Source organism: Leuresthes tenuis, unplaced genomic scaffold, assembly GCF_036924035.1.
Source record: "Leuresthes tenuis unplaced genomic scaffold, fLeuTen1.0.hap1 SCAF_21, whole genome shotgun sequence".
Lineage (NCBI taxonomy): Eukaryota > Metazoa > Chordata > Actinopteri > Atheriniformes > Atherinopsidae > Leuresthes > Leuresthes tenuis.
Window position 1 is genome coordinate 26942982 of NW_027325375.1, and position 434760 is coordinate 27377741.

At 40.5% G+C, this 434760-nt stretch overlaps 13 protein-coding genes and 1 pseudogene across 38 annotated transcripts; 8 read left to right on the forward strand and 6 right to left on the reverse strand.

Annotated features, from left to right (window-relative positions):
- The first annotated feature begins 5283 nt into the window (after nucleotides 1–5283).
- LOC140280413 (RNA-binding protein Musashi homolog 2) lies at nucleotides 5284–232252 on the forward strand. Of its 10 annotated transcripts, none has more exons than XM_072375744.1 (15): nucleotides 5285–5505; nucleotides 5831–5871; nucleotides 6161–6242; nucleotides 6773–6857; nucleotides 16812–16853; nucleotides 78042–78134; nucleotides 135930–135978; nucleotides 174399–174481; nucleotides 183968–184082; nucleotides 190134–190208; nucleotides 207928–208047; nucleotides 216874–217053; nucleotides 220776–220930; nucleotides 225481–225551; nucleotides 226567–232252. In XM_072375744.1, exons 1-14 carry the CDS (start codon nucleotides 5444–5446, stop codon nucleotides 225520–225522), a joined length of 1224 nt encoding a protein of 407 aa, XP_072231845.1. In that variant the 5' UTR covers nucleotides 5285–5443; the 3' UTR covers nucleotides 225523–225551; nucleotides 226567–232252. The 10 variants fall into 10 exon arrangements, with proteins under 10 accessions (XP_072231848.1, XP_072231850.1, XP_072231845.1 ...); XM_072375743.1 differs by having other exon boundaries at nucleotides 226570–232252; XM_072375746.1 differs by having other exon boundaries at nucleotides 207928–207990; nucleotides 226570–232252.
- An 11575-nt stretch (nucleotides 232253–243827) lies between these two features.
- On the reverse strand, nucleotides 243828–253557 carry nufip2 (nuclear FMR1 interacting protein 2). Its single transcript, XM_072374251.1, has 5 exons — nucleotides 253307–253557; nucleotides 250156–251850; nucleotides 249623–249655; nucleotides 248454–248507; nucleotides 243828–248299 (listed from the first exon to the last, which is right to left on the reverse strand). Exons 1-4 carry the CDS (start codon nucleotides 253452–253454, stop codon nucleotides 248455–248457), a joined length of 1929 nt encoding a protein of 642 aa, XP_072230352.1. The 5' UTR covers nucleotides 253455–253557; the 3' UTR covers nucleotides 243828–248299; nucleotide 248454.
- A 3110-nt stretch (nucleotides 253558–256667) lies between these two features.
- Nucleotides 256668–265259, reverse strand: LOC140279303 (glycine receptor subunit alpha-4-like). Its single transcript, XM_072374422.1, has 9 exons — nucleotides 265151–265259; nucleotides 264323–264390; nucleotides 261764–261987; nucleotides 260554–260636; nucleotides 260324–260461; nucleotides 260018–260232; nucleotides 258402–258560; nucleotides 257882–257962; nucleotides 256668–257785 (listed from the first exon to the last, which is right to left on the reverse strand). Exons 1-9 carry the CDS (start codon nucleotides 265257–265259, stop codon nucleotides 257513–257515), a joined length of 1350 nt encoding a protein of 449 aa, XP_072230523.1. The 3' UTR covers nucleotides 256668–257512.
- Nucleotides 265260–267217: 1958 nt separating this feature from the next.
- Nucleotides 267218–278720, reverse strand: aifm1 (apoptosis inducing factor mitochondrion associated 1). 9 transcript variants are annotated; one of them, XM_072374280.1, is made up of 21 exons: nucleotides 278492–278720; nucleotides 277084–277214; nucleotides 276627–276747; nucleotides 276475–276495; nucleotides 275953–276090; nucleotides 274630–274701; nucleotides 274380–274454; nucleotides 274215–274280; nucleotides 273707–273825; nucleotides 273488–273618; nucleotides 272907–272997; nucleotides 272640–272724; nucleotides 272489–272565; nucleotides 272153–272261; nucleotides 271921–272028; nucleotides 271743–271831; nucleotides 271531–271671; nucleotides 271267–271409; nucleotides 269689–269813; nucleotides 267709–267896; nucleotides 267218–267624 (listed from the first exon to the last, which is right to left on the reverse strand). In XM_072374280.1, exons 1-21 carry the CDS (start codon nucleotides 278577–278579, stop codon nucleotides 267553–267555), a joined length of 2190 nt encoding a protein of 729 aa, XP_072230381.1. In that variant the 5' UTR covers nucleotides 278580–278720; the 3' UTR covers nucleotides 267218–267552. The 9 variants fall into 9 exon arrangements, with proteins under 9 accessions (XP_072230381.1, XP_072230379.1, XP_072230380.1 ...); XM_072374278.1 differs by having other exon boundaries at nucleotides 276475–276498; XM_072374279.1 differs by having other exon boundaries at nucleotides 274380–274451; nucleotides 276475–276498; nucleotides 278492–278719.
- Nucleotides 278721–281594: 2874 nt separating this feature from the next.
- On the forward strand, nucleotides 281595–290995 carry gab3 (GRB2 associated binding protein 3). 2 transcript variants are annotated; one of them, XM_072375303.1, is made up of 10 exons: nucleotides 281595–281946; nucleotides 284089–284389; nucleotides 286328–286484; nucleotides 286578–287038; nucleotides 287215–287264; nucleotides 288108–288354; nucleotides 288664–288754; nucleotides 289009–289093; nucleotides 289979–290098; nucleotides 290306–290995. In XM_072375303.1, the coding sequence occupies exons 1-10, from the start codon at nucleotides 281875–281877 to the stop codon at nucleotides 290423–290425; spliced, it is 1704 nt and encodes a 567-aa protein (XP_072231404.1). In that variant the 5' UTR covers nucleotides 281595–281874; the 3' UTR covers nucleotides 290426–290995. The 2 variants fall into 2 exon arrangements, with proteins under 2 accessions (XP_072231404.1, XP_072231405.1); XM_072375304.1 differs by having other exon boundaries at nucleotides 281597–281946; nucleotides 290309–290993.
- Nucleotides 290996–292728: 1733 nt separating this feature from the next.
- On the forward strand, nucleotides 292729–298777 carry amer1 (APC membrane recruitment protein 1). Its single transcript, XM_072375100.1, has 2 exons — nucleotides 292729–293157; nucleotides 294181–298777. Exon 2 carries the CDS (start codon nucleotides 294284–294286, stop codon nucleotides 297365–297367), a length of 3084 nt encoding a protein of 1027 aa, XP_072231201.1. The 5' UTR covers nucleotides 292729–293157; nucleotides 294181–294283; the 3' UTR covers nucleotides 297368–298777.
- A 677-nt stretch (nucleotides 298778–299454) lies between these two features.
- On the forward strand, nucleotides 299455–310827 carry zc3h12b (zinc finger CCCH-type containing 12B). Of its 3 annotated transcripts, none has more exons than XM_072374629.1 (6): nucleotides 299455–300096; nucleotides 303753–304535; nucleotides 304666–304805; nucleotides 304941–305175; nucleotides 305481–305587; nucleotides 305685–310827. In XM_072374629.1, exons 2-6 carry the CDS (start codon nucleotides 303904–303906, stop codon nucleotides 307106–307108), a joined length of 2538 nt encoding a protein of 845 aa, XP_072230730.1. In that variant the 5' UTR covers nucleotides 299455–300096; nucleotides 303753–303903; the 3' UTR covers nucleotides 307109–310827. The 3 variants fall into 3 exon arrangements, with proteins under 3 accessions (XP_072230730.1, XP_072230729.1, XP_072230728.1); XM_072374628.1 differs by having other exon boundaries at nucleotides 299455–299627; XM_072374627.1 differs by having other exon boundaries at nucleotides 299455–299588.
- A 5752-nt stretch (nucleotides 310828–316579) lies between these two features.
- Nucleotides 316580–332870, forward strand: msna (moesin a). Its single transcript, XM_072374225.1, has 13 exons — nucleotides 316580–316908; nucleotides 324900–324983; nucleotides 325884–325979; nucleotides 326062–326336; nucleotides 326425–326508; nucleotides 326668–326814; nucleotides 326911–327007; nucleotides 327093–327256; nucleotides 327497–327627; nucleotides 327701–327861; nucleotides 327994–328086; nucleotides 329222–329452; nucleotides 330622–332870. The coding sequence occupies exons 1-13, from the start codon at nucleotides 316897–316899 to the stop codon at nucleotides 330784–330786; spliced, it is 1740 nt and encodes a 579-aa protein (XP_072230326.1). The 5' UTR covers nucleotides 316580–316896; the 3' UTR covers nucleotides 330787–332870.
- Nucleotides 332871–346805: 13935 nt separating this feature from the next.
- LOC140280082 (N-acetyllactosaminide beta-1,3-N-acetylglucosaminyltransferase 3 pseudogene) lies at nucleotides 346806–348361 on the reverse strand (annotated as a pseudogene).
- Nucleotides 348362–356276: 7915 nt separating this feature from the next.
- Nucleotides 356277–382949, forward strand: LOC140279195 (androgen receptor-like). 2 transcript variants are annotated; one of them, XM_072374276.1, is made up of 8 exons: nucleotides 356277–357517; nucleotides 363579–363730; nucleotides 363907–364023; nucleotides 371727–372005; nucleotides 373835–373979; nucleotides 377522–377652; nucleotides 377747–377898; nucleotides 378166–382949. In XM_072374276.1, exons 1-8 carry the CDS (start codon nucleotides 356361–356363, stop codon nucleotides 378277–378279), a joined length of 2247 nt encoding a protein of 748 aa, XP_072230377.1. In that variant the 5' UTR covers nucleotides 356277–356360; the 3' UTR covers nucleotides 378280–382949. The 2 variants fall into 2 exon arrangements, with proteins under 2 accessions (XP_072230377.1, XP_072230376.1); XM_072374275.1 differs by having other exon boundaries at nucleotides 356280–357517; nucleotides 378121–382949.
- A 2247-nt stretch (nucleotides 382950–385196) lies between these two features.
- ophn1 (oligophrenin 1) lies at nucleotides 385197–403990 on the reverse strand. The gene is made up of 24 exons (XM_072374756.1): nucleotides 403185–403990; nucleotides 402134–402229; nucleotides 401757–401818; nucleotides 400282–400353; nucleotides 399465–399566; nucleotides 399262–399372; nucleotides 399020–399124; nucleotides 398803–398932; nucleotides 398616–398716; nucleotides 398397–398488; nucleotides 397240–397318; nucleotides 395218–395251; nucleotides 395066–395128; nucleotides 394572–394646; nucleotides 393396–393480; nucleotides 393106–393164; nucleotides 391947–392052; nucleotides 391659–391818; nucleotides 390811–390958; nucleotides 389795–390103; nucleotides 387769–387916; nucleotides 387291–387341; nucleotides 386330–386378; nucleotides 385197–386240 (listed from the first exon to the last, which is right to left on the reverse strand). Exons 1-24 carry the CDS (start codon nucleotides 403336–403338, stop codon nucleotides 386235–386237), a joined length of 2397 nt encoding a protein of 798 aa, XP_072230857.1. The 5' UTR covers nucleotides 403339–403990; the 3' UTR covers nucleotides 385197–386234.
- Nucleotides 403991–406736: 2746 nt separating this feature from the next.
- gjb1a (gap junction protein beta 1a) lies at nucleotides 406737–410995 on the forward strand. Of its 3 annotated transcripts, none has more exons than XM_072375524.1 (2): nucleotides 406737–406834; nucleotides 409424–410995. In XM_072375524.1, the coding sequence occupies exon 2, from the start codon at nucleotides 409438–409440 to the stop codon at nucleotides 410158–410160; it is 723 nt and encodes a 240-aa protein (XP_072231625.1). In that variant the 5' UTR covers nucleotides 406737–406834; nucleotides 409424–409437; the 3' UTR covers nucleotides 410161–410995. The 3 variants fall into 3 exon arrangements, with proteins under 3 accessions (XP_072231625.1, XP_072231624.1, XP_072231626.1); XM_072375523.1 differs by lacking the exon at nucleotides 406737–406834 and adding an exon at nucleotides 407362–407465; XM_072375525.1 differs by lacking the exon at nucleotides 406737–406834 and adding an exon at nucleotides 407472–407702.
- A 2977-nt stretch (nucleotides 410996–413972) lies between these two features.
- gja2 (gap junction protein, alpha 2) lies at nucleotides 413973–415068 on the forward strand. Its single transcript, XM_072374719.1, has one exon. It carries the CDS (start codon nucleotides 413973–413975, stop codon nucleotides 415041–415043), a length of 1071 nt encoding a protein of 356 aa, XP_072230820.1. The 3' UTR covers nucleotides 415044–415068.
- A 3376-nt stretch (nucleotides 415069–418444) lies between these two features.
- Nucleotides 418445–432581, reverse strand: tbc1d8b (TBC1 domain family member 8B). 3 transcript variants are annotated; one of them, XM_072374233.1, is made up of 22 exons: nucleotides 432345–432581; nucleotides 430271–430381; nucleotides 429861–429979; nucleotides 429534–429759; nucleotides 428984–429224; nucleotides 427830–428037; nucleotides 427542–427709; nucleotides 427289–427450; nucleotides 426965–427115; nucleotides 426572–426786; nucleotides 425602–425719; nucleotides 425229–425514; nucleotides 425005–425134; nucleotides 424823–424921; nucleotides 424678–424746; nucleotides 424322–424562; nucleotides 424168–424233; nucleotides 421709–421801; nucleotides 421521–421568; nucleotides 421340–421437; nucleotides 420838–421254; nucleotides 418445–420758 (listed from the first exon to the last, which is right to left on the reverse strand). In XM_072374233.1, exons 1-22 carry the CDS (start codon nucleotides 432469–432471, stop codon nucleotides 420756–420758), a joined length of 3396 nt encoding a protein of 1131 aa, XP_072230334.1. In that variant the 5' UTR covers nucleotides 432472–432581; the 3' UTR covers nucleotides 418445–420755. The 3 variants fall into 3 exon arrangements, with proteins under 3 accessions (XP_072230334.1, XP_072230333.1, XP_072230335.1); XM_072374232.1 differs by having other exon boundaries at nucleotides 418445–421254; XM_072374234.1 differs by lacking the exon at nucleotides 421709–421801 and having other exon boundaries at nucleotides 418445–421254.
- Nucleotides 432582–434760: the final 2179 nt, after the last annotated feature.

The following is a 434760-nucleotide window of genomic DNA, read 5'->3' on the forward strand; positions in this document are numbered from 1 at the left end:
AACGACACGCATTATGATAGACAGTGACTTTCCTTTGCAAGGCCACTGCAGCCTGCTCATGGCTAAAACAATGGCACCAATTTCGATCTCCTTAGAGCCAGGGTCACTTTATCAATTGTAGCACAGAATTAGGCTGGTACCCAACCAAAGGACGCTCAAATGCCACAGATAAAGTTTATCTGATCAACCTAATCTGTATTGACAGCTTGGGTCTATATGCCAAAGCTCAATATCTGTTTGAGCCAAGAGCAATGTTTTCCAGTCTGATTACTGATTAGCTGAAAAGCAAAAATGTGTAGGAATCTGGAAGAAATAACAAGCCGTATACTCCAGCAGTTGGAAAGACTGATGAGACAGGCAAAATTCAACCCTGCAGCATAGTGGGGGGAGGCTGAGGATGTGGTATCTCCCGCTCTCATCTCAATGGCACAGACAAGGCAAGGTCAGTGTTAAGGTCAGTTGTTGCAGAATAGGAGGTGGTTGGCAACTGAGAGAATATATGGTGGCAGCCTGTTAGGGAAAAAGCAAGTAGAAATGAAGCAGGGGAGAAGAGAATAGTTAAAAACAAAGAATAAGCCAGAGGACAGAAAACATCACTTAGCTGGATGCCCAGAGAGGCTTGCTTACCATTCTTAGCTTCTGCAAGATGTTTGAAAATGTCTCCGGCAGAGCATATGCACTTATATAAACACATTCATATTCTTTAGGCTTGTAAGAGCTTATTGTGTGTCAGCTGGCAACAACAAATGCTGTGGATTTGCCTCAATAATTTGGAAATTACAAACTCATAAAGTAATTATGGATTTTAAAAAACACAAAGGTTAACCAATCCCAAACATAAACTGTGTATTTGATTTGGCTTTGTATTCAGTTTTTGAAAGGAAAAAGAGGAGGGCAATTTTCCTCAGCCAACATGCACACGTGTCTCTTCTGTACAGGTGATAGGATGGCTCCTTGCCGTGCTTTAAAGACGTTCATCATCCCCTGTAACACACAGCTCTCTCTGGAGTCATACAAACAGCAGCCGGAACATTCCAGGGAGCTGCAGGGGCATGAGCTTATCTCCCAGCCCAGTGGAGCAGGTAAATGATGTCGTCATCATCCACTTGTGTTGAAGCCTGATTGGACTAAAAGAGCTCTGCATGCAAGTGTGGCCCATTGAGGTCAGAGTTGCAAATATTCCTACTTGGATTGCACTATCAAAGCAGAAATTATGTAGTTAATTCTGGAAAAGTTCTGCTGGGTCTTCTGTTCATGAATACTTAAAAAGACTGTTAGCTCTTGTTATTATCTGGGAAACAATCTATCTTTTGGGGGACCACAGGCTAAATTGAGGTGCCACTTAGTGCAAATGAATCCTGTATTTTCAGGGATCTTTAAAGCACAATTAGCAGGCATTAAGCAGCCTTCAGTACGGGTATTTCAAATTCAATATTAAAGTTTCTTTTTCTCATATGCAAGGTGTAATAATGTGGATGTCTGAATATCACAGTGGCCAATCTACCTGGGATGCTAGTGTATAGCCTCTGGCACAGTTTAATTAACTCATCTGTGTGGTTACTGAAGCTATAATGGGGGAGGGAAATCACTCATCATAAGAACATCCTTCCTACTGATCTTACTTTAAACCGTTTCTCTGTGTGGTAAGAAAGATACACTCTCCCAGTAATCCTCAAAAATCAGCATCAGTTGACAGGGTTTAAATACAAACACCCTCGAGGAAATACACAAATCACTGAGGGGAAGAGTATTATTTAATAGATCCATCATTTGTTAATCCTGGTTGGCTGAGACAGACTCTTAAAAGATGCAAACTTTTTTCCAGACAAAATGAAAGAGCAGGTAGTCTGCAGTTTGGTGGGTGGCTAATTCCTAAAATAGGTCTGTCAATTATGCATGTTTGAGTCTGGCCCTTTCCCTGCATCCTCAGAGGTGCTTTAGCTCAGCAAAGAAGAAGCGAAAATGCAAGGACACTAGAGGGAGACAATTTGTTCACATCTGCAGCCTTTACCACAGATTCTCATTGTAATAGGCTCTCCTGAGAAAAGGAGAGATCACTCAATCCACACTGATCAGGAATCATTTACAAAATGCAAAGGATAATCTGAGCAACATCTCCAGAGTGTCCAGATCATACCCATAACAAATTCATGGAAGTAATTAAAGACGTTCACTCTGAGCTCTCCTTAAGAAGGAGATTCTTTCTTATACAAGTGCACTCTGAGGACATGTGGTGAAGCCTCTGTTATGTTTACACAAAAGCTCCTTTGACTTCAACTTTCACTTCGTTCGTACACAACATCATTAGATCATCACAGGTGTTAATGCAACAAAACATGTTAAGATAAAATGGAAAATGTGTGCTTTCCTTCCAGGCTACATGTAGGAATCTCTGCAGAGAAAGGGTTACATATGATCCGAGAACAATTTCTCCAAGGTCAAGAGAAGATTGTGAGGGTGTGAAATGATTACTGCAACAGGAAACAGGATGCCTCTACTCAAAACAGCGTCTCATAATGCTTTCAGTGACTCTGCCGCTTCTCTCGCTTTCTTTTTCCCCTCAGCTCTTTCACACATCAAGTTTGCATCTCTCTCAAATCCTCAAGTTCTTCTTCTTCTTCTTTTTAAACGACTCATTCATGATCAGAAGTTTGCCTGCGTGCTGAATTTCCTCTTTACTGAAAATAAGTTCATCTTTCACACTTGAATTCAGACCATGGCTGCAATAGAATCTACATTTTACTTGAATGTGGGGTATGAAGTATTTCTCTTTCTTGAGAAAAAGGCCCTCTTTCATTCTTGCTTTCTGCTAAACTGCTCTACATGGCAGTCAGAGCAAAGTTGCTTAAGGAGATATAAACATTTTAGGCATTTTCATCAGGCAGTGGTGGCTTCTCTCTTAAAAGAAAAATCCATACATGTTTCTCCTTTTATCAACAAAGAACAGATCCAGAAACTCAAATTCTGAGCTAGTATTGTTAAAACAATACAAAAGATTTTAGCTGAAAGACGTAATATGCTAGTTGACGATGGTGGCAGTCTTAGATCTTAAACAGAAAAAGCTGTGCGTGCTCTGGCCTCAGGTGGTTTTGGCTTCAAATCTGGCTTACAACCCTTGATTAGATATTGTAAAACGTCATGCCTTCTGCACCATTTCTGTCACATTTAACTTGGTTGTCTTCATGGTATAACAATAGAGAACAGAAAGGAGCAATAACAATGTTCAGAAAACAGAATAATTCACAATCCTACGGTGAAACCCCGGGCCTCTAGTGTTTTTATTTTGAGCGTAAAACAGAGGTTGCTCCTCATGTGTTAAATCCACTGTGATTTTCGCAACACCTTGTGCTGGGCTTTAAAACCTGCTTTTCCTCAGATTTAACATTCCACATCAATTTATAACTCCCTCACTTCTTTGTCTCTGTGCAGCTGCATGAATGCATGCCATTTTCTCGCATTCACTTTTATGTCATATACCTTAAGATGCCGTCACTCATTCGATGACAGTAATGTAACCATGTATGTATCCCAAAATGGCATGGGAGAGAACAACAGTGCAAAGATGGTATAATGAGTGATAGTCTTTCACACGAGATGTCATATTTCCATTTTCTTTGATGCTCCTGTGTGTAGGAGTTACCACCATTTGACTTCTTACCTTTGTGTCAGAGCTACAGACAGCTGTAATGTGGTGAGTTCCATTACTAATGACAGACTTTTACCTGCTAAACTGACAAAGCTGTTGTTATTTTGGTTTTTATCTCAGTCACTGTTTCAGAAACATGCTGCCTGACCAGATAAGAAATTCCCTCTGGTAGAACCCTCAACAGTCACCACAGACAAGCCTTAAAAAAAAAAAGTCACTGACTGTGAATAATAAAATAGGATCACAAGTCACATTTCATATAGAGAGCTTGCAATGTCTCCTCATACTACAATCAATGAACACTGCGTTTCTAGACTAACTGTTGTCATACTTCTCTTGCATGCACAAATAAAATGTGTATAACACAGGATTTTAACTGACTTACATTATGTGCTTTCCTTTTTCAATACTCTATGAATAGCATACTGTGAAATTAATGTAGATCATAAAAATTTCTCCCACTTCACATGTCCTGCACATTCATTCATTCTTAATATCTTACCCAGCTTCTTCCTCCTCAAGGTTATTAGGGGGCAGAGCCATCTTATCTCCACATACATTGTGCAGAGGGGAGGGCTGACAGCTCATTATAGGTCATCTACATGAAAAGATCCATAATTACACCACTATATGTAAGGATACCATACTTTATTGATCCCCATGGGGATTTTCTTTTCAGCTATCATAATGACTATCACAGTTAAAGGTGAGACCTTAGGATCAGCTGCAGAGATTCAGTATCTTGCTCAGGGGGCACACGGACAATACTGGGACACTGCCTTTATAGCTCAGAGGACCTTTGTTAATAACCTTTTATTTAACATATGTGCCTAATCTGAGCTTTATTTGAACATTTTTGGTGTAAGACATTGTAATGATTCAGTGTGTATACTTAAACATGAAAAATACAAACAAACTAGGGTGTATTAACAGAAGTTTAGACCCATTATATAGATGTGGTTTAACGCTGTAACGCAGTCATAAAAACACTTTCTTTTGGAAAAATGTACAACTTATCTCGATAGGATATTGCTAGCTACCTCTAAGAAAAATAAATGCGGTGATCATGGGGTTACAACAAACAATAATTGTTTTTATTCAGTTGTTAGTGTTCAATTATCATCCAATTATAAACAAGATGGAAGTTTACTGGTGCTGCACAATACCTGTTTTACACATTGCCTCACTCAGTATGGAGTTCTCAGTTGAATTAAAGTCTGATTATTTTTCAATAAACACTTTTGAGGCATAACAATGAAGATAATTTAAATATTAACGAGAAAATAAGACTTGTCCCACTTTTTATTCCCCCTCTACTTTCGAGGGGACTATATTGCTCGGCGGAAGAATAGGAATTAATTGACATTAATGGAAAATATTTCGCTGCCGCTTTTCGAAAAGCCCAGTTTCTTAACTGCATAAAACACTGTAAACATTGCTAATCAAAAACAACATTTCTCATGCTATGTGTTCACTGATTTAGAAGAGTAATAAACCACCAGCACCTCTCGTGGCTTATTGCTTAATTAAATGACAAATCGGAGGATTGGTTTGCAGATTGCCTGAATTGACGTCAATTGGATTGGTTAGGTGACAGAGCCAGGCTCCGCCCCCTGTGGGCCAAGGTAGAGCGTGCTGAGAGAGGGAGGAGGGAGCAGGGGGCTGAGCTGATCCCACGTGTGACGCTTTCATTCCCGGCTCAGTAATATTCTCATAGCGGGGCTTTGCATATCTCCTGCCCTATCTGTGTGTGTCTGTCACTGTTACTGTAGTCCCAGCCTATAGTTTGGAATAGATATGGAAGGAGACGGGAGTCAAGCCACATCCGGAAGCCTAAATGATTCACAACATGACCCGGGGTAAGAATCTTTCTAAATTTAAACCTAAAGGTAGGATTTTTTTCATGTTACAACATCTTGGAAAGGACTTCGACTGCCGTGCTGGATTCGTCCTCACAGTACGCACTTAAACCGTGCACGGGTTTGTTTCCAGATGCAGTTTTAAAGACCACAGCTTTGTAGCGAGAGTGGCCTCCCCCTTTTATGTAGATAGAGTAGAATTACTAAGCGCGAATGTGTTTTCATAGTCTTCCTTTATCCTTTAAGGTCGCTTTTAGAAGTAGTTAGTCGTCAAAATGGCCGAACTGACATCTGGACTCACTTCTGTTGTGTTTTCCCCTTACAGTAAAATGTTTATCGGTGGCCTCAGCTGGCAAACCTCACCAGGTGAGACTGTTATTCTCTTTTACACCGTGTCCAATATTTCTTGTTGTTTTGTCGCTGTGACTGAGTGCTCGTTAGCTGCTGGCGGTGTATGTGCGAATGTGCACTGTGCAGTAGTGTACTGTATGGGATATCTCAGTAGTGTGTGCGCACGATGTTATTTTTGATCTCCGTCCATCTGAAGTCCTCTATTCGACCCCTATGCTCATCGCGGGGTGTTTTTGAAATGCACTGACAACAGCATGCCCATATGTTTCTGTCAAATGACCCGACATATTTTCTCTGTTCACAGACAGCCTTAGAGACTATTTTAGTAAATTCGGAGAAATAAGAGAATGTATGGTGATGAGAGACCCCACGACAAAACGCTCAAGGTAAATACAGGGCTTTTCTACTTTTCCCTTCCAGTGCACATGACGATATCGCTTACTTTGACCGTGTTTAGTGTTAATCCAGCGTGTATGTGTGTTTGTGTGTCCGCGCGCCCATGTGTTCGCGTGTGTGCGCGCGCCTGCGTGTGGTTTCACAGCAAGCCAGATAAGCTTAAATGCTCGCTGCTGTAAAGCTGCGGCCGAATGCAATTTGACATTGACTTTGTGACTGCACCACAATGTTGGTGTAGCGTCGTGTCACACTGTAACATACCAAATAATGATCGGCACCGTCCTCTGTGTCGGCTTCAGATCTGCTACAGGACGTCCATAATCAGGATTTTAATGTATTTACAAAGGAATAATGTAGCAATAATAAGGTCATAGGCTGATGCCTGCTGTTCTCCAACATTGTTGTTGCAAGTTACTGTTTTTCTTAATCTTTGGTTGTGAGAAAGGGAAAAAAATGTGATTTTTGCTTTGCATGTATGCATTTTAACATTGTTGTTCTCATCTTTGTGTCTGTTTTGCAGAGGATTTGGGTTTGTTACGTTTACAGATGCTGCCAGTGTAGATAAAGTCTTAGCCCAACAGCACCATGAATTAGACTCAAAGACGGTGAGTTGATTTTACTCTTCTACTCTTGTAAGAGTTTATTCCATGTTCTGTCTTTACTCTATTTTGTCAGTTGTGACTTTTCACTGCCCTGGGGCTTGTGGGTAAACACCTATTAGGTCAATAGGCTGTGTCAATCAAAGTCAGGTACATGGGCTAAATGTATGATGGCTCCTCCAACACAAGCCAAGCAATAAAACACAACTCCAGGGTGAATATTATATGTGTTCACTTTTACTTCTCCGGTTGAGTGGGGCTGACACGCCCCCTTCTTTGCTGCAGCCACATGTGCAGTGCGAACATATCTCATGTGGACACAGAAGGGCGTGCTGTCTCAGGGCTGCTGCCTCGCTACCATTTGACCCAGCAGATACTGTACTGTATCACTTCTGATGTGCTGATAGCGCAAGTGTGAGAAACAGGTTTAAAAACCACGCTTCTCCTAAAAACGTTGCCATCGCCACAGACACAGAGTTCTCTATTTAACACTGAACTAAATTCAGTCTAGTTAAATGATTTTTTTTTTTTTAAACACTCAAAATGTTGTTCAAACTAACTACAGACCGTAACAAAATCCAATTACATCATATAAATAATTTAATTATCAATCGGAAAAATTCAAGAACTATCATTTGGTCTTTTTCTGTTTTCAAATTTGTCGGTGGATGAATATTTTAATACGCTCGTCCTTTCTGAGAAATGATTGCGCTGATGGATTAGATAAGGTTCAGTTGAAATTCTATTTGTCAGGTATTTCACTTTCTTGCATCCACAAACGCCAGCATAGCGTATGTAATGGCACTTTTAGGAAACTACTGTGTGTGCTGCCTTGGCCCGAAGCCTACTCTACATGAAAGGATGTATTTAGGAATTTGGAAAGATAAATAGATTATACTTTGGGAGGCGATGTATGATATGCTTTATTGAAAATGTGCAAATCTGAGTAGAATATTGTAAGGAATGTGAATTTAAGTTTTGTTTTTCCTTGAAATCTCCTTGAGCTAAATTGTGATGGACACAGAGCTGAAAAGCTCGCTGATTGTTGGACATCAGACTTTATATTGTTTGCAGTTTTTTTCCACTGCTCGGTTGGTGGTATGATGGCTCTCCTTTTTTTTCTTTATCTTTTTCCTCTCAGGAAACGATGACCTCTGTGGCCAGTTCTGTAGAATGGCTCAGTGTTTTCTTTTTTTATACTGCTTTCAGTGTTTTTGCTGGTTTGAAATGGGAGTATTTTACTGTTATTTACACCTGTACGAAAAGCAGATAATACAGACGCAGTTTCTAACTCGAAGGTGTGTTTTAGCGTTCCTGCGTAGATGAATTTTATTTGTTATGTCCTCCACCCTATCAGCTCCATTACTGTGTTATGGGAATGAGGGTGATAAGGACGCACCTTGGCTTCAATTTCTGTGGTGAATCAGTGAATATAATGTAAAGGCAAGGTGAAATGACCAATAAGTAAGAATGACAGCAGTGCAAAACTCAAAATCATCTGCAGAGGGGAGTCCATACGAGGACGTAAAAGGGGCCGCTTGAAAGGGGTAACGATTCAAACACACTTTGAATCTAGAGCAGTTTGATATCTTCAAATTTGACATTTTGAATGAACAGCTTTGTGACAGTTTGACAGCATATATACTTACAGGAAAGGTCGGGGGATGTGTGGGAGGGGGTGCGGTTGCACATAAAAATATTCTCACACCTGAGAGCTGGCCTGCACAGCTCCAGCCTTTTGCTGATGCTTGATAAATAGAGCAGTTGTTGCTTCAATGCTTTGCCCAAAGGCGCTCGGTGAACAGTGGGAGCAGGAAACAGTTAAATTCTGCATGCTGCTTTAATTAGTCCGTTAAGATATTCATTGGATTACATTGATGACCTGCTAATACCGCCGTCTCTAAGCAGTGTTGGTTTTTTATGTCATCACTTGCTGATTATAGTTCCCCCGGTGATAAAGATACTTCATCTTCATTTGATGGTATAGTTAGCAAATATATAATGGCATGACCCAAATGGTGGTGGTCTTTGTATAATATCAAGTGGTATGAAATAGTATCAATGTAAATGATCATTTATGACAGTCAAAAACCTAGTACAGTAACTCTAAAAAGAGCCAGCTTCAGTTAGTGTTTCAGCTACCGATAGAGTCTCAGTCAGTCGTATTATATCTTACTTATTGTAGGCTTGAGGACATATTTTGGCAGATTTGCTTCATACATTTCAGAATTCACCATATCCTGAGAACTGTGCAGTGACATTTTAAGATCCAACATCATCTCATCATCGCGTGTAAATGCAAAGACACCTCGAAGCTCTGCATCCTGACCTTACTGCCAGTTGCTCACTCATAAAGCTGTTTGGAAAACCTTTCTCTGCTCATTGACACTAATTCTGTCAGTGTTTTCCCACCTAAAAAGAGGCGGATTTTTACTCAGACTTGCTGGGGGTATTATTTCTTTCTGCTTTCATAGGCATCTGAGAGCTGATAAGAAATGAGTGGAGAGACCAAATCAGACTGGATCAGGCATTGCTGTGCTTACATGACCAGAGGGTTCAACTCCTATTCACCAGGGTCCAGGAATAGGTCGTATTAATGACCATTTGATAAATACCTTGGCCAAGATTTACAATGGTGAAACTCTACTTTGGTGTTTATTTACAAGTAACCCGGAGTGGTAAAGGTGTGGAGACAGGGATGTTTTTGCTTGGTGGTTCCCTTACAGAGCGCAAAACTGAATGCTCAGATTACTTGCAGACTAATTTACAAAGCTATGCTTCTCACGATTCCCCACCAGTAGCAATATTATTTACCACTGAAGGTTTTTGCTCTTAATGTGGTTGTAGTTATTGTGTGGAGGAGGTAGAGCTTTTGCCCAAACTGGAGCGTGCGAAGGCAGAGAATCGTTTATGTGAATTAATTTGGACTGAAGACGTAGTCAGAAATGGGCCATTTTGTAATCGATGAGTGTTTGATGGTGTAGTTTAACTGGATCTCGTAACTGACCAGTTCTAGTTTACTCAAACTTATGTAGAAATGAGTATTTCCTTGTTGCTAACTGACAGTTGTGCAGTCTAGATGGCATTGCATTGTTATCTATCATATCCCCCACAAAGTTGCTCTGCAGCAGTGGAAAAAATGAGTTGGGAATGCAAATATGAAACAGTTCTTGATTTGTTTGCAGATGTTGGTTTGATATCAGTCTCCAATTTTTACAGTGCTCAAATCGATCATGACTAGTTTCTTGGTCCCTGGTAACCTTGAAATGGGTGAGTGGCTGGAGGTGATGTGAGTCATGTTAGTTGTACAGTGAAAGAGTTTTTTTTTTTTTTTTAACACTGGCCCTGGAACTGCTAATGACTGCTGGTAATGTTCTGGATAAAATAAACCAACCCTTGTATCAGTTTATACACAAGGAATGAAATGAAGGCCAAAAGGAAAAGAACACTCTGCCTGGGGTAAAACATGGTGGAGGTTGGATCATGTTGTGGGGCTGCTGTGCTGCCTCTGATGCAAGAGGAAGGATGGAATCAGAATAATGCCAAGGGATTCTAGTTAGTTAGTTACTGAGACTCTGAGAACTGTCTGTGTCAAAACACGCAATTTAGCCTGTAGTTCTCTGACCAAATCTTGTAAATGGTACTAATAAGTGTGCGATTGGCACATATTCAGTTCGGATTAGCTCAATACTGAGTGAATTTCTTTTTTCTTTTGTTTGGTGACCTTGAACATTTAATTGAAGTATTCTGATAATTCAGAATTGGTTCATTTTCATTTCTATCTGAAGATATTCTGAATTACATGCTTGAAATTCAGTGGGTGTGTATTTAAAAAAAAAAAAACACTCGCTAAAAAGCCAACCTAAAAGAGAAGCGTCTTACTTTGATTACACAGATACTGCACCAATGTGGATAATCATTTGAATAATATATTTCCCTGCTGTTGAGGTTAAAAGAGCCACAAAATCAAATCATTCCAGCAAAATACCAGGATCAGCAGAGGATAAAGATGGGCACATCATCACAGTTTTCTTCTTCTTCTTCTTCTTTTTTGAATGCTATGTGCTCCGCTTTTTGTCCGGTTATGAAAACACTCAGACAAGGATGAATGTGAATGAGACATATGGGGATACACAGCCCGGAGGCTTCAGCACACACATGCTGGTAATTCAGAACATATTTACCATTTTTCATAATGTTTCGTTCGGTTTAGAAATGCACAACTCATAGCATCTGTTCCCAGAGTTGTTTCTAGGCAAGCTGGTAAGGACAGGGGAGATCATTGTACCTGATTTAGCATTTTTAAAGTAACACTTGAAAAATTGATGGCTGGTTGGTATATACTTTCTGTATTATGTTAAACAGTTTTGATGATTAAGAAATGATAGATTTTTCTAGGCTAAAGTGATGCACATGAATGCATCATTCATAAAACAGACCAGATGCCTTTCCAACCTGTAAAGCGCCGTAGCATTTCTTTTTTCTTTTTTTCATGGTCCTGGGTTATTCCAGCCTTTGCTGAATGACCCAAGGTCAACCAGTGCTGGCAGTTCAGATGCTTTAGGTGAGGCAGGAAAAAGCTCGAGAGTAAATCAGGAGAAGATGCATGGATGAGCAGCAGCTCGATAGGATTTGGACATAAAGTCAAATCGGTGAGCTAAAGTGACTTGCTTGCTTTTAAGTAAAGCAGGTGCTCTGTCTTCTGCAGTTAATTAAGGCTGAAGGCAGTATTAGTACATGCTGTATCTGTCGCTTGTCACACACGTCATCGGACGTTTGTCAAGGCACTAATGTTGTATCTTCAATATTAGGAAGTCTGGATCATATTCATTATGGTCTTTCCTGTTTTTTAAGAACAGACAAAAGGAGTCAACTTGCTTGTTAAGCATGACGTTGCTAAAATTCTCATTTGGGATTTGAGGTTCATAACAAATTGTTATTCCACAGCAAAAATCGGTAAAAGATTGACAGTGCAGATATGACACATTTATGTTATAATTTCTTGTCTATTCTGTTGCTATCACACACACACACCTGTGGACCTGCTCACACGCTTGAATAGGGAGAGGCTGCAAGCATTGATAAGGCTTTTTCCTTTTAGCTTAAACACCACATCATCACACTAGCGTAGATACGTCTTAAGAGAGGGGAAGAGATTTTACCCAGGAGCTCCATTAATATACGAAATCCTTTTGTAAGATGTGAACTTAAGATATATGTTGTTTCTCTGCCCTGATCTCCCACAGTCACATGCATAAGCAGCCCTTGGAGACCCTCCAGTAAAAGGCAATGGAAGATAAAAAAGATGGTGGGGGTGGGGGGGGGGCTTCTCATTTATTACACTGACATATCAGGTTGTATAATGTCTCGAGGAAATCCACTTTAGCTTTTTGTGAGATCACAACAAAGGTGCATCAGAGCTTAATTGGGAAAAAAAAACTGTTGTTATAGTGATGTAACTTGTATAAGTTTAGCAAATACATCAGAGGGAAGAGGCCAGTTTTGCTGTAGGCTGCAGCCACGCGAGATAGCTCGCCAAGTAGCACATCATTAGCATGTTAGTAGTCGTGCTCAAGCACAAGAACTGAACCGTGTAGACTGGTTTGATAGTTAAGATTTATCTGAGGCACTCACTCTGCAAGAGGCACACATACTGTAATTGCAGGGCTCTTTGAAAATGACATCACATTAGTGGTTGCCAGTCAATTGTACATAACAGGTTCTGCTACCATGAGATTGCTGGAGTAATTGAATCAATGGAAAAAAGGACCTCATATATTGTATAGACAGCTGTAGATAACAGCTGCTGGTAATAATAATCCCCTAATCTTTGTGGAAAATAGAATATTTTCTCACAAAAAAAGGAATGACATTTTTCATGTATGTATATTAGGTTCGGCTGTGTATCATAGAGAAAACATTATAGGTAAACACGCTGATGTTGTTTTTATTTAGTATAGCATTGTGATTGCAGTTCACATTTGAACACATCACATCTTCAGTTACAGCAATTTCTCTCAATAACAACATGATATTATGGCCATAACCTCCAGCCCATTCAGGTCAGAACAGATTGTTCATTTAGCTCCAAGTCTGACTTCTGCTGGTGATTCTTTTTTTTTTTTTCTCGTAAAGAAACCCCAGTGGAGTAGGGTTAATAAAATATTTTATCGCTCTTATATAATGACCATTGAGCTATAGCTGAAGCAGAGATACGGCTTCTAGTTATGTGTCTTCTTTAAATTATGATGTTTAATACCTTTGGAGCCTTTCGATGTGACTTGCGTTATGGGATCTTTGGCAGTGTGCAAATGTCCTGCACTGTGCACTGTTGTTGTTCAGGGTTCTCCTGATTGTGAACCTTTTCAGACCTGATGAGCATCAACACTCCTCGGTAATCTCCTAATCTCTTTTGTTTGCTCTAAGATACGCTTCCACAAACATGTTTTGAACACCAGACTTTGACAGATAAGTGCACGCTCACACTTGCTAGTCATCCTGCTCAACCCTTTTACATGCACGGTTCATTTGAGTGATGGGGGGGTGTCAATTTATTGACTGACTGCTTGAGAAAAAGTTTAAATACATACGGGTACTTGAAACTTTCTCCGTGGGAGATCGTAATAAATGTTAGGGATGCACCGATACCATGTGCGTGTGCTTGTACTCAGTATTCATTAAATACTGTGTTCTACTACAGGACCGGTACCAGTGTGACAGGAACAGCAATGTGTTTGTGAAAGTTAAAATGTTAAAACAATATATATATATATAATAATACTAAAATGCACAAAGTGCAGTTGTATTTGGGTTGAATATGCCTAAAGAAAATAAAATGTGTTTAATTGTAAGAACTGGAATTGATTAGTACTCAGTACTTACTTAGTACTCGGTATCTGCAAGTACTAAAAGGTAAGTACTTGTACTCGGTTTTATCGGTACATCCCTAATAAATGCAAATATAGCTTAAATAACTACACAGACTTGTCTTTAGGTTACTGGAATGGTGCAACAACTGTTCAAATCAGGAGCTTATTAGGGCAGAGTGACAGTGACCTTGAGTTGACCCGTAGTCTTAATGGGCTGATTTTACACATTTTAACACATTTAACTGGTTAACATTTAACAGGAAAGTATGTGAACAGCTTTATGGGAAATTTGGCTGTTTTGAGGTAATTCTTTGTGCTACTGGCTTCTTTTTCTGCGCACTGGATGGGAGCTCCTGGCTCTTTGGACAGTTTGAGTGTAGTTGAGTATACACATGTAGGAGTAATTGGACTGCTAACCACATTTATGTCTAATTTTACCCTTAAATTAGCTTAAATCCTAAAGGTTTACGTACCCTTTACACCCTCAGATGCAATATTGAAACTTTTTCAACACATGCTCCCTACAGATGACTTGTGCGTGTTTCCACAGCAGCTTTACACTGTGTTCCCAAAATAAACTTCAACAAGTCACAGGATATGCTCAAATATTTTGTGTTGGGCTTATGGAGAATAGTGAAGTCAACAGGACACGTAGGCATTTCTTTTACAACCAAAACTCACTGACTCAAAAACGTTTACGGTGGAATGTATTGACCTACTGTATAGATTTGAGTGATGTAACATTTATGAGCTTACTAAAGCATGTGTTATTGCTGAAAGAAATGCACTGCCCAGACACACTTTACTGGTCCGAATGCTGATGGCAAGCGTGCAACACAACAAAAAGGATTCAGGAAGGAAGTATCAGGTGAAACTGAGACAGCAAAATCTCAGGTTCAGTGCAGAGGTTAATGCCAATTGTTGCTCTCTGCCATTTAGTAAGGCACTTTGTTCATCAAATGTAAAGCAAATGATTTTAAACAATCCGTAGTTCAATTTTAATGTGATTCTTAGCGTGCTGTTGTTTCCTTTTGACAGTTGTGATATTTTAAACTGCTGTATTGCTGCTGTGTTTAAGTGTTCCTTTGTGTATGTTGAAGACAGAAATCTTAACACTAAATGGGAATTCTCAGCAGGGCAAAAAACTGTTTACGCAGCGTGATAAAATGAGGTTTCTTATATGAGTTTAAGAAGTAAAACAGATCACCAAGTATCGGACTTTGGTATTCAGAGCATAATGTGTTGTCTTTGCTCAAATGGGGTGCACAAAATAATTGAGTTTGAATTGGTTATGCCTGGGGCTAAGTGCTAAAACAAATCTTTAAATGAAATTCATTACAAGCAGGGTTACCGTGCCCAGGTGTTATTGAATTCATTTCTCATTTTGACCTGATTTGGAAAGATAACGGTAATAAGTGAGACTGGCAGAAAAGATGACAGGGACATTGCACATCATGGCTCCCCTTCAAACAGATTAAAATGCAGTCAGTCTCAATGGCTTAATTGATCCGTGCAGATGGTGTCTTTTCTTCTTGAGTTTTCCTTCAATTGTTTTTCCCAGCAGGATACAATATCATTTTCTTAAATAAATCCATCTGTGCTGAAGTAGTAACTTTCACAAATGCTTGAATAAAACAGCAACAGCAGCAGAAACTGTAAATATTTCAGTATTATACATAGCAAAATGTCGAAAAACAGCTTCGGTTTAGCACGTGCATTTTGGAGAGATTCATTCTCGAATTCATTGATATTCAGGCAAGGACAATTTAAGATGACACTGCTGTTTGAGGCAGCTCACTGCTCTTCTCTGTAAGTGCAAGGTTGATGAGACCCCCCAACCACATACCGTCATAGCACTAAAATTAATGAGGAAAATGAAGCTAATGAGATAACAAGCACAAGATGGAAAAACAGGCTGATCTGACGCATCCTCATGGTTATTTGGCAATATCTGGAGGCGTCACCGGCCTCAGATTCTCATTTTCTTCCTGTCATATTCAATCAGTGATTCCTGCCTAAAATAAAAGTGAGTCCGTGGCCATGAGCGTCGGTGTGGCTGGTCTCCACACAAACGTTTCTATTGTTTCATTTATTCATTTTTTGGTAACAGTTAGGCTTGTTTTTAATACGCATTTAAGGATTCCAGATCAATATTAGTCTGAAGACATAACGGGTCATTTGCAGTTCTAAACGTGTGGTCTCCCAATGGAATGAATGTTCTGCTTAAAATGTTTTATGGAGCTGATTTGTTTCTAAATAATTTGCAAAAGAAAGTAAATGAGGTCATTGATATTAGCCGTTTCTCTTCAGATGCTTTGGCCTGCCGTGTGACTATCTCAATGTGACATAAAACCAGTTACTGGGTAAATCTATGTACCTGGGTCATTTATGAGGAGCGAGCTTAGATAATAGGCCAGTGCTGAATTTGAATAATAAGCAGTTTTACTGTAGGGGATTAATGTACCATGTGATGTGGTCCTTTACCGCACAGTGCATTATATGCCAGTTTACAAATGAACTTGTGTCTTAGGATGTACGCTGTACCCTCAGGAGTTGATTTAACAGAAAAGAAAGACTACAACACTGTGGTTAATTGTTTGCTTTGGATCCAACTTACTTGTGCGGCACGTCAAACATCAAAATGAACCATAACTTTGTGACAACATTGTGAGAAAGGAGAGAAAAACACTGACTAATTTGGAAAAATAATAAATAATAGAAAATAGAAAATAATAATGTGGCCATATGTTTGCAATGCTAACGTGGAGCCCATTGTTTTTCAGGATTCTGCCAGTGGTCAGCTCATAAAGGCTTCTTCCACATTAACTTTAGCCAACGTGGAAGAAGCCTTTACAGGTTGCCTGGGTTTCTTGGCACACATGACTTGTAGTCTTGCTCCTGGAGTGATCTTTGTTGGCTTCCCTTATTTCCTTCATTTGTAAACAGTCTGTCTGAGTGCTTAAGGTCCCATTTTTAATCAATAAAGAATACTACTAACTATAGCTGACACCAGGGGACTCCAAATGTGACTTGATGCTGTCTGGGGATCTTTGTGGGAATGTTTTCACAACTTTTCTCTTTCTGTTTTCAGATTGATCCTAAGGTTGCCTTTCCCCGTCGCGCCCAGCCTAAGGTAAGAATGAATTGGTCTTTTACAGTTATTCAAGAAAGTGATTGATTATGATTATGTCTGATGTCACTAACTTGCCTGATTGCATAGCCTCACACAGCAGATCCAGATAGTCTGGATCCATCGTTTTTTATGCTGTTTCACCAAAGCATTTACAGTTTGAGGACCTGTTTAGCATTATTTGTTATTTTTCTATGCTTTTTATATTTTTTAACCATGTTAGGCTTTTTTAATCTCTCTGTTTAGAGTGTTTGACATTAGCCATTTGCAACTGTATGTTGTTACAGTCTTGTGGCACAATCTGCCAGTTTTAGTCAGCAGTTGAATTAAATCAGACTGTTTAATGCAACAGAAGAGAAGTGGTGAAACGGTCCTTGCTAATTCATCTGTTGACTCGGTGTGGCTTTGACTGACAGCTTTAAATGAATGCATCTGCAGAGAGGGTTTGCTGTTGGTTGGAAGTTTTATTCTGTGGAAAGAAAGAATCAATACCCTCCTGCCTTACATTAGCCGTTACAACGTTTCTGATGCTACGTGAAAATGTTAAATGGCAAGTTTTATTTTCAAGTGAAAAGGCTGATATTTCCCTGACTGAATTTGCAAGAAATGAATGGTGACTTCTCACTGACAGTGATGAATTACATTTGCTGGCTGCATCATAAGTCGGAGTTGTTCTGTAGCATTTGGAGCTGAATGAGACTGAATGACATGAGTGATTTAGAAATATCTTTATTGTGTTGCGTGCGTGTAGAAATTGTCATAATTAGTACTGAAACAATGGGTGATTTAAGGAATAAGCCAAACTCCAATCACACAGGAACTGTCACACAAGCTCTTCATGATGCGTAATATCTTTTCTTTTCTTGATTACTGGTCTTGAGCGGTTCTATTGACAATTAAATATTCAGCATGTGCAGATGGTGCTGTGGCATAGTCAAGGGCTTTGTTGACATGCCCCCTCACACCATCCCCCAGCTATTACCGTGCAGTCTATAGCGCAGTGCACTGTTGTGCAAGTCAGCGTCGCTATCAGGGTCTCTTCCACCTAAACCAGGTGGAAATCGATAATAGATTTTCTCCTTTCCCCCGGATCACAGAGAGGGGCATTGTTAAAGGGTTTTTCAGGTTTCAGATGAGGAATTGGCAGCGCAGGCTTTCAAAGCCAGACCACATGGTGACTTAAGGATATCGGCATATGGCTGAGAAACTACTGGTGTTTTTCCACATTTTATTTTCACTTGGCAAGTGTATCACGCTAGCTTCCTCTGTTCTGAGGTCTGCTCATAAAAGTTGACGGTGCAATAGAAAAGCTCGTATGGCTGATGATGTTTCCACATTTAAGCTGAACAAGTGACCCCACTTGCTGTTGTGGTTATTGTTGATCTTTTTTTCAGAGATGTGTTAAACTTGCCGTTTGGCGATGTCTTGGAGGAAACACATTACTTGAGGTGTTCTGCTGGTCGGTCTCGGCCATATTTCCTACAACTCAGTGAAAAGAAATTGCACCAAAAGAAATCACTGGCACCAATGATTTGTAAAATGGCTATAGGGCAAGCTTGTTAGAGAAGAAAAATGGCTGTATTGAATGTGGATTATACAGCAATGGGATTAAGCCAGATAGATTAACATTTCAGGGGTTTGTACTTTATGTTCAATTGATTTAAGACTTCTAAAAGAAGTTCCATTCTAAGGTTTCCATTCAGAGAGTCCTCTCTGTTTTGCATGTGCTTTCTTTTGTCCCTCTTTCCCCTCCACTGTCTGCCTCCCTGGCTGCGTATGCAGCTGTTGAATAAGTTTCCTTTTTGTTTAAAGAAGCCCAGCTTGGCAGGTGCCTCGTGGCACGGGCTTAAGGGAGCCAATCGTGACGAGACCAATCAGCGTTAATTTTCTCACGAGAAACAAGACTTAGCTCGCAACCCCTTCCAATGACCTCTCCCTGTTCAGTGCTGCAATATGGTAAAACTATACAGTATGTACATCACGTAGCGTAACGCTCAAAACAGGCAGGAGGTGAAGGTGAACACGGAGGACGTTTCACTGTAAACAACGGTGGGTGTTTGCACCGGGATGACAGGATCACAGGAAAAACAACTGGTATCAGCGGGCGTACCTGACACTGGCCCAAAACATGGACACTTCCACTGTAGAGCGGCACAAACAGACACAACAGTCATCTGCTTTTATTGAGATGCACACAGTTCGAAAGAGAATTTACACCTGATATAATGATAGAATCAAATTGTGGAGAAAACGCCGCTCTTGTGTTCTTCAGGGAAATGCTGCCTGACTTAAAGCTTTTTACCGTAGTGATAAACCAACAGCAGATTTATTTCTATATGGATCAGCTTTTGTAAATGTGAACAAATAAGTCATAGTCATATTTCACCCTGTGTCTGGGCGTCATGTATATGCATGATTTGAGTAATCTTATGTTTTTTGTGACCATCTGCCCCATAATATTGGTAAAGGGCACATACGCGAGATAACCGCAGGCCCCGTCAATCAAAGAAAACAAGTTAAAGAAATGCAGACTGTCACACACATTACAAATAAATATCCCCCAACTAAAGCTTATCTTTGGACTTAGAAAGAACATTTTGTGTTATAAATAGAGGCTGTGCTTACAAGTCATGTCAAAGGTATCAATATAGACTGGGTCCACAAATATTCAGGGATTAGGTTGCATCCAAGGATGATTGACAGATGAGAATGAAAGGATTAAACAGTCATGATGTGATGCAAAGTGCTTTATGCGCATTCATTTATGCCTCGTCTCTTCCTAGTCTGTCTGGGTATAGCCACGGCTTTGTTAGATAGTCAGCTGGAAGTAGCTTCAGAATGCCAGAGATTTCTCTGTAAAGGTGTCAGCATCGCAGCATTTGGTTTCGCACCAAGCAGTTCTCTTATTGACGAAAATGATTCTTTTTTTATGTCAGCGTTGCCTGCATTGTTATGATTTATCTGGGCAAAATTTTTCCAGCAAAAATACAGACCCTGAAAAGATCAGCACATCATCTCTGTATTCCATTGCGAGCCCTGTTTAAAGGTATATGCAGGGCTCACACCTGGAGATTGGTTTGCAGATGTGATAAGTGCTTGGTGTGTTAAAATGAGAGGGTCATCTCTTTTTTTTTATTCTTTTTGTTCCACAGAGCTCGCAACCTGCTGCTCAGATTAATAAGTGTGAAGTAAATGTAAGGTGTGATTGATCAGTCACCTTTTAGGCTGAATCAGACAGATCCTGATGTGTATTATCCAATTATTCATGTCGATGCTCTACGCTGTGATAAACAAAAGCTGCTATCATTAGAGATGTGCGATTTGCTGTGTGATGAAGCACTAATGCTGTTTTAAGTATAAAAAGTTTCATATTTCACTTGATTTAAAGAACATATAAAAACTGTGTTAATCAGCAGAATCTTCTGTAGAATCTGACCAGGTGTTTGTACACAGTGCTTAAGGAAAACACCCACCTTTTTTCAGTGTTGTGAACGTGTGGTAAAGGAGACAGAGAGACATGACGCTGTGTGTTGTTGTCTCCCTGTTTGATATTTTCCAGTAAGGCTCAAACCGAAACATGCGAACGGGGCCTGCTCTCAGTTTCTTGAGAAATCAAAGACACGGTTTCTGCCGACATTGCTCGAGATTTACCACTCAACTGTTGGCGTCATTACCGCTGCTGCCGCTGCTTTTGTTTCTCACAGTGGAGTCACACACAGCCATGGCATGTCCCAGCATGATTTTAATTGCCAGTGGGACTGTGGCCACTTCAGTGGGAGATGAGTTCTGATGGCTTGTTATGGAAATGAAAGCAGGGAGCAGCTTCGATTTACAGTGCAATGGGCGTAACACTTTCCTTACACCTTGCACAGAGATTTGCCTCGTAAGCCATCCAGACCGGGTCTTAACTGTGCCCGAGTGTGCAAACTCTGTGGTACAGAAAGGAGGTTGTTGGTTCACAAATGAGTATGTTCTGCATAGAAGCAGCTGTGACAACACTTCCAGGGTTTTGTTTATTTTGTTTGCAGCAACCCTTCTTTCCTGAAATGTCTCATATTCAGCTGAAGGAAAGATAAGTGTGTTAGCACATTGGTTAAGGTAATTTTGGGCAGTCCGTCTGAAATACCATTGAATTTCTGTGACGCTGGCTTCCCACTTCATGGCCAAATGTTAGTGCTGTGCTGTCTCTTGCAGCTGGAGCTCCCTCTTTCTCCTTGCCGCTCTCTTTGTCTTACCCCCATCCTCGCATGTCACACTCTCTTTTTCGCTTAGCCTCTTTCTCCTTCTCTGTCTCTCTTTCTGTGAATGACAAATTGACCAGGACCCACCTCCTCCACTTGTCGGCATACCACACTTTTCTCTCGGGGACTGTGTGGGCTTTATGCACTTGCCTGTTGTTAGAAGAAAAAAAAAAGGAACTCCCAGGTTGAGGTTTTAAGAGATTTTAAGTGTTAGGCTTTAATGAAGTCTAGTGACAAAAGTTGCATACCCTTTTTCGTCAGCCTGAACTCATGTAACAGAGAGTTTTCTACACAGATTCTGTTTACTCTGTCTCTCAGTCACTCATTGTCCTTTACTGTCTCTCATCTTTCCCTCTCTCTGCACTTTTCTGCGCTTTTATTCTTAGTCTTTAAGCATTACAAGGCCTTGTAAATCCACTCTTACACCTTGCTCAGTTATTTGATCTAGATTTAGCATTATGATATTCCCCCTCTCAAAATGATCCTTATTTTAAATGACACAGCTCACTGCTGGGAAAATGAAACCTCCGTAGCTGCCAGCCCCTTTGAATGTCCCTGTGAGTTTATTAAAAGCACCAGCTTCCCTGTTCCAGCTCAGATCTGCACAGCTGCATGAGCCTGAAAGAATATTCAAGGACAAAAGTCTATAATATAATGCAACAGAATATTGTATCATTATCTTTGACGAGCATCTCAGTTTATGACAAGGAGCCCTCCCTAATATTTCTAATATGATAGAAGATTCTTTCTTTATTACACACTCCATTTTTCAAAGCATTTCTGGTGTGCAGATAGCGCACAGAGAAGAGGAAAGAGAAGGAATGTTATGTTGTGCAGGCTATTATCCAGACCTGACATCGCATTTTGAGCTATGTGGCACAGGTCTGTCCCTGATGAGTGACCAACGTGTCCAACTGAAGACACATTTTCTGTGTATCTCTATAAATGCACTTTTAAAATTGGGTTTTACAGTTGACACTAAATGCACAGAGGTTTTGCTGAGACAGTGCAAGAGACCAAGAGAGAGCCAGCCTGCGAACAAAGCAAAGTTTGACCAAGATGTCAGAAAAGTGACAAGTAAGTTGATGGGAATTCTTCACTGTCACTCTCCCCTCACCCCTGGAAAAAAAAAAAAACAGATGTGCAGCCAACATAAATAAACCTTCCCTTAGATGGAGGATGACACAAGGAGTTTTTTCTCCCTCTGTGGTAATGGCTGCAGTGTTGAGGCTGGAGATGGGTTTAAATCCCTGACCCGTCAGCTTCTTTGCTTTCAGTGGCCTCAGTGGAACTGCTCCAGATGAAAATGGGGCCAGAGCAGAGACATATGAATGACTGTTTGTTTGGTGGTCAGACACAATCACCAACTGAGTGACCCAGTTAACGGGTCGTCAAAGCCATGCTCAGTTTGATCCATGCATGGTTTTTTTCTTCCGTTTAACACTTTTTAAATGTATCTTGTGTTAGTTTTTTCCTTGCTCTCTGCCAATATTTATGCTTCAATGAAAAGATAAATGATTTGTAAATGTGAATGCTAGTGTAATTATTTTTTTAGCCGCAGATATAATGTGAACACACATTTCTATTGTTTGAATAATTGCGCTTATAAATGGAGGGTGTGTGTGTGTGATTCTTCTATCCACTGCTTCTCTCTTTTCTGCTCTGGTCTCCTTGGATGCGGGTGGAGAGTAATTAGGTTTTCTAGGGGATTGAGGGGCTCTTACAATGCTTACCAATGGCAGCAGTCAGGCAGGCTAGTGCTGGCGGGGCAGAAAGGACAGAGGGCTGTGCAGGAGCCTGGCACTGCTAAACCTGATGCTGACTGACAGTAATGAGGACAGCCTGCTATCCAGGATAGAGAGGAGAGGAGAGCAGAAGAGAGGAGGGCTTGGTCCTTCACCATACCTCTCAACACTACTTATCAAAGGCTCTGTATGTGCACACACATAACATAAAACAAACAACACAGACATGCTCAAGTTTAGCGTGTGCTTTAATGTCGGGTAGAGCATAGGTATCACAAGGCTGTTAGCACTCTTACCGGGCTGTACTTATCAACCCAAGAAAAGGTACAAAATAAGATCCATTGTGAATTAGCACTAAAGATAATGGCTACTTAAAAGGATACTTGGTCAGAAAATATAATGGAACCAGATGTGATACGAACCTCTGTCTCCATGGTGAAAGTCCTCTGACTTCAGTCACCAACCCTCCAGCATCAGACTTTGCATCAGACTTCAAAAACAAAGGAACATAACAATCACTTTGTCAACACACAACACACAAACAGTGGGGTAAAAAGTATGTCAAGAATTTGACTAAAGTGCACAGAAATACGGTATAACAGCTCCCTTCTCTACCCTGTCTTTACACTTTAGTGCATAGCAGCCGGTTGGAATGAGCGACTCGACTCAGTTCTAACCCTCCTGCGGAGGGTGCCTCTTCTTCGGTAGTTTGCGCTCCCATGCAAATGGAAATTCTTACACAAATTATGCTCAGAAACCACTGAAGCATGTTGCACTGTGTAGGAGAGAATGCAGTTCCTAGCCCGAGAGCTCACACTATCACACATTAAACTGCAAAATACTTGACTTGCAGTTTTATTCGCAAACGATTTCCCTCATCTGCAGTTTGACCACAGAAGGTTTGTACTGATCAGTCTCTGAGGGACAATCTTATTGTGAGTTATGCATTGAACTGGCCCACAGTGTTTAATCACCCCTCTGCCACAACTTACCCAGAAGTAATGTAATGACCACCTGATGGGTATTAGATCAGTCAAAAATACCTCTGTCACATACAGGCTTCATTGTCGATTCATTCCTCCAGTTTTAATTTAGGTTTTTAGAGACCAGTGTTAACATCTGTTGCTTATATGGGCAACAATTCCCCATGTTTACTGTGTTTTTTTATTTCAAATGGAGGGTTTCACTATTGCACTATTGATGAGACATTTGATAATAAATGGGAACTTGAAATTTCCATTTTCTATTAAGAACAATCAAAGAAGAAGTCAGATCTCCTAGTTTGTATATAAGATATTAAATAAAGTCGTTGCAGAACGTTGTTAACCTATTTGTTGAATGTATAACTGCTGATGAGAATTGGCTGTTGATAGCAAAGTTGAAAGCAAGAGCAAAAGAGCTTTGACTTCCCACTTGTGAGGCGCAGCGAACATGGCATGATTGGAGGTTGTGGGTGGAGATACAGATGGTGGGACTGGAGAATTCTCCTTTGAGCTGGGTGTCTGACATAACCGTACCCAGCAAATCTAAACAGCTTATTAATAAGATCTGTTCAAACACAGGAAGCCCAAACAGGTTATATCAGATTTTTTTAGTGTTGGTTTTCACATCAGACACACAAACATCTATCAGGGAAGATGCAGACTGAAACCAGCTGCATGTTTCCTGCTTCATCCTTCCTCGCCAACCGTGTAGGAAAAATTAAACCACAAGTACAAGAAATCTCAAAGGCCCTTTGTGGAGCTGCTGCGAGGTAAAAACATGGTGGTTTCTCCTGGCAAACTCCATAGAAAAAGACCTGTAGATTTCATTGGCACACTATGAGGAATGGTCGTTTTCAAGCACATTAATGAAAGCAGCCCGTTGCATGTCAGTAGATCACCCTAAATCCTCTTCACAGAGATGCAATTTGTATGGTTGTGCTGTTATAAAAAGACGGACTGCAGTTTGTTTTTAGTATTTGCTTCTGTAGTGGGGTCTCATCACAACAATGTCACAAACTAAGTGGCGATGGTCATCACAAACTAGCAGTGACACTGACCTTGGGCCCTCTTCAGCTGTAGCACTCTTCTTCATTAGCCGCTGCAATAAAGTGATAGGTTGATTTGGTGGTCTTGGTAATTTTTCCTTCCATGATAACAACATCTTTTTTTCAGTATCTCAAGTCTCCTGCAACCCAATGTGAGAAACAAAGATTGTCAGCGAAGCGGAGAAGCACTTAACTTTGAAAGTCATCACTTCAGGGATATGCTGTGGCAGTTGGAGAGGCCGAGGAGGAGTGCATCTCTAATTTTTTTAACGGTGACCTTTTTGAGATTGTATTTGAATGGAATACAAGAAATAATTAAAAAGGGATGTCTTGTTTAATCAGGATGATGAGTTCCATGGTCAGGGACAGCCCCTTGCTGTCCAGTTTTAACTTCTCAGGGCTTCTCAGACCCTTCTTATCTGTTCTTCTGCTTTCAAACATGCTGTCTAGAGTAGACCAAATGTAGACATTTATCAGTATTTATCAGTAACAGCAAGACTGGGTGAGGATGTGTCCACCCAGATGTGAGAAATCATACAGTACCAACATCCCTTCATCTTTACAGTATCAGTGAAATATTGCATGAAACTCACCATAAATATGCATAATAAGACACACAGAAAAGGTTGAATATTTTGTATTTCGGCCTGTTTTTATTAGGTCGTTTTAACTCGCACAAGAGCTTTTAAACATTCAGTCAATGCAGCACCTCTCCAGTTTATTTGGAGCTGTAAAAGCAGAGCCTAAGTGTAATCATTATTTTGTTGGATGTGTCTGTCTGATTGGAAGATTGCCTGACCAACTCTCTAAAGTGTTTTGCAGTGATTGGATCCAGTTGTCATTGCAGAGTAAGATATTGGAATCCCGCCTGCCAGATTGCTCTTTCTCACTTTGACATTGTGTGACAGTTCATATGTGTGGTTTTTTGTGTGCTGTCCTGATTCCTTTCTGTTTTTTTCTGGGGCACCAGCTCCTCCGATTAAGAATGATATTCTTTCAGCCAGACAGGCCTGTCAAGTTGTTCGTTGTTCCATTGTTGGCAGTGTGATTAAAAGTGATGGTCAAAAGCTTTTTGTTGTCCCTCTCCTGTTGAACATCTTGTTTGGACCATGTTACCAAATCCATGCTCCAGCCTTTAAGGAAGTAGCATTGTACCTTTTATGATGATTGGATGAAACGTATCCCGGCGCTCGGATCATAAGACTGCATCGTTGCACCCTCCTTCAAGCCTAGAATGATGATTTGTCTTAGACAGACAGTTGGAATTATAATGACAGCCAAATGATGATGATTGACAAAAAGGAACAAGCAACAAACATGGATATGTTTGATACCGTAATCATACATTTGAGAACCAGAACCTGCACCGTTATTTCACTTGTTACACACATTACCTTTCTTTGCCTTACATCCCAGAATGTCTTTACCAGAAGGTGTCTGTCTCGCATCTGTTTGCACTCTGATGTTTGAATATTTAAGACCGACAGATGTAGATCTGAACATTTGATCTTCATCGTTAGATTAAAATATGCCAAAATGACATTATTTTTTTAAATGAACTAGATGATTTGTTGTGTCACTTCAACAGATAAGTCTTGAAAAAAGGTGCAAAGGTGTAATATGTAGGAGGCCAAATTAACTATGATAAGAATCACATGATGCTCAACCAATTCTTATCCATGTGCTGTATTTTTCTGATATCAACCTGATGTGGGAGCCTCTGAAAGGCCACTGTTATGCTTGTACTTTGCCAAGGCACTGCTTAATAGCTCCCAAATGGCCCCAGTGGCAGAAAATCTGCATGGTATTGTTAGTCGGTAGAAGAACTAGATGGATTCTGAGGATTGATTTATAACAAAGCGAAGCAGGAAGGATATGCGGCAGCAGACGCTGTCAAGCATGCAGCTGCACTTTTATGGTGAAGACCCTCACCTGCTTTTTCTTTACAATCACATGCAATGGAGTCTGTCATTCACTTCTGTAATGATGTACCATTTTTCCAATATAAAAAGAGACATTCTGTGACTTTTTATTATGCGTACAGAGCCGAAGTCGTATCTTTATTTTCACACAGTGACATGACATCTGTTGCAAAGTGTCACATTGTGCTACTAAAAAATATATGGTATGCATGTGTTAGACACCAAGTCTGCAATTCTGAATTACTGCAACCAAGTCAGGGTGCTAAAGAGCTTAGCTGCTCTCTACATAATGCCTCAGTCCTCAGCTGTGACCTTTCTCTTCTGCACATCATTCACGATTATACCGCTGACATGTTGGCTCATGCCAATAATTTTTCATTGGAGGCACTGTCAGCCACATCATATTTTATCATCTAGATAAATTTGTGTTGTGTTTTCATGAGGGCTTTCCATAATTTGCATGTGTTTGTTTATGTGCCTTTCCTAGAGATTAGATTTTGCATTTAACTCAGAAAAGAATTCAGATGCAAACACAATCTGGCATCAGCAGATCCAAAATACTGGGATGAAGTTGTGGCAAAAAAGCAATATGGAATGTGAATAGAAAAAATACATCAAAAGAGACAACTGTGAGTATACAATATGTGTATGTGAGTGTGTAAAACTAGTTGTTAAAGAGTGAACCTGAACAAAAGGGAGGCATCCATTGTGCACCATGGCTGCACCGACTCCGAGCACATTGATCACGCATCTTTTAGGGTAATGTTATAGACGAATATCCAGACTATTTTATTGTTGTTATTTTAATATGGATGAGCATCATTTGAATGCTGACTTTAACAGCCTTAGACATGAGTCAGAATTGATGCCTTTGTGCTTAATGCAACAGCCTCCAGAGCGATGTTGTTTCTGAGTGCACCTTAACCTTCGCTGTGGCTCCCAGCTTAAAAGTCACAAAAATGACCGTGTTTGAGTGCTTTGGCTGCAGATAACAAAATGGACCTTGTAACAAAATCTACCATTTAAGTGACTGCTTTTTCATCTGAAGAATTAAACAGCATGGAGCTGCTTTGTACTGCAGCGCACAACAGGCATGCAACCGATGCAGGATTTATGTAATGTAATAACAGTAGTTAGCATCGTCAGACAACAGGTGTTTGCAAATATTCAGCAACAATAGAAGCACATCTTTAGCTGGATGTTTGCACTACACGTGTAACACTGCTAATTATCTCCACAGAACACCAAACAAAAACATAATAATCCTTCACCTCTGCTCGTGAATCACTCATTGAAATAGTTCTTTTGAGTGACTGACCTTGTTATACAACCCTTTTGGTGTTTCTTTTGGAGTGACAGCGCCACCCACTCGACTTATCTCAAAGCCTAGCCCCTACTTTTTAATTAAAGGAAATGGTAGCTATTGTTTTAGATAGGACTTGAATGCTCTTTATTTAATGAAGCCCATTGCATAACTGAGGTTAGTGCTTCACATTATGCATCCTCAGAAAATATTACCAGGGAACCGACTTGGTTTAATGTGGTATTTCTATTAAAATTCATTTAACATTAATATGGACATCATCTGTATTGTTGGGACTTTTCCCAATTTATTTTATTTCTCATATTACAACACTGGTTCTCCTCATTTGCTGTTTCCACCCTTCAGGAGGTTTCGTAAAGCAGCCAGTTTGGATTTCCATTAATACTGAAACTGCCGTTGCCTCATGGTGGGGAGCTTGTTGCTTTTAAATGGAATAAGAAGACCTAATTTGATTGACTGTGATTGACACTGGCTCCTTCCACATCAACTGGCAATTTATTCGCTCTGACCCAGCCTCCTTTGCGACTCCACTGTGCCACTGCTGCACTGGTTGCAAAATAACCAAAAAAAGGTGTTTCTGGCACCTACGCCTGCTACATGTGGCACAGCAGCGTCGTCAATTTGGACCGCTGCCTATGCTTTCACCTTGACTCATTAAAAGAAGAGGTCCCTGGTGACACATTGCTGGAAAATGCAAAAGAAGCATCCTGTTTCTACTGCCGCGAGCTGAAACTGTGAAATAATCTAAGGTAATGCAACACACAGGTCAAATCTGGCTTGTGACGGTCGTATTGTGACTTAATTTTCTCCCGTGTTATCACACAACAATAAAAAGTGTTGACAGATTAATTTCCTTGCAGCAACTGCCCGAGATCATTTTGCGATCTCTAATTGATAGCTACATGCAGCAATTTTATAGCACTAACTGCTTTTATAGCACTTTTAATTAGGCTAACTTTGACCTTCCGTCCTCTTTGCATTTATATTGCTCCAAATTATTTTCACCTTCTTTCCTCATTAACTTTTGTCAAATGAACACCACCATTTACAACATATTAATCCATACGTGCACTGTAGGAAATAAGGTGACACTCAAATAAATTGAGAATAGTTTGTAGCGTTAATCGTGTGATTACACATAATTGAATAATATTTTGAATTGATACTCTTGTAGAAATAACTTGCAAAACTAGAAAAATAGAAAATAAGTCAATGAAAATAGCTGAGTGGACCCAGCCTGTAACAACCACTTAGGTGACTAATTGACTAAGAGAGGAAGTCCTTACATACGTCATTAGGGAATGCAGGTCTGCAACGACTCTCCACTCGGATAAATCTTTCACAGAGAACTAGTTAATCTTCCATGTAATACTGAGCAGATGTGTAGAACGTGAACGACTAAACACAGATGAATCTCTGACGAGGTGTTCATTCACCAGATGAATATCGAATTCATTTGACACAGGTTGTCGTTGCTAGCCAAAGAATTCTTCAACCTTTGAAACATTAAATTGCAGCTATGAATTCAATATTTTGTGATTTAGGCTGAAGCAAGGTGTCAGCGCTCCGACTGCAACAGAGACGTTGTCAGAGCTGGCAGTCAGGTATTTACAATGCTGCCGTGGGGCGCTTGGCACTTTAAAGAGTTTGCATCTGATAAAGAAATCTTTCATCTTAACAAGGACTTTTTCAGTAGGATCATTTTAGGAAAGGAGAGTAGAAGAGCTTACTGCATTCCTGCTATTACAGAGTGGTGAATGACAAGATTTCATACAATGCAAATTGAAGACTGCAGTGAAGATCAGACAAAGGAGACTAACGAGTGGAGCTAAACACTTTGTATTAGATTAAATTCTCCCCAACGAAAAGTTGATGTGTAGTTTGCATGTGAATGTTAGCTCATAGTCAGGAAACTGAACTACTCGTGCCTTCCGGTTTTTTAAATAAGTAACATATGTCTTTGTCCAGCAACGTTCTCTCTTTTTGACCTTAGCCTTCAGCTGAAAAACAGCGTGCACCTAAGAATAATTTAACCAAGAAACGAGTTATACCGTGGCTGTTCTATGAATATTTTCAAAACTGAGACAGCTAGTTTTAATGTTTGTTCGTTTCATAGGAATGCACATATTTACAATGTGAGCTAAGCAGCACAGTCAGTCATTTGCATAAAGTTGGCAGGACCTTCACTGGTGTTAGAAAAAAACAAAACATATCTGGATGCAAAAGTTATTAACTTTACTTCTAAAACAATAATATGTGGTGACACTTAATGAGGCCCCAATTTTCTCCACAAAGTGGACAGGAAGTGGATATTCATTAAATTCATTAAAAGCCTCCTTTGACCTTTCTGTTGGGGAAGAATGTTTGTATTTGTCTGCATGTTTGTGTATGTATGAAGAACTTTGTCTCATATATGCACCCTTTTTGCAGGACTAGTCTTTATCTGCTTGGTGGGCTTTATAACTGTAACGCTGTTTAATTTCCTTACCTGCTTAATTGAAATTCACATCCCTTTCTGCTCGTATGTCTTCCTGTTTTATGTATGCGTGTCTGTGTGAGTGAATGTGTGTGCGTGGGAGGTTGGACGGATATTAGTGAAAATGTATTTTCATTCTGAAAGTGGCAAGTGATGGACAGGATCTCACAGACAATGCCCCCTCCCACTACCCTCAGTCTTTTTGTCCGCTGCACCTGTCTTTTAGATACCTTTCAACCTTGTCTCTTTCTTTTGCACTCCCTATTCCCAAGTCCATCTTTTCCCTGGATTGCCTAGGCTTGATAAATCTGAGGCTAAATTTAGAGACATATTTCTCAAAGTCACCAGGACTGGAAAGAGCGAGGGCTACAGACAAAATGGCTTCTCTAATCCGTGTTTATTATCTTTTATTTATCTCTTTGACAAACGTGAGGTCGTCACCGAGCAACCCCCCCACCCCCCTCTCTCTCATCTTTCTGCTGCTGCTTTAACTTTTTCTGTTCTCCAATTAACTGTCACGGGCCACATTTAAACTGACAGCATGTTCGGCTGACATCGTTCAGCTCAGTGGGGTTATGCTTTATAAAATTAAGGCTTGTTGAGATTCAAATAGAATATCATTGCCTTTGAAATTACAGCTGCAAATGTGCTGTCATTGAGTGCGGCTTTCATTACTCTCCCCTTATTTCGTGGAGTTCCTTGTTAGACCTAACATTGTTTGATTACAATATGGCACCCACAAGACAGAAATGATGTGTTCATCCTGGAGTGGTTTCAGCTGCACCTTACAAGCTTGGCTCATCTAATTTTTTATGAAGGCTTATTAGCCACAGGCTAACACATTAGCAAATAAAAGCTATAAAGCATAGCAATGGACACATAAAAAGGGCTGTAATCTGAAGCACTATTAGACTCTAATACACGTTTATTTATTCACCACAGCTTAAAAGAACATTTTGAGCCTCGCAGACATGGCCGGTTCTCTAGCTTTACTGTACAAGAGTCAAAGAAAAAGGGATGCATTATTGAAAGACACCACGGGAGAGGATGAAGTATGCTTTACAAGCTAAGTTACAAGTCAGTCGTTTTAGTAATATGTGTCAAAATGTTTGAAAATCAGTGGGAGAATATTTTTGGTGCACGAAGAGGAGCAAGGGATTAGACAGAACACTTAACCCTCTGCCAGATTCCCTGCATGTTCATTAATTAATGGGAAACAACGGCTGCATGAATGAAAGTGCTTTGCAACATCCTTATTTCAGCTGGATTTCAAATTCCATACTGTAGATTTTCGTCTTGTTACTAGTGCTTGTGAAATCGAGATATCAGAGCTGGCAGATCTCGCAGTTCTTGAACTGCATATTTAGCAGGGATCAAAGTATTAAACAGTGCAGCTGAACTACTTATGGCAAGCTAAATTATCTGAGTAAAACACCAAACACTGCCCCACCATTGTGTGCTAATCTCCTAGATTTCCTTAAAACTCCCAGAATTAATATTGCTCATGTGGCGAATGCCATAAATAGCAAGTTGCTTGCAGTGGGTAGATCATCCGTAATCATCAGGCAGAATGTGCCTTCCTGTTGGTGTATTAGTAGATTTTATAAAGTTTGTAATTAGAATGTAGTTTTTTTGCCTCATTCTGTGCAGTAGACGGATGGATAATTCAGTGAAGAATAACCATATTCCTCATTGTAATGTCTCCAGAAGCAAGATAATGGCTTGGATAGAAGACTATCCCCTCAGTCTCTTTTCCCTTTGTATTTTTTTCACTGTTTCTGGCTGCTTTTTTTTTTTACTTTCTTATCTGTCTGTTGCCAGCAATACCTCTCCTTTATCCTCTCCTCTGTAGCCCATTCTAGCCTCTTGTTTGTATTGAATATGAAGGGTGGAATATTTTCTGTACAAGTGGCATCCTGCAGTGGTCCTCCATCACACTGTATAGTGCATTTTTCAAAAGGCGAGAGTGTAATTAGTTTGCCATTTAGATTCACTGTTAGATTATGGAACATTTCAGGTGCCTTTATGTATACTGTGGCGCTCCCTGTGAAAATAAGGCCCTATTAGTACAATATTTTCCAGAAATGCACATTAGCCAAATAGTAAAACATATACATCAATTGATGAAAGGTAATTTTCCTTAACATCATCAGCAGTCAGCTATATCTGTGATCCATCCTAATGAACTTCACATTCAAATCACGACATAGGAAATATTTGTTGTGTAATTTTCACAGTCTGTGCTTATAATCCCTTTGCTGTTTCTTCATGTACATCCATGCTGTTTACATGCAGTCATGTGAAAAAATAAGTACGGTTCCCAGTATTAGGACAAAATTATTAGTCATGTGGTCCTTACCAGCTCTTAAAATGAGATGAATAAAGGCTTGGATGAACAGCAACACGTTGTCATTATTTATTTAAATGAAAATAAGTTCTGTGCGTAACTTCCGACTTGTCCAGGGTGTATCCTGCCTCCCTGGGACAGGCTGCCGACCCCCCACAACCCTGAATGGGATAAAGTGGGTTTGGAAAATGAATAAATGAATGAAAAACCAAAATAAAGAAGCTCCGTCTATAAATGAAACCAAATCACATCTGATGATTCACCAGCTTGTCGAGCCTAACTGTACTTTTTACATGCTAACTGTGGCCCGTAGAGTCTGAGATGTAGCTCTTGTTTTTTTTCACAATTTCTTTTGAGCATTTCACGGACTGACCTTGGGATAAACTTCATGGGAAGTCCACTCCTGGGCAGATTGGCAACTGTCCTGAATGTTTTTCACTTGTGAATAATCTTTCTCTCTGTAGAATGATGGACTCCAAATTGTTTGGAAACGACCTTATAACCCTTCCCAGATTGATGGGCGGCAACAATTGTTTCTCCAAGATCATCACTGATGTAATTTCTCCTTGGCATTGTGTTAACTCACACCCGAATGCTCCAGACCAGCAAATTACCAAAAGTTTTCTTTTCATTGAGGTGCCCACACTTGCCGATGATCGGTTAAATGGATTGGATTAGCAGTACCTGATTGCTATTTACCCTCTTCATTTCCATGGAATCAGTAAGATGTGCTCTGTTTTTCACATGCTGCTTCTGCATTTTGGATTTATTTTTTTTTGTTAAATACATGAAGACCCGGTGTCATATGTCATGTGGTGTTGTTCATCTCAGGTTTTGCTCTCTTTTACCCTTGACTCTCATTGTTTTTTCAGAAGTGACCATACCTATAAGCCATAAGTCTGCCATCAGAGCATGTTTTCAGAGGGTATGTCACAAACAGATTAAATCGGACAAAATTAAGCATACTGAGTGCAAGAGCTTAAACACTGCACTTGTTCTTAAATAATGCCTGTAACAAATAACACATTCATACTCATAGTTATTCCTTGTGAGGTATAGCTATAGCAGACATGAGGGTTGCATAAAAACTCTGCCTTGTACTTGCCATCTGACATTTCCCAGTCTTTGATCGATGAGTTGCCACCAGCTCCTTCACTCTGGGCGAGTCCCCCTCTCTCTGTCTCTCTCTCAGTTTGCCAAGAACTGCATAAGATGGTGAAGTTAGCACCTCCTTAAGCAAGATTATGAGCACAACACTTCTCTTTTTGTGAGGATATTGAGCCTCATTGTGCAGTGGTGGAATCACCAGGAGGAATAATGCATAGTAGGAGAACTATAAATCATCGCCGTGAGATGAAATTTACATTGGATTACTGTACACCACCACAATGCATTACTGCAACAGGTGTCTTAACACTAAGGCGCTCTCTGATTACATTGAATATGCAAATTTAAAATGGATGCATGATTGTAGTGCATCAAACCCAAGTTTCTCTTTAATGGCATCAAGATGCTGTCCTCTTTGATTTGCATCCTTGCCGACTTGTGTTGCACTAATGAAACATGGATAACCACGTAGCTCAGTATTTATTTCTTCACTTTGTGATCAGGCAGTTCATTGTTACTGACATATTGCATTTTAAAGTCCACTCAGACTCTCACAGTGTAACACAAGCAGCAAAGAATCTGCTGTTATTAACTTCATCAAATCACAGTTCGAAACTGTATTTTGTTTCTATAACATGAATTATCATCATTAACTTCCATTTAGTTGTAATTTGATTTTAAACATCTGAGTTAAGTTGGGATTTGTTATGTGGGAAGTGAAGTCGATTTAGTCAAGTAATTGCTAGTGTTTGAACCATTATGTAACAGCAGTAGTCTTTCTGTCAAATGCGGCTTCATATGTCATTATAAGGACCTAATGAGCTTTAAAAAATCATTATAATTCAAACCCTCAGTCCATTTGTTTTACTATTCAGAAAATGTCCTAAGTGACTCACTTGCATGAACCAATTAATCTGCACTGATGGATTGATGAATTGAACTCTTATTAGCTGTAGACCTTGTCAACATGCAAGTGGTCAGCAGATGTTTAACCTGAATAGAATTTGAACGCACTGTTTTTGTTGGGGTTTGAGCACCTTACCGTCACACAGAATCACAATGATGGAAACAAACTGCTCTCATTTTTGAATTACATTATTTTGTTTTGCCGCAGGGCATTGCGGTTTTTTGGCAAATGTTGACCTGACAAGTGAAACATCTGATTTGTTTGAGACTCTTTTTCAGCCTATTGTCAAACTGCATTTTCTACGAGAGAAGAAAGGGCTCCATTTTACACCTTTATTGATTCATATTTGTACATCATTTTAGTAGTTGTTGGTCAACAATGAAAGTCTGTGACTCAGACACATGTCAGTTTTTGGAAGTATTCATACACCAACAAAGGTTTGTTTCTCTATTTACATTATCACATTCAGTAAATCTAGGTCGAAAATACAAGTCAATCTAAAAACTATTCTTTTTCCTGGTGTTAATTAGAGAAACAGCGCTCTGACAACATGAAGACAAATGGCACAGTGCTTACAGGTGCGAAAGAACAATGCACCAATTCTGCTTCCTGTTGATGAGATAAAATGTTATTCACAAAATTGAACAAAGTAATCAGGATTATGCATTTTTATAAGCACAACTCTCGATATCTACCCAAAATGTGACCCATTTTAAAACCTTGGAGGAAATCATACCCACATACTGAGGAGCAACAAGCAGCTGGTGGAAGACAGAGTGCATTATGGAAATTCACAAAGGATAAAACCATGACCTAAATCTAGACTACATGCCCAGATATATATATTTCAACTTCTCTCAGACAGAATAAGGAGGACAGGAAACACTGCATTTGCCAAATTAATGAAGAGAAAACAAAGGGTTTTATTTTTCCTCCATCTGAAAGAGTCAGCTTGTAAAAGCAAGAATCGTGCTGTGGACTGTAGTAAACAGCTCCTTTGGCCTGTACAACAGACAAAAGGACAGGAAGTTCTCTTTTTCTTGTTTGTGGAATATTGTTTTCGCAACTCGGGAAGGAGGCAGCTGAGAAAGCAAGGACAGTGGATTTCTTTTAGGCTGCTGGGCGGGGTTTAGTGCCTGAAGGATAAAATGGGGGAAGTAAATGCCAGCACCCTGCTGAGTAACAGCCATGAAGGCCTTTTGACTTGGTTGCCATGTTACTGACCCTTTGGTCGCAGGTATCCTTTCCCTCAGGCTCACAGAGGAAGGGAGACTCTTGTGATATGAGGAGAGAAGAAGGGAGGCAAAGTTCCTCACAGCACTGAGGGTGTGGGGAGGTGGGGAGGGGGCTGGTCTGCGGATGGCAGGTGGTGGTCAGAGTTGCAGCCGTCTACCTGTCTTTCCATCATGTGCCTGAAGGGATAACAAGATTGGAGAAAGTGTAGCCACGCACAGCGCTCTCCCTAGAGTGCCTTTTCTTGCTTGAAGGTGTTGGGGGATTGAGTGTCATATTTATATCAAGTGGATTGAGTAATGTAAATGAGATGGTGCCATTTAAACAAACCCCACGAAGAACACAGTGTTTCTATTTTAACCTAAAGTTACCTTTATTAACCTTTATTAGTCCAGTTCCAGAGGGACCAAAGCACATCTGGAAGTCATAGGGGAGGTGCATTCAAGTAGTAGGATGGTGCAGAGGAGAGCTGGAGGGAAGGGGGGGGGACCCGGGGGTAGCTCTTGACTGATTTATGAAGGCGCGTGCACATGATGACAATGTAGGTAGAGGGCAGGTTTGTGCGTGTATTTGGAGGTTTAGTCGCAGAGTTTATGTTGCCAGAACTAGTTAAAACCACCCAGTTAAATAAAAATGCACTCAGCTCAGCTTTTAAACTTTAGTTGCTTCCTTCTTGTAGAGAGATAGAGATAGATCTTACAACGAACCGTTGTAATGTTTTGAAGTGCCTAGCCACTAAATGTCATGTAGCATGGGAATAGTTTCATATTTAAAATGTTGAAGCTGAAAGTGTTATTTACTCTTGTGCTGACTACCGGTATAAGAGCAAATGTTGTAGATGAATATTTATGTGAGCCGAGCAAATATGTTTGGGATCAGCTGCCACATCCTTAAAAAAACAGGCATATTATTTAAACACCTCCTGAAAACTGATCACAGTTTAGGCTTTAGTCAAGACTTGTATTTTCTCCTTTTTATGTGTAGGTCACATAGAGACCGCCAGCTTTTCTGTGTGAGCTTGTCCATCAGTGGAGGCAAGGAACAAAATATTTAGATCCATTTTCACCCAAGCAAAGAAGAAATAGAAGCCCTCAGGGGTACGCTTCTTACCTCAATTCTGCTCTTGTCAGGTAGACACAAAGCTGAGGGGTATGTGCTGCAACAGAAAGAAAGCCTTAAAAACAGGCAGAGAACCAGCAAAGAGGAAAAAAGACAGAAAAGGAGAGGAGAGAACCAAGATGGGAAGAAAACTGAATGGAAAAAACAAAATAAAAATGAAGAAATGGCATTTTGTAGTCAGTCCAGACTGCCGTAGCGAATGTAACCAAACTGATAGCTGTAGCTTGATTAAATAAATGTAACGAAGAGTATTAACGCCACTGCAGTGAGACTTTCTTTAGCATTCTTTAGCATAAATTACTCCGCATGTTGATCCGAGCACAGTTCTTACACTGGACCTCAGTCTTAGATAAAAGTCAAGATGTGGCTTTTTCTGTAGCCAAACCAGGCGGTAGTATTAATATATTACTCTTGAAGAGTATATTCATGCCCTCAACCTGTCTCCTCCCTTTTTTTGGCACGCATGGCCCTGCTTTTGATGTTCACGGGCTGTGACTTTGATTCTGTGTGTCTGTGTACACCAATTTGAGGGAGTTTTTTTGCCCATGAATGATGCATGTGCAAGAAATTACAAGCACTGCAGAGGTTACGGTGTGATTCTTCTCAGGCCTATCGAGGAGAATAATGTTGACTGGTGATAGCAGGGCGTTGATCCGTGACCTACTGAGAGTGTAAAATCAGAAGTGCTCGGCACTTTCTTTGATAATGCTGTGGTAAATAAATTCTGCATCTCAGTTGCCGATCATACTGTATGCAGGTATGGCTCTAAAGATGCTGGCTAAGGCTACTTCTAAATGACTTTAGGTAAAGATTTTCCACAGTGGATTACTGCAACGTACAGTGATCCATATTTAGTTGGATTCCTGCCTACTCTTCATTTATAGGTAATAATACACTACCTAGAAACTATTGAACTGATTCGCTTTTGCTCTGTTATCACTCATGATGGGTAGCTGGTATTTCTGGGTGGATAAGTCGAAGTTAAACGAGCCAGAGAGTTTTTACCACATATTGTCACAGGACTATAGCTGAGGTGCTGTGAGAGTATTTAGAGCTATGCTGAGCTTGTAGGAATTATTACTGAAGCTCAATATTCTGTATTTCCCCTGTTAGAGAGCGGGGAGAAAATGACAGAGCAAGCGAGGGAAAATGAAGAAAAGGGCGAGAGGTAGAGGGAGTCCTGTGTTGTTGGCAACCACGGGCTATATCCGGGCAGTCTGCAGAGACAGGCACGCTTTGTCTCCAGCGTCATTTGCAGCTTAGACAAACAGGTGTGATGCAAGAGCCTCTCAAACAAACACACTGCCGCTCTTCAAAGTGGAGAAAGGAAGAGAGACAAAGCATGGGAGGGTGAAGAAATAATGGGGAAGGCTTGGGCAGTCAAGGGGAGAAAAGAGAATATGTGGATGGAAGTCGGGTCAAATAAAAATATTCCTTTTATGCTGAATTTATGTTAAAAAAAAACTTCTGCTTTTCTAAAACGTTTCCACATATTTGGAGCTGCTCAGTAGGTTTTTTTTTTGAGTTCACAGTTTTGAAAATAAATTGGGCCTTTTTCATCTCACGTCCTCTGTTTTCTCTCGATCACTGCAGTGCTGACAGCCTCTTACCATCTCTACTGCTTCACCACACTTCTCACTCTATATCTTCCTCTCATTGCCCGGCACCTCTGCTCACCCGATGAGCTTCGCCTTCAAACCATCTTCATCGCTAAACATTATTCACACATTTTTGTAAAACTCATGATGACTCATTGTCCATGCTTTACAGTTTCCCATCTTAGATTTCACACAACACGTCTCGTGTTGAACAAGAACACGTCTTCTAAGTGACTCTTTGGAAGTTTGGAAGCAGAACTTTGGACAGGCTTAACTCCTCACCAATCGTCATTTTTACGGGACCTCCTGCTGTGAAATACCCCATAAATATTTGGCTGTGACAGGATTAGGCTAATGAAGAGGTGCCGTGTTTTTAATTCATTCCACCCATGAAACAGAGACAGAAAGGTGGGAAGTAAAGCAAAGTATAGATCACGGGTCTAATTGGCGCTCTAATGCAAAGCATCATCCAAGCAGAGAACGTCCAGGTTCCCCTTTCTACACATCCTAAGCTCATAGGCTCAGTCGAGGCTATTTTAGTGGGGGTATACGAGATATAATGATACGTCAGTGAGATCTGCTGGGACAAGAGGAGCAGGTAGTGGAGCAGAGGGCTGATTTATGGGCAGAATAAATGATGCGGTGGGTGCCTGCCTCTGTAATAGCACTGTGCTCTGCACGTCGCACTTTCGCTCAGCTGTAGTTTATAGTGTGATCTGTGATGGGGATAAATGTCAGCTTGGCTTATCTAAGAAGATATGATGTGACTTTAAACTGACTCCTCTCAAGCACTTTGACATGTGTTTAAAGGGAAACTGTTAATGACTCGATGAGGAAATGTAGAATAAGAGTTTGAAAATGAGTTCATATCATTCTTATTGTTCATTTCAGGTGCAGCTCGGTACAGCAAGGCTTCATCGTGGGCCACTTTTAACACGCCATTAGGGTCTTTCTAATCTCTTACAGGCAGAAAACTATTCCAAGCAAAGTTTTAAAAGCAAGATTTATTCCTTTGATATTCATAAGATTAAACATACGAGTCAGTCTGAAAAATGAAATTGGCCTCTACCGGAGGCTTCTAGGCTGTGTTGTTCAATAGTAAAAAAGCAATTATTGTATGAGAGTAACTGTATTCTCTTTTTAAAAATGGATCTCCTCGCCATGGTGGAAGCTCTGCCAAAGAAGCCTATGCGCTGCCCTATCTGTGGGGCAATATTAAATCAGCAAGGGGTGAGAAGTGGAATCCTGTTGCTTGCTCTGAGCATGATCTTAGATGAGTGCATATTATCCGTGTATTCCTGGTGCAGCGCTTAGCAGTTAATCCCAGGCAGGTATGGCATTGTTGTGTCTACAACACTGCTGTGCAGAGATGCTTGGCAGGATATTAACAACAGCATCAAGTGAAGATGGACTGTGTTGCCATGAAATGGTGGGTAGGTTCATTAAAATTGGGTGTTCATTTAGGCTCCAGTTGACATATGTTAGAATGTGCTACTGAAATGTATTTTATAAGATGTTTGAAGGTATAAAGGCAGCTTGTGTGCCTCTGGATGTAATTAACACAAGGAAACCAGAGGGGAAAAATGTAAGTGTGTCATTGTGCTTTGAACGGTGTATTGACATTATCTAGGTAAAGGCTTGTGGGTTTCTCTGGGGGTGTGTGAGGATAAGCAGGTGTGACAATGGGGATTGCCGTTTTTCTTCCTCTTGGCCTTGCCCCTCATATTGTGTATAGCCCTGCCTCAAACAATTGGCAAACAATAGGGTATGGATTTATTTTTCTAACAGTACTCATTCCTTACCTAGAACCGAGTAAGGAATTATTTTTCCCAGGTAGCCAGGCCTGTCAGTAAGACATACACAGCTATTTTGTGGCCAGTGGGGAGGGCGAACTATGTGTTTATTGTATAATCCACTCCTCTCTCCTTGTTTGCACGGTAATATTGAAATTAAAATCAGTGGGTGCCAAACGCTGCAGATGACCTGGTTGGTTTGCTTTCCTTGCAGTTTTGCCTGCTAATTTCTACGCCTTGGCCTCCCTCACGCATCCTGGTAATGAGAAAATATGCTGTTGTCTTTGTTTACTGAGCCAGTCAGTCTGGCTGTAGCTCTTCACATTGTTTGAATATAAACAGGAGCTAAATTATTAGCTCACTGTTTCAGTAAGTTACATGAGCGCACAGCATTTAGGGTGACCCAGAGTTCTGTGAAAAGTACGACTATAGTGAGTGGATACATCATGCAGTATTTGATTGCTGAAAAATATATAAGCAGCTCCTAATTGCTGCAATCAGACAAACCGACTGAAACTGTGAAATCCAGTCCAGTATTTGGCGTACTGTGATGAGGCTTTAAAGCACAGCTGCACTGCACATCACACCTGCTTGATATCTGTAGTTGGATGTGTGTTTGATGGCAGTTTTAAAGACAGACTTTCAGCTATGGATTGTTTCTCCTTATTGATTGTTTCTGCACCTCGAAACCGAAAATTGAGAGCCATCTCACACCAGATAGACTAGACTGTCAAAGTGAGGTGTTGAGCCAGCTATTTTGAGGAAATGGGTGGCTTGGGCTTTAAAATGCCTCATAATTTTGCAACTTGTTTTTGCATAGAGATGCCTCAGATTGAATTCAGTTGACTTATTGGAGAGGAAATTTGCCTGTCAAGATTATATCAGTTTTCTTTTAATATATATGCACAGCTGTTTCTCCAGGAAATTGCCATTTTATTTATTTTTTATTTATTTATTGCGTTATTAGATTTGATAGACTTGGAAAATGAAAAGCCTTTCATACCGTATGACAGACTTGTAGATTTTATTCTTCTCCATTATGTATTGAATTAGGGCAGATAAACTGCAGATAATGGTAAAAAATGGCATTGCTAGACTTGGAGGCTGTGGCTGGTGTGCAACACAACCGTGAGGCAAAAGACCATAAGATAAGAAATACCAGCTTTTGGCTCTGACACTCACGCCTGCTGAGCCAGCAAATCCTAAATCTGAGCTTGAAAATTTAATCAGTATGGCACAACAAGGCTTGAAAGCCTGGCTTAAAGGTTTGTTTGGAAGAAAGTTGAAGAGCTTTTCTGCTTTTCATTATGTGCATGTATAGCAGAAAGCTAATCCAGAGGCTGTTGTGGCAGCACTGAATCTTTGTCATTACGTTGACACGAACTGATGCGATAATGTACATTTTGGACATGAATTTGCCAGTCGATGAGTGTGTTTTTTTTTGTCCCAACAGTTGTGGCATCCCCACATGTTTCCTTTTAGTTGCAAGCTTCATCTCACACTCTCAGTCATAAATCTGATAAGCACCACAAGCAGGAATCATGAGGTACTGGTGCTTTAAGCCAATATGGCAAAGGGTTCAACGTGAGAAAATCCATTCTACTGCACTCTTAGTCTGATAGCAAATATTGATACTTGGTGTAAGTGAATCAATAACATTAGGCTAGAGGAAATTTTGTAATAGAACACCATATTGATATTTGTCCAAACCTTGTTTAACAGCATCATTTGGAAGATGAATAAGGAAGTAAGTGAATGGTTCACCAGTACTTAAAAGGCTCTTTTAATTTTTTTTTACCCCTTTTTAACCCTATTAATTAAATCTGTCATAAAAATGCTGCTTTGAATAACTCCATATTCTGACTTGACTTGACTGTTTGGAGATTAGACAGTGACACAAGTATACTGTAATAGAAAGTATAGGTACAGAAGATCAAATGAAAGCCTAATAGGTATTCTTTAAATATCCCCAGCCTCAGTTGTTGTTGTATTCCTCTGTTTTGGAGCCTTAACATCATCAAGCTTTACATAATGTATCAAACCCAATTTGACTTGTTGAAAATTTCAAATCACCCAAATGCATCAAACACAACAATATGAGCACATCAGTCTGCACCGTCCTGAGTATCTGAGTAATGTTCTGTAAAGAATAAGTGAAGGTGGATGTACTGTGTTATCTCCAGCATCCTTTTTTTATCTCACATAGTGGTCAGAAATGACCGGAGGGAACAGCACAGATTCCTTCTCCATCAACGGCCGAGCACCCTTTGTTGAATAGCTGTTTCTCCCTAAGAGTCTCACTTGTTTCAGTTAATTTTATGATATTCAGTAATGCCAAAATGTCAACAGACTTTATGGCTCAGTCACTTGCTTCACCGCACAAGACTCATTCTTCATGTGTGTCAACAGCTTTAGCGACCTGTGCATCATTGGGAATATATTTCGCTGCTGTTTCAGACCGGCTCCCACACTTTAACTCATCTTAACAAAATTGAAAAGGTCACAACCTGTGGGCTCAATCTGGTCTTTTCTGTTCTACAGTCTCATTTCATTTCATTAGTTGATTCATTAACATGACAGATGTCTTCGTGTGTGCTGTAGCGAGCCTAGAGGTGCTCTGCAGCTGATCACCACCTGCGGTGTGAGTTTGTTATTTGAACCTGAGGTCTAGAGTTCCCTCTCTGGCCTTCTCAAGAGCACTCAGTGCTGACCGAGGCTGGTTTAGTCTTCGTGCTGAGGCTAAGAGTACAGTTTAATATGAAAATCTGCTCAAAGCCTCACACTCGGCTCCTTGCTGAAGCCTGTGTACATGTGTGTACAGCTGTTAACAGTGCAATTGTTGGCTGTTGTTAACCTGGTTCGTGAATCATAATCTCAGGGTCATTTCAAACTGTGTCACAGTCCAAATCCAGAGAAGCTACATTATCTCACTGTTGATTGGGGTTAAGAAAAGTCAGCAATTATTTTCATGCTTCTCTTTCTCGATGGTAGGTGGGACATAAATTAGACTGATTCTGGCTTTATGCGTTGCAAACATATAATCTGCCTGCATGGTAATTTCAGAAGGTTTCAGACTGCAGTGAACTTTGAAATTCCTGAACAAAAACAGGACTTGAAGGGCTCTAATGACTGGGTACAGCTTACTCAGAAAATGTGATCTTCTTAGCAGTTTTCACACATGCACTTCAGCCCTGAAATTTTGTCGGCATTTTTTGAAGAGAGCTGCATGTGAGAATGCAAATGTTCGCAACATTTGGTCTGTTGGAGTTTACCCAGCCAGCTACCAAGTTATAAATATGAAAAATGACAGAGTGAGACCATGTGTGAATAGAGCAGGTAATCCTCCGAGGATATCACTGCGAGGGAGTGTGCATGCTGGTTACGGCTGCTGCTTCTTATTCTTTTCTGCCGGCCTCTATGTTGCTATTCACTTGCTTGCAGATATTGCAGATATGTCCAAATGCACATGACATTCACATACACTTAACAGTCATCATTAGGGATACATATAGAGGCTCGACCACTTTTCCTGATGTGCTGTAGAGAAAACACTGATATTTCTGCAGCGTACTTCTTGCGTCATGTCATGCCTCTCGACTCGTGTGCCCTACTGAGACAGTGTTGCATAGTTCAGTTAGGACAATGTGTCTCACACAGAGTATCTACTCAGTGAAGGGCATGTGAGAACAGGCATCTGTGGAGAAAGTCTGGACCTGATTTTCCACTCATCCTGCAAAATTCATGTCTTAAAAAACATTCAGTTTCTTAACTCTTGACTAGAAGCTTCTGTCTGTCTGGTTTCTTGAGTAACTGGTATGCTAATAATTATGCGTGGCCAGTGTTCATTCACAATACGCAGTAGAGAAACTGGTATGCTACTTAAACTCACTGTACACGAGCAGTAAAAATAACCAAACCAGCAGAGCTATAAAAAGCATCAAAGAGACTTGAGGACAGAATGTGTGGTATGATGGTGATATACTGTAACCCCAAGTTCTGTGAGCACAGGAAGACTTTGCTAATAAGGCCGTATAGTTTGTTTACAAAGCTTATCCACTCATTCTTGGGTGGTAATTTGTGTTTAGTGAAGACATTGAGCTTGCTCAGGCATTTGTTCCCTAAAAGAAGCAGCTTCTCTGCTCCTTATCTAAGAAATGTATACAACCGGTGCAGCTGCAGGGTCTTGTATTTGAGGGGTGCAACCATATCTCGTGTTGTGTGGTTTTCCCTGTGCAGACTTAGAAAGTTGAAGCAGTAGCTACAGAGTGTGACATCAGCAATAAAGGCAATGAAGGAAGCACCCATCATTTATGCCAGTTTCACAAGTGTAGCTGGTTTTAATGTATTGTTCAGGTTTAGTTTCTCAAGAAGGTCTTACTCCAGAATCATTTGATAGCTTTGCATGTATGCAAAACAGAATCCTGAACGGGCGCTGCATGTAAACTAGATGCTCTCCTCCTGGACTGGAAGGTTTAGGAGCTTGATGCTCTGAGATACACCCAACAAACCCCTCACTGATTATAAGATCACACAGCGATCCTAGTTATTCTCAGCGTTCTTTTAAGCCTCCTCAAAAAGAGAAGCATTAATGAGCAGTCTGAAATTTGAGCATATGTCTTTTGAAGTATGCTTAATTGCACCCCCTTTTTTAAAAGTAATTACTACACTTTATCTGATAAAACATACCAAGGAGGGTCATATGCAGTGATTTCACAATAACAAATGGCCAGTGATTAGAGGGTATAGACTTGAGACAAGGATGAACTTGCACTGGAACAAAGACACTGGCCTGTCCCTTTGCCTACTAGGTGAGCTGTGTTAATGTAATGGCTGCATCCCCCCAGGGGGCTGATGAAGCCGTGCCCCACATGTATTTCAAGAAGAGTGAGTACCGGAGCCAGAGCACAGCACAGTATGTGCTACATTATTGTCGTAACGCACAGCCTCCCTGGTTTGCTCCATCAGCTCTATAATCTCAGAGCTTCAAAGCTCCTTATTGTCCTTCGCCAAATAATTTCAAAGTCACTTGTTTTCATGAGTCATCCCACTCTGCCTCTTGACAGGATTCCTGCTGTATGTTATCTTTTTCCTCTTCCTCCGCTTTTCACTGTTTGTTTATGCACAACTTGGGCTGCTGTTGTTTTTGCGTTCCCAGTGATAATGACTGATGCCAGAAAAAGGAAGTTATTTTTAGGATGATATTTGGTAGTGGATTCATACATGTACATACATGTAGGACTGTCAGCATTTTATTAGTCAGCACGGGAGTTTAGATGTCTTTTTTATAACCATAAATATTGACTTAAAGCTTTTAAGTTACCCTGCATCAAGTGAAGTGGAGGCAACTAGGCTGCCCTTTATTCCTCTGTGTCAAAAACATGTTTGTACAATAGCTGCTCTCTCATCTGCCGGCTTGGGTCTCTCTGTTCTCTTCTGTTCTGTTTCCTTTTGTTAAACAGATGTATTTAGCGAGTGTTGTCTTGGTACGGAAAAAGAAAAATAGATTTCGATTAAAGCCCTGAAAAGCACAAATTTGATAGGTGATCCCTGAAGCTGTTAAATCTTTTTTAAAGGCTACAGACAAACAGAGCAGGTTCAATGGGAATAGCGGGAGGGCACACCATGATGCAGGCAGCACAAACACACTTTAATTGTGCCAATTCAGCTGGGCAATTCTAGGACACAGTTGAGGGGAAAGTGCAAAAATGGGTTGTGTTAATTGAGTGTGTGGGCCGTATGATTTTTTTTTAATGGCCCTGTTAATTATTCTTTAAGGAATGGGTCCCCGGTTAGCGCAGTCAGGTATGGCTTGTTGTGCTACCCAGGGCACGGCTGGCAGTGGTTATTAAGCAAGCTATGAGCGCAGCTTTCATGTAAATGTCATCAGCAAGGTTCTGAATTTATTGATGCTCTCAGATTAATCAGTCAGTTCCACCAAAGAGGATGCACACTGATGATGTTTGTCTTTTTTTCTTATGAATAGGTGAAAGCTTTGCCCCTGTCAATAACATACAATTACACCATGGCTCAGTCACCGGTTTAGTAGAAAGTTTTGAGCGACTAAAGCCCCTTTCAGACACGCCCTCCTCAAAGTTGCAACGTCAGTCTTATAATGTTGGACTGTTAGGGATCACGTTCTACATGGCACAAATCTGAGCTGAACTCAACTGAAGTGATACACAGCGTTGACATTGTTAAGCTGACAGCAACTGTGCTTTTACTGGAGGTGCTGCATGGTGGTGTGAGGGTTAGCCCCATCGCCTCACAGCAAGAGGGTTCCAGGTTCAATTCCTGTCTGGAGCCTTTCTGTGTTCTCCCCGGGAACTCCAGCTTCCCCCCACCATCCAAAAGCATGCATGTTAGGAGCCCCAGGGAAGGGAAACCTCAGAGAACCAAACCAGGGTAGGGGAGGCTCTTCAGCCTGGCTGGCAAGTCACTGACGAGAGGAAAAACTCGGACAAGAAAACCAACGCCGAAGACGGATGTACTCGGCCCCTGGCGCGTAACGGCAGAACAACGCAACTGCAGCGTGGAAACGAACAAGACAACAACAACAACTGAAAGTGCAATTAAAGCTTTTTGAGAGAGAAGGACCATCAGTCCTTTATCTCGCCACCAGTTTAATATGGTTTAACTTGTAAAAAGTGACGTTTTAAACTGCGTTTCTCCTCCATTAGTGTGTTTAACTCAAAAATGGCACACTTGTGAATATGAATTGTTACATCAGCACAGGGTGGATGAGGAAAATGCATTATACCATCCTGCTGTGCCGCCCAGTCTCAAGCAAGTGGCAAATATTGCACGTGTGCTCTGTCTCTGTGGCATAAAAGCGATCTGGCTCTGATTGACAGAATGCTGTTGCTTTAGAAGCTTGTGTTTGCAGTCATTTAGAAAAGCTCCTGAAAATAAAGGTGCTTTACTGGATGTGTCTCTCCCACACTGCAAGGCCAAGCACTGTTTTTTGCTTTTGCTTTCAGCTGAGACAAGGATGGCAGCTGCTGTGATTTTCTCAGAATTTCAGTTGTAAAACTTTTTCCATGGAGGGAATAATAGTCAAATATAGACTAAGTACAGTCAACATCTCATGAAAAGTGTGATTTAGTTCTACCCAGAGAGCTTTTAGTTGTTATTTTTGTTTTTTATTTTTCCTAAGGCCATAACCCTCCAAGTCGGCCAGTGGGAGTTCTAACGTTCTTATAGATAAATGCCCCGTGCATGCTGAGCAGAAACTGGCATCTTATCCGATCTTATGTTTCACAGCTCGTACGATGATGGCTCTATCACATACTGACTGTTTGTTGTTTTTCTAATGGGACGTTAATGTTGCTCTGTTATTGCTGGACATTTAAGTGGGTGATTGCTTGCTATTTAGCTTATGAACTTTAGTGTTTGTAATATCCACAGCTGAGTGACTTTAATTTTGAGACTTTTTGCCTTATGGAGGGCTGATAGTGTCCTTTGTGCCTTTTAATTGAGTAAGAAAGTGATTTATTAGTTTTCCTGTAAGCGTAACAAATTGGTAGATGCTGCTTTCAAGATGTGTAACATGTTTAACATTTTTTATTTCCTTAATAAGAAAATACCAATAACTCTGGTCATGTGGTGACTAAAGTGTATAAAGTGTTGAGAAGAGTATTATTTTGATAAAAGAGGGTGTTGACTGTCATGTTTCTTGGGTCTAGCTAACAATGTTATTGTAGACATCTCCCCAAGCAAGTGGCCTTGTGAACTCTGCTCCACAAATGGTCGAGCCATGGAAAAAGAGTTATATTTAGAAAGTGTGGGTGATGCTGGTAGCTCTGGTGCCAGCAAGAGTTGCATTTGTGTCTTAAAGCCACCCGCTACCTATGAATGATTAACTCCCACAGACCCAGTTCAGCAGCTAAGGAAATTACAGAAATGCGTGTAAACAACAGTAACACAGCTTCATTGATCTATTTGTTTCAAAGCTAACCACTGCTAACGGGTTGGGAACATTCTTGTTTTATCTCTTTTCTTTTCTTATTGCTATAAAGGGTTGAAACATAACTTTGGTGAGGACACTCTCTGTGTCAGGAGGCCTAATTATACCTACCAAGACTCATCGTCTTAGATAAATGAATCTCTGTGGCCGCTGCAGCCAGCCCATACTCCGTATGTTGCCAGGGAGTTCAATGTTTTCTCTGACCCTCTCTCTGCAGTTACAGGCTAATGGAGCTATAAGCTACCATTGCTAAAGTATGGCAGGTACCAAAATCATTCATCACTTGCCAATAGACCGAATCTTTAGCAGCCTCTAACTCTCATAGACCCTGTGGGATTTGTTGTACTTTAAAAACCTCATTGTTCAGCACTTAAGACAGTCATTGTCTGCTTTGCAACATTTAGATGTCTTCTGAACCAGGGTTAGGCATTAAGTCAGCCTGTTCTGTTATAGTCTAAGTTGACGGGCACTTTGTGTTTAAATGACTTGTTATCATCCTTCCTCCTACTTTGGAGAATGGTTATCTGTTGTGGAACCTCTCCATCTATAAATAACTTTGGTGTAGTCAAGAGGGCTTTACCAGTGTCTTTCTCAGTGAAAGAAATAGCTCTATATAAGGGTAGAGTAAGAAAAGGGAAAGCCTGAGGGAAGGGAGCTGAGTGCTTGTGCAGGTGAAGGTAAATGTTGTGCCTCCAATTATTATTTCAACTCTTTTTATAGTAATTTCTCTGTGACCGGATGCCATCTACCCTAAGTGCTGATTTTTTTTTTTTTTTACGGGCTATTGCCATTACATTTCAAGGCAACCTTTTCCCAGAAGGCCACGTTAACCTTTGACTTATTACCATTAAAAGACACAGCAAGTCTTCCTTAGGCTATTAATGACGAATCTTCTTTTTTTCCCGAACAATCCCAACCACTCCTGCATGGTTTTCTGTGTTTGGTTGCAAAAAAAATCAGAAAAGGACAGAAAAAGAGAGGTAGACTTAGGTGGTCAGATAAAAGAGATATGCTCTCTGGGTTCTGTGTGAGATGGTCAGATAAAACATGACACTGCTCTTTGAGGTGGAGTGTGAAAAAGGAAAGGAAAAAATAGAGAGCATGGATGCCAGGCCAGAGCTTTGTTAAAACAATGATAACACTTGAAGTCTGTTTCTGTGCCTGGTGAGGGTTTCATCATCAAAAAGACAGAAATGGGAAAGCACTGTAAGAGGAATTATAGAAGAACAGAAAGCAATGTTGCACTCCCTAGTTATCCCAATATATATATATATATATATATATATGTGTGTGTATAGGGATGACTAGTGAGTGCAACATTGCTTTCTGTTCTTCTATAATATATATATATATATATATTGGGATAACTAGGGAGTGCAGCATTGCTTTTGTCTTTCTTTTATCTATATATGTGTATATATATACACATGTATATATAGATATACATAGAGAGAAACATGTGTATAGTTGAAAAATTGACATGTCTGTTGAAGAACTTGCAGCAGTTAGCCTCTACCTATTAAATGTTTCTATTGGCAGTTTATTCTTTGCTATTCTTTGATGGAACACATTACTATGCAAACTACTTTACGTACGCTGAAAACAAACTCGGTTACATCTGAATGCATATTGCGTCGACATCAATCTATCTCGTCTCTGCGGCTTCTCAGGTGTGGGCAAAGGATTGTAGGCATTTTGAGAACACAGAAGGATGCACATAAGCATCCTTGAGATTTCATAGGACCAAGGCCTTTGAAAGATCCTTGACATAGGAACAGTCCTTTGCAGAAACTTTTATGTGGCATCCTAGAAACGGCCGCCATTATAGATCCTTCCTTGACTTTGAAAAGCACTTAATGGTTGCTTGTACAGTGGCAGCAGGTTGAGTAAATCTAAAGGTTGAGCCTGTCTACTCTAGTATTATTTGTCTTTTAAATAGTAAAAATAATCAATCAGAAAACCCAAAGTCCTCCTTAGTTGGTTAAGTTATCCCCACCCTTTCACAGCCGGCATGCTCATTAGCAGCATTAGTGGCTTCAGCTGCTGTTAAACAGTCGACTCTCAGCACATGCTAGTTTTTGAAGATCCCAGAATTGCTATCAGCAGTTACTTTGGGTAGCTAACTAAACTGTCTCTCCTCATGAGATTTTGCTGCAGATTCATCAGCTAGACTGACCAGCTGCATCAGGAGACGTTACTCTCGTCCACGTGTTGGCAGTGACTTGCTTTTATGGGTTTTCTCTACTTCCTCACTTGTGTGGCAGGTTAGAAGGTGAGTCCATCTTTTAGATGTCGTAGAATAAGACGACTGCTGTGTTTAAAGTCGACAAACAGCCTTATTGTTGTTCGTCATGATACCTTTTAGACTGCAAAGTCAAATGTTATGTTGTAGCTTAGCAAACATTAGCTGTTTTACTGAGAGGTTACCAGGATATGCATACGGTCAGCCTGATACCAAAGCGCCCTGTGGTGAATTACAATCTGTTGGTGTACGATTTACACTACTTCTAACGGTCTGATGTATCCGTCCATACAGCCTGTAGTGTAGTGTGAAGCACTTGTGTAATTACTCTCATTGCCAGAAAGGGGAGGCCAAAATTATTAACTGCAGATACTGTGAATAGACTAATATCTGAAAAAGATTATTTTTTTTATGTTAACATGATTTTCATGCCTTTTAAATCATCTGATAATAAAATTGTTTGTAAATGGAGGGTGTTCCATCGTACGATACCATTTTGAAACCACTTTGATGATACCTTACTTAAGAGCTAGCATGGGCTCTCAGAGTGGTTGTAAATTCCCCTCCAGAAACACGACTCTGCCGAAAACATCCCAGGAAATTGCATCCTTGAAGAGTCACTAAAAACCCGGTTTCAAAATATTTTGTATCCCTTAATGCTAAGCGAGGCAAAAATGCAAACCAAGTAAGGATAAAAGTGCAGAGCGAAGAAAAAATGGGTTGGAGCTGGAGGGGAGGCCATGAAGCTGAAAGCTCTCTGACATGATGATGCTATTTATTAAGAGTTATTTATGCAAGACTGAAGAGGTGATGGATAACAAGTGGATTGCCAAGGCTTTCTTTTGTTTTTCAGGGTTGTTAAGTGTTCCATTGAAGCTGTGTTGGATGGTCAGCCTCAGATAATTGAAGGAGAAGATAAAAGTGTGCATGTAAACACACTCGTGCACTCACCATGCCCCATTACATTCACATATACGTCTTTTACGCATATATGAATATAGTTCTGTCCCCTCCTGTGAGTGTACAGCGTTTGCGAGGCAGCGTGTGCTCTTTAGTACGTGTGTTTGCTTGCATGTTTGTGCTAAGGACAACTGAAGACTGACAGGGTCTCAAGGGAAGGCCTGAAATCTTTGACCTGAATACATATTTTCACATATTAGCGATGAGTGAGGGAGCTCCAGTGAGACGTGACAAGGCCTGTTTTCCTGCTTGTTTACAGGTAATAAATACTCTGCACACTGCGGTTGGAAACCAGGCCAGGAGATCGCATAATATGGTCTAGGAAATAGAGGAATACTCATTGACATTTAGCATAATTAACTTTATGGCTCGTGCTACGTGTACTGGTGTAGTGCCACAGTTCTTGAAGCTTTAATGATGTAAATACAGATGGAGATTTCCCTGTTTTTAGATAACCATGATATGAAAAAATGACATTGTATGGCCGTGATAATAGTATAGGTGTTGTTGTTTTGGCTGATCTTGTTTAGACGGCAACAGTCTTTTATTACCTCATCTTTTATAACTTCATTAAGTGTAAATGTTCATTTAATGGTAAGTTAGGTACTGGTAAATGCTGTCAAATTTCTCTTTTGTAATAGTTTTGGTGTTTATTTATTCAAACCTCAGTTTGAACCTTTTTTTTTCTTTCACATTCTCTAAGCATTTTTTTGTGGTTGGATCTGTCACCGGCTTTGCATAAGGCCGCTATGCTTGTAGTTGTTGTTCTAGTCTATCGACAGGTTAATGGAACGGCTCAGGGGTCACGTCCCTCTGCTCTGCTGTTCTACAAACAGATGGACTCTCTTCAGTTTAATCCAGTTACTGTTCTACTGTACTCTTGACTGTTCGAACATAACTGCTCCCTGGCATTAGCAGTTAGCATATGGCTGCTAACAACCATATGCTCTTTCTTTATTAGAGCTACAGTATCTTTAGATCGACAATTACTTTTTTTTATTGGCTAAAAACGGTTTATTTTCCGAGTTTCTCCTAAAAAGTGTTTTATAGGGTGATGGCTTCAGATGAAATTAATCCTTGAACTGGAGAGAAATATAGCATTGAAAATAATATTTGTCACAATAACATGTTCCGTGTTGCATTAGCAGGTTTAGCTGAAAGTTAACTCACCTTTTTATAATGTTGTTTGTCGCAGCAGTTTTTTACCTTTGCTTCTTCTCATTGAAATTTGTCATTGAACTCGTTTCATATATCCAACTTTTGTAAGAACTGTTAACATCAGGTAGCATTACTGACACTCGGAGAATGTTTCTGAATTAAAGTTAACTTAGTTTTTAACACAGATTTAGCCATTTCTGAGCACTGCTGCGGTTCATGTGTCCATCTTAAATATCTTTAGGTGAATTAAATGTATTGAACAATAAACACCTTGTTCTTATGCCTTGTTTACATGAAGACGGTATATCACGAATGCCTCAAAAGAAATTCTGCACAACATTTAAACTCATGCGTTGTCTTGCATGCATCCCATTTTCATGACTGTGATGAACCTCAAATGTCATTTCATCAGGCACAAACCTTATCTTGGAAAGATGAACTGATGAGAATTTTGAGGTTGAGGACACTGTGACTTAACAAAACATTTCTTTGGCTATGAAGCAAAAAAAAAAATAATTAAAGGACTAAATTTTACTGAGATGTAAAATGATGATAAATTATTTTAAGTCCAACGGAAATCTTCACTTCGCTGTGACATTATGATGTTCAGCAAAACAGTAAATGTTTTTTAACCATCTTCATAATCTGGAACAGATGTGTTTCACATTTGGTGAGACACTGATGCTCAATTTTTGGTGATCAATTTAAAAAAAAAAAAAAAAAAAAAAGTGGTGTTTGTGGAGATATTTATTGCTACCGGGTTAAAGATTTTTGTGAAGCATCCACATTTGAGAATTTATAGCTCGTTTGAAACATCCATATTAACACTGTCAGCACTTTGCAGCACTGCAAAGTCAATGTGACTCTACTCATGAATGCAACTTTGTCCTCCATGAGAACCAGCCTCATGGCCTCCGAATCTTTACATTTTGAGTCTGGGCTGACATGAGTTTCAGCTTCCACTGAAGACTCGATATACACCTACAGATCCAGAACAGAGCAGACTTTGTTTTAACTGGACCAAACTGCTTTGAAGTAAAATCACATCGTCACACTGAAGCCATTGTCACCTTCCAGCTGTTGACTTGCGTTATCACATCACTGAACATCGTTAAATTGTGCAGCTTACATTTTCATGGCATGTATGTATTGCTTTGAATTAAGATATGCACAATGTGAACATAGCAGCAGGGGAGGGAGGGACGCAGTCAGACTGTCACAGCTGTGCGTTGGTGTATGTATTAATCCCAGCTATCCCTGGTAAATGTTTATAAAACTACCAGCTCAAAATTGAGGCAGGTGTTAGTGGTGATCTTCTGAACTGACTTGCAATAGATTGTGTCCTGGAGTAGATACTGTATGAAGAAACACTGACGGGACCCATTTAAGTATATAGAGGCAGGCAGATTAAATCATGTAGAGCTGTTCGTGAGCAGTGGCATGTGAGAACGCAAATGTCTGCAGCATTCGCTCTGGACTCTGGATTTTCCAGCCGGCTCCCCTGGTTTAATCTTCAGAATATCAGCAGGTGAGACAAAGTGCAAACGTGTCAGCAAATATGTCGAAGCATCTGCTGTCGCTGTGCAAGTAAGCGTGTGTGCACGCTGGTGATAGTTTGTCCTTTCTGCTGACCTGTGTGCTGCTTGCCGCTCACTTCCCACTATTGTTGTTCTGTACAGATGCACGCCGTACTCGTATCACTGCAGTAAGAAGCCTTATCAACTATTGTCAGTGTGCAACTATTCCACAGCGTAATTTCTGCGTCACATGTCGCCTCCTTCGCACTGTAGACAGCCGTTTCCATGCACCACCGTCCCGCACATTTCCTGCTGGGGGAGCACATCTCCTGCAGAAAGCCTCCCGCTGTCACGTGCTTTTGTGAACAGCAACTGCGGAAAAAGTCCTGACCAAATTGTCCGCATATTCTCCTGAAAATCTGATACGTGGAAAGACGTCAGTGCCTGTGTTGCCTGGAGAAGAATAGCCCACACCAGGAGACTTTCTAGAAATTGGATAAATGGTAATAAAAAACAAAACAAAAACCTGCTAACAAAACACAGATAACCAGCTCATGTAGAGCTGCCCCACATTACATTGCACCCGGTGTCACTGTAGGTGAGATAATGTTTTGGGACAAAGTCTTATCTGAGGTTCAGAAAGGACAAAAATACAGCCTGAATATGTGCCCCACTTTCAACTATCTCTTTGTCTGCAGAAAGCAGTATGTCTTTTCTTTTTTTTTTTTTACTTGCTGCCTTGAGCTGCAGGTGTGTTCAGTTGTGATCGTCAGCAATTGGATATGAAGGGGACTGCCAACTCCAAGTATGACCTCATTAATTACATCTGTCAGTGATTCCCTGCAGATCTGTCTCCTGCTCTTCACATGCTGCCACTCAGCCAGCCAACCAGTCAACCAGTCAGTCAGGAAATTTTCTGCTTGGGGTTAGACAACCTGCCGGGCTTCTGCTCATAACACTGGCAGGTGGGATTAGGGAGAGGAAGAAGAGGAAACATTAAGGATGGGGAGGGGCAGACAGCTAGTGAAACAGATGAACACATTCATGCAAACTCACTTCCGTTTGAGTGCATAAAAATGCAGACACACACATACAAGCAGACACCTCTTCACGGAGCAGCCGGAAGAATTTGATCTTTATTTAAATCCTTAAATTATAGCTGATTAAAAATTCATGGAGAACCGTTTATATGAAAGCTGGGTGCTGTGCAGACTGCCCTGTGATGTCTAATTGGTCTGAAGGTTGCCAACTCTTTGAACAAGTCAGGACGGAGAGTTGTGGCAGCCTGTGTGCTTTGAATGAGGATTTGAGTATTTACCACCCACCTTACCCTTCATCTGTCTTTTTTTTTTTTTTTTACTGTCCCGTGTGTCTGCGATGCACAGTGATTGTTGAACCTTGAAAAGTTAGCATTACAGACAAGATCTCTGAATGCAACAGAATCTTTGTTTTGGCTTTAGATTCAGTTGGTGGAGTTTCTGGTGACAGTAGTTGCAGTAAATTTGCATTTGGAGCAGCTCTCAACCTTCGAGCTGTTTCTTTTTTTCTCGTAGGACAGAAGATGCTCTTTCTGTCTTACAGCACAATCTCATTGGAGTTTGTGGGAGGGGGGGATCCACTGCCGGAGGTCCACTATAGCCTAGCTCATACTGAGTGTGTGAGAAGTCCCATCTTCTCCCTCTTTTCTCGTCATACTTGTCGCACATACATACACAAACACATACTGCTCAATGGCAGGGCCCTCCTGCTGCCCCAAAGCATGGAATACCACATTTGTTTGTTTACGCCTCGTTTTCTTCCCCTGAACTCTATTAACATTTATATTGCAGCTGAAGGTGTTGGAAGTCCCTCCTGCAGTGGGGGGAAACTCAGCTTAGATGAGAATGAGCTTCAGTCGAGCCTTCCTAGGCACAGTCTTGTGTGTTTATACCGACATTATCCAGCTATTCCCCAACTGCCTCTTTTCCCGTCTTGGTAGTTTTTTTTCTCCTTCCCTCTTCTTCTTTTTTCAGTTCATATCACCATTTGCTCCAGCTCGCCTCTTATGTGACTCCTTAAGCTTTTATCTCTCTCCAAGGTAAATTGATTGCTTGGAAAGAAGAAAAAAAAGTGTCTGGAAAAGCTTCCGGATTGGGCAGCCTGATTGAACATTAGCATATGAATAGAAGAGAGACAGCTCACCATGTCAGAGGAGGAGGAAGTGTTACTGGAAACATCCGCTAGACATCTGTGTTTCAGACATTTCTTGCCAATTTTAACACATTTCGTCGCTGATCTGTGGGGATATTCCAAGCAGACATTTCTAATTCACACTGCTGCGATTTTACTTTTCATGCCGGGTTCGGTACCACAGTCTGTACAGTTGTTTTCTCCAAGCTCCGCCTTCCTCAAGGCTTCACAAACAGGAAAACTCAACAGTAATTTCATACACTGCTAAACAAAGAAATGACAAAAAGAGTGTAAATAGGCTGTGCACGTTTGTTGACATCACTTTCTGTGTAGCTCCTCCTTGCCTGAAGAAACAGACAAACCAATACAGCTTGTCACACGTGGCTGATGGCTGTCATGTTGATCTTCCCTGGGTGCTAGACCTGCATCAATTAGGCCCTGATACTGCAGGTTATAGATCTGTATCTGTCCCTGTGACCCAGAGGCCCGGTCAGACAGCAGGGACCCATTGCTGTGTTTGATAGCTTTGTGCAGGAGGACAGAAGCATCAACCTTATTACTTTGTAATGTTTTATTTATCACGTTTGGTCTGCTGTATAAAGAGTGTTTACTGTATGTGCATGACCCAGGTATGCCCACAAGTTGCAAGAATTGTCAGAATCGAACTCTCTGGATGTAGAAAGTGATAACTTAACAACACATAATTTTATTTTTATTAGTATGTGAGAAGGATTGCACATCCACAACTCTTATTGCATTTTTTTAGCTAGTGGGAGAAAATCTTATTGTGTTTTCCAAATACAAAATTGTATTTTCTAAAGGAACTGCCCTTTCCATACAAATGGTATTTGGTGATTGGAATAGTAAAATGACATAAATCACGATGGATTACAAGATTAAGAATGCAAATTCGTTCTTTGTATGTAGAACAGGGAACCACTGGAAGTAATTTATTTTCAGGATGTATTTTTAGTATTTTTCTGTGCTAAAATGGAGGCTGAATAAGAAGTTAATGTCAGTGATTTCTTGTGCTTCATCGTACTATTAAGAAAAGAAAGCCCAAAGGAGTGTGGGAATGGGATTGCAGCTGGTAATGCAAAGTGTAATGTACAGATATATTGCATTCTGGCCTGTGCACTACAAGCATCCACGCTTGGATACACAGATGTGGCTGCAGACTAACTGAACTCTGTGATGTAATATATCCTATATGTAAAATATCCTGTATGCAAAAACTGCATCGACGTATGGTGTCATTATGTTCAGTAGGATTTGATTTAAAATTATATGCATGTGTATTTTTATATGGTTATTGTATTACTGGATGCATGTATTGATCCATGCATAGTAAAGTTTTCTGGGACAAAATCCCACAATATGCTGTGGTCACAACAGCTTCTTTCCAGCTTTCTTTGCTGTCTTTTTTTTAATTTCTCTGTCCTCCACCAGCTGTCTCTGCATCCTCAAACTTCATTGTGTAGGCAACTTCGGTTTGTTCTGCTCTTTATTTCCCTGGGCTGAGACAAACGCAGACAGACACACACATGCGCCCCTGTACACTCAAAATAAGCAAAGTGTGAGCCCTGTTGTGCATTGCTTCACTACACTGTGCTCTGCAGCAACATTTTACTGATGACTTCCTATCGCCGACAGCAAAGTGTCACTTTCCTTCGATTTGCTAATTTGCATTGGTTCCCTTTCCCAGCGTGATTCTGTGTATCAGTGCCCACAAGCTGAATGTCAGTGTCTCCTCTCAGCATACAAATATCCCACTGATACAGTATGTCATGTATACTCCTGGACATCTCTAACATTTGATAATACCCTTGATAGTCACATTAGAATTTCATGTTGTCGCCTCTATAACAAAGTATGTCCTTTCATACTATCCATGAACTACAAATAGTTAATCGCATAACAGTGAGTTTCTACATTAAGGATGGTATCGCGTCTATTACATCTTCAATAAAATTTTTTAAAAAGGTGATTCAATTCTTACAAATGCATCAAAATGACAAGTCTGAAAATGTTCTGTTCTTGTTGATTTGGAGGCAGGACTAGACCGAGCCGTATAGGTGATCTGCCATGGCCTCATCTAATCTGATTTGCATGCCGGAGAGAATTATGTAATTGGCATTTATGCAGAACAAAGAAGGATCAGCTCATGGAAAAGAAGGGTTTTCATGTAGAACTGTGTGTCTAAGCCTGTTTTCTGCAGCTCTGTGCTGCCTACGGTTGGCTACTGCACAGACAGACAAGAAACGACTGTTGTGAAGGACTGTTTGTTTGTTCCATACACATGCATGATGTGTTGTATTAGTGCATGATGAGCTGGCACATGGCTTGCAACAAGGGGGAATATATTGGAAGCTTACCAGATCTTTCACATATGCTACCTCGAATTTGTTACGCTTTTAGCTCTCTTCTAATTATTATGTAGTAGTCTCAAGATTCAGCACTGTGAATAGAAATGGCTCAAGCTCTGCTACGTTTAGATCAAATTTGAGCATCATGTCAGCTCCGACTTGCTGTTGCATCTCGGGTTCTTTAGCCATTCTTAAAAGCCAAGGGCACATCTGAATTCAGGCCTGAGAATAAGAAACTGTCATCTTAAGCCAACTGATAAGTTTGCCTGAGGCTAACAGGAACTTACTATTGATCTGAAAAGTTCTTTCAATTAAAGTCTTGTGTATTGACATTTTTACTAGTAAGACTCCACATTAGCACAAGATTATTAAGAGAGTTATTAAAAAATGTGAACTTGACAAATCTTATGGTAATTAGTCTGATTTATGAAAAGTTGTTGTTGGTTTGAGTGTTTTTGAAACGATCATGGCAACAAAAGCTATTTGTTTTAATTGAATATGTCCTCACACAATAAAAGTACAGAACTGAATGGGTTAACAAAAGTATATATTTCCTGCCACTGTTACTTGACAGTAAAGTTATTATCCGTTATGAATTTTTTATCACATTACTTATGCACAAGGAAATTAAATTCATTAAGCAGACCCCTTTGGAAAGGAAGTGCTGTAAAAGAGGCAGTTTAACTTGAGTTGGAGACATGAGGTTTCTAGTAATGATATTAACCAGTTTTTTTTGTAGCTCTCTGGTTGATGTTTTGATTAAAGACGGCTGACGCATCAAAGCAAAACCCAAAGTTGAGATTAGCAGAAGTTGTTAAAAAATGCCTGAAACACATATCCATTGTTCTTTGTGATGTGTCACTTCTGGTTCTGTTTAATTTGTTATTTTTTTCCCTCTTCGAAGCAGGATTGATAAACTGTATAACTGTGCTGAGTAACACCTGGAACTCCCCCAAATCTGGAGCATGGCTTTGGGCCAAATCTCCCACAGTGAGCATGAGACTCAAGCAGTGGACTCTAATCTGACACACTCTTCCCGCACCTCCTATTTCTCACGCTTTGAATTGTTGACGTTTGTGTCGCTGTTTTCTGGATGCAAGCCGAGTCAAACACTACATCAGAGCGAGCTGTCAAATTCAGACTGGACCATTATTAGCCTGCCTGGTTTCTCCAGTTGCTGTGTTTTATTCAGCCACGTGCGTTTATGTAAATGACAGCTGAGAGTGCAAAGACAGGGGAAACGGAGACGACAAAGAATCCACTAATCAGAATTTTGAATAACTGGATCTTTGGAGGTATTGCTGTTGTACAGACTCCATTTTTATAAAGGTCAAAGTATTTGCTGGACAAAAAAAAGCTCATTTTTCTCCATGAACTGGAGAAATAATCAGAGGAGTGGAAGATCAAGAGAATCGTGTGCCAGTGCTGTAATAAACTGTTATAACCCTGTAAAATTGTGGCTTTGTTCTCATTTGTTTAAATATTACTGGCTGTCAGCTGTGTTGAAGAAATGGAATCATTTTAATAACTGAAACACATAGATGAGTGTGTTGCACACTTTGTTCATTTAGCTGTTTAATTACTTAAATCAAACTTGTGGAGCTGGACTTAAATTATGCCCACTTTTCACCCCAATAAGAATAAATTTCACAAAGAATTATGATGATGTTTAAATGAGATAACCTTTTGTCTGGCAAAAACCCCTTTTTTTTTTTCAAATTTATTCATTCCCTGAATGTCATCAGACTCAAAAAACCGGGACACTGGCAGCTCATGTAAGACCATGAGCAAACGTCAGGGGAGACGAGGCTGTAGCTTTTACCTTTACGTGACTTAGATTCAATAGATAACCAGAGTTCCTGGTTATAATTCCTTAAAAGTATAGGTTTTTCAGTTTATTGCATATACAAATAAGCCAAAACATTTTAATTTCCAATAGATAATTGCATCAGTATTAAATTCTCTGGCTGTCTTTAGACAGTGAAGTATTAAAACCAACCTCAGTTTTCGTCTGAGTGCAGACGTTTGCTGCAGTGCATTGCTCAGGCCAGAGGCAAGGCGACCTTGCTGTGCGAGTGTGGACCTGTGTTGATCTGTTACTGCTGTTTAAAACGCTGAGATGTCAGCGGGAGCCAAGAGAGGTAGTTTGTTCTGCTCCCCACTCAATGGACATGTTTCATTGGCACCTCACCGGAGGTCAGCAGTAACTGACGGCCAGAGCCGCGGGGGGTCAGGCCCACTACCCAGCTTTACCTGGAGAGTGAATTACACTGTAGGTGGTGCAGGTGGGCTGAGCCAAGGCTCGGGGCTGAGATTGTGGCCCAGCATCATTGCAAGGGTGTATGAGGACTGCGTGCAGAAATCCAATTGACCATAGTGTCGCACAGCTCCATTTATACGCCTTATATGTGGGAGCTGCTTTGAAACCAAGCAATTCCTTTTTCCCTGATTTCTCAACCAATAACTATTCTGTTAGGTATCTCACTTGAGTGATGGTGTTGGAAGATGTATCATTGAAGGATTAGAACTAGAGCTCATCAAAGAAAATGGCTTGGTCAGTGTGACGTGCCGCTTTAAAGTGGCTGAATATTTTAAGAGAGTTCTCTTCCTCAGAGGAAATGAAATACAGACAAAGAGTGAAGAGCGGGAGGTTTTTGTTTGCTTCTCTCACTGCTTAGGGGCAGAGATGGAAGATTTGGAGATGTGGAGTAGATTGTTAGGGATTGAGGCAGTCGGGGCCTATTTTCACCACAGCTGAGGCCTCCGCTAGCCACGAGCAGTTTATATAATTCCAGAGATGAGAGAACAAAATATCTTCTTCCACACAAAGTACGATTTTACTCCCCCCTCCTCCTTTTGCTCCTCCTGGCTTTTTATATCTCCTCCTCTCGTGCTTTACTCCAGTCACCTCCAGACAGCAGTACCTAGGTGCATCAAGGGCAGTACTAGCGATTGCAGCATTGCCATAAAGAGACGGCATAGTGCGACAGAGTGTAAAAAGTCCCTCTTTACATGACATCTAGTCAGGATCATTGTGCTTGCTCTGTCATGCATCACCTGCTACTAAATGACTGTGTATTGTGAGCTGAGTGGATGTGTGTCCACGTAACTTGATGCTGGCTGGTCAGGATTGCCCGGCAGCTATCCACGCCATGGAGAATGACTTGGCTGAGCCGTGCTTCTCAGCTCTTCTGAGCTTGCTTAAGAGCAGAGAATTATTCCACTCATTTCTAGGTTCCTTCGAAGCATGACAAAAAACTCAAGTGCTCCATGCTTGCCCAATTCCCTTCCTGAGAGGAGCCGAGAGGGCTAAGGGTTTAGTAGTTGTTCAGCAAACACTCGCCATGATGAACATTAATTACTGTAATTAAGTGGACCACAGCCGTTGTCTGCAGCGACTCAAACACTGTCAAAAATGCATTGACAGAGCTCAACACTAAGATCCTGCGGTACAAATGCTGCTGTTACTTTACACTGTTACTCAAGCTCTCTGCTAGTGTAAATGGATGATCTACTTTTAGCTTTAATCGTACAAGGCATACTTTACATGTTTGGACATCATTATTAATGATAAAAAGTTTGGCGGTTGACCTGAGCAAACACAGTCGGTGGAATGAAATGAAATGCTTTAAATGCCACCAAAATATGATATAATTGTGAACATAGTGTGTGAGATTTGCGCTCCTCTTAGCTGTGTAGCACCGCAGCACAAAGAGCAGACCACACCATGGTGTGCAGGCTTTTTAATAGGACTGAGAGTCCTTACTGGCTTCCTCCCGTGGGATATCTGACATTCTTTTCTTGGAGGTGAACAGTAAAAGGTCTAAATGGATAACATCCATGAACACTAAGTTAACTTTATAATCCTGGTGATGCTGAATGCCTGATGACCTTGGTAGCCATGCCAAATGATGCACACTTGTTTATTTTTGGAATGCAGTGGACCACATAATTAACTTTGTAGTACAATGAATTGCGTTTCCATGATCCTTGCAGCTCGAGCTTTCATTACTAGTAAATGCATTTAGTTTGTCATACTGCTGTATTTACATTTGTATAAGACTGCTGCTGCCAGTGTTAGTAAAGGTTTGCTTAAGCTGTTTTCAGTTCAGACCATAAATAAGTTGATTAATTGTTTAGTCTTTTTTTAAAGAAATGCTCCTCAGACAATAAAAAAAAAAGATGATCAATTATTTGGAGCATAGAACTGAAAAGCAAGAAACCGAAGAAAAACAAAAGGAATAAAAATCACTGATTAACTTCACTAATTTCACTGCTACATTAATCGTCTGACCTTTTAAAACCTGTTATTGATTTAAAAAAAAAGATAACCTCTTTGTGCCATATTCTCAGTCAGGATGTATTTGTTAGAAAATCCCAACCAACACCAATTTTCATAGGTTTTCAAGCCTGGTACATTGTTCTGATGAGGCTATTCGGGTGGGAATAAAATGGAGGCAATGTTTGATGTTCTACGTTTCTCTTTCAATCAATATGAAAATCCTACAGACTCAATTCCATCAGTGTTAATGACTTATTGTTATGAGGTTTGTCTTTTAAGGCAAAGGTAAAAATCTAAAATTCTGCTTGAATTTTTTCCAATTCGTGCTCTGGTGTGGTGTTAAGGTGAAGTACATCTATGGTGTTTGGGAATTCTCCCCAGTGTCTGTTACCCATAGAGCCGGGAATGACTGTGGAGTTGTTACTATTACTATTACTGAATTGGAGGATTTTTCTTTGGTAGAAGCTGATTTATAAAAAAAAAAAAAAAAAAAAAGACACGAACGGATGACTATGAATGAACATCTTCGTCGATATGACCACAGCTGTGCTGAGAATGTAGCCCACCGTGCAGCATAAACATATAGTAAGTGCAAGACATTTATTCTGCATGCCACTTAGACAACAACAGTCGTTTCTGGAAACACGTGGAAACCCGTTTCTGATCTTATTGAGATATAATTGCAGATATGGCCTTGTTACGGACTGGTGAGGGTGTATCCTGCCTCTCGTCAACAGAAGCGTATAGAAAATGGATGGATGGATAAATGTTCATGTTGTATGATTAAAATTCTGACTTTGTGGGCTGTTTTTTGTTTGTTTGTGTTTCCTGGACACAGCACATGTGTTTTCTCAGAAACGGGGCATTCAGCTCTCTTGGTCACTATAAATATAGGCGGTAAAATATGCAACCTTCGCAGCATTTATACAGCAACAAACAAGTGTTTTCTATATAAAGATAGAATGGAGTACTGTTGGACACAGGAACAAGCTTTGAAATTTAGACTTTTAGCTTTTCTTAAGGAAAGTTTTTATTTTCTTCTCCTTAAACCGAACTGTGTGATTAAAATTTTTGGCAGCTTAGTAAGCAGTCCGGGGCTGTTCAGTTTGTCTAAAAATGTCACAAAAACAAAAGGAGGATTATAGAAGATATCGAGTTGGACAACGCGTATATGTTACATTTCAGGGTTTATGAGAGGCTCCGCTTTCAGAGCAGGAAAAAACAAGGGTATTCCCGGGTTTATGTGGCCATACCTTCTCCCGCTTATCGCCCGCTCCTTCTGTTGTCACGTCACTCACGTGACCACAGGGTTCTGCGGCGATTAGCTTCATTGTTTTCTGACAATACGTGTGCATTTGAGTGTGTGTATGACAGGGAGAGATAGAGAGGCATTAGCTGGTTGGGGGGGGTAAGGGGTAAGGTGTGTAGAGGCTTGCCACAAAAAGCCATTATTGTAATTGAAACTTAAAATCCCATTTGTTTACCCCTCTAGTGCTTACCGTCAGTACCGAGATGCATTTGGTATCAGTGTCAAGGGTCATGCAAGAGAGCATCAACTTATTGAAAACCCTGCCACTCAAAGCAGCTGAAGCAGTAGAGATTATTAACTATAGAAACTGTGTTTTTGTTGAGCAGCCACAGTCATTTGCTCTTTTGTTTTTTACTAAATCCTTTGTGGTACAAAACCAAATGCTGATATATTATCATAATAAGTAGTTTTTGTTGGCCAAATGACCACAAATCGGAAATCCGTCTCAAGGGGCTTTTCAGTTTGCACCACATACAAGACTGTATCATTAGACCATCTGTGGAGATGAGGGCAAACTTTGAAACAATGGAGGAAAGCTATAGAAGGTGGAACCCTTGATTAGGACGGACTGATGTGCAGAATCTGAGCTCAGAGCATGAGGTATAATGCAATTAGCGGGTGTCACCAAACAGACAGAATCTAGGCCTCATGACCTGCCCTCTGTCATGAAGAACTGGAAAGTAGACAAACCAAACCAATGCACAAGAAGCCAAACACACCTCAGGAGAGAGAAGCAGACACAGAGGGGATTGAGAAGAGAACATTTGAGGAAAGACTAGAAGAGAAGCTGAGTCTGCTGCTGGAGGAAGACTCAGTCTGCAGTTCACGTTGGCAGCTTAGTGTCATGTATGCTCGTCTCTTTCTGTTCTTTGTGTGCAACTATTATGAGATTAGCATCATACACTTTATGAAGAAAAGCCATTTATTGATATTCGACATTTAAACTAAATATCCAACTGCAAAACAAAGTGGAAACTGTGACAGAAATCTGACTTTGAGTTGAATGGAGGTGATTACATTTGTGTCAGAATAAAAGACACCAACAGCCGTAGGAGAGAAGAGAGCTCCTGCTCTATCTAATTTTACATCTTGGAAGTTTTTTGCCATTGCCTTCTTGCAAGGTTTTGGCCAGGCCAAGCCTTTGAAGTCTCAAATGCACAAATTAAACAAACCAAACTCAATTGAACATTTTTAGAGCGAAAAATAAGACCTATGCATGCATAGCATGAGGTCCCTTTAACATGGTGCATGTTTAGAGACAGGGAGAGGGCAGCAGAGACCCAAAATAAATTTTGAGGCACCATAGTGTAAATAACAGAGTCGGTCCTTAATGCAGCTGTTAAAGGAGAGTGCAGGGTCCTGACTGCGTCCTCTGTGTGCCCTGCAGGACTGAGTGGAGTATCAAACTATGTTAGTGAGTCAGCCATTGCTTGAGAGCTGCTTAGCTCTCAGGTTTAAAAGGTCAACAGAATTAGTCCTCACATAGGTCCAGATTTTCACCCCGTCCAGTGCACATAATTGCACATTTGATGAAAAGGTTACAGTGGAAAAAACAACTATGCATCATGGAACGTTAAATGGTATAATATAAATTATTTGCATTAGTTCTGACGTCGTGATCGATGAATCGATTGAACAGTTGAAGTTTCACCTTTCACATAGCATCGAAGTTAAGTCTAACAAACATGTTAGAACTTTATTGTAGATTCTACAGAACATTTATGTTTCCTGTCACATAAAACTTTAAAGTATTAGATTTTTTTGTTCCTTCTTTTTTTCTGGTTATTATGATTGTCATGCACAAGACAAATAAAGCAGGTGCCTACTGCAGACAGACAAACTGCGTTTCTCCTGAGTTGCATCAATGGTCTAAAAGTCTATGTGGTGGTAAGTAAGTAACAAAAAGGACTTGAGCAGACCAACCATCCAGATATTTTTGTTAGGGAGGAATATTACAGTTTTTTTTTAGTATTTTCCATGTATATCAAAGCTCGACTGAATCATTTTAAAACAAGATTAATTTCAATGTCCTTCATGCCAAATAGACCCCAGGCACACTGTGTCTCATAACCCCGGAGTGAGTTTTAGATATCCAGTCATGTTCCAAATTTATTGCCTAGGAAATTTGTTAAATGTTCATAACGTGCTCGCTCAAATGTCCCAGATTTGGCCACAAGCAAGCATCTAATTAGCATAATATTCATATTTCTGAAAAGCTCTTAAGAGCACTTCTGGCGTTGTCCATTTCTCTTATTTGCCTCTTATTGCTATAACGTTTGCTTAATGCCTGCCCTGTGCCTGGCGATTGCATGCTTTGCTCATTGTGAATGCAGTGTGAATGTGCTGTTTGGGTATGGGCCCATGCATCTCCAGGGCCCTATAATCAGCTCTAAGCTGCTTCTATCAATCTTCATAACTGTAGTGGGTTGAGGAGGGAAGTGCAGCTAATCAGCTCTAACCGGCCCCATGTTCAGCTTCACTGTCACTGTTATAGCAAGGCCATATGCAAACACTGTCCCTTACATGTGTGTACCTTACTCACATCTTGGCCGTCTCACGGGGCCATTCCACAGATGGCCAGCTCCAGCAGAAGTCAGGTTTTGAAAAGGCCTGTGACTTTCACTGAATAGCTGTTAGTGTAGGTTAATATCGGAGTGGTGGCCCTGCAGCGGTGGCAATCACAGCTCTGATCAGAGCTGGGCTTCAAAGACGTCTGTGCGAGTTGAAGCCAGAGTTGTCATTAGCTTCTGCCCTGTGCTTGACAGCCCTTCTCCACCCCCAACTCCCTCTTCCTGTCTCTCTTGCTCTTTTTCTTCTTCTTTGTCTCTCTCGTATTGCTCTCGTTTTCTGTCTGTGTGCAAACAGCTACTGTAATCCTGGGTCTTGGTGCTTGGGCCTGTCACTCTACATTTGCACTAAGCATCTTTCCTTCTCTCATCTCCTTTGCTCTAATTGTATTGTAATAAGCAATTACAGATCTATTTATGCACACTAGATCTGAGATTGGACCACTTTTTAAAAGGGCGTGTAGGGGAGTGGAGGTGGACCAGGCAGCACCCCTCATCCTTAACTTAAACTTGGAGAAAGACATCACTGCTGCTAATCGCTGAGCCCTCTTTCTTTCTCCCACTGATGAGCTAATCCTACTTTACTATCTTATGCTCCTCCTCTGCTTTCTATCCTGTGCAGAATGCCCTCTAAAGCAAAAGTGATTGTGCTGTTGTTTGTTGTTTATTGGCCGTGTTTTCTCTTTGTGAGTCAGCTCCAGTGATGCAAATGAGCAGGGGCAGTGTTTACCTGGACTGGCCCTGTTTTCCCTGCATGCGCGCACGTGTGTGCGTGCACACACGCACATCGTGTCTGTACAATGTCTGGGCCTTTGATCACACTACAGTGCATTGACGGATGCTCTCTGGTGCCTTCTGGTTGCTTATGAACGAGGACACTGTCAGGATCTGAATGCCAGTAATTATATCTCTTTGCTAGAACGATAACAATTGTGGCTCATGCAGCAAAGTGCAATGACTTTTTTTTTTCTTTTTCGATCCGTCCCATTATTTTTAGGTATAAGAAATGACATTGAAATCCCCTGTCTGCTTCCTCTCTGTCTGGGGCTCTGTGTTTACAGCTGTTTGCCAGGCTGTATGTGTGAGAGGTTAGGCCCATGATAAAGGCTTACACCTTGTAATCATAGCTGGATGCGTGATCTCAGCGACCTGCCAGAGAACCGACTCGTGAATGGGTGTGCATGTGCTTTGTGTCTGTTGGAGAAGGGCGGGAGGTGGCTGAAAGATCCCCTGACAAGATATTTGCAGTGAGGAACAATTGATTAATAAGGAGTGGGACAGAATCAAATGATCTAACACAGTAACAAGAATATACCTGAAGAAATGTGTTGTTGAGATCAATTTTTTATGTCAAATAAAGATGAAGCCACACAGAATTTAAGTGTAGATGGGTATAAACTTAGAAACAAATGCAATAATTTAAAGTTGTTCTTAAGATGACTTTTGATTAGTGATTAGGTCAAATGTCTTTTTTTAGATTGTTTAACTTTTTTTTTTTATTGATTTCGTCTGTAATTTCCTGTACGTGTCAGGTTGGACAAAATTGTGATATTTGTATTTCACTGTAATTTTTCATGCATATTGTTGTGAAAATCTCTGTTTAATCTGCTAAAGTAGCCCTCTTCATCACCACCTATTTAATGCATAACTGAAAAATGGACTCTTTTCTTTTTAATTTAGTGTAATAAAACCAAAGTGTCCACAGCAGTGTTGTGGTGCTTGGCTTTGCAACTAAATCTATGACATTAACGCTGACGGAAGTCATCGAAATGCAGTCATTTAATTTGATGGATTTTCAAACTCGTACAAACCCATAACAAGGAAACACAAAAAACCCACCACAAATCAGTCAACAAGTGCCGCAAATCCAGTTTATAAAATTGAATTAATGTAGGATTTTTACAAGAACAGGATAAAAAAATGCACTGACAAGCAATCATAGTTATCACGTGTCATATGAAAGGAAAAACCACACGCTTCTCATATAATCTGTGTTCAGAAGAGCAACATATGGGAGGATGGAATGGAAATTTATGCAAATGGCTGCCTCTCCTGATTCATCACCACAGACTGACCACGGTGGCGGAGGAAATTGCCTCTGAAATTTTACGTCTGGGAAAAGAGAGTAAAATCTGGGCCACTATCTCACTGTGCACACAAGGAGGTGAGAGACTCCACCTAGGTTGTCAAAATGAGGGAGAGGAAGAAGTACAGAGGCGTGCGCATTCAAAGATGCATCGTGAAGTTGCTTTACTGAAGCTGTCTGTCAGGCACAAGGGGCAGCATTGCAACAAGCTGTTGTTTTTCATATGATTTTATCTTATTGGCCTACGATCTGAATTTCTGCTTTTTTTTTGTTGTCTCTTAATAGCTCATATTGTAGCAGCTCCAGTTCAGTGGGAAATGGCGGAAGGGAGCTGTAACAGCTATTTACTGAGCAGACGTTTTCATTATTTTAGAAAAGCTTTTAGGAGTTTTTCTCAAGTCCACAAAAAAATCACCTGTGTCGTTGTTAAGGTGATCGCATCAGGCACCAGCTTGTACACCCAAATGTGTGTCTTCATCGGGATGTTAAAGGTCCCATAATGTGCACCTTTTCAGTGTTTTCACAACTTTTCTCATGCCTGCCCTGAAAGACACCCAACCGACTGTTCGGGCCATCGCTCTTGTTTTTGATCCTGTCCACAGAGGCAGTTTCAGTGTCTATAGCTTTAAATCAAATGCATGCAACTGAGCATGCTCCTTTCAGGGAGCTTGAAGTGATTGACAGAGAAGAGCAGCACAGTACATCCGGTTCACTGCAAGGCAGCTGACACGGGCATGAACGACACATCCTGTCGCTTCTGACGATCTGACACACTCAGTTCTTGTTTATTGGTTTGAAAATGATCTCATTATGGATTGTACCTCATTAAAGATCCAACATTCTTTAGATCTGGCCTGTTTTAATCAACCGGCCACATTAGCTGCACAATTCACTTGCAGGTAGAATTGTTGTTGGGATTTTCCATCACAAATTTATTTATATTATTTTTTAATCTAATGGGTCTTCTCTTCCTCGGATGAAGGGAGTGCATGAAAGGTTTGTTTGGATTATTTTATTATTTTTCCGAATAGAGAATGAAAGTTGCAGGTGTACATCTGCCTTCATCTGTTAGTATCTGTGTTGTTGTTCAGATTTCCTGTTTTAATGTATCAAACAATGTGTTGAAACCCAAAGTCACACAATAGCACTGAGGCTGGGTTTGTAATTTATGGTCATGTTTATACTTTTTGGGTTAGCTGTGCCGAAGCTTCCCCAGCAGGAACATGTAATTAGTCTAAAGTATGTTGATGAGTTGTGGATCACTGCGACTATGCTGGAAAGTCCTCAAATCCAAGGTCTTTTTCTGCTCTTGGTCTCTGTTGCTTTTGTCATGAATATACAAGCCTTGTGGAGAAGCAGACAGATTTATCCAGCGTTAGAGCTGTAACCTGACAGAGAGGGATTTCTTTGTAACGGTGTCCGGTGGTTTTGAGAGTGCAGCGGTAAAAATGTTTTAGCTTCAGCATACAGTGCCAGCAGGGGGGGAAGGACTGTGAATTCTTAGCTTGAATTTTTTGTTTGTCCATTTGCCAAGTAAAAACTGGGTGACATTTTTACCGACTTATGAAGCTTGGAAGCAGTCCAGTTGAAGCTGGGCTGAAAGAATAGAAGGATTTGAACTTCACTGAATCCCAGAAATGCAATAAAACGGTACAATATCGGCACCCACTTACTGCAGATCAGATGAAGTGCAGGTGTGAAGGAGCACAGCTGCGGTCACAGAGAAAACGGCCACACTGAAAAATTGCACACATCAGATTTTATACTGATGGTAATTTGCAGGAGGCTTTCTAAATATCCCCTTATTTCTTTAAGTATCAGCATGCAATCATTAATCCATTCTATGCACTTTATATTTTAAATGTTCACATTAGAATTTATTCTAATTCAACAAGTTTACTCTCACGGTAGAGCTGGAGGGCGAAGACATTGATCTACAATCCAAGGATAAACGTTTCCCTCCTCATCTCGTCTCGTCAGAAATTATATCAGTTTACGACTTTTCCAGTGAAATTCTAACCCGTCTCTGTCACCATCTGTCATTGTCTTGCTGCTCTGAACGGACTTTAATGGACAACATACTTACAGCATCTGAGCTGGAGTGTCGACATTTGCATGAATATGTCCCAGTTTTTTTCCTCCACTCTGTCTGCTCCCCTCCTACTTAAATATTGTTTTTCAGTATTTTAATCTTCTCCCACATCCTGCTTGGTGAGTTAACAACATTCATGTCTTGGTTTTGCATGCATGTTTTATACACTAATGGCCTTTTGTCGGTGCACCACAGAGGCTCTTTGTGGAAAATCTAAGACTTCTACCTGTGGCAGCAAACAAAATTCAAACCACAATAATATTGTATGCAGCCGTATTAGCTACAAGCGTATCTTTTTTGTTTTTCTCTTTTGGGAATTGTTTCGCAGGCAGACGAAAGGAGGAAAGTCTTCACCAGGCTTGCCATCAAAATGAAACAGCCTGGTCCTGAGTGGCTCTTAGACATGGCTTTAACAGATTTGTCTCAAGATTCTTTGCCTGCTGTTTGAGACAGAGACGTGTGTTAAAGTAGCCAGACGGCTGCTGTATGTTTTTTGCATATATGCAGTGCAAAGTTTTGCATGTGTTATTGCACATGAACGTTTCTCCAGACGGTTAATGGTTTAAGTTTAGTTGTGACAATAACTGATTGTTACTGTGCTGATCGTTTACATTCTTAACAAGGTCAGGCTGTTGGCCCAACTTGGCGGTTACAGACACTCACTTTTGCCCAGTTCCTCTTATATACACTTAAGACCAGTTAGGCAGATTGCTGCAGACTTCTGCATTACACTGAACGCTCCTCACACGTTTCTTACGGGGTTCATGACTTACTTTGTACTGTTAAATGAAGCCATGGTTGGTTGGAAGTAGTGGCTTCAGTGGCCATGATCTAATACTTAAACTTTAGCGATGGTGTTGTGGTTAGCACTGGGCCCTCACTGGAACCCTCACAGGTTTGAATTTTGGCTGGGACCTTTCTACCAGAGCAAGCGTGGGTTCTCTCTGGGTTCTTTGGCTTTCTCCCACAGAGCACCATGATGGACATTTTTAATCTGCGGTGCTGAATTTCACTACTTCTGGAGAAACTTCACATCTAGGAAAAATATCAAATCTTAAACTATCATTCAGGAATGCATATTATAATGTAGATTTGAATATAGATGAATTATTACTGTATATACCTAAAGGATCAAAGGTCAACTTCACTCTGGCATTATGTAGTTCAGCAAAAACACTGTTCCCGCTATTATTCATCGTCACATTTTAGAAACGGGAGGGAAGACTGACTATTCCTGTCACAATTGTAGCATTAGTTTATAGATTTTGCAGTGGAAAAGGTGATGACCTTTTCCACTTCACCTCCTCCTAAGGCATATATTCATTATTAAACTACAAGACTTGTAGTCTAATAGGGACATGAAAAAAAAGGCACTTGATCTAATGACAATTAATGGTTAAGAGCAAATTCATGATCACGACAGTCCTAACTGTGGATATATTTCACATTTGGTTGGATAATTAGATAATGATTTTGAAGCCCTGCTAATTGTATAGATCTGCTGTTCTGCTGTGGTAAAAAATGTGTGTGTTCTACTTTGTGGAATTAATAGCTTCTTCCCACCAAAGTCATCCAAATATGAAGTATTTCTTACTGTCTTGGCCACAACTTAATTGGCCAAGAACACAAACTCATACAAAGTGTGACTGACCTCGCATTAATACAGCAGACATACAGCACAATAATGAAGAATAATCAAGTCAAGTCAAATCAGTTTTATTTTGATATCTCTCTCACCAATCAAATATTTTCCGAAAGGGGGTTCACATATATCCTTAGACCCCCTACTCTGGGATTAACCTCCGATTAATGAGCAATTTGCAGCTTTACTGTCTAGCCGAGGCAAACATTGAAGTTAGAATAAAGAGGTGTAAGGTTCCGATTTTGACTTTCCAACCAGTCTCCTCCTAATCTTTGAAAACATTAAAATAGTTGAGGGGCCTTGTCAGTCCTAGTAACAGTCCTACTCTTCTTAGAAAAATACAGTGTGCCCTTTTGTTCCGTCTGAGTCATTAAAAACTGCTAACAGGTGTTGATAACAGTGCAGCTTTTTACATATTTGCCTCGCTTTGCCTGTAACATGCCTTCTGTTTCCATGATGAATGCACCTGGGCAGTAATTGTTGTAACCCCTCACACACACACACACACACACACACACACACACAGCTTTCTGCACTCGTGAAACTCATTCATGTGAAGGTCCTCGAAAAGTTTCTCATCCACACTGTCGGCTCTTCTTAATGTCTCTCAGGGATGTGCAAAAATAACTGAATGTTTAAAAAATTGGGTTAAAGGAAAACTGGGTTGAAGAATGGTCCATTTTTAAACCATCAGCTTGAGTTGAAATGTTGTTGAGAAAGACTTTGGAAATACTGAAGCCAGACCCAAACGATCAGTACTAATGTTGCTGTAAACGCAGCGTTTGGATTTCTCCAGCGGCTGTTACTGCATAGTGCGACTTGAATGAAAAAGTGCATTTGTTCAAATGTATAATGGTCTGTGTCAAATTAAAGTAATTTCATCCAATCATCTTGGTGTTATTGGATTAGCTACTTATTTAAAAAATACAATAGCAGTCATTTAAATCATCGGGAAATATCTGATTACATTTGAGTTAAAATGTTTTACAGAGACTTTGATTCAAAGTGCCTCTTTCAGATTTTCACACATCACAAACTGAATGCCTTTTCTATTCTAGAAACCTAAAAAGCGAAAGAAAGGGCCATTTTGCTGTTCAATATTCATCTATTTCTTGTGCTATAGAATACTGTCATATCATTGGGTTAGATTCAGACTGAGTGCATGTTTCTGTTGTCCTCCTCAACTTGTATAGAAGAGAATCCCCAACTCACACAACATACTTGCACCTACAAGCATTAACGTACAGTGCAGGAAGACGATCTGGCATCAAAGGGGTCCCATCCCACTGCTGCCAATGTTATCTACATGTTAAAGTGTCCTTGTGGCTTCACATATGTGAGCAAAAGCACCTGTTCCCTTCAGATATATATTGCTAAACATTAGAGGACTATAAGACATAATGTTACGTCGGGTCCTGCAGCTGAACATTTTATATTTTACTAGTTATTTATCTCCAGGATGATATGTTTCTAATTGAAAGGTGTGCCTCTTCTAATTTTTACATATCAAGGATTTTGTTGCCTGATTGCTCTTATTGTGACAGATTTTACAGGAAATGCTGTGTATACTTATTTTTGTATGTTGATGTTAGATATTATGCTTTGGACCTAAACCTACTGTTTTTGTCATGATTATTTTGTTTATTGAGACTTTTTGCGATGTAGAATCTTATAATTGAGCATTTTACGTATCGCCTACAATTATTGACACGTATAATCTCTTTTAATCCCATTTCGTTCATTGGTCTCCAGTTTAGCTGTGTCCTCGCTCCTGTTACCTGTTAACATGTCTTTCCAGCCAACATTTATTAGGCTACTGTCACCACTGAGAGAAAAATAATTTTGTTGCACCAGTAGTAAAGCAATCCCAGCAGCAATTGGGCACACATGTCAAAGCGGTATAAAGACAAGCCTGAGAGCTTGACTGGTTGCAGCTTAATGGAAGAAGTGTGAAACATGACCGGGGAATGGGTGGCCCGGAAGGGAGGTAGGACAAACGGCTGATGTGGAGAGGCAAACAGAGATGAACATCGACTTGTTTATTTTAATTTATTTTTTTCACCTAGATTGGCAATGATAAAAGTGAGTGATGCTGATAAATACTCACACAGCCAGTTTATCAGCAGCTGTCTGGCTTGGGGTTGCCGGCGGCAGCATTCAGTGCTGATAACCCCTGAGGCCTGAGGCATGATGTTGGGAGGAGGAGGGGTGCAGAGGATTATTCAGCTGCTGGGTCTTGGCCAGCCGAAATGTGCTAAAGTGTCTACTTTAGCAGTTGATATTTTGCATGTCCGCCTGTAGAAGTCGGATACTGCCGTGTAAGGAAAAAGAAACATTACTGAGGCTGTGCTGCTTGTTACTGGGCAGGAGAACTCTGCTGGATGAAGGCAGAAAACACAACTATTTAGTTTATTTTTCTGTACATTGATTGGATGACATCTTAGACCCAACTCATCAGGCTTAGGTTTGTATCGTCACACTTGTACATGTAGCTGATACCACTTTGTTAAATGTGTTAAATTAGCACAGCACCATACTAACATTTGCAGGTGTTGGCTCTCTCTTGCCTGGTTAAAAGTCAAGTGACGGCTTAAGTCATCTGGATGAGATCATATTTAACTCCAGAGCAAAGTGAATCCCTCGAGCCCTGTGGTGTGTCAGAAATGTTTGTACTATTCTTTTGTGGATTGTTTGGACTGTGGTCTGCACAGACTGTATATTGATTGGCTGAGAAGGTCAAGCCTATTTGGACACCTGTATGCCATTTCTAATTACTACATAAGCTGTGTTTGCATATTTAAGCCTCTGGCCCATTGCACATGAAGCTGTTAAAGCGCTCAGGTAAACATGTTGCTTTTGTCAGTGTAATAAGACATCCTTGATTATATTTTGGTTGATGTGCGTGAGATGTCTACTGCGATCTTTTACCATTACTTTTCTTCGAGTGTTTGTTCATCGAGCAATTGCCTGCATGGACACATATACTGTGTGCAGAGCGCTTTTATTTTCACCTCTAAATTGGAGTTAGGAGGGAGAATAAATGGAGATCTTTGAAATGTATTACCGTTTCTTTTCATATATAGGAGCACATCTGAGATGAGCAGATTTCTGTTTTCTTTCACTTCTTACTGCTTTTGCTCAAAACTTTGACTTATTGAATTTTTATAAAACGATTATGAGTGTAATGAACACAAAGATCTATAAAGAAAAACAGCAACAGTAAGAGAGGGCCCATGTGTGGGAGGCTGTGTGCATATGTGCAGGCTATGTGCCTGTGAGACTGTGGGCACCTGGAAAGCACTTGACAGATGGTTACTTCAGCTCTCGCTGAACGTTGCTTCTTTTTTCTCCATGTTAGGCCTCTTTCATATCAAAAGTGTTTTGGTCAGCGTTTTTGATCAAGGTAGACTCTTTCAGTCGTCGTGATTGTTTGCTGGATATCTCTAGAGTGTGTTTATGCTGCCCCCCTCATTTATTTTTGTTTGATTTCAGCAAGCCGAGGGAGATCAGAGCTTCGACTCTTTCCGCTCCTGTTTTTTCCCTCGTCATTAAGATTACACCGCAGTACATCAGACATCATTATATGCTTGGCCATTTCAGTTAATTCTCAATATCCAGCACTGACTTAGAAATAAAAGAGACCGTAAAGATTTTATTTAGGGAGAAAGTATTTTTCAAAGCCAAGTAATTCACATTAATATTGTGTTTTCTTTGTTTCTTTCACTTCTTCTTCGGGTGCAAGAATTACAAATTAGCTTGATAGTTGGACGTTCCACTTTGATCGTTATTGAACTAGATTTTCACTTTTAGTTCCCCATATCCTTAATTCTGATTCGCTCAACGGGTAATTTAAAAAATAGTTGATGCCACAGTAACCATTCTGTGTGCATCAAACACATGCAGGTTGTTTATGTTTATGACAGATGCTTTTATTCAAAGTGACTTACAGGTAGGCAGATAGGGTAAGGGGGTCTTGCCTAAGAACCCCTACTGGAGGTAGTACCATTCATGCAGGGGATATGAACCCTGGTCTCCCACACAAAAGGTGACAATCATACCACTACACTATGCAGCCCCTACAGCCCCACAGCAAAACAACATAATAGATAACCTCATCCATGCCACAGAGTCATGAAGCGCAGCCCAAGCATTGTGCTGATGCGCTTTAAACATTTCGTACTGATAAATAAAGCAGACGTCTTAGGGATGCTTAGTTAGTCTCACATGTTGCAGTAATAAAGCCTAATTAAAATGTTCAGAATTGTTCTTCAGCAAAGAAAATCAGCACCTTTGCCAACCCCCGTTATTGAGGTCTGATTGTAAGGTAGCGGTGTGTTTATTAAAACTGTCAGCATTTCTCTTAATTTCATTTGCTCTGTGATAAATTTTTAATTGAGCCGCGTGTGCAACTAAAGAAATATTCCCTCCCAGATTCTACGCTCAGGCTGGTGTATTTCCCTCAGAAATTGCCCTCCTAATTTTAGCATGTGCTCTGCAGCAGATGTTTGTGCCCTTTTTGATGCTGTGGGTAATAATCCTTAATATTCTTGCCATTTGAAACTAAATGAGCCTTTAATGCACTCTGGTTCCATCTTCCAGCACTCATTAATTGTTTTTTGAAAGTCCATAAATTATTCCCGTTTTTTTTTTTTTTCTTTAACATTTTTAGTTTTGTAAAGATAAACAGAAACTTTTGTGGCTGAAATGGACATCTTTAATTCTGACAGTCACTTTTGATAATGGCTTCCAATGTAAATGTCAGGAGTGACATGAAATTCACAGAGCTGTGATGTTTTTTCCCTGCTGCCTTGCTCGGTAGTAACATTAGCAACATGCAGCAGTGTTTTAAAAGACGTCATTGTGTGACTATGCATTCCCGTCTTCACTCCTTTCTATCACCACAGGGCTGCTCACTGTTTGGTGCTTCATTAAAGAAGTTGTGCAGTGCATTTTGAAGACTTGTCACTCATCTTCTCCTCTCGCCCTTTTCCTTCCAGATGGTCACAAGAACAAAGAAAATATTTGTGGGTGGCTTGTCAGCCAATACAGTAGTGGAAGATGTGAAGCAGTATTTTGAACAGTTTGGGAAGGTAAGACTGATTTTGTTACTACCTGCATTGTGTTGTCACAGTCACATTTAAGCACTTCACTGCGCTCTGTGTTGTGTTTAGTGTCATCATTTAGATATCAAAAAAACAGTTGCTTGATTACTGCTTATTTTTAGGATTTTATTGATAGTGGAATAAATACAGGCTGAATATGCTAATTACTTCTGTACGGGGCAAACCCGAACCAACTCTACTCAACTGTAGGAATGAAATTTGCAGACACATTCTGCTGTTTGGGCATCTGAATTCAGCTTTATACTATGAAGATTTAGCTGTTAATGGATGTTTTGGGTGATAATTTAGGAATAGAAATGAGATGTCCTTAAGATTAATGCTGTTTTCATAATGAATACTAGTGTTACCTTGGTGTGATGAGGCCAGGACAGTTGCACATTTTCTTTGATAAATTGCAGCTGAAAGGGGGCCAGGTGACTGCAGTCTGGATGTAGCAGCTGATGCTTTGATAAAGCAGTCTATGACGCTACTCTCTGACACGGAACATCCTCGTGTGGATTGGCTGCGTTTAGATTACTGCTGGTTAAATGAGCCCACATTTGAGAACTTTTGGCCATAACCAAAGAGCACAGAATATAAACGTAATCTCAGTTGACGTAATAACGTGACACCGGCTGCTTCCTCATCATTAGCCAAGGTTAGAATGAATTTACGTTGTCCACAGTGACACTTGTTCTAGAGGTTTTCAATACTTTGGTATTGACCTTTGTGAAATTGCTTCAATTTAGCACAAGTTTCTGATACCTATTCCTAGTCTGCAGCCTGTGTAGAGCATCTCTCGTAAATCCAGCTGCATGTTCTACATCTCGGGCTATAAAACAATACCAGGTTTTTTACCCTTAGTAGAAGCCACAAGTCTCAGTTTGGGTCCTCTCTCACAATAAGATAAATAAGACAAATTGTGACAGGCAAACAGCTGAAAATGTGGCAGCAGCTTCACACAGCCTGCCATGCCTGGTCAAGAACATACATTTTGTCTACAAAGCAAACAAGCAATGACAACCAGCTGCCATGACCAACCCACAGCATGACATCAGAATCTAATATAGCTTGGCAAAGAAATCTGAGCTATAGTTCTGATGTTGTGACATTATTTTTGTGTTTTCTGAAAGAACAACACCCTCACTTCATATAACAGAGGCTCATATTTAGCCGCTTGCTGCTGCAGAAACTGCTTCAGTTTCTACATGCTGCTCTTATGACCATTCCCCCCCAGCTGAGTGAGGCATATATGCACACCCTTTCAGGCAAGGACAGACGCACAGCAGACACATGCACATCTCTCAGGCATGTGCACAGACACAAACAGGCTTTGATACAGTGGCAGCATTTCACAGATAATTTCCCCACACTAAGCAGAGATCCATTTCCCTTATGTCTTATTCCACATCAGTCAAGGTCACCTTCAGCTGATCCACTCTGTGGAACATCGACGCTTGACCTTGAGTTTAAACAATTTTGGTGAGGATGGATTTTTCACAGGCACATAATGTACCATCTCCTGAAGGAGACGAAAGAGCTCTTATAAATTAATAGAAACATTCCTTCTTTTGTTCGGAGACAGTATGCAGCCAGCTCTGCTCTAGAAAGCACAGTGATATTTTCCTGACTGAAAATGAGCAAGGTGAAGGACTTTGTTTTGCTCATCTTCTGTGGATGAGCATCAAAGACCTCACTGCGGCCATGTCTGCCGTTCCAAATAAAGATGGCTTATTTGCACAATAAAACAAAGCAAGCAAATATTCAGCATGACTTTGCAATCAATGGATGTGAGAAAGGACTCGAAATGATTTTTGACTTGATTGAATGACATAATTGACTTGATTATACAAAGTTTTTTCCTCCTTGAGGAATCCTCAAATGCTTAGGAGGAAACAAACAAATCAGACTGATTGAGCAAGCTTGTGTGCATGTTTCTGTATGTGCTTTCATAGCCTACTTGCGGTGCTTGGATGTGTTAGCTTTACTGCTCTTGCCATGCGGGAGTGTGACGGCGATTAAGCGTATTTATGTGGTTGGGTGATTAGGGGTGTGTGTGTATGTGTGTGTAAGGGGGTTTGAGTGTCTTCTGCAAAAAGACAATCACAGCAGATATTGTGGGCAATGACAGACGAAATACAGTACAAAAAGAGGTTTTCTGTGTTTTGTGTGTCCTTCCTTTCTGCCTTTACACATCCTAGGATTTATTAAATAACCTGTCTGTCAGTGCAACCTACCATTATCGCCACATACACACCGCTCGGAAGGCTTATCCACAGAAGGAGAAACCAATTAATTCAGTTTGCCCTTCACAGAATCTTGGTGGCAGTATGCATGTCAGTCTGTCAGACAGCCATCAGTCTGTCTTTCTGTCTGTCAGCCCATGTGCATGTCAAGGGGGACATTAGCCAGCATGGAGGCAAGGCAGCTAGTCATTTATATTTCTGGGAAGTCTGTTTTGAAGCACTTATCAATCATCACACAACTACAGCTTAAGGCACCAGAAAATGTTCCTCCTTCCTGCGAACAAGCCATTTCACTTATATTATTTAGTAAGTTAGGTGTACAGCATCTGTGTGTATAGGTTAGGCAGCATGGGCCAATTAGCTGGATGTGGTCTGCAGAGATAGCAGTGGTTGGGAGGCAGTGGAGGAGAAACAGCTGGTGTGGCCACAATTGGGTCACAGGTTCTGTCTGTGACCTCCACACCTCGCCTCCCTCCCACTTCGGTCCTTCCTCTCTGTCTCCATTCTGTCAGGGGGAGACGGTGCATTTGTTGTGGAGAGAGGCTGACAGCTCTCGTGCACATCACTCCCTCTGCCTCTCTCCCAGCCGTCACGATTAGGAAAGAGCACATACCTGAGCCTGGCACAACTTCAGAGAAGCTGCTCCAAAGCCAGACACACTCTTTTTTTTTTTTTGTCACCTACAGTAAATGTGGAAAGTGTGTGTTTTAGGTGATTGTGGCAGTCATTTGAACGGAGCTGAAGTGTGGTTGTGTTTGACTGATTCTAATGCATCTCAGATGGATCCCATTACCTGCCTAATAGTAGCCACATCCTGCTTTCCATTTTTTTTCCTGGGCAGCACACGTCACTTCAGCCCCGCAAGCCAGATGAGACAATCTTATCAGTACTGGCCGGCTTCCCTTTATATTCAAGGACTCTTAACTGGAGGCTGCTGCTATTTCTGCATTGCAGTAAAGTCAAATTAATCAGTGGGCTGTTTGTGCTAGTATGTGTCTTTGTGTAGACTTAAAAAAGCGTAAGAAACGACAATGGTAACCCTAGTTATCAATATTCATTTGATTTTTATTTATTTATTTTTTTCCCCATATAAAGCCTTTCTAGCTGCTCCACGGATTTATTTGTCAGCATGTTAATGCATTTAACTTTGCCAAGGCTACATTTTCTTTTGTCTGTGTTTAGCATAGTGAAAAATGGAAGCTGGAGCAGTCTTCCTCTTATTGTTATAAAGATAAGTTTATGCTTAATTTGATGATTAAAAGTTATTTCAAGCCTGAGTCCACAGTCTGAAAGTGAGCCTGCAGAAATGTAGCTGAACTACCACTATTACAACAATTAACAATTAAAAAAAGAGGAATATTTGCTTTCTTTTTGTGGTAGATTGTCAGTAGAAACATTGTTACTTTAGTACTAATCTGAGACTCTACTCAGCTGCCACAATAATTCAATATGTAGCTTTAAATTACAAAGCTTTCATCGAAGGAACAGCTTACCAGGTATATAACATGTTGTGGTCAGAAATGCAGTGCTTTGTGGAAATAGGAACGTTATATCTTGTACTCATACGTGTATTGTTATTACTTTTTTGCATTTCTTATGCTCCAAAAATGAAACGTTCATTAACAAACAGCCACTATTCCAAAATTTTCCACTGAGGCAAGAGCTTGATTAAAGATGGGAGAGGGTGTGATGGCACCTTATACATTTGGATGTGATGTACCAGCAGAGCCCTGCCCAGGCATGAAAACAGCTCTCCCCACTGTTAAAAGCCTAATTAGCTGTGGTGGCTAATGCTTCCTCATTGGTTTATGGTAATCAGCTTTAAGTCCTCTCATAGTTCCCTTATTTGCCTTAGCTGATACAACTACAGCTCACCGACTCGGTTTCTGCTCTCCTGTCCATTGGCTTGACTGAGCCTGAAGCTGACTTTTTAGTTTCATCAGAGCTACTTGCTTCCATGTCACTGGGCTGCCACAATCATCCCTTTATGTCCAGGCAGTTCTGGTTCTCATGCTCCACTGGTCTAGAGCCAGATCCTGGAGGTGGAGCTGAGTGGGAGGAGGCGCTTAACCAGTTCACTGCCACTGGGCCCAGAATGAATAAAGGTAGACACATAGGTTATGAAAACAATGAAGAAATGGTGTATAGCGAAGGGAAAAGAAATGTCAGTCTGGAGATGTGACTGAAAGAGTGATGACATCTATTGGAGGACACTGGAAGGATGAGTGAGCTGGAAAAAGATCATTGTCATTGCACACAGTGTGTCTTGTCTCAGCCTACAGCTGCCCTGTGCTTTTTCTGTAGTGCTTCACACTTTAGGAGGTAACTAGCAGCATGCTTCTCTCATACTTTCACAGAGATGAAGCAGATAAGGGTAAGAACTGAAATGATAAAAGCATTAGGAAGAGAGTGCACAAAATTTGTTCTGGGGCTCTGGTAATCTAATACCACGGCTGACATTTTGCAAGCCCTTATATTTTGCAAATGGTGGAAAAAATAACTCTGTGTGACCGTCTGTGAAAACCGCATTAATTAATTTTGCATACCTGCCCTGGCACCTTAGTGAAGGTTTTCAGGTATACAAAGAAAAGAAAGAGCTGGAAAAAAAGCAGCCTTGATGACAATTAGTATCAGTGAAACATACTCTTGAATGTTGTCTTTAGAGAGTGCATTTGAATCACTTTGCAGAGATTACAAATCACCTCTAATCATTGATCTCATCATTCCTGTCTTATCCGTTTGATTGCACACCTAAATTTAACCTTGGGTTGCATTAAGCTTTTTCAAACAACTCAAACACACTACATGTGGCTTAAAATAGATCCTGTAAGGGTGCACTTTGACTTGTTCACATGTTCAACACGCTCAATGTCTGAAATGGCAAATATGGATGATGAGTGCAGAAAAATACACTTTAGACAAGGGAAAAAGGAGCCTAATCAGGCGACCACAGTCCTTCATTTCACTTCCTCGGCTGGTGCAGGTGCACATTTGCATGCAATTTACATGGTGGCTCGCAGTGACCACTACTACTCCAATGTCTGTGTCCATCATCTGCTGACATTCTGTGATTGTTTCCTCTCTGCTGTGACTCACCCAATCAGCTGAGGATATAGTCTGGTTCCAGTGATTATAAGGAGTGATCAGAGCAACAATGATGGAGCATGTGCCTTGTTGTGGAAATTTAGCCAGAGGCTTCAATCTCATTGCAGTCACTTGTAGTTAGTGACTGAGACTAGCAGTGAGAAGGGCAATGCAATATAAATGAATAGGCTATGAATGTGGATATGACTGTGGTGCTGCAGGGACACAGAGGGGGAAGTGGCCTGTTAGACAAACTGTTTCATATCCCCCTTGACCTTTATTTGCCCACTAGCCCAGCAACATTTCCAATAGAGTGGCTTTTAAATGGCTACTGAAGAATTGAGGTCTATTTTAGACCTGGTACCTTTTTTTTTTCCCCTCTGTGTTCATCTTTGTGTGAGAGACTGAACTGTATGAATGCACAAATGTTAAAGCCTGTTGTCTTTACTGCAGATGGCTGAATGTTCACTGAAAGAATCGGACGTTTGGCATAGGATGAAACAGAGTTTTGACTTTTGCCGATCAGAAAAATATCAGGTGATCTTCCTCAACAATACGGTCCTGTGCAGTATAGGCGGCTCACGAAGAGCTGTGGATCAAAGGAGATTGACACCTTTCTGTATGTCTGTAGTCTCATCTCCCAGCTGTCCCTCCTGAAATGGCTCCCTCGGGATAAGCTGGGATTGGCTTGATTGTGTTATCGGTGACTGATCGGGTCATTGAGTGATGGAATTTTGAGCCCCTGTTCTGCTTAAAGAATGAAATGTTTAAAGAAGATTGACTGTGATTGGATCAGATCCAGCACCTGCTCAAAGGGGTCAATCAGGTGAAGGCAGGAGGCAGCAATCTCTGCTGTGCTATTGTGACACGACGAGACGGCCGAATTAATGTGTGTGTTGGGGTAGAGGTTTGATGGTGGTGGTGGATAGATGGTAGGAGGGGGGGGCGCTGAGATGCCATTCAACGGGGAAGCAGTTTTAAAAATGTCATCAGAGGAAGTGTCATGAGTAATTTGCAGCAGTCTCGCCATCAGGCTGGTGTGGAGGTGGACACCTCGGCTTTGCAAATTGCAGTCGAGTCCTTAGGGAATCTTATGTGGGAGAGCACCACTGAGATTCCAAGAAGTGTTTTACCTCAGTAGGTATGTAATGTCTTTGGAAATATGCTTTGTGTGTTCCTAAGATTGGAATTTAGATTTAGAAAAATAAAAAGATAGCTGGGCACGTCACAGCCTCGTAAGAGAAATGCTCATTTGATGGGCTTATAAGGAACAGATCTACCTTTGAACACTCCCACCCCTCGTTATTTGGCATTTATTCTAACAGAAGGTTGTCGATGCCTCACAAACCTTCAGTGAAGGAAACCAGTGAGTGTGAAACCTCAAGTCAGCACCACCTGGACAAAAGGCATTTCACACAGCTTAAATGATGACCACGCAAAATGCTCACCCAACATCTGAGCTCATGCACACAGAGCTTTATAGATTTTGTGACATTTGTTAAGGGCATTTGTGCTGTCCCTGGATGGATTTATCCCTGTTGCCTAAACAGAAGGCATTGTGAATAGAAATACTCAAGTTTGACCTTTAACTCTGATGCTTTATTCACATTTTAGGCGGTGGACTGAAACAGTTTTCTTTTTTCCTTTAATAACGTGAAATTTGATGCAACTTTGCACCAACTGTCGTCATTTCCATCCCTTACTCTTGATGAAAGATTCCATGCATCGGTGAAGCTTTTGTCATTATTTGCAGTCTAAATAAACAACAGAGAAAATAGTCTAAAAAATGTCTGAGAACACGCAGAAATCAGATCGTTTTAACTTTTGCGAAATGAGACTTAACCCATCTCATTAAAAGATGGTAAGGAAAGCATGGCTGTCAGTGGGCTTATGCTGTCTGACATCCCACAACACTTATGTTTGTAGCGCCATGTGTATTCAATGTAAGTGCTGACTTCAAGTGGCTCTTTGCTTGTGCTTCTCCAAAGCCACCTACTGCAGTTTGACCAGGTCCACAGGCAGCTCCAGCTCATTCCTCCTACGCGTTGCCTTCTTGAGATCACAGAATAAAAATGTTCTTACATGGAAATGTACACATTGTGCTGGGGCTCGATGTGAAGGGCTAATGACGTCTTAAAGGTTTCACTTATCTAAAACACCTACTGCTCATGCCTGTGTGGCGAGAGTGGTCGGTTGTCTAGGTTTAAGGCCCAAAGCCATCCACTATTCTGAATGCAGTGCTCAGAAATTGCTTGTGAGGTTTTCTTATGATACAATTGTAACATTCAACATTGGTACTGACAGCCTCATTACACCCGGTGCTATTTATCTGGAGCACAGCAAGAATGCCAAACAAAACGGAGTAACTGCAAAAAAAGATGTACTGTCAATAAAAGATGCTGATGCAGTGGTTATAGTTTTCTACCTTACACGTCCTTTTCTCTTATACGGATCCTTCTCGGAAGGATCTATTCTTTCATTCTTGGAGATTAGCCCATGGTTGTAGTAATTATGCCATTATTGCTAAAACAGGAAGAGTTGACTGGCTGCTGGCAGGTTGATGAGACTGACTTGAGGCTGTAAACTAAATGCTAATGTCAGCATTGATATTTTCACTGTGACAACGTTGACAAGCTGTTGTGGATAATTTGAAGTTATGACTGAAAGGTTGATAGATTAATAGTAAGGGGATCATAAAAAAAAAATCATTAGGAAAAATGTCTGCGTCAGCTGATCTGTTGATCAGATTTTGTGGGAAACCATTCCAGCCAAACCCATTCATTAGTTTTCAGGATACTTTAACTTAGAACCATCAATCTTATCATGGCTCCAGGGGGAAGTCACTGGATCACCAAAGTTATTGTGATTCATCCTTTGGCAGCAGCTATTATCCTGATTATTTAATGGTTCAGTTTGGACCTGTGATAAGATTGTTATCACTACAGCCTTGCAATGTTCTCTGAAATATAGCTTTCTAAATCTTAAAAGGCTTAAACCCTCCTTCTTGGATTGAGGAGAGGGCTTGAGTTACAGGGAGGTGAGTGTCAGTTCATTTGTTTGTTAACTCTGTCCTCCTTTACTGCGTGTAAGATGAAGATGAGGTGTGAAACTGCATATATAGGTGTTTACATAGCTTTACCAAGAACATTTACTCAGTTGTACTGAATATTTTCTCTTCGTTATTGATTAAAATTAGTGTCTTTTTCTTCTTTTCTTCCGAAATGCAAATGTCACAACTATGTTTTCATTGGGGTAGAATTGTTTGAAAGTCTCTGTTATGTTTTCTTTGTTGTAGAACAAGCCGTTTATCACCTTTCTGCCGTGTCACTACAGTAGCCCAGAAAGCCCAAACCAAACACTGGTCTTCATGTTTTAACGCCACCACAGTTCAGGGTTGATGCAGAATCTTTACTTTGTTTTGTGACTTCTGCTGCTAGAGGTGCCTAAATTTAGACATTTAATAGAGAAAATAGAAGGTTCTCCTCTGATATTTAAGTAATGGAATATTGATATAGTGATTTTCCACGATGGCAGATGCTTGGTCTTTGTCTTGTTTAATTTTTCATTAAGTTGTTTTTTTTCTTTTCCACTTATAGTTACAAATTCCCTCCACATCTGTAAACTTGTATTTTTAGTTTCTTCTTATGTTATCATCAGTAATTTTGCAGTAATATCTTTATTATTAATTATTTTGGCCATTAAAAAAATGTATTTTACATCGGAGACAAATATTATGGCGTGTCCGTTGCCCATTTGTCCAGCAATTAACACAACCAAATACTTGGAATGTGGCTTAAGCTTTATAAAAGGCGATGGATGGATTTCAAATGTATATGTTTACGAATCAAAAGGCCTGGAGACTTTCCCAAGAGACGGCCTGTGATAACATTTTTGCCAGCTGCTGAGAGTGTAAAACCATATCAGCATCCTCAAACTGAACCAAATCATTGCAGTGGACTTTTGTGGTCCACTATAATTGCATCCACCTCTCTGCAGACCAGGGATGTGGATGTAATTGCAAAATTTGACGTCAGTTAGACAAAGATGTGTGACAAGTCCATTTAGCATTTGATTTTAACCAACACATCCACTGCTGAATAAGCTACATGAAATACCAGGCAGGGGAAGTTGTTCTATATGTGTGTACACATCAAAGACTCAGACCTTCATTATGTCACACAATGAGCAGTAGATTAACATAACATTTACTAAACAAAGGTCTCCTGCTTTAATCTTTGCTGCAGATGTTCCTGCCGTCCACTCTCAACATGCACTGGATTTCAGCCTCAAACGTGTACAGATAGAATTAACAAGAGCCCATTTCGAAGCAAGGAAAATAAATTGTTACTTATTTCATTAGCACACAAGGAAGAGAATTAGGCAGTGCAGACAAGCACTGGGCGCTGCACCTCTGCAGGCTTCCAGGATTTAGCCAGACAAACAAAAGTGAGCATTTAGGCTTAAGAAACCTTAGGGGCTGCACAGAAGGCAACAATGAACAGGGGATTTTTTTTAACCGTGATTAATGCAAAGACAACTCTGTAGTGAAGTCCCAACATAAATATATAGAACTGGAAATGAGCAGAGTAGCATGTAGCGCCTAGGGTTCAACAAAAGCTCATTCTCATTTGATGCAATGTGCACTGTGCACACTTCTGTGCATCACTTTTATGGAACGACATTGTGCAGAGGAAATGAAGCGTGACTGAACAAAGATTTGACAGTCTCTTGTCAGCAACATTTTAGGTGAATTAAATTCTCCTTGAAGAAATCGTTTAGCATTTGCGAAACAGACTAATTTACTTTCTTGTGGAGAGTTAGATAAGAGGATTGATGTCTGTCTACTCGATATAAAGCAACAGCCAACATTCCAGATTAGATTAGCACAAAGAATATAAACAAGGCCAAACGTCTAACCTTGCTTTGTCCAGCAGGTGTAAAGATTCACTTGGGATCAGACTTGTTCTATTGTTCTATAAGTTGGTTTATGAATTTTTCGGTGACCCTTTTTAAATATTCGCATCCTTACCAAGCAGCAGCAACAACTGTAGGTAAACATCAAACTTACCAAGAAGTCACTGAAAAGAGCCGTGTTGTGGGAAAATGTTCTATTTGTCACATGTCATCAACAGATCAGTTTAATTAGCAGTAGATTGGTTTCGCTGCCATTTCTATGAGACACGGTAAGAAAATGACAGGGATGGAGAGAATGATGGGATATTTTGTGTCATGAATATTATTTATTTAAGTGTTTTCATACGCCGTGTATTTATCCAGTTAGAATATAAAAGAATGCAGAAGATTCTTGGCTAAGGGCAAGGCTATATTTAATATAACGTTAGCACTCGTCAGTGATGTATCGAGCTAATCACTCGAGACATTTTTCTGCTTGTTATAAAGCACTTACTTTGGTTATAGGTTCAGGTTGAGGTTGTACTTGTGTTTTAGACCTAGTTTAATTCACAAGGCTCAACATTTTCATTAATGTTGTTTGCACTGTGTTTGTACCCGTGTCATTATGCTGCCATCCATCTCCCTTGGCTCTGCTGACCTCTAGGTTTGATTTGCTGTGATTTTAATGCCTTTATGTCTTTGTATGTCTTTGTTTGCTAAACCGTGAGCCTACTCCTTAGAAATGAATAATGCAGTGAGTGAGTGAGTGCACACAATGCTAGAGAGTGACAGACCGCTATCTTAGCTGCCATGCTATGAATAATCTTGAGCTTATTTCCCCAAGTGGTATCTCAGGGTTCTGGTCGAATTGTCTAAAAGCTAAATAAGTCTGCTTGATTGAACTAATGGCAGAGAGCCAAGATCCTGCACCAAGTCTTGTCTTTCAGCTTAATCTTTTGGTCACAGACACATTGACCAAGCTCACAAGCACACACACACACGTGTTTACACACAAAGACGCCAGAGCTCCCTTCCAGGCCACTTCCTGATCAGGAAACTTTGAACCCAACATGTGGCCCATAAGTCCTATCCACAGGTAATTAGGTTTGATGGTTAGTTGAGCAGAAGCATAGATTTTATCCTTCTCTTCGTCTTGCCTCCCAGAGTGTTGCCTCAACTTGTATTTGATAAGCCCGCTGCCAGCCCAGCATCAGTCTCTTCCAGCTGAACACACATTGTAAAAGCCACCAAGAAGCAGTCATCCCTTTTTTTTTAAAGACGAGTTGGCCACCAAAATAAAATGATGTGGGCAGGAAACAGTTTGTCATTACAGTACGGCATGTCTTGAGTTCTGCTGGAATAATTAGCTTCTGTAAATATGATGTGGGAAATTACTTATTTTTTTGTTTCCATTCAGAGTTTTGAACACCTTTGGTGAAGGCAGCTGCGCTGGGAAGACAGGAATATGTTAATGCTCCCTCTCATTGGCACACACACGCACACTGAGGCCAACTGGCGTGGATATTTTCCTTGCAACAATTGTATTTCATTAAATCCACTGAAGTGGTCTGACCAAATTAGTGTCACTTAACATCTTTTGGTGAGCTGATGTGTGGACTTTCCAGTTTCTCATTTTCATCTTGTGATTGCACAGAGGATAATAGCATGCACCCAGAAAATTTGCACATAATTTGTTTAGCTTAGAAGCAAAATCCTAAACCTTTGCAAGCTATCTGTCTCATAAGTGGGCAGATGATAGTTGCTGATACTGTGTCGGGGAAAAAAGCCAGAAATGCATTTAAAACAGCTTCGATTTTGATTTGATTAGAACTTTGTGTGAATATGATACAACCTCAACACAAAATAGGCATGCTGAGGTAATGAGTTAATTGCATTAAGTCATCTACCAGCAAGTCCTCCAGCTGTCAACTCACTTTGCCGAATAAGAGGATATACATGTTTAAAAAAGAAATCAAACTGTCAGAACAATCTATTTAAATGGATCCATGTGTATTTGGAATTTAAGCCGAAAGACTTTGATGGGTTTTTGACATTTTTTTAAACGAAGCAGAAAGAAATATTTAATCTTTCATTGTTTAGGTTGCTGTGAGTTATTCAAGTATTTTATGCATTCATCCATTTGAATTTCAGTATGTGTTTTCGAGACGAACCCATCCCTGGAAATAATTGACATTTTGCCACATGCTTGTGCCTTGTCTACTTTGGCTCAGGCCTTGTTTAATGCCGAGCTGATATGTGAATAGAGCTGACACGTTGAAACCTTTATACGTCTTAATAGGCACACAGAAGTGTGTTTGCTTTAACCGAAAGGCACAAGACACACTCATTCAAAAAGACACGTAGTTTTTGCTCACTTATCTCTGGAAATAAAAGTTGACCAAGTGCTGCACAAAGACAGTTTATTCAGTTTCTTTACAGCCACAGATTGCATAATGCAGTATGTTAGTGTGTGTGTGTGCGAGTTTATCTCTGTTTACATGACGGCAACATATAATCTTTGCAATCTGTGTGACTCCAACCTATTTATTATCCTGGGCAGATTTCTCTCTTTTTTAAAAGTGATATGTTTTCAAGTGCTTGTGTTTTTCATCTTGAGTTTCTTCTCCACAGTGTCAGATTAATCTAATGCTGTGCGTGTCTTCGAACATCGGTACGTCAGACTTTATATTGAGTTAATGTGTGGAAAAAGTTCCTTGTTTGATTATTTCTCTTTTCATTAGGGGTTATTTAACTAAACTGCCATATTGACATCTGCTTTAAGGATCAAATACATATACAAAAGATGCAATATTCTATTTCCATGAAGCAAGCAAAGTTTCTCCCCCTTAGTGTGGTTTTTGAGGTGCAACACACCTCTCAGAGGTATTGATTTTAGGCCGATTTATCCCCCAGTCAGAGAAAAACTAATAGAGTTGTGTGATTTAGATCTAATTTCTAACATTCTGTCCCTTCATATTAACTACTGATAATTGTTAATGCACTGCCAGTACATTAAAAACTTTTCTTTTTTTAAACTCAGACTACTGTGATAGTATCTGAATTCATTACTACCTGCAGCCTCACTGACACTCTCCTCTACTTCCCCACTCTATCTGGCTGGCTTCCCAGGCTTTGGCAGCTTGCACATGTGGCCAAACTGTAAATCAGATTCAGACTTTCCATTCAAGTGCCCCACTCAGGGGACTGAACTGGCCTTTATACTGACCTTGTGGACCTTTTTATAGGCTTAGAAAAGAGCAGCTGAAAAGAGATGGCTCTACGGTTCACACAGAAATGAAGAGTTGAGTGTCTCTTCCCTTTGATTAAAATCTGACCTTATGGCATTTCAGAAATTTTCTGCATCATAACGGCACTTTTTTTCCGTATAAATCTCAGAGTGGTTTGTTCAGTAGATTTTCAGAATTCTCTTCAAAGTGAGAAGGGGGTTAGTGGTAAATGATACCCTCCCTTTGAGAGCAGAGCTCTCCTCATGTAACATGTTTTGGTCTTTGTCTCCCTACAGCTGATGCTCTGCAGAGTTTGACAGGGCTCAAGCTGTTCAGTCCCCCATTCTCTTCCCTCCATCTCTAACCCCCCTTTATCTCTTCCCTCCATCACACCTGATTGCATCTGACAAATGCCCCTATTGGCTCCATATCATCAGGTGCAGTGGAGGCAGCGTAAGACTATATTACTCTGCCCATATACCACATCTGTTCTCCATTTTGCATGGCTGACACACATGTATCTGCAAGGCTTGAATAGGCCCAACGCTCAGTCAGTGGAAAAGCAGAGCAGGTCCTATTTGTAAATAAAGATCCTAGGGATTTGGACACAGTGTCCACTATCGATGCTCATCTTCTACATTTTTTCCTTTATGACACACTTAATCAAGTGCTAGAAATGTGGGTACAAGCACACACACGTTTAGTTACAATTATGTAAGAAAGCCACAATTTTAGTGTCTAACTATAACTACAGGAATTCTCCACAATAATTGTCTATTTGAATTGTCACATTTAACTGTTAGTCTAACAGTCAGATGGAGTCATCGTTCTTTCCGAGCCCAAGCTCTCTGTGGCCAGTGAATTTAAGCTTAAAGTTAGCAAAGCAGCCACTGATGGCTGTATTTTTGCACCATTTGGCTTGACCTGTGACAGATCTCCTTGCTAAGTGATTATGAAATACAGACTTTGAAAGTGACTTTGGGGAGATTTAAGTGGGGAAAACAAAAGAGCACTGGAGTGCCTCCTACTAGGGAGACACTGATGGACTGTCATGGCCAGCGTCTCATCAGCAGGAATGCAAGTGGGGCTGGCATAGTAGTCACCATGTGGTGGCAAGGTTAGGTCACATCAACTGCTTCTGACTCTCGCACAAAGAGGATGCTGGGTTGAAAGGCGTTACTTTACAAACCTCTTCTCCAACTCAATTTCTTGTGCCCAATATGTTGACTTTCAGCTTTTGAGGAAAAAGAACGAAGGAAGTGAGATGAAAAAATGTGATGGAAACATTAAATTAAAAGCCACAAAAAAACAGAGATGGGACTCAAGACTATGCCTGAAAGACAAATAGATCTCTGAGGTCCCTCGTGTTTGTCGTGTGTCCTCATGAGTCAACCAGACAGTGCACTGCTGGGTGGTAATTGGAGGGCTTCCTGGGAGAGGTGGTCACAGCTCTGCTTTGCCTCTAGGCCTCCTTCAACAGTCTGAGTCTGCTATAATTGGCACAGCACATTGCTTTCCTCATACGATGCTCTTACTTAGACTACGCAGTGTGTTAATGATTCACTTAGGACCAGTTAATCATTTTAAAGACTTTTAATCAACTGAAAATATCATTTTATTATCACTGTTCTGTCACTTTATTGATGTTCATTCGCTTAATGACTCAAAAACTTTACTTATTTAGATATTACAGCAGAAATGGCTGATGTCGGTCGTTTAAAGAAAAGCATGAATTTTATATCTTATGGGATTTCATGGATGGTTAATTATTAACTGGCCGAATTGCCTCTGATTTCTATAAAAAAAGAAATGAGTAAGTTTTGAGTTTCGATAGATTTAGGTTTGAAAAGTGTGGTTAATATAGTTAGCTGTGCTGTCTCTCACAGCTCACCCATTAGTTTAAATGGAGAGGGTGGGGGGTGCAGTGGCGCCATATGGTGGGTCCTTGACTGTGACAGCCTGACACATCAGTCATTGATGGCTCACAGGCTCTCAGATGATAGGCAGTGCTTAAAAAGCTGACCTACAAACACACACAGACTCACACAGACACTTAATTGATCCTGAAACACTGTCATACTCACAAATATAAGATGTTTTTTTTTTTTTTAGAGGCATCCCCTCAGACAAAGTGTTTTAAAAAAACAGAAATGAAAAAGAGAAAGTGACACAGTTTTATAGATATGACCTCATAGTAAAAGCACTATGGATCAGTTTGTTTGCTCGATTCATTCAAACACAACACAGACGGTCTTTCATTACCTTGTTTTGAATCATTTTTTTACTCTCCGCCTTAAATAAATGCAGGTAATTCCTCTCACTGGTAATGTATTTAGTATTGAACAACCAATGACTACTTAGCTTCTCCATTGTTTACTTGCTCTAATAAAGTGTAAGAGTTGATTACAGTTTAGCAGCCCTGAAGCAAGATGCTGGGCTACAGTACGGCTGGTATGTGAAGCAGGGCGGGTGAGATTAGCATCAGCCTGAGGGAGCTGTAAGACTTTCTCCCTCTTTTCTACTTTGAACACTCCTCAGAAACACCAAGGTGCTTGCAAGTCGTGTTTGAAATGTGTCATCAGCTGTCATGGCAGGTACGTTGCCACACAAACCTCTGAAGTGACGGTACTTCTAGCCTGGAAAGGTCATTTTAGGAGCGGGTTCAATGTCCCCTGGAGGAGCGAGCAGCAAGCCAGACAGTGTGTGATTTGTGTGAGTTTCACGCTGCTGGAGCTGCCTAACCTCTCTGAATGACCTTGACCAGCTCTCCTTCAGATTTAACTTAAAAGTCACTCTGTAGAAAAACTGTCTGGCCACCGGGTGTCAGATGTGCCAGTAGTCATTAGTCTTAGCCTGATTGGGGATCTGAAGAAATTAGAAAGAAGAACTGCCATTAGAGGTCAAGCCATCACCACAATGCCACACAAGGCACATCCTCTGTTTTGATTTAATCTAATTAGACATCCACTGAGGCTTCAGTTGTTTTCAGGCAAGCCTGATTAACTTTGTTGTGCAAAGCTCTGCTTGTTTCTGTCTTCTTTTTTGTGCTTGCTCAAGAAATTGGGCTTTCCTATGAACTCTTTAACTTTAACTGCACAATTACAGCTAAAATAAACATTCCTGTTGGCATAATCATTATTATAACATATTTTACAACATATAACACATTGTTTATGGATAGTTTATATATGCACAAATAGTTTTTTGGTGCTCATAGCCCTGAAGATGACATTTCAGAATTCAGCAGCCACATCTGGCACCTAAGTGAGTGTCTCAGCTGCTCACAGCCCTCACTGTTTACCAGCTAGAAATTCAGCCGAGAAAAGTGTTCGTCTCATTCCTTGAAATAGTGATGGAACTACTGCAGTTTAAAAAGTGAAAACTATTTAAGCCTGCACAGATCCTTATGGTAGCGCTGAGGGCTCAGTGAATGGCAGTTTGAGAAAAGACAACCAAGGTGCAACATTACCAACAAAAATATAGAACAGAATAATACTTTATTCACCCCCTGTGAGGGAAATTCAAATATATATAATATATAATTTGAAAAACACCAAATACACAAATTAGATACAAATAAAGGAAAACCAACGGATTCTCACGTGGGTACTGATTCAAAATGAGCTTACATCTACATCTCCATCACATCATGAGTCATGAACTGTCCACTCTGAAGTTCTCCCTGGCATTATACATCTGTAATTTTCTAATCATCTCTACCACTTTTTTTACATCATGTTTTCCATATTGGATTGTGTTTGCTGAAAATTTCAACTTAATTTATTAGGATAAAACCCTTTGAGTTGTCTTTCTTTTCTAAGAGTTACTAAATAAATAAAAATAGATAAGACACTTTATTGGGCAAAATACAGACAGCAACACATCCCAAATAAATACTACTAATGAAGATGATGATGATAGAAGTAGCAACAATAATAATAATAGTAATGATGGTGACAACTTGCAAGTTAGTGATAGATAAAAAGTCAAATATGACAAATCATCATACATTTAGGCATAACTATCAGGCATAGACAATGGCACCTTATAGAGTGGTCCGTCTCAGAGTACAAAGACATGGGTATAGATGCCAAATGGTAAAACTGATCTAACATCATTGTGCAAAATGATTCCTCCTCATTATTAAGCTTAAATCCTCTTGCCAGATGTGCTCTTTTCTAAAGGGACAAATAAGAAGAGCTCAGCAGAGGATCTAACTTGATCATTTAAAGACGTTTAATTGAAATAAAAAGGTTTGAATATAAGTTAAATCCAGGGAATCTGACTTGTTGGAAATGGCCATTTTTAGTGCGTTAAATTGTTACAGTGAAAAAGCATGCTGAAAGACAGGGAAACAAAATGAAGATTTTAATGGATTTTTCTAAAACGGCACCACAATAATCGAGAATTAAATACGTTTTGAGTCTGTTTTTCATACAGTTTGCTTTGCTTTTGATATTTGGTCATTGCGCTACTGATCAAAACACACGTGACATAGGATCATAGGATGTCCCTGTAAACGGGGATTTTTCTTGATTCATTTCCAAAGTAAAAACTTCAACTGCAGAGTTGTATTCACGCGAATACAGAAAAATGCAGCGAATTTAGTAAAATCGTGGACAGTAAATTCCTGACAAAAATATTCCAGTAGTGTTTGTTTTAAGTGGAAATTTTTTTCTATTCATATGACCGTATTCTGCAGGATTTAAAAGCATCGTGGCTTCTGTTATCCGGCATTCTGATTCCCACCGGGATCAACATGTGGAGCAGGCTTCTCTCACCAAACTCCTTTGTGTCTGAATAGAGCAGATGATATAATAGCTGTGATTTACTCTCCTCAGTCATTTGCACAGAGCGAAAATAGAAGTGCTACCATCAATAAAGCTGCTCAGTGTTGACGTGAAGATGCTATTTAACAGCAGATGGTCAAAAGAATCATATATTCTGGATCATATGAGGTCAGGTGCTGTTTGGAGTGTGAATCAGACATAGGTATTTTTGTTTGTGATCATGGTAATCATTGGACTCATTTAGCTAAAAGAGTTAAGAAATTGAGCAATCTTTCACGCTGCAGTCCTTTGAGAAATATAACATAAATGGCAATGACAATGGAAGCCAGAGCCATAATTATCGAGAACAATCTCATTCTACTGTTCGCAAGATAGATCTTTGTGAAATGTTTTCAGGGTTCTCTCGAGTAATAAGACTCTACGGTGTAGTCTTCTGTTTTTTAAAGATGCCATTTGGAATTCATGACCAGGAGTCCATATGCAGATTTGGAGGGGCTTTGATTAAAGCTCTAACAAGCACTTGATGGTTGGGGATATCACATTTCCTTTTGTTTTAATGCACTCTGTTAGGCTCACTCACAGTTAATAAGTCACAATCAATCTACCTGCTGTACGCACTGAGGCTTTGTAAGAGCTTAACAGGACCCCCGAGAGATAGAATAATTTCACTTCTGAAACCAACAGACAGACCGAGTGCATGCATTGATGTTTGAATCTGTGTTGGATCGCGGCAGTTTCCATTGTATATTTATACGCTTGTGTACGAGGATGTAAGAGAAAAAGGAGACTAAAAGGAGGCTGTCAGATATTGGCTGACTGGAAGACAGGCACTGTATGTTGTCTCCTCTCCATCTTCACTTGAAAGAGTTGAAGCAGTTGCCTTGAGCTACTGTATCATATTTGATGACCTCAGAAACAGCTCTCTCAGAGATTCTGACACGTGCTTTCTGCTGGCCAAGTCATCCCATCCTCTGGGTGAACATATCAGATTTCCTCCGTGGTTATTACAGCAATTCACACTGATGTGCTCAAATGCACAAAATGCAACGGTTAAGTTTAAAAGGTCAAACTGCATATGGGCATCTTTAGTGTGTCAAAGTAATAACTCCAGAGACTGTCTGTGAACCTAGCAATAGCTTTAAGCTAAAGGTACCTTTTGTGGGCCCTCTGTGTAGAATATCTTTGCTGAGGCATGAAGCACAACAAACACTTGCTGAGTTGAGGCTCAAAAGGCTTCATTACAATTTTCTCATGGGTGAAATATTAAGCTGGCATTTCAGTCATTTTAAGGTGTATAGAATATTTCATTCGATTCATATTTGGTCTATTTGATTTAGTACAATAATTATTTATGTTTGTAAAGATAAAAACATCCCTTAAAGGTAAAAGCCACTTCTCTGCATATAGATATGAGAGCAGGTTGTTAATATAAGCTGTGGCACAGGATCGCTCAGAGCTGTGTTCATGAAAGGTGGGATCAGATAAATCATCCTGTGCCTTTTTGTCAAGCACCAGTGTGCAGATTTTGTTGTTGGAGATCTTTGTCCACGAAGCTCCCCAACACCAAACTTGTTATTATGTTAATTTCTTCAGTGTTTGCTGGACTGATGCTCTTGTAATTATGTCATCTCATGTCAGCCTCTTTTTCTACTGATAATTGAGAAGTGGCAGCAGATGAAAATGTGCATAAATTAGCAATTTCTTTGGCTGATTTTTCTGAAAAATTCTATAAAAAAAAAAAGAAAAGAAAAGAAAAGAATTATGAAGGAAATCCAGTGTGTAGATGAATTTTAAAAGTTTGAAAGCTAGATATTTAAATAGCACTTATTTAAAGTTTCCTAATTCAAATTAGGTGCCTTTTAGAAGACCTCGTCACCTCCTGACTGAAATACTCATTTCTGAAAGGCCAAGGCTGCACTAATTGATCAGTTGAGTAGTCAAATATAAGAGTGCAAGACAGCTGCTCATTCTTTGTTTGAGGTGTGCTAAACGAGCTAATTGTGGTTCTTGATGATGTTGTCAAGTAATAAGAGGCAAAACTATGCATTTTAGGCAGTTTAAGAGCAATGTCACTTGAAAAGACTAAATCCCTTTGCTGTGTGCTTCATCTGGCAGTGTCAAAACAACCAAGAAGAGCAATTTAAATTGTCTGCACATCGTGTATTTTAAGATTAAGATCAGATTTATTGTCATGTACAGGGAAATACATGAAGTTTCTCCACATTTAACCCATCCAGGTTGGCACCTGTTGAACACACACACATGCACAGGGTTACACACTCATGGAGACAGATGCCAGACACTGGAGCCGTGGGCAGCCAATCACAACGCTGAGGGAGCATGGGGTTACGGTGCCTTGCTCAAGGGCACCTCAGCTAGGGCAAGGAGGTGGACTGCCACCCCTCCAGCTGTCAGCGCCAATCTTCGAGTGGCGAGAGTGGGAATCGAAACGCCAACCTTCGGCTTATCGGACAACCACTGAGCCACAGATGCCGCCATCTTCCACAGATGTTTAAATAAGGCTGTTTATCACCACCTGAGATTAGATTAATAATCATCTGCTATTCAGTGTACTTGTAAATTACTCAAATATACCAGGGAAAAGGTTATTTCTCTCACCTTGTTTTTTCCTGCGGTTTATATTGAAATGAGTAAATGTATGAATAATACAGTCTGAAGGGTAGAGTCGATGCTCTAATGTCTACGAGGAGAACATGGATGAAGTTTGCAAAGAAAGAAGAAACATTTGTCTTATCATCTTAAACTAACTAAATCAAAACTATGTCCCCTTATTGCCAGCAGATTGACATGCTGAGGTGCTCATTTGTGCAGCTACACAAGTGGCTTTAAATAATCATTTTATTTAGAATTTTAGCAAAAAATGCATTATTGCGCAATTTATGTCAGCCTCTTTTCCAGTTGTGCTTTGGATCCTCCGAAGCCTTGTGTATATATACCGAGCTCACTTACGAAAAGGTTACAAAGGTTTTAAAGAATGATTAAAATGTGTGGACCATTCAGCAAAGTCTTGTCTGGCTCAAAATTGTAATTGCGAAACTACATCCACATGAAATGATAATCTATAAGGATTTAGATTACCATCAGAAAGCCAAACCCTACCTGACATCATCTTTCAGTTACCCTTCCACTGGAGGCAAACTCATCCAAAACATCCGTAACTTGTCTCATTGAGCGCACTGAAAACCGACTGAATATACTTTCTCACAGCTGACATTTCTTCTCACTTTGCCACAAGCGCAACCTGATCGCCAGTAAACTGGACAGCTTTCTCTGTTCTTGTGACTTAGACATATTATGTCAAGGACTCCACACTTGCTGAGGCGCACAGGGATTAATGAAAGGAGACGAGGTGCACAACTCCATCTCTCCAGAAAGGAAAACCTCCTGACAATTGTGGCTGCTATACAGCGTTCATCGTATATGATACAGAGAAGCTAAAAAAGAGTGAGGGCCGAGCCTTGACACGAACCATTTACTTCAGTGAACAACTTGTGTCTCCAAGCACATCATTCCTGTCAAATGTTTCTGTGTGACTGGACCCGACCAGATTACCGGTACCCCCAGTCGGGACTTTGAGCGCTTTGTGTCACTGTATTCAGCCTGCTTACTGTGCATAAATTAGATTTTTTATTTTTTTTCACTTGTAAATTAGCAGTGAAATTTCAGCCACCCTCTCCTCATCTGTCGTCAGTTCTGGCTCACCTGGACGTCAATCTGCGTTAGCCACGGTCTGCACAATCACCCTTTTCTTCACATCGGCTTCAGTGTCGGAGCCCTTTTTTCCCCGGTGCCTGTGCATCTCTCTGAGCCAGCTGCATTTACTGCAACAGGGACACACTGTCGCTGCCAAGAGTCGTCTGGTATTGTGGTCATTTTTGGGAAGCGCCAAGGCGAGTTTACTGGCTTGTGCTTGTATATTCAATTTCAGATTCCTTTGGGTTTCTGAAGGAAACGTGCACAGTTTGGGCATGTGCATTGTTGTGTTCATGAGAATAATTCTCGTGTACGTGCTTGTCAGTGACAACACCCTCTTTCAGTATGAAGGCTGCATATTTTTTATACATGCAGGCCCCGGTCACCATAAATCAGCTGCGTTCTCTTCATAGTTCATGTGTCATTTAACCGAACCACTTGGCTGCACAGTACATCAGTGAAGCCAAGAAAACAGGGCCTCACGCGTTTGCTTCACACCTGTAAATAAGTTGCCACCTTCCGACTCGACCTGTGCGTATTACCAGCACTTCAGCATATACTTAAAAAAGAAAAAAGTTGTTCTTTTGAAGCTGTCCCCAGCAATTTGGCAAATTAAGAGTATGTATCTCTTCAGACACCAATCTGTTTCCAGATAAAGTTTAAGCTTGTTGATGTTTTCTGTTCAAAATGCTCCACACTTCAAACAGCAGAATATTTCCACTCTCAGATGTTCTGGCCTGATCCCTCCTTCAAAACACAATGCAGCCAAATGCAACACTGAGCAGGCTTTTTCCATTGCTATCTGAAAAAGATTAGAAGAACATGCATCCTTCTTTGAGCTCACATTTCAAACTGTGCCTTCTCATCATTACTTAACCACTGGTGGAACAGTTGTTAGAGAAAAATGAGACTGTGAGCTACACTGTAAGTAGTCCCAGGCAGTTTGGGCATCTTGGCTTGTGCCAGAAGCTCAAATTAGCTGGTCACATCTAAATGACTCGGTAATGGAATCCACAGAGATAATTTCTTACGATCCCCTTCTCGTCATCATTTCCTTAAAGGTTTATGCTTTAATTTTTGGAATGTCGCTTTGCTTAATTTTCCCATAGCTACGAGTGCAACACCCTCTAGTGAGTAAATGTGATAGAGGCTGATTGTAAGTAACTTTTTCGGTCGTTTGTCTTGGAGACCCCCTGAGAAGCACACATTTTGCTCTTTGAAGATGAAATAAACACTTGTGACTGTGTTATTGAAAGAGCCTCAGAGAAAGAGTTGATGTCACAGCAAGTGTAGAAGCTTTCTTTGAGTTTCAGGAAAATTTGATGACAATTTGACAGGGACTGAGAGGACATGGGGAAAAATGCTTTGATGCCAATTGTCAACAAAAGGCTTCTACCGCAGACAAATAGCTTTCGCTCCTCTCCTTCCCACCTTTCTTACTCTGCCGAAGCAACAACAAATGGCAAGTAGAGCTTAAATCGTCTCAAAGCAGCATAGGAATGCGACAGTGGGTGATGAAGCAATAGCTTGATGTTTGTAAACCGCACATCATGGGTTAAAGTGAAAAGTCTAAAAGTAAGCGACCAGTAGCTGTGTCTCTGTGCAGCACAAAGCAGCTTCGCAGGCTGTGTTCTTAGCTGCCACAGGTTCAGTGTAGCTAAATTATCCAAAGGCAGAGGCTTTGGAAACCCAGTTTCCTCAGTATTGTTTCACGAACGTATGAGCTTTTTGTTAGGAAAATGTGAAATATAGATGGTCTTTGTTTTTGAGGCCCATTCTTCTTCTCCATTTCTAAAGACAAGGCAGGGCCTCAAAATGAATCCTGATGATTAATCAAAAATAGTTGATGGGGGTTAAGACAGTGTTTATATGCATGGGGAGTTGGGAGGTGTGATACCCTGTTGCTGTTGGCTGGCAGATTATTTTTTAATTAATTTTATTAATAGTACAAAGACAACAAATGTGCACAACTGCTTATTCTTTGAGTGGCTAATTAAAAATATTAAATGGCTCTTATATCTTTGCATCCTTTGTGTTAAAGAGTGGCACTTGAAATTGTGCCAAACACTGTAGGATTTGCATGCCGTAACTGGAAGTTACCTTTGTACATTTTCCTATTAGGTACAGCTTTGACATATACTGTATGTTTATTTATGTATGTCTCTCTTGGGAGCCAGAACAGAATTTACATCTTCCATGTTTGGTCGCGACAGAGGCTGCAGTTATAAGGCTGCTCAGCTTAAGCCTTGTTTCACCCTCAGAGCTTTGCTTGTGTTCATAGGATTAGGGCTATAATGCCCAGCGGTCCTACCGGATAAAGAGTTGTCTGTTTTAAATGTAGCCATGTTTGGTCTGCAGAGTGTTATTGTTGTACAATAGAGTTAATTTCCTCAGAGCTATTCCCACTTGTAAAAACAACATTATGAGTCGATGTAAATACATTCTGGTTCCATATAAAATATCCAACTCTCTCAGGATGTGAACACTTAAATTCTGGGATCACAAACAGGGTAGATTTAAAAAAAAAGATTCAAGAGTGGACATAAACATCAGCAGGTCGGTTTGATTTAAAGGTTTCACGTTTTTTTTCAGCTGATTTGTTATTGTGATGCTGATCCTGGTCCATCGATATTTGATCAAACTGAACTACACTGATTGCTCAAAGTATTTCCGTGTAGAGAAAGCTTTTGTAAAAAAATCTCCATGTTAATGTTTCTCATGCAGACACGTCTCAGCTCTATGATTTATGACAGCTTAAAGAATTTCACTTATATCACTTACTCTCAGGGAGATGAACAATTAGGAGCAGTGATGGGGTTTCTGTGAGTACCAAGCCTCACCTGAAGATATTCTGTCTTTTTAAGAATTCTCTCAATTCCCCAAATGCCTTGTCGTATAGCGGTGTGATCACATTGGGCCGTGCAGAAATGGCTGAATTGGAATCTTATCTTCTTCCATCTTTCCCATTACGGGCAGATTGAAAGCCCTGCAGCGGTGCTCTGGCCTGGTCCCCAGTCAGGACCGCTTTTTTTAGACTGCAATTTGACAGCTTCTAAAAATGTCACATTTTGTTGTTAAGATGCACCGCCAAGCACTTGAGCCATACATGCTGTGGCATCAGCACCAGTTGGGTTGTGAAGCTCTGCTGACCTTCCCTTCACTCCTGGGCATCACCCCTGGCACTGCCTGTCTCCTGGTGTCAGTATGACATTATGAGCTTGAAGAGCCTGATGTGCAGCAGTAGGCACAAAGCCACTTTTCCCAGCTTTTCATCCTGCTCTCTGTACTTCATAGACATCGTTACTGGTTCATTGCCTATAGATGGAAGGAAAATGTCAGATTTATAGATTATATTTACTCCATGGATACTAAGTCGTGTAAACTCCTGTTTCTTTGTTACATTAGTTTGTTTTGAATCTAATGAAGAAATCAATACATTAATTGCAAGAAAACATTTGGCGAATGTGATGTCATGGTGAGCTGAGGGCGATTTGATTCTTTGACTAGATTAATAGTGCAGTGCCAAGACTGAAGATAAACCCATTCTTTTACATGTTTAAGTCCGCTCTTCTGTAAAATCAAGTTTGGATGCGAAACTACGAAGAAGAACTCACTCGTAGATGCTTTAGTAAGAATAAAGACTCATGATATCTGTTCTAGGTAATAACAACACAACCATTCTTATTTTCATGTGATTCTTCCCTGCATTATCATGTTGATCATGTTGTGTTTCTGCCACTAGATCACCCTAAATGTTAAACAATGGAACTTTAAATGGAAATGCAGTGTCATGCAAAAGTCTTGAGCCATTCCTCATTTCTTCATATATTGTTAGGAAGTCAGGAAATAGGAGCAGGGTTTTTAAAATGTGAAAACAAAATACAAAACGTAAGGAAAGAATAGTTTGCACAATTCTTACAAGGTATGACCACCGTTCAACACGGTCTTAACCCCTACTTAAACATGCATTCTTGAAGTTTCTTTAAGTAGTTTTCTGGAATAGTTCTCCAGGCTCCTTGAAGAACATCCCAAAGCTCTTCTTTGGATGTCGGCTGCCTTTTGTTCCGTTCTCTGTCAGATGATCCCACACTGCTTCAATAATGTTGAGGTCAGGACTCGGGGGAGGATTCATCATCCGTAAAGGTCTGTCGCCACAGAATTTCAATCCAGTTCTTGTGTAATTTAGCATATCTATGCCTTTTTTCCCCCTTGTCCCTTCCTTAAGAATGGCCTTATGACAGCCACCCTTCCATGGAGACCATTTCTGATGAGACAGATGGATCAACTGAAGGGCCAGATGCATCTCTCAGGTCCCGCGTCAGGTCTTTCTTGGATTTTTCTTAAGGACATCACTTTCAAATACTTGTCATCTGTTCAATATAATTTTTTTAGAATCACCTTATTGTTGCAAAAATGCTATTTTATAACCCTCAAACTGTGTTACCTAAAGAAATGGGAACTAATTATGTGTCTTTGCAACAAGTTGCTGGTAACAAAGTCCCTAAATTTTAAAATGGTTCTTTGTTAAGTTTCCTTTTTTTGTGTAGACACTGCACTGGTTCCTCACTTGAGCTAGGTGCCATTTTCATGCCAGATGATAGGTCAGACACAAGGACTGGACCGAAAATCAGCGAAAAAGCTATAAATGTTCAAAGGAAATCTTTGAAAGATTTTCAGAAAACTTGGAGAACTATTGCCAAAGACCAAAAAAAAAAATATTCTCTTTGTAAGCAAAAGATATTAAAAATTGAGGGTGCTCAATCAAATTTAATGTTTAAGTAACTTTTTTGTAGATCTTTCAGAACTGATGTCATCTTGAATGCCTTTAAGGTAACCCCTGTCCTCGGATGAAATAATAAGATAAAGCTAAGAGGACTGTTTTAACGTGTCTGTCTATTTCTTGGATCAACCTCTCTTACTCTGGACATCGTTTTGATTTTCGGGTATGGGGTAAAACTGCATCTCAGATACACTCTGGGAGGCAGCACTTCACTGGCATAAGAAGTGTGTGCCTGTGGGTGTTTGGGGGGGGTGTCCTGCTGTCCACCATCTGGGCAAATGGCAGGTCTTTATGCCAGCATGGTAGCCACTGAATAAAAAGGGCACAGGGGCATAGCAGGAAGCTCCGAAGACAGGCAGAGGGGGCATTTGCAGACACAGGTCATTCTTTCTCAGTAAAAGAGCCACTCAGTAACACCTGTGTTCCCTCTCCCCTCTGCCCCACTTCAGACATTCTGTCAGAAAGCCCCTGCTCAGCAGAACTACAGGCTCCAAACAAAAGACTTTGCAGGCTCGGCAGAGTGCTTGCAGGTGAATAACAATAACCACTTGTTCAGTTATTCATATATTCATATGTGTGTTCATATTTAGCCTTCACTGAGGGTGATGAATAAGTTGGCTGAGGCTGTGCCACACTGACAGAAGGAAGCGCTGGCTCAGTTTCTGCCTTCTTGTCAGGAAGTAGTTTCTGGGTACGAACGCGACAGGGCAACTGGTCAGGGTGTACTTTGGGGGGGTCTAGTGGTGGACTTGTGGGGTGGGTATGTTTGATAGAACAGAACTGCTAATGAGCAGAAATAAGACTCGCCTCAGCTGGGGCAGTAGAGAAATAGAAGTCAGTAAGAGCTGTATGGCAGGCCCCTTATGTTCCACTGATGGATTAGTCATTGAAGGCTTGTACAGCCTCTCAGATAGCAGGCAGCTGTTACCGAAAAGCTAATAGATACTCACATGTTATTTGCTGCCTTGCTCCTCCCCAGAGAGGTTCCATACCCATCTTCTGTAGAGCATTACGTGAACATGTTCAACCCCGTGCCAAAATCTCTCCCTCACGGCAATGGTCTCAGTGCACCCAATCCTTTCATCCTCCTATCTCTCAATCCAGGTAAGGCTTGGCTGGAGACCAGTGCTCTGTAGAAAAGCAGAGGCCTTTGGCTCTGCAATCGATTTCTGCAAAGGAGAATATACAGTATGAGTGACCGTGTCGAGTGAAAATGTAAATGGACCAAGCTCTGAAACGATCAGGTAGCCTCAGTGTGCATGGATCAGAGAGTATGTAAGCGCAAGATAGCATTTACCCCTGGTTTTAACTAGAGCACTCAGACATTCTCCTCTCTGCATCCCTGTAATTCCCTCTGAGTGCTCGGTGTGAAAGTGAAGCACTGTTATCAGCCTCTACCAAATGTATTAGACCTCCTCTGACCGCTGAAACAGACCACCTTGTAGTAGATCATTCCCTCTACACAGAATAGAGATGATGAAGAAGCTATAAATTAGGATAGTATAGTTTCATGCTCCTTAATGATTACTGCACCTCTGGGCGGCACAATCACTCCCTCTCTGCACCTCTGAATTAAACATAATATATACCTGTCTGTGAATACAGGACAAATTGATGGTATTACTTGATGTCACCTTTGGTAAATAATGTGAGATGATGACACAGCAGACTTGGGATCGCTCTGCATTTTGTCTGCATGGCATGTGGGCAATAAGCAAGGAGAGCTGGATAAACTGGAGGTTTTGATGGGTGTTTTTTAGAGAATAACATATGTTTGGTGTTTTTTGTCTTCTACATATCATTTGGAAGTTGTCATATTTTATCAGAAATGCTTTTTTTTTTCTTACAATATGCTTTCTTTTAAAAACAATCCACTCTTTAACTCTTCAGCACTCGTGACGTATGAACTTTCACGCCATAAGATGTTTCTGATAATTAAGTTCTCTTTTCCTTTAGAGAGATTCATGTTAAATATAGAAAGCAATTCTTTTGATTTGACTCATTTTACAGTAAATTGTTGTGATGTGTGCTGCGTCTGTCTTCTGTTCAATGTTGTGGTCCTTTTTAAGTCAGTCAAATTTATTTGTATAGCACATTTCATACACAAAACAGTTCAAAGGGCTTTACACAGAATAAAAGCATTGCAGCAGGGAGCGGAAAAAGCATTAAAAATATGTAAAAGAATATAAAGAGAAATTAAATGAATAAAAACAAGCAACAGCCTAGATAAGTTAAAAGATATCGTGCAGATTTCATGCATAGACACATGAGAACAGAAATGTTTTTAACCTGGATTTAAAAATGTCTACATCTGGTGACAGTTTAATCTCCTCTGGCAGTTTGTTCCACTTGTTTGCAGCATAACAGCTAAATGCTGCTTCTCCATGTTTAGTCTGGACTCTGGACTGGACCAGCTGACCTGAGTCCTTGGATCTAAGAGCTCTGCTGGGTTTCTATTCTCTGAACATATCACAGATGTATTTTGGGCCTAAACCGTTCTGGGATTTGTAAACCATCAGCAGACTTTTAAAATCTATTCTGTGATTGACTGGAAGCCAGTGTAAGGATTTTAAAACCGGTGTGATGTGTTCAGATCTCTTAGTCCTGGGTACAACTCTAGCAGCAGCGTTCTGGATGAGCTGCAGATGTTTAATGCTCTTTTTGGGAAGTCCAGTTAAAAGACCATTACAATAATCGAGTCTACTGGAGATGAATGCATTTAGCGATAAGATGCCAGAAAGACGGACAGTCTCCTCCCTATTCAAAAGCAAATAAACTCCCTCAGCAGCTGTTTGGATTTGTTGAACTATATTGACAATCTGTTAAAGTGTAGAAAAGAGCTTATTTTCCCTTTTGTGGAATTTGACAGTGATAAAACTGGATTGTAGCAATAATGGCTGTCATGGATCAACACCTAGAAACATTTTACTCTGCTGATGTGGACACGAATGGGATCCAAAGTCATGTCTCCCTCTGGCTGACTGCCAGGACCTTCACAGGAGCTTTAATAAATGGTTTGTACCAGCAGACGGTCCTTGGCTGGGGTGTGTGTTTCCTCGTGTGTGGGTGCATGTGTCATTGTGTGTGTGTGTTTATATGCCACAGGGATTTTAATAAGGACTAAGTGCGTAAGAACCCTCCAGAGAGGAAGAGAGACCAATAACCTACAGTAGTGCGTGGTGCTACTAAAAGGGTGGAAGGAACACTGAAGGGGAGGAAGCAAAGGTGTTCTAGCTATTTATTCAAAGCACCAGGGTGCACATGAATTATTCAATGTGACATTCATTCATAATTAATTTTTTTTAAATGGATAAATAAATAGACAAAAGTGTAGCAGGGGAATAGGTTTTACATGACACAAATATATGTTGCTTCAAGTCATGTTTAATGACAACATCCAAATATGCATTTTAGGAAGGGGGAACCATAATGAGAATCCAGTAATGCATATAAAAGATCAGCGTGGGTGGAATGATAGGGGTGGGTTAGTGATGCTGCTCAGTGGGGAGAAGATGGAAGAGTGAGTTTAGTAGGTGGGGTGCCTCAGGCAGAGAGCTTGGTGGCTGGGTACCTCATACGAAAGTAGGCACCAGCCTGTGGGTAGCAGCGCTGAGACCTTGAACAGAAGGGTGGAGTGGACTTTTGTTTGGATCAGCTGTTCACAGAAGGCTGACATTAAGCACAGTGGGTGTCTGAGTGAGGGGTGTAGGTGAGCATTCTGAACGCCTGTCTGAGTCTGATTTAAAACACTGGGGTGAACAGTGAGTTCTGTTATGACAAACATTTCCGCTGAATACATTTCAAAATATACACATGCCTTGTTGAACCTGTGTGGAAGGAAGGTATCATCTTTAGAATGGCATCTTTTTATCTTCTCATGCCTGACAGCGTATGTTATTCTTCATTTTCATCACTGTCATCTGGAGTCATCGAGCACATCTCTGAAAGTTTCATTGCTCTCTTTTTCTGTTGTTTGTTTTTTTTCAACCCAGGATAAAACAGATATCCTCTTAATCAACTCTGAGTTTATGCACTCAAACATAAGACAAACTAACTTCGGTGTCACTAAAAATTAGTCTGATGCACAAAGCTTTTTAGTCCTTTTCCAAAGTGAACAACCTGTCACAGCATGCTATGAATTGATGCTCTGTTAAAAGGGTTTGAATATAATTAAGGCTAGTGTTTGCTACTCAGCAATCCAAGTGGATCTTGCCATCACACTGTGAGTTGCATCTCAAATTTGTCTCCCTGAACACTATTAACACTATTTAACTTGGGGGCATTCATTTAATTTGCTATAATTGCTTTAGAGCCCCTCTCTCTATGCTCAGCCGTGTGTCTGTAGGTCTGGGGGGTGTCAGCCTGACTACATGCATATTTCAGTTTTTCTAGACTATTGTTCCCAAAATTGAAGTGGTGACTAACTGATATCAGAGCTGTGCCTTTTTCAATACAAAAATGCGATACATCAAAATAATAACTAGAATAAGGAAGTGATCTACGTCCTTGATGCTTAAACATTACAAAGCAACAGCAGATGAGCAGTAATATTGAGGGAAAACAGTCAGCGTGCTGAGGATGTGAGGCTGGCAGGGGGTGCTGGGCAGGTGTTGAGACTCCTTAGGGAGCTGGAGGTCACATTACCATACAAAAGCCACTCTGCTGGGTAACCTTTCCAGGCGCTGCTCCCTAGCCAGGGGGGCTGCCGTCACACACTGGCACTGCCACAAGTGCCTCGCCACCAACCCACAGAAACCATGCAGACACACACACATGCACACGTATACACAAATCTCTCATTTTCAACCCCCGAATACCCCCTACATACTCCATGACAGAAACATTGCTTGTATAGTGACATGAAATATTTGCACTCGGGGAACATAAATCACAAAGGACAGCTCTAAAGCAAAACAAATACTATGATATGGTCCATTGGCATCATAATGCACACTAAAGGGAAAGGCATTCATGTGGAATTTAGATCCAAAGCCTAACATTTTATCTTCGCCAGCAGTCTTTTGCACAAATCAGCTCCTTTTTTCCCTCCCTAAATCCCCACAAAAGCAAGGCTGTTGTCATTTAAGCTCCACTCTATTTACAACTCGGATATGTCTTAGATGTGTGCAAGACACAACAGTGAGGAATGGGAGCGGTGCACTGAATATTGGTAGCACAAGGGAGACAAGAGATAGACATTGACTTTGCCTGGAAGCATGCAGAGCTTCCCCTGGTAGAGAGGAAGAGTAACTGGGGCGAGAAGGAAAGATTGAGAATGGAGGGGAGTCGCTTGGTGGGCAGCTGCAGAGTTAATGTCGATCAAATGGTGGGGGTTGGGCTGAGAGAATTGGCAGTGATATTGATGGACAGCAGCATCAACGGGGATTTGGCTGGCTATTAGATGATGCTGGGTTACTGTTGGAGTCTGTTTTTTATTTTATTTCTTTCATTTTGGGAGGAGAAGGAAGAAGACTTTTCACTCGATGGTGGACACAGGGAGGCATGGCATAATTGGGAGTCTTTTCCATCGGGACTGATTTTGAGTGACAGGTCATAGGGATGGAAAAATGTGTGTTTGAGTAGGTGTGTGTACGTGTTACCCCCACAGGTAACACATGCGCACCATGTAATTATACTCATTACACGACAGGCTGTGGATCTGCATGATATGCAAGTAGAGGCTAGAAAAATATCTGGATTGTTGACAGCATAGTGGCACAGTAGCTGTGACAGTCAACTACATTGTTTATGCTGCAATTACCAAGACTGAATTCAATCAGTCAGGCCAATACACTTTTTTATTGCAATTATGCAAAAGACCTAACAGCTCTCTGTGTGGTGAGACGTGATGTGCAGTAGCTTATATTGATTACTTTATTTGTAAAATTAAGCCTTTTAAGAAGTCCCTGTCACTCAGCCTTCACTGCATCCTGTATCACATACAAGCACTGCACCCTCCTGAAAATAATAACTCTTAATATAATTGATGTAATATGCCACACGCAACAATAAGGTATAACATCTAATCACGTTAAGTAGTCATTGCCAAGCTGTAATTAAACTGTTTGAGACAAGTGATTACCAACCCTGATAGAGGATGTGAATATGTAATAAGAGTGTTATGAAAACACTAATACCCCATAGCTCTAATTGCAAGGCATTCTTTGCTTATACCGATTGCCATGAACGTGTTATCATCACATTGACCACAACGTGCTGGGAAACCGCACAAATATGGCAACACGAATCCCTCTCTCACTTTGTTATGCTCCACTACACATTGTAATGTTAACAGCGGGGCCCTGCAGTCTGACTGGGCTAATGGTGTGCCGTCCCGTCAGGTCACACGCCCAACCAGAACATGCAGAGAGATTGTTCACATCAAGCCTGTTGGCAAATTCGCCAACGCGCATTAAGCTGTGACATTATGCTACAGTTGTTTAAATACTACTATATGCTCAGTGACTAATGAATGGCCTGCCCCGCCTTCCCTCTCAAAAGCCTGTTGGGATGAGTGTCTGTCCTCTTACACTGGAATGATGGAATTAACTGTCAAAGCCTCTGGTGCAACATGAGTGAAAATGAAGGAGGGTCAAAAGAGAAATGTGTAGTTTGACTATCATATTTCCTTTCTTTTTACTGGAGATGCAGTGGCTTCCTTTGCTTTATGTTGTTCATTCAGAAGGCTGATATTTAGGTTAAAACAAAAAGTTCACTTCATAGCTGTCAGATTTAAGATATTAATATTTTATGGAGTGGCAGCTGGAACATTTAATGGCAATCAATAGATCACAGCAGGGGAAGGTATTTTTCACTACGTGATCTGTGATCTGACAGACATTTTCCTTTCACTCTCCTAATTAATTTCGTCAGACTCCCACAGAGAATTGCCATGCTGTTGGTCTGCTCACTGGCCAAAGCTCCCCTGGAGACACCAACAGAGAACCCATGGGTTTCACTTCCTACCGCCCTAATGAAGGTGTTGGTGCAGCTGATGGACATGCAGGCCCTGCTTGTCACCTCTGCCACATGCCCTCTTTAGGGTTGCCACAGCCTTGATGAGGTTGGGTGTAGCCTTATGAAATTATTCCTTGTCCTATAATTATTCAGTGTGCCCTCTGATTTGGACAATCTGCCACAGTGGTTAGGCTAGGTTAGGTTAGACGGATTTGCCTCCGAAACTCTGGCTGCTTTTCATGCTTCTGTAAAAACACACAGTGAGTCTCAGAGCAGTGCATTGGAGCTCTCAGGTTGGCAAATTTTCCAACTTCAAATATGACCAGGGTGATTTGAATGCTAATCCTGAAACCAAAGTTTGATGTTATTTTCTTAGTTTGAAATCAAATGAGCCTATTATTCTGGAGGACAGTGAATCTTATTTCTTGGGATCATTTTACACCTATCTGACAATCTTTTTTTTTTTTTTTTTTTTTTATCTGACAATCTGCTATCGGGCATGTCTGGGGCGTCAGTGAACATTTCTCATGTTTGTTCAGTGGGTGCACTTCAGCGTTGCATCAGTCAGTGAAGAGAGCTCGCTCTGATTGGCTTTTCAGCAAAGCAAATGAATGCATGAGAGGAGAAGAGGAGGTGAAGTCAGAAGGCAAACGGCTAACTTAACAAGTCACTGACAATCTCCTCTCATTTGTCATGAAACTAAAGACAGATTGATAACCATGACTTTAGAGAGAGAAGCTTTGTTTGATATTACGGAGAATCACAAAGCGCACTCTGATAAGTTTGCATTTTTTAATCTCCGTAGTCTTTTGCGTTCGCTTATTGTATAACAAATGCACTACCGCCCCCTTCTGCACTGGCAAGCTGTCTTTTTCCACGGGCATAGATTGTACAGCCAGACTGGCACTTGGAAGTCATCTTTGCAATGTGAGGAGACACGCCTTTCATCACCATTGGCTCTTCACTTGGGTTAAAGAACCCAAACTCCACCATCTTGGACGCGTAGGGCTGCCACAACAGTGGCCTCTGGTATAAGAAGCTGACTACCAGGATCTAAAATTTCAAATTAAATTGTAGTCATTTGAAGAGCCTGAAGACAGCATCTCATCAGCAGTGAGTATGACTTTGAAAAGCTTCAATTTGTGTCTGAGTTTCGGGGTTAAACTGTTACTAGTCAGCAATATATGTCCATTATATAAACCCGTTAGCTGTGTGCTCACAGAACAAAATGAAGCTTCTTATTGGCTCCGGGTGCAATCTTTGAGCAGCTACTATATTTATTGCCTATATGTGTTATCTTTATGCTGGCTGCGTAAGGATACTTGCAGTACTGATATCAACACAATAAGTAGCCTTATCTGCTACATGTTGTCAAAAAAACAGCCATTTTTGCAGCATAAGTTCTGCATGATGTAGACATCTCTATAGACACCTGTTCCTCCGCAACTCCTCCTTCACATTTCCAGCCAGGGCGGGGAATCTCCATCAGAAAGCCTCCTGCTGTGATGTGCTTATGTGAAAAGTAATTGCGAGAAGAGTCCGGACTAAATTGTCCTCCCTTTCTTCCGAATGTCTCCGGTGTTCGTGTGTGAATACTGCTTTGGTGTTCCAGTAACCTCCCACGGTCCAAACACATGCATGTAAGGTTAATTGGTGATTCTAAAATGGGCGTTTAGAGTGTGAAAGTCCATGTCCATTTCCTGTGCTAATCCTGTGATGGACTGGCAACCCGTGCATCACAATCATCCATTCAACGTCAGCTGGTTTGGGCTCGAGTCTTCCCTGTGACCTTGAACAGGATAAAGTGGGTAGGTGTATATATTGGATATATGAAAATGAGATGAATTATGACCTTAAGGGATTTTAATACCAAAGCTACTTTGTGTCAGTATATTAGAGAGAAAGATGTATTGTGGCATTGTTGTGGTTTAGGGATGGGATACACTGTGGTTAATGCCATCACCAGTAAGCAGGCTCAGGATTCAAACCTGCTCATTAGCTTGGGCCATACTGTGTGGAGTCTGCATGTTCTCCCTTTGCCTGTTACATCCCATAATCCAAGGACATACATGTTTGCTGATTTTAAATTGGTCTAATAGTATCAGACGCATGCCAATTCAAAACGCTGTTTGCGGTTTGGTCCTTCGTCGACCGACCCGCACTGCTCCTATTAACTCTTTTGTGCTTCCATATTGCCAAAAACAACCTCTGAGGTTATATTAGTGAAGAAAATGAAACATTTGAAAGACTCTTCTTTCAATTTTGTAAGATATAGGCAACTGCCTGGGGGATCTCCTTTTCATTGCACTGACATCACTGCACCCCATGTTGAGAACAAGTGCAAAATCCCCGGTGCGCTGATTCCACTTGTCAAAAAGAGAAAAGAAAAGAAAAACCAATTGATATGACTCAGGATTTGATTCAATCTTGAGTATTTTTAGCACCTTTTTGTCTCTTTGCTGTACCTTGAAAAATGTAGTTCTGCTTTGGGATCCAGATCATTTCATCCTTATGCAGCTGAATTAAACAGCCTCCTGGTACGTTTCATTCACAAAAATGATTTAATTGTACTTTTTTGTCATATTACCCGATTAGAGTGTTACTGAACACCAGTTTGTAAATGTTTCCAGTCACGAGCATGCGTGACGGCAGATATGCTGGAGGTAATGTAAGTTTACACTCGTAACACATGTATGAGGAGTTATGATCAGGAATTACTGGCCTAAAAAGGCATTTTAAAAGTTTTCAACAAGCTTTCTGTGTTTCCCTTTCACACCTGTGCTGTGAGACAGGCCATTGCTACCTCAGTCTTGCACCACCAGCTGCTGTTTTTGGTGCCATTTTCCTTGTATTTTGTTGACCAAAGACTTTGCCTGGCTTTGATAATTATTGTTATTATGTTTTCAGCTTCTAAGCTGTTATACTGTAATTGTGTTATAGTCTCATAAAGTTGCTAATTACCTTGCTGTCACTCTACTAAACCATTGAAGTTATTTTAATGTGCTTACAGTGTTATTTATCTTGAGTATTCCATGTCACTTTGGCTCTTTTTCTTTCACTTTGCACTTCATTGCAGGGTGTAACATGTCTAGAAACTGTATTTGACAACAAACCAACAACAATATATCTTCTCCTTAGACTGTGACGACTTGAAGGTTTGAGTTTACAGAAATTTTCATTGCAGTCACTTGTCTTAGTTGTACCAGCTACAGGGACATAGTTAAATAGGTTTTTCAAATGTCCAGATTGGATGTTCCTCCATTCAGTCAGGAAGCAGAGGTTCCGGTAGTGGTCTATGTTCTTACCAATGGGGCAGATCTAAGCGTGGGCAGCTAGATTGATTGCTGCAACGTCCAGCAGAGCGGAGGAGGATCAAACATAGAGAGAGGTTCTACTAGATTACACAAGGCTTGTCTGAGCTCAGGATTTTGTCGCCTTTTGTTGTAGAACCTGGCTTGTAGAATAGCACATCAAAGCTTCTCTCTCAGCATCTCACGTGGAATCATTTACACATCTGTGAAATCCACATTCATAGAGAAGACTATGAAACCACTCCTGCATTCATTATTGCAGAACTTTGACCAGAGACAAAGGTTAGGTGGAGGACAGAAATGGTCTCTTTTTCAGAGCAGTATTCACAACCGCTCATTAATTCTATTTCTACTTTGAGTATTGGGTATTTGCTTTCTTCTTTTCACTCAGGCAAGCTCTCAATTCATTAGCCGATCCACTATGAATGTATTATTCAATGCTAGATTGGCATTGCTGAGAGCCGTGTGTTTACCATAGCTCATGAAATATGTATCTGATGAATAGGTGTAAGCAGCTGCCTGATATAGCCATGATGAGGGAGAGGCTTCTGTGGCGATTGCAGTCACTCAAGGACAATCCCTCATAGGTGTTTTGGTTTTGTTGATTGTCTTACATGAAAGCTGTGGTGTGCAGTGTAGATAACACATTTACCTCAGGGTGTTTTCCGGTATCACTGATAACTTTTCTTTTCCACATTGCATGTTGAAAGATAAGCATTTTTACTTTTTTAATGCAAAAACGACCTAATCCTCTAATTGATCACAGGAAATGGAAAAATGTAAGACTTATTACAGACACACAACAAACACAGCAGCCAACTGCAACAAAATTATCAGATTTGTTAAAGTATTAGCGAGGCCAGGACATCCATAAAGAGCTGTTTGTTAGATGTCAACTGCTGTAATTATTACAGAGCTGGCATGGTTGAAATTATATTGAGTGGTCTAATGGTGTCTATGGAGAAAAAGCAGAATAGGGGTCATTTTTTTTACCCAGATGAAGTGGCTCACCACAAAGATGAATGATTGCTTTCTCTGCGTACTCCTGGGCTCATGGGCTGATTTAATTGAGTTAAATTAAACCTAAGCCAGGTAGAAATGGAGACAGAGAGAAAATCTATGCTGTCAATCTATAAAAGCCTTTAGGGCTTCGATCTGGATTACGTAGATTATTTTCCTGTCTGGTCACAGTCACACTGCATTCCTGTCTGCGGAGTCTGTATTCCTTAGTTACATATTGTTTAGATGGAGTATTGATGGCAAGTGCACTTAGATTTAATGGACAGAAAGCATGACCACATCTTCATGTTCACACGCATGCTCACATTTGTGCAATCAACACAAAAAATCATTTGAATTGAAGTGGGATCAATTAAATGGCTGTCTCTCAAAAAAGGAGAAATAAATGAAGAAGGGAAAGAGCTGGCACTGAAAATGCCTGTTATATTGTTCTGGCACAATAATGGAGACACTCCTGTGGTGCAGCTTCTGCCATACAGTGCATCTGCTATAAATATAGCCTGCTGACTGTAAAGTAACTTCATTGACGTAGATACCTAATATGGTAAATGCATCACTTCCTGTAAATGCTGAGAAGAAGCAGTGCCCAAAGGACCCCAACGCAACATACTCGAGACAAACTTGATTACTGAGAAATTGTGGAAACAATTTGTAATATGGCTTTGATGAGAAAAGAGCAGAGATTCATTGTTGTGCCTGTAAAGCTTAATGCATGCTTGTAAAAGCAGCAATATGTACTGTATGTCGCTTATGAAGATGAAGTTGTTTTCTCCTGACGTGTGGGCTGTGAGCGCATAAGCACAGCATCCAATAGAGTGAAATGGGAATTTAAATTTAAAAAAAAAAAAGGCAAACAGTAATTCAGCGATCAGCAGATGATAGGGGGCATATGTTTCTGCCTGCCAACAGACATGAGGCATAGCTGCCAAATCACCCTTAAAAGGAAGCCTGGGCAAAGGGGCTTATCTCAATGTGTTGGTCTTTCTCTGCTCCAGCACGTTTTGCTGTATGTACACAGAAGCAGGGGCACGATCTCATACATCTTTCTTGGTCTGTGTTTGTCTTGCTGTCTTTATTGTGGTCACTGTGTACTCACGGCCTCTTTCCGCTCTCCTCTCTGTCCCACAACTGCTTCAGCCCTTTGCTCTACCGCTACCCCGCTCATCTTTTGTGCTTTCATAACAGGGTTGTCATCTGTTAAGAAAACACCTCATGTCCCTGACAATCTCAAGATGACATGCTGACTCTTCAAAGGCTGTGATTAGCCAGTATTGTTTGAGCTTTCCATCCAGTAAAGCTGCTTAGGGGCACCAGATAAAGCCATGCTGTATGTTTATCTGCTACGTTTCAATCCCTCTTTGTGACAGTAGAAATGATACAAGGACAAGAGGGCAAGGGGATCCTATCCTGCTATAATAATATTAAGTTGAACTTGTAGTGTTTGTTGGATGGGATTGAGAGGCAGCACTGCAAAGTGGGCAGCAGCACTATCTATGTAACCCCCTGATCAAACAAAATATAATACAACTAATGTTGAATTATTCTGTGTACCAGGGTTATTTTGGCTTTGATGTGATATCAGAGGCTGTGTGTTTCAGATTGAATTCTAAAAAGCTAACTGCTGTGATCAGTAGAGGTGTCGTGCAGATGTTTTTATATGGCTGTCGCTTCTTTTTTGTGCTTTATCAGCTTGAAATTTTCAAGAATTAACTTAGCCACACAAGGCAGGTTCTTTTCTATCATTGGCCTCCTTTTACACTCACTGAGTGTTGTTGCGTACTCACGAGTTTATTTAAAACGCATGCCTTCGTTGGTCTTTCCACATGTGCCGATGGAAAATTGGATGTTTTTTGTTTGTTCTGTTGTACTCTGAATGTTATTTAGACACCTACTGTTAAACTGGTTATTGATAGCTGTGAGATATCTTTCTTTTTCAGAAAACTGTGTTTCGGATTGTCATGTCAGCACTCATTGCCAATTTAGTAACCAGCAGTTGCACTCGCAGTTTTAAATCTTGGAGTCAGTGAATGTCACAATGAACATCTGTAACAATAACTATATCATGTCATCCCTGCATCCCTTTCCTATTACCACAACACATATCAACAAGATGGAAAGGGCACATTTTACAGACAGCAGCACAAGAGGAATACTGTCTGGCACTGCACATTTTGTTCTAAAATAGCAACCCTTAGTCATCCAAGCACTCTCTGTTAGTAAATACTAGATGCATAAGGGTCTGACAGACTCAGCACATTTTAGCACATCCTGCTTTTCTCCCTGTTTTGGTGATTCCTCAAAAGATTAAGTGACTTTTGTGTGAAATGAAGTTGTGTTTATGTAAGAGATTGAGTGAGTTTATGCTGTGTTTTTAAAGAAGTGCTGTTTTAAAAGGAAAGACTTGAGTACTTGAACACAACATCAAGGAAATATACTGGTCATTCCCTTTGGTTTGTTTCTGTATAGAGTATCTTTCTTTGGTTCTATTTGTTGTAGATGGGAGCACATTCAGGTTGAGAAGAATATTTCACCACCGGAAGATTATAACGCCTTTAAGTTGTAAAAGTAGACTGAAGTACAGAGGGTCCAGTCCACTATTGGATGGAGACAGGAGTGCTGCTAATGAGCCATTTGGCTTTTAGCTTTTAGTCAAAGTGCATACTGACACATAAGTAGATGAGAGCAGAATGAGAAGACCATGCAGTAATGAGTGGTGGATAGACTGTTGTGGCACATTAAAGTTTTTGGCTTTACTCCCTGACACAGTGATTGGAATTTTACTTTATTACTCACATTTACATAAAACTATGAACTGGTACCAAAAGGGTTGGCTATCACCGTCCCTAATTTGGAACTGAGTCAACATTTATTGAAACTAGGGTTTTGTTGGAGAAGAAAACACCAGTTACCGGTTCTTAAAAAAAATTATAATAAATGTTGCTCTGTATTCAAACTGATGACATCACAGTGCTTGCAGTATTACAGACATGACTAAATTAGTTAATGCAGATCTTTGCAGCCATGTGAATGTGGAACGGATAAATGAGCTTAAATTTCAACAGCTCAGGTAACACAGTAAGAGTAGATACCGTAAGGAAAAGTCTGTCCTTTAATGTCTCAAATTCAACTAATGGTTGTGTAATCAGCATTCTCCATAGGATTCCACAAGGAGCTTTACGTAGTTTCCTCAGCTTGCTTTTGTTCCATCCTCCACATGGCTTCATATAACACTGGGAGTGTTTCAGCAGCAGGGCATTTTTGTCTGCTCAAGTGTAAAAGTTCAATTCTGTCAGGCAAAAGAACATATTTCTGTGTTATCTAATTTAGAAAATATTCATCTTTGACTCCCAAAACTCACATATTAGAAGATCTTATTACTGTATGTCAGTGTTTTGATTCAGAGCAGATTATCCTTGCTATTAACATGTGTGACTTCCTGTCTACATGGGATTTTAAACAAAGCAGAGTACTGTTCCTGAAACTGTCTGCACCTTGTTTGGCCAAGTCAGAATCCCTGCCCTGAGACGCTGCAGTCAGCTCTGGCTGCTCAGTTTTTCCAAAAAATTCTAATCTGGATGTTCTTTTTTGGTCATTATCGAGGTCCTGTTTATTTCATGATAACACACTTTATATTTTGGATTTATTCATCTTAAAATAAATGGCTTTTTAACAGTGGCTTTCCATTAATTTGAGACATGTAACTACATGTAAAGAAAATGTGTGGCGGTCACAGAGTCTTCCTGTTAGGATAAAGGCTCCAACTCTCAATTGTTTCGACTGGATAGTCTGTGCCATAAGGGCACCATTGGTCCCTGCAGGCCTCCATAATAGGAGGTTTGTGGACACAGACTTGGGTGACAGAGGCTCAAACAGCCTCACACAGAATCCACCTGGAGAGCAGCAGAGCGTCGTTAGGATTTTTACTTCCCCCTAGATAGACCAAATGCCCTTTCTGCTTCCCTCTTTGCTCAAGCTGAACTAAGCATGAGTGAGTTTAGCCTTTTAAGGGAGGGACGCAAAACCACACCACTGTTAAAGAAATGGGTTCGCTGTCTGTTAGCAAAAGACGAAACAGAGCATCTTTACAAAGCAGCATATTTGCTATATTTTCAGTTTACCGTATCCTGTGATTGGAGCCTACATTTTTAGAAAATAAAGGACTTGAAAGCACAGTTGGCAGGATTTGAAATTGGTGAAAATGATTGAGATCTTGATGAGATCGAAAGCTACCAGAGAATCTATATGAATGATAATACCTGAAGTCTTTGTAAAAACATGCATATATGTGGTGCAGTCATCACCATGTTGACAGAGTTTTTAAGTGTCTTTAGTTCACATGCAAGTGCGCACACTTGTGTGTTTTTGTTTGTGCGTTTTCCTCTTTTACGTGTGTGCATGCTCCCAGAGGGGAAACAGGCTGTGTGGGGTGTTATCTGCCTCTGCAGAGGGTGACAGCTAATCGCCAACCCTGACAAACACTGGGGGAGAGGGGAGGGAAGAGAGAGGGAGAGGAGATGGCGCTGGGTAGGGGGATTGGCATTTGAATTCCACTGAGTAACCACAGAGCGCTTCGGATCCTGTCATCACAACCTCGGTTTGAGTTTAGACCTGAGCTGGACAACCGTGCAGCCTCCCACCTCCCCACTGACAACTAATATACCCCCATAAGTATAGGTACATACTAAGACAGGAGGCTGCCTCGAAAACATTGCGACAGTTCTTGATGACTTGAATAAATCTTTGTGTTTGCAGGTCCTGTCAGCAGCAGCTTTGATCTCCTACCTGCTGCTCATAAATGCCCAACCAAATGTAGAATATCTGGAGAATATTTTAGCAAAAGACACTGTTCAGATTGTGCCTCGTCAGGTGTAAATACATCAGCACTTAGGGTATTTGTCAACTGTGTCATTAGTCGCACCCAGAGTCGATGAAAAATGCATTTGTTGACGGTTTGCCTTGTATATGGGCTAATGTGTGCTGAGTTTGTTAGAGCTGCTGGTGTTGCCTGTTGACACAGAGATCAGAGGGCTGTGAGAGATGGCGAGATGCTGTCGTGAGATGGCGGCGGGCAGGCTGCACTGGGAGAGAGGGGGAGAGACGAGGAGAGACGAGACAAGACAAGACTGCAATCTAGTTTCCCTGGAAGAATTTGAAGTTGATTCACTCCCCCCGAGCTAGTGTCATTGTTGGTAAAGATACCTGATAGGTTACAACGGGCAAATATTATATCTTAGTATATGCCCTTTGTATGTTTTTGTTTTAATGGAAATTAACGACGGCTCAGCTTGATTACCAATACTGGGAATGAAATAGAAATCTTGTCCTGCCCGGTAGCCTTCATGTAGCTTCTGGACTCCCTGCTGGAGCCAGTGTGGGTGGCAGTATTTGGACCAACCGGCGGCTGTCTGAGTAACTGTGATGGGTGTCATGCTGAGAGCTCCCATACGGAGAGGTCCTCATCTGCTCACAGTGTCACACCTCTCTCCACTTTGCTCTCTCTATCTGACCCTGTCACCAAGGCACAGAGTGACAGATCCAGGCAGACGGAAACCACATAAGAGACAGAGTTGGTGGCTTATCCTTTCAGATACAGGCGTAGCTGAAATCCTGCTACATAAAATCAAAGATAGCTGTCAGATACTTTTACTGTGCACAGCGCTGGAGAGCAAGCAAATGGGGGTATCAGTGAAGAAGTCAAAGGTCTGCTGCTTCTCTAGAACTGAGGTTGCCATTCATTCTTAAAGAATGTTGTATAAGTGCTGTGTGTATAACATTTATACAGTGCATATAAGATTTAAATCTAGGCATTCAGGGGACTTTTTGTTGAGACTCAGCTTTTCCATGTGACTGCACACAAGCTAATTTTCCTCTTTGTAAATCGTGTTGGGGTTCTTTGGAAATAATAGATACAAACATTGTGTTTACATATCTCAACCCCAGATGACTTGTGATGACCTGTTGTGGGTGACCACGGAGCATCTGTGTTTGGGCATTTGCACATCTACATCTGTGCACTTATGTTGTGCTGGGTGCTAATGACAGTTGGCATTTGGCAACTATCAGTGGATCGTTAATTAGTATTGAGAGGTTTACGGTAGAGGCACAGATTCCGGTCTATCTCTCAAACAGATGTATGTTTGATCTGCTAACCCTGCTTACACACACACACACTGACGTGCACACATTGTCCACCCATAGCTCTGTGACATATGGAAATGTCTATTAGCCTCTCAGCATGTTGATATTGACAGCAATAGATCAAACCACAGAAAAACATCAGAAAAAGGCATGGATGATAGTGAGGTCTCCTGTGATTCTGCCAATGAAAATGCATCGACAAACAGCGTAAAAAACAAGGGCAAACATAGAAGAAGAAAAGTAAACTGAATCACTATCATTACAGTGGTGGTCTAATGACATACTCTACTCTCAGCTTAGTCCAAGATGCAGGATTTGCTTTTTGATGCCATCTTAGAGGGACATTTTGTTTTTCTGTAAAGAACTTATGAGTGGTGAGTGTTTTACCTGCCGTAGACAGTGGTCAGAGTGCTCTTAGTTTGGAGAAGCAGAACATTTCCTGAGCGCCAAGCTAAAACTAAAAGCTACACAGATTGGGGTCACAAAAAAGAGCAAACTTTTGTCATCTAGAACAACTTAAAAACTTCTTAGTGTGTTGAGTGAGAGCTTTTTTGTGGATTTTTTACACAATGTCACTTCTGCAACAGACAGTTGTTTACTTTTTCACGACACTTTAACAACCGCAAAATATCCAAGTAGAAATCGGGTCCCACTGTGGGTTCCAAACTGCAGCACCCACTTCATGCAGACCCACTCTTTACAACCATGTGATGCTGAAGTGTCCCGGGGGAATAATCTGCAATGTATCGATTGCTTTTGGAGTTTGAATTGTTTTCGATTGCATAAGATTCACTCGTCCGGTGAACCCATTCTGAGTAGCTCTTAAATCTGATTGTCCAAAGAGCTTTCTGACCGCTGTTTACTGCAGGTAAGACGAGACACACTGCTTGTAAGTACCTCAAGTAACCCTATCTAAAAAACATGTAAATGTCCCTTTAAATCTTTTTGTTTCCACTGGCAGCAAAACAGTTTCTTGCATTGTGTATAATACATACTTATATTTATATAAAATCACTTGTACTTTCTTGCTCAAGCTTAAAAAAGCCAACTGTATTGCTTTGCAACACTCTAAGAAAGCATGTAAAGCCTTATTTTTAATCGCATGTTCTCCATCGTTAACGCACGATTAATCTCTATATTAAAAATATAGTTAGAATCAAATAAACACAAAGAAAAAATCTTATCTTTTATTTCTATTGTAGACCATTGTAGACCCACTTGACATGTCTATTTAAAAAACACAGCACATAAAATGCCACAACAATGTGGTCTTAAAAGGTAGTAGACAAACGACAAACAGAACAGGGCCTAATGACAGTTAAATGAATGAACAACTGCAGTCATTAGACACATGAGATTCAGAACTCTTTGTGACTTTTCACGTATTTATTAAGCCAATTGTTAAGGCTGCGATTAACTGCGATCAAAAAAAATTTAACAAGTTAAAAATTAATTAATTAATTGCATCACGATTAACACGTTGAATCACTAATTTAGGCTTAAATGGTTGATTAGTTAGTTAGTGCTTTGTTTCTATAACCCATGCAGCTTGGATGTGTGTTTTACCAGGTGATGGTTAACTTACAAAGTAAAACTGTAAAATGATCTAAAAGTGAAATGTCATCAAGGGAGAACAAATGCCAACACACAGTGGACCCGCATTCCCTGAAAAAAAAACTGACATCAGAGCCCCAAAATGAACAACTTATCCAACAATGATCTGTTTACTTTTTTCTTAAAGCCAATCTTTAACAAAACCATACAGACTTACAGACTCTGGAGTAAAACATTATTATGGCTCTCACTAATGTCAGAGCCTTTGTCTGTTCAGTTAATTGTAGCGTAGCTGTCCTGATGGAATTGCTCTGTGACCTTTAGTATTTTTATTTCTTCAGCGCTTGTATTTGCTAAGTGATGGTATTCTGGCTGATTAGTGCACCGTCCCCAAACCCCACGCCCCCAGGGCACTCACACACACATGAACACACACAGTTTCGTGCCACAATGTATTCACTCCCAATACCCCACTTCTATTGTTCTGCTTTATAACACAAGGAAAGGAGCATCAGTCAAGTATATTAGCTGGATCCTATTACTGTCACCAGATTGCCTCTCTGAGCCATCTTAAAGAGCCCCCAGACAAAACTTCCTGTCATGTTAATCCAAGCTTTAATAAATAGAGGGATGTGTAACCATATTCAAATAGGGAGCTCCTGTATTTGTGCTGACAAAGAGAGACGGGCTATCACGAAGTGACAGATGAAAGTGTTTTGCATGAGAAGGAGAAAAAAAGTTTTTATCTGTGCTCATTCTCTCCCATTCTAGGGAGAAATGTCAAATCATTGAAATGGCCTTTAAAAAAAAAGCTTAAGCCTAATCTAAGTGAAACACTGTAGGTATTAGGGATGGTGTCTATTGTGAGTGAAATAAATGCGATTTAATTCAAGCTAGCATTTTTTTGATCCCTCTTGTTCACCTGTTGATAACAAAAGAACATGATACACACCTTGTCTCCACAGAGACATTTTTGGTCGGATCAGTGAACACCGGAACAAACTGTCAATGAGAGCGTTCACTGATCCATGAATATGGAAAGCCACTGACTGTTTTTTTTATTTTCAAGATGTCTTTTTAACACAGTTAGTAATGGTTTATTATATCAGACCTTACTGTGTCATTTAGTCAAGCTGAGGTTGTCAGAGCTTTATTAGGAGCATTTGTTAGTATATTTCCAGCCAACAAAGAGAGCTGAAATCCACCTCTCCATTTCAAGGCCAACTCTTTGCTCACTAATGTGAGCTAAGAGGTGTGAAAAAGAGCAAAGACATGATCAGAGAGAATGACATGCTCTCTTTCAGGCTACATTATGTAGCTTGTTGCTCTTCCACTCTGAATATTCTAAGCATGTTTGTTTTCCCCTGCTCTGTGAATGAAAGGCTTCGTGTTAGCTGAGATTACACAGGTTTCCCAATCACTCATGTATATGCAGCGTTGTTAGCAGGCATCTCTTCTGAATTGCATGGTGCGATGGGGCTATTAAATTCAAAAGCCATGCTATCTAAACATTTTCCATTGCATATTGAGTGTATTAAATATCCTTGGATAATATTAAAAGGGATAATAAAAGCCATGGTTTTCACAGTACTGATACGACTACTAACATCAAGTGTTAATTGTTACTATTCGTCCTGATATGTATTGCCATGTTTGGTGCTACTTTCGCTTAGCACAGTGCAGACAAACCAAGACAAAAAGGTAAGATCAATAGATGAGTTAGTCAGTGAGCTGCATGAACTGTTTTTCTGTCAGTCACTGAGGTATGTCCTTGACATGTTCATTATTTTCCGCTTGTTGATTCTGACAGGTGTTACAAGTTGGACGGCTTCTAACAAATGGATTAGCCACACAAATGAGGATGAGGAGGCAAGAAGCAGTAACTAAACACTTGATTCTACATCAAATCAGTCAAAACATAGTTTGATTTGGCTGCTTGGTTGGGATATATCTGAGGCTGTTCTTTACCCCAATCAAACCTAAAGCTACATATAGAGACAGCCCTCTAAACCCTGATGGTGGAGACTGGAAAACTGTCCTGGTAGAACTTTTATTTCTCTGAAGTCTCTGAAGAAACTACGCGTGTGAATTAGAAAAAGAGACTAAATCTTCAGCTCTTATTGTAAATGACCGACTTCGCCCAAGCTTAGTAATATTTTTTAGGTCAGAAGATTAAAGATTTTAGGACATAGAGTTTATTGTCATGTTGATACACAATGTCTGCATTTAACCCATCCAGGTTGGCACGTGTTGAACACACATGCACAGGGTCACACACTCATGGAGACAGATGCCATATAAGCTGGAGCGGTGGGGAGCAGGGGGGTACGGTGCCTTGCTCAAGGGCAGGAGGTGGACTGGCACCCCTCCAGCTATCAGTTCACCAATCTTTGAGCAGTGAGTGGGAATCGAACCGCCAACCTTCCGGTTATTGGACGACCCACTGAGCCACGACCATAATGTGTCTTTTTTGCTCCTGCTCATATTGGGTTGAGAGAGTTTAAACATTCTCATGAACTTAGTCTTTAGAATATTTGATCATATTAATATTATATTCTGAATATTTTTCTTCCAAAGGCACATTTAATATTATTAACACAAGCGGCAGCAGTGAGGTTAGAAATTGATTATTTGAATAATTGGACATAAATTCAGTTGCGCAACATTTAAATGACATAATGACAACAATTCAACCATAACTCTACTGTTTTACTTATTCTCATAAATCAACTCAAACCTCTTCACAACCACCTCATCAAATTTGCACTGTTTTCTCCCACTCTCCCCAAACATTTTATTGTGTGCTCTGACCTTTTTCTGCCCTCCAGTCAACACTGCTCGCAGCTATATTAACATTAACAAGGACGGAATAGGGGGTGCATGATGTAAAACGCCTGTCGTTCATGTGTGTGTGTGCGTGTGTGTGCGTGTGTGCCTACAACAAGAAAAATCTCATTGGCTTTCCAGGAGGAAGGACATCATTTTAAATAAGTCCTCAATGTTAAACTGTTTGCTCTAGGGCTAAGGGATTGCTCACCTCTCCAAATACTATTTTAGCTTGAAAGCACAATATTTCCTGGCCTGAGCTTTCACAAGGGAGAGTGAGGGGGGGGCCCTGGTGCAGCAGTTTCATGGAGGTGGCTCGCAGGCATACTCCATTCTGACAGAATGAGGAGGCACTCTGCAAGAGTGTGGCGGAGAGGAAAGGGGCCCTATTAATAAAATGACTCCATAATGGGTAGTTCCCTGCAGCTTGGCAAAGGAAGACAGGCGGATTGATGGACGAGGCCAAGTCCTACTTCCTCAAGCATACTGAGCTCAAACTGTGTGGACATGCCTCTGTTATGCCAAGACAGGGTCAGACCCTGCAACATACTGAAGTCCCGTTCACGTAGGAAGGAAGATCGTACAAATGATTTCCTGTTTAGTGTAAGGCCATGATTATTATCAGTTAGGGGGACGTGTTCCATACGGTCAGCATCTTTGGCATCTTCACGCACACCTTCCTCTTTACCAAAATCTGAGCAGTGTCAGTCCATAGATTCTTACGCATTTGGTTCTGTTATTATATTCTTGCAAAGCTCCTTTTTTATGATATAATAAGTGTTCTGGCTTTTTTTCAAACGCTACAATATGTTCTCAAACACAGATGGTTGATTTGGAGGACACAGCGAGACACGATCTACCTTAAATGTAATCTCAACTCAAAGTGAGAAAATAGCGGGTAAACAACAATCCGTGGGTGACAATATTATATTTTCATGATGTACCCATAAAACTGTATACGCTAGAAATATGCTTCATTTACAAGAAAGTGGTGTCTGAATGACTCATTTTTAACAGTTTCTTTCAAGGGAGCAGGCTTGTGCTGAGTTGTGCTAATAAAATATTCTTGTGGCACAACAGTGATACAGTCTGCTCTGACAATATCGCAGCATCCTGAAGGCATCACTCCATCATTCTTTTATTACATCTTTGTGTAACACTACATTGATTAGAGTGGCCTCAGCATGACTGTCTTTTTAATTGTGTATTTGCTGATCTGAAAGCTACACAGAGCTCCATGCTAGGATCTGTACTAACCATTTCAACAACGCTCCAAGGCAGCCTGTGACACACAAAGTTCTTTGTTTGAATATACATCAGCTTGTATCACCATAGCGACCTCCGTGGATGCCGAGCAGGAGACCTCATAAATATGTAATCCTGACAGATTTGAGGAATTGTCTTCCTCAACTGTTTCTCTCAAGCCATTTTGTTAATGTCAACATGAAGGAAAGTTACTGCAATAAGTGTTGACAATCCGCCAATGGTGTATATCATTAATAATTACATACACAGGAATGTCTGTGGAATTACTGCTGAAAAGCACGTGAATCCATTTCACTCTGTCAGGGTTTTCTTTTTTTTGCAGTTTAAAGAAAGGATCAAATTAATTATACTACTAAGCTAATTTCCTTTGTGTTGTCCTTCAGTGGACTTCATCCATAGTCTAGTCATATACAATATGCAACATGACAGGTAAGATGTTGAGTTATACCTCAAATAAGTTACGATGGTGTTCAACTTGTGTTGTGCATTACAGAGTTATCTTTGCGGTCCTCTCTGTCCTCAATAACAACTGTCAGAAATACAGCGTTAAAAGCATTTTTTAATCGGAATGCAGATAAACATTAGCAGCAAGATAATATTCAAAATCATCTCGAGGAATAAAGTTTTGCTTTACTTTAAAAGGGTATAGAAAACAGACAGGTTTAATAAATGATAAAGTGAAATGGGATAGACAGAGGAGATGGCAGATAAGCGTGTCTTCACCCTACAGCACTGCTTTTTTATCTGTATGTGCATGGCGTGTGTTCAGTTCACGCACTAGGCGTGCATTTTTATCACGTCTGTGGCGGTTGCCACTCATCCATTATATTAAGGAATATTCCTTTTGGGGGGGGGATTATTTTCCACTATAAATATAGCTGCCCTCACCTCTGCTGTGGAACTGAACCAAACAGCTCAGCCATCTAGGCTCACACTTAAGAACAGTGTCCCTTTTGCCACTTTTTCTAATTGCAAGAGCTTAAAGAGAGCTAAAATTTTGCCCCCTGCTCTTTGTTAAATCACCACTTGTAAAAGCGCTCAAGCGTGGATGCAGCACGCTGCAGCTGAACATTCTCAGACAATGATATGGATTTCCGCCACAGATGAACAATTGAAAGGGTTGTCACAAATTTGTCCATTGTCACTGGGTCACTATCATTTCTCTGTTAATTGCCATCATTGTAATAGAATGTTAGATGCTCTTCTGCGAGGGGAGTGTTGATGAAGGGGCAGTGCCGGCTGAGTTTTCTCCTCGACTGTAGCCCTGGTATGTCTCAGTAGTGATAAAAGCGTGATACCTCACTGATCCTGGATTTTTTTAACCTCTTTATGTACCCCCTCTGCTATAGGCAGTGGTGCAGGTTCAGCTAAAGGCTGAAACCTTGGGAGAAGGCAAGAATTCACTCCCTCGCTCAGAGACACTAGAGAAAAAATGGATCTTTCCAACAAGGGGCCTCAAACAAGGGTCCTCCAGTTAAACAATGGTCTTTCCTTTCTATTTGTGATTTTCCTGTAGAGATCCAAAGTGGTTCACGTAATCTGTATTTATTGTCTCTAAAATTGAAACCGTGAAGCTGGAAGTTGAATTGGCCACAAATAAGTTTGAGCATTACCTGATGAACTCAAATGCAATTAGTGCAGACTGTGCCTCTGCGTTTGTGTTGTCAGAACAATTCTCTGTGACACTTGACATTAAAACTCATTCCAAATTTTCCTGACAGCATCACAGACGGTTGTTTCACAGTTCAGAGCAGTTCTTCAAACTTACACAAAGAAGGATATTCAAAGAGTGTAATAAGGGCAAGAAAGAGACCGCCGCGTACCCAATGTGAGTAACAGAAAGCTGCACCAGGTGCCAACACAAAAAGAGCCTTTACAAAAGGAATGGCACAACTACCAAGGGTCACTATCTGTGGCTCGGCCTTTGTTCCTTTGGCATCAGATATGATCTATATCAGTGTCTCCCCCAAATTGCAGGAGAGCTCCTCTGTTAGCCTTCAGCTGTGAGCCGAATGTAAATGTGCGTGTGACACCTATCTAAATCGCTGTCATAATTCATTTCCAGAGATCTTAAATCTCTCCCTGTCACCTGGCACCTCTGCTGTTTTCCTGTCTAAAAACAGAGCACATTAGCCTTTATTGATGTGTTCGTCCTTTGATACATAATTCATCACTCAACAACCTTTTTCTGTTTTTTGAATTATTATGTGTTTTTCAGAGGTTGTTCAAACAAATGGATCGAAACAGATAAGGAGGCTTTGCCTAGTGTTGGGTCAAGTCTCATGTTGTATGACACAATCTGGATTGTTTTCCCTGAGTGTGTTCAAACAGAAGGATGAAGAATGATGTGAATAATTTGGCTTATGACAGCTTTAAAAAAAAAAAAACCTTGTCTTTAAATCTTCCAAAGATGCATTTAATGCCAAATATCATTGCTAATCTATCAAAGCAGCCAACCTATAAAAGATATTAAACATGCCAGCTGGGACAGCAGCACATGGGGGAGTTGCTGTTTTCTTCGTTTCTACTGCAGACATAAGACACGCATGGATAGTGTAGTGGTAAGATTGCTGCCTTCATGTGGGTGACCAGAGTTCGAATCCTGAACTGATGGATGAAAGGTATGCATGAAAGGTACTACCTCCAGTAGGGGTCCTTAGGTAAGACCCCCTTACTCTACCTGGGACATGAGTGTAAGTCACTTTGGATAAAAGAGTCTGCCAAATGCATAAACATAGGTTTTAAAGGGCAGACGTAATATTAAGGGTGTATCAAAAGACAAAGTTGATTAGTTACATCAGGTTATATTCATTCAGTATGTGTAAATGTTTATATCCAAATAACTGTATGTGTGTGTTTGCACACGTTTGCTCTCCATTGTCAGTCAAAGATAAATAGATGGTGGCAGGCTAATGAAGAGTGTAAGGGGTAGAAGTGTCAAATCCCCCTTCAAAACAAATAAATAGACAAATATTGCAAAGCAGAACTCAAACAAAAAAAAGGAATACTAATACATATTCATTCAGAAATACAATAGCATCATTGTCTTTCCTGCCCTGCTCCTCTCCACTGCCACTATCAGCACAATCACCACTAAAAAGCCCCAGTAAAACTGACGTGGTAGGGAAAACGGTTCAGGTAGCCGAGCTACTGGCACTGTAGGAATGGGGCATCACCTGAGGAGGGTGGTGAGGGTGGTGTCTCACCAGGATGGTGAGACACGCTAGTTAGAAATGCCTTTTAAGAGTTATTACTACATGGGATTTAACTATGTTTGCCCGATCAGTCACTGAATGAGTAAAACTTAACAACATAGACAGACTTACAGATGTAAGATGTCTAAGCACAACCGGATGTCTTTACAGCCAAAGCAAAATTGCTGGATGATAACAAATTATAAAGGCGATGTAAAGTAGCAGCATAGTTACACTTGCTGAGCCATAGGTTGGGTTACAGAATGAAATTTCTCTCACAGCCACCTAAATCATGAATAAAAGTTCTATTGCGAACAAGCCAACATTTCACACATCTAATATACCCCTGACAGCCCTTTTTTTCATAGGAGGTTATGTGGTTCAGATGCGTTTGCCTCAGGCTTAGTTAAAGAGCTGCCCGGCCTTTTGCCCGCTGACTGTCTTCCAGCTGCCTTCTTCTTTTTAGTGGTCATGGACTGTTTCAGTGCATATACCACAGTGAAATAGACTTTTGCTCTTTTCTTCATTGCCACAAAAGGCCAGGCACTTCGCTGGAGTTCCCATTCCCCTTTTACATAGTGATAAGACAGCCATTATCCTTTGAACCTTTCTTTTCACTGCACCAGGAGAAAAGGAAGAGTGAAAGAGAAGGAGGAGGAGGACAGAGAAAGATTTCTTCCCTGAGGTGAGCCTGGTCTCACCTCTGTGTGGCGGGCTTTTTTGTGAGCAGTGAAGAGGTCCTTAACCTTCTATCAGATGGAGGCACACAGTTGTGTTCTGCTTGAATAACTACATTGAAAAGCCCTGAAGCACAGGAGATAGTTCTATAGACTCTGCAAGTGGCATAGAGAGGGAGAGAGAGACAGACAGACAGACAGACAGACTGAGAGAGAGCGAGAGAGGGTGGGGGGGCTGTATTGTATGACCTGCTGGAGTGTGACCCTCACATGATGTGCACATTCTTTGTTAAAGTGCCCATCAGTGTGAGTCTGTGTTCTTTGTTGGACAGGTCTCACTGGCAGGATGGTCCTTCTCTAATAATGTCAAAACAACACGGTTCACACATTTATATAACACACCTCCTTTCATGGACCTCACGTTATTTTACAAAGTAACAGTCCTTCTGCTCTCAGGCTGTAAATGGCTTTACAGTCGCAATACTATCAATATTACGGTGCAGATATTCGAGTGTCACGTTGGATGAAGGGCCCGTGATGGCTGATGATACCGTGGGCTCCTGTCATTATTCAAACCAGTCGCATTTTATAGAGACTCATTTGCTAACTTTGATAGCGACATCAAACAAGTGAAACAAATCTCATACGTCATAGTGCACAAGTCAAAGTGCAGCGCAGCAATGCTGCCGGGATGTTTTTCTTCCAGGTTCTGTTTATTACAAAGAGTCGTCAACGTGTTTTACACATCATTTAGAAGACAGTTATTCTTGTGGAAAAGATATTTCCCGTGACATATTAAACCTTGACAAAAGCAAAAACAACAACGTAAAACCCAAAGGCTTAAAGCTGTGTGTGTGTATAAGTCTCTTCAGATTTCTACATCTATGTTAGACATCTACTGTAGACACCAGCTCTTAATGAACTGGTATCTATAGTTACATATAGGATTTGTTGAGCCAGCTAACACAAAGAAAGTCTGGCTACGTTACACTTGCTCAGATGTGCCCCCCGCTGGCGTCTTCAGACAGAATGAAGTCACCACTGAATAAACGTAAGTTGAGCTTATTAGCAGTTGGCAGTAGTCACATTAAATTAGCTAAAAATGGGTGCAGAAGAGCATTCCTAAGTTACTTTTAGTACAATTTGGATTAGTTTCTGTAAACCTGGGCATAGAATTTACGCACAGATTTAGTTATGAGCTCATTGTTTTTCACAATATGAATATATTTGTCAAAATCTTGAGTCCAGTTCAAGGCCCCGTATGTTTAGGTCATTGCTGTTAAAGACGTTAAACTTTATAGACCATCAGTCATTATTAAACAGATGCATTTCTTCAAGTCTTAAAGAAAACTGAATATGCTGTGTTAGCCGTTTTGTCTGAACATCTACTGATGCATGAAGGTGCTTGGCTTTTTCAGTATTTCTGGTATTAGGTGACAGAAGTCAGATGCAATAAATTTCTGTCTCCATGTAAATGATCACAGGCTGTCAGCCACACTTGTCAAATTAAACATTTACCATAGTTGGTAAACATGCCATTCCATCTTAACTCTGCAGTGCAGCTTTCGTGCTGTCGCACGTTGAAGCCTAAATTCTTTCTGGGTTTTATGAGCAGAACTCCACCGGCAGAATTGGCCCAAATCAAACTTCTCTCACCTTTAATTTCACAACAGTGCGATTAACTGGTGCTGAACGTAACAATGGAGGTATTGTACTGAAGATGAACAATCCCGATATTTTGCTGTGTTCCTCAAACTCAGCCTATGAAATCCCAGCCCTCAGCACTACAGATTCCAGTTATCCCACTTCCCCTCACTTTAATGCGATTTTCTTCTGATTGCCTGGCATTAGACAGAGGTTAGATTGGATGACATTATAAATGCTTGTTTATAAAATTGTTGCTGCAGGTGATACTGCTTGGCAGTTTCTGTTTCTACACCAGTGTAATGATTTCCTACCACACAGTCATCAGAAAGCACATTTTTCAGAGACTCTGCAAACTTCATTATTTCTGCCATATTTTTGTGTTCCTCTGCTTTGTCAGCAAAGGGAAACAGTTCATGGAGACTAACTTTGTCAGTAATTGTACAAGACTCCCAGCTACAGCAGCACTGTTGCAGCTTGTATGAATTCAAACCCCACACTTCGGATTTGTATTGTTTTCAGATTTTTAACTCTTCACAAACACTTTCAACCTGCAATTAAGGGATTTTGTCCATGACTATTTAGTGGAGAAACTGATGATAGAATACCTTCCAATTAAATCAGATAACAGAGTTTGTGCCTCATTCACACGACAATTACTGTACCACACTGCAGCACATATCTCGTGCTTCCTTTGTTATAAGATGGTCTGCTTGATTTATTTTACATCCTTTGTTTTGCTTCATCACAGCTGATGCTGTGCTGCTTGCTTTCAACACTCCTGTAACTCAATAAAGGATGCCCCAGCACTCTCCTATAGGTTTCAAATTAGTGATTTAGCTAAATATAGGTGTTTTTAAAAAAATAAATGGATAGATGTAGAAAAATACAAACATAAACGGTGCTTCTTTATAATAGGCATGTGCTTGGTTTAGTATGTAGTACCATTTACTTCACCCAATTTCACCCAAAGTTATTAACAAGAAAATAACTCCTTGCACAACAGTGAGAGAAAACGCTGCCAAACTTGTTCAGAAATGATTAATCAGTGAAGCAATTTCATAGCAATGTAATTTATACTCAACATAATAATTATATTAGAAGTTAGAAACAAGAACACTTCACTGTTTCACACGGTTTCATTTAATGCTACACCAGCCTATTAACATAGTGTATATAGACAAAATACAACTTAAATTTGCATTTTGTTGAACGACACACACCACCTACAGCTGTTAAAGTCAGAAGGTCAGAATTTGAAAAAGTAAGGAATTGGAGTTTGCCCGGAACGTCGCTACGTGCAATCTCCACATCAACATAATCAGGATACAACCTATTTTTAGGTGTACCGTGTAAATAGGTTACTTCAAGACCTTATGTGTCGCCCTCTATTTTTGGCAATTTGAAATATTTTGGGGAGGTGCAAATAAAGTGCCTGGGAGCCACATGTGGCCTGTGAGCCATGCAGCGAGTAACCGGGCCCCACAAGCTGTGCCAGCGTCTTGTGTGCCAAATGTGCGGCAAGAGAGCGCTAGTCTGCCTGGCTGCCAGGCACTTCTCTTTATCCAATCAGACAGTTCGGCTTGAGTAAGACCCCTATTCTCGTCTCTTCCCATCTCCTCCCGAAGCTTCGTAACCCTTGCATGAAAAACACAGATGCATGCTTTCTTCCCCTGCACAGCATCAAGCCTCCTCAGTGCACTTTTACACTTACCTTGAGACTATAACCAGGGGGTGAATGGAGCAGAGTGTTCCCTCTTTGTTTCTGTCTGCTGATGCTCTCTACTTCTGAGCTTTTTTTATTCATTTTTTTTTCTCCTAAGACAAAATCACAGGCTAAATGAGCATGCCTCACTCTGTTTTTTAAGCATTTAATCAGAGTTATAGAAAGATGAGTTTGTTGGGGATGTCTGGGGGAAAAATGCTGTCTGTGTGTGGCTTTATTGGACATGATGAAGGATGGTATTATGGTGGATGCTGCTGTTGCTGCGCCTGTGAGATGAGGAAGGATCCCATTTGTCTCATGCCCGCTTAGTGTAATGTGTCTATCTGTCACTCTCCACAAGACTGGACGTCGGTGTTCATCAAAATAAGCATAATGTCAACACTATTTCCATTTTTTACCGCTGGTCATTATTGTTAATTTTCTCTCCCGTTGCCACTCTTCACTACAACTAATCCAGACAATGAGTAACATCGCAGGGATTGCATAATTTTCAGCATGGACAAAAATTACAACGTGCGAATGGGAAGGGGAATGGTAACCTAACTATAATCCTGTGATCACACACTGATTATGTGGATGAGAGGTGGTTAGAAAGAAATAAGTGTAAAGCAGTAGGAATATAGATTCTAAGCATAATTACAGTGAGTAGATTAGATGTGATTCTGTGGGGGGAGGTGATGTGAAATATTTGCAGAGAAGATTAAGCTAATGTCTGTACTAATTTTATGTCTTCCAGGTTGACGATGCCATGCTTATGTTTGATAAGACTACTAACAGACATAGAGGTAAGTGCGAACCTTCTGTTCTCTTTCGCCCCCATTTTTTTTTCTTCTGTCTTTCAGAAAGGTGAGAAAATAGTCATTTTATGTCCTTTCCCCATGAGATAACACAGAACAGTTCCATTTCACATGATATTAGGTGTACCATCTGTTCAACAATGGGAGCGTGTCAAAGTAATCAATAAGCTGGTACGGTGTTTAGAATGTTTGAGCGTTAGATGGTGTGTGTGTTTGTCTGTGATGATGCCGGTGTGAGTGTTTCAGAGAGGTGCTTAAAGGGTGTAAAGATTGCGAGATGGTGGGTGCTGTGCAGTCAGATAACAGCATGAGATAAGACCCTGGAGAAGCACTGACTTTATCGCTCTATCTCATCAACTCCTTATCTGAGATGAGAGGACATTTCTCTCTCAAGCAGAGGACTTTCCAAAGACAGGTTTTCCTCCCTGCACCACAATGCGGTGTCAGTTTATTTTTGTCTAGCAGCCTGCTTTTCGCTCTGCTTTAACCAGCAGTAAACAAATATATATGGTGTGTGGTCACTCATTCAGGGCCCTGTTTAATGTGTGATCTTTTCTTTAATGTTTTTTCATGCCGTTGGTATGTTAAAGTAACTTTTCGGAGACGAACTGTCCTTGGCTGTTTACGCGACTGTGCGTGAGCAGTCGACAGGCACTGACAGGTATTCAACAAGAGAAAGGAACTCTGGTTGTCACAGCAGTCAGCTCACTTGTAGGCAGAGCTGCCATGGCAACATCTCTCTGTTCTGAGCCTTGTTTGCCATATAAATGTATATATTTGTTTACAGTGAGAGACTATACTTTTCCAGCTGTATAAAAGTTGAAGTATAGCTGGCTTCAGATCGACTGCGGCATCAGTTTTGTGTGGGACCTTCATCTTTCTCTTTCTACCGTATCTGCATTAGTTGACGTGTTTGTACTCTGTGTGTGTGTGTGTGTGTGTGCTGTGCGAGTAAACTCTTTGAGTCTGGTAAACAGTTTCCTAAGTGTGAAACATGTGAACTATAGTGGAAGTGATCTATGGCTTTGAGGGGATTTTGATCTGTAGTGACAGAACCCAGTGTGAGGTCTGCTGTGAGACGAAGGCTTTTCTCTGAGTCTCTCTTATTTCTCACTCTTCACTCTCCTGTCTGCTGTACTGCCAGCCCTCAGAAAGGAGCTGGCCGCCGTGCTTGGAGAGTGTGTGAGGCGTTTGTCTTTGGGCAGCAAAATGCCCTTCAAATGAAGACAATGATGGAGAAACGGCATCCTTGGTAATTTTTCTGATGACTGTGTTCATATTTATATTGAGTGTGACATGGAGGGAGAAGGCAGGTGCGTTTAGTCCGACCGGCATTTTGATATTTTGTTCCAGTTGGAATGTGAAACATGAGATGTTTGATGCTTTCATCTTCAAAGCACAACAGGTCTTCCGAATAGATTGCATATAATATTAAAAACCAATAAGATAGTCTCAATAATTCATTAGAGCCATTGGTTCAATTGTGTAATATTAATGGCTTAGTTGCCCTGTGACCACAAAGGAAACGACATTGAATATCAGTGAAAGTCGTTGCTTGGTCTACTCCAGATCCAGTGATGGGCATCTGGCAGCTTGCAGTCCAAATCAATTTCCACCTGTTTTCATTTTATCTCACAGATTGAGTCATGAAAAAATCATTTCTGGGATTTTTGCAGCACTGTACTCGCTAAAAATAACACATTCCTTATTCAACATCTCAAATCTTACAGTATACAGGGATTGCAGTGGCTATTTCATGATTGCAAGCCCCTAAAACAATAGTTCTCTTATAGCATTTTGTACTTTAAAAGTAGCATGAGGAAGAGCGTATTTTTAACTTCTAATTTCACAATGTGTTGTCATGGAGTACACCTGGAATGCTGTCCCACCTGCAACTCATTGCACTTTATAAGTGTGTGGCATAGCTTACGTCTGCAGTTGCATTAGCTGCAGTTACCTGAAATGTCTAAATAAAGGGGTCAGGATGAAAGGAATTTTTTTGCTGAGACAAAACAAGTAAAACAAAGCAAATGTTCCAGCAGGCTGTAGGATGCTGGAACATTTGTGAGGCTATAAAAGTATCATTTTTTTTTCTCTGATTAAATCTAAAATATATTGGCACCTTTCAGAGCTGATCTCTTGTTGCTGTGGCACACGATGACTTCACATATCCTCATTTGAATGTTGCCTTTGTGCCTTTTTACTTTTCTCCCAGGGCTCGTTTAAGTCTGTTTTGGTATATTACTATAATGCTCTCTATTTTGTTTGGAGGGGCTTATTGTGTATGAGATGCATGATCAACACTTGATTATGAGTGTGTTTTCTTTGGGGCTGTGGCGAATTGGATAGAGGACAAACGTCACACTCCACTAGTAGCAGCATTGTCCTTCAGACAGTCCCTGCGAACCTGGCGAAGCGACAACCGGAGGAGACATTCTCTACCCTTCTCGTTTTTCTCGATATTCTTTCCACTCTCTATCTCTCCCAGTCATTCAGGTCTTCCTTTTCTTTTACACAGTCACACTATTTCAGTCTCTACACCATCTTACCTGTCTTCACCATCTCTGTTTCGCTTGTCTTTTTCTGTCCGTCTCTCCTGTTAGAGGACACTCGCTGTAAGCAAAGCTCTTCACAAAGGCACTCGCTGCACACCATCTCCTTGGCATTTAAAGGAGGAGAATACAGCCAATTGTGCTGGAAATTGAACTCTCTAAAGCCTTCCTTCCCACTGCAGCAGTTCATTGTGGGTGAGCTCAGTGTCTTTGGTGAGCGGCTTGGGCTGTCCAGAGGTTGATGCCAGAGGGCGCCTATTGTTCCGTGTTCCACTGCAGTGTCCCCACAACTCTTCCTCCCTTCAACCTTCCCTTCTTCCCCTGACATTTGTCTTGTGACAGAAAAAAAAAATCAGGAAAGGGTTTATTTCGAAGCACTTATATCTTAATGTATGTTTGACTTTTTCTTACTTGGGGTGGATGTATTCAGTGATGTAGGAGGTCTGGATTTCAGCGTGTCTGTGCTCCAAAATCCAGGCTTGAGCAAGGTCATAAGCACATGTCAGAGATTACACATACCAGTCATCACTCCCAGCACCCTCGGCATGACTTCTGGGTGACAGGACGAGCTGTGCAGGTGGGAAATGAAAGCTTTTGGAACAGCCAAAAGTCAGAATCGTTCTGTCATCCTTTACCACCTCTTGTCCAGCAGACTGACATGTGATCTATGATCTAAAATGTGATTTTACTGTCAAACACAATTGGTGGTGCCAAAAAGAGTGTTTCACAGGTGAGAAAAATGGCTTGTCCTAAAGGCAAGGATTGAGGCTGTGATGAAAGAGCAGCGACCGTCATCATCAGCCAAAGCATCAGGGTTTCACTCGTGAAAGAAAAGGTCCAGTAGATAATAGATGAATTCTTCATCTTGCTACTCATTCATGTGTTCCATGTGCTGCTCTGACACACAGTAATTAAGCCCTTCTCTCCACCACATTACCACTCTTCATCTGCACATTTTGAAGCAACAAACACAAATAATCCTCACGGGACTTTTCAAAGGGCAGATATATAGCATAGACATACACTTGATCTGATTTGATTTGATTGTTTTGATTATTCACAAGCAGCTTCTCAGCGTCATGCCTAACACACAGAAAAAAATCCCAATGTTAAATGATGCTTCTACAGCTATAAATAGCTGAGTAATTGGGTCAAAAGTGCATGTCACAGTGAGTTTTATTCCCTCTTTCCTCAACACACACAGACTAAAAACCTGCGTTAGCCCTGCAGTTTTCATCAAGTATGAAAGATTTTAGTTACTTATTTCAAGCGGCACCTATAACTGCTTTGGGTGACACGCACACACACACACACACATACACGTTCTAGCTCACCTTTTTTAATTACAGCATTAAGAAAGCTGATGAAATCCAAGTGTAACTTTCTTTCATATTCCCCTACAAAAGTTTGTAACCAGACAGCAGTCATTAGTGTAGTATTACAACGACTGTGTGACTGATTGTGAGCCAAATTCTGTCTTTATTTGAATGATGCAAGGAATAGTAATGTGCAACAGTGTTGGGGACCAGAATAAAGAAATGCAGGCTGGATTGTTGTAGTCACAAGGCTGCTTTGTATGAGAGAGCCAGTGAGCGAGGCACATATTAGAAGCCATGTTCCTGGAGAAGAAGGGGATTCTTGGTTTTGTGTGAGGAAAGGGCCAAGGCGGTGCGAATTTGTGTATAGCTCTTTTTTTTTCTGTGGCTTAAAGGGCTGGTTTTCTTCTTGGCAGACGAACAGAAGACTGCATTGTGTGCGTCTGTAATCTCTTTACCTGGATTGGCAGCAAAACTAGCAAGTGCAGCTCCCAGTGTGGAATTGGCTCGGAGGAGTCAATGTCACACTGAGCAAGCGGCGTTCCAAACAACCAAAAACTGGTTGTGTCTCCATGATACCATGTGTATGGATGACAGCATGTTTTTCTTCTTCAATTTGTGTTTGTTTTTTAAGTTTAATAGGTGAGTTTTACAGGCCTTACACATAAACAATCTGAACAGAATGCCCAAGCCTTCTGTGCAGCAAAGTCGAATTTTCTAGCTATATCATATTATTCAGTTCTTGTGGCGCTTTTTTTTCTTTTTTTCTTTGTGTGCTTGTCATACTCTCAAAAGAATGAGCAAGTCTTTGCCCTCAGATACAGAAGCTCATAAAGTCTCAAAGGCTTGGGTGGTTTAAGGTGTCATTATACACCAACAATCTGACATAGATTTGCCTCTCTGGCCTGACTTTGTGAGAAGAAAAAAATGATTGGCCTCATTATCTTCCATTTCTTTGGCATATTACATTAATTATTTTATAAAAGGCTGCCAGTTTGAGATCTGTAACCCGAGACGCAAAGCTGCAACTCCACAGGTTAACTGCAGCTCGCTGAAAAGCCCCAGCATTTGACGTCACCACAATGCCTCATCAGCCACCGGTGCTAGGGATTGAACATGGCCGACTGAGCAGAGGATGTCTGTCTGCAAAGTGATTGCTGGCTCATTGACTGAGTAGGAGAGTAGGGAATAAAAGAGAAGTAGGGAAAGGAAACAAGTACAGTTAGAGATGAAATGGCAAGAGAAAGAAAAGGGTGGAAAGCAGGAAAAGTACAATGAAAGCATGGTGAAGACAAAAAAAAAAGAAGCAAATAAAGAAAAAGGAGAGTGGCTCAGTGGGAAGCCTCCCCCTGCTGGCTCCTCTGGCTGGAACCTGCTGCCGATGGCTTCAAAAGAGCGCCAGGCAGTCTAGGCCTCTGCTTCTAGCAATTAGAGATCACTCCAGCGGATACCTCCTGGCCAGCCTGCAAATCCTTCAAAAATACCCTCTGATTACTACTGTAGGACACAGGCTGTTTACCAAATGGATCTAGCACAGCTGAGAGTGAGGTTTGATAATGCCTTCTTTTGTTCAGGGCTAGAGAGGGAGCGAGGTCTTTTGAGTTTTTAAGATGGCACGACAGAGAATAATTGTGAGATGAGTTTTAATCCAAAAAAAGAAAAGATAAGCAGTTCTTTAATTTCTTCTCAAAATGCCTCTATTACCAGTTCTGTTTTTTCAAGAGCTGCACCTATTTGGTCTAAACTAAAGAAGCGCCAGGTCCTGTGACTTCCCTTTTAAAAAAAAACAAAACATGTTAATTTAATAAAACGTATAGTGTTTCCAGATCAGAGATTTCCTGTGCTATGACTTCTGCCTCACTGATGCAGAGTTAAACTATCAGCAGCTGTGCTTGATTTAACTGATCGACACTGCATTCACTGCAAGTGGAATCAGATATTCCTGCACTTGTCCTCGTATCGCTCCAGCCTCCAGACAGATTCCTTATTGTGTTCCCTCACCTTGACAGACCTGATATTAGCGATTAGTGTGAATGTCATTTAAATGGCAGAGCTAATCATACGCTCTGGGTGTACATCCACCGGAGGGCCCCTCACCTTGGCCTAATCTCAGTGACAAAGGAAATGATGTGTTTAGCCACTCTTAATAACTGCTTTAGCTCATCAGCTCCCAGGCGAGCCAGCTTTATGGCCAACCTGTGCCTCGCCAGGGAGGCGCAGCTAGAAGTAGGGAGCCTAGCCTCTAGCCCTGCTTCCTCCCCCTCAGGCTCTTTGTTGTGATCCACATCCTGACATCAGCGATCCAACAGGCTTTCCTCAAACTCAACTCCAGCATTGAATTAGCTACGATGCTGTAGTCTGCAATGAGCCCCATGAGAATTACTTTAGAGGTTGGACATCAAAGGGTAGAGAATCCTCCTCTTGTCACCTGTTTTCTCCTGTTCATGGCTGCCATCTACCCCACAACCGGTGCTGCGGCAGTCGTATGTGTGTTATAAGCTCATAGACCGGATGGGTTTGTTTTTTAGTTAAAGTCTGCTGTGCTGGCCCTGCATGCACTGCAAAGGAAAGGAGGATGAAGGCAGGAGATTGTGGAAGAAAGCCTGTGGTTTTAATCTCTTCCCTGTGTTTATCTCACCACCAGGAGACAAACCATGTGCCATTAAAAACATCAGCTACTCCCACTGGTTGGCAGCGCAGCCACACCTCTGAAGACATTTGAAGGACACAATAAAAGGGACAAAAAAATTGTGCAGAAAGGTGCATTTATGAATGAGAGCGAAGGTCGGATTTTACACATTAATAGGTATTGGAGTTAAGTGGAACTTTCCACAAATATACAATTCCTGGGAATCTAAAGGTGAATTTGTTGTGCATTCATTGAGTCCACACAGCATATTTGCTGTATAAATTCTCTGTCATAAAAGAATTGAAGAACTTATTTGAACAGAAATAGGCAAACATCTTTTGCCTCAGCTCCTATGGGGATTCAGACTCCTCAAGAAATGAAAATGCCAGCTTGGAATTGTCATCATATTGAGAGTTAGCCAACCTTTGACCTCGTAATACCCTGACAGCTTCTCTATTTGTGACCTGCTGGATGCTCTTAGAAAGTGAAACCATCGGGGGGGATCTACTGCTCACATCATCATTCTCAGAACACCTAATAGTGGATTTACCAAGGTTAAACCCCCTGTGAGATTGCAGACACCGTGACCTGGAATACTGAGTTTACATCTTCTCACACACAAATACACACAAGCTCAGACGCTAAATATGAACGAGCATCTGTGAGGTAGTTGGTTTTGAAACAAAGCCTTACATCAACAAACCAACTTAATCTAGAGGATACATAGCTATTATAAGACACTGAAAGCAAAGTTCATAGAAATGCTGGAATATTGGTTGATACTGTTACAGAAACTAGACAAGGGGAGTGGTTGCCTTTCCTTCTATTGTCCTCTGTATTTACAGCTTGATTGGTGCCTATCCAGGCATCTTACAGCTGAGCACAGCACACGAGGGAATTATCCAAGTGTCTCCTGTGCAGTGTTGGTAAAATAAGTCGCTTCTGGTCTTTGGGAGATTTTTAAGAACATGCTGATCCACAAAGGTGTGCTTTTAATTGCTGTCACACCCACAGTTGCACTGCAGAAACTCCGATACTCTTCACCACGGTGGATAGTAACTTCATTTGCAGAATTTATTTTCTTAAAAAAGGTGATTATATGCTATTGCTGACCTGATCTGATTTATATTGTGTAAATAAACGTGACATAGACAGCATTTGAAACTATTGTTCACAAGCTGACAACATCTACACAGCGTCCTGCTCCTTGTAACTTTATCTTTTTCCTTGAGAGCCTCTCAGCACAACTTTTTTGAAGAAAGCATTTTTTTTAGCTGTCCCTCTTAAGTGTAATAGTGGTCAGGATACACCAGCCCACGCTGAAAATCACAATCAGCTGCTGAGCCACACCAATCACTTCTCACAGAGATTGCCAGCTGAATTAGATTACATCACCTCCAGTCCAGGCATCTAATCTTAGATTAAAGTGAAAAAGAACAATCTGTGGTTTCTTTCCTACGTTTTCTTTTTTGTTCTTCTTCTTTGTGCATTCTGGGTCATACTGAGGGTCTGAGCCATTTGAAGTGTTTAACTAACATGCAAGCCCCCTATTTCAAAGCAATCCCTCTACCTCCATTCTATACTTTTATGCTGTTGTGATGTTTGATGTGTATTTGACCAACTTTTTACCATCCTGCCCCATAGTTGCTGCTGATTGGCCTCCCACAGTCCCGCTGGTTCACCACTTAAACAGTCTTTTTTTGAAGTGAGGAGTTTTTTATACAGAAGCAGCCAAGACAATCATTGCACTGCGGGGTACATCCTGGCTTTGACTGGTGTTTTGCCAGACAAGATAGACTTACTGATGTGCTTTTGTGTTTGTGTGTGTCGAGCAGTAAAATACGGCAAAAAGAGCAATTTTATCTGCTGTCATGAACAATGAAGCGTCCGTAATAACCAACAACTCAGAAGGAGCACATGGCGTCTGTCCCCATATTCACCAGCAGCCTTCATGCTGCTTCACATATTTGTAAGAAGCAGAAACTTGACATGCCTGAAAATGATACACAAACACACTGAGACCATTATCTGACCATTACATCTGACAGACAATAAAGGAGCATTTGAATATGGCCAGCTCCTTTACATAACTAGCAACTTGAGATTTTTCTATGCTCCACCATCTCACAGCTGCTGCGATGACCTGAGAGGCAGAGTGTGCATGTGTGTGTGAGTATGCCTTCACCCAGTAATAAGGGTTGCCTAGCCAAGCGTAAGTGTCAGGGTGGAGATGCCTGGCTCATTAGGTACTATGGCAGGATAATGTATGAACAGCCCTTATGAATGTTCACACAGGTAGAGAGAGTGGGCAGGAGGGAAAAGAAAGAGGGAGGCAGCCATTGTTCTTTCTCTACTGTCTTCTCTGTCTCTCCCCACTGCTGCCCCCCCCCCCCCCCCTTCTTCTCTCTCCACAGCCAGTTCTGTGTCTTTGTGTGCGCGCACCCTGGGAGATATAGGCTCCCCGGTCACATTATGCTCAGTGTTTTTGATGCAGAGCTGCCACTCCATGGGTTTATACCATTTATTCCTAAATTAATTTATTTATTGGTTTATTAAATTTAATTCATTGCGTCTTGCATGATGCTTGTTTTGCGGCTCTGTTGCTCGATTGACAGGTTGCCAGTCATGGTAAGATTCCATATCCCATCGGCGTCATGCAGCAGCACGTTGCTAATTGAGTTGAATGCGTAGCTCGTCTCTCCTCAGTGAATCCATCTGTCGCCGTCTTGTCATCAGTTTGTTCGCACTTGACAGGTTCCAAGTCTGTCTTTGTGTGTTTAACTGTGCACTTCTGTGTAGGTGTGCTGTGCTTTTTAATTTATGCAAGAGAGAGAGTGTGTGTGTGTTACAATGCCATATAAAATGGGTGGCTGCCCAGATGCCTCTTCTCTGTATTATGTGCTTTGCCCCACTGTAGAGTCCCAGAGACAACAGGCCCTCAGCCAATCTGTCTCTGTATGATACTGTTTAGATGGACATATTTATGCAAAACATCTCAGTAAACATGCATGAACACGTTATTTAATGATTTGCTATGATTTTTTAACATCAACGGGGTTATGGTTTACATCTGACCTTGTTGTTGTTTGGGCTGTTGCAACTTTACCTCAAATAAAACTCCAATACTGTGGAAAAGTTAAGAGATGCCACTCATTCAGTTGTATTTTTCTATCCATTGAGCCAGACTTTGATATATTTTACAGTTCATCTGTATTTGAAAGGGATTTCCTTAGGGAATTAGGTGGAAAAAAAGACCTGACACACTGAAGCCTCCTCAGATATGGTCCCAATGGAAGGGTGACTGTTAGGAAGCCATTCTTAAGGAGGGGAAACAGGGAGAAAGGCTGAGATATGCACAACATAACTGTCAGAGACCAACATTATGGAAGCAGTTTAGGACAATCTAGAGAGAGAACAAAAAAGAAGGCAGCCAACATTTAAAGAATAGCTTTGAAATGTCCTTCAAGAAGCCTGGAGAACTATAACTACTAACAAAAATTACAAGTAAATTTGTCCAAGAGGGTTCAGGCAGTGTTGAAAAATAATGGTGGTCACACCAAATTCTGACTTAAGATTGTACAAACTCAGATTTTATATCCTATACTGTATTTCTGTGTATGTCTGTTCGTGCCTGAATAAATCACAGCACCTATTTCTTGTTTTTCTGGTAATATATAAAGAAATAATGTGCAGGTCAAGGCTTTTGCACTGTATTGTATTGGACTGACCGCATGGTAGCTCATCTGTAGTTAACAAGGTTTCAAAGAAATGACTGTTGGGTGATGACATGATTAATACGCCTTCTTTGGGGCTTTCCTTTGTGTGTTTGGACAGAGTGTAAGTGTGTGTTTGTGTACGAATCACATGGTGTTTTCTTTGGTCCTGATCTATACTGGGCTCATGCTGAAAGAGAATGAACTTAAAAGAGAGTGTGTCTGTGTGATGTGTTCTCTCTACCAGCAGATAGATGACGTCTACACTGTGTTACAGCGCCTCACCTTCATCACAGTCTGTGGAAAAGATGGAAAGAAAGAAGAGTATGTGTGAGGAGGAGAAGGTGTATGTCGCTGTGTACGTTGATGGCACTTCACACAGCTGCGTGTGTCCTGGCTTTGATACAGTACAAGCATGCTGTAAGACTCGGGCGAATAAAGGCAGTGTGTCTTTTGAAAAAGGAGGTTCACTGCACTCCTGTGTCAGCACGCTTGGGGAGGGATTCTGTCTCTAGGAGAGCCTTGAAAATTTTGTAGGCCCTGAGTGTTTTTGTATACCTCCAGAGGCGTCTGTGCGAGTGTGTTTCTGTTTATGTGCTTAAAACATGTGGGAACCTGTTCCTTACGCACTACAAATGAGCAGCTGCCTTATCATCAATCCCACCTTTCACGCTTTTGTGAGTTTTATTATAACAGATACTCACATACACTCAGAGGATTGCACACATGCATGCATGAGCTTATGCACACATACATACAACCACGCGTGCACCCGTCTTCCAAACTGCCTCACTTGAAGAGCAGTTGCATCAAAGGCAGCTGTCTCTCATCTCACTTTATCTCCGTCATCTTTTCCTCGCTTGCTTTTTTTTCTCGCCTCTGTCACTTCACACATTTTTCTTTTTCTTTTGCTCATTCCCTTGTGCTTCTCGGTCTTTGTTTCCCACCCATTCTCTTTTCACCTTTGCCTTTCTGTGCTCTACTTACCTGCCAGGGAGAGTCTCCCAAGGAGAAGTGATGTGTTTTTTTTTTTTTTTTTATATTCATCTCCCATTTCGAGAGTTCACTTTTTTTGAAATGCAGCCTCAAAGGATCCATATCACAGGTTCTTCTGTGTCCACTCTGCAAAACCCAGTCCCACCCCCACCCAATCCATCAGACAGCAGCCAGCCTCACCGACTCCTGCCTCATTTCTCATAAATTAGTCTTACCTCTCACACACTTTCCTTTTGTTTCTTGCTCTTACTCATTCCATTCTCCGCATGCCCTCTCCCGCCTTCCATCTCTCTCTGGTCCTCCCATTTCATTTTTCTTCCTACAAATGCCACACAGCAGTCCCTTAAGAAATGTCATTTCTGTCTTCTCCTTTTGTTCTGTAATTTCTCCGTGTCCCTCCTTTTCTCTTGGGGTTTCATTTATCGTTTGCTGTTCTTCTGTCCCCAGCTCTGATCTCTGTCGTATTCTCCTTCTCTATGTATCTGTCTCCGTCTTTGTCTCCGACACCTACCCGTCCACTTTTTCTCCTTTTTGTCTCTTTTGTTCACTTTTCCAAAAAATTATTCAGTGATTGAAGATAAAACTTTTTTAAAAAAATGTATTAGTAACGGTGATGTGATGGAGAACACATGCGTAGAATACAATAAATGCTTTGTTTTTGTGAACCCTGTGGCATGTGAAGATTACAGTCAAGTGCCCCCTGCAAAGAGGGCCAGGGGCATGCCAAGCACTCTTTGGTATTTCAGTGTCTAGGTGTGACTGGCTCACCTGCCGCGCACTTGGACTGAGGGTGGGATTCAAAAGAATACATTATCCTACATTAGTCATAGGCTTGTTTGCAGTTTTGCCAATCAAAGTCACTTTTATTCCAAGACATGAATGCAATAGCTCAAATGTACTGCCAAGAGCAGATATCTTTTTTCAGGCTTCACTTTTGAGTCGACCTGTTGAGTATCCAAAGACCAACTTGCTTTTCCATCATGGTAACAGTTTGTTGCTCTTACAGTGGTCCATTACCATCCACCGCACCTCAGCCTTACTGTAGGACAGAAAAGGTAGCATTCAGGTTCAAATGCAAAGACTCAGCGGGATCTGCTGTCAGAAATGTTATAAATGTGCAACTAATATTCACAGCTGTGTTTTCATTGGTGTAAAACAGTGAAAATAAGAATTGTTGTACTTTTATTGCCTTGAAGTGACGGCTTTATTTCTACAGATGATGTAGGTCTTCCACCATGCAGTAAAACTGTTTCTGGAAGCATCCCTATTAAATCTGGCTCAGATGATCTCATGTCTACGAATAAGGCGTCACTGAGGAAATAAAAATGGTGGAGGAAGTTTCCCCCCGTTATTTCAAGAATAATGTTGAAACACTATTTCTTGAATAAAGTCTTAATGTGTGGGGACTGCACAGAAGTTCAAAGGCTCTTGGTTCAGCTCTCAGCTGAGGCCTTTCTGTGTGGAGTTTGCATGTTCCTCTTGTGCCAATGAGAATATGATAAAAAATGTGCATGTTAGGTTACTTGGTGATTCTAAATTAACTGTAGAAGAGTGTGCGCGTGAACGGTTGTTTGTCTGGTTTGTCTCCGTGTTGGCCTTGGCCCTGCCTACCATGCCTCTATCCAGGGGATGTAGAGCTGAGTTTATGAAATGTTACATCTGTAGGCTACCATCCACACAGCATTTGCCATTGTGTGCTTTTTAAAGTTTTTTTTAATCAGTACCGGTAGTAGCATGTTTATCCAAGGCTACAACTCACCAGTCCAGTATGCTGGGACAAGCTTGTAACTAAGACTGTAATGTATGAAGGATGGAATTACAGTGCACTCTGCACTCTGTGTTGGGCCACAGTTTCTGATAATCACAACTCTCTGAGATAATTAGTCTAGTTTTTTTATTTTTGACTGGACCGCAGACATCAGCCCCACACAGTGGGACAGAAAATGAGCTGCCAGCTGTCATACAGATGGTAAAAATCGATCATTCTCCTCTCTTTTTGTCCATGAGTTGTTACTGTCAGTCGAAGAGCCAGATGTTACATTCAGTAAATGCTTTTTAATATAGTAAAAGCTAATGTTAGTAAATGCTGTGCCTGCTCTAATGCTGACCGCAGACACCTAATTTAGCACCCAGTTGTTGTGTTCCCATCATCACAGTGACAAATTGAAGGCTATAAATTCCCATGACTAGTGCGGAGTACTTTGGCACATGACTAAATGGTGACAAAACACTTTCTTAGCTCTCAAGAGCCACATGTTGGTGTATGTTAGTGAGTTTTTAACTAGTGTAAAGAGGGCTATAGTGAATAAAACCAATGTCGATAATGACCTATGCCATATGGTGTCAACTTATCATAAGAATTTCCACTTACTGTGGCTCATTGGGGCCTGCTTCTCAGTCACCTCACACCCACCTGAGCTAAACACAAGTTCAAACAACGCTTTTTAACTGTGTTACTGAATCTGGTGATACATCACATCCCCTCCGTGCATCACGCAGGTGTAGCCATGGATACCGTTGCATGTGATGATTACAAGCAAAGTCTTCTTCTGACCAGACACAATCCCTTTAAAGTACTGATACTTATCACCAAAATGTGCTTAGGGTCAAAATGCATGTTTTTTGGCCATATTGTAGTTTTCTGCTGGTTTGATTTTAATATCAACAAATGGATTTTAGTCTTGAAAGTTTATTCTCTACATTTCCACTTTGATTTTTAAACCCTCAGCCATCTTTATTCTTGGATTTTCAACCTTTTTTTTTAAAATGACATTTCAGCTATTGTCTTAACGATCTGGCTTTATTCTCCACAACTTGATTTCATTTTTTAAATTTGAAAACATAATGTGACCTTAATACTCGGTCGTACATGTCACATCTTGTTGGTGATTAAAAATACTCTTAAGCAAGATGATACTCACAAGTTCTAATTTATCTGCAGTGCTAACCCTAACCTTTTTTTGCACAGTTGTCTAAAATGCTTGTTAATTTGCAGTCAAAATTGTGGAACACTTAGTCACAATCGGGCAGTTGTTTTGTGAGAATTTAATTGATCAAATGTACAAATACTGAATATTTATTTATCCGTTCAGACCAATAAGATTAACAGAGTTTGGATCCATTGAAACATTTTCACAAGACGTAATTACAGATAGTGCTTTGAATGACAGTTCAAAGGAAGAATGTAACTTTGAAGCATAATGAAGCAGAGAAGTTCAGCACAAAGGATGTGGGTTTTGCTGTAAAATGTTATTTAAAAAAAACAAAAACACTAAATCTATGAGTAACAAACATTTTCTTTCTCTGTCAGCTTGTGAAGTGGTGAAACAACGATAATTATAGTTCTTTTTTTTTTTGTCTTCAAGTTTAGCCACTGGTCAAGATCGCTAATTAGCATTTATGCTCACTTTGCATAGCCAGCAAGCAGAGAGGTAATTTTAACCCACCGAAAGTGTCAGTTATCTTTCCCTCTGTTATTTGTGAGATAATCCTCGTCACAGACAGACACCCAGCTCCAGCTCGGATGGGTCAGAGAAAATTGGTAAGATGCATCACAGAAATTCAATGCTTCAAATGTGATTCTGATCCTTCTGTGCAGAGTAAACCGTCCCACACATGCTCCCAAGTGGTCGGAGAACCAATTTGTTAGGCCACTGACAACAGGCGAACTGGCTATATGAGAACACACAGATCTTATCCCAGATGTTGAAATACATTTGTCAAGTTTGTGTGTACCAAATTTATTTATGTTGGCTGACCAGTATCTGCTTTCTGTTTTTTGTTTCTTTCCCACTCTGACGGTAGAGTTTCGGAGTTTTGTCATTGTTAGACCTTGAACCTGGTTTTACCGAACAATATATGGAACGTGGTATAATGCCGCCTCTCTCCATCTCAAAGTCCATTTTTGTCAAACCAGAAGTGACTCTTCCCTGGTGGATCTCAGTGCAGAGATTCCACTTGAGAACACTTCTCTGGCGTGCAGGCGTGCAGGCACTTGTGTTCCATCAAAATGCTAATAATATCATCTGCAATATCCAGAGCAATATTATTGTAGTGCTAATTGGTAAAAAAAAAAATCTTGATGGGAGCACCTGCCCACCCTACTACTCAATTATTTTTAATTACAATGGCTGTAATAAAAGGGAACAAATTGTGTAATGATCAATGTTTCATCAGTGAGGTGACAGGTTTGCTCTTATTGGCTTCAGCACAGCAATGTGTGGCTCATTTAGATGAGGAAGATACTTGTTTGAGTCTAGCAGCACTAAGTGAAAATGGGCCCTCAGGAGAGGGATGTCTTTTCCTTTGGTTTTATGCAGCATGATTTATTCATCGCACCACACAGCTTTCGAAGTGTTCTTTGGACAGTTCACATGTGTTGGTATGTGTGCCACACCTCCTTGTGGTTTAGAACTCGAAAAGGTTGTTTTTTTTCTCATACCAATGTGGGAAGGAGAGACGGAGATGGAGTTATAAAAATGCCCGTTGAGAAGTATGTGCAATTACAGCAGCGCAAAACATAAAAAGTGCAGAAGATTCCTTGAAGTAAGTGAAAAAGAAAATGTCTCACTTTGAAACAATCCTTGTCTTCCAAATTGTCAAATTAACTTTTTTTCACAGCACGGCTTGTGAGAGGGGTGATTAATAGCTTCTTTTTGAGAGTTATTTTCTAGTATGTGTCAGTTTTTCTAGCTTCCTTCAAAGTGATAATGCTTTCCGGCTCTTGCCCCCAGGGACTGCTCCATCTTATTAACTTGTCCTGGGAGACGGGGGCTGCTGTAGCGCCTGCAGGGATGGAGAAGGACCTCTAAGTCCTGCGCTGTCTTCTTCTGCTCCAAACATCCACTGCTCGCTGAGTGTGTGTGAACTCACATATCATCTGACACAAGAAGCGGATAGTTTAACAGTCAGCGAGATGGTGATGATGATGAAATATAATCACTTTGTGAGGACTCTGTCTATACTCAGAGGCAACAAAAAGTTGTTAATGTGGAGTAAAAGAGGGTAGATTCAGTAAAGGAAATACAGGTAGTAACTTTTCCCTTTTCTTATATTCAGTCAAATACCTCAACCCAAGCACAGTTCTGATATTAGCAGTTTAAAAACTGTATACCTCACTGCATAAAATCACTTTGGTATATTTCGTATCCATACAGCTGAATCTTTATAGTAATCAGATACATTAATTTTGCATTCAGTCTGCAGCTGTCCTTAATACTTCTGGAGATTATCTGACTGGTTGATATCATGTGTTTCTTGCTCTCCATCAGCCATGTTTTCTAGAGAGAGGATGCACTCAAGCTGCACCCTGCTTCCTGTAAGCTGTTGTCATGGCTGGATCGGCTGAATGTGTAGGGACAAGCAACATGGGACAAACGCAATAAATGTGTGTGTGTGTGTGTATTAGTGAGCACAGACGACAGCAGCCAAAATGCTGAATTGGCTACCCACTTTCCATCTTATGTCTAGACTATCTTAGTTTTCATATGTGGCAGTTTTTTAACATTGCTTTTTATATAGACATATATCATTGTGATACTTCTAATAAAGCACACAATGATCTGGCACTCTGGTTAAAGTAGCATCTAGTGCACAGCAGTAAGACAAATGGCATTTGTGTGCAGCACAGCCTGTTAATTTTAGCAGAAGAACACTCACTGATATAACCAAATAAATGAAAAATAACATGGAATTTGAACAAGCAAAATATAACAGCCAACTCTCTCACTGTTGTTTATTTAATGTAGAGCTGAGTCTGTATCTGCTGAGAAAATCAATCTTAAAAAGATTGTAGACAAATTAGCCAGCAGAAATTAGGCAGTGCATACTCATTATGCCTATCCCTTAGTGGAATTCAGCATACACTGCAGTGTCTTTACCGTTTAACTGCACAATCATAAATGCAATCATGTATTTTATCTAGAAGCCTCTCAGGGCAATAAACACTGTCTCTTACTATTACAAAGTATTGCATGGACCAAACGGTTAAGACATGGTAGTGTTTGAAATTTGAACACCAACAGCATATAATATTGGTTCTCTTAACCTCAGTTTGAGCCTCTTTGAGTTCATTTTTCAAGGCACTTCTTATCCCACTTGTGTTTCTGTGTTATTGTCCTGTCTTTCATGCATCAATAGATGGATTATTATACATCCCTGTTTGTAATTGGAGGGCAGGTTAGACAAGGGGATAATTAAAATAGTGCGTGCGTTGCTACTCCATCTATTTTCTGGTGTTGTCTTGACTCGTGGCTCGGTATGTTTTCATGCCCTCCTTTGTCCTCCAAGTTAATATTGTTGATGTGACAGTCGCTGAGGACACACAGCACAGACTTGCTGACAAACACAGACTAGCAATCCCACATTTGTACACAGTTATTGTCTGCAGGAGTGGATTCAGCACTGTTGCACATTTAATAAGTGTAGATTGTATTGTTATGTGGTTTCACACATACTTTAGGTGATCAACTATACATAGCCATTAACTGCAGCCCAAAAGTAATGTAGTGTTGTGGGCAAGGCTGTAATCTTTATTCCTTAGATACTGTGCATAATGTCTAATGATATGTAGACATAGCCACAATAGGGTTATTCTTTCCTTAGAAAGCTTACAATAGCAGTGGTGATAATGTTAGAGCTCAGGCAAAGGGCAAAATTGCATGAGCTGTCAGGTTATGATCCCAGCTGGCAGAAGCTGACCATACTTGGATGGCAGTAATGCCTCAAGCAACAAGCAACAGGAAAATTGCAATGACTGTGGCAAAGTCATGGATACCACAACCAAGGTGCGAGCAGGGAGCCATGTGTTTGTTTCCTTGAGTCTGGAGGCCAGTCCTCATTATAGTAGCTGGTAAAATATTAGAGTTCAGCTGACACCATCTAAGTGAATTGTCCAGAGCAGTTTTGACAGCTAGTGGAAGGCAGAGCTAGATTATGATGGATGATGACAACAGGGGTGGTGCAGAAAGAGCATTGATGTGTTTTGTTGCTCATGCAAGAACTAATATGTACATCTAATGTGGGACAGTTTGGGTGACGGTGTGAGGCATACACACAAATTGGAGTCTGATGGTTATGTTACTTTTTCTCTTCTTTTTTTTTCTTCCAAAAATAATGTTGCAATTTCTCATACCTATAGAATTCATTCAGAACCATTTCTTTGCTTGTCTCACAGCCCCACAAGCATCTTAAAAGGAATGTGAAAAGAAAAAGAACCATTATTGTAGCTTGCCATTCTATACCACCCTTGTGTTATTCATGCTTGATGGTAGATTTCATTGCTTTCTTGTTTTCCTATCAGTAGTTTTATTTCATGAACGTGAATAATTCTCTTGGCAAGTGGAAAATTAAGCGGCCCGCTGAAAACTTGATTGCAGTCCTTCATTGCTCCGGTTTCCCTTTTTCTCCCCAAATAAAAAGTGCAATATAACGTTTTCAAAGGCAACATGAAAGCTTTGGAAAATGTGGCTTGTTTTTCTTAATGGAAATGGAACAGCTGCGAACCACCACACGAAGCTTTAACTTTTTTATAAGCCAGGCATACTCTATTATGCAGCGTAGTCTATTATTTAATCAGAAGTTCACTTTTTCTGTTTTAATTACAACCTCTGCAGGAAACAGATATTGAAAAAATGAACCTTCTTTAAATTAAAGCATGATTTATATTTTCTTTGAAGAGTTTAAACAAATTAAGCATGTAAACCAGTTACTCCTGTACTTTCAACGTCTCTGAATTTAAATTACATCTCAGACTGCATTTGATGGCTAGGTCACAGCATATCATTAAGAAATCCCAGCTGATGACACCTCTATAACTTGATCAATTCTGAACTATTCAAAGCTTGTGGTAACACTCAACAACCACGGGCTCCTCAAGCAAATGACTTAGAAGCTGGAAATAAAGCTGATTGATGCCTACAAAGCAGTAGAAGGCTATAAAGAGATATCAAAGTGCTTCCAGCTTCCAATTTCAAGTGTCTGAAATATCATTAAGAACTGGCAGCTAAGGGGAACTGTGTAAGTCAAGACAACATCTGCAAGACCAAGATAACGTTCAGATAAAACTGCTGGGCAGAAAGGGAAAAGCAAAACCCTCATGCAGCTCCAAAGGACCCACAGAAAGGTTTAGCTGACATAGGAGCAGGAGTGCACAGTTTATTCACAAATGCTGTGTGCATGAGGAAGGTCTGTCTGTGAAGATGGAAATCTGCATCTGCAGAGATGGAGGTGAATTGCGGAAGTTGAGAGGCCAAAGTGCATGTTGTGTATATGTGGCATTTGATGAAAAGAAGACCTTGTCAACTCTTATACAGAAGTGGCAACATTATGTGCTGTATTCTGGCAAGTGGAACACTAGTCAGTTTATTCCCACCTAATATCAGCCAAATCTGGATGCAAATGATACATAGTCAGCCAGGAAACCATGAAGAAAATGGACTTGCTTTGAGAGCATGATTTATAAAGCATAGCATCCACTAAAAAGTCCTTCAAGATGCCCTGATGAAAACTTGAGGAAAGACTTTCATGCTATACTTGCTATAAGGAAACCGCCTCTTAATGTCTCAGAGTGTGAAGAAAAGTGACTCACATTATAGGAAATTAATGAAATACAGCCCACCAAATAAAAAAATTTAAAAAAGGTAATAAAAAGGATGCCAGGAGCATATCCTGGTTCATATTCGCGTTTTTTTTTACAGGCTGATGTAAACGTGTAGGCACAAATAACATAGTTGTCCTCCCCCTGCTTGTTGGAGCAGATGGGAGAAGAAGAACACTTCATCCTCAGGTTCACTGGTCTTTTGGCTTCTTCTTGCATAGCGAATCCATCTCCCACTAGTCACTCTAGCTTCTGGTTTGTTTCCCATTCTCCTTTCCTCCTTTGAAAACTGACTCATTCACTCCTTTTCTCCCTCTCATCCACTCTACTCTTCCCATTTGGCCACCAGGGAGGTGTGTGGCACTGGAGCAAGCATTATTGATAGAGCATCTGTTTAGACATGGTGCAGGATCTGTGGCATGTGGGCAAGCAGCTGGGGGTTCGAGTAGGGGAGACATTATGTCATATTACATATCTTGAGATGTCTCGTTCACTTGTATCTATGCCCATTTCACAGGCACACGGTCCCACAGACTCTCAGAAAAACAAACACATGCCACCATGATTCCCACAGTAATTATTGCGGTTTCTGACATACTTGAAAATGTGAATTTAGGCTTTTAATGAGGATGTAGAAATAATTCATTGATAATGTTCGAGAATTTGTCTAATGTCACGGCTGTGTAGCAGCTGTTAGAAAAATCCGTTTTAGAGGCCATTTCAGTCCAGGGAGCCAGAGGCAAATATTCTGGCATCTCGGGTTTATTGGGGCAGCCAGACAGACAGAGCACCCTATCCAGATAATCACCACACATCTCTTCTAGATGGCCAAACTTATCAAAGCTCACGCAGCTTGCTGCCAGTAGATTTCCATCCTTGGCAGATGATAAAACAGAGGATTTTATGGTATTTTAAACTACACAGACTGTGTCTTTTCATGATGTCACTTGCTGAATCTTTGTGACAATACTCTTGCGATCTTTTCAGCTGTTGTTTTTAGCTTAATTTTTGCTTGTATCACAATTAGTTTGAACTTCTCTGCAACCACTGACAAAAGTGGTAGATATAAAAGGTATACTAAAGGTATATAAAGGTATAGGTATAAAGGTATGATAAATATACCTTTATAAGGGTTGTATAGGCGCAACACAAACTAAACATTAAATTACAGTTAAAAGCTAAATACAATCAAATCCAATTGGCTTTGCAAACTCGTCTACAGAAGACTAGAAGATCGTTTGATTTAAGCTGTAAAAACCCTTGCCCTGCCATGCAGCTATATGTGAAGCCCAGGTTTTTTTTTTTAGTATAACTTGCCTTGTATTTATAGGGTTCCATCCAGAAATAGTGTGTTGCTTGCTCAAGGTTAACGCAGCTGCCTTGTTGGAGCCTTGAGTTTCTCTTCCTCACTGTCATCACATCTGTATCTTTCCTTCTTATATTTAATTAGTTAGTTAGTTGTATTGTTTTTTACCTTTTTGGGTTGGGTGTGAGCGTTGGGTCTTTGCATCACCTTGATTCTTGTTCTGTTATGAATTTACATGTGTGCTCGGAATCATTGTCATCTTACATGACCCAGTTTGGGCAAAGCATTTGCCTTACATTTTTCTTTAGTCTTTCGGTGTACAGAGGATGGCGGGATTAAAGCAATCATTGCAAGATGACCAGGTTCTGCAAAGCAAGCCTAAATCATCAGCCCGTGCTTGACCGTCGGTGTGAGGTGTTTCTGCTGACATGCAGCGTTTGGTTTTATCTAAACACGAGGATGTGCATTATGGTTAAACATCTCCACTTTGGCCTTGTTTACCCAAATGAAATTGTCCCAAAAGTCTTGTGGTTTGTTCAGATGCAGTATTACAAACCCCCATTGGCAACCCTTCCAAACAAGCCATACTTGTTCAGTCTTTGTCTGATTGTACCATCATAAACTTTAACAGTTAACATGCTAACATGCTAACTTAGAGTCTGAGATTTAGCTCTTGGGCTTTTTGCAGTTTATGGTCTGGGACTTCCACTCCTGAGGAGATTGACAGCTGTCATGAATGTTTTCTGCTTATGAATAATCTTTCCCATTATGAGAAATTATGAGAATTGGCATTGTATTAACACACACCTGAATGCTTCAGACCAGCAAACTGCCAAAACTTCTGCTTTTATAGTGGTGCTCACACTTGTTGATTATCGTCAAGTGCATCAATCAAGTGCATTTGATTAGCAGCACCTGGCTGCTACCTTTTTAATTCCTAGTTGTTGTTCACAGAAGTGTGAAACAGTGTGTGCACGTATATAAGTTGATGCAGTTGAACTGTCCCACTTTGGCGGTGGGATAAAATGGTTAAGCAGTCACAAAGGAATAAAAAAAAAATCACATCTGGTTCTTTTTGAGTCCTCTAATGACACTGCAATAAAAGCATAGGTGTAAAAATTACATTCATTTTTAACGGCTTTACTCCCTGAAAGTGTTTCAGTTCCAGGATCCAGGTGTAGAAATGCTTTATTGTTATTACTTTGTAACTTTTTGCACTTTTCTCGTTGTTTGCTTTATAAGATCTTTTCCTAAGAATGTGTGGGAACATAATAATTACATCCTACAGATTTGTTTCACCTGTATCTCGACATTCCTTTGAAATTGGACTTTAACGCCGCAACGGCGTCATTCTGCCGCTGTTCTTTTTCTCATACTGACTGAATAAAGAAGTTGTGCCACATCATTTTGTGCTTTCAAATAGCATCCCAGTGCTGAAGAATCAAGGGAGCGACAATAGCATTTTCAGCTGTGCCAGCTTTCCCTTAAACACACACATTGAGTTCTCACACCTTTCTGTGTCTCAACCATAAGGCAAGGATCAACAAAAGCTTCTTTAACGAGCTGCGTGAGCTGACTTCATCTCGCCACTTACCCTTACATAAACTGTGGTGTGGTCACACCACTAATTTTTCCTGCGTAGCTCCACCTCACTTCAGCTTGATCAGAGGTTAAATTCGTAAGAATGTCTGATGACACCTGTATGAGCGTGTAGGACTTTGATATATACCTCCCAGCGCACCCACAGACAGAACGGCAAGCGTACAGGAGGAGGAACCGCAGTGCTTGTTCACAACAGATGACGTAATGCAGGACTTGTAGGAGCATCTGAGTGCCCCAGACACCTAAATTGTGAGCTGGGAACCTGTGTTACCTGCTGATGCTGAATGTGACATCATCAGCTCAGTTGTTGCCAAGCTACTAAAACAACATCCCCATGAGTTCATAGCAATCTTTGCAGATTTTAACCACAGCTCTCTCTCTGCTGCATGTCCAATTTCCCAACAGTTTCTCAATGTGTTTTCATCTTTTATTTAATTATTTATTTATTATTCTTCCTTGTATATTCAAGTAGAATTCCCCTCTGGATATTAATAAAGGAATATACTGAATTAAATTATGTTGGGTAATTTGCTAAAGCATTTAAATGCCCCTTTTGTGAACAAATACATATTGTGGTTGTGTGAAATCCAGCAATACAAATGCTATTCTTATGATTCATTTTGGCATATGAAATGTGGTGATCTCACTGAACTGAGCATAGCTCACCATTTACTTCAGTGATACATGTTAGCTCAATAATTCATTTCCATTTTGTTTCTTTTTCTTTTTTTAACTTATTGTGAATTATGAATTATGAAGAACGAATAGTTTCCTGTTATAAGGTCCTATAGGCTCCTGATGATATACGTGTTCTATCAGCAAGCACTGCCTCATGATAGTTCTTTTTCATTTTTTATTTTTTTCTGCCACACTCAAGGCCCATTTGGCACATCATCTTTCTCAAGGGAGCAACTTCATGGCTTAAGTATGTAAATTGTTCGGTGCACACCTGATCTCAGCTGCTGAGTGGCAGAGATCAGGTGTGCACAATCATGTCATCAAATTGAAAAGCTGTCATTTAAAGCAAACAGACTTCACTGAAAAGGTGCAGGTGCAAGTCCAGATAAAGAGTCAAGTAATTCTACCTTTTTCTTCAAGGTTAGCTAGATTTCTTTATGGGTTTCTTTATGCATTGCTTTCAACTACTGTATTTTGTCAGGGTATGGTGTGTGTTAAGATTTAGTTAATCATATCTAGTAGTTCCTGTTGGTTTTCTTGTCTTTCTTTTTTTAGCTTTTTTTGTTTTTATAGACAAGATGTGCTGAAACAGATCAGTTTTGTTGCTATTACAGGATTTACATCTGCCATTTTCCCCTCCAGTAAAGAGTGCTGCATAATGTTTGAAGACAAAGCATAAAAAATTATAGATCTAGATTTTTACAATATCTCATGTGAGGCTCGAAGTAACAATAAAAATGAACATGATGAATTGACCGGCCCTGCCTTAATTATGTATCATAAATGATGAAAATGTAGGTGGATTTATCTACACTGCGAGAACTTTTATTTATTTCCCCTGCTTCATAAGAAGCTATTTATCTTCTAATTAAGAGGCTTCAGTGAGTCCATTGTTGATCTGATCTCATTGGTGTTGGAGGGCTTTCAATGTGAAGATACATAATGCTTTACCAGCAACAAGTTACACAGAAGAGTAGCTTTAGGAAGCCTTGACCATTAGCTTAACCTTTGAGAAGAAAATAACTGAAAATGAATCAGATAAATTGAAGAATTTTCTGAGAGAATCAAAGGACATTTAGTTTATTGTGCTTGTTTTTGAAAAGTATGCAGTGCTATAAAAATTTAAATTTCTTATACCACAAAGGTTTTGGCTTTATGTTTCTCATTATCTTTGACTTTTTTTGCCACAGGGCTGGATTTGTTTGTACACTCTACACTTAGAGCTGTTACATGATATTCACACGTGATTCTAATTCCAGCTTTCATCTGTTCATTGGTGATCTTGTTGCATGTTTTTCAGGATATGTGCAATGCAAAACTTGATTAAATCCTACACTAATCTACATTTTCTTGTATCAACTATTCTTAATTAGAATATATGTAAATTTGGAGTTTCCTGCTCTACTCTGGCAGCCCAGTTGGCCCGCTGTCCTAAATGCAGACACTCATAGTGGTCAGTTTAAACAGGGGTTTATGGGCAGGGACACAACTGGCTTCCATGCCATTTGTTGTGTCTGACCTTTAAGATGATGAAGCGCGGGTAGAATGACCCCTGGCAGGATTTTTTTCAAAGAGCAGCCTCATCGTAACGGGGGGTCCAGTGCCTGGCAGCATGCTGAGGGATTGATCAGCCCCTCACTCAAAGGCCAAATACAGAAAGCCTAGCCAGAGGAGAAGGCCATGCAGGACGTGGAACCATCCTCTGCTTTGAAGCCCTCTCCAGTATAGTTCAGCTTCTTCACTGCATGAATAAACATGTCTCACTCCTGTCTGTTAAGCTCATCTGTGCCTCTATCCTCTTCTCTGCTGGATGAGCTAATGTTGACACTGCTGCAGATGGAAAGATATAGGCAGAGGTCCCAGTATATAAATGCATATGTCTTTTTTTTGCTTATTGTCTCTACACTCTTCTTTTTCAGCTTATTCACTCGCTCCCAGCTTCTCTTGTGAACACTTCCTGCGCTCTAGCCTTGTTGCACAGGATTAAATCCACTCATTTAGAGCTTGCATTGCTTTCACAGATGTTAGCTTTGAGATTGAAATGAGCCCCTCTTCTGTAAAGAGGCAGAGTTAAAAGGAAAATTGTGAGTGGGGGAGAGAGGAACTAAACAGAGAGGCAAAGTCTCAAAGAGTATGATTTGCAGTTTTGTGTGTGGTTTAATAAGTGTAATGATGTTGAAATACTTCTGTATCATTGACCACACCGATGGTGACAAACATCCTATAGTTTTTTAGGTTTGACTTTCTGGTTGTGACTTCTCATTTGACCTGTTTTTGTGTGCATGTTCTCAACTCATGACAACAAAGATGTGTTGCCTGGTCACCTGAAGAAGCTTCCTGGTACTTTACTTACACTTATAGCATTCATACACTATTATAATTCCTTCAGTTATAGCACTTGAAAGCAAGTGTGGCACAGCTACAGCACTATAGCTCTATGCACTGTTTTCTGCTCATGATGTTGACGCTTTTGACAGGTTGGCACATCAGGGCAGCATAGGCAGGTTCCAACACTAGAATATCTGCTTCTACAGGAAAATGTATCCACCAAAATGCAGGTCTACAATATCTAGGTCACGTTATGTTAATATTTTCCCAACTTTTTTATTGATTGACAAAGGAACAATAAATCAGTGGTCATTAAAAAATCTGCAGATATTTCGTGCTCTGAAATACCCATCAGGTCACGTCTGCACACAGCTTCAGGCTACAGTTGTTGTTATGTATTATGCAGCAAAACGCTTCACAAACATCTTAATCAATACATGATGTTGTGAAATGTTGTATATTCCCAGTGAGCGTCTGAGGTCACTGGAAATATTGAAGTGATAATAGATATATACGCTATGCGGAAGCTTCTTTTTGCTCCTTAATCGTTTAGATACTGCACCGTCTCTGAATTTGTGATGAACAATAAGAGAGTTCCTGGTTGAAATCCCGGCTGGGGCCTTTCTGTGTGCAGTTTGCATGTTCTCTCTGTGTATGCGTGGGTTCTCTCTGGGTCCTCCGGCTTCCTCCCACCGCCCAAAAACATGCATGTTAGCTTAATTGCTGACTGGGAATTGTCCTTAGGAGTGAGTGAATGTGGATGCTTGTTTGTCTCGTTGGTGTCTATGTGGCCCTGTGATGGACTGGTGACCTGTCCAGCCCCCCCAATACTGTATAGTTGTTTGATTATCAAACTGTTTTCCAGATCAAAGCATTTGCACTTTCATTGTAAGTAAGACTAATTTGCATGCATCGTTAAATCTTCCATCCATCATCTGCCGCTTATCCGGGGGTTGGGTCGCGGGGGCAGCAGCTTGAGTAGAGAAACCCAGACGTCCCTGTCCCCGGCCACTTCCTCCAGCTCTTCCGGGGGGACCCCGAGGCGTTCCCAGGCCAGCCGAGAGACATAGTCTCTCCAGCGTGTCCTGGGTCTTCCCCGGGGTCTCCTCCCACTAAATCTTAATAAATATATTTTATTTACCGAAATTAAATATTTTGTTGCTGCACTTTAATTTCTATGAATTGTATAATTTTTTTTAAGTAATATGGCATCCCAAAGCAGTCTTAATCTGTCTCTTCATCACTGCCCATATTTGACCTTTTCTTCACCTTTTTATTATTTATTCATTTGTTTACTTATGCAACAACTTTCTTCTTGCATCTGTTAGATTACAGATTTACAGACATTGCTCCTGCACACCTCCATCTCTTTAATGTTTACTAAAACCGCGGCTCAAAAATGTGCAGATGGCACATTTATATCACGGCCTGTGACGACCTCTGATTAACAAGCAGCTATGATTTTTGCTGACATAACAGTTATCCTCTCATTGTTAAGTCACGTTTCAATAGTTCCAAAATGAATAACTTGCATCAGCTTACTTCCTGTGTGGTGCTAAAATACTGCATTTAAATTACGCAGCACACGTGATGTACATTAATCCAGAACACAATGCTGATTAAATCCAGCTGGTACACAGCGGCTAAGCGTGTACTGTGCTGTATGCAGCAGCAAAGCCAAATCAAAGAAGCTTAAGGTTGGCGGTTCTAACTAAAACCTCACCTGGACACTGAACAGGCCAGTCTGTCTGCAGGTCAAGCATCTCAGAGCTTTTAGAGTCAGTTTATTTGTTACGACTTCTCATAGTCAACCTTTTTGCACCCGTTCAAATTTGAGAGCATGACCTCTCTCAACCATTCCTCAGGTGTCTCTTTGGAAGAGTTAACGGACTAACACTAAATCAGTGAGATGAATAACTTGGACAAATACATAAATAAAGCCGCGGTTACGGCCCTCTGAGGACCCTTCTCATCTATGCTAATCACTGCCCAAAGGCACTGATGAAAAGATTTTCTGAAGTTATGAAGGTGCTGCGCTGTGTTCAGTTCATCGTTTGATTACATACCCAATTATGGTGCAAGTAAGCAATTAAGGAAAGCCTGGATGTTGTGAAAAGACTCACTCTGCAGTTAAAATATGCTACTATACGCCATAGCTTGCCAGTGAGTGTGAGGATGAGAGGCTTTTGATGAAAGAGGGGTGGTCATGAAGCAGCAAAGCCTGTCTTGATTACAAGGGTCAATCGTATCGGAGTGACCTCATCATGAATTGCTCGATGATTTCATGTTGTCACGATGTGCCACTTGTGTGTTTGTGAGCGTGCACACGTGGAGAGAGAAAGGCAGGTAAAGCTTCTTTTTTTTCTTTTCATTGCAACAGCATCTGCAAAGTAAACACAAGTGTCAGTTCCGCCTCTAAGCATTTGGCTCACTCAGTTAAAGCAAGCTCTTAAAAATGGTAATGTGCCTCTGCAAAGTGGCATCATCAGTGTTCTTCATTTCAGATGAACTGCTTCTGTGTCACGCCTTAAAATATACCGCATGCTTAAATATTAATAACAATCTGGCCGCACAGTCCTCGACAGGCATAATTCACTTGCATCAATTTTACTTTGCAACCTCCTTGCACACAGTTCAATGCTTAAAAACCTTTGTTTTTTGCAGACTGTTATTTTGATTATGTGATTGAATGGTTTTAGTCCCTTAGTGAATCCTCCTGTAGCTTTAATAGAAGGTGTCGGCATGCACAACCTCCTCCAAGGTTTCCTCCTTCTCAGACCAAAAACTATTTCCAAATTGCAAATTTCTTTTCCATCCTCACTGCATTCACTTGCTTCATATTATTCCCCTTTCTGATTTTCCACTTTCACAGAGAATGAGAAATGCTAATTAGGTGTAATGAAACTGATATCTATATCAATAGGTCAGAAAACACAAAAGGTGCATATCTGTTTCATTCATTTCAAGTCCCACGTTGCTTCACACCTCAAAAGAAATTCATCACATCGCCTCAGAGACTTTTGGAAAGGCTCCTGCCCCCACCTCCCACCGCTTTCCCCCGCCATCGGTTGTTACTGTATGGGATAGAAATTGAGACATCTATTAAGCTCGACCTATTGCTTGGCACAAAAGAGCCTGACATTCTTGAATGAAGAATCCTCTTGTGGTTCAAACCTTTGTATCTCATTACACCCATACTCCATTTGTACTAAAGAAATTCTATCAGTCTGAGCAATTATGTTCAGCTCGGTTTTGCACTATTTTTCGACTCCTAATCTAAGCACTTGTATTTCAGGCTTGGTTTTACCCGTAGCAATGTTTACCTATCCTGTATTTCTCTGTGGCCGCTTCATGCCGTGCTACTTAAAATGGTGTGTGTTTAGAATATGAGCTGTGCCGCTGACTTAGCCCACACAAGTACATTATGTCTTTAGGCTAGAGCGATATGAGGAGATGGAGGGATAACGCTGCCTAAAGCAGAGAAGCTCAGTCAATTTTTCACTAGTTATGTCTCTTTTCCTCCCTGTTTCTCTTTCTTCATGCCTCTCTATGTGGGGATGTGCTCATTTCTATGACTGTATGGATATTAGCCAACTGAATTGGATTAGTCCAGAGGAGAGAACATTAATTTTTGCATCACCTCATCATGGGTAGAGGTTACTTCATCGATTAGGTTAGGTCTGTGGTGTTAACTTGTTTTCCTACACCACTGTCAAACTACATTTCAGTGTGGCCAAACTAAGAAATTAAGCAATAATGACAGGAGGTGATTTGGATTTATTCATCAAATAAAACTGTCTGACCATGTGGACGCACGGATGTGTACTTTAGGCTAGATGTCTTCAAGAGTCCACCTGGCTCTTGTGACTGGGATGTGACCCATGATCTGAGCTGGCCTGTGTAAATAATCATTCTGTTTCCGTAATTACATTTATTGCTTTTTTTCCCAACTGCAGCTGCCTGCTAATTGGTGGCACATCATAGAGCTGCTGGTATTGGTGTTCTTGCTGTACTTGGGTTGGCTTGGGCCAGCTGCATTTTCTATCTTGCCTAATTATCCTTTGTTTTGTTTCTGAATGGGTCTGACTGTACTCTGTGTCTCTGAGTTGTTTCATTAATATTACCGTATGGCACTTCAGTGCAGTCAGATGGACTGCAGCTGATCAGCTCTTTATCCAAGCACATCGTGTTAAAAGAATGTTTGTCATGAGACATTGTAAAGAGAAAGAAGAAGAAGCTGCAAAGAGACAGAGATGCAGCGAGGTTTTTTTTGTTTTTTTGCTTTCCTAAATGGACTTTTTGGAAGCAGCCCCAAGTATTGCATGACCTAATTGAGAGAGCAAAAATAGTTTCTGTATTTGTCAGGCTCTGCATTAGCATGTGTTTCTACAGTATAACCTACCTGTCAGAATCTTAATCTTCTACTGTTATTTGACGTTTTTGGGCTACGAGGAACATGCAAACACATTTTTCAAGCATTGAAATAATAGATTTAAAAAAAAAGAAAACCGCACAACGGGCTGCTTTCACAGCAAAGACATCACTGCGAAATGCTAGTGCATGTGTGTACCAACAGTGAAGGTGCATTCAGAGTGCATTTTGACCGTATAAAGGCAGTGCATGCGTGAAACGTTAGTAATATGCAAATTTGATGTTACTGTGATGATTCATTTACCACTCAGCCAGCAATGGAACTCATAATTTTAAACCATGCCAGTAATGGTGTTCCAGGACAAAATGATTGAACAAATGGGCCAGAAATGTCTGATTGGCAGAAACTGTTGTGCTCCGTGGGGTAAAAGTTGGAGGAATTTTAACTTCCTTCGTGCTACTTTAGATAGTCACATTTACATATCGTGTTATATTGTCTTTAGCCTTATTACTGATTGCTTGAAATCATAATTGTAATCTATGAGACAAACTGTTCCTAGACATTGTTTTTTGTTTGACACTCATCTACCTGTTGCTTTTACTCCCATGTTGATAATAACCCCAAAAAAGTAAATGGATAAAAGCTTAAGATTCGCAAAGGTTTGCTCTATGGAAACCTTAGGAACTTTCTTCCTAACTTTGATAGGTTTGTCCTGCAGGATAGTTGTCTTTCATCCCAGGACACAGATAAACACTCATAGGTTTAGCTCTGTGGCAGTTCACTCCATTATAATCAGTGAATATGTTGTTTTGCCAAGCTTCTTTTCACACAGCTCTAATATAATTCTTATTTTGTGCAGGTTTAAAAGAATCCGTTATATTCTTCATATGTACTCATTATTTTTATTGTAGGTTTATTTGACATTTCCTTTCTTTGCTCTTTTAAGCTCAGCTATGACATGCTGCTTTTAGCCTGATGCTCATGAGTAAAGGGTAGTTAGTCACCTTCTCCAGAGATAATTGCTTCTATTGAGTTGTTGCTCGTACAGCCTTGTGATCATATAGGAGGAGAGAAATGCACACTTATGGGGATATTGTTTGACACTAATGAGGGTCTTTCTTGAGTTAGAGAGCATTTTAACTTACACTGAAAAGGTGGAGAGAGCTCCATTCATTTCATAAGTTCACGGTGTGTGTTGCTTTTTAAATGTCTATTACCACTGACCATACTACATGCAGACACTGATTGACAGTCAAGACTTGCACCCACTAATATCTGTGACATTTATAATGACGGATCCTAAGCACGTTTGCACGACTCTAGAAAAAAATGCATGTCAGGTTAGTCTGACCAAAACCAGACTTTTAAAATGTTCTGTGAACCGACTGAGTTTATACAAACTGAGCTTCTCAAACTGATGCATCTAAAGAAAAGGCTTAAATCACTCTGCATGAATATGCTCAACTAGACTGGAAGTTCCATCTTTTTTTACTAGAAAGTGTACCATAGTGACAGCAAGTTGTGGCAGCTACCAAAAAAAAAACAACAGAGTTAATACCTTCCAGAACAAAAAAGAAAAAAACAAACCTCAACATAATGCAACATTAGACTTTAGACAACATTAGAAGTATTTTTCATTTTATTTAATTCCATTTCAGCATGTTGCTGCAGCGTAACTCCCAATAAAGCTGCTGTCATTCACATATTTTTGTTTCTTTTGTCAGGCTGCTAAACATGTTAGAACATATGATTAAAAATTAGCCCATTAGGGCTGGGTGTCAGCGTTTCTGCTTCAGCGAGTATAATCCGGATGTTATAACTGCATCTTCACCTGCTCCCTTTCCACTGTCTGTATGTACAATGATCTCCCACAGAGAAAGTTAGAAATGGTTTTCTCATACGGTGTAGCAGCGTTGGACGTACTTCAGTCACTTGATTTTGTTTCCCTGCATGTATACCGAGACAAGGACGGTATATGTTGCATGTAACCGTGCCAACTGTTTTACAAGTCTTGCTGATGGTTTGAATACACTTGCTCGATGAAAACATAAATAAAATCAAGGATGTGGTATGAGTCCAGGTTACAGATTTCACATGCAGTTCTAGTTGCAAATGTTTGCGTCCATGTTTGAGTGGAGACGGGGCGTCTCTTTAAGTAGGACAGCAGAAATTGATGGCCAACACTGAAAGCTGACCTACATAAAGGCACTGACAAACTAGTTCCCTCAGCATGCATCCTGAGCCCAGTTACTTTGCAAAAAATGCAGAGGAAGCAGGCATATTGTTGCTGTAGCTCTTAATAAAAGCACACAGTCCTGGTCTGTGGTGTTAGATGTTAAAGAGTAATAGTATCCCTTGTTTTTACTAGTGAAGGTTAATGAAAAAATATTATTGATCAGACCAGAATATTTAGAAAAAAAGATTTCCAGACAAGTGATGGTACAACAACACCAGGGCACAATAATCATAAATCTTAAAGGCCAATGTGTGGAGCAGCCACGCCACATTAAAATCTAATTACATCAATTCAGTCACTCTGCTTCTGTCTAATTGTTCTCTTGCCTCATGCTTAATTTCAATCTGTTCTTAAAGGCTCCGTTAGGGTATTTTTTTATATTTTTGATATTGAGATGTCCTTTCAAATATTGTCTAAAATATTACGTTTCGGCACCTAAAAGCCTGCGAGCTGTTGCTAACGATCTAAAACGCCATGTGTGATAACGGTGACCCTATTTTGAGGCAGCTCTTCTGCCACCTGACGCTTGCTCATTCAGCCACCTACACATACAGCACAGTAATCATCACCTTTATGTTTTGCTCAAATTGAAGGTTGACATACTGCACACTGTGCCAACAAAGTCCAAAGAGAAATGAATGTATGTAAAGCCCCATGGGGGCTGTAGCATTCACATACCTACACAATATACCGCAGATTCTTTTTTCATGATTATTATAATGAAAGCATTGGAGTTCACATTAGAGACTTCACGGGTAGATAACAGTGTAAAGACACGGCTAGTCAAGACTTGACTGATATATGGGCTCTTAGATAAATCTGATACTTATTACCCAGTACATACAAAGCACAGGTGAAGTAGAAATGTACTCAGCCAATGTTTTGCAGTACTTATCTTGAGAATTGTCATTCAAGGTCTTTGTTTTCCTCTCAGAGACATCTTTTCAATAAGTTATGCAAATATGATTCAGTATATGTACAACCAGCAGGAAAAATACAATAATGTATTCATTTTGTGATCTTACACTTAAACCAGCCTCATCCTATCACTTTTATCTTCTGAGTGTTGTTTTGACTGAAGCGGTGCTCATGGCTCAGTTTACTGTACACTTCTGGGATTAATTTCACATCGGCCATCTTCACATTCCCCCACAGACTCCCGTGCATAAAAGCAGTCACATTTATTTGTGTTTGATTTTAATCGGCTGGTGTCTTGACTTTGATGAGGGAACCCAGTGGGTGTACCTCTTGGGAGCTGTTCTGACTCTATGTATCTGTCTTTCTATCTCCCATGTGTTGCTTTCTTTATTAACCAATAACCAAAATCCATATTTTAGTTGACAGTGTTTACTGTGGGTAATCAGCCGGCCTTGTTATCAGAAGGGGAAGGTGCTGCTGTGTAAATCTGATTAGCTAAATTTGACCATTTTTGAGCACATATGAACAAACATGCTGTTATAACATGTGAGGTTTTCCAACTTTTCATTGCTGTGAACTGTATGAATACATCCTATACACATTATTTTTTGATAATACCGCCATTTGTTTTGTTTGTATTTCGGAGAAAAAATGTAGTTTCATGTGCCCTGTGCTGTTTGGCGAGTTCATTGCGTTAACTGTATTAAACAGGGGATTAATGCCTGGGGCTCTGGATCTCTACTAATAGCAGGAGGAAATACTGATCAAAGGACTCTAACTGTGCCGTGGGTGTTCGGACTGCCTCTGTCTGCTTCTCTGCATTACAAGAAGATAGGGTTTGGGAGACAGCGCTCCCAGGCAGACAGACAGTGCAGCAGCTTTCTATAGACTTTGTTCTGATGGGACAGGTGAAACGGTGCATAATAAGTGCACTATCATAAATTAATTTGGGAAGTATAAGTGGAGCATTTTTAACCCAAGGTGGGTTGCACCATGGCCACTAACATGCAAGCATACATGTATGTGTGTGACTGTGTTTGGGCCTTTTGTCTGTGCAGATCATGTCTGGGAGGCTCCAGTCCATGTGTATTGTGTCCCCGGAGACACAGATGACACTTCTTGACGTCGCTGCAGTTACTTACACTATGTTGACACAACCGGTAGTCAGAGCTGCTCAGCAGCAGCCTGCTCTCATTACATACAGTTCTTATCATCAGCCCCCACTGTCAGAGCAGCAGATTTACATGTTTATAGGTCCTGTCACCTGTAATAAATCGCTAAGTTAAATGTCTAAAGGTAGCTTTGGAGATGCTGTATACATTTGTGTTTATCTTGTTTTTCTGTTGGATTAATAAAAATGGGTACATATTTAATTAAATAATACCCTACGTAAATAATATAACCTTATTTTTAACTCATTCCTCTCCCATTATTATTATTGTTATTATTTGAATGCAGTGTTTGCAATTTCACAAACCTTATTTATGCTTATATACTATAGTCATAATATTATCTATATTTCCAGGCTGATTGTATTTTCCGATTTCCTGCACTGAAAACCTTTGACACGTCAATAGAAAGAAATAACAGTTGTGTATCTGGTGAGTCCAGAGTTATATATGCAAGTTCACACGTATTTAAATTTGATTCAGTTTGAACTTCTAAATACAACAAAATCCTGGTCATAGAAGAAGAATACTTGACCTATTGTAGATAATCAACAGAAACGTTTGCCTCACTTTTTCTAGCTTTGTCTGGTATGTGATGGATTTGCTGTTGTTTGTTATTAATTACTGAGTGGTTTAGGGTTCAGAGTATACGTAACATAAACCACGTACCCCTGGAGTCCAAACCATGCTGAACTGTCTGCAGGAAAAAAAGCTACCCACCTGAACCAAGACACTTTGTATCTCTTTCTCTTGATTTGTTCACATTGACCCAGAAAGGTGTGTAATAAATACCAGGTGCACACCTTGTATATCAGTGATGATTCATATGTGCTTTGCATTCTCTCTCATGCACTTACGGCATTATATTTAGATGCAGTCATCAGGGGAGTAGGGGGATGCCTGCTATACATAGCAGCTGTAAATTTATGTTGCCCTTATCTCCACCCCCACACCTTCACGCTCTCAAATCTTTACAACAATAAGTCACAACTGGTTGTAACTCTACGGCTTACTATGGCTCCCACATTTTATAAAAGAAAATAGAATCGATAAACATGTGACAAGACACGGTGTTTTAGTTATTTAAGATGTCATATCAGACATTAAAGGGAACATTTCAGAGACGCACTAAAGTTTTTCTGGATTCTGAGTTTAAAGCTGTGACGCCACCTCTCATGTCAAAGTCAGCATCTCTGCATCAATTTGTAACTTCTCCCGTGATCCACTTGTGCCAGAATCCGCCTTTTTTTTCGAGGCGGAGTGACTGAAGGTGGGTGGAAATCATTAAATCAACAAAAGCAGAGAAATCTGCACTGAGTGTGAAATAAAGACCGAATCTGATGAAGCTAGTAAAAGACCGTGAAAGTAGGCTCCCTGCCGATCCTGTGGAGTGATGAGATGAGGCCAAGCCCAGTTCTGGCTAATAAGTGTGAGCGAGTACAGCCAAGAGGCTTTAGCCAGTAGCTTTATAACACCTATTATCAGCCTTTCTAAATGACATCCATGTGTTTCCATTTACAGGGTATTGTTTCAGCTGTGGGAAGGCCCTTCATTGTGAGCATGTTGACACCTCTCTCCTTGTGTCTGTCAGAATTGACAGTCTTTTTATATTTCTATGGTGGTCAGCTTCCTGCTATGTGTGGATAGCTGGAGGAGAAGGGCAGGGATACCTGTGGACTGTCTTGCTGTGCTGACATCCTGCAGGAGGAGGCTTGTAGAGAAAGAAATGTTTATGTTGGTGCAATTTTGCGGACTGTTATCGTCTGTAAGGTCTCTAAAAGTGGGATAGTAGCTCTAAGAGCTGCACCGCAAAGGCAGGGACAGAGGTTCAGACAGCTCCCAGGGGACTGATGGAGGAGGTATGTCCTGAGCTAGGAAAGGAGAAAAATATGGATGTTTGTTGTCTGCCACTTTTTGCATATGTGTTCTGGATACACCAGTAGCTGACACGACAGCAGAGTGTCTTTCTGTTCATTTAAACGGATTCATTCATGGGTGGAAGAGCCCTGCTGGTGGTATCTGTGGTGGTATGGTGTGGCCATGACCCCGGCGCATATAATGCTGCAGTGGAAAATGTCCTGTCACTTGATGGAGGAGCTGCCTGCAGGAGCAGGAAGGAGTGTGGCGACAGAGGCCATGTGTGTTAACCTCTTTCCTTGTCACTTTTTCTGTCTTTCCCCCCCATACCTTGCCCCACCCCATATCCACCTTCTTTTTTTTCCCTTCTCTCCTCTCCGTCCCCATTCCCTGAGACTCCACTCCCTCTACCTGCACTGCTCCATGACAAATTACTCCTGGCGGTTGATTTGTTGGTTGTCAAAAGTGCTCCTTGCGCTGAAGATGTGGGGTGAGCAGCAGAAGGGGGTGCCCCCCCCCCCATCCTTTTCTTTCTCTGCTTGTCGTCATCACCTGTCCCTGCCCCCCTCCCAGCTCTCATATGTACAGTGAGCTTTCACCACATCTTGGTGTTGAGATGTCTCTCGCTGGAAATTGACATTCTGTCTCATAAGATCTCATTACATGAGATGTTCATGTTAAAACAGCTCACACATTAGGTTTCAGACACTTCTTTTGACAAGACTGTTTCTAGCTGGAGCCAGAAGAGGGGCTTGAGGATAATCTTTTGTTTTTTATACGGGAGGAATTGAAGGGGGAGCAGAGGAGAAAAATGCAAGTGAGAGATAAAGACTTTATGACAGAACTATAAATGTCAGTGTTTGTGATCGGCTTCCTACTGTGGTAAGCAGCACAAACAGCCCCTGACAAAGAAGTCTGTATTTCCCTTAATGATCTGATGAATTAATAGAATAAGCTGCTTAGGAGACTAATCCAGATATCCATATATAATTTTGCTGTTCTTGGAAAGATGCAAATATAAGGATGCGTAAAGCTGCTAAATATTTACCAAACATCATGTGACTTGAAACTGATATCTCTGTTGTATGACCAATGTGGGGTTTTTTTTAGTTTTTTTTACAAACTCCCCATGTAGGAATTGTTTTATTGTGTTGAATATTGGGCAAATAAACGTTGTTAATCACATTGATTCAAAAAATCCTGTAAACCCAACAGTACCTTGACGCAGTTCTGCTCATCGATTTGCGGCTTTGGCAGAAATACCCTAATACAGCCAGACGCGTTGAAGGGATAAACCAGCGTAGTATCGTAAATACAGCCAAATCTCTGAGGTGACAAATGCCTTTCGTGTGTTTACCCTATAGTATGTGTTTGTAGATGGATATGTGCCCATGTGCATGAGGCTAAGGTCTGAAAGAATAGCAACAGATTGCTGGTGGTGTGTGTCTCACAACTTGTCCCTTCAGTCCCACTTGATACTCTATTCACTAACAGTTTCTCTTTTGCACAAGTAATAGAATATGTTTTCTTTTCAACCCCAGCTACACAGAAACGAGATTGCTTTGTGTATCACCATCAAAACACGCAGGAGAGCGTTGCAATCCACTTGTGTTCAAAAGTCTAAAACCATATTGTCTCTCGGTCTTTGTGTTTAAAAGAGGGGTTAAGCTTTTATCCTATAAATATGGCATGAAAATCCCTCTGTCAATGACACATTCATTCTATGGCTTGTATTAACATCAAAATGGGGGCTTGTTATACAGTGAGATTTCAATAAAAAGAACACAAAATGCATTTAATGAAATTCAGATGCCGGGCCGAAGCTCCCTGGATCTCATTAAATGAGCTTTGTGCTGTTTTTCCATCTTCTCTTTGTAGAGGAGGTCCTTGAGTGCCCTTAATAATGTGGCAGATTTCATCATATTTCTGATTTAAAGGGGACAATGTCTGTCTTGTTCACTTGTTCTTGTCCCTGCCAAAGCCAATTTCCACAGATGTACTTGCATATTTTCTGGATCTGGCCAGTGATGATATTCCATCTTGTGGTGTATTTCCTTTTAGTTACTAAAGTTTTGTTAAAGCTCTTCACTAACTCATTCTCTTCTTTTTTTCTTCCCCTCCCCTGTTTCTCTCTGCATAGGATTTGGTTTCATAACTTTTGAGAGTGAAGACATCGTAGAGAAAGTCTGTGAAATTCATTTTCATGAAATCAATAACAAAATGGTAAGTCCAGACCTTTTTTTTATTTCAATTCCAGGTGGACATTGAAGGATTAATATTTGATTTCTTCTTTTCCCTGCTATTAATAGCAGGCCGTGTGTGTGTGTGTGTTTATGTTCATTTGCACAAGCTAACATTCTCACATACTCTGGGTCTGTGGGTTTCAGGGATGGGAAAGCAGTGGTGTGTACTGCCCACAAACCGTGAAATTGTGTGGCTGAGTTCTGCCTGTCAGGCTGAGGGACAGGAGAGTGGAACCTGTCCCTCTTCTCTCTGAGTCTCCTACCACACACTCACATACACACACAGGTGGTTGTGTCCACGGGTGCAGCAGGGAAGCTACTGGCAGTGGCAGAGTTCATTAGTCAGGGATTAACACCTCCAACAGAGTGCCAGTGATGCTAGTTTTATTTACACCAGTAATATAGTCTTTTCAGAGACCTACAGAGTTCAGCAGCAGGTTTCTAAGTCATCGTGCGACATATGATAATTGACAGGGTCCACCATCAGTGTTGCGAGTGTGACATTAGCCCCTCCCACCCTTCACCCAGTTTCACCCTGCAGGCCTCTTGAGAAGTCCTGCATCATTTGAACAGCTTTGTGGGCTGTGATTGACTGGAGGGAATACTTGTCTTACCACCGTTCAGTGGGGCTCCTTCTCTCATGTGCCTTCACTCTCCCTCACAGGCCTTTCCTAAGACCAACTGACTGACTGACAGGACCACTGTAGTAGAACCGTGTTCGCCAGGGACCGGTCCAGGTCACATATTATCCCAGTATGCATCTCTCAGTGCATTCAATGCTTAAGGCTAAAACAAAAGAAGCCAGACTGTGACAGAAATAAATGCACATGCATGAAAGCTATCCTGTCAGATACTTTGACGTGTAGCCATGGCACTGTGGGATCAAACAAATGTCACGTGAATAAATGTTATATCTCTTGATTCGGGATGTAAAAACTGAAATTATGAAAAATAGTAGGCACATTTGCATGGTATCAAATCCAATTTCAAACCTCTATAAAACACCTTTGCATCAAATATGCATCGGTTTAATAATGACTGAATCATAAACAGAAGTTCTACATTCGAGGCTGAATTTGCTTGAACAAAAAGTTAGATAATGTAATCTTTAATTCATAAAACAGCTTATCTTACGCTGCAGAACATTGTTTCCCAACAGTTGGGATGCTGTGTAAGAGGAAAATAAAAACATACAATGAATATCAAATCAGTTAGCGTAAAGATTAGATGCATCTGACTATATTGTGTTATTTAAAGACAGCAACAAATTGCAAAAAAAGTAGAGCACCAAAAGATGGGAAAATGTGTGCAAAGCAGTAGAAACATCTGTGGAAACAAATCAGTTGCATGAGTGGGGAAAGATCATGGAGGAGGGTCGAGTGCAGAGGGTTACATTATCCTTTCACACATTGGCATGATGCACAAATTAATGGATATTTGAAGATGCATATTACAAATAATTTGTCATTTTGTGGTTGTATAAACACATTATTTGAATTTTAAACACAAAATGTCTTAAGGTCAGTGTAACAGATACTATAAATGAACACAAAATCTTTCTTTCATCCCAAACCTGCTTTTAGAATTCAAGGAACGGTGAAACACAACTCATACCATTAATTGTTGCTCGTATTTAGGCATAACTCACAGGCTTGATTGAAGATGCTGGACAGTTCAAGTACTCAAAACAAAGATGAACCTCTTGGTTTGTATCGATAAGACTGCTGTGCGCTGTAAACAAAACCAAATTGCAGTTTATTAGAAACATAAAGTCTCCTGATGCACGCGTCATGTTTCAGAGGCATACATGGTCAGTGGTGAGGTGTGTACAGTCAGTCCACTGTTGCGTGTCCAGCTGCTCGAAACATCTGCTCAAGGGGATTTAAACTTGCAAATGCTGTTACAGTTGTGCCAACTTTGATATTCCTGGGAATTTTTAGCGTTTGTATCTGCACATCATATTCCAGTCACATTGAGGTTCCTTCTCTGCATTGTTGGGAGCATGTCTAACATTAAAGACTACATTATTATTTAGTCCTTGTTAGACTGGCCTTTTTAGATTTAGGACTTTGTAGGAGCTTTAAACGTTCAGAGAAATACAAGAAAACTTGTACTTAATTTTCATGGTATGTGTTCTCATCCTCTCTCTGTAAAATGGGCAGCTGTTAGAAGTCTTTGAATTTGACCACATGAAGCTGACTTGTCTTACTTCACATCCGCCACATGACTGCTAAAGTACTGCTCTTAGCCTACATGTAGTTGCTCTACAAAAACATCACTTAAGAAAACCTCGTTAGCCGTCTTGGAGTCCCGGGAACCTTGGAGAAAATGTGAAAATTATTGAGCTGGCATGGTATGAAAGGACAGCACAAAGGCCAGTTTTGTGATGCTTTTGTCACCTCTGTAAGGGTCCCTCTTGACAACACCTACAGTGCGTTAAATGTTTTTGGATACAGGAAATGAATATGACCCTCAGATCTTCTCCAAAGTGTAAACAACTGGGAATGTTAGCAAGGGGAATAGAATTTCTATGTTGAAAGCATTTTTTCTAAGACACAGAAGTGTTTTAACTTAGTTACACGTTGGAGAGCACTGGTTATTCTGTCTGAAGCACCCGCACACAAAGTAAAAAATGTCTCCTGTCTTCTTCTTTATGAAGTACTATACAGAAATAGACCTCATCCATCCTCCCTACGAGTGTTATCTGAGATGGTTCGTGAATAATTGATGCGGACAGAAATTCCACCCCACTTGGGAGGGTTGTGGATGTACAGGAACCCCCACCTTCTCCTTGCCCTTTCTCTCAAGAGCTCTGGCAGTGTAGTGGGTCAGTGCCCACTCAGATGTGAGTGACTGAACCAGTAAGTGACTTGGTCAGTCACCCTGTGTTCATGTGCCACCAAGGCCTCACTCTCTGGAGCATGTCCTATCTGTCACTGAATTCTGCCTCATATATAATTAAAAATATGCAGCTATTTTACAAGAATCTCAAACCTTCCCCGCCAAATGACTTCTACATTTTCCAGCTTTGGCAAGTGTTGGATGGGATAAAAGTATTGATTATGCCCTCCAGGGCTCCACGTCATTGTTGAAACATCATTTAGCCACAGCAGCTGCTATCCTTGTATTAAAACCAGTAAATATTTTTGGAGTAAAAATCAATAGCAGAAAACGGCTTGACGGATTTCAAATACTTCTTTAACACTTCATCATACCTCCACGTATATGAATGTCTATATCATACTGGTGACAGAGCTCCTTGTGACAGCTCAGGAGAGGCTGTGAAATCTGTTTTCAAGCCCCTTAAAAAACGACTAATATAAGTCGTCATTTATTGATTTTTCAGAGGAATTAAACTATGTAAATCGTACCTTTATAATAGGTACAGCAAATGTTCGTACCATGCATTCCCTGAAAGGCTTTTTTAACCTAAACTATAATGATAAATATAATAATAGTAATAGGTTTTATTTTCGAGTACTTGTCAGTTTATTAGAAATGGATAAATATTGCAATCCTAGTTTCAGAAAAGCTTGGACACTGCATCAAATTTAAATGAAACTAATTTAAATTTCTAATCTCATAAACCAATATTTCTTTTCACAATATGACATACAAAAGCTACCAAATGTTGAAAGTGAGACGTTTTACTTATCTAAGAACAACATTAGCTAATCTTGAGTTTGACGGCTGCAACATGTTTTATCAGTGAAGCTAAATGAATGACAAGATTATGATTATTGAAGGCTAAAGCAGGCTACTGTGCAAAATTCTGTAGGCACTTAAGATGCTTTCGTTTCGTATTCATCATTCAATACCATATGGAGCATATCTGATCAGTCCTGAATCCATTGTGCAGATTAACCCCAACCATACAGCCAGGGTCATAAAGAGCTCTCTCGAGTGACAAGAAGAGCAAGCAGTCCTGCAACAGATGGTTTGGCCCACACACAGCCTTTATCTCCATATCATGGAGCCAGTCTGGGATTACATGAAGAGACTGAAGCAGCTGGGATGGCCTAAATCCACAGAACTGTCACACGTTCTTAAAGATGTTTTGAATAGCCTACCTGCCAACTCTCACTAAAAGATTGTCTGTCTATGTGGACCTACAAGTCTTTAGGGGCAAATGTTCGCCAGCTTTATTTTGATTATTTCTGCTCATTGTACTTATTTCTGATGTATTTGTTTCCTTGTGGTTTGTCTCATCACCTTTTTAAACTTAATCAGTTATATATCTCGTCTAAATCATTGGACACGGACAAAACTGGAGCTTAATTTTGCACCAGTAGCTGGATTTTAAATGACAGCTTAGATTCTGAGAGCTCAGCTTTAAAGGCATCCAAGCAGTTGTCAGCTAAACACTCAACACAAAGTTTTTCTGACTTCAGTAAAAAGAGCACTAATGACCTGGCACATACCATATACCAGAAATACCAGCAATTAGCAGCACTTTCACTGTATTGTCTGTACATCACAGTTATAAGTCAGGACACATCTCAGAGTTTAAGCCTGACAGTTTGGGGATTTCAGGCTTGTCTGTTAACAGTTCAGTTAGTCAACCAGCCCTTCCCTCAGCTTCATCAGATTAGTATTTTAACACCAGATATACGTCTTTGCAGAAAGGTCAAATACTCCTTAATGTCAGTCTGTAGCATGACTGTGTGGTCTGTTGTACTCCTGAACAAGCCAAGTCAGAGTCAGCATCAGGTCACTGTGCCATGCTGCTTCACTGCTGTAAAAGCTGTGGAAAATGTAAGGTTCCACTTCTATTTAGGGTAAGCCTGATTGTTAAACTGAATAAAGTAATGCTGTCATCAACAAGGAAAGAGAAATGAGTCAAACAGTGTTGTACAAGAGTCGGAGTCTGTTATGTCTGTGAGCAGAGGGTTTACTGTGATCACTTAAACTAACCTGATTACTTTTGATCAGAGCAACAGCTATTGGGATTGCAAATTATTTAGTTGTGCTGACACTAAACATAAAGACTTGAAGCCATGAAGTCAGAGGAGATGTTCGTGTTGACATTGTATAAATCGGCACTAAAAACACTTGGTTACAGCTATAGACTGAACTTATCATCCCTATTGCTATTGTGAAGAAGATTTATTTAGAGAAAAAGTTAAGTCTTTGGGCTGTTGAAAGTGTCTTTGAAATAAAGTGTATATATGTAAATATATATATATATGTGTTAAGAGTGTAGATTTTTAACAGTCTTTGAACATCAAGTGACTAATAAGGGAGTAGGACCACCCTTCAGAGTAGTTTCACTCCCTCATGGAGTGCTGCCTTGCAAGTCCTGGACTGTAAGTAATTGGATGTTTACCCTCCATTGAGGAAGGAAAGCTTTGAGGGATGAAGAAAGTGGAAATCCACTTCGCACTCTGCTCACCAGGATGTCCCATAAAAGCTCAGTGATGTTCAAATCTGCTGATTGAGGAAGTGATGGAGGCTATTTGACGTCAAGCTGATGATTATGGTCTCACTTTTGAATGTGTCTCTCAGTGTGTATTGAGACAGCATCAGCTTGCAATATAAAAGAATGGCAAGAGAGCAGCACGGGCACCACATGGTGCACATGGCCTTGAAATGACCTCACATACCTTACCTTTTTATACTGTAACCACGCAGAGATATCATCAGGCATAATGACTCATGTGAGATTGTTGGCCATTGAAGGCATCGTCTTGCTTTCTCCTTTTCGTCATCATCATCATCATCATACATCTACCTTTACTCAGCTGTCTTGATTTTCATTCTCACCACGGTTATAACCGTATTATATAAAACAGGGGCTCTGCTTGGATTCAGTAGATTGACAATGGAGACAGATTTTGGGGAAAAATCAAATTTTGCCGCCTATCAAAGTTAAACTCTCCTCTAATGAATCATTCTTAGGTTGTAGGTTCATTGTGCCGAATTGTTTTTAACTTTGCTTTTGGTTAAGCTTTTTTCTCGCCTGTAATCTCACACCACCAGGCCTGATGTTGGGCAGTCAGAGCTGTGACAGTCCCTAACTATTCAGTCTGTGTGTTTTGACTGTTCAGCTGGGAATGGGAGCTGGAGTAAATGAATCACACCGTTTCCTTTCTTCAGTCTGCCAGTCAACTGATGGAATCCATTCACTGGTGAAGCTAATAGCAGCTGTACACCTCCCCTTCTATACACACACACACACACACCCACAACACTCATCCCTGAAGGACAGTCACTGCCAGTGCATCCCGCCCACACCTCCCCGTTATACCGACAAGGTTAATAAAGATGGGAGATATATTGAAAAGGTCATAACTGGCCGGCTTCTCTGCTCTGTGTCACAACGCTTGTCCATTCAAAACATAAGCAGTTGTTAGTCTTATTCTACATCTGTGGGCTGTTATTACACTGATTAAATAACTCTCTTGTTTATGTTTGTGTGCTTTTTTTGTGCATCATCTTTCAGTATAAAGAACTGCTGTAGAATGACACAGATGCAAGAAGAAAACAAACCAAAATGCATTTGCAATGACGCTAAGATAGTAGGCGTTGGTGATGATGCAATATGGACCCAAGGCCTGGCAATTTGTCTTAGCACAGATTCAAACAAATTTACTAAACAAAAACTCTTCAGAGTGCAAAGACCTTTGGAGCAACAGAAGACTGGAACAAAAATCTTGTTTAGTAATGATTTTCATATGAGCGTCAGTAATTACTTCAGATCCTTTTTATTGCTGGACCTTTCAACCACAGAACCAACATCTGTCCCCTTATCCCACACACTGTTTTGGGTCTACGCCTGGTGCTGGTTTGGATTCTTTTATACCCTTGTTAAACAGTGCTACAACTTGCTTGGCCAAGATCCAAAGCCTGCTTTGTAGCATGATAGCACCGAAGTTAAACCAAAACAGTTGTTCTGTTTATGCATAATATCACAGACAGTACTTAATTTAACTCAATGAAAAGTTTTACTGAAGTTTTTAACTGTCTAAAGGCCCACTCTGTATATATTCAAACCACTTGTATTGAGGAAACCATACCTTGTCAGCACTGCATGGCAGGAATCCACCTCTTCAGTCACCTTGCTTTCATACTGTACGTCTCTTTGAGGTGATTACATCTGCTGGGTGCTATTTCTGCAAAAATTGTATATCTTTACTGACAACAATGTCAAGGCAGGTTAATGGGATGTCCCTTTTCTCAACAGGACACAATGGTTCTCAAACACCTCAGTTCCTGATGTTTAAAGTGTGGATCATGATATAGTCCTTTTCACAACATGATATTGCACCGACTACATAAATTCAAGAGTCCTTGACAAGTTAACTAAGCCATAATTCTGAAAAAAACTTCCAATTAAAATGAGAACCTGTACTGTAAGTGCTCTTAAGCTGCTCATGGGGTTAAACAGTCAGTCTATAAAACTTTCCACTTGGCCAAATTTGAATCTATGCACCCACAATTGCTGAACCTTTTGTAGTTCTTCATTGACAGCTTCTGAATTGCCCTCTCTTTTCTTTATAATTTGACTTAACTGCTCTTGAAGGTGCCTGCCTCCCTCCTTCACACACTTCTGTGTCTGAAGCAGGTGAACACCCACACACTCACCACCACAGATCCTGGCTTCTGACTGGTTTTAAATCCATGACAAGGAGCCCTTACCCTGAATATCAAAGACTCGTATCTGAGAGCATGTAGGCATGACTCACACCCAGCTATGTCTTACTCCCAGCAGGCTACCTGAGCGTCCAGCTTGGTAGAAGTGGCAGGGGTTACTGGAGGACACTGATCAGACAGTGCTATGTCTGCAGTGTGGGTGGAACTCGACTGCATTTGCCAGTGACTATGTGGCCATGTGAACATATGAAAATCCAAGCAGTGAGCTGAGATTTCTAACACACCCATTTGTCCCAGACGACTCCTGCTTCCACTCCGGGGGGTCATTCTCTGACTATAAGAGTTCCTTTGCTCGCTTCAGCACAATGTCAAACCATAGTAGGCGAGCAAGGAGGGCAGAGTAGCTGTGACAGCTACAAAGTGGCTGAGGGAACTGTGTACTTTATTTGGTCTCCTTCAAATAAAAGGGCTGCTAACAGCAACAAATCACAGCTTTGCAATGCAGCAACTTTCCCAGTGTGATGGAAACCTTTGTCATTAGGGTTCCCTTTTTACCTATCTTGCTTCCTGCTGGTTGTAGTGTACACAGCTTGTTACACTATTGATTCAGCACAGAAACCTCGAGGCATAAAGTTTTTCTCCAGCTTGGCCATGTGCGGTAGCATGTTGTGTCTGTCACTCTGCATGCACTATGCATAAATATGTGAATAGTCATTTTAACGACTAGCCTGTTAAGAGTTGCTTGCCTATTTGTATGGGTGCCAGGTTATACCTTGAGTGAAGTTTGTGCTGCATTTGCACAGTAGCCTGTCTTGCATTGTGCAGCAGGCCGGGATGACATGTGAATCGCAGCAGCCGAGAAAGCCCTGCTTAAGTGGAGGCAGTAGGGAGATGCAGGCTAGAGCCAGGAGGCAAACAGACAAACAGATGGACAGGCTGATGCCAAGCAGGCAGTGGAGCAATAAGATTGTGCAGCATGGTGAATGGACTCAGCCTACCAAAGAACAACCAACAGACACAAGACCATGCCACCCTTGTCAGTCGCTCGTGCTTTTCTGTAATTCCAAGAGATAGGATAGAAATGTGGTAAGAAAGACTTATCTTCCTCCTTTCCCTCATCTGCCCCTGTCACATCCCTCATTTGATATGTGTTATGTAGGTGGAGGGGATGTCAGTCTTGCAAGATTGGAAATGAACAAACCTGTATGTGTGAGAACTAGAGTGAGAGAAATAAATGCAGGAAAGAGATGAGTGCATGTGGAATTGGACTGTGGGACACGGGGGACTTCAGTCCAGCAACAATACACAAACAAAAGAATAGAACTTTATTTCCATTTGAATGACACTCGTTTTCAGCCGAAGATTTAAACTGCTTTGCGAAACCTGAATTAACGGAAATTAGTTGATTTGTCAGACACTATCACTGCTTTAGCAATTATGCTGTGTTTTTGTATCAAAAAGACGAAAAAACGACAAGAAAAAGAGACGACACACTGCCAGAACAGAGCTTCTCCCACCTGGATGTCTCGAAAACTTTGGAAAGTATTTAGCTTGTATTTCTCTGAGGCTCTGGGCACATGCTCACTAGAGAAATAACCTTTGTTTTAATACAGGAGGAGCATCATTGTAAGTTTCCCTTCGAGACTTTCCTCTAAAATGCAAGGTGCAAATTGACTCAGTCTTGTTTCCTTTTTTTTTCTCTATGGAAAACATCTAGCTGTGTGCGAATCGGGTAGAAAACCACCTTTAAGAGCTGACAACAGCCCTGTCAGATGTGTCTGGTTGTGTACCTACATGGTCTAATGGTTTGTCCTATGTGTGTTTGTGTGTGTACATGTGCATATTGTGCGTGTTTGTTTGTCCGTCTACATAGGTAGAATGTAAGAAGGCCCAGCCCAAGGAGGTGATGTTCCCACCAGGTACACGAGGGCGAGCCAGGGGTCTGCCCTACACCATGGATGCCTTCATGCTGGGGATGGGCATGTTGAGTGAGTGACACACCAAAAATAACGACACACATGCTCACCCCTACTGATCTGTTTAAAGTAAATCTTTTAAGTATTGTTTGTTAGGCGTTTAAGTATTGCTGAAAGATATCTATCAAGCAACAGTGAATAAACATGTAATATTTAAAGGCACACTTTTTTAACCTGAAATTGAAATTTGCATAAAGTGTCAGACACTAACACCATTCAGTCATCAAATTCTAACCGCGAACAAACAAGCTATGCGAACCCTCGTCTAGAAAGCCCCATTAGGTGGGCGCTGCCCCTAATTAGGCTGCTTCAAGGTGTGCCACCAGTGGCCACTGTGGTCTATTTCTGGTCGAGTCTGGTACAGGCAGCCCCTGGGCATATAGGAGCAGACCAGCACATTAGCAGGCTAAATGAAGAGGAAAATTGGTGTAATGTCATATTAAGGATTCATCACTGTGCCCCCCTTAATGGGTAATGAAGGGGACACACATGTCAGAGAGAGATCTCATCTACAGGGACCTCAGCTGCTGGCCCACCCCTCTTCATTACCATTGAGCCCATGCCTGTGTCCCTTTTTATTTAACACTATTGCACTCTCTTCCTCCCTGCCCCCCTACTCACCCTCTATCTATTTGAGTATCTATCTATCTTGCTATCTACTTGTCATCCACATTCCATACGCATATAATTTGATTGTATGGCAAAACCAAATGGATAAGCCATCACTTGAGATTTTTTTCTGCTGCAAACAAAAAACCCATCAGATTGTAAGGCACATTTTTCCCTGCAAGTATCTTCTCCCCCTCCTTTTTGAGAGGGTTGTACACAGAGATACCACTTTGCATTTTTATCCCCACTAAATAATGTCATATTTAAAATGCTCACTGTTAATATTAAGCCTAGTTTAGCATCGTCTTTAAAATGACCCATTTACAGAGCTGCCAAACTATTTTCAGGAAAGAAATCAAAAGAGTGTTAAACTACTTATTTACACTATATGTATTTATACATAGTCTGTCTCCACATATATTCATCTATTAATTTTTCTGCATAAAGTTGCTTCAACTGTCAGGGTTATTGCAGCTTGACCTTTCTGTCAGACTGATTATACAGTTGCTGGTGGTAAAAGTGTTTATAAGTTTGTCCAAGTGCGTCTGTCAACCCTTAGTCGTTCTCAGTTCCATCTCATCTGTTAGAAGTATTTAACAAGCACAGTGAACTTTTCAGAACTTATTACAGACTAATGTGTCTTCGAAGAGGAGAGCACTCTTCCCCTCCATTGGGAGATGGCAGGCAGGAAGGCAGTGATGTGCTCATGTGAGAATATTAACAGCCAACTTGTTTGGAGACACTCTTATCTAAATGAAATTGGAACAAGGACAGCGAAACATTCCTTTATATAATTTGCATTTGGAAAAAGGGACCCTAGGCTCATTATTTAAGAAAGTGTAAGCTCCTTTTGTGCCAAATCTCATTAAAGCCACCCCTAGCTCCTTTGTTTACTGCCTCTAATCGAGGCATTTATCTTTATTGTGTTGTGCCGATGTATGTTTGCTGAAATTAATACACATTTGAGCCTGGGCGAGGTATGGGTGTACCAGATGGATAATTGATTTCAAAGTGAATCAAAACTGTTGAGCCATAAAATAGGTACATTAGCATGCATATTAATAAGGCAAATAAGAGCACTAAGAGGCTGCTACAAGGCCAGACACAATAGGAGGCTTTATTTAGTAACATGGTAGGAGAACAACAAGTTATATCCTGCTTTTTCTTTTTTCATCTTTCCTCCTACTGTCACATTTCTGTCAGTTTGGTCATACTATGAATTCTATTAGATAAAAGATCAACTCGCATTCATGTATTTCAAAGCACAGTCACTTCTTTGTGCTGCTTTCTCCTTTGATAGTCTGCACAACTGGCTGCAAACTCTGCATGTGAAACCTGTTGTAAAGCAGCGCATCAGACTGAAAGAAAATGTTTTTTCCATCTCATAAAATGCTGAAATAAGGAAGAATGAGGAGCTGCGGTACCTAAGCCAACAATTTCAGTCTGGCATTTATTCTGTTTGACACTAAGACAGTATCAAACACATAATATCCAATACTTTGCTGCCTGTGATAGCTTTTCATTGTATCATATCACAGTTCTTTTCAGACCAAACAAACAATGAAGGGTTTTGTGAGAGCTATCCATCTGTAGCTTCCTAGTGATGACTTCTCATCAGCAGATGATGAGAACTGTTATTTTTTCTGCCGTAGCCTCTGTCCTACTTCACCGTACCAGGTTAAGGTTCCCCTCATCGCCTCTCAGAGCTGAATTTCGTTTTGTCTGCGAGAAAGGGTCTGGCTGAGGCATTTTCCCATTGGGTCAGGAATAAATTGAACTTTTTCATGGACAGCAAACACTGATTAGATATTTATGACCAAGGTCAACCTTTCTGATTCCAGCTGGCACAGGCTGTGAAGCATACAGAACAGAGTATCGACACACATGATCACACCCAGACATGCACATAGCAGACATGCACGCTCAAGAATACGCATGCATGCAAAATATATTTCGACACCTTCATGTTGCAAATACATGCATATAAGTGCATACGTTTATGTCATCTCTGGACAGACTGCATAAACAAAAAGCTCCATACTGAACTTGTCTAGCTGCAGTTCAGACAAGAGAATATTTGTCATAGTAGAGACAGTTTTTTCTGTGATAAAACAGTGTGAATGCTTTTTGTTAGATTATATCATCTGAGTGATCTTGGCTGAACTTGCTGGAAATGTTAAAATTTTTACTCATCGGTTAAAGAGCTAAATAAAGCATTTGGCATTTTTAAGAACATGCTGATTGTACCAAAAAGAGTAATAGTTGGTGAGATTTGAAGACGTAGTGAAGTGTGTGAGGGAGAATAAAATGTTGAAACCCGACTAAATCACTTTGAATGTGTGGAATTACAGTAAAAAATGTTTAAAAAGCAGTGAAAGAATGGAAGAATTATCATTTAATGGCAAAAAGGGAAACTAAAGAGTTCAAAATAGAGATTTAGTTTGGAATTTAAAGGAGTGAGAAATTAAATGTGTGAATGAACACTATCCAATACTTAAAGAGGTGAAAGGGTTGGTGCATTTATATGTTGGGATAAGCCTGTTTGTGGTGTGTGTGTGTGTGATTTTACTTGTGTGCATGTACTTGTTGTACAATATTCATCAGGTCAGAAATGAGGAATCCCCTAAACTCGTGCTTTCCAACGTGTTGAAATGGTGGCCCCCACATGTTTTTGGAGGGTCGAAACTTAGGTTGTGGTTAGGTTTACAGTGAATGGGGGTCTGTGTGTGTCTTGATGCATGTCTGAATGTGTTTTTTTTTTTTTTTTTTTACATGTGATCTAATTGTTGTTGTGCATACGTGTTTGTCCAGATGTGTGGTCCAGATGTGTGTCTGTATTATTCAAAACATGACACAGAAACCAGAGCAGCATATTTATCTTAACCCCGCCCCCACCCTTTCACCCAAGCAGTCTTTGTTTTGCCCCCCCGTGTTAATCTGTTGCTACGGTGATGGTAAATGAAACACACCATCTTCCTCAAGTTGAAAATGTCCTCAGTTTTTTTTTAGGAACAACTAAAGGCTTTACTGAACACAAACACGTGCAATTTCTGTTTCTGCTCGAAAGGTTGACATTAGATCAAGTTAGGAAAGAGTTCTAGGACAAGAACTTTAAATCGGATGACTAAGACAGTCACATTGTTTGAGACAGATTTTCCTATGTTTTAGTGCTTAAATTGATACCTTTAGTGTAGATATTGTGGACACAGCAACTGAAAACCCTCTTCACTCAAACTCCGTTCTGATAAGGTTAAAAGATGATGTGATGGACCACATTACACCATTCCCAACATATTTAAAATGTGATTAAATCCCAACACTTTTGTCGAAAGGGTTTGAGCTGGCACTGTGTACATTTGCTCTGCAAAAATGAATATGAAGCTATTTAGATGGTAATATGACTGCACCCACTCTATCAGGCTGGTACTCGGCTAATGAGAAATGAAAACAGATAAGCCTAAACAAGGTTTCAAAGATCAGTTTCCGAGGTGAAGCCTGCGCACAGTGAGGACAGAGTTACCGAGGCTGGCTGCTGTGATTCATTCCTCGCCTAGAGGACTTCATCTTAGTCTGTAATTTACTGCAGACTTATGGTTAAAAGTGATAATAGCTTGAGGAAAACAGATAAAGACTCAAACATGTACTATAATTAGAGGGTTAATTATGTTTGTATTAACTTTGATGATGCTCCAATTCTCATGGACTTACACTCAGGTTCAATAACTCACCCATGAGCTGCTCTCAGTTGTTATGTTCTGTCTGTACTCCACTTCCTAGCTGCCCACCCCCTAACACCCCATTTCTCAATATGTTGCCCACAGCTGCTTTTGTCTGAAAACTGTCCAGCTAATTAACTGGTGGGTCTGTGTTAGTAATAAGAATCATGACAGCAGATGAACAATACATCTGCTACTCTTAAGTTTTTCTAATGACTATGGATCCTCTTTTGGCCTCACTGAAGCTCTTCATCCTCTCAGGGAATTTTAAACTAAAACCTTGACTTTGGTTTACAGATGACACTGTCAGGACGTTTCTTACTCTTACTTGCATCTTAATTGTCGAAACCTAATCCTCGCTTTCTAATTATCAGTGTTTAGATTATTGCGCTTCCCCAGCTACTGTGTATGTGGGATGACCGAAATGTCAAAATAAAAAACTTTCTTTAATTAGCATCTTTTATTCAGGAAATACGACTCTTAAATAAATCATGTAATGCTTGCATCAGTGACGTCGGTGACATAGTTGGTGCCCTCATTTGGTGTTTCAGTGCACATACTTCACATTTCCTGTACACTTTAGATAACTGCTGCAGAAAAATATTATGTTTTAATTTCATCTGAATTGCAAGTAATGTCTTGTTTAAAGTAGCGACCCAGTAAATAACTAAACGGCATGCTCCAGGTGCTGTGATCTCTTACAAACAGCATCTAGCCATATTTTAACATGACCCATTCTGTAATGGGGAAGATGCACAGAACAGAAATAGAAGGAGTCACTTCTAGGAGCCTTTCATTAATGTTAACACACGGCACAATAAAAATGCCTGAGAACTACAAGTTAGCAAAAGAGTGAAATTGAGCTCGACACTTAGAATTCAAGAGCTGCAATATTTTTGCTTTGGTTTCCAACCGTGTTTCAAATCTGACTCCAGCTTTCAGCGCACAGCCATAAAGAATAAAGCAAAAATATACATGAAGATGAGACTCTGGGTATGAAAACTCCAAAATGCTGTTGATTTACCTCTCTGAGGCCTCTGCTGAGCTTCCATGAATGTGTAGAAGTGAGACAAGTTGATCGATTTGTCGGATTTTAAATCATATCTTCCTCTCTTGAAAGAGTGATTATTACAATGTGGGCTTTAGTTTTTATAGCTGTGGCCATTATTCTTCTAAGTTATAAAAACATTTTACTGACTGAATTAATCACTGAGATCTCTGACAGCAATCCTGAAACAAAGTCGTTTAGGAGAAGCAACAACAGCAGCACCATCAAGATTAGAGGTTAATGCAATTGTGAAAGCTGACCATTGATTTAGGACGGCACTTGTTGTTAAGCTCTGCACACGGGGAATGGTTCTCACGTAACAATCGCCATTAGGAGCTGTAAATACTTGTTACTTCTTTATTGGGTTAGAAAAGTACAAATAAATCTCCACTTGCTTATTGCAGTTTTTCAACAAATGTGATACTCTTTGTTTTTTAGGATTGTATTTAACGTGGATGCTGTAGTTTCATAGCTGATGAGTAACATGAGAGCTTGTCTGGCAAATTGAGAATAGTTTATTAAGACTTTGAAGGCTACCCCGTCAAGATAATTTCCTCTTATAAGTAGATTTAGAAGGAACAAAATCACAATATCTATGTGTTTATTTCAGCTGTATTGGTATCTTCTATAGAATATCCATTACTTCTAGATCTCTTGTCAACCACTTTTAATCTTTTCTCTTTATCCAAGGTTACCCTAATATTGTGGCAACGTACGGCCGCGGATACACTGGATTCGCACCCAGCTACAGCTACCAGTTCCCTGGTGAGTTAAAGACTTTCTTACAATATGTGTTGATTTTTGCTTTGTACTTTCAAGCATCACAATCAGACACACATGTAGAAGCACGCACACACTTCAGTCCACATGCACAAATGTTAATCTATATACACGTCAGTCACCGAATAATCTGCCTGCTTATAAGTATGCTACGTGTTGGGATTTCTCAACGAGGGTTTGAAAGCTGACATATAGTGAAGTAAATTGCTCACTCTTTTTCATCCTCTCCTCCAACACTACCATGACCAAATGTCTGAAATGGTGGAAGTTCTTCGTCTTCAGTGGCCCAATGTATGCAAATTCATCTGTGGAGAGGCGGAAAAATAAGCAGCTCTTTGTGTAGGCAGATTTTTAAATGTGGTTCTTATAATGGAAAATAAAGTCATTTTCTGCGTTAAAAGTGTTGACTCAGAGTGCTGGGCACTTTGATGAAAGTCCAAATAGGAGGCGTGCAGTCTGGAGGTGAGCAGCTGTACCTACGTGCTGCATGTGGCTCCGTGGTTCTTCACTTAGACAGGCATCCTGTCAATTTCATGCTTTATTTAGGCACCTTACTCTTACTTTGTTTGCCATGCCAGACATCATTCCTTCCACTGATAAGACGAAATGGAAAATATCTGACAGAAGCTGAGATCTCTGTAATATCTTTGTGGAATAGATTCAGAAATGGTAAGACAGGGGTTCCAGCTGTGACCACCTGCAGATCAGGCATATGCTAGTTTTATACTTGACCTCAACATTATGTGACAGAAGAGGAGAAATACCACCCACAATACTTGTCAATGCAGACTCACACAAGAGTTAAAAAAGCATGATCTTTCCTTTTAAAAATACTGTGATTTAGTAGTATAATTTGGCTGTGTTTGCATAACAAACTGAAATGTAGATCACGTTAGCGATCTTTGTGTACTGGATACATCTTAAATGAGATTTAATATTTGGCCACATGTATTTATCAGCCCTTCATGCAGTAATCCATAAAAACATCCGAACATTTATGAATTAAATCAACTAAACGAGAGACAAGGGATGGATAAGGACAAGGAGAGATGAATATTTATTCAGTATAAGTGACTCTAGTTAAACATGGATTTTTAAAATGTTGGCTGTTTACAACTAATTAAGGGATATCACCTTCCCTGAGGCTGAATGTATGATTCTGTCCATGTTAAAGTCAATTTAAAGAGTTTGATAAAGCTGAATGATTAAAACAGCCTCCTCAGGGCTCGCTCAACTCCTGACAGGTAATTGGAAATTTTAATGTATGAATCAAACTCCTTGTCTAAATTGAATAACTTCAGGCCAAATATTGACTAGTGTCTTTCCTTGGGAAGATGTGAAAAGCATCCTCAATTTAAGATCAAAAGCTTTCTCTCACTGTACACAGCCCCGCTGAAACACTCCTATAAATAAATGGAGCTGGGACCAAGCAGGCGAGATCCAAGAGGCATAAATTGTGTGCTGCCTTTCAAAGCTTTTTTACACCCAGTAAACCTCAGGGGCCCACTGTTAACAGAAAAAAAAGTGGTTAGGCAATTGTTCAATTGTCAAGATAAAAGAGTGATAAAACATTGATCAGTGATGAAACACTGAATTAAGTACAAAAACTCAATAAAACCTATACAAAGAAAGAGAAATCAAAGCTGACACCTCTGCAGCTGAAAGAGAGTTCATGTGTACAAAACAGAGCCTAAAACAAAGAAATGTACACGTTCTCTGGGTATAAAGCTGCGTTCAGTACAGTCTGTTGGAGAAAACAGCTCATAAACAGCAAATGAATCTGCCAGTTTGTTCAGCATTGATCAGAAAATGTATTTGATGTCTGCCACATGCAATCTGTTTATGTCTGTCTTTGTTGGCCATAAGTGTGTGCAGAAGGACTCTATAACAGACATTATGGCAGTTTAATACACTTCAAGGCTTTTGCATATTAATGATACAGTGAACTACGGCTACTACTACTACTAGATTATTCAAATTAGTTTTGAAATAAGAAATGATATAATCTACAGTTTTTCTATTGCATACCGTGACTTTCATATTCTAAGCATCTGTTTGTCCCACTTCTTAGCTTTCAAAGTGTGAATTGATTAAGATGCCTTCTTTGATTTTTGGGCACTGTTTTCTTTTTCTAAGCTCTATTTTATATGCGCCGTTGCAAATTACACAGTGTGACCTTGTGCCTGCATAATTCAAGCATAATGCCTGAACTTCACTTTGATTTAAACTTAATTCCAGAGACGTCACCGTCTGCTGCAAGTGTAGTGACAATCAAGAAAACAGCAATATTTGCAATTACCTCTGAATTACAAATGGTAAAGAGGTGCAGCGAAGGAGCATCCCAAGAACAAGCATTTTTGTGTTTTTCTAAATTGTGGATGAATTACTTATAAACCCATTTCCACTGCTTGGCGCTGACTTGTTTGTTGGTTGTTCGGGTGAAAGACGGATTGATCCCGTCATGACAAAACTCTCAGCTAGTGTTTATGCTCCCTCTGGACTTTAATGACAGCTGTTGGTGTTGTTAGTGTCATATGCAGGATGAAGGAAGAGTAATGTATGCACATGAATAAGACGCTATGACATGTGAGTCTTGTGTTGTTATGTGAATGTAAACGTCACCACTGTTCAAGATGACGATCAAGATTAAAAACTCTTTAAGTTCTCACACAAGAACAAGTCAAAAGCCCAACAGACGCATTCATAAACACTCACAGGTTTCATTCACCTCCAGCCTTTTGGATCTCAGAATCAATGTGTGGTTTGTACTTTATTTTAGCCAACTCCTGTACAGATGCTGCACCATTACAACCATTAGGCTATGCCATAAGAGATTCAGCAACAACATTTCAAATAGCACCGTTACACTATCAGCCTTTGAGTTGTCAGAATGGTAAATATCTAAATGTAGTAATTAGCATCACTTCAATCGCACATGCCAGTCACCTACCTTGACTCAGTTTTTAGCCTTTAAATCCACACCCAGCTGTCACTGAACCGTGCTCTCTATAGAAGAGGCAAACAGTGATGTGACCTTTTGCCATCCTGGTGTATTTTGGAGCAAGATGATTTCAGGTGATTTGAAATTAAAATATCCATTAAAGCTTAATAGCTGCATGATAAAAGAATCATTTTCAAATGGCTGCCAGAAAAGTGACCAGGAGGAGTGATTTTAACTGAGGATAGTGAAATGTGTTGTTTTACTATTTAATGAGCAAAGCTGAGGCTTTTTGAATGGGAATCTATTGGAGTCAGCTCCTAGAGGCCATTTGTGGTATAACCCTTCCTCCTTTGATTCTCTTTGATTAAAACCTATTGGCTACATCAATCTTTTTTGTGCAGTCTACACTGTAAACCCCAAGCTTTACAATTATTGTGCATCCCAACGGTTGTTCCTGTAAAACGACATAAAACTGACAGAACATTTTCTCAGACAAATGATGTTGTTAATATGTAGCATCTCATTATTGTGGTAATAGAGCCAAAACTGAAATATATTGTTCTGACCTAAATCTAGCTTCTCAGAACCAGACTGAGACACCCAGATAATGCGATCGGGGTTCCAATAACTTTATAGTTCTACCGTTTTGCATACTTTCCTGCTGTGCTCTTGTAAAATCCTGATTTCATAACTGAAGCATCTTCTGAGAAAAATCACCACTTAAGTCATTTAAAGACAACATCTGTGCATGCTACACTTACATGTGCGACAATTAGATCCGGCAAAGAAAGTGTCTTTACCATTTACTCACACAGTCCACAGCTTTGTGGCGTCAGACACACTTAATAACTTGTGCATGTATACTGACAAAGGACAGCGGTCCAGTTAAATGGCCATTTCAAGCTTTTAACTGTAGTCAACTAGTCAACTGTGCTGAGTGAGTTACTCAGCACAGTTGCCACATTATTCTAAAAAAAAACTATAACATTGTCTTCTCTGTGGAAAAAATGTTAAACACAGTTCTGCTCGTCCTTGTTTAGCAGCAGGGGCAGGAATCAAAGTATAGGTTCAAGAATACTGCAGCCATACTGAGCTTGACTTAAGTCATCAGACCTCAGTGCTAACATGTATTTGACTACAAAATTAAAATGAGGTACAAAAGGCATTCTCTTCCATTCTATCAGAGATTAAAGAGTGCACTATTCCCCAGATGTTATGCAGTTAAAACCAGACGGACAGTGAAGAATTTTGCATGGCTTGAAAAGCATGAGATTCTGAAGTTTGGTTTAAAGTTGACTTGCCTCCTGTTGAACAATAGAGGTATTGGATGTATGCATCCTGTTTAAAGACTGTAAGAACAAACCAGCCCTCATTTTACTCCCAATATTTCCTCTCGTATTTCTGTTGTGGCGTCTGACTTTTTATTTAATCTCGGTGGAGATTACAAAATACATCATGATTACCTGTGGAGAGCAAACTTACAGTATGGTAATAATTATATTATAACAGTAGGATGCCATTTTTTCCCAATTTTGGAGCACAAATCACAGCTGTGCGTATAGTTAGAAACGGGCAAAGCAGGAGCCGACAAGGCATAAGGGACATTACTGTACATTATTCTCATTTTTATGCAACAGTCTAATTAGCATTGCCTCGCTGATAAATGCATTATTGTATTATTCAGCTTGTAGTGCCCTGGGGAACAACCCCTAAGATGTGCTGCATTTCAACCAGGTGTCTATTTTGGAATACTCCACTTGATGAAGGGATTTGAAGTCACATTCATAGTAATATACAGTTTAATCACAACTTTACAGTACATTTAACAGTTGTTTGCTCGTCTTAGATTACCTTAAACTAAGACAGGCTACAGTGAAAGATCTTGTGTGCACTGTGCGTAATAAAAATGCAAATGCCAGACGGAAAATGGTTTAGCAATAAGTGCAAGTTAAGCATATGCACTGTAGTTTATGTACACTGTCTTTTCTGCCAGCAATGGCACAAAATAAAGCAGAAGAAATATGAAGAGGTTTAAGAATGGAAGCACACTCTATTGTGAATTTGCTGTATGCATGAATAAGAAGCCTGTCTGAGGAAAAAGTAATTAGAAAAGAAAATGTAGTGTGTATATGTGCATTATGCAAGTGAATAAGCTGTAGAAGTGAACATGAAAAGCAGGGATACACCCCTCATACATTCATATTGTACTTTCCATTGTTAACCAGTCCTGTATCAGTTCCTTTTATTCCTCGTACATGAGAGCACAATTGAATGTGCACACGCAGAAATATGGTATTCATAAAAAGACTGAGATTCTGTGTTTGGAGAGAAAAGGCGGAGGTGGAGAGACTTTACCGGGAGCTTCTCTCCACTCTCCCGTCTTCCTGTGCGACTCGCAGCCTCCACAGCCGTGCCCTCGGAGCCTCCCCTGGCATAAATGACCATTATGGCTCCATTAGGGCTGCTACTAGGAGGTCATTAAGCTACTCTGAAAAACCAGGGATGAAGATGTTAGTGGGGTCCCATCAGGGCAGAAGCACAGATTGAGTGAGTGAAAGACAAAACACTAAGTCATCCACCTACTTCAGATGTCTTGACAGACAAACAGCTATTCAGGTCCAGTGAGTCAGCCTCTTAAGAAGTAAAAGAACAGAGGCGCAGACAATTAGGGAGGAGAGAGGGCAAGGGTAAGAGCAGCAAGAGTGTAATGTGGACAGAGCGGTGGGTAATTCTGGGTTACCAGTTACCTTAACACCGAATCTCTAAAATATCCAAGAAAATATTGCCTATTGTTTATCATCCTCACAACACAGTATACTGTTTATATTGTTGTTGCTGTGTTGTACAGCACAGTGCAAGTATCTTTAGACACCCCTAATTTATTTATATATATGCAGGAAAACAGGAAATAGGTGCCACAGTTTATTGAAACAGGGGTTAAGAGGCAACAATGCAGCCTAAACCCTCTTAGACAAGCTTTCTTGTAATTTCTTGAAATACCCTTCACAAGTAGTTATACAGACTTGTTCAGTTGATAGCTCATCTTTGGATGTCGGCTGCCTTTTGTTCCATTCTGTCAACATGATCCCACACTGCTTCAAAAATGTTGAGGTCCGGGCTCTGGGGAGGATTCATCCCACTGATTTACAGTCCAGTTAGTGACAAAATATACAGTTTGAATTTGGTTCTTTGCTAAATTATCAGTTATGCGTGGCTTCATCTCATGAGTTGGATACATATTAATGTCAGTTTTAGGTGGCTTAACTAAGAAAAAACAAGGACTGGACTGAAAATGAGTGGAAAAGCAGATAATGTCCAAAGAAAGACTTTGAAAGACCTTCAGAGAGCCTGGAGAACTATTGGTCAAGACCACTTTAGATAATTGCAAGAAGCTCTCGCTTGGAGGTCAAATTTAAAGAAATGAGGAGTGTCTTAAGACTAATAAGTATTGTAGTTAGTGGATTGGTTTTCCATCTGTTTCCCTCCGCTTGTTGCCATATTTCTATGTCAGACCTCATGCTCTGGGAATTCTGAGTGAAATTGCACCGCAGTGGCCTTCATCCCTATGCATTCAGTATCTCCATCGACACCAGCCAACCATGCCTGAGACACAACAGCGCACTCCATCTTACCCAACGGATAGAAAACATTATTTCAAAAGCCTTGAAACAGGGTGAATGGTAAGATTTCTCTTTCAGTGTGAAAATAATCAGAAGTCAGCCCAGTGGGTGCTTCTAGAGTCCACTGAGCCTGTTGCTACTCAATATAAAACAGTTGCAGGTGCCCTAGCTGGCTAAGAGACTGACCATGGAAAACTGTTTAGCGACCAGATGTTTGTCTTTTTTAAGCTCTTTTAACCTCCTTTTGCTTAAGGTATTGATATTTTTGTTTGATTCAAAAGTATATTCAGAGAAACGACTAAAATAAAGTTTTCTGAGGAAAAAATCTAATAAAAATATGATCCATGTCAACCCGTAGAGGAAGAAATGTGCTCTTTACAGCTGTAAATAACAGTGATAAGAAAGCTGCTGACCTGTTGGCCTTACTTTCCTTGTAGGAGAAGCAAACAAAGGCACAAGTGGCAGCTGCCCTCTCAACAGGAGGCATACATGCAAGGAGAAACGCTGACCTGTGCAATTGAGATAATAGTGGCTACCTCTGAGGGGTGAATGCCCCTATAAACTGGAGCAGATCCAACCAAGCATATAATAAATGCACCAGAGGTCACACTCGGGCATTGGCCTGAAATATCAGCTAGCCTCCTGGAGCTTAGTAACTCTCTGCTGCTAGGAGATAGAAAGATACTGAGATGGATGATATACTAGTGTAAAGTGTGAACCTTTGAAGTGCGTGGAGAAGCCTGGCAGTGAAGAGGTAAGATGGCTTTTTGGTGATAGGGTTGCATCTTGTGTCTCCTGAAAATCAATGAGGTCTTATTGGATTTAGGTTGCTTTTTGCTCCATTTTTTTGTCTCATCCCTGGATTTCAATTTGTTGTAGAATATATTTTAAATCTCTTGCCAGAAGACATCCTAAGAGAGAAAGTCAGGTCCATCAAACCTGATTTGAAAATATAGTAGCCATCGTGTCAATGTTGAACCGAGTTAACCTGTCATTTAAAATGTGAGAGATGTTTTGTAAACTTTCTGTCCAATATAAAATTCCCTTCTTGTTAGCTATAACTTATTACTTTGGGTGTGGATGATGACGTGGGTTGGGACATAGTCATTATTAGTAGATCTAAACCCCTTAAAGTGATCAGACATCTTGTGCTTTCCATTCAGTACACATCTTGGCTACAGTAGCGGAGCAGGTGGAAAGAATCGCTGGCCTGAGGCTGATGTGGAGCTTACCTGAGTCATGGGTGCGTGCAACATTGTCCTCCATAAGATAGATCCCAAAATTGGTGTCTTTATGGCACTCCGGAGACGTTGGCACACACTGCACTCTATCAGTAGAGCAGGTTTCTATTGATCTCAAGTTGCACAGCAGATTGTTCCCCAGATCTCGTGACCATTTCTCTGCACGCTGGGTGAGCTGTGACCCCAGCAAGTGGTCCCACAGGCCAGAGTGAGTGCTACAGGGCTGGAAGCAGATGGCCCTCCTGATGCCACACTGACTCACAGATTGTCTTTAATTGCCAAGGCTGATCATTAGCCCAATGGGTCTGCGGAGGCCGGGCCACTCCATGAGTCGCAGGCCTTAAAATAGGGCCTGACGATGAGCATCGTGATCTCACACACTTAAACTACCATGCACATCGCATCTTGCCCTCATGCATTAGGACACTCAGACATACAGAGACATAAAACTGACCAAATCAAAGGCTCCTCAAGGCTCCATGTAAAAGGCAAAGAGGATAGAGGTACTACCAGGGACCACTCTCTGCTCTCCTGTCTACTTCTCTGACTCACTGTCTCCATCGCAATGCTGACCGCACACACACATATGCAACGCACACACCACACACATACAGACTCCCCAGGCCATGACTCCATTCCCAGTGACAGCAGTGAGTGTTCTGCTGTGACGTCAGTGAACAGCACAGTATGTCATGCCCTGTCTACTTCTGTGTGTGCAGTCATTAATCCGCACTGCTCCTAGATCAGCTTTGTTCTCCATTAACCACTCTCTGTTGTATGTACTTGTGCTTTGCTGTGAGAGGTAGACATTATCAGATGGGTTCAACGTGTGCAGCAGCATTTCATCAGAATGTCCTTTAGCACTTTGCAGGAGCACTATTGGTTTTGTTTAAAACTTATTCGGATTGTGGTTGTGTTTTTTCTGTGTAGTTGAAGAGTGTACTGATGCGGACTGATCAAATCGCATGCTTACGTACAGAAAGATTACAGGCCACATGCACGCACATCCATGTGTGTCTCCTCTAATGTATTGGACCTGTCTCTGCAAAGCCATCTACTGCTCTCTTACACAGGCAATGGTGAGGTGGAAGAGAAAGTTCACCTCATTTACCTAGATTTTAACTCACTGTAGGACAGCAGACACATCCTCACACACTGAGGTAGGCAGACTGTGGCCATGGAGACCTAGAGTCTGGGTTCCTGTGGCGGGGAAGATGAGCTGCTGTAAGAGGCAGAGTGGCTACGCTAAAGCTCATTATGTCTCAGCTGCTGAGCTGCTGGTCTTGAAATGAAACTTGAGCCATCCTGCCTCGTACATGACTGCCACCTTTGGACACTGCTGGAGACCAGCAGCAGAACTGAGAAGCAGTACAGACAGAGTGCAAGAGGACAATATGCGCATCTGTGAGACCACGCTCTGTGTCTGATGCCTGTTGTTTTGATGCCACCCACTGTTTTAGAGCTCCAAGCCCAGTAAGTTGGTTACATGCTAGGACTCCACTCGGTTGCCGCCTCCTTTTCCTCTATCCTTCCATCATCCCCCCTGCTTATTGTGCTAAAAGCTCTCCAGTTACTCAGCTCCACTCTCTTCCTAGTAGACCTACGTATGCATACATACACATATGTGCATAATCATCACTTATGATAGCCCTCTCCATCCCCCTCTCTATGTGGAAACATTGTTTACAGCTCCAGTGATCAAGTGCAAGCCAGTGTTGCAGTGCTATTTTTGGGTCATGCCACATTTTACCCTACTTGCCCCTGGTATCTGGAGCAGTGCTAGATTGTGTAACTATAGTGCATGGAGCTGGTTAAAATAGAATGAAATCTGTAGGCACTTAGTTTAGAATCATGCTCATGGTTGATTGCTACAAAGCTCCCTCTGTTTGTAACTAGGCTCAGTATTATTTACACTAATAGACAACATTTGTTCATACTTTTTTAGTGTTACTTGAACTCCCCCTGCAAAGTAAGTTAGACTAATGTTTTTGGGAAGTATTTCGATCACTGCAAATCTACTAAAACACATTTAGCTTGAATGGTAAAATGACACTTAATGCATCTACTTTCATTTAAAAACTGAAATCACACCCTGTCTTTCATCTGTTCCTTCTTTCATTCCTCTGTTCCATCCACTACCACCCTCAGAACTCGAAGGTACACATTAAAATGCATAAAAAATTAAGGCTGTTTACTTGGACTCTAATGAGAGGAGGCTTAAGTAGTCTAGTTTAATTAGTATGATTGGCTCTATGGGGACCACACAAGCAGGGCCATAACAAGTGATTCACTCGGAGCTTAGAGGACCGTTTCATACTCTTCGTGTGTCAGAACTGATGTCAGAGGAGATTGGACTGCAGAGACATGTTACTTTCCCTGATCCCAGGTTGGAAGGCAGCACTGCAGTTAAATGCACTGAAGCAGACCATTACATAAGCACCACTGCAAGGTCAGACATTTGTGTCCTCCCGGTCTGTCTCTCTCTATTTAAGTCACAGTCATAAACTACTTTGGTATTAAGGTTGTGAAGGAGAAGATCCAGGATCCACGATCCTCAAATCGTGGTCACAATTTCCCAACCTATTGGATTCAGATGTTTATTCCTTATCTGTTTTTGGCAGATTTCCTCTTTTTTCGGCACCTTATTGTCTCACTCTTGGTTCCTCTCTCTTTAACTACTGCATTTGTACGAGTGGCTGAGTTTGATATTGAGGTCTGTGTGGAAGCAGAATGTGTTTATATCGGCTTTCCAGCGTAGGAGCAGTTTCCTTTATACTGAAGTGCATGGGAAGGAGTACAAAGAAGAGGTCGAAAGTGCGGCTGCACTTCAATAAAGAGCCTAGTTTGTCCTCTTTGATGCTTTGCTGCCACACACTACAGCTACAAAGAAACGGTGCTCTTGCCACTGAGAACTGATGTAAAAGACACCAAGCTTTTCCTCACTGAGCTCACAACACCACATCACACAAAGTGCACACCTTTTTATTACTTCTAATTTATAATTTATTCATAAGTGCTAAAGGCATGCAAATACGCATTTGCAGATATTGATAAGGCAGCCTGCGATCCATCAAACCAGATTTGACGGACACTGTAGTGAGGTTGGTGACTGCTCTTCAGCTGAAGGGCTTTGGCTCGAGCCCCCTTGTCAACAAGAATCCACCTTACTGAAGTGTCCTTACGCAAATCACTTAATACCTCATAGATCCAGCAAGGCTGGTCTGCACCTCACCTTTAACCTTCTTGTACAGAGGGGTACAATTACCCGTCAGGACCTACATTATCTGTTTACCATCTTGTAGCTTTAGAACACTCACTGGAGGAGAATTATTTTAGTTGGCTTCGTATTCCATTGCATTTATAGGTTTCTGCTTTCAGTGGCTAAGATGATATGATGTGAAGAATTATATTAAATGATAAAATAAACAGTTTGAACATGTAAAGGGGCTTTACCAAATATATCCCCTTCCAGGCCTCACTGTTTTGTTCAAAGGTGTCAGACATTAGAACAATCGCCACCATAAAGCCGGGCTTTGCTGTGCTCTGAGCTAACCCCACCCCTCTGATTGACTTTTTCTCTCCACAATCAGAAGCCATGAGGTCTATCAAGACCTTGTGGCCTCTCAAGGCATCAGAGGGCCGAATAGTTTAATTGCAAACAGAAACCGTTGCCACTGGTTTAGAAGGGAAAAAAGAGCCTTGGCTTAAGCACAGAGGCATGCAGAATCAAACACACATTCACATTGAAGCACACAACATTAAGGTCACATATAATCGTTTAAATGATAAACAGTAAATTGATGATTATAAATGTCCAATACACCTGATGTTCGAAGCAAAAGCTTTCAACTGCCACTTGTATTCATTCAAACCAGACTGGATGATGTTCAGGCCATCTGATGAGCTCATGTGGCCACACTGTTGTTATAAAAACTGATTTGGTTTGATGATAGATGTAAAAAGCTATAATGGGCACTGAGAATTATTATTTTTTTAACTGTACTTGTATACACATTAGCCTCAAAATTGGACTGTAGTGCTTCTCAGAGCAGCTGCATTTGTACTGTTTTGATATGAAGCTCCTTTGCTATATGGGGGACTTTAGAAGTAGTCAGTTTTGATTTACTTAGAGCAATACAAGCTCATACAGCAAAGAAATGAACTGTTTGTATAGATGACTTCATGGAGCATCTTCATCCGAGTGCTCTTTTACGTATTTATTTGTTTCCACTTTGCCATCACCTCTGCTCTTTGTTGTGTCAGATGTACAGTATTTGTTGGTATCGTCTTCTCCCTACGACCTTTGTGGCTTGTGGACAGAATCCAAAGTCTGCAAGATGCGAGAGAACCACGCAGAAAGATTAATTTGAATGATTGACAAGCAACCCAGCTCTGTTAATCAAGTTATGCTTATTCTGATTAGGGATCTTAATGTGAGTAAGATAACTTGGTTAAGGTGTTTAGATGAGAGTTGCAATAATATGCGTATTGCATTAGTGTGGTTATAATTGAATTTTGGGTGCGCATGTAAATGCTCTTTCTCTCTTTGGCTCATTTCCAAACACCGGCCTCCGTATTTTATGTGAGAGGAAACCTCTGTGTGTACTGCAGGTCTCCGCTGATCAGAGGAGAGGTGAGACATGAACATGTGTGCAGCAGTTCATATGAAAGCCACCTGGCTCTCCCCAGCTCTGTGATTTATGCCTTTGATAACAACAACCCAGAGATGCTTTCAACAACAACAAAGTAGCGCTGAAGGATGACAACAATAGGACACTTGTCAGTCTGAAGATGAAAAGATGTCTTGCTAGCAGGCTGTCTCTTTTGTAACTTTGATAAATATTTTCTTTCTTTTGTTTTGTTTCATTTGTCTCCATGTGGTTCTCTATATCTTATCAAAGGTTATTGATGGAGCTAAATGTGAAGTGGAGTCAGTTTTCCATCTCTTGACAGGTTACCTCCCCCATTCTGTGAGGAGACAGCAGTGAGCTTCCCCGCCTTTCGCTTTGACTTATCAACACATGTATTTTCCTTTGCTTGTCCTGTTTAGCATCACACGGTGCCTACAGTCAGACACAGAATTTACTCAAACCTTTTCTAACCTTGTGAGTTTCAAAAGCATGAGATGAAATATTTGAAGAGGGGGAGCAGTTCCTGCTGTTAGTGCTTTGATATATTTGGTGTTGCTGTATGTAAGTAACAGTTGTAGTGTGTAATAAAACCTATATAAATAATTCAGCAGCACTCACATAATTCAAATGGCAAATAGGATTTTTAAAGGAAACAAATCTGTCTTAACTTGGAAATTACATCATTCTAGATGGAAAACAGCGTGAACAAAAATAATTACAGCATTGAATGATCAGGACCCAACAAATAAAACAAATTAAATACATTATGGAGATTGTTTAGTCTGTTGGACCTATGTTAAGTGTCCAAATCTGTTATATCTGTAATATATGTAAACCCAGGCTACATTTTAGATTTTACATGCAAAAATTCTAAATAATACCTTAAATAATTATTCATAGTGGCAATTTAAACTAATCGATTTTATTTAATTTACCCAGCTACTGAACCACTCAGTTTTTTATATTTTAGACATAAATATTCAACAAATAGTTAAAAATTTTGAATAAAATTAAAATATATATATTGCTGCTGATCTACTTTTTATTTAAAACTGTAAGTAAAACTAGTTATGGAGTATTATTGTTATTTTCCCTTAAATGTAAGGAAATATATGATAAAAATGCCCTTCTTGACACACATTTTTCTGCTCTGAATCACATTATTCTTTTACTCCTGGGGAAATGATTTGGACGCCGACGTCCTGGCCACTATTTCTCACTTCCTCACTTATCCTTTCTCATCTTTTTTTTCCGACTCCGCTCTTCTTCTCCATTCATCTGTCTCACTCATCACTTCTCCTTGCCGTTCATCCGTCTCACTCCTTCTGTCTTTGCCCCTGAAAGTGACTGTAGCTGCAGGCTGAAAGACTTGTTCACCAGCCTCGTTTCCAAAACCAAGCTGCTGCGTTAAGCAGCTTTTCTTGAGAATTCTGCTTGCCAGCAATTCAGCCCTGGTTTACAGCACTCCAGTACAAAATATGTTGAGGATTTTGGACTGTCTATGAAAATTGCGTTTTTTTCTTTATATTTTTAATATATATCTATATATAGATATATATTGTCATACTTATAATGTCAAGCTTAAATCTTGTTTTTAAAAATGGTCCAAAGTTATAAAACCCTTTTTAAGTGTCCATATAATCATTTTAGACCTGATGTACATCAGTGGTAATTTCCATTTAGGAATATATTTTTGTTCTGCTCAAGGCCCCATTTATTTTCTGTTTAAATATTCCTATTTGAACATATTCGATCTATATGGCCTCCATAGACATATCTACTGTCCCTGGGCTCCGCCTGTGCATTAGACAGTTGACAGTCTTCTTATAGCAGAAATGAGGGGAGTGCTCTGTGACTGATGGTGCTCCTTTGTCAATGACAGGGGAGCTGCTGCTGGCAGTTTGGGGCCAAAGAACAGTACAGATTACATTAACATCAGTCAAACTGTTGTCAGACTAGTAGGACATAAATAGGACCTTATTGATGCATAATGCAACAACTTTTCAACTTGACGTTTTCTGAGTAATAGAATCAGAGGGCAAGTCTGTGGCTAAAAAGGCAGTATGCCAGAAAAGATCTGCAGGCTGTTTTTAGAAATGTCTCAATGCAAGGAAAAGTCAGCGGTAGAATCATTTGTGGAGTTTTAAGGGCTTATTTGCAGATGTTAACAAAATAATCGAGAATATGTATGGGACAACTGCCATTTGGTCATTTTGTTGTCAAAAGCATGCAATAGAGCATCAGAGTGAGCTTGGAAACATGATAATATTAGAAAGCACATCAGTCGCTACGATAAGGGCCAGAATTAATCTTGTCAGCGCACAACCTCGTTTTCTCTTCTTCACTAAATATCATTTTGCTCTTAAAGCGCTTTGACAGCTTTATAATGGAGAAAAACAAGGCAATTGGCCTTGTCTGGCACAAGCAAAAATCCCAGGAAACCTTGGCATAAAAATTGCATTGTGCTGTTTGATCACTACTGACACTGGTCCTTCTGTGTGTCTCTTCCACCTTTCAGTACAGTCAAGTTCACAGAGACTTCGGTGCAGGTAGAGAAAGAGCCAGTGCGCACCTAAGAAAAATACTGCTTTTACAGGCAGGTGCTATATGCTGTCACGAAGGAGTTTAATGTTACTTGACATGCCATTCTGTTTGTCAGGTTGCTGAAAGGTTATCGTAAGCTGAGGAAGTATACAAAAAAAAAAACTTTAAGAAGTCAGCTGAAGTTAAGAAGTGAGCAGAATATAAATAATCTCTTTTTTTTTTTTTTGAAAGTCCTCATCTTTCCTCAGTGCCTAATCTTTCTTCCTTTCTGTGTACACTCCTGGTGAAGGCTGAATTTCTGTGCTACAGGCTTGAACTGGGAAAGCTGAGGACAGTTCCCCGGAGTCCGGACACCAAGGCCCCCAGGCCTCCATAGCTCATAAACAGATGTGTCCTTGTCCCCAGCCAAGCGCAGCCACTCATGGCAAAGCAGGGGCCCAATAATTGTGAAGAATTGAAAGCTAAATATTGGCTTTATCTCCTCAGTAATAAAAGGGCCATGAAATTGATTTAATGCTGCAGCGCTTCTCTTGGGTGGCTTCTTACAGCGTGAGCACAAAACAATGAGCAGCAGCCATCTATTAATTAACCCACCTAATCCTGCAAAGTTAATCTCTCACCACAACTTTGCCCGCAACTAACTTCCAAGCCAGTAGGTCTATTGGGGGTGTCATGACAATGGCAGCGAGGGGAAGATAGATTCAGCATTTATAAAAAAACATTTTTTAAAAAGAGCTGCATCAAACACTGGTCGAATAAGCAACCTTGGGGACACGGTACTGGAAATGCAAGGGTGCATGGCAAACATTAACATAGTAACAGAATTGATTTGTTTTTCTGTGAAAAGAGGCATAGAATATCGCTTCAGCTGTTGATATCTTTCACTGGTGTGGATTCAGGTGCAGTACAACAAATGTTGTTGATTTTAGTTGCCTTTTTGTTGACTTAGTGTGTTCTTTTTCGCCTGTCACCATGCTGCCCTAGTCTCATATCCTCTCCTGAGCTGTTAGATAGTTATGGGGGAAAGTGGCATTTCTTTCTCCTCTTCACCTGCCTGCCAGTCGCAGCATGATGGCACCTCACACCCAACACGCACATTCATGGTCATATTGTGTCGACAGAGTTGTGAATTACCTCCTTCTCAGCTGGCTGATGAAAAGCTATGTGTTTTTCTCTTTAACTGCGGCTCATCTGACCCTGCCCTCTGACCCCAGCCCCCCTCCCTTACGTCTCATCGGTCTTCTGTGTGAGCCTCTATTCTTTGTGCGATAGCAGAACAAGGCTGGCTCGGAAAATAGGTCACCCGCTGGTGTTCCTCTCACCTCCACAGCATTCAAAAAATAATCCTCTGAGGTGTGTGTGCCATTTTGTTATGTCTGAACCACAGTCTCCAGAATATGGCCAAGGCATCGAAGAAACATCTATGCAAACGCATGAGGCTGAAAAATATCTCGAAAAATATCCAGTTGGGGGAATTTGAAATTTTATTTTATTCTTTTTTTATTTTTTTTTTGCTAGTGAGCAAAGTATTTCCTGTGGAGATAATTTTTGGAGGCTGATTAGGCATAGACGGTGTTGAGCCCTGAGTGAGGAATCTCATCACCACTACTAATGACATGCCATTCCTGTGCTGAGAGAAGAGCGCAAGCCCTGGGCATGGACCAGCCTCTCTCAGCCACCTCTAACTGCTGTGTTCATTAAGGCCAACAATGTAATTACAATTCACAGATACTGCTTTGGCTTAATTACAGCCTGATTATTGAGCTGATATTTGTTGGAATTATCAGACCCTTAAAAAGTGGATTTATATTTCCATGAAATTAAGGCCTTCGATTTCATTAGTGTATCATAAACTGACAATTTAAACAGATTTATGTGCGTATATGTCAACATGCTTTAAAGCTTCAAGCCTCGGTAATCTTTATGTTGGAGTGCTATAAATGTTTACATGAGAAGAGACAAACACGAGAGACTTCTTCAGTCTTCACATAATCTCGCAGACGAAAATCTCTCCTGAGTGACAAATCATCCAACAGATGCCTCGATCTGATTGTGGGAAATGTTTTTCTTATGCTCGATATCTTCCACCTGAATAGCCCAACAAAAAGTGTGGAATGCATTACAGTGGATTATTCTGATTCCACTGAAGCTCGCAGTAATTGGGAGCACTCGGAACAAAATGCAGGGATAGTCCCCAGAGGTAGGGCTATTATGCCCATGTCTGTGCAGCTCAGAAGTGGCTATAATCTTTTATCCAACGTTCGCGACATAAACAACCCCAGAGGCAAACACTTTTACCAGCGTAAGCAGGGCCTCAAGTCAGTTTGCTCAGTTTTATACGATAGAGCACAAATTTGCGGCTTTTCCGAGAAATTCACCAAAAGATTTTCCATGCGAAAAGAAATAAATTTATAAGTGTATTCTATGTAAATTGTTGATAGTCGTCTATATATTTTTATCCCATCATTGAGTAGTGCAAGAATGCCACCAGAGTTGGTGATCCATTAAAACTTGTCATGTTTAACACATACACGAGGGTTTTGAATGTCACAGTGAGCTCTGTAGGTGTCTGCTGATAGATGTCGCCCTGACATGAGCCCCTGGCTCTGAAAGCTATAGTTTTATCCTGCAGCTCAGCGCCGGTATCAACATTCTCCTGTAGCTTTGGGACGTGCTCATCCATGTGCAGGAAGTGATGTGTGTGTGTATGTGTGTATGTGCCTGCAGGCTTTCCAGCGACAGCATATGGACCGGTGGCGGCAGCGGCGGTAGCAGCAGCGCGTGGCTCAGGTAGGGGGGCCCGTGGAAGAGGCGGCTACTTGGCGTACCCACAGAGCACAGGGCCAGGTAAACGCTCTGTCCATGTTCTGTGTGGCTGCTGCTCTCTTCAACTTCTGCTCTGCTTCTCCCCATAGACTTAGTCCCCTGAGCCCCCAATATACGTGTCAGGATTTTTAGTTTACATTGATATATAGTTTTGACACGTACATAATGTAACTAGAACATTTTTAAAAGTCTAATCTGCAACTTAAGGGGCTTCTGGATATCTCATCAGCCACAACAGAGCCACTTGAACGCCAAAAATACCCTAAAAACATAATAAGACCCTAAAACTAGTCTTTGCTTCAAAGACAGTAAAAAAAGCTTCCTACAAGCAAGCTTGTGAAAAGAAATCTTGATAAAATGGGCCTCTGCAGTCCAAAAGTATCGGTGCTTGAAGCTTTCGAGGGTTCTCTACATTAAAAAGATAAATTACAACAGAACCATTTCTCACAGCAACCTAATGTGTCATCCCTGGACATCAGCATAAACATATTCTGAATCATTTTATTGCTGAAATTAATGCTCTATTTGTCAGTGTTTTACTATAACACTGGATTGAACAGTACAATGGCAGAAACTGAAGTCACTCATGTTTTCTTCTTTTCTGAAACTCACTTTTCCATCGATCTATTATATCAGATAGGCCCGTTACCCTTGACAACACCCAGTCTATGTCATGTTAATGGTACGGACATTTTAGCTCTACCTGTTGCTTTACAAGTAAATACAGATGTTTAAAAAATGCCTGCAAAGATTAAGTTAAAATACAGACACCGCAGTAAAACACACCGACGGCACACGTCCTGTTTATAACATACAGGCAAATATCTGCGGCATGATTTGTACCAAAAACAGGATGTTAGTTTCTTTCTGTCTTAAACAGTATTGATCAACTTGTCAGCTTCATTTAGACATCCTGCTTTTTCCACCCTTACAACTGTAGATCATTCAATAGCTGTCAATAAAGGCTTCCCCTGACTGAACACTCAGCCTCCCAGCTTTGGGGAAGAGTGTCGTTCCTAATCAGGCATACCATTAGAAGCTTGCTGGAGAAAATGTGTTTAATTGTTACTCAGATCTTGTCTGGTTTGTGCAGTGGCTCACAGATAAAAAGTCAGCAGGCAACTGCTGTTTAATGCCATTTGATGTGATGTGAAATGCACTCACTCAACGCACAGACAGCAACAGAAGTGTATGAATACTACCTGCATGTACACACATGTACAAACTCACAATGCCCTCCTTTGAACTTAATTGAAATCAACAAAGGAAACACTGGAAGCCAATCAGATGCTCTTTTTTACACATCATGCTGTTTCATTTAACATTTTCAAAACAAACAATTTGCCCAACAATTGCAAGGAACATTACCAAGAAGCAAGAATGTTGATTTGGGGTTAGCAGCAGCCAGGAACCAAGAGACGTGATGGCAGCCATTATGTACTGTTTAATTCTGACAGCTGCAAATGGAAGGAAGACAAGTAAATGATTATGAACAGGCGCTGAGGGGAGGGGGGATGTTAAAGTGGAAAACAGTGACATCATGGCCCTGTTTTACAGTACATAAACGGTCATCAGGGAATTTAAAGAGGATATCACTTAGTCGTGTCCGTGCTTTGTCAGTATTTGAAAGAATCTATCTGAAAAGCAAAAATATGAAAATAACTCTAAACAAAATCAGGGATATGAGTTGGATTCGAATGATTTGGATTAAGATTATTCGTACCTTTAATTAGCTGTTCTCGGGAAAAGCTTCATCTTTGGACCCTGGTGATTCTCTGGATTTTGACTTTTGACGAGTCTTAAATGGTTTGTTGGTTATTTATGAAGCATTTGAGTTGATTCTAACGACATGTTGCACAGATCCATCCGATGGGTGCTTTCCTTTCTATACAGTCACAAACCAAACAGAGGACACAGATTGTTTAGGCTTGACCTTCCTCTGTGTCTATCGTCTGGGGATGCTGCTGCATCTCTGTCCCCTTTTATAGTTTAATTTGCAGCAGTCAGCCCAATGTCAGCCCAGGAATAGCAATTCTGTTGGTTTCATTTTTTGCTAAATTCTCTAATTTTAGTGCAGACAAGGGTTTTTATTGTTTGGGGGAGAAAAAAAAAGCCTGTTTTGTATGATGCAAGTGTGGATTCTTTGTGCTTTGACTCCACCTACAGTTCCTATAGAGCACCACATGTTGTATGTATCTACCTAGATTGACCCAGTACTAGTTCGGACCTCTCAGAGAAGTTCAAAGAAAGAAAACCTAGCTGATGCACACCACTCGACATATGCAAATATGTTAAAAGGAGCCCTTCTGTGTGGGCTTTGTGTGTGCCGGTGGACTTATTTGCAGATCAGCAGTACAAGCAGAGATTGTCATGATAATGTGGAGGACATTTTCCATCACTGGCAGAGGGCACTTTCACCATAGTCCCAGTAATCAACAGACAAAATGACCACATGCTGACTTCCCTTTCTGTAACAGGAATCTGCTGATGAAAAGGTGCATTTTGGATGTCTCAAAAAAACACTTCTCACAGGAAATACCCCAGGCACTGCTGTAGTTGTATGAAACAACAACAGTCACTGAAGAAGCAGATTTAGCATAATCTTCTCTGAACTAATAGAATAGCTTTTACTGCTTATGTTTACGTTTGCTAACTACTTATCCTACTCTCTAATAGTTCTCTAGTATAGATTTACTGAGCACATGAGCTCGTCATACTTCTCTTGACCCTTTCAAGGTTGAAAAATGACCCATCCTCGCTGTTCAGGAACAGTTGGTGCTGAACCTAAGGTGTTGATCTAGGTTTATTTTGCAAAACGTGGATGAGGAAGAGTCCATTTATTTTTTTAAAAAGCCATTTTGCTGTTCTGGTCTTCACCAAGTATCATGTTGTACAGCAAGGTGTAGTCCTGACGCACGTTTCTGGGGACATACCAGACTGTAGCTTCAAGCAGGAAGTAGGTCAGAGGGATCTAGCAACTGCAGTTTACTATTTCCTAGAGGTAGCAGTGTGCCGATCCATGCTTTGCTTTTTTAAGCTGCTTTTGCAGCTTTTAACCTGGTTTGAGCCATTATATAGGGTAGTCACATAATGTGAGGACAAATATCTGCATAGTTTGGCCAGCAAAAGGAAATCACTTATTTTGGATGAATAATCCAAGCAGCAGCACCAGGGCTGCGTTTTATTTAAAGGAGTTACTCGATATCTGCAGCTGATGGGAAGGATATACCTGCATAAATGAGCCACCGTTATTGAGATTGACAGGTAGGTTACTCTGGAACTGAATACTAATTTTAGATAGTTATGCCAACAACCACTTTCTTATTGATGGTGAAAAACAAATGGAACTGTTTGACAAGGTCACACAGTTACTCATCGCTGAAAGGATGTTAAAAAAATGTAAGCAAAAATGTAAGTGATGCAGATGGTTCTGACAGTCAAGGGAACTTCACGGTCTCTTTCTGCTGAGTGTTTTCTCCTGAGTTCCTCTGAGCATTCTGAGAGGCTCAGATGTCTGTCTCAGATCTTAACTTTACCTGTAGTGTCCACAAATCCCATTCAGCTGTGTTTAGAGGTCTGCTTATTTGCTGTGTGTGTCTTGACTCAGAGCTGGCTGTGAGTTCTAATGGGACTCAGGATGGTGTTCACATCACTGAAAACGCGATCCTCTCCTCAGATAGTTATTGCTCCTCTTTATTTGTTCTATTACTTTCTTTTCTCCATCGATGACGAGAAAGAATCTCATATGACAGACACTTTCAAATTAAGATTATCATCAGTTTCTTTCTAACATGCTCTGTGATCTTCAGCTGAGCCCAACTTAATCAGTCTGCCTTTTAGTGAGCTTGGGTCCGTTTGTCCCAGATGCTAATCTGCAAAGCTCAGCTCTCAGGCCAGAAGCACTTCACATGTAGTTTGTGCAAAATAACATGAGCAGGCATGCCAAGCTCATCCTGCCTGACTTGCTTTTCGTCTGAGGCCCAGGGAAATATTTGACACATCAGGGAGGGCAAAGCGTCCCTTTGCACCTTCACCACAAAGCAGTGGCTCTCACAGCTGTGGGGAGCAGATGCTCTGAGGTTACAGGCACAGGCCTTCAGGGACATCACCACTTTGCTCTCCAGGGGCTGCAAACATAACACACTCCTAAGGAAAGTTAAGAAGGCTCTGTGCAAGCCCTGTGTTTTGTCCTAAGTCTTAGAAATTCAGCATGTGTTGGATCCTTCTAATAAATGCAACCTTTCTTTGTTTCATTTATTTTGAATAGACTTTATTACATACATTATGAACTGTCTGTCTTATTTCCAAATGTGTACAAAATACATAATGACTCGTGTAGTTTTCTGCATTCTTATAATTATAATTCTTCTAAGATTTTGCTGTCTATGAACTTAGAGTATCTGTGTAAGCATTACCGTCAGACACGATGTCTCTACAAGATCATCCAAATATTCTACCCTCTGATATATAAATGACCATTCGATGTAGCCGGTATCATTCTCAGATTTCCACCGCAGTGAGTCGTTGATTTCTGCAGACCACTTAGACCTGACCAGACGTGTTTGAAAAAATGTGCTCAGCCAAAAGGCCAGGGCTGTCAGCTCTGAGCCTGCTCACAATATGATAATCTGTTCAGACTGTCGATAACTGAGTGCCCTTTCTCAGTTTCAACCAGACCAGATCCCTCACAGGTTAAAATCTGCATTAAAATAATTTAGTGTGGTCTGTGTGGGCTTCCCTGCAGGAAATTAATGGGAGCCGATTCACTACACTGTTTCACATTGTTTTATCCATTGAGCAGTGTTCACCCCCCCCCCCCTTTAACTTTTCATAATAATCTCCCCATGATGGCTCAAGGTAGATATAAACCAGTAGCTCTGTTTAGTTTGTTCTTTACTGGAAAGAACTTTAAAAAAAAAGGAAAAACAGGCATAAAATGGAAAGTAAAGAGAACAGAAGCTCGAGTATGGGTGAGTAAATGCAAGAAGAAATCATCTGTTAAAATTCATTAGCCAAGCCTCTCTGAACACAAAATGACAAGACATTAAATATGTATTATTTATGAAATGTCTTTGCTCTCTGAAAAGGGTGTCTAGTGCTGTTAATTACTCAGCCATTCATTCAGAAAAGATTATTTCAAATGGAAAGTGAAAGCAAGGCTAGACAGCAAAAGAGCTGTTAGTTTCTTTCACGCTATTTTTAAATGACATTGGTGAAAATGGAAAAGCTAATTATGGTAGCTCTAAAATTCAAAGCTAATTTGAGAAGCAGCATGTCAGGCTTATTGACATCTTCTGTAGAGTGATGGGGTTTGATGGCCACCGAGGAATCTCACTGCTGCCGCGAGGGAAAGGGAGGAGTGACTGCATGAACGATCCCTGTTTGCAGAAGTGAAAATAACTTCTGGTGATAGATTTTTGTACTCCCCTGCTCCCAGTATTTGTTGACTGTGTAAATAACAGGTATATTCATGGATATTCAAAGTGTCTTACAGAAGAGAAAGTCAATATTTTGTAGATAATCAGAATTAAGATTCAAGACCTGCTTTTAGAGTATTACACAGCTGAGACTTTCCTGTCAGAAATAAGAAAGTTCCAGAAAAGTGTCTCCAACTTTCATGGAAGGGCAAAACGTGTGTGTTACTTCGTTCTGATTAAATTGAAAAGATTGGCAAACTGTTTTTATATCCTGTAATTCTGAGAGTCTCCATTTTATTGCCAGTGCAATGAGTTTTGTTTTCCAAGTAGAAAACAAAAGAGAAGTATTACTTTCAAGGTTTATGATTCCTCCTCAAAGGCAGTCACCTGGTAAAGTGGGAACGAGAACAGGGCATTTATCCACTTACAGAGAGCCACCCCGATGATGTCAGTAACAGATGACTGCAAGTCACTCCCCTCTCCATCGCCTCACAGCCGGCTTTGGTCACTGAGGGCAGGAGGGAAAGAGGGTGGGGGCAGGGGAGATAATTATCAGTATAAATGAAGCCCTGTGAACGATTCGCACTGCTGGGTCCCCTGATCTAGTCTCCAAGGCAACCTCAACACGCTCATTTGTTTTGTAGATGAGTAATTACATCCAATTAGTGGCCAGTGGAAAAAAAGAGTCCAAGAAAGGCCCATTGTTCCGGATAGATTGTGTGAATATTAATAGTGGGACGGTCTGAGGCACAGCGATATGATCGGTGATACTAATGCAGCTGTGGGCACACTCTGCCCAGTCTCATCCTGCATAGCAGATCTGATAGCCACTGATGAAAATATATGGCTTTGAGAATGTGTGTCTGCATGTTTGTGTCTCATCCAGCTCTCTGTAGCAAACAAAGCCAGTTTTTACCTGAGCACTCCCACACAGACCATGCAACAGCATGCATGCTGTCAGTTTCTTACATTTATATTACTGGATCCAATGTCATGTAAAATCAGGGGCTACTTCCTGACGTGACATCTGCAAGAAAGATATTCATCACGCGCTGTTTGTTGCACATGTCTTCAGGTTACGTTGATGCTCAACTACACCTGCCCAAAATGTTGAAGTTGTTTGATTTATTGATTTAAATGATAAAATGTGTAGGCAGTTTACAGGATATAGAACATGGCAGACACGGTGTGGTTTTAGCTGGATTTTTTTTTTTTTTTTAGCCCAAATTGCTTGTAGTTTTGTGATCAGGTTAGTTTTCATCAGCAGTCAGCGGTTTAGGTCACTGTGATTTGTTTGAGCATTTCCACATATATTAGTGCTGTCAAAGGATACATACAAACTGTCATGAGCTCCCTTTGTTATCGATAGATCATATCACAGGTCGTGGCTGTAAATTTAGTCGTACACTGAAACTTATTATTGGTCGGGGGCAAGGAGAGCCTTATGTCTGTGATGTAGCTGTCTGCGCCGCATATTTCTTTATTTTTCGTTTCTCTCCAAAGATTTGGACCGAGCTTGATAAATGTTGCTGTGGACATGGTTGTCTTGTTTGAATGAACTTTTTGGGACTTTTTCAAAGGGCAAAACCTGCCTTGTTTGCATTCAGTTTGAGCTCCACAGGGCTTTTGGCCAATTGCTCCGTGCACTTTTAGCATAAATGTTTCCATTCCTGGCTGAGAAGATACATTTAAAACAAAGGAGCATGCAGTGCCTGTCCAGGTCAGTGTCTCAGGCACTTCATAATTACACCATTATCTCAAATGAAAATATCTTCCTTGTCTTGTTTGCTGCTAACAGTATTATTAATAGGGTAATAATAGACACCAATCCTACAAATCAAACATGTCTTCTTATGAATATTTATATCATCTTAACCCTGTTTAATGCTATAACTTCATCAAGATGATGTCGATAGCAACTTAGTTCATTTTCAGTTGCTTTTTATGTCAGTTGTGTATTATATATTAGTACATTTGAGCAAATGTGTTCAACTGGAGTACATTAATAAGACGGAGTGAAAGTAATGCCTTTTTGCTTCCACAATCTTCACTGCTCTACACTGGTGATATATTTGGAAAGGCTTCCTTATGAATTCCCAGTAACATGGTTTGTGCTATTGTCAAATGTTTCTTCTCCGTTATAATTATTCCATTGATCCAGTTTTGCTCATTAGCAAGGCCAATCAATTTTCAGTGACATTTGTCTAAGTGAAGTAAATGGAATGATTGCTTCTTGAGCTTTGTTCAATGTGTCAGGCATTATGTGACGTTCGTGGGAAGCCTGCCCTATTTGGAGCCTATAATTTGATGAGTGGGCAGACAGCCCACAAGTGGTGAGATCAGAGTGCTAAAAAGCATTGGCGGAGAGAAACATGGCTGGTGCTTACATTCCATTTGGCAGAAGTGGACTGTCGCACTCTGAATGGGTAGAGGTGAAGTGGTTTTGAATGGCTATTCGCTCCAGGACCCAAATTTTAAAAACACACACACACACACACACACACGCAGCAGGGGAAACCCAGCATGGAAAAGCCGGTGTCACCAATCTCAGTCCCTCCTGAGTAGATTAACTCTGTTATCAAAGAGGTGTGAGAAGGAGCAGTTTCTTTTAATTGCACTCTTTATATGAGCAGCTTGTCTCAGATTAAGAGAACAAGCAATAAATGTCAGCACAATTTATTGCTGAATGACATTTTCTAAACTGTTGATAATCCACCATCTGTGTCAAAGAAAAGATCATTCAAAGAGACGTGCTCAGAGTACTTAGAACGCTTCATAATGCTTATCATCAGTAAACATGAAGGTCTCTGTATCACATTCACATAAAAACCTTATCATTTTCTACTGGTCTAAAAGGAGGATGTAGATTGATCATTGATTAGTGTGCTTTGTTTTGCTTCCTTCAGGTTCATCAACCAAGAATTGTCGGTTTGAAATGAGAAATGTATTGAACTGTTTTTTTTTTTTTTTAATGACTCTTCAGTTTTATCTGACTACTTAGGGAATGGATCAGGGACAGGCCAATTATACATAAGCCAAAGTATCCAACCTATAGCCTTACTGTATTTGTTTAGCTTTTGTTAAATGAAGCCAAAGTATAACAGGAATGATAGGTTTTGATAGCATTCTTTCAGGGAAAGATCAAATGTATCCTTTCTTGTGGAACTTGTGTACACAACATAACTGAAAGTCTAACACATGGCAAATATGCCAAAGGGGGGGGTGGGAGGAGGGGGTTCTGGCAGGAGCTCCTGGGGAGGGAGGGCCAATTAAAGCAGACTAAATACAAGGATGTAATCTAAAGATGGTGTAACACACCAGCAAGCTATGCTCAGCAATCTGGACACTGACTTTGACAATGAAAAAGTTGATTTCCACAATGATGGAGTCCCCTCCCCTCCCCCTCCCCACCCTATACTGTATCTCCCAGGCCTCCCCGATTATGGGTTTTACTCTGCGCCCAGTGACCAGAGGGGGGGGCCCTGCTCCTTTGCTGACTATGGCTCCCTGGGGCCCCAAGCGGCTCAGATGCTGCACAGTGAGCATGCCACCTCCGCCTGCAACTCCCCCCTTCAGCACCTACACAGCCCGGATCAATTTAAGAACCCAGGTTTGTATATGAGCATCTACCTCATCCACGTTTTGGACTTTTCAGTTTGATTCATGACATTATTCCATATAGATGATCGAATATTTTCTTCCTTTTTTTTTCAACACATTTTCTCCCGCTTTTGTTAAGAAGAAGAAAAAAATCCCCTTTCAAAGATGTAGATAAAACGTCTTGACGACAGTTTAGCATTGCATGTTCTTCCTCCTTTTCTTTCAAATTTGAATGTAGATTTCTTTTTTTGTTTCTTTGTGAAGTTATTTTGCAACCCCTGCTTGCACATAAGGGGCCTGCACACAGAATGTAATCCTTCATTTGCATGCAAACAAAATAACTATTGATGATGTCGGAGAGTACGCTGGCAATGTTCAGGTTTTTATCAATTTCCAACAGCGCCGGAGAGAGTAAGTGTGGGTGTGAGTGCCATTTTTCAGCCAAGCCCTTTAAGTATTCTAAGTGTAAGAATGATTGCTTGCATTATTAGTGTGTGTAGAAGGCGGTAATGCTGTAAAAACACTTAATAGACCACATTTTTGCATATTACCGTACATACAACACACAACACAGGCATGTTTTTTGCTCTCTATAACTTTCCTTATTTAATGTAATCCCAGTTTTGAAAAGCAAAGGATGACATACAGATTAAAGACACAGCGATATTATTTTGTCAACGATGAAAGGAATGCATTAAAATGTTTAAAAATGTATCTTGTCTTTGAGATTTACACTTTGTTTAATTGTTAGAAAAATAACAGCACTTGTGTCAGTTTTGATTAAATGCTCGTTGTCATGTTTGCTCTGACATGATGCAGCATGATGCTGGTTTCCTCTGAAGTATCTGGAAGTGCAGAACATCTAGTTTGGTGGATGCGACTTAATGAAAATAGCTGACTTGACCTAAACAGAGCAGCCTCCCACCACAGTCTCCACTTCATAATGACAGTTGTGACAAGTTCCGTCTCCTTTTTGGCGCAGTAAAGTAAGCGCATAAGTATGGGCCAGCTCTCCTCCTAAAGGATAAAATGTTGGTCGACTGCCTCAGGCACTCGTTGGCCTTTTCCTGGTTTCAGCTTTACGAAAGCTGCTGTGAAAAGTTACACCGACAGGCTTTATACAAAGAGTTGTCGGCATTCTGCTTTAGCACAAGTGAGGCAGCGACAGACTTTACAACAGTCTTTTCTTCTTTTAGATCCATTAAGTCATGTGGTGTTGTACAACAGTATGACAGTAGGGAAACAGTTTCCTTACATCGATGCAAATACACAACAATAGTATTGTCTGTGTTGATTTTGAGGCCTGGTGGTGGCGTTACTACATAGTGCATTATGGCTGCTGTTAGAGTAGAAAGGGTTTTGTCTCAAAGTGGCCTCAGTTACTGTAGTCACAGTTGGACTCGGATGATGCATGCTTTTCTCCTGTAATGCTCTTGGGGTATTGCCTGGTAGAGAAAGAACAGGCTTGTCTCGCCTGAGAGGACACATTCAAATCCTTAGTGAGTCAACATAGCTCGATTGCATTGTAACATGATTCATGTGCGTGTTGTTTGTGACTTTAGATTTGCAGCCAGCATTGACTCTAATTGTATCAAATTCAGAGACAATGATAATGTTTCAGGTAGATAAGAAATATGATTGATTGTGTCTTCTTTTTTTTTCCTTTTTATTACTACATTTAAGATTCCTTTTGAAACTACTTGAAAACTACTCTTTGCTTCTGCATGTGGATATGACTCAGCCTGCCAGTGCATTGTCAACTCCTCAAGTCTGAACAAGCTTAAAGTCCCCTCAACATCAACTTTGCCTAGATTATAAAGTCACGAAAGCGTTTTATTTATTGTAAAATTATGCATCCACAGTGCTGGTTGAGTCATTGACAGTTTTTAGTTGTTTTTCAGGTTATTCCAAACTCTAACATAGGAGCACAAAGGGACTCTTTGCCATTGTTTGGCCAGATACTGGCGTGTGCAGTAGGTGACAAATAGTAGGATTGAACTTGAGTGAAACAAACATGACTTGGATGACAGGTGACCTACATATACTCAGCGTTTGGAGAACAGTGAGACCTTTTTCAAACATAAGTCAGTTTTTGCATCAAATGATTGTTTTCATTTTCAGTGAAAATGTGTCTGTACCACAACAACCTTTAACAAAAGCTTAAGAAAGATTAGAAAAGAGAAGAAGGCTAACATAAATCTGCGCAACACTGGGCCCTAACGTGAACGACAGTATGACCCACATTACACATTACATTGTTTTGACTCCTCAAGCTAAATGCACGACTTGAGCAGCTCTTGCATTTAAATGAAAGACGCAGCTTCACGTGGCGATGCTGGTGAGAGGGTCACACTCTAATAAAAATCACCAGCGACATGAAAATGAGGATTGCCATTTCAACTGAAAAAAATCCTTAATTATATAATAAGCCAGCCCACTGGGGACTGTGCAGGCAAGATAAGAGTCCTAGCTGCTCGCTGTTTAAAGTCTTTACAGTCAGACAGCAGTCAACTCCTCCAGATGTGTCTTTAGTGAGATGCTTAATTTTCCTAGAGTGCTATAAATGGATATGTTTGGAGGTGCCTTTAAATGGAGCTAACATGTCTAATAAAGCTTTGATAGAGGGAGCAGTGAAAACTCTGTGATGAACTCCAGTTTACTGTGTTTGTCTACATCAACACACTGGATGCACTTCAATCTTACTACATGTTTTTTTATGTATACAAAGACCTCCTCAGAGGCATCACAGGGTTCATGAGCCCATATACACACAACTTTGAGCATTTTCTGTGTGCGGAAGATTTTTCTTTTTAATGCCGCTGTACAGCTTTTCCTCCCCTGCTCTGTGTGAATAAGGGTGAGACAGAGGGTTACGTGAAGCTGACAGCAAAGGAGATTGCTGTTAAGAGATCTCTGCATTTTTCTTTCTCTCTTACTGTTTTTCCTTGTATTGCCGGTGTTACTGGCCTTTAGTAGACATAGGGGTTTTCAAAAGGCATTTTATTAGTCTGAGTTGCTCTTACTCACGGGGCAAAGGTGGTAAGTCATGTACAGTATTTCTCTTTTATCTCCCACTGAGTTTGGACCTGCAGATGAACTCGGGTCAAGCTTTTATATTTCCCCGTTATGCCTTCTTTTCTTGCCCGACAACCTTTTTGCTTTCTTGTGGAAATTACTCCAGCAGACTGAAAGTACCCACATATTAAGACAGTTCTTGCTGGTATGCAAGAAGTAGCACAATTCTAAATGCTCAAGATAAATGTTAAATCTTATCAATGTGATAGTCGATAGCCAATGTTTTTTTACAAGTACTCCCTCACATTATGCATGGCAACATTGCAACCTACTAGTTTATTGGCATGGTGGAAGTATGTTTAGCAAGTGCCTGTTTTAATTTGTGCATGATGATACAAAGTGAATGTTACTCCTGTGCATAAGACACACAGCATGTAGATTCTCTTGGGAATATCATACTGGATTCACCTTTGATTTTAAATTGCTTCAGGCCTAAATCCTGCACCATTTAGTCAGAGCATTTCAAATTTAAGTGAATATGTAGCATCTTTAACCTGTAAGATGAGTCATAAACAAGTTATTCGAGACAAATGTATGAATCCAGTCATGTGTTCTTTTGAATGAGATGTGTCCACTTGAGTCATAGCGAGTAAGAATGGTACAGATCACTGTTGGCTCGTCCTGAGCTGCTCCGCTCCTTGCTGTGTTTGTATGCAGGCACCAACCCCTCAAGGCCCGGAGGTTTCCCTGGTGCTAACAGTCCAGGGCCTGTGGCTGACCTGTATGGACCCAGCAGCCAAGATTCAGCTGTGGGCAACTACATCAGTGCTGCTAGCCCTCAGCCTGGCTCTGGGTTCGGCCCCAGCATCACAGTGAGTACTTCAGTTCAGAGCCTTTGTCTTGTCCGACGGCACCTTGAGCCTCCTCTGTGTCAGAAAAGCACCGCAAAGGAAGTGCACACAGTCTCTGATTTGGGCATTTTGTAAAACAAAGAGTAAACAGATCAATTATCACACACTGTCACCACCTGCGACAAGCATGTTGTACAACCATGTTTCCAAAAGAGCTGGGCTGCTTGCTAATAATTCATATTCCTTTTTAACTGTAAATAGCATAAACATGACATAACAAACTGATTTTTTTTTTTCACACACTCACATATATATGCTCATTAAGTTTAAGAAATGTTGGGACGAAGGGTAACATAACACTGGAAAACAAGGTCGAACGTGTTTCTGACTCTGAGCTCATTTAAGATGGACTGACATGAATTGGAAAACTGTTTTGTTTTGTGAGGGACCAAAATTTGTTCTGGAAGTCACAGATGCTGCATCTTTTAGACAAAAAAAAAAAAAGAGAATAACCATCCGACTTGTTACCAGGGCACAGCTCAGAGTTCTGCATCTATGATGGTCTGATGGTGCATTTGTGCACATGGAGTGTGTAATTTCATGTCAGTGAAGGCACCATTAATGCAGAATGATATATATATGTTTTGGAACAACATCTGCTGCCATCCAGACATCCTCTACAAGGTGTGCCTTGCTCATTTAAGCATTCCATCAAATGCTTAATGAGCATATACAAGTCTGCACAAAACAAAAACAGTTTCTCAGTTTCAGCATTTGACATGTTGCTTTGTTTTTTTTCATATTGAATATAAAACTTAAGTGGTTCATATTGTAATTTTTCTTCGTTTAAGTTTTGTACAGTGTCCCAATATTTTTGTAAACAGGGTTGTACATTTGGATGAATCCCATCTTCGCTCTGAAAGTTAGCCGTGTCTCAGCTGGCCAAAATTTCCTTTAATTTTAGAAACCCATCTCTCCTAGAGCTTCAGTCCCCGACATCACTGGGACAATACCTGCAAACAGGTTGTCCAGGTGCTGTTGGTTTCTTTCTTTTTTAGCTGCAGTTGCCATGTCAACTCCCAGGTGTAACACTAGGACAGCAATAAGAGATGACGGCAACAAAGAGGTCTTCAATCTGACAATGTCTTAGGTTTTTGTGGATGAACTCAGATGTACGTCTAGGACACAGCAGGTGAAAGAATGCAGCCTGTTAATTATCCTGCTTTCCTTTCACTGCAAAGAAAAATCTACCTGTGCTGTTGACAAATACAGTGAAGCTGAAGTGGAGTAATGTGTTATTGTAAAACCTAGTCTTGGGGATATCTTCTTAAAGCCAGTCTGGGCATCTTAACCTATAAGATTTGTAGAAAGCTCAACCTAAAGACCACAAAAATGATTTTCACTGACCAACTTTGTTGAATTGAGAAGATATGAGCTAATTGATGCCAGTAACACACTAAACAAAAGGTCAGAGAAGAGTTTATGGAATATACAAGTAACACTGTGTTGGAACAGTCTGGATATGAGGGTGTTAGCTGAAATCTGTATTAGGCAAGAAGCAAACCATATATCAAATCTGTCCTGAAATGTTGGACACAAGCTCATCTCAGATGGACAGAAAAACAGCGGTTCTGTGGTCAAATGACTCCACGTTTCAGCTGCTTCTGCTGAGAAAAACAAACATCAGGATCTATGTGCGGAGAAAGATGAGAGAGACCATCCAGGCTGGTGGATCAACAAGTACAAAAGTCGGTGTCAGAGATGGTGCGAGGGTGCTTCAGTGTCTGTGACACTCGATGACTTGCATCTGTGTGAGTCCCATTGATGCAGAGATATGTACTGGAATTTTGTAGAGACATAGGCAACCATCAAGGCAGTGGGTTTTTTCTCCCCAGTCGGTTCATGGTTATTTTAGCAGGAAAATGCCAGATCTCATTGTGCATGACTTCCAACAGCATGGCTTCATAGACCCAATGTCTGTGGCTTGTCTGCCTGCAGTCCAGATCTGTCTCCTATTAAAAAAATGTTAGGAGCATCATGAGGAGGAGAAACAGACAACAACAGACAGTTGAGACGCTAAAGAATCCAGCTAAATCCAGCAAGAATGGACACAGATTCACCCAAAAAGGCAAAGATTAGTTCCCACAGTTAGCAAAGAGTTGAAAAATCTATTTTAACAGGATGGTAAACATCCCTCTATCCCAGGCCGTGATAGATCGAGTGCGTTACTGGCATTGATTTTTTTATTTTTTTATCTAATGTTTTCTAAATACTGTGAAGGAGATAAACAAACACAGCTTAATTTTAGCTGTGGCAGTTCACAAAGCCCTTACCGACTGTTATTTTGTGTACTCAAAGTAAACAAACGTTGACAGACATTTTAATATTAGTGTCTAGAATTTTTTAATTAACCATATTTAGCTTTTAGCTCAGAGATTATATGTTTATGTTTAGGACCTTGTTGCCTCTGTCATATGGCTCAAACCTCCCAAAATAAGCTGTGTGTTTACCTTCAACCACACAGAAACAGTTAATCAGATATTCTGCTAACTGAATGCTGTTGCACCCAGCAAAGTGTAGGGCTCGGTTCTTAGTGTCAGGCCTGTTAGTGCTGCATACATGACTGAACTGAGCAGTACGGTAGAAACAATAAAAATAACACCTGCTTCCTAAAAGAAGATAATTAATGCATGGCTTAAGTGAGATGAAATAACGGCAAGCCCATTAGTGCCTCAAGCAAGCAATACAAGACTACGGGGTGAAGCTACTCTTTACTAACGTTATAGTCCACATCATTAGTTTGAATTTCTTGCCAGAGTAACCAGATTTTATTGTTTTATTTTTTTTAATGCATTGACTTTGTAATTAGTTTGAAATTAGTATGTAGTTCTTAATATTTTTGAAGTGTAGGGATGTTAATTAGGATTTCATCTGTTTTTTGTGCACATTGTCACATATGTTGTGCTTTGGAATCACAAATTCCTCTCTGAATCAGTATCACTGGAAGCACACGTATAAACAGCTTGTGAGAAATAAAACTGGCTGTATAATTGACTTATGATAGCCTCACAAAACCAGATGAAAAATACAAATTGTTGTCATTTTGTGTTTCCAAAGCAAAGCCTCTCTCATGAATTGTTTTAGGTCCACTGGCTATCTACCATAATCTGTTGGTCTCAGTGTAGGAAGCAAAATATTTGTTATGAAAGACCAGGCTGGCTCATTTTCAAGGCAGATTTACCCACAGATAGTTCACAGATGGAAATGAGGCCGTTTGTATTATTTTCCATTTGCTTCAACAGTTTGTAACCATAGTTTATGGCTGAGTTGGAGAGATGTTAAAAGGGAGCCTTTGAATGAAGGGATTTTTTGGGGGGCTTTTTATAATGTGATATTTGAATAGTCAAATATAGCTTATTGATGTAACAGGTCCGTCAGAAGTATCCTGAATTATACCCATTTAGTTCAGGCCAAGGGTTGTGATTCCATTACAGAGTAGCAGTTTGTGTGTGTAATAATTCTGCGTATTAAATCAGCACTTCACAATTACCCGGTTATTCAAAAAGAGAGCGGTAAAGCAGAGAGGTGATGCAGCAGACCTCTGACTTCCTGCTCTCAGCTGCATGATCTCTCTATTCAGAACATTAGAATAGGAAATGATTCAGAACTAAAATGTGCTTTATAATTCATTTCTGGGATGCTGTTGAACTGAATGTGTATATAACCATCATATCTCACAACCTCATGGATGACTTCAGAGTCACTGATTTGTCCCCTCTGTCTCACGCTTCATTGATTTTATTAATCCCTTTAGCCAGTATGAAAACAGCCACTGTGAAGAAGCAGTAACGAACCTAACCGTTTTTGTCTTTTTCTTCGCTTTTTTATGCAAGACAATTGGAGTGCAATTAGTTGATTGAGGTGATATAGAACAAATAATCGCTGCTGAAAGTGCTTCTTTTCACCGTTGTTTGAATCCAAGGGTTGCTACATTCCTCTCAGCAGGAGAAGCTCACAAAGTCCTGATAACTGAGCTGCATCATGAAAAGCCTTCACTGCATCATGAAAAGCCTTCCCTGCTTTAAAACACTCTGATCTTACAGAGGACTGTTAAAGATGCCACTCTCTGCATGCTCTCAGATTAAATCAGTTGTGTATGTTAGCATGAATGGGGATTGTGTTATTTATTATCTTGCTCACATGTTTTTATTTAGACAAAATCCTCATAACCTGAGCATTACATGATAAAAGAAAAAAGGATTTGAAGTTACTGTCTCTTGAATGAATTAACACAGTATGACCCATGTATTTCGTAGAGCATATCTAAATCTTTTTAACACATTTTGCCATGAAGAGTTTTTCCTCCTTTGTAATTCTGTTTGTCCTTTATGGGGAATATGAAGAAGAAACTGTTTATGACTGATGTAGCAATAGTCTCTTGCTCTGCTACTATACATGATCCAACTGAATCAAAACGTTCACATTCATGCTAGCTGGAAAAAGTTGATATGATACTCACTTTTCTCTCTTTGAAATGCATACTGACAAAAGCACTAACTGTACACTTTTAGGGCCCGTTGATTGCGACAGCTTTTACAAATGGATACCATTGAACAGGTGGCCGGTTGCCATCTCATCAGAGGTATTGCATTTTATTTACTGTGCATTTCTCTAAGTCTCTCTGATTTGTGTTCATCACATTCTCGTTGTTTATTCACCCCCTCTCGAAATGCCAGAGCTGGTAGTAGAGTTGTGTGTAACGGAGGGTTTCTCTTTTCGGCCTCTGTTGGTGAGTGTCCCATGAAAAAAAAGAGAGACAGAAGCAGAAAAGTCCGTCTTTCGTTGCCAGAAATCATGGTCAATTTGTGAGGCTAACTGAGGGAAGAGTTTGCACTGAAGTAACACACACATATACTACCAGCTCTTTATTTTATTTGTTTCTCTTCGTTAACGTTTCAAATGTTTCCATCCTGAAGTATTCTCATGTGTTAGCAGGGCATAACAAATGTCTCTTACTTGTCAACCATACTATGCTGTACGTCGTTTACCAGTCTACAGTGTTTTTCAGCTATGAGCTTCAGATGTCCAAGGTGCAGAACTGGCATCGCACTGCTGTGACTAAAAATAAATCTAAAATCCAAAACCTTTCACTAAGACATGGCCCTAACAAGAGGAGCTGAATATATTTTTCTGTTCCTGCCTTACACTTTTATTGCTAACACTGTCCCTCATGTGTACGACAGAATTGTCACTTATATAAAACCCAGAAAAGAAGAGCTTTTTGTCTGCCTTTAGCTCTTTTTGCAGGCAGTTTGCAGACTGTTCCCAAATTGTTTCATATTGGTGATTTTTAGCTGCGGTATTAACATGATTGCTAAATCAACAAGTGGTACCATGTAGGTTTGTTACGTGTAGACTTGTTACTGGATGATTTCCACTGTAATTATGTGCAGTTATGATGCACCAGCAGCAAGTTTAGACCTGCTGCATGCTGCAGTTTCTGATTGCTTTCACATTTGTTTTATGCAAGCATTCCAGATATATTTTGGTTTCAAGTCCCTCATTTTTGTCAGTGAATGTCACAGCATGCAGTTCTTATTCTCTGTGGTTTTCTAACGCTGTTGTTTTTTCTTCCTTTTCTTTCCTTTATCACCCAGCAGAGTATATCTGGTGGCCCAGGACAGACAGGACGAAGTTTCTAATTGGCTTTGTGTGCAGGTGATGCTAATCCAACTTCGAGCACTACAGTGTCACCCAGGCAAAATGAAAGAAAGTCGGAACCATATGAAGAAGAAAAGAAAACGTTAGTCATCTCAGAAAAATAACAACTGCTGTACTATAATCCAAACCTCCTATAACTTTACAACCTGGTTTGGTATGATGTTTCACGTCAAGTTCAGTCACCGATTTCCTTCCTCTGTTAGCTTTTGTTTTGATTAGTTTTTAGAGTGTCATTTTAATTTAACCTTTGATTTTGTCTCATTTGATTTTATCTTCAAGTTAGTTAGTGCCGTGTAAGTGGATTTTTTTTTTGGTTTCAAGTACCGGGGGGGTCACAGCCAAGAATATCTGCAAGTCATGTCTTCATTTTCGTATTGGTTAGTGTAAGAGGAGAAAAGGCTGGGAAGTTTCCATTAAATCCTCCTGCAAAAGAAGAAAAAAAACAAAAAAACAAGCTCAGTGTGGAAAGACTCGGAGGAAAAAAATTTAAAAGAAGGTATCTAAGTAATAAATTTTAGTAGCGGTTTTATTTCTAGTGATGTCTCATTGTAAACCATAATTACCTATTTTTGGGCAATACAAAGAGGACTCCAATATTTTTATGGTCCTTTTTTATAAGTGTTGTTTTTGTTGTTTAGAAATATATATATATGCTATAACAAATTTCATATAACTACATTGTGAATTCAAACTTGAGAAAAAGAAATGTAGCTGTACATATTATTCCAGTCACTGCATATAACCAACTCAGTGAGAGAATAGCATATTTTTGTGATGGTGTGTCAAAAAGAACATGTTATAGCGTGTGAATAGAAGAAAAAGTTGTAAACAGTTATTATTCTACCTTTTTTTCCTGCTGGAAGACGGTGTAACAACCCCCACGGACAAACAAAACACACTCACTCTGTAAATACTGAAGCTGAATAATTTTACAAGTGTCATACCAGCAAATTTACAACCGGTGAGTCAAGTCAACACAGACGTAATGATGATTAAAGAAAAGAGCCTGACTGGTTTCTTTTGTCTAACTGTTAAGATATCAGTATCATTTCAAAGAGGAAGAGGAAAAAAAAAGATGATTTAATCCAAAGCACACTGTATGTAGAGGTGAAGATTAGAACTTGAACCAGGCATTTTCCAGTGCTCTGTGCATCCTGACACTTTTATACTCTTGAGAGGAACTTGTTAGCTGTGTGTTAATGTTTGTTTCATCCTGCTTGTTCCTGATTCACGTCATGGAACACGATACCTGGGCTCTGTGCTTGAGCCTTTATATACTGCTTGGTCTCTGAATCAGTTCTTTTTGAATGAATTAGGAAAGTAAACATTTTGATACCATACCTCAGCCTTCATGAGTTCTATTGTGGAATCATTGGCAGATTTAAGTTATTCTAGTGGCAAAATCAATGAAAACACTGAAAGATAATTAAACAAGTAATCATTGCACTGTGAGTTGTAAAGTACAGGCCATCCTCCTGTTTGCACATGTGTGTGTTGGCTTTTTTAAAACGGCCCTGTGCTTTGGGACAGCATGAAGGATTTTGGGATTAACGTATTCTCGACTAGACAAACGCTTCAATGTTTTGAGGTGAGTTAACAGCTTGGGAAATAGTAACTGATTTGTTGCAGTGTACACTTGGATTTTATATATATATATATATATATATATATATATATATATATATCTATATATCTATATATATATATATATATATATATATATATATCAAACCCATGTCTCATCTGAGGATATTTATGCAGGGTCAAAAGATGACACTGAATTATTCACTATCTGTCACTGCACCGGGTTTTGTGTGGTTAAGGATTTTACTCCAGACAGTGATTTGATGATAATAATAATAATGATGATGATAATAATAATATGCTCCAGAGTGCAGTCTGGTTTTAAATTCAGTGAAGCAGTTGTATTTGTTGTTTTCATTTTACGCACTTGTTGTCTCATTTCTTTTATTTCCAAACAACCAGGTAAAGAAATATGCTGGATACTTCTAAAGTAAATGATACGGAGGTGTGATTGAGTAACAGTTTAAAGAAAAAAAAAACCCTTGTAATGTTCAAATGTAAAAGAAAATAAGAAATACAAAACTATTAAAAAAAAAAAGAAAGATGCTTCTTTGCTGATTTCAAGTTTAATCAGAGTTTTATTGATACTTTGTGGTTTATATATTAATAATTGTAATATACTATTAAAATGTACTGTGCATCCATTACGTTCTCTCTTTCCATCCCCCATCCTCAGAGATCCCGCTATCTTTTGTTGATCATCCATGTATTTCATTAGTGTGTAAAGAATTCACAGTTAACTTGTAAACAGAGTGCTGTCTTTGATACCAGTGTAGTGCTCTTTGTTGTTCTCCCTTGCTCTACCTCTCCTTTCTCTCATATTAATCCCTCTCCCTCTCGCGCTCTTTTCTATCTCCTGTAATTACAAAGTAGATGTTATATAGGACTCATTAATATAATACTCGTAGTGAATAGTGGATTTAGGACCAGTCAAGATAGACCTTTCTCTCAATGATCATGTTGTTCTGATATTTGCAGACGATTATTTTTGTTTGAGGTTCATTGTAATTTATTCCCTGTATGTTTGACCTTTTTTTTCTTTTCTTCTTGGTTTGGTTTTGCCACTCTAACATGGTTTCAGCTAACCAAAGCTCTCATGGATGAACAATGGAGAAATAGTTGCTGTAAGATGAAATTGTACACAAGGCATTATTTGGATCCCCACCCTTGAATGTTTTTAAAGGGGTGTGCCATACTACCTTAAATGCTAACGCTAGATATGCAAAACGTTTGTTTTTGAGCATTTTTTAAAAAGGAGGGACACGAGATAAAATCATGACACGTATTTTATGGGGAAAAATATCACAATTTTTACCAGTGATTACCACAATAGTCATTAAATCTGTTACAGAGCTTTTAAAGACTCGACTATCTGTTAATGTTTGTACACTTTGGGAAATTCCAGATGCCTTTGGCACGGTTGTTTTCAGATAGTAGCTCTGATCTTTCGATGTGACAAAACATAGTAATTCTAATTATCCTAGATTCTGGGAGACGCGTTTTGGTTTGATCTGTTATCGGTGCTGCTCACACTACTGAGGCTCCAGTCAACGGAAAAAACATTAAAGAAATATTTGCAGGTGTTAAAGGCTGATTAATAGATGGTTAAATTGATGTCCCCCATCAGACCGGCACCTTGAAGTAGTAATTAACTGCTGGTCTTAAAAAGATATTAAAACCTGAATTTCAATGCCTCAAAAAATGATGTGGAGGGATTCTCAGAATCAAGCTGTTAAGATTTCTACAAGCAGCAAAAACAAACCGATTATGAAGCCTGTTCGGTTTCACTATTTTAATTCTAGTTCAATATTATCCACATTTCATAGCATTCACTCAGTTAATTTCAGTGTTTGTGGAAATAAAATGCTGTTAGTAAATTAACATTAATCTCCTCGTTCCTCTCAACAGTCACAATCTGTCGTATTACAAACAGCACGTAAAGTACTTGGCAGCTTTTTCAGTGACGGTAATAGGAAGGAATAGGTAATAGGAAAATTATTATAAAAATGAATTCAGCGAGTGTGCCGGTCGTTGTGTGTTCAACAAATAACCTCAACCTGTTTAAAGTTAGACATATGGGTCAATTCGAGGAAAATACCGTACATAAATGCTTAAAAACTGATGATTAAACTGATATAATTTACATATGCTGGTGTGTCAAAATATCTCATTAGTAAAACATCAATAATTATGACAGAAATCCATCATTCAAGTGCACTAGTGTTTGTAGACTAGTTCGCCTTTATTCTGACTCGAGATTTTCCCCCGCTTTTAATTTGGAGCATTACATATTGAACTGGTTTATTTAATGAATAAGAAACTCGAACTCGTGCATTACAAAATTATCCAAAAAGCTCCTTCGGGGGCCTCAGTTAATTTCAGTTTTGTAGCCTTTTCATCTGAAAGACATGTAACAAATTTAAAATGTATAGCATTTTTTTCGACTTTGTAACGCCTGGTGGCTCTTAGATTCTAATTAACCCATTTCCTTTTTTTTTATATATATATATAAAAAGGCTAATTTTCCATCACGCAGTAAACAAAATTGACTCTCCTATTGTTTTGTGATCCTGTAGCTTGGACTTTAAGGTAGCATGGCTCTGTTGCTGTAATTTCATTTTATCTCAAACTGACAGCAGTTTACAGCTGATGAATGTTACACATCTTAGTAGACTAGCTTATCCATTTGGGGAGAGGGAAGGGGTCTTGGTTTAAGAAAAAAAATAATCAAAAAAGAAAAAAAGTCAACCTGGAAGGTGTTGACATTTGTAGTGTACTACCGTATCCATTTAAACTTGAATCTTGAGGCAAGTGCTAGGCAATGGCCAAACAATAAATCCCATCTGTTGTGGGAAAATCCCTCCCTGAAGCCACACACACTTCTGATATTTCTGTCATCTTGGACTTACGTGATATCTGAATATAAACTATCTCTGAAAAGCTGTGAGATCAGACGAGGACATTTTCAGGCTCTGCTCTATTTCCACTGAACTATACTGACTTTGAAGGCTCTTTGAATGTTGTTGAGCATTTATATCCAAAAGAGGCTTATTCACAGTGGTGCTAATGGTTTTTAACCAGACAATGTGCCCTTATCTCTGAGAGATACTGGATACAGTCATGGTGACCACAAACTTAGTCTCCCAGGCCACAAAGTGATTCACTAACATTGCTATTTTTAGTTTTGGCTCTCTTGTTACTGGATGAACAATCAATTTTCTTCACAGATGTAGAATGAACTCCTGAAGGTGACAGAAATAACACAAGTTCACCTGTAAGGTCATGTTTTAGGGGGAATTTCCCCTTCAATCCAAACCATTGCTATCTCACCCATGCTCATTACTAAATATATATACATAGAATTGCAATATATATATATATATTTATATATACATGGTGTTTATATGAATATATATTTGCAGTTTTCGCCCATTTGACCTCTGAATAATATTAGACTGGAGACCTCAGCTGTATACAGAATTTTCCTTACAAAGCAACACAAGGTTCATATAGTCCGATCATCATCGTTAGCTTACGTTCACCCACACGAGAGTTCACCCTTGGCGTGTTGTCGAGTTTGGAGCAGTGCATGGCCAAGAGGGGAGCCTGGAAGCTCTTCAGACTGCATGGACGGCAGTGTGAGGCTCTGCTGTGCTTCCATGTTTCTGCAGGCTGAGCACAGAGCTCTCTTCACTGCTGTCTGCCCATTCCTAACACTTGCCCCTGTTTTTTTATGTTAACCGACTTTTTATGGCGAGAGACAGACAGACAGACTTGACTGACATCTGAAAGCATCTTTCAGGTTATCATATGGCTTGCTTAAGCCCTATTGTAAAATATACTAAAATAATAATGGTAATAATAATGGATGGGGGTCTCTCACATATCAAATGTGGAAAGTCTAATTTTATATTTGTATTTTCAAATAATAATATTGACAAAAAAAAATGTCTGTGAAAGGTTTCCATCCTCTACTGTGGTCCAGAAATTGATGTGTCTGTCTGGAAAATAAATAAAATAAACTGAATTGTTATATTACATGTTTTCACTGTCGTGTTGTACTTCTAATTTCCTAACACAATAATACATTTGTGATATTCCCAAACCATGTGTGAACCGTGGCTGGTCAGGACGGAGCCATTATATGTATATTGTTTAGTCCTCACAGTCTTTCATTTCATGTCCCCAGACGACCACGCACTCAGCATGTTGGCGCTCGGGATCGTTCGAGGTCACTCATAAGTCAGCAGGATAATTAGAGTGTGAGTACTAAGACACATTTGTGGGGAAACGGTGACCAAACGAGCACTGGTGTGGGATTCTGCTGCCCCTCAGTGGTCTCCTCCAGCAGCAGAGAGGAAAAAGATCCCCGGCTGAGTGATATTTCGTCAGCTTTATCACAGGGAGGTTGTGTTTGTGAAGAGCTGCGGAGGTGCTGGAGCGGCGGAGCAAACGGGCTGCTGCGTGACAGGTAGTTTAGAGCTCACATAAGATTTACCTTTTATGTGTTTGTCACAGCATCTTTAGTTCTGCTTCTTTCTCGGATGGAGAATTTAACTTTAGATGCCAAAAACATGATCAGATTCTGAAGAATTTTCTAGGGTGAATCAGGAGAATCAAAACCAAAAATGCAAAAACTATTTCTGATGTGTGATTTTTTTTTTTTTTTTCCCAAAGATTAAAACTGTGGCACTAACAGCAGGTCTCTGATTGAATTATTTCGTTTTTAACTGAAAGTGACTCTTGTATATCTTGTTCGAGCTACCGCAGACATGGCGAGGACTGAGTGATAAGACTGTCATAGATTACACTCATGTGGGGGGGATTTTCCAGCAGATTTAAAATACCTTTTTGTATATGGTGCCTGTGATAAATTGTGAATGTTTTAACACGGTGTCGCTGAAATTCAGGGATGGGGGTTTTTAATGTGGATGCTTGTCAAGTGAGACCAACAGCCTGACAGCTTCATCACTCATTTGGACAAGGTGATCTATTTAATCTGACTGAAATCAATACTTTTCTCAGCTCCGTTTTTCACGGCCTGGGGCTCCACAAGTTTAGATCGTACTGCAGTTATTTTTGTACTTTGTGTAGTGAGTACAACAATATGATCCTCTTTGCAGTTTGGTAGTACAGAAACCTACATTTACTCAATCAAAACTTGATAAAACAGACACTAAAATTTGGTAAAAGCTCAGCCTATGCACATGAAAGATTGTTGTAAGCATACTAACAGAATATTGTCAATAAAAAATATGTTGATAATGAAAACGTTACAGCAGTTCTGATCAGAGTTCGTCCAGATTGTGGTCACTGTGATGGGTATTCAGATTTATCATGATTTATCAGCTCATGATGACTGTATTTGTAACTTGGAGGTCTAACTGCTTGACCTTTCCAGTCCACCTGCCTTTAATTAAGTGCTAATGAAAAGCACCATTATGATCAGAGTGCTCAACACTCACAGGCCCTCAAACGCAAGGATTCAGGTCTTTGGTGGAACTCTGCAAGACAATCAGCAGTCATTATGGGAGCTAAATGTCAGCTCACAGTTGAGAAAAGGAGGCTGTTTAAATCTGTGAAATCAAAATTTGCTTTAAAGTTGAAAATACACTTTGAAATTCTATTCTCTTTTCAGTGCAGTTTCTCTTATAGCTGTCTAATTGAATAACACAAAGTAGCCCACCTAAGCTCACCCATTTTCTGATATTTGACTAAAAACTAAAATTCAAAACTGACATCCTTTACCACATTTCCACAAACTTTCCCAAATATGTGTGCCTACCGCAGCATGTCAGAGGCTCATTTGATGGTCTCACATCGTACCAGAGGCTCTGTGTAAATTTCCCATGGGCTGGTACTAACAGGCTGGATGTGACAGCTCCATGGCAAACACAAACAAGCCTACAGTGTGAAGAAATTCCACAGCGAGGATGCTGCATGGCAACAACAGCAAGGCTCCGGCAGCCGTGGATGTATAATGAAGAAGTGGTAGTTCAAGAGGCAGTCTGCTGCCACCTCCGTGCGCATCAGCCTGAGAAACAGACAGAGCTGAAGCATACCTGCCCATCATGCATATTCATGTGATGTGATGTGCTGCAGGAGATTTATTAACAGTAATTAAGAACTAGTCTGAAATGCTGGCATGTTTAATTGCCAATTACAGGTAGGTTAGGTATAGATGAAAATGACAGCTATTTATGTACTACATCAACCTAAATAATCAAGCTGTGTTTACCTTGAAAAAGGGAATGGAATGAAAGGTTGGGAAGCAGCCAGGATCCTCACACAAGCCTGGCATTGTAGGAATTCAAGAGCAATAATGAGCAATGTTCAGTGGATATGCACTTAATTTTATGTGCATCACTAAATTATCTCCCTGCACAGCCATGTAATGGTTGCTCCTCTTTTGAAGCGGAAAATTTTTTTGACAGTGCTGTGTAATAGAGTCAATAGTTGATGAGAAGACTGCTGTGGATGGGGAGAGGAGGCACTCAGGTGGCTGTTTCCTCCCAGACTCCAGGCCTAATGTAGCCTTTGGCATGGAAATTGACGTGACATTGATGGGCACTCTCCTGCCAGCAGAGAGCCGTGCGCCTGCACAGCCTTCCAATTCACTAATAATTGCTGATTAAAAACTAGTTAAGAGTCCATGAAAACTCAAATGTGCATTAACCAAATGACCTTCTGGGAATAGCAAATAGTCTGCAGCTGAGAACGCAGGCGGATTCATATGAGTGAAACTGCTCCCTGGATTGTTTAAGAAACAAACAAGAGCGTGTGGCGTTTCTGTAAAGTGACTTTTATTGTGTCTTTGATTGTTTTTGAGCTTATTTCACCTTCTCATTGCATATGTATGAGGAGTCTGTCAATCTGAAAGAAAAGCAATGAGGTAATCCTTAACAATGCTGGAGGTACTTCTTTAAAAAAACTCAACAACTCCCATATAAACACATGATAGATACCTCCACAGAGCATCATGACTTGGAAATCTTAGGAACGTGACGTTAAGCTTAAATGTTCACAGATTGAATCCTGATGATAAACGGAGGGTTGAATTAATTAGCAGCAGATAACAAGAATAATTAAACTACGATTTCATATAACCAATATTTGTTAGATTACTTAACTAAGCAATTATATTTTTCTTTTCAGAACTCAGAGTGATGAGATATGTGTAATGTTATTACTTTGATATGTTTCATTATTCCCCTACTATAAATTATGCTAATCATGCTTTAATGTGAGGTTAAAGCTTAGCAAACAGTCATTCTGCATGGCTTTGACAGCATCTGCATCACTTCATTAACACGCTTGCATTGTTTTTTTTTGTATCTAGTTTGTAAATGTCATGTTTATCATGGAAACAAATGTAAGAATAACTTTTCTACAATCTTTTCTGGGATACCTAAACCATGTACATGACTCGGTTTCAAATTTCTAGGATACAATAGTCTGTCATTGTGAGCCGTATGTAGCCGAGCAGCATGAAAAGCGGGAAAGGCCATGAGCTAACTGACTTAGAAAATTCCCATATTGTGTCCCTCTTTTCTCCTGTGTTATCCTCCAAATGAAGCATTACATGCTCACAAAAGCCATCAGTTGTGGCCTAGATCACAGAGGATGCAGCTGTCTGTTCATTGTTCATCATTACTGTCGTCATGGATCTGATGAGGCTCCAGGATCAATAGTTGCCTCAGAGCAGACTAGTGAGCAACAGACTGTAGAGGCAGGTTAGAGTGACAATTATCACTGGAGGACAAAACAGAAATACAAAGTAAATGGCAAGGGAGGGCGAAAACGTATTGGTGTTGATGGGATCATTATCAGTGGATTAATGATTGTTTGGCTCAGTTCTGGCTTTTACTTGAAAAAAATTCACCTCGGTGGCCGGTGAGAATTGAAGACATTTCCATTTCTGCCTGTGTGGTGGCATCCCAGAACCATTAACAGCAATCAAATAATGAGAAATGAGTCCATAGGTGGGAAAACTCAGGTCAAGAAGATGATAAATCTCATATAATTATAGAAAAAGAGAATTTCCTGCCAAAATATTCTGAACGTGAAAATACAATGCACAATGCCTTCATCGTGGTTGTCTTTAATCTGAGTAAATACATTGTTATGCCTCTGTGGTGCAGAGTTCCAATTTGAATAAAGTCTTGCAATTACAAATACAGTTTTTGTCTCTCTGTGTCTGATGTTGGAGAAGATAATGTCGTGCTGTTCAGGAGCTGTGCATTGCACCCCAGTTCTGATCGACTTGCTCTGATGCTCCGTGTGTGGAATGACTTTAAGAGCCATTACCCTGTATTTGAAGGATTTAAAAACCCAGTCAGAGAGGCCTCAAAATGCCAGTCTTTGACACCTTTGACATCCACAGCAATCAGCTATTTCACAGTGTGGTGCATTCCAACTGTGATATGTCGTCAAAGAATACCTGCACAAAGTGTTGCTGCTCAGACAGAAGAAATTCTGTTCCGTTTCATCAAGTAAAAAAGAAAAGATAATCTCAAAAAATCAGTTTAGCGGTCGCTGCAAACACTAATGAGAGCGGGAACCCACCGTGCATGAGTAGGAGCAAAGGCGTTTTCATTGGTTAACGTTGCCATGCAGAGGTTTGCAATCAGATATAGGTGATTTGAGTGAAATCTCAAGCAATTTGTCTCAAGATCTGTCTGTGAGAAATCACAGACAGGGTCAAGCTCCAAGTGGTTTTTTTAAGTCATTCGGAAAACTTTTTACCAGCACAGTAATGTAATAACACCTCAGAAGTGTGATGCATATGTTGGAATTAAGTTAAACATAATAGCAACTCTCCTCAGATGGTATTTAGGTAGACCAGTGCAAAGAAACAATTGGATTTACTTACTGTTTAATAGCTGGTGAGGTAATGGTGATACATTACATAGTAAATCCAAGTCATAGCTGCAGCCTTTTGCTTTTTTTTATGTTTTTCTTTGCTTGTATGTGTGTGTACCCCTGTGTTTATACAACACACACTCTTATCAATCTCTGCACAATAACAGAAAACAATTTGCTAATGTTTTGAAAATAGCTTTCCCATCCCCTGCTCCAGCATTGAGAGATGTATGCACAATTTCATAAACACAATCAGGGCGCTGAATGGCGGCACTGATATTCTGAGGGAAAAAAAAAATCTCATTATTGTTCCTGAGCTATGGAAAAGCAGTCAATGGCCCATATCACACAAAATGCCCCCCCTCCTCCCGAGTAACAGCCCACTAGCACACAAAGCTTAATTCCACCTCGCAGCAACACAATATGCAGCAGCTTGTTGACAGAGCATTAGAGATGACCAAATAGAAAGCATGAGCAGGACAGCTACTCTGGCCGCAGTCTTGAGATGAAGATGATGCACAGTCGTTCACATTGTGTGGATCCCACTGCTGGATATGCTGCCTTGTTTTATATCGTCTGAGCTGCAGTGTCTTCATAGCAGATGGACTGAGTCATGTCTTATTTCAGATGTGTAAATCTCAATCTCTTCAGCACAGGGCCAAAGAGACACCTGTGTCACGGTGTCGGTCTTTGTGTTTGACTTTCCAGTCTTTTGTACCATATTCAATCCTCCCCTCACTCATGTGCAACAGTCAAGAAGAGCAGGTGTTAACAGGAAATGATCAGCCAAGAGGGATTTTATGCACAGAGGCCAAGTTACTAACCACTCACCAGACTAGAACTGGTGATATACTCCACTTCTCTGAGGTACAGCTGAGCCCAGTAATATGCACAGCTTCAGTGATAGACAATAACAGTTCCACTACATAACTAGAGCCTTTCAATGAGCTGTGATAAAGGCATGCATGTGTCAAGCCGCTCACACGGCTTTGCATTTTTGCATCTGACTTTTAGAGAGCTCCTTTGCACTGCAGGCACTAAGTATTGTACAGTGCTGTATTTTATTTTTGCCTCCTATCAGAGACAGAAATAATTTAATTTGTGGTTTGTTTGGTTAAATTAATCTTGCCTGTAACAAAAGATAAAAATATTGTCTTCATTTATACTGAATAACACAAAATACAAATACTTTTTAGACACAAATGAAGCCAAATGACAGTAAACAAAAGGAGTAAAACAGCCGTAGTACTAATATGAAAACTAACAGCCCATTTTTGTGAGCAATGAATACTTACTTATACTTCATATAAGTACAATGGGCTGATAAGAGCTCATTTATTCACTTTAAGTAAGAACAGAGCTTTTAGTTTTAACAGAACATTTCTAAATTGTGGTTCTTTTCTTTAAGTTAATTATTTGAGTCCCCCATCCATCAGCAGAATTTTAGCATCATCGGTAGCTCAGAATTCAAATTTGCCCAATATAATGATTTGTAAACTGTAAAGATTGATGTAGCCACTATACATAAAGCCTTAAAGAGCGGTATCACTGATAGCCACGAGGAGTTGTCTCCAAAACATGTGTGGCTCCAACAGACTCCCATTCAAAGAGTGTCAGCTCAGCTTAGCTCCCTCTGATGAGTTCACTTGTGGCCCCTTATAACAAATAACATGCTTTTCTAAATCAGATCCATCACTGATCACTCCAGGCTCCAAGAATGCTAAGATGGTGAAACCAAATGACAAACTTCCGGCTTCAACAGCTGTACGAACCACTGGGTGACGTCATAGTGGATCCATTTTTATGAAACAAGGACTAAGACTATGGCTAAAATAAGCCCTTTCTGCACTTTGCTAATGAGCAACTTTTAGAAAGCAACCAGTTACACTGATCAGATCTGGTGAACACCTGCTAAACATCAAGTAGTTACTCTTTGTGAACATGTTCGCATTCAGATGTTAGCGCGTAATTCAAAGCACTTCTGCACCCACAGACAGGCTCACAGGTCTGCCAGCATGACTGCAGGCTGTTCGTCCTGAAAACAGATGAAGAAATGAGTAAAAGAGCCAATATGTTATCTGCAGTGTCACACTCCGAAGCAGGTGTCACAGGACATCTTTGTTCATGAACGTTTAGCATCCTTTACTCTGTCATGTGATGTCCATCATATGTTTAACTAGCTTAGACTTCACTTATATAAGTTAGCTGTGAGATGCAGCTCTCAAGCAGAATAAAAAGTTTTTATAAAAGATGAACAATAGGAGCCGTGCACTGCTTAACTGTGCACCTGTCTGGTATAATGTGCTTACACAATCTGCTCTGTCCCATTGTTCCCAAACCTTCCTGCATTCTCAGATTCTCAGTGAGGAATCTCAACCTCAGGGTGAGCACAGGATCGGCTGCAAATGTTGGTACCTCAGGCTGACATTTGACGATTTAAGGTTTATACCCATCACCACAGATCGCTGAATGTCAGAGAACGTCTGGTCAGAGCTGATATATTCATCACGGAAAGCAGGAGTCGCTCTCGCCTGATACACTGCATCTGGTTTCTGTCCCCGTCAAGAATGAACTGCAAGTAAGGACTCATCAAAATGTGTGAAGGCTTTCAGCGGGGGAAAAAACGTCTCTTGACCTGCGCAGCTGAGAAATGTCATGCATCACATCGCTGCCGTGGTGACTTACAAGAGCGAAGCGGCAGCAACGGAAGAGGAAGGCCGTGGATTAGTGAACAATTTGTCAGAAATATGAGTCCTGATAATAGATGTACTGTGACACACAGACTGTCAGACTTGGCATCTTCTGCCAGAGAGCAGATCAATGTTAAAATGCTCCTTTCAAGCAGACATTTGTTCTCTACATGAAATCCTTCATACTGCTGTTCAAAAGAGACAACTGATAAACTTGATGTAAACGGTAAAAAGTTTCACATTTCAAACATATTTTATGTGTATCATCTGTTGTGAATTTAAGCTTTTTTAAATGAAAGATGAGTGAGTTTACTTGGCGTGTAACTAACTTGCTAAATATCTTACATTTTAAACAAAGGAAATGACCTATTATTTGACTGTTATTGTAATTCTAGTTATCATCTATGTTATAGAGCATTGTTTTCTCTTATTGTCACTTCTTTTCTTTGCTGAAAGGTCACTCTGTGCTCATCCTCTTTGCAGCTGTCCTGAGGTGAGAAGGCTTCCTGAGCACTGCTGCACTGAGCATCAAGCCCCATGTGGCCTCCATGAAGTACACAGCAATCAAGGTGGAATTGACGGGGGTGGCACTAAACACCGGTTCAGTTGTATTGGTGGCAAAGTGGGAAAATGTGTGTACTCTGGTGTTTTGAAAGCAGGCTTCAGTGTAAATGGCTTCCAGGGTCAACACTGTACTCAAAGAGCTTCTAAATTTGACTCACTGGCAGGAAAGAAAAATACGTAAAAGTTCAGAGTCAGCGGTCTGGAGATGCACTCAGAGTAATACTAGATGTAGACTGCAATCAATGATACGATTGATGACAGATGCACAGATCAAAGTTAAGGCTGTGTGTATAACAATATATACTTCTGCTGAGATACTGCATTTAAAAAACTGTTCTAAAGTTGTTTGTGAATTATTTCCAACACCAAATCTTTGTTGAGCTTTGCTGCGTTTTTTTCATGAAATCAATATCTGACCTTAACCAGCTTTTAAGTTTTGTTGTGACTCAGTGTGTGTGTTAAACTTTCATCCACAAGAGGGAGTCTTTGACCAACAAACAGCATCACAGCTCACAGACGATGATGCAGACGCTCCTAAACCTTTCGATCATCCTGTGGTCAATACGATCACGTGGCATTTACAAATGCTGTGCTTTCTAAACAGAGACCATATGAATATAATGAGCAGGAAAGTATTCTAATCTGACTGAGCTTTTTTTTTTTTAAGGAAATCCTTCCGTTGCCTGGACAACTCAGTGATTTTCTTTAAACCAGCAAAGATCGATCCACCCATCCAGACATTTTCTGGCCTTTTATCCTCTTCAGATTCCCTGAGGCGTAGATCCAATCCCAGTCAGCGTGTTGACGGACACGCCACCAGTTCATCACAGGTATAACAACGATTCACACTGTACCGAGATCACAGCGAGAACATGCAACACCCCCCACAGAAGGTCCCCAACTCAGATTCAGACCAGGAGCAGCTCCTACATCAGATTCCACTCTCTCACAAATGCTTCATTTGTGTCACAATATGTATCCTGGCTTTCAGTTTATATTCAATTGACAAAAACCTGATCAAGTACATCAGTGAACACGCAAATAAAGAAAAAAGTCAAAGTTCTCGGGGTGAAGACAGGAGGGAGAGGTGGGAGTGTCACGTGTCCTTCATCTGAATCTCCGGATGGATCCGCGGCTTCTCTTTGGTCAGCAGTATTTCCTCCGTCTCCTCACCGAACCAGGAATTTGAAACAGTTATATCCAAGTTAAGATGAGAAAAGCAGAGTTTTTTCAAAGTTTTCTGCAGTTTCAGGTGAGTTAGATTAAGGTTGATAAAGCCGACGGTTGTGGTCTCCTAAAATGTGGAGTGTCACCATAGGCCTATTGTACTTTACTGTAAATCCAGAGTCAAATAGTTATGAAATAGTCTGTTGTAACATTTATAAAGTCCCACGATAAGTTTATTTTTTTTCCTGCTGCCCTATCGAGAGCTTTTGTTCATTTAATTTCTGAATAATCTGATGGAATAATAATCTGAGGAAATGCGTCATTTTCAGCGGGGGCATCCTTTTAGAATTAAGGGATCCTGCACAGTACTGTACCTATGTTTCACATCGTAGAAGAGAAAACAGTCACACTACGGAGAAATACTTCCTGAAAATGTTTACTTTGTCATCCCTTGTTCTTGAGGCTTTGCTTTCATTGTATTCACGTACTGTAGAAGAAGAAGAAGAAGCCATTCTGTTATTTTAATGTCCTTCTCACTTGGTCTCATCTCACCCACTGTCCATACAGGACAGAGTGAAACTAAGTGAGATAAAGGAGCATTGTAGATTTGTTTGGGTTAAATGGGTAAATGTGAGTTATTTCAGATATTACAGGTGATGTCGAATGTTTCCACAGACTCATTATGGACATGAAAGTCATGGCAGCACTTTGTTTTAATGGGAAAAAGCTGAATTTACTGTGGGTTTTAAAGCATTTTTTAAATAAACTAACATTTTGTCCAGTGTTGCATCTTGAACAGATGCTTTTGGCTTTCAACAAGTTTCTGATAGAGTTTTGTTGAGCTATTTGACAGGATTTTGAAAATGCTATTGCAGAGGTTTTACTTTTGGCTGTTTTATCGGTTCTACAACCAGCTTCAGTTTGTGAGAGACCAGTTTTCTGATGATTTGAGGTTATGATGAGGAGCTTTAAAGCAATCGAAGATAATTGAACTTGAAGGTGGGTTTTTAGAGATTGTTTTATTTAACAGATTTTTAGTTTTTTAGTCTTTCTTTCTTTATTAGTAGATGCTTGGAAAATATTTTGCCAACCAAATTAAATATGAGTTGAGCTGTGCAGCTTCTGCTCATTTAGTCAACTTTTGCAGTGACTTAATGTGAGTTCATCCCACATCCACAAGGGGGAGTCTTTGACTAAGAGTCAGCACTTCGACTCACTGATGATGATACAGCAGCTCCTCAGGACCTTTTGATCAACCTGCCCAAGTGTAGCTTCCTCTGATACCGACTGTGAAAACTCTGAGCTGACATATGCTGAAAAACAGATATAAGATATGCCCTCTGACTCTTTTGTTGGCTTTGATGCTGTTCTGGATAAATTATCTGCTCATCTTTCTGTTCTATCTCTTTCTCAAGAGCAGAAAGCTGGAGCTGAAGACAGGGGACCCCTTTCTTTTTCCTCCGTTCCTTCCACCTGTACCTGTATTTCACTGTAATAGTTTTTTTCACATAAACACATTTCAGAGACACCAAAAGCAGGTAAACTTTTACCAGAGAATATAAAACATAAGAACAAGAGGCTGGCAATTAATCTGAGACGCTTTGCTCTGAAACTACTTTAGTTTCATGCCCAAAGTTAAAGTTTTTCATTTCTTTCTGTTATCTCACACACAACACATGCTCAGTGTTTGCTATTTGAAACGTGCATTTCAATAACGTAACGAAAGGCATGTTCCACCGTCTGTGATGTAAAATCCAGATGTGGCTGCTCAACAAGCTGTCATTTTAATCAGTTCACGCCACAAAACTGTTCTTTTATTTCAGGACACGCAAGTGAGAAACAGAAGCTCTGTAAAAGATGGAGAAAAAAACATGAACTGTGAGTATTTTGTCGTTTTAAACTAATAGAAGTTTGATTTTAAACTTTGATGTTAGTAATGTGCAGGAGAACTGGTTGAATATGTTCAAGAGCTGGATGTTACCTCCAACTCGGAGTGTTCGGTTAGTGGTTCGTTTGTCCTGATATCTGCTGGAACTCTCCATTGATTTTCAGTCACTTAAATCTTTCTGTATTCTTACTTTCTTTCCTATCGTGTATAATTATCTAACAGTGATCCTATACCTGCACTGACTGGATATTAGTTCATTTAAATCTCTACACCCAGATCTATGCATTAAATTTAGGTCTGTTTGTAAAAACTAATGCAATTACAATAATGACCAAGGGCTCGAATTATGAATCAAGTGTTAATAGCTGTAGACAGATGCTGTGGTTCATTAAAACAAATAAAATAGTGTATTGTGCCGTTTGCATTCAAAAACAAAACCACATTCTTCATGAAAATTTGACATTTTAATGGAAACTAAAACAGTGAACACTGGAGTCTTTTCTTTTTTTTTATTGACTATTACATTGTTTGGAATTTGAGGGTTATTATCATGCTTTAAAAAAAAAAAAAGAACATTGTAATGTGACACTTTTGTTAAATTCAACACAAAGAAATTAAATAAAATCAGACTGCTCACTTAACTCAACTTAAATGCCAACCTTTAAGACGTTTGAAAAAGAAATGCTATTGCCTCATATTTTAGGGGGCACAAGAAATATGTGGGTGTGTGTTTGGGGGGGGGGGGGGGTAAGAGATAAGAGGAGGAGCAAACAAACAAAAAGAAGCATCATCGAGCACAACGGCATCAGAGATGACGCACAGAAACGAAGCAAAAAGAGATGATTCGCCAATGAATTCTCATATGACTGAATCCTCCGTTTTTATTTTTTGCACCTCTCAGGTGAATAAAAACAAAAGCCCCCCCCCCCAAAAAAAAATTAACCATTTCTATGAAAGACAACGACAGCGTAAAGGAGTGACAGTTTTCTAGGTGGAGCACAAACACCAAGTCCAGCATTTCCCATTACAGATGACTGATAACTGGATGAAGAAGCAGCACTTTCGGTATTTGTTTAACCTTTTTTTTTTTTTCTTTTAAATTTCAACTCCTACACAGTATAACAATACGCTCAAAGTGACATTCAGCTGCTACAGAAGTGACTTCTCCTAAAAAAAAAAAAAAAACTCCTCTGAACTCGGCAGGATGTCAGGAAGCTGGTTATGACATCATCAAGAATGCCCCTCCCCCCTCCGTCTGAGTGTTTGCCCTTCAGTAGCTGAATATCTGAGTAGTGTACCTTTGGCGAAAGCAGATCCAGAGTTGTTGAACTGCACGTTAATACCTCAGTCTCCCTTACAACATGATCAACAACACCACAAATAAAAATATATTAAGAGGAACTCTAGACGCAATTATTTCAATGCTCATCACTCCGTCACAACTATCTGAAGAAATGCATTAAAATAATCTGTATAAAATCTGCTGGAAAAAGTTAAATCAAATATATTAACATTGGTGCTATTAGGAGGAGGGATGGGGGGGGGGGGGCGCGGAGAAATGGGCCTACATCAGCCTCAATCAACAACTAAAATATCTAAAGTTCAAAAATGAGACATCTTAATTCTCTTATTATTTTCTTTATCATTTATTCATTTTAGTCTCAACCTACTTGTGCATCTATGGATAAATTAGGTTATAACACAAAAACAACTTTAAAACATGTTAACATATCAGCTTGTTAAATGTGTTCAAATTAATTATGTGCTACTTCAGACATTAACGTTGACGATGGACTGGTACGAGTATACACCAGCAAACGGTTCGTCTGTCCCCATTCAGAGTGATTTTTTGGCTTTAGGTCGCACAATTTATGAACAGAAGCCAAGAAAAGTCCACCTATAACACCTATAAAACACATAAGATCCTCATTGCTTTCAGCTGCGTCCACATTGGTTAAAAAGGAAGAAAATCAGGGGTTAGCCGTGAGAACATTTAAACAGCGTTGATCAAAGAAAAGAACGAAAATGGCACGGATATATGCTGGAAGCAGATTTTTAAACAATCAAAATTGCTGTAAAGGTTGGTTTTTTCTCTCCCCTCACACAGGCACCTGAAGATGAAACAAAACAAAGCAAAAAGGGGGGGGGGGTCAAAATATATGAGGAACTTGCATATAAGAGGAAGAACTTGCTATGCACACACACACCCAACAAACAACATGCCACTCACAACCTGGAAGCCTGCATCAGCATCCTTGAGGTGATTGCACATCCTGAGGAAATACAAACTCCACCTGATCAGGCTTTTCTGACCCCCGATCATTGATTAAACCATCTGCTTAGCTTCAACAACCCGTTTTTGGTTTGCAGGCTACGACGCTCGATCACCGCTCGGTCTCAATAAACGCGTGTTCAGCATAGCGTCGTTGGATTAAGTGCTTTGAAGGTGGGAGGAGACTCTTGGATTTCCCTGTTCCAGGACCATCCTCTTTAAAAAAAAAAAAAAGAAAAGAAAGGAAGATAGATAGATAGAAAAAGGTTTTCATTGTAAGACTACAGTAACATCACACGTTTCAATCACCCTGCAGAGGATTCTCTGTCCACTTAAATCACTTCCAGCCTGGACAATTTGTCTATTATTACGTGCAATCAGACAAAATTAAATTGGGATTTTTGCCAGAATTAAGATCAACTTCCAAAAGAATAAATGTATTTTTGCTGTCCGACTGAACAATTCTGCTCGCTTTCTTTCTCCTGGACTGGATTTGGTTCAACGGTTCTCATTCAGGAGGCAGCGTCTGGTGCTGAAGTGTACAGAAGACCAACCCGAGGCGGTTCAACGAGCAGCGGCGCCGTTCAGATACGGGACAGAGAAAAGAGAAGCGGCTGCGGCTACAGCGTTCCTTTTCAGCCCGTTTGAAACACAGTGGTTAAATAGTGTACTCGAGAGCCCGGATTACAGCTGCGCTAAGCACTCCCAAATCAAGGTGTTTGACTATAAAGACGTAAAGAGAGGAAAGAGACAAGCAAAGAAGCAAAGATCGCAGCGATGCGTCTCCTCGACGGGAAAAAAAGAAATAAAAACAAACCAAAAATGGTGACTGACGGTTTCCCTCAAAAAAGCCATTCCTTGGTGCGTTGTCATGACAACATGAGACTCTACGTAGTATTACTCCAATTCGGCTTTTTTTGTTTTTCCCCAATACGAGAGAACATTACATGGAGGGCCGTTTGGCAAAAGAAACAATGTGGAACATAGTCATGGCTTTATCAACACTACCTGAGTTACATGTAATAATTCTGTATTTAGCAACTTTTTTTTCCTCTTTTCTGAAAAGTAACAGCCCAGAGCCATTCTTTCAAGGAGTATTTCTAGTCAGTACATATAGATCTCTCTAGTATTTAGGATAAAGGTAATTTGTTTACATAAAGTGCTATTAATCCACACATGAACCAAATCATATCTTCTAGAGAAAAGCTCTTCTGCGATGCTGAATAAACCAATCCTGACTTGGAGATTAAAGTGATGTCACACTTGACCAGTTTAGCAAATTTGGGCTCCCTTGACTTCCTCGATTCAGTTAGAACGTTTCAACACGAGCTCTGTTACGCAAAAAAAAAGAATAAAAATGCACCATTAACATCTTTTAACATACTGAACTGCGGGCTACACCAGCATTTTGGGTGGTGATTTTGTAGCTCAACCCATCTTATACATGGCGTTATTGCACACTGGTTTGCAAACGTATAATTTTATCCACAGTAAAACATTATAGTATAACTCATCTTCACATTTCAATAAAGTTTGACAAAGTGGCTAGCTGGGGAACATAGATTAGTATTGCAATTGTTGTGTTTGTGTGGCGATGAAGAGTGACCTCCGACCCATCCATTTCCACCAGTAAACATGCAAAAAAAACAAAACAACAAAAAAACGATGCCTTAAGGCAGAAAAACGCTGATTTAAAAAAAAAAAAAAAAAAAAAAAGATATATGAAAATCAAAGGTTGTAAAATGCAGTACAAGAGGAATTTAACAAAAAAAAAAAACAAGCAAGCTAAATTATGTATAGAGATATCCTGAGCGTGCACAAACTGCAGAATATCTTATTGGAAGTAATGTCTGTTTAACAGTTCGTCACCCAGCTGACGCCCAAACTTGGATTTCACATGAATCAGAAGGTCTGTGAACCTGAATTTAAGAACAGTCTTTGATAACAGAATGACCATATGCATGAAATGTATGAAACGCTTAAGGATAAAAAACAAAAAGTTCTGAATTTAACCCGAATTTAAAATCTTCAGCACAGCTAATAAAGAATGGACATGAAGGGGTGCAGCTTTCCTTCAGCTTGTGCTCCGGGGCATTCAGCAACCAAAATAACACTTGTCAGGTCAGCTGGAACAGCAATAAACAACTGTTACATACACATATAACCATCATTTTTGGGCTTTGGGATTCCCTAACAGATTTAAGACAAGGTTCTTCCTCTCTGGATGGGGCCTCACTTACCAACTCCCACTTCAACTTTAACAGGATTCAAAAACTCTTAAGAGCTCCTTCTTCCATCGGCGATGAATTCAAGCTCGCACACAGATGTGTATGTATAACATCTAACATATCTACAATGAACTCATTTGAATGCGTGAAGGAAAGAAAACAAAAACAGAAAAACGACTGAGGCATCCCAGACTGACGGCTGACGCAGTTCAACAGGATAAAGGCTTTGGGAGGTGCAGTCCAACACACCTTCCTTTGTTGAACTCCCGAACATTATCCCTTAAGAGCCATAAGACAAACGACGACCACAGCTCAACGTCGCATGAGTCCATTCATCATGTTAGAGAGGCACCGATCAACTTCTTCAATGTCCATCCAGAGTGTGTGTGTTTGTCCGATGCCCCGACCAAAAGTCTTATTACACCCGAGATTCCAAGGAAAAGAAATCATGCTTAACTATCAGTGTTTTCACAGTTGTCACTTTATCTATCCGACAAGATTTGTTTTTTCCAAGGTAGATAACTGCAGCACCCAGAAGAAAAGAGGGTAAGTACTGTAGACGATCTACCTCACTGATCAGGTCCGTCCTTGGTCTCGTCGTAAATCACTACTCTTTTGGGATCTATAGCGGAGGGAGGAGAGAGAAGAGTTAGATTACTCAACAATACCGAGGGCACGTGGCTGCATTACCACAACACACAGCTGCAGACTATGGTGAACAACAGTCTAAAAGCTTTAAAAAAGTAGCCTCAAACATCAGTGAGCTTGTTTCAACAGGCAGCCGTAGCGGAGGATCGTGCACCAGCACATTTTAACAGCTTCTCTGAGGAGAACAATGACTTGCAAAAGACAAATGTGGCCCTTTTGTGATTTTATCAGTTACAGTTATGCAGTGCTTGACATCTGTCTTCCAGAGCAGTGCGCCCCCCCCCCCACTTGCATCCATTACGAGCAGTACACAGACTAGAAGAATGACCCTCGATAACGGCACCTTTGGCCAGCTTAAAGTTACGCTTTCAGCCTGCAGTCGAGTGCACGACTTTCGCCACACGTATGAGGCTGAAAATGTACTCCGAAGCTCCTCTTTAGCTCTTCCCAACTGGACAATTAGTGACACGAGGAGTCCGTTATTGTACTTTAAGTCATTTTTAGGGGAAAACCAATTGCAAGTTGAACGCCAACTGCTCCATTTCACGCTCAATGAGATTTCTACAGAAAATGTGAGCGGGAGCAGGCGTGCGCACAGCTTCATCCACGTGGATTTACCTCTGCGCGCACTTTCAGATGTTGTGACTACACCCTCGTTCAATATGAAAGCTACGCCGCTTTTCTTTTCTTACACGAGGCCCCAAATCCTCAGGTAGGGCACCGCTGCTCGTGGGGCCACGTCAGAGGCATCAATGACTCTTAGTAATAATTATCAAGGCACAACTCTGGATCTTTTTAAACAAGTCGCTGTTTTTTTAGGGCTTAAAAAGGGAAAAAACATTGATGGAAACGAGGGAAAATATAAATTAATCTTAAAGGAACCCAGTCTGGATCCTCTGCGTTGTCATGCCGACCACGTGCATCACATTCAGGTTCAGCACTAAAATGGAAACATGCTCATTTCTAAACAAAGCTTTAGCTTCAGGCATAGTCTCTCAACATAATGAACATCTTCTTTTTAATTGTCATTAGGTGCCCTGAATCAACTTTCTGTTGATTAAAAAAAAGCAAGATTAAAATATAATTTACCTTGTTTTTGCAAGTTGAAAATGAATTCCATTTCTGTTAAGACAAAAACACATTATTTCAGCATCATTAGGTGGTCGTGAGGAACATTCAAAGATAATCTCATTAACATACATCGAGATAAAATAAGAGCTCTCACATAAACAATAATACTGAGAATTTCTATGAAACAATCCTGTTTTTATGCCAATGCATCTACATATTAGTTTTAATCATGAATGGCAAGAATCACCATCTCTGCTCTGAATTTAAATTGTTAGAGTTTAAAACATGAAATGCTTTTATTGAGGAGGTTCGAAGCGACGCACCGTCGTTCGGAGACAAATTCATATTGTTTTCCCAAATCGTTTTTAATTTGGGAGGGAATAATGGAGTAAGATGGAAAGACAAGAGTGAACCTTTAGATTAAAGTGGCAGCTCACAGGAAGTCTTCTGGAGCATTAAAATACAGTTGGTGGGACACAACCACCACATTGAAATAAAAACTACAACTCAACGGTGCACTAAACGAACTCGACAGAAGCAGACAAAGTTACCTTTAGTGTGATAGGTGACAGCAGCTTTAATGTCCAAGGGCCCCCAGCTACACCTCCTGCCAATGTCTTTAGAGGGGGCCTGTTCTTTAGAAGCGCCAAAAAATAGTGTGGCTGGCTGGCCCTGTGCAGGCTTAGCACCGTTGTCTCTACTGGGGGCGGACACAGAAGAACCTCCATCCTTGGTCTCAACTTTAGTCTTTTCCTGGCCGCATGGCTGCAACTTGGTCTCCTCCTCACTGATCACACAAGCAGGAGAACAAGCATTTGACACTTTGCAAGGGGCACAAGTCCTTTTTTCTGGGTCTTGAGACAAAGTGCCAGGTTCTAAGAATGATGGGCTCACATCAAAGCAGGGCTGAGCAACCTTGCCTGCAACAGTCTGACTCTCGCTTTGAGAAGTCGTAGAACTCTGGTCCTCTGCAGACACCTGCCCATTTCCTCCTTCGAGCCCCAAGTTCGGTTCATTGATGAAGGAGAGCCCCCACTGATTCTGGAAGATGTCTCCCAGGGCTTTCTGATTTGTCTGAGCGGCCGGTGGGTCAAGGTGACGAGCGCTAGGGAGCACAGGTTGCATATTTAAAGGGTAGATTAAAAGAGTACACTTTCTAAGCTCGTATGCCTCTCCATCTACAGGACTTGTTGTAGAGCTACAGTTACTTTCCAAAGAAGATGCTACATTCTCGCCACTTGGGACTGATGGGACTGATTGAATACTACTAGCAGCAGGAGCAAAGAAGGTACCCACAGATGGGCAGCCGTTTCCATTTCCAGAAACAGGACCATTAGTAAAGCTAGCTGAGGTGATAGTTTTCATAGCAGACATCGGAACCTGTGACAGTCTCACAGGAGGAGGCACTGCCTCTGCTCCGCCTTGAGCTACTTTATTGAGGTTCTCTTTAACTTTACTTGCATAACTGATCTTGGGAACAATTTTAGCACTGCTATTGTCCACAGGAAATACTGGAGGGGGCTTGAACAAAGTCCACGAGTCCTCTTTTGAAGGTGAGGAAAGCTTGCCTTTGTGTCTTTCCTCTGATTTTTTACCAAAGGTGCCAGCTGTTTTGCCATCGGAGTTTTTCCTCTGAGATTCACCCATTGAAGCCTCTGACATGACAGCAGCGCGTTTAGCTGCTGACTGAGCTTCGACTTTATGAGTGGATCTGTAGCCGTCAGGTCTGGTGGTCATTCCTTTCTCAGTTGTCTCAAGATTCAAAGCCCCGAGTTCTTGTGTAGTGTTTCCAGGCTGTAGGTCTTTCTCCTTTTCTTTTGTCACATTATCAGTGTTCTTAGCATTATTACATCTGGTCTTACGTTTCTTCGGAGTCGTATATCCACCTTCAGAGCCGCTGCCATCATTGTCTTTGCTAGAATAGCCATTTGTAATTAAGCCACAGTTTACAATGCCATTCTGAAGCAACGCAGAGTCTTTCTTATCCAAAGGCTGGACCTCATGATGACTCAAATCCAGGGCCTTTTCCTTGTCATTTTTAAGGTCCATATTCTTCTTGTGGTCCGATCCTTTGCTGCTCACTTTTGGAACAGGCGTGTACAGCTTCTGCGTTCCCTTCTGCTTCACATTTGCATTACTTAAGTGTCTGTTACCATTGCTGCTGGAGGGAAGCGACACCCCAACAGTATCAGACAGGTGTGGATGCCTGTCCCCCTCCTCGTCACTGATGTTTACTTTTTTATTGCCTGAAAGGGGAAACAAAATCAGTTCATGTTGAAATTACAGAACACATCAGCCACCTTTCACCAAGCAGAAAACTATCCAAAAGAGTAGAAATTTCACACAAAGGCAGCATTAATTCATTCAACATTTCCAAACTCACTTAAAGTTACATATCTGCATGAGTCTTATGCAAAAACCATCAGCTATGGATATAAACCAAACCCTACCCTTTAAAATGGTGTTTGACAATGAGCCATTTACTTAGATAATTGGAAAGTGCTGCATGAAACATCTACAATGAGCCAAATGCTGACTACATGTCAAAAAATAGGTGCGTGCAATATACATCAGGCTGTTAACCGCATGCAGGGTCCAATCTGAAGTTCAACAACAATTGTTGCGATGTGTGACACCCGTGGCCACATTTCTAAAACAAATATAGCTTGCAATGAGCCATGACTAGGCCTTGGAATTGCTCGGGACCATGGGAACTGCTGTGTCAACGTGGGACTTCCCACTTCATGGTGCTCCTCCACCCTGATGTTTGTGGGCACAACACACGAAATTCTGCATACAGCCCCGCCTCTCTGGAAAGGAGACGATTTCTTGCTTTTTTAAAGTAAACATAAGGGCTGAAGTTGGTGTCAACCAGCGTACAGTCACTGCTCATAGTATCTATTCATCTGAAGCCAGAAAGATCAAGTCGAGACGCTGCGTGGCTTCACGTTAACCATGCAACAACAAGCAGCGGGCCTGTCAGAAGGCTAACGTTAGCTAATGTCAACTAACCAGGAGCTCGCTTGACATGAACACATCATGGTACCAGTCGCTGTATTAGTCATTTCTACCATATAGCTGCAACTTAAGACCGCGAAAAACCGATAATGGCATGCCAAGACGGTTAGACATCTTAGTTGTACGTGATTTCCAAAGTAGCCGGGGAAAAGTGTAGCATTAGCTCGCAGTTATATTCTAACATGGCCGACAGGAAACGGCAGCACAGAACATTCCAGTGGAGCCGGCTCGGTTTCCTTAACTGGACACAGGCATGCTGAAATGAAACGGATATAGCTTTGACTGTTGAGGGAGATTAGCCATGCAATTGCACCATTTAGTGCCTTGATAACACACAATGACCCGAGGGGAGGTTTTTTTAAGCGATTAAGCATAGGAAAACTGGGTGGTGAAACCGGCGCACAAGGTCAATCTCCGATATGTCAACCCACCAACACCATCGACAACTGTCACGCAACGTCAGCTAACATGAAGTTTATTTTCTGGTATAACAGTGGCTAAATATCAGTCTACTCAACTGCTGCAACGTTTCTGATATTATTCAGGGCAACAGCTAACAGATAGCTAGCAGGCTACGCACTCAATAGCGATGTACTTCACGTTAGTTAGCAAAAGCTAGTCGGCTCATTGACATTAGCTGACCAAAGCTAGCAAGCATTAGCTAACTTTTCCGGATGGCCCAACCTGTTTTCTTCGTCTGCGTTTCCTGATGCTGGCACTGGAAGTGGCTCTGATCATTTTTTAGATGAGTTGCGTGTTGAAAAGAGTGTCTGTCTTCCCCGTGGTGGTGATATTGCCTGTCTTGTGCCCGATCTTTGGGCTGTTCCTCCATTGAAATGAAGAATGTCGGACTTGTTCAGCCAGTGCGTTAGCTCCCTCTAGCACGGGACAGTCCAATCACCACCAGAGTAAAACGGAAGCTATTTGAAGCCTCTGTAAACGTCAGCAGTAAATGTCTAAAAATGGCACTGTTTTGGGTGGTCACCGTCACTAAAATCCATGTTTAGAGTATGTGCAGAGTTATGCTGGAGACTACTTTTGCAAGAGCTTTTATGTTTATGCTGATGTTAACTTTGACCTTGCATGCTTGAATAACTAGAAGGTTTATTTTTTTTAAAATCCTTTTTTTTCAGGGTGGGAAATAACGGGGTGGGGTTCGTGCATGAGCCAAAATCATATGACCCGAGGCGCTGCCACGTCTCCAGCCAGTGGACACACTTTGTTGGAGGGTCAAACCAGCACCAACCCCTCTCCCAAAATGAAAACTTAACATTCAGATACCTGTTTGTAAGGGTTTTAATAATGTATGATGCTCTTGTTGTTGTTTTACGCATAGGTGCGCGTGAATGTCCTCGCATCTTCCACCAAATGTAATGCTTATTTTAGTAGTAGTAGTTGTAGTTTGGACCACCCACATGTCAGACTGCTTTAAAATACATATGTCTTACTGAATGAAAGCCAAAGAGTTTAAACATAGCAGTATGCCTGTTAAAAGCCACAATTAGAAACATGTAAAAACATCAGCTTTTAATACACTTTTAAATGTGGTGCAAACGTTGATTAAATTCAAGAAAAAGAGTCATGTGATTTTTCACTTGCACACGAATATGAATACCAAATATAGTATATAAATGTACTCATTTTGACATTTACATGTCTCAAACGTTACTGTTTCAGACTCAGAAAAATGCTAAATATCTTCTGCTGTGTCAAATCTGGGATGCACATTTCTCACATTAAAACATAAGCTTGCAAAAAGCGCCCTCTTGTGGCTACAAGTTCAAAGTCAGATTTCACAGTTAGGAGGCTAAACGAGACAGTCAAAAAAAAAGGTGACACATAATGCAAGCTAATTTACTAAATCTCTCTCTCCTTTAGGCTGAGTGCTTGGATACAGATGAAAACTTACAGCTATGTGAAATAAAATTAGATACCTGTTGTATTTTCAAAAATAACATTTGCCAGCATCCATAAGCTGTAAAAGTTCAGTATCAGGTGTTGTTTGATCGCCCCCTCTTTAGAAAAATAGGCCACTCTTGCTCCATACACACTAATATTGCTGATGTATGCAGCCCTTCGCCTCCTTTAGCATATACACGTGAGAGCTGCTTCTTAACTGAAATATTTATACAACTGCTTCATTTAATGACTTATGAAGATTTATTTTTAAAATGAGAGGTTTCTAGCGAAAGAGTACTCTCTAGGTATTTGCGGACCGATATACTGGTCCCACAGTAAAGGAAAGAAAGAAAAAATGCCGGTTGGCACTAAGCAAAGTCATGATGAGCTCATCCCTGGACAGGAGAATTATTAGAGGTTCAGTGCTGCTGTAATAATTGTGGCTTTGGTGTTGGTATCTGCATTTTTAGACATATTTTCTCAGGTGAAATATCAAGGTTTGAATGAACAGATCTTTGTAACGCTGCACTTCTGCTGAAGAGAGGTTTCATTAGGGTTCATTTTCTATTTATAATAAAACCATCTCTTTATCTGAGATGGACCAACAAACAGTTCAATACACAGATTCTGTTTATTCTTTCTAAATAGGATAATTGAAATGTTTTAACACCATATCAACATCGATTCTGAAAGCCATCGGAGAAATTAGTACAACCTACAAAACGCTTGCTGCTCCACAACCAAGTAAAGGCAAGTATGATTCTTTCTGTGTTTAATGTGAATGGAGACTTTTTAAAGCATATGAGCTTCTAATCATGCTACATTTCTTGTTAATGAGCAATTCTTACTCTTGATCTTGTTGACAGATTGGATATTGAGTTGATATTGATCATAATATTTGGCTTTGTGGGCGTCGTGACATGGCATTGCATTATCACAGTATACAGTGACGTCTTTGTACGACTATCTTTTTGAAAACGGGTTATTATTCTAGTATTATTATGGATACATTTTCTGTTGTCAGGCTCCAAATTAAACTGATAAATACTCTTGTAAAATATCCTATCTTTAAAAACATAGAATATAGAAAACTGTCAAATATTGAAAGGGTGACATTTTACTATTTCACAAAAAAACAGTTTATCGTCTCGAATTTGATGGCAGCAACACATCTCAAACAAGTACGCAGCCATGTTTCCTACTGAGTAGCTTCCCCTCTTATTTTCATAACAGTCTTTAAAGGTTTGGGACACAAAGACACCGGCTGCTGGAGCTTTGGGAGATGAATGTTGTCCCACTCTTGTCTGATATAGGATTCTACTTGCCTGGTTCTGGTTCTTTTGTTGTATTTTGCATTTCATGAGACACGCAACAAACATTTTCAATTAGTGAAAGGTCTGGACTGCAGACAGGCCAGTCCAGCACCCAGACTCGCAGTATACGATTTGGCATTGTCTTGCTGAAATATGTGAGACCTTCCCAGAAAAAGACTTGGATGGGGGAGCATATGTTACTCTGAAACCTGTATATACCTTTCAGCATTGAATGTGCCTTTCCAGATATACATATTAGCAGTTCCACAGGCACTAATGCACCCCATAGCATCAGTGATGCAGACTGATGACAAGCCTGATTGTCCCTCTGGGACACCGCATCCATGACTTATAAAAAGTATTTCAAATTTGGATTTGTCTGACCACAGAACAGTCCCTTAGCTTTGACCCAGATAAGACATGTTAATGCAACCTTTAACTTACATTAGCTCGACGATCAAGGCATTTCACATGGATTCTCAGTCATGTCCTTTGTAAACAGGGATGTCTCCAGACCAGCTGGATCTTTTGATATTATGTACTGTAGATGTAATGCTGAAATTGTGCCGTAATTTGTAGACACAGCTTTCTGCAGATTGCTGAACATCTGCCCTGGGGCTGCACTGTGGTGTGGTAATTGGCACCATCATCTCACAGCAAGTGGGTTCCTGGTTCGGATCCCAGCTGGGGCTGTTCTCCACATGTATGCGTGGGTTTTCTCCGGGTACTTCTACTTCCTCCCACCGCCCAAAAACATGCATGTTAAGTTGATTGGTGACTCTGAATTGTCCCATAGGAGTGAGTGTGAGTGTGCATGGTTGTCATGTGGCTCTGTGATGGACTGGGACCTGTCCTTGGTGTATCCCACCTCTCGCCCATTGACAGCTGGGATAGGCTCCAGCTGCCCCCCTGAAATAGAATAAGGGGGTATAGAAAATTGATGGATGGCCGAACCTCTGCCCATCTCTTTCAGAGACTTTGCCTCTCTAAGGTGCTCTTTTAATACCCACTCATGTTACTGGCCTGTTGGCAGTTGACCTGCTGTAATTTTGTAGCCACTTACTTTTCCAGCCATTTGTTGCTTCCATCCCAAGTGTTTTGAGATGTGTTGCTGGTATCAAATTCCAGATATTATTCACAACACAGTAATATGTCTCACTTTAAACACTTGATATATTTTCCATGTTCAATTGTGAATAAAATGTTGTTTTTAAATATAAAAATGATTGCATTTATCTTTTAGTTACATTTTACTCAGGTCCCAACTTCTTTTGGAGTTGTAGGTTTTGTCTCAGTGAGGCTCATTGAACTCGTACCTTTGGACACTGTCAGCTGTGAAATATCGACCTGGTTCTACAGCAGTCCAAACATTAGTGAACTACAGTGACTGCATATTCGGAAATGTTTCCATAAAAGTGAGTTGATTGTTGCAGACTGAACACATACACTGTAAACTGATGTGCAATCTTGAGAGGATCAGTGCTTACAAAAAAGTGCATTTCTTTGAAAGTAATACAAATCTAAATACGCAGACGGACTCTTCCTTCCCAGTGGCACCGGACATGCAGTCATAATGCATCTTGTGAGGCTAAGCTGAGGACTCAGTCTGTAAATGCTTCAGTCAAGACATCCGAGCTGAAAGTATCCAGTGTGCTCATTGTCCTCTGTCTGTGTTTCCTTACAGTGTGGTTTCAACATCCCCATGTCGTAGAACTTTGTAGGTAAGCCAGTAGAGGACATTAAACATTAGGAAACTCATGGGGAAAACGGCTCGGGAGATGGTGTCGATCCTTTTCGCTCGTTCCACAAACCGCCGGCGGATTTCATAGAAACCTAAACCTGGAGGTAGATCGGCAAAGACCGGTGTTGCATCCATTTCTGGTGCACTTTCTGTTGACAGGGCAAGTCCAATACTCTGGAAGAGAAAACCCTGCTGTGCCAGCTCCTCCTCCTGGGAGACACAAACACAAGAATTATCGCACTCATTGAGCTACAGATTGAATCAGTGGCTGGCTGGTGTTGAACTGAATGAGACAATGGTACACACCCTGGCGCAGGCACTGCACCGCTCGGTTATGTTCCCCTGAGCAGCGTTGTTTCCTTTCGCTTTACTATCACTGCTTCCCTGCTGATAGTAAAGAGACAGTACACAAATTTAACAAACTGCTCTGATTAAATCTGTCATGGTAGCTTCATTTTATTGTTGCATTATGCCACAAATAATAAGTATGAAGCAAATCCTTTTTGTTTTGTGTTCTAAAAGTGTTAATGAGCCCTGCTATTGCTGTTACGCTACTTATTTTAAGAAGTGATTTATATTCAAAGATGGTTTTGCCCTATTTTGTATCCGCCATATTCTTCTTGTGGTATTCAATGTGAGGCGGCAGGAGGTTGAGAACACTCTGTCTACAGTGAAATAAGGTAACTTGAATTAATAACAGGTCAGTGCTGTCTGCATTTCCTGGCAGTAGTGCAGCATGCAGCTGAACTGTTGCTCTCACATTGCTAGGCGCAATGAATAGCAGGTGACAGCTGCCCGAGGGGCTGAGTGGGTGTGTTGCACTCACAGTTCTCTGTCGCTGCTGCTCTTTGAGTTTCCTCCTCAGTCTGAAGAACTCCTTGTGCTGGCGTGAAACAAAGTTAACAGCTGCATACTCCAGCAGTGCAGCAAACACAAAAAGAAGACACACTGCCATCCAGATGTCTATGGCTTTGACATAAGACACCTGCCAAAGCATAGAAAATAAATGTCTGGGTTAACATTAGATTTCATGACACATCGAAGCAGAGGAACTTGGTGTGGACCGCACGCATCAATGGGGGCACATGTAGTTCAGTGGGGCACAGTTGAAATGGCAGCTTTTCTCTTTGTATTTAAGAAGACGTGGCTTTAAGCATTGAACTGAAAACAATGTTTTTTTTCTGTATCCCCCAGTGTTCAAATAACTAATCGTTTTAATAAACAAAAATACATGCACAGATTCTGCCCATAACGCTCTTTAAGCTCATGCTGCTAACGGAGCTGTGACCAGACAGGTACCGGGACGTTAGTAATAGATCCTTCTTGCCCTGTGGGTTGTGGATAGTGGTCTTGTGTTCCACAGCTGCCATCAGATTGGTATCTGGGGAGTTTGCTGGCTCGATGAGCAGCTCAGGATCTTTGTTGTTTTTTTTGAGCACTTCCTAAACATTTTTGTGGGGCCCACTACTGTCTTTCCAGTGGAGGCTGCTGCTGTAAGGAGACAGCTGTTTCCACTCTCTGACCAGTTGTTATTGGTCTGAATTGGTCAGTTTTTCCCAACAGAACAGTGCATGATAACAAGATGAGCAGTGTTACTAACTTTTCCTGCTAGTGGTTTTATTGTTGTGGTCGAATGTCAAATGCAGTATTCCAAAAAATACTCCAATATACCCTTGCATTTTGCTTCCTACGTTTTCATCCTACATGCCTTATAGCTTAACTGGTTAAGCTGGCGCTGCATGTACAGAGGCTGAAGTACCTTGTTGCTGCTGGCTCAGGTTTGAGTTCCAGCCTGGGGCCCTTCCCTGCACGTCTCCCCCCGCTCTATTTGCCCCCTTTCCTGTCCACATACTTTAGAATAAATTTCACCAGCTCTCAAAAAAAGGAAAGAAAATTTTGTGCTACAGATTACGACTGATACGTTAGCAATAAGGCTCAAAGTTCAAGGTATGATTTTACGCTGATTTTACGTATGATTTTTTAGTATCATTAACATGTGTAGACTCCTGTGTATAGGAGTCTTCACGGCTTCAGTTGTTGGGTTACCAATTGCATGTCACAGTAACAGACTGTGCCAGAAGAACAGGCCAAGTATTACTTCCATAAACTACAATGTAGAACTGCTCCACTACAAAGAGTAAGCATGTATAAGCCTACCAAGAAAAGTACACTATGACCTGAAAGTGTTGTAGCAGAGACATGTATACAGACATAAAGCAGAGAGAGATTTGAACCAATCACTGTCCTTATAGAAGTGCTTTAATGCAGTAACTGGTCAAAATGAAGCCAAAGGCATCTACTGTTTGTGTCAACTATCAGTTTACGGTTTGATGATATTTACCTTTAATGCTTTTAGCATATCATAGCTCAGTGAACAGCTTCATGACAAGACAAATAGCTAATTACTTTGTCTTCTGTAAGATATCACATCAAACGGCTAACCTTTGGCAGGGAGGCCCTGGAGCCTGAGCTCTGTGTCGTCATGGTGAGCACGGTAGTGATTCCCAGCCCCACTCTGGCTGGAGCCGCATCCATGTTGATCCAGAACGATACCCAGGACAGGATGACCGTAAGCAAGCTCGGTATGTACATCTGGATCAGGTAGTAGCCCATTTGACGCTCCAGGTAGAATTTGACCTCGATGCAGGTAAATTTACCTAAACACAAAAGAAGTCGGAGGTGCATGCTGACAGTCTCAGAAGAAGTGTAGAACAGATGGTCAATATAAAAAATGCATGAGTTGTATACCTGTGTTGTAGTACTTGGTGCAGTAACCAAGACCTTTCTCCTCCTTTAGCACAAACTGAGGGAGCATCAGGTCATCAGCCACCTGCAACGCTCCAACATCCAGCCACTCAAAAATAAGGTCATTCATGGTGTAGCCGACTAGGAGATAGAAAGAAGGTATAAACTATGTAACAAATTTATGACAAATAATCTATCAATATAGATCATCCTGCCTTGAAAGGTGAACTCACAACTCTCAAGCTGCATCGTACAAGTCTGACTGTCCATGGGAAAGTTTTTAAGATCCATGGGGCAGGAGAGGGTAAGTGTCAGCCTGAAAGACAGAAAGCAATGCCATCATGGTGTTGGAATGATGTTTATAACAAAATGATGCTGCTCCCACATTCAAACCCATGATGGCCTAAAAAGCATGTGAATTCTTAGCCAACCAACACCTCTAAATCCTACGGCAGTGACTCTGACTCTGCTGCCTTGGATGTCACTCAGACTCATTACTTTAAAGGGTCACATCAAGCAGCTCAAATCTTTTTGGCACCTGTCCTTTTTGTTCCACTGCACTCCACACAAGCTGCTGAGAGAACTGACAGGTGCTGACAGACAACATGCCAGCCTTTATGATCTAGGCTTTTTGTGAGATGGGCGAAGAACACGCCCCCCATCAGCTTTAAGAAGCCCACGGGACGTAGAACTCATTATCACCAAAAAGAACACCCTGTTACTGAGTATATGTGCAAGAAATTAACTGATAACACATTGAGTTTGTGTAGCTGTCACCGTTTTCTGGGTTAAGTCATGAAGTCTTTCATTGTTTATTTTAAGTAACTTCCTTTCCTTTATTCCAACAAGAGCAAAATGAAGCCTTTCATGCTGGTGAGAAATATTGCAGGGGGAAGGAAGGAGTCTGGTTTAGTTTCATCCAGATATGCTGCAGCTATACATCTGCGAGTAAGCAAGGACATAAATGTTACTGCAATTATTATTTATCATTCTTTAAGATAACCTTATTCATTCAGTGTGTCGTCGGGTTTGTTCTCCAGGGTCAAAGGTTTTATTTCAAGTTCAGTAACCAGCAGGGCAACTAATCTTATTATTCATGTCTAACAGAGCTGCTCATAGAGCTTTTGACAGTGCCTCCTGTTTCTTATATTCTAATTATAATTGTACCATTATGCTACAGTTCACCACTGCTTTAGTGGCACATTACTGACCTGATTTGTTGTAGCCTGCAGTTATACTTTAACACTAACTTGTTCACAGTGTGTGGCTGGACAGTACAATTACAGCTGAGCTGAACTGGAGTGAGACAAACATGTAGTAGACCATAAAATGTGCTCTCAGAAGCAGAAGTTCACATTCACAATCTGATAAAACATTTGTAATGTCTAAAAGAGGGACATGAATTATTGAACCAGATTCACACACCCCAAAAAATCGGATCACCTGATGCTGTAGAGGACGTTTCCATTCTGGAAAATGCGGAGCAGTTTGTTGTCTGTTGTGACCTCATGAAAGTTTGCTCCCTTTTCATTTGCAAAGAACAGGTCAGGTTTCCAAATAGAGTCCAACATCGAGGGGTCCAAGTCCAAAGAGTCATCTGGATACTCCTTATATGCCAGCCGCGGGTCATTCCACTGCTGCCGTAGAAATACGTTTAACCGGTAGTCCTATGGACACATGATTACAGAAAAACACACTTTTCATAAATGACAAACAAATTATAGCGAACGGGGCAATTCATAATGCAGTGGAACCACATAAAGATAAGATTATATTTCTTATTATGGTGAGAGGGCTGAAAAAGGCTAGAAACAGTTAACTTGCAGCACCAAAGTGCTCATCACCTAAATGACAGAAAACTCAATTAAATTTTGATGGCTTTAGCTCTCAGGTGTTTTAGAAAATGCTCAAGTGCTCTTTACTCTAAACTTGAATAACCTGACAAATAAGGCCATAACCAGACATATGGCACAAAAATAAGGATGGTTCCTTATTTGACAGGGACGCGGGAGAACACATGATCAATATTATGACTAACATTATGTGATAAACTGAACAGATGCTGTTTCGAGACGCTAATCGGTCCTAATCTAATGACAGGAAGATTTGGGAGAAAAGGGTGGGCTGAAATCCTTTGGATGATTAAACACAAAAGAGTCAGATCTGTCACATAAATGAGCACAAACCCATTATTTTATAACTAACAACAAGGCAACAAGTTAAACCAGCAGAGACTAAGTTATAGCTAAAAAACTATCAAATCTGTAAATAAGAGCCTTGTAATTACAAGTCAATAAACCCTTCCAAACTCAGCTGTAATTCTACTAAATTTGATGAAACAAATACAATAATATGACAGACATTTTAATCACTGTTGTACTGAGAGATGCTAGTGCAGATCTCAGGTTGTTATGTCTCAGATTTGAATGATTGAATAATACTTTATAGATCAGATTACATCATTGTGTTATTACTACAGGTAATATAGAGATTAGGTATGTAAACTGCAACATTAAAGGGATGTCTGTATGTGAATGGATCAGTAATCACAGTGATGGAAAGTAAGACAATTTCCTGAGTGATGTATGATGATTGGACTGCAAGCTGGTGTGGTGGTTAGCGAGAGGGTTCCTGGTTCCCCACCTTTATGTGGGGAGTTTGCATGTTCTTTTGTGAGTACTCTGGTTCTGTGTCTTCCTCCCACAACCCAAAAGCATGAATGTCAGGTTAACCCATGGTTCTGAGTGTGAACAGTTGATTGTCTTGTTGGCCTCTGTGGCTCTGTATTAGACTCATGACCCTTCAGCTGGGATGGGCTCCAGCCCCCCCGTGACCCTGAGTTGGATTAAGCAGGTATAGAAAATGAATGGATGGATGTACTATGATGCGATATGATGCAGTTGTACTTTACTTGATTTCTATTTTACTCTGCTTTGCAATTCCACTGTAGTATATTTCAGATTAATACTGTACTTTCTTCTCCTCTGTATTGACCAGACAGCTTTTTGTGAATAGAAACACAGCTATTTGTTACTTTTAAGATGACCGTTTTACACAATGGAAACTATAACAAGCTTTTATAAAACATTTCTGGGCCACGTTTGTCCCATAGTTTTATTTCAAGAAACAATGAAATGATCCAATGAAATTAAAGAAATAAAGATTTAGTCTGCCCACTACACACGCTGATTATGTTGAATATGTAAAAGTATATCAGTCAAGACAAAGTTGGTACTTTTACTTCAGTACTCTGATGGCATTTTGCCTCTTATCCTTCTTCATGCAGGACCCATTACTACACGCTGTGTCAGCTGATGTAAAGCATCAGAATACTTCGTCCACCACTGAATTATTATGGTCTATATGACACATATATATCGTACAGTCCTGAGTACATTCAGTTTTGGTACTTTTTATGTGCTTTAATGTTAGTTCTGCTATACATTTTCCAAAGCATATTGAATGCAGGTTTTACTTCTTCTTTTTTTCACCACTGCTGAAACATTACTTTTATGTTCTCTGAATGGACTCGGTGGAGCAGTTAAATTTATAACATAGGAGGGATTGTTATCATTTTGAGTAGCAAATGTTGAGTATAAAAACGTTAAACTCAGGCGCTGTTATATGAAACTTACTTTGGATAACAATATAACTATGAAACTGACCACAGACATCAGTCTACAATACACAGACGGCCAGTCCTTTAGAGGCATCTCTGTTAGTCTGTGACAGTGAAAGAGTCACACGTTCACTAGTGGTGCAAGCATCTTTCACTGTATGAAAGATTATCAGGTCTACTTCATGTACACCAACATATAAAACTCTACTGTTAGCTCTAATATATTTAAGGTAATTCTAGCGTATATTGGCCTGAAGACCAGAGTTGTGTTTATTTCACTTGTTGTTGCACCACCTTGAAGTGAAAGCAAAAGAACAGCATCTGTGTTGTTTCGCTGTTGATGTTTTGTGATAGATAAGTAATAAAGCCGGAATGAAGCTCACCATAGTTGTTTCAGTGATGGATCCAAAGCTGTTGATGAAGATGTTACAGGTGACATTGACAGGGGGACCTGACAGAAACAGAACGGCATTAAACATCACAGTTACACGAGTTTCTTAAATATCCCATGTGATGTTTGTTAAGTAGGCAAAGTGCTAAGCTTTCCTATAAAGTAACATCTGCTTGTTTCCATCATAATAAGTCATGTTACATCCTGATAAACAAGACACATTCAAATAACCGGCATGAAATTGTGCTGTCGTTTCCAGTACGCTCCCCTTACCGTAGTCCATCTGTCGACCACTGAGGGTTTAAATGTTTTATTGTCTCATTTCAGGATGCAATAATTTATTGATTTTGCTTTAGTTACATTAGTGTATATATAGATAATTGGTCGGGATTTACCCAGCATGCACTGACAAGGATGTGGAGCATGTATGAAATAAATATGAAATGCAACCCCAGAGGCTGAAGGCGAAGTGTGTCAGAGAGAATCTACTGGCTTCACTCACAAGCAGTGATCGAGATTGGACTGAAATAGGCCTGTGGGGTAACATGCGAGGGTGACTGCACATTTCAGTCAGAATAAAATCTGATGGAGAAGTAAATTAAATCAAAACCCACGGGCTGTGGGTCAACACAAAAACAGCAACAGCACATGACAGAAAAAGGGAAAAATTAAATAATGGGTGTGAAAATATCATAGCTTGCAGCATCTCACATTTCTGGCCCATCTGTGAATGATTTGTGCTACTTGGCTGCTCAGATTCAAATCGAGCAGCACACTTTGTCACACCTGTCCAGGCCGCAGAGGTCCCACAAGTGCTCACCTTTAAAATTAGGTCTGATGCGAGCGTCGTAGCCAGATGTCCGTCCCATCAGTTTGTCCAGAAAGTCAGATGGAGAGGGGGGCTTGGGTGCCTTGCTGGGGAACTTCATCTCCTTACAGAGCACAGAGCTGCCAGGTGATGGGACAACCAACTGATGTTTTATTTCTGGTCTTCTCTGTTTTTAACGTCCAATGACCCCGATTTAACTTCACGAAAGGTGCTAACACCTGCTAGACGTGTTATTAGAAGTGTTCTGCTTGCTAATCAAGACTTATCAAACAGTCTAAAATTCCCATCAAACAACTTGATTTGTCTGTTTTTCTACAGTAAACCCTGCATGCGTCACAGAACGTCTCACTTGGCAGAACCTTTGTCTTTTAATTACATATCATAAAATACTTAACGCTCGTTTCTTCTTATGTTAAGAGAACAGAGACACTGACAAACCTCTTGGTCAAAGAAGCACTCATCCTGCTATATTGTCTTGTACAAGTGTCAAATCGTATCAAACACAGCACATGCACAATCAAATAAATGTGCGCCCTAAATGTTGCACTTAACTCAACTGCAGGATGACACGTTCCAACCGCAGTTTCTTACCTTCCTGGTAGAAAAAATACAAATGAAGCCCACAGCCAGTATAAGTTAAGCAGCGGCATTCTCAGCTGGAAGTCAGAGCAGATGATGAGAGAGGAAGAACTGAAATTGAAATTTTAAAAAAGCAGAGGAGCAGGGAACTTCTTGTTGCTTTCCCAGCCAGGCGGTCTTCTAACTCAGATGAGCCTCTCTCTCAGTGTGCAGGTGTAAAATACAGGAAGCTGCTGCTGTATAATTCACAATCCCAGGGAGGTTTTTTTTTTTTTTTTTAGTCCTGTCTGTGTTTGTGTGGACGACTTCAAGCTTGATCTCTTTTTTATGGCCATATGAATGCTGAAGGAACTACTGCAAGACTATTTAAAGAGACAGTGCGTCCTTTCGGCTTCCTGTTGTGCTCATAATGACAATCTCAGGTTTGTTTTTAGAAATATTTGGGATTCAGACCAGATTCCTTATATTCATTAAGCAGATTTTTCTAAAATAAAAAATAAAAGTTATTTTAGTTGAGCCTGTTATTTAAAGGGAAAATATCTGGATGTGGGTCAACTTTACTCAAGTTAATGCAAATAAACGCTTGAGTAAATATCAAATAATAAATTAACTGTTGGTAATCTTCACATTAAAAAAAAAAACTTTATTTATAAATTATAATCTGCACATCTACAAATAGGGTCAGCACTGATTTTGCAAGCAAAATCTAAGTTTAAAATAATTCACATGGAACATCTTCTTTTTAGTGCCACTACACATCTTAGATGTTATTCATGTTTAGCAGGACTGTCAGATATTTCTGATATAATTATCATGTCCCCAAATCTCCAGACAAATTTAAATACAAACGTGGAAGCTCATGTTTATTCCTCCATACAGAGGAGGCGGCAGTTCAGCCATTTACTCATGTAAAATTAATGTCAAAGGACACGATGGGATGTTATGGTGGCACGTGTTTGCCTCACACTTGAAAGCCCCCACACTTTGCTCTGGAGACCACAGTGTCAAATGTGATCAAGAATATGTGAGAAAATAAGACACGAGAGCCATCATAATAAGAAGAAGCCCCCTAAGTGAGGAAAAGAAGAAAAAACATTTCTGCACGCCTGCTCATTTTCACCCCCGGACAGGACAGAAAGTAGGCCAAGCTTAATTTCTGTGAGGGTGCACATACGTACTTTCACACCCTTGAAAATACACTCATCAGGTTCTCTATTTACATAACCACCTTTCCCCATTTAAACCGCCAATAAACGTTTGCAGCCAAGGTCAGATGATCAAGGCCGAAACACTGCAGGTTGCATGTGATATCATAGTAAATCTGCCAAGCAGCACTTACTGATTAAAATGCTTCAGGACGGATGATCTGAAGCACACAGACTTTAACATCTATCAAAACATCCCATCTCAGAATGCAGGTCAACTTATCTACCTATAAGTGCTATTTACTTGAGGCGTAACAGAAAATAATGGGTTCACTCAGATTTAAAAATAGCTTTTATTGCAGCTTTTCTTAGAACAAGCTGCTCTGATCACACAGAGGGAAACATCGTAGCCTGGAGGGGGGAAAGCAGAGAGACAATCACACAAATGGTGGTGGAGGGAAGGTGAGATGGTGCCTTCTTCTGAAGAAACAAACAAAACAAGAACAAACAATGCAGTAGATACAAATATGAAAATATTTCAACGACATAATTTACATTGATCCTCCCATTTGGTTTGCATGAGCACTTGTTTCTTAATGAATGTGGCAATCACTGCCAGAGTTCAGTCTTCATATGAAGCCTAACTCGCTCCCCTGAGCCTCCACCATCTTAATCCTCGTGGATGTTGAACAGTTTGGCCACTTCATTCAGATCTGCATGTTCTTCTCCATCCTTGATTATCTACAAATGAACACGTAAAAAATTAACAGTAACCAAATCTGTAATTTGCTCCTTCCGATAAGACAAAGTAGAACAACTACTTACCTTCCTTGCGATGGGCATTCTGTTGAATACGTTCCACAGGATAATGCCAACAACCACTTTGTCTCTCAAGTAAAAGATGACTCCTTTTCCGTACTCGTCTCTGTGTTGCACGATGGGAGTAGGTGTTACAGAGACCACTGGGCTGGTGGCCGTGTCCTCCGTTTCACTCTCCGAGCGGATTCCAGTACCTGCAACACATTCAGAGAAAAAAAACTTCATGTAATCTGTTGCTCTTAAAGTTACTTTTTTTCTTTATTTTAAAGCACGTAATGCTTCAAAGTTCAGTTCAAGTACTCAAACAGGTTTACATGCTTTTTAAAAAGGTTCTAATAGTGTCGCAGCAGAGTCCAAAGAGGTCCAAGACAAATGAAACCTAAGCTGGAGAACCTTCAGAGGCTCGCACATGCATTCAGCTCAACAAATCCAGAGTAAAGTCGACTGGTCTTCTCCTCTTTTGCCTGGTGGAGTGACACCGTCGCGCTGTGGTGGCATCAGCGGATTCTGCAGTACGGCTGGTCATTGGTCTCTGATGGTATGCTGCTGCCCTAGAATTGTACGTACTGGTACACAGCAACGTTTTAACTGCCGTCCTCAGATTTATGCTGCTTGTATTCAAACGTCACAAACTGCTTTTCAGCGGCAAGGGCCACTTGTCAACTCTTAAATTGGGATTATACTAGCATAGTAATAGGGCCCAAGTGATGAACCTCGGCAGACTGTTTAAGTGATAGCTGAACGTCTGAGGCATCTCACCAAATCACCAGGGGAGGCTGAGAAGGGCAGCTTTTGGCTTTGGCTGAGGAGGAAGGACAAGCGCTTGGGAAAGAACACCTAACCCCAGACAACAGCCGCAGGGGATGAGCAGCCTGTCACTGCTCCGCCACCAGGAGACGTTCCAGGATTAAAGGAGCGAAACGTTGGTGCATGGTGGTTCCTGGCTGATGACCCTGCAGCTGACCCGTGGGCACCAGAGGAGGTGTGACAGGCAGCGATGCCCATCAGGTGATTTCATCTTCCTGTACATCTACTGTGTCTGAACCAGAAGTGGCATATTGGTATGTTGATCCTACAGCGGTCAGCTGCTGTTAGGATGGTATCTGCAGGTATCCCATCATCAGAAACCACTTTCCACCAGCAGAAACTGAAGAAAGTGTAAGAACCACTAGTCATTCTGTTGGATTAGATGCTTTTGAAATGTCAGCCTTTAAATTAAATATGGTTAAATATTGTTATTGTTATATATTTAAATATTTTATAAAATTGCCTCTTGTGACTAAAAACTTAAATATTACCATTTTGTAGAGCTCCCCTTAGCTAGCAGACATATAAGCAATTCTGAAAATTATGACATAGATCCATAAATCTAACATAGTATTTCTCTTTAAACTATTACTTTTCCATACAGTGCCCAGCCTGCTGGTGCAGAGTGATTCGGATCGGTGGAACACAAGCGGCGCTCCGCTGCAGAACTGGCGTACCGACAGACGCTTCTCCATCTCAGCTCCACAGGCATCTGTGGGAGGCTTTTGAGGCTCTTACTGTAAGAGGCCGATTCATTAAAGGAAATTGGCCCACTCTGACTAAACACCAAAGCACGGCTGGCCGAGCTGCCACAAAACAAAACGGAGCTCGAATAATAACAGACAAACATGGAGATAAAGTACTTCCTTCTCTTGGGAGGAAGACATTAAATTAATGCATCGCTGTACTAACAGGTCTTTAAGGTTCTCCATCAGTATGTATAAAATCACACAGATTTACATTTATCTTTAGATGGATAACCAAGACGTGTGTGACTCATTGGCAATTTCAGCAAAAAAATCAGATTAAATAAATGAATAAATTAACAAAAATGCCTTCTTTGGGAGACAATAACTACCTTAGACTCTGCAGACAAGAAACACACTACAACAAAGCAACGTTAAAGGGAAATAAACTATATTTGTGTAGCTTTTGTTAAGCAGAGAGGGAGGCTCCAACCTGACTTCTCCGTAGCAGCTTTAGGTGTGTCCTTGGCGGTGGCTTTTGCAAACACTCCGACTGTTGGAAGGCTGCTGTCAACGATCCCGATAGCCTCGTAGCCAACATCAGGACCCAGGTCACTCCTGAAAGGAAACGCACCAACGAAGCCACTTGAAAACTGAGTTCATGGATTCATCACACCTCTGCTAGAAATAGCTAAAATTGGCTCATCTTGTTTTAAGGTACGATTATAATGGGGGTCAGGGGACAAAGCTACAGCTTTAGCAGCATGGCATATTTCAACAGCTGCTTGCAACTTATCACCATCATCTGAGTGGTATTCCACATTGTGGTTTCATTTTTCACTCATTGTCTCATGGAGTTTCCTCTCTATCTCTATGACCAGTTTTCCTGAGCTAGACGGCAAAGGGCTTGAAAAATGTCCGCTGGTAACTTTCTTCGACCGTAAGAAGCTTCGACAAAAGCAGATATGGGCTACCTCAGCCTTTGAAACCAAGCCTCGTGTTGTTTTGCAGTTTGTTTGCATTTCTGCAACACACTTCCCCAGTTTCTCACATTAGTCACTTCATTTAAGAATCAAATCTACAACCAGTGGGATCGCCAGTGAAAATGCCCAAAAACACAAACACCAACTGAACATCAGTCAGTCTGAGCAGTAGCAGCACACAGACCACAGGTAAGTTTAATCTTTGTGAGAGTGAGAGGAAGAAGCTAAGAAAGAGGAAGACCAACAACAAGGGGGGCAAGGACAAAATGTGGATGGATCAACAGCTGTCCGTGTTCCATGGCAGTGTGGGGGGGGTACCACTGAGGCTGCCATCATGCTATCCACTCAGGACTGCACGGTCCAGAGCAGCTGTCACCCAGGATAATATGCATGTTTCCATAGGACTGCTCTGGCCTAGTTTAACTACACCGTGGTATACTGACCCCCTTACAGCTTACTTCGCAGTCAGAATGAAAATCATTTTGCTGGTGGAGAGTCTACCCCCCCCCCCTTTCTGCAGGCAATAGAAGACACAGATGAGGGTCAGTAAGTACAGCATGTGAGGCAATGTTTGCCCCAAGCCAGGGATGGTAAAACTGTTCGTGAGAACAAAGCTGGAATCGTACAGAAGGCGAGATCCATAAACCATCCAAACCAAGACTTTCTACTGCAGTTGTTATTTTAATGAGCTGAATATTTGATTTTTTTTCTTTTTTTCAATTCTTCCCTGAAGCTATTTCCTTCGTTTCTTTGCTTGTTGAGTTCTCATGTCCTTTACAGGCTTTTTAAATATTTTAGATTTAGCGGTGTCTAAGACTTCAGATCAATCATGCATGTTCATCTGAATGGTAAAAGAATTGCATCTGAGACATTTGCTGAATTCTACATGCTGCCCCACCGCTTACTTAGAAATGCAACCAGAGCAATCAACAATTCAGACGGGATCTTGCCATCCCAAATACTTTCCCTCATTTCCACTTCCAACTTAGTTTCATGGCTTGCAGCCTGAAGTCTCATTTGGAAAAGGGTTTTGAATCTGAGATCCAAGGAAACCACACTTTATAAAGCAGAAATAGTCTAATCCTCACCAGAACATAGACTGATGCCAGTAGGGTTTGTTCGCTCCTGTCATGTTCTCTCCTGCTAGCCTCCCACTCACAACGGCGTGGTCGTGGTGCTCCACTCGTCTGCGGCCCAGTCGGATGTCATAGAAACACGCAGCATCTCCTGCCTAATTGGAAAAAAAGAGGAGATTGAAAAGTGAAGCTATTATTCCAAGCAAAGAGTGTGTTTGGAGTAAACATTGAAGAAAAATGAGCTCACAGGTTCATTTTCAGAACCTGGAAACTTACCACCCAAATATTGGACCTGGCCTGCAGCTCTGCGTTGACTCGATAGCCACCAAAGTCAGAGTCCACCTCCAGACCTGCTGACTTAGCGAGGTCCACATTTGGCTCCAGGCCAACGGCAGCAACAATGTGATCGGTTTTAACCTGCGATATGAGTACAAGATAATCAGTAAGCTTCCAAGTCTCTTTCATTTCCTGGTTAGATCAGAACTTACCAATCGGCCATCCTTCAGTTGGATTTCTAACTTATCATCTTTGTAGCTCACAGACTTCACCAGTGCCTCCGAAATGACTTTTACGCCCTCTAGAAGGACAAAGAAAGAAGAAACAATTAGAAACGTAAGAAAAATCTCTTGCAGCCGCTTAACCAGTTGTACAAAATTAAAGCTGAACCTCTCTTGACTTTTTCTGTAGTCCAGTTGCTCAGATACTCAGGCAGCACTTTTCCCATGTTGCCTTTCTCTGGGTACATCTGTATGACCTCCAATCCCGTCTCAGTTGCTAAAAAAGGAAAGACGATGAGTGAAAACTATGAAACAAGTTCATCCTGTTATGAATAAACAGTTGTGTATAAATAAATGTATGTAATAAATAAATAAACATGTTTGATTTATTCTAGTCTTACCCCTCCTCCCGAGGGCACAGGCCAGCTCGCTGCCCAGGAAGCCACCTCCGACGATAGTGATGGAGTTTACGTTTCGTGAGACCTTATCCAGAGCTTTGAAGTCCTCAATCTGTGAGTGGAAAATCTAAGATAACTCTTTTCTCTGACAAATTTAACTTTTTACAAAGTCTTAGCCATCTTTTTTGTGTTCAATTTGACAATCTGTTTGTATTTTAGAGCTTAAGATTATATGTAAATACTGTAGCAATGTACACTGGTTGAATACAAACATTTTCAGGCAAGCAGCCAAAACATCGATGACACACAGCTAGCACCCCCTTGTGGCTAAACACAGACCTTGCGGAACAAAGTTGTCCTCTGCTTCACTTCCTCTCCTGCTCTATCTATGACCTGTAGATTTCGTGGAATACCGCCTGAAGACAAAGGTCCAAATTAGATTCCAACAGATCTGAGCCACACACAGTAATCAAAAATAAAGGCAGCTTACCTGTAGCAATCAAACACTTGTCGTATGAAATCTCAGTATTGTCATCCAGTTTTACTTTGTTCCCCCTCACATCCATATAAACCACCTAAAATAGATTCAATTCGAAGTGTATTTTAGTAGTTTCTCTTTAAAACACTGCAAAATAAATACACAATAAGAAACAGAACTATGGGTTTTCAGTGGGGGGGCCTCACACAGCCTGTAGCCATTCACCACATATCCTCCCTCTTTAAGTAAAAGATCCCTAAAAAAGAAGAATAAACCAACCTTTTTGCTTGTGAGAACAGCCACCCCCCCATTTTCTGCACTTTCCAAATTTTCAGGATTGATGTAGAATGATGGCGGCTGGAAGTAGATACTGTTGGAAAAATAAAAAAAGGATCATTTAACTTCCTTTTTAAGATATTATTTAGCTTAAACAGGAAAAATGATGACAATGATTCTTCTGATGACAGCCAGAAAGTCTTATGAGCAAAAAAATAACTAGAAATCTTTATAAAGCACAAATTCTAGTTCATATTATAAAAATTGCATGTTGTAAAAACAGGACTCGGCATCTGCTGAACTTGAAAAGTCCAAAAACCAAAGAGTGACACATTTTGCCTATGGCTGAGTCCATCTTTTATCACAATAACAGAAAAATAAAAGTAGTAAAAAATCTAACGGGATGTTTAGAGCAGGCCAAATTATCACAAATGAAAGCAGCAGTTATGTAATAAAAGATGAGAGGTCGCAGGATAGGACAGTCTGCAGCTAATAAAGAAAGACAAACAGTGAGCGAAAATGATCCCAGACAGGCGGAATGGAGGCGGTGAGGCTGAATAAGCTAAAAAATACTTTAAGCACACCTCCTTTCTTTTCCATTCCACTGTTTGAAACGCAGTGTTTCCGGTACACTGGGATCATCGGCGAACCATAGCTCTTTAGAAAGAGGTGGTCTCATGTACGGAAGGTCTGGCTCATCAGTCACAATCAGCACCTGATAGCAAAAAGGATTAAAAACTCAGCCCCAGCAACAACAATGAAGATAGCACAGCATTCAGTGTGAATTTAAAGGCTGGACCGACCTTGGCACCGGGGTCTCTGGCTCGAATAGAACGGGCAGCAGCGAAGGAGGCAGTGCCTCCACCAATAAGGAGGTAGGGGGCGTGTTGGGGCACCTTGCCAGAGGCAAGAGGGGAGTCTGCTGGAGTTTGTGAGGAAGAGTGAGCAAGAGCAAGAGAGGGTGAAAGACAGTAGATGGAGCAAAGGAAAGAAAGACACAAGAAAGAAGACACAATCAGAGCGTGATCCCATTAGTGCCCGTGACTGACACCAACACCCTAATTCGAAGCAAACGGACCTGCTAAACAAAAGACGTTAAGTTTATGTAGGTGAGCTTAACCTTTATCATTATAAGAAACCCAAAATATGTGAAAAAGACACGAGCAGGCAGGAGAAGAGCTGCAATGAGAACATGTGAACAGTGTAAAGAGGAGAGAAGGTGTTTGAGATTAACATTATCAAAACGGGAGAAAGTAAAGTGTTGTGTCGGCCCACTTCCCCTCTCCAACCCAAGCTGGACTGTGGTCTTACCACTCACTGCCACTTCTGGCTGAGGCTGGGGCGGCTCGGCTGCAGGGGGTTCTGCTGCTGCGGGTTCTGTTAGTGCAACCGGATCATTAATGAGTCAAAAACAAAAATAAGCCCTCAGAGGTGGTACATCACTGCTTCCATGCACGGGTCTGATCGAGTGCTTACCACTCTCCACAACCGGTCCTGGGTCCGGCTCTGTAAGCTCTGACGGGGACGGCTCGGACGGTGGTGACGGTTCTGCTAGTGAGGTGGAAAACTTACATAAAAACCTCCATAGTTTTTATAGCCCACGTGTGGAATTTAACTTCAACTGAGCTGCAGTCTGTGTCTACTTCAGCGAGGAAGGATAAGTGCTAGAGCTGAATCCAAAATGTCCAAATTTGAAACAGAATCCAGATTTCTTGACCAATCTTACCCTCCTCAACTACAGGCACAGCAGCTGGTGTTGCTGCCTCTTCTGGTGGTGCCTCTACCACAGCTTCATCCGCTGTTGACGCAATCCAAAGTATGAGTTGAAATTAAACTATTAAGATATAAGAAAAGGGGAAAGATCACCAGGATCCATGCATCTCCCAGTGAAATATTCCAAAGAGCATTCAAACGGAGATAATCACAACAGGAAGCTGCCAAACGTGTGGTTCAATTCCACAGAGATGTACATTCTGTACATGTCATCAAATTACATGCCTCCACGTTAATGGGCAGCTGCCAGTTATAAACAGTGATGCATACAGTTAAAACATGTCCGTCCCCTTCAATGACAGTGTTACACAAGATATGAGAGCCACAGAAAATGTCAGGTCTTCAACAAATATGACGGCAAGTGAGCCAACATATTTGGAATAAATACAGACAAGTTGAGACTATGTGACACGAGACAAGAGAAGGAAATTTCCACAGGCTGCAGGGAAACCTTAAAGAGTTTGTTTATAGCGTTTACACATGCAGCACAGAGGCAACGTCACAGTTCATGCAGGAACCCTGAAAGAATCTGGACATAAATAAAGTCACACAGACAAGATGCAAGTTTACAGTATCCAGGAGGCCTCCGGCGTAAACCGCGTCATCGTCACAGAGCTGTGCTTTTAAACCAAACTGTCTGGCAACATGCCCCCCCCCTTTTTTTGGTAGTTCCCAAACTCGACCAGCTGGTGTCTCCCTTTACAATAGCTACAGCTTCTTCAAAGAGTTACTAAGCCATGGCTTATATTTTTTAATCCAACAATTAAGCCGTTTTCACACACGAACCAGAGTCCTGAAATGTTCCAGAGATGTTCCAGAGCGGTGGGATGCGAGGAGCTAATGTCCACTGCGTTCTTGCAGAGATTTTCTGAACAACAACAAGTGACTTGATGTTGGAACGTGTTGCAGAGCATTTGCAGCCGCTGTGCGACTGGTGGTGTGAGCGCTGGTAAGAGTTTGTCCTTTCAACTGACCTGTATTCTGCTTTCCGTGCACTCCCGGCTATCGTGCACACCAACATGTACTCTTGTACTCTTATGAAGACTACAAGAAGCCTCAAATGCTAATATCTTGTGCTGCTAAACAGCTGTTCTCCCACATCTCCTCACTCGCATCTCCTGCTGTGATGTGCTTGTGTGAACAGCAACTTTGGAAAAAGTCTGGACCTTTCAGCTGAAAATCTCTGGTGTCCGTGTGTGAAAACGTCTTTGTTGTATACAGGAGGCACATATAAACATGCATGTGTCAATGATATTAAAAAATGCATGCAAACAACCTGGAGGTGGTTCCGTTGTTTCACTGGGGGCTGCTGCTTCAGCATCAGGCGCTGCTGCCTCTGCTGGTGGGCTGGGCTCCTCTGGTGAAGGTGCCACCTCAGGCTCTGGTTCTGGTTCTGGTTCTGGCTCAAGGACGGCTGAAAGGGAAGTGAACAGACTTTTAAAACTATAAGTCTACAAGCTTTGATGGTCACTTAATTGGTTTTAAACCCCTCCACTATCAATTCAAGGCTGTGAATTCTGAAGTGTGAAAATCTGCTGTTTACATGGGAATAAGGAGGAAGCTGAACCATGTGATGCAGAATCAGCTGATTCAAAGTTTGCTTTTTGACTACATCACCTCAAACTAAGATTTGAAAACACACGATCAAAAGAGTGACACTGAGGTTTGGAGCTTATGTGCACGACTTTAATCATTTACGGTTCAGTTTCACAACTTCTTAATAACATGGCTGGAATTTGACCTGTAGTCAATAGAAACCATTATACCTCCACTAGGACATGACAAAGAAATCACTCACCCTCAGTTTCAGTGGCTTCTACTGCTAAAACACAAAAATATGTCAAAATGTGAGACACATAGCATGAATGTGTTAACATTTCTCAGCAGAACTGAGATGAGCTCAGAGGTGAAAGGTGCATCATCAACAGAATCAGGGTCAAAACAGCTCACCTGAGGCCTCTGGCTGGACTTGTGTGGCTGGTTCTTTTGTTAATGCTTTATATGGTCTGGATTCAATTTCATCAATACGCTCCTGATATCTCTTCTGGTCTCCCTTCAAGGTTAAAATTCCCTGTGAGAGAGAAAAAACAAAGAGGATTTATTGAGTATTATCCAGATCAACTACAAATTCCCAAAATTGTCCAAATCTGCCAGACAAATCCGGAGTTGGGCCTCCTGGATTAAAACTAACAAACGATGTTGTTTATCACTGGTTTGTAGATTCTTATCCACCATGCACAGGTGCTATTTTTTATTTTAAATCAGGCTATATTTAACTTTGCTACATGTAAAACATGCCACTAACAAAGAGACAGACTGAAAATTAAGAGCCACTCATGACAATATTTTTGTCAAATATATCCACACACATGACACAATACTGTCAGGGCAGCCGGAGCTTACTCACATATGTGAGCCCACCGATGCAGGTTGCTCCAACCAGGAGGGCGTACTTTAAGTTGTCCCCTCCACCCCCCGCCGGCCCAGTGGACATGTGAGCCGCTGGCACACACGTTGGTATTCTGCCATTGTTCAACCCTGAAAACAACATGACAAACACCCGCATCACAGATCGAAGCTGCAGCACTTGTAATGAAGTTCTCAAATGCTACTAAAACAACAATGGCAAATTAATCCTTTCCTTCCGGATGTGTGACAGAGGCTGCCTACGTAGGCCAGCAGGCTGCAAAGTCTGTTGGTGCCCGCCGCAGTTAATGGGATAAGTGATAGAACAACAACGGGTTTCTGAAGACTGCCTGATAAGAGGTCATTTTTTCAAACTCAAGCTGTCACAATCATGAAATGTCAAGTGTGGATCAGCTGTACTGATAAGTGTGACTGTCTTTTTCTGCTCAGTTGAAGTCACGACCGCCGTTCAGAGTTATAAAGCTCCTCTTTGTCGCTTGGCTTGAAACAGCGCACACCAAAGTGTTGTGAAGAAGGAAAATGGATCTGGACTGAAATGTCGCTGGTTAAAATGTAGGTGAAAGGAAACAACAAAGATCACCACCAACTAAAGTGACTGCAGCTGATTATTCCCGTATTTTACACTCATTTTGCAGTCTGATGGCTGTGTGTACATGCATACCTATGGATACTGCCATTAAAACCCATTTGAGTAAATATTTACTAATATGAAATTGAAAGCATCGTCAAACCTTCAGATTGAAGCGGGATTGTTGATTTAACAAATTTTCAAATGATGGGAACAGCACACTCTTGTGCCACAGATCCCACTGTGCTGGTTAATGGGGCTGATTATAAATAGCACACACTTACACACCCATGCATCAACCTTTCTCATGCACTATTTCCCACTGTTATAATAATGTGGCATGCTATGGTGAAGGATTATGTTGAGCCTGTTTTTATACTCTCAAAGTCACACACAGTCCTCGTGAGAAAAGTCGACCCCATGTAAGTATGAGAAAATGTGACTGGTTACAGATAATGGTGCAACACCTGTCAGAGACACACTGCAGGCCAGTGTTTACTTAAGACATCAGAGATATGTGTGCATTGGTGTTGTCTTTTGGTATTCTTCATTATAGTCCAGACTAAAGATTAAATGCAGTGTAGTTCAAATATGTTAGTTATGGAAATGTCTCTTAGGTAACGTCAACATTTGCTAATTAGCAAGTTAGCTTACAATAAGAATACAAAGGTCGGGTTGGTTTAAGTGAGATAAGCTAACCAGACTTAACACGGTCTGGTTTAATGACATTACATCACATAAACCCACGCTTTAATTGATTCATGTTTGGATAGGGGCCGATTAAGCGGAAGACAACTAGGCAACTACTTCGTCTACTTACCTGCTCTTCTCACATTCTGCCGGCACACAGTTGATGAGGCTCTAGCAAGAGGTGCAAGCTTTTTCCAAACAGTCCTACATTTCAGCATTGTGGCTCAGCTCTGCTGCAACAGCTCCCAGTCAACGAGCCGACAAGTCGGACAGAAAGCTAGTTACAGATAATCGAGTCCAACGGCCAGTAAGCACTGACAACTAGCGGCTCCACACTACACGCCAAGGCCAGAGACAGGTCATACGTTGAAGGGGAGTGATGGGTAATTGTAGAGTCTCTTTGAATGTAAAGATTGGTCGCGACTAAAGCGGCTATGGCTTTGGAAGAAACATGGCGTCGCTGTCGCCGTTAACGTGTGAATTCGTCATGATTAAACCAAACTGTGTTTGTGTTTGTTTTTATTTGAGTGCTATGACATGAACATAACATATTTTGGGATATAATTAAGAGCGAGATAATTAACCAGATGAATACAGATAAAACCCTGTTTATGTACCGTTACGATGAAGGGCAGTTCTTGCCAGCTCTTTTTTTTCAAGGCTCTTTGTGTTATGCATTCTTGTTCTTTACATTTGTGTGCATTAAGGCCGCCTCTGGGTGCTGCTGCCCCCTACAGGTTAGTATGTTACATTCACAGTTGCTCATGAAGGGTTCTCCAGGGAGGATTTTCAGAGAAGACGGGGATACATGAGGATGAAAAGAGAGGAACCGTCAATCTTAATTAAGGTGTGTATAGATACAAAACACGTGAAAATGGGATTACATGGGAAATGGGAAATCTGAAGGGTTTTATTAAAAGTGTTTTACCCGATAAACATGATAAATGCGGCAAAAGCGTTAATTGCAGACTGGGGTGTCGCAGATTTGTATCTTGAATTAAAACAAATGATAATAAAGATTGTGTATGTCGGGGTTGTATAGTATGTGGTGCTGTAAATTATACATTCAGTTTTTAACTGCATTTTCACTGAGTCATGATTTAAACCAGGTCTTGTTGTCGCCCACTGGTGGTTGATTAAAACATCTGAAAAGAGACGAGATGGAGATGTGTTAATAAAAGAACAAATTATAATAAAAAGACAACTGATTTTCATGAGACAAAATTATTGTCATGATTCTTATGAGAATTTAGGTAGGCAACATATATATAGACTCAAGAGCAGGCTGCTGGCAGCTTTCAGAAGGAGAACCAATCAACATCACCAAGACAGATGCTGAAGGAGCTAAGAGTCTCAGGCAGGAAAAGCTGGACACCACGAGGACCTTACGGGATCCTGTCCTACTTGTGGAAGAAGCTAATGAAACACACAGTGAGATGCTAACAACAAACTCTCACAAAGACTGACTCACAGAAAGCAGCACCATCCTATAAAAGTTCATCACCATTAAACTACGATAACCTGCCTCTCCACAACATCGAAGCTCCTCTCTAGCATCACAGCAACTAAGCTGAGTATGTATTGTATGTTTCAGAATTTGATGAAATTTCACAAGAATCCACAACGGTTGATTCAAAACATCAGCTACTGGTTGCAGGAGAAGTTGTTCAGGACCAAGATTAGTCAAATCAGTCTGAATGTCGCCAGAGAGCTGATGACTCAATGCCACAAGGATAGATCATCAGATAAAACACTGATCATGTTGCAAAAAAACAAACAGTTTAGCTGTAAAAAACACAGGAATCTAAATACCAATAATTCCGAATAAAGCTAAGAGCATATGATGATACGTATAGAAGAAGACCCTGCTGGATGAACTCATTAGAGAGTGCCTCAGGCACTAATAAGGAGGTGATCACGATGTTTCATCTAAAGACAGAAGAAATGAAGAAGAAAATTCTAATCTGATCATGGCAGCAAAAGAACAGGCCCTAAGCAATAAATCCAAAGAACCGAGGGTCGACTGCAGCAGATGAAGTGCAGGCTTTTGCAAAGATATCCCAGAGACTGTATGCCATATATCTGCTGGATGTAAGACTCTAGCTGGGACGACGCACAATAAAAGTCATATTTGAGTATCTGGGATAGCATAAAGGAACATCTGTGCTGAGTATGGGTTAGAATTCTATCTGAGACTCACCAGACACATCCTGTGGGATTTTAAGATCCAGCCAGACAAGCAGCTGCTGGCCAACCAACCAGACATGGTGGAGATGATGCAGAAGGTGAGGTTCTTTGTGGTTCGTGTTGTAAGAGGACCATTAGAGGCTGCTGTACACGGACAACAGAATGGCTCCAGCATTCAGGTACAATATCTCAGGTCTTCGTCAAGGTTAATCCCAAAAAACTCCAAATTCCCTACTCTTTCCTGCGTCGCATGTTCCCTGATGGTCCTTCACACAAGCACACAAAGTTTAATGAAAAAAACACCTTCAAAATATGGACAGTGACACAATAAACTTAATACGAACAACGGATCCTTCGTTAAACACTGTTTAAAACTGAGCATCCGATGCATTAAACCACAAAGGAGGAGGAAAAATAAAAGAAGAATCGTGATAAAAATAAAATGGAAATAAGTGGAAATAACTAAATGATGCCCAATGGATTCACGTACAGTAGATGCAGTCTGACATAAGCTAGCACCTTGGGATCTTTCATGGAAAAGCTGCAAATTTAATGACCTTGTACAACATTTGAATCGCATCATTATTTGTCATCCAAGTGGTCATCAGGGTAAGTTTCACATTTGTTCCATTTAAAACCTGGAAAATGCACAAAGACTGCATTAACGTAAAGAGTCTCTAAGTAATGACAAGTGCTAATTAAATGTTAGATGGTAGTCCAACAGAATACAAAAATATTTCACATTTGCAATTTGCTGACTTAAAAAAAATTAACCTTCAGTGAGACCTAAGAGTTGAGGCGAAAGTAAATGAAACAAACCACAATTACCGTTAGTGTTATCTCACCAAGACCAGTCTGAAATCCCAAACTGACAACCTCTTCATTTGATCTTTAAGCATCAAAAAGAGAAGCTGCTTGGTGTCTTGATCAGTCCAAACCACTTCTTATTTCTGTAGAGCTCAGAAACCACACTGGATGAAACCTAGAAACTGTGCAACATTTCAACAACAGATGCACCTTATAGCAGTATGTGCCACTTCATTTCATGTTGTAGGTCAGTGAGTTCTGAAATCTCTTAAACCACATTATGTGTAGAATTCATCGCTTCATTAACTTCCCTTCAGACAACTGCTCCATCCACTAAATACATAATTCTCTTTCTGTCTCTCCCCCGCTCTGTGTCAGTGCGATCAGTTGCTTTACTTCCTCCTTTTGGAGTGGCTGAGCTGAATACCAGAACACAGGATATGCTGCACAGTGCACAGTTTCACAGCAGCAGCAGCAGGAACAGCAGCAGCCGTGAGGACGACACGCTCTGCAGTCAAGATGAGTGCTGGGGATGTGGTCTGCACCGGCTGGCTCATTAAATCCCCTCCGGAGAAAAAACTAAAGAGATTTGTGAGTAGGGGCGCACGTCGGACACTTGTCTTTGTCCTCTGTTAGGAGGTGGAATGCAACGCTGTGCTGCTTAGCCTTGTGCTTTTTGTGTGTGGTCATGATGTGGAATGGGGATTTAGAGACATACTGACTTGTATATGTTTTTTTAAAAACTGAGTCTCATTTCAGTCTTCTTCACACCGTGTTCCTCATTTGGTAGCAGGCACTTCAGAATTATAACAACAACATGTTATATAGTAATGACTAGAAATGACTAATTGTATTAGGACTCGGATACGACTCTTGTAGCATATATACATACATTTGCTTACTTGAACTGCATCCAGTTGTCATTGTTTTGCGGTTGTTGGGGTCATGTGATAATGTTAGGTTGCTTTGTGTGTTTGTGTTTGAGTGATGAGTGTGTGGATTGTGAAACATGGGAAGTAATGTTAGCGGCAGTCAGACACTTAAGCGACAAGCAGAAAAAGTCCAGCTTTATGATGGCTGTGTGCACTTCCTCTGTACGACTGAAGGAGGTTGAGGGCCATTTGTCAACAGCAGTGCAAGGAAAGGGTGTATATGTGTGGGCTGATGGGATTAGGGGTTGGGGCTGGAAATAGAAACTTATTCTAGCATGCTATGCAAATCTTACTGACGATATTTTTTCAGACAATTTGAAAGACAGGCTGTTTGCCTCTTTTAAATGTCAGTTACTGAACTCTGACGGTCTGAAAATTTTGATTATCTTGATCAAGATAATCTTTGTGTATGATGCTCTGACACTATCAAAGAAAATCTTACCGTGTTGGTGCACAAGACCTAAAAACCTTACCTTAAAACGTAAAAATCGCAGTTTTCAAGAACAAAGTGATTAAAACAGGGTGATTAAAAACTGAATAGACATTCAGCATCTCCGAGCCTGCTTTGTTAATACCCGTGAGATTCATCAGAGGAGAAATGTAACCCGTACACGAGACATTCTGACCCGTTAGTGGATGAATTATTTCTGGAAATGTATAAATGGGCCAGTTAAAAATGGCTCTGTTGTCACCTCTGCTGACAGCATGTTATTATTTGACCGAAGTTGACTTCGGTCACATGATGGAAGAAAAGCAGTCGGCTTTTAATAAGACATGGTTGAAAGGTCTCTGAAAACCGCTGAGATATTATAAGTAATCAATAGATCTGAGTCAGCAGTTAATATAACAAAAAGCTCAGACATTCACTTTATTTTAAAGGAAATAGCTATTTTCTTCTGAATTTCTCTAACTATTCTTATCTTGTTTTTGTTTAGTTTTTTTCTGAAAGCAAAATATGAAACAAGCTCTTGTCAGATTCTGCATTTACCCTCTGCCTCTCACAGATACATCTAGATATACAAAACAACTTATTTTCCTGAGAGCTCAAACTTTGCATATTGTGGATCCAATTGCCATCTGTAGTTACGGTTTCCTCTTAAACCCAACAGTGTTATTAGTAGTAAGTGTGGTGTGTCGAACCATTTCCTGCAAAGAACACATAAATTACTGACTAACTTGTGCAGGAGCAGATCACCAGAAAGAAATTCACATTTTCACAGTGTGAGAAGATCAAGAGAGGCTCCTCCCCAGGATTTCACACAAAGCCACAAAACCAAATGTGAAATGATAATAAGGTTGCGTTAAGCTCTGTTAAAACTACTCAATAATACTGAAATTATTGCCAAGTACTGCCATTTTAATCATGGCAATCTTTATGCGTTGAGGCCTCATGCATCTCTGAGGTGTAAATTTCTTTTAGCACATTCGGTTTTCTGTAAGTTTTAATTATAAAGCAGTGACCAAAAGCTGTATAAAACTGTTTCGTTGTGTTAAACATTTTCTGCTAAATACAGTGAACTTCCTCTTCTCTATACTTCTGGGAAACTGGAGTTAAGGTTCCGCTTACTGACCAAAACAAAAGCAAAACAACTGCGTATAAAGTGCTAAAAGTGAACTGGTTGAAGGTGGAGCTGTGATCAAATTTTCATGCCTGGTTATGACTAATGGAATGGTGGCGGTTAGGGGAAAGAGAGCCGCTTCAATTATTCAGCGTTTACAGTGCAACAACATGATGTATGTTTGAACTTATTTGTGAATCCATGACGAGGTGAGCTAAACTTTTTGGTCCTTTTACCTGCAGGCGTGGCGGAAACGTTGGTTTGTGCTGCGAAGAGGTCGCATGAGCGGAAATCCAGATGTGCTGGAATACTACCAAAGCAAGAACTCCAAAAAGCCAATCCGCACCATCGACCTGACGGAGTGTGAGGTGGAGATGCTCCATGGACAGCTCCGTATAAAGCGAGACTTTCATGGGAAGCACCTGTTTGTGGTGAAAACGTCATTTCGCGTTTTTTACCTGGTGGCCAAAACCGAGGAGGAGATGAACAGCTGGATCAGTAGCATCAGTCAAATTTGCCATTTTGGGAGCCTGGAGGAGGCAGGTAGATACACAAATTTATCTCTTTACAGTTTGAAATGTGGCTGTGTTAAAGCTGCACTTGACAAGAACCTTCGTTCTAAAATACACCTGCTTCGCTGAAAAACACTTGTCCAAAAGAAGAATCATTTGTCATTTGGCCTCACAAAGGAAGTGGCAAGCCGAGAGGCAGACTTTAAGTTTGCTGAACTGTTTGTTTGGTGTTCTGCAGCTTTCAGTAAAAACACCAGAGGCGAGTCGGGTTTTACTAACAAGACTGTGGTTACACCTCCTGCAAACGTGTCCAAAGTACAGCTTTTACTGAGAGACTCTGAGAAGTTAAACCACATCTGTGGTTGATCACTGAAAACGTATTTGAGTAAGCATTGTACCAGCATTTTGCCATCATTACACCAAAGTGTAGTCCTTTTTTTTCCTTTGTGATTGCCGCACCTCTCCAATAAGTTTCATAAAATTTAGCTTGATAGTTGTTGTGTCTTTTTGTTGAAAGGTGTGACAAATGGCACCGACCACAAGCCTCAAGTAGAGATTTATATCTGGATGAGCACCAACATTTCATTCAACTGGGATACAGCTCCCTGCTGTTTATTGTGGACTCGTTTTTAACTTGAAACTGAACAACATTTAACACAAAATAGATGAAAAGGATTTGAATTTGCCATCCATCTGATTGGTCAGCGCTTGTAGCTGAACTGTTGCACCTCAAACAAATAGTGTTATCCAAGAAGTCTAAAAATAAGTGCCTTTTATTTCGCTTAAACAGGAGGATTGAAGTGCCAAACCCTCTCATAATCACACATCATCAAATTGCGATTGAAACCACATGTTGAAAGTGCATCTGATAGTCTTTCAACAGCAGCAACAACAACTTCTTTGCACTGTTCTAAGGTTTGAATGTAAAAATGGGTTTGAAATCTGTTGTATATTTGTTTCTACTTAACTCTGGCGGAGCGAGAACCTCAGATGCATGGTTTAATCGCTGGAAGACAAAACGTAGCCTCACGTTTTATCAGCAGTCCGAGTGTTGTCTGTGTGAGGAAGATGTTTCCAACAGTTAAAATGTTCTACATGCTGCTTCTCATGCACCCGAACGCTGCTGCCGTAACAGAGGAGATAACAGCAGATCAGCCGGGAAATTTGAAGCTGATTAATGATATTTCAGTAAGACGTCCATGCGCCCGGGTCCAGTTAGATTTATCTTGAAGTCTTGCTTTTACTGCATTCAATTTTTTTAGATTAACGCTTGAATTAGTCATTTTATAATCTGCTGCTGTGCTGTTACATCAAATGAAAGCATAATAAGGAGTTTTTGTGAGAAGACTCGAAGACGCATCTGTTAGAAAACTGTCATCTGTACGAATAAGATAGAGCAACGGCACCAAGTTGCTGATATGCTATGACCCATGAGCACACAGAAAAACACACAAGGTGACAGTTGTTATGTTAAATTCTACGCCACATGACAAACACAGACTGTTTCTTTAGTCTATTATGACACTAAGCTTTGACGAAAGGCTTTTTTTTGAGAATTTAGGACAGCAGCAGCAGATGCTCCCTGCAGATCTCAGGACTTTATGACTTTTGCAAAGAATTTAAAAGGTTGTTCTGTACCCAAAAGAGAACACAAACATCTGTTAAGGGTAGCAAATGTTTCCTGAGAACATGCAAAGACTTTGGGTTTAGTTTTCTTTTTGCAACACATGGTTCTGCAGGGACGGCCTTGACTCGAAGGCCTTGAGTGAAATGGAATGAAACAAATTTCTGAAAGAGGGCCAAACTGACAAAAAGAGAGACAGAATATATAAACGAAAGGGGGAATAGGGATACATGTGTGTCTGTTTTCAGTGTACCTTCAAAGAGTGTGCCTTGCACACTTAAGCACCCTTCTGGTGTTGGCATTTCATAAATATTCTCTGCGTTTCTCTCTGCTTGTGCTCATCAGAGAGCTCAGAAGAAGGCTTTCCTCTCAGTCCCACTTCCATTCAGCCATCACCTGATGAATCTGACCGAGTGTCTGTAGCAAGCCAACCAGATTCCACTTATCCACAGGACTACCTCTTCCTCTCACAGTGTGAGACGGGTAGTGTAAGCACTAGCAGGTATGTTTAAAACCTTTTTCTCGAATTGAAACGATAGCAGTAGTTTATGTTTAACAAAAAAACACTGTTTTCTTTTTTTTCTCATATCTGTAGACGCGATAGCTTCTCAACCTCTGACATTTCTCTGGAGCAGAAGTCATCAGACGACGCTGTCAAGGACATATGCGCTGAATCCTCCCCATCCTCCATATCTCACGCAAGCCACAGTCCGTCTCTTTTCCCCCATGGATTGTTGACCAATCCCCCCTTCAGCGCTCCATGCACCTTCGCAGTTTTACCATCTTCCTCTTCCTCTCCACTACTACACTGTGCCACAAATGTCTTCCAGTTTGACAGAACTTATTCTTCGTCCTCGTTTGACACAATGGGCGATTTACAAACACCTCCTCCACTGCCACCCAAGCCAAATCACCTGTCAGAGCAGCTAAGTAATGGAGGAGCTCACAAGTCGAGAGCAATGAGTGCACAACATTTCTCAGCCAGTGCTCCGTTATTTCCCCGGAGGACCTCTTTGTCGGCCTTGGACCATTTCAGAAAATATTCAAGTATTTCAGGTAAATATTGAATATGAGAGCATCCCCACAGCTTGTAATGTACAGCTGCTGGCCAAGCTCCACCCATCAAAATGAAACATGCACCTTGTGTTTATGTAATAAGACTGCATATGAATTTATATCTACACCAGCCAAACATTTTAATGTTGTTTTTTTTTATCTTCTTATTTTTGTAGGCAGTGCTGATCGCAGATTGGTGACAAACAGGAGGCAAAGCATTAATTTGGTAAGAGGAGACAGGCTCTGCACTCTGTCCTTAAAAGTAGCTTGAACAAGTTTTGGATTTAGCACAATGCCTTGCTTTGTCCAGCTGAGATAAAATCTTCCAATAATCACATTTAAAGTGTATTATATAGCACAGTAGATGCTCCCTGGAGATACAGACGCTTATTGTTGCTAAAAAGGCCATATACCCAGCCAAGAAATGTGTGTGTGAAATCACAAACTGTTATCTGGAGAGAGCCAGACTAGCTGTACCCCTCTGATTTCAGTATTTGGACTAAACTGAGCTAATCAGTGACTTGTTGTAGCTTCACTGCCAACAGACAGGCAGAAAGCCAATTTCTGTATTTTCTCAAATGTTAGCTGTTACTTTAAAGTTACTGCAGGATTAGGTTACGAGTTACGAGGTATCCAGAGTGTGCCCTGTTTATTGCCTGTTTTATTCTAAATGGGAAGTTAATTTCCATTTGGAAACTACTGTCTGCAGATGGAACACTTCAATATGATGTCAAGTATGGTCATTTTATCATAGACTTATGCACATTGAACCTCATTTTGTGTAGCCTCCTGTAGGTCATTAGATGGGATGTGGGTCTAAGGAACTTCGTCACTGGCTTCCTTTTTAAAACCTGGAGCCTCTGTGCATATTTTGTATACAGCTAGTGGTTACAGCTTTAGTGCCCCAAAATGATTGTCTATTTTTGCAATAAAGAAAATGATGACGCCAAAATAAATTGAAAGATTAGCATGGAAAAATTATGTACATGGTGACCTTAACAAATAATCTATTTCTGCTTTGCACTGTGGTGCACCTGTCTAATCTCATGATGGTTTGCCCTTTTTGCAGCCTTGTTTAAATACCACACAAGGTCAAAGCTACCAGGATGAGTCATATGTGTCCATGGCTTCGCCCTCTCCCTCGCTTACAACTGTCGAATGTGATGGTTACATTCCCATGAGCCCCAGGACATTCAGCTTCCTCGGTTCAAACAGCAGTGTTGAGTCTTCCTCATCTTTCAGCCCACTAATGTGTCAACCTGGAGATGTTGCACCACCCCCAATTCACAGGCACCTCAAACCTCGCTTGAGAAGAGGTGAGTCATGCTGGGCCTAACTGGGTCATGTTAAATGTGGTAAACCTGAGCTCTAGTTTCAGGTTTGGTTTGAGGCAATCAATTTTTTTTTAGAGAGCATGTGGCATACAAGCTGTAAATAGGATGTAAATAACTCGTGCATGTAGGCCTATAATTTAAACAAGTGAAACAAATTCATGGGAAATGCCAGAACAACATTTGCATAGATGTCAGATACCCATGTTCTGGATATTTGCTGTCTTTGAACTGGTCTTTCTGTGCTCAGTTGCTGAGTTACAGCCAATAACTTTAACCTTTCTCGATTCATAGCTCGACCCCCACCTCTTGACTTGAGAGGCCTTTCTACAATTACAGAATGCCCCACTCATCTCCCTCTGAGCAGAGCACTGACAGAGTCATGGTGAGAGGAACCAGTACCCTAAATGTTCTTTAAAAGAAATAACAGAATAACTTAACCGCGTAATTGAATTGCAATTAGTTTTTTTTTTCTTGTTTTTTTTATTTTTATGACCATGTAGACTTGATCTTTAAAGAAAACTCCCTCTAGAGATGTTCTACTACACAATAGATTAGATATTTTTCAATTGCTAAAATAAAACATATTTGTATTATATTAATTAAGTTCCTTTGTTTTTATGTGTTGTATAATTGCAGCTTTGCAGCGACCCCCTTACCTCTTGTCAGAGGACTTGAGAGTGGTGACAGTTCAAGAGACGAAGTAGCAAACAACTCTGCACTGGTAAAATCTGGATTTATGTTTTTTCAAACAATACATATATTATGTACAGGCTGACTCAATTTTTAACAATACTGTTATATTTCTTAGTATTACTGACTCGAAGTGGCCTTTTGCTGTGCACCTTATCTGACTGTTGGGCCAGAAGAAGAAGTTGCATTTAATTCTGCAACTATAAAGGAAATGTTTTGTAATGAGTAAGAAAGCTGTGGAGAATGGTGTTACTCTGTAATTCTAAGTGACATTATGTATGTATTGTACTGCTGTGTCTGTGCACTTTCAGTATTCTATCAGTTTAAATGTATTAATATCCATCTGTTTGCAGAAAACACTGACTGTAGTCAAAAAAGTATTTTTTTAAACACTCTTCGGGTTTCATGACCACATATGTGAATGGAAAAATGTGCTGAAAATCTCATACTTCTAAGACATTTGCAAAAAATTGACAAGAACTTCTTTCATCACCTCCTGGTAGTTAAATATTTATGAGTCTGAGGTTTTGCTTAATTTTTCTGGATTCTCTTCAGTTACATAAAACTTTATTTATCCCAGAAATATTTTAGATTTTTGCAGTATAGATAATGAATAGATAATAATAAGGAAAACAAATAACAATAATTATAAAGAGTCACTGTGGAGGGTTGTTGTTTTAGGCAGTAACTGCCTCCTGCACTGGCTCTTATTGCAGTGGAGCTGAAGAAGCCTCTGACTGAAGATACACTGTTGGTTGATCTCTGTGTTGTATAGATTGTTGTCCATTATTTTTAACACTTTATGCAATATGCACAATCAGCTCCAGGGGCTTCAGAGCTAAAATACTATGTATTCCTAAACTCAGTGTGATAATAAACAGATCTATCCTCATCTGTTTTTTTTTTTCATGGACAGGATCCAAGACAATCGTTCTGTATCGCTCTTGATGGAACAGTTCAAAGCTGGGCCAGACGCTCAAACCTCGACTATTTGTCACTCGATTTCAACTCTGCATCCCCCTCCCCTGTGCAGAAGGTATACTTAGGAAGACAAATGACAGAAATGCATTGATTGATATGATCAGATTGTCCACATTGCACTTGGGAGCATTAGTTGTTTTAAAGTGCAAAGCCTTTGTTTGTTTAAGGAGGAAATGTAGACTTACATTAATTTTGGAATTAAGTTTGGAAATCTTACCTTGCCCTTATCATCATCTCCTCCTCTTTGCCTCCCTATGTCCAGCAGAAGCCATTTCTGTCTGATGAATACAGAGTGGACTATGTGCAAGTGGATGAGAAGAAGACTCAGGCCCTTCAAAACACCAAAATGGAGTGGTCAGATGTCCGGCAGTCAAAGACATGAATGGAACATGAATAATGACACAATCATGGACATGTGGTTTCGAGAAGATCAACAAAAAAACCAGCGAGGTGGACATATATGAAGAGGACCAAAATCAACCATAAAAGCACTTTGATAAACAGCTTTTAAATGAAAAAGACAAATAAAAATGCGAGAGCAACAAAGCAGTTAGCTCTGTTTCACAGAGGAAACACAAAATTGCACTGTTAAAACAAAGCGAACCGCGCAGAGCTGAAATGTAAATACAACCTGATCATGTATTGTTCACTGTGATTTCTTTGCTCACTGTAGCATAATGTTCAACCAAATTTTGCAAAGAAAAGGAAAAAATGCTGTAAATGTATGTATAAAAAAATGCTAAGCTGGGATAGGCTCCAGCCCCCCGTGACACTGAACTGTATGGATGGATGGATGGATGAATGGATGGATAAAAATACTATGTAAAACTCTTGAGTCGGATTATTTGAGTCTCACAATGGGCATAAACTGAATGAAAGCATTCCCAACAACAGTATTCTTCGAGTGTTTGCACATGTATCTGTTAAACATTCAAAGATTCAGGCAAAGTAAACTCTCACAGTAAAATACAATAACCAGCATGTTTCCTCCAATCCTTTGTTAATAACTACTGTCAGAATGAGAGGTGCAGTGTCTTCAAAAACCTCGAAAGAGAGTCCAGTTGCCTGCTAAGCTTGTCTGAATGATGAAGAGTCTTCAACAAAGTACTGCAAGTCAGGTTCAAGGTACCTCGAGCTGGTGTTTGTGAAAAAGCAGGTCCTTCTGAAGTAGTCACATGCTTTTCAGGTGTCAACTCCTTTGGTTGAATATATCTGTGGAATTACTCACAACACCACCTTGCTCAGCACTTTCTGAGGGAATTTGGAGGTATTTCCAAACTAATCAGCCCAATGTTTCCCAATGTACATCCAGATGAAATACACAACGTCACAAGAAAACACCCATTATCACTGAAGTGCATTAAAAGATAGATAGATAGATCTTGGAAAAATGGTTGCAGCTGAACTTTGTGATCATTTGCACAGAAGTAATCTGTTTGAAGAGTTCCAGTCAGGATTCAGAGCGCATCACAGCACTGGTGAAAGTCCCCAATGATCTCCTCTTGGCCTCTGATAGCGGACTTGTGTCTGTGTTTGTCCTGTTGGATCTCAGTGCTGATTCTGATTTGATCCATCACAACATTCTGTTACAGATACTTGAACATGTTATTGGAAACAAAGGAGCTACATTAGGCTGGTTCGGTCATATTTATCTGATAGATTCCAGTTTGTTCTTGTAAATGAAGAGCATGGCATACATTTCCATTGCAATGCTCATGATACTCAGCTACACTTATCTATGAAACCAATCAGTAGGTCAGACCACAAGCGTGTGTCAAAGACATAAAGACCTGCATGACTCACAACTGTCTGCTTCTAAATTCAGATAAATCTGAAGTCATTGTCTTTAGACATGAGCGCTTCAGAAAAAAGCCGTCTAGCTATATAATTACTCTAGATGGCTTCTTTGGCTTCTAGTACAACAGAGAACTTTGGACTCGTCCTTTGACGTACATATAAAACAGGTTTCCAGGACTGCCTTCTTTCACCTTTGTAATATTGCAAAAATTAGTAACATCCTGTCTCAGAGTCATGCTGTAAAACTAGTGCATGCATTTGTTCTTTATTATTGGGCTGTCTTTATTATAAAAGCCTCCAGCTGATCCAAAATGCTGCTGCCAGAGTTCTGATGAGAACTAACAGGAGTTTAGTTTCTCTTCATTGGCTCCCTGTTATATTCAGAAAATAATTAAAAATTCTTCTCCTCACATTTTTAGCTCTTAATCGAGGTAGATGACCGCCCTCCTGAGTCAGGTTCTTCCTGTTAAAAGGAAGTTTTTTCCTCCCACAGCCGCCTGGAGCATACTCAGGATGGTGGACTGAATTGAAGAGAAGTTTCGATCCAATCCATTGGTTTCATTAGCTGGGCAATGGCCTTATATGAATTAGAACAATTCAGAATTGACTCAAGTGGATTTGATTCTATTATGATTGTATTACAATGAATTGGATTGTAATTGGCTTGAACTGGACTGTTTCTTTTAAGTACCTTGAGATGACGTTTGTCGTGGTTTGGCGCTGTGTTAATAAATCCGAAATTGATTGAGGTCGCAACTATTAAATATAATAAAATGATTGTGGGCTTACATTTGATTTAGTATGCAATCAAGTCCCCCCAAATTCCGTTTCTCGTGTGTCATGCGTAACCATTACACACGTGTTGCGTCACTAACATGCGCCGAAGAGAGCCAGGAGAGGAGAATTAGGAAAATTACCTAAGAAGTCGGGAGAGGAAGTCATCATCTTGCATTCAAATACTAAGGCTTTATTGTGATCATGAGAAGAGAGATCAACATGCGATGTTAAACCAGGCACCATGACCGGTGTGCTCACGTGCATTTTTAAAAACGCGTGCACCTTCAGTAGCTGTCAGACTCACGCTGCAGCCTGAAAAATGGACACACTGGTAAGTGTGGTTACCGTTGCTAGCAAGCACCACGGTTAGCTAACGGCAGCTGGGAACAAATGAACCCGTATCTGGGTGAAGCTGCTCCGCGGCCTGGGACCGCAGGTCTCACTTAAACCTCTCAGAAAGCACGCACAGAGGCACAACTGCGTCCCCTACTCGACAAAAAACACCTAAAGATAAGCGCGGCCACAACTAGGCGGCTGTTGGTAAGTTTGTTTATTCCGTCTGCTGTTGTAAACTGGGTTTAGTTTTAGACTGTAAGTGCAGTCTTTGTGAGAATAGTCACTGATACCTTTTTTCCGCCCCTTGATAAAAAGTTTGACCTGCCTTCCACCGCAAGTCTCTACTGAGGCAGCGCTATTGTTACGCAGCTGGAACATAAACCTGTTGCTTTATCACCTGCTCTGCCCCAGAAACATCATCTTACACATTTGGGTTTATTATTACCCAACATAAATCATTGCTCTTTTTAGCTCGGTCTGCAACCTTGGATATCATTAATGCAAGCTATCTTATCATAGGGCATTTTGCATTGCAAGAAAATCTACATTTCCAATGAAAACACAGATATTTGAGTCGCAGATGATGTGTTTGGAATGTGTGTATTTGTATGGAAAATGACTTATTGTTAATTTGATCAGTGTGTACTAAGTTTTGTGTGCTTGTAAACTGTTTATGTATGATTTAAAATAGTTTAATATCCATAGTGAGACTACAATAGCATTGCATATATCCGAATCCAAAAGCTGAAACACAACATATTGAACAATAAAACGAGGATATAAATACACTAAATCTGACACTTCAGGTTGTAGATTAAAGTCAATACAATTAAATTGAATTAAAGCATTTGGAGTCAGACTTGGCCCTTACCTTCCAGATCCCATGTACCTCAGACTGAATACTTTAGGACGTGATCAAGCCATGCCGCTGTTTTTATAGTGTCTATTAGCAGCAGAAATGGCATTCTGATCGTTTAAAGGTAACACATTCAAAATCTAGAAATGCAGAGTTCACAAAATCGTGTACAAAAGGAGGAAATGCTTTGATGAACAGAAACAGGATCGAGCAGAGAGTATTCCTAGGCATGCATGTAGAAAATGCTGAGATCGGAATGTGTTAAAATTGTAGTTTGAATATTAGAAATGACCTCTTTTAGTTGCAAATAAGGTTAAAGGGGGTTTGTTTCATAAAACCGTTATAACGTTTTCTAATTTCTTATTATACAGGGTTCATATCAGATGGAGGAAAAACCTTCTTGTCGTACCATCAGCTGATTATTGAACCTATTATGCCCAGCGCCAAACACTTGCTCTTTTAAATGTGGTAGCCATGGCGTCTCGCAAGGTAGACGAGCTGCCAGGTGACACCAAGGATTTACCTGCAGGCACTGATCAGCCTCTCCATCGTGGTCCTGATGTCATCACAGAGGAGCTTCATTCGGATCCAACGAATGCGGCAGTGAAAGCTCAAAAACCTGGAAAATTCAGGAGGACTGCCATGACATTTTTCGGAGTTCGTAAAAGTATCTGCATATTACCAAGTTTCTTTGGCGGAAGGAGTAAAAATCAGAAAAAGTGGGCGTCTAAGAAGGGAATGGGCAAAAGCAGGACGCATGATGGGCTAAGTAAAGTCAGTCATGACGACAGTCTGAGAGGTGGATACGCCTCAGCTGGAGACTTTGAATACCGCAGCCAGAGGGATGCAGCTGGACATCTCCACAGTAGCTGTCACAATGAATGTAGTCACGCTGCTGTTGAGCATAAATCTCTGAGTCTCGGCCGGCAGAAGAAGGGTTTTAGGAGTCTTTTTCAGAGTTTTAAGAATCACAGAAGTCAGAGAAATGATGGACTGGATAAGTGCAGTGAAATGACTGCAGTGTCCACTCCTCTCTGCAAGAAAGAGGTGCCTGTTGTCCAGGACAACACCAACCAGTATGTCACAGAGTGCCTGGGATCTGAAGCCGACGTGCCTGATTTTGCAGATGTCATGTGTGATGTTTCCATTGGTCTTGAATGTAGGATTGCAGATGCAATGACATTAGAGAACTGTGTGGAGAAAGAAAGCCCAAAGTCTGAGCTTGATTATCATCTACAGGAAAGTCATTTAAAGGCTGTAGTTTGTGATGATGATGAGGTCTCTGGAGGTTCCAGCGAGTCTTGTCTGAAACTTCAGGTTACATCCGAGCCTGTGCTGGCATCTGAAACACCTGCTGGCTCATCTGATCAGCTGAATCTGATGTATGGAGACGTTGCATCGTTAAAAAGCTTTGACTCGCTCACTGGCTGTGGGGACATCATAGCAGATCAGGAGGACGACAGCATCACAGAGAGCACCGTTTCTGGAGAAAGGAGCAGAAATGGAGGAAAGAGGGCCTCCTGCTATCTTACTTATCAGGGTGGTGGTGAAGAAATGGCTTCACCAGAGGATTTAGATGAAACGTGTCTGCGGGATTTCTTGGGGAACAATGCGTCAGAGGAAATCTGTTGTAGTTGTGATGCAGACCAGACGGACATGACTGCTGAGCTGTCAAGTTCTCACAATATGGACTTACTAAACAGTGGCAGTGGGCAGCAGGGTGGTGGCATGGACTCTTCCTCGATTGCTGATGTTCTAACGCCTCAAAGTGAGCATCAAGAGTCAGTTCCAAATAGCGATGAGGGCTACTATGATTCAACAACCCCCGGGCCAGAGGACGGCCAAGAAAAAAGTGAGCGGTTAAGGACGGGCAGGTTACCCAGGGACAGCTACAGCGGCGATGCCCTCTATGAACTTTTTGCTCCTGATGAGAGCCTCATCAGCCCTCATTATGATAACAAATCCCAACTTTCCAGTTCAAAACAGAGCGACTATTTAACCGAGCCAGTCAATGTGACAGATCCTGCCTTTGTTCCAGAAATGAGTCGCCTACAAATAAGCACCGAATTGTACAATGATGATTTTCTAGAGATGCCGAGCACATGCAGTAAATCCTCAGAGTTGTCACAGAATGCGGCGGGTCAGCAGGAAAGTGGACTGAATAAAAACTGTAACTTGAATTCAAAACAGCAAGCATCAGTCAACGTGAATAATACTGAAGCGGATATATACAGTGACGAGGAAAGTGTGCTCACTTCCAGCGAAAAAAGGACAAAATCCACCAACGCAGACTGTGAGAAAATGCACGGAAGTTTGTCGTTTGGAAGCACGTCTGACCCAGACTTTGAAACCTTTTGTGAACCCAAAGAGGAGCACCTGGAGGAAAACAAACCTGTGGCTCTACCGTACAGAAACATCACCTCTCAGTCTCCAGATAGTAGCAGTTATGTGGATGATGGACAGGCTGTCTGTTTCTCACAAGCGCTTGTTGATTACACAAAACACACTCAAATGCTGAGCGACTTGCGGAGCAATGCGGACGATTTGGAGACGAACTCTGCCTTCACTCCAAATATGGAGGCCTTACCTGCCATAGTCACATTCGATGTGGTGGATATGCATAATGAGGGCGAGTACGATGAGCAGATACACATGGAACTGGAGGAGGACATTTCATCGCCTTATCAGGAATTTGAAGAAAGCTATCTACAAAAAGATGCATTTGCTGAATGTGATTATCAAATGTTAGAGCTGTATGAACAGAATCTGATCAGTAATACGTGGGCTGTTGCTAGTCTCCCACGGCACCTAGGCCTTACAAGAGTCAGCCCGCCCATGCCTAATCCGTTGTCCCTAGACAGGAGAAGTAGGTCTTTGGACACTGAAAGCCTTGAGCTGAAGATGCCTGACACAAACAGAGATAACAGAGCTGCTACAGTTTCTTGTCCTCAAACTGAAAAGGAGTCTGAGCGAGACTCTTCACCATATTATAAAAAGAATGTAGTCATGTCTGCATCGGAGGTTGGAGACAGTAACGGCATTATGGCCTTATCGTGGCAAACAAGGTCAGACATGGCTTTAAGCCTTCCTTTGACTGATGCAGAAATCACTGATAAGGTACAGAGTCTCAGTCAGACCCAAGTGAAACACATGCTGTTCCCTTGCTCGTCCAGCAACGACTTTGTGAACGCTAAATCACAGCATCTGTGCTCCAAAGTGTCAGACAGGTGTGAATTAGTTTCACAGAACACAGAACTTTACAGTAAACAGTGTCCCCTTTCTTTGCTGTCAGACCCCCGTTTACCTCATAGCACCTTTGTCTATTCTGGGATGATGGAGGAGGAATCGGATGTTATAGACGACAAAATGTTCTGTAAGGCTGCTGCTAACTTGCAGTCCTATAACCAGAGCAGCAAAAGCAGACAGTTGGATGGAAAAGAAGGTGTAGCTCATGCTAGGAATCCTCTGACTGCAGCTGTGTCAAAAGATGAAATGTCGACACCAGAACATCCAGGGATGCGGTGTGACCTGCAACAATCTTCCCGAGGCAACCTTTAACTGAGTGGCTCTCCGTCGCACAGCTCCCATTGCATGCATTAGTGCCAGGAAGGGCTTTTTTGTTCATCCAAAGGAGTGATTGTTGCTCACTTTTGCTTGCACAATGATTGTTTTGAGAAGTCTTTCTTCACTGTGATAGAAAGGAAGTGGAATTGAATTTTGAATTTATTCTGATTACATCATGTTGCTTCTAGCACAACCCTTTGAGGTCAGATCTTTCTGCCTTTGCACAGCACCAGTTACTTTGCACACTAGTTGCTTAGGCGTTGGTTTAAAGTATTTAAGGGAGCAGTTGTTTCTCCTGCAGTGAATATGCTCACAGTTTCATCTCATTAAGCTACTGGATTCTGTTAGACTGTGTGTGCTCGTGAGTAGCCTTTTTATCCAGGTCACAACTGTAGTGGCACGCTTTTTTCTTGAGGTTATTCACCGGCCTGGTTTCCATTGTGCAGCCAAACGGGGCCAGCCGAACTCCGCTTGCCTTTGAACATACAAATGCTTACGCTTTAAGTGTCGGCTCCTGTTTGCTTTTATAGAGTTTCGCAGCCTTTCTTTGCTGTATTTCCTGTTTAGCTCAATTTCACACCTGATTAGTTTTAGGTCACAGAGAAGATTATGCCATTCCTGAATTTGCTCTTCTTTGGTAGAAGTCTCTTCACACTTTCATGGTGTCAGATTTTAAATGCATTAAGCTGGTGCTATCTTTATTTTTATTTTTTGGCTCAATTTTCAAATATTTAATCATTTTTAACCTTTCCCCCCTTAACCTAGAACAAGATAAGCAGCTAATGTACACTTGGAGGAATAGTTCTGCTTTTTAACTTCAGCTGTCATTTAGATGACATACAGTAGCAAACTACTACATTTGTTTGCCTCATTTCACATGCAGATCTCCTATGTGTAAGAATAGTTTGCATATAACACTAAATATCCTGTTCAGAAGCAGTAAATTAATAGATTGTTGTGCAGAAGAAATAAGCAAGTAAAGAATAGGTTTACTGTGTTTGCCTCTGGCCCATTTTTCTTTTCAGTCCCATTTATTTTCTAATAGCTTGACCACCTGTTCCTTCTAAAATGTTATGCTCCAAAACTGCTTCATTGTAAATGTGTTTATTAAGTGGTTTTGCTTTTTGTTTGGCTTTGCAATCAAATGTCAAGCTAAACCAGTATTCAGTCATTTTCTTGTGAAACACAATGTATTTTTTTTATAGCATTATGTTGGGGAAAAAAAAGTAATTTGTATTTATATTCCCAGCTATTTGTTACATGTGTACAAAATGGTTGTTACAAACTATCAATATTGTTTCTGATTTTTCTTGTTATTGCTTTTTTTAAACTGAGTTACAGGAATTTCTCTGTTTTGTCAGAGTAGAACACTGCCTTACACAAAAATAAACATGACAAGACATCCTGCTTTTCCATTTTCTATTTTTTGGCCACTTGCTCATTGTCGTGGGGAAACCTGAGGTTTATACCGGCACACATTGGTCCAACAGTCTGTTTAAAAGGCAGGGACATCTTGGGGAAATGAACATATCGGAAAGCACGTAAGGAAAGCACCTACAAGCTCACAGGAACACCTGAAAGTCCCTTGTTGTGGTTTGGATGCTGGTCTATCTTGGAAGAAGTTGTCATAAAGCGGTGTATGGATTATGTGCTATTTACTTAACTTCTTGGAAAGGTATGACTGGTCCATCAAATCAGGCTTTACGTAAACTTTGCAACAATTTAGTCAGTGCTATGAGATCAGTTTCAGCATGTCATTAAACCTTTTTTTCACCAGATTCCCATTTACACTGAGAGCTGGTTCGTTATAGTGAACTGACAGACTCCTTACCCCACCTCTAAAGAATTAAGTGGATCATTTATGGTTAAAAAGTGTGATGCTCAAAACACAAGAAGTCTGTTCTAACTTGGGAAGGTTGTTGCTGAGACGTTTCGTGTTATTTTCAGAGGGCAGTAGTCACACAGGTGTAAGATAATGTCATCCTTCCAGCCACAGTCTGCGTCGTGACATAACTGATAAAAACGTGTGATTAAGAGGTCGGGTGGGAGGGGAGCAGCAATAAAGTTTGCAAAGGGTCTGTTGTTGTTGTTTTTTTGTCTGTTCAGAGTAATTTACTTGTTTCCTTCGCGTTATCTGGCAACCCTGACCAAACTGCGACAGCGCCAATGGCAGCAAAACATAACTGTTACAGGCGAGGAGGATGACAGCAACAAGGTGAGATGAGCGTCGTTTGAAGTCAGCGATGGCATCGATGTACGTGCACAGTATGTAGAGAGTCGTGATGTTTTGCTGTTGTTAAAGCATCGTATGAATTAGTAAATGACCGTCAACTTTATCTTAAGTTACCATTAGTATTCCGGCTCAGCAACTGATGCTAACTAACGTTAGCAACCCGTCGTTTAAGATAGCCTGTGATGCCACTGAGTTTGCTAAATACAGCTAGATGTTAGCTAACTAGCGTTTTCTAGCTTTGATACCGTTAACTAAATGGATACCCGGGTTGCCTGCCAAGCTCATAGGTTAGCTGTAGCTTGCATTTACCGCTATCTTGTCGGTTTTTCTTGGCACTGACCCACCACGTCAAGTCAACATAGGCTGCTGATTTGATATAGAAGAAATGTTGACTCCTTAGTTGGGCTAAGTAATGTTTGACTAGCTTATGCTAACCGCAACTCCGGGCCTAAGGATGTCAAAGCGTCTATTTCCTATGAAATTCAGTCTGGTAGGTAACGTCGTGTGCTCTAATATATCTTTTTAGGAAAATGATTTCGTGAATACAACTTATGTGGTGTCATGTTGGTTAACCTTCCTTCATTTCATCCTTTCAAACTCATTATGCTGCTGCTAAAGATATCAAGGACTTCAGTTTTTTTTCCAGTATTGACGTGTCAACTTGTTGGATGAATCAGTGCAATAATATAAACCACTAAAGTTAATGCACACTTCAGAAATCACAGTGTCATTGGCAGTAATGTTTTAATTTAATGTCAGTTTCACATTGATGTTGTTAGATTATTTTCCACGTTAAAAACTGGGTGGAAAATGCAAAGTTACATCATCAATTTCCTCAGTTTTTACTCATAATGTAGTCAAATTAATAGCCAAGTGGACAACTCTGTAATGTGAATCTGTACAGTCAAATTAAGAACTAAACTGGGGAATAAGAGCTCACAATAGTTAAGCAAAATGATAAGTTTTTGAGAAATTGGAGCAACTTTGAGGAAGGTTATGGCTTAAAGTTTTTTCTGTTTAGACTGATTAAAAGTAGGCAACTTGTGATTTGGTGCAGAGATTCATTTTGTTTTTGGTTTATTTAGAGTGTGGTGATGTGGGGCTTTGCCATAACTGTCTACTTGCCATTAGTAGCTGTAAACTAGACTTGCGGCTGCCTCTGAAGATTAGACGTGATTGATAGCACTGTTGTTAAAGTAAGTTTCCATAGAAGGTGAAAATGACTGACAACCAACTGCGAAGATAACAGCCAGAAAACTCACAAGGGGACGACAGAAAAAGCACAGACCTTTGGGCTTTATGTTCAGAAACGTGAGCGATAGGCTCTTTCATGTGAAAGCGTTAATGCTTTTATCGATAACTGTAGTTTTCTTACTTTTTCAAGTGCTGTTTTTAACGCCTGTAAAAGGCCATGTTGAAAATTTCCTGTGTCTCTGGTGTTCGTAAATGATCTGCAGACAAAACCCCTAAAAAGTGTAGCAGAAAGGTAAGGAGCCAGTAGTTCAGTCTTTCTTTTGCAGTAACAGAAATGTCACTGGTCCAGCGGGTCAGATGATGGGAGCATAGTGCCATCATCTGATCAAAACAAAAAAGGATTTAGATGATGATGATTTTCTTGCTTCCCTGCATGACCTTTTTTTTTGTTTTTGAAGGGTGAATATGCTTTATTTGTTGAAGCATATCGGTGACCAAAATGCACGGTTCTAAATATTTCCTGTGATTGCAAGATGAAGCTTTTTTAACCACTGCAGCTTTCCAACTTTTCTGGTTAATTTCTCGAGGCTTTGATATGTATTTGTAAGCTCTTATGCATCAATATTAACTCTGTTCGACTCAAATTTCATGCCCTAACTGCCGTAGAAAACTTAAGACACTGAATCAGTGTGTATATCAGGGTATTCATGCCATCTGCTCTGTTCTTGTATTTTCTTTTGTTACTTACTTGAAAATATTGCAACACAGGTAGATATCTTGTTTTTACATCTCGTGCTCTACCCCCAAAAAACAACCCACAACACACGGCGCTGCAGTTCTTCTTTATATAGGATGCCAGACTCAAACTTGATCGATACGGCAGGTACAGACTGTAACTCCTCGTTGATTTGATTTTAGCCGGTTGTAATTGGTTTTTCTGTTTTAAGTCGAACAAATGGCAATAATTTGACGCGTTTATGAATTAATTATTGGTTTAAGAAGAAGGCAAATCACCAAATCACTGGCGTAAGAAAACTTTTGTCCCTCAGGATTGTAGGAAATTCACTGCAAACATGCTGAATTTCTTCCTTATACATTTGTTGCAGGGTCCACTGTCCAAGAATATATTTATATTGTGGTTTTGAACAGATTTAATTTTTTTTTTTTAAAGCCAGCTGAAAGTTTGGGTCAGAGTGCTGGAAACTGATTGAGCCTTTTGTTTGGATAGAAAAACTGTAAATTTGAGGAGGTATATAATCAACCAGATACATTACCAACTTTTCTCTGTGTACTGTACCAGAACGTCATTGTCAAGTTGTTGGTTTTTTTGTGTCTCAGTGCTCCGTTTCTCTCGCCTCTTATCCCAGTTGTTTGAAGCAGATAGCCGTGCACCCTCGCCTTGCTTCTTCCTTGGTTTTATGTTCAGATTTCAAGATGTATGTAACAACCCAAATCCAGTGCAGTTTATCCCTACTGAATCCTGGAAACTGTGGAGGGTCACCAGTGAAAATGTGGCTTCATGGGCCTGTTTCACTTGTTGCTATGAAACGAATCTACACGAGCCTGTGCATGTGCACAGATAGTCCGGAGGCCTTGCTGAGACGAAGCTTGTGAATCTGGAGGTGGAAGGGAAAGGATTGAAAGAGCTCTTCTCCTTTAAACGTGCATTGATGTGGCAGTGGGTTGTGTTCTGTCACTAATCCTTGAAGTTCCACAGCAGTGCCTAAACTTCCCTCCCTTTATAGCTGTTAATTTAGATATTAAAACCAGAGCTTGTCCCTAAACTTTGTGACACAAGTTGTGGTGAGTTTGTTCTCCTTATTTCACCTACACAAAAAGCCCCACCGGAAATAAAACCTATATTTGTGTAGCCACTGATTGGCCCTCGAAATGTGTTGCTGCCTGTTGGAAGATTAGTACATCTGCACATACTGCAGTCAAGAGTAAATTGTCCTATTTTCAGTGGTTAGCACTGACAGAAAATAACATTGTAAATGAATGTTGTCATTTTCTTTGAAATAGCAAAATATGCTGCCTTAAGACTTTTGGTGTAGAGTTGCAGTGTAACTGCAAGTGTTCTGCATCTACTGGCTGTATAAAGAGAGATGATGAGCTTTGTTTGTGTTAGTCGTGACTGGTAAAAGGAGTTAGCTGATGACAAGGCTGTGTTGCTAAGCAACACACATCATGGGCTGTGCCTCTTGAAGCTCGAAGCTCGCTGTTTTCTACTCTCCGCAAGACTAGGTGAAAGTGTGTTCTCTTGTGCCTGCTTATTCATGCACGTCTTATTAAAAAAAATAGTTGATTTACAGTGTCCGTGTGAGGAAAAGACTGCAGTTCATACTGCAGGCTGCTCTGAGACACTTTACCATGAAACAGACGAGCTCCCCGTGGAATTCTGTTCAGGTGGGATTGTCTGTCAGAGGGGTGGAGGTGCAGGAATACACTGTCCTACCCACACAATTTCACGTTATGCTAACTCATGTACTCCCTCACGTGTGTGTCTGGTTCAAATGTGGCTCGTGACACCAGTGAGGCTTTGGTGCTCATAGGGTCCGGGGTTGTGCTGCAGTGAATTGGCACACTTTGTACCAGAACTCTGATTTTCATTTTACAAAAAGTAACCCGAAGACATGGCAGCATTTTTTGTTGTTGCCTTTTTAAACCTCTTGTTTCACATGGTCCATACAAGAAGGAGAAAATCAAAGACAGAGTTGTTGCTTTTGTGTGTATAATGTGTAACATTGACATTAAAATGGGTTTGACACTGGCATCGTTGCACTGTTGAGAGTTATCATTCAGGTGGTCTATGTTGGTACGTTTCCCAACCAGACTTTTGAATATACAGAAAAAAGAATGCAGTGTAACAATTAATTTCTTTCAAAATGATTGTAAAGTTAAGTCAAAACATCACAATACCAGTACTGATGATCGTGTTTTTCTTTTCTACAGGATTACATGATTTGATTTTGCGGGAGACGATCTTACTTTGGCCCTACATAAAGAAACTGTAGTGCTAAAGTCCAACGCTGAGTATGATTCCCTGGCTGCGGCGGCGGTGAGGAAGCATGGGGTGGAAATCTGAGGTGTCAAGACGAACGTGATGACAGCATGGTCCATGGTGGAGAAGCTCAAAATGGAAAAACGCCCATGCAGGGAGGAGAACATTGACTCAAGCGAGGCGCAACATGCCACTGACGAGTCAGAGGATGGAAGCAGCTCAGAAAGCGAATCGGAAGAGCAGCAACCCCGGAGGGTTCAGCTGAACAACAGCGGCTGTAAGAGAAGGGAGCCGCTGACTGTCGCGAAACCCCACCGTCAGCTCTGTCGGTCTCCATGCCTCGACCGGCCCAGTTTTTCGCAGAGTAGCACTGTGCAGGATTTCCGTGAGGATGACACCAGCACAGTACCGGGGATCAAACCTGCCAGTGGAAAAGAGTACCAGACTAAGATGGAATTTGCCTTGAAGTTGGGCTATTCTGGAGAGCAGGTGGAGACCGTGCTCAACAAGTTGGGGTCTGCGGCGCTGATCAACGACGTTCTCGCTGAGTTAGTTCGGCTTGGAAACAAAGTGGAGCCTGAAACTCAACCTTGCAGCAGCACAGCCACAATAATACAACGGCCCCCCTGTGTTAAAGAGACTGTTAGTCCCGAAGTTTCAGTGGAAGAGGACTCTGTGGATACCTTTGATAACCTCAGGCCCATCGTCATTGATGGCTCAAATGTGGCAATGAGGTAAAAAACTCAAAAACACAACCAGACTAACTAATGAATGAGTTGCTATGTCCTTCTGACTGATGTCAGTTCCCGTCGGCTCAAGTTGACCTTATATGACCTTGTTTATTTTATTTATTTCTTTATTTAGCCATGGAAACAAGGAGGTATTCTCTTGCCGTGGTATCCAGCTCGCTGTTGAGTGGTTTCGGGAGAAAGGACACAAAGACATCACTGTGTTCGTCCCAGCTTGGAGGAAGGAGCAGTCAAGACCGGACGCCCTCATCACAGGTACTGAAAGTATTTTTAGATGCATCTTTTGCCGGCTCTTCACATCACTTAGATCATAGGAAGTTGACATTGCCATCAAAAACATTTTTGGCTCTCAGATGGAGTTACTCAATTGTTAACTGGCTTGTTTTGCAGATCAAGAAATATTGCGCAAGCTAGAGAAAGAGAAGATCCTAGTTTTCACCCCATCTCGAAGAGTTCAAGGCAGGAGGGTGGTGTGCTATGATGATCGCTTCATAGTGAAGCTGGCTTATGATTCTGATGGAATTATTGTGTCAAATGACAACTACAGGGACTTGCAAAATGAGAAGCCAGAGTGGAAGAAGTTCATAGAAGAGCGTCTCTTGATGTATTCGTTTGTCAATGACAAGTAAGAAACAATTCCACATTTTCAGGGCAGCCAAATCATGTGAAAAGCTCTGTAGGACTGTTTTACCCAGTGAGTAAAACCGTAGATGAAGCCGAAATTGTCTTAACATTATATAACATTCAATATGATACAGCAGTTGAAAGAGATTCCAGAACATCTTCCTGTGGCACGATCTGTTAGTCCATTGCATCATAAATCCTTAGTTATAAAAGAATTGGAGCGACTACGTGGCAGAGACACTTTGTTCTGGCTGTAATTAAGCTGACATTTAGTAATATATGCTTTCGGATGACTGTTTTTAATAGGTTTATGCCGCCTGATGATCCATTAGGAAGACATGGGCCAAGCTTGGAAAATTTTCTCCGTAAGCGGCCTGTTGTTCCAGAGCACAAAAAACAACCCTGCCCCTATGGTAAGTTTCCATTTCAAAGCAGTGTCTGACAGTTGTTTATGTCCGTGTGATTTAAGCCATTTTGTTTTTGACCTGAACTGCTATTTCTTTCTACCAGGGAAAAAGTGCACATATGGACATAAGTGCAAATACTATCATCCAGAGCGTGTCAACCAACCACAGCGGTCTGTGGCTGATGAACTGCGAGCCTTTGCCAAATTGTCTGCGGTGAAAACGATGAGCGAGGGCGCTTTAGCAAAATGTAGTACCGGTCCGGCAACTATAAAAGGGGACTGCAACTCCGAAGTCAAACGTGTGGCACCCAAACGTCAATCCGATCCCAGCATTCGCTCAGTGGCCTGTGAACCTCCAGAGGCACTCTCTGTTGTTAGGAAGTCTGAGACAAATTCAGTGCCTTCCCTCGTGTCTGCTCTCAGTGTGCCCACAATGCAGCCTGCTAAGAGCCACGCAGCTGGGGCCTTGAACACCCGATCAGCCAGCAGCCCAGTTCCAGGTTCTTTGCAGTTTGCTCACAGTTCTCTGGAGCACATGTCCAGTGTACAGTATCCTCCCATTTTAGTAACTAATAGTCACGGCGCCTCTGTAACATACAGTGAGCAGTTCCCAAAGTACGACTCAGTCAGCGATCATGGGTACTATTCACTCCATAGTGATTTTTCAAATATGAGCATGAGCAGCATGCATAATGTTGACAGTTTCTGTAGCATGGAGCACGAGCATGTGTATCAGAGAAATCCCAGCCACTGCCCTGAATCCTGCCTCAGCCATTCAAACAGTGACTCGTTCTCCTCTTATGGAGACTTGTACCCAAGCTCTGTTGACAGCAGCTTGGAGGAGAGCATTAAGGGGCAGCAGCAGGCTCCTGCACAGGGTAGGATGCAGTCTTTCTCCCATGGGTTTCGTCATGAAGCTCTTACTAGAGTCCAGAGTTACGGACCGGACGAGCCCAAGCAGGGGTGCCGTAAGCAGTCTGGGTCTCATCTTGCACCACACATCCAGCATGCTGCAGTGGGAGCTCGCTCCAGCTGTCCTGGAGACTACCCGCTTACTCAGAATGTCCTCCCGCCTTTGTCCTCGCAGCCCACACGGTCTCTAGGTATGACTCGCATGGACAGTATATCAGATTCAAGGCTGTATGACAGCAACCCAATGAGACAGAGGCGACCTCCACTGTGCCGTGAGCAGCATGCAAGCTGGGACCCTCTGCCTTGTGGTAATGAGTCCTATGGATATCATTCATATCCACTTAGTAACAGCCTGATGCCATGTTGCGAGCGAGTGATGGTCCGCAGCATGCCAGACAAAATGGAACAGATCTGGAACTCGCCGTGGGAGACCCCATCTGCAGCCGAACACCAAGAGCGGTACGTCGTCCCAGATCACCAGTATCAAACGTATAGGAACCTTTGTAACATCTTTCCTGCTTACATAGTGCACTCTGTGATGGAGAAGAACCCTCATTTGACAGATCCACAGCAACTTGCCGCTGTCATTGTTACAAAACTGAGGTCATGCCACTGAGCACCTATGAAGTGATCCGATAAGGGAAATGAGGCTTTTGATTGCAAATATAGGCACTTGTTAAATGTTATTGCACGTGCAACATCTGCCCTCAGGAGTTACTCATTGTGTCTCATTTCTCTGGTGGGAATCAAGGCGATCAGATTTATAAATCATTAAGATTACAAACACACGAGAAAAAAATCAGCATCGAGGGTGTTTTTATATGAAGTATGAAGCAGCTGATACGATGTAAAGGAATAACTTTAGAGAGCGGGTTCATAACACATTCACACTGCCTGAGCAGGAGCAGCATTCAAGAAGAATTAATTATTGGAAATATAAAGACTGGATCATTAACATTTGATATGGCTGTAAAATGCCCCTCAGATTAGTTCTGAATGTTCTCCAGCTGTATTGTTTGATTGCATGATTTATAAAAGTTTGGACTTACCTACTTATTCTACAAAATGTTTTTCATAATAGAGGACTTGTTTGTTAGCTTCTGTTAGCATAAACCAACCAAAAACGGTACATAAAATTAAGATCTCCTATTATTTCTCAATAAAAAAGGCTGACTTTTTTATCATTGGCCCTTTAAATTAGATCTAAACTCTTGAGTCTAGAACCACAGAGCCAGGTCTTACATTAAGCTTCAGTTTTGGTTTCATTGGCTCCGTCCGACTCCAGCTGGAGGTCAGCTGAAAGGTCAAATGTGGCGAGATCTGTCTTGGAAAGTGAGGCTCAAACAAGCGTTTTGTCTCAGATGAAAGCAGTATCTGTTAAAACCTGACACAGACTTTCTTCTAATCATAATTAATGGAGTTTGCTGGTGTAACCCTGCACCTGTTTCGTTATTGTGAACCAATAAAAAAAAGCAACACCGTCAACATGAGAAGCAATTGCTCAGCATCGTCTCCCACGTTTGCCTTATTGAATCTGACACGAGAGCGCGTCAACATTCGTGCACTGTTTGTGCAGCTTTTATGAAACCCTGTTCAGACACCGTGATTGTGTTATGAAAGGCATCTGAAGAGTCTCCTGTGCAGTGGAACTATAAATAACCTCGCTTGGGTCTGCCTCTGCTGTAAATAATTTTCATTTCAAACCTTATTAGTGCATTTATTTTGAAGATAAATAAGAAGGAGGTAGGTATATACCTCACAGCATGAACTATGACATTTTATGGCCTTATATCTGAATGACCTCACGCTTTCGTCATTGTCTGCTTGGTTTCAGTGGAAGTCTTCGTCATTGAAACCTCCTACTTTCAAATGTAAAGCACTATCATAGTATCTAAAGAGATATATTTTCTCAGCCTGACTTAACAAAGCTACTATTTTGGTAGAATTTGACAGTGCACAAAGCGAGCCAAAAAAGAGATTTGACTTGGATACGTGTGCACATATTTATGTACATATTATCACACAAAAGCCATTATTTCAAAGTTATTTATAAGCTGCTAAATAATGCCAAAAAAGACAGAATTTCTATTGTGTCAGTATTATTTAAATTTTGGTTCATAGGATCAATTGGATTACAGTTTAAACATCAGTATTTGGATTATTTCCAATGTATTTATAGTTACTTTTCTGATTTTATTTGATGCTACATCTGGGATTTTTGCTATTTATGCATTTGTCAGGTTTACTGTGCTGATTGTTTTCAATGTAGAAGTAATCAAAGTATCTTTGTTTGAAACAGTAGCTCTCATGGACTCCCTCGAGTTGTCAGTGGAGCGGTTTCTTTTCAGGCACAGGTTAATTTAGTCACAGACTACTTTTACATGCACCTGAGGGGTCTGATTACTCGCTTTAGTCGAAAACCTGATTCCTGGATCACGCAGCAGTATTATAAACGGTGCTGCTGAAAGAAACGGGATTTTAACTTCCCCAGCACAGTTTAGTTTCTTGTTTCCAAGTAATTTGTTTAAATAAGCAACCTATTTGAGTTCTGACCAAATGAAAAAGTTAATTCCAACTGAAGGAGAAAGAACTGTGAATAATTCTGATAAAATCATCCAGTGTCATGCCTTAACCCGAGCTCTTGACACTTATCTGGTTCCTTTTGTGCATGTAAATGTGGTGAAACATCTAAAGCAGGGACAGGTCGGTTAAACTAACTAGATTGAAACAGTAAGCGCATTTACATGACACTGGGTTTAAAAAAAAGTTCCTTTTCATTATCTAAAGAAATCTGGATTATTATTTTTCTCTGACAAAAGCACCATTCGAGTAACTTCCACTCGTCACACATGCTGATCTCCCACAGATCATGTTGGACATGCTTCAGTCAGTAACTCATGCAGGTGTACTGGGACAAGGACAGCGGTCCAGTTAAAAGGCCAAGCATGTAAGTGTGCTGACTGTTACTCATCACAGATACATGTACGCCCACAGATGTTTGCAGCAGATTGATTATTTAGCTAATGTTACGTTTGTCGGATGTTAGAATCTGGCTGTAACATTTACACCCGGTTGTGTGTTAGCTGTTGTGCTATATTTTGTAGAGTAATTAGGTTAAATATGTTTAAGTAGATGCTAGAAAGCTTGTTGGACATGAAATTTCCTGTATGGCTTTTTTGTGGGAAATAAGACTGCTGAAGAACACATTTACAATAACACAATACTCACCCATGCAGCCAGTGTTGAGGGAACGTGGAAGAGTTTGGCTGTGCCTTGCAGCACGTTGCTCTCAGGATGCTTTCATTTAGTCATTTTAAGTCTGTTCCTGTCAGATCCAGTGGTTACTGGCAAGAGCTTACTCTGATCTAGTAGTGATATATTTTGTGCAAACCCTACATGTAACATGTAGTACCGTAAAGTTAGCTATGTATAGTTGAAGTATGGAAATGGCATTGCAAAACTTTGTACCTTTTGTGTATATCCTATTTATGCACCTTGAGATCTTCATCAGTGAGCTGTCGGGGTGAGTTGATGTGGTGCAACTTCAGTTAGAAGAAGTTGTGTCTTTGGTATATTAGAAAATAAAATATATGCTTATTGGAACATTACAATCTTCCAATTCGATGTAGAGGAGGATGTTGATGTTGAATACAAACCGTGATCTTAGGTGTGATTCATAATTCTTAATCGCCTTATTCTATATCCGAGGCCTAAGAAGGAAAAGACAAAGACAAATTAAATGGTGATTTCAACTATTTATGTGACAATTAATTGCCTGTTAAGTTTTATAACTGGGACTGCTAAGCTAAAAGCCCATCAGAGGTCTTAAAAGGGTCATGAAAAGAGGAAATGGCATAAATCTCTGTTAGCTAATCTCTTTTAGCGAATGCTACATGGTGGATTTTTACACTGCGCCGCCTCCGCAGCAGTTATACGGAACATTTTTCTTTTTGGTGTCGCACATAGGACCGTCTAACAGCGAATTGTGGATGGTGAATAATGTTCTGCAGTGGGCAAAAACCGTAGTGATAAAGTAAAAAAACAGCCTGATCAAAAGCGTGATGTAAAAAATCCACAATAGAGGTTTTTTTTTTTTAGGTTCGTAGACACAGAAAAACCTTAAACTTCTACGTCTATCCTCCACTCCAAAGTAGACAAAGTGCCCACAATAACACTGAGGTTGCACCGTGTGAATCTGACCCGTACAGCAGGGCCATACTTTGAATGCTTTTAAAGGGAAATGACACTTCTTTTCAGGATCCAGGATATTATGTGCACGACTTTGCATTAAAAATTTATAGCGTAGCATCACACGCACATTTAAAAGAAAAAGAATTCAAAATGGGCAGTTTATTGTGTCGTATAAGGAAATGATGTTGGGCTGCAACACAGAGTCCAGAAAGTGCCCGTTTGTAGTAAATGAAACACCATCAGACGACGTTTTGATGATGTCTTGAATCGTGTATATTTGTATTCATGATAAAAAATGTTAAAGTGGGTGGTATTACTCTTTAACAGGGCTAATTGTGTAAGCCTGACTTTGACTCATTGGTGGTGCTTTAAAGTATATATTTCTTTATAACGTTTAGGTACAACTGTGGTATATAAACAGACATTTAAAAAGGAAAAGACAAAAAAAGAAAAAAAAAAGTTGAATGTGTTCTGCCCGAATGAATTTTGGGATTTGCCGACTTTGTTTTTTCATGAAAAAAGACGAGGCCACTTTAGGCTGGTTGTCTGTTCATGAGAAGGTGAAACAAACTGCCTAAATGTTTCTTCATGTGAAACAATCAGATTGCAAGGCTGCTGTCAAGGTTGTTTCTGGCATTTGGCTAAAAGTTTGCGTGCCATCCTTTTCCCTTGAGATAGTCGAATTGTCAAAAACACGCTCTCAGCGACAAAACGTCTGAAGTGCCGCATGCTGTCACTGATAAATGAAATCTGTATTTTACACTTGGTCATTTTTTTAAACCGAGTGTTTTGACTTGTATGCTTCTTAGTGATAATGAGAGCCCACTTTAATCTGAACATTGGAATAGTTATCGCCCAGATGAACTACTTTGATGTGTCATGGATTTAGTGACTAATCAAATGTTCTGCTAATAAATTATCTGCTTTTATGGAAAAGAAGAAATGTAAGGACATTTCTCTGGGCAATAGACTACTTCCATTCCAAAAAATGCAGCCCTCGCTGTCACTGTAAAAGACTTTGAAGCCGTTTTCACTCACGAACGTCGGAGGTTTTGAGGAGAAAGTGCTTTTTTCCGCTGTTGTTCACACAAGCACGTACAGCGAGGTTCCACTTCTTATCCAGCCGAAAACACCGAAAACACTGGAGATTATTTACTGTTGCATGCTGAAATGTTGCAGACATTTGTTGTCTCGCATGACGCTGCTCCAGAACATCTCCGGCGCATTTCAGTCTCCGGTGCATGAGTGAAAACGGCCTAAATGTACAGATCCACTATTTCACCATCGAACCAATGGCTTGATACCTTGACCCTCTTTCTTTGTGCCGCAAACAACTAAGCCACAAATGTCTAGAATTGACTTTTGCTTGTTGATACAAATTGTATCTATACCTTGAATGTAACAAAATATGAAATGTATAATATGAATATAGTTTTATTTAAATAACGGGGGGAGAAATCAATGCCATAATGTTTGTGACACTGTGTGTCACTGGGAGTAGCCCATTGGTATGTACTAATTCTTACTGGGTACAGTAGTTAACTTGCAGGGACATTTACGTGCGACCTAAAAGTGCACAGATACCCTGTGTACAGCAGTGAGCATCATGTCCTTTCTGTACATAGCTGTGTGAGTGTGTACATATATATAGAAATGTAACGGTAACACTTGAGTTGTTCCAATACTTAAGATAATTTGTGTGTTGTGACTTGTGCACCTTGGTTAAGTGCATCTATTTCTTCTGAACTGACATGTCTGCGTTATGCTATTTTAATGGGAATTTCAATACTTTTCAATCTATTTTGCCTAATCAAACATGCCAAAGTTATTCTAGGCCGGCGTTGTCAAACCTTGCTTCAAGTGACTTTAGCACATGGGTTGTCATGGAAAGAATTCTGTATTTACGAGGACAAAGGATTTCTTTTCCACTCTGTGTAAGCAAAGAGTAACTAAACAGCAAATGCAACTCATTTTTTTTTGCCCGGCTGTTGGAAGCATAATACTGAAACTGCAGTCGACCATTGGCTGCCGGATAATGTCACCACGTGCGCCCTTCATGATCGGCCAGATGCAGTGGCAGACTGGCACTGAATGCACAGATTCATTGCCAGCTTGTCCTCAGATTTGTGCTTGATGTTTGTTGCTCTGTGAAGATACGGTTGCTTTTAAAAAAAATTGGCATTTATTGAGAGTTTGGCAGTTGATTTAATGACAAACCCATAATTTTCACTAAGCAGAGAGGTGTTTAATTGTGATGTTTTACTATTGAATTACTCACAAACTGTAATTTGATCATTTCTTGGTATTTTGAGGCCAGTTTGCATCAGATCAGCATTGTTTTCAAGAAGGGAATACTGACATGGTCAGTGAAAGGAAAAGAGCCGAAGGAGGGGTTGTTGGCTGAGATCAAAACCAAAGTGATTTCTGATGCGAACACTTAATTGTTAATATAACTGGTTCAAACGTGTCTTGCAAGTTGTGCTCCGTATGGACTTACTGGTGTACAAAACGCCCTGATAAAAGGTACACCTATTTAAACACGACTGTACGTGTGAAGTATCCAGTGTAATACTCAGGTTTAGTCACAAAAAAAAACATTTTAAATCACATACTTGGTTGTTTTCTAATACTGAGAAAAGAAGTGTCGGTCTCCAGTTTGAGTAGACGACTGCGTCTACACTGTAAAAAGGGAAATGTAAAGCAAGATATTTTTTGTATTGTTGTGATGATCTGCAGTATTGTAATTCACACTGACTGGAAAGCATCGCTTTTATAGACCAAAATACACAAAATAGACTATTTGGGTCTGTAGGCTCAAACAAAATGTAAGTCTTAATGACAGTGTTTCTCTCCATAAATAAAGCAAAGTTCTGTTCAACCTGCGTTTCATCTTTTCATTTTCTTTTTAATGACCAGGAAACCAGACTTGAATGTAACATTTACATTTATTTGAACACAATGACGTGGAAATTGTGCCTTCTGAGGTAAGCAAAACTTATCCATAAGAAACGAAAAATTCCGAACATGTCCTTGAGCAAAGTGTGTAACATCAGGTACTGTGATCCAAGCTGCTTCTGTATTGATTGAATGACTTGAATAAATGTTCATCTTATTCATTTGAAGTTTCAGCCACAGCGGCGCAGAAGTTTCGTGCCTTCCCCATGACGGCTGAAGGGATGGCTTGAAATAACTGTTCGATGTCCTTAAAATTAAACTTGGAATGAACTTGAATGAAAATAGATTTCTTAAAAGATACAAATATGACCAGGGTCGAGACTGTTTTACCCCGGAGGAGTGATTTATTTTGGTAGAGCTGGAATGTTTTGACCGGGTCCTTATATTGACGTGTCTCTTCCTTCCAGCTCTCTGGTCATGTGTGTTGCAAAATGTTCTGTGACACATGCACACCATCTGCTGGTTGGATGGTGTAATGGCTCATTGTGTGATGTACTGTAGATCCATCCATCCATCCATTTTTCTATAACCGCTTAGTCCAATTTAGGGTTGCAGGGGGCAGCTGGAGCCTATCCCAGCTGTTATTGGGCGAGAGGTGGGGTACACCCTGGACAGCTCCTTATCAAGCTCTGCAGTGGCCTGATAGGGAGCCATTCATTTGAATCGGGTGTGGTGGAGGAGGGAAACATTGAAAACATGCAGGGCAGTGGGTCATGAGGACCAGAATTGAGAAACACTGCTTTAGAGTCATCAATTGACCTAACATGCATGTTTTTGGGTGGCGGGAGGAAGCTGGAGAGACCTTACAGGTGCAACCTCAAAAAACATCAGGTAAGCTGAGGTCTTGTCTTTCACTTTAGGGCAACTGATCCACATACAGTTCAGTACAGAGATTTTCTGGGGGGGCCCTTCACACAGACACATCGACTGTGAGCGCAGTGCTGGTTCTATGAAGATCATCATGGAGCATCATAGCTTTATGCGTTTCCAGAAGGTAAATGTTTTCCAAAGCATTTTCCTTTTGGCATTACAGAGACAATACTTGTATGAGGTTAAAAATAAATAATACAACAATTATTAAAAGGTCAACCTTCTCCCGGATGGCAGGAGGCCGAACAGGTAGTAAGAAAGATGTGTTCAGGCTGTGCTGTGCTGACTGCTTCCAAGGTGAGGCGGGTGTTATAAACACAGAGGGAGGGGAGTGGCTGCATTCACTGTGCCCTGCAGAGGGCTCTTGTTGTGGGCTGAGCAGCTTCTGACCCACACGGTGATGCAGGCAGTCAGGATGCTCTGGGTGGTGCCGCTGTGGAAAACGGACATGATGGGTGCCTGAGCACATGCTCTCCTAAGTGAAGGCACTGCTGAGCCGTCTTTGATGTGGTGTCAGGAGAGTCCAGGAGAGATCCTTGATGATGTTCAGTCCAAGACACTTGTTGGAGTGTTGGATGAGGCCTCTGAAGTCAATAATCTCCTTAGTTTTCTCCATGTTGAGCAATAGATTATCTTTAAACCATCTGACTAGCAGTTTTACCTCCTTCCTGTAGTTTGTCTCACTGTTGGTGCTGATGAGATCCAATACAGTTGTTTCATCCGCAAACCTGGTGAGATGGTTGGTGCTGAACTTTGAAGAGCAGGAAGCTGTGCATGCGTCGTAACAATGTTATGTAACGTGAAAGCTGAGAAAACATTTGAGTTGGCCATTTTGAGGACATTAGTTGTCTTGTGTTGCTCTTAAACTTCATATCTTCTTTCCATCTTTTACACCCAGTTTAACGTGTGAAGAGATATGCGTGACTGCAGCTCATTTCAGCTGACATGTCACAGAGGGGAAAATCTAGATGTGTTTCCTTATAGTTTGAGCTCAGTTCCTTTTACCGCTGATTAAGGTGTTTCTGCAGGATCCAATATTAGATTAATTCTGAAAAGATCAATTCTGTATCAAAGTTGCACAACGGTACCCGTTATTAATGCTGTATTCTTGCACTCGCCTCAGTCAAGTCTGAAACAAAAAGAACACACAGAACAGCGCCAGATGCAGTGATGAAAAATACAGAAAAACAGACACTCATCCAGGGGGGTTATAAGCAGAAACACATTTAGTATTTATTAAAATCTGAACACATTTTCTGCAGCCAGAGTTCTGATGGGAACTAGCAGGGGAGATGATATTTCTCCAGCTTTAGCTTCTCCTCATTGATTCCCTGTTAAATTCAGATGAGAATTTAAATTTTTTCTCCTCACATATGAAGCTCTTAATGACCAAACTTCATCATATCTTAAAGATCTCATAGTTGGATATTTTCCAAACAGAGCACTTTGCTCACACCCTCTCTACCTTTAAGATGAGGCTTAAAACTTTCCTTTCTGATAAATGGCTCATTTTAAATGTATTTAATTGGATTTCATTGGGTTATGATTACAATGAATTGGAATCTAATTGGCTTTAATTGGACTGTATCACTGATGTGCCTTGACGCGACGTTTGTTGTGATTTTGACCTATATAAGTAAACTGAGTTGAAATTTAATTTAATTGAATTTACTGGTTGGACATACTTTAGGCCTGTATAAGAATCAATTAGATTATAAACTATTACATGCCACTTCTTATTAGTTCAGTCTGTATCCTGTTGGTTATCTTCAACCTGGAAAATCAGGTTTTATCACTGAAAAACCTGAACATTTTTGGACCTATTCAAATGTAGGAACTAATTAAGTAAACTGTATCGATGTAATATAGCCTGTATATAGGCTGACCCACGTTTTCAATATTCCTCTGCTGTCCTACGTTTTAAAGTATCCTGCAATTGAAGCTCTCCATGTCCGCTAAAATAGAGTTATTGCTGGGGACTTTTTGGCGGAGGAGCTGTTAAAACGCTGAAATGAGCTGCAGCCATGATGATGCGACTGCCGCAGGCGGAGTCAGCTGCTGGCCTGAACCCTCTGTTTCAGTCAGCCTGGCTGCTGTCCTGTCATCGGTCTGGGTGTGGTTTTGCAGCAGGGGTACCGTTAGCAGGAAATCAAGCTCCCAGTCCATTTTACTTTAAGGCGAAACAAAGAAAAACACCCCCACAAGCGCAGAATTTAAAGTAGCTCTTCGTAGTCAAGCAAAACGTAACGTTTGTTTCCTCGAGACCGTTTGTTTGGCGCCGTTGTTCTGATGGGAAAAAGTTTTCTGCTGGTTACCTTCACGAGTCCTCAGATTTATTAACTTTATTTAAAGAGAAAAACGCCGAATCGGACGTAAAAGAAAGGAAAGATGCCGAAAACGGTAAGTCGAACTCTCTTCATAGTTACCATCTTTATCTCAGGCTTTGTTCCCTTTATCCCTTTAAAAGTTAACGGAACTGACTGTTTTACACTGCTACGCAACAGGGATATTAAAGTGACTTTAGTAAGTGCTTAATGTACATCTAATGGTGTTTTAATTGCTATAACATCCGTTTAAACTCACAAGAGGATTGCTGTGGTACTTTCCGTTAAGTGTGTGCGCGTGCGCGCTCCCGCCCCTGTGTTCACTAAAATTAGCGCCTTTAATCAAACCGTTCATTCAAGCCTTCATACTTAAAACTGCACGTAAATGCATCACTGTAGTCTTACCGCCGCTGCTCAAGACCATAAAAAGCTCACTTATTTCTGGGTTTTCAGCGGATGTGTGGCCTACAGTAGCAAAGCGAGCTAGCCCTCCTTTTCAAGGCCTCCTTCCCATCCACCTCCAACAAGGAGGAATTTGAAGTTTCATTTAGGCCAGCTGTGTTGCCCAAATCTGGGGCAAATGGATGCAAACGTACTATACTGCCACTCTGGCACAAGACAAAAAAAAAAGAGAGAGGATGGTCATTGAGGGACGAACCCAGAGCTCAACAGATTTGTGCTGGTACCGGTGAAGCTCATCACAAAGAAAAGCAGAGACACAAAGACAAGTCTGTCAGACAGACGGCATTAAAAAGGCACAGTTTCTGATCATGGCCTCATCACTTAACAGAGCTCAAGTGGTTTCAAACCCACCTCAGATAATTGCCACTGATGAGGAAATGCTTTAAAATGTCTGACTTTTGCTTTCTGAAATAAGATAACATGGCAACTGGACTATACTGGCAGTCTTCCCAGTCTGAGATAACCACATGAACAATCTGACCTTAAGAACACGATGCCCGTAAAAGATACGACTAATAAGATGAGGATGAACCGCACACAAAGACGAAATCTGTTATTTTTATCATATGTAACTGAGTTGTTCTGATCATGCGTTACTTTGGTCACCCAGAGTAACACTAGACCAGTCATTTTAGGTTTTTAATGACATTTTTAAGTATAAAAGCTACGCCCGTCGCTCACGTGGAACATTTGAAAGCAAATGGCTCCAAGTCTTGTACCTGGTCTCTTCCTGTAGTATTGTTTATAGTACTTCCCCGACATTCTTTCCAGCTGTCACCCAGAATGAAATGTTGAGCATTGTTACCTTTAATGTAAACTTTACGCAGCTATTTTTCATGAAAAATGTGGCATTTGGCCGGTAAACAACCATGGGATATTAATAGATTATAGTCAAGGGAGAACTGTTGTCAAAACTAGTGTAGTTTAGCAGTGGTGGACACTGTTGGTTGTATACAGCCATCAACAGGAGGGACTTAGATTGTCTGGGCAATATTAACCCTATATTAGCAAGTATTAACCCTCTTAGTCCTTTACACAGCGTTGGTGTTTGTGCCAAAGGTCTGCAAAGTGCAGCTGGGATGCTGTATATCTACAAAATCAGAGCTGCATCGTACAGTACGTGCAGTAGCCTCTGATATAACAGCTAAAACATCTCAAAAGCAGCTGTTTGGCGGTGAAAAATCAGTTCACAAGAAGAGGGAAAGTGCTGCACCGACTGTTGGCAATTTGTAAAAAAGAGGTTGTGGACAAAATAGATGGTCAAGAGGAAGCAGCAAGGATTTCTCAAAACAAACAGAGGATTGTGGCTTTTAATAATAAGCTGCGTGTGATGTGCTGCCAACACTAAAAACACAATAAACTAGGCTGCTCGAGGAGTTATTCTGTTCCATTTGTGACAAATCGGTGCACCCAGCGAAGTCGATATAACTGATAAACTGGTTCAACACTTCCTTTTGTCGAGCTCAACATTCAGCAGACCAGGTGAATAAAAATGGGAACTGAGATACGCAGATTCAGCAAGTCCTCCAAAAACCCCGCTCTGCACTCACAGTGAAAGTTGTAATTAAATGCGCGTCACGCTGGCTCAGGGAATGCACGATTCGTGGCTTAAAACAAGAGATTTGTTCCATTAACTGTTTCAGAGCACTCGTTTGTTTTTCCATACAGTTTATTTGTCCTGCGTCTAAGTTGTGCAGTGTTTCACAGAAGGAATAACTATTGAGAAATTCAGTGTTTGCTGGACTGCTCTTTGGCAGTGCTTCAGTTTCCCAAGGAAGTCATGTTGTGACTCAAGGTTTCTGCACTTACATCAGTTCCTTTCTGGTAATTTCCTCGCCTGCAGCCTTATATGGACTTTCACATCACAGTCTGACTTTACTCCTCCCTGTTTCCCCCAGCGTGGTCCTCAGATGCCATGCTTCACTTTAGATCACATTTAAAGCAGTGCAGGAAGTACAGAATACGATGCATTCTTCTCTTTATCCTATTTTATAGCGTTTTTTTAGTCTTTCATCCAAATCATTTACTCCTTTCTTGGTGCTGTTTCAGCTTATTACTTGTTTATTAAGGAAGTATGACCAATTTACTCCAAATTGCATTTCATTTGAAAAAGGTGGGGTTGTTTTTTTGCCCCCCCCCCCACATTAAAGTATTTAAATGATACACTGATATTTGGTTTTACTGCTTAAAACTTTAGCACATAGAAGAAGAAGGGTTTTTCCAGCTCACTTAACCACAGCAAATTCATACTTTGCTATCTACTTTTTGAACAATAGAGCCATGTCAGTTGATACAGCAGAACACCAGCTTTTTAATCAGTTTTCCCATCAATAAATACAGAAAATGTCCAGTTATTATCACACAAAACTTGAGCATAACTTACCATTTTAGCCCAACATGTAGGAAATCAGGACAGACGTGGTTTTCTTGTTGGGAGGACCGGCCTTGTCTATGGAGACATGGTAAATGGAAAGACCTGGAGGTATGCAAGTAGGAGATTAAATGGGTCTGTAGGGCGCACATAGCAGAGCAGATTAAGACTGTGTGGAGTCTGAGGTGGCGGACAAACCTCAAACAAAAGTTCTGGTGTTTATACGCAAATCATTTTCCTCTTATTTTTCTGTTTGGAAGTTGTGGGAAAATCAAAGTTCTGACAGTAAGTTTTCTGTTTCTTGGTCATTAATGATTATTTTTACATGCTTATCTCGGTTGTTGCTATCATAACAGTTGCTGTGTTTGCTTGTTTCTAGTTTAGGTAACATTATAATTTGCATAGTGTATAATCTACTGCTGAATGCCCATGAAATCCAAGGTTATTACGATGTGGCACATCTTGGAATAATGGCTTTAACAGGCCTTAACAGGCATGCTGTGCTTTGCAATGTGAGCAGGAGTTAAGTATGAGTTTGCTCCTTAACTACCCTACTGACCTGCTAAAATATGTGCTGGTTTGGATCTGCTTATAAAGGAATAAAACCAATTTCACCACACTCCTAGAGCAAGTAGCTGCTATGCTGTATGACTGAATAATTAGTGGCCATTGAGTTGAAGGAGATGTTGGAACTATGCTGGAATTATTTACAGGTTTATTTAATGTATGGACAATGAAGAACATAATGAGATATCTTGGTTCTTCCTTGTCTTTTGTTTTTGAATGCTTTATCTATTGCTCTGACAATGCAACACAGGACTTGAACCCTGAGAAAGTCTTGGCAAACAAAGCCAGTTGGGGGGCTTGTGGGTCAGGTTGGTAAACGGGTAATAACTTACCTGATGGACTCTACTATAGAGTTTAAACACATTTCATGATGCAAACAGTTGCTGAAAGACTCCATCTTCCCGGCATGTGTGTGCTGTGTGGTCCCCTGCTTGCTTTGACCGAAAACCTCATCCTCTCCTTAACCCCCCCTCTTCCTGTCACTCGGTTTGAACTCAGCCGTGAGGCTTCCTCTGTGCAGTGCAAATGTGCACGGAAACACACAACATAGGTGAGATGTTGAGGCTCCACAATAAAATGATTCTTATTTGAACCGTTTCAGGAATGATTTGCAGCTGTAATTGTTCATTTCTCTTCAGAGGATATAAACACGTTTGCTGTCTTGCTCACATGTCCTCTCGCATGATTGCCCTTGTGTTGCTGGCTTGAAGTGATAGAATAGCAAGGCTGTTAAGTGCGGTTCACACAGGGTAGGTTCAACCATTTCATATTCAGCTTGACGTTGTCTGAACCTTTAATGTCCTGACTTGACATTCTAGTAATACCGTTTCAACTGACTGGACTGAATCTGACCTCCACGTTTTGAATGTTAGATAAGCTGCATATCAGATTACCAAAATGATCAGTGATAAAGGAGTGTTGATTTAAGGTGACCTTGTCAGACTGTTATAGATGGCATGACTCAGAGCTATGACTCCCATTGCTCAACTGTTGTACTGTTTGTTCTGGTCCCAGTTGAATACGTTTTGCTTATTGTACGCAGTGCAGGGGACCTTCTGCCCGCTCAGCCTGAGGAATTGTCAGTCACATACATTTTCTTTGCAGGCGATCCTCAGATTGTGTCCAGCTTGTTCCTAAAACCACTTAGCGTTATCTTCTCTGTCTCCCTCGCTCCAGTCGGCAGGACGGTGGTGGTGACCCACACACTGACATAACACCGGTGTGTGAATGAATACAACATCGAGCGCTCCCTTTGAATTTTAATCTTCTGATCTCTTGATCTTTGCAAAATATACGAGGGATGAAGTATGGAATCAAAAGTATGGATGATTGTGTGTGCTCCACATCTTTAAATCACACCTTTTTTAAAAAAAGATATATGTATTTTTGTACATTTGCTAACTCTTTCATGCAGTGTTGTTAATGGCCGTAAACTTTAGATCTAAAACAAATGTGTTCATGTGATGTTTATCACCTAAATTTCTCTTCCTATGGACTCACTGCTTATTCCAGCAGTTTTCAGCCACATTTTAAAGGCTAAAAACATTTATGATGCGGACAGGTTGAATTATAATACCTTTGCTGAGTCTTGACCTTTAGCCTCTACTGTGGCTTGTTTTTGGTGCTTATTCAAAAATGTTAGCATGCTAACACTATGCTAACAATAACACGTCTTGTAACAGTTGACAAAGTCGTGGAATTGCAATTTGCACAATTGTCTTCAGTCCTTTGAAAATGGGAGGATGAAACCAGCAAACTTGTCATTTTTCCACATGGTGTTCATGTTGCCGACTGAGTTTAAACTCATCTGTAACATGCTCCTGTCTTCTGTCGTAGGCATGCTGTATCTATCATATACGGCCTCAAAGGCGAAAAGAAATATTATTTTAATTCATTTTCCACACTCAATTTCCCAAATAAATGCTTCTTATTCTTTCTGTATTGTAATAAAAAAACAGACAATAAAATCATTCATCCATTTTCTATCCACGCTTAATCCACAGCAGGGTCATGGGGGGGCTGGAGCCTGTCCTGGGCGAGATGCAGGGGTACACCCTGGAAGGGTCGCCAGTCCATCACTGGGCCACAGAGAGACAAACAACCATGAACACTCACACTCACTCCTACGCAGACTCACCAGTTAACCTAACAGGCATGTTTTTGGACGGTGGGAGGAAGCCTGAGTGAGAGAACCCACAATAAAATCAATAATCATTCTTTTTATCAACTAGAATTATGCCATCAATGATTGCAAATGTTACGTGAAATAAACAGCCGGTCATATGCAGTTTGGATGGTTATTTTAACATTTAGGTAAAAGTACCGGCTCAATAATCCACTGGCATGGCTGCAGGCTCTTGCTCTCCTGCAGTGGTTCTCAATGTGGGTTCAGGTTCCCTTGGGAGTCCTTGAAGGGCTTCCAGGGGTCCCCAAAAATTTGGAAATACAATATTACGTAAAATATTGTAAAACATCAACAGCCATCTGTTCTTCTGATTGTTCACGCTTCGGTTTATTCGGACGCCATGTTATATTCTCACTTGCTCTGAGGCCGTCTTTTGTATGAACAGGCCCTGAATTCTGACTTCAGGATCGTGTTTCTCCACACAAACTGTTGGATGAACTTCTGAAATGATATCTCAGTCCATCTATAGTCATCATTATCAAATGTTAAACACATCTGTCCACAGCAAGTCCTCTTCTCCTCCTCCTTACAAGATGGCGTCCCATCCCTGCTTACAGCACATTCACGTTCTCTGTTGTCCTAAATTTGGCTTTAATGAACAAATTAAAGATTAGAATGAAAGAAATCCTAATGAAACTCTTTGTTTCTTTGCATTTTTACCTTCAGTAATGATGATACTAATTCTATATAGATATATTGACGTTTACCTTTTCATGAATGAGGCACAAAGAGAGGTTTTCTTTTCGTTTTTTTAGTATGGCTGATGAGGATTGCATGTTTTAAGCAAGAACCAAAATTAGAGGTGAGAAGACTGGGTTTGATAAACCAAAGAACAGTCACGGTATGATGGGTTTCCATCTGGTTAGTCATATCAGTAGCAGCCGGCTGAATAAATGAGCTTAAGGAAGCATATTAAACAAATAGAGATACAAAGTTTCAGGCAGTCAGTGAAGTTCAAAGCGACACAACAAGACAGATCATTCAGCAAGTCAGTAACGAACTGACTGTTCTATCAAAAGTGTCATAAAAGTAATCTTATAGATTTATGAAAAGCCTGAACAAAGTTAAAGACTTTATTCCTGTCGTATCATTTTGGTGTTGTGTTGAGAAAGAGTCATGGAAACATGACACATAGGCCTGAGAGTGGTGTTTTCTCAGCATGCGCTAATAATAGTGTCTAAAGTGTTTAGAGTTCTGGCCATGAGAGACACGCCCAAACCAGGCAGAAGATGTAGAAGCGTTGTTCCCTTTTCATGCGACGTTAACCGTTCTGACCCCGGAAATGAAACTGGAGCTGAATTTATAACCACCCTGAAAAATGTTCCGCTTAGCTCAGATGTGCTGGTTAAAATAGTGACATATAAATAGCTCCATAAAGCAAATTGTAGGAACAAACCTGAAGGTTTCACTCTGACTTTTAACTGCTGGGATGACAGGAAGTGACAGAGGGGAAAGTGTCCTGAGCGGTAAATGGGGTCCTGCTGACATGGATGGGAAAGAACGCAACTCTAATCAGCCCTGCAACTGAGAAATAATGCATACCATTGTTGTTCAGGGCAGGCGTGGGCCTCTGCCTGCACAGTTATTTCCCAACAGGCCTGCATGCTGCTGTTTTCATCATCTCTTAGAGGGGAGAGAAAGTGAGAGATTCCTGCCTGGTCAGCTCACTGAGCACTGGATCATTTTTAACACGGGGTAACCTCTGTGAGTGGGACACAAAGGTTGAATAAATGTGGTCGATTTTCGATGGCCTTGTCATACACAGTGCATTGAAAGGCATTTGAAAAGTTGCCTGAATGGCAAAAACAACCCACTGCTGTAAACTTGTAGAGAAAGATCAACTATGTTTTCAGTGTTAAATTCCTCTACTGCCGAGAGTTTGGATGCAGACAGGTTGCTCGATGCATGGCAGGATGTAGATGACTCTCATGAGAGATCAGTGTTTAGCAGTCTTGCCTCACAAGGCCCAGCCGCCAGAGGATGTGGTTACTTCCTGTAGATAAGTTCTGCCCTGAGACTGAGTCAGAGTGGCACATTTGTTGTAAACTGTGTGGAACCATGAGACACAGTCTTAAGAGAATTCTACTTACATTGTGTCAAAATGTAATGAATAAAAGGGCAGTGCTGATGGCACCGTGGAGTTTAACTTGTTTTCAAATGACACGGTCTATTTAGAGAGTGCAGAGAGAGATGTGGGTGCAGCCAGACTTTCCCAGACCTTTCAGCATGAAATCAGATTTTTGTGCCACTGCACGTAGAATTATGCACGATTCTAACATTTTGATAGTTGTAATTGAAGCTTTCGGTGTGTACACAGAGCTCCTTTGTTGACAGGAATATTTGTAACGGCTTTAACGACGTAGAAACAAATCATTTATGTTTATAATCGCACAATTATTCTTAACATAAGCATTTGTTTTCTATGTTCGCTTTGTCTGGATCTGTGTTTGATGATGTGATTTATTTCTTCCCGGTTCCACAGATCAGTGTAAGAGTCACCACGATGGATGCTGAGCTGGAGTTTGCCATTCAGCCCAATACAACAGGAAAGCAGCTCTTTGACCAGGTATGACAAAAACTTCCTCTTCTGGCCACGGTATTGAGCTCAGCCTGGGAAGTTAATAATTTATCAAAAAAGATTTGGCTTGTTTTGTATGCGACATTGCATGTTTTTTTTATCCTTTAATCCTGTTTTTAAGCTATAACCACAGTTAACTGAACATTATACTGATAACTGCAGCGGCTGTTATCATTAACAGTAAATCAGATGATTATTTCTTGATCTATTGATAATTATTTGGGCGATTATAGAAAAATATTCTCCAGATTTTCCAGCTTGCGTGTTTTGTCAGACATGAGTTATTTAATGTGCTGAGTACCATTTATTTGATTAAATTAGCTACTGCAGTCATTGCAGTTTAAAACAAGCAATATAGACATACCACAAATATTCAAATTTAATTGTAAGATCAAGTCAAAAAGATCTTTATAAGAAACATCCAGTATTTAAGAGCAGATTTATAAGTGGGTCCCGCCGTATAATGTTTAGGTTCTATAAGCAGAGAGTCGTGTAGCTCAAAAAGCAAAAGCCACATCACCCTTTGTCACAAAGTGGGATTAACCAGCTGGGCCCAGCTATGGATCTCAGTGGTCAGGAGGTCAATGGGCCTGAGATGTATTCAGGAAAAAAGCCCTTTGCTCTGCAGGGGGTCTCTTCCATCCATCAAGTCATTATTCATACCGGCTTTATTCTGTGCAGGAGACTGGGACAGAGGGAGAAACACATGCACAGACAATCATGCACACTCACAACTGTAGCTAATTTAGAGTTAACCTTCCATGCATGTTTTTGGACTGTGGGATGAAAAAAAAAACTCACTCTGTGCTCAGGGAGAACACGCTAACTCCAGGTGGACATCAAGCCACCAGAGACATCCCAGTTAAACACTCTTTTCGTGTTTTAAAGGTTGTGAAGACCATTGGACTCAGAGAGGTTTGGTATTTTGGACTCCAGTACCAAGATACAAAGGGTTTCTCTACATGGCTGAAGCTCAATAAGAAGGTGAGCTCCTCAGCTTTTGCTTTTATCTTTGTCTCTTCTTTTTCAAGGCTGAGCCCCTCACTGATGTCATGTTTTATTTTAGGTGACGGCCCAGGATGTGAGGAAGGAAAGCCCGCTGCTGTTTAAGTTCCGTGCCAAGTTCTTCCCTGAGGATGTTTCAGAGGAGCTAATCCAGGATGCCACGCAGCGGCTGTTCTTCCTGCAGGTGAAGGAGGGAATCCTCAATGACGACATCTACTGTCCCCCAGAGACAGCCGTGCTCCTGGCCTCCTACGCAGTGCAGGCCAAGTTCGCCGACTACAACAAGGAAGTCCACACAACAGGCTATCTGAACAGTGAACACCTGCTCCCTCAGAGGTAACCTGAGCTTTACCATTTATCATCTCAGTCTGATGAGACTGCGAGGTGTGACTCTGAATGACACTGGGGTTTCTCATGTTCTCAGAGTTCTGGATCAGCACAAACTCAACAAGGAGCAGTGGGAGGAGAGGATTCAAGTGTGGCATGAGGAACACAAGGGCATGATAAGGTAGCAGCTGTTCACTTGCATGCATTCACATTACAGGTTCATACTTATCTGTACCACCATAAAAACACGTAGCTTGAGTTTTCCTTATTATTTTAGCTCGTTTGCTCACTCTCAGTCGCTCCTTATCGTGACTTAGAGCCACCTTTCATGTTTCCACAGAGAGGAGTCCATGATGGAATATCTGAAAATTGCTCAGGACCTGGAGATGTATGGAGTCAACTACTTCAGCATCAAGAATAAGAAAGGAACAGAGCTGTGGTTGGGAGTGGATGCATTGGGTCTTAACATTTATGAACAGAATGACAAGTAAGTGGTTCAGTCTGGTTCAATCTGGTGAGCTCCGCTGTATGACTGATTGATGCCAGCTGACAAACAGTTTGTTTTTGCACTTTTGTTCAACAGAATGACGCCCAAAATCGGATTTCCTTGGAGTGAAATAAGGAACATTTCCTTCAACGACAAGAAGTTTGTCATTAAACCAATTGACAAGAAAGCACCTGTATGTTAACTCTTAGCAAGAAACCTTTTTTTCACATGTTTGTGCATAACTTCCATAATAAAAACCTCTAATGCTGGAATTTTAGGACTTTGTCTTCTACGCGCCGAGACTGCGCATCAACAAACGCATTCTGGCTCTGTGCATGGGCAACCACGAGCTGTACATGCGCCGCCGCAAGCCGGACACCATCGAAGTGCAGCAGATGAAGGCTCAAGCTCGGGAGGAGAAGAATCACAAAAAGATGGAGAGGCAAGGATGTACAAATATTTCACATGTGGATCTAATGAATAGCTCTGCTGCTGTGAGAGCAGCAAACCTGTAATAATCACAGTGTGAGACCGCAGAGTGCAGCAAAATTAACTGCTTTGAACTACTTCATTTGTGGTAGATGGTTTGTGTGACCTTTATGCTGGGATGTCAAATCAAACATATCTTCGAATGTAAGGTGCAACAAGATCGCTGTAACACACCTGATTCTCTTTCCACTAGAGCTCTGCTGGAGAATGAAAAGAGGAAAAGAGAAGTTGCCGAAAAGGAAAAGGAGAAGATTGAAAAGGAGAAGGAGGAACTGATGGAGCGATTAAAGCAGATTGAGGAGCAGACGAAAAAAGCCCAGCAGGGTGGGTATCCTGTCAGAATTCAAGTAAAGCTTGATGTTGGGCTTGTGTTAAGTACTTGCGTGTGTCTGCACAGAGCTGGAGGAGCAGACGCAGAGGGCTCTGGAGCTGGAGCAGGAGAGGAAGCGAGCTCAGGAGGATGCTGAGCGTCTGGAGACCGATCTGAAGGGCGCAGAGGATGCCAAGCTGGCGCTGCTGCAGCAGTCAGAGAGTCAGATGAAGAACCAAGAACACCTGGTCAGTTGTCTAAAAGAAAAGGAAAAGTTGTTTAATCGTGGACACTTTGATGCAGTGATGGCTGAAAAATGTCTGCTTTTATTATTCAAGTTTCAATAAAGTTTGTGAAATTAAAAACGATTGTTCTTTTAGGCTACAGAGTTGGCTGAACTGACTTCAAAGATTTCCCTGCTGGAGGATGCCAAGAAGAAGAAGGAGGAGGAGGCTGTGCAGTGGGAACAGAAGGTATGGTCTTTTTTTTTTAAACCCAACAGTCAGAAATGTCCTGCTAATGTCTCCTTATCACTGAGAGAAATAGTTGTATCCACCCTGAAAGAACAGTTTACATACGAAAAAATGTTAACAGGGAGTTACCACGCAAACACAGCTACACCGCTCTGTTTCCTCCTCCCCCTTCTGTTCAAAAAATATAACTTGTACTTTACAGCCACCAAGTGGTGAGGAGTGAGAAGGCAGCCGGATTACGTTAACTACTATCAGACTGAGGGTGTCTCATTTTTTATCCCTTCTTTCTTACCTCACTGGAAAATGTTGGAAAATGAGATGAAGAAAAGGTGGCAGGAGAAATTCTTTAGGATGTAGGAAAAGACGACCACACAGCAACATGAATCCGACTGCACTTCCACTAAGATGTTATGTGGGTTTAGAGTAATGAAGCTGGCAAAACATATTCCACTAAAAGCACGTCAAATACTTTGCCTAAAATGTTCCCATCGTGTCGTTTTTCTAAAGCTAAATTACTGATATAATAAGCAAGAAAAAGCCACAAAAATGAAAGGTAATGTTGTCACAGGCCGGTCACGATCGTTTATTTACATGAACCCAGAGGTGTGATTGTGTAAAAGTGTTTATTTACATGAACCCAGAGGTGTGATTGTGTAAAAGCTGCGATCGGTGGGCCATGATGATCCCCTTTGCTTTCAAAAAGGATGATCCAGGCTCTCCTACATATACAAAGGGATAATAGAGGAAGCTCCTTTTCACTTCGCATTTAAAGAATCTTGACAAGGTTAGTTAGGAAGAGATTTTTTAGTTGTTTTTTGGATTTGTTATTCTGTAGGGGAAAAAAGAGAGAAAAAGAAAAGTTAGCTCAGCCCCTTTATTTTTCTCTTTTTTTGAGCCATAATTATAATTCGTATTCCAGGCTTAACCATAGCTGATTCCTTTTTTTAGCAGCTCATAAAACGAATATTGTGCTTTGTGTTGTTATTCCTCTGCACAACGAGTGCAGTGTAACAAAGAGAGAAAAACCTGTGGTACATTTTTAGGTTTAGACATTTGAGCCCCGTCATCTTTAAAAGCGTAGTTCGCCCTGTCAGTCCACACACATTTGCATCACTGTAATTGCTTGTTTTCTTAGGCTACCTTGGTGCAGGAAGACCTGGAGAAGACCAAAGAAGAGCTGAAGAACAAAGTGATGTCGGCTCACATTCAGGAGCCCCTCAACGCAGAGAACGAGCACGACGAGAACGACGAGAGCAGCGCTGAGGCCAGCGCCGAGTTCACAGACGCAGCCACGTACAAGGACCGCAGCGAAGAGGAGAGAATGACCGAGGCAGAGAAGAACGAACGCTTGCAGAAACATCTACTCGTAAGTCTCAGCCCATATCTAAAGAGGATTCATTGAAGCACTAAATCAGAAGGCTGACAGCGCGCACATTTATTTTAAGCTGCATATTCTGTCTCAAAGTAAATCATCGGCTGAGCTGTGGAGTTGCAGCGTCAGAGTGCCAGTTAAACGGCATCAAACGTTAGGGACGGTTTGTAAAGGAAATTAATGAAAGAAGAAGACAGGAGGAAAAAGAGACTTGGAAACTAGCACTTACATTTTGAGCTGCCTGCAGCTCTGTTTCCAGGTAGTTTGAATGTCGTGTACAGTAATAACGATAAGTTAAAGTAAGTAATAAGTAGATAATTACGAAAGGACGGAGAGGAGCTCACCTCTCCTTTAAATACCGTGTGGGCAAAAACCTAAAAGCTTTGGACATGAAACTGTACAGAAGGTTCAGAGAACACAGAAAAATCTGTGTATGTAAGGAACAAACCCATAAACCGAAGCCGAACAGTCAGCGTCCATCCGGCAACGCTACATTAAAACATACATGATTTACATGCTACTGTCAGTCCCTAAGTGCATTTACTAGTGTTGATTAAAACTCTACTGTGCAAATATGCACCCCTCCTTACTTATTTATCAGAAACTGAGGCAAACTTGGTCTGACAAATGCAAATTTAGAATTCTGTTGGAAAATCACGGATCCTGCAGGATTAAGAGGAACAGCTCATAAGTCATTATCTGTGATGGCATTGTTAAAGCTGAATGATTCATACAGGATCTGGAGCAGCATAATCATATATAAGCATATTATGTCAGAGACAACCACATACTTCATCAGCAGACTCCACAGTAAAGGAGCTAAACTGGCCCAGTTGCAGCCAAAACTATCACCCAATAAAAACGCTGGAAAAGACCTGAACTGTTGAGCAACTTCAATTTGATATAAAGCAAGAAAAGGAAAATATTTTACTTCTAAAACTATTATTTGTTTCCAAAGTTCCCAAACACTCATAGTGATGCAACACAGTGGTAAACATGCCTCAGTCCCAACTGACATTTCCCTGTCTCCACATTTCTCACTGTTTCCCATTAGATATGAGATTTAAATACAGGAATATACGTTAGGAAAAGGGGAAGTTGGTGCAAAACTCTGGGAAAGATTTGTTCATCGTAACGTATTACTTTGATGACTGTGCTTTTAGGCTTTAAGCTCAGAGCTGGCCAACGCTCGGGATGAGAGCAAGAAGACAGTGAACGACATGATCCATGCAGAGAACATGAAGGCAGGACGCGACAAGTACAAGACCCTCCGACAGATCCGGTCAGGAAACACCAAACAGCGCATCGATGAGTTTGAATGCATGTGATGTGTGTGCGTTCACCGATGCCGCGCTGCCTGGACTGCAGTCCTGCCTCACTCAAGCTGTTCTGTCTGTACCCAACCATATCAGATCCACATCATGACCCGGCTGCTAAAGCACAGCACATTGTACAAATAAGGATCTGGAAAATTTCATTTGTTGTCATCTCTGAATTTAAATTTAGGCAAGTCACCGGTTGAAAAGGGACGTACTGTATCGTGGTTGTACATTCTTCATTAATCATTAGCAAAGGGCTCACACCACCTCCTTTCCATGACAAATCGAGCGAGCTGTCTTGCATTTTTCTGTCAGTTTTACGTCACAATTTCAAAACAAAAGCCTCAGACATAAATCCAAATTAGGCACAACTTGAAAACAGGGCTGTAGAAATAATCCTGCTGTACGCATTCAACGGTTCTTCTTAGCAAGCTGGATCTTTTTAGACGGTTCTCCTCTTCACGATGCTTCCCTGTAGTTTTAAAACCAGCTGCATGGTGATCTACGTAAGCAGACACATGTATGACGCTCCGATGTCTGCGAGGAGCTTTAATAGAGCAGTATTATTATCATGTTTTTCCCTCAGATTTACAGGTTATTTTCTTTTCGTTTGACTGCTTATTCCACAACTGTTACAAATCACACAGTATTTGCAACCCAACCATAATGTGATATTAAAGATTTCATTTCCATTTAGAGATTTTGGTCTGTTTTTGTCTGTTTTTGCCTTTTTCTTTAAGCCACTTTGCAAATACGGAGCCTCGATGTAAAGCTCTCTGCTCAAGATGATTCATTCTTTGTAGGCACACCTTAAACTATTGACATTTCTTTTTTAAAAGAAACCTATGCTGGCGGCGTGTAGACAAAGGAAAAAACAACTTGATGCACATCTGGCGCAAGCAAAGGACTGTTTTTAGCGTAAAGACACTGAAGAAGCTAAGTTAGAATAAGAATATGGCACATTGAATTCATTCTGACTTTAATTTACCCCTAAAATTGAGCGCTGCTTGATTTCACTGAAGCCAGTGTTCAACTGAAGTATCTGGTGAGGACATTTGGAGTTTGTGTGTAAGTTTTTGATCATTAATTCTGTTTTTCTGTGAGAATTTTTATTATTAAGATAAACTGTTTTTGTCCACCGATATCATACAAGGTAAAAGTTGTGGTTTTAACAGCTCCGCTGCGTGACATATTCCCTCAAAGCAGTAAGACACGTAAAATGAACCGCTTTCATTAGACATGCACTGGAAAGCTACAGTCGAAACATACGCTCACAGACGGCACTTTTTCCACTTGCATTTTTGATATACTGTAAGTATTTAATTACATTTGTGTATTTTGTAATTGGGATTTTTCACATGTGAGGTGCAAGAGACGCATCTGAGGATATTTTTATATAACAGAAATCTGGAAGTGCTTGTCAATAAAAACTGCCTTTGTTGAAAAGGAGCGTTTGGATGATGGTATTCAACCGATTGAAGAGCTGAGGTGAGGGAACGATGCACCAGATTCTGTCATAGGACCATTGAGTCGCTTATCGCGGGGCCACGAATGGAAATAAGTACCAAAAGAGTTCTTCCTGCTGCCACATTTCATTGTTAATGTTGAGGCTTTCTTGCTTGTTCGCAGATTTTTTTTTTTTTAGAAATTAGTATTTGAAAAGATTTATTTACACTATTTTGCAAGTGTGAAAAATGTATTTTAGTGATAAATATTTCTGGTTATTTTGTTTCGATCGTGTCTTTTATTGAACGAACGTTTGTGCCAAGATGCATTTTCATGAACAATCTGTGCGCTTTGCTGCCAACACTTCTTGTATCTGCTGTGAAATTGAAAGAAAAAATCATAAAAATGTTGCTGTTTTGGACCCCAGTGACTGTCATTGTGCTGCACGGTGTGTTTTTGTCCCGTTGCATGTTGTAGTAGCACCATATTAAGTTTATTAAAAGTTGCCACTCAGTATTTAGTCATGAACCAGAAAAGACTGAATCCTGGTAAAGATTGTAATGACAGACAGTGCCTTGCCCAGTTTATTATTCAGATCTTGCCTCTTAAAATCTTCCTTTCACTAATTAATAAAAGTTTGGATAAAACGCTTGTTTTTTTCCCTTTATTCTTCTCTATTTCTACAACAATTGATGGTATTTCATCAACATCCACAAGGTGGCTCAGTTCATGTTGCAAAGTCACATTTAGTCCACATCACGGTAGACGTAACATGTCATTTATTTACATAATGGAACATTATTTCATTACCTGGATTATTCATCAAGAGGTCTCTCATATCTTAAGTGAACATATCTGTGCACGATATGCTTGAATTAGGTTTTTAAGAAAAGCCTAAACACTACAAAAGCGATACAAAAACACGGCTACACCCAACGTGGGAAAACCACCACCACTCGCACAACATGTTTGCAAATTATGTTTCTGCAAACGGTAAACTCTTGAGATGCCTCTCAGTCCATTTTCCCTTAAACGCCGCACACAGCATTGTCACATGAATCCTGTTAGGAGCACTCGGGTAACTCAAATCTACTTCAAACCACCTGGTGACTGACAGGCGGGTAAATAAGAAAGTCTCTGTTGTGCAAGTTTGAGCCTTTGCATGTGAGTGCAGACTGCAGAAGGCATCCGTCTCCAAACGGACACATTTCCAGAGCTACAAGCTCCTACAGTCATTATGACGCTGTAAACCAGGTGGAACTGAACTCTTCACATTCATGCACTGTGGAAAGGGCTTGTGCAGGCTGAATGTTCATTAACACTGACGTGGATAAGATAGTTAAAGCAGAATTTGCAGTCTTTGTTTTATTTGTTGTAATAGGAAATTGAACAACAGCAAAGGGAGGTGGTATTTTTTTATCTCCAACTTCCCCTATATTTGTGGTATTAATGGCCAAAAACGGGTGTTGAAATGGTTAGCACACTGAACTGCCACTTAGAGATAAGCTGCAATAACTCTTCCTGTATGAGCAAAGCTCGCAGAGTACGCTTCAGCGTTTTTAATCGAATGAGTCAGTATATCTGCTGGCATGCCTCACTACCCCGGCTGAATCCATAACTATTAAACATCACTTTAACTTCTTCATAAAGCTTATCAAACCAGAAATTCAAATGACAAATAGAAAGGCACTTAAGCTCACAACTGTGTAGTCTGAGAGGGAGAAAGGCGCTTTTAAAAAGGATGAAACCTCTATGAAGTATCCACGTTAATCGCTTCAGATATAATCAGAATGCAGAAGTATGTTGAACTGCTCCTTTAAAGGACTCTTATGAGGGCCTTTGACCTACCAACAGACTCTGTGGCTGCCCAATGTCAACTTTTTGAACTGTAACATCATTTTAAATTCTAGTGAGCCTTATTTTTAGCGTTATCTTGTTGATGTGACAATCTTGTAAAGAGGCAGTGCCTGCAGTAGTACACCAGTTTTACTCGAGGTTTCTCAACCGACTTATAGAGTCAACAGATTTCAGACTGTTAGGAGCAGAATCATCCTAAAAATCTAAACTTTTCCCCCTATAATCAGCACACAAATGTGTATTTTCTGTGTGTGTTTTCCATCCACAAAAAAAAAGACACTAAAACAAAAGCATCCATTAAATATTCAGATCTCTGATGTGGTTAAAACACCTTTGGCAGGAGTAACGCGTCTTATTTGAGACTATCCTTCAAACTCGGCTCACCTTTTCTGTAAGTTTCTTCCATTATTCGACGGGGCGTGTCAGTACTGAGAATACTGAAAATACTCTATTACTCTAAAAAAAAAAATACTCTCAAAGAGTGAGAACCATCGATGGAAGCAGGATGTTCCGGTGCTTAGTTAAGGGTCTGAAACTTATGTCAATTTGAACAAAATGAATTAAACTATCAAAAAGAGAAAAAGAAATCATTTGAATCTTGTTAAAGATTGGTCTAAAACAACAAATTGGGACAACTACCCATCAGTTTTCTCTTGAAATGGCTCCATAACAGCATAATTTGTACTAACACCTTGTTAGTTTACATATTCATACAGGTCATTTCACTTTCATATATAACTGTTTGTCTACAGTTTAACTTTTTAAAATTTCCCAGAGGCTCCTATTGAAGTAGTGACAATATGTTTTGGGAGAGGCCTGATTGATGCTGCAGGACCTTGGCAGGGTCAGTCTGGAGATATATGGTAAATGGACTTGTACTTGTATAGCACTTTTCTAGTCTAACTGACCACTCAAAGCGCTTCACTACATGCCGCATTCACCCCACTCACACACACTCATACAGCACGTCTTAAGATACACATAACTACGTGCTTTCTAATCATTCACACACACATTCACAATGATACACTGGGGGGGCAACATGGGGTTCAGTGTCTTGCCCAAGGACGCTTTGACATGTATCCTGGGGAAGCCAGAGTCAAACCACCGACCTTCCGATTGGTGGGCGACTGCTCTTCCTCCTGAGCTACAGCCGCCCCAAGGGAGGCTTAGAGAAAACTTATGACGTGTCAAGAAGGAACCAACATGTCTGGACCTTCCTTATAGAAATCATATGAGGAAGATAACACCTAAAATCTTGTTGTTTTGCACATACCTTAGTGTATAAATAGGACATGGTTTCTTTGTCCGAGGTCTTACCTCAGATGCATGCGAGCTGTGTGACCCGGTGTACACCGCATTAAAGAATATTCTCTTGCTTCCAGCCTCATCTACTTTGACTCTTGATCCTGATGACAACAGAGCGGCTGCCCGGGAAACCCTCCTTACAGGTAGTTAAAGTAAATAAAGGGCCATACGTTAGACAGAACTTCAAATATGGGATCATGCGACCCAACAATGTCATATTGTAATAAAATTCACTACTGCTTCTCAAGCTTGTGTGACTGCAAGTAGCTGTTTGTGGAGTTTTGGCTGCTCTGTTAGGTGTCATGGAAGACAATTTATGGGCTTTTTCCTCTTCTTGCAATGACGTGTTTATGGCAGAGTTAGGACACTTAGATGAAAGCGTCCTTTGAAGACGCAGTTTTTTTTGTTTTTTAGCAGAATTGTAATCTGAATACCTTTTATGCCAAACAGATTTGCTTTGCCATGGGAAGCTTTATAAATGTAAAGTTCCCCTTGATGCCCATCAACTGCCCATTTATTTATTTTTGTTACAATATTTCACATGTAATAGTGCCGAACCGGACCGGGGGACAGGGAAAGAGGAAGAGCAAAGAAGAAGAAACAGAACAAAAATAGAAAGAAAAACCAGACAACCAGCTGCTACACCTGTAAAAACGAAACAGAAGACAATCCACGGCCTCTGTTGGGAATCCAGCCTTAGCGCCACCAGGAGCACCTGAAAGCAGACAAGCAGAGAAAAATAAACACACAAACAAACAAAAACAAGCACAAGAAGCGGCAATCAGAAGCAGGCAGAGAGGGCCACAAGACCCAGGCCACCAGCAGCCCCAACGGAGCACAGAACCCAGGAAGCCCACCGCAGGGACAACCACGCATCCACCCAGAAGACTGCAGAGGAAGCCCCCGGACAGAGCCCCCATAAGCATAGAGCAGAGGCCCCCCGGGAACCAGGGGCAACGGCCCACCGACCCCGCCAGGCCCCAGCCGCCCAGACATGAAGACCATGAAGACGCAGTTTTTGAATGAATCATTCTGCGTTTGAACCAAAGCTTTGAACAAAACATGTGTTCTTGGTTATAAAACGCAATATCTTGAATCAACATTTCTCTTTTTTAAAGCATTCGTCATAAGTCTGCACCACCCCCCCCCCGGATCAAATCTAAATATGGACAGCAGTCTTTGCTGGAATCAAATCAAATGGGCATATAGACTTTTCACTTGCCTCAACATTCCTGGAGTGTTTTTTTTTTATTTCCTTTTTTGGGGCGTATCTTGTTTTCTGTTGTGCTCGTGTTTGTGCACCAGACTGTGGCATTGACTGAAGATCAGGAGGGCAGGATGTTCCTGACTGGAGACCGAGGCATTTAGATAAAATGAGTTGAAAGATGGCTCGTATGAGCCTCCAAGGACCACACATGTGAAACCTGGAGCTAGAGACTGAAGATGCATGGTTTTCTCATAAACTGACTGCCCATTACAGCCGGGGCTTTGCTGACCCTTCCCCTGCATGTTGCTGCAGCTACACTGACGTTACATTAATTTCCGAACAGACCGTTTTGTTGCACTCTGACCACTCTGTATGAGTGGCATACAGTGGACTCTGTCTTCAGCCCCTTGCTTTGTTTATTGAAGCTCAACATACAGCACGGTTGTAGCTGCAGGGGGAAGTCAGGCAGGACTTTTGGTGCATTAGCCCAGAGTGACATGAGGAAGTTACACATCACCGTGCATAGCAAATGCTTGAGTTGTTGCAAAAACGAGGGTGACATGAAATAGTACAGCCATAAAAGCATTGTCTTCTCTGTCTACTTCTCTTGCTGAGGAGATAAACTAAGAGATGATCAACGGGTGGGAGGGAACTAAAGGCCAGTGAGGGGTAATGGTGCAGGAGATGGAAAAAATATACATAAACAAGCAAATACTACTGACATTAATGTTAGTGGAGTGATAAAAAAAAAAGGGTCTTGTGATCTTGTGCTGTCGCTGTAACTAATAACATTCAAACTTTCCACTAAGTCTCACATGGGAGTTTGTTACACGGATTTTTTAAGACTTTCAAAGTTTGCACATTCAGTTCCATTTCTGCATGAATGCCACAAGGCGAGCAAAACTGTTGAATATGTCTCAGCAAACCTTTATCTCAAAAACTGTGAGCCATTAATGCCTTCAACAGCATTTCACAACTGTGACATGTTGACACTTTATTTCCACATATTTCCTGAGAGCTAGCTTTGCAGTTATCTTCCTTGTTTTGACTTCCTCTTTGCTGTGTCGAAGCTCAGTGGTCAAACGAACTGTCTTGTGCGCAGTGTCATCATTGTGAACGCTCACGGGAGGAAAGAAGAGTGCTGCTCTCCAGCTCATCTACTTCGGCATCACCAGGTAACAAATTAGCTTCTAACTTCTTAACACAGCATGTGTCAATGAGTAAAAGGAGCAGCATATGTACAAGGTATGCATCTGTGCCAGGTGTTTGTTCATGTACTGCATGTTTGGACTGGTACCGGTGTCTTGTTCATTTACTCTACAGAGCCATCTTTGATGTTGCGCGGGATCCGGCCCCCCACTTAGTGTATTTGACAAGCTGAGTTGGACACTCTGTATCAGTGAGTGTCAGTTTGTCAAATACCCCAAGTGAGGTGTCACTTGTCACCAAATTAAGGTCACTCCACAGACTGAGCGGCCAGCTGCATGGCGGGACACTGAGGACACAGAAAACTCCACCGAAAAAGGCTAAAAACTCTTTTTAAATGCATCTTTTAAGGCTGTTAACGTTGTTATATCAGAGGTGGAAACAGCATCTTTGTAACTGTTAGCGCTAGTATGAAATTAACTGTCAAGCAGATCAAGAATCACAAGTCTTGGAGATCAAAATCTACATTTAGTTAACCGACTTTATAATGATCTTTAATTAGAAGTCAACCTTGAATCTATGTTTTTTCAACCTCTTCATTTCTATATTTACTGCACAGCAACAACCTGAATGTAATGTTTGATATGCCGCCAGTGAGCAAAATTAAAAAAGTACCCTAGGTAACTGTGTCATTTGTATTTATGTATAAAGTACAAGGTGGGCAGAAATGATCTGTTTCTGTTTCAGCAAAGACTGAAGGGACGATGGCCTGCTGAGAAGATTTTTGGTAAATTGCTGACATATGTGGTTCATGAAGTGTTTGATTAAACTCTTGAGCGAACATGTCTTCTCTGCACCAGCATGTGGAGCCACATGTCTTTCCAGCTTCAAATCTGAGAATCAGACTGTGACTCTGCAGAGTGAAAAAGACTTTATTAATAATAATAAAGTGACTCACTGAGCCTTGAAGCATTTCATTGATTCTTTGTGTTAATGCATTCTAACATGATGTGACAGAAGGCATTAAATCTGAGTGATGGAGGTGAACAAAGGAAGGGTTGAATGTACAATCTGAGGCCTGTGGCGGTACCACAGACTCAAGCTTATCATCCAACTGACTTCTCAAAGACGACACTTATCAGGCCGGTTTACATTTCCTGTAAGAACAAATGTCTGTTTGACATATTGGCAACATTCTCACTAACTATCCTCTGTTTCAGCAAATCCAATATTGCACCAAATCAGACTTTAATGCAATAACTGCTTTGGAAAGTCCTAAATTGCTTGATGTCAATGGGCAGAACACACTAAGAACTGCTAAAAATATATTCACGTCTATGATTGTTGACACTTAAGTTGTCAGTTTTGTTTGCACAAATTAAAGCTATCAGTTGCTGGAGAGGTTTGCATCTGCTTTAGATATTTGCACAACATACCATTAACAATGTTTTTTACTGAGATGGCATGAGACAGATGAGTCTGTAGTGTTTTGTGCACAAATGCTCCTAATTTTCTTTCTGTGGCACTCCCACACAGCAAAGAAACACGGCAACATTATTATGATTATTTCCAATTTTTTTAAAAAACAAACAATTTAAGCCACAATTGTCTCATGATTAATTTAATTCTTTTTGAAGGTTGTCCAAATGTCACATTGTACTGTACGCTGTGACCGCATTTTGTCTAGCTTTCAAGGCCTTGGCCATGTTTTTGAATTTAGATTTGACTGGAGCAGGACCTCATTACATAGTTTTTGTCACAGTCTGCCCTATCACCTTATGTTATATCACAGTCTGTTTAATCATGTTATGTTCTAGCCATGTTTTTTCTCTGTCACGTTCAGTTCACTCAAGTCACCTGGTTAATTGTTCACATCTGCACCGCAATCACTGATCACTCCCTAGACAGTATTTAGCTTCCTGGTTTACTTTGAGTCACTGCAGAATCCTCACTATCCATTCATGCCACGCCACGCCACAGAAAGATAAGTTTGGTTCCTGCCTTGTTAATCTAGCCACAGTATTTATTCGTAGTGTTGTTTTTCCATAGCCTTGTTTTGTTTAGTGTTTTTCATGTTTAAGTATTTTTGATGATCCGGCCTTTTGTTCGTGCTCCCTGATTTGAATAAACCTTTGATTTTTGGAAAAGAGCTGCATCTGGGTCCTACCTTTCCACAATCCTGACAGTTTTAAAGCCACCTGAATAAGTTTGAGCCCATAAATATTCAAGGTTAAGTTCCCTCATTGAGTAAAGGACATGACATCAGCAACATCATTTTTCAGACTCTCATCTGACGAAGACCTGTGATTCCTGACTGGCCACACATTCAAAACTTTGACAAAATGTGAGTTGTTCTGCGGCTTAATAAAATGAAAAGGAATGGTGAAAAGGTGTCACCGTCTAACAGGCTTACCTGTCTTTTACTCTCAGTTAAAACACTCACTGCAAGGTTTCTGTGAATCTGTGGGCTTCGCGCCACGAGAAATTACAGCATTTCCTTCTTGCATGCTACGTTCATCTCTTCTCTTTTTCCCTTGTGTTGCTGTTATTCAGTTTGCCCAGTATGTGGTGGCAGTGCTCCATTCTTTGATTTGTACATAAGGTCAGCGTCACATCAGAGGATGCAGTATGCAACTGAAGTCATTTGTTTAACCTTTTCAGTTGGTATCATTTCTATGATGCACATTCATAAGCCTTTATGATCAATTCAAAGAGCTTCATGAATTGAACATATAGCAAATCTTAGGACATGAAATACAGCCGTCACTTTGGCACGAACATATAAAGCATCGTTGTTACTCTAGATATGATCAAGACATTCATTGTGTACTGCAGTTAAGTTAGCATATGAATGTGAATGCTACGGCTCAAAGAGTTGTTTTTCTTATGGAGATGAAAAAAATAAAAAAATCATTTCTTTGTCTTTATATAACTGTCTTAGAGCACTTGTCGTGTCCCATAATGCTCTCATGTTTTGGCAGGCTCCTATTGTCCCAAAGCAGTCAATCTAGTTTAAGGCCAGGACTGTACGCAGGACCCAAAAAATACTGAGGTCATGAGTCAGAACTTCTAGTCGGGTTCAGGGGCATGCTCCCCTGGAAATGTTTTTAATTCTGTTATTTAAATCTGGCCATTTTCAGTCTTAAAGGAACAAAAACAACATGACTTTTAGGCTTATTTGTTTTGTTTGTTGTCAGAGAACATCAGCCTCATCCTAAATGATTTGCAAATGAGTGACAATGTAAAACTGGAGAATGAATTTCATCAAGTCATGGATTAGGAATAAAAAAGAGTTAACTGTCCTGGGACAGAGGGATAATATATACAAATGCTTCATATTTCCTTCAGTATTTCAAACAGATACCCAAGCCCTATTACACTATGATGTTGATGATAGTGCCTAATCTATTCACCCTTGTTAAGGAAAACCAGCTTTTGAACACATTTCTATTATAATCTTACATAATACTTCAATTATCATGCATTATACAAATGACTTTTAAAACGTATACAGGTCTGGCATAGCCTCTTCCCTTTATAGTACCTGCTCTCCCTCTATCACAAATTGGTTTGGCTCAGCCTGTTCCTCCCTATCCTGTTTTCCTTTTAGTGAAGAATATAAAAAAACTGGACTATCTCACTCACCTGCACCTGAAGGCTAACGTCAATAATGTTGTTAATATTGTAAATTTTTACACTTATATTTTAATACCCTACACTCAACACTTTTTTACTGAAGCATTTTTCTTATTTTCTTATATTGTGTGGAATTATTGTGTCAAGGTTTTTTTTTATTTGACATATTCATATTCAAATTCTTATCCTTAATTCTTGGTAGCAGGTAAAAAGAAAATGTCACTGCACATTGTACTATGTATGTGAAAAATAAAACTCTTGAATCTATAAACACAGTCAAATACTAAACTAATAGAAATGAAAACAATATGCCATTTCAACATCATGTTTTCAGATGTGTCAGAAATCTTAAGAAACCTTGAGGGCAGTGCAGAGCTTTTGAAATTTGAGGTAAAAATGGGCCATCCTGAGGCTTTTTGAAGGACCATTATGGTGACTCTTGAAGTAAGGCAAGTTACCACAGAAAGTAACTGATTATTATTATTTTGAAAATTAACCGGGTGTTTTATTTTGTTTCTGCGCACGACTTCCTGTCCCGCACGATCTACTCTGTGCAGTGTAGCTGCGTTGTGCAGGTTCAGCATCCAACATTGAGAAATCAACACTTAATAAACGTTTCATTTTCAGACGCTGACATTTCAATCGCAAAATGAATATTGACTCAACCGGTGGAAATTGATTGACGATAGGTACTGACGGAGTTAACCAAAATTAAACTTTGACTCATGTTTCCTTGCTATCCGAGTAGTATGCCGGGCTGCAATAAAAATATATCCACATTAAAATGCATTTTTTTCTTACAGACATCTACCACTTAAAGTGCTCGCCACCTATATTTTGAGCTTGATGTGCTCCCGTTTCGGTGACTGGTGTGACTCACGCGCAGCACGTATGTCCAAACTGAGCCACTGTTGGCTCTTCAAATATAAAATCACCACAATTCAAGCAGAAATAATCAATCGAATAAATGTATCGAATAAATTTAAGCCACTGTGGGTTAATGATTATGACTGTCAACTTGTGATGTGCCAGTCCAATGAATGAATCGTGGTCTTTAAACTCTGCCGAAGTGGAAATTGTGAGTAAAAGGAAAAAGAAAAATGTCGGGAAAGAAACCAGAAAGTGGAGCTCAAAAACGAAAAAAATCAAACAGAGAAATTACACAGGCTGTGCGTAATAGCCTACGTGGATGTTGTTGTTGTATTTTTTACATTTATGCTCCCTGTGGCACCGTTCAGACCGCTCTGTGTCTTTGAGGGCTGCATCTGGGACCCAGCGGGACCAACTCAAATCTCGCGGGAGCAAGCGGAATGAACTTCGCTGCGGGCTGGAGCGGACAGCTAAAAAAACCCACTGCGGGATCTGGATGTAGCCTAGCGACGGGATGTCAATAAATGATGATGGGAGGAAGCTCAAAGAAGGTCTTTACAGCACAAAGAAAGGCAAGTCTGACATTTGGAGAAGTTTCTCAATTGTCCATGAGTCTCTTTATTAATAGCCTCTAAAATGACGAGAAGACACAGAATCAATGCATTTCTATTATTGTGTGGGCATAAATTCTCAAAGCTTTGCGGGTGCGGGCGAGAGCGTAACACACACGTTGCGGGTGCAGGCGGTAATAGTCAGAAATTCAGCGGGGGCGGGATGAAGAAAACAGTCCTGCGCAGGGCTCTACTGTGTATTTTAAAAGAACTTAACAAAGCGCTCATATGAGTATGTTAATTCAATTTCTGTATAGAGATATGTAGCGCTATGTAAATTTCTTTGACATTTAAAGTATGTTTTGTTACAGTCAAAGGTATACTGCAGTGATTCTTGAAGCATTAATTTATTAGTATGTATTCCCGGAGGCGGTGGCATGAGGGCCTTGAGAAAGTGGTTAGCCCCGGGGCCCATGGTGCTTTAATGCGGGCCTGGGTACAGCAGATGTATTAACCGTTCCCAAATCCAAAATGTGTCTTACTACCTGGTGATACCCAAAAATACTGTTTGAACTTAAGAGCCGATAGAATCTACATTCTGCATACTGTTTCACAGTTACATTATATTATATTATATCTATCCAAATGGAGTACGCACATTTTTGTTTGGGGGAATGTTGTTGTGTTGTAGACTGGTGTGACAACACGACTCTGGTGCCAGGGCCAGAGACACTATCGATGAGGGATATTAGCACCTCACAATTTTCTCTTTGAAAGTCGGTGGACTGCAAAGGGAATAGGGACATGAAGAAGAACAAAGGAGTCACTAGAATATTTGCACTTGGGGGACCAGTTTAACCAGCTGAGCTGTACTCTTGAATGGGGGGAGGAAGCTGCTTTTACTTTTGTGAAATGGCTTGTTGACAGGCTGCAGTTTTTTAGTCTGAATGATCATCTTCACATGTTGGGAAGCTAGCAATCTCTATCTTTCATTCTGGTCAACCATCCCTGCTTTTCCTTTTAAATTACAAAATAAACTGTATGTAACTGGGTTGTCATGCAGCACATCATGGCAGAACAACATGCAGCGAAACGTAGCAACTGAATGTCATCATCTGGCAAGAGCACAAGTAGGTGCTGCACCTAGAAGTGATCATGTCAGCAGCATCCTCATGTAGAGGAAGGGAAATGTGGCTGTTGGACAAACAGAGACATTATTGTGAAATAGTAATGCTCTGCTATGTAAACCAACGTAGCTGATATACTTTCTGAGACTGGTTAGGCTTACGCTGATGGAACTGACCTTTCAGAACAGACTGTACTTTTTCAGGAAACGTGCATGTGTGGAAGCAAAGAGCCATCTGATAGATTTTAAAAGGAATCTTTTACGATGTCTCCCAGGCCTCTGATACGTCTGACTAAACCGCACTTAAAAATCTGCTGCTTGACATCAGGGTGTTAGCATCGCTTACCATGGTAGTGCTCCAGACCACATGCGGAAACCTAACCAATCCATCTAGGAAACACAAAAACCTTTAGCCAGTGAGAAGCAGAAGCAGGTAAGTCATGGGAAGATCTTGCTTTCTTTGGAATAAACATGACACACATCAGAAGGGATTCAGAAAGCATACACAGGGCTGATTGAAAACTAAGTCTGTATTGATACATGTACCTGGCACTGCACCTCTTGGCATACCGCCATTGTTAAGGTAATTAATTGAATCTTTGCTTCATCTCTCAGGAGCTGGAGGGAACTACGAGACTACATTAACAGCAGATTCATAACAAATGTGTGACGAACAGCCACCTTTTTTTCTTTTGGTCTCATTCTTTGGGGCATTTGTTTAATTCCTCCAGAAAGTATCACTGTTTGCATTTCAACCCCAACCTGAGTGCCTTGCCTCAGTGTTTTATCTCCCCTGTAGCACCTCACCATGCAACATACTCCTTTATACTAAGAATATGATGTATCGTAAACCTGCGGTCTTCTAAGGAAGTAGCATTGCAGTTGCTGTAAGGATGGATAACATTAAATTTATATGTGAGTTTTGTCATTTTTAAAATAAATGTAAGAGGTTTATAATGTCAAAATGGACCCTTTTCTTGGTTATATTTGCATATGATACATTGTATGTTTAGATGTTCTTATGCTAAGAAATATCTTTGTTGCCAGATCACACAGAAGTGAGCTGCTAAAACAAAAGAGAATTTGTTGGTCTGAAAAGTGCCATTTGGTGTCAGAATGTTTTGAAGATGTATGTCCTGTGTAAAGTGTTTTCCTTGGCGACTATGGAGCGATTAGTCAGCGTTTCACTACTCCTATTGCAATGAACACATTGAGGAAGTGCTGCTGGTCTACGAAAAGCAGCAGCGGTAAAAATCATGATACGCAGATTCAGGAAATGACTCTTTAGTGCACATTTAGTCTAATTTCTTAAGAGATCTTGTTTCAGATATGTACAAGCAGAAGCCAGATTGACTGCTGACTGACTGATTTACTTAGAACTCTGCATCAACACCACGTTGGTCAAGACCTGCCATCGAAAATGTAGGACTAAAACAGCCATAAATATCTTTTAAACAGATTTTCAAGTAGTTTAGTTTGTTACAAATAGCAGAGCTTTTGAATAGAACTCCTGGTTCAATAGGACAAAAAGTTCACATTTTAATAGATTAGATAGTAAAAAGAGTTCAGATTTTTTTTTATAATAACCAAATTGTACTATATGCAAAAATCTCATGTTCATCTACAAAATTCAGAGTTCAATGTTGAATGTTGTAGAAAGTGACCTGAATGTGTACATAGTCTTATCATTATGGAAACATTTGGTATGTAATTAGTAGTTGTCAAGTTATATGTATGATGCTTCTGAGGGTTCAGATATGTGGATGACACCTGGGTCAAGATCAAAACTCAGGAATTAGTGGACAGCAACATCAAGTTCACCCGGGAGGACGCAAAAGCTGCCTTTGTTGGATGTAAGTCTTAACACTGAGGTTTACAGGAAACTCACACATACTGGCCAGTACTTTTTGACCCACAACATCCTCTAGAACACAAACAGGGTCTCTCAAGTTAACACACCTGACTGTGTACAGTTGAACAGAATAGACAGTCAGGACTGCAATTCTTCTTTCAATTATAGTGCTTTTTGTGAGTGTGGCATTGTCTGTGTTGTTTCACGTCGTATTTCCCTCTGTGTGAAAAGGAAAAATGACTCGAGCAAACTTCACACTAAATTTTACCAGACTCGCCTTGCACTGGTTTCACCCAGGGGTAGATAGTTTCCCAATCTTTGTTGCAGCTGCATTTTCTTTCCTTAGTTGTGCGAGTCGTGTTTTTCTCCTTTTCCAACCAAGTCTGGTGCTGCATGCCGGTGCCGTTCTCAGCTGATTTGCATTTGATTTGCATTCGCGTTCCCTTCGGATAAATGCCAGATTATAAAACACGCATTTCATAACTGAAGTCTGACTGTCAATAGCAATGCAGGACAACGTCTCAATTTTGAGGGACGTGTGAAAAACTAATGAAAATACGTGACTGTTCTGCACAAAGCGGGACATCTGGTCATCATCTCTGAGATATTTGACATCTAGTCATCTACAAGTAGTTTTCAAAGCCCAAAATTCAAATGTTTAAAATGACACGCACACAAACAAACAATGAGATGAGAACAATTAAAGGCAAGTCAAAATTCATTTAATTGATTACAGTACAAAAAGTGAACAAATAAATCAAAGTTTGCTTACTCTATGAATACTATTTGAATTGATTTTTCTTGATAAAATGTGACTTATGCGGCACAGACAAAACATTTTTTTTTTCAGAGAAAGTTTTTCTGTTGCTAAAATGCCATTTTTACAACCACATCTTAAACCTCTCAGGTTTTCCTCTCTTCAACACGCAGAAGCAGTGACAAATAGATTTATATATTGTAAAATAAATAGTTTTGTCTCCTCTATAAAATCAGTTGAATTAAAAATCTATATACAATACATTGTATATTTTTACCTAATATCATCAATAATAATATATTATTATAAACAGCAGAAGGTTTAAATTAGTTTTATTACTTTGTAACAGTACAACTCCAAGATATTACATTCTGTTAAACAGTCTTCTGTCCTTCACCAATAAAGTTTTCTTTTACCTGTTATGTCCTCTTACTGTCGTCCTGTAAGAAATTTATTTAGCTCCACATGTACCAAAGAGGTGTGAGCTGCATTAAGAACCATTACCAGTAGCAGAATATTGCAAACACTCCAGTGTCAGTAAAACCCCGAAAGTAAATCATCTAAATGTAGGATCGCTGCTTTTTAGACTGAATTGCATTTGATCATAGCTTTCCCAATAGATCAGTCTGATTGATAAACACCAACAGACTTGCCTGTAACCAACACCTGTAAGTTATGGTTTGCTAGAATCTGTGGTGCAGTTCAGATCAGGATCATGAAATGTGTTCCACATGACATACATGTTGACAGAAAGAAATCTATGAACAAGGAGCATTTCCCTAAAAAAGCAAGGGTCGTAGTCATCCATGCCGCCACCAGGAATGTGAAGTCCTGCTGTTCTGACTCCAAGATGGGATTCAGGACCAAGTCCTGCCTTTGCCAGACACATTCCCATGTAAACATCATCAATGGGAAGAATGGGAATGTGATGTGACATGTTGTATATGACCAAAGCTGTGTGGCCAGATAAAAGGAAGCCTCCACCACCGCAGTATGGAGGGTATAATTCAGATTCATACACCTGTACCGGAATGTAATATTTACTGTTTGGATCTCTAATGGGTCCTACATAATGAATTAGATGGCCAGTAAAGAGCTGTTTGCTTCCATCATTGTTCTCAAGGTTTTGGAGATACTGAACCATGTTGTCCGTGTTGGCAAGGACATCATCATCACCATTTAGTAGGAAACGAGCATGTGGACAGTTTCTTTCCATCCATTCAAGGAAGAGTATTTGCTTCAAGGTGAGGTTGTAGAATGAGTCGTGGAAGTCCCACTGGAGTATGTCATTGTTCTTGCGTTGCTCCAGTTCAAGGAGCTTGTTCAGTCTCTTCTTTGCAAAACCAGACTCCATTGTTCCTGAGATGAAGAGCCTTCGGATCCATACACCTTTCTGCAATCTCTCTTTGGCCCAGGTGTTGCGCAGCACCTCTCTGCGGTCGTAGTTCTCAGGAGAGCTTTTGATGACCAGTAGAAGGAAAACCTCTGCGGATCCATCAGCTCCTCCACATTTGTCAGGAATGTCCAGCAGCATGGGAAAATGTCGACAGTGGCGGTAGTAGAGAAAGTCCTTTATATTACCAGGAAGTGTGCTGAAGTTTAAGGCATCGGCAGCAGAACTGTTTATCTGGCACTTAGGCCAGGAGTATACGTAAGGGAGACTTCTGTTGGACAGCTTTGCTGGATCATCAAACACACGTTTCACATTGACAAGCTGTAACATGGGTTTGAAGTAAGTAGAATTTTGAGAAAAATAGAGATAACCAACCACGAGAAGAGCTCCCATCACTAAGGAAGCGCTTGCTCTCCCTGTTTTTCTCCTGAAGACTTCGGAAGCTCTGCAGTGACAAGAGAAGATCTTCGATCAGATATAACATTCAATATTGATCACCACTTAGGAATCAACTTTAGATTCACTATCATTAATATTTTCAGGTACTACAGCATCTTAATGAAAATGATTTTTTCTTTCATATAAACTGAGATGAATCAATGAATTAATATGCCAAACTGCAGCCTGCATTTAAATCAACACAACCTGACTCAGGTTGTACCCTGGAAACGCCCAGTTCAACAGAAGGTTCAACAAATCAAAAAGACGACAAGTGGAAAAACGGGAAACCATGTTTCGTAACATTCAGAGCAGAGTTTTCCTGATAATTGTCTAAACCAGAATCGAAAGGTAACGCGATATTTTAAAAAAATGAAACCTTTCCTCCTCTACTGACTAAAATAGACGATATCTTGTGAGTATCTTGCATAAACCTAAACTATATGACATTCAAAACTTGTATGCATTAGATCAAACATATTTGTTATTCACCGTGTCAGAGCTTTTAGTTTATTTTTATTTAATTTAACCGATTTTATTTAACCGATTAATTGTGTAGTTTTAAAAAATACGAAGCTGTACTTCGTAGAAAATATCTAAACTAGTCGTAATGTTTGTGTACAAACTCTACAGCACAGATGGTGAGAAGTCACAGAAAGTATAATTAATTCAAACTTTATGTAAAGCTTACAGTTTTGGTAAATTCAATGTAAATTTATAAATACAGTATATATCCACATCAGTCCATTCTGATATTCAGATGAGGAATAAATGTAGTAGAAAACGGTTCAAAATGAAAAATGTATCTTTTTAAAGTCTTTTTTCTCTTAGTTTAATGGTAATTACCTGCACATGTTGGTAGATCGGTGCTGTTGCTCTCTTAGCTAACAGATAAACGTTCACTATGTTGCAGAGAAGATGTACAGGTTTGTCAACGTCATTTTTGCCCTGGGGTGGTCTATTAGGCAACCAGAAACAAACCTTTCTTTGAAAACCCACATCATTTTCATTTCTTTTCCAGAAAGGAATAAATTATTTGTTTATTTAAGACTTTGCTCCGGGATGCTTTGTTTGCATCATGAATTGTGGAAATTTAGAAAGAGAATTTCCAATATTGCCTGAGAAGGCAAGATCAGGGCAAATAGCCTCAACAAACAGAGGGAACAGCTCGTCATCAGATCAGCTGGCAGGCTCTTGTGGAGAGAAAATTCCTCATGTTTCTGCTTCACCAAATAGTTCATACGAACATCGGGTGTTAGTATATATATAATATCCTACACATCTCTGACTGGATAAATTATCTTTATTTGTTAGTACCATTTATCATCACATTAGCTGTTTTATTTTTTAGCCATTATAATTTTTTGTACGTTTCAGATTTCAGGTTAATCCAGTAGGTTTAAGTCCACATTAAGATAAAGCAAAAACAGAAGCCACGCCATAGAATATGCTTGAAAAATAGATGTATTAGAATAAAAGAAGAATCAAGAAGAATGTATGTCTCTGTGACTGACCATAACTCAAACACACTACGGTTTTCCCAGGAGAGTGTGTGGGTGTGTGTGTGTAAAGACTCTACAAGAACAAACTTTGGTAACAATATGAGTGTTTATTTAGGGACAACAGGCAATACCCTGTTGGTACTGTCTTTTTCTGCACTGAGTGGTGCAGTGTGACCCTGCACGGCTCAATGTTGCACTCACGCTGTGTCACTCTGACTTGAACTTGGAGGAGCATCTACTTTTGAAAAAAATTGTAAAGTATGGTAGAAACATGGTTGAAGGAGGATTACTTGTTCCCTGTCAGCTAAAAAGTCACTCGAATAATTACCTTTCAGTAACTTTCTGAACTCATTAATATGTTCAAGCATATTGCTTTTAGTAACATTCAACTGCGGAGGAGATATTTGTTTGAGTAAATAGCTTTTTTGGTCATTCAGTGCACGGAAATGTTCTGAAAAGACAGCAAAAGGCTTCGACAGAACAAACTAAGATTTATTTATCTAGATTATGTTTGTCTTTGAGCTTTGAGAAGAAACCTAAGTTTAATTTTTTAACAAAACAAAACACACTTTACATACTTCACCGCCATCTGATTCCATTGCCATTGATCTAAGCTGGGGTAGCGCCACTACCAGCAACCAATTTGCACACCTCACACTCTGAAAAAAGTATGTCAGCAACAGTTTGCCCCTCTGTGTCTATTTGTCTGTCAAATAGAGAAGACATTGGCATGAGGCTGCTTGTTAGTTTTTTTTTCTTTTTTTGAGTTTGGCTGCAACTGTCAAAACAAACCTTTGAGCTCAAATCCACATTCTGTAAGCCTTCAATACAGGGGAATGAGAGGGCTTTATCTATCTATCTATCTACCTACCTATCTACCTATCTACCTACAAAATAATAATACAAAATCTCTTCAAATTCCTTTTCTAATCAAAGTTAATTTTGTGTTTGACAAAGCCATTTTTTAATATGTTTAAGACTTCATTAACTTACAATCTCTTTCCCAGCTCTTCAAAAAAAGTAATTATGAAAAGTAATAAAAGAAAAAAGTTTTAACTGACACTGAATATTCTTAAAGAGTGACTTTTTAAGATGACTATTTGTTTGCTGTGACTCTTAATGACTGCGGATTGATAGCATCAGAATCATTTGGAGACTTAAACGCTGGTACTGGAGCAGCCGTAACTTTATTTTATATTCATGATTGCTGATGCTGTGTGTGGGCTGTATTGTATATACATACAAAGTGAACAGAGCTTATATTATACTGATCATTTCCTGTGAGTGTCAGTAGACTCGTGCTTTAAAAATCCAACTTGTGACATCTGCCTGTTAATCCTTTATGTGATTCGAATTCAATCTTGAATTCTACAGAGCCTCACACTTAATGCGCCTTTCGGATTAGCTCTAATTAGATGTGACACTTTGTCTGAGTTTTTGAAGGTTACTATGGGCTGAAATTATGTTGGTATGTTGCTGAGACAGAGGGAGTCACTGGTTGCGATGACGATTTCCTCAAACAAAGCAAGACAAAAACAAGAGCCTCAAACACACACTAGCTATGCAAAACCTCAGAACCATAAGTGACAAGATCGTATGCTGGGCTCATGTATTTTTTATTTACCTACTGTATATCATATACTTTTTATGGCAGGTTAAAGAGACCTTTTTGCACTCTGGGTCGACTTGAAAGAGGAACGTAAGGCATATTGCTATGACAGTCAAACTGGGTGAGAGAAGATAAAAACGCTTTGATGTATAAACTTTATATCCAGAGAAGAAATTTTAGAGCATGAAGTTTGCTTAGCAAAACAAACAAACCAGTATGGTGTCACCAAAAGTCCAAATTCAAGGAACTTCTGTTCCTACTGAGCTGTAGGGCTCCAAAGAGGCCTGGGGGTTTCTCAATGGTTCAGAGAAATTCATTGCTCTCTATGGGAAAACATTTTTTTCAGGTATCATGAATCAGCACCTCGGGTCACACGAATCCTGGTCAGGTTTAATCTATATTCTGTATTTGCCTTACCGCACCAGCAGGCACAAAAGTAAAAAGTGTGCCAAATCTTTTCGCATTGGCACCCGACACTTCAATGAGCCATATCTCATCTGTTTAATTGTTTCCATGCAAGGTCGAACTCTCCGAATTAGGCATCCGGTTTAAGAATTTGGTGTCTTTTGATTAAATTATTTGGATTGAGCTTTTACTCTAAAAATACTAATCTTCATATAAACATCCCTTTGATGATGCATTGTAAAAAACATACTGTTTTCCTTTAGATAATAATATTCATTATTGACTTATCACAGGAATGAAAACCATCTGTGAAACCGTGTCAGTAAATGATTAAAAGGAAAAGTGTCTGGAGCGGCAATAAATCAAAAAGCTAAACACTAACTGTTAAAGTGCGTTCAGCTTCTAAAAGCTGCCTTCGTACTCAAGCTGAGGGACTTGCCTGACGTGATGAAAGAATCCCGACATGAATGTGTTTGATTCTGAGGAGGCACTACTTTTCCTGCAGTGATGCTGTACTTAACTGCAAGTGACAGAGGAGCAATGACACCAGTGACTCGTACATGAGCTTTGGAAGTAAAGCAGTTTGGAGTGAGCCCGTGGGTTGAAGACATGTATGAGCCCCTGCTCCTTGATACATCTTCTTAGGTCATTCCCTTTTTCAGTCCGTGGCGACCTAAATTCTGATCGAGGAGGAGCAAACAATATGAAGGCCACCGGTGACTGCCAGACGAAAATGTCCTCGATAAAAATGCCGACAGCAACATTTAACACCTGCTTCGTGTCAATTTTTTTTGCCAGAAAGCAGCCTTGCTTCTGCCAAACACACAGTTCAATGAATTCGTTTACAGAGAATATTTCTTTGCTGTGAAAATACCTTAAGATTTGTTCAGCATGTGTAAATTGCAGCTAAAACTTGACTGGTTTCGGGATGATAAAACTGGCATGTTGGTGAGGATTAAATAAAACAAAAAAAAAACAATTTACTCTTTGTTTTACTCACGTTTAATGTAAATGAAACCTAATGATCCTTTCACCCTCGAGCTAAAGGAGGGTGGAGATAAGGACGAGAATGTGTGGGAGAGCAGAGAAGGGAAAGCAAGGTTTCCAAGAGGCCAAGGCTGAGACATTGGACTATCTTCTCCTGAAAAACTGAGAAATCTGTGAAACTTAATATCCAAGGTTACGAACTGCAAAAGGTTTTCCAAGTCCACAAAACCTGAAAGATCTTTGCCAGTGTTGCAGAGGCGCTTCTTTTCATTATTTGCAGAAAAGCATTAAAAGATGGCAGTGACTCTGTATTCCTAATTTTTTCACCAATCCTTAATTTCTGCGTAAGGATACTAGAGCTTAAAGTAGCAGTGCTATCAAAACCCAATGCATTACTCACAAATACTGATATAATACACAGTTTTATGCTCTTTACAGTTCGATCTGACCCTTTATGGTTGCAATGGTCTAGTGTTTTAGCTCCTGCCTACCTACTTAGATACTGGACCAAATAGACGATTCCATCATCAAACTTCAATAATTCACTTTGACTTCAGTTAAACAAGCTAATGTGGGAGTCCTGGCAGTTTATCTCACAAGCTGCACAGCAGAGATGGATGCCCATGACAACATCAAGGTAAACATGGATCAAAAGAAGAGATCCTTGGCCTACATGTGTTGCTTGGTAGCAAGCCAAAGCTTGGTCCCATGAGTGAGGGCTTTTGATGTTGTAACACCTAAAGACTAGGTCAATTAATCAGGACTCTGCAAATTATGCCACACGGTCCCAATAATACTACTATTTAGAGATGGGTTGATCTGTGCACATATTGTGTGTGAATATGTCTGGATGTTCGCAGTATGAGCATGAGTGCACTGTGATTTATGGAACTGATGTCAAGCTGATATTCACTGGAAGATCCAGAGGATGCCTGTCCAGCAGTGTCACATTTCAGCACACCATCATGGAGTTTTAACAATGTAGACATATAGAAGAAAGATACACAACACATTAGAAAATAATTAACTCACAAGTTACGAGCATTTATTGATGACGTGACAGAAAATAGTCCGAATTCTGAAGCGTAAAGGGAAAAACCTTCTTTTCGGACTGAACGTCACAGCACAGTTTTTGAAGGCAAAGAGAAATATTCTGTAATGACCAAGTCAATCCACTAATCTCAACCCAAACAATCAGCATTTTCGCTGCTGAAGACAAAACTATATGCAGAAAGAGCAACAAACAACTGAAGACAGCTGCAGAAAAGGGCTGTCAGTGAGGAAATCTGCTGGTGTCCAGACGTCAGGCAGTCACAGTTTTCAAAGGATTGTCGAGAAAGTGTTGAATAATAAAAATCTTGTTTACGCATCCATTCATTTTCTATACCTGCTTAGTCCAACTCAGGGTCAAGGGGGGGGCTGGAGCCTACCCCAGCTGTCGATGGGCGAGAGGCAGGGTACACCCTGGACAGGTCGCCAGTCCATCACAAGGCCACATAGAGATAAACGAGACAGACAACCATGCACTTTAGAGTCACCAATTAACCTGACATGCATGTTTTTGGGTGGTGGGAGGAAGCCTGGAGAGAACAGGCAAACGGGATTCGAACCGGGAACCCTCTTGCACACCAGCGTGCAGCCCCATTTCTGTTTATGCTTGTGTTAATTTGTGCAGTTATATGTGCCAGTGAAAACTGGGTTCTACATGCTAGGGTTGTAATTAATCAGCTCTCCAAGATGTGGGTGTGAATAACTTTAAATTGAAGCTGAGAGTCTGCATTTTGAGCCGAAATTCATGATGAGACTAACCCAAATATTGTTTTGGTTTGCAGCTAGAAAAACCAAAGCTATGTGAGTGACCACATATTTCTGGGCTCAACTTACCAAATGTGTTTGGTAAGATCATTGAGCCTTTGACGAGCTTTCTCTATGAAGTCCCACAGTAATGCTTGAGTGTACCTGAAAGGAAGAAATGCATCATTCAACAGAGTGCAGAACAGACATTGTACTGAAAAAGTCTTGCAATTCTTGGAAGTGTGCTGTCCAGTACACCAGTCCAGTAAAATGACTACAAACAATGTTTTAAAAAAGTTAAACTCTAATCTATTTGTGGGAAGATTACAACTGCAGTCTAAGGCACAACAGCCTCTAAGCATTTACTGTCGCCACTGATGAACAACTTCGCCATTGCTTACATGTGTTAAAGCTCTTCACAGGAGCATTTTTTATTTTTGTCAGTTTTCAGCTCTCTTAAAGTTTTCAGCTGGATTTAGGTCAAGACTCTTTGGCCATTTTAAAACTCTCCCTCTTTTATTTTTCGTGCTTTTGTGCTCTGGTATGTGTGCAAGCCTTTGTCCTGCTGAAAAATTCCAATTCTCCACCTCTAACCCAGCTGGCAAATACTGGGAAACAGGTTTGACTAAAAATGATGATCATGTGAATTCATCACTCATTACTTTTCAGTGCCAGTTACTTTCAGAAGGAACCCAGGGAGAATGTGGCTCAACGTTTAGCTCTAGCAAACATTTGTTCTGTCTTTATGTATCCGTTTCTTTTGACAGGGGAGTCCATTTAGGACTTTGTCAACGGAGCCCTACTAACTCAGTGTGTGGCATGATGCATCCTGAAATCACCACAAAAACTGGTCAAGGTCACCATGAAGCTCTTTATTCGTTTGTGTGGCTTTTTTTTCCCCAAATGTGTAAACTTTCACAGATTTTCTCATTTTTTTAGCGGCACATTTTAACAGTTTTATAACTGCGAACCTTCTTTTAGTCACAGCCAGTGATATAAAACACCAGCAATCTTTGCTTGCTCTTGTGTTGCTTGAACAACTAATTCAAATTCATCATAAATGGTCCAGTTACTATTTTTCCCTCACTATATGAACACTTTACATTTGTGACAATATTCCCTAGAGTTTGATTAAAGATCTACTAATTAGTGAATGTAATGAATGTAAGCAATCAGATAATACAGATGTTAATGGTATTAGCAGGTCAAATCTGACGTCAGTACATGAAAACTTTTGTAACAAACCAACTGGGGAAATGTTACATCTTTTATTATTATTTGTGTTCTCAGAATTATAAATAGGATACAGGCTATAAAAATGTGACCCACACTTGAAAGTCTGATGGAAAACAACCAAAAGCAGAGAGGATGATAATGAAGGTTTGGTGTGTGTGTGGTCGTCTATATTCCACAAATGAATCATTCAGCTGCCTGCTGTTATTTTATTCCATGAAAGTGCAACATTTGACTGTCACAGAGGACTTTTTGTGAAATCACGTTCATCAAACTCAACTTGAGCAGCCTCTTACTGTGAACATCTCAGTTTAGGAGGAGTTTGCGACTCCTGTTGCTCTCGTAAGACCTTAACCAAAGCGCCTTGCTCAACGTGAGTAGGCAGTAGACCAACATTTACTGGGACCAGTGGGGACTTTAGTCGTGCAAAGTCCAGTCTCTTGGCCGAGTGAACGCTTTCTGGGAAATGAGCCAAACTAACCGACATTTATCTTGTAGCAAAAATTGGCCAGAGGGTAAGAAAATAAAAGCAAGCGACGCAGTGAGCGCTCACAGTATGGCGCTAAAAACTGAAGCAAGTCACGTCTATTTCACCCAAAACCTCGCAGGAAGTGGTGGCCTCAGGTTCAAAGAATCCGATAATGAAATCAGTTACGGGTCCGGACGCATTAATCCGCAAGCCTGTGACATGGAGACACACTGCTGTCAAACAGCTGCTACTTCTCAGAAGGAGTTGTTAGACGCTGACTGCCGTGTGGGCGACAGTCGCTCCTTTTCTGCCTGCCCCACCATCTCTGACACAACCAGAGAGCTGTGCAAAGCTGTGTCCGTGTCGCTGGGACTGACCATGGAGTCCAGCGACATGAGCGACGTGGACGCTGCTCTCCCACCGTGTGCCGCGAATGAACACATGAGCGGAAAGTATTTTTTCGGGGTCGATGCCTTGTCTCTGAACTGTCCCGGAGTCCAGATAACCGATTACAGGTACCCCGTCCGGGATGACCGGCCACTGCACGGCCACAAGCAACCGGGGAAAATGTTCAAAAGTTCTGAGACTGCTGCGCCTTTTCATCACATCACGTCCACTCGGACATCTGTGAATGCGCAAAACTTCACACTGTGCGAGGCTGATGACATAACTTCAAATGAGATAGATCATCTGGACGCAGCTCGTGCTACCTCCTACCCTTATGCCCCAACCGCGCCATCAGACAACTTGGCACACTTCGGCCATACGGATACAGAGAGGCCGTGCCAAGCTTACATCCCTCCCGAAGGAGTGGGAGACTTCGCGGATGCCGCGGAAGACAAGTCCGGTGGTTATCAGCCAGAACCATACAGCGTCAAAGTTAAATGTGAAGGGGGTGATACTGCGGGAGCGTCGTGGGGCAGTAATTACACCTTCAACAAGAAGTGCAACTCGCAGTTTTTGGGGTCCAGGCAGTGCATGAATGCGCACGAGTCAGGGGCGAACGCGGCGTTCATATGTAATCCATATGAGGGGAGCGTCATGCGCCCTGAGCAGTGGTATCCAGGCGGGATGCTGTGGACACCCCATTCCAACTCCAACTACCTGAAAAGTGAAGTCGGGGAATGGCTGGATGTTTCCTACAACGACACCAGGCAAGTCGAATAATGTTATAACATGTATGCTTATTAGTATTATTATTTTTAATTATTATTATTATTTTATTATAGGAAATCATCTTATATTACAGTTTAAAAGTCATATAACAATAATACTAAGCCAAACAACAGGGTTAATTTTTCTCCAGACCTCTGACCCTGATTTAAAGAACAAAACCTGATCACGGACATGATTGCTTTTTCAATGAACTGACATTTTATTGGCCATGAATTGTGTCTAAATGTAAGGCTTAAAATATGAAACTTCACACACCTGTATTTAAAGCTAACCAGCACCTTTTTTTGGAGTATTATTTCCTGCAGAATGCTGTTCTTTAAGTTTTTTAAAAAAAGAGACATTCATGCTACAAACAGCAACAAACAAGCTAAATAAGTTGAGGGATCTCTTGCAAAATGCACAAAAAGGAAAAACAAGGGGAAAAGGCTTTATCCAGTGAAATGAGGCAGCAGTACATTAAAAGAGAGTGCATATATTCCAATGATTGAAATTATAGGCTTTTAGTCATTTGCTCTCAATCTAAATTAATGTAAAAAAAAAAAGAATGTTGAAATAAACTTCACATGCGTCACATGTATGATTTTTAAAAATGTCCTTATGGACCAGGCAAGCACGCTTAGTGCACTTCACTGCACCCTTACAGCGAGTACACAAATAAAGGACGGTTGTGTGTGCTGTTTCTGCTGGTGAAGTTAAAGACCATAAACCCTTTCCTGTGCTGTAATGACCCACTCAAACAGTGAATCCACCTGCTGTTCCCTGGCAGCACAATACTCTCAAAACAAAAGCATTAGAAGGCGCTCTAATTTTCACATATCAAAAAGGGTTGCATACATTGTACAAATGAATTAATCTGTTCATGAAAATATGTTGATAAATGTAACTATTGTATCAGAAAATACTTTATATACGTAGGAGGATTGTTGTAAATCAAAAATATGAAGTTCTGTAAGTATTTTTTCTATGTAGGCTCCATTTTGTTCTGCCCTCTTGAAAAAGCAGCCGGTTGTTTTTTACAAGCCTTGCTTTACATCATACTTCAATGGTTAAAGTGCAGCTGGTAACCTATATTAAAGTGTTTCTTAATAATCAGAATGAAAAGAACTCTGAGTGACAGTTGCATGGACTCTCATGTCAGAGTTTGGTTTTGGGTTGTAGAAGAAGTGGACATATTGACTGGCAGCTGTGATATTGTTTGTGCTGCAGACTAAGGTGTCATGCAGCTGGTGGCGAGTTTCCAACTGAGGTCCCTGAGGTGAATGATTAAAAGTGCACGTACTGTCGGACACTGGTGTCTCAGACTGTCAGGGGTCAGAACACTGAGGTCCAGCATAACTGTCCATAGGTACATACTGTTTCTGATATTTGCTAATTTGCCGTCGTTGAATGTTTTGACCGTAGAGGGCAACATGAATCATCTGATTCTGTGACAAGTCTTATGGCTCAGTGGTTTTAAAGTTTGGAAATTAGACTACCAGGTTAACGGGACGCCCGAGTGCACTTTCATGAACTTTTGAGGCTTGAACCAAAAATCTTAATGCTCTTTATTATGTATATTTCCTTTATATATAAATCTTTGTGTATTTCTAGATGATACAGCCCAAGTACGGTAGATGGGTTTAAATGTTGCCATTTCACCTCCTGGAAGCAAGTGGAGCATCTGTGTATGTCACTGCAGAGTACATTTGAGAAGAAAATAAGTGTGTTTCACAAATTTGGGCCAAACCTGGTCTCATCTGTGTGTGGAGTGAAGCTGAAACAGTGAGCAAAAATCCCAGTGAGAGGAATGTAACTTGAGAACCTTCGTAAAGAAGCAACTCAATGAAAAACTAGCACACTTACAGATACTGTGATCGTCATTCACCCTGAAATGCTTGGCCACTGCTTCATCAGTTAGAAAGAACATGCCGTGACCTCAAAATTGAGTGAAAACAGATGCTCTGGTCAGTTTTCAACTATGCGTACACAAAATAAGGCACGAGTAAGCAAATGTTTGCTAAGTGGCAGGTATTTCATGCTGTTTACTTGAATGCATCCGATCAACAAACTCCAAGTTCACCTCAGCACAATAAGCATGCTTAGAACACGTACGGGAACGATACAAATACTGTTGCTATAACCAGACAGCACTGTGCATGGAGATGGACTGGTCAAGGTTTTACGTGCCTCTATATTTGCAGTTAGTCGCAGACTATTACTGTTTTGTAGTGTTTTGTATGTGTTTAGGGTCAGTGAGCAGGGTGTAATGTGTGGGGGAGGATACTATTGTTCCGTTTTTACAGTCTGAAAACAAATGTTATACTTAAAAAATGCACACACAGAAAACAATGCTGATAAAGTTCCCAGTGCTCCCCTCTTTCTGAAGTGTTTCAGACAGCCAGCAGCTTAGCATGAAGCCAGCGGTCTAAAATTTCTAAAAAACCCCAAAGTGCAGACGATGGGGGTGAGATTTAAAAGGGAAAAGAGTGTGAGCGATGTGATCTATAAGTAAACAAATGTTACAAATATTAACATTGATAATTTCTTTATCCATGAAATATTATTGATTTACCATATTGTTGTTTATATTTTTAATCAGAAGGGAAAAGTTTTTTTAATTATATTTTTTGCATGTTTCTCCTGTTTATTGGGCAACATATAAAATGTGGTTGTGTGTGTGTTTTGCCATCTTAGAAATTACATTTCCACATATGTGACTCTTTGTTTGTGAAATGCTCATTTCTTTTCTTTTTATTCACTGAACTATACACTCAAAGGGTGTGACTGAATTTGATCTGTGCTGTGTACTGCACATTTCAGTCAGTTATTTAGAGGCAGCAGCTACGACACCAATGAGAAGAGATCATTCTTAAATAGCAGAATATTCAGGTTTCAAGCTGGCATTTAAAAGAAAAGATCATCCGACCAGGAAAGTACGAATCAGTCCTGAGTTAAGTGTACGAGAGAAGAAGTTACATGTTGTCAGACATCCCACATCTGTGCAGATTTCCCTCTCAGTCCTGCACCAGAATGATTTCTGCAGGATTAGTTAGTCTTAGTTACTTCACACAGTCACACCACACTTGATAACCTGTTGCTGTGTGCTATAAACATCTGTTAAAAAAAACAATGATAACGATTTAGATTAAACCGCTTGATCAGATAACTTTGTATTTTGCACCTCTTCTTTAAGACAAGAATGTAGATATTTTATCAACTTCTCACACACACAGTTTAGGTGATGCACATTATCGGGACTTTTTTAAAAAATTCACAGTTCATAAAATTGCTGATTTTCTTTGGTTAGAAAATTTTAAAATAGTCTTGTATGTGAGAGGGGTGTGAAGGAAGGACCCAGATGCAGTACTTCAAAAAGACAAGGTTTATTCCAAAAAACAAAGCAAGAACAGAAAACGCGGCTGAGCCGGATATCAAAAACTTAGATCTGTGGAAAAACAAAACAAGACTTTGGCTATGAAACAAAGACAAGACTATGAAAAACTAAGAGGAAAAACCGGACCTGACAAACAAGCCTTGGACATGAAAGGTAAGCTGGGGATTCTGCTATGACATGAGGGAACCTGGAAACTGAATACTGTGGGGAGGTGATTAGTGATGAGGTGCAGCTGTGGAACAGAAACAGGTAACTTGAGTGAAACTTAACGTGACAAAACATGATAGAAATAAACCAAGAAACCTGAAAACAAGACAAGACATAATCAAAACATGACACTGTAAGCTCGTGCTACTTATCGAACGAGCTTCCTGTTTTCAAAACAAGATGTTTTGAGGTTTGTGTCATTTTAGGTAACTGCACCGTTACAGAGTCTTTAAGCTTCATTGGAAGCTGTAGCAGTAAAAGAAACTCTGAGGATATGCACAAGTATGGATCAAAACAATGTTTTAGATGCTGGGTTAGAAAAACTGTGAACCTCTCTCATATCATATCAAGAGCTAATTAAATCACTACCAGAATAATACTGCCATGTACATTTGTCTAAATCATTATTATGAATTCCTGCTTCTCATCACTTCATCTGTCAGTGTTTAAACTGTCGTCTTGTTTTAATTACAGTCACATCGGAACTGAGAGCAGCTCAAGTCTAGTTACAGTTTTCATATCTTACTATTAGGAACTACATTTGAAACTGAACAATAGAGACCCAGCGTGAAATAATGGGAAATCTGAGGTAAAAACCATTTTGTTGGATTGTTTCAACTCTCATGACAGTCAAGTTTCAGAAAAACTAAATCCTCCATATTTTTATTGGTGATTTAAAAACATATTTTAACACTAAAGGTGTCTAATGTTCTCAGAATCTGTCTGGACACAGTGGAAGCTTCATTTCTCGCCTCTTTTATGCTGAACCTTGACATCTATGTATCATGTCTGTAGGAGCCAATTTCTTAGTTTGCATTTCAATTTCTGTTGGAATATAGTTTGGTAATGTTTACAGGTGTGTGTGTGTGTGTGTTTATTAATGAACGCGATCCCTGCAGTGAGACGGCTTAAGAGCAAGCTGCTGCAGTCTAGTGGTGTGGCTGACCTCGGACCATACAGATGGTCTTAGTTTAAACCTTGATATAGTTTGTTTACAGTATTTTCTTTGATCAGTTGTAAATCCATCGCAAATTAACTCCATTCTTTATTTTGAACCGCATCCTGTGGACATCCCATCTTTTTACATTCCAGCTTTCTTTTCTCAACGAACCCGAGCGTCTAAAGTACAGTCAGCCCATGAGTGATTCACACAAAGGAATAAAAACAAAAGGATACCGTGGACACTACAATGTCACTGTGGCAGCGTTCTGTCTGAGACTTCTCCGATTTCTCTGCGTTCAAGGCTGCAGCCGACTCAACTTGGCCCACATTTTCCCCAGCGGCTACAGCACAGGCGCTCTCATACCTCATACCTCAAGTCATAACACACTGCCTCCCTTGAATACTGTTTCAAACAGAGAAAACACAAGATGAGCAGCAACTAATTAGTAGTTAGAGTTTGGACCGTATAAAAGGTTTTTGTCAAGGCCTCGGGACACAGATGCAGGGTCAGTTTCAGATCCAGAGAGTTTATTAACAACAGGCAGGTTGAGGATCTCCACACAGAGCAAACAAAAGGGCTGTGAAACACCTGAGAGGAGTGCAGCTATGAAAAATGATCAAAATCCAAACCTCTCCACTCTAGGAGGAAAACAAAGGGCTATTGAATATAACTAAATAAACTCTCTCACTCTCCTGTTGAGGTGGACATAAACAAAGAAGCTCTCTTGGAAAACAGAGGCACAATAAATCTTAACCATAAACTTAAAACACACCTTTAACGGCGGCGCAAAAGATTTCTAAAACAGAACACAAAATCCCTCCACTAAGGTTACCTCCACTGAGGTTTCTATGGAACTTTAACAAATAAAAATCTCTCCAAAAAACAGAGGAACAAAACCAGGCTGTGAAACTTACCGTGAGATTAAACTAAAGCTATGGAATAAATTAGAAAAAAAGATCTGCAGGAGGATCGCTCACTGCAGGCTCGAGGATTCTGTGGCTGTGGGACAAAACGCTAGTAGTGACGCTCATGACAAGAAACACAACACACTGGCACAAGACAAGGGAGACGCACATGAGGAACCAAGGGGAACACGTGGAAACACTTTGGGAATCAGGGAAGACAATCAGACACTTGACACAGGAGGAAGGGAAAGGTACCTGAAACGAGAGGGAAGTTAGTGATTTCAAAATAAAACAGGAAATGACGAGACAAGACATGAATCAAAATGTAAATCGTGACAGTTTTTCTCTGGAGTTCAAGGTTAGGCTTAATTTTTCCACCGTGGGCTCATAGTTTAACTTGATAAAGTCAGACTGAATAAAGAGTTTTTAACCAGGGAGGGGAAAAAAAGAAAAACAATGTACATCTTCAGTTACCTCTAGAAAACCGAAACTAAATTATCGAAAGAATGTGATACCAAAGTGTCAGTTCACTAAAAGATAAACACATAGTTTTTATCTTGTGCGTCCCGTTTGTAGTCCCAAAAAGTTTAATTTAATTTGTATCCCTGCAGGTTTGAGGCTGACAGAGAGCACGTGTTCCCCATGGAGTTCTTCTTTCCTCCTCAGAGGACATGCCTGATCTGTTCAGACGAGGCATCTGGGTGCCATTACGGCGCACTCACCTGTGGCAGCTGCAAAGTTTTCTTCAAAAGAGCCGCAGAAGGTAACGTGTAAAGGGTCCAACTTGTGATGCCAACTCTTAAAGCCGCATGCTGTTTGCTCTGGCTATGTATTAACATTGGTTTAAGCTACGCTTTCTGCCTTTATCAGTGCCAGTATTCAGCAGGTATAACATGCGTTTTGAATAAGTAACGTTTAGTTTCTCTGTTTCTGTTGCAGGCAAACAGAAATACCTGTGTGCAAGCAAAAATGACTGCACTATTGATAAGCTAAGAAGAAAGAACTGCCCCTCTTGTCGGCTGAAGAAATGTTTTGAGGCTGGAATGACTCTTGGAGGTAGGATATATTAAGATACTAATATGTTTTTTGTCAGTATTCCATGACAACATCAGTCACATTTACTTCAGACACTGGTGGTGGGATATTTGAGTGATCATGTAGGTTAGGGAACTCTTCACGCACCTTTTCTATGCATACCATGGTATTTAGAAAAGGAATATGTGGTGAGAATTTGCTCATGTATACGTCATAGTTTCTTTTAGAACAAGTTAAGCCTGATATGGTGACATGGAAATGAAATACAAAGAAAGCCTAAATTTAACATTAAAAAAGCCAGTTTTATCACAGTTTCTGGGTTAGTATTTTATTAATAAAAGAAGAGAAAATTAATTAAATGTTGAAAGTGTGACATTTTACTTTACAAGCTCATCTTGGAATTGATGTCTCAAAAAATTTGGAACGAGGGAAACAAAATGCTGGAAAAGTAAGTGGTTTGAAAGAGAAACATCTGGAGGAACAAGTTGCAACTTATTAGGTTAACTGACATTAGAGCAGTAGTATGAAAGCACCTTTGAGAGACAGAGTCTCTCAAAAGCAAAGTTGGGCAGGGGTTCAACAAAAAAACTACCAATTGTGGAGCAATTTTATTTTATTCCAAAGACTTTGAATATCACATCATTTACAGCACATAATATCAACATTTCAGAGAATCTGGAGACATCTGAACAAGGAACATGGCTGAAAATAATTATTGGATGTCTGTGATCTTCAGGCCGTCAGGCAGCAGTGCATTAAAAACATGGAAATCACTGCATGGGCTCAGGAACACTTCCAGAAATCATTGTTTGTGAACACAGCTCACCGTGCCATCCACAAATGCAGGTTACAGCTCTATCATGCAAAGAAGAAGCCATATGTGAACATGACCTGGAAATGTTGTCATCTTCTTCGGGCCAAAGCTATTTTAAGATGAACTGCGGCAAAGCTGTGGTCAAACAAAAGGAAATCTGAAATTCTTTTGGGAAATCATGGATGCTTCGTCCTCTGGATCAAAGAAGAGACGGACCATCCATCTTGGTACCAGCACTCAGTTCAAAAGTCTGCATCTGTGCCTGTAGAACTGGAAACTGGTACCATCAACACTGAAAGGTACATGCAGCTATTAGATCCAGGGAAGGCCTTACATATTTCAGCAAAATTATGCTAAACCACATACTGCATCTATTACATCAGCATGGCTTCATAGTAAACGAGTCCAGGTGCTGGAGCGACCTCCCTTTCAACAATTGAAAACATTTGTTGTACATGAAACGCACAACAAAGGAGACCCAGGACTGTTGAGCAGCCAGATTCCTACAGCAAACAAGAAGGAGACCACATTGTTCTCCCGTGGGTCCAGCAGTTGGTCTCCTCGGTTCCCAGATTGTTGCTTAAAGATGAGGTGATGCTACTCTGCGGTAAAAATGGCAACGTCCCAGCTGGTTGCTTCCATTTTCCATCTCTTATTGTGAATAATATGGCCATTTGGATTGTTATTATTTAGTTCTAGATGTCCTCAGGAAATGTATTGTGGCTGTTTTATGGCTGCACAAACGATTTGTGTAAACCCACAAATGTTGTTCATTTGTACATTTTGTGTTTGTTATTGTTCTGTAATTGTTGTACATTTTATTCAATACTACTGACTATACAATATCAGTTTATTTTAACTTATTTTTATGGATGTTTAGATGAATTTAGACTCCAGATTAAAACATCTGTCATGATTGATAATGAATAGGTTATAATCTACAGATGATCTTTAAAAATAACATATTCTGTTGTCATTTTGATGGGTAGAAAGTCTTATTTATTCATTATTAAAGTGAATTCATCAGTGCAGACTGAGGTGAGGATGTTTTTGTTTATATAATAATTGCATTTAACACACAGTTTTAGTTGTGAAACTAGAGTTTTATGCAAGTTTGTGCAGATAATTAATGTACATTAATAGATACATACATGTGCTGTAATGACTACTGAAACAGCTGTTGTGGACTCTTCTAAATGAACAAAGCACACTACAGAGAAAGTGAAGTCCTCGAAGTGAAGCTATTAATGGCTTCTCAAGACCGAGTACTTTATTCTCTCTACACTGCACATCTTAGCTGGTTCTCTTCAATTGCAGCATCATCACAATAGGGGATGTTACTGATAATCAAGCCCCTGACTGAGCTGCCATGCAATTTGGACCACTTCCATTCACTTCTCCTTACTGTCACCCGGACCTGTTCGTCAGATTAGGCTGTAAAGATTGACATGTAGTGGACTAATTTTAGCCTTGTGTTAAATTTTCACTCTCTTCCATTTTCTCATTCTGTTAACGGTGAAAATTGTGCTGGAAGCACAAAGCTGACATGAGACATGTGAATTAAAGCAGCAGACTTGCCAGTAATTTCGCCACCAGTCACTGACAAACTCACAGAGGGAAAATGTCACCTAATGGTGCGATTGTGGTAAAAAGGCACATCATTTCTAGTTGTGGCTAAAAAGATCCTCTCACTTATGTTCTCATCACGGACGTGTGATTCACTCCCAGGATTTCTTAGGGAAATTTATGGGAATGATTTGTGGAAGTGGTGGCAGAAAAATGATACATTTGGTCATATTACTCTGTTTTTTTATTTTATTTTTAAATACAGTTATTAGAAAATGAGAGTTCTTATTTGATTAATGATTAAAAATCTACAGTGTTATGATGTAATCTGATCATATCAGCGGGATCTGTTGTTTCTCTACTTGCAATTTCAAAGGTCTGATAACGAGGATGAGCAGCAAAATCTCCGAAACTCTTTCTTCATGTTTGGCATTTGTTCAAGACTGAAGCAGAGTTATTCCTGCTCTGTTCTTTTCCTTTAAACAGTATGAATTCCAGATTTCAGCCACAAACAGAAGCTCAGCAGCCAGGTTACGTCTGGTAAACCACACGTAATAAGTAAGCAGTAACTTGAGGTCTGCACAGCCTCCGTTCACTGGAAATACATTAGGTTTATATCGGTTTTGTCTGTAAGGAACTTCACTTTATGAATTTTGTGACGTGTCAAGATCCGAGCCAGCCAACGATTACACAACTAGCACGATAGAGTTGAACCATTTTAACCTAATGATTAACATAAGTCACCATATTCCTGCTTCTCATTGGAACAAAAGGAGGGCAGTGGTCTCTGACTATACAGCAGCAAGCTAATGTGACACATTAACACTGTTAAACACTCTTCTGTGGCCTTCACAGCCAACTTGAGGGATGGGCGACTATTTATGTTGACTGCATGTCCTGTAACTCCTTGCTGGGGGGGCGGGGGGGGTCCCAATATGTCCTCATGCCACATGTGAGCATTGTTCCCCTCAGTATGTTTGGAGATTTTACCCAAAAAGAACAATGGGAAACGTCTTTTTTTCCCTGTCACTTCCTCAGAAAAGAGCAGGATGTCAATAACAAGTTCATCTCAGGATCATATTTTGATCACTAGAAAAATAAGTTCACATGTTGACAACTTTAAATGAATGAAGTCAAACTTCAAATACACCATAGTCTCTCACAAGGTACGCGTAAATACTGAACAAAATGCTGTTCAGTAGTAACAAGTAGTAACCAAGAGGAGATAATAAGCACCTAAGTTGAGCTGCATTTTTAACCCCCTACTTATCATTTTGACAGGCAAACCACTGTATATGTGTTTCAATGTTCTGGCTGTGATGTTGAATCTAAAGTGATAATTAAAAGCTTCTTTTTTTTACATGTTAACCGTCTGCAATCAGCTCTGAAACACGGATAGTTCAGTGAAATTACAGATCTTGACATAATCTAGTCATCAGAAAATATATTAAAAGGATGCAGCCTAATTACTTTGAGGGGAAAAAGCCATTTGTCACCATATTACTGAAGTTTTTCTTTATTATGCAGAAGATTCCTGAGATTCAGGGATAAGATCCTTCACATCAGTCGGGTTTTACTCAGGATGTCTACGACTTTTGAGCTCTCGGCATCTGTCAGTCAGTGCTTGTTTTAGTTGATTTTAACATTCATGTTTGCTGTGCCTCTGATTCACTTTTTTTACTGTGAACTCCAAAGGCATTAACTTTTAATTCGGTTCAGTTTGTTGGGGGTTGAGACACCTACAGTAAGGGGCTACACTTTTCTCTGGTTTTAATCTTTAAATCACTTTGGGTTGTTTGTTTATGTCTGACCACAATGTAATTATATCTAAGGGTCCACATCCTCTATTTCAGCTTGTTTTCTCAGTAAAAACAATGGTAAAAGCTTTCCAAATCTTCAAGTGTTTGTTTACTGCCTAACAACTCAGTTTTTTACCCAGAAAATGTTAATTTTATATGCAAAACTAAGGAGAACTCAACATAAAAATGAAACCAATTTCTCCGATGCCCTGGAGAACTACACAAGGAACTTAAATGTTAAAAAACCTGCTTCCACAGGCCAAAAACCTGAAAAAGAAGATTGGTCCCTATTTAACAAGGATAAAAATCAACTAATTTATAGTCAAAATTTATTACAGAGTTTATTACAAATTTATTTGTATAGCACATTTCATGTACAAAACAATTCAAAGTGCTTTACATAAAATAAAAGCATTGCAGCGGGGAGCGGAAGAAGCATTAAAAATATGTAAAAGAACATAAAGAGAAAAATAAAATAATTAAAATGAATAAAAACAAGCAACAGGCTCGATAAGTTAAAAGATTCTGTGCAGATTTCATGCATAGACACATGAGAAAAGAAATGTTTTAGGTCCAAACTGTTTTGACAACAGGGTTGTAGAGCATATGCCTTTTCTAGGGTTACAGTCAACAAATCAGTTCTCTCACTTTGACAAACAAGTGTAGAAAATAATGCTTCCTCGTAGCGTTTCAAAGATCAGGTGCTCACTCTCCTACTGATGTCTTTTGTCTGAAAAGATGTCTTAAAGGTATATAGATGCTTAGGGTATAATTAGACTACATCTTGTTGAAATGTTAAGTTTAGTAGACATCTAAGGCTATTTGAAGATGCTGATTAAGTGTTTGGATTTAGCCCAGATTAGCAATACAAGCAGAACATGCCTACTTGGGAGTCAAGCCCAATACCTTAATCTTACAAGCACTTCTCACATCTTGCTGAGCTAAACTGCCACATATTCATTAGATGCACCACCCTGTCATATTTCCAAATTCGGGGGACATTCTGTCTGTGGAGAAGCTGAAGGTGTACGACCTAAATATGCTAAATATGTACCCAAACCTATATTCACCTGCCCCCTTTACAATGTCCCAGAGGCTTTGCAGCAGACAGCCTGAACACTTTCATATGAATGACAAGTTATAAGGAACGCAAAAAATATCTGCCTATAAGCCAAAAATAAGTCTCTTTAAACTCATGACCGAACAAAGGGATTGAGTGTATTTGAAATGTCTCTTTCCCTCAGGGATTTTAGCTTGATTTACAGATTTCAGTCCTGCATCTTATACTTACAGCTGCTTGTGTTATATGTGAATTAAGACGTTAATTTAGCCAGAGATGGTCATGACTGAGTGAGAAATCTCATTTAGTGCCAACTGGGATAATCAGGGTGGTCTTTTTCATTATCTGATGCAAGAAACATGGTATTACACCATTATTAAGTTTTTGGTATCTTATTCAGCGTAGTTCACAATTTCTTCACATTTGCCGAGTTTTTTTTTTATTTATATGAATTTGGGAGTTTCTCTAGATTGCGCCTGATACCATGTAATGGGATCTGTGAGGCTGTAAGTGACAGGTGATTCGGAAGGTTTTATCACACCTCTCTTACCTCTTTATCTTCGTGTCAGACTGTCAGACGAGCTGCTCCAGCTTACCATTACAGAAACCCAATTTCATTGGTGAAATAATGAGGTAATGACTTCTATAAGCTGGACACCAAAGTAAAAGTGGGATCCGCGCAGTCACACCTTACAAAAGGGCATTTGAAGAGAAAGACAAGGTACTAAACTGACCGTTGTATTTTTTTATGCAATCAAGCATCCCAGAATGACAGAAATGTTAAAGATGGTGATTATAATGAGGATGAGACTGGTAAAAGGGATATGAGCCACCTGAGTAGAAAATGAGAAATAAATTTCATATGAGCAGTTTGATTTTGTGTGAAAAAATACTTGTAATATATCACCCTGCAGTTTATTCACTGGAGGTTTTAGCTGGAAACAGTGAAGCTGACATCAAAGCTCAGTTTCCTGGTCAACCCAGACCAACTCTTGATACTATGACACTTGATAAAATCTTGACTGAGTAACTGTTCTCTTGGACTATAACTGTGAGTGTGACAAAGACTCGTGCCTTAATCCATCTGTTTGGTGTCTCCGTCTGTTTATACTGGCTTCAGCTCAGGTATGGAGACCTGAAGGTTAGTTCAACCCAACCTATTTACACTGTGCTCTGCAAAGATCAGATGCCTGCCTGTGTCACAACTGAGAATCCCAGAGAGAAATTTTAATTAACCAGTTTTTACTTTAAATGTTTGTTTTCGGATCAGGGATGAAAATGGAAATCTTATATAATCTGCAAATTTCTCTCAACACTGCTACTTTTGAGGGAGACTTAAGTCGTGTCTATAACTAGCAATTCAATATTTATCAAACTGAACGGAGGAACAGGGCTACACTTTTAATGAGACATTTTTCACAGAGCCTGCCAGAGGCAAATGCATGACAATTAGCAGTAATTTTTTTACTGTCAGTCAACACTGATTATCACAGAAATAATATGTTGCCCCCTTTTTTAATAATCTGGATTTTCTGCTTTTCATTTTAAAACTACAACAGAGCCGTTAGACCAGTCAGTATAGCTGCTGATCTGCTAGTTGCATCTACTAAACAACAGGGTTTTGATCTTAAGTTCCCTCATACATACAGTCTCCGTGTGTATTTTCTGTTATTTTCAGCTCACTGTAAAACAACAGGCGGAACTGCAGCTTAACTGTTTGCATCCATCACTTGCAGAAAGAAAACAGTCTGTGATTGCGTGGAGTGAATGTGTAGGAGTCTGAAACACAACTGTCGAGCTGTCTGGCTTTGCCTGATTGTATTTCTCTGCATTATACTGCTCCAGTTTAGTCTGCAATTGCATGCAGGTCACTATGTGGAGCAAATGTAAAGCAAATATGCCATGAGTTGTATTGTTGAAACATGTGTTTTTAGGATTGTGCAAAAAAAGGATTAAAAAGTAATTTAAATTCTCATTGTTCGTGACGACTGGAATGATGGTCCATCTGATGAGGCTCATCTGTCCAGATTTTTCCATCAAATGGAATATGATTCAGTAACTTTAAAGCTATTACTGGTCTATTGTTGAGGAAAATTGATATTTCCCTTAACAAGATTTAAACTCCTTGAATAGCTGTGTGAGACATTTCTCAGATGCTTTGCATTGGCAGCGTAGTTGTTGTAGGTTCCGATTGATTGAATTAGAATCTGTCAGAATCAATCCTCGTGACAGTTTATTATATTGGTATCATCACTGAATCTTTCTGCACACCACTTTTCACCTGTTTCATCTGTGGGATGAAATTATCCTTTTTTAAAAACCCATCATCCCGTGTTTGATCCTGCTGATTTAAAGAGAAAAAACACTTAAACGATTCACCAAACCTGAACTGAGGTATCAAATAATTACAAATAACGTATTTAGAAGTATAAATGCTCAACCTGTACCCTTTAAATTCAATAACAACATGTATTTTTTCTTGTAGCGCGTAAACTAAAGAAGATCGGACAGCAGAAGAACCCTGAGGAGGATCATCATGTTCGGGAATCAATAGAAGTCATCCACAACCTTTCTCCTAAATCAGGCCCAAATTTCAACTCCCAGCTGGTCTTCCTCAACATCCTAGAGTCCATCGAGCCTGAGGTGGTGAATGCAGGGCATGACTGTGGCCAACCAGACTCAGCGGCCTCCCTGCTCACCAGCCTCAACGAGCTGGGAGAGAGACAACTGGTGAAAGTGGTCAAATGGGCAAAAGGATTGCCAGGTAAGATAGTATTAATGGGTGCTCTGTTTTATCAAAGATCATTATTAATACAATCACATATACAGGTGATTTAAGAACATAAGGCTTTGGAACCTAGAGATACAAATCCCATAAATATCTATTTTACAACTCTAACCTCTCGAACGTCAAAACAGTTTGAGAAAATATGTATTATCAGTCTTACACTGTGTCCCTTTTGGGTCAGACTGCAGTTCACTTGGTCGCTGTTTTTCTACTGAAGAATGTCCACGCTGCCCTGCATCATTAACTGCACAATGTATCCGGATGTAGTCCATCAGGAGTTGAGTCAGACCTTTAACTGCAGGGCATTTCATTTAAAAGAAATGAAAGAGAAGTAAATGACAAATGCATAAAACTGAACATTTAAGAGGAAGTTAGCTGAAACTGAGTGCAGAACTATCTATTTATTTCACATTCAGCACATAGGATATATCCTTTTTTAAGTGATTTATAGATATATTACATTTGCCTCTGATTATGGCAGATTCAGTCTTCCATAGATATACAACATAAGTGTATGTTGTACAACATACACTTTCTTTTTCTTTTTTTTCAATACAACAACATATGATGGGATATAACTGCATTGCAACAATCCCACCAATAGTGCGAACATACCCCGTAGAGCTAAAGGAAACTGCACAATGAGGTGATAATTATTTTGACTTTGTCAAATCTTGACCTGCTTTTTCACACAAGTTGTTTCTCGGTTTGTCTCAGTTAGTCTCAGCTTCTGTTCTTCCTACAAACTGGATTCTGTTCGCCAATTACTACAGTTTTGTTTGTCATTAGCTCCCTCTGAATAGATACTTAACTGTTTCCTCTGCTCAGTGCCAGATCCTTATTGTCACTTACTGCATCATGTCGGTCAGTCTTTTTCTAGATTATTTGGTGTAAAGATCTTGGTTTCTGATTGTTATAAGGGATTTTTCTTTTATATTCACTGCCTGTCTCTTGTCTACTGCATGCTGCGTTCATGTATTTCACTCTATGATTCTTTTATTTTATTTTTATTTTATTTGATCATTTTTCACTGGCTCTACCCATTGGGGAGGTTCCTTCTTTCCTTTTCCCTCTTTCTTTGTCTTTCCCTTACAGCTGTGTTCATTTTAAAATGCCATTTTTTTCAATGCAGTAAGTAAGGTTTTTAGCTAATTTATGCTGTGTTGTATCATTGAGACACTAAAATGTTAGACACAATCTGGTGACTGTGTCCTATAAAGTAGTGTAACATCAGGATAGTTAAAGGGAAATGCCATGAGAATAACAGGAAAATTCCTGTTAACTCCATAAAAAAACACTGAAAAGTAGTGGTCTTAAAACCAATCCCTGAGGAACTCCTTGGGTTGTCTAAAGACCCTCTCCATATTATGAGTAAAATTATGACATGGGATGGTTGTATCACAAGAGATGAATTAGAAGGTCATTGGTTCAATCCCAACTCTCCTAATCTGCATGTTCAAGTATCCTTGAGCATATACGGTGGATATGATCTGCCATCAGTGCTATGGCTGCGGAGTTCTGCAGAGCATTACCCTTATATATCATCTCATTTCCTAAAAAAACAGCATGTAAGCTGTGGCACAGTTGACATGTGTACGGTACCTTGTAAAATATTGAAAGAACCAATCCTTACAACTTGCTCAGTGGGGTTTAAAGCTTGTTTGAATGCACTGTGATTAACTGATTAGAGGAGAATCTGGCACTAACTAACCTTCTTATAAAAGAAAAAAACATGGTTAATTATGCATGAAATTATCATTAAACATGTGCACAACTGTCACACATTATGATTCTGTTTCTCTTAGGTTTTAGAAATCTCCATGTGGACGATCAGATGACTGTCATCCAACAGTCATGGATGGGTGTGATGGTGTTTGCCTTGGGATGGAGGTCATATAAGAACGCCAATGGCAGAATGCTTTACTTTGCTCCGGACCTTGTCTTCAATGAGTATGTACAATTCTGAATACTTAAATTGAATCATATTCCCTGAAAGGATTTCATTAGGGGAGGACTGATGTGCTGTGCGGCTCATTAAATTTAGAGATCACCCCTTGTGAGCAAGCTGGTGTTCTCAATTTTCTTCATCTCTTTCTCTAATTTGCTTTCCTCTTCATGCGCAAACACAAAGACATCCAGATTTTTAAGAAATGTAAAACAGGGATGTGTGCAGGCTTTTAAGGACCATATTCAGCCAATTTTCTCCGTAGGTGCTCTTTTGTTACAGGGAAATTAAAGTCAGGGACATTTTTCAGCTTTTAGGCTCTCATGGCTCTGTGTAGACAGGCTGATACAAATCTGAATATCCCAGACAACAATGGTAAGGCCTTTGTGTGTGGGGACAACTCATGGTTACAACATCTGACTTCTTATTTAGTTCCATCAAATGTATACAACCTCATTTGAGGTATACATTTGATTCACTTAGATTGAATGATACTTTAATAATGTCCAAAGGGAAACTACATTATATTGAGATATGTTAAGACATCGCCATGAATCGATTGGGATGTTGTTTGTGTAGCCGGGCAACAACTTGGCTGATGATGTCACACACAGCGTCAGTAGGGAACACGGGTGAAGTCTCTCAGCAGTCCACATGGACAACAGTTCAACATCTGGGGTGCAAGAATACTTAATGTCAGTGACAAGTACAGGATTACACCATCTGTTGTCATCCAGCTCGCCGATCCCTCCTCCTGTACTGTACCTTTCTGTCTGCTGTCTTTGTCTGCCCATATAGTCTGAAAGCTGGATAGAAAGGTGTCAGAGTCGCTCCTGCAGCCATGTCTCATTGAAACAAATAATAGTACCTTCCTGATAATCCTGTTGCTTCTTCGTCAAGGCTCCCAGCTTGTCTACTTTAGCTTCAATTTCAATCAAGGGAAGAAATGGTTTAAACTTCCTCCTACTTTCTCTACATTTTGTCCACACTCTGCATCATCAACATCTGCTCTCTGGACATCTGGATTTAGGACTTTATTCCACATGCAAACAACTTTCCCGTTGGTCAGGTTTCACATCAGTGCCGTTTACTAGCAGAAATCCTCCCAGCAGCACGGTATCCGACCAGCTTTCCAACTGAAACAATCATTTAAGTCCTTTGCATTCCCACATCAGTGCAGACATCATTCTCAAGTCTTTCATGTAACAAGCCACGAAATCTTCATAAAGAGAAAGAAAGAATTGACTAATGATATATCTTTGAAGCACTTCGTCTTAGATTGGACTCGGATGCACAGGCATCAGCAAAGCCAAAGCCCACATATATATATGTATATATAAATATATATATATATATATATATATATATATATATATATATATATATTGGCATGCCGTTCAGGAAATGAATCTTTGAATATATGGAATGAAACTTTGAATATATTGAATGAAACTCTGAATATATTGAATGAACCGTGAATATATGGAATGAAACTCTGAATATATTGAATGAACCTTGAATATATTGAATGAAACTCTGAATATATTGAATGAACCTTGAATATATGGAATGAAACTTTGAATATATTGAATGAACCTTGAATATATGGAATGAAACTCTGAATATATGGAATGAACCTTGAATATATGGAATGAAACTTTGAATATATTGAATGAACCTTGAATATATTGAATGAACCTTGAATATATGGAATGAAACTTTGAATATATTGAATGAACCTTGAATATATTGAATGAAACTCTGAATATATTGAATGAACCTTGAATATATTGAATGAAACTTTGAATATATTGAATGAAACTCTGAATATATGGAATGAACCTTGAATATATGGAATGAAACTTTGAATATATTGAATGAACCTTGAATATATTGAATGAAACTCTGAATATATTGAATGAACCTTGAATATATTGAATGAAACTCTGAATATATTGAATGAACCTTGAATATATTGAATGAACCTTGAATATATGGAATGAACCTTGACTGACGTCAGACTTCACGGAAGTGCCTGCGGCCATCTTGTCTAAGGTGTGGATACTGTGGCGAAAAGCGAATGACAATGAGTCAGTCCGCTCGGAATTTTGTAGGAGGAATATTAAAGTATTCAAGTATTCAAAGTTCATTCAATATATTCAGAGTTTCATTCAATATATTCAAAGTTTCATTCCATATATTCAAAGATTAATTTCCTGAACGGCATGCCATAATATATATATATATATATATATAAAATAGTTAATATAATACACACAGCTGTCAATAAGGCAGAAAAAGGCTTCTATGAATATTATCAATATAAAACAGACTTTCAACACTTTTTTTGTTAATCGCATAATTCCATGTGTGTTATTATATGGTTTGAATGTCTTCAGTATTAATCTGCAGTGTAGAAAATAGTCGAGATAAAGAAGAACCTATGCAGGTGTGTCCAGACTTTTGGCTGGTACTGTATGAAACAAACATATTTATGAAGGTATAAGTGTGGTCCTGACAAATAACAATTAAAAATCAAGCGGCAGAGATGTATGACACAGTTATTTTTTGGCCTCAATGAAAAAAGACTCTTATTGAGGCTCATGCAAATCCGTAAGATTATTGTTAACTTTTCTGTGTGATCCTGTGACTTTTTGATAGTTTTTCCAAATATATGCAATCCCATCATATGTGCTGATGCACAAGAGATGACGCTGTTACAGGGAAAAACATTTGTTTTAATGGTGTCACTAACCTGTGCTCAACTGTCAAGAGAAAGGCTGCAACAGATCTGTGTTTCTTAACTTGGTTGTGGTCAAAGTTGGAACAATCAAGTGATTCTTTTTGTTTTTGTCTTGTTGTCTGACACACGGAGGACGGCCTACAAAACTCAGGATGGGTTTTATGTCTTCACGCTCACTGTATTGTGTTTGACTTTCATCCCATCTTATTTAGGAACACTGCACTATTTGGATCATTCACTGAGCTGCATTTGCATTCATACAACCGTGTATCTGAAATATTGCATTTATTCCAGGGAGATGAGGAAATTCAGCTCTATTCAGCTTTCTTTCACTCTCTTTCTTTCAATTTGAGCTCTTTTGGTGACATTTCTGTTCCAATTGCTAAAATGTGTTTCGTTTCAATTTTATCTGCACAGTTTAGGAATGTGAATAAGTTACAAATCTATTTCCAGATTCATAATAAAGGCAGAATGATTTCATATGAGGGTAGACGGCAAACTTTGATAATAATGTCTCATGTTTATCATTCAGGTGTGGTGAACACTGATTATTCAGTCACTTCTTATCATTAACTTGAAGCTGTTGACAAACCACGAGATTGGGGTGTTGTCAGAGATTACATTTCAGAAAAATCTGCTGTTATAATGTGATTCAGAGTTAGTGTCCCTGTTACACACTGATGTAACCTCTGACATTCTTTCCCTCTCAGTAGTTATTCATGAGAGAGTAAATGTCTTCACCTCTTGGAAATTGAACATTCTCATTATTCCACATCTTTCATTCTGACCTTTTTACATCTGCAGAAATCGGATGCACATTTCCACCATGTATGAGCACTGCATGCGGATGAGACATCTTTCACAGGAGTTTGTGCTGCTGCAGATCACCCAGGAAGAGTTCCTCTGCATGAAGGCCTTGCTGCTCTTCAGCATTGGTAAGTATTTCCTTGTATGCAAAGCATCAAAACACCAGTGCAAACATGCTGCAGAAAGTATTACAGTCAAGTGAACATTTCCTATTTTTAACAGTTCCAGTTGAGGGCCTGAAGAGTCAGAAGTACTTTGATGAATTGCGCCTCACTTACATCAATGAACTCAACCGCCTCGTTAATTATCAAATGACGACTAATTGTCCTCAGAGGTTCTACCAGCTCACCCGACTCCTGGACTCTCTCCAGATGGTGAGATACCATACTTGTCTATACATGTGGGCCCTTTTTGTCAAACTATGGAAAAAGTTGTGAAGAACTGTATTTAGTTACACCAAAATATTCAGTGTAAGCAGTTAAATGCCAAGAGATTTGTTTCAGGAGCTCATAAACAAAAAGCTACTCTCACATGAGAACAAGCTGAATCTGATTTCTTAGAAAGGAGTTAAAACACTGTCTGCTCTTCTGTTTCAGACGGTAAAGAAACTCCACCAGTTTACATTTGACCTCTTTGTCCAGGCTCAGTCTCTCCACACGAAGGTCAGCTTTCCAGAGATGATAGGAGAGATAATCTCAGTCCACGTTCCAAAGATCCTGGCAGGTTTGGCTAAACCGATCTTGTTTCACAAGTAAAGGGATTTTTTTCCATCAGAAAGTGACTCATTTCTGCTTCCTCCATAGACTTTAACAAAGGCTGTGAACTGTTTCCCCACATCTTCAAGCTTATTGCTCTTAACCTCATCCTGTAATCACTACTTTATTCACCTTTTGTCCATAATTGAGATTTTCTATTCAGAGCTGTTTTTGCTGTTAACTGAAGCGCTGCAAAGGCTCACCTGCTGACAGCTCAGCAGCTGCTGAAAGGAGCGTTGTGTTCACAGACGGAGCTTTTTTATATATGCAGTAAGACTTTAAATCAAGATTAAGAAGCAGGGTTAGAAACATGGGAGTTTTACCTGTGATCTTGATTTATGATTTAACTCCAAATGCTAAAAAAAGAGAAAGATGAATGAATCTGAATCAACAAACATGCTTCACATAAGATTTTTTTAGAACTGCTCCACCCTGGTGCTCCTTCCAAGTATGTGTAGGTGAGAGTAGCGCGTACATCTTAAGAGCATTTAAATGCTAAACTGCCAAGTAATTCTTCTAAAAAAAATTTAGCAAAATATTGGTGGGACTTTGCCACCATCCCAGAGTCATTACTGTAGCAGTCGTGCTGTTTTTCCAACTGCATGGAGCGGCTCGCCTCAGCTCAGCACTGCTTCACATTTCAAAGGCAGATGGTGTCCCTTAAACACGGGTCATCTGCTAATTATCGAGGAGCTGCAGAGATGGAACTCAGAGCTTCGCACTGTGTGCAGAGTGGTCAATGCAACCAGCTGCATTGGGATGTGTTTGACATATTTTCAGATTGAGTATGACAAGTGTGCTACAGAGTTCAGCTGAGGTCAGCAAGAATAAGACTTTACTCCTGGTTCGTGTGTCGTGCCCTTGGATTTTGACTGGAAAAATATGGGAAAACAAAGAAGGAGAAATGAGGAAAGAAAAACATATGGGTTGCCAAACTATTACTATTCTTTTTTCTAAAAATGTCTAAAAATCAATCAATCAAGAGCTCTTGTTACGTATGCTGTATATAAAAAATGGACACCGTGATGTTATCTCTTAGTTTATCAACCTTAAATGTAGTTTCCTATCAGTTGGCATCTTTTTTTAGATCACACATTTTAAGTTATAGTTACTAGGAACCCACAGAAACTTTGCAGTAATGTAAAGCTGTAGGTGGCTCAGGCCACATGTTGATGTCCTTGGACACGGCACTCAGCACTGTGCAAGCCATTTATTTATTATTTAGAAAATTCTCGGTCAAATTTAGTTCCGACCCAAAGCACAAAGTGCAGCGAAGTCGAACAGTAGCGAGGATAACACTCCTTACGCAAACAAATGGCAACATACCAGCAGACACTGTCACAATATAACAAACACATTAACAGTTGGGGTTGAAAGCCGTTTAGTGAACATCTAGAGAAATCAAACAGGCTAAAAATACCGGTGGAAATCTGTGTCTGCTGCCACATCTGCACGTGATGATGCTCTCTGTGAAAACTGAAGGGTGGAGTCGACCTGAGTTGAGCCAGACCAGGCAGTGAAAACGGGTGTTTAGCTTTGATTTGGTCGTCCAGGGATGCCACTGAAGAATTTGGCTTTTTTTTTTGTATAAACTCTGTAGACTGAAGCTTAAAAAAACACTTTGGCAAACAAACTGGACTTTGTTGATTCAGAAGTTTTAGCACTGAGTAACGATAAGAAGATGTGAGGTTCCAGTAATTAATATCCAGTTATTCAGTGAATTCGTGTTGTATCTTTATTAGGCACATTTTGTGTTTCTGACAGCTGTCCAAGGCATCTGTAGAATATTTGTTGTTCATTATTTGACAATAAAACAACCTACATAAATCTCAAACTGCATCAAGTACTCACTACTAAAGGTTTCCATAATATACATTAAATTCTCTATAAAATTACAGTTTGGACACAACTGCTGAGGTTGGGTTGTCTTTATTTTGAGTATTTTAGTTTCAATTATCAATGTCTTTAGTAAAAAAAACATGTGGAACCAGTTGTTTGTTTGCCTAATTGTTTATGTCATGTCACGTTTTGAGTTCTCTTTTGTCTTGTTTCCAGGTTTTAGGTTCATTTCTTTTCCCCTGTCATGTTAGGTTCACTCAAGTCACCTGTTTTTGTTTCACAGCTGCACCCCATTACCAACCACCTCCCCACAGTATTTAGTTTCCAGGTTTCCCCTCAGTGCAATGCAGAATCCTCACCTCAACTCTCATGATTCAAGTTCACATTTGCTCAGGTTTTTGCCATTTGTTCCACAGTCATAGTCTTGTTTTGTTCTGTTCACAGTTTAAGATTTCTCGATACCCAGCTCAGCCACGCTTTTTGTTCTTGCCTTTTGAAAATAAATCAAGTTTTTGCCTTAAGTTCTGCATCTGGGTCCTCCCTTCCACACCACCGCTCCCTGACAGTTTATAGACTGTATCTTGATGTACTGCCCATATTAGAAGTCCCCAGCTTTTGCTTACTGACAGCTCTGAATACATTTTCAACCAGTTTCAAGAGAGAAACGGGAATGTTTGTCCAGTGATATATCAGCAACACGTCAAAAAACAGCTTAAACACCAAACAAACTTGTCATTGTTTTCTTGACAAGTAAGTTTAAGCATGCCTGCATGTGAATGTTCAGTGTCTCTCTTTTTGAAACCTATTCTCATTATGTTAGAGGACAATCTTTAAAAATGGTATTTTCAAATTATTATTTTTAAACCTTCAGTTTAAATCTTTTTACATGTTTACCAGGTTTAATAAACCAGTTCAAATGCAACATGAATTATTACTTGGTTAGTGTTTCTATACCCGCTTAATCCAATTTAGGGTCACAGGCGGGCTGCAGCCTATCCCAGCTGTCATTGGGCGAGTAGCAGAGTACACCCTGGACGGGTCGCCAGTCCAGCACAGAGCCAAACGAGACACACAAACATGCACGCTCACGCATTATTTAGCGTTGTTGCTGTTTTGTTGAAATTCAAACTCATGATGCAACTAGTGTTGCAAAAGACACTTTGTGCCCTTTCCTGGATGTCAGATTCAGTGTGAGTAAATAGAGTGCCTGTAGACAGTATTGATTCTTGGGTTAATCGTGTCACAACCTAAATTTGACAAAAATGTAGCTCAACAACAAAGTGTTCAGAGGGAAAACAAAGCCGTGTAGCAAATTACAAGCTTGAAGCTAAAGATGATAAAAACCAAACTGGAGGTGTTCGCTGAAACAGAATTTGCAGAAGCAGGAACACAAGACACTCTTAGGAACATGCGGCAGAAACTGTTGAGCCAAATGGAGGCAAATGCCGAATGAGACTATGATTTAGGCTGCCAGAGATCTCAGATTCAGGCAGTAATGCTTCAACGGGGAAACAAATGTGAAGTCAAAGCCAATTCAAAGCTGGAAGGCTCTCAGATGGAGAGTGTGAAAGTGCTTTACTGGCCCTGCCGAACCTTCGAGATGAAAACGGAGGAGAAAGAATGTGTGGAATGCCTTCAAGATAGCTGATCCCAGACACTTGAGTTGGAAAATTTCCCTTTATGAAATGGAAGAAAGTTATTAGGTCTTGTATGTTATTCAAAAAGGATCTTGGTGGTAAAACACGAGGCATTTTGTTTCTACAACGTTGTCTACAAGATGTAGGAGTTGATTTACATGGAAAACTTTATTGATATTTGAAGGTGGACAATTTGTTGACAATTCAATCTGATGTCCAGCAAAGTATCTTTCAGTAGATAATCTAAAATTGTAGGCGGACCATTTAATTCTCTGTTTATCCCAAAAATAAGCATCCGTAACTTAAACTGCAGTCATTTTACACTGTAAATGTAACACTTTTCAACATTACATTTGCAAGCTCGTAGATGCATGGATCGTGTGTTTTTATAAGTGTGTATGTAACTTTCTAGCTTTACACATGCACGGACAGCCATATAGTGTCCTTCCAATAATCTGTTTATTGTGCACTGGCCAGTTGTGTCCTAATGTTCAATGTAAGGGACGTTTATCAGATGGCATGAAATAATTTTCTTGTACAGTACATTGATAAATAGACTTTGACAATCAGTTTCACTTTGTTTTTGTAACAGATGAATAAATAAGAGTTATTTCATCTACACAGACTAATGTTTGTGTAATTTCAGCCCAACGCTTGAATAAATAAGTGTTGAAACAATTAAAAGGCCAAATTAAGACATGATCAGAGTATAAATAACAGCTAATTGATTTCAAGTTGAACACCTTCTGCTTTGATCCTGTAGATTTCACATCCTGTTGAATTTCCTGAATGCATTATGATGTTAGACTGTTGCAGTATTATTGTTTTTAATGTCATTTTAGCTTCGTCATGCGTCACACAAGGCAACTCAAAGGCTTTACCTGCGCATCAGTGAGACACAGATGCTCCTGTAAATCTTTTATTGAAACATGATTGAATCAGAGTAACCTGAAGTGTTTTTGTCAACGGACAAAAGTAGAACTGCGCCCACCATACTGCATATTATCAAGCCTCCATGTACATGCTACACTAACTGTATATATTGATCCCTTTATTGTCTGTTTTGATGTTCAAACACTTGACTTTCAAAGTAATCTCTTGTATGATTTATATCTTTTGTGATCTGTGTGTGTTGTGTGTTTTTTCAATTATGTAAATTTGCATCACATTTTGAAGGCAATTAAAATAATTCTGACTCTGAAAAGGTGGTTAAGAGTTTGTTGTCGAGCTGGAGGAATCTTATGAGAGCCATCAAGTTGAAGTTGTAAGATGCAGATTCTTTAGAAATGAAGATAAGGACTTAGATAAACCGCACAAAAGAAGGGTAAAATGGTATGTTAAACACTGAAAAGTAAAAATTATGTATGGTTTAGGTTGTGTAATTGTTCCCCAGTATCCATTGATCAATACATCCCAAGTGAACATGCTACTACTAACTGGAAAACAACAAGTTGTCTACATAATAAGTCAGTGATAGCAAATTCCCAAACACAAGAGTGGAAACCGCCCTGAAATGTCTCATGGAGAGGACACACTTATCAGGCTTGTACTTGTGCTCCTCTATCCGCATATTAATTTACTGAAGCTCAAGGCCACACGATCTGGCATGATACCAGCATGGGGAATTTCCTGTCATCCTCGATGTGGGCCAACCATTCACCCAGTTCAGCACAAGCTGGTGGGGTGAAAAGGGTCGAGTTGAATGGGTGAGGCTGGTTTTTGCAGCAGAGGTTGGAATGTTGATGGTAAAATAAATACAATATCCAGCTGCAAACTGACAACCATTAACTCCAGACCTTTTTGGAGCCAGGTGATCAGCTTTACTCTTCAAAGGCTCGTGGAGGTTTAGAGAAAATCATGGAAAACAGTTGGTGCCGTCAGGTGTCTTTAAGGGGAAAACAACAACAGACTTTATCATAAAATTAGACATTTTTAACTTGACAACCATTTGACCGGTTAAATGTTATTATCCCCACATTATAAAGCCATAAAACTCTGGCAATCACTTTATTTTTGTTGTCGGACCACCAGCAGCCATAAAACTGGGTACCATAAATAATAGGTTCCTGATGAAACTTGTCAGCAAAATTTTGTGCATGTAGAATTTATCCAATTATTCTTTTCTGATGCTGTAAATTAGTCTGAAAACCAGAAGTTCACTCAGCTTGTGGGGTCTGGCAACGTTGTGGGAACCACAATGCTGAAAAAGCTGCTTTGCTCTGGAGTCAGCACTTGATTTCAGGGTTGGGTTTAAAATGTTAACTTTTGGCTTAGAGGGAATAATCAGGGAATACATTTTGCCAAGGGTGGGTCACCACAAAAATAGAAAAACAGTATCAATGATGTGTGTAGAATGTTTCTGACATTCGTTTTGCATAAACAACACTCCTGAGGACTGAGTAAATCTTCTACAATCATATTTGTTTTTCATTATTTTCTCAATAATGAGTGTAGAAGTCCGTCTAAATGCCCAGAAGCATTGATGAACATTTCAATCTCACTTAGGTCTGTATAGGAATGCTTTAATTCATATGATAAACTGTCTTTAAACTCAAGCTGTGCTAAAATGACACCCAATGCTGATGTCTTGCATGCTGCAATTGTGTCTGTTTAAGACTTTTTGATGAGCAAAAGGAAAAGGTTTCATAAGATGACATGCATTTGGACGACGGAAGATAGATGGGTCTAAATTATGTTTATGCATTTAGCAGGCGCTTTTATCCAAAGAGACTTACAAATGAGGATATAACATTACAGCTAACATCAAAGCTAACAATAAGCTACATAGAAGGAAACCTGCACCAGGAGCTGGGTGGCGTGTTGGATTAGGTATGGCCTGATCTTTCTTATGTTTAGCAATGCGAAGCAGCACAATCGAGCCATGGAGGCAACGTGATCTTTAAAGGTTAGTTGGTCATCAGTCATGACACCCAAGTTTCTAGCTACCTTTGATGGAGTATAAGATAGGGATTCAGTTTGGATGCAAATGCTGTGGTATAAGGTTGGTTTGATTGGGAAGACAAGCAGTTCAGTGTTAGAGAGGTTTAGTTGGAGGTGATGGGCTTTCATCCATGTCGATATGTCAGAGAGTCAGTCTGAGATTCGTGCTGAGGCCGTGTGGTCATCAGGTGGAAATGACAGATAGAGCTGGGTATCGTCAGCATAACATTGGTATGAGAAGCCATGTGATTGGATGATCTGTCCCAGTGAGGTGGTGTATATGGCAAAGAGAAGAGGTCCCAGTACTGAACCTTGGGGGACCCCTGTGGCGAGGTGGTGCAGAAGTGACAACATTATATTACTCACCTGCTGTGTTTGGTAAACTAAACTGTGGATGGCAATCTGTCCAAAAAGAGCATTTGCAACAGAAAAAGGTCGACAACTGAAAACTCAAACACAGTTTAGAAAGAGATGTGCGCAATGAAAACTAATAAGTGGTCATTTAGGAGTCATTTCTAGAACCTTTCATGTTTATTTTCCGTCTTGGAAAAACAGGCAAAATCATCATTTTCAAGTTGGGTTATCAAAAAAAAAATAAAGAAGTGTAACATTGACAAACTGGTAGTGACCACACACAGAACAGAGAGATAAAAACAAACACTGGAGTGTTCTTTTCACGTACAGTAACAATCAACTTTGTTACAACCAGTGACCTGCTTTTGAAAAAATGAATCCCTTTATATAAGCTGGAGAAATAAAGAAACCTTGAGGGCTCCCTGCTACAACCTGACATACCTGTATTAGATAATAAGGAAGAAAATGAACACCAGGGAATGAGTTTTAAACTAATGCTAGCATTACATTCTGTGTAAATTCTGGCTGGAATAAAAGCTAGAACCTGACAAAAATGAACACGACAGACATGATTAAAACCTTATTAAGACCAGCTAACATAGCTTATTCATAGTTTTTGTCCAGTTTGTTGCCAGAAATTTCTCGCTACTACCCTTTTTCATGCTATGTGTTTTAATACTGAAATATGATCTCTCGCTGTTTGTAAGTCGATACACTGACGACAGTATTTGTAAAATCAACTCTAGAAGTTAACATCTAGAAGAATAGTTAACATTTGACAAAGATTCAGTTGATAAAGTCACATTTCAATCAGTTAAGTCTTCTTTGGGGTAGCTGTTTCACACTGCTGAAAATAGCTGTTAACATTACAAGTCATAACCAGAATGGTAGTTAATAAAAAAATGTTTAAAACGGTCAAATGGTGAAATATGGTCTGATAATTCAACAGGTATGAAACAAGAAGTTTAACTTTGGAATCGAGCCGAAAGCTCATAGACTTTGCTGTTGTGTTGCTTCACAACACCGTTCTCACTGCGTATATTCAACCAGAACCAAATATGTCCATTCAGTTCCATCGAGAGCCGTTTCCTCAGTGTTTATTAGCGGTGACTCCTTCCAGCTTAATGTGCACCAACAGCATGTGTCGAGGTCACATGCCGTCGTCTGCTGCAATTCTTCTTAACCTTAATTCTGTGGAGAAAAAAAAGTGCGTCTCAAGTTTAGTACATTCTGGGAAAGACTGAAGGACATAAAATATGCTGAATTAGAATCAATCCCACCTCTTTTTTTACATTCTTTGCAACTGAAGGTGGCGATGAGGGTGGCGGGCTACGTTTGAAGAGAAATAAAACAAGTCAAGTTTATGATTTACAGCCCCATTTCGGTTTCTATGGGACACATTGGAGTGAAATCTTTAGGTCTAAACTTCCTCCCGCTGGCCCCACACCTCTGTTTTGCACAGGTAAGGTTCCCTCAGGAATAAGTAGTGACGTAACAATCAACATATAACCCCTCATACCCGAACTGAAGGGATAGAGGACTACTCCTCGGGATCTTATCGCTGAAAAATGGAGGGTTCGGGCCAAAGCGAGAACATGGGATTGGGCCAAAAACCTGCTACCTGAGCAGAGGTCGCAGCCTTGTTTTGGACATATTATTGAAAACCATACACTATGTTATTAGAGGAGAAAACAATAAAGAACAACAAAGAGATAAACTATTTGATTAAACTCCCACACTCTACATCTACAACCTGAATGTGTGTCTGTGCAAGAAAGAAGCTCAACCTGGCTCATCCATGCCGATCATAAAAGAGCAGATGTGTCAGCGTCCACCTCACAGAGGATTCAAGGCCAAAGTAATCAACCGAGAGGAAACACTGCTTATCCAAACCTTAATCTAACTAGAACCTTTACCCAAAATAAAGTCCTAAGTCTCAAAAGAGGAATCTGCATTCAAAGGGAGCGCAGTTTGGTCTCCACGGTGAAAAGAGGTAACCTGAGGTTGTGGGATCAGATTCAAGTCCCTTCTGGAATGTAGATACAACCCCCAGAAACACCCTGACAGAAGGGAGTATACAGATCAGTCCAGAATGAAGTCAGATTTACTGTCTTAATAAACAGTTCTAAGCACTGCAAGTCTTAGTGTGCAGGAGTTTACATGCACTCAGTCAAACTGATGGCTAAAGTTAACATATAAATCTTACTAAAGGCAAAGAGAAAAAGAAACGGTTGCACATACCTGACAACTTTCCTGGAGGCATTCTCAAAAAACTTGGTTTTTGATGCAACACTGCAGAGCAGAGATAAATGACATGTTGGTTTTGTAGACAAAGACGATAAATTTCAGATAGGAAACCTCCTGTCTTTGTGATGCTGCTGCCAGCACTTCTTTTATGTTTGAAGCATTACTTAAAGTCCATTTTTAGCAGTTATCAATCTAAAAGCTCATCTGTTTGTAATACAGGTGAACTTAAGCCATGCATTCCCGGCTGCCTTTAAAGGCTTTGATTACCAAAGCGGGTAAGGGCGCGAGTTCTGCTGACTCTGAAAAGCTGGAATTTACAAATCTGCTATGATTTCAAGGTTGTTTAAACTTTGCATTTGATGTTTTTTCTTTAAAGAAAACCTGCAATTACATGTGTATTGGTGCTAATCTCCCAGTCCTGTTTCTGCATACCCAAAAGCATGAGGCTGGAGACATCTGTAAGAGCACTTACTAAGACGTAGGAGTGCCCTCACTGCTTGCTGCACTTGGGAGCTTTTGTGGAGTGGGGCATCTGGAGGGGGGCTCAGGAGGCCTGACTGGGGGTCTACAAATGGCATGTTTCTCTGTGGACCTTGTTCTTGTCAGACCATCAGAATCTCCTGCGAGACAGAAAAAAACATGAAACAAAAGGAATGCAGGATTCTGGAAACATGTAAAACGGCAGGCTGAAAACTTTGACATTTGATGCTGCAGGTACTGTGGAGAAAAGGAATAAGAGCTGCTGCCTGATTCTGCTGAAAAGTGGAGCTAAAAGAGGCAAAAGGAGGCAAATTGAGAGGCCAAAGGAAGCCTAAAAAAGAGGCGAAAGGAGGCCTGAAAGAGTGGCTGAAAAGAGGCAAAAGGAGGAAAAATGAGAGGCAAAAGGAGGCTAAAAAAAAGAGGCAAAATCAGAGGCAAAAGGTAGCTATATGAATACACGGTGGCTCAAGATGCATTTTTGCATTCACGTGAAATTAAAACTCACAACCCAAACAGTGATTTTGATGGTTAAATCTGCACTAAAGCCATGTCAGAGTGTTCTCTGGTGTTGTTTCAGCCTTATACATCTCTAACTCGGTGCACTCAGATTCAGCTCTGTTTCTGCAGTCATCTGTGTGACCCACCAAAACCCATCCTTCCACTTTCTACACCCACTTAATCCAATGTAGGGTGGCGGAGGGCTGGAGCCTCTCCCAGCCATCACTGGGTGAGAGGCAGGGTACACCCTGGACAGGTCGCCAGTTCATCACAGGTCGCAGGTCACAGCCACACAGAGACAAACGAGACAAACAACCATCCATGCAGGGACAATTTAGAGACACCAGTTAACCTAACATGCATGTTTTTGGATGGTAGGAGGAAGCCGGAGAACCCACGCATACACGGGGAAAGGCCTCAGCCTGGAGTTGAACCTGGAACCCTCTCGCTGTGAGGTGACGGTGCTAAACACCGCACCACCCTGCAGCCCCCACCAAAACCCAAGATGGTTAAAATAAAAACATCCTCAGCTGCTTGAAAGCAGAATGTGAATGAGCTTCCAGTGCTGTGTCACAGTCTCAGTCACAACATCAACTGTTTGAAGACAGCAGTGAGTTGAGCGAACCCAAGAACCTGCACAACCACTTTGCTTGTGCAGTGATCGCTGCGCCGAGAATAAAGTCAGCTTCAAAGGTCTAACGTTTAGGATTTAGGAAAATCTATCAAAAATATCTGATTGCACCTAACCGAATATCCCTCAACTCACCCTTCCCTTCAAAGCATGTAAGAAAAACTAAGTCGGCCTTAAAAAGCTGCAGCGGGACTAGTGCTGAGTTAGTTTCTTCTTGATCCCTGTTGACATGGCAGCGGGAGAAAAGGAAGCCTCATCCTGTAGGGATATTTTTACTGGAGTGATGATGGACGACTGTCGAGGAAAACTTGTTCAAGTCTAGTTCCACTGACTTTGGGATAGTCCGTTAATCTTTTAACATGACAAAGACCCGGAGCATCCTGTCCTCAGTTCAACACGCACCTGCAGGTCCAACACAGCTTGAAGGGAGTTGGAGCAGCTTTATCTTGAGGAATCTCAGTGATGAAAAGTCTTTGTCGGCCAACAAAATGTTCTCATTTCTTTCTTGTGATACTTACTAATCTTACTAATTCTAAAAAAAACAGTTTGACAAAGAACAAGATATATAAAGCTTGTATGTATTAAATATGCATGAGGGTCAGTTAGAGAGGATGAATTTATGAAACAAGCACGTCAGAAAGAGCAACACGAGTGGAACCACTCACACAATTAACAATAAGTCGCTGTGAAAGATGAATGGGCGTTTATAAGGAGACAATGGGTCATGTCCCCCACATCACAACTTTGATTTCCCGAAAACTGTATATTTTGTGGCTTTATCCTCACTTTTTTTAAAATCATAAAACAAGATATTTTTAGCTGCCAATGGAAAAGTACAGGGTGCGATTAATCATCACTTACATAGAAAAAAAAGGAGGCTTCTACATACCTTCTCGGTTGGCTGGCGAGCCCTTTAGAGGAGGTTTTCTGCTCTGAAATGATGGCACCCTGCTCACACTGATCCCAGACTCCCCATTTGCTGCCGAGAAGGAATCTGGCTTTTGCCTTGTATCGCTTGTCCTCGCAACATCAGAGTCCGTCTGCCTGTCCTGACGATTAGTTTGTTTGGGCATTAACGCCTGCCTTGGAGGAGGTTCTCTGGGAACAAGTGGAGCACCGCTTACAGATTTGTTCCGCTTTAGGGGAACGACGCTGGCCGAGACGTCCCCGTCCTTGATGGAGGTGTCATTCTGGCCATCTGTTGCAAAGAAAAGAGATTTACAGTTCTGCAACAGTTCAATATGAATGTTTTCCTCTGATGTTCACCTGATGCAAACATAAAAGATCAATAGATTTAAGATAAACACAGATAGAGCTAACACAGGCACTGGTGCAGCAGATCACCGATTTGATCATCAACTTAACAAATGCCTTAAGGTCTGAACTAGTAGCTTTTATTTTCTTCAGAGCCGTTAAATATCACAGTAAAGGAAGAACAAGCTGCATATGCACCAGATTTCTATGCAAGGATCTAGCCACTCCCACTTAACCACGGGTGCAGACAGACAGAAAATTACACCATTTAGCCTAACACATTAAAAAAAAGACTAATGTGAGATAAACATGTAGAGTAGATACATTTATTTGTACTTGAAATAGGCTTTTAAAAAGAGTCCAAAGGTTTTCTACCAACATTAAAAGGAGAATACATGAAGAAGAAAAAAAGAATTTCATTTGATAAACAGTTTGCTGGTTTAGTAATAAATGATAATCACTGGTACGAACACACACACACGTCAATAAATCCCATTTAGAAAATGTCAAGAAGTGACCCTGCGTGTACGCTGTGGTACGAGTCTTCGCAGAAAAAAACCAAAGAAAAATCTACAGCATGCTCAGCACAGACAGGATGGGATAATGGTGAGGATGATGACAACAGCCAGGGTGACGGAGGCTAGTAATTACTCTCTGTGTGCTGGAACTGGTCATGACTAAGAGCTTGATGAGTGCGAGCGGGTCGCTTAGAAATTGTGATGGGTTGCCGCTTTCTTGGGGTGATCCGCGGAGGAGGGACAGGTGGGGCGGTGCTGTCCTCCGGCATGGAGCTGAAGATCTGCAATCACGTGAAAAGCAACAGTTACTCTTTGGCTCAGCTTTTACGGCTGCAACTGGAGAGAAGGAGTGAAACTGCTCGCATGAAAAACAACCGAAAACTAAATCATTCCTAAACTAAACTATAAATACTCATCGATGTCGAGACAACTGACAAAGTTCTGTGATGCACAAAATCACATTAAAAAGCTCTGAGTTTCAGCCATTAGCAGGATAATCAGATCTGCTTCTCTGCAAAAGTGTTTTATCCTGATAAACCAGTTTAAAAAACCCTGATGTAATGATGTTGTACTTCAGGGGTTATGCACAGGAATGGCTGCATAACTCGCTGGAAGAGGGCAGCTCCGATTACCTTTAGATAAAACAGGTTGGGCATTCCCCCTGCTACCCGTCTCTGTGGTAAGCTAGACGATCCACATGTATGTTTATGTTTATGCATTTAGTAGACGCTTTTATCCAAAGCGACTTACAGGTAGGCAGTCAGGGTAAGGGGGTCTTGCCTAAGGACCCCTACTGGAGGTAGTACCTTTGATGCAGGAGATTTGAACCCATGTCTCCCAAAATGATACCACTACACTATGCAGCCCATGTAGTACATGTAGTAACTACTGCAACAATGTCTTTTCCTCACAGAGATATGCAACCGGTAAAAACTAAAAATATCAAACTGTTCCTGCAAAACATTCTGGCTTCAGCTGCACCTTTTTATAGTATTCGATCAGGATCTCCACCACGATGTTTTGGAACTTGATATCGAGCATGGCCGCCACCGTCTCCTCCTTTGCTCTCATGAGCGTGGGTCCAAAGATTACCGCCATGTTCGAGGGAGTCATCAGGTTTTCATCACTGTGGCTGCACACACTGCCAACAAATGCCAGGCTGGGTTGAATAAAATGTAACTAAACGCAGGCAGTAACACAACATCTCAGCTCATTTCAGAGAAGGTTTTTTTCCCGGCAGCAACAACGAGACACAAGTTCAGTACTCACTTGACCAAGTGTGCAATGAGCATCTCCAACATCTCCCGATTCTTCTCTGGTAGTTTGTAGGTAAGTGAATGAATTTCACTTTGTCGAAAGTCCAGATTATCTGACTCTGTGACAGAAAAAAGTCATTTAAAAACTGAGCATCTGGGAAATTCTGTGTCCTGAAACCAAAGTAAAATAAATAATAAAACCTAAACAAATTAATGTTATCTACTTAATTGATGCGCACTTGTTTGATTTTAGGCGTTTTAGCTCCTGTCCCGCCAGTAATGGGATGGAGCACAGCAGCAGGACGCAAATGTACAACTTCTGATGTACTAAAAAGTTCCAGAAAAGCTTAATAAATTATAAAGATTGAGAAATGCTGATCCTAACAGTCTGAATATCAAGACAAAATCAGGATAGAACATCTGAAAAAGGCAACAAAGGCTGAGGAACCAATGCTGGAAGCTCTGCTGCTGATGGTAGGAAAGCCAATTTCGGAAAGAAAAGGACCTGAAACACTAAACATGCTGTACTAGTTCTGTATAAATTAAAGAAAAATACCAGCTAAATAAAAACACAGCGACGAATGTATGTAGAATTTTTCCTTTTTCATAGATTTCCTGAATTTCATCTTAGTATATTCTAGCTAAGCTGTGCTGAAAACAGAAAATACAAAGTGTATTCAATCATCGAGTGATAAATGGCCTCCCACTGCAGTGGCACTACACGGATAAAAGAGTCAGGGTGTGTAATAAGAGCCCCCCCCGTGCAACAAAGAATGGCATTCCCAGCTGCCTTAATGCAAAATCCTGACAGAATGAGGCTGAAGCCGTAAAACTCGCTGCCTTCTTAGCTGCATTGTGACCGACAAAAATAAACAAGGTTCAGATTTCCTTCAGTGTCCAGACTGAAATAAAAGCTGCCAGCCTCCACAGTACAGACGTACAAATGCCTTTTTTATGCCCCTAAGGTATGCTGCAGCTCATCAGTGAGATGCGTGGCGAGTTTGTGAATCTGTCTGGCGTTACAAACCATTTTTAACCATTTAAACATGGGTTTTATTGCTGTATGACACACTTTGGTTGTAGGTCAGTACATTAGAGGAGAGTTTAAAGAGGACACACAATGACCAAACCGCCACGCTCTTCGCTTCGTGTAATTTCCAAACATGTCTTACTTGCAGCACACATGAGATGTCTGTGCAGATCGTAGGTCATCAGAGGTTCAGACAAACTCCTGTGGATGAAACCAGGAACATACAGTAAACACAAGAACAGCGTAATGTCCAACATCTGCCACAAGAAAGCGGACCATGAATCTGCTCGTTACACAGTTATTAGTCAATTATATCAATTTGGAAACAGCAAATTGCTTAAAATGTTGGAAAATCAAGAAGATTCTTTGGGAAAAAACAAAATCCCCGAAATGTCAGGGACATGTAAACCTAACTTCTCCACACAGACACACCTCAGGTAAAACTTCAATGCACTCGTGATGGTTTTAACATCCCAGTCGCTGCTATGCAGGTCCACGTCTCCTGGATTTGTAGGATCTATGGAAAAAAAGACATATGCTAGCCATGTTTAATGATGTAAAACATATTTTCACCCTTTAAGCACAGACTTTAAGCCAAGGAAAACAAGTGGATGCCATGACCACTTCTCACCTATAATCTCAGCTTTTAGGTTGGCTATCTTAGTAAAAATCAGTTACCTATTCATACATTCAACGAATACAGAGGAAAAGCCACATTTATTTTATATTTCATACTGTCTGCTGCTCAATGCTTCACCATGTTAGCCAGGTCCTCTCTCAGCTGGACTGTCTACCATTTGGTGTTAACTACAGCTAGTTAAGGGGAGGGTGAACCTTCAAGCTGCACACCAGCCTGTGAGAGAAACCTGACAAAGCAATGAGCAGACAGGTGTTGCTTCTCTGAGGCTTTGCTGCTACAGTGGACTCTTATCTAAATGTCTCATCACAAACATCTTATCTTGTTTAACGGCTGGGCATTCTTTGTGTTGTCTGCTGCATCGAAACCTAAACCTGCATTCATAACAGGGACCATGGCGGCGGTTATCATCTTTGTTAATCGGATTCGAGAGCGAATTGAGATCAAACCTGTTTATACTCCCGTGCAAACATTATCAGGTCAGTTTCTGGCACTGCAGCAACGCCTCGCTCTTTGAGTTGATATTTCAGCTCTGAGTTGGGGTCAAAAGGGTTCATTTCCGGTTAAGTTTCACATCTATAAAGTTAAAAAACCTTTTATCATTTTAAACGGAGAGAAGATGTGAACGAATTCAAACTGCTACAAGCAGTACACTGACGTTTTAGGATGAATTAGTCCTGATTTACAGTCAGTTCTGGCTGAATATTCAAAACGCTTTCATCATCAATTACAGTTTTATTGTCATACATCAACAAGTTAAATGTTTCCTGGTGATCTAGGGAGGTTAAAAGAGAGTCACATCGATGACTCTGACTTTATGCTCTGTCATAACTCTAGTTAAATGAACCCTTCTCTGCTGATCCACACCCTAAAATCATCTTCAGGCTCCACAGAGAGTTGCAGATCAAGGTAATTAGTCTGATTGAGGGAACTGAGTGAATGCACAGATGAGGCCAATGTTCAGACCTTACCAAAGAAGGTATTTAGAAGCTTCTGGACTTGAATGTTGCTGCCAACTGTTCTGTACACTCCTTCTTGTGTGGCTCCTGGAAAAACAAAAGGAGGAAGTTAATATAAAAAAAAAACAAGGGGAATGTAATTTAGACAAATACTGTACAGTGGAAATGTGCCACATCCTGGTCTGAGACCGAAATAATCAACTGCTCACTTAGAAACAGTTCAGATTAAACTAAAAGCTGGTGGCTTACGTATTTAATCAGAATGCAGAATTCGAACCGTTCCCGTTAAATGTATCGAGGTTTGTGGGTTAGAGTTAAATAGAATTTAAAGTAAGAGATGTGACGATGAAATCACTTCACAATGTGAAACAGGCAAACATCTGATGACATCTCTTTTCTCCTTGAGCGCAGCCAGTGAGGGCATCAGCAAATGATTCAACTCTGCCCCCAACAGGCAAGTAAGAGGAGTAATGGATGTAAAGTCGGTCGGTACGGAAACCATTTACCTTTTGTTTCAATGTAGTTGATGCACTTTCGCACAAACTTGAATCCAGTTTCATTCAGTTCCACTGTGGAAACAAATGGGAAAAAAAAGCCCATTTAGCAGAAAACAAGAATTCCATCAAAACCTCAGACTTTAAACTTGACTTTAACTTACTTTCAGCTTGCTTGTGAATTGGGGAATGATAAATCTGAAATCAAGAAAAAAAGGAGAGTGAAGGCCCTGGAGCATGTGGGAAGAAATGACTTGAGGGGATTTTCCTTTTTAAATGAGGGAAAGAAAAGCCAAGTCAACCCACAGAAATCTAACCTCTTAGTTATTCATTTTCTGGTTGCTGTACGAGCAAATTAGATTAACATGAACAACAATTATAACAACATCTCTTTGAACAATTTGGCTCCTTGACTTGCAGGCATATTTGCCACAAAAATCTGACCCAGAAAGTCAAACTCTAAAAGCAGTCGGTCACTATCGCGTGTGCTGGTTTTATATCAAAGCCACGTCTGATTCTCTCCTCCCCACTCTAATGGAGGTCAGAGGTCAGGGCCGCCTGCACAGCAGCTGGAGACAGAGCCGTCTTGTTCAGGGACTCTTAAGCATGGCGTCGCATTTGTAGACGGCTGTTACTGATTTTCAAGTGAGAAGCTTTTGTTACCGAAGCAAAGTGTGTTCACTTTAGCTATTTCCACTGTGCTACTTGAGCGAGATGCTTCAGCTGAGGCCTGTCCAACATATGGGTGAAAATCTAACGTGATTGATCACCAGCAGCTAAAACCTTTTCCCCTCCGACATTCAATTCAATTCACTTTCATTTGTGGCTAACAGGAAAACTGCCAAAGCATTCAGTTGCTTCGGAAACTCTGGAGAAACACATGCACTTCGGTTTGTAAGTGTAGAAAAAAAGCGTAGATAAAGTGTGTCGACTTCTTGGATTTGAATGTGCCAGAATGTGCCAAAACACTGTCAGAAAGTGTAATATATCAGTCGAGTTTTGCTTCCAAAGTTCCAGACCGCTTTTTCAATGCACACGGAATCACAGAAATAAAAGCCGGAGTCTGACCGCTGCGCTCAAGAGTTATTTTCATTATTGATCTGCAGATAATATGGTGAATTAATCAGTTGTTTTGTCACTCGAATGTTGCTGGAGGAGAGGGACCTCCCATCAAATATGCAACTTTAATATAAATCTACTATCCTATATGAGAAATAAATAGATCTCATAAGAAATTATATGAGTAAATTTGAGCTTTTTGCTTAAAAATGACCACAATCGATAGTTTTCAGAGTGTTAGAACTTCTATTTATCATTTCAATCAATTCACTAAATGTTTCTTCACAGGTGGCTTTTATTTGGGTGCCAGTAAGAAAAAGAGTCAGAAACAAAATGAACATTACATAAACAGATTCATGCCAGAGGGGTGTTAAAAAAGGAGAAAGGGAACTAAGAGGCGCACGGTTGCTGCGTCAGAAATCCAGAGAACCTGCAGAGCTTCGGACCTTTGCTTGAGAATTTTAGGGGCAATCTTCGTAAAAGCTTCAGTGTGACATTTGTATGAAGAAGTCGGTGGGGGAAGTTGCACAAGAAGCGGTCACCGAAAAGTGTGCCTTTTGTTATTTTCACATCCTTTGCTTTGCCCACAGCATTCACCAACACCCAACTCAGAAAACATCTGCTCAGGGCTGCGAAGCTGAAAGCAAAGTGTTCATCACTACCACCGAAAGAGGAATTAACCTTTTCTATTCTTATCATTTTAGTCGTAAAGCACCTCATCGTGTCAACGCTTCAAACCTGGAATAAAAGCAACAAGTTGTCAGGCTCCATTAGCACCTAAAATCATTATGAATAATAATTAAACACGTTCACAGTATGGGTTCATCTGTGCCACATTATCTCACATATCTGGAACATGGAAGCAGGGACTTAATGAAAGCCATGTTGTTTCCACACACACAAATCAATGAATGCCATTCAAACAGCACAACTAAAACCATTACATTTTCTCTGTCTAGGGTTCAACAAAAGGAACTTTTTAAAGCCAAAACCCGCTGTTCTGGGTGCAGTCCACACACACATCTCCACCTCACCCCATAGTTACAGATTTACTGAAGACAAGAAGGATGCAACAGTAAAAACATTTTCACTCCTCTAATCCTAAAAGAGAAGCAAAACAAACTCACGGGCTCTTTTCCATCCATGGCCTCCATCCACAACTTCCTGTCTCCCTCTGAAAGAGCCTGGAAAGTGACGGGCGCGTTCCTACGGCAACGGTAACAAATTACATGAAAAGGGGCAAAGGTTGCAGTTTAGCTAAGCACTTAAAAATGATTTACTGAGTTACATTAACATACCACAGTGAGATGCCTTGTTACAGTCACAGATAATACTCATTTTTCCAAGTAAAGCAGGTAAGAGACAAAAACAAGAACACCCCAGGAAGAAAAAAGCTCATCTTTGAAGTGTCTCGTTACATCCCATGTGGACACGAGATGAATAAGACAAGCGTAAAGCGATGATGAAAACTCGCTGTTGCAATCTGTCTCCTGCAGGAACAAAACCGAATGCCAGATTTTACAGCTTTTAGGCTAATAGATCAATTCTTAACTAAAACAACTGTGCAGTGAGATGAGAGCTTTTTCTGCCAACTGCGCTGATCACACGTAAGGCCTTGAAAAACCTTTTAGACATTTATGTAGCGATCAACTTTTGGCACTTGAACAGATAACAACGATTGCACATCAGCAAACATAAACTAGTTAAAGTAAGCACCTGATGGAGATATCGGGGCAGTGCTCTGCAGGAGTGATCAGTGTTAGGAAAAGCACCAGAAGCCCTTCAGGTAGGTTCAGGAAGGCTTCTGTTTGCCTTAGTCGTACTTCCTACACTAGACTGCACTGCCACCTTGAGTTTAACAAGCAGCCGACTCCTCATAATGTTCACTTCAGTTCAGAGAAGTTATTCTAGCTCCTAATGCATAACTCAAGCTGCTTTCAAACCTTTAAAAACACTGTCACACTCAACTATTTCTACAGATTTCAAGGGGAAAAAAAACTCTGCTAGGTGACAAAAGCCCATGGCTTATTAAAAGGCTTCTTGTTCCAAATGGCCTGCTTATATGAATGTGAGCTTGTTGTGTTCCTTCCCCCTGAAATCACAGAGTTTGCCATCTGTTTGCAGCACCAGCCCATTGCTTAGGGATTGTTTGGGCTACAGTCCATTTAGCCTTCACACTCTGTCCTTGCAAACCACCTGTTCACCTCGCCGCCTGAACCCGTTTATCCCATGAGGCTTTCGCGTTGCCTCATCACACAGTTTCACAGGTTTTGTTTGTGCTAACCTCTCGACGGTTTCCACGTCAAAGCAGAAGCGCTTGTCTATGGACTCCGTCTTCCGGCGGATGCAGGATTTCAAAGTAAGCTGCACAGGGCCCTGCGGGGGAAGAGAGGAAGTTGGAAGGTGGTCGGTAAGTGGGATGGAGCCAACAACTGTAGCAATAGCAAACCGAGGTAATAAACCTGAGAGGCACTCATTTTGTTTATTTGTGGCGATGAAGCACCTGTTTGGTTGCAGGCTTCTGCTCACAAGGCACCATGATCAGCAGTCTCCCCTTCGTGTGATACCTACAATAGTATTTGACCCATGACACACCCAAAGCCCCTGGTGGAACAAAGAAACATATAAAATCATTCCATCTAAACAATTTAGATCTAAAACAAAGGCACATGCATAAACATCACACTTACACTTCTCCTGACTGTACAAATAACCCTCCATCGGCATAAAATTATGCATTTTAGAGATCTGGGATGGGCGTTTCATTCTTTTCATCAGCTCCTCCAACTCCTCACAAGTGCTCTCATAGTGGTTTCTTGTCTGCAGACAGAAGAAACCCCAAAAAGCACTTATAGACTTCCAATTAGAGGACATTTAATCGCTGTAACTGCCATCAACTCTACTTACATTCTGTAAACTGAGCTGCAGCTCCTGCTTGTAGGGCATGAAGTCCTGAGTCATCTCGACTGTCAGGTTATTCAGAGTAAAAATGCTGTGAAGAAATGCCAGTACCTGTCCAGGCCAAGCATGAACCACACAGAAAAGAGCTATTATTGCAAAAGAATGGATGCGTAATCATCCACCTGTGTGAAATAAATATCCTCAATGCATCATTGGCAGCAAAGAGGAAGAGCAGAGGAACCGCTCACCGGCTCCACAACATCAAACTTCTTCCTGTCCTGCACTTGATGGATCTGGTACACGTACTCCACTGACGATTCATAGAAATTCACCCGCTCTTTGTCGAGAAGGTCGTCGGCCTGTAAGGGGGAAGAAAACATGGAGGTTTTAACAGAGTAAAAGGAAACAGTTTCACATTTCACCGTAGAGCTGATGTAGTATTTCACCCCACCTCTTGTAGTTGACTCTCCTTCCTCTTGGCAGAGAGAGTCAAATGTTTATCTAGCTGGGAGTAAAATTTTTCACTCTCTTTCTCGAACTTCTTCCTCTTTTCCTGCAGAATATATATGGTAACGATGAGAGGGTGTGGTCGGATTAGATCAAGCAGGGTTCATAAAATCAGTTAATTAGCAGAGATGCTAACTGTCAAGGATGCTATCACCCAATAAACATTAAAAAATGCAACACACACCCAAATAAGACACAAATCCATAAAGATTCTTTCCAGTAATTAGCTGGAGCCCAACATGCACTGAGCATCAGACTGAATTCTGCTCTCATGGACATTTGACGCACATATTTTGTAATGGACCCACGTTTCTAAATGACTCATATTAACACATGTCAGAGTAGTCCCATCACCACATGCTCAGGTCTGATCATGAATTATCTGGATTATTTCCCAGAGCTTCAAGATGACTTTGAAAGCATCACCTGAGAAAAAGTAAGGCCTGTGTGCAGGTGTAGAATATCTTTAAACTTCACTTGTTCTGTCACAGATGAGAAGGAGAGTAATATCTTATTTCACATAAAACATGTATGCAAACTGGGTGTGGATCATTTTGGTGAAGTAGCTTAAAGGATCCTGTTCAGTGTGTGAAAGCAGTGAAGGGAGGATCTATGTGTTTGCAATGATCTGACTCATAAATACATGTAATAACAAAGCCACTGAAGCTCAACGGGGCTTCCAATGCCCACCTAAGAACTCACGTCTTTTGCCCAAGAAAATGATCGTTTACAGAGCAAAATCTAGAAGGAACAGCACTCACTTTTGTTGCTCCTATCTGCTCCTTTCTGAACTTCTCCAGGGGCTTAATGAGCAGATCAGAAGCGTTCTGAACCTGGACATGAAAGCACACAACAGTTAATGCAATAAAAGCTCCACTGCCGCCTTTTTATCCAGGCTGCTGTTGTAGAATTGAGTTTTAAGGTGATTAAAAGCAAAAACTATCCACAAGACGTGATCCTCGTGCACCTAAAGCTTAAACTTTAGATTAGATTTGACCGCAATAACTTCTTCCATCATCACAACTTCATTTATGAAGTCTACATATCCCACAAAGGTTCCCAGGCCAGAAATCTTGGTGTAATTATCGATGGGGCCTTTAAATTGGACAAGCAGGTCAGCTCTGTGGTCAAGGATAGTTTCTTTCAGCTTCGGTTTCTAGCCAACCTCATCTAAGGAGGGCTGATCTTGAAAAGGTCACGCAGGCTTTAATCTCTTCACATTTAGATTATTGCAGCTCCCTGTACGTCGGCATCGGCCAATCAGAACTAAACCGTCTACAGATTGTGCAGAATGCAGCAGCCCGTCTCCTAACCGGGACAAAGAAACATGGGTACGCAACGCCGGTGCTTTCCTCTCTTCACTGGCTTCCGGTTAGGTACAGAATTGTTTTTAAGAATCTTTTATTTGTTTTTAAGCCTCTGGACTGGCCCCAGAATGTTTATCCAACCGTATTAATGTGCATCGACCCTCCAGAGCCCTGAGGTCAGCTGACCAGTTGGTTCTGGACGTTCCTCGCTCATTCCTTCAAACTAAAGGAGATCTTCGCAGTCGTGGCTCCCACACTGTGGATTTTTCTTTGCCATTTTCTGTGTGGTCTGTGACTAGCCTCTCTTCTTTACCCCGGCCTTTGGCTGAATTAAGTCACCAGTATCGGATATTTTATCTGTTTGCCTTTCACTGTTTTTGCTTCTTCGCTACACTACTTTAGCTTGTATTGTTTATTGCTGATGATTATTTTATCCAGAAAAGCACTTTGGCTGGCCATTGGCCTTTAAATGTGCTGTATAAATAAAGCTGACATTGACATATCCCTTGATTTGTGTCACAGTACAGTGCAATAAAGTATTAAACAAAGCAGCCCCAGCGATAAAAACTATATGAAAAATGCATCAACATGAAACAATATGGAAGCACTAAAAAAAGGAGGAAGTAAACGAAGAGAGGAACTGAAATCAAAATAATTCCCAGCATTGGTCTAAACTGCTAGTTACACAATCAAAATATCTATGTCGGATGTATTATGACTGAATTTATAAATAGATCGACATTAACTCGCGCAAACGGCTTCATAAAAAAAGAAAAAAGACAGTTTGTTAGAGTTTGTAACAGAACGTGACACGAGTTTCCCTGCGGTGCTCTTTAATGCAGGACATACGATATATTAATGTGGTTTTAATCATCTAATGAGGGTTAAAAAAGGATGCAGAGTCAGCTTGGAGGAAGCTGATAACCCACCAGCATCATCCTGTCATGCTCCACTTCCTGCAGAAGTCCGGCGAACTCCTGGAACGACTGAGCTGGGAAAGAAAACACAAAGATGACTACTGGATTAAAGAGTTTGCAGCTTGTTATTTAAGCTGTGGCACAGACAACAAATGTGCTCCAGCCTTTCCAAAAGCAGCTGAACGTACACAACATCTCCGGCTATTTTGCCGTAAACCTGTTATCGTTTAAACTCTAAGAAACCGTAATGTTTTTCAGTTCCTCGCAGGAATTAAGGTCAAACAGAGGTATTTTCATGAGCTTTAACATGAAAAGTGTTCCTCCAGAATTTGACAACTAATGGGAAATAGTAAATGTGTGTGAAGCAGAGCGTGTGTGTATCATCTTACCAATGTTAATCTCATCATCCGTCAGGGAGTCTCCGATGAAGTCGAACTGGAACGCACTGAGCGTCTGGGAAAACTTCTGCACCGCCAAAGAATAGCCTGGAAAAAACAGATTTAATCCTTTTACACACAACCGAAACCAGAAGTTTCATCAAACTTATCATTGACAACTACATCAAATTCCTCTTGTTCCATAAATTCAACCCAGCTAACGGACCGCAGGTTTATTATAACTAAACATTTTTGCAGTATAAAGCATGAAATGCTGTCCAGTCTGAGCTTGATGCAATAATATCATCCCTGCGACGCCTGGCTTTTATTACCAAATCAAACAGAGCCTGTCGAGTCAATACCGGAGAGCATTATTCCCAGAAACTTGGCTGGCGTATCACATATCGTAAATCCCTTGTTTTGCACTCATTTGGGTCTTTTTTTCATTAACCATTTGTCCTTTCTATTCCCTTTGTTCCCTCACTGTGGATTTCCTTTAAACTGTAGAGAAATAAAGCACTGCCTGCATATTTCAAAACCTTCATGACATCATTTTTAAAGGTGTGAGAGGCCCACAGTGCACGAGCAGCTAATCATCACAGACTGAGATGATAATGAGACTTTTCTCCAGCCTCCATTTGGACCGTCTATACCAACAATGACAGTTTCTGTTATACAAAAAAAGAAAAAAGCTTCAGGATCTCTTGGTGAGTCACACAAAACATACAGTGTCCCCCTGACCCAAACATACACATGTACAGCAGGGTGTCACTGGCTTGGCTCCACAGCATCAGTGGGACCGGTCCCAACAAGCAGCAGACAGATCACTGACACCGTGACACAGAAGCTGCAAATACTGCAGAAGAAGTTACTCCTGCACATCTGCATCGGGTACAGGGCCTTTCAAAGCGACCCCTGGTCTTCTCCTCCCTGGGTTTGCCTCTCCCACTCACCCACATTGATCCTGCAGGCCGTCAGCAAGGCCCACTGATGCTCCTCACACCAACGCACACATAAAACCCCAAACAACAGCCAGTCAGAGGTAGGATGTAAGCATGCTCACCCTTGATTGCAGTGATTACACTGTTGCCATCTTTTATCAGATCTTTGAGACATTTGCTCGTCCTGTCCAGCTCCAGTTCATAACTCTTGAGGGTATCTCTGAAGTCTGGGCTGTCCTTGTAACAGTCACTGAACTCCAGAGGAGGATGCCCCATCTTCTGCACGACCTGCTTTTCGACAATAGAAGCGCTGGGTTTGTTTTGGAGACACGCTGCCTACGCTCGTCTATCTCACACAGCTCATTTCTGCTCGGTTGAGGCGACTCCAAACTCCCATCTGCTCAGAGGAGCACAAACTATGGTGTCCGGGGGGAGCCTGTGGCGGCCGCTGGTGAAGCGCGAACTGCAATAAACAGTGAAAATGCTCAGTTTAGCTTCACTTCCCCTTTTCGTCTTCTTTTCGACGCGATGTTGCGCTTCGGTTTAATAGTACCCTGATCCTCTTTGCCACTTTTTCCTCGTTATAGTGTCGTGATGAGAAGAGCGGCTAAATCACCCGCACCCCCCCGGACGCGTCCCATTCCAAAATATTTCCTACTTTCAAAAACCCTCTTTCTTTCCTTTACCGTCGTCTGAGGCGATTTCTGCTATTTGACGCTAACCGCTGGTTTTTTAACCGGTGGCTCAGAATCAGTTGGTACGTTTTATTTCAACAGATATATCATAAAAACACTGAAAGCCCAACGCGTTTATCAAGAACTTGACACATAACGCAATGGAACGAAACCAATTGGCTAAAGACGCACAAAAAACTTCCCATTTTCCACACCCAGGAGGTTCTTAAAGGGGCTGCGGTGCTCGTGATATAAATGCTGCTTTCACGTGCTGTCAGAAGTGTAGGTGAAACTTCCAATTAGCTCTCACTTCCTCGTTTGTCCCTCATTTTAATTCAAGTGCAAAAAAGAAAACAAGTAATGCTGATGTTGGTGGCATTCTTTAAGATATTTTCTCAAATCTACTGCAGCACTGTGTTTACAGCAGCTGATAACCCACGGCAGACGCACCCACGGAGGATTCATTAACACAAACATACCGAGACAGGTCTTACTGCTCATAACTGGGTGTGTTAGTGCATTCATAAGTGACATACGCGGCCTGTGTTGGACACCTAGCTTGCACTCACCAATGTTTTACATCTCACCACAAAAGTAGTCATGCAGGATTTTTTTTATTAACATACACAGGAGGAAACCCATTATAGAAAGACTTATTATAGCGCTGATAGGCAAATACTATTCAGTTACTCACAGCAGTTTGATCAGATAAATGGAAATGAATTGTATTTGACTTTTACACAATTTGCATAAATGAAGGCATCTATGTCTGTTTTAAAACCAAACAAACTGGAAATTAAATACAAGATACATTGGGATTAATTGCTGATCAACTGAAATGCGGTACATTGAAATAATCTGAATACTTCCCCCACCATTTCTTACCATAAGACTTCATGTTCACTTCTGCTCTTACATTTCTACAGGATGAATCACCGCTGGGATGCTGCAGTAACTGCTGATGAACTCCAGGTGTCATCCTGCAAACTGAATTGGAGAAAGAGTCAAGAGTTAGGCTGCAAACTGCAAACCCACAGGCACTGGTTTCATTGCAGGCATGCGGTCAGTCAGACAGTTTGTGAGCATGACGGAGGTTCACAGTTGTTTGTGATCAGGGGGTCTCTTAAGCTTTTTGTGCCGAACAATGCAGCTCAGATTAAAATGTCTTTAAAATTTCAGTCTGCATATGTAAATATATTTTTTTTGTTTGTGTTCGAGGTTACAGAACCAGACAAAATAAATCACTGCAGAGGAATAAGATCCACTGCTTTAAATCAACGATACAGTTGAGATGTTACAGAGTAATACGATATCAATCAGTAAAATTGTGGTATCCAGGCTACTTTGTGAGACTCACCTTTAATGTGAGACAAAAAGAACAATGACCATTTAAAATCTAATTGGAGGTCAAACTTTAAAGACTTTAAAGATGCTTGTAAACGTGATCGTATGAAATCAAGCTTCTCCAAACACACTTAGATAATCCTGTTGATTTAATCCTGCATGTTATGCTCAACTCAACTCAAATGGGTGCTCTGTACATGCTCCAAAGTTCCACCAGACAGTGCATTTAAATAGAGCTGCATTTACAAAAGCTGCTGTCATTCACTTATATTACATCTTTTTTTGGAAGACAGTTAAATGCTTCAGCAGTTGTAACTGTATATCACCCCATTAAGACTCTGTGCCACCTCACAGATGCCCCAAGCATCTCCAGACTGTCGCTCTGCTCTAATAAAATCCAGATTTTTTAACCTCAGCGTCATCTGACAAAATCACCATTCAAGTATCTTAAAGACAACGTCTGTGCAGTGAATCAGGCTACACAGACATGACCGATGGGTTCCCTCAGAGAAAGTTAGAGGTGGCAGAATGTCACAGCCCCAGACATACCTCCATCAATAACCTGCTTCTGCTCCCGTACATGTAAACAGTTGCAGAGACGATGGTCCAGTTAAATGGCGACGTCAAACTATACTTTGACTCGACTGTGTATGTAACTAAGATTTGGCTGCTGTGTGTGGTGTATGGACACTTATAGCCCCTTTCTTCATGAGGATGATGGCTTTATTGTTTTAAAACTCTGAAAAGATATCATGCTTTTCAAATATGTGAACATGCAAATAATGAAGCTTCAGTCTTCATAGTTTAATCTTGGCTCCAAAAGGAAAATAGGAAGATATCATATGTACTTGGATGGGAATGTAGATAAATATTCAGGAAAAAACAGGAAGCTGAGCCGGTTTCTTCTTTAAAAAACATCATAATTGAACAAACTACTTATATATAACTTACATATAAGTAGTTATATTATAACTGTATATTGCTGTACTTACAATGAATATATCATTGTACATTGTATTATGTTTGTGGTCCTCTCTTGTAAAGGAGATCTTGATTTTAGAGAGACAGTCTGGTTGAATAATCTAAAAATCACAGGATTTCTTTACTGTTTCTGTCTCATGAAAGCAATTTGATATGCTTTTCATGTCATGAATTAGTCTTTTCTTTTCTGTGACTCTTTACAGATTAAATCAGGAGTTATACAGATTCGTGTGCCCCTTATATTGAATTACAGAAGTTATTCAGCCTGTAAAACAAGGATTTATCCCAATACAGAGTAACGAGCACCATCAGTCAGTTGTCGAATCAGTAGTTAAATATTAGGTGGGCAGCAACAAAGTGGATGTAAAGGTTGAGGGGAAAAACTACATAAGAGAGTGATTATTACAAGAATAAATGTTTTACTCCACATTGCGTCAAGAACATCCTCCACTTCCTCTGCGCAACACAGCACAATGAGGACCAGAGGACAGACTGCAGTCCCCACACAGATTCTTCAGCCGGGCAGAAATTAAAACATTTTGATCTGAGCTCTGAAGCTGTTTGTTTGGCCCGGGTAAATGGGGCTATTGTATGCAAATCTTTTGCACAGAAGCATATGACCTCCTCAGTGCAGGGCAGTGGCTAGTGTGAGAGAAATCATTAGCAATGCAAAGTCATGGTGCTCTGATACTCTTGTTCACAGTCACAGATTGAAAAAAAATCTGCTAACGTAAATGTTTCTGGATGTGCTTTATTCAAAACTGCAGCTGAAGGTAAGTTAACCTCATTTCTCATGTTGTTGACAGATCATGTGGCTGTCAAACTGTTGGATTCTTAGTGTTTTAGGAGGTTTATGTTGTGCTAATGGGTAGCTATGCTGTCACGTCACTTGATACTACGAAACAGATGAAAGAATCGTGTGAAACATTCTTTTTTTTTAGAAATGTTCTTTTAGAAACTGAAAATCAATAAAGTTTTCTTCATTTCGCTGCTCTTATTAGTTTTGTAGATAATAAACAAATGATCACAAACAGTTTCACTGATGAAGTTTAAAGTTAAAGTTTCAATTGTTGTCAGATAAAAAGAAGAAAAGTCCTCCTTTATTGCACGTCAGTCTGTTTTGTAGCATAAAACGTTTTCCTGCCAACAAATGGGGAGTATTACAGACTCCGTTACGCTGGGCGCAGATGCCCACTCTGCATGCTGCACCATGACGATGGTGAAAGCTTGTCACATGACACATGGTGCCAGACCTCAGTGTTGCACTCTTAAGTGGCCTGCCAGCTGCAGAGGGGGGGCAGAGAGGCTTCCTTCCTTCTCTGGATGCACATCCATGCCAAACCAGCGGGTCAGCTTTGTCCTCCACGCTGCCTCCTATGCCTCTTACACCTCCAGCTGAGCCCGGTAACAACTCTGACATTTACGACTAGACTGGAAATACAGACATGATGAAGTCATAGATTAGTCAGTGGGGATCCCAGCAAAGGGGATAAAAGACATTTAAGACTGAATTTAATTCTAGACTCAGAATAACTGGATTTCAGGGAGAAAAAGTTGAAACTTAACTTTAAGTTCAACTAACTTAAGTTAATTGCTCTTTAATTTCTGAACTACTTTGAGAAAGCTGCCTGATTTGTAAAGGTACAGTATGACAAGGATTATTGTTCATGAATTAACTTACACCGAGATTCTATTTTAAACTTTATTTCTGGATATTTTCATTCCTTGTTTCTGGTCTCAGCCACAAAGTCGAATCGACAGCATCTTTACTTTAATTCAGTTTATTCTGCAGCATCTTTCATTCCAGTTGCTGGAATGAAAGCTAACACTAAAATATTTTAAGATTCGGTTACCTGGTAGTTGTTTGAGCTATAAGATGCCGTAAAATGCTCATCACAAATTTCTTATTCTTTTTTCTTCAGAGAGTCTAAAACTCTGTTATGCTTGATGTCACATCGGACGAACAAACAAAAGGAAAATACTCAAATTGGACATTTTTTGGTGTTTCTTATTTAATAAAAACGTAAAATTCAAAGATCACCTCTTAGTTAAGTAATCAATCGAGTATCTTGTCCTCCTTTTAACTCGGTCAGCTTTATTTAAACTATTTAATATTTCACCAGAAGAGTCAGGCTGGCATTTAAAAAAAAAACAAAGAAATTACATTATTATAGAGAAACTTTAACTTCTGCTTTTCAAACGTTGTCACAGACAATCCCGAGAACTGTAAGTCTGTTACATAAAAACAACTTAATTGTGACTTGAATCAAGCGACATTTTTAGCCTTTTAACGACTTATAAAAAGGTTTTGGAGAAACCGGCAAGAAGGAGTATTAGGGGTACTGATGAAACCCGTTAACACAAATTTATTAATCCGATGACATGTGTCTTAATTAGTCATTGAACACAGTCTCAGTCTTTGAAGTCAATGAAGAGTAAAGGAGTGAAGGCGGATTCACTTTGCTCTGGAAAACTTAGGTCAGTTAACTTTGAAATGTAGTCAGTCACTGAGTAGAACTTTTTTAATAACCTATTGATTTATATCTATAAATATCTTTTATTATTATTTGCAATTGTAAGAGTGTTATTTTTAGATTGAATGTTCAATTAAATGTTGGAAATGTCACACTTCACTCAAAATATCCGTATAATTTCCCTTTAAACAACTCTATATATTTTAACTGTAATCAGAACTGTATGCAGTATTTACAGTAGGTTAAATGTTGTAACTTTCACAAATTAGTACTGCGACAAACTAATGGTGGTATATTCGATTCATGTAATCAAGATGCAAACAAGCAGTTATTGTTAGAATCGAACTATAATGGAAAACTAGTCCTTCAAGGGCAACGTGAGCTGATTGTAGTTGATTGTTCTTGTCATTTTTCTGGCCTCTGGTGGCATTTATCTGAAAGTGAAGAACAACAGGAGAGTGTGCAGAAAGAGGCAGAGAGCGACAGATTGGGACATGAGCTCTGGCTGTTTGCAGCAGGAAGCTTCAGTCTCCTCACGTGGAGCACCTGCTCAGCCCCTGTTCGTGTAATCTGATTAGATGCGATATATAACTAAAACCGATTACTGAGTGATTGATCAGACAAAATCTGATTCAGGAAACATCACTTCTTGTGAATGTCTAATTGCAAGTGCTAAGCATAAGAATTATTTGTTTAATTAGTCATTATTTGGCCATGTTTCTAGTTAATAAGAAGGTATTTTTACATTTTTCTAGCTTCTGTTTTGTGCACATATTTGTTCCGTTTCTGCTCCTGTGAGTTTTATTCATTTATTTTGTTTGCGTGGGTGTGTGTTTCTTCAATGATAAAAAGTTCAATTAGATGTTGTTCGTGCATCTTTTTCCTCAGACCCGGAACCAAAGATGAACTGGGCATCATTCTATGCCGTCATCAGCGGTGTGAACCGACACTCCACTGGTATTGGTCGCATCTGGCTCTCTGTCCTGTTCATTTTCCGCATCCTGGTCTTGGTGGTTGCAGCCGAGAGCGTGTGGGGAGACGAGAAGTCCGGCTTCACCTGCAACACCCAGCAGCCCGGCTGCAACAGCGTCTGTTACGACCACTTCTTCCCCATCTCCCACATCCGCCTCTGGGCGCTCCAGCTAATCCTGGTATCCACCCCTGCCCTGTTGGTAGCCATGCACGTAGCTCACCGCCGCCATGTGGACAAGAGACTCTACAAACTGTCAGGCAGAACCAATCCCAAAGACCTGGAGCAGATTAAGACCCAGAAGATGAAAATCACAGGGGCCTTGTGGTGGACTTACGTCATAAGCCTGTTGTTCCGTATTGTCTTTGAGGTCACTTTTATGTATGTGTTTTACATGATTTACCCTGGTTACAAGATGATCCGACTGGTGAAGTGTGACTCGTACCCGTGTCCCAACACAGTGGACTGCTTTGTGTCGAGACCCACGGAGAAGACGGTCTTCACCGTGTTCATGCTGGCTGTGTCGGGGGTTTGCATTCTGCTCAACATTGCAGAGGTGGTCTTCCTAGTGGGGAAGGCCTGCGGTAAGCACCTGCACAACGCTGGAGACTCATCTATGGGAGCTTGGATCCAACAAAAGCTTCGCTCTTACTAACAAAACCCACAGATTTCACTCCACAACGGGACACATAAGTGAGAGCTCATTTTTTGATTAAAATTTTAATGTCCCTAAATAATATTATATAGCATAATAAGAAAAAGGCACTGATTCGTCCAGTGGTTCCAGGGTGGAGAAAAAAATTTAAATTGACTCAACATTTTTGCACCAGCAGTTCAGGTTTTTATGATCTATTTAGAAGTTTCAAAGAACCAAAACACTGTACACAGCTGCACAGCCTCATGTACATACGTGATATAGAAGCTGTAAGTTTTGCCAACTAAAGATTAATTAAGTGGCGTTTGATTAAAGTAATATTCCAAATGACCACACTGAAGCTTTCTGTTGTTGTTCCTGAAATGAGAATATAAAATATCGAAAGGGGACATCAGCGAGTTACTGTTCTAAGTCATCAGATTGCATTGGAAATGTGTGCTAATGTCGAGCTACTGTATCATGGGTACTGTCATTAATCATGATTCATTTCTCTGTCAAATGCATTAATCCTAATTCATATGTTTGAATCAGTATGACTTGAACCTAATCCGATGGAGGATTTATGCCTTTTTCTCAGCTAAGATTGTCAAGATATTACACTAATATGTGTTGACCATGTTGCATTTTATAAATGTACATTTTAACAGTGTTTGTATCATATAGACTATTTCATTTGGTGGTTTATAATCTCCACATATAAACAAAGCAACAAGTTGAAACTGAAAAAAAACTTGAATCTGAATTTTACTACTGATGGCTAAACATTATTATTTAAATGCATTGATTTTTACACTGGGGGTTTATTTATGATCCGTGCACAGCAGAATAAAATCAATAAGTGTAATTAAGTGTGTCTTTTTTTTTGTCTCAGCAAATCCAAAACGTGAATCGAAAAGAATGCAGAAGGAAAAATCTCCGGCTTCGCTGTCTGTGTGGAGATGTAATTCCACAAATAACCAGAGAGCAGCAGCCATCTGTAGGCTCTGATCAAGCTGCAGTCACAGCTTCCTCTTAGCTGTCAGCAGTGTGACTGAAAGGAAAGGAAAAAGCCTGAATGAAACTTTATCACATATTTAGTGACACCTTCACCATCTTTAGCCACAGCCCATGTTGCCACCTGTGAGGAAACATCTGAAGCTGATGAAATTCTCCTCGTAGTTGCCTGATTGAAGAGTTTTGGGGTTATCAATAGCTACTCCATCTAGGGAGGTCACTGCTTGGGTGACAACGGCTGACCCTGAGGACAGCTGGACCTGCTGGGGAATGAGGCTGCTTCTCTTTTTATGGAACACGTCAACACACACCGTCTATGAAGTGCAGAATCACGAGAGGCATATCAGCTGCAATGTGCCGACTCCAGCAGTTTGTGTTACTCTTCTATGTGGCGGCGGCGGCAGTTTCTGACCAATGCTCCGGTGATTTCTGGAGGATATTAGTTGTGCTCCACATTTTATGGAAAGTTTCCTCACAGAAGTTTAATCGGATAGAAAGTGAGTTTAATACTCTCGCTGGAAACTGTCAAGCTTGTCAGAAAAGTAATTTTTTTATTAAAAGTCTTCCTGCTGTGTCATGATATGTGTAACAGATAGAACCCCCCCATCTATACATATAACTATATAAACACATATATCCAGGAAAAGTTAAGTAAAAATGATTATTTGCTATATTTTCTGACACAACAGTAATTAATCCCTTTAGTTCTGTGTTTTGTTTATGCTGGACTGATTCATAGGTCAGCGTTTAGCAACTATAAAAACAAACAGATGAAAATGACAGTGAAAAAGCAGCCAAGGACCAGAGGAAACTAAAAGACCTTCCAAAAGCAAAGAGAACTACTGCTCAGGACCGTTTTAAAACATTTCACCAGATGCAAAATATAAAGAAATGTGGGGTGGCTCAAGACTTTTTCACAGTATTGTACATCAGACTTTAAAAGCAGCAGCTGAAACTGACTTAATTAAACATGCTGCAATCAAAAGTGCTTATATTGGGATATAATGTGCAGATGTCCCATAGTTGTAGCTTTATGTTGTCCATGTTAATTTGAATTGTGATATTTCTTTCATTTATGATACATGTTTTAAATGGAAACTAAGGTAGTAATGTTTAGGTATAAACCAACTTAAACTGGAAATAAATCAAATAAGTTCAAAACAGTTAAGTTACCTTAACTTACATATTCAGCCACTGTTTTGTGTGTGTGTGGCAACGTGATGACGCACAGTCCAAATGAAATTATTCATTTTTGTATGGATTTATGAGTAACGCTTGTCTGTTAGGGCTCATTATGGCACTGAGGGACGCGACGGTGTCTGAGGCTCCTCCACAAAGTCAAGCCTCAGATCACCAGAAGTGTGACAACACAGCCACTCCCTGCGCCATGACTTATATTTAGAGCTCACTGACAACCTGTGTCCTTACTGGACTGCTCAGCTGCCACTCAGTTCAAAAGAAACACCTCTTCAGAGACTTCTCTACAGATGGAAAAGTTTTCACGTGTCCTCACTCTGACACAAGACTTGAGTTTTGCTGTGGTGGCTTGTTGAACACATCAGTTAGATCAGTATAGGAGGGAGGTCACCCGGCAGGATCACTGAGTCCTCAGTGAAAACTATCTGGGTGTTCATTTTTGGAGCAGCATTTTTCTCTGTGGTTCAGGAGAACACTGCATCTCTGTGAGAAGGCTCAAAGACTTTGTTACTCGGAGGGAAATGCACGTTATCAGGTAGGTCTTTCTGCAAATAGATGTAATCAGAAATTAAGGCAACAGTTGAAAATATCGGTAGTTCCAAACTTGTTATGACTTTGTTTTCCACCGAGCCTCTTAAAAAGCACAACTGAGTAACTTAGACATTCTTTTTCTAATAACAAAGATGTGAAAAGTGTTCCTCACTTACAGTCCATGTACTTCAAACAGAAGCTCATATTCATGGCTTGTGTTTTCGTATCGCCCTTCTTTAAAAGGGCAAGTACAACCATTTCTAAATTAGTTTGGGGAGTTCTGTTGGGCACGGTGTCACAAGATCTAGGCTGAGGCCAACAGTCTCGTTGCAAATGCTTCAGGGTTTTCTCTCACACACAGTCAGCTATGTCCTGACCTTTTTTTTTCCTATCAGACTTTTCTGAGGTATCTGTGGAGTCTGTAAACTGGGTGGCTCACATAAAGAAATACTGTATTCATACAACTACTTGTCAAAGTCATGAGCAGCACAGCAGCCAAAGCTGAGAGGAGAAACTGCTCCTCAATTTGTTGGGAAGCAGATGTTCTGTAGATGGGTACAGATGATTTTCTCATCCGCTGCACAACCTTCACACGTTTGACCATTTTGTGATGTTTGCGGGCTGAGATATTGCTTTCTTAGTGCTGTGCGGCACACGTTAGTGACTTCATGCTGCAGTCATTAAGAGCAGTCAGTGAAACAGATTTTATACCTCCACACTAGAAACCACAGCACGCACCTGTCACTCAAACCTGCCCTGCCCTTTATATTGCATCATTTTAACCTTCGATGCAATTTTAAAAAGTCACTTATCCAAAAAATAAATCACAGCCTGTGTTATTGTCATGAATGGGGAGAATCTGCAGAGACCACAAGTTTAAAGCTAGTCATTTTAATCTGGAGATTTATGACAGCTGACTCTCTTTTGGAGATGGCCTCAAATTAACTTCAACGGCACTGCGTCTTTTGCTTTTCACTTTTGTGTATTTTTTCTAGTCCAGAGGCTCATTTGAGTTAAAATGCAATTTCCTTCCTTCTTGCAGGCCTCTTCGGGTTTTGCCAATAAAACCAAGGTTGCATTTGTGAGCCACTATGGGAGACTGGAACTCACTGGGGAAGCTGCTGGAAAGTGCCCAGGAACACTCCACCGTTGTGGGTAAGGTGTGGCTTACAGTGCTGTTTATCTTCCGCATCCTGGTGCTGGGAACCGCGGCTGAGAAAGTGTGGGGCGACGAGCAGTCTGGCTTCACATGTGACACCAAGCAACCAGGTTGTCAGAACGTCTGCTACGACAAAACCTTTCCCATTTCCCACATCCGCTTCTGGGTGATGCAGATCATCTTTGTCTCTACGCCCACACTCATTTATCTGGGCCACATCCTTCATCTGGTCCGCATGGAGGAAAAAGAGAAGGTGAAACTAAAAGATCAAGCCATCCAGAATGAAAACCAGCCACAGTCACCTACAAAAAAGGCCAAGAAGACCTCAGTTAAAGACAACCAGGGCCATGTGCGTTTGCAAGGGGCGCTGCTGCGAACCTACGTCTTCAACATTATCTTTAAGACCCTGTTTGAGGTGGCATTTATTGTAGCTCAGTACTTCCTGTATGGGTTTGAGCTCAAGCCGATGTATACCTGTGACCGCTGGCCTTGCCCTAACATGGTGAACTGCTACATCTCCCGACCTACAGAGAAAACAGTCTTCATCCTTTTCATGCTAGCTGTGGCTTGCGTGTCTCTGCTGCTCAATCTGGTCGAGATGTACCATCTAGGTTTCAAAAAATGCCACCAGGGTCTTCGTTACAGACGATCGCTGGCTTCAGGCGAGTCTCCTAAGGCCCTGAATGAGGCGGTGATGCCCTTTGTCCCAAACTACACCTACTTTAATGGTCACCCTTCAGCGCCTGAACCCTTTCCTGTGGACACCAAGTACAACATGGCAGAGCCCAACCCAGCCTTCAGCCCCTACAACAGCAAGGCAGTTTACAAGCAGAACAGAGACAATCTGGCAGTGGAGAGGAAAGTTAGAGCAGAGGGAGATGATTCGGAGAAGACGAAAAACACCGGTCCTGTCTTTGAGACTCCTGCTGAAAATCAGCGCAGAAACAGTCAGTCAAGCAAGCACAGCAACAACAAGAGCAGGCTGGATGACCTGAAGATCTAAGTCCATTCTGCCATTCAGGAACAAGGAGATGCCACCGCAGCAAGTGAAAATACTTGCATGAGTGTGGAAGACATGAGACAAAACAATAAAGCTAACACAAAACAGAACTCCAGAAGAGAACTCCAGAGTTCACAGGACTTTGTTATGTTGATAGTCATTAAAAAGCAAGCTTCAACAGAATAAACCAAGACGTGGTTTGCAGGGTCATTTCTGGGTCCTTCCTCTAGCCACACAGCCCGGTCCCACGGCAACACGTCCAATAGTCACAAAACAGCAAACTTTGTATTCCGAGCACATGTTTTTCACATCGAGCACAGCCTCAAAGTAATGTTTGCAAGTAGTACGTCGACTTTGTGTGTCCAACATGTTTTGGACACACGGCAGCAGGAGTGAACAGATTTTAAAATTCTAGGTTGAACACTATGTTGAAAATGATACTTAGCCGACAGGCCGATTGCTTTTGTCATTCAAGTATATCGGTCCATTCATCTTGGAATGAAATCAAACGTTTAAAAAAACTTTTATTCTAAACTTTCACTTATTTAGATCTCTAACAGAAAAAGATCGACCAAGAGACACCAGATAGATATCAGCCACTGCCATCAGTAGATGTTTTCCTATCTGTCGACAGGACAATTGAATTATTCCACCTACCAACGCTGGGTTGAGATATCTTTGCATCCCCAACTGGCTGCAAACAAGAGCAGAGAAAGTTTATTTGATACGTCATTATAGTGTCTGTTTTAACTTAAGCAAAACTAACCTTAATGTGGTAGTTTTCTATGGATAACCTGAGAAAAATATGTTTTTATGCCAAGTAGTTTTTATAGTGGGTCAGACAGCAAGTGAATCCAAAATATAGACTTTAAACCAAAGTTTTAAAAAAATTATTATTTAGGCTGGTTTGAAATTGATTCTTCAGCTTCTCAGTGATGAGAGTAGCTCCATCACTTAATCCCCTCAGCCCTTAAATGTGGATGTTGCATGTAAATCTGATGCAAAAGTAAAACTATTTCTGAAAATGCAGTTATACGGTGTGTCTCTGTTTAGTTGTTGTCATGGCCTGTAGCACGCACAACAACAACAATAAAAAAGAGAAGAATGAAAAAAGAAAATCTTGTGTGTGCATCAGGTTTTCGTGACTGTTTCAGGTTTTGTTGTGAGACTGGACTGAATCAGAAGAGTTTAAAATGAGTTTGTAATATGACAGATGCATTTGAAGATCAGCGACATTAAAGGAATTACACGTCCCATAAATTATAATTTCATGATTATCTAAAGTAGTTTTGTCACTGATGATCTTCCATATTTGTGATGTTTAATGAAGACAGAAAACTTGTTGGTATTTACAGAAAAAATAAGATTAAAAAAGTATTTTTGACTCCTACTGATGTGTAACAGACGTTAAATACCTTCTGGTTTCAGTAAACCATGTTACTGTTGGTCTACGGTCGACAGACACACACAGATGTCCACTTATATCAACTTATTAGTGAATCTGTACTTTGATTAACCTGTTGAACATCATAGAAAGGTTTTTCAAAATTCATATTAAATATCAGATATACTGTCATAAAACCATGATCTTTTAGCTCATATTGCTTACATATATGTATATTACAGATGGAGGTATATCATTTGCCCACACACAGCAGCTCATCCACTGCTGGAGGCTAGGTGATGTTTGTGGGATGCAGATAAAAACTGCAGACATACAAATGCAGTATTCATCCTTCAGCTCTGCAAATGTCACAGTTCCAAACCACTGCAAGCTGATATTCACAGAAGCCTTTTAGAAAATGTTTCTGGGTTCACAACTTCATTAATTCACTGAATTTGATATGTGTTGCACTTCAAAGTTCAGGAAATAACTGGAAGCTGCATATTGTTATCAACACAGTTTGGCACGACATTGTCACGGCGCTGCCATGGCAACGCTTGAATCGTTTTGGCTGAGGTACACTTAAGAATATGTTTACAATCCAGATTGTAAGTAAAATCAGACATAAAAGTAAGTCTGGTTACTGTATTTCTTCTCCTTTCTTTCTTTCTTCTTCTCCTTGATAATATCCAGAAAAGACAGAGCAACAGTAATATCTGAGAAACAATAGCTAATCGTCCTGTTGTGTTTGTTATAGCCAGCTATCAGCTCGGTTGTTTGAGAATCTAGGAGGCACGCTGCAGGTTTCCTCTGACTTTTATAAATATATCAACCCACAGAACAACTCTCATGTTTCCCAAGCAGCCCAATCTTTCTTGAGAGGGCAAAGCTGCAAACTGAACAGGTGACAGAGGTTAAGGTTATGACCTTTGGGCTACTAGCATATGCAACCAAATCTCTGAGCCAGAATAGGGGACAAGTGATATGCAGAGCCCATTCGTCGCCGAGTCCCACTGCTCCTCGTAAATCAGGCAGACTAGAGTGCACGCTTTTGGACAAGTCAAGGAGGCGATACAGTATGTAAGTGATAAATCACCGAAGGCTTGTGTGTATGATGTGAACAACCTCATAAGTTTGATTTACAAGATTGATTTGCACCTCTCTTTGTCCAAAAACTTGGGCTTTAGCTACATACTACAACACAGTTCCTTTATGTTTGTATGCTCCATGAATCCCATGTGGAAAAACAAAAAGAGAAAACTGAACACCAGTGAGCGTTGTCCCGTCTTGTGTATCATCTCGTGATACTGTAATGTTTTCAAAGGCTTTAAAAGGTAACGTGAGTATTGTCCATTAAAACTGTCTGAGGCTTGGGTCACTATTTGACATATGACACCTCATGCCCAGAACTGTAGTTATTTATTGTTTGCGGGTGGGGAAGTTAGCAGATGAAAAGGAATAATTATAAACTTTAAGGCCTTGAGGTGAAGCTCGCTCAACAACAGGTGTAATGGTTCAGAATATACTGTACAGATGTTTTATTTAAAGGCAGACACTTCATTACTTTGACTTCGGCTGACAATAAATGTCAAATTCATTTATTTTTCAGAACTTTAAAGCTTTTTTGGTTATAATAAATCAGTCATATCTCATTAAAAGACAAAAGAAAACACACATAAGCGTTAATGTGAGACATCTTGTTAATGCACAGTCCCATTTTCTGTCTTTAGCCAAACTCCGTGTTTAATTATCTTCTTGAAACAGTTTTAAAATCCTGTCCATCGTTTCCACTGACAGATCTCTTGTTTCCCGTCAGTCAGCCAGGTGCAACAGCTCATTAAGCTCTCTCTATAGACTCATTTGCAGGTATTTCTTTGATCATTATGCAGTTAGATGACATCGTTTTGTGCCACATCTTTACAGAATAAAACTGAATTGGTGTCATCTCAGAGTGGCGACTCCATAATCTTTGCCATGGGTTGTAACTATTCACACAAATATGAGACGAGGTACCACTCACTGAATCATCACTCTTTATTTTGGTGCATTCATATGGAAATATAACAAATCATAATGAAGCAAGCAAACAGAACAAATGTTTGATCAAAATCCACAGATTTCAGTCGCTTTAGGCTACGTTTCTCTCCTCGGTTCCTCTTTTAATTTATTTTCCCATCAAGAGGAAAAACGAGTCAGATATGAAACATTTAGCATCCAAGTTTGTCTGCTGTTGATTTCTTGCACAAATACCAAGGAATTAATTCTAGAAAGCAAGCTCGACTTTTTAAGATTTAACATACTATCAAAATCAGAAACCGACTAAGCATGCAAGAACTCATAACCCACGCAGATCCTCCTCGGTAAGAGGCTGTAATTTGCATTTTAGAGTAATGATGCTGATGTTTGGAAATGTTACGAATGCAGTGGAAACTGCAGGGAGACAGACTCAGATCTGACCGTTGTGAATAATGTTGATCTCGATGGTAAAGTTGATCACCCACTCCTGTTGCTCAATCTCTTGTGCCTCAGACCTGACAGTCAGTACCGTGAAGTCTCAAACAGACACTGAGAAATGCTTATTTACAAAGATTTTGTACAACTTACTTAACAATACATGTCAAACTGATACAATGACTACAGGATGAAAGACTCCTCTGATTGATCCTAAGTGAAAAAGACAAATCATTCAGCAAATGGCAAAAATATAAAAGAAACAGCAAACAGAGGTTTGAAGCTGCATTTAAGAGGCACCTAAAACACCTCCTCCCCAACAGAAGCAGAGACGCTGTAAAGCTTTAAAAAAATGGTGGTTTTGGCCCCTGGAGATGACAAGCTGAAGCTGAAGTGGTCACAACCTTTTGGAATCCCACGCCTCTGAGATCTGGCTGCGATACAGGCACATCTACAGCTTGTGCATCTCAAACGACTGTGCAAATCACTCACTGAGAAGCAGCAGAACAGAGAAACTAAAATACTGTGAAATCTCTTTCTCTGACAAGCATTAATAGCATTTGCTAAAGGCTGAAAAATCTCGTAACTATGCTACACATGTTCATTATGTCATGATGTTACAGATATATGTAGGCTATGTCTTCTCGTATAATATATCTATATCTATATATATTTGCATATATATATAGCTAAATATCTATATAGATATATATATATATCCCAGGCTGAAAAAAATAACCCTTTTCTTCCTTTCATTTTACACAAATGTCACCCTGAGATTTGTCAAAACTAAATATCCTTCAAAAGGTTTAAGTTTTCCCCAACAGTCCACTAGCTCATATCATATTTTTGATACAAGTCTGATAAATATAATAATCGAAAAGCCTACTTAACTGACCTTTATGTACAAAATGCTGCACATACTAAAGCATAACATCCTACAGCACAGAAACAGTAAGACTGACATATGCAAACAACACATCAACCCGCTGCACTGCGACGATCACACAGCGCTGAGGAAGATGCAGCGGCGTGGAGATTTCAGGTCTCACACGCATGAAATCAAGCTGCGATGCCTTAACCTTGTGTGCTGCTATTGGAGTAACCAGACAGGTGAGTGCTGTGGCAGTACAGCATCCTCTCTTGTGCGTTATTGCAAATGTGCATCATCATCTTCAGCATTTTTTTGCTCCCAGTAAAATATATCTGACGTCGTTGGTCAGATAATCTGATCAATTTATGGCTTCCAGGGACAACACTACAACCTGTCTTTCACTCAATGTACTACTGTTACGTCCTAGTATGAATGAAGCTGGTGTTTCTTACAATAAGAGGATGTTTTAGGAGGACCTCACCATGAGACACTCAAGTCACAGGACACTTTGTACTAGCATACACATACACTTTAAAGCAGTAGCTACTAATCCGAATGACGATATACATCAAGACATGGAGAATCCTTTTGTGGACTCTCGGTCATCTACATTATCTGTTATGGACTTCGAACAGACTTCTGTTATGTTTCTGGGAACAGAGAGTAGTCAACGTGCCCCATTATAGACATTTATTCTGCTTCAAACTTGATTTGAACTCTAGAGAAAGTGTGGCTACACGAGAGAAGGAAATTCATCACGAGGCTGATAATGCATAATTAGATTTGAGACTCAACATTAAAAACACAGTTAAGGTGTTGGTCAGTGGACTGTTTCAGAACAGGAGCACTGTTCAGTTAGTGTCTTTAGGATGATGTGCTGCATCTGCCACAGCGGCCGATCGTTTGCATGACTCACACATACTGTTGCACCCCAGGTTTGTGATGTCTCCCTCTCACTTCTGACATCAAAGTAATCTTTCTCTCTGCATCACAGAACTCCATCAGCCTACTCAAAGTGGAAAAAGAAAATTCATGGTAACCTCAGAAGCAAAGTATTAATTCCCTTGTGTATCCTTTCACTTATTCGCCTTTTGCTTCAGCTGGGCAACCCTAGCTTGTCTGAGTTTTGTCTGAATGTCGACGGGCCTGTCGAAGAAGCCGACTATGACAGGCTCGTTGAGCAGAGATGCCAGGATCTGTTCGAACGAGAACGACCACTCTGTCTCTGACAGGTCGGGCGCGGCATCCTGGCTGTTGTGGGGGCTGGAGGTGTCCGAGCTCTCTGGGGTGGTAGAGGCGTCTTCAGCTGAAGACTCCTCCGCAGCGGCAGTGTTGGCAGGCTGTTTGGTCTCAGGTGGGCTGCGTGGCTCCTGCAGCCTCCGTCCCACCTCCTCCATCCTCAGGAGGAGGCTGGTCACATGGGCAACGGCCCGGTACAGTGACTCCTCCTCAGGATCTCCATGAAAAATATTGTAGAGCGTTTTGGAAAACTGGATGAACTGACTCTGAGATAGAATGAGAGACGTATTCAAAAACAAGTCTTTGTTGTTGTGATAAAAGGGAATCTAAATAAATGATGAATTTAATTACCTGATTGATTCTGGGTAGGTCCTTGATCGTTTCCTCTTTCTTGAGTATCTCATTTTGCCATTGTTTCAGATAGGCCTGCAGGTCCACCTTTCCCTTGCCTGTCAATATCACAAAAAACAAGATGTTTACTGTAACTGTTTCCAAAGCATGGGGGGTGCAGTACATTTTGGTGTAATTCTACCTCTCTCTGGGCTTTTCCTTATCACACCATCCTCTGGCAGATCAAAGGCTGGAACAAAAAAAGTGACGTGTGAACAAACTGTACTGAGACACATTTCCAGGCAAGACTCAGGGCAGAATCATTATAGAATTTAGGAAAAAAGGGAAGAATCTGAGCTTTAAGAGAAGAGAAGGAGTAAAGAGGCTAACCAGTGAGTCTACTCAAGTGAGAAGAGTCTTCAGTCAGTGGAAAAAAGTTCTGGATTCTTTGTTCCTTTAAGTGCAAAGGACTACCTGTAAAGGCTAAAAGAGACTGACAATGAGAGCACTGAAAGGAAAGAGACAGAATGAAATGACAGAGGATCCACATGAGCAATACAGGTTACACTGTGGTTAAGGACTTGCATAAAGATACTACAGATATCCATTATACTGAGGTGTGAGTTTAGTCTAATATCTCTAAATAATGGTGATGTATTGTAAACTGGTTATATCCGTCTTTCCAGTGTTCCACATAAGCAAAGTTAGGACTTATAGCTGTAACTGACAAATACTGGTAAGACCCTGCGTCATAGAAATGAACATTAATCTCTTAATTTAATCATCTTTCTTTGGAAAGGCCTTTCTAATGACATTCTAATGACTCCACTCAGATTTTGGACCTCTCCTCTTCTGCAACGATCTCCAGCTCTCAGAGGTTGGAAGTCTGCCCTGCTGTCACTCTACTCTTTGGTTCCCTCCACAGATTCTGGCTGGACCACTCTAAAATGCTCCTATTGTTGTTTGTTAACCATTTTTAAACCATGTGCGTTTACATGACACTAGAGGAAACTGGATTAATGTGTTAATCATCTCAGTTTACATATCTTAGAGTAAAGTACAATTAAAACAGTTCAAGCATTTCAAGGGCGTCAGTCTGCACCAATAAAATCATCTTAAACTTGAACTTAAAGACGACATCTGTGCAGTGATTTCAGCTATATTTTACATATACGATTATCTCCCCTCAGAGAAAGTTAGAAACAGCAGAATGTCAATAAATAAATTCCTCTCCATGTATGTATACTGAGACAAGAACCGTGGTCCAAGTCAATCTGTACGGCATCCTGGCTGTGGTGACTAAATAAAAGGTGCTAAATGCTTCAGATCAGCACATTACTGGAAGGTCCAGTTCTGCTCAAAATCCTGATTTTCAACAGCCTTCCTGCTGTTTTCCTTCAAAATCTTAATGCACTGCTGTTAGGATGTTGTTTACCCTTTTATTTTGTGGTTACCTGGAACACTAGCTGAGGAAAAGACTATGATTTATTATTTCTTTATTTATTCAAGATCCAAATGGAGACTTGCAGCCTATTCGCACTTCATTATGGAAAAATGTTATAAAATGCATTCTGCTATTATACATCTAATTTCTACTCCCATGGTTATTTAATTTATTTCCAACTTGCGCTGATGACCACATGTGTGCAATTTCATGCTCGGATTTAACATTTACCCACACAAGCCAGCAGGCAATGTCACTTTATTTGTCTGATAGCATCGTGCCTGCACCTGAAAGACACACCAGCATGTATTAAATATTTACTTTTGCACATGCGGTAACTCATTATCAGTTGTGAAAAGATCTAAACTTAATTTCAACGTACAGCAGAGTTGTTGTTAAGTTAAAGTTATGACCATAACACAGGTGGTGTTACTGAGCAGTAGCTTCGCTAATTGGAGCGGATTAGTCAATACAGCTGCTGCAGCGTGAGTTTGGACTAAAAATCTGCACACTCTCAGCACTCAAACACTATATTTCCTGGATCAATGGGGTGTGAGATCTAGTTTCAGCCCCTGAGGAAGCAGACATAACAGTAACAGTGCTTCGTGCCTGTGATGTGGATCAGAAGTGAGTCATGTTAGTCCAGGATGTGACCTGTCCTTGGTGCTGAAACAATGTGCGCTCTCCACCAGACAGAAAATAAGCTTTGCTGCTAGATGTTCGTTGGCCTGGCACAGCACAAATGGTGACTCAGGGCCTGTCTGCTGCTAAACTGTCCGTTGTAATTTGTCAGTTGCTTCCTCTACGTAGATCCTCTTTTTGGAGAAACTGGCCCACTGCTAAAACGCGCTCACATGCTCCTTGACACCCATCGTTGCCATGGCAAGTTCTTTCACCCGACACGGACTATTCTTACCCCAGCCTCCGAGCAGGCTGTGACACACCATGCAGATAAGAGCTACACATTCAAGGACAGCATCCTACCCCAAGGCAATGTGCTCACTCAACAAATCCTGAGTTATGGACTGGATTATTAAAATGACAGCTCATATGTTTTCGAGCTCTGTGCACCACAGGCTCATTTAACACTATCTGACCTTGTGTTTTACATGTGTTGCTTCTCTTCTGTGAGTACATGACTGCAGCATCAGTGCTGTAATGCGTTTTAGGGAAACTTCAGAAACTGAATCAAAGCTGAAAACGTTTGTTGCAACTATACTTTGAACCAACAGGAGTTTGTTTTCACAGTCCAGATGCCGTGGGGGAAAAAATGGGTCAAAGGCTGAAGATGCAACTGTGTTGTTTACAAAGTCAGATGGCATGCGGACAACTAAAGGGGATTGCTGCTGAAATGATCATGTGGGGGACCAGCTGCTGCTGGTTTTATCAGTTGTTTATTACTGACCTGGCGGCAGGTGTAGCTTGAAGAGGAATATCAGCTTATTTGTGAAAGATCCACCATATAAAGTATCTGTGGGAGAAGCGATATGCAGTTAAAGCAGCATGGATACTGAGGTGAAAAGATGCATTAGTAGAGAGCAGATTTCGAAGGAACTTACCAAGGGCACAGCAGAACTCTTTAAAGTTGATGAGACCATCCTGGTTTTCGTCTATTAGGCGGAAAACCCAGAGGGAGAGGGTGCTCATGGAGGTGCAGAAAGCCCAGGGCTCAAGCAGAGAGAAGAGCACACTGAACTGTTGGAAACCCAGTTGATACTGCTCCAAATAGGCCAGACTGGGGTCATGGTGGAGCAGAGCTGGACTTTTCATTGTCCAGTAACAGCTGAGGAAATGCTGCCTCTGAAAGTAGAGGAAGGGAAGGGTGCAGGGGGTGGGACAAAGGAAGCTTGAAACCTTTTTACAGTTCTGTATAAAGGTGGTGAGGATGCTGAGTTGTATTATGTTTAAGACTCACTTTGAACAAATTATAAAGCTCATCAAGCTGTGAGACGTTAAATCGGACTTCTTGGGACACCACCCGGATCTGACAACAGATAATAAATCAGTTCTTGTTGATGTTGTATTCTTAGCAACAACACAGTAAACTATTGTGAACTCACAACATTTTGCTTGGTGGTATCCTCCAGTGTCTGGATCACATAAAGCTTGTTTCTCTTCCGTGAACTCTCAACTTCCTCAGAGCGGATATGTCCATATTTCTGGAAAAAAAACAAACAGTTTTTGTCAACCCCAATAAAGAAACTGTTAACTAAATAAAGACGATGGGGTAATCACATAATACCTTGTAGGCCTCTTGGATCAGTTCACTGATATCAACACTGATGTGAGAAGCTTTGTCATTATTGCCCACTGAAGCTTGCTGCACGGTTGGAGGCAGCGGGCTGTCTTTGTTAGTCACACTGTCGAAGAATCTGAAATAACACCATCAGAAAGGGAGACGGAGCAATTTGCAGAGCGGCAATGTCTAAAATATGTCAATCCTACTTTGTCAGTATGCATACAGACTTGTTGAGGATGGTGACGGCTTCTGCATCATCGTGGCAGCTGATCAGAGCCTCCATGTTGTAGTCCAGCACAGCGAGGCCGAGCTGCAGAATAGCTTTTATGCCATCATAAAAGAAACAGTCCACCACATTTACAGCGCTCTCGATGGGCAGAACACTGATGAACAGAGTGAGAAACCAGGACAAGGACACAGACGAGAAGAAACTCAGGTCTGTCATGTGATCAACCAGCTGGGGGAGGTTTTCTCTGATCAGGTCCTCGAACACAGCCTGGTCAACCAAAGCACCTAGGAATGACAAAAATGACCATTGAAGTTCCACCTGCTCAAATTACCAGCAGAAACACCGTTAGAAACCAGCGCTTCCAGTCTCACCAATAATTCTTCGGTTAAAGTAATCCGGCAGCATCCTCTCACAGACAGCTACCAACAGCCAGAAAGCCTCCTCCTCTTTCGCATACAACAGGAGAACTGAGGTGAGGATGTTCATGGCCTAAACAGGAGAAAACACACCCGTTCAGCAGATTTAGAAAAGTTTTGCAAGGGAACATCACACACACACAAATAAATGAATAAATATCTCATCTGTTTTCTATTAGACTCAATACCAGCACAATAAGTAGGACTTATTGTCACATTTTCTGCATCACAAAGTGAATGCATGTAGGTACACGTTACAACTGGACCTTTGTAGCTTGTACTTTTAAGCTGTATTTGCACAGCTTTCTGGCCTACAGCTCAACAGCTTTGCTAAATTACATATTCCATCAGCTCAGGATCTATTACCAACATAAAGTACTGTGCAAACGTTTTGAGCCATCCCTCATGTACAACTCCAGTGAGATTGTAGGAATTGTAGGTCCTTGCGGCTAAAGATGCCATTTAAATTTGGTTCTCTGCTAAGCTGTCTTATGTGTGAACATAAAACTGGGTCATCCCTTGAGTTAGGTGCCTTTTTTTATGCTTGAATAATTCATAGGTCAATGTTAAGTGGTCTAACAAAGAACTGCAAATTAGGGGAAATAAAACAGTCAGTGTGCATAGAAAAACTCCAGTCCCTTCAGAAAGCCTGGAGAACTATTACTCAAGACCACTTTAAGAGATTACAAGAATGTCTGGCTTCTGGGAAGCAAAATATAAAGAACTGAGGAGTGGATCAAGGCTCAACACTGTAAATGATCACAAAAACTGAAGAAAGAAGTTCTAATTTTAAGAGAAAATAAGCTTGTGATGTGTGAATGTCTGAGTATTCGTCATATGTTTTCCAGTCTAACAAGATGTTTCTTATCGGTGTCAACCAGTGCTTCCCTGCCAGATAACAACACGCCTGAAGAAATACGAATACCTGGCAGTATCCAATTTTTGGGTTCCTGCAGGCATAGGCAGTGAGGACTCTGCGTAGAGCTGAGATCCCCGTGTCACTCTGAAAGGCCGGGTGCTCAGGCAGAGAGCGGTGCAGATCTCTTTCAATCTCATCTGTAGCCAGAGTGCTCGTGCCCAGAGACTGCTCCACCAGCTCAGTGTAATAGCCGGGGTGAGTGGCCATGTCATTGACAGCTCCTGCAGAGTCAAACCCACAGTCAGCTCAAACACAGATGTGGTAATGACCTCACACCGACCGTGCTGAATACTGAGAAAAGAATCTTTGAAACGTGAAAGGCCTCATTAAGGAACCACTTACACTGCATGTCACTTACTGTACACGACCTGGATAGAGAAACATTTGATCTATAAATACCTGAAAACAGCATCCACAGTTCTCCCCTCAAGGCTTCAGGAACGCCGCGAACAATCAGGTCTCGAGTTTTCCTGGTGAAGAACATACTTGTTCCGCGTCCATATTCAGAGAAATGGATATTCCAAGACTGCTCCTTCATCTTCTCTTTGAGCTATCAAACACATACAGGCCACATCACTATCAAAGCTGGTTGTGTTTCTGAACACACGCATGCTTTAATTTAACATCAACCCCTCTAATTGATCACTAATTCTGGTACATTACAAGAGCATCGAAGTAATCCAGCAGGATTTAAAATAAATGCAGTTGAGCTCTGATGCTTACCATTTTGGGATCAAGGTTTTCAACATCCTGGGGGTGGAAAACAGTCATGAGAGCCTCGGTGCTTACAGCCTTGCTGCTGTCTTTCTGTCCCACCATCAGAGTTACATCCTCTGGATTGTCCTCGAAGTGATTTATGAGTGATTGACATTCGCCTCGTATGGCCTTGGTGGTAAAAACATGTGATTTACACGGTCATAAACCAGTGCAAACGACACCAGGAAAATGGCACAAACGACACATCTAAGAATGTTACCTCTGATGAAGCAGAGTACTGTGGGCTGGCACTGATCCCACACCTGCTACGGATTGTATTTGCAAGCCGTTGGTAGTCCCGTACCTCAGTGAAACGCAACGCTCTCTTTCCACGCACACACACAGTTAAAGTCCTGCTGCTGGAATCTGGCTTCTCAACGTTAACAACCTGGAAAAATGGCAATGTTGCCAGAGCAGATGGTCACTGTGTGAGTCTCTCTGCTATGCATCAGTTAGCCAGGTGCTATATGAGAACGGGCTTTGAATCGATGCAGCAATGCAGTTCTACCTCTCGCATTGGAATAATGACATGGCACTGGCTTCCATCCTGACTGGCAAAACACAGGTAGTTCTCAGAAAGACAGATCTTGCCCAGTGTGTTAAAATGGCTGAAGGGCACCCACAAGAAGCTCTCGTGGACCTCTAACAAGTTTTCCTCTTTGGGAAGCCGGAAAAACGTCCGGAACTGATCGCTCTTTGCATGAGCTTCGAGGCCTCTGTGGGGAAAGTGCAGCAGAAAGTAATATGTCGTACGCAGAACATCACATTGAATTTATTCCTTTTAAAATCAGTAGTCAGTCTCAAAGGCACAAGAGGCATGCAATAAATTCTCAATAGCATTGGAGAAAGGGCACCGATGTAACAGCATGTTCTGGGTGGTGGTGAAAGGAGAAATTAAATATGTGTGAGACAGAAAAGAAGATTTCTTGTGACCAGGACCAGTACTTGGAGAAGGTGGAACATGTACAGTTTAACAACGCACGGGCACAAATGTACAAATCAATGCACCCAAACGTCATTTATACAAATGGACGAGCAGTCAAACCTGTCGGGGTGTGTCTTTCACCTATTTAGGATCTATTTTCAAAGTTTGCCAACATAAACTAAAGCTGAAGTTATTCACGTCAGTTAGAAAGAGAAATAGCAACAATTCATAGAGATCAACATCTCTGTTTGGCTACAGGTTAGAAAAGTCCACATGAAAGCTGTGACGGCTCACTATCATTTTTAAGGTGTTCAATAAGTAAACGCCAGCAAAAGTACCTTTAAGGCTTTTACACACAGATTTAAAGGGAAGTTATCTTCTGCATCTCTTCCATACAGAAGGAAAGCAGTGAAAAGTTATCCTGTTTCTTACAATCATATGAAGCACATGAGCAGCCTCCAACGTGCTGAGTTTATAGATTACCCTTTCTCTATATTAAAAGTGTCCTATTAAAGACGCATGACTGTGGCACATTAACTCCAAATCGAAAGAAAGGAATACGTATTCGCATTGGCAATTAAAAAAAGTCACTGGTACTGTCATAATTTATGAGCCAGACTCATAAATTATGAGTTTTTTTAGACTCAAGTTAGATTTTCTGCTTATTCTGGTTCTTCAAGTTGTCAGCCAGCACTAAGAGGATCATGTAAAGCTGTGCAGTGTGGCAGACACAGTACCTCTTGGTAATCTGCAGGGGGTCTGAGAGCGCTGGCTCTCTCTGGAATGCCTCTTTATCAAAAAGACGCTTGATGGAGTAGTCGGCCAGCTGTTCCATGATGACAAAAGTTTCACTGAGGTGCAGCAGCATGGAGAAGTAATGATCCTCTCCATGGGCCAAAACATGGATGCTCTCAGTCAGAATAACATTAGAGGTTTTCTCCAGCCTCCAGATCTCATCCCAGGAGATGACCAGCTTCACTGCAAAGTCAGCAACAAATGAGGATAAAAACAACAACAACATTCTCATATTATTAGCAAAAAGTCCCTCCGAGACCTGAAATTCACAGCTCTTTGATTCACACCCCTTTTCCAAGTCTCCAGTGTGAGGTCAGTTATAATGGCTTTCGCTCAATTGTGAAAGCAGCCATTATCAAGAGCTATTTCCTGTTGGGGAAAAAGGGCCTTAAAAGCCCTCGATGGCGACCGTTAGGTGCTACAAAACTCTTTGTCACAACCAGACAACATGTAAAGGCAAGTGGCAGCAGTGCAAAGAGAGACATGGCTCACCTTCAGCTCCGAGAAGGTATGAATAGAAGCACAGGAAGTTTGTGCTGAGGTAAAGCCACCCCTGGCAGGGCACTTTGCCTCTCCAGTAGCTGCATGAGTAATATGTGACCAGCTTTTCCTCTGGAGGCAGCTCAAACCACTTCTCAAACCTCAAAAGTGCTTCTCGGAATTTCTCAGGATCATCCTCCAGCACCAGAGATGTCTTCCCTTCCTCAGCGATAAGGCCCTAAAACACGCAGATTGAGGTTATTTGGGTTTTATAAACCAACTCTGACGCCATCACACAGCCCAGATAGGAGGGACTGTTCGAGTATCATCATTTCTTACTCTAATCTTTCCCTGTACGAAGCTGGTGATGTCTTCACTGGAGTCAAAAACGGAGAGCGTCCTCATGATGTTCTGCTGCAGCCAGTCCCAGTGCTGGACAATCTCCTCTTTGGTGACCCCTGACCAAACAAATGTAAGAAGAAATGATAAAAAAAAACTCAGACTTTCTGGCATATTTGGAATTTCTTTTTGCATTTACGAAGAAATTTACTTTTTACTTCTTTTAAAAACAATAATTTGTCTTAACTTGCATTTGCTAACGTTAAATTAACTGTAATTCTAACTGAATTTTGCTGGACTTTAATGCGTCAACAGTGAATGTTTTAATGCGGTTTCAGAATTAAAATAATTTAAAATCAGCGGGCATCTTTACAGAAATGCCAGACTCTGGTGAAAACAAAGTCTCATACCACATGCTATTGACCAGTAAACTTGTGAGTCTGGTGTGTGGTGAAGGATGCGGTACGGAGCAACTTTGGATGTGGAGTCCAACACAGTGTCCAGAGTTCCCACGAGGAGACCTGTAACATACAGTAAATTTGTATTTTATTAAATAATATATACTGTTATACGCAAAACCTACAGCCTTATATCACCTCTGAAAAGCAGAAAGACAGACATTAGATTGACCATGACAAGGTTTTTATCCAGAGCTAATCTCATCACTATATAAATCATGCTTAAACTTACTTGTGCAACTGGAGTTCATCACTAATGATGAATATTTTAAAGCATACAGCACCAGCTGCATTCATCTCGTCCTTTAGTTATCCGTCTAATATTTGGATCACCCACTATGTGTGTAAACTGATACTGAAGGAGGAAATGAATGGCCCCACAGATCCATGTCTGAACTAAAATTAGCTAAATCTGGTACCTTTACACTGTCTCTGTGATGGGCCCCCCATGAATTATTAACAAGGCTGCTCTGAAACCACTATCCAATGCACAGCATCAGTATTAAAGTGGGCTGCCTGCTGAGCACACATGAGCTCTGAGGCGCCAAATATTATGAAAACTATCCATCTATCTGTAAATTATTTAACAATAACATAAATTAATTAATATCATTACTTAATATCTGCTTTATTTAATAATTGTAGAACTTTACACAGCAGAGGATGGACTTTCAAGGCTCCTCTGCTTAAACCTGTAAAGTAGTATTTAACCTGTACTATCACTAAAGAAGGCACACAGAACACCTGTGCTGTCACCTCCAATATTAAACACCATTCATTAGGATTAATTATCTATTTGTCACATTACAGGCGTCACATTCTCGTAAGCAGTTAGAAAGTTTAACTTTGTTAAGTCCGCTGCAGGCGTTTCAGCTACACAGCTACACTGCTGACCCACAAACACACTTTAAATAAATATTTACAACCAATTTTCCTCACAATTCAGCTAGTTATATTTCATATACGGTGACGCACAGTATGCTCAGATCCTCCCCTTTGGATGCAAGGGTCCACAAACCAGCATAAATACCTGCTCTGAATGAGCTCCACAATCCTGTGGTGAAACATTTATATCCTGACGGGAGTCGTCTGTACAAGGATGACAATAAACCCATCCAGAGGACACTGAATTATCTAATGAGAATGGCCAACGTGTGCGATGGCATCTCAAAGTATCTGACGTTGGCCCAGTTGAAGAGCAATGGGACAACAGGTAATAAATATCCAAAAGTTATCTAGAAACTTGCAGGATAAATGCTAGTGGATACTGAAATTCTGCTGGCAACACATGAAGGCAAAACACTCGACAAGATAACTCATGTTGCTAGTTATTCATCTGCATTTATACTGTAGACTCCAAATTTCCAAGACAATGAAACAGGATTGTCTTTTTCCAAGCGTGCAAAAGATAAAGCTACTGTTTGAGTTGAGCGTATGATACAGATATGACCTGATTTACAGTGAGACAGCTCAAGTGAACATCCACAAAGCTGCTGATGCGTTTATCACCCAGGGAGGAGGTCGTGTGAGAGAAAGTGGTGAAAACATCCACACACTAACTGGGGTTAAGGGTCAAGTTTAGTTAGCTGGTGACATTTTTACACAGGAGATAACAAAACTTCAGAGTTGTTGTACGTGTTGTGATGCAACATTAGGCATTAGGCAGCGAGATAGGTAGGAAATGAGATTAGCCGTCAATCATGTTCTATAGCAAACAAAACAAATAAGAAAGTTTACTGGCACTTACACACAGAGGCAGCTTCTCAGCGGGCTGCCTGAATACCAGCTGTTTAGTGCCTAAACTGACTCACATTATGTTGACACTTGTCTCCTACCTGTTGCAAAGAGGCTATTTTTATAGAGCCTGTAACACCCACCCTAATAAAGCCAGACAGCACCGTTAGCATAGCGACATTAATTATGAGTTAACACGTAAATATCTTATGCGTTTTAATGTGGTTTGTGAGGCGACAGCAGCAGCAGTCCCGAGCCTACGAGGAGGCGATGACCGAACCGTTAACGTTACCTGTCAAACCGCCGCCACCTTCTCCGTAGCCTCGTCTCCTTTGCAGTACGAAATACTCATTATCCTTCTCGGTGACCCACAATTTAAACGCGTTTTTCAGCAGAATTTCCTCAGGTTTGAGCCACATGTTTCAAACGTCGCGAAGCTCTATATTAAATCCACCTGACATGTCACAGTCATCTGTAACGCTCCCCCAACGGCAAAACCGGAGACATTTGTTTGTGTCCGAATCCCTCCCTTCCCACGTCGACAAGAAATGCTGCCAAAAGTCGCAAGGCATTGTGGGATTGTAGTTTCTGGGGAAAGGGTGGACACAAAATTGTGTTTCCCGAATGAAAGACAGAAAAGAAAGAAAGAATACTCTGTATTTGCCATGGACTGTATGTTTAATTCATAAACAACACTTTTTCTGAACCTCAACAGCTATCAAATATCTTGTGTGACCCTTTTTATTGCTCTGAGATAGATTACACGATGCTTTAAGACAATGTAGTACCGCTGGATACTTAATACTAAATCTATCCACTGTGTGTTCACGAACACTTAATAAAATGACTCTAAAACAATAACAATTTATGGATATTCTATGAATTTTTTTTTTAAATGTCTCATTACTGACACATTCCTAAAAGTGGCAAAACAGATGGTAGAACTGAATATCTCTGTATTACACATGGTGAAATGTGGAGAAACATTTCTACATAGTGTTGTGCAAAAAGTCTCAAGCCACCCCTCATTATTTAAACGTACAGTATATATAAAGGAAACTGTAAAATAGGTCCAGCAAACTATTGAAAACATAAATGGAAATACATTAGCCATATATGAGCAAAATCTGATATTTTTTTTAGCCTTCTAACAAGCTTGAAAGTCAATGTTTGGAATGATCACCTTTACTCTTCAACACAGCCTGAACCCTCTTAGATAAGCTTTCTTGGCATTTCTTTAAGACGTCTTTGGGGATAGTTCTCCAGTCTTCTTGAAGGACATTTTAAAGCTCTTCTTTTGTGATGTTCTGTGTAAAGATGATCCCACACTGCTTCAATAATGTTGAGGTCCGGGCTCTGGGGAGGATTCATCCCTCCATAAGACCTGTTGCCACTGATTTTCAGTCCACCTCTTGTGTCATTTGGCATAGCTCAGCCTTTTCTCCCTGTTTCCCTTCCTTAAGAATGGCTTCTTGACAGCCACCCTTCCATGGAGACCATTTCTGATGAGGCTTGGGCCAACAGCAGATGGATCAACTGAAGGTCCAGCATCTCTCAGGTCCTGTGTCAGGTCTTTGCTGGATGTTTTTTCAAATTTCCTCCAAAGTCCTGCATGTAGCACATCCTCATAAACATAGTAAGTGTGCTGCATTTATATAGCATATTTCAACAGCAGTCTATTTTAGAGTTTAAAAGCTGTAATCCTGTCAAAAATGCATGATAATTCCTCCACTGAAGGAATAACAGTACTGTGGTTGTGATATTTCATGGCTGATTCACTTATCAGGAAGTCGCAACAGTAATCTTTGGTTCAAGTCAGCATTTTGAATAACTGTAAATGACTATTCAGCATTCATGTGATAGTGACACAGAGTGAAACTCCCTTCTGGCATTGGGATTTGGCGAAATAAACAAAAGAATGCATCAATTAGCAACCATTCAGGCACAAATGAATTAGTGACACTCAGTCGTTTCAGTTCATCCTGAATGTGCTGAATGGGGTTGAGTTAGGCGCTCACAGCAAGCCTGTGCATTTTTTTTAACCATAAAACTGCATGTTGGGCCTTGATTGGTCCAAGACGATATTATCACATTGAAACAGGGAAGTGCCTTCACTTATCTGCTGCCACTAATTAGAAGGAGCAATGCTTTGTAATGCAGTGGTGGATAAAGGATAAACACACTATGTTATAAACAGTGACATGTAAGGGTACTGCCACATTTATCTGACCCAAAAAAAGGGCCATTATATTTGCACATTGTCACATATCTTCTGTTACATGGCAACAGGGAATAATTGATCAGTGTGAAATCAACCATCAACCTATCCAATTAAGGCAACTTCTGCGAGCCAGTGAGAGGTAAAGAAGAGCAGGTTATGTCTACGCTTAATCATGATGAAAAAAGAGAGGGGATTTGGAAGCAGCTATTCTATATGACAGCCATGTATACCCTGCACATCACTACTTGCAATGCTCCAGTAGTATTTTATGCTGAATGATTCCTTGATTAGACCAAAAGTAGTAACACAAAACAACCTATAAAAATACATAATTATCTAATTTATTCAAACAATTTTTCCTGTACAGCACAGAAAACATTAAAACTCTCCCTTACTGTCCCAAGAAATTAGTTTGCATTAATTCTGTTTGGAGAACAGAGGTTGGTTATGATTCTTGTAGTGATGATGGTTTTACATTTGTAAGAAA

Coding starts and splice junctions, on each gene's coding strand:
- LOC140280413 (XM_072375744.1), top strand. CDS start 5,444: ATGGAAGGAGACGGGAGTCAAGCCACATCCGGAAGCCTAAATGATTCA. Junction 16,854..78,041: donor CCCGTCGCGCCCAGCCTAAG/GTAAGAATGAAT, acceptor TTTTCCTTCCAG/ATGGTCACAAGAACAAAGAA. Junction 184,083..190,133: donor GCTGGGGATGGGCATGTTGA/GTGAGTGACACA, acceptor TCTTTATCCAAG/GTTACCCTAATATTGTGGCA.
- nufip2 (XM_072374251.1), bottom strand. CDS start 253,454: ATGGAGGAACAGCCCAAAGATCGGGCACAAGACAGGCAATATCACCAC. Junction 249,656..250,155: donor TGTCACCTATCACACTAAAG/GTAACTTTGTCT, acceptor TTGTCTTAACAG/AAATGGAATTCATTTTCAAC. Junction 248,508..249,622: donor TTTCAACTTGCAAAAACAAG/GTAAATTATATT, acceptor CCTCCGCTATAG/ATCCCAAAAGAGTAGTGATT.
- LOC140279303 (XM_072374422.1), bottom strand. CDS start 265,259: ATGAAGTTCCCCAGCAAGGCACCCAAGCCCCCCTCTCCATCTGACTTT. Junction 264,391..265,150: donor CATCAGACCTAATTTTAAAG/GTGAGCACTTGT, acceptor TGTTTCTGTCAG/GTCCCCCTGTCAATGTCACC. Junction 258,561..260,017: donor CCAGGGCCTCCCTGCCAAAG/GTTAGCCGTTTG, acceptor ATGCTTTGGCAG/GTGTCTTATGTCAAAGCCAT.
- aifm1 (XM_072374278.1), bottom strand. CDS start 278,579: ATGCTGAAATGTAGGACTGTTTGGAAAAAGCTTGCACCTCTTGCTAGA. Junction 276,091..276,474: donor AGAAGCCACTGAAACTGAGG/GTGAGTGATTTC, acceptor CTTCCCTTTCAG/CCGTCCTTGAGCCAGAACCA. Junction 274,281..274,379: donor AGGACCGGTTGTGGAGAGTG/GTAAGCACTCGA, acceptor TTGCACTAACAG/AACCCGCAGCAGCAGAACCC.
- gab3 (XM_072375303.1), top strand. CDS start 281,875: ATGAGTGCTGGGGATGTGGTCTGCACCGGCTGGCTCATTAAATCCCCT. Junction 284,390..286,327: donor TGGGAGCCTGGAGGAGGCAG/GTAGATACACAA, acceptor TGTGCTCATCAG/AGAGCTCAGAAGAAGGCTTT. Junction 287,039..287,214: donor AAAATATTCAAGTATTTCAG/GTAAATATTGAA, acceptor TTATTTTTGTAG/GCAGTGCTGATCGCAGATTG.
- amer1 (XM_072375100.1), top strand. CDS start 294,284: ATGGCGTCTCGCAAGGTAGACGAGCTGCCAGGTGACACCAAGGATTTA.
- zc3h12b (XM_072374629.1), top strand. CDS start 303,904: ATGACAGCATGGTCCATGGTGGAGAAGCTCAAAATGGAAAAACGCCCA. Junction 304,536..304,665: donor GGCTCAAATGTGGCAATGAG/GTAAAAAACTCA, acceptor TTCTTTATTTAG/CCATGGAAACAAGGAGGTAT. Junction 305,588..305,684: donor AAAACAACCCTGCCCCTATG/GTAAGTTTCCAT, acceptor TCTTTCTACCAG/GGAAAAAGTGCACATATGGA.
- msna (XM_072374225.1), top strand. Junction 327,257..327,496: donor AATCACAAAAAGATGGAGAG/GCAAGGATGTAC, acceptor TCTTTCCACTAG/AGCTCTGCTGGAGAATGAAA. Junction 328,087..329,221: donor CTGTGCAGTGGGAACAGAAG/GTATGGTCTTTT, acceptor TTGTTTTCTTAG/GCTACCTTGGTGCAGGAAGA.
- LOC140279195 (XM_072374275.1), top strand. CDS start 356,361: ATGAGCCAAACTAACCGACATTTATCTTGTAGCAAAAATTGGCCAGAG. Junction 357,518..363,578: donor GTTTCCTACAACGACACCAG/GCAAGTCGAATA, acceptor GTATCCCTGCAG/GTTTGAGGCTGACAGAGAGC. Junction 364,024..371,726: donor GGCTGGAATGACTCTTGGAG/GTAGGATATATT, acceptor TTTTTCTTGTAG/CGCGTAAACTAAAGAAGATC.
- ophn1 (XM_072374756.1), bottom strand. CDS start 403,338: ATGGGGCATCCTCCTCTGGAGTTCAGTGACTGTTACAAGGACAGCCCA. Junction 401,819..402,133: donor GGATGATGAGATTAACATTG/GTAAGATGATAC, acceptor TTTCTTTCCCAG/CTCAGTCGTTCCAGGAGTTC. Junction 390,104..390,810: donor CCAGTTCCAGCACACAGAGA/GTAATTACTAGC, acceptor TCTTTGCAACAG/ATGGCCAGAATGACACCTCC.
- gjb1a (XM_072375523.1), top strand. CDS start 407,438: ATGCCTCTTACACCTCCAGCTGAGCCCG. Junction 407,466..409,423: donor TACACCTCCAGCTGAGCCCG/GTAACAACTCTG, acceptor CTTTTTCCTCAG/ACCCGGAACCAAAGATGAAC.
- gja2 (XM_072374719.1), top strand. CDS start 413,973: ATGGGAGACTGGAACTCACTGGGGAAGCTGCTGGAAAGTGCCCAGGAA.
- tbc1d8b (XM_072374232.1), bottom strand. CDS start 432,471: ATGTGGCTCAAACCTGAGGAAATTCTGCTGAAAAACGCGTTTAAATTG. Junction 428,038..428,983: donor CCCCTGCAGATTACCAAGAG/GTACTGTGTCTG, acceptor CTTTCCCCACAG/AGGCCTCGAAGCTCATGCAA. Junction 424,563..424,677: donor AGCTTTATAATTTGTTCAAA/GTGAGTCTTAAA, acceptor CTCTACTTTCAG/AGGCAGCATTTCCTCAGCTG.